This window comes from Coturnix japonica, chromosome 3, assembly GCF_001577835.2.
Source record: "Coturnix japonica isolate 7356 chromosome 3, Coturnix japonica 2.1, whole genome shotgun sequence".
Classification (NCBI taxonomy): domain Eukaryota; kingdom Metazoa; phylum Chordata; class Aves; order Galliformes; family Phasianidae; genus Coturnix; species Coturnix japonica.
The window spans coordinates 48,918,973-49,495,688 of NC_029518.1; the positions used below are offsets into that span (position 1 = coordinate 48,918,973).

The 576,716-nt window shown below is 41.6% G+C and overlaps 10 protein-coding genes across 41 annotated transcripts; 5 read left to right on the forward strand and 5 right to left on the reverse strand.

The window, feature by feature from the left end:
• Positions 1-1,067: 1,067 nt before the first annotated feature.
• Positions 1,068-3,786, reverse strand: ABRACL (ABRA C-terminal like). Of its 4 annotated transcripts, none has more exons than XM_015858424.2 (3): positions 3,657-3,786; positions 2,511-2,577; positions 1,068-1,606 (listed from the first exon to the last, which is right to left on the reverse strand). In XM_015858424.2, the coding sequence occupies exons 2-3, from the start codon at positions 2,569-2,571 to the stop codon at positions 1,422-1,424; spliced, it is 246 nt and encodes an 81-aa protein (XP_015713910.1). In that variant the 5' UTR covers positions 2,572-2,577; positions 3,657-3,786; the 3' UTR covers positions 1,068-1,421. The 4 variants fall into 4 exon arrangements, with proteins under 4 accessions (XP_015713910.1, XP_015713912.1, XP_015713911.1 ...); XM_015858426.1 differs by having other exon boundaries at positions 3,626-3,748; XM_015858425.1 differs by having other exon boundaries at positions 3,568-3,671.
• Positions 3,787-19,598: 15,812 nt separating this feature from the next.
• On the forward strand, positions 19,599-80,139 carry REPS1 (RALBP1 associated Eps domain containing 1). Of its 8 annotated transcripts, none has more exons than XR_001554185.1 (20): positions 19,599-19,835; positions 39,202-39,325; positions 42,756-42,952; positions 51,666-51,819; positions 57,028-57,155; positions 57,615-57,777; positions 58,081-58,144; positions 58,643-58,797; positions 61,597-61,718; positions 65,838-65,918; positions 68,855-68,942; positions 69,770-69,871; positions 71,505-71,577; positions 73,671-73,789; positions 74,230-74,294; positions 75,440-75,625; positions 76,346-76,441; positions 77,004-77,109; positions 77,652-77,757; positions 78,449-78,473. XR_001554185.1 is itself a non-coding variant. In XM_015858396.2 (20 exons), the coding sequence occupies exons 1-20, from the start codon at positions 19,683-19,685 to the stop codon at positions 78,515-78,517; spliced, it is 2,394 nt and encodes a 797-aa protein (XP_015713882.1). In that variant the 5' UTR covers positions 19,600-19,682; the 3' UTR covers positions 78,518-80,139. The 8 variants fall into 8 exon arrangements, 7 of the variants coding, with proteins under 7 accessions (XP_015713882.1, XP_015713884.1, XP_015713883.1 ...); XM_015858396.2 differs by having other exon boundaries at positions 19,600-19,835; positions 77,004-77,152; positions 78,449-80,139; XM_015858398.2 differs by having other exon boundaries at positions 19,600-19,835; positions 71,508-71,577; positions 77,004-77,152; positions 78,449-80,139.
• Positions 80,140-86,527: 6,388 nt separating this feature from the next.
• Positions 86,528-90,787, reverse strand: CCDC28A (coiled-coil domain containing 28A). The gene is given in 6 exon segments (XM_015858403.2): positions 86,528-87,274; positions 87,662-87,684; positions 89,124-89,167; positions 89,170-89,277; positions 89,671-89,834; positions 90,266-90,787. Coding segments are annotated over 6 exon segments (552 nt in total). The 5' UTR covers positions 90,424-90,787; the 3' UTR covers positions 86,528-87,219.
• Positions 90,788-104,242: 13,455 nt separating this feature from the next.
• On the forward strand, positions 104,243-256,435 carry NHSL1 (NHS like 1). Of its 13 annotated transcripts, XM_032443273.1 has the most exons (10): positions 104,243-106,064; positions 213,945-214,097; positions 226,591-226,718; positions 228,966-229,037; positions 232,972-233,164; positions 238,089-238,220; positions 246,628-250,056; positions 250,496-250,625; positions 251,022-251,073; positions 254,144-254,571. In XM_032443273.1, the coding sequence occupies exons 1-10, from the start codon at positions 105,713-105,715 to the stop codon at positions 254,168-254,170; spliced, it is 4,668 nt and encodes a 1,555-aa protein (XP_032299164.1). In that variant the 5' UTR covers positions 104,243-105,712; the 3' UTR covers positions 254,171-254,571. The 13 variants fall into 13 exon arrangements, with proteins under 13 accessions (XP_032299164.1, XP_032299158.1, XP_032299156.1 ...); XM_032443267.1 differs by lacking the exon at positions 251,022-251,073 and having other exon boundaries at positions 104,245-106,064; positions 246,628-250,053; positions 254,144-256,435; XM_032443265.1 differs by lacking the exon at positions 251,022-251,073 and having other exon boundaries at positions 104,246-106,064; positions 254,144-256,435.
• Positions 256,436-262,244: 5,809 nt separating this feature from the next.
• SMIM28 (small integral membrane protein 28) lies at positions 262,245-270,930 on the reverse strand. The gene is made up of 2 exons (XM_032443274.1): positions 270,271-270,930; positions 262,245-265,996 (listed from the first exon to the last, which is right to left on the reverse strand). Exons 1-2 carry the CDS (start codon positions 270,379-270,381, stop codon positions 265,598-265,600), a joined length of 510 nt encoding a protein of 169 aa, XP_032299165.1. The 5' UTR covers positions 270,382-270,930; the 3' UTR covers positions 262,245-265,597.
• A 5,628-nt stretch (positions 270,931-276,558) lies between these two features.
• ARFGEF3 (ARFGEF family member 3) lies at positions 276,559-353,249 on the reverse strand. Of its 6 annotated transcripts, XM_015858404.2 has the most exons (37): positions 352,933-353,249; positions 351,815-351,866; positions 337,528-337,609; positions 335,845-335,976; positions 324,626-324,694; positions 322,733-322,864; positions 320,023-320,145; positions 318,503-318,545; positions 317,433-317,511; positions 314,557-314,661; positions 312,210-312,534; positions 310,790-310,902; positions 309,137-310,047; positions 305,750-305,833; positions 304,288-304,454; positions 303,219-303,384; positions 301,608-301,715; positions 301,137-301,352; positions 300,772-300,882; positions 299,640-299,790; positions 298,880-299,194; positions 297,705-297,838; positions 296,529-296,674; positions 295,837-296,016; positions 295,040-295,184; positions 294,033-294,155; positions 293,030-293,133; positions 292,500-292,644; positions 291,850-291,978; positions 291,139-291,315; positions 290,453-290,567; positions 289,733-289,835; positions 289,014-289,145; positions 287,546-287,676; positions 286,355-286,363; positions 283,272-284,496; positions 276,559-282,532 (listed from the first exon to the last, which is right to left on the reverse strand). In XM_015858404.2, exons 1-37 carry the CDS (start codon positions 353,015-353,017, stop codon positions 282,341-282,343), a joined length of 6,759 nt encoding a protein of 2,252 aa, XP_015713890.1. In that variant the 5' UTR covers positions 353,018-353,249; the 3' UTR covers positions 276,559-282,340. The 6 variants fall into 6 exon arrangements, with proteins under 6 accessions (XP_015713890.1, XP_015713894.1, XP_015713893.1 ...); XM_015858408.2 differs by lacking the exon at positions 322,733-322,864; XM_015858407.2 differs by lacking the exon at positions 320,023-320,145.
• A 21,069-nt stretch (positions 353,250-374,318) lies between these two features.
• PERP (p53 apoptosis effector related to PMP22) lies at positions 374,319-384,523 on the forward strand. Its single transcript, XM_015858420.2, has 3 exons — positions 374,319-374,660; positions 381,419-381,562; positions 382,159-384,523. Exons 1-3 carry the CDS (start codon positions 374,450-374,452, stop codon positions 382,392-382,394), a joined length of 591 nt encoding a protein of 196 aa, XP_015713906.1. The 5' UTR covers positions 374,319-374,449; the 3' UTR covers positions 382,395-384,523.
• Positions 384,524-390,780: 6,257 nt separating this feature from the next.
• Positions 390,781-406,908, forward strand: LOC107311682 (p53 apoptosis effector related to PMP-22-like). The gene is made up of 3 exons (XM_015858428.2): positions 390,781-391,240; positions 404,639-404,782; positions 405,034-406,908. Exons 1-3 carry the CDS (start codon positions 391,030-391,032, stop codon positions 405,246-405,248), a joined length of 570 nt encoding a protein of 189 aa, XP_015713914.1. The 5' UTR covers positions 390,781-391,029; the 3' UTR covers positions 405,249-406,908.
• Positions 406,909-431,717: 24,809 nt separating this feature from the next.
• TNFAIP3 (TNF alpha induced protein 3) lies at positions 431,718-458,692 on the reverse strand. Of its 5 annotated transcripts, XR_001554187.2 has the most exons (12): positions 458,318-458,689; positions 455,769-456,082; positions 451,217-451,407; positions 450,845-450,992; positions 450,485-450,655; positions 449,599-449,779; positions 447,206-448,119; positions 445,643-445,875; positions 444,677-444,896; positions 436,805-436,861; positions 435,730-435,938; positions 431,725-434,829 (listed from the first exon to the last, which is right to left on the reverse strand). XR_001554187.2 is itself a non-coding variant. In XM_015858416.2 (11 exons), exons 2-11 carry the CDS (start codon positions 456,064-456,066, stop codon positions 435,922-435,924), a joined length of 2,430 nt encoding a protein of 809 aa, XP_015713902.1. In that variant the 5' UTR covers positions 456,067-456,082; positions 458,318-458,689; the 3' UTR covers positions 431,718-435,921. The 5 variants fall into 5 exon arrangements, 4 of the variants coding, with proteins under 4 accessions (XP_015713902.1, XP_015713904.1, XP_015713901.1 ...); XM_015858416.2 differs by having other exon boundaries at positions 431,718-435,938; XM_015858418.2 differs by lacking the exon at positions 436,805-436,861 and having other exon boundaries at positions 431,719-435,938; positions 458,318-458,688.
• Positions 458,693-556,391: 97,699 nt separating this feature from the next.
• On the forward strand, positions 556,392-557,650 carry OLIG3 (oligodendrocyte transcription factor 3). Its single transcript, XM_032443875.1, has one exon. The coding sequence runs from the start codon at positions 556,646-556,648 to the stop codon at positions 557,462-557,464; it is 819 nt and encodes a 272-aa protein (XP_032299766.1). The 5' UTR covers positions 556,392-556,645; the 3' UTR covers positions 557,465-557,650.
• The last annotated feature ends 19,066 nt before the right edge of the window (positions 557,651-576,716 follow it).

A 576,716-nucleotide genomic window follows, 5' to 3' on the forward strand; every position in this document is an offset into this window, starting at 1 on the left:
TGTACATATAAAAAGCAACTAAAGAAATTCACACATCCTTCAGCAAAGGATGGGTAGCATAGAGCAGCATGCTGCTAGCTTGGCCCATGCAACAACTCCTTCTCTATAGTTGAAGGAGTATTTTTGAGTGCTAGTAAGAACTTGAAGCAAGCTAGAAAACAGTCCAAATGGCTTTCTTCCCCACTCTCATGGACTGATTTAGATAACTAAAGATTTCTGAGAACGAAATAATCACAGCCTAGAGCCTCTGTGCTACTCCTGGCTAACACCACATGAAAGAATTTAAGGTACTCCTCACCTACCTCCTTCACAAGTCTGGAATACACAGAAAAAAAACTGTATTGCACTGCCCGAGATGAATAAGGTACACTATCACACACAGGTTTCTGTGCACAATTCGATCACTGAACAAGCTCTGACAAGTGAGCAAGCGAAAACTTTGTCTCTTACAACTCCATGAAATAAAGATGGTTACAAAAGCTATAATTAAAAAGCTATGAGTTTAGAAGCTCTAGCTGGAGAACTAGATCATGCTTAGTATGTGTTTATTTACTCTTTCCCTCATCAAGCAGAAGCAGCTCTACAGCTGCCTTAAAACTGCATTATTCACTATAGCTGCTCTGATGAAGCTAAAAGTAACAAGGAATTGCTGCAGCACTGAATTTTCAGCCACTCTGCCTTGCACCGAGAGGAGAAGCATCACAGGGACAGGAAGGGTAGGTGGTAACAGTAAGCTGCTGAGGAGATCTAACAGCGCGGTAAGTAAAACTGTGATCTCCACACAGAAACAAATTACTATTGGTTTTCTCTTTGTTCTGAGAATGGCGCTTGATTTATTCTTACAAAGCTGCTCTGAAGCAACCTGCTTACACATCCAGCTCTTAGAATGCTTTCATTGCTGTTCCCCACTGCAAAGAATGGGCATTCATTGACTGCATCATGCAGTAAAATCATTTCTATCTATCTCACTGCCACGCTTTCTGTCACATAACCATGCTGCTTATAGAAATTGTTTGCTTTCATTTCCGCTTGCAAATAAGAAGAGAGAGAAACAACTACAATAAGAATTATATAAAATGAAGCGCGTTCCTGTTCCTTTATTTTTCACTTGCATGGCACATTTTGATTTGTAAACATTAAAGTACCAGTTCCATTCTTCATATGTTGAAAATAACCACCATTTAAGAGTATTACCTGAGACTTAAATAAAAAGAACTGGCATCTTTTACCTTGATCATGTACAGTACTGTTTTAGGAAGAAATAGAAAAGGGAATGTTTTTCCAAAATAGGAAAATTTCCTTTCAATTATAAAGATATAGAAAATGCATCAAAACACATAAGAATGATCAGTCTGATTCTGAGGATGTTGGAAGTCACAGTCTCCAACAGTGTAATCAGCACCGCTGAAATGCACGTTGCATCAGTCTTGCAGTAGCACGATATCAACATTGTCATGAACACCTTGTAAAAGCAGCTCTCCTTGATAAGTGACAATCTTTCGTCGTTTTGCAGCCTTAAGAGTTCCCACCAGGGCTTCAAAGAGGTTGGCACACTTTTCATCAGCGAAGAGCACACCAAATTTCACACTCACTTGTCCATCGGCATCTAAATCAAAGACAAAACATGAAAGCATTTGCAGACATTCCTTCAGTTCGGAGATTCCCGAGGACACAGAAGTTATAGGCACAGTATTGAAGGTAATTCCCATGGTGTTTCCCAGCTGCCAGCAACCTGGTGCCTGATTTCACTTCCACAAGATTTGACTTTATAAAGGGAACCACACTATGAAAGCCAGTGATAAAATAGTAGACAAAGGTTCTGCTTGCTAAGACTTCTTTTTTTCTTAGGCTCACATCAGTGACCACATATCTGCCACGTTTCTTTTTTACTGACACCTTTCTGAAACCTGCAGCTAATGCAGGTTATTTTACTTCCTCAAAGAATAAAGAATAAAACTGTTTTAATGAACAAAAACATTTTAGAATGTTTAAAACATTAAAAATGTTCTCATTTAAACAAGCATATTCGTAAAGAAAGAGAAGTTTTAACAGTGAAGAGCCATCTTAAAAGAGAAATCTGCATTCTAAGCAAAGCCAAGCAAAGGCTGGGACTATACCTCCTGATTAGAGTTTTAGGCACAGGGATGAACTCCTTCCAACAGTGATGAACTGAAGAATATGACCCGTGGAATTCAGAAGTTACCATGGAAGGATATGAAATGGTGCTGTTTATTTGACAGTTGCAGCGAGTATCTTGGGACTTAAAAGGTAATTTGGCTGTTGATCTTAGTGGGGGCAGGACTTCAGGCCTGCTTCCTCTCCGCTGCAAATACACGCTTAACTTTACGAAAGGATCACTTTAAAGGATGGGTGAGAGGGAATAGCATGCAATCCCATATTAAACATACATGTGATACAGTATCTGAGCCCTTTAGTTAAGTTTGCCAGGTTCATAGGGTGGTGGAACAGCATGACTATATCTACATGATCAGAGACATTACAGTGCTTACTTTTGGTCCCCAGCCGCCGAATCTCCTCAACTAAGAGGCTTATTTCATGTTCCACGTTCATTGTGGTCTAGAACACAAAACACATTTTTTAAGAGTTATTACAAGATCCATTCACCCTTTGCACATATTCATCCCAGAGCATTTTCAATTCACCAGGAACATCACAACATTTTGTAAAACCCAGCAGCCTGAAGGCATATCATTAGAGGATAATCTGAGATATTGGCCATGAAAAGATATAGGGCCTCTACACCCCCAACAACTGTGGGGGAAACAAAAGATGCTAACACCTCAGTGCCTCTCAACACAACATACTACTTGCATACAGAACATCCCAGGCTAACGGCACTTAGACAGCACCCAGGGACCAACGCTATACAAAGCACCAACACGACAGCGTACAACTCTCCCAGCAAACGCAGGCATCAAAGCAAGGACACAGAGAAAGCAAAGCACCAAATGCAGCTTCCACTTGAGTAAGGGCTGCAGAGACAGCAGCTGGAGCCGAGTGGGGTCTAAAAAGGTCTTAGACAATCCATAACCCTTGTCAGACAGCAGCTGGGCACGGGGACCGGCTCTATTGTTCCAGGAAACAGCGCTGCTGTGCGGATCTGGTGAGTACACGGAGTTACAGATCCGGACGCATCACAAACTCTTCCTCATATAAGAGCTACTTTTTCACCGCCTTAAAGCAGGCAGGAGGTGAATCCCACAGACAAACCAAAGCACTAAAGATGCTGCCGTTAAGTCACCAGGGAAAACAAGGCCCACATACCAAAACGCTGACGTGCCCATTAATAATCACTGCCAATTTTACCATCTAGCGCTGTGACGGCACTGCCGGCTTTGTAACAATGCACTTTCACCTTTTTTTTTTTTTTTTTTTTTTTGCCCTGTAACTTTTAGCTCTCCGAATTCACATCAGCTTCTAATTCTCTTGCCCGGTACCGCCTATACGCTGTCAATTTAGGTACCAAGGTTTAAAGAAGATGGCGACCCGGCGGCCGATCCCGCCCGCTGCCCGCACAGCCCAGCTTCACCGCAGCGCTCCACGTGCCGACCTCCCGGCGACAGAGCACCCAGGAACCAGCACGGGGTGTCGATGCGACACCCATCCCGCTACCGCCACCAGGCTCCGCCACTCACCCGCTCCCACCGCTGCTCTCTGCTGTTGGAAGACACAGGCGCAAGTCCCGCCCGACACCGACGGCGGGGCGAAGGAGGTGGTTACGCGGGCGAGCCCCGCCCGGTCGGCAGCGGGGAAGAGGAGGAGCAGTGGGAGGCAGGGCCGGCCATCCCCTCTCCTCCCCCCCAGCTCCCAGCCCGCACTCTGTGGCCCTGTGTTGAGAAGGGGGTCGTTAAGGCTGCTTGCCTCCGTGCTTCGTTGGTTACAGCCGGACGTGAATCACCTTCAAATCACAGAATGATAGAATACCCCGAGATGGGCCCACAAAGATCGTAGAATAGAATTGCTTGAGTTGGAAGGGACCTTTAAAGGCCATCTAGTCCAATCCCCATACAATGCACAGGGACACCTACAGCTCGATTAGGATGCTGAGTCCCATCCAGACTGACCTTGAGTATCTCCACGGACAGGGCATCCACCACAACACTAGGCAGCCTGTTTCAGTGCTTCATCACCCTCACTGTAAAAAACTAATTTATATCCAATCTAAATCTGCTCTGCTTTAGTTTGAAACCATTTCCCTTGTCCTGTCACAATGGATCCTGCTGAAGTCTGTCCCCTTTCTTATAGACCCTTATTAGATATGGAAAAGCCAACTCTTTGTGCTGCTTAGAGGCTTCTGTCCTCCAGGCTGAACAGCCCTAGCTCCCTCAGCCTGTCTTCACAAGTGAGGTGTTCCATCCCTTGGATCATGTATGTGGCTCTTCTCTGGACGTGCTCCAACAGGGCCAGGTCTCTCCTGTACTGAGGACTCCACATCTGGATGCAATACTTCAGGTGAGGCCTCCCCAGTGCAGAGTAGAGGGGCAGGATCACCTCCCTTGCCCTGCTGGCCGTGCTTCTTTTGATGCAACCCAGGATATGGTTGGCTTTCTTGGCTGCAAGGACACATTGCTGGCTCATTTCCAGCTTCATTTCCATCTTCCCATCCACCAGTACCCCCAAGTCCTTTTCAGAAAGGCTGTGCTCTGTCCTTTTGTCCCCCAAGCTGTATTGATAGAAAGGTGTTGCCAAACTCTTCTAACACAGGAAAACAGTTCTCTTTCCAGAGAAAACTAATGAGCTAGGATAACATCATTCAGCTGTGATAAAGTCATGCTGTGTTCTGATCGTTCATTCAGTACCACATCCTTACACTCCACCTTGTAGAGAAAATGCAGTTTGATTTTTTCTGTCTTGTATCTTTGTATTTGCTACAGCTTTTTCCAGTTTCTTAGCTCCTAGAAATAGCTGTGTCTTCTCCCAAGTACACAGACATTAAAACTGGAAACAACATGAGCTCCTCTACAGCAGTGAGACCACCATCATCCTACTAACCAGAGGCCAGGTTCACACTAAATTTCTTCAGAAAACTCTCATTTACTTAAGGCACAGCCATCCCAGCTGCTTCTCCTACCTCTTCATCAAGCACAGCTGTCCCAGAGCGGAGTAGATGTCAGAGACTGCCTCCCATTCCTACAATTCACATTTCATGCATCAGCCTATAAAGAGGAGATCGAGATACTCAGGCTGTGCGCTATGCCAGCTAGCTCTGATCCTTTGCTATGCTGTCTCATCCCTGGTGCAAAGATAAATTGCTGAAGGCATTTTAAACTGCTATGGCAAGATCAGTTAGGGTTCATTTGGCAGAAACTGCAGCAAGATAAATTGATTTGCACAGTGGAAGTGATGCCAAGCAGATCCATTTTTATCACTCCAGGGATGCAGAGCTGGAGGCCACACCCCTTCCTTTTCCAAGAGATATTTTGCAGTGTTGATATTTTTATTAAAATATTTTCATTAGAAAAATCACAATTCACGTGTAACAGAATTGTTTCTTATTAAAATAGATGATGCCTTCTGCACAATAATCTATATATTCAGCAAGTGGGAGCTGCTGAAGATGCGATCACAAGCAGATGGGCTGTATTTAGCATCAGCAAAGGTGCTCTTTAAAGAAAAAGCAACAACTGATAATTGAGCAGGAAACATGAAAATGGTGGAGATGGAGATTTTCTGTTGCTCTGTTCTTACAGAATTATATTTAAAAACAAACAGGCAAACAAACAACATCAAAAGTGGTGTGAAATAGTCCTTTGCGAGCACACAGCTCATGTACATTTCATATCACTGGCTTAAATCGTCACTGGATTGATGATTCAGATTCCCCTTTCTGTGTTTCTAGGAGTGGTCCTCAAATGTCATGAGATTCTGCTTTACAACAGACTATTCTAATTTGATCTTCATTGGAATCTCACTGTAGTTTCTGTTTTCACAGACTCATAATTTTACGTCAAGGCAGCCAGAACAAGGAAATACACAACACAAGATTTAAAGCATAGCTTAAGGACACCAAAGCAGATGTGTTGGATCTGATCAAGCAATCAGTTTAATCCAGTATTTTGCCTAGAGAAGTGACCAAGTGCAGAAGTTTGGCAAAAGAGCACAATAAATATCATTTGATCCTCTGGTTTCTCTCCTGGCTCCTGGCACTTACTGGATTAGGTTAAGGATTTTCTGAGGTGAATGTTACGTCCTAATAATCACATTTCAGAGTCAAAAATGGACATTTGTCCGTTGATTTGACTAATTTCTTAAACTCAAGCTTTTGATTTCATGTTATTCTCTGGCAATTGTTGCTTAATAAATTTATGGAGTGATGTGGAAAAATAGTTAATTTTGCTGATCTTTGCATTTCTTACTGAGAACTCATGAAATGCTTCCAATTTCCTATACCATGATCAGGAAACTATTCTGTCTTCACATCTCTCCATCGTATTCATGACTTAAGCTCTCCCACCGTTCATTTTATTTTCCAGTTTTAGTTAATAAGTTTTAGTTAGTAAGATGAATGCCTTCCCAAGTGCTGATCCTTGTTGTTCAGTATAATTTTTATACATCGTTCCTTGTTCTTTTTTGAGATTGAATTACTGGAATTGCTAGCATTATTCAGTGGGTGGGTAAAGTATATACAAGGGCATAACGATGTTTTCTGTTTTGTTCTCAGTCCTAATAATTTCTTGCATCTCATTTGCCTTTTTGAAAACTGCTGAGTACCATCCAGTGATTTCAAAAGCTATTTCCAAAGTGGTAGTGATTAATTGTTCTGTTACAGATCATTAGGATTATTCCACCTCCACTGTTATTAGTTTGCCATGTTCAGTACTGTCAGCTGTTCTACTGTGCAGTTTGAAATAGGATCATACACAAAACTTTGTCACTTCTTTTCCTCTGTCATTAATGACAGCAGTGAACAACACAGATCAGAGATCCTTCTAAGTGCTAAGCAACACCCCTTCTTCGTGAACACTGGCCACCAACTCTGTTTATCCCCTCTTACCTTTGAAGTATTTAATGATTGTGAATGGAGTCTGTCTTCCTACCCTGTGACAAATTAGTTTTGCAAAAATCTTTAGTGCTTGCAGAAAACTTGCTGCTAACATGTTGTTTGACAGGTTTCTCCAGAGAGAAGCAGCACAGTCTGAGCCTGAAAAAGGCATGCAGAATAGAGTGACAAGGTTGTTTGCTAACTAATGGTCATTTTGTCCATACATTAACTAAATATTCTTGTTTTACTGGTACTATCTTTGTAGTAGGTAGCCTACACAGTTCTTGTTTTGTACAGTATTGTTCTCCTGAATTTTTATTACATTATACAACATACTTTTGAATAGGCCAACACATGTACCACATGCACATGCAGAAGTCTATTGAGATTGCCACTAGCTAGAAAACACTAGAACTGACACTGTGATTTGCAGATTTTACTGCTGAAAGTGATCATCTATCTGCATTCTCAAGTGACCTAGGTCTCATTTTGTTCATTCAACAGATTTTTGTTTGACTTGTTGATTCAGTAGTAATAAAGTTCCTGCTGGATGCACCTGCCACCCATTTTTCTCCTACCATACCAGCAACTCACACCTGTGCAAGGTGCCACAAATTCTCCCTAGTGCTTCCAAATCCAGACAAATCTATAGTGTTGTGATTCAACCAGGGGCATGTATACATGCCTTGTCGTAGCCCAGTCCCATCACATATCTATGCAGTTGGCCAGCCGTGAGTCACTTCTCTACATGGGTGTGCCATGCGTTGCAACCCACTGTAGGGTTATGACTCAGCTACTTAAGCCCTGGCTGCTAAAGCAGATCTTTAAAAATGTGTTTTCGCATGATTTAAAGATAGCAAGTAGCAGAGGACTGACTACATTTCTCATTCACATGGACTTCGAAACACGACAGAAAAAATATGATATGTTTTCTTTGAACATGATAGAGTCACTGACTGCACTGAGAAAGATACGATCACAGCAACTCAATGCTGGCACAGAAATCTGAGGGGAGTAAACAATAGAAAGTGTGGTCAGAAGAACAACTATATTGTCAAGCCAGTCAACCAGGAAAATAGTACTGTGTTCTCTTACTGAGAAGCGACTCCATCATTCTTGGTCCAATCATTACTTTTATTTGGCTTTTCTCTCTGTTTAAATGTATCGGTTGTTTGAAGGGAGAAAATTATTTTTCCTAAACAAAAAGCATAGTGATTCTCCTTAAAACCTTCTAAGAATTCTACTGTAAAGTCCAATTTGAAAAGATTAATCACATGGGCTCTTGCCTTTGCTTCTCCTATAAGGAAAACAACAACAACATGGAAGCTACAGATACGAAGAGAAGAATAACCCTATTTGATAGAACAAATTCTAAGCTACAAAAAACTATTTTTCAGTTTAGATATCACCATTAGCCGTGCATTTTTGCCTGCAATAAACCAGAGCCTGCATGCCATGTTTGTAAAAATTTGGACCAGCAGAGGTGACCCAGTGTTTCACAGCTGCTATGATGGTGTAATTGCTAGGAAAACATTGCCCACAGTCATCAGCCTAGATGGAAGTCAGAAGGCACCAAATCCAGACTCTGTGGTGGGTGTAGTAGGCCAGTCCAGCTAAAGTTGTCAATATGCTCCATTGACTTCAAACTGGTATGGAGCCTGGCATTATCATGTTGCAAGAGAAAGGTTGTTTTCTCTGGCCTGACTCTGAAAGCTTGAGCCTTCATCCACTTAGATAGTGTTGTGATGAAGTGGTTAGTTGACGATTTGTCTGGTCCTGTGTGAGCACTTGTAGGACACACTTTGTGCAAACTTTGTGATGTTCAGTGTTGCCACCATTGTTTCCAACGCATTGAAGCTGATGTTCAGCTCCATATACAGTTCCCTGGTCATAATCTGCTAATTCACATGGATGAGCTGATCAAGACACTCTTCATTTTGTGGTGTGACAGCTGTGCATGGCTGTCCAGAACATGGCTTGTCTTTTACATCACTGTTGCTGAAACACACCACCCACCACTTCACTGTGCTCACAACCACTCTTTGGTCTCCACAAACATTCAGCAAGTATTGATGAATGTCAACAGGGGCCATTTTTTCTGCAGGGAGGAATTCAGGGGCACACATTTGCTTCATACATACTTCTATCTCAGATGCCATTTTGTCAGACTGCCACTCTGCTGCCATCTATCACACAGCACCAAAATGTAATGGGATATCGGTGGGAAGGTTCAACCTTTACTTCCAGATTACCAACATCTGCCACTGATGTCATGGGTCAACATAATAAAATAGGAGGCATTACTTTCAGAGCAGCCCTCACTTGCTGAGGGTGGAGAGTATCAAAAAGTGTTTGGAGGCAGTCTACAAGAAGAAAAAGTTTGTAAATAACCAAGGATGTTTTGTGTGTTATACAGTATTCTTTGCTGTAACAAATGAATATTTGAGAGAGAGCAACATGAAGGCTAATTACTCTCTCAGATTCCATTTGTCCAAATAGCTCTTGTAGCAAGGAAACAGCAGGACATCTCCTGATGTCCACATAGCATGGTAACAGCTGAATCATTCCGTTGTTTGTCCTCCTGTTTAGTATGCATCATGGAAAAAACTCACCTCCCCTGCCCTCTACAGAAATACACACACTACTGACATTCTGTGGGCTTTTGCAGAAAACCAACAAAACTGGCTTTGCATCAGGTTGTCAACTGACAGTAGCAGGGATGTCAGTTACGTTAATATACAATTACTATTCACAACCACTTCAAATACAGCTCTAGGTGGATTATCTTTATTTATTAGTTTCATACAAATTTCCTTCCTAAAGCTGAAAGATTTCTAGTGACTCATGACAGAAGGACATCAAATCATTTCCTGAAGGAAATCTTACTGAAATAGGACTGTGGATTGACATTTGTCAAGTTACATTTATTTAAAACATGGAAAACTTATCATGGCAGAATTTGTTATGTTAATTTAATGAAATGACAAGACCTCCTACTGGCCAATGTAGTATAGTTTGTAGAAGTTCATAGCTGCTCCCCGCTCACCCCCCTCCCCCCCCAAAAAAGCCCCGCATCCAACCATCCAAAAACCAACTTCTTTCTCCACTGCACTACTAATGATAATTAATAATCATTTAACATAATAACCCTATTTGTAAGCATTATTTTTATGAATAAAATCTGTAATTTTGGTGGTTCAAGGTTCTCAGCTCAAAAACTGTGCTTACTGTACAAGAGGCAAGATTACTGGACTTCAATAATCTCATCAGTTTCACTGTATTTATCCTATACTTTGAAGACAACTATAGGACTTCATTGGTTTCTGCTTATGGATAAGTCAAGTTGATATACAAACTACATTTTAGCAATTATTTTTTGGTTTCAAGATGCAAAACCTGCTATGAAATCCAACTCAGATTCAAGTTATCAACTGTTCAAGCTTCATTGATTTCACTGTCATTGCAGCTGCAAGTCGTTTGGTCCAAAATCATCTGATGTTGTTTGAAACCACAACATAGAACTGTGATCAAACTCAGCTCCAAATGCATCTTCTCACAGAGCACTGCTAATGGTCTCATCTCTGGACCTAATATCCTGGGAAGAATTTCTGTCAGACTGTGTGTTGGTTTCAAATGGTAGACAAATATCTATCACTGAAGTACTATGAGATCATGACATTTACACTGTTGAACATAACATATGGGTTGCTTACTAATGATGTGCCAGCTTTTTCCTTCATTTAACATCTAAGTTTTATGATCTTGCATGAATTTTTCATCTGCAAAAGCAATTGTAATTGGGAAGCCAAACCTTAGAATCGTAGAATCATAGAATCGTAGAATGGCCTGGGTTGAAAAGGACCACAGTGATCATGCAGTTTCAACCCCCCTGCTATGTGCAGGGTTGCCAACCACCAGACCAGACTGCCCAGAGCCACATCCAGCCTGGCCTTGAATGCCTCCAGGGATGGGGCATCCACAGCCTCCTTGGGCAACCTGTTCCAGTGCGTCACCACCCTCTGAGTGAAAAACTTCCTCCTGAAAAACCTCCTCCTAATATCTAACCTTAACTTGTGGGATAAATCTTACCCTTCTTTTTTTTACCTCAAGGGATTTTTTTGTTTTTGTTTTTGTTTTTGGGTTTTGTTTGTTTGTTTGTTTGTTTTTGTTTTCCCCAAGCATCTCTAATGCACTAGAGGAGATTAAAATTAAAAACATAGTTAAGAAAATGAAGTGTAACTACTTTCTTCTTTGGTTCATGGACACCTTACATAATTCTGTTACATGTGCATAAGTAATATATGCATCTCAAAGTGCTGTAATGTAACATGTTGAAGCAAATGTTATTTGTTCCATGTCAGATCTATGTCTGTGCATAGAGAGGACAGTGCATACAACTAATGTCCTTCCTGAAAAGTCAAGTTTTTTTTTTTCAGGAAACCTTGTTTAAACCTTGGCTAAGGTGCAGTGTTTAAGATTTTAGGTAGAAATTGAAAGATCCCTATTTTTCAGTCAGGCTTTTAAATTGTATTTCCTGTGCACAAACCTACACTGATGCCTGTCTCACCAGACTAGCTGCCTGAAAGTAAGGTGTCTGTTTTAATTTAGATACTTGACTCTCTTGATATATTTAGTTGTGTTACTATGGCAAAGAAGAAAGATAAGGACCTCACCTTCTGTAGAGCACCACTATGCAGAGAATTTTGGTAAATAGCTTAGAGCTATTTCCTAACATTCAGTTAGCTAAAGAGACATGGAACAAATAAAGGCTCTTTGGTCATAGTTGTTGGTTAAGTAACACATAACTCAGTGTGTGATAACTGAAGTACCGTATTGTTGATCCCCTTCTATTGATTACCAAAGATTCCTCAAGAAAATACACAGATGATCCTCAGTGGGAGCAGCTTCTCCCAATAGCAAATTGTCCTCAATAAAGACTGTTAATTAGTTGCTGTAGCTCAGAGTGTTTCCATCACAGAGGAATGCAAACAAAATGTGGTAAATCTAGTACCTCACTAGAGAAGAAGTGTAGATGTTTTTTTTCATTCACTTTGTAAGGAATATAGCTCTTTTATTTCATTACTGGGAAATGCAGTTTGGATGTGTTCCCAAGCTAAAAACTGACCACAAATGCTATTTTTCTCACAGGTCAGATGTGAGGAAACAGAGTCATTTCACTTCCTTCAACATCCCTATATAAAGAGAAGAGGAAAGTGGGACCAGACCTATTGTTCTTACAGTTTCCTGTCTCCTTTTTCACCATGCCTCATTTGAAAAAGCAGGGCTCAGACACTTAGAGTGCATCATCTCCATTTAGAGTATCTGGATATTCAATAATAAATAAACAGCTCTCATACTACATAGACTACATCAGAAGAACTGCCATTTGGTATAAAGGCTGTAAGACAAAAGTGCTGCTTGTGTTTTGCTTTCATATTAAATATTGCAGCTCTTCCTTCAAAACATGTTCTAGCTCTTCCAAGACAGAAGGATGAAGATGCACAAATATATATCCTGTCCTCCAACACCTCTACTTTTTTGTTTCCTTTCTTCTCAGTATTTTTTCTGAATCTTCAGTCATTTGAAGTATATTTGGAGTATGATGATCAAGTACAAACAAGAGAAAGTTCTGAGCGATGAAGTAGACTTGGCCCACTGTTGGCTACCCTCATCCTGGGCTGCTGGCCAAGGGCACAACAATTCTCATTGGAATGAGCTGGGAAACGGTTCAAGAGATTTCTGCTCTCTCCCAGCTAGAAGCTGTAACTGAAGACCTGTGAAAGCACACATGATCTCACAGCATGCTCCCCAAGGGCCCTGCTTGCTGCCCAGTTCTAGTTTCGCCTATACAAGATCCCCCACAAAATAATTGCAGTGATCATACCCTTGGCTTTTCCTCTCTCAATCTCTCAGCCATTTGTAAAAGACATCTAAAAAGATGCAGTACCCAGACCTTTTTCAGAGCTGGCCTGAGGAGCTTGTACACCACCCTTCGTGTTGGAAGGTGCCACTTCGTAGCCACTTCTCTGAAAGATAACCTGCTCAGAGTCACCACATCAGCCAGACAGCTCTTGCACTTGGATTCCTGCAAAGCAGCAGCCTCACCTTTAGCACAGTAGCTGTCCAGTCTGCTGAGGAGCACAGAAGAGATACCAATTTGGGATACAGCCTTTCAGCCAGAGAGCTGATAACACATTCTAGTCCCTTCCAAATGAAAGCATTTTCTCTGTAAGAGAGCCAAATTGACTTTAGTCTGAATGAAAAGGCACCCGGGAAGTGGAATGGTGCAAGTAGCTGCTTCTTTGCCTTTTTTTTCACCCTGCAGAATAGAGAGATGTGTTTCATGTGCTCAGGGTTGTTTCCTCTTCTGTCACAGAAACAGACTTGTTAGGACTTCTTAGTCCTCTCAAAGGACTATGCAGGGAAGCATGCACACGGACACACACAAATTAACAATTAAATGAAAAAAATATATGGATAGCTAAAGATGCAACTGTTTCTCTGCATTTATACGTGTACATCCACTCCACCCAGACAGTTCCTAATGTACTCATTCTATGATTAATTGGAAGAACTGTGAGATCTGAACCTTTTTCTAGAAGGCACAGGAAGAAATGAATTACTTGGCAATAATTCCTCTTCAATTCAGAGCCTTAGCACAATGTAGATTTAACACCCATTCTACCAAATAGAGTCCTTCAAAAATAACTGGAACAGAACACGGTGTTTCAAAAATAAAGTAATTCCTTTAAAATATTCAGATGTGTGATAATTAGGAGTATTTCCATTTGACCAAATAATAGGATCAGTTCAAAAAACATATTGATTTCACACTACAGTATACTCATTAGCATTTGCTAACTGAGTCATGTTTAGCAGGAAGGTATGATGGTAAGAGCTTTGTGTTAGGAATTATTTATAAAGGAAAACTGCATCTTCCTTCTCTGTCTCTGTCATCTTGAGTCACTCAATGCAAAGAAGTTTCAGTCTGTGTATGTTCTATACACCTTGCTTTGTGAAGAAGTTAGGCTATAAAATATATTAAAGCAAAGCCAGAGAGGGAGGGTGACCTTTAGTTATTAGTCTCCTTCCTGCAGTCACCACAGATGGAGCACACAGCATTCTTAATATTCCTCCTATACTTGACAAAAAGATCAGAGAAAAGTCATTATAACTGAGTTGTTACCAAGTGAAGCAGATTTAAAAGAAGTTTGGGGCCTTTTAGATCTAGAGGACTTTAAGAAACAGAAACAGACTGGATCATTGATATCTTAAACAAATAAAAGACTTAGTGGGAGTTTTGGTTTGTATTTATCTTAACATATCTAGAACAACTGAAATCACCATTAGAGAAAAAGGAAGGGATTAAAATCCTTGGGAAACTGATCTTAATGGAAAACAGCTTAAAGAACAGGCTGAGTGAAGTCCTGACCAAGATGCAGAAAGAATCCCACTGTAAAATAACAAGCTGGTGAACCCAGAAGACAATAAGTACAGAGGCACAAGAAAAAAAAAAAAAAGAGTTGTGTACAAATGACAAGACTATCCAGTGGAAGAAAGAAAGGAGAAAAGGGGAAACTAAAATGCTTGATTAAGCAATTTTAGCTAAAAAAAATGGTTAAGGAAGAAAAACAGTAAGATGGAAACTAAAATGTTTGATGGGAGAGGAACGTTTCATTTATAAATGCAGCAAAAAGCAGAGGAAGGGGAGTATGTGTGTAACATGGGCAACCAGTACAGAGCTTTCAGCTCCTGTTTCCACCTTGTAAGCAATATCTGAGAAATTCAGCAATGTGCCAGAAGTTTCCTGAAGTAGTAATCAACAATTCTCCTCAATGGTGGTCATTATTTAAGGTAGGGAGGGATAACATCCTCTTCCATCAGCAAGTAGGAGTGCACTTCCACATTCAGAGAGAAAGAGGAAAGAGGAAAAAGTATGAGAACAATGGGAACTGCCTAAGAATACAAAGAAATGAGAGCCAAGTAAATTATATAGGTAGCAAAGGAGGTAGAAGAATGTGTTCAGAGAAGCTGTGGCTTTAGAAATGTGAATTACTGGGGTTTCACTAAAAAGAAAGAATACAGAGGGACTACAAAAGAGTCTCAAATGTAGTGAAGAAAAATACATTTGAATTTAACCTGTCAAACTTAAAGGTAGATATTATCAATGCATAAAGGGATCTATAATTAAATCAATTAGATAATACCATGAAGTATAAAGAAAATTTAAAGTAACTTACCCTCCTGATGCTACTAAAATATGAACAGAGGCTGTATTTTAAAGGAGAATGTGGATACTGGTATGAACAATCTGTAAAAATATTCCTTCATTTATGAATGTTAACACTGTGAAAATATTTTTCTGCTTGTGGATAAAATATGCCCCCTCCAAAGGTTTCGCCCTTTTAAAAAGAGCAAGTAATAGCAAGACAGAAAACAAAAAACAAAACAAACAAAAAAAACAAACCCAAAAAACAAAAGCATCTCTGAAGTCAGAGGTAGCAGGTTTTTCAAACACCTCCCATTCATTTCCATCCTTAATGTACTTGTCTTTCCACTGAAGGATCAGGATGGAACAAGTTCGTGTAGCTCCTTATGAGCTGTAAGTAGAGAAGCTTATTGACAGAGACTGTAAAACCTGCTGCACAGCATTGTGCTCGTGAAAGGACTTAGAAATGCAATGACAAATAACCTCAGGGACATTTTTACTAACTTGGGGAACAAGATGTGAGATGGAAAGTGGACCTGAGTACATGTTTTAAAAGGTTGGAAGCTCTTTAAAGATATTTGAATAACGATAATAAAAACCACACATAATATCTAAGCACATAGTAGACCTCACTGCAAATAAGGGTAGTAGTGCATTAGATCCACTGTTATAAGAGCTCAGATTCAGAGGCCCATCAAAACCAAGCAGATCCTAGACATTGCATTCCCACTGTAACTCATGAGGACTAGTCTTTGCATCTGCCTATGCCTGAGTTGTGTTCATATTGAGAAACAAGTCTCAGCATGTGATTCTAGAAACCAGTATTCATTTCACAGCTGATAAAATATACTGAAACCTGAGCAGTGTTTTAACTGGCACTTCCCTTAAGTGAATAAAATGCTACTTTCACTTTTTTTCTTTAGTGCTGTTGGAAATACATCTTTCCCTAAAAAAAACTAATGTTTTATTGATGTATAATTTGGCTCTAAAAGTTGTTATGGTCAGCAAAATAGCCTTTCCCTTTCTTCCATCTGGGTCATTAGACTTGACCTTCCTATGATGATGATGATGATTTTCTCTGACTTTGATCTTTTAAAAGGATGATTGCTTCGATACTAATAAGTCATCTAATAGTAGCTTCACAGAAAACAAAATACAGTAAAATTAGGGACCAGGTGGAGAATAGCTGAACTCATAGTTCATCACAGCTCTGAATTTTAAGAAGTATTAAAAAGAGAGTATAAAAAGTACAATATTTTAAAAGCCATGAGAGTTCCACCCCTTGCTATCTTTAAACTGCAATTTAAGGCAGTTAATCAAGTTTTTCATGTTCCACAAACATGATCTACTACATGAAGAACGAAAGTATTTCTGATTATATATTTTGATGGATATTATTCCATAAACCTCTTTGCATATCTAGCATGAAGTGGTGTGCTGGGAAGTGCTGTGATACGGATCTTTGCAAACCAAATGAACTAATAATAGAAATGTGGTTTCATGCTGCACTTAGAAGTGCAGATATGGAGAAATTAATGTAACTCAGAAACATGCAGTATCTTCCTCAGCTCATCTTGTAGCATATTCTCCAGCAAAACAAAACAGGGCAGAAACTCTCATTGATAGTTCACTGAAATTATATATATGTATTTTCTCATACATGATGACTCTGCCCTGATGGGAGCAGGCAATGTTCTGAAGAGCAGAACTCTCTTCAGCCTGAAGATCTGTGAGCTTTGGTGGGGAAGAAGATCCTCTAGCAAAGACAAAACACTGTACTGGGACTTGGAGGCAAAGATGCTTCCTTGGGAATTAGAAATTAAAGTGCTACATGGCATTTTGTTCTTATTCTTTCTGCTAAGTCATTGGACGAGCATGAAAGAAGAAGGTAAGAAAACTGAAAATGAGACCCATCGATCTGTTCCAAAATTGCTACCTGAATGCCTTCAGTGGGGTGCTATACACGGTGAAAAGCTCAGTATAACCTCCCCTACACTTTGATCAGCAAATCATGGTTTTAGTGAGATACGTGTTTATTAAACATCAGCATTGTTTGGCATCGAGACAGGAGCAATAGTCCATTCTAGGGAACCTCCTCCCTGCATTCTTTGAGTCTTACACACATTGCAGCCAAGTAATTAATGTGAAAAGACTACTCAAAAAGCAAATAATGAAATAGCAGCTTAATTAAATTAATAAGTTGTACAGACTACTTTTAGACATAAAACAATGCAAAATTATTTTGACAAATACAACAATTTCAGTGTCCTTATTCTAGCTTGTGAAGGACCTTATGGCTATAGATGCATATATTAATCTTTAATTGCCAGGGTCTACACTAGAATACAGTCACTGAACTTGCAAGAAGCAAAGGCACTTGGAACTCAGTCACCTCCTAATAAGTACTTGAACAATCTCTTCTACAAGCAGCTCTGTGTAACTAATAGAATTGCAGCATGCAATTTAGCAGTGGGGGTAAGGTTACATTCATTATACTTACAGAGATTCTGATGTGAAAATAGCTCAAATTAAGTGACCTACGATGCTAAGTTGGCCTTATCTCAGACTGTAAAATCATAATAACTAGGTATAATATCAAAAAGTTAATTATGTCTTCAGCATAGCAGCATAGCCTATATTGAAGAATTTTAACTAACTGGGAAATGAGGTTTCAACATTAATATCACAAAAGCTGGACAATTATTCATTTTTGGAAGATCCTTTTGTTTATTATTTTAACTATGAACTAATTCATCACAAAATTTAGTTAAAATTAAAAGAGGACTGTGCACTTCAAACAGCAGGGAAGATGAATCCCTGGTTTAAGTCCAGAACCTAACCATCTTCAGCAGATAGGCAGAAAGGATGAGGTGCTTAAGAGCAGTGGATCAGTCAGCAGTGGCAATCTGGAAGAAGGAATGGGTGAGCTGTGGAGGAAAGTGAACTGGAAAAGTGGAAGAAGGATGAATCAAAGTACTGGATTTAAATTAGATCAAGCCATAGGAAGGGCCCACCAGAGGACCATGGCATATAATTTCTAGATGTAGATGTCCCTGTTCATTGCAGAGGAGTTGTACCAGATGACCTTTAAAGGTCCCCTCCAACTAAATGATTCTATAATGATTCCATGATGATGATGAATGTGTCGAGGATGCTGGGCTCCTTTCAGAAGGCAAGCAAGCTGGAACGACTTTGCAGCAAGACCATGCTGACCTAGTGAACACCTGGCATCATGGAAAAGCATAAATGAAAGACTGGCAGAACAGGAGATCTGGGTGAAGGGGTGAGCAAACTCATCCAACTGTGGTTCTTCGCCAGAGGGCAGTGAGCTGGAACAGGCTCCCCATATTGTAGATATCTAAATAATTTATCAGGACAGTATCTGTTATAAAGCAGATTTTATTCATTATCGCAATGGTGAGCATCCTGCAAGCAGGAGCATGAGCAGAAAACAGCATTACAGCTTTTATGTCATTACTTATCTTTTTCTCCCCTGGTTCCTCTTTGGCTGAGTATTTCAGGTTCACAATCGTCCCAGGTTTATATCCAGTACATACAGGTACTGGATAAAATTAAATTTCACAGAATCACAGAATGACCCGGGTTTGAAGGGACCTCAAGGATCATGTAGTTCCAACCCCCCTGCCTGGCAGGGCCACCAAACATACACATTTACTAGATCAGGTTGCCCAGGGCCCCGTCCAACCTGGTCTTGAACACCTCCAGGAGGGGAATCCACAACCTCCTGGGCAGCCATGTTCCAGGGCCTAACCACTTCTCCTAGTGAAGAACTTCCCCCTAACATCCAACCTAAATCTTCCCTCTTCAACTTAAAACATTTCCCCGTGGTCCTGCTATTGTCAGCCCTTTCAAAGAGTTTTACTTCCTTCCTGGGAGTAAGTTCCCTTCAGGTACTGAAAAGGCTGCAATGAGGTCACCCTGCAACACTTCTCTTCTCTAGGCTGAACATAACCCAACTCCCTCAGCACCGTCCTCATAGGGGAGGTGCTCCAGCCCCCCTGATCATCCTTTGGTGGCCCTCCTCTGGACCTGAAATTTTCTGGTAGCCCAAGCATATCACAGAATCACAGAATCACAGAATTGTAGGGGTTGAAGGACCTCTAGAGATCATGCGAGTCGCAACCCCCGCCAAAAGCGAGCTCCTACACCACATCACACAGGTAGGCGTCCAGGCAGGTCTTGGAATAATCTCCAGAGAAGGAGGCAAACCCACCACCATCCCTGGGCAGCCTGTTCCAGCGAATATATTGCTTATTGGTTAACTTCTCACATTTGCTCACTCAACACTCAGTCATTATTTCTGGAGCTCCACCTCCAGACGGAAGGTGGCGCTACCGGCGGCCCCCACATCCGGGCCTCGTGCCGCCCCCTCCCGCTCCGGGGCCGTCGCTTCCGCCGCCGCCGCTGGATGCGGGACGGCGGCAGCGCCGCGCGGAACCGGGGCGTAAGATGGAGGGCCTGACGCTGAGCGAGGCGGAGCAGCGCTACTACTGCGACCTCTTCTCCTACTGCGACACCGAGAGCACCAAGAAGGTGGCGTCCAACGGGCGCGTCTTGGAGCTCTTCCGCGCCGCGCAGCTGCCCAACGACGTGGTGATGCAGGTATAGCCGTGCCGGACCCCAGCCCGGGCACCGCCCCGCGCCTCATACCCGCGGTGGGGAGACGGCCTCGCTCCGCGCTGCCGCTCCTCCCCGCCGCCGCCTCGCCCGGCCCGGCCGCAGCCCACGCGGGGAGCGGAGCTTTTGTCCGGGCCGGCGGCGACCACCTGAGCCCGGGGAGGTGGAACGGAGAGGCTGTGGCGTGTGCCCTCGCGTAGGGCACCGCTGTTGGGTGCGTGGGGCCTGTGGGGCGGGATGGGGCTGCTGGTAACCTCCGGTACAGCGACTAGTGGGGTGTTGCTGTGTTTGAGGCCGTCCAGAGAACCCTGGAGTGCTTTGCTGTGTGGGAAGGGGCCGTCCTGCAGCGTGTGGATGGAGGGAGTATGGGTTTCTGCCGTTGGGTGTTAGTGAATCTAGTCTTGTTTCATCCCAAATCACACGGTTTTATGAGGGCTCGTGGCAGATACTGACTGTAGTTAACAAAATATTTCTAACGCTGGAAAATGCAGTGTTAAGAACGATGTAGCTCCATACTCACAATGTATATAAGATTTTTCACACTGCTTCCATGAGCAGATAACATCTAAAAGCTGGTAGTAGTAGGACGGAGCTACTGCTGTAGCAGAATCAGCTCCGATGTGCCTCTTGCGATCGCTTGAGGAAAGTATTCCCAGTGAATCATTCTCACCAACACCTGTTTGTAGCAGTTTCCTGCTTTTGGAGTTCCCAGTTCCATACTTATGTAGCTTTTTGAGCTACCTGGAAAGAACGCTTTTGGTAGAACTGTTTGGTAAAAGCCGTTCGTATCTTCTCTGCACTTACATCCTCTTCTTGGCTAGATGAGAGGCCCCTTCTAACAAAGCAACAGTTACTGTAGCCAGAAATATAGTACACAAATGTCAGCGTTCAGCACTTTATTACCAGATTCCAGGAGAATACTTATGCTTAACGAGGATTACTGATTTGTTCTGGGCTGGTAAGTGCAAGTGGGTTAGTTAAAAGGACTTCAGATGCCTTGAATCATGTGCTCCAGCTCAGTGGGAAAGGTGATTGTGTGCAGTGGTTGTTTTTAAATAGAAATAAAGGAGGAGAGGGCTGAATAAGGAAAACTTCTTACTGGTAAAACTAGTAATCTTTTATTTGATGACTTGTCAGACAGGACTGAATGGTTAGAGTCTGTGTGCTTGGTGTTTTGTGAATGAGCTTTCTCAAGGCCACCCACTGCTGCTTTTTGCATGTGGCCAGCACGTTTCAGAAGAATCATCCCGGGAAAGTGAGTGTTTACAAGTTTGTTCCATTTAAAAATCTCTTTTTCCATAAAACTTGCCTGTTTTATCTACACAGGGATCCGGACTAGTACTAGAGTTTGCTTTGTGTGAGCACTGGGTACAAGAACTTGGAGAGACTTGGAATTTTGAATGCAAGTGGCCACAGATTATGTCCTTATCTGTTGCAGAGTAGGTGAAGTATTTTCTGGCAAAGTAGAGCACAACTGAAGGAACAATAAACTACTCATTCATCATTCCATGGTTTCTAAATAAGCAAACTTAAGGAGCAGACCAAGCTTATCTCGGTGGAGATCGCAAGAAAAACCTTGCAGTTCAAATGGCAAAGGAGATGTTAGATTGCATGAGGTATGAAACTGTAAATAATACAAAGAAAGTCAAGATGCCCTTAGCAGTGTGACTCACTTCGGATGGCTTGTGCAATCGCTGTGGGTCACCTGTGAAGTACCTTGTATTTAAGGACAGACTCTAGTTGCGTAGCTCTTGGTCTCAGCAAAATATGCCTCTGCTTGATACCTGCACCGAAACATTGTATTTCCAAAGGAAATTGTATTTGCTGCTTAGAAGCTAAGAATGTAAAACTAAAACCTCCAAATGATAGAGCTCATGAAATAATGAGACAGTGTGATTGGATGTGGGATTTTCCTTTAACCATACAGTACTGTGCCCTTACCTGTTCATTTGAAGCACCTGATGTCTGTGACGGAAAGGAACTCAATTCAGTTTCTCAAACCTTATATAATCCTGGAATGCAGTTGTGGTAGTAGTCGTGTGAAATGCAAAACAGTGCAAAATTGCTGCTCTTCAAATTCACAGGCACCAGGTTGTCCTGAGGAGCTACCTGAGGTTTCGCTCTTCAGTCCTGTGGGTCTGTAAATAACCTCGGGATTGACTCTGTTGAAAATGAACATGTGTGACTTAATTGCATTTCTGGGCCCGTAACTTGTTTTGTTTCCAAGTCTGTTCTTTGGGGGTGAATGTACAAGCAATTTTTCCTGCAAAGGGTTATGTTTATTTTATATGTCTTACAGCATGAAAAGTTAGTAACTGCTCTTAATCAATTTCCTTGCCGGCTGTAAGGGTTCCCTCAGCTGCCTGGTAAAGGAGAAGGAATGAAGGCACAGAAGACTGAAACAGTTGCAGTTAATGTATATAAATCATACTCTCACAAGGCAACAAAAACTCTGAATGAAAAGCTGCACATGATACATAGTATATACCTAAAAAGGGGCAGCCTTAGCACTGCCACAGTGAGAATAGCACTACTTCACAGCAGTTAGTATTTGAATACTAACAGTATGTGAGTACTTAAATTGCTCTCAGGGTGTGGTGTCATACTGCAGTTAAACTGATCTAACTATGAGAAGGCACTGATGGAGGTGGCTCAGACCCCCCACAGCTATGTGCTCCTACTTGCAGTTTCTTCCCCTTGTCTGATGCTTTTGTGCTGTACTGGTTCCGTGGGCTTCGCAAGTAGAAAATTCCAATTTTTGGTTGATTTTTATCTCTGTATCAGCTAACAATGAGACTGAATGAATGTTAATTCTGGCATAAGGAAAGAGGCATGAGAACCATTTGCTGGAAGAAATGGCAGATAGGAGAGCCTTCCCCTTTTAGGGTGACCAGATATTTCACTTGTCATCAAGCATAGATTTAATGGTTGTTTCAACCCAATTTCAGTTACCTGTGCATTGGTGTTTCTATTAGCAAGTAATACAGGAGGAATTACCTGTATTACTAGGAGGTGATCCTCCCCCTCTACTCTGCCCTGGTGAGGCCTCATCTGGAATATCGTGTCCAGTACTGGGGAGCCCAGAACAAAAAAGACAGGGATCTCTTGGAAACAGTCCAGCGGAGGGCCACAAAGATGGTGAAGGGCCTGGAGCATCTCCACTATGAGGAGAGAGTAAGTGAACTGGGCCTGTTTAGCCTTGAGAAAAGAAGGCTGAGAAGGGACTTGATCCAGGTTTATAAATACCTGAAGTGTGGGAGCCACAGTGGTGAGTCTGGTCTCTTTTCAGTAGTGCGTGGGGACAGGACTAGGGGTAATGGGATGAAAGTACAGCATAGGAAGTTCCGCACAAATGTGCGGAAGAACTTCTTTACAGTGAGGGTGACGGAGCACTGGAACAGGCTGCCCAGGGAGGTGGTGGAGTCTCCTTCTCTGGAGATATTTAAGACCCGTCTGGACGCCTACATGTGTGACGTGGTGTAGGGAGCCTGCTTTGGCAGGGGGGTTGGACTCAATGATCTCTAGAGGTCCCTTCCAACCCCTGTGATTCTGTGATTCTGTAATGTAACACAGCACAAGTAATACTGAAGACCTGATGTTGACACTGTATATGTGCTTCACAGCTTCTGCTTTGACCAAGTTCTGGCATGATCTTGTAGACTGTGATCCTAGAGTGCGTCTTCTAGGTCAGCTTCATAGAAAAAGAAGTAGTAGCCTGTTGTGAGGTGCTTCCATAGTGTGACCTGGAGCAGTGGGATGCACAGAAGGTTTGCTTCAAATGCACTTACTACATCTGACCTAAAATGCTAATGTAGATGTGCTGTTTAAGTCAGTTCTTTGGTCCCTCTGTGCTGCTGGTGAAGTTGCTTGTCGAAGCTATTGTCAGATGGAACAACAAAAGTTCATCACCTATGCATGAAATTAGTATTCCTGTTGTTGTCCTGTTTGTTCAATCTGTGCAATTCTTATTTATCTGGCTGAATCACCAAATTTTATGAACTATCATTCTTTGAGTATCAATTCCAGAAGCTTTACAAGACAAGAATAAATTCAGCCATGCGTATGATACCCATCTGAAATTAAGGAGTCGAAGCATCTTGCTTTAAAAGCACAGTAATACTACTGAACAACCAATGCTCGATTATTTGCATGCACTTTCTCTAACAGTAGTGAATTATCATCTTAAGTGCTGACAGTGTGCACCTTACTTAACTTGACTTGTGATTTTTTGCTAAAATTCTTTGGAACAACAGATGACTTGTACAGTTACCCTTGTTTTGTTTTAATTACAGATATGCCTGTATTAGTCCATTTAAAACCTAATGTAATAGGGGAAGTGGTTTTAAGTTGAAAGAGGGAATATTTAGGTTGGATGTTATGGGGAAGTTCTTCACTAGGAGAGTGGTTAGGCCCTGGAACAGGCTGCCCAGGGAGGTTGTGGATGCCCCGTCCTTGGAGGTGTTCAAGACCAGGTTGGACGGGGCCCTGGGCAACCTGATCTAGTAAATGTGTATGTTTAGTGGCCCTGCCAGGCAGGGGGGGTTGGAACTACATGATCCTTGAGGTCCCTTCCAACCCGGTTCATTCTGTGATTCTGTGTAAAGCCTATTTTTGGTCTTTCTCTCGTCATCCACTTTGAAATCTATTTCATATCTAAGGAGTCTGTAGGAACAAATGAATTTTGATCATTCTTGTCACTGATGTAGAAATGATTGTCACTGCTTGTTTTCTGCCTTCACATCAGGATTGTAAGAGCTCATACCTGTGATGCGGCTTCTTCACTGGGAGGTCCAGACTCCGAGCACAGAGCCCTGTTCATCAGCTACACTTTCTGGGCAGTGCAGGAAGTCAACCAAGGTGCAGACATATCTGGTCTTCTGTTGTCCTTGTGGTGCCAGTGGAAGCTGAGCCAGGCCATGCTTAGATTACCATGTGTGGTAGAGACATACAGATTAGATCTAACTATGATGTACTAATCTTTGTACTTGGCATTGGTGAGGCCTCACCTCAAGTACTGTGTTCAGTTTTGGGCAACTCAGCACAGGAAAGACATGGAGTTACTGGAGCAGGTCCAGAGAAGGGCAACAAGGCTTGTGAAGGGCTAGGAAAATCAGCCCTACAAGGAGAGGCTGAGGAAGTTGGGGCTGTTTAGTCTGGGAAAAAGGAGGCTGAAGAGAGACCTTATCGCCCTCTTCCAGTATCTGAAAGGTTCTTACAGTGAGAGTGGGGCAGGTCTCTTCTCACTAGTGACAAGTGACAGGATGAGGGGAAATGGCCTCAAGTTGCGCCAGGGCCAGTTTAGGTTGAATATTAGGAAGAACTTCTTTACGGAAAGGGTAGTTAGGTACTGGAATACGCTCCCCAGGGAGGTGGTTGAATCACCATCCCTGGATGTGTTTAAGAGCCGTTTGGATGTGGTGCTCAGGGGTATGATTTAGTGTAGGGTTTTTAGAGTTAGGGTACTGGTTAGGCTGTGGTTGGACTTGATGATCTTCAAGGTCTTCTCCAACCTGGGTAATTCTATGATTAATTTGTTGAATTCATCATCTTTTCCAAGCTGGTGGGCTAAGAAGTTAGAATGCCTTATGCATGCAGATCCCATATTTTCCACTGTTTGCATTTGGAGTGTATTTAAAAATTCATAGCACTTCTAGATCTCAAAAAATATGTGCTGTGTCAAAAACAAACAACAACAAAAAAACCAACCCCACAACTTTCTTGTAATTATAACTTCTGCATAAACAGCAAACAGGCCCAATTTTGAAATAGCTCATTAATTATATCCAGCATATATATTTGGTTTGTTTGTTTTACTCTAAAAGCTGTGAGCTTTTTTACATTTGAAAATAAAATGAATTTGTAGCAGCTGATTATGAAGGGATTCTAGTGCAGAAATGTGTGATTATATTTAGTATTTTTCTTATTCATACTGTTTTATTAGCTTTAGCGCCGTAAAGCTGATGAGCAAGTAGCTCTTTATAATTATAATCATATGTAATCTATACACATAATCCGTATAACATGGGTGTTTGTCTGTACTTCAAGCTGTATTCCATTTCTCACTTAGTAAATGAGCTTTTAGGAATCTGATGTAAACACAAATGATCTCTAGGTCTAAAGCTGAGAATTTTCAGTGAATTGCCCACTCTTTCCTAAAATGCAAGTGTAGAGCATTTTTCTTTCACGTCAGCTGAGCAGGGAGTTAAACTTGTTTCATGTCAGGATGAGATATTTAAGCAGCCTGCTCTCTGTTAGCATCAGAAATTGTGCTTAGTCTTTGTATCCTGCAAACTGTGCTTTGCTTTTTGTACGGAATTGTGGTACAAAAGTTTTGCACTAATGTTGTTACTTTCACAGTGGCTGCTGGGCTGCGAATTGTTTTCTCTTCACAGTTGATTAGTTTGAGCAGTCTCGTATCTCAGCAGCATTTACTCAGAGAATAATCATTGTTTTTTAACCAGAAGCAGGAAGCTGATGGCAAAACTTTAGTGCTGTAGATAAGCTCTATTAGACTTATATTTATTTTCGGCTGGTTTCTCATTGTAATTGTTTTTCAGCCTTTGAAATTGACCGGAATTCATAATTCATGGTACATAATCCCTTCTTAATTGCATATGCCAGCAGAGCTTTCAGAAGATTTCAAGTATCACAGCTCAGCTTTGTTTGAAAACAGTTGTGTTTCTTTTCATGTGCCATCAGAGGACAGTAGGGGATGAGTGATACCCATTCTGACATGGCAAAATCTGTTCAGAAAGATTGGGAACTTTTGTGAGAAATGCCAGCTGTCTTCGAATCAAGTTACAAACTTGTGCTGTAAACCTGGTATAATTCTTCTGTGTTAAACTGGTGAGCGCTTCCTCCACCCCTTGACTGTGCCCCAGTGGCGCACTGGTAAGAATGCCACTTTGCAAACACCAGGGCCCGGGTTCGAATCCCCCTGTGGCGCAAGTGGTAGAAGTGCCGCTCTGCTACACAGAGGCTCCAATCCCGGGGGTTGAACTCGATGATCTCTAAGGTCCCTTCCAACCCGCACAAGACTATTATCTATTATTATCTATTAAAAGCCACAGACATGCTTTCATCTTAGTCTAATCTTTGTTAAATATTACTTTGGATACTAGGGGGCTTGGAAATAGATGATCTTAAAGGTCCTTTCCAAACCCAAACTGTTCTATGGTACTGTGAAAATTGTAGGACTTCACTGTCGGTCTCCATGACTTTTCAATTCTATTTGCTAGTTTTTAAAACTCTTACAGACAAGTTTTGAGTGTATTGGGTTGTCATGGTTTTATACTTATGGGTCATAAGTATTTGCCATTTAAATTAGACCTCCTTAACAGAATTCAACTCTTTGCCTAAACAAGTTCAAGGGATATAAGCAATAGATTGACCGTCAGACTTTTTTACTTGAGTTTGTTAGTGATGATTGTAGGAAGATCCATTTCTCACTTGCCCTTTTTCTTTCACTGTTTTTCTAGATGGAGTATTAAGCCAGCAGTGCTTAGTCAAGCACTAATTTACAAAATCAGCACTCAGTGTTTGTGACGTGTGTGTTTTTCTGAGGTTGTTGTCTAAATAGACCATCCCCTGCACTTGCTATGGAAAAAGTACATTTAAACTGTGTATAAAACAGTGCTGTGATAGATTAAAGGGCTTGGGAAAGATGACAGCTTGACCTGAATTTTTAGAATGATTAACTTTTGAGCTCTAACATGCCCCCAAAGTATATTAACAGAGCAATTAGCAGACTCAACTTTAAACAAGTCTCTTTTTCTCCACTAATTCTGGGAGAGGTTGACCAGCACTGGGCTGTACAAAGATTTAGCATTACTTCTGCTTCATAAATGTTGTAGAAAAGTCTCTTGTTGTGGCAGCAACGTGTACAACTTGTTTTTGCTGACTGAAAATGTCTGAATTCATCTAAGAACCTAGTGCAAGTAACTCTTAAGTCTCAAATATCAATCTCAAATATCTTATAGATATCTCAAATATCTATAAGTGCACATTTTTTTAGAGTTTTGACTAGATTTTGTATCAGCGTTGAAAGACTTGACGGCTTGTAGACCTTACTGGGAGGAGGAAAGCATTGCAAAGTAACTGATGAGGGCTTTCTAGTCAGCTTAACTTTGAGAAGAGACGTAGATGGGAGAGCAGTATAAAATACCAAGTACAGGAGCTTCTTGTGAACTTGTATGGAAGTGTTGAGGAATAACAAAGCAGATCTGACCAGTCCTTTTTGGCCATGTCATGGTGTGACGACTAATTCTGGGATCAGGGAATGCCTTAACTTTCATTGTACATAGCAAACTGCCAGTAGCTTGTGTTCATTCTTTGTAGCTTTTCTGTCTTACGTTTGTTCTATTGTGGAGATGAAAGTTGACTTTTGATGAAAATACTGAAATCCAAAAAGTAAGGAAATAAATCAGCAAGGAATATCAATCAATGGTATGTATGGCTACTCTGGCTATTGCCATTTGTTCTGGAAATCACTTGAGTACAATGGAATCATCTTGGGAGACCGAAATTGTCACAGGCTGATTCAGTCATTGAGAGTTGGTGCTGAAGTGTTTTCTCCTCCTATTGCTTGAATTCTTCAGGGACCATCATAGAAAGGAAATATGCTTTGTTCTGAGTGGAAATCTTATTGGCCTAATATATTCACCTATCTTTCTGATCTACAGAGGATTAATTTGGACAGATGTACTTTGTGAATCTGCAACTACTCTTATGTGACATTCGGTTCAGTTGCCTCATTTCTAGCTTTTCTGCACCTCTAAAATGCAAAGCATTACAACTTTCTCGAGGCTGCAGCCTTGCAGGTTTGCAGGCACATGAACAAATCATTGCCACCAACCATGTGCTTCCTTGTTGTTGACATGTTTGTCGGCTGAACAGTAGAAGGATTCAGATTAAAGAAACAACAGGTAACAGAGTCACTTTTTGCTGGCTTACTGAGTGCAGTAATCATACTGTGTGATCAGATACATGAGAACCAGCTAATGCTCAGGAGCGGAGAATTGTGCAACTGGGTGCTGAAGAAGGAGGAATAACAAAACAATAGTGTGACTGAGCAAAGAACTATTTAGGTTAAGCAGCAATGTAAAATTGCATAGGAAGAGGAGACAGGTATGTGGTATATCCCCTTTTAAAAGAACCTCTCTTTCTGCATCTCTAGGTCTGTATGCCTTATGCCTCTGTGTGTGTATGGATGATGGTTAGCAGCTTTTACAATGAATAATCAAAGCAATAAGGGAACTTTGGAGGCTTGTATGAGAGACTAATAGTGAGGAGATTCATGTGTATGCCTGCTGCAGCTTTTACAGGAGCTGTTAGCAGGACCAAAAGCCTTGACAGGAAATGGAAAAATTGGAACTACTGTGTTAGGAAGTGTCATCCATGAATGAGTCTTTAATGCACCATTGACTGTGTGCTGTCAGGAACAACAGGAGGTGTTGCAGACCTCTTCTGGAATGGGTTGAAGTCAGGAATGTCTCCTGAATATATTTTTTGTTTGGGAGAGCTGCTCTGTGCTGCTTTCTTTCTGAACCTGGAGGTCAGATGTGTCAGGCCACAATGGTTTGGGTGTGTAGGTTCACCTTGTGAGTTCAATTTGCAGGATGTACTCCCTGCAGATTTGCAAAGTTCTCCTGCTGCCTTGCTGATATGATGTCTCAAACAAAGAGCTTCCCAATTGAGAGGCCCTTTTATCTAACTGTGTGGACTACTCCTTACAATGAACTTTAATCTGTTTTGGGTGTTTTTTGAGTTGAGCTGTGAGTAGTACTGGTTGTGCCTCAGAGAGCACAGATTTAATGAAGGGGGAAACCTGCTGGGCAGCAGCAGCTGGGAGAGGAGTGAGAAAATGTGAGAAAGCGGTCCTGCAGTCCCCAAGGTCAGTACAGGAGGGCAGGAAGTGCTCGAGGCATGGAGCAGAAGTTCCCTACAGTCCAGGAGAGGCCCATGGAGGAGAAGGTTGACCCTGTGCAGCCCACAGGCACTGTGCAGAGCAGATCTCCATGTGCAGCCATGGAGGAGCCTGAGGTGGAGCAGGAAGTCTAGGGGAGCTTCTGTCCATGAGGGACACTCCTGAGGGATGGGTCCTGTGGTATGGAGCTGTGTTGGAGCAGTGCTTGAATCACAGAATTATCAAGGTTGGAAAAGACCTAGAAGATCATCTAGACCAACCATTCCCAATACTTCCCGGCTAAATCATATTCCTCAACACAACATCCAGACATTTCTTGAACACTCCCATAGTCGGTGACTCCACCACCTCCCTGGGCAGTGCATTCCAATGCCTGACTGCCCTTTCTGAAAAGTAATACTTCCTAATGCCCAGCCTGAATCTCCCCTGGCGCAGCTTAAAACCATTCCCTCTACTTCTATCATTGATTATATGAGAGAAGAGTCCAACCTCCAGCTCACTACAACCTCCCTTCAGGAAGTTATAGAGAGCAATAAGGTCTCCCCTGAGCCTCCTCTTCTCCAGAGTGAACAATCCCAGCTCCCTCAGCCGTTCCTCTTAAGGCCTGTGCTCCAGACCCCTCACCAGCTTTGTAGCCCTCCTCTGAATGCGTTCCAGGGCCTCAATGTCTTTCTTGCAGTGAGGGGCCCAAAACTGAACACAGTAAAAGAGTTGAAGCAGTTTGAAGAGCTGCAGCCTGTGGGAAACTTGCCTTGGGATGTCATCCCATGGGAGGGACCATGAAAAAGAAATGAAGCATTGTGGACTGACTGCAGTCCCTGTTCCCTTTTCCCTTCCACTGTTTGGGATGAGGAGGTGTAGGAGGGTGTGTGGGGAGTAAGGTGTTAAGTTTTAGTTCTCACTGTCCTTGTCTGTTATCAACAATGTTAGGTTAATCTTCCTTACCCTGAGCCTGTTTGTACCCCTGATGGTAACTGGTGAGTGATCTTCCTGTCCTTGTCTCAACTGGTGAGCTTTTTTTTCCATCTTATTTTTTCTGTCCTGTTGTTCTTGGAGAGAGAGTGTGAGAAATGTTGTGATACTGAGCTATCACACAGTGATAGTGTATTATATATTTATGAAAATTAGATTTTGTATATAATATCTGTGGGAAAAGAATACTCCTTTTGAAGTGAAAGCTCTAAAGTACAACTGGCTCAAAAAGTAGGTGGAAATATTGTGAATTCATTTTTTTTAATTGTAGTATTCAGTGCATTCAGCCATTAAAAGAAGCATTTATCTTGTGCATGTGTGATAGCAGCATTTTGCATGTTTTTGCTACTTTTCTATTAACAATGAAAGCTTTACTCTAAATCTGCCAACCCTTTCTGAGGGCTGGCTGAGGGAATGGACACCCCTGTAAAACAAGTTCCAAAATACCAGGGCAGAAGCACTTCTCTGAGAGTTAAAAATAGTGGGTCATTTTTTGAAGGACTAATTAACTTATTTGTTTCTGAGGTGATTAATTCTGAAATGCCTGATTTGTGTGCATGTTTGAACCTGAAATGACCTGTGCAATAGGGAAGCTTAACTCTTGAGTATGTGTAGAGAATTGTTATACTTGGAGCTATCAATTAGGTTTTTTTCCTGGTGATATTTTAGCAGTGGATATATGCAGTGTGTGAAAACCAAGGGTAGGTAAGTATATGATCTGTATATACAGGCAGTGGGAGACGCTTAATAGTTCTTTGACGGAGTATTTGTCCTCTTTTAAGTACTTAAGTGCTACTGCTTTTATTTCTTTAAAGGCTTGTGTTCTGTAGCCAGATTTGTAGCTTTGACTGAAATCAGTCTTTCTGGAATAGTCAGTAAGACATAAAAAAAAATAAGCACATCAGTGTCCCAGATATATATCTTGTGTTTGCAAATTCTTAGTAGTAAATACATTCGACTAGTTGGTACTATATATCTAAAGTACCTAGTAAGGTAACTACGTATCAAATCTGGGTAATATTAGGCTTGCTGTTCAGCATATGAAAGTTTTCTACTTCGCATTTAGCTGGATTAAATATAGCTGCTGTTTATCCTTCATAAATGCATTTTGCAAATAAACTTGGGGTAGGTTTAAGACTGTTAAAATACTTGTCGGATATTGCCAGTAGTGGTGAAACATAGAATCCTGAGCAATGGGCCGTTTCTTTTAGCAGCAGTTTGTTTGTCCTGTCTCCATTTTATTTTATTTTTTTCTTCCCGAGTGCCCCCACGTGCCAAGGTCTGTGGAGCCCTGCAGGGAACTGGGTCAGAGACTTGTCTTGGTTAAAAATAACCCATCAAAAGAAGGATCTTTGTCAGTTCTGTCTTGTTGCTACTCTACAGGGCCATAAACAACTGTTGCATCTCAGAAGTTACCTGTCGAGTGAGATTTTTCTGCAGAAAGCTGCAAAATTCTCGATTAATAACTGATCGGTATTTCTAGCCAGTGGTAGGTGGGAGAGTAGTTACAAAACTGTCAGCCTGGAGGACAGCGGTCTGCAGTTAGTGAAACAGATCCACTTCAGTGGAGTGACAGGAATTGATCTACTAACAGATGGCTGCTGAACAATGAGTTTGAAGGTAATTAATTGTGAGGAAATATATATTCAATTTAGGAAAAAAAAGAAAAGGACAGAAGTTTTCATGGTTTTTCCCTATATAGTGATGGTGATCTTTTTCCTGAGAAATATTTTTCCAAACGCCTTTATACCAAATTACATTACCCTGTAAAGTTATGGTTAATTTTTATTATAGCTGAGTTGAGTGGATTACGTGACTTCAGAAGAGCACCTCTGTGTGACAGCGCATTTTAGTACCCATTGTGAATCTGTTGTGCATTAAACTTAATTTAGATACCATATGGCATTTTCTGCTTAACATTTATCTGCAGAGCTTTTGGATTCTTATTAATGAATGGGATGCAGCATACAGAAGTAATGTTATTGTCATAATGTTTTTCGTCTTAAACTGTGAATGAAAATTAATTGTAGTTACATTTCATTAAACTACCTGAATCACAGAATAATAGGGGTTGGAAGGGACCTCTAGAGATCATCGAGTCCAACCCCCTTGCCAAAGCAGGTTCCCTACACCATGTCACACAGGTAGGCGTCCAGGCGGGTCTTGATTATCTCCAGAGAAGGAGATTCCACAACCCCCCTGGGCAGCCTGTTCCAGTGCTCCGTCACCCTCACCATAAAGAAGCTCTTGTGCACATTCATGCGGAACTTCCTATGCTCCAGTTTGTGGCTGTTTCCCCTTGTCCTGTCTCCACACACTGCTGAAAAGGGTCAGTACTTTGCCCCCCACACCTCAGCTATTTATAGACTTGGATCAGGTCCCCTCTCAGTCTTCTTTTCTCAAGGCTAAACAGACCCAGTTCACTCAGCCTTTCTTCATAGGGGAGATGCTCCAGGCCCTTCACCATCTTTGTGGCCCCTGTTGATCTCTTTCCAAGAGATCCCTGTCTTTTTTGTACTGGGGAGCCCAGAACTGGACACAGTATTCCAGATGAGGCCTTACCAGGGCAAAGTAGAGGGGGAGGATCACCTCCCTCGACCTGCTGGTGACATTTTCTTTAATGCACCCCAGAATGCAAATGGCCTTTTTGGCCACAAGGGTACACTGCTGGCTCATGGTCAATCTGTCGTCCACCAGGACGCCTAGATCCCTCTCTGTACAGCTCCTCTCCAGCAGGTCTTCCCCCAACCTCTACTGGTGCATGCAGTAATTCCAGAATATAGGTTATTCTTTCTACTTTTCCTGAGCTTTTTAATCTGAAATAGACCCTTAGTTCATTTTTCAGTGTATTGTTTGTTCTTTATTACATCATTATGGTCAGTATGCACAGGAGAATTGTAGAACTGTGTACAAAGTATGGAAGCAGAAGTGTATTCATACGGTCTGCTTTAACTTCAATTTTCAGGCTTATGTGAAAACTTGTTTTGCAACCCTGGTGCATGGCTCATACGATATAATCCCTGATCCTTGGTTTATTTAAATATAGGAGAAAACTTTCTTACTGCAAGGGTGGTTGAACAAGGGAAGAGGTGGACTCTGTAGAGTCACACTATATGTCCTTGAAAGTACTCAAGACCCAGCTGTACATGTTCCTAAGCAAAACGCTGTAGCTTTGAGTCAGGGTGGTTGGTCTGGGTGATCTCCAGATGCTCTCTCCAAGCTCAGCTATTCTGTGGTTCTAGGCAGGGCTTCTTTGTGTTTATGATTTTTTATTTTTTTTAAAAAAAGCTTTATACTGATGATTTGGCTACTAGAATACCTCAAATTAAGAAACTGCATATGAAATTGAGTTCAAAATGTGTATTCGGGATCCCAGTTCTGCTTCTTTCTTAATATCGGTATGTAATTTATGTATATAAATACAAAGTTATTATTTATGTATGTGCATATTTTAGTGGATAGTAAACTTGAGTTATCACCCTAGTTTAGTTGATGTGATACAGAAGGCCTGGCAATGAGCTTGTTCACTCCCTCTCCATCCACTGTTCGTGTTGTCACTGCCAATCTTGAAAAGTTGCCTCAGACTTGCTCCTTATAACTTTCTTTTATGGAATGGTTAGTACTTGAGTAACTCTGTCCAAGCACTTGAAAGATGGTTTTTAAATCTTTACTACGTAGGTGGCATGTATCTTACTTCCTTACTTCTCTTATTCCTTACCATTGAAGAAGTTATAAATGGTTGTGCTTTTATATAAATAAAGTTTGCAGATTGTGGGCTTGATTTGCCTTGCAAAACAGCCTCGGGGCAAGGGACTGTGATAATCTTGAGGACTTTTCCAGAAAGCATGTCTGAGTTGTGAAAAGTACATTTTAACACATTTGATAGAGATGTGATTTGTTCCACTTCACTTGGAATTTTAAAAGGTTCTTAGTCTTTTAGGGTTTTTTTTCCTGTTAACAAACATCTCCACATCTAAGGACCTCTTACTTTATATCTGTAAAAATTCTAGAAGATTAGCTTGGAAAGGGGTTTCTTGTCAACATACCATTTCCTATGTATGTCTGATCTGTCCCAGCTCCTAATGCTACTGATGTAGGTGTTATTTCTTTGCAGGATGCAAAAGGACTGTGTGTGCAATTTCATAATTATAAAAAACAACCCTGTTTTTGTGTCAACAGTTTCAAGTAGTTCCAGAGCTTCAATAAGTTGTTGCTACTCATTTGCTTAATTGCAACAGTGCCATGTCAGGATCTTCTTACAATGAGATGAAAACAATAATAGAGCATTTTGTCTTGAAGATGACTCTGCATTTCTTGGAGTGTTTTAGGAAAATCCTTATCCTTTATAGTTTTTAGAAGATGAAATTCCTAAAAATAAAACAAATCTCAGAAGCAATTCCTTGATATATATATTTTTTTTTATTCCTGTCAAGTATAGCTTACTGCCTGGTGAGTATTTAAATCCTCCTTTGAGGAGATTATAGGTAGACTGTTCTGGGTTTGTTCAAGCGTGTAGTCAGTGAGCTCATGGGTCTTCGGTAGATATTTGCATTTAATGATTTTACTCGACCATGGGTCACGTATCTGATTGGGTTGCAGTCTTTTTTAAAGGGAGATCTCCTTTGGCTTTTTTGAGAGGATTTGATAGCTCCTTATTCAGCAGCATGAGGGCATTCTGTTTTTCTGTATCTTGAGCGTTTTTCAGTTGTCATGATAGTTAAATTTATTCTCCTGCCCTTCTCTCCTTTGAATCCATGCTTGTCTTTCTTCTCTAATACTTACTGCCATTGTAGCTTAATTATTAATCCAGTCTTCAGCTGAAGAGTTTTTCTTCAACCTGGCAATGCTGACCAGCTCCAAAAACAACTATTTCTAGTCCAGCCACTGACTTTGAACTGCCAAAATCCAATACTACCCAGTGACTGCATAGGCTCCAAATACCTGTGTCACTGCTTCCTTTCATAAAAGGCTTTTCCAGATTCTCTTCAGTTATTCGTCTGCTAATACTAGATCACTGGATCAGCGAGCTTTTTTATGCTATAGTTAAGTACACAGGTAATCATCAGTCTTCCAAAATATACTTAAAAAAACCCAAGCAATAATTTATTATTGTACTGGTTTTGTTTGTGCTATCTCTTAATGAGTCTATGCTGATTTAATTCAGCCATTTATTTAAACATAGTGCTTTTTCAGCCTTTGGCAAGTATGGGCAATTTCCGTTGTTCGTGCCTTAAAGTTTTTATTCTTTGGGCTTTCACTTGCCAGTTTACTGTCATTTGTTCCCATATGGATCTTCTGATATTCTAATGTATTGACACTAATATACTGTATTGAAGTACGAACTATTCTATTTTAATTAATGAGCCGTAAAAAAAAAATTGTTGACTTGTGTCCAGACATCACACTTCATGAATGCTATATTGGGAAAACACAAATAACACAGGTGCTATAGGACAATGTGTGAAGCAGACATATCCAAGTTAACTAATGCTGCTAGCTTCAGTTCAGAAGGATTTATAAGCTCTGTGCACAGCAATAGACCTCCTGATCCTCCAGGAACTGCTTTGGGACTGAGTCTTTGTCGTCAGCTTTCCAATCCTTTCTGTGACAGCTTTCACAACAACTTATTTTCATGAGGTCCTAGAATCCTGGTGCGTGGTAAGGAAATACCCGAGAAACCTTTTGTTGGGCCTTTTGCAACTTCTTTAGTTAATAAACCTGTGCTTGATTGCGCAATGATTGAAGTCTTTCCTGTTTCAGCAGTGGTGCAGCAGCATACAGTCTTAACTCCTCACGGAACTCATGGTTCATTTTCTGCTATGTGAAAATGTTAACTGTTTGTCAGTTACAGTTTGCCAATAAAAAGTAACAGTGAGCTCATCTGTCCTTCAGAACCATTTCTCATGAGAGCAAGTTCTTTCTGGAGAACTTTTTTTAAGCCTAGTAAATGTTCATTACAGTAGTTAGGAAACTGAGAAGATATATCAAGAGACTAGATTTGCTAAACTGGAGACATGACTGTGCTGAGATGTGAAGGGTGAGGGGGGAATTAGTGCCACTTGGTGTAAATGATGCTGAGATTCTCAGTGCCTTCTCCGTATTACCATCACAGTCAACTTCTTGCAGACCTTTGAGCCTGGGAATGGTTTCAAAAGAAGAAACTTGTAGTAGTGTAAGAAGATGGATGTCTCAAAAAATACCACAGTATCATAGGGGTTGGAAAGGACCTTTGGAGATCATCTAGTCCAACCCTTCTGCTAAAACAGGTTCCCTAGAGTAGCTTGGTTACGTATCAAGTTGGTAGGACTGGGTGCTTCCAAAGATACTGTGAGAGTAAGTCAGTGTCATTGCACACCTGCTTTCTTATCTTTGAACTGTTGTAAAGATTAGAGGGACTTGGAGACTGGAAAAAGATGTGTTGCAGCCATCTTCAGAAGGAACAAGGGGTCAGGGAGCTTCATTCTGATCAGCTACACTTTGGTCCCTGGGAAAATTATGGAACAAGTCCACTTGGAAGCCATTTCTTGGCACAGGAAGCGAAAGTTATGACTGGGATTGGCAAGTGTGGATTCACGAATGATACTTGTCAAACAGATGGCTGCTGTGATGGAAAGGCAGTAGGACTGGGTAAAGGGTGAAGAGCAATAATGTCATTTATCTTGACTTCAGCAAGGCTTTCATGATGGTGTCCTACAGGATTGTTGTATCTCATCCGAATCATTACAGTCTAGATGAGACTGCTCTATATTTGTTGAACTTAATCTGATTTGGGATTTTTAACATCTTGCTAGTGGCCTTCCGAAGCAGGAATGCACCTGTATCAAATTTGCAGGCCCCTGAGGTTGGGGGAGTGGGGTCAGCATGCTTGAAATCATGGCTGCCTTTGGGAGGGACCAATATTTGTATAATTTCACAACAAAAGATATAGGATCACCTTTGTATTACATAGCACACAGGGAAGAAAGAGGAATAGGATAACATCACTTTTGTGCTGTATTTCTTAAATGAGATATGACACTATATGCACTTATTTGAAGAACCTCAGGTTCTGCATTCTCTGCCTGTCCTGGTGTGTGTCTGTGTACATGTGAATCATAGAATCATTTGAGTTGGAAGGGACCTTTAAAGGCCAGTAAGACCAACACTCCTGCAATATCTCCAGCTAGATGAGGCTGTTCAGAGACATGTCCAGCCTGACTCTGTGTATCACCAAGGGCATCAGGTCTCCTTAGAGCGTTCTCCAGGCTGAACAGCTCCAGCTCTTAGCCTGTCCTTGTAGAGATGTTCCGTCCCTTAGATCATTTTTATGACCCTCCCTTGGATGCACTCCAACAGGTCTGTGTCTTTCCTGTACTGAGAACTCTGCATCTGGATGCAGTATCTCTGCTGAGGTCTCTCCAGCACAGAGTAGAGGGGCAGAATTACCTTCTGTGACCTGCTGGCCATGCTTCTTTTGTTGCAGCACAGGATATGATTGGATTTCTGGACTGCGAGGGCACATTGCTGGCTCATACCCAACCTGCCATCCACCAGTACCTCTTAGTCATTTTCAGCAGGGCTGTCATTTGTCTACAAGCTTACTAGGATAGTGGGGGATGTTGTGACCCAGTTGCAAAACCTTGCCCTTGTTTTTTGTGAATCTCATGAGGTTCTTCTGGACCCACAGCTGGAGCCTGTCTAGGTCTCTCTGAATGGCAAATACCGTGAATGGTGGTAAATACTTCATTGTGTTCTGAATGAGTGTTTTATAGGTTAATTTTGCCAGTCAGCAGTTGAGCTATTTCAGATGTATCAGACTGGTCTAGAAGATAGCATTTGAAATAATCTAGAATGTTCACTTTTTATAAATTCTAACATATTCATGGAAATTTTCAGACAGAAATGAGGGACAGTACCATTTCTCTAATATGATCAGTGATGTGCTATTCAATTTCTTATGGTGATTACTTGAAAATCCTCATTGAGTTTCTGAATTACATCTGGCAATCATCACTATTCTAAAAATGTTAAAACACTTTTAAAAGCAGATTTCCTTTTTCTGTAGCAGTTACTTAAGAAACAAAGACGGTATAGCTGCTAATGTAATAGCTAGTAGCGGAATAGGATTCTTATGGGCTTTCTGGTTGTGTGGTTTTTGGAGTTTCCTTTTTTTGAAGACCCTCAGCAGCTAGTGTGTTCTGTTCTTTCTTATCTAATATGTAGAACCTCTAAAAAGAGGTGAAAGAAACAAAAAATGAAAATTGAAGGAAACTTCAGTTTTAGACTTGGAACCTTTGCTGGCTGTGGAGAATATTATATGCTTTTAAGTCTTGTCATCTAGCATACAGGGATTCCATATGAAGTTGTTATGATCATTTAATGCAAGACATGTTGCTTTTGATTGTATGATATTGCCTCTGTAGAGCAATTTGTGTTTTTAAGTTTCCTTATAGAAGTAACTGTGTTTCTTTGCAGATTATGGAGCTCTGTGGTGCAACAAGACTTGGCTATTTTGGAAGAAGTCAATTTTATATTGCTTTGAAACTCGTTGCTGTGGCCCAGTCAGGTCTCCCTCTAAGAGTGGAAAGCTTAAATACAGGTAAAGCAAAGGAGGGAGAGTGGGTGGGTTTTGATTTGTACTTCACTTACAGATTCTGGGAGAGTAATCTTGTAAATTAATGTGGTTTTGTCTTTCTGTACATGTTGATAATCTAAAAATACCAGTTGTGGAGAGACTAAGGCAGTCTATTCTTAAGCAGTAACTGTAAGATGAGGTACCTCACCTCCTTTTCATTGAGGTAAGTCCTGTTATCATGGGCCAAGTGGACAAATACTACTGACTGTTGGGTTAAGTACAAGTTAATTCTATGGACTATTATTTTATAACTTGTGCACTGTACACTCTGAATCAAGTATTCATTGGAGCAATGAGAATTTGAAGGAGAAGAGGAATGTAACATTTGCGTGCTTTTGTACATGCTGAGATTTTGGAACCTTGATAGTAACAAATGCAAACTTTTCCAAAGATGCATTCCTTTCCACTTGCTCTGAGTTTTTTCCCTTCTGTAGCCCAAATATCAAGATTAATGGTTTAAGATCTTTTTAATTAAAAAGCTTCATGTGTAAAAAGTTCCTTTATCAAACAGAACAGCTGTTGTTTCTGAGGGGTCAGGTGTGATGTGGATAATAGGAATAGGAGAGACTCACTTGAGGATGAATGTTCAGAACAGCACAAAGTGCTTTGAGGCTCTGCTGTAGCTTTCAGAGTGATGTAAGCAGATCTTTGTCCATGTTGCTCCGTGAGATGGCAAAAGATTTAGGAAGATGATGGTTTATAAGCCACAGCAGCCTTTTGCAGCAATTACATGACCCAGCTTTTGGTTTCTGAATGCAGCTTTGAATTTGGTTGAATACTGTAGTAGATCTTACTCCAGAATTCATGTTGTAGTAGAATTTGTCTACTGATATTATTAAAAGCTCCTAGGCTTTATTTTATTCTGAAGAATACAGATTAAGCCAAGTAAGGAGAATACAGTAAAAATTATCTAATAGCTTTGTCAAATACTTCAGTCTTATAAAGGAGTAAAGAATTGTCACGTGCTTTACAGTTACATTTGTTATAGGCTTCTACAAACAGTTTATACTACTTTCATGTTTTCTTTTTTTTTCTAACTTTTTGGAAATGTGCATGATTTTATTCAACACTTCGCTAGCATTGAAGTTCCTTTCTGCTCATAAACCACCACGTTTATAAATTGTTTCACTAGTTCTGGAGCTGAATGTTCCAAAGATCAAAGGCTTTGGCAAACTGTAGCAGAATGCCCTAGAATCAGTGAGTTGGAAAAGAAAGGGACGTTCAATTCTTAATATCTGATAAAACTGAGACTTGATAAGCAATGGTGGGATTTCTCATAAAATGGCCATGAAAGAAGGCAAATACTTTAATCTCTGTATTTAACTTTTTTCAGTGCTTTCAGTGCTTGGTTTATTTTTATGTAAGGTACCTTAACTGAATTTTTTATACAAAAAAAAAAAAACAAACCCAAAACAAAACAAAACTTGGATTATATCAGAAGAAATTTGAAGGAAAGAATCAAAAGGAAAGTACACAATTAATTCTCAAATATGAAAATTGAAATCTGTGTGATGGAATATGTTTCCTTGATTTATTGCAGAGCTAGAAATACTTGTAATAGTTTCTAGACTTCTAGAAGAAATTTCTGTCACTTGTTCCAAACCTACTAAATACGACAAGTATAATCGACAGAACATTTATTTTTACCATAGCTGTTTTTAGCTTTGGTTGTCTGTTGCCTTGGTTGCAGTGGTTCTAGTCATCTCTGTGATGTCCTTGCTCGTAGAGTAGTTCAAGAGACCTTGCTGCAGCTACTAAATAGCTAAAATACAGCAGGCTGAAAGACTCATAATGATTCTGAGCATGGGTTATCTTCCTTTGATAATGGTTCAGCAATCTGGTCAGCAGGGTTCCATCCACAGTCCTTCTGCAGGAAGGCTTGAAGAGGAATTGTTAGATCTGTCCTTTATGCTCTTTTTCTCTTCAAAGTGAAATAAAGGTTTTACTTCAAGACGTCTACATTTATCTCTGTATACTCTGCATATTTTTTATTCAGTGATTGTCTTAAATAGTTTTCACTATTCTAAGTTTTTTCTCCCCTTCTCTTTCCTTTTGCTCTTTGGTTCTCTGTGTTTTTCTTTAGCAGGCAGGATGCTGGTTTTATGTGGATTGCTGAGTGCAGACTAGAGTCAAATTTGGGGTTCAAAGTCCATTCAACATAATTATTATCCAGTTGATTTTCAATTAACCAAGTGCTTTTATGATTACACAGCCGTAGTTTACTAAAAATACTGGCTTTAATTTTTATACTACAAGCTTCTAAGTCTGGCTGCTTGGTGTGTTCTTTTCTTGCTATCCCAGCAAATTTTCCTTCCAGTAAGCTAAAAATTGAGACGTTAATGAGCAGTATCTGGTCAGAAGTAATATTTGTTTTCTAAGTATAGAATCCTGGTTTTGGTGGAAGAAAATATTTAAAAGACGTGGTCTTGAGAAATACAGTGAACTTTTATAAAGTTTTCTAATTTAAGGTCATATTTCCATTAATAACTACTGTATCATTTATAATTCATGGATTTCTGAATTATAACTAATGTTAAAATGTGATTTTCTGCTGTTATGGGGAAAAGTCAGAAAAGAAGTGAAAAATGGCATTTTTTTCACTTGCCATTTAGAAGTTTAGTAGTACAGTAAGAACAAATCTGTATTATCTAGTCTTGTTTTTAAAGATGATGATGATGTATTTTCTGTTCCTGTTGAGCTTTGGATGATGTTTTGTGAGATAGTACTAAATACCTCATGCCAAAGCCTCATGTTGGAGCAACCAGTAGACTGAAAATAGAATTCCCTTGTATCAGAAGTTCTAGTCTTCTATGTAGTCTACATACAGCAATCCATGGGAGGAATTGAATTTGACCCATACTGTAAATTGCTTTTCCAACGCAGCAAAGATGAGTCATCTGTGTGGCAAATTCAGTTTATTTTGATTCACAATGGATTAGTGAGAAATCTGATTGGGGTTCAGAAAAATGGTACAAGTGGGAAAGCAGTGGGAAACAGAACATCTATATAGATGTAAACCATAAAGCTAAGGACCTTCTGGTTGTTGGGTCTGTTTGTTTTTGGTAGAAAGTTTCTGTAGAAGATTAGGTGTTCATTAAAAAAATAAAATAGTAGAATATTCCCAGTTGTATCCCATTAAAACAACATACAGTACAACATTAGTAGTTTAGCTTCTTATAGGAAGGTGTACACAAACATGATTCCTGCAGAATTGTGATGCAGAAAAGGCATTTGCTGTTTTCTGACTAGAAGAGGTTGGTGATAACAGCTGTCTTGGTATCAAAGTAATTGAGGCACATATGAAATTTCAGCTACAAAATAAAGTGCATATTTTAGTTTTAAAGCTCACAGTTCTATATAGTAAATGGCTGTCTCTTTTCTTTTTTTAAAACAGTGAAGGACCTCCCTCTTCCCAGATTTGTTGTGTCAAAGAATGAACAAGAATCAAGACACGCGGCCTTGTATTCTTCAGATGCTGATAACCCAGCTTCTTATTCAGGTGTGATTCCTCCTCCACCTGGCAGGATACAAGTCAAAAAAGGCTCTGTGAGCCATGATGCAGTTCAGCAACGTACATCAACTGATCAACAGGTAAATTAACTTAAAAGATTAAATGGGACTCTTAACCACTAATTTGCTTCATAGGCATCAGTCTGATAGTGTTTCTGAGCTCTGTTACTTTCAATGTAGTTTCTTTAAAAATAAAAATATATACATGCACATTGTATGCTTTTTATGTATATAAATACTACATACACTTTTATAATATTTCTGTGTAGGAAGTATTTTTTTAATGCGTTCTTATATGTTTGAAATATTGGTGATAATTGAGACAGGAAAAAAAGAAGAGATGTGTAGGGTATGATAACTATCAATTTGTAATCATTATTATACTGTTGCCTAGTTTATCAGAGTTCACATCAGCTTCCTGGTCTTCACAGCAGTGTTACTGAATGCCATGGAAGACTGGATGTTTAGTCTAGGCTGTCATACCTTTAAACCTGAAATACTTTATTTAGAAAAATCTCATAATGACTTCTTTCTGCCTTACATGCTGTTATTCAGGATTTTTATTGTTAAGTAGATAAGGTGAGAGCCAGAAATAACAGATGCACAAAAGTTTTTGTGTAGTGTTTCACTGTATTATAATGATGAGAAAACCGATTTCCTTTTGCTCACTGATTCTCTCACCTTCAGGTTATCTGAATATAAGAAAACTGTACAGGCTTATGGCTTTGTGCCTTCTCACAATTCTTTCTTTATTTACTCTTTATGTTCTCCTTCCTTGGGGAAATCTTTTTGTGACAGTCCTTTTTACCAAAGTAAGGATGCTACATTTGAATACTGTGTTTTGCTGGGTGTTTTTTTTATCTGTGCACAGCTGTTGAATGCCCTGATATATGTGTGTGTATGTGTGTATATATATATATATACTCATATATACTCATATATATATATATGAGTAAAAGAATTCACTTATAAACATTTATTAATCACTCTAGAATAGTCCAGGCTTCCCCAGTTAAAAACCAAAACATAAATTGGCAGCGAACATCCATAGTCAGTGGTTATCGCTAACTTCCAAACTGGAAATTGAGACAGTAATGATATGAGCTCTTCCAGTAGATCTGAAGATAGCTTGTTTATGTTTGGCTTTGGGGATGTGTGTTTGAAATACAGTTCCAGAGAAGTCCACAATACATTTATCTGATGATGGGATTTTAGGTTGATTGTATTAATACCTGTATGCTTCTATCCATTTTTGAGTTTTAGCAAGTGACTGAAATTTAATGCAGAAATCTGTCCTGGTGTAACTTCAAAGCAACATAATGTAGTGTTTGAGATTTCCAACCTCTGACAAAAGAGGCCACGTATTTACAAAGCTGTATAAGGATCCAAATTTCAGTTTGCTATTTTGACTTGTGTAAGCAGCCTGGTATCTCTGTGCAAGGTATTGTCAAAGTAAAGAAACCCTGTGTAAAGTGCTTTGAGAGATCTATCCCAGAAAAGTCTCTTGAAGTAAATGTAGCTAAAAATAGAGTTGTTTTAGAGCAGTTTTAAGTATTCATGGTTCAGAACATCAGGGAAGTACTGTCTGATTTTTGTACCCTATTATAAAACTGCATCTTCTGTTGGTTCTTACATTTCTGACTGTATAACAAATCTGTTCAAGATGCCTAATCTTGGTCTAATGTTTATTTTGTACGTTATAGGGGTACAGAGGATTTGAATCCCCTTTGACTGAGAATGGGACTGGTACCCCTCTCCCCCCCCCCAGGTTTCTCATAACCATATAAATACTAGTTGTTTGAGTGTTGTTTTCTGTTTGTTTTTTGCTTTTTACCCCCAGAAGATTAACAAATGACTAGAGGGCTTTTTTCTAGAAAGTGCTGATTGAGTTGTATTTGCCTGGAGATAATGCTTAGATTTGAAATATGTAGAAGGAGGTCCAGCCAATGTTACGCGCCATCTTTTTCAAGATAGAAGTTGCTGAAGTTTGAGAAGTAAATTATAGCAAGTCATTTTTCTAGAGGCCACTTTTCTTTTTGGGGGAATTTAAGTGTCTTGAGATGATATACTTCACTTATAGAGCTTGTCACTTAGCTGTTAGATACTCTAGTATTGACTCTGAAATCTAATTTCATTTTTTTTTCTTAAGCTGTATATTGGCTTTAGCAATATATGTGCTGCTTCAAAGTGCTTTGATTTCTGACCAAAATATTTATGTGAAATCGTGTGCTGACTTGGCTCTGATCTTTGAAAGATGGTTACATTCATGCTCCATTTCCTATATTGTGAAATGTCACACAGATTAATGTTTCCTAATTGCAAGTAGCCTATGTAAAAGAATTTCACCTAGGGTTTTGTGAGCTAAAAGTCATAGAATACTATCTCTCTATTGATGCATTATTTTGGCAGTGTTATTATCAGTGCATTATTCGGAGCTTCATTCAGATACAGCAAAGTTGTTTCCAGACAGGAACTACAAATGAGGTTTCTTTTACAAGCACAGGGCAAATGCAGGAACGTTGTTTTTTCTGTTGCGATTTCTGCGGTGAGTTTTTTTTGTTTATAATGGTGTTATGTAAAGGGAGCATTAGCCAGAAGTTTGTATCTTCTCTAATATTGCTGGCATGAATAGTAGATGACCGAAGTCACACTCAGCTGTCATGAAAGCTACTGAACTGATTCTAAGAGTAAAGACAACTAATGGAAGAAACCTGTACTAACTAGAGGGTGTGTTGATTATACACCTTACTGGATGTAAAACACTGGGAGGAAATAGGTTTTTCTACTGGTGTAATTTCTTGTTGCCAAATAGACAGCAAGCAGATCAAAACTTCTGCTGTCACTGTCACATCTGTATGAGCGGTTTTGTTCACATGGTTATGTTAGTCATGGACTGTATACATATTTTTCTGTGTGGGTAATGGCAGCCATACTACTAAGCTTTTAAATTAGGCCAACCTTGTGAAACTGGATTCTGACGAGTTCTTGTGCATTTTTGTTTTTTTAAAGCCTAGAAAGTTTAGGACCTGTTGATGCTTCTTGCACGTTTTTTAAAGGAGTAATAAATGTTCTGAAAGCCATCTCATAGGAAATAATACTCCCTAATCAAAACAATTCTGCTGCTTCCTTCTTCTGAAACTAGTTTACCTATGACTAAATGCTCTCAGTATCAGTCTGTTAGATGCTACCTTTGCATGCTTTGCATTTTGTTGTTAAAATCAACAAGCTTGTAATTATATGGTGACTTTAAATGTGATCCAGATACTGAGTCAGGTACCACTTTAGGATACTCTTGCTTAGTTTACAGCCTTTTTTCAGGAAGGGCAGGAACTAGATTGAATTGGTAGTGGCTCTTGCAGCTAAAAACTGTATGTAGCAAATGCTATAAGGTAAGACATTGCTGTGTCCAGATGAAAATAAAAAGCTGAAGGTACACATCTTCCTTATATGTGCATTAAGCATACCACTTAAAAAGCCAGATTGTGCTGAGCTATTGCTGCATCAGTGCAGCTCAAAATACTGGATGACTTCAACATTTGTAACTACGTGGGAAGTTGTGTGATATTTTTCTAAGTTTTGCCAATAGAGCATTTCTCTTAAATTTTGTTTAGTAGATTAAACGGGTAATTCCAGATAAGAATATGTGGTATTAAATAAATTGCTTAGGAACATAAAGCTGGAAAAAAAAACTTTTTTGTCACTGAGTTGTTATTTTGCAACTTAGATTTATGTATTAGTATCCCAGTTGTTGGAATTCTCTCTTGTGGCACCACGCTGAAATATACTGAAGGTCAGGTTAAATGTTGTGTGATTCCTTGTCTAGAAAATCACTGTTCCTCTGTTGTTGTGTGCAATTCTAATAGATAATTACTTTTTAAAAAACAGTCGGGATTCTCCTGTAAAACAGACATTTCATCTGCACTGGCATTGTTGGGGAAAACTGTTCCTACATCTTAATGGCAATATGGTGGAATGTTAGTGGGAGTTCAGAATTCCCACTTAACTCTCCTCAGGTCAGTTATTACTTGCTATTTTAACAACTTTGATTTTAGTGTTTCCTGCAGAACATCACCAGGATTTATTAGAAAACCATTGTATTCCCCTCTAGATTCATTTTGCTTGACAAAATCTGAGATCTGTTTTGTTTAACATAGTAGTTCACAGTAATCCTTGTAATCCTTCTTTTCCATTAATTCAGTTTGAATTTATTCTCACTGAAATTGCCTGACCAGACTTACAGTTCTAGTTTCAAATGAGATCTCACCAATATTAAGTATTATTTCATAAATTACTTCCTACATCTGATGAGTTTCTCACCTCATACATCTTTGCAGCTGTAGAAAAAGCAGATCTGTCATATTTGACATAATAGTGGTCTGACAGTTGAGCTATGCATCCAGTCTTCTACTTTCAATTGATTGCTTCTCATTATTCACTGACTATTAATTTCTACTCTTTAAGAAACTGTTTTGTACTTGAAATTTTGAGAGCTTAGTTACCTCTGTCCTCAAAATAGTCTATTCTTATAATGCCTCCTTCACATTTCCTGTCAAAATACATTAGTATATTACTTAGTGTGTATAAGCATTTACCTGTGTTATCAAGTTAGGTCACTCCCCAGTACAGTCTTTCAGCAGCCCTATTAGAAAATTCACTTCAGTCATATGGTTCTCGTGCTAATGTGGTTCATTCTGTAGCTATTTCTTTTGCAACTTAGATTCTTGTATTAAACACCAGATTGTTAGAATTATCTTGTATGGCACCATAACGAAGTATACCGGTGTCCAGGTTAAATTCAGCACAATTCTTAGTCTCAAAAATTTTGAAAAAACTTGAGCAAAATTTCTGGTGCTGTGATTTATCTCCTCTCCATTTATCTCTGGGTTTTTAGTTGCCCTCTTCAAAACTAAAACTTTTCAGACTTTTGAGGTCCAACAAGTTTCCAGTTGGCTGAACCACACATTCCAATCTAAAAAATGTATAGCACTTCACGTAGAGAAGCTCACATTGAATCTTGAACTACTTTATTCTTCCATATAAATACTAGCTGATTACAAAATCATGGGCTCTGCAATGCGATTACCATCTCTAGCATTATCTTTCTTCATAATGGATCTGTTCCCTGACTCTTATGCAGGCTGTGTGGTGTCAGGACCTGGACCACAGCACCCTTAGAGCTACCCTTCGGATACCATGTCTGGCTTCATTGTCTCTGGAATTCTCCTTAGGAGGCTTTCTTCTGGCCTGAGGTGTGAGATCCAGGAAAAGGTTTATAATCCCTTTTGACTCGTGTATGCTTGCAATTTCCTTTTGAGGTTGAGATCACTCCAGTGTTGGTTTAATACAGTATTGTGTTGCCTTACACCAGTTTGACTTACATTCACCACAGTTCTTCTTTTGGAACCATATATTATAACACCTTTTTTTGATTAGCACCTTGTTTTTAGTTACTGCTCATCATTCCAAAAAGGTCCAAGTTAAAGTCTTTCATAGTTTTTAGTAATTCAAGTTTAACAAAAATCATGTTTTTTTTAACAACTTGGGTTAAATTTGTTATTTTAACGTAATTTTTATTTTTTTTTAAGATTAATTACTTGATTTTTGCTTGTTAACTGTAACCTTATTTTTTAGTAATATATTAAGAATGTTTTTATTGTTTTGATTTAATGTTAAGATGTTGGTTAACTATTTATATCAACTTGCTTTTATTTGCATCTCTTATCTCTTTCCTGAAATAATGTAGCAATGAATAAAATAGTAGGAAGCAGAAAGTTATAATTACTATTGATTTTATTGAGTTTTGTTTGGATAGAAATTAAATGTTGTTTTAAATGTTTTAATGGAATTGCTATGAAAGTGTTAGAACAGTTTATCAAAATAGGATTTTAATATTGGCTTATTTAACAAATGATACATTGACTATAGTATGCAGATGGGTAAAATTGCTGAAGTTACCGAAGAGATTAGGTGGGTAACTTCTGTTAAGCATGATGAAATTGAGCCACTGAGTTATCAGTGTCCTGAGTTACACATCTGTTGCAATTGTTACATACTAGGATTTGGAAGAGTGCTCCAGGTAGGTACTGTAACATAATGGTCTTGAGAAAATTTAGTCAGGGGTATTTCAGGCTTTTAAGATTAGTTTTCCTTTACTAATAGATTGGATGGATGAGAATGAGTGTACCATCTTCTCAACAGCAGCATGTGCTCTCATAAACTGCATGTTTCGAGAGTTTGACTTTGTACTACATTTGAGGAACAGAGGTTGTTATGATGAAGCCTGTTTACTAAAGCTGGAAGTCTGGTGCAGTATCAAAGCAGAAGTTTTGTACAACGAACTGCATTTTCTTAGGCACAAGTGTATTAAAGTGCTAATTTTTATCAACTACAAAGGCATGTATGTGCCTGGTAGTACACACACATTTTAAAAAAAAAAAAAAAAAAGTGTGAATTAACCTGTATGTAGTTTGTTTCAGTGCATTTTTTCCATGACTACCATTGCATCTGAGTTGATGTTCTTATGGTTCTACTTTCTTGGTCTTTCCTGGCCTGCATCTTCCTTCTTCACTCTTGCATCAAACCATCAGTATTTTGGCTAAGTCATTTATATATATATATATATTATATACAGAATAGATATTTTAATGGTGTTCAGATGCCTTAGGCTTTTATTAAGCTAGCTCAATGATTGCGAGGAGTGGTGTGTGGAAGGGGCTGTGATTGCACAGGGGTAAGATGATGCCATAGTAATCACAGAATCATAGGGGTTGGAAGGGACCTTCAGAGATCATTGAGTCCGACCCAAAGCAGGTTCCCTACGCCAGGTCACACAGGTAGTCGTCCAGGTGGGTCTTGAATTTCTCCAGAGAAGGAGACACCACAACCCCCCTGGGCAGCCTGTTCCAGTGCTCCATCACCCTCACTGTAAAGAAGATCTTGCACACATTTGTGCAGAACTTTCTATGCTCTAGATGTAACATGTTAAATGGGTTGAACATGTTTTGGAAATGTCTCATAATGAAGCTGAAGATATGGCAAGTCCTTGCAGAAGCTTTTTGACATCAGATTTATTTGTGTATTTTCTTCTGTTTAATAGTTTTGAAGTCCATGAGCTGAAGCTCCAGATTAATTGTGGAAAATATGTAGATGTTTATAATTCTGATGTAATGTTGATGGGAACATTGAGAACAAGGTTAACCATTATGCTTCTCTTGCTCCTTGTGATCTGTTTACCTTCATTACCTACTCTATAGAATTGCATGGAAAACAAATGTTTAGAAGAATAAGTTGAAGATCATATTTATGATAGCTTAAGCATTGTGGCTCAATAGTGACAGCTGTCATGTTGCTTAGGGCAAGGCCGCTTCACGAGGGTGGTATGTCCGAAGTAGATGTTCACATCCAGTTAGTAGAAGTAATGAGTGAGTTTCCTTTATGTAGGTTATTATGCGTTTGTCTGCTTTGGTGTTTCTTCTGTGTCTTTTTGGACTGTCTCACTTTCTGGAATAAAATGTGTGTAGTTTTAGTATGTACCTTGCTTGGAGAAAAGCTAGTTTTATGGCACATTGACTTTTAGACGTTTATAGATGGAATGTTGTTATAAGACAAAATGGCCTTTGAATATTTGGCAAAGTAAATGAGGTTTGGGGAATCGTGTGGAAACCTACAGTCAATCTCTCTGTAGTACTTGATAGCGTATTAGCAGCTTTTAGGAAGCCATTTCCTGGTTATATTCATGTGGCTTTCAGTTTGTTTGGATAGCTGTCTTTGAAACTAATACCAGTTATGTTATCGAATGTATTCACATGTGTTAGTATATCATTGAAAATATTTACGATGTGTACCTTGTGGGTGAACTGGAAAGGTAAATAAAGGTTATGTCAGGCAAAAGAGTTCCAAACGCATGTTTTTGTCTACCGCTGTAACAGATCTCGAGATTTTTAGCTTTCTTTCTACTTCCCAGGAAATTCTGAGCTGAATCTTGCCTTCTTGCTGTACTTGTTTTCACCTACCAGATTAACTTGAGAAGTATAGAAAGTAATTTTTAATTAGTTTGCTATGATATAAGTACTTCACTTCGTTAAATTTACTTCTTTCATGATTTCCTTCCATTTGGAATTATCTGGTAATCTGAATGACTAATGAGAACTGATATATATGTGATTCTATTTTCCTGTGTGTTCAGGGGGGAGATAGAACAATACAGTATTAAAGAAAATCTTAATCCCTAAAATTAGGACAGAACTACCTTCTAACTTGTATAACAAAGAAATATATCACAAATGGCATAATTATTTGGGAAAAAATACGTTTTTGCACATTTAAAAATAATGTCTGCTATATTTCTCAGTGATTAATTCTGATTTCTTTTTTAAAAGAAGATAATTTGGATTATGAATCACTTGATGTCAGTTAGGTATGATCATTGCTTGTACAGTAAATAACTTTCTTTTTGAGATCTGGGTTCAAATGTAACTTCTATCACAAGTGAAAATGAGTCTTTTGAATAAGTTTCCTTTGAAACTATGTCAGTTAACTTGGCATTGCTGTTATCCTGAGAATGCCTGCTTAAGGATGTGGTAGATTCAGTTGTGTGGTGTTTTTTTTTAATGAATGTGTCTGGTGCTACTCATGCCGTACCTGACATCTGTTCCCTCATAAGTGCTAAGGTTTTTCCTTATCCAAGTATATTTTAACTATAATGATTATTGTTTCTAGAAATTATGGCTATAAATAGGTTTTTATATATTTAGTTAAACCGTACAAAACTTTAAAAGTTCCTTTGTTTTATTAGGAGTCCACATCTCCAGTTGTTTCACCACAGCAATCCCCACCAACCTCTCCACACACATGGAGGAAGCACAACCGCCATCCCAGCGGAGGGAATAATGAACGACCTCTTGCTGGACCTGGGCCTTTTTGGGCTCCATTTAGTGAAGCACAACCAGGTATAAATGTCTTCTGTCATGCTTTGACCATAACCCAAAGTTGTGGAAATTTAGAAAATATTTAATGAATTTAAGATGGTGTATTTCTGTTTTCCAATCCTGGAAACTCAGTTGTAGATTCAGATCTTCATGCTGATGTCAGCGTTGTGGAGTCTGTGGCCTTATGTATGTTATCTATGGCAGATCTGGTTTTCAGCGTGGTATGGGAAATGCTTAGGTTGGAGGGAGGGAAGAGTATTGAAGTGTTGTAATATGAAGCTGATGTCCTATTGACAGTAACTGCCAGCACACCCAGAGATACAGGGAGCACAAAGGAAGGAGGCAGATAATGTGTTATTTAAATTATGTTTCTGATGGATCAGATGACTTGTTGGAATAACTAATTCTCTTAACTTTTTCTTTTTTCTTTAAAGTTTATATAAACATAGCTGAAGCTACTGTAATGATTTGTTTTCTCTGTAGGTTAATCTTTTTTGTTCTGTTCATTTAACGTGAAGACTTTCACTACTGTGTCACTGTTTTGTGGCAAAGTTTTCTCCCTTAGAATCTTAAATATGAAGATTTCTATTTCTTTTTCTGTTATCTGCTCAATTTAATACACTTGGGAATAGTGGAGTAATAGTAACTAATGTGACATATTTATGAGTATCAAAAATGAAACATTTTATAAAATTTCAGATTGAGGTGTGGCTTGTTGCTTTCAGCTTCAGGATTTCCAAGATGGTCATTCAGTATATCCGACTTTTATGGTTATAAGCATTCAGAGATGACCAGGTATTCTGTTGTAATTGGTTGAATAAAGAAATGAAATGTATCTTCACTGACACTTAGAAATTAAATAGGTTTTATGCATGGGTTGGTGTCACTGTTTTGAATATTATTTTCAAGTATATGCTAGTCAATTTAGAATCAAAAATAAATATTATTAGTTTGCTCATTGCACATGCACTAAGGCTTTAGTCCAACTGTTCAAATGTGCTGTTAGTGATTTTTCAGCATTCAGTTTCTTGGTTTGCTTTTCATTTATTTCCTTTGCAAAGTTTAGTTGATCTGGTTTCATTGCAAAATGAAATAGAAGTTTCTCTGGTAGCCTTTTTCTCATATGCACCATCAAGAACTACTAAAAGGCATGGAAACTAATCCTACCATTGAAGTGTTCAGTATTGCCCTTCAAAAGTAAAGTTGTAATACCATGTTAATATTTCATTTCGACTGTGCTTTCTTTGTGATGTCTGTTTGATAATATTTTCAGAAGTCTAAAAATATCATGCTGATTTAGCTCAAATACTTGAGTCTTATATTCCATAGTTAAACATATCTGTTTAAAGTAATATGGAGATACTGGAAAAGAATGATTGTTTGTTCTGCCAATGCTAAAAGTGGACTAGATTTACATATTTAATAAAAAATTGGCATCCTTGTTCAATGGATGATTCATTGCACTGTATTTTGTTGAATTTCAGCTGTTGTAGGCAGTACTTCATTCTTTTTCCGCCTTTTCTTCAGCCTACATTTTAAAGAGATATTTTTGTAGAAAAAACAGCTCTTCTGACTTTAAGGTGCAGAACGAGATAGATTGTTGGTTACCTACCTTAAAATCACTTCTGCAAACTCATTTTTATTTTGAAACAAGATTCTTTTGAGTAATCAGATAATTTGCAGGTAATGTTACTTTATGCCACTAGGACTTAAGGCAGGACTATCTCATTTCACTTGTGATCCAAGAAACATAAGAACCCAGGTCTCTCTGCTTCTATTTCATAGTTTGTGAAACACTGAGAATAATGGTAGATTACAGAGGTCCTCTCTCAAAGCATGGGGCTCTCAAGTGTGAGCATGATTTGGTTCGATCTAATTAATACATAGCATGAAATGAACTTCGTGGTTAGGTATCATCTTTGAACATCAGTCAATTCTATTTAAACCCAAATCTCTCATTCTTCCAATTGTTTAATTTGCATTTAAGGTAAAGCTGTTAATAATCACGTTATATCTTGTTTCTAACCTGCCTCTGATCTGTCTGGTTCTTCTCCTAGATTAGTTTTTGTGGAGTAATAAAGTGGATAACTGAACCCCTCATAAGGTGTTGTGGGTTAAGCTTGGTAGATGGCTAAGCACCGTACACCTTCATACATTCACTCAGGGGGTGAGGAAGAGGGAAGGAAGAGTAACACCCCCACACACACACACAAAAAAAAAAAAAAAAAAAGAAAAGAAAAAAAACAAACAAACACCAAAACAACCTTATGGTTCAAGGGGAAAAAAAACTTTAATAAGTTAAAGAAGTGGAAGAGAAATTATTCAAAGACAGTCACCAGCCAGGCCAATTCCCAAGCAAAAGATGACTGATCCTAAACTCCCAATCCTTTTTAATGTTTTATTGCTAAGCATGATGCTACATGGTATAGAATATCTCTGATTAGTCTGAGTCCTCTGTCTTGTGTCCCCTCCCAGTCTTTGACACACCCCCAGTCTGTTCAATGAGGGGAGCAGTGTAAGAAACAGAAGGCTTGAGGCCATGCAAATACTGTTCACCTGTAGCTAACATAATGGTGTATTGTTGTTGTTCTAGGTGCAAATTTAGAGCACATCACCATATGAGTTGCTATGAAGAAAATGAACTCAATTCCAAGCAGATCCAATTCATAAGGAAACAGAGTTAATGTGAAATTAGAACCTCCTGTTCCTGGCATTACAGAAGAGGAAAAACATTCCAGTTTCAGTATCTAGAAGGGTGCTGACCATGAGAGACTTGGGAGAAAGAATCATTTCTCCTGGCTTAACTTCAAGTGATTGTTGAGTGGCATATCAGAATAGGGGCTTGAAATTGTTCTAAGTTTCATCATTTTGTAGTTTGTTTGGACTGGAAGCAGAGTGGAGCATTTACATTTGTAGCTTGTTACGTTTGTAGTATGATTTTAAACTAGCCAAAAAGACTAGGTCTTCTGTTCAGTCATGGGGCCCCTGCCAGATTTCTGTAGTGTTACCATTAAGTTTTATTTCAATGTCTTGAACGTGTATGAGAATTTGCATCTTCAAGCCATGCTGATTTATTTTCCTTGTTGGGGGAAGTTCTGGTACAACTCATGCAATTAACAGCCTAGAAACTTCATGGACAGAAATGGAGAACATTGCATTAAGAGTTCATTTCTCTCTTTAGAGTCTTAATGATTCTTACACTGCTTGCAAGGCACTGAATGGTATTTAGTCTCCTACTTAATGCTTCAGTAATAACTGATACTTGGCCTTGTTTAAGCCCCTGTTACATAGACATTGTTATTAAGTGAGGGAAGAGCTCTAAGCCATTTTATTATTGTGCTTGCATTGGTTTTATACCATCACAAATTAGTGGTAAGGAGAGCTCTTAGTAGTTCAAATGATTGCTTGAAAAATCAGTTTTTATAAGGTAAACTCATAGTTTATTTAAAAGCACAAGCAGCTTGTTGTTTAGATAGACCATTTATGTTTGCAGTTTAAAGTGGACAGGTAACTTTTATCCCACAGGAAATCAGATAATCTTCCAGAATTTAACATTGTGGTGGTATTCGAGCTACAGGAGAAGAATAAAGAGCAGCCACAGGAATTCAAATTATGTCTTTATAGTAAACATTGTGCATTGGACTTCTTCAGCTGGTCCTAATCTGATATCTGATAATCAGTTTTAGGCATGCTCTCTATTCAGAGTGCTTTTGATGGTGTTCTCTGATAAAAGCACACAGGTTTTAGAAGTGATTGGCTTACAACTCATAAGTGCTGACTGTTCTAAGTCTTTTCTGTGACTATTTTCTTCCACTTTCACCACTACCTCAGTGTTCCCAAACTGGTTTTTCTAGTTTGAGAAGAAACTGGGACATGATTATATCTAATTCAAATATGAAATACATGTAGTTTTGATGATTGAGAATTGAGTTACTGGCTGTTGTTATTTCATAACAGTGTACATCTAGGTGTCCAGAGTTACTAGTAGTCTCTTCTGTGTGTGTGTTCTTCAACCTTCCCATCCTATGTCCTAAAAATCTACATAACAAGAACAGTAAAACAAGTGTCCTTGGGATGACTGAAGAGGGAAGGAGAAAGGAAATAGCTCTTGTAGTTTGTGTGAAGTACTTCTGAGTTATGTCAATACTACTACAGTACTACTGGTATCTGTTGCTATGCTAGTACTACCATGGAGAAAGTACTGTGCAAATGGGGGTACAGACTGAAATGTACTTATAAAGCTGTTTGAATTAATTAAGACAGGAGTAAAAAACAAGAACAACAACAAAAAAACAATTTGGTGGTAATAATGTCAGTGGCTGAGAAGCAAAGCTGTTTTATCACAAGTAAACTTGGAGTGTAGCATTTTCACAGGAGAAATGGGAGACCTGTTTGATTCTCATCTGCTTGCTCTGTGCTTAAAGAGAAGTGGAAAGAAACTCCAAAGCTTTTTTGCATGCGTCTTTGTGAAGTTTTAGTGTTAAACTGGATGCAGAAAAATTCCAAGGCAAAAAGAAATGTCAGTCTTATTACTTCTGTTTTCAGGAGTTTTGGTTGCAAGTCAAGTTTTGTTAGGGAACAAAAGGAGTAGTTAACAGTAGCTTTTTATTCTAGTAAAAGTAATTCTAAGGGGATGAAATTCATGAATAATATAATCTTACAGTTTTGTATAATCAATTTATCACTTCCAAAACCTGTATCTTTCTCCTACTAGAAACCACTTTTATAAGAGTAAAATACACGTCAGGTGTCAGCAGTCTGTTTGGGTGCCTTTTATTATTATTGGACTGTATTTAGGCAACTGAAAAACACACACACACACAAAAAGTTGCATTCTGAAATCTTATGCCACTTTTGAATAACTGTTGGTACAGAAACTTATTTCAATGAGGAGAAAGCACCGAGTATTAATTAAGAGGCATCAAATACATAAAACTTTGTTTAAATTTTACTTATGTGCAAAAAGCTTATTCCTCGCTTCCATCTTTTTAGCACAAATTTAATTTGGCCAAATATAGAAGTCCAAAATAGTGGTCAGGAGGTCAACAGTGTCAGCTTGATGCAATTTGGTTTCAGTTTTCTTCACCTTTTTATAAGTGTGTGTGTCTTCCTGATGGGAACCTGTGTTTCACAGATGGAATCTTTTGGGCTGCTTTCTGTATCTGTAGTTCTTACTCAGTTTTTTAGGTTTTTGTTTTTTGAAAAAAGAAATATTTCTTCTACTTTCAGGCTCATCTACTTCTAGTGATCCTATATGGTCTGGTCATTCACCACCACCTCACCAAGAAAACTGGGTCAGTTTTGCTGATACCCCACCAACCAGTGCTCTTTTAGCCATGCATCCTGCTTCTGTCCAGGTGTGACACTTTATTGGTATTTAATTTGCGTCATTCAGATGGTTGCAATCCTTTTTTTTTTTTTGTATATATATATTTTTCACTGCAGATGTTTACTGTTTAGCTGTGCTTAGTCTGTTCAGTGCTATTTACCCAACAGATACTTCTTATAAGTGATGTAGTTGCAAGTTACTAATTTTTAAAAATGCCGACAATTATGAAATATTTGTGCTTAGCTTCTTTTTGTATGTGCCGTGTTGGTTTTCTTTTGCTTACATAACTGCAGTCATTCCTACCCATTTGTATCCATGTGCAAAAATACCCTGTCGTTGTCCTGTAGATGCACTCTGCTGATATTTTTCTTGTAGTTTTTAAACTACTGTGAAATTTAACTATGCTTTACTTTTTGAAGGCAAGAAGTTGAGAATTCGTGAGAGCACTTTAGGTAGATAATACTGAGGAAAAAATATTTCATTTCAGGACCAGACAACAGTACGAACTGTAGCATCAGCTACAACAACAAATGAAATTCGTAGGCAATCAAGTAGTTATGATGACCCCTGGAAAATAACTGATGAACAAAGGCAGTATTATGTTAATCAGTTTAAAACCATTCAACCTGATCTAAATGGATTTATACCAGGTAAGTTACTCTTTAAAAAAACATATAATTGTGGGTGCAGCAGTTCTGGTACAAAGACTTTGTCGGGTACTTAGGTTTGCATACCATTTCAAAGAAAGTACTACATATTAGTGATAACATTCTGGTAAATTGCACTGTAATTCAAGAAAGGACTTGAAGCTGCTTTTCGCTTCATCTCTAGAAATTAGTGCCATTTTTCACTAAACCTTTGCTAAATAGCTTACATCATTTACCATAAATTTGTAAGTCTTCTGGTTATTTTAATTGGTTCAAGCATTAAAAACTGTTGTTGTAATTTTTCAGGATCTGCAGCTAAAGAATTTTTCACTAAGTCGAAACTACCTATTCTTGAACTTTCCCACATTTGGTAAGTGTGGTCTGTTTTGGGATAGCTGTTTTGAAATATTACAGCTATCTGGTGTTACCTAACCATCTCCTTACTAGAAGGTGTTAAGCAATGTTTCACTATTGTACTGTGTTCCTTTCTATTCACATTTATGCCAATATTTTCATGGTTTTCGATGGGTCTAGGTTGGTGCTTTAAGCGTTTTGAGCTTTATAAAGGGATGTAAACACTTCAGAGTAAGAAATACTTGGTTTGAAATTTTATATTTTTTAAAGATACATTTAAATATAAATTATTAACTCCTTATTCCTATGTTTATTTGAGTCTCAGCAAGGAAGTTTAAATAAAACACACATATGCAAATATTTTGAAATTCACTGAGTAGTACTTCATGGTAATATGGAGTGCTTAGTAGGCAAAAGTGAACTACAGGGTGCATTATTTCTTCTTCCAAGTAGCACAACAGAAACACGTTTGGCAATATACTTGGTTTCATTCATATGAAGTTCTCCTTTTTAGGGAACTTTCAGATTTTGATAAAGATGGTGCACTGACGTTGGATGAGTTCTGTGCTGCATTTCATCTAGTAGTTGCTAGGAAGAATGGATATGATTTGCCAGAAAAGCTACCTGAAAGCTTAATGCCCAAACTGATTGACTTGGAAGACTCAACAGGTAAGATAAGTTTCTTGAAAGTACTTAAAAACGTTCTAAGTCATAATGTCAGAGGTAGGACATGAGCACATGTAAAAGTGCCATTTAAAAGTAGGATGGTTTTGACTATCTTTCATTTTTATCTTCAAACAGATAAAGGAAGCAGAATACCTATAATCTGCTTCATAAATACTATATTTGCAATGAACATTGAATTTTTGTGGAACTTGAAATAAATTAACTTGTACTGAAATTAACTTGAAATACAAATGATTCCTCAAAATTCCATTGTTATCATTCTTGAAGATGTTGAGTCATTCAATTCTTATTAGTTAATAAAACTTGAAGCCTTTTTACTTTACCATCTCTTACCATCATATGTTTAGAGGAAGTGTATTTTTAGGCGCCATTTGTTGTTGATGTATTCTCTATGCTATATTTTTCAAAAAAGCAGAATTTAATGACTAGAAAAAAAAGAACATTAAGCAGTCTTGGCTCTGGAAGGTGCACAAGTGGGTGTACAAGTATTGTGGCTTTCTAGCTCTATCTTCTTACTAAATATTTTAATAGGGAGGAATCCCTTCCTACTGTGTGTGTAGGATGTCAGAGACTTTCACTTGGCTATTATTGAGGAGCTTTTAAACTAGATACTGTAGCATTGCTTTAATAATTAAACCAATGTTTTTTCACTCAGCTCCTCAGCCTTTCAGCAGCAGCCAGCATCAACTGTAGTGTTTTCAGTATGAGTAAGCACATTACTATGGCAAAGACATATTAGAAGTATCCACAGTTATCTAAAAACTAGCCACTCTCTTGTTATGTCAAGGTGATTGTCAAGCAACTTCTTGTCAGGAAATGGAGTAAGAAAACAACTATAGCCATGAAAATGCCTACATCCATACCTGATTTTCTACTGCTTTGATTGGTATAGACAGTGTTGAGGATTTTGTCATATAACTGAAGTTCTTTGAAAGTTTTATAAAGTGGACATTAAGCTAAAAAGCATCATTTTTATTTCACGGGCAGCTGTGATAAAATTTCAGGAAGTACAGAGTAGTCTTTAAGTGTGAAGAAAAACTACTTCTAAAAGTAGTGAATGTTTTTCCCTCTTATCTTAAAGGAATTTTGCTTTGTTCTGATGAAGACTGAAAGATTATTATGCTGTGTATGCTATGCTTAAAAATAAAAGTACAGAAATATAACAGATAATTGATTCTGCTGATGTTTTTAAAGGCATTGGTGAGAAATAACTTGCAAACTTTTTGTGTTTTATGCAATTAATTTATTTCTTTTCTTTATCTGGGCCTCTAGTTTTGGAAACAGCTAATCTTCTTTAGTACCTGACATGGATTTGTCACCAGAACATGTACATTGAATTAAATATATAAAGGGAGGTTACTGGTTTGGCTGTAACTTTGCTTGTAATTACAACAGTCCAAATCCCAATTTTACTATTTTAATGTATATTTATAAGTTGCTAATAGGTCTATGTGCAGGTTATACTGTGTATGTTAGGCTGTCTGCTCAACGGGAGCATCTGCAATGGAGATATGCATTGTGCATATCATACTTTAAGACTGCTTTTAGAATGTCAATTACTTGATTTTTGTTTCCTTTATTTTGATAGAAGTTTAAACTTTTTCAGACCATAAACAATGCTCTTATTTACTTCTGTCCTTTTTTTTTGTTAGAAACTCTTTCATTAATCGCTTCACTTCTGTGCTCACAATGCTGTCTCCTTTCTGTTTTGATTTTGAACCAGTGGCCAAGAGAAAGAGAAGTAACAGTGCTCTGTCTAACACTGTCCTGTTTGGACTGGCACTGAAGACTCTTGCCACATAGTCTGGTAGCCGTTCCTGCTTGTATGAATCTGTGACCAAGTGCAGGTGTCTCAAATCCATTAGTGTGTTGGTCTTGTCTTACATCTGCTTTTCTGACCAGAGATGCATTTCTCTCACGTGACATAGAGCTGTTATGCAATATTACATTTGTCTGCACCCCTACAGAATTTTAAAAGAACAATTTTCCAACGAGGTGGTTATATTTGTGCTGATCTGGGGAAATAAATGAAACATTAGGTTCTTAAAACACTGTAGTAATTCCACAATAGATTTAAATGGGGTTAGTATTTTGAATTTGATCATATTCTTCAAAGAAATCTCTGGATTGTAGCAGCTCCACTTAAGATTTGACATTGTGGTGTGGTATTTCTAAGTAGGTTATGTCTGCTTTTCAGAACAAGTCAAATGTCTGTGTGAAAACAACCTGTAGAAGGAAACTGCACTGAACTAGGATAATGAAGTCAGTTGTACAGATACTTCTTTCCAAGTCCTTAAACATGTATTTTATGTGTTAATAGCACTAGTCTTGATGAAATGTGAGATCTGCAGCTGAAATGAACTCTACTGTGAGTTCTGTTCTGAAGATTAAAGTTAATGATTTTCAGCTAACTCAATTTTATTGCAGTTTATAAAAATTAACAGTCCATTACAAAATTTACAAGTTTTTGCTTTCCTGTAAGGGAAGGCTTTCTGCAAGGAATTCTATTTGCTAAAAGCCCAGGGAGAACTGGAATTAGAATAACAACGTACACTTGCAAGGTAACAGCTGTTAAGCTGGTTCAGTTTGCAAAATGCTGTGAAAGAAAACGCTAAGATTCTCAATATAAGGGTAGCATCTTTAACTCAAATTGGTTTGTTTTGTCTCCTCTTTGAAAAAGTGGAACTGTGTGGTACTTTAGAGTAAGATACTTTATTCTCAAAAGGGCTGTTTGTGAATGCAATTCATGTATTTGACTTATAGTGATTGCTTTCATTTCAGAAGTTGGGGAACAAACCGGTGAGGTTGGTTACTCCAGCTCTCCAGCAGAAGCACCTCCAAGCAAGTCTCCATCAATGCCATCCCTAAACCAGACCTGGCCAGAATTGAATCAGAGCAGTGAGGTTAGCACTTCAATGCAAGTTATTTAATTGCTGCTGTCAATAGCTAAATTGTGTGAAAATATATAATTCACAAGTGGATTGTTAATCACCGATTGTGAATGCATTGACAAAAACTCAAGGAGGACAATGGACACTAAAACACAGGAAGGTTCTATACATTTGAAATTGTAAAAGTGTTACCTTTCCAATTTTTCTGCCTGATTGGTAGGTGAGATAAGTTTTAAAATGTTGTCATTAATAGCAATTAAGCTTCATATTCATCCCTAAATGATCTCCTCTCGTACTTATTGGAGAACTTCAGTTGATTTTTTTTCTTTCTCCGGGTGCTTTCTCTTTTGTAACTCTGAAGGATTGTACAATCAAAAGTTATGCAGAACTTCAGAGTAAGCTTCTGAAATGTAGACAAATCTAAGCAGAACTGATGTTAAACAGAAAAAACTTTTTTTTTCATGATTAAAGTTTAAAAGCTGAGGAAATTTCCTTCATCTCTCAGGAAGAAGAACCTGGTAAGAGTCTATCCTTCCTTTTAAGGACAAGCACAAGCCTTACAGTGGTGCCTTTACCAGATAAAAAAATACAAGGCATAGTGATTCTTAGTTCTGTTTGACAGAATGACTCTTAGTCTGCTAGTAGGAGGTATGTATTTCCAGTCAAGTGAACAGATAGTCAGTTATTGCAGCAAGGACAAAATGTCTGCAAATATATTTAAACTTGTATGATGTATTCCATCATGCTTACAATGAAGATCCCTGATTTGGTAAGCTGCATCATAGTTGAACAGATGCTATATCTGCAGTTTAAACCAGTTGAATAGAAGAAGTGAAGTAGCAGTGCAAAGTTGCTGATCATTGGTTGTCAATCAAAATCTTCTTTACAAAACTGACTTTGTCTGTTCTACTAGATAATGTGATATTTTCTTCTGAAAATCAGTTCAGTTATAAGAGGTTTGGAAAAATTCTCAGGATAAATATACTACCAAACATTAACTATACTAGGAGTTAAATATTAAGAGCTTTTTGTTCCAATTATTCTAATTTCTTAGCTGTATTGCTATGCATGCTTGCTTTGCAACTTTTTCTTTCCAGCAAGAATCAGGTCAAAGTACTCAAGGTTTTATTGCCGTGAAAAAGTTTCTGGTTTTACAGCAGGCAGCAGTCTGTAGCCTCTTTCAGCCTCTTACAACTGTCATCAACAAATGAGTTGCTTGCAAAGCTATGCGGCTTTGGATGAACAACCTCTCCAAGCAATTTGCATCCCAGTTAGTTTTAAAAACATGGGTTACTCTGCTTTTTCTAGCTCACAATTGATTTTTACACTCCAGTTCTCAAGCTCAGGTAGTGTCAGCTCACAAAGTATGGACCAAGGTGTCAGAGCTTCAAAATAAAGAATCTTGTAAAAATCTGTCTGGGTTAGATAGATGCATGCTTAACAGTCCCATCTCTACAATCTACCGATCTCTCGTTTCTCCCTTCAGAAACCTTTTCCTTCCAGTTTCAGTGCCAGTGCTGCACACACTTCTAAGAGTTTAAAAAACTGGAAAGCCTATAAAATTTTCATTGAAAGCAGGTGTCATATTAGCTTTGACACAGATATAGTGTCTTTGGAGTTCACAACTGTTTCAGATATTTAGATGTTCTTTCAGTAATAGTTCAGTTTGTTCTGAGTTCTGCTTTTCAGTAATTAACATTTTTAAGGTATCTTTGAGAGACCTTTGTGAGTCTCAAAGACAGGTATTTTATTTTCAACTAATGGGACATTTATCCTAGCTAATTAGTATTACCGTCATTGCTCTTTGATCTTACCATTTCAGATGCCACTCAGTAGACACTGTAGCTTACAATGCAGCAGGAAGTTAGAAGAAACTAGTTTCTGGTAGTATCTCAGGATGGATGAATGAAACACTAACACCTCATTCCTTGGTTTAGTAGAAGGTGTTGATGTTCATCTGTTGTCTAGCTATAGACCCTAAGGACAAATAATAAATAATAAAATGAGCAACTGTGTAAAAGGAAGGGGAAAGCTTACATTTTTGCTAGAAAAGAGTAGTTTTGTGGAAAAATACCAGCTGAATGACGTCATAGCCTTTGCCTTTGTTAAAAAATAGGACTCCTTCTCTTCAAGGAACAGCACCACACGTGAAGGGTCTTAATACTTTAGTGAGTCTTGTTCTGATTATGTTTAATTAATTTTGGCTGACTGAAAACTATTATTTAGGAATTTCCATGAAGACCTATTTCTCAAGTACTACTTTAGGCTAGTTTCACATGTGGGCCGTTGACAGGATCACAGAATTGTGAGGGTTGGGAGGGACCTTTGGAGGTCATCTAGTCCAACCCCCTGCTAAAGCAGGTTCCCTACAGTTGCTTACACAGGAGAACATCTGGGTGGGTTTTTAATATTTCCAGAGAAGGAGACTTAACAACCCCTTTGGGTAGTCTGTTCCAGTGCTCTGTCACACAGTGAAGATGTTTTTCCTCATGTTGTATGGAACTTCACGTGTTCCAATTTGTGCTTATAGCCATTCTGTCACTGTGTACCACTGAGAAGAGCCTGTCCCCATCCACTTGACTCCTGCCCACTAGATGTTAATTAAACATAAGATCCCCTCTCAGTCTTCTCTTCTCCAGGCAGAACAGTCACAGGTCTCTCAGCCTTTCCTCATACGGGAGGTGCTCCAGTCCCGTAATATTTGTGGCCCTCCACTAGAAGTTCCCATTCATTCTCAAACCGAGGAGCCAAGAGCTGGACACAGCACTTCAGACATATCCTTGCCAGGGCAGAGGAGAGGGGGAGGATCACTTCCCTTGACCTGCAATGTCCTCTTACCTTGCAATGCTCTAACGCACCAGATGCCTCCAAGTAGGTCCCTGAAGAGGTCAAAGCTGGTTCTCCAAAAGCCCAGCCTTGCAATCCTACTTACTGCTTTCTTTCATCCATCTAAGTTCTTGAACTCCACTGTCTCGTGTTTGTTGCATCCAGGGCTGCCCCAGCCTTCACGGTCCCAACCAGTCCTTATTTGTAAGAACAAGGTCTAGCAGCATAGCTTTCCTCATTGACTCCTTCACCTCCTGTCAGAAAGTTACCTTCCAAACACTACAGGAACCGGTGCACCTGAATATGGCTCACACATACACTGAGTATGGTTTCATGTAGGAGAGTGCATGATATTAGATTGACTAACAAAGTATACTGTGCCCTGTATCATCTGAAAACATGCACATTGATTTACGTACGGATGTGGGACAAGAATATTAATTTGTTTTTATGACCTTACTAACATTTTAGTCTCTCTTGAGTGCTACAAATCTTGTTTGAAACTTGGCTAATATTTGTTATTATGCCAGAATACAAGTTTAACGATCCTGTAGTGATTTGTTATCTAGTTTCTGGATCACAGATTACTGTTATGTATTTTGCTACTTCATCAATCCAGCTGTGACAGTAATTTGACTTATTAAGCATGAGGACTCTTGACAACTGTGTATTGATACAGCTCACCTATATCTTGAAAAACTGTACTTAATTTGCTTTTAACAATCAGTGGTATGTTTGAGTTTAATTCTTTCCCATGTCAGTGATTTAGACTTGTAAAAATACTCTTACAGAATAGAATCATTTCTCAGGGGTTGCACTAGCAAGCTGGACTGGTATAATTAGAGCACTTTGCTCAGTGTCAATTTGTCTGAGATTCTGTAAGAAAATCAGTGCCTCCCAAATATATTTGAAACTGGGCAACTACAAAGCTGAGGAATCTCTGTGGATTTTACAGTCACAGATGTGTGGCACAGAATCTCAACAATATTTGATTGGCTTAACGTTTTTTTTAATACTTGTGTAACTTTTACAAGAACTCTGAAAGTATTTGACTTAACTGTACACCTGTCTTCACTATGAAACATGAATGTAAAAGATGAATACTGACAGGTAACAAACTTGGTTGCAGTGCAGTCTCAAACTAAAATAGAAAGATTCAGTATGTGTTAATATAACTTCTAAGTACTGCCTAGTGCAAATACAGTGCTTTCCAGTGCAACCTCCAAACTACTATGCTAAGTCTCCTTGGTGATCTTTTACTCCCATCTTTCTCATCATGCTGATTTCTCTCCTCTGTCTGTTCAGCAGTGGGAGACATTTAGCGAACGCTCTTCAAGCTCACAAACTCTGACCCAATTTGATTCTAACATTGCACCAGCTGATCCTGTAAGTCAATCACTTAGCTTGCTTGTTTGAAATTAATTTTATTAACACTGAATTTCTATTCATTGTATGTAGCTGTTATGCATGATTCCTTGAATTCCTTTTATATTTTTTTTCCTTTCTTGTTTGGGGGGGAATGATAACAAGCTTATTAATTATTTTGCTTATTTTTAGGAATAGAATTTTTCTGGTACTGATCACATTTAATATCTGAGTGCAGCAAATGTTTGTTTTCTTGATTTTAATGCAACACTGTTGTCAAAAGCTGTATTGGAGGAAATATTTAAACATACTGTTTTTTGAATATGTAAGGAAACTGAAGAGCAACACCCAATCATATATTAGTCCCTTTTTCAGAATCTATCTTTAGTATTTTGTCAAGCTGCAAAATACAAAATCATAGGTGCTGGCAACACTCCTACTCAACTGAAAAAGCTGGCAGACTTTCATGGATGTAATGTATGAAACCCCAGTGTTTTCACCAATTTAATTATTATAATTTTTATTTAGTTACTTTTTTTTATCTCATTACATATTAATTATATTTCCAGCTAAATCTATGCTTTTGTAATGATGTACTTAATGAGGAATGCTTTGAATGGTGATGGATCTTATCAAGCTTTGGAGCCAAAGATCTGCTACATTGTTTTGCATGTAACATCAAAATGGTTCTGAAATGCCTTAAATTTACTTCTTTAGCAGTTGCTTTTCCACCCGCTTTTCTTACAGAAATTATTGCTGTTACTACTGTTTTAAACTTATCACATAATAGATGTGCATAATAGACATTTAAATGCTTTTAATCTTTAAGAGGTCCCTTCAGAAATTAACAAATACATAAATAATTAGTAACTGTATGCAAATATATCAGAACTCTACTCTGAGATGTCACTGCTATTAATGTGGAAATAGCTTTCAGCATCTAGAAACACTAGAATTGAGACTGCACTATCTCTAGTGCCCAGAGTACTTTGAACAAAGCAAAAAGTTACTTGCCAGCCTCTTTTCATCTCAAAGATATAGACTTAAACGTACTATATTTTTGAAGTTGTAATAAAGTAAGCATTGTGGAAATCCGTTTACAGCTTTCTTATTGAGTATGATTAGTTAACATTATAGAGCTATCACTGCCTTGTTTCCCCAGTAAGATGATAGTTTATTCTTGCACACAATTATTAAAGGACGCAAATCTGAAGTTCAGAATTTTCACACATGCAGTTAACTTTGAAAGTGGAAATGTAATGTGTAGAAAACTCATATGTAGCTCGTGTTTGTGTGTGTGCGCGTAAATAGAAATTCAAATACATTTATATTGGAGAAGGAGTTCTTTACTTGCGATGCTTGGAGATTATAAGAGTTATGTAGAGAATGGCGAGCATCTTTGATGTTTGGTAACCTTTTCTTTGACTGAAATAAGAGTAACTGAGAGCAAATTTTCTCCAGCAGTATTCAGGCTACTTATTTTAAATCTCAACAGTGATGCATAGGACTAATTGTTTTTTTTTTTGTTTGTCTGTTTTCTTCAAACTACTCTTACTTTCCCAAAGGGGAGAAAGAGCTAATTAGCTTTCTTGAGATTTAATAACAGACTTGAGAATAAATTCATAGACATTAATCTCCTGGCATATGAAGGTGGTTTCTCTAAAAGAAAGTTAGTAACGTGTTAAGTTGTTCTGGATAAAGTTAGATTATTGATCTGTATTAATAATTCTACACACGTTCATTTAATTGTTTGAAACAAATTATTTTTATAGAAGCCACATTTTTTTTTCCCTTTTAGTTTTCAGAGTAAAGAACTGAAATAACTACGGCAAGAATGATTTTTGAATTCTTCTGTTACAGAGGGATAAGGTTTACCCACTTGGGTTAGGGGGTAAAGATTAGCATTTTGAGCTAGCGTTAAGGGTTAAGAGTTATAATTTGGGGTTAGATTTAAAGAGCTTTGAGTTTGAAGAGGCTTAAATTTAGGGTTAGGGTTATGGGTTACCTTTTTGTGTTAGCATTAAGGGTTAAGGATTACCCTTTGGATTTTGGACAGTGTTGCAGTTCTGGGTTAGGGTTAACAGTTTAGGGTTACTCATTTGGAATGAGGCTTAAGAGTTAATGTTTTGGTTTATGTTCAAGGGTTGTGGATTACCCTTTTGGTTTGGGGTTATACCTTACTCTTTTTTGTTAGGGTTAAGGGTTACTGGTTACACATTCGTACTATAGCTAAGGTTACCCATTTGGGTTATGGTTTATGGTTAGTGGTTATCTTATGGGGTTGAGTATAGAGGCCTAAACATTTGGGTTAAGTGTTTGAGCTGCATCTCAAAAGTGGTTTTAAAAGTTTATATTTGCAACAGGTAGTGCAAGTCAATTTAAACAGTTCTGGAATTAATCATGTGAACATAACTGTTCTTGGTGAAATGAAGAAAATGCAGAAGTTGTAAAATCAAGTCTATTGAAAGATCTATTCTATAGAATTGTTCATATTGAAACTTCAAAGATTTTACTATTTTAAAGATTCTTGAAACTATTGGTCTTAATTTACTACGGAGCACCTTACTGCAAATCAGTCATGCTGTAATTTTCTGAGGCATCGTAAATTGATTGAGATTTTGAAAAGAATTTGTGGGTGTAGTTGGAGTAATAGATATCAAACAGTATTTCAAAAATGATGGGAAGTCATCAAAATTCAAGTCCTGTAGTCATAGTTGCATTGAGGAATGTTTAGAATTCCCTCTTTAAGTTGAATGCTAAATTATACTTTATATGTGGTTCAAGGAACTTCAGCTCGTACAGCTTTGATTTCATAGGTATATTTAATACCCTGGAACTGTGTAAAATTAGATTTATGATTTTTTTTCACTTAGAAATGGCATTTCACATGGTGTCAGAAACTCTTAATAGGACGATTTAAAACTACTTTAACGCAATTTAATCCCTCTCTTCCACAGGATACTGCAATTGTGCACCCAGTTCCCATAAGAATGACTCCAAGCAAAATCCACATGCAGGAAATGGAGCTTAAAAGAACTGGAAGTGGTAGGACATTTTCCCTTGTTAATCGAGAAAGTTTCGTGAATTTAACTTGCTTCCTTAAATATCCTGACTTTGTTTTCTTGTAGTTGAAAACATCTGGAATTGCGATCAGTATAACAGTTGATAAGGTTCCTGAATTAGGAAGTAGAATATTGTCCAGATGGATGCAGAGTTTAGATTAGCCAATTGTGAAAGAACTAATGCTTTAAGTAGTTCTGGACCATCACGGTATAGAATTCACTTGGGTTTCTATATTAAATACTGGAGATAGCTATGAAGATGGAGAACACAGGTTTGGCAAATCCTGCATTTAGGAGGGAATAGATCTTTGGAGAAACATCTTATTACCCTGTAGTCAGAAATACTGCTTATTGTTTTGGAGGCTGATGCATTTTAAAGTATTCGTAGGCCTACTTTATACTCTACTCAAGAATAAACTCAGTTGTTCAATAATTTTACTTGAACAGTGGAGTCAACAGTCTCAATTATAGATTTGGCCTAGTATGCCAGTACTTCCTTGTATTTCTGTGTAACTCACGTGTAGCTTTCTGTATGTGAGAATTGAGAAATGATTCACAATACATTTCTTCTAACGTTTCTTTAGCCCTATAAATAGGTGAAGATTCACAACTCTCAAAACTGAAAAATGTGACAGTTACAATGTAAAACTTCAGTTATCCCTTGATGTATGAATTATTTTAAAGTGCAGTGATTTTAGTCTTCGGAATAGCATTTCAGATAAGGACATAAAAGTAATTGCAACATTTTAATATCAGAAGTAAAGGCTAGTTTGATTACACTTGTTTATTTAAACTTATTTTTCTGTTCAGATCATACTAACCCTACTAGCCCACTACTTGTGAAACCACCTGATCTCCCAGAAGAAAACAAAATGAGTTCATCTGTAAAATACACATCTGGAAATACAGTTAGTAAGTATCAAATACCTTCAGATCTCATTTTAATGTTAAGCAAAATGTGGATTTATTCATCAGTGAATGAAAACTTACTAAATGCAGAAGCTCTTAAATGAGATAAACTTATCCTGAGAATAGAAACAGTTCTAATACGAAAAATATAATGTTCTATTGATGTTACTGGAAGTGTTTCTCTATCATCTGTGTTCAGAAATGTTTGTTTTCATCAATTCTTTATTCTTGTTTGCTATTCTATTTTGATCTTAGGATGAGAAATGGAAATGTCTGGAAAGTGGTAGTAGAATTTGATTCTAATTTCCTCAGAATTAGCTAACAACATGTTTGTTTGTTTTTGAAGAGCCTAAGAAGACCACTTAACCACAAAATTTACAAGCAGTTAACTACTTTACCTGCTAACAAACTGGGATGGACTTTCAGATGTTTTTTAGGCACGGCTTTTTTTTTTAGGTGTATATTTGCTTATAATAGTATTTTTGGTTTTCAGTGTCTGCTGTGTCCAAAACATTTTGAATTATTTTGGTTTGATGAATCAGGTTCCAGATTACAGGTAGACTGAACGAGTTTCAGGCTACATGTCTGAGTGTTTTCTGAGATCTTTTTTACTGTAAATCAAAGTTAAAGAGAATGGGAAAGGAAGCAAACTTTAAGGAACTTGTTACTTTGAATCCTTCTCTGTGCCTCAGAAAAGGAAATTGTTGCGTTTGCTGTAGTTACTTGTTCTTGCTCAGCTGTGCCACAATCCATTTGGTAATAAGGTGTCTCAGTCTTCAGTTAAGCAAGTCTTTCTAATTGTTTTATTACTGTTTTGGAATTGTTACTTCATAGTTAGATAATCTTAAGAAATAACAATATTCTATTACTAGGTTCACATGCTTTTTCTTGCATTGCACATAAGAATATTAATTTTTCAGTGATCTATTGATCAAAATTTAAGTGCATGTTAGTTGTTTTACTTCACTTAGTCTGCTGTTCATGGATCAAGACATTAAAATAGTATACAAAATTGAGAATAAATGGAGATTTATGAGCATTAGCTTGGTATTGAGAAATTTGCATTTTGTTTCTATTTTCCATGCATTTTTTCAGGAGTAATTCAGCTTGGAAGTGATGGATTTATAAAGAGCCCCTTATACCTAATCCACAAAGCAGGAGCAAACTTCTGTTGCACATAATGAGAAAAGTTGTGAGATATAAACAATGCATAGTTGTTTTTCTTTGCAAGTTAAGTGATTCAGAACAAAGGAAAGATGATACAGAAGCTTAGTGATAAATGAAGAAGTTAATAATATTTCTGTAGTGAGCACCCACGGTGTTAAAACTGTTGTTTTAAGCCAGTAATTTCATACTGAGCTGACGTAAAACTTCTTGGTCCGGGACTTGTTCTTTTCTCCTTAGAAGAGTGATCGCACTTGTCCCACTAGGTGGCATAACAGCCTGCATGGCTCCATTACTAAAGATGTTTGAGGAGAGGTTATTTCATACACCACATCGCCAACTTCTGCTTTAAGCTTAATTTTTTAAAGTTTCTTACAAAACTTTTCATATTTAGAATACAATATATTATCTGTGTCTTTTAGATTACATTGATGATGCAAAACAAATATTAAACTGTACTTTCTTTTACCAGCAGATGGTTACAGCAGTTCTGACTCCTATACTTCAGATCCAGAGCAAATTGGAAGTGCTGTAACGCGGCAACGGTCAGTAGAGTAACAACTAAAGAAAGTAAATAAACTATGTTTAAAGCAGCCTGTTCTAAGCTTCTGGTTGCTTGACAGCACACTTATAAAATGGTGGCCAGATCTGACTTGAACAATGAGAAATCTAGAGGCAGGCTGTGTTTTCACACATTAGAATGTTTGCTGTTCCTGTTAATGAGTAAAGTGAAACTTAAAAAACAGTGAAGTCTGCAGAGTTGCTTGGGATTTGCCAATGAAATGAAACTCTGTATTCACTCAGAAAAATCAAGAATGACGATCTCCCTAAGAACAAGGGAGGGAAAATAAATGTAGGTGATCATAATATTGCTTGAGACCAATTTTTGGTATTTAAAATATCCATTAAGCAGTAATGGAGAAGGACCTTCCGATTATTTACTGTGTAAAAAAAATAAAAAATCATGACAATAACTCAGTCTCTCTTAATAATGAGCTTCCATGGAATGAAAGACAGCCAGAGGCCCAACATAAATTAAGGGACTGGGTAAAGCTGTACAAATGTATAACGAACAACAGCATCATATGACAAAAGAGAATGTGCTGTACCAGCTGGTGCTAATTGTCCCCATTAAATCTGTGCCTGAATAGGATTAAAAACCAGCTACGCCATTAACCATTTTACAATCAGTTTTGGAGGTAAGTTTCAAAACAGAAATAACTATGATGCTTTCAATAGTGAAGAAAGATTTACAGTTCGCTTTCAGTGCTGCAGCTTAAAAACTTCTTTACCCTATCATTACTTAATGGCAAAACTGATTCTCTGTCCTGCGTCTGTGTACATTTTTTGGCATTATCAACATGATGATTTCTTGGTTGTTTTCCATATTCTCTGATTTTGGGGTGGGTTCTCTTGCTGGCTTGTGTAGACGAGTGAAGCTTTCTGATGAGGTGCTGTTTTCTGGCACAGAGAGTTTCTAGTCAGATCTGCCAAATCTGGCAACGTCTACTCAGGAAAAATTGTTACCTCAGTCACTCTTACTTCCTTCCATTTCCTTCCATTTATAGCTCTTCTACCAATTACAGCTTTGTTTATAATTATAACATTGTCCTTAGTACTACCATAAGTTCAGAGTACATAATATGTTTTCAAAAAGCAATAACTGAAAAGGCTTTGCCAGGAGTGTCTGTAAATCACTTTTTGTTTTTCTGCCTGGACTTAACACATTCAAGAGATTTCAGGTGCTGTATGAAATACAGAGTACCTGTTATCTCTCCTGGCTTTATCTCATTTGTAGAAGAACGTTACAGAAGTCCATTCTGCAGAGTGTTTATCACTTATGTATGAGTTAAGGAAAGTAGTAGCTGTATCAGACCAGCGATCCAGTAAATCTGTCTTGCTCAGAGTGCAGTAGTTGGGAAGCTTCTTCAAACTATTTTTAAATGGAATCTGCACAAAAATTCTGCAAACCCCGCTATCCCACTGAAGTTCCAGTTGAGTAGCACAGTACTTTATCCTTCCAATCTTACTGATTGTTTGATGAACTTGCAACAGATATCCACTAGATGGTGATCCTATCCGAGAATGATTCCTGAAGATGCTACCTAGTAAATAGATTTGGAAAATCTCAAGAGGAAATTTGGGATATTTACCTCATAAGCTGTTATACTGCTTAACTTAGATGTATCTGCAGGCAGATCCAACAGAAACATTATTTTTCAATGATACTGAACTTAAGTGTAAAACTGAATTATGATGTTGACTGTAACTTAACATGCTTTGCAAATCATGACTGCCACCTGGATGAAATTTACCACATCTAAGATTCACTGTTTCTGAGCTGTCATTGTTTGAGGCGTGTATCAGAAACTATTGGTTGCCCAAATATGAATTACTAGCAGTACTACAAGAAACTTTTGGAAAATTGAGATCTAGGTCAATAGAAATGCAAAAACAAATGTGAAATCAAAGGTGACCAGAAGTTTAAAACTGATTTTGCACTCTTAAGAATCAATGGCAACCATCAGGCTCTTTTCTATCTGTCAAGTGTATTTTAATTAAGTACTTAAAAGAAATTTTGAATGTTAGTTCTGTTGTAGCTGCCTAAAATCATTACAGAGCTTTGTATGTTTTGCAGATCACATTCAGGAACATCTCCAGATAACACAGCACCACCACCACCCCCGCCAAGGCCTCACCCTTCTCACTCTCGATCGTCATCTTTAGATATGAACAGATCCTTTTCCGTTCCCCCAGGTAGATATATTGTGTTCCTGGTATACTTCGTTTCTGAAGCAGTTGGTTTTTTTTCCCATCTGAAGAGGGATTAGAATGTGTTTGAGGAAATGATTAAAGATCACTTTTGATAATATTGCTAAATGATTTGTCAGTACTTTTCAGCTCAAGATCATGAAGAGAAAATGTTGACAGTGTGTAATGGGAGTAAAAGAGAAAAACTGAGATCAGGAAAGTATGACAGTGCATACATAGAACAGGAGGACAAGGACAAGACTAATGTTCTGATTTCTTGCTTTATCTATTTGAATATTTGAAAGATTAACTTCCAACAGTGTTCCCAAATGACAGGTTTACATGTTTGCAAAGTCTGAATTTCTGCATACTTGAAAAGTCAAAACATGAGATACTGATGTAATATGAGAAGTAACTACCTTAACTAAATGTGATGCCTCTTGCAGGACAGCAACAGGCTGCAGTTGTTGCCTATCCCCCTGCAGTGCCTCCAAGACCACAGCCTTCACAGGTGATGTTATCCCTTTAGTAAAATTATACTCTAACTCGGTGCATTAGACTGATCCTTTTATCTAACCTCTGTATTTGAACTTCTCAAAAATCCTTAGTTTATTTTTTATTTGTTTGAAATGACAGGAGCTTCATGCAAAACAGTGAATGATTTCAAAGGTCAAGCTGTAGCCAGTTGCTTCTGGTGAAGACATGCTAAGGGGTTAAATTGAATGGCTTTGGAGCTCTAAGTTGTAAGAAAGGGAGGGATGTGACGCTTTTGCATTCATTTACCTATCCTTGTATAACCATAAGACAGAGATCTTTTAAAGTATTCCACAATAAATGCTTGTCTTTAGATCCATGTCTCTGGCACAGGCTATGGTTTTATATAGAACAAAAGCTTTTTTTTCTTTGTCTCAACCAGATTAATCACTTGACTATTTTGCAGTTCTTGCATGGAACAGATAGAATTGCTTTTCAGTTGTTTTTCAGCAGCAGCTACTTGTTAGAATCTGAGTCCCCCAGCAGTTATTTCTGAGTCATATTTAGAACACAAAATCAGAAATAAAGGCTAGTATTTATCCTGGAGTTCTCATTTGCTTGAAACTGGTTATGCAGTGAAAATATTTAAGGGTGCACTCTTGTGTGTTTACTCTGATACGTAATAATGCCTGAGTTTTTGGTGCATTCTCCTCATTCAGATGTTTGTAATGTCCCTTTACTTGGCTTTCTGTTTTCATGAAATGCATTGAAGTCGATCAGCAATGACAGATGTGCTCTGTGGACTATGATCTCACAATCAAATTTCCATGAGGAACTAAATTAAAACATGTATTCGGTCTAGGAGAGCCATGCTGAACTGTGGTACAGCAGAAGCATATGTACTACCCAGTGAGTCTAACTAGTCCTACTCTGCCTGCATCTTTGGTCTCATCCACCAGATGACAGCACATCTGACAGGGCTCCCTTTTGTGTTAACTATTTCACTGTTTTTATAACCACACAGAATGAGCTGTGGGGATGCATTTAGGTTTACTAAGAATCAAGTCTAAGAAAGCAAATAATCTTTAACTGTGTCACAAACTGTTTGTTTAGTGAGAATCTTTGCATCAGATAACTGCTAAGAGCGTTGTTGCTAAATATTCTTTTTTCCCTTCATTGCAGGGTGCAGGTCCTCATGTGCATCGCCCGGTAGATGCTGATGGCCTAATATCTCATACCAGTACCTCACCTCAACAAATACCAGAACAGCCAAATTTTGCAGACTTCAGTCAGTTTGAGGCATTTGCTGCATCAGGTGTAAACAAGGAGGAAGATGATGAAATTGAAACACACTCAGAAGCCTTGCAGGTGAGTGAAAATGATGATGTTGACAACTGTTTAGTACTACTGACAGTTACATGGTTTCATTGAAACCACTTTCTGGCTTTAGAACCAGTGGGGATTTTCTGTTACTCCAATCCCCTGGTAGGAAGCAGTTATAAGATTTTCTGCTTACCAGCATAGATAGAATCAAACAGAATTGTGTTTGCGTGTTTAAGATTAGCACAGAAAAAATTTATATTCTCATAAAAATAGGCTCATTCTTCTCTGCTTCCCAAATGACTTACCAAATGGTAAGTTGTAAAGTAGTCAACCCAGTAAATGAGATGATTGGCGGGTGTTAAAAATATCTGCTAAAACCCCAGTAATTTGGTTTTGTTCAATGCTATCGAACAAATAGTGGTAATGAATAGAGCTTTAACATACTTATAAATTGAGATGTTTCTAGAGCTGCATTTCCTTCCTCATGAAAGAGGACTTCATAAAACTCAACTTTTTACTATTATGTGCCTTTTCTGTAAGCTAATTCCAGGTCAGAATGATGTGATCAAGATGGTTTTGCTCTAAGGCCTGTACTGTTATTGTATTCCACCCCTAAAAAAGACTTGAACTTGATTTTTAAATGTTGACTGTATCTTTATATCAGAAGCACATCACAATTCTGCATTTTGATTTAACTTTTTCCAACTTGCTGAATCAAATATTTGTTAAGCAATTATTTTCTAAGTGTAGTTTCTATCTCTTCAGGTTGAAAAGCCCTCTGATTCTGCAAGTTCTCTTAGAGTTGCCAAAGCAGATGGAAGAGTTGAAGAGAAAGTACCTGCTAATGTCCCCACTAGTGCGGTATGCAATGTACAAAGAGCACAGTTATCTCATGTATATTAAATTGCACGGCTCTTTTAATTTGCCATGCCAACTTCATGCGTCCCCACTTAAACATTGTTTCCTTGGGCTCAATATGTGCTGGAAATAGGCAAACATTTGATAAATTCTTGTGTCATAAGGTTTATGATTAGCATTACTGTAAATACAGATACTAAAATATTTAAGATACTTATAATATCTGAAGTATGAAGGTACTTAAAAGTATTCATGGATGTGTTTGAAACAGAGCTAAACTTTTAGAACATAGTTTTGTGATGGTACCTTTTTTTGTCCTAGACATTTAGTGGAGGGGAGGGGAAGGGTGCGCTTAGAGTTGTGCTTACAGCTGTCAACTTCAGCACTGTTTAAAATCTGTACGGTATGAAGATGCAACCAGATGTTCATGAGAAAATACATCATGGGTTGTAAATTCATTTAGCTAGGTAAATGATTCTAGGAGTATGGAACACAAATAATGACATTATAATCCAAGTAAAAAAAAAGCAGTTTTTGAGAACTAATAGGCTGTTTTCCCCTTTAGGGTAAAGGCACTACCCCACTTGCTCCACCACCAAAGCCTATCCGCAGAAGGTTAAAATCAGAAGATGAGCTGAGACCCGAAGCTGAGGAACATACACAGAAAACAGGTGTCATAGCTGCTGTTCTTGCTTCACAGCCATCTATTCCTAGGTAACCCAAGAAGTGTATAAATGCGTCTGTTATTGGGGAGTTTACATTTAAACAGCAATACACACTTTGTGTTCTAGGAATTAGAAATAACTTCAATGTGTTTGTATTAGAATCAATTAACAAGTTAAAGATTTTTTTGTTTTTAAATGAAACAATCCTGAAACAGCTACTTGTAGACTTTGTAGAGATCTTGAATTTTGGTGTGTGAACTTTTAACTTGAGCAAGTGTCACTTTGAGGTAAATGAATGTTGGACTGTGTGTTGGGACTGCAGAGGATGAGCTCTAAGAATCTGAAATGTGCTTCTCATTGTTTCATTGAAACAAAGTATATGTGTCTTCTGCACAGACAAGCAAGATTAATCAAACCAGGCAAAAGGGAGAAAATTAACAGTTAAAAATTCTAAAAGAGGTTTCTGCTCATTTGAATGAGAGGGACTATAAATGAGATGTTCATTTAAGTAATGAAATGACATTAAAATACTTGTAATATGTTCTCAGATCGATAGGAAAAGACAAGAAGGCAATTCAGGCATCAATCAGACGCAACAAGGAAACCAACACTGTTTTGGCCAGATTGAATAGTGAACTACAGCAGCAACTAAAGGTAACGTAGTGAACTTTGTTTGAAAACATAACAAAACAAACCCTGAGAATAATGGTTGACATTTCTGCAGATCAGTTGATGTATAGAGAGTATATATAGCAGTTACCGGTATAACATATTTAGTTGTTTTCATACGTATTGTGACAGGCTCTGTGAAATTACAGGGGATGCTTGTTTTTTAATGCATTTTTATCCTTTCAGCTACTCTGAAAATAAAAATGCAGAAAACTTCAGTTAGCATTAATTCTGAGTAGCTGTTGTAGAGTTCAGGTACTTTGAAAGCTGTGCTGAGGAGAGCAGCTGAAGTGATTTGCTTCTTCTGAAGAAAAATTCAAACCTTAATGTCTTAAATTGTAAATATTTCTAAACATATATGCATGCATATATGGGTGTAGCTCAGTAAGAATTGTTATAGCCATCTATGTCTTCTGGGTTAGCTATTACCTTGCAGGATATGTAGGTACCATTTTTCTTAACAGCATGTGCCATCTTCTTTACCCTACAATATCTAAAACTAACTAGGTAGTGCTGACAGTTCTGTTCAGATTTCGGGGAAGAGTTCTCCAGATTATACAGAAGACTTAATATTAGTTCTCAAAACTGGAGCTGACATTTACCAGTTTTGATCACGTGAGGGAATTTTTGTTATCAATTCTCTGTGAACAGTCAGTAGAAAATATTTCTTTTGTAGGATGTTCTTGAAGAGAGAATCTCCCTGGAAGTCCAACTGGAACAACTTCGACCTTTCTCTCACCTCTAAGCCTACTGCCGTTAACTGTGAATTTGCTAACTTTGAAAGGGGTATTGGTTTCAAAGCCTATTTAAAGATCCATGCGTCTAGCTCGGTGCACTCTATTCTACATTAAATGTTGTAGTTCTGTTTTGTCAATTTGTCCACTTTTGTATTTAAGTATTTTAATTTCAGTACAGGAGGGGGGAAAAAAAAAAAGAAAAACCTTTTTCCTTGAATGTGACACTGCCTCTTACATCATTTTCTGTGGACATCCGTGACCTCCGTTGGACTCAAGTTTGCAGAGTTTGTCGCCAAAATTTCCAACTGGAACTTCTTAGTGGTTTCTTTTCTTTCTTGTTGAAACGTCTTGCGGAGGAGGATCGCTGATCAGTTGACTTGAAGCACACAAATTCTTCCTTTGCTGTGGCATTTATTTTAGTGTGCCAGATAAGAGAAAAAAAAATAAAATCTGTCATCAGCCAATATTACCTCCCAAACTGCCTTCCACAATTTGAAAGATGTTCGCAATTCTAGAAAGCCTGCCTGTTTGCAATAAGCCAGTTTAAACAGGTTGTCAGAGTTCTTGCAGGCTGTTCTCGGTATCAACTGGATTTGGTTTCCTATTTCTGTTGCAGACATTATAGAGTACGTAACCACAGTTTGCCAGGTGCTCACATTTTATATGTTCATGACCCTGATTCCGCTGCATGCATATGAAGACTTATGGTACAGTTGGTGGTCTCTCAACAAACCTTTCTCAGACCTTTTTGTGAAGGAGGTGGGTGTAAATCCCCAACGTAATAATTCCACGTTTCCTAAGCACCACCTGTAATTGCATGTTTCACACATTACCTTTTAATAACAGATCACATCCACCAGTCTTCACTATAACAAAATGTATTGTCAAGTAATGTGTCAATTCCCAGCAAAAAAAAAAATAACCAAAAAAATATCCTGTTTTGTTTTGTTTTTTAAAAAAAGAACGGTTTGCTTCTTAGGAATTCTGGGACACCGGCCTTATTTCTCTGGCATATAGACAGGCTTCACTATTAACTGAGTTCCCTGAGTGTATCCTGCTATTCAGGTTGATGTACTGTATTAGGATTTGTTGTATATTGTATGATACACACCTTTTGATCTCATATGTAAATTTGCATTAATTGCTGACTAACAGCAGATATTCTATTTAATGGCTTCTTCTGGCTGTGGGATCATAGATGTTTAATTGCATGGATGTATCTCTGCAGAATCAGAACTAGCAATTGTGTGATTTTTACACCAATAAAACAGCACAATATTTTAATTTTGTTGATTCATCTTTATGTGGGAATTGGAACTCATTCAAATGGGGAGGGGCTTTGCAGGGACTTTTTTGTAGCTCTGTGGCATGTACAAGACAGTTGCATAATCCATTGACCATCTCCTTTCCTCGTAAATCTCTAGCTGTTGGTCAGAAACAATCGACTTCTCTTGGTAATCTGTGGCTATATTCCTTTTGTATCCTCCTATAAACTGAATGTAGCTGTAACTTTCAAAAAGTAAATGCTGGTACTGACTTGGGTCAAATAATTGTATACTTCCATAGCCTTCATTTTTCTAGTCTGATTTCCTTGAGAGTACTTTGGAAAATTAAACCTGAATTAATTACACGTTAGCCGTCTTTATCTTCACTGTCTCAATTTTACGCTTAAATGAAATTCTCTTACCGTTTGCTTCTGCTGTGAAAGGACAGCTCAAGTCTGATGTTTTTTTTTTTTGCTGGATATGCTGTTTGTTCCTGTGAAAATGAGCTATTTTCCAGTTTGGTGATCATATGCAGACTGGTTAATTCTTTTATTACTAAAATTGTTTCAGTATTTCAGAGTGTTACAGGTGGCTTATATGTCATCCAATGCAATATTCTCCGGTATGAAAACCAAGAGTGTCATAGTTGCAAGTAAAGAAGATTTTTTCTACTTGTACGTACATAGATTAAGAAATAGGATCTAAATGGATGCAAAGATTACGTTTCAACTCTATCCTGTAAACTAATAGATTAAGTGCTAACCTTTGATCACAAGAAAAAGCAACAAAAAAGAACCCCCAACAAACAGATATAACCGGGGGTATGCAACAGAGGACAAAAGCAAAACAACCAGAACCTTGAAGGTGATGGATTATTCACATCCATTGCATTTTGTCAGGTTGCAAGTCTGCTGTTTGTTTAAAGAATGCCAAGTGGGTCACTTCACTGTAACCAAAATACGTTGATTTTAAGTCAAGTTTAAAGTTAAATGCATTTTGAAAATAGAGCTCTTTTCACATTAGTGTTTAAGTATTAAACCTCTGTTTGTAGCATCAGGACTCATTATTCAAGAGTTTGATGTTTTAAGCTAAAGCGGAAGGAGCCTTTTGTATTCCAACATGGTGCATACAGTCTTCTCATCTGCATCTTTCTAGCAGAGCGCTAAGTTGTGTATTGTCTTAAGTGAAGAGTTTAGGAAAATTGAACATTTTTTGTATCTTGCCAACAAGTTTATTTTAAGAGGTTTTATGGTTTATTTTTAATGCATAGTTTGGTACATTTTTTATTTTAACATTTTTTTTTCTGATCAGAAGAATTTCTGACTGAAAAATAACTTAGGTTTTGTGAACGTCACTGCCAATGGTGCTCAGAAGATACCTCACTAAGTAATGTAATCCAACTTCAGTGATTTATTGATCATCTCCATTTGTTTAATCTTGATCCAACTACTTGATGGCATTATTTATGAATTTAGATTGTAAGCTCTTACAGGGCAAGGAGTTATGTACAGTGCAACGTATGTTCTCTGTACTGCACAAATGAACATAGATTATTAAACAGTCTGTGATAGATAGAAACATGCATTTCTTAAGCACCTGCAGAAGGATTTACTTTGGATTTACATGGTTGGAGGAGTATCTGCTTTCTTTCTTATTTGGTTTGCCTTTTTCTCCTCCTGTTGTGCTTTCATTCCTCCTGCTTTTTTCCAGTTGCTTTTCAATTGCTTTTTCTTTCCATTGTCCATCTTTGAACTTTGATTTTTTCTGAAACTCAAAACAGAAAAGCCACTTCTATTAAGGCAGTATGTTTAGATAAACCAAATTTAAGTCAGGTGTTCTGGGGCTCTTTGTACTTCATTTGCCCCTCACTTTGCTCGCAGTTGTTTACTACATGAGCTAAGGGATCTTTTAATACTAAAAATGTTGTACATGGGATAAAGAAAATAAAGTAGCTTCAGTACTTCATAACACAATTTGCGTGCTGTTGAATATTCAGTTTTACTCTTCAGAACTCTGTTTTTGGAGCCATAAAACTTAATTTCATAAGCAGGATTCCAGCATGTTTAGCAATGCAACTGATAGAATGATCACGGTACAGCTCTCTAGGAAAAAAAAAAAAAAAAAATCACGTGAAATTCTAATACTTGTTTCTCTATTAAAATAATTTAATTGGTGCATTGTGTTCTGTTAATATTTGTTGAAGCGGAAGCTACTCACTGTTATAGCTGTTGTATGGGAACAATGTTAAAAATGATTCTTTGTCAACAGCCAAATGAGACCGTATGGTGTTATCCTCGTCCGTGGTGCCAAAGGAAAGTACAGACCCTTTTTTCCACAGGTTCCTTTGAAATGACTGCTTTTTGAGATTTGATTATTTCAGGAGAGGGTTTAATACTGACTTACAGGGGTTTTTCTCATCTGACTTCAAAGATCTGACTGTTTCTCTTGTAAGGCTGCATTTGAAGTGATAGAAAAGGTTATGGATGATTCACAGGGCAGAATGTGTTCAGTGTATATGTTGCAGTAGGGAAACCACGCTTGGAATCAGGAATTTCTTCTACAAGGAGCCTCTTGCTTCTCGTATCTGTTCAAGACAAATAAGAGGCTACATCTGAAAGAACAGCTGCCTTCAGAGAGAGGAGAGACTGCTGGCATGCAGTTGGAGCTGGGAATGGAATGAGTGCAACGACAGTTGCTGTAAATTGGAACATTTGTGTATACGAACACTTGCTAGGGTTTCCTGAGTGCCCAGCATGCCTGATTGGGAATCATTTGTCATTACTACGGTGTATTCTTACTGAAGGTTTTATGGTTAGCTAATGGGATTAAAAGACTTTACTTCAAGATTGCATACTAAGCTGTTTCAGACTTAGTTGACATGGTAGATTTAGTTGTTTTGGTTTTTTGAATCGAAGAACAGGAGAGGATTGAAAGATTATTTGGTGTTAAAAGTACATGAATCAAACTGATTTACTCATTGAGACACCCAGGCGTTCAGCTTTGGATTTGGCTCACATATTCACAAATAAGAACTTCACAGGCATCTGCTTAGGAAAAAGTAGCAATTACTCCAGAAATGCTCATATGTGCATTTCTGCAGTAATTGCTATTTTCCTAAGCAGGTGCCTACAAAGTTCTTATTCTTTCTACTCCAGAAATGCTCACATGTGCATTTCTGAGTCTGTTTTCCTTCTCGTTTTCATCTGTTACAATTCATGTAAAAATTTGTATTTCAGAAATGCTTTTCAAGATCCAGAGGTGTATTTAGTCAAAAACCAAAGAGTATGGTTGGAATATACCAATCATGGCAGAGCAAACAAATGCCTTTTCAAATATATAACTGTAGTTGTAGTTTTAGAAGGAAAAATCTGCCTTTGTGCTGGAGATTGCAGGAGTGGAAGCTCAGTTTTACTTAAGGTTATAAGGTACAGATCAGTGGAGAGAATCCCTTGATTTCTCCTGTGTTTCACCTTGGCAATACAAAGTGCATTCAGCAGCTGCTCTTCAGGCAACACTGCTAATAAGGGTTCCAGTCAGGGGAGATGAAAAGAGGAAGATGGTGGTATTAGACACAGGAGAATTACCTGACTGAATGCTGCACAAATATTTGCAGCATAGTTAACATGAGAACGTGTTGTAACTTCAGGCTGTTTTTTCCTCCGTGCATTAAGTAATACTGTTTTACTTGTGTCATTTTATCTGAAAAAATTCATTATAACCCATCAGCTGAAGTCTAATCCAACTCTCAGGCGGTGTTTATTTTATTTTAGCTCATGACACCAAAGATGAACTGGCCTGACCCTACAAAATTCTATACGTTGAGCTGCTTTAACTGTTTATGACCAGTAATGGCCTATCTCCGCCCTTCCCTGAGACAGTGCTTGCTAAATCATGTGCAAAAGTTGGGCGTTAATAAGAAGAACCTCCGTTCCATACTCTTCATAAGCATGGGCCACTATTGCCTTTCAAAGTGATGTGGAGAATATTTATGTATGAATCTCCCCCACTGCTGCACTGTGCCGCTATTTGTTAGGCTTCTTTCGCTTGGGAGAGACAACGAAGAGTGAGCAGCATTTTAATTGGCGAGGTTGCAGCCCTGCCAGCCTGATGGTGGTCAGGGTTTGTTGTGTTTTCCAACACGCACTCTGAAAATGATTCTGAAAACCCTACCCAGAGAGTCTTTGCGGGGATGGTTCTCTTACTCAGGATCCAGCTGACCGATAACTGGGCTGAATACAGAAGTAATGGAGTGTTCTGTTGTAAAATGTTCTCTGTTTGCTATTGAAGACCTACAGCAGATCTATGAATGCGCACAGTTCAGCCACTCTGTTTTAACATTATATTTAATAGGTTTAAGAACAGAGAGCCATTTGGTGCTGTTGTCATATGAGAAGCAGGAAGTTTAGAACATGTTTTTCATGTTTGTAAAGCGCAAATGACTCACGGTCACTTTCCCTGTAAGTCCATACTTGGCACACTTTGATCTCTCCCCAGGTTGGGTAAAGCTTACGAATGTGAGTGACAGAGTAACAAATAGTTATCAAACTCTCAGTTACAGAGAAAAGCAGCCTTGCCTTAGAAACCAAGACTGTAGTGAACTTCAGATTTCAGTCATGTTCTGTGGGCAAAACCCTCCTGGTTTCCAATAAAGCACATCAGATTTTACAAGCCATCAACTGCAAGGACTTCTGGCACAGAAAAGGATTACAACTGCCTCAGAAGGCAAAGAGGTGTTAATTCATTAGGATGAAGAAACTGAGATCCTCTGTTGAGGTATTGGTGCACAAAAGCCTGGTCAGGTGAGCGCAGACCACCTTTTTTGATGCTATTGATGTTTTTTTTGATACTAATGTGCAATCAATTCTGTCACCCTTACTGAACATTGTGTTCTGAGAACTGTATTATGTTTAGTGTTGAAATTACCTCCTGTATTTTGAACATCTGATGCATTGTTTTCTGAAGAGACCAATTGGTCTGTCTGCAAGATTAAAGCAGAAGCACCCTTTTATTTCTTCTGCAGTGGTTCTGAAGGGGCATGATTTGGCACGGTGTTTTTTGTTGTTATTCTGCAAGTTGTTAACAATCAATTAGAGGATATGGTATAGCAATATAGAGATAGCATGCAACACGTGTGGTTGTTAGTTTTTAATATATATATATAAAAAATCATAATACTGGCACGTTCTCAAAAGCAGAGAAGCAAACATGCAACCAACCTGTTAGCCGTGATACACAATCTTCCTAGATTGGAAGAATGTACAAAAGAAATCTTGCTGATCTGCAGCTTGTGTGCATTTACTCCAACCACTGATGTAGGGGAACTGTTAGGTCAGGGCTTGAACTGGTGATGAAGAACCTGATGTAGGGGTTGGCTGGCCCAGGGAGCACAGGCAAATTGTTTGCACCTCTGCTCCCCACCTGGCCAGAAGGGGTGGACTCAGGGTTGAGTTGCCCTGGGCTCAATAAAGGCCACCCACTATAGGGAGAGCATCACTTGGACCTGGGCTATTGCCTTTACTTCACACAAGAATTTCCAAACCTAATTTGGCAGGGAGACAATACAGGACATCTTCAACTTGCTGAGGAAAATAAATATCAGTGGTTATTTGCTTAGGTCAGAACTTATTTTTAGTGTCCTGTTTATTTGCTAAAGAGAAGAACTGATTGAAGACTTTGTCCCACTACTTTTGAAGAAAGAGGCAGTTTAATACCACTGACTTGTCTAGGAAAGGGGTATTTGGAGGAGACATCTTTGTTTTAGTCTTTCTTCTTGACTTCTATTTCCCTTTCATTTTTGGCTTGGTTTGTTACCAGGTGAAGACATGCTCAGTCTCCATAGGCTTTGAATTCCTCTCCTGAACCAAAGTGAGCAGCAGGAATGTAATTTTGCTTGTTTAAATGCAGCTCTAATGACTTCTACCATCCCAACTAGCACCAGGCCTTAGCACTTGTTGAGGTATGAAGCTAAAACTAATACTGCAAATTTTGCTTGATGTCCTGAAGTATGCAAACACGAGGTGATAGCACTGACAGTGAAAGGTTCCTAGTTCAAGAGGGGAGAAGACATAACTAGGCCCCATTTTGCATGTTATATTCTAGTTCTGTATTGTTTTTCAGAACATCACAGGTCTGTATCCACTACCACTCTGGGACTTGGAGGCAGTTTAAGCAGCATGAAAAACAGCTAAAGAATCATAAAGAATAAGGTAAGTTGTGAAGAGAACAAGAATATCCTAAAGGAAGAACCTGCTTGGGATCGTACTGGCTCACCATTAAGATTTGCTTGTAAGATGAGGTAGGAAATACAAGTATTTACAGCTGATTTGGAGCTAAAGCCACAGCACACTGGTGTTCAAAAACCTTCCTCTCTTCAGCTTCACAGTGCAGAGCTGGTGCTGTGTGTGGAGCTGCAGCTAATGGAATTTTCACCTCTCTTGCAGCTGAAGTATTTTCTCCAACTTGGTATCTTTTATTCACTGTTGGCTTGCCTACAATGGACAGATGTTTTGCTCTTAAGTAGAAGAGTAACGATTTTTACCTTCATACTGTAAGTATGTACAGTGTAGAATCTCAGTGTATTATTTAAGAATAATGTGAAAAATCTGAAACCAAAGGCATAGTTTGATGAGTGAAGATAGAAATCCTGGACTTAAAGACAGCGTCGTTTTATACTAATACAGCCTTCCCCCCCCCGGCTGTGAATATGATACCAGTTTCTACCAGATTATTTATAACAAAGGAACAACTGCAAAATTCCATATAACAGATTTATTGAGCAGTGATCTTGTTGAATTTCTGAATGTCACAGAACTTAATTCTATGTACTTGTAGCATGCACGCCAGTTCCGTTTAGCGACAGAACTAACAATAATTATTCACAGTAAGGAAAAAAGTAAACCCTGCAAATATTCAGACCATGCAAGAACTCTTTCTTAACACAGCTGAATAGATAACTTCTCTAAATAAAATGTTATATATCTGTTAAAATGTCTTTATTAACAATAAAATCTCAGTGGCAGCACTGGTCAACAAAACACACTAAAGCCAGTGTGCAGATTGTCTACGAACTGATCAGAAAGGCAATGACAGCATTTACCTTCACAGAGTTTGGAGAAATGCTAAGGAACTTAGACATCATTTGCAACGAGATGAACGATGCAGCAGAATAAATTTACTGCCGTGTTTCCCCAGTGTCTTCCTATTAAATAAGGCAATGATATAAAGCGTACCATCACTGCAGCCTGCTTAAATCTCTCAAGACCGAGTCCTGACATAATGCAGCACGCAGAGGAATGTGCAAAAGTAAAAACCTGGATTTGCACCTTTGATTCTTCCTTGTGTAAAATAATAAATAATTAAAAGATGCCGATTCCAGTGGCAAGAAAAACAAACAAACAAACCAAAGAAAAGCTTATATGAGAACCCAAACTGAGAAAGCTGTTTCTTCAGCCCGTGGTGCTATTTGGAATATCTTGAGCATCTGCTAAATGTAGTTTTTGGCTGAAGCACGCCATTAAGGAATAATGTTTTCACATATAGATACAATATAAGATAACAACGTTACTATAAGCTATGCCACACTTAGTCCCATAACAGGCATGCACCAGTACAGACAAATTCAATTCTACCGAGTTCTACGCTAGCTTTCAACCATTAGTTTAATCTTCCTCATTGAGATTTAAGCATCACTTACCTCCAGCTTTAGCCAGCAGATGAAGGGGGGATGGCAGATGAATTGTACAACTCTTGAGTGGTGCTGCATTTCATCTGTAACGTACTTGAGATCTACCCTTGTACAGCTTTTCACAGATACTGCACTCAAGAAATAGACTGTAACTTATAGTTACATAATTATAATGCACAATAAGTATGTAAGGAAAAGGATACATAGATGAATTCAGTTCTTCCAGCTGCAATACAAATGTTAAAATGATCAGAAATGGTGTTTAAGATGCAGTGATGATGCCGATATAATGAAATAAATATATATTAAAGCAATGATGGAAATCACAGAATGACCTGGGTTGGAAGGGACCTCAAGGATCATGTAGTTTCAACCCCCCTGCCTGGCAGGGCCACCAAACATACACCTTTACTAGATCAGGTTGCCCAGGGCCCCGTCCAACCTGGCCTTGAACACCTCCAAGGACGGGGCATCCACAACCTCCCTGGGCAGCCTGAATCATTAATGGTTTGGGCTGGAATCATAGAATTACCTAGGTTAGAAAAGACCTTGAAGATCATCAAGTCCAACCGCACCCTAACCAGTACCCTAACTCTAAAAACCTTACACTAAATCATATCCCTGAGTACCACATCCAACCAGGGATGGCGATTCAACCACCTCCCTGGACATGGATTACTTTCTTGTACAGAACAGACCTACGCTGAATTCTGTAAGAACAGAAGTAAGTACCAAAATGAAATTTAAATTTGTTTGTCTCAAGGAATTTTAACAATTTCAATAATGAAATCATTAAGTTAGTTGTTAATGAGAATTACATCATAGCAATTAAGCACACTATAGAAAGCAGAAACTGAAAGCATGAAATGTATGCAGATCTAAGTTCCTTGTGTGGCTTTCCACAGATGTAGGAGGAAGGGCCACAGGAAAATGATCATGGTTCTCTCATCCATAAGCAGTCCCTAAAGACGCCTGTATCACACAGTGGTACCAGAATGCTCTGCTCTCTAAATCAAGCAGTAGTCTACAAGGAGAAGAACACAACAGCATATTTTCCCCTAATGAAGATATAGCAGGTAAAGCTTATGTCTTGACTTCTTACAAAACTATGTTTTCCTCAACTGTAAATTTCTTAGGCTATAGCCTGCACACAGAATCGCCATCCTTCCAGTATTGTTCTATTCCTGAGCTTAAGTCTAGGGACCTCCCCTACAAAGACAGGCTGAGGGAGCTGGGCTTGTTCAGCCTGGAGAAAAGAAGGCTGTGGGGTGACCTCATTGCAGCCTTTCAGTACCTGAAGGGAACCTATAGTCAGGAGGGGAGTAAACTCTTTGAAAGGGATGATAACAGTAGGACAAGGGGAAATGGCTTTAAGTTGAAAGAGGGAAGATTTAGGTTGGATGTTAGGGGGAAGTTCTTCACTAGGAGAGTGGTTAGGCCCTGGAAACAGGCTGCACAGGCAGAGGTTGTGGAATGCCCCGTCCTTGGAGGTGTTCAAGGCCAGGTTGGACGGGGCCCTGTGGCAACCTGATCTAGTAAAGGTGTATGTTGGTGGCCCTGCCAGGCAGGGGGGTTGGAACTACATGATCCTTCAGTCCCTTCCAACCCGGGTCATTCTGTGGTTCTGTGACAAGTTCCATGTCTCGCTCCTTTCTCTGTACTTACATCTGACAGCAGCCTATCCAGATTGGAGTCACTGGCCAGTTTCTTTTATCTTCAGGGAGTTCTTCCAGCTCCCCATAGAGCTCCAGATTGAGGCGGGCAAGTTTCTCCTGCATGCTCCGCACGTGCTCCATTTGCTCTATGGAACATTCATTTCCTAAGAGGACAAGTGACAGCGTTAGAGAAAGAAACCTGAAAGAACAAATGGAAATGTGAAGGTCAACAGCTTTTTACAGAAGGTAAATCTGGTGTTCAAACTTATAAAGTTTATTTGCTTTCTAGATTATTTCTTCCTTTTTCACCACTGAAGTTTCTGTCATTGTCTGCTGTTATGTTGTCCTGGATTTCTGGTAACCACTGAAAGCACTTAACAGCTTTTTTTAGAGATATTTTTTACTGCTATGAGCTATTGAGTTATATTAGACTTGATTTAATGCAGCAGAGGCTAATATTAAAGTTAAACCAGTAGTTTTTCCACATAGCACATTTATTTGCAAACATTACCATCATATAAAGGCAACCATTATACGCAGGCAGTTCATGCACTTACCGAACGCTTGAAGTTTGCCAGAGTGGAAGTCATTGAGGAGGCTGAGAAGTCCCCTTTCCATTTCCTGGACATCTGACACATCGGTGAGGAATGAATGCTGGATTGGTGCTGCCTGCGCCCCTTTTGCTTCTCCTCCTGGAGGTTTGGCTTTCTCTTTGATTACTCTGAAGAAATGAAAGCGGTTAAACAATACCATTACTTCCTGCTTTCACTTGGCTTATTTTCACCAGCCTGAATCTCATTCCTGTCTCACAGAATAGACCCGGTTGGAAAGGGACCTGAGTTCAAGGATCATGTAGTCAACCCCCTGACGCTGGCAGGGCACCAACATACACGCTTTACTAGATCAGGTTGCCCAGGGCCCCGTCCAACCTGGCCTTGAACACCTCCAAGGTCGGGGCATCCACAACCTCCCTGGGCAGCCTGTTCCAGGGCCTAACCACTCTCCTAGTGAACAACTTCCCCCTAACATCCAACCTAAACCTTCCCTCTTTCAACTTAAAACCATTTCCCCGTGTCCTGCTATTGTCAGCATCCAACCTACAGGCCCTTTAGGCTGCCCTGCACTCGTTCCCATGGAGCCTTCAAGTCTTACCGTTTGAGCTTTGGTTTCTGAACGGGCGGCTGCGGGGCGGGGTTGGAGAAGGCGGTGCTTTTGCTGAGCGGCACGGAGCTCTTCTTGGAGTTGGCCACCTGAGCGGGGTGGGCGGTGGATGACTTGGGGCTTCTCCTCTTGATTTTCCTTTCTTCCATTTCCTCTGCTTTAATGCCCGCAGAGGGAATCTTTATCCTCCGCCAGGAAGGCAAACGAGGCAGGGAACATCACGGCGGGCCTCGACGGGTGTTTTTAGCTCCTTCAGAGCCGAGGGATCCCTGCTGGAGCTCGCTGCGTTGTTAGATGGATCCAGCAGCCGGGAGCTGCCCCGCTACACCTTTGTGATGTTGCAGCTGCTCTTCACAAGGAAAAACACCTCCTCAAAGCCCAGGGCGGGACTCATCTATTCCCAGGCCAGCACCGCGCAACCCGCAGCGTCACTCCGGACTCAGCACAGCCGCCCGAAAGCACACAGCCCCAGCACTACGAGCCATCCCCGCCCACAGCTGGCCCGCCCCCCGCTGCAGCCCCTGAGGGCGGCGCACAGCCCCGGCCCCGCCGGGCCTCACCCCGCCCACACGGAAGCGGCGAGGCATCGTGGGAACCCCGCCTACATTCATGGCGGCGAGGAGGAACTACCGCCTCCAGAATGCTCTGTGCTCAAACGGGAAGCGGAACGAGGCTATCGGGGCGCTTGGGGCTCTGCTCCGTGCTGCCCGTGCTGCGCTCTGGCTGTAGCGGCCGCTGTGCTCAGGGGGGCAGCAGCGTTGCAGCCGTGTCTGCACCTTGAATGCCTGCAGGTATGGGGCATCCACAGCCTCCTTGGGCAACCTGTTCCAGTGCGTCACCACCCTCTGAGTGAAAAACTTCCTCCTAATCTCTAACCTAAACCTCCCCTGTCTCAGTTTAAAACCATTCCCCCTTGTCCTATCACTGTCCACCCTCGTAAACAGGCATTTTCCCTCCTGTTTAAACACTCCCTTCAAGTACTGGAAGACCACAATGAGGTCTCCCTGCAGCCTTCTCTAAGCTAAACAAGCCCATTTCCCTCAACCTTTCCTCATAGAAGCAGTGCTCCAGCCCTCTGATCATCTTAGTGGCCCTCCTCTGGACCCACTCCAAGAGCTCCACATCCTTCTTGTACTGGGGGCTCCAGGCCTGGATGCAGATGGGGCCTCACAGTTGCCAAGTAGAGGGGGACAATCACCTCCCTTTCCCTGCTGGCCACCCCTTTTTTAATGTAGCCCAAAACACAGTTCACCCTTCCAGGCTGCAAGCACACACTGCCGGCTCATATCCAGCTTGTTGTCCACCAGGACCCCCGTGTCCCTCTCAGCAGGGCTGCTCTCAAGGAGATCTTACTCCAGTTTGTATAAACACCTGGGGTTGCCCCAACCCAAGTGCAGCACCCTACATTTGGCTTTTTCAAAGCTCATTAGGTTTACATGGGCCCACTTCTCCAGCCCGTCCAGGTCCCTCTGGATGGCTTTCCTACCTTCCAATGCATTGACGGCACCACTCAGCTTGGTATCATCTGCAAACTTGCTGAGGGTGCACTCAATGCCATTGTCTGTGTCACTGATGAAGATGCTGAAGAGCACCAGTCCCAGGACTGACCCCTGAGGGATGCCACTTGTGACCGGCCTCCACCAAGAATGGACCACAAATTTTAGTATGCAGGTAATGTTCTGCTTCAAGTACCTTTGTTATCATTGCTCAACACATTACGCTAGAATTGTTATTAAAACATCTGTTCTCCACTTCAACATCTGGTTTATTGGAGCCTACAGGGGCACATCACCGGGAAGGCGTCAGACTTTATTCTATGTTCTCATAGTGGAAGCAGTTTTGTAGTGATAATTAATTTCTGATAAAAGATAATAATAAGTTCAGAGCAAAGATTCAAAGGTAGTATTGCCTTGATTTATTACCAAAAACCCAATTGCAGATAACACTGTTACCTGGAATCAAATAAAGATATCACGCATTAACAAGGAGGGGGTGAAAAACATGTTTTGGATTATCTCCATTTAGCTGAGCTTTTGCATAATTTTGTATTGTGGTAATGATTTACAGTTTGGAAAATGCTTTTTTTCCCTCTTCTGTTACAACGTTGGTTTTGTGTTTTTTTCCTTGGCAACACCAGCAAGCACTGCTGTGGTAGCATTTGTGTACGCTTACTGACGTGAAGTGATGCAAGGGGGAATGTTTTAATAGGAACAGTTTTCATGTTAGAGAAGCAAATGTAAAAGTTCACTGAATCTGAATTTATTTACATGTATATCTCCTTGCAAACTGGAGACCTACCTTTGAAGATGCTTTGAAGAAGAACTTCAAAGAATAAATTCTGTGTTTTGTTTTGAGATATGCATGCAAATAAAATCATACTCTCCTTTTTGAAGGCCCTATTCAGTTAACATGAGGTGGTATGTTCTAGAGGCTTCCAAGAAAGTGATGAAAGCATGTTGTTCTTTGGCTTATATAATTCATCTTAGATATATTTCATGGGGTGGTACCTTATATTCTTAGAGGCATGACACTGCTGTAGCATCACCTTCCAAAAACCCCACAAAAACCATAACCATGGGCCATAACCTCTTCATGTGAGAGGAAGCATTTATTTCTTTTCCTTTTTTTTTTTTTTTTTACAGCAAGCAGCATAACAAAGTGTGTTTAAAAACCATTTGGATGTGGTGCTCAAGGACATGATTAGCAGAGGGTTGTTAGAGTTAGGGTAGTATGGTTAGGTTGTGGTTGGACACAATGATCTCTAAGGTCTTTTCCAACCTGAGCAATTCTATGATTCTATTTATCAGCCAACTGTGTGCAGAGAAGGCAGTAAAGTTAAAATGATGTACAAAGAAAACGAATTAACACTGGAAATAGCATGGATGTAGAACTGCGTGGGTTAGGTATGCAGTGCTTTGCAGGATGGCGATATGCACTGTAGAAATGTCACTGAAAAAATGTCAGTGTGTGTTTTGGTATTCTTCCTCTCTTCACACTATGATCTGGCTATTTAAACAAATGGTTACAAGAGCAGATAAATATTTAGACTTCTGTATTATTACTTATCAGTTCCTGCATCTCAAACATGAATAGTCCCTCTGAAGTCAGTACTGTTACATAAGGGAATGAGTAGCGTAACAAATCCACCCCTATTATGTGTGTATCCAATGTTAGCTTACTGCAAGAAAATCAATACTTAGTTACCAAAGCGTCAAATGTGTGACCTGTTTAGAAACAACAAAAGTCTTAATGCCAGAATGTACATGTTGTATAAACAACCTCCTTGGGTCAGCAGCGTAGTGATTCATGTAACTACAGTGGAATAACAAGAGAAGGGAGGCAAAGAGAAGACACTTGCAGAATCGCTCTGAAAGCAGAATCCTTTAGGTTGTGGGTAAGTCTGCCTCTGAGGCTCGGTGCTTTTTTCATTCCAGTTTGCCCAAGTGTCCTAGTGTAAAACAACCTCTTTAGCTCCATGCTGACATTCTCCAAGGACTTCCCTAGGAAGTTTTGTTCCAGCCTTCCCCACTTCTGGAACTATCTGCTTGAGTTGTGCCTCCATCCCTTCTCTTTGTCTAAACATATCCCCCATTCTCTCCATCCCTGCTCTTGCCCCTTCCTCAAAGACTGAAGTGATCTTCCTAGGATCTAGGAACTCCCTGGGAATGAAAGTTGATTCTGCTCGTGCTGGCAGCTTTGATGAATGCCACCAACCATAAAGGCAGCTCTGCTGGTCAGAGCAGAGGTTCATATAGCTGTGTCCTAACTCCAGAGCAGCCACTTGCAGGTACCTGCAAAAAAGCTGGCAAACATAAATGTATTGCCTCTGAATGCTTTTTGGTCTTCAGCAGGTCTGTGGTTGAGGATAGGGCTCTTAGAGGCCTGAATGGCTCCCTGCCCATGGAACCAGAAGCCCCATTTCAGCACAGCCCAGCGCCTTCAATTGTTGTCTGATCTGTGCTGCAAGGGTGCCAGCCTCCAGCAATAGCCCTGCTTGGGAGGGTACCTTGTCTCCAGCTCTGCCTCCTGCTGCTCCTTGCTGGACCTCCTGATTCAGGACTTGCTGCACTTGGGGCTGTTGGTGGGCACTGTTATGGGCACCTGGTGCTGCTCACCATGCTCAGATTCAGTGGGATGGTGCCCCATTGCTGAGGCCCATTGGCCCTTCCAGGGAGCAGGTGGGCCTCAGTCCTCTCACACCAGCCTACATTGCTCTTTTCTGAATTAGCAGATAATATTGCCTTTTCAAATCGCAAACAAATACCAATATTTGATTAGGGAATTCTTGTTATCTTTTTTAGGTATAGGATTGGTCATAAAACTTAATCTTCCTACTCAGCTTTGGATTTATACAGAAAAGCATAGAGGAGATAGTCTTTACTTATCCTAAACTTGATCATTTGGGAGACAGTTCCAGCAGTGGTACGTGGTAACCTCATAGCACTATTCCCAGTTATTTTGGGAGTTTATGTAACCCCTAGATTGTTCGGAAGAAAGGATTCATAATATTTGGTTCCAAGATTGCACACATGGTGGTTTTTGACTAAACACTGTCAGATGTTCACATTCCAGTTCCATTCATCTTGTGCTTTAACCTGTCCACTTCAGAAGACTCCAAAGCTTTCCCAGCTATGGCTCCTGAGGGAATTAAGTCTATCCTTTCAGAACACTGGAAGTTTTCCTATGTTATTTTTACTTGTGGAAACTCCCTCATACTCTGCAGACCTTGTCTCCCAATGTATTCTGGGTCTCAGCATTCTTTTCTAAGGAGTTCTCTGAGCCTCTGGAAAATCTCAGCTTTCTTTCCCAAGACCCCTCTGTTCTTGAATAACTTAAACAGTGGGTCTTCCTTGAGTTTAAAGAGGTTATTTTTTGACTGCAAAAGATAACCAAAAGTGGCCCTAAATATACCAAAAATATGATTGCTAGTGAAATTTTCTATCACAAAGGGAAGCAGCAACAAATAACACTCCATTCTGTTATAAACGGATAAAAAATGAAAGGAGAAGGTGATAAATCTTCTATTTGGTGCTACCGATGTTACTACTGGGATCGTTGGAGCAGGAGTGGGAGAATGAAGAGAAGAAAAAGAGACAGTTAACATTCTTTCCAGGTTGGACTTATTAAAATATCTCAGGAAAAACTAACAAACAAAGAAACAAACCAAAAAAGCCTGGATACTAATGGTGGGCTCCAGAGCCCTGAAATTCACTGCTAACATCTCAGTCCTGTTCAGTGGTTTCCCATTGATGATGCTGGTGTAGATATCAGGCCAGTTTCTTTGTTACCTCAAATGCAAGAACTCTCTGCAGAGGATCTAACAGTCTGATGCTAGCTGATGGTGCAGGTAGGTGGCAATATTGTATATCTTTGAGGAGGAGAAGCTGCTCTTTCCTTCTCTTGTATGCCTGGGAAATTGTGAGGAATAGAAAATGTTATTAATATGTTCCCTGGTTAGCTTGGATTTAATATTCACGGAACTGTGGAAGTAGCTGCTGGGAAGTAACTCTTGAGGTCACAGCATCATAGGAAAGGGAAAGGTTATCAGGAGATCTCCAAGTCAAAGTGGGGGCTTTGAGCTCAAACTGGGTTGCCCCGGGGTTTTATCCAGCCTGTCTTGAAATGCTTCAAAGATTGAAGTTGCACACATGTTCTGTAGCACAGCCCCTGGCTCAGACCAGAGCTACTGATGCATCAAACCTGTTACAATTTTGTCTTGATATCTTCAATGATGGAGATTCCACCACCTCTATGGATAACTTGTTCCAGTACTGCACTATAGCTCTAGTGGAGATGTTTTTCCTTAGCCAACATTGATTTGATCACCTTCAAGATATATATCACTAAATAATTTTTACTTATGTAAAATCATGCTAATTTTATACATCTCCTACTTTGGTTCAATGGATATGAAAGCTATTGTACATGCACATTTGCTTTTCTCTATATATTTAGTTTAAATATTTGTAGTGTGCATTAAGATCCTCTGAGGCAAAAGCAATTTGGGACTGTAAATTAGTTGCTTCAGTATTAATGCTCACTAATACTCCAGCTGGAAAGGAGAATATCTCTCATAGGTTCTAACAGCACAATCAGTACCAGATAAGGCCATGAGGAAAGGAAATATTGTAGATGGAAAGCAGGTGAAGAAAATACTTTTTGCATGAGAAGATTGCTAATCTCCATCTCTTTCCCCGTCCGCCTTGCACAGTGCTTGCTGACTTCTTAAAATACTCGTACTTTACAATTAACTGATTCCATCTACCAAACTGTTTCCACATTTACTAATTCAATCATAAATGGACTTTCACACAGGAATCAAAAGGCTTGTTGATAGACTTGAGAAAAAAGCTTGGAAATGCTTGCGTGTTAATTATTAAATGGGGATGAATTTCATATGTGTTTCTAAAATAAATCACAATAAGCCTTGGGCAAGTCCTTTGTCCTTGGGCAACCTGCTGAATTAGTTTTGCAGTTTCACCACTAATTTTAATTGTAACAGTGTTTACCATCACTCCAAGATCAGCAACATGGAATCTACAGAATCCCAGCAAGCTCAGAAAAAAACTGAATTCTTATAAATCAAATTAGGAAGTAAATTCTGGAAACAGGAACAGATCAGAAAACTTGGAAAGAAGAATTTTCTTGTATACAACTGGAGACTTAGTGCAGGTTGTGCTTTCTGATATATATAATAGAAATGATATGTGATAAGAATTGTTGCATTTTGTTTAACCTTACATTCATAACATCTGCCCTTTGCAGGCACCTGCTCTTGGCCCTTTGTAAATATTGAAATATTGTTTAAATATTGAATGATGTTTATGATTTATTCAGTACAGCAAGATAGAACATGCAGCTCATATCACAAGAACGTGACATCTTTTGTCCTCTGCAGTCTGTTTTTTTGAACTGTTCAGTAATTTATCATGGTGATTATAATGGAGCAAGACATGGAAGAAAAATAAACCAGTCAAGGTAGCAACTGAAAAGAAAATACCTGCCCCATTGTTTTAATAGCTTGGCTGAGTGCCTGCAAAAATGTTTTATTTTCTTTTCCATTGTTTACACTTACTGACAGTAGAATAGACTGTTCACAACCCCTCTATGAGCAGAGCAGTGTTGCCAGTACGGTGTCGTTGCCTGCCTCTGAGTAATACAGCGTAACTCAGGGATGCTGAGGAAGGTCCAGTAAATGAAGTTTAACTTTTCAAAGCAGTTTCAGCCTCAGCTTTAGTGTGCGCAAACAAAGGATTATGGACATGGTCATCTGACCACACTCCTGAATCTTCAGTCATGGCCAATAATCCCAATGGTACCAAACTGTACAATCTCGGGCTGTTCTTAGCACAAAGATCATGAAACAGATGGATACAGGACAAAAGAGAAAAAGGAAAGGGAACAATTAGACAATCTGGATGTGTGTGATCCAACATTCTAAGTTTAAGGACAGCAACAAGCAAATTTTGTTCAGCAGACACTGTGGGCAAGGATGACTTAGTAGGCGAATTGTTGGCAGACTCTTTGGCCTAAACGGATAAATAGGCAAAATTATCATTTTCTTCTGGACTCACACTTTTTTTGTATTTGTAATGGTAAACTCCATGTGCAAATTGATAGACCTGACTTAGAAACTTCGATTCAACTCAAGAAGATCCAGTTTCTAACTGAGAAGATTTTGCCCGCAAAGAACTGTGAAAGCAGAAAGGTAAACTTCTTTTACTGAATGTGCTAAGAGCATGAAATTTCACTTCCAAACTCAGATTATTATCTTAAGATCAAAGCAGGACAATGAGTTGTTCACAGTCTGCAGAATTTCCTGGTCAGATGTTTAGTTGGCCTCAAGTCACTTCTTTGTGTTTCTTGTTAAAATGAGCCCTCTTCCCCCTCTGTAGCATGCTGGCTCAAGATAAATATGACCACCGTGTCTTAAAAGCATTGAATGACTATTTTTTTTCCAGGCTAGAAGACATATTGCTGAGAAGCTCTGCTAACTATGTGAAATCTCCTCCCAGACAGACATTGGAAGTCATGTTTGTAATTTTAGACTGTTTTCTTAGATATACACAAATGCAGAACCAAAAATAAACATCTCATCCTCAAGAGAATACGCACACACAGAAGTATTTGTATAGAAAGCTGTTTCTAAGCAGTGCATACACTACACAACATAGTGTGTATATAGTGTATACTAGAGTTTTCTTTTTAATATGATTTTGCTCCAATGACTGTAGTTAAGAAGGAAGTTAAAGATTTAAAGAACAGTCCTTTGCATTGGAAATACCAAACAAAAATGGCAACAATAGGTCTTGGGTCCAAACAGATCACCTGTGATGTGTGTGCTGTATTACTGTGTCACAAAATGATTGAGAGTGAATGCATGATGGAATACCACAGATGTGAGAGTAGCACCATTCAATTAAAGTATGTAGCCTAATAGTTAATTAGAGTATGGTAAGGGACTTATTAAACTAACGTTTTAAGATCTTCATGAATTTATCTCAGCAGAGTAATAGGTTTAAATGAAAACACCTTATAAAGTGCCTTAAAATTAGCTATATAGAAATGTAGGTTACTTATAAGTTACAGTCTTCAGAGTAAAATAACTCTTTTTTCCCCTCTAAACAAGTGGTTTCTTAGGCTGAACTTCTTTAACACTTTCTTAAGGGTAGTTAAACACTGGAGTAGGCTCCCCAGGGAGGTGGTGGAGTCACTGTCCCTGGATGTGTTCAAGAGCCGTTTGGATGTGGTGCTCAGAGATATGATTTAGCAGAGGGTTGTTAGAGTTAGGGTATTATGGTTAGGCAGCAGTTGGACTTGATGATCTTTAAAGTCTTTTCCAACTGAGTAATTCCCTGATTCTTTCACTCTACTTTTAAGAAAAGCTGAATGGGACTTTACAAGGTATATTTCACTGTATTTAACAGCTGTTTCCCGTATTATTAAGCAAAATGTTTATATGTTGATTTATTTTTTTCTTCAGAGAACTGAAAAATGAATTTGCCAGAAATGCCTGAAAGATGGCATGTTCATAGTCCTCTGAGGAAAGCATATTCTGCCAAGTTTGAAAATGCTTGGAACAGAAAGAAGGTCTCAGTGAATGTTGCAGGCTGTGCCACGTTTTGGTACTGATTTATGAGCAACATGCCAATGCTCAGCTTTACAGTTTGTCTGCTATATGCAATGAAGGAAACACAGCTGCATTTATTACACTGATTGCATAATCACATATTTGATGCCCACAAACTTTTGGGAATATTCAGACAGCATATTCTAAAAATCCCTATTTTCCCTTTCACCATCCTTGGTTCACTTTTAATTTAATATAAACTGTTTGTTGATCCCGTTTGTACAAACGAGAAATTTTAATAATAATTTTAATAATAATGTTTCTGCGGGATCTGTAATTCAGATCCTTTGTACGTGTTATAAAGCAGAGCTACAACAACCACACCAGTGATAAAATATGCAAATGCACCAGCAATGTTATGGAGGTGTGTAGCTCCTCAGCTGAGTCCAGCTGAGGTAGACTTTGCTGATCAATGTAATTCCTGGGTAGCCATAAAATAGTTTTTCCTTTGCTGTCATTCTCCCAAATAATTATTTTGGAATTTTAAAGTATTTCAGTAGGCTTCATTTATTGGCAGCATGCAGTCTCAGAGACTGACTGGGAATATGTGGGTGGTTGGACTGGATGATCTGAGGTCTTTTCCAACCTTGGTGATTCTATAATATAAGCAGAAACACTGAACTTTCATAGAATCATAGAATCACAAGGTTGTAAAGGACAAGATCATCTATTCCAACCATCCTCTCATTACCATTTCTACCACAAGCTACTAAACCATATCTCGTAGCTCCTCATCCAGACGTCTCTTGAACACTGTCAGGGACGGCAACTCCACCACCTCCCTAGGTAGGCCATTCCAGTGCCTGACCACTCTCTGAGAGAAAAAGTTTTTCCTTATGTCTAATCTAAACCTAACTTAATATAAACTTTGTGGCACAACACACTGATCCTCATCCCAGCCAGCCATCAGGTGGGGGAAGTTATGCAGAAGAACACAAACAAGGCATCCAGAGATCATTTCATGATCTGCCACAGTTTCTCCCCAAGTGAATATTCTTAAAAGTCAGTTTAAAGCCAAATGATTTTCTTTTCCAGCATTAAGCAAATAAAAGGTTCTGTAAATATCCAAAACATGGATAATATGCTATATATATTTGTGAAAATATATATGTATTTAATCTGATAGGCTCAAGAGATACACAGAACCATTTAAAATGGAGGGCTGAGTTTAGCAGTGGCCATGTGCTGCAGATTGCTGTACACTGCAGTTTTGCTACTGACTGGTTCATCCGTGGTGCAGATCACTGTGCTCATCTGCAAGGAAGGGAGCTGGAAAATCTGCACTGGCTGATGGACAGTTTAGCACACGCTGCCTTTTTTCAGTCACCAAAACCAGTGTTTTGTTTATGAGGCCGCTGCAGAGCATCAGAAATCATTTGTGGCTCATTGACATACATTGATCTGTGTTCATGGACTGAAACAAAGCAAGGCTGAACATATTTTAATAATAACTATTGCAGACACAGTTAGAACTAGGACAAGAGGAGATGTCCTCATGTTGCTCCAGGGGAGGTTCATGTTGAATACTAGGAATAATTTTGTCTCAGAAAGTGGTGAGGCATTGGAATGGGCTGCCCATGGAGGTGGTGGAATCACTATCCCTGGAGGTGTTCAAGAAGAGGGTAGGTGTGGCACTGAGGGATGTGGTCAGTTGGACTAGACAAACTTAGTGGTCTTTTCCAACTGTAATGATTCTATGGACACAAATACTTTGCTATATATGCAGTGACTGATTGTGGGAAGGTAATACCAAACAAGAAGCCAAGTTCTGCCATAGTGAATAGCAGTTTGCATGTGGGGAAAAAACAGGAGGCTCCATCCATCAGATGTATTGTTTGCTCCCAAGTCTCGAGGCATTCAATTGAGAACATTATCAGCCTTGCTAAAATAGTACATTTCCAAGTCTTATTTGAATGAAACTGTTTTAGGTTTTTCTTTGTTTTGTTCCGATATGTTGTTAATGAATCAAAATGTAAACTGTGCAATTACTTCAAAGGGGAGCACATGTAACACAATTAGAGAAGACATAAATGCGGTCAGTCTATTAGATAAATAAAAATTTCCTATGGAATTTATGAACGCTTTCAACACAAACTGTTCTAATTAAAGCTAGAGACAAGAAAGGACCTTGCTCAGCACTTACAGTATCTCCATATGTTAAGTCTGATTTTCAGCTGATAATTCCTCCATGCTTTGATTTTCCAGATGAAGTTTTTCTCTCACAAATGACACCCATATTCCTGTCCTACAGTCGCTTGCAGCACTGTACCTATGGAACTAACTTGGTAATAATTAGTAATTACACGTGGTATTTGCATAACTGAAGTCCCTGTGAAGCAAAAACCTAAATACTTTATCAATTAAATAAAAAACACCTGCTAAGTTTCCTTATAACAGAAGTTTTTTCTGCCACAGAGGAAGTGGAAGTGAGGAATGCACTTTGTTGAGACAAAGAAATGCCTCAACCAAATGAAGGAAACTGGTGTGGCAACTCTAGGAGCAAGCACTACCAACCCATGGAGATAAACGCTTGGCAACTTGGTTTCTCTTCTTGGTCGGGAGATTTGGCTTGGGGCTGCTTCCATTTTATCACTGTTGTCAGCTGTTTCTGAGCCCCACCCTATCCGGGGGGCTGGCAGTCTCCTGCTTGCACTGCAGTCCTTGGAACAGAGACCAAAATCCTCTGATGATCATCTTGTGCTCTGGAGCAGCTGTAATGCTATACTCATGTTTTCACAGGCTCTGTGATTTCTTCACATTTTTTCTATTCACAGCCTAGCTTTCTCCCCAACACTCTGCTCCCCTGAGAATGATGTTAAGTACTGTTGTGGCTTGAAAAGCAGAAACTGAGAGCAGATTTGCCTGCATCTTCTTCACAGCACCTCATGTCATGCAGCTGTACTGTAATTGGGCTACAGTGAGGTCTTCAGATGCCTGCAGAGTATGCATCTGTGAGCAGGAACAGAAGGAAGGAAGCAGTGGTGGGTGAAAGAGCTCCTCTTGTAGAGGCAGAGCTGCTGCATCTGGTTGGAGCTGTTGATTCCCCTTAGGCCACCACAGCTATGGCTTCCTCCATGGTATCATTCCTACTGCAGCGAGCTCTGATGTTCACAGCACCATGGCTAGCATGGCTTTTATATCCAAATCCAGCTGCATAAAGGCAGGAAAATGAGAAAGGGTTTGAGAGTTTGTGCACTGGCAGCAAACAGTGCTGATTCTTGCACTTGTGAGCTCTTGCACAGAGCTCTGAAGACTGTGAAGAACTCAAGGACCGGCTGGCAGAACAACTCGAAGTCTAAACCACAGGCTTGGAAGAATGTGTCTTAGCTTGATGTATGGGCTGTGAAAAGAGCAGGGCCAGAAAATCCACTGGGACTGGTGCACCAACCTACTGCCCACTTAGCACTCAGTATTAAACTCTTCTGCTAGAAAACTGTGGGTGCGTCTGCGAAATATAGAGAATAACAGCAAAAATACCCATTCCTGACACTTGTAGGCTAAAAGAAAGATGGTGATTGGAAGTCCTGCTGCAACACCTACCAAAGATGATCTTCAGTCTAACACAGCAGCACTGGAATTTAAAGAAACCCAGCAAAACAGCCATCATTTTTCTCTGGTGATCAATTTATTTGTTTGTGTTTCCATATAACACAAAGTACATGCAGTCATGAGAGACAGATCACCAGAAAAATGGTTACAATTCTGAATGGCTCTATTTTAAGCCTTCACCAAAATGCTGTAGTACAACAGCCAAAGTAATTCAAAGGTACAGAAGCTGACTATGTGCTTGTAACATTGAGCTTGCTTTTTAAATTACAAACCAGTACTCATTAGCATTGCTCTGGGAACAACTGAGGAGCACCCCACCTCCTCCCACACTACATCATTGTTTATTTCTTCTTATCGACATGGTCAGGTTTTGCTGGCATCCGCAGGCAGGTAGCTTGAAGCTGTGGGCTGAGTTACAACAAATGAGCCCAGTGACCCCATATGACTGCATCTAAAATACCACGTAGTTACAGTCTCTACAGTTTCAGGAAGGTCTACCTGATGTTTGATGGTTGGCCACATGGCTCTTGCACCACCACTCTGCTTCTGAGAGCCCAAAGGGATTGCAGAAGTGAGCTGAGGGAAGGGCAGTGTTCCACCATCATGGCTGAGTAACTCCCACCAGTCTTGTCTTCCACTTCTCGAAACAGGACATGAACTGTTCTATGTGTTTTCTATGTAAGCTCATGTGGCACTCAATTCCCCTCAATCCTTGGCAGTTTATAAAAAGATATGAGGAGGATGCACACCTCCACCAAACTGCCCACTAAGTGGGCCTTAGTCTTGGGCAACTGATTGCCCCAAAGAACTCAAGGTTAATGGAGACATGATGCCCCAAAATATAACCAGAAGAATTAAATAGGAGAGAATGACTACTTTACATCTTCTGTTCATCACTGTCGACACCTGGGATTCCTTTTGTGTTCAACCCTCATTAGGCCCCATGAGACCTGCTGGCACCACGTTCATCCCACAGGTTTCTGCTCACAGGGCATTCCTGCACTCAGCTGTCCTGTCTGCAGCAGGAATCAATTGTAGCCAAGGTTGTGGTGTCACCCATTGGTAACTCGTTTGGACTGAGGTCTGAAGAAAGGTGCTTTGGTTCTTTAAAATATCAAGTTCAGTTGCTTTTTTGTATACACACACACACACACACACATATCTTTCCTGGAAAACTGGAAGAAGAAAGCCCTTTTTTTGGCTTCCTGGATGAGAAGAATTAGTGACTTGCAATTTTCGCTTGAGAGTCACCACTAAAAGCACTTCCTGCAGCCCTTAGTTCCTGTGTGTGCTGCTCAGTCTTTGCTTTGTGTCCTGCTGCCTGCATGCTCATCCCCAGCTCCTCCAAGCCTCACCAAGGAGCTTCAGAAGAACTATGAGTGGTGTGGTTTCCTTCCGACTTCCCTCCATGCCCAGGCTAAAACCACATACAAGAAATACTGTGATTCAGAATGTTTTGTTCCCTGTCTTGCCGCCCCAAGGTGCTCGCAGAGGGCACAGCAGGTCTCTCCCAGGGCCCCTCCTGTTTCTTTCATCACCTCATGCATCAGCTGTGGAGAGAATGAAGCTGCTGCAGACAAGGCCCCTGCTGCCCCTTTTCCTCAGAGCCCCTTCCATGGGAAGTGTGAGACCCTGCTCCTCTCTTTATGGTGCAGCAGGCGTGGAGCCCCCAGGCCCAGTTAAGTAGTAGCTGTTGGCTGAATACGTAGGCTGAATAGGTTCTCTGGGGGTGTACCCGTCCTGATGAAGATCTGCTTGCATCTTAGGAGGGGATAAGCCCGTTCCACTCACACCGGAGTTACAGCTGAGGCAACGCAGCGGGAGCTCAGCGCCACACTTCAGACTTTACGTTTCCCACCTTGGGGTCAGCCTCATTGCAAGTAACCACCACCCGCAGCCCCGCTTCCCAGCCCATCTCTTCCCCTGACTGCGGCGGGCAGGGAAGCAGAGGGGCGGTAGCTGTTTCCCCGTCCCCCCACTCCGGGCAGGCGGCGGCCGCCCCGGGGAGCCCCTGGATCCGGGGGCAGCGGCGGGGCCTGGCCCGTACCTCGGCCGTGAACCGGCTGGGGAGGGTGAGGCTCTGGAAGAGGCTCCAGTTCGGGGAGTCGCAGGTAGGCGGCGGCCTCTTTTTCTCTTCCCAGGTTCTCGGAGGCTTTCCCCCCTCTCTCCTCCTCTTGCTTTCCGGGTTTGGAGTTCGGTGCGCTCACAAAAGTGCCTGCAGCGGCGCGGGGTTCCCCAGGTGGGGCTGCTCCGGGCTTTTCCCTCCCCTCCCCTCCCCTCCTCCTCTTCCTCTCCTCCCTTTCTCCCTGGCCGCTTTCCCTCCTTTGTGGCCTCATCCAGAGCGCTCAGCCCCCCTCCCACGCTTCCTCCTCTCTACTCCGGGGACAGAAACTCGGGCTCTTTCCTGTCTCCCGGCCGCAGGGCAGAGCAGCGGGGGCTCTCCCCGCTCCGGCGGCTGCTCCGCTCCCTCTGGTTCTCCGTTGCCACTCCCGCACATGGGCGCCGTGCAGGGCCCCCCCTCCGCTCTGCGGGCGGCGGCGGCGACTCCCCGCGAGCCCCAGTCCCGGCCCCGGAGAGCGTAGCGCGGCGCCCGCCCGCTCTGATTCATTTGTTGTTGTTGTGCTCCCTCCCTCCCTCTGTGTCTCCCTCCCTCTCTTTCCTCTTTCTGAACTTTTGTCGCCGCGGCCGCTCGGCGGGCGAAGACTTTCCGCGCCGGGGACGCCCAGCTTCTCCCCTGCAGCCCGCCGCCCCCGGCCGTGATGCCGTTCCCCCTGCGGACCGTGGAGCCTCTGAAGCTATGCAGGTTGGAGGAAGGCGACGGCGCGGAACGGGGCGGCCCGGCGCCGGGGGACCACGCCGGAGCGGCCGAAGGGGGCGGCGGGCGGCGGCGCGGCGCGGTGCCGCAGTTCGGGGCGCTGGAACAGGTCAGCTCGTACGCTCTGGTATCGCTGCTCATGCAGCTCTCCGACCTGTCCCGCTGCGCCGGAGACATCTTCGGCGGGATCCTGAGCGAGGCGGACACGCTGTGCCACCGCAACGCCCGGCTCCAGCGCCGCCTGGCAGCCCTCGAAGCTCTGCTCGCACGACTCGACCACCGCAAAGTGAAGATCCGTGAGTGACTGCGGGGAGCGGGAGGATGCGCGGGGTGCGGGCTCAACCGGGCTCCTGACAGGGCGGCCACTGCTTAACACTGCTGGGTGTGCGCGGGCACGGCTCGGTAAATGGAAACCTGGATGCGGTTTCCAGCTACTTTTGTAGTTCTCCTGAGCTCGTCTCTTGCTGGGCAGGCTCCTCTGTGTGCAGCCACGTCCCAAGTCTGCATCGTGCGGCTTCTTACACAGCACGGGTCCAGGGCTGACTGTGCTCCCTCACAGTGACTGGCTGGGGAGGTGTTTCTTAGATTCCCATATGAACCTGACACCGGCCCTTAGAAGCGATGGGCTGCGTGGCTGCACAGCTATAGAAAAACGGTGTTTTTTTCCAGTTCGGTCTGGTTTTGGGGAAAGGATCATGTGAAAATGGTATCTGTTCCATGTAGTTTCAGTGGTATATGTCCTTGACCCTTCGGAAGTGCAAGGTGGCTTTCAGCATCAGTGTGGCATTCTCAGTGTGTTGGAAGTGGTCATAAATCCTAAGAACTGAGTTCCACCAACTGCAGAAGATGTGCAGGCTGTAAGCCCAGCCTTGGTGAGACTGGTGCTCTGAGAGCACCAATTGACCCCATTGAAATGAGGGTTGGAAGCCTGCTTTGCACATGGCATCCTTGTGAGCAAATTTGGTCACAAACTCCTTTTGCAGATAAGGTTCGAAGAACGTGGACCCCATGTGGGTAACTCACCTGTTGCACTGCAGAGTTATTCTTTCTGCTATTCTTTATGCTTCACTTCAGCTGACTCCCTCCTGCTTCCAGAGGAGGAAGCTCATGTTGCCCTTAACAAAGGGCTATTTCAGTAGTTGGAGATCTTTAAGTGACTGTTCTGTGATAATGTTTGACTTTTTGTTGCATTGTAGCTGCCTGAAAAGCACCTGAAGTTTGTCTTCCTCATTGAGACATTTTCTTCTAGCGGTGCTGATATGTTGGCATGGTATGGTGCATTCAGACATGAAGTGAGGATGTTTCCTACTGGGGATGCCTGCAGCAGGGTGCTGAGTTACATCAGTGCCCTGATAAATACATTCAGCTTTATTTCTGTGCTGTAAACAAGGAGCATATTGCTAAGCACTGTGCAACCCATCTATAGGAAAGGGTGAGGTGAGGCACTGTGCAAACCCTGACATTTTGTATGTGTCAGATGTTTGGTTGTTGTATTCTCTGTTGGTCATCAGTTGGCACAAGCTATTTATTTGCTACTTATATTTTTTATTATAACTCAGTTCTTTGAGCTAAGCCTGTTATTGCTTTTAATTTGATGGTCATTGCACCCAAGCTGGGCGCAGTTCCTGTATTTGGCTTTCCTCATCTGGTTTAAATTCTTCATTAGGGAGTGTCTCTACTGTCCAATTTAATGTTGCTACTTACTAGTTGTGTTGTTGCTAGCATTTACTTTTCAAAGAAATGAATATTTCTCAAAGGCTTTAATAAATGAGCTATTTCTAGCCTTATTAAAGTTGTGTGAAATGCAGGCTTCTCATAAAGGACACATATCTGTCACAAGGAGTTGATCCGTAGGTTAACCATGTTGACATGGAGTTGCACGTAAAGGTGTGTCAGTTCTCTGGTTGCATGCTTATTCATATTGCAGTCTGGCAATATGGATATCAGGGGAAGGTCCTTCTCCAGAGGGCAGTGGGCATGGCACAGGCTGCCCAGGGCAGTGCTCATGGCCCAAAGTGCCATAGTACAAGGGGCATTTGGACAGCGCTCTCAGACATAGGGTTTGGATCTTGGGTAGTGCTGTGTGGAGACAGGGGTTGGGTGTAGTGATCCCTGTGGATCCCTTCCAGCTCAACACATTCAATGATTCTGTGATTCTGGCCATAGAGGGGAGTGGGGTGAATAGTTGTAATGCGAATCATGAACTCCTCTATAATGGAAGCTGTCATGGGTTGTCTGCAAATGTAACCCCGTGTCTGGCTTTGAAGGTAAATATCTCAAAAATGGTGAGAAAAGTTAAGTTGCTGTTTGGAAACAGTGGCAGAGGTTGTTTGGTTTTGTTTGTTGGGTTTTTTTTTAGCACTTACATATCTGAAGACAGAGAAACTTAATGGAGGAAGCTGCTGGAATGGGATTGTAAGAGGACCAAGGGTTGTAAGACGCAATAAACTACACTGACATTTAACAGGCTCTTGCTCATAAATGTTTTCTTGTGCAGACAAAAATATTATCTACTGTGGCATGCAGGCAGGTGAAACATGATGTTGTGTCAGATGATTTAAGTATCCCAGTCTGGCTTTTTACTGAAATGAGGGGATAGGAGATAGTACACCTGCTTTTTAGATCATGGGCAATTTCCACTTGAAAAAATGGTTTGTGTTCTTTTTGTGGGGCCCAGGCAATAATTTCCTCTTAAAGCTGAAGTTCCTGGGGTGGTCCCAGCATGCATTTTTATGGCAAGGACCAGAGGACAAGCAAACTTCACACATGGACCTCAATCATTCCTAAGGAAGTAGCTGTGGGCTGGCAGCTAGTATAAGCTACTCCCTATGTGTTCCTGATGCTTGGGAAATTACATACTTTGACAACATGAGGGGGTTTTTTGTGCGTATTGTCATAATGGTGTTTCAAAATAGAGCTTCTATGCAGTGTCCTGCAGTAGCAGGGGTCTGTGACTGCTCTCCATGGAGCCATGGTATGCGCGTGACGCAGGGGGAGCAGGCACAACAAACCTTTGTCTTCAGTGAGTCACTCTGTACAGTCATGAACGCTACCTGCATGTCTGGCTGCACAGTACATGTGTGTAGGATCCACGTGCTCCTCAACGCTGCTATCAGATGGATGGTACTTGGTATTAAGCTAGTAGTTGTTGACCGTGTCTTGAACCATCTCCTGCTGTTTCTCTTCTGTTTCTTGCTCTCTGGTATACTTTAGTGAAAGCATTTAAGTCTTCACACTGCCATGTGCAGAAGAACTTTATGATTTCACAACAGCGTTGATAAAATCCTCTGTTGCAGTAGGTGCTAAGCATTTGCTGCCCTTGCAAGGTGAAAACTTCCTCTAGAGTAGCTGGGTTCCTGCAGTGCCCATCAACTGGCAGGCTGTTTTCCAAGTGTTCTACACTGCCTGTGTGTGGGTAGCAGTTTCACCTATGTTTTCAGATACCGAAGACAGCTTTCAACTATACATGATGTCAGCGATGATTGCTTTTTCCAGGGTTCAACAGTGGCAGTGGGATTCATCTGAAAGGTCAGTCTCGCTCTGGTTGGGTTTGGTTGCCCTAACCTTTACATTTATGGTGACTGAGAGATCTCTGTGATCCATGACTTAGAGACTAATGCTTGACTCTCTTATTTTGATTTGAGGATATTTTTAAGGCCATTTGGTAAAATGACTTCCTGACACTCATTTGAGCTTTGCATGATGAGCTGGGTGTTGTGCCATCAGAAGGAAAGTCAAAGTATGAGACGCGTCCCTGTGGGGATGATGAGTGGTTTATAACTCAAGGCAGTGGGAGGCACTGAGGACTCAAGGTGGATTATGACATTTCAGTGCTGTGTGCAGCCTGCAGAATTAATTAGATTTGGTAGATTTCTGATGCTCTTTCATCAGGCTTTCATTAAGTTTGTGTACATTTTTGTTGTGCATGGCACTTTGTTACACGTTTCTAGCACGCAACCGCAGCAACGTGGTTTGCACCATAGAGCTTGCCTAGCAGCTTTGCATTTTCTAAGCACTGTGAGTCTCTATCTGTGACCTCGCATTAAGTGATGTTTTCCTTCACTTTCCATTCCTAAATGTCAGGGTGGGTGAGGACAAGTGCCTCTTTGAAGTGATCACAGCTTGTTAAAAGGTATGTGATGGCAGCAGAGAAACCTGGCATGAATTACAAGGTCAGCTCTTGGGAAATGCTGTGAGGCCTTCAACAGTCATTGTTTTCATAATGAACAAAGAAGGACATTTTTTCCATTACTATTTGTCTTCCACCATCGGAAGGTATTTATGCAAAAATTAATATAGCTGCTGTTTTTGGTGGGTCCTAGTGGTTGGGAAGACTGGAAGGCTGTTCTTCTGTCATCTGTGCTACTTATTTTTAGTCTTTCTGAAGAGTTGTTTTGGGAGATATGCTCGGAGGTTAACCTAATGACAGCTTCTGGTTCAGCTCCTCCAGTTAGTAGGGCAGGGTTTGGTCAGTTGTGCCTCCTCTTCTAATAAGAAGAAACTGATCCTGTGGGAGGGAGGAAATGCTCCCTCCTAATTAGCACTGTTGTTTGAAATCTTTCAGTGTTTGGTTTTAAAGGCACAGCTTGCTCATTTGGTGTTCATGCAGAATATGCAGATATCTATGCTTTCTCAAGTTTAACGCATTAATGAAAGAGAGAGGGTAGGTTGGGAAGGATGGCTTTCCATTTGTCTGCATGAAGTAAGGACAATCCAGTGTACGCTTCATCTTCTGCTATTTTGCTTAGTAAGTATTTTCCACTCTTTGTGTGTAAGGCAGTCCTGGAGCACGTTTCCTGCTTTAGCTCAACAGGAAGCTTTATTCAGCTTATTCCTAGGGAAACCCCTCCTCCATCCCTCGCCCTAAAAGTGAGCGCTATTCAGGATGGAACTGGCATCAGGCAGGACATGATCTTGCTGCTGACTTGCTGGGCTTCCCATAGCATTTAGTGTAAGGAGAGTGGGCACGAGACACCCATCATCTTGGGATAGCAAAAAGAGACCTTCTTGAGAAAACACAACCACGCACAAAGAACAAAGAAATAAAGAGGGGAAAGAAAAAAGCAAACCATGGTGTGTGCTGTTGAGGATGCTTTAGCAGAAGAGCCTTCTTTTCAACAAAATTCTGTTCTAACAATATTTGGGAGCTGCTGTTCAGATATTTCAGGTGACCATGCACTGTGGTATTCTGTGTTGCTGCACGATAGGAAGATTCAGCAATGAAGTTCATCCCATGAGGAACAGTGAATTGCTATGTTCTTGAAAGAAAGAAATCTTCTCTTTTACCCCATTGTAATTATTTAGATTGCTGCTCAGAGGCCATATAACTCTCGCTTTATTTAGCTAGTGCAAGACTAATTATCTGTGGAAGCTCAACCTGATCCAAAGGAGATTTCATTTGAAATAAGCAGGAAGAAAGCCTGAGTTAGGAAAAGATTTCCCATGGGGACAGTGGGCCAAGTCGCTGTCCTGCAGAGTGGCAAAGCTCCAGTTGAATTCAGTCGGATGAGGATTTGGCTTGCTGTTTTGAAAACAGTTGACGCTCCTTGGCTGAAATCTAGAGCAGCTTTGTGCATTGCTCAGAACCTATTATACAACACCTATGAATGTTTATTTCCGTAGATCTTATGATCGGCTGGATCATTCAGGAAATCAGTGTTTAGGAGAGGTAGTTAATGAATTAAACATACTTGTATTTAGTTGTTTTTAATTGGGATCTATTTTGAACATTCATACGTATTTTAGGATACAATAAAATGTCCTCAGAAGTTTCTCTTCCTATTAATGTTGGCACAGTCTCTGCTTGGTTCAGGGAGAGCTAGCAATCTTGGTCTTGTGGGCTTTTCTCCTAAGCTGTTAATATGAAGTTCATGCAGAAGAGGCATTTTTTTGGATGAACCTATTAACAAACACGTTGGAAGCCACTGCAATTCCTCAAAACCTCTGCCTTGGAACTCAATCTGACCTCTAACTGGTGGAATTCAAGTGAGGTTTCCAAGGGGGATGGGGAGCAGATGATGCCACATGAAGCATCTTGTGCTGACTACCATCAGCCATGGGGTACTGGACCCGGCATGTCTAAGGCCATGTCCACTGCAGTAACTCTCATCTGTTGCCATAGTTCTGGGTGAAGAAGAGAAAATTTTCCTTTCTTCAGTATCCTTTCATTTTTTTCCTTCCCCACCCCATATGTTCAAGTCGGTGTTACCAGAATAAAGGCCTGTGTTTTGGTTCATGTTGTTTGGAACTCAGTCAGCACTGAAGTACTGGAGTTTTGTGAAGCTTGCCCTGTACCTTGGCAGTGATAAAGGCCAGGTTGGACGGGGCCCTGGGCAGCCTGATCTAGTAAATGTGGAAGTTTGGTGACCCTGCTAGGCAGGGGGGTTGGAACTACATGATCCTTGAGGTCCCTTCCAACCCAGGTCATTCTGTGTGTGTGTGTATGAGAGCAGTTGAAGCATACAGAGGAATGGTCTAGTTGCTGTAATGATCAGCTTGCATTTGCTCCTTTAGAACTCCTTTCTTTCACAACTTTGAAATGAGGTTGCCCTCTGTGATCTGACGGTTGGGTCATCGTATATTTTTGTGACAGACAATGATGATCGTGTGTTACTTGGCTTTTTGAATTCCTGTTTTTCCTATACTGCCTCGACAGCTGCCTCTGAGGAGCTGGTGTTAGCACAGTGCAATTGTGAAGGCAGATTGAGATATAGGAGGAACTGAAAAATGCGCATCGAGGGCTTGGCAATCATGTGAAGTCCCAGTTTCTTCTGTAGTCATAAACTAGTTATCAGAAGAGAACATCAAAGCTGTCTGTCCTAAGAGTTAATGAGATCAATTAAACATGATAATTAAATGTTGTTCTCGGCTTTAGGCTTGATGTGAAACCTGATGATTGGATGGTAGTGCCAGTGAGCCCGGGTGACAAGCCAGTAAAGAGACTAGAAAAAATGCCTGTGTACCTGTTGGTTAAGCATGGATTAATGTGGGAGGACTTGGCAAGTTGTTTGTATTTATATCATGCTGTGTTTTAGTAGGGCAGGGCTTCTTCTAGCTTCGGGCTGTCGTGTTTCTTTGTTTTTTGTTTTTCCTTTGTCATTTTGGAGTTACAGTGTTTTATGTCAGACTTTATTTATTTATTTATTGGTCTCTTGTCCTTTAATCAGTGGGGTATGTGTGAGACTTTGTTGCTCTTTGAGAATTAGGAGTAGTTAGAATATGAGCATTTAAAGTCCTGCTTAATGTGGTTTAGCTTGCGTCACCTCTCCATCTCGAAGGCAGGGTAGTTAGGCCAGCAGAGAGTTGGCATGGAGTAATTACTTTGCCATAGCTCCTCGGGATAATTTCCCTAATAAAACCACTGGTCTACACACTTTTGTTTTAGGTTAAGGCCTGTTGGTTGTTTTTGTTTTTCATTTTCTGTCCTTTTTTTTTCATAGTAGGCCAGGCTTCCCACCCCATGCACACCCTGTGCTGTGCTGCCCCTCCATCTCCAGTGCCTGTCCTGTTTGGTCAGCCTGTGATGACCTCTGCTCATTGCTGCCCACATTGTGACTGATCCCCGACTGCATCTCGCCATCCCGACATACAACATTCTGCATGTGTGATAGCTGGCAGAGTTTGAGAGGAAAGAATTGTGGGACTGGAGATGGTGACAAATGGAGCAATGTTTGGTGGAGCCATTTCATACCCTTCAGCGTCCATTCCAGTGTAAGGCTTTTTGAGCTTAAGTGACATTTTAATGTTACAGTGTGTTTAATTTCCCTAACCTATGTGTGAGCAGCAGGCCTGTTTTAATCCGGAATTTAGCATCTTGACAACCAGTTAAGTTAGTTGATTGGATATTCCTTTTACTGTAATCAGGTTTCAGTCTACCTAAGTAAATTTTGATTAATCTAAGATTGTAATTTCTTAAATTGACTTAGCTCCTACATTTCAGACATCAGGACTATAACAGATGCCTCCTGAATTAAAGTGAAACTATGACTGCTCACTGTAGTTGCAAATTTTGGCCGCTTAATTTTTCCACCAGCAATAAATAATAACATAAGTTATAATGGAAAAAACATAAAGTAGGGATTCCAGGCATATTGAATAACAGTGACAACATGTTTCTTATTTTTTGTTGTTTAAAATTTCTTTCTATTTTTTCTGGATAAATTGCCAAGTTGAAAATGAAAACAAGAGGCTTCTCCAGAGTATTGTACATGGTAATATGTTGTACGTGAATCTTCCTTCTCATTCTTCCCATTTTTTTTTTTTTCCTTTCCATTTCCTAATCAAAATGGTGGCTACAGGAGAGCTCTCATCAACGTCTATGTACTGGGATAAATATTATCATGCACTGGCTTGCTACATATATTATTCTAAGTTTGTTGTCACATTGATAAGCTTTCCCAGCAGTTTTCTTGAGTGAGAAAGCAAGACCAGCCTTTCTCCTGGTGAAAAGACATCTGTCTTTTGTTTTCTGCTTTGGCTTTTGGCAGCAGATGGAGTATGGGATGCTCAGCAGGGACCTCAGAGAAGTGCTTTGTAGGTTATCTCTAGTGGCTGCGTTTGTTAGTGTTGTATAGTAGGGAAGAGCTTCCAAGTGAATAGTGTTAGCTTTTCCTTCCTATTCAATACATAGTTGGAGCTAAGTAACTGGATCTGCTTGAATGACTTGAAAATGGCTTGAAAAACGAAGTGATGTTTGGCTAATGCAGAATCTTTAAATGTTAAATATCAAATCTCAAAATGTTGTCAGCCATGTGCTTTAAAAATGATGGAGAAACAGTCACTGGTACAGATTTTTAAGAGTGTGTCATGCAGGCTCTTGTTCATGGCTGGTAAAAAAACACATGGCTAATGATGTTGAAAAAGAGCACTTTGTAGCTGAGAACTTGCTTTATCAATTAGAGTCACTGTGCTCTTTGTATCTGTTGTAGTTTCCATAGAAACAAATAGGAGGTATTTGTTTCAGAGAGTCCTGCCTATATGTTTATGTACTGTTTGATACTATTTTGCTTGGTACTATTGGAAAGATACTATGTAGCATTCATCTGCTGGGAACTTTGCATTTTAGATATGAAAAAACACTTGCTAAGCTTGCTTGTCCTGGATGTGTGAGGTTTGCCGCTGTGGCCCTACCTCCATGCTCAACAAATACCCCACTGGCACTGTGTAGGGTTTACCTTGTCTCACAGGGAGGCATGCACCAATGTCGTGATTAAGGTAAGTAGATAGGGCTTAGCTCAGCAGGAAGGTCCCACATGAGGAGGAATGGCGCTGTGCTCATCCTGAGGGGTGGTGAAGCCAGAGCTTTGGCCTTCTTATGACAGATTTCCTTAAAACGTTAAAAAAAAGTTCATGTAGTACAACCACAACACAGGTTCAGCTGTGGTCACAATGCTTACTGCCCCAGGAAAGTCTAGTCTTAACGTATACAAAGCAAGCTAGAAGATGGCATTTTAGTTGTGTGGTTTGAAAAAAAATTGTGTTGAAGAAACCAACATTTCATGATAGTTATGGGCCTTCTTGAGGTCTAGAGGAAGGGCAGGTAATTAGAAATCCACCGAGTATCTGCCTGAGGCGAATACCACAAACACACGGAGCTCTTGGTCTTTCTTTAGTTTGTCACTTTACAGAAGCCTCTGTTCTGAATCTGTTACAGAGATGTTGCATTTGCTTGATGGAAACGAAGACCAAAGCTATCTGCAGTACTCGTTATCTTGCTTGCTCCCACTCACTGCTGGGGCTGGCTCCAATTCTGCAGTTTGCAGAGTCCCCTCTGTAGAGCTTGGTGTATGGGATGGGAGTGTGTGCTTTGAGACACGTTGTTCTGGCCCCACTGCTCCAAAAGAGCATGTTCTCCTCTCCCTTCCCTTTTCCCAGCACAGACAATGTGGTACATTTTTCCTTACTGGCCATTTTGTTACTGTTAGTAACCTTGCTGGCAAGCTGTGAAATGATCTGGAAAATAGATACAGCTTTTCAACTGCAGGATAAAGAGTACCTAATTCAGCTTTCTATATAATGTACCACAGATTAATACATCAAATACTTAGGTAATTGAAATACATAATGCAGTACAACTGGTGGAAAAATGAGTTAGATCACAGCGGTAAAAAGCATTTCTTCATTTGAACTTGTCAGTTTGGCATGTTTGTGCTTAATTGGTTTTGTCACCAGTTTTGCCACACTACACGCATAACATAATTCTAATTTAGGTTATTGGATGTGCCTTATAAAAATAAGATGTGAATATTTCCCTAGAAGTGGGACGGCACCTTTGGATATCATCTAGTCTTACCCCCTACTCGCAGAAGGCTCAGAGCTTGATGTTGAGAGCTCTGTCCAGTTGGGTTGTAAGAATCTAAGTGAGGTGAACATAACCAATCTCTGCAGCCTGTGCCAGCATTTGACCACCCTCACAGTTACAGTTCTTTCTTCCGCTTAAGTGGAATGTCTTTATTTCAGTTTGTTCCAATTATCTCTTGTCAAAGCATTATAAGAAGGAGTACTAGTATACCCTTCCTTACTGGGAGGTTGGCCAGTGGGATAACTTAAATGGTCTCAGGAGAGGTGCTTGTTGCTTCTGTTGGAGGACAAGAGAATATACACTTAGTGATATCAGAAAAAAAATGGAAACTACCAACAGTAGATACAGTGGAGGCTGTTTCCAGTGTCTCACCTTACAGATGCTGTTGGCAGTGTCTCTTTCAGAGTGGAAAGCATTGAGAGTTTGCAGGAGGAGTCCTGAACAACGCTTATGCATGCCCAAGAATTTCAGTACCAGCTTCCTTTTTGAAATTCTGACAAAGATTCTTGGCTAGGTTTTTGGAAACTGCCTAGGATCTAGGTTACATTAAAACAATACCTTCTTTTTTTTGCTTGTCACCAGGAGCTTTATTGAGTAGGTTAGAAAGGACACCATATAGTTCTGTTCTTCATCTTGCTGGGGACAAGCAAGAGAACCCCATTGAGAATTACAGGAAACACCTTTTTCATCATCCACAACAGCAGCTGGTTGAATAAAGTAGTCCCTCAGTAGCCTGAGTTGCTGTTAATTGATGCATTTTCCTATCCTTCCCCTAACTAAGCACCCTTTTAGGCTGAGTTAATTGGCAGGATTTTATCCACTTGATGGTACTTTAAATGAAATCTGTGATTTAAGTGCTAAATAAAAGCTGTTGCAGGGGGGAAAAAAAAGCTTTATATATATATTTATATAAATATATGTCAGACTGCAGGATATCTTATATAAAATGTTACTTAAACACATGGATGGTAAGCTATTACTATGCCTTTTTTTTCTCCTCTCAATGAAACTATATGAGCTCTAGTTAAAGTATTCACGTGAAGGAAGCCAAACTGGCATCTGATAAAGCTATATTTAAAAGTCTTGGCAGGACTTCTGCCATATGAAAGATGTTATGTGTAAGTTCTTAGAATAAAGCTTTAAATTGGAGATTCCAATTCAGAAGACTACCAGATCATCCTGAACTTATGGGATTTAAATACTACATCATGGCTTTGCATCAGAGTTCTCTTTTCATACACTCTTTTTCTATTGTACGTTTAACTTGATTTTTGTTACGGGACCTCTGGGAAATATGCATTGGATAAGCTTGTAATTTCAGGTATTTGGCACCTCAGCTGCTTTCTGCTGTAAAGTCTTGCAAAAGTGGGGTTCACTGAGAAGTCTAGCTATAAATATTAGAGCATAAGGAATCTTTTTTTTTTCCTTCCCCTCCCCTTATTTTGTGTCTAAGGAGAATAGTTGTGGCCTGTGGAATACATCCTGTTTTCTCTGCTGCTGTGAAGACCTTGCTTTTATTCATAGTAACTGTTTTTCCTTCTTTACCAAGGCTGCCTGCATCTGACCTAGGATTCCTTAAAGCCAAAGGCTAATTGGGAGGTGCTCCTTTGTTTTTTACCATGGAGGAAAAGATAGCATAGCCAGTATTCCCTGTGGTGTTTTCAATCACACATTGAGACTCTGTGGATAAAGCAAAAGAAAACACAAACAAAATACAATAACAAAACAACTAATTGACTTTAATTGTCTGAACTATAAGGAAGTCAACTATAAATAAAGGCACTGTATCCTGAATTCATACATTCTCGTTTCATTTTTCTGATTTGCATCATTGAATGAAGAACTTAAAATTACCACAGATTATGATATTTCTTGATATACGCTTTTATATAAAGAGATGGCCTAGCAAAAAATCTCATTTTGCATGTTTCTTGTTTGTGTTTAAGGTCAGGAAGACACAGGGGTGGAAGCCTGCTTTGACTTACGATTTACATTTTCCAACATCAGTTTTGGCCTTGCTATGTATTAACTTGGAACGAAGAGCTATATCTAAGTGGCTGATGGATGGGTTGTGACAGTGAAGTTCTCCTCCCCTGTGTTCACATCCTTGGAGCTCTGTTCCTGGTTAGATTGGAGCCCTGTCTTCATATTCAAAATCCTCCTTGCTTCAGGAGGGGTTAAAAATGCCAGGGTTTGCATTTTGCAAGTGTCTGTAATAATGAGGAGGTAAGAGAGATGGCAAAAGAAAAGTGAAGGGAATGTAGGTAACCTTTTTATTTATTTATTTTGTGGAGGGAGGTGATTATTTCCTCCAAAGTTTCTTAATGCAGTAGTTGTTTGGGATTAACGTCTTGTCTATCTGTGGCATGCAAGATGTTTTTATATTCCCTTTATATTGCTTTCACCTTCTCCCTGCAAGCACTTTGTGTGTGGGTTGTGGTACGTTAAAAAAAAACACAAGACAAAACCATACAATAAAAAGATCTTTTTTCACCCTATCTCTTTCCAGTTTTTCCACATTGAATTCAGTAATTCTAGTTATAGCAGGTTCATGTTTCAGCAAAATTGCTCAGATTACCCATCGTTCTTCTTCACTGAAATGTTGTAAAAACAGAAAAGGAGTTAGTTTGGGAGGAGAGGGAATCATCAGCAGTGGAAAAAATAGTGTGGGCTTCTGCCAACAGTCCGGGGTGTCCTGAGCTCTGAAAGTGGGGGGTTGTGGCTGCCCGTGCTGCTGTAATTAGTTGATGTTTCCTTTGCATTTAATTATTATTACTTTTGTGCATGTGTGTAAGTGGATGGAGAAAATAAAGCTATTAGAGCAGAAGGCACAAATTGAAAAGGAAAGACAAAAGATTATCTTGGGAGATGAATATCAGTGATGTTGAATTAATGAGGTTATATCCTCTGCAGCCATCCTGCAGCTAAGTTAGATTAGTGCGTGTGTTGTTTTACTGTTGTCAGTGCAGTTTTCATGTGTATAAACCCAAAGGAATGGATGTGTAAGAATGGACTGATGCACAAAGAACTGGGAAACTTCTGGATGAAAATGCTTCCCTCTCCCAGTCCTTAAATGGAAGAGTGATGGTCCTTACTTTGAGGGCTGATGTCTCAGTGAGCTACAGTGTAGCTGATGGTGTGGCTGTTGCTAGAAGACATTTTTATTCATAAATGTCAAAACAACTTTGTAAAATGGAAGTTCAGTCATTTTCATTTAAGACAATGAGAATTCAGAAAGGCTTCAGTCAGTTTGGCTTTCATGCTCAGCACACCAGTGGCCAAATTTATCCGCTAGATCTGAGGAGGAAGGGTTAGGGATCTCACGATCACAGAGTGGTTGAAGTTGGCAGCCTTGCTCAAACAGCGTATCCAGGTGGCTTCTCCAAGGAGGACACTCCACAGCTGCTCTCTGAATGCCTGGTATTTTGCAGACTTTTTGTGCTGCTTTTGAGGACTAGTACATTATTTTCTGTTTATTTCATACATTTTTAAATACAAGGCATTGTTTTTCATAGAATTTCATCCCAGAGTTATGTGAAATTAATATTCTTATGATCATCATAACATCTCATTTTGGTGCATTGAAGAATTTCACCACATCAGTAACTTCTCAGTTGATTAGTACTGGATTGGTTCAAAGCTGTTGTGAGTTACCTGTTCACCTGCTCGGCTATCCATGTGCCCAAAGACACTCTCTGCAACAGTGTGATTAATGTTTGTTCCTTTAAATCCAGCTTGTGCTGGCTGTCCCCTCCCTAGTCTGTTGATTAATTCCTGTGCTGAAATCTTTCCTTCTGCTTCAACAGTCCTCAAAAGCCTCCCTCAAAAATCCCCACTTTGATTAATTCTAACACCCCTTTGCAAACAAGTTAAAGGATATTTTTACCAGGGGAATTGGTTAAGGATTATAATGTACACATACCTCATGAAGTAGTTTCGGTCTGGGTGTCTGGGAATTTCTTTGCAGAGAGTCAAATGCTTTTTGACTTCAGCTAAGTAAATTTCACAAAAGATGTAGACATGATATCCTGAATGATTAATAGCTCTCAAATACTCTCCCCCCCCCCCCCCCCTTAAGTTATACAGTATGAATCTCTGAAGAATTCCTAGTAAAAAGTTTGTGAGTGGTAGACATTAAATGTCTGCAGTGGCTTTTGAAATTTTATATGGGGAAAGCGCTAATGGGAAAAATATTTTACATAGCTCCTAAGGTAAAGATGGGGTCCAGAATTTTTTGAGGCCTTGAGTTTAACTTCCACTGATATAAAACTCTGAGGTTTTCCTATAAATTGTTCCTCATGCTGCTGGCAGAGTAAAAGTTGAACGTATTCAAGGAAATTAGATTAAGGCTGAGAAGTAAAAAATAACAAATGGAAAGGTGTGTGCCTCATTCTAACTGTTGCATGTGAAAATATGCTATAAAACACATGAGGTTGTATGATAGGGTGCTATTTCTTAGTACCTCAGCATGGGATTCATTATTTTTTACTTTTTAGCAGCAGGATGATTAACGCTTTTTTTCTTGGTTACCCTGGTCCTAAATTTTGCAGTGCTTTCACTTGCTGACCAGAAATTGGAAACGAACAAACACTTAGAGAATAAACATTCAGCATAGAATCACAGAATCACAGGGGTTGGAAGGGACCTCCAGAGATCATTGAGTCCAACCCCCCTGCCAAAGCAGGTTCCCTACACCAGGTTGCACAGGTAGGCGTCCAGGTGGGTCTTGAATATCTCCAGAGAAGGAGACTCCACAAACCCCTGGGCAGCCTGTTCCAGTGCTCCGTCACCCTCACTATAAAGAAGATTTTATTTAGTTTTGACTAAAAATGGAGGTTGCAGCTGTGTAGGCTTCCCTAGATGGCTGCAGGTAAAACAGGTTGCTTCTTGTCCTGGAGCACTGGGGCTGGAGTTGACTCAGGAGACCTTGCGCCGTGTGCCTACTGGGTGCAGGAGATGAGTAAAATCAACAGTTTTGGTGGTTAGGTGGAAAGGAAATAGAGTAAAACATTTGTTGTGGTAAAAGAAAACATACCTGAATGCATGAACAAGTGAGATCTCCAATCCAGATAGGCTTACAGCCTGTTCTTATCTTGCCTGTGTTGTTCATCCTCCTTGCTGCCTCAGAATAGTCTTTGAATTATGAGGCTGCTGGTGTGCTGATATTGCCCCACACTGTGTGTGCTGCCATAGTTGTGTTCTCTTCTGTTGAGCTCTGTTTGTCCATCACGCATTGGTCAACATCTTGACTAGTACCATGCCAGTCATGTTTTTTGCACTGTTTACATGGCATTCATGGCTTTCAGGTTTTGATGGCCTGTGTCCAGTTACAGTTTTGCCTGCCAAAAAGCAATGGGTGGGCCATGGGTGGGATCACTCCTGCTTCAGTTCCAGGCTTCTGTCTTCTCTGATGCTGAGAAGAAGTGAGTGTTGATGTGAATAAAAATAAAATCAGACCTACTGTGACTGAGATGAGCAGTACTGAGCACAGGTGACTCGCTGACAGGGTTTTCTGCCTGGAAGTGCAGTTTGCCCTGCTCCCATAGCAGGAGATTTTGCTGGGGCAGGAATTGTTTCCAGACCTTGAGACACTGGGATGCTGTGGTAATTGAGATTGCATAAATAGAAATGGTGAGAATTTTTGCTAATGTAAGAGTGCAGTGCAGTGTTTTTGTTTTATTTTGGATCTCCATGTCCAGAGACAGTCCGGCAAGGATTCACTGCCCTTTCTGCTGCAGGGAAAGATTGAACTTCTGCAGTGCTTAAGCTGGTGACCAGTAGCTTCTTGCTGTAGTAGTGGCCATTTGGAACTTTAGCCAATTAAGGTGAATTAGAGCAACCCCAGGTTACAGTGGCAATGGAGAGAAAAGCACTGAATGGGAGCCAGCTCTGATACTTTCTCGGCCAGATCTCTGATGCTTTATGACCTTGTGGTATTGGCACTACCTTTCTCCACCTCCTCAAAGCCAGTGGTGACATTCAGAAAAAGTATCTTATTCCAAAATAAATGTGCACATGCAGGATCACTGGGAACTAGCACAAAGTGTGAAATTAAAACAGATTTTCTTATTTTGGTATAAGTTGGTAAGTATCTTATGTAACCACTCCCAAAGTATATAAGAAATACTGTTTAGATGTAAGGCCTTATATTTTCTGTAATAAATGGCTCTGAATTTGTCCTGGCCTATATTGTTAACCCCATAGAGTGGTTAATGGCATGAGTTTATTTTCAGGATTTTTGTTTGGCTTATGGCTTAATGGAACACTGCTGAAAAAGACTCCATTTTTTGAATGATTAAAATAGGTTTTTGGTTGTGTGATTGTTTGTTTGTTTTTTCCCAAATACCACTAGATAACTATTTATTGTCTTAAGCTCAGGTCTATGGTAGTGATGTTTTTAGGGTTTCTTTAAAAAAAAACAACAAACAACTATAACAGTATCGTAGGTATTGGAAGGGACCTCTAGAGGTCATTGAGTCGAACACCCTTGCTAAAGCAGGTTCCCTACAGTAGATTGCATAGGAAAGTGTCCAGGTAGGTTTTGAATATCTCCAGAGAAGGAGGCTCTACAAGCTCTGTGGGCTGCCTGTTCCAGTGCTCCGTTACCTTCACAGTAAAGAAGTTCTGATCTCTGGGTATCGCTGCTAGCTAGCTACAGGTCTCCAGCTAGACCCTGTGACAACCCTCTGAGCTCTGCCAGTCAACAGTCTACCTCACTGTTCATTCGCCTGTCCAACACTTTCTAAACTTCTTTACCAGGGTGTTATAGGAGACAGTGTCTAGAGCCTCGCTGATATCAAGGTACACAACATCCACTTCACTCCCCCTCTTCTACCCAGCCAGTTGTGACATCAAATAAAGCTAATATACTAGTCAAGCATAATTTTACTTTGTTGAATTCAGGTTGACTATTCCTGATAACCTCATTTTCTTCCACTTGCTTGGACATGGCATTCAGAATAAGCTGTTGCATCGCTTCCCCAGGGGTAGAGGTGAGGCTGACTGGCCTATGGTTTTCTGGTTCAGTTTCCTGGTCTCTCAGTCCTTAAAGTACCCTGTGCTCTGTCCTAGCTCCTGCTTCACCCAGTATAAAATGTTTTCAAAGATTATTTTTGGCTCAATGTTAATACAGAAATTATAGGTTGTTTTACTAACCTCCTACCACCCCCCTACTACCTGTCAGTATGTGTGGCCTGATCTCTTGCATGGAGCCATTTACAACGTTACCAGCTGAGATTGGTTCTGGATAATTTAATTCTCCTAAGTAATGCTTTTCTTTCTGTTTTTCGGAACACTGAATGTCATCTCTGCACCTTGTGCTTGTGACAAGAGTGGTGTTTTCAACCATAGCAGTCTTTCTCTAATTTACATGCCTGGAACTCTTTGTAATCTCTTGAGGTGCTTATTGTTGCAGTAATTGAAGTTCAGTTGAATTATTCTGAAGGTTAGCCAAGCTTGTCCTTTATGCATTGTTTGCTTGTTTTTATGGTTGTTACCTTTTTCTTTTAACAACCAAACCCTGAAGTGGAAACCAAGCCCCAGTTGTCATATTACTGAGTTTAGCAACAAAAAGTGTGACAGCTATCAAGCAGTGGGAGCAGCAAGTACAGTGAGCTAGGGTAATTCAAAGCCGTATGTAATGTTCATTCATACGTGGCAGTTCCTCCACATTCAGCATGTAAGGCTGTGCATTCACTTAAGCTGGAGGAAATAAATCTGAAGATCACTGGAGCTTCAGAAGTCATTTACTCACGAGCTGTATTTACAATAGAAAAGCTACAAGTATTTGCAAACTAACCTTAATGAGTTGGGATATGTATCCGAGTGATCAATATCAGCTTTATGAAGTATGGTGAATATTCTTAAGCTTTTAGCAAAGTTAGTAATGTAAGTGGAATTCTCCTTGCAAAACTGGGCAGTGTCCAGCTCCTCTAACAAACTGGGACTGACCGCTGAACTTGCATCTGCTAATTACCCATTCATTGAGGGTTGCGCTGCCATACCATCTGTTAGTCATTATACCTTGTTTAAAAATAAAGCAGTAGGAAAAATATATGAGGGAGAAAAACAGTGAAATATCAGTTTACAGCGCAGAATTGATAACAAATGCTGCGTTTCTGGTTTCTGTGCTGCTGTGGAGGCCTTGTGCCTTCATACAAATAATACAAAGTCCTTTCATCACTTGTTAAATGAAGTGTGCCTGCTGCTTGCAGGTGCTTTGATTGCACTCAGCTTCTGCACGTATCTGTAGGAAGCTTTGAAAATTCTTGGCTTTCTTTCTGTTCGTATTCCCTTAGCTTGTGATGTTGTATTTCTTTTGTTGTTGCTTGTTTGTTTTCCAGATGCGATTCTTAACATGCTTTTCTTTCAGTGGCTTTTATTTTCTAAAGCACAGCGACACAGGGAACACTGAGATTGGAGCTGTGTTGAACCAAGGCAGAGGGAGGTGACACTGACTGCTCCCTCGGACAAGCATGAGAGTTCTCATTGCTGGTGTCAGCAGCTGCCTGCAAGGATCTAACACAATGATGAGCTTGAGTTGAGGTTTTTAGAGCAACAATAAACGTAATCTGTGCTGTCGTAGTGAGAGGGTCTTGTACTTCTGTGCTTTTTGTTTTCACCTGGAGAATTGTTGCTGCTTGTTCCCAAAGAGAATAGTTGTTTCACTGTACTGTATGAACAGGTCTTCTTTGCCTAATCTGATGCAAAAGCAACAGAGTCATGCACCGTGTGTGTGTCTTTCTGTTGGAGTGCTGCTCTGCATGAAACTGCAGTGTGCTTTAATCTATGCTGATTTTTGTTTCAAGCCTCTTCTGTGTCTTTTCAGTAAGTTTCAATCTTTAGAGTGCGTATGTTATAACCTGGCATAACCTGTCTAACCATATGTAATACGCCAGAAGAGCTTGGCGTGGTGTGTGTCAGGGCAGCTCTCTTTCGTGGCTTCTGCCCTCTCTACTCTGTGCCAGCTTAGGGAAGTGAGCCAAGCTGAGATAACTGTGAAAAGAGCCTTGTAGGAGCTCTTCATCTGCCACTGCTTACAACAAAGCCATGCACGCACAGCCGTGTCCTTGGGAGGATGCTAAGGCATGGAGTTTGAACTTGATCTCCAACTTACCTTGCAGGCTAAACCTGAATGCCTGAACTCAGCTTATGCCTTCCTCCTTGATACTTTAATTCTTTAAGAACAACTATCAATACTTTTTATTAAGCGGTCTCTTCAGACTGAAGCCTGTCTGTGTGCATAAGCTTCAGGCATTGGGCTGGTGTGAAACAGCAGCTCTTTCTGTTGCTCCTTTCGAAGCTCAGGTTCTTGGGACCGGAAAATACAAGATCAGGAAAGAAGCCTCCAAGGCATAGTAGCCCTGAGAGATAGGATACGTGGTTGATTTGGATTAATAAGAAACTTAGTCTCCAAGGTTTTTTCTGCTTTTGTCCAGTGTTCCCTCACCCCCATGTCTTTAATAGTAATAATACCAACGATTGCTAATAGAAAGTCCTGTGTTTCCAGTTCTGAGTTCTCAGTTCCATGTAGCGTAGAAGTCTAACTCCTTCACTTAGATAGCCAAGTATTTTTGGCTTGTCAAAGTGGAAAGCTTTACTCCTTGTATTTCTCTAGAGTACACCTCCCCTCCCTTGCCATCTCTTGTCTTTGTCTGTATGGGCTGGAATTTTCTCTCAGCTGAAATTCCTGTTTCTCTCACACATGTTGCGTATTCATTAGTTTCACCTATTGAAATTGATGCCAGACCTGTGCGGCTTGATCTACTGCTGCTATTAAATGCAAATGAAACCAGTTTTGCTCAGTGTTAGTCTGCACTGGAACTCGGTGCTTAAAAATGCCCGATGTCTTGAAAAACTTGAGTCACTGAGCTCCTCAGCCTGTTACAGCAGTCTGTGACAACATTGCAGGGGCAGAAAGCAACTGCTTTGGAGTTGAGAGCACAGTAGCCTCCCAGATACTAAATATGTAGGAGACAGGATGTTACCCCTTCCTGTTTGCAGCTGTTTTCATAGGTATGGGAAAGGGGTTTTTAGACAGTTGTTCATGCATAGTGTACATCATGCAACTAGAAACTAGCGCTCATGTCCAAACAAGCAGGTCCTCACTTGTCTTTTTTGTTGTTGTTCTCTTTCACTTTTTTGGAAACTCAGAGCTTTTAGGATGCCCTGGAATCCTGCTTCCCTGGAGCTGGGGTGGGAGGGCTGCTCCTTCCTGCCCAGCCCTGCTGAGCTCTTCTTGCAGTCATTGGTTTCTTCTCTCCTTTTGCATTAAGATGAAGTTTCCTGTTCTTGCTTGATGTTTTTTCCCCCTTGCACACTGTTGTCCTGTTTTCACTTCTTATATACATTTCCCTTTAGTACTGATGCTTCCTCCTGATGCTCTTCTGTTCTGGAAACGTTCTGTTTGTAACAAGCACACTCCTTAAAATTAGCTCTGTTGCTTTTTTTGGTGCCTGATTTTGAAATTGCCCCAGAGGCGGGAATTTGTTATTGTTCAGCAGGCATTCCCTGTATGGTGCTTGTAAGCACAGCTCCTTACACAACTTAAATCTCAGTGCTGTACAATACGTAATAGATGTGCTTGGTATGAGCAGGCGTATTGTTGTTTATGGTGGGTAGCTATTTAATGCCCAGCAATTATTGCTTAATTACTTCTCATTAGTGGTGGTGATGTTTTGTTTTTTTATCTGTTTCTACCTCTATGGATGTGTTCATTTCACAGGCTAGCCTTAAAAAGTTTAATGAACTTTCCTAAGATTGCCAACCCAGTTGCCAGATAACGTTCCAGTACTCGAGGGTTGGTTAGGCTGTTGATATCCTAGAATCACTAAATGATTTGAAGGGGCTACCTTCACAGTTTACAGTGAACAAGCAGTTCAGGATTCAAGTAGCTCCAATGCCCTGCTATAGGCAAGGACACCTCCCCCTAGATCAGGTTGCTCAAAGCCCTATCCAACCTGGCCTTGAACACTTCCAGGGAGGTAGCATCCACAACTTCACTGTGCAACCTGTTCCAGGGTCTCACCACTTTCACAGTAAAGAATTTCTTCCTAATATCTAGTCTAAATGTACCCTCTTCCAGTTTAAAGACATTTCCCCTTGTCCTGTTGTTACATCCCCTTACAATAGGTCCCTTTCCTGTAGGCCCCCTTTGTGTACTGGAAGGCTGCCGTAAGATCTCAGAGCCTTGACTTTTGTTAAGTATATGGCTGGTTATCCATGGCTCCTTCTATACAATGAAAGGTGTTACAGGTTTTACACTGATAGCAATATTTTTGGCTTTTCTACTTTTATATTAAATGCAAAACCAAAATGCAGAGAGTTTTGGTTTTAGATTTAGATTAGGCTTTTCTGGGTACATCTAAAGTAAAAGTGGGGATATTTTGTAAGTAGGAAAGAAACATGTCAGTCATGTATTTTAAACTTGCATATGCAGACTGTTGTCTAGTAGAATAAGCACTGGAGTAGGCTGACAAGGCTTAGAACTTGAATTCAAGCTCTACCATTAATCACTCACAGAAGCAGGGAAAATACTCCCTGTGTCCCCGTATTCACTAGGAAATCTATTTCAAGTGAGCTAATAGGAAGCATTGAACAATTCAGTGAAGAGCACATTTCTTCAGCCCTTCCTGCTGAAATGAAGGCCTCCCTCCATTTCCTATTTTAGCCTTTGTACCATTAATATTCCTTCCAAAGTCAGTGCTGCAACTCTGAGTTTTCTGATCCAGCTGAAAGCTTTGGCTGCCTGAGAGCACGAGTTAAGTCACAGAGCAGGGCCATGGGGCAAGGTTGAGGCCCACTCTTTTTGTCTGTAATGCTGAATTAAGCTCAATGTGAGGCCTTCAGCTACTTCTCTTACCTCTGTATTCCCCACCGTGCCCCAAATTTGGGGTTTTAAATACGGTACTGCAAAAGCAATAGCAAATAAACCAGAAGCCTGTGTCATGCTTTGATCCTTGCATCCTGAGCTGCTTGTTCACTGTAAACTGTGAAGGCAGAGAGCCCAGGGAGCCATGGGGAGGTATGGGCAAGGGGCTCTATGGAGCTGCAGGTAGCCTGGAGGAAAGGAGAAATCCAGCTGCAAACAGAGATAGCAGTAAATGATACTTGGAGCAGCTGACACTGGGGTGCTAGGGAGTGCTGGAAGGTATCTGCAGTTGAGGGATGAAAGAAAGATCCTAATGAGAGTGTCAAGAGGAAGGGGAAAGCGTTGTTTCGTTTGATTTTAAACAAGCAAGCACAAAAACTGTCAAGAAATGGAATTAGAGAGGCTGACAGAGGCTTAGAGCCTGGTTGAGATGGTGGTGGTGTGGCAGCTATTGTGTTATGCAGGGGAATGAGCGTCCTCAGGACCAAATCTGATACTTGCAGACTATGTCAGAGATTTCTGGTTTGGACTTTGGGTTCTGTGGTATTGGGAAAAAAAAAAAAAAAAAAAGGAAAAGCAAATGTTCTGCTGTGCAGGAGGATGTGTCTTCTGATAGCAGAGGTTTTCTGTGCTGTCCTCTCAGTTCATTGTTGTGCCTGAGGTTGTGTAAGATCTTGCAGCAGAGCTTAAAACTGAAATATAACCCATTCACAATGAAAGCTTTGCTTCCTGATCCTCCTCAAGGACTAACTTCCCAAGACTGAAATACAATTATGATTATTTTTGCATGCCCAACCTTGCTTTTATTGCCCTTTCCCAGTAATTGTTGCTGTATGTTTGAAGAGGAATAACCATTTTTTTTTTCAGACATATTCTTACCATAGTTTGAGTCTTTTCTACAAAATAATAAATCTGATTAAAACCAGAAAAGAAAAGAAAATCCTGCCCTTTGCAGTTGTCAGTGAAAGTCTCATGCAGCTCATCTGTGCTGAAGAGGGTTCTCTTCATTTTCAGTTGCTGTGTGAAATTCACAAACTCCAGAAAATTGCAATGGGCGATCTCAGGGGAGGTCAGGAATAGAAATTATACTTAACTGTTTAACATGAGTCCACTTAAAAGCTAACAGAAATAGAATGCAGCCACAAATAATATAATGATGCAGCAGTAATAGTAGACTATACACTGGTGGGGTTTTTTTTCCTCTTTTCTTTTATGTGCTTCCCTGAGTACAGTTCCTGGTAGTTTGGTTTGGGCCATCAACCTTGTCCAGATTCAGATGGAGAACAGTGGTTTTTACCACAGCAGGGTGTGCTTCAAACACAAGGATTCTTCTTTCAAGTCAGAAGCTCTGGTTGGGCAAAATTGAATTAAGATCAATTATCACCAAGGAAATCTAAAATGATTTGAAGTTTTCTAGAATTCAGGTTCATCATTTACAATCCGTTAAAGATTTTCTGATGGAAAGGAATGTAGTTACTGGGTATTTTTGCAGTGATTGACTAATACCGGATGCATAGGAAAAATAATAGTTTAAATTACCTGCTGTTGTAATTGCTTCAAATATCTCAAGTTTGGGATCATGGGAACCATGTATGTATGTATAGATGGGTATTGTTAAGGGCAAGACATTGCAGTTTAGAGGTCATGGAAAGTGAATGGCTGAGATTAATACAGAAGCCAGTGCCGTGGGTTCTGGTTTTGTGCTCTGTTTTTATGTCTCTTGACTTTCTGCCATGGATATATATGTTTAAGCCAGCAGTTAAATAAATTTACCACTCATTTGCAGAATGGTAGGTGCTTATTTGAAGAGGGAGGAAACTTCTGAAAAATGTAGCGTATCGGATGAAAGAGAAAACGTATCCTGATTTAATCATAATATGTGAACTATTGCTTTTAGCAACCAGATTGTTTCTGTTCTTTTCTAATGAGTATTGTACTTCACTGTGTTTTGAAAATGAGACTTCGAATTCTGTGGTCATGCTTTGTCTTGGTTTCTGTTGCAAGGAGCCGAGCATAGAATCGTAGAATGGCTTGGGTTGGAAGGGACCTCAAGGATCATCAAGATCCAACCCCCTTCCTACCGCAGGCAGGGCTTCCAACCCTCACATTTAATACTAGACCAGGCTGATCAGGGCCTCGTCTATCCCACAGTGTCCAGTTCTTTTGGAAATAGGCTTGAAATGCTTCTTCAGGGCGCTGGGTTCTGTCCTGTGTGGATGGACTCACAAACTGTGAAGATTTACAAGCATGTGTTGAAGAGCTGTGGAACACCTGGTTTCAGAGATTTTCCTCCTATGCTGAAAATAACATTTCTGTGTGGTAACTGTAAGCAAAGAGTGGTGGAGGAGATGTGTTTGTGTCTGCAGCCGAGAGGTGGACTGAAAGCTGAGAAGCTGCCATTTGACAGTAAGGCTTTCCCTGCTTACTGTCAAGTTTCTGCACTTATTTGCTTACCTGTGTTTTGGCTCACAGACCAGCAGTCATGAGTTTTAGTTGTTCACAGTGGCAATTTGGATTGCTCGAGGGACTGAGGTTTGTGCATGATGGGGTTTATGCATGATGCTGAACAAGAGTCTGCAGCTGGTGGATTGTGAGGACTAGGGAGCAGAAAGCAGATAGAAGCAGGGATGGAGAGGCAGGAGTCCAGGAAATGGTGGGTTTGTGCCTGAGTGTAGATGCTGCTTTCTGCTGCGGACTTCTGTATCTGCAGATCTCTTAGGTTCAGCGGCATCAGTGGGGGCAGGTGGTTGAGGCAAAGCCACAAAGCAAGGCGAACCAGCATGCGTTAGGAACACTGAAACTTCTTAAATCCTTGCAAACTGGATAATCACATAGTAATTTTAGCGTTAAAAAGTATTTTGGAGTTGAACTGGTACTTTTTCCAAGCTCGAATGGCCTTTGCTGTTTTAAAACTGTTGCTTAGTATATAAACAGCGGTAAATTTAGAAGAGTGGTGATAAGCAGTATGGGCATGGCATATGGATCACTTGTTTTTGTTTCTTTTTCAAGTTAAATTGAAGTTTTAATTTGGGTGAGAGAGTTTGGTGGGCTTTTTTAAATGCTGACTTTATCAAGTAAGAGCGCTACAAGGCCATCAGATGCATCGTGTGGATTGGAAGACATTAAATAAAGCAGACACTAACTGTTTTTGGAAAAGTGTCTCTAAATTCATCCCCTTGGTGAAATTCTCTCTCTTTCAATTGGCATTTTGGATTTACTGACTGAAAATCTCTGTGACTTGACTGGTTACAAATGTTTTCGTGCAAGCGCATTAGCTTTTAAGTTGGTACATAAGCTGCTTTTTTTAAGAAAGGGAAAGTGAATAAGCTTGTAAAAGAGTGTGTTGGAAACAAAAGAAGTCTTTTCTTCCTATAGACAGATCTGATTCATCAGAAAGCATCAAGATAATTGTCACGATTTTCATTTTAAAAGGAAACCAAGAAATCTTGGCACAAGTGTAAAACTTTCTGTTGCTATACTGGCCTGTTGCCTGGAGCTAAATATTTGCCTCATGAATTTTCCTTTCCCTATCAGGAACAGGAAGCAATGCTACAAATGAAATGTGTTATGGTGTGTAAGTGATGTCTGTAATTCAAGAACGGAAAGATGCTGTATGTGTTACATGACAAAAAATAAACTGCAGTGAGGAATAGGTGTTTCTGATTGAAATTCAAATGGTCAGTTTTTGTCATTTAATTACTTTCTGATGTGGAGGTATGTACCTTCTTGCTGGCAATCTCCTTCATTTGAACAACTGTATATTAGATTCAATGTACTGTATATAATATCTGACAGGTCAGGATATCTAGACACATTTTCCTTTTCTTCTTGGGATGAGGTAGAGGATGAGCAATTGACTCCTGTTCTTCTCTCAGTCATGGGCTAGCAAGCTCCATGGACACAGTTGATAATATGCTGAATGTAAGGTAATATTGCCAACTTTGTCACTCAGGCTGCTGAAATGCTTTTTCTCTCATGATATCATGAAAGATCTCTTCCGTGCGTGGAAAATGTTAGCCATACTTAACAATAGTGAGCCATTCAAGCCACTTCTCTGCCGCATCTCTTGCTCTGTGGCCACAATCTGCTCTGTAAGTAGTTGCCTTGTTTGTAGTAACAGAGGATAAAATATGACAAAATTTAGATGAGTTTGCAGTTTTAATTTTGTGGGGTTTTTTTTTGCTACTCTGTGTCCCTGAAGTTAGCAAAGTTGTTTTCCCGCCTCTTTCTAGGGAACATCATGTTCAATGTTCAGCTGTTTCTCTTCTGTAATATACTTTTAAGTAAGATTTCTGATCTCCAGTCCAGACTTGCTTTTTTTTTTATTATTATCTTTGTAGCTGATTCTCATAAATTTTCTTTCATTTTGCCCATATCATGCAGCTGTGAAAGGACTTCCCTCCTTTGTAAAGGATACATCACATCAGCTGTTCAATGTGTGTATCATTACCACATATTTACGGATCTTGAGTTAAGCTAGTTTGAATGAGAATTGGACACACAACGGAGTTTTTCCATGTCTTCTGGAAAGGCTTTGCTTGGTAACAAGCAATGAAGCACTTTGTTATGAGCCAGTGCAGCCTGCTTTCTCCCAGGCTTTGATGAATGGCTGTGAGGCTCTGTGTTTCCTGTGCATTGTACCTACCTGTGTGTGACCAGGTGCCCTTGTTGGAGTCAGACAAAGTAGTTGTAGAAAACATCTTTTATGAATGTTTTCTTTAGAAAACATCTCTTATGTTTGCATTGTATAATGTGCATAGCTTTCAGAGGATCTTAGGCAGTCATAAAAACTGCAGTCCTACAAGGGACCTCCCATTGGCACTGCAGTCTGTTGGCTTCAAGTGGGGAGTTGGAGGAATGGAAGAAGGGCTGTAGTGCGTTCAGTCAAGAGAAGGAGCATGAAAAAGTAAAACTCACAGGGGAAGGTCAAGAAGGAAGCTTTAGATTCATCCTGGATTAAGCTGGAGGTGTGTGGCTTTGGGACTGTGCCCTGTGGGCCCACTTCAGGGCAGCGAGAGATGGAGGTGCCTCATTTCTAATCCCTCACGCACACAAGGACACTCTGTGTTGCTGTGAAAACTTTCAAGCCCTCGTTGCAAATTCTCTCAAGCTACTGCAAATTATCCCACACAGCAATTTTGCCTGGCTCTTTTAATGTAAATGGACAACATTGATTATTCTGTTGGAGAAAAAGTTATATTGAATAAACCCATCTGCACAGTTTTCTACCTAGTACACATGCTGATAATATCACTGCTTCATTCTGCTAAGCATTCGTTTGATAATAAAGAACTACTTTTTGTGTCCTTTAACAAAATCTGTTGCAGTAATGATTCCTTTGGCTTACTGATAGAAGTAGGATTTAAACTTTGGGGCCTTCAACTCCTGTTTTATGTTTAATAGTGAATCAGTGCAATTTGCTTCAGAGGATATTTTGGACACCAAATGGTGTCATATAAATTGAATTAAAATCTCTGAAAAATATGGAGCAGGTCACCAGTATTATATTTATTGTTTCTGGGTTGCTTTAACTTTCGGTCACTCATTGAGGCGCAAGTAGAATAGCCTATTGTGGTTTGCAGCAGCGTGTGCTGCAGAATGTGCTTTCTAGTGCTTTCCATCCACAATCAGCTTGCTGTTGGCTGCTTGTTTCTGTTTTTAAAACGTATTTTTGTTGTAAACCTGCATCCAAGCGATTTGGTTGGAGCAGCTCATTTGCTGCCACAGCTGGTGCCTGGTGATGGACACACAATATTCTGAGCCTAGTGGTAAATATGAGTCTTCTACTTATGAGACTGCTTTTAGATATATTGATTTTATCTGAAATTAGCACTTGCTTTATGACCGTGATTGAATGTGGAAGAGGTCACAATGCTGTTTGCAGCTCTGAATATCAGCAAAATCCTATGGATGTAAATAGGCTAAACCAATGGAAAAAAACAACTGTTTGTCATTTGCTGTGATAACGAAGGAAGAATTTTGTCTTCTACTGTTTCTGAAATAATAAAAATTAGATAAATATATAGGATTATGACAGTGTTTGGTAGTGGATTGGGGTCTTTTATTAAGTCTGACTTTATTGTCCATTCAAGGCTAGATAGCAAGAATTGAGAAGGAGCTGGAAAAAGGAATTTGGAATGTCACTCTTGGCAAAAAGAAAGCTTGAAACAGTGGGTGTAGGGTGAGTGCAAAGTTTATGGAGAAGATTGAGCAAAAAACCTGGAGGCATAGTTGAAAGAGATACACAGTAACTTGTGCACTGCAATTTGTGTTCTCTGCATTTTTAACTAATTAGAGGAATTTCTGCTTGGTGTCATACCAGATGGTAAACTGAGGATGGATAGAGAAACCTTTCTGATGTGTTTCTATAAATCTTGTTTGTGTATAAGGAATGGATACAGTTCTTAGGGCACCATTCTGCCAATTCTGTATCTTTTCCTGTTTCACCTAAACAGAACTGCTTATGTGGGGCAGTCAAATTTGAGAGCTTTTGGAGGTTATAGTCTTAAATGATCTAAAGATCCTTAAAATATTTTTACTCTTTTAGAAGTTTTTAATATGTATACAGAACTGGTATTTTATCTCAGAATTGTGTGTCAGTATAATTTCTGGAGTGGAAAGCACACACTTGTTCTTTCCTTTCTATTTTTCCCTCTCCTTTGCGCTCCTCTGAGGTGTTTTTCTAACACAATCCAAAAGTTATTCGCTTCTAAAAGTCTTGAGGAGCCCCAGTGAGATCAGACTTTATGAAAAAAAAAAAGCCTTTTTTATTTTGATGTTAAAGAGCTTTTGTTCCTCTTCCTACTGTGCACGTGTTTATGTTTTATATTCTTAAGGAAATTAATTTTGAATGGTTTCTGATTAGTGGTTTGGCCCTGCGTCATTGTCAGGTTGATTTTCGTGGTTCTTTTAGAAATGGAACATCTGAAAGGCAGATATGGCAACAGAGGGAGAAAGAGCAGCCCTGGATGGCCAGTTGAGCTTGGGGACGGCCATACAGCTGGCCATCCACAAGTAGGGATGTGCCTGTTGGCACCCAGGGACAGCAAATAAATCGCACTGACTACTTGATTTGCCTTTGTCGTCTCCCTAATGTTAGTTCTGGCGGAGTGGCTGTGCATTGCCCTTATGTTCTATTTCACAGTCTCCAACTGAATTGGAAACCACCTCCATCATGGTTTTCTTTTCCCAACCTATCCCTCTTTATTCCTAGTCTGAGAGAATATAATTTAAAACACACACCTATCCCCTGGGCAAGAATCAACAAACTGTGACTTGTTCTACTAGATAATCTCTTCGACCAAACTAATGCTTTCAAATTAGAGCTAGGGCTGATATTCACCCTTCCCATATAGAACTTCATATAGTTTCATATCTGTGTTTGTCAGGTATGCCATAGTCTGTCTTGCCATCATTCAGTGAACTCCATATCATTGAAATCAGTGTGAGTTTGGCATAAACCCTGGTAACAAATCTTGATTATAGGTAATGATGAACATAGGAAAATTGTGGTGCTGTTTTGGTAATTCCAATATTTTGGTGTGACATAGCACTTGTGGTAAAAGATCATAATTGAGACCGGCATCATAGAATCACCAAGGTTGGAAAAGACCTAAAAGATCATCCAGTCCAACCGTTCACCTGTTACCAATAGCTCCCACTAAACCATATCCCTCAGCACAACATCCAGTCGTTCCTTGAACACCCCCAGGGTCGGTGACTCCACCACCTCCCTTGGCAGTCTATTCCAGTGCCTGACCACCCTTTCTGAGAAGTAATACTTCCAGCTTGAATCTCCCCTGCTGTAGCTTGAAACCATTTCCTCTGGTCCTAGTGTGCTTGGTAGTTGGTACAAACAGGTTGGCTTCACAATACTTGAAGTTGCTTTGGGGATAACAAAAAATTTGGAAGTTGGTTTTGGCTATAGTCTTACAGCTGACTGTTATGTTTAATTATGTTGCTCACAGTTCTCATCTTTTTTTGAGGTTTCCTTTTGTTCTTTTCTTTTGAGCACATAGGTAACATGGAAGTCAAACATTAATGTTAACACATCACATGATTTGAATGTTACTTGGGCATCAAATAGGTTTACAAAAGCGTTTAAGGTGATTAATGCCAAATAAGAAGGAATTGTAAGTTTTAGCAGATGGAGCAGTGCTGAAAGCAGTGCAAGAGAAAGTTGGTGACAGAATCAGATATCCTTCAGTGTTCTGTGTGATCCCACACAGCTCCATGGTGGGGCTGGTGCAGCTGTTTCCTGGTGCTGGTGGCTGGCTCCTATGATGGGAAAGTTGGAAACAGAGGTTCACGCAGAGGCTACAGTTGACAGGCTCTCCCACTCGCTCACATGCAGGAATCTGCATGGGGCACATCCTAAGGTAAACAGAGTCTGGTTTCTGGGAGGAAAAGTGCATTTCTTCATTGCTGATTCATGTGCAGATTAGCTGCCTTTGCCCTGGGACATGGTGGAGGGTTAGAGATAGGAACAACCTCACTTGTCTGATTTTTACTAACTGCTAAAGAAACCCGGGGTGAGTTTTGGTGCCTCTGAGGATGGAATGACCACAATGCTTAGCAAGTTCTCGCCCCCAGCCCTCTGCTATAGATTAGTGCCCTGGAATCCAGATCTTCCAGAGGTTATCTTTCAAGTGCTTTATCGTTAAACTCCTTTTAACAGTTCATCTCATTCTACTTTGAGGTTTTAAAGGTGTAAATAAGGCAGAATATTTTCATGCTCCCTTATAGATCGTGAAATAGTTCACTTCTCTGCAACCTGTTCCCATTTTTACAAATTCTTCTAAACCACAATTTGTTATAATAAACTGCAAGATAATATTCCAGAGAATATCAGCCTTCCTTAAAAGCATTAGCCAGTCCATATTTATTATTTTGCAATTAATGTGTGCCCAACCTTTTATATCTTTTATCACTTCACTGTATTGTGGAGAACCTTAAGTGAATTACACACTGGGATTCACAGATGAGTGTCCAAGAAGCTTTTGCTAATGTTAGATAGATAAAGGTTTTAAAAAGTGCAAGCTTTTCTTGGGTATGTGATCGATGCCTCATCGCTGAACACAGTCAAGGTCAGGCTGGATTAGGCTCTGAGCAAACCTGATCTAGCTGTAGGAATCCCTGTATCAGCAGAGCAGTTGGACCAGATGGTATTTAAAGATCCTTCCCAACTCAAATGATTCTATGATTTTATGATAACCATATTTCCAGTTCCTTGTGCTCTCTGCTTTTGCTTTATAGAAGTTCCTGCTGTCTGGACCATTGCTGCCCCTGCCTGCCTTCAAAGGTGGCAGCAAGCACACCAGGCTTCCTAAATGTTTGCTCTCAGCCTGTTCTCCAAGGCTTTGCTACTTTTTGAGGCTCAGGCTCCAAATGGTCCATGTTCTTGGTGCTGTACCTTGCTTGCTGGCGAGGTTACTGTGTTATTGTTGCTGCCCTTGCCAATAGTAATGCTGTCATTGTCTGTCTTCCCCTCACTTCCTTGATGTTTTATTTTTCTTTCATTTCATACAGTATGTGTGAGCCTTTGCTGAGTGATACTTGCAGAATTATTCATCATGTAAGCACACAGAGGCTTTAATACATACCTGAGTCTAGTGAGTAAGGAAGCAGTTGTTTAAGCTGCCACACTTTACTTGTATCTGGTAACTCAAAATAAACAGTACAGATCCACAGGCTCTGTTCCAGCTACCTTGCTTGTAATTGCGTTATGGTGCTGCATGTGTTCTTCTCTCTGCTTCTGTTTGTTCTGTCCATCAAGCCCATCATTCTTTGTAGTCTCCATTTGGTTTTTTGGTGTTTTGTTTTGTTTTTTTTTCCTCTTAGGCTGCAAATGTCTGAGGAAAACATTGCTTTTTCTGATGTGTTTGTACAGCTCAGATTGGACTCTCTTACTGTAAGCAAGGGGAGGTTTCCATGGGAGTGGTGCAGGTGGAAGGCACTTTTGGCACTGACATTAAAGAGAAGAGGTGGGGCCAGCTTTAAAATGAGCATAAGCTCCAAATTAGGATCTGGATGCAAAACTCAGGTGGCCTATTTTGCTGTTCTGCTGCAGTCAGCTTCACACCATGCTTTTTATTTTATTCCACGCAGAGTCTCTGGAGGCACTCGGCCAGACCTCTGTCTGCACAGCTCATGCAGCTTCAGCCTGAAATCCCTGCACCAGCCTTGGTGACACCCATCCCTGCCCATCACCTCTCTTAGAAATCCCTTTAATAATTGGAAATTATAAAACCCAACAAATGTTTTGTAGCTTTTGTAGATACACCTTCTCAAAGTATGGCTCAAATACCTCTCCTCTTACCTGATGGCTTGCCCTCTGCAACGTATGTAAGAAGTACAAATTTGAATGACTTTCTGAAGGGAATAAATAACTAGAAAATATTTAAGTAATATTTTTTTCTAGTCTCTGCATTCCTCTGGCATTATTTGTGTAATTCCTTATCTGTGTAAATGTTGTGTCAGGTTTCCCGCCTGTATGCAAGATTTCAAGATAAGACAACAAGAAGCCACAACAGTAAGCAAAAACACAGAGAACTCCAAAACCCAGTTGCTCTTATGCTAAAAATGGTGCCTTTATCTCTGTGTTTGTCAGCTGCGTAACATTTGATTCAACATACAAAGTTTGCACCCTCACAATGGGGAATTTTCTAATGCTAATGCATTTTGCCGGACAGGCAGGATCTACGGTACGTGTGGCACCGCGTCAGTGATAACTTTCTGAGAAGCAGGCAAAAAAACCCTCATTGCTGCATTCCTTTTGTTTTGCAGCCACTGTAAACAGTTTTGTTAGATTTGCATTGAACGCATCTTCATGCAGCAGTGCAGTGGCTGTGCAGAAAACGTGCACTCTGGGAAGTTTTCACAAGCAGCACGAGTTTTCTTGTAGTACCTGCAGAGTATTTATGTGCTGGTGTAATGCCAGAGACTCCCAGCTCCACTCACTGTTATCAGAGCCCAAGGAAATGAGAAGCACATATTCGGTGTGTTTGGGAACTTTCTAGGAAGTGCTTAAATTTAAATGTGAAGAGAATAGAAGTGAAGTGGAGACCAAGTTAGCTGTGAGAGCTGATAAAATGTCTTTTTTGTGAGCGTGACTACTTGCGCCAGCTTTCACCTAATTAAACATGCTTAGGATGTGCTTCCAAACCTTCATGATTTTTTTGGTTGTGTGAGTGGTATATTGCCAGGATCTGGCTTTGGGAGACGCATAATGCGAACAATCAGCTTTCAAGTAAGCTGAAAGCTTCTACATGTTACTGCAAAGTTTGGTTATGTCCCTTTTTGGGGCTGCTGGTGTAGTTCAGCTTTTAGGTGTGCATACATCGGCATGTATCATCTGCTGTACGTACCATGGTTTTCTGAATTACCGATCTATAAAACTATTTGGGATATGGGTTACAAAGATACGTTGATGCATCTGTGAGTCGTACCTGTCATTTCTGTACTAATGAGAGCCTTATGTTAGTTTTCCATGTCTAGAGTAATTGTGTAGTTTGCTGTTGGAGTGGGAAATAAAACCTTCTCTGTTACATATTTCACATTATTCTTTCTGTGCACATGAGACCGGTTACTTTATGTTCCCAAATTTCCCTATGCAAGCATTAATCAAACCCAAGACTCTCGCTAGTTTCCCCCCTGTATTCACTGCACACGTGATGTTTCTTGCACTTGAGGCTGCCTGCACGTTCCACAGAAATCTGCCAATTTTTTTCTTCTGTTTCAAAGCAGGAATTACCATCTGAATGTTTTCTCGCTCTTGTAGCGGAAAGGGTCTGTTTAGAGTTTGCTGTTGTAACTGGAGTCCTAATACCCAGGAGAAAGGAATCAAACACCTGAAAAGATGGGAAGGCTTTTAGGTTTGACCAAAAGTAGTGCGTGTAATTTTTTTGTGTGTGGGTCATGGAACATTGCTTGCCTTCCCTGGGAGAGTTCAATAGTTTCTCATATCCATTCTCATTTAAGCAGTTGTGAAGCTGATCTTGGAAATAATGTGAATGAATGAGAAAGTTCGTCATGTTTTAAGTTAAAGTCAGGGTGATTGGAACTGATAGAGAATAAAGAAATTTAACAGGTGTTTTGCTGCAGTAAGAACCTTGGTTGTAACACTAACAAGTGTTTCAGAAATGGATCGTTCTTCTTTGAAATCAGGGCTCTGTTTGAACACAGATACTGCACTGGCTCTCAACAAACTTCACAATTACTGTAGCTGAGGAAAACAAACTTAAGCCTTCTATTAGCACAGAACTGAAAGGTACAGTTCATAGATGCATCAGTGTTGCATCTGATGTTGCAAGTGCAGCCTAGCTACGTGCGTTTTCCTGCATGCAGATGCTCCCTGAGTGCAGTGACAGGCAGCAGTCACCTCTCCTGGGATGTGCTTTCGCAATTTGTCCTTTTGTGACCTAAAACCTGGCTTTACAGCTGGGGAGTGCCAGCTACAGGCGGTGGCTCCAGCAGGCAGCTCGTGCTGCACGCTCACGCTGTAGGGGACTCTTTGCAGTCTTGTGACAACACACGTGGTCGGTGATTGGGAGTCAGCATCTTTGAAATGTGGTGTTACTCATTCAGCCCTTGAAAATGTGTGTCAGAGACACAGTGTAGTACTGCACGAGATGTAGCTTTGTCTCCAGAAAGGCTTATGTGGCTGGGTTTTAGTTGCTCATTTATAAATTCTTCTAAGCCTAGATAAATCTGTCTCTGGCAGGGAGAACTGGCTTAAACTATGTTTTCACAAGATGAATTCATCTCCCTTGTTCCCACCCTGCGCTTGTATGCACATCCCTCACAGTTGTTCCAGCACAGTGGTGCAGCTCTGCTGTGATCCTGATCAGGGAGCCAATCTCACTTTAAGAAGTAAGGGGAGAGAAAAAAGAAGAAGAAAGAAAAGAGCCCATGCTTTCTGGATTGTTACATTCTGTGAAGCCAGCTCTGACCCTGATCCCCAGTGTGGCTGTGCAAACAGTGGTAGTGGTATCACTGTAGAGCAGGCAGCATCATCCCACCAAACACAGCCATGGGAGTCTCTTGCAGCTGAGGTGCTCAGGCTGCCCTCCTGCTACTGGCATGCTCCTGCTGATTTTTCTTTTTTCCTGCTTCGTTCAGACCTCTTCCCTTTCCTCGAGATACGAAATATCCTTTGAGTCATTTGTAGACTTTGGGAAAATTATGCATTCAAATATGAGTGGGTTTATGCAGGCAGTCTCTCTGTTAATGGTGTTGGCAGTGTCAGTTCCTTTTGAAGCTCTATCTTTGAGACGCTGCTTATTTGTTTTCCTTTTTTCTGCTCAGAAGCATAGCAACTTCTTTATAGCTTCCTTTGCGTGTTCCCTCTTCACATGGGAAGCAGTGGTACAAGTTGAAGAGATTCTCTGACAGCACTGATTAAAATAAGCATTTTTCTACCTCTTTGCAGCTTACCTCTCCAAGTTAGTCTATTAAACCTGCTGTGCAGCAGCTGACCAAAATAATTCAATTTAAATACTTTGGGAGCCTGTATCCTCCCTCTGCTTGGCTTTCACATCCTGTGGGTTGATGGCAGCGTTTTGTTCTTTATCTCACTTAGCTGCTGGGGTAGGTTGCAGATATGTCTCTAATGTGAGAAGGTGGCAGAAGCTAATGCTGTTATTACTGCGTTTTGAATATGCTGCAGTCTGGTGTTTTCCTGTGTCTGGAGCTCTTTGAAGAGCTTGAGAACCAGTCGTGTGTGCTTTTTGAAGTCTTTCCTCTGCAGCGAGGAAGGAACTCAAACTGGTTGTCCCTGCTGATTTACGAACCCAAGAGCTTCTCCTAAGGACTGAATCCTAAAATATGGATGCAGTGATGTAATGGGCACACTGCTTTCATTTTCCTGTTTTCCTTCTGCTCTCCCAGCTCACTGATGAGTAGCAAAGCTGTGCGTGCTTGAAGCCACCCTGGGTACTTGCAGCTGTAGGATTGTCTCGGAAATGAGGTGGCTTAGCCCTAGGAGTTGGGGGTGGTCTGATTCTTCCCGTGCTCAGTTTGAAACAGGTAAATTGTGTGGAGTCATATACAGTAACTTGAATGAGGCAAGATAAAATCAACAGGAAAGGAAACAAGACCCAAGGGCCTTTACCATGTCCTCCTTAAGCCTGCAATCAAAAGACATGTAGAAGTTCTAATTAAAGATCAACCCCAGCCTGCTTTTACACCTCTGATCTGAATATTACAGTTTCAAAGGGGCAGGATTAGTTTGACTTTTTGGTTAATTGAAGAGAGAAAGGGAAGTGAAAAAGGTCTGATTCACCAGCTAGAACATACTCAATATTGTCTGGTCAAGTTGGGCTTCAGTGCCTTTTGGATACACCTGACTTCAGTTTCCCCTTTGCTTACTGTACAGAACAAACTAGGACTGCCGGAAGGGCTTTAAAGGCATCTCAGAAGCCAGCATGTCTTTCTGGTAGATCAAATAGGTGTTGTTTCATTTATTTGAATGTTTCTGACCAGAGAGAATTAAGCTGTAATTAGTTGATGGAGATACATGCTATACTCAGCCCCCTCCTTTCTCCACAGTGAGATTTTTTGGTTATTTTTCAAAAATGCAAATGCTTGACTCCTCCTTGGGCATTTTAAGACTGTTTTAGTGCTGTGATAACTCAAGAACAAAACTGCTGTGGATATGTTCCTTATTTAGGTTATTATTCAACTGTAGCAGCAAATAATAGGTGGTTTGTGATGACTGTAAGGTAAATTATAAATTGCCAGCACCTGGGTGCAGGCACGCTTGACTTCCCTGTGAGCCTCTGCAGCTCCAGACAGCTTGGCTGTGTCTGACAGGCACCAGAGACATTGTTGTAGACTGACCAGGCGCTGAACTCTGCCTGCGTGGCCAAAGTTGTGTTCATCCTGCTTACATCAGCACTCTGCTGGCTGGAGCTGGCCTGCAGCAAAGTGGGGTGCAGCTGGTGTGGCGACACTGACAGAGCTGGGCCTCACCGTTTTGGTGGCCAGGAGCCCTGTAACACCCGTGGGAAACAAAGGATGGAGGGATGGGAATGGTGTGTGAAGTGTGTGTGTGCAGGTTGTATCACAGTTACCAATCCAAATATAAATCCTTAAAATCTTTCATTTGGCATAACTGTGTAGCCAAATCCACATTCAGTCATAAAGTGAACATGACTCCACGTAAATAAACAACACAAAAAGTTATTTAGGAAATAATCCACACTTAGTCAGTTTGGCGCAACTTTCCCATGATCATAGAATCACAGAATATCTCAGTTTGTAATGGGCCTATAAGGATCATGGAGTCCAATCCCTGGCTCCACACAGGACCACCCAAAATTCAAACTGTATGTCTGAGAGTGCTGTCCAAATGCTCCTTGAACTCTGGCAGCCTGCAGCTGTGACCACATCCCTGGGCAGCCTGTTCCATACCCACCGCCCTCTGGTGAAGAACCTTCCCCTAACACGCAACCTGACCTTCCCCTGGCACAGCTCTATGCTAATCCCTCAGGTCCTGTTGCTGTCAGCAGACAGTGGAGCTCAGCACTGCCCCTCTGCTTCCCTCGTGAGGAGCAGAAAGGGCCCACATGAGGCCTCCGTAGTGCTTCACCACCTCCTAGACCCTATACCATTAACAGCATGGCTTTTCAGTCTGCTCTTCAGAGGATGACATTCAGCAGACTCAGCTGATTCCGTAACAGACACAGCTTGCAGCCACTTAGTTGTTTGAGCAAGGTTCTTTGAGCAGATTAGCGGTTGTGGTCAGTGGTGCAGTCAGTGCAGAATGCGTTTTGAGAAGTGGAGCAGAGCAACCTAAACACACACAGCAATCGTGCTTGGAGTGATTCTGTTATCTAGGCTGATATTGCTGGCGTTGACTAGTTGGTGTTTTGAAGCGGAGATATCAGTTGGATGGCTATCTTTTAGGTGTGTGGTAGGATGCCAAGCGGAAACACAGCACTGATTTGCTATTTGGTGTTTGGCACATGGTGAGAAATTGAGCTTGAAAACAGCTGTCAGGTATCTAGTCCTGAGCTGCTCCCCTGGTTAGTTTTCCTTTACTGCCCTCATGCATTTTACCATACCCGTAAAAGTATACATTTCTCCAATCAAATATAGTAACCTATGCATAACTCGTGTCCCTGTGCAATTACCAGTATAATAAAACCAGGAAACTCTCAGAACTGCAAATAATCACCAACATTAAAGATCTCCTGAAGGCAGTAGTTGTCTGTGTGAAGATCTGGTGGTCTTGTGCACATATGTGGGAGCTGTGAAGCTCCCATGTCCTCCTCTTGGATTCAACACCGACTGCCATGGTGGTAAGCAAAATTGCATCACTTCTGCTCGGGTTTCCGTGTGAAAGAGTTTCCTCTATTAACTACCTGAATAGTTTGTTTCCTCTGGAGAACTTCATCAGGAAGCTGCCAAACCTGACTTATGGTAGAGTCTGCCCTGTTCTCTGGCTAGTCCCATTGAAGTTTGTGGGTGTGCTTGTTAGGCTTTAATTAGGCTTTGTTATGAGTAAGCAGCATTGGGCTATAAACATAATATCCTTCTAAGAGGAGTGCTTCTTAAATAATATGTAATGCTCTGGTTTGTCTATCCAGTCCAGTTTAAATCCTGTAAGCTTTCAAAATGAAACACTGTATTGTATGGTTGTAATAATTTCCTTCAAGCAGCAGCTGTTTCACAGCTGCATTTTTACCTGTCTAATACTTGGGAAAAACGCACGTGCATTACCCACTGATATTACCTTTACTTAGTAATACACATTAAAAATATTTTTATTCAAATATCTTTCTTTTGCAAATTAGCTCTTCCTCTTTGCTCCTGGCTCCAATCCTAACTCTCTTTTCACCTGTCACTGTTGTTTCCAAAGCAGCTGTCTCCTACGTGCAATGCTTTGCTTTCCACTGATAGAAATCATTGGGTTGGTTTGACCAACAGGGATCAGAAGGGGAGCTCCTTTTGGGATGAGCTCTTCCCAACTCCAGTCACCTTCATCAGGGATGAAAATAGGAGAGGGTGTGCTTTTTTTGTTTTGTTGTTTTCTTTTGTAGAAGGTGTAAAAGCAACCTCCAACCTCCAAGCCTTTGGTGCTGCACAGATGATTTAGCACGCACCTTAAGCACAAAATTCAGTTGTTTGTAGATCGTTTTCACGGAAGCTGTATTTGTGTCTCTAAAAGTTTCCAGTTGTTTAGATATTTGCTTAAAAAATGCTTGTTTTCTATGAGCTAAACCCAATACCCCAGATTCGATTTCCTAGGAGAAAGCGCTATACCTTCTAGTCCAGAGGACTAATTACTGGGGCTTTCTGTTTTCTCAACAGTTTCATCCCCCTAGAATAAGTACTGTGTTTTCAGAGCACAGTTCTCAGCTTGGAATGTCAGTTGTAGGGATCAGCTTTTGTAGCGCTGTCATCTGCCCGGCGGGGCTGCTCCTGCCTGACTGCATGGTGGAGAAAAGGAAAAAAATCACAGCAGCCTGCAGAGATGCTTTGCCCTAATTATTATTCTTTGTGGAGGAGCAGCAGTTCACCTTTGTGCATGAAAAGCACTCATTTGCAAAGAGTGCATTTCTGGATGTCCAGGTGGAAAAGAGGCCCCTATTCAGGTGCAAGCGTCATTTCTAACACAGCTGCTCTACGTGTAAATGCTATCAATTTGTTTCTGGTTTTACCCTTGCAAATCCTCATGACTTTTGAAGTGGGCAAGTAGTTTGAAGGTTTTTTTTTTTTGTTAGTTTTGGTTTTTTTTTCTAGGCTAAGTAAAAATGGAACATGTACAGTCTGCTTTTGGAGCAGTAGGTATGGCACCCAGTGCATGGCTTTGATAAGGCAGTTAGGGGAACAGAAGCACTTTGTTTTTTATTTTCCACAATTTAAGCACGGTAAAATGCTGTCAAATAAGGTCTATCAGGATTCCTTAATTCTGATGAGGCCCTTTTCTTGCACTTTTCTTTCCTGCTAAGCTGCTTGCTATTCCATCAAACTCCAAACTTCTGCATGCTGTGAAGTAACGAAGCAGAACATTAAATCTTTTAAATCCCAAGAGTGGTGGCAATGTACTGAGCATTGCACAGTGCTGTTGTCAGTGAGGAATGCATGCATATTCCCTACATTGTAATCCCCCGAGTGTGAAATTAGATCTTCTACCAGTTTCTTATTCTTTTTTCCTTTAATTCTTTTATATCAAATATAATATGTAGTTTAATCTCCCTATCTGTTTCTGAGTCTATAAAGCAAGGGATTACCTTTTTGATAAGTAGATTTCTGCCTTCTTTTTTTTTTTTTTTCCAGAGGTACAGCTTAATACTACAATTGAAAAAGAATGAATGGTAGTGTAAAACATTAAAGGCTTTCTTTATCCTTTTAGTTTTCAAGAATGTAAATATTCAAAAGGGGCTTCAGTTGTCAGTCCTTCACGTCCTTTGTATATATCCTTTTTTTCTGTATATGTACATTCTTTATATCCTTCTATATATAGTAGCATGTGTGATGAGAGTAGCTTTAGTGGCATGTATTATGGAAGTTGGTTTTAATGAGTGCTTTCAAAACACTGGCTTACTAAATATCAATAATAATATCGATTCCAAATCTCAGTAGCGCTGTAATATCAGTGTGCCTTGCTGTGGCTTTGTTCACAGTCAACTTATGGTTGAACTGAGTCTTCTTTTGACCTGAGTTTCAATAAGCTAGTGAACTTTTTTTCTAGCTCTATCTTAAGCTGTGAAATGAGACCAATGCTCACCTGGCCCATGGTGGGGCAGCATGAGCCTGGTGTGTGTGCTGAGGCAGCTAAACACCAAGCCTGAGATTTAGGAAGGGGCCTGGAGGAGCAGGGGAGTGTTGGTGAGTGACTGACATTAGGAGCTGGCACCAGTGTCTCCTTATCTGCAAGGAGACACATGGGCTGGAGTGGAAAGACAGGAATGAGATTATTCAAACTAGTCCAAATCAAAGGGATGCAGTGGTGCAGATAGCTTAGATAACAGAAATTGCTTACTCAGTGCTTGCATACTGTGCATCCTTCCTGTGGGGTATGGGAACCCTCTGTGTTATGAAAAACAGAGTAGGTTCAGGTTCCTGTATGGAAAGCTGAGCTTGGAGATATTCCTCAGAGGAAGCTGCAGGTATTGCTTGTGACCATGCTATGAGTTTGTCTGACAGGCTTCCCATTTGTTGGAGCTGAGGAGAACACAGGGAAAAGGTGCTGATTACCTTATGTCTTAGCAGCAGTTTCTGTTTGCAGCCATCTTTGTGAAAGTAGTAATTTTGCAACTGTGTGAGGGTTCACATCTGGAAATAACATGGGCGCACTGCTAGCCTACGCTTATTGCAGGTAGATTTAAATAGGGGATATACTTTTGACTTTTAGCTGACTAAGCAGAAGTTTAGTAGGATTTCAAGCCTACAAAAGAACAAGTTTTCCTTGCTGTACTGAATAATCAAGTTTTTTCATCTGAAAATGAAGTCAGTTAAAACAAAAATTGTCAAAGCATACGTAATACACAGGATCTGTTCAGAGAAACCTGTGTGTTCTTGCCTTCAAACAAATGTGTTTATTCACTGGTTTATCCTCAGTGAAAGTGTAGGATTTAGAATGTGATGAAACTGTTTAAGGGGCTTTGATGTAACAAATCCTGGAAGCACAAGTGAGAATATGAAAACTGAAGCTTCCTTGTACCAGTAGGTTCATAGAAACTGAAAACTAGCAAGAAAATGCACCCAACCAACCAAGCAATCAAGCAAACACCCCCCCAAAAAAAGAACAATGAATGCTCTTCCCTCAGATTTGCAGAAATATATGTTTTATGTTTGTTAATGCTAATAATAATCAAAAGTTGTGTTTGTACTTATCCTCGTCTAAGAGCCGCCTCAGCTTCTGCTATACTTGAAGTCTCCTGTGATCCTCTAATACTAGTTCCATGGCTACCCATAAAGTAGAATGAAGCCCTGTGCTTTGCCTTGCCATGGCCTGGTGTGTTTTTGTTGTGAAAAGTGCAAATATTTGAAATGTTGGAATTTCTGTTAAGAAGCTGCACTCTGGGCTTTCACTTCCATTGTCTTTAATCTGGGTGAATATGTCTAAACAACTACTCTGACATGGCAGTCATCATCCAAATGTTTACATTGTGCTGTGAAGTAAAGGAAAACACATGAAAAAAAAGAAATCAATTATTTGAGATTTATTTGACATACAGGTGTGCATGGTTTTGGGATGCTGCTGCATCCCTTGTTTCCTGAGGAGTCCTCTGTTTTGATATAATAACTGTGGCATTTCTCCCCTGTGTGAATCTTGTTTCTGTTAGCTATGCTTTCTTGGCTCCTGTGATAGATACAGCAAGATCAGAGCGGTGCAGAGCTGCCTGGTTATCACTTTTCTTGCAGAGTGGTGCTATGCTGGCTTCTCTCTTGCTTCCTGCTGTGCCTCACAGTGGTGACTTGCCCTTGCCCTTTCCTTGTGCTCCTGTTTGTTAGTGTAGTTCTTGCTCATGCTTAATAAAGTTAGGGCTTTTGGTACTGTTGGCTGAGCCCTCAGCTGCATTGATTTGGCCACAGCTAAAGTGTGATTAAGTTGTATTCGCTTTCTGCCCCAAAAGGTTTGAAGCTTGGCAAGAAGTGTCCTCACATTAGTCTCATCTTAGTACTCATGTTTTAAAACTGAGCAAGGAAATGTGGTAAATCTCTTTATTCATGACCTTTAGGAATATATTTGTTTCTGTGTGGGATAGTCTCTCTAGAGACAAGTTCACAAGCAGGAAAAGAAGCAGAGGTCAGCCAGGTGCAAGAAACTGTATGCCTGGTATGATTCATAATTTAAACAATTTCATTTTAAGAATGCCATCTAAAAGGCTGTGAAAAGCTTTCCTTCCTCCATTTCGAGGTATTTCATGATTTTTTCCAATGAATACAGCAGTAAACATTGCGATTGGATGAATCTTCCAAATCTCATTAAATTATCATTTTAATTGGAAAATGAATGAAAATCTGACTATTATAACCAGAGGCAAAAACAGATATAAAAGAAAGAGCCCTCGGAGGCTCTGTGGCCCTTTCTGGAGAGGCTTTTAACAACATATTTAAATTATTAATATCAAGTTTTTTAGTATGAATAATATCCATTTGGTGCTTCTTCAGTGATGCGCTTTGGAAAAATCAGTAGCTTTTGAGACCAATTTTTGAATGTTTAAAAACACAAATTGCCCTTAAATGGACAAGGTCTTGTAGCTAATAATATTGAGAAGTGGGGAGTTGCTCCAGTGATCCTACTGCTTCATAAATAGTCAAGTACTGGTTCTGTTAAAATTAATGAGAGTATTGCCACTGGCTTGAATGGATGCAAGCTCTGGCTCTAATTAGTTGAGCTTTGCTTCACTGCAGCTTGGCAGTAATTGCAAACCTGAAGCACAGGCGGAGAGTTGGAAAAACAGACATGAAACTTCAGCCCTGTAGAAATTAATTGACTTGTATTGTGGGTTTCCTCACAGAGTATTTTAATAACCTACTGAGTGAAGATAACTACTGCTCTTTAGTTTTCTGTTTGTAATGCAGAGGAAATGATAGCATAAATCACAAAGTGCTCATGGGGCTTCGTTTATTAATAATCTCTAATGGAGTGTTGGGTTGTTTTGATTGAAGCATGGTGTGGACATGCAGATAGATTATTGAGTCTGTTGTACTCTAATAATAAAATTGTTTCTTCCCTAAATACTAATTCAGTAATGGAAACACAGCAGAAAGAAATCCTCTTTGTTAGGAGAAGATGTATTTAAGCAGATACCAATTAATTCTGCTGAGGTATTTGTGACTGGGTGGTGGTTTCTGGCAATAGTTTCCTCTTTCTTGGTGATCCTTGTGGTGATTTGCTTTGTATTTTCCATGTACTGCAGGAAGTTTAAGAACCATAGTTCCACCTTCATAACATGGATGCACGGCATAGGATGCACTTCTTTTCTCACATTTCGACAGCAACAGGCTTCATTACTCTGATTGTGCTGGGATCTCTTCCAGAGGAAAGGAACACCAGAGGTGCAGCTGACATTGCAGGGGTGTCATGGGAGTTGGGGATTTAGAGATCAGTGCCTACACAGGGAATGGGCCGATCTCAGAGATCAGCTGCTTGGGTTGTTTCTCTGTGGCTTTAGGAAGGCATGCAAGGCAGTGCTGAGGGGAAGCCATGACAGGTTATTCTGTACAGATCTGTGAATTAACATGTGAGTAGAACTGCCAGCAAAATCTTGCATTATGTTGATTGCTTGCTTTGACCATGCTGACAAAGAAAAAAAAAAGACAGAAAGAAAAAAGCTGAAAAATAGCCCATAAATGTTTGGGTAATGGTCCTCGTGCCACTTGGTGGAGGGTGCAGGCAGAGCAGCTGTGAGTGGTGACTGCTGAAGCTGTGCTGCCGCCAGACATCGAGTCATGGCTTGCATATAGCTCACGCTGCTCTAATGCTTAGCGTAATGTATTTTGGCTTCCCTAGAGAAAGTCATTTGTTATGAAAACTTAAATGTAATAACATAGCTTGACTAATTCCTGCCTCATTAACCATGTGATGTGCAATTGGGAACGGGGAGCTGCTTGAGCGGGATGAGCCTATTTTTTCCCAAGGCATGTGGGATCTCAGGAACCTGTCATGCTGGAGGTGCCTCTGCATTTTAGTAGCCTGCATAGAAATGGAAATTCAAGTCGTAAAAAAAAAAAAAGTTCATTTCCAGTAAATTTTAATAGGAATACCTGAATAATTTAAAATGCTTTAAACAGATCTTTATTGTTATATTGTTGCATAAAAGCTTATTGCTGCCATCTGCGTTCTTGGGACACAGTGTAGATACAAGGATTTTCCACAACCATTACAAAATTGGATGTGCTTGGAGTCAATGTCTTTCAGTGTGGTGGTGAATACTGACAGTGCAGAACATCTCATAACATACAAGTAGCTTTAGAAAAGTGTCTCCTATTTTTTTCAAAGCAAATTACCTCATTTTCAGTCATAGATCACTGATGGAATTTTTTAATATGAAAGGAGAGGAGAAATGCATAAACACTGTATAGTTGATCCGGCTCTGAAAAGGTCTGTTACAAGTGCATTTATGTCTTAAACAGTAGCAACTGAGATACTCTCCATTTGCAAATGGATCTGTTGCTATCTGCTAATTTTAACATGGATGAGCCAAATTAGAGGTCAGCAGTAACTGTACTAAGTGGAAAAACTGAACAAAAATGATCCTAATGTTTCCCCTTGTGATTGTGGGAAATACATGATTTTATCTGAGGCAGTGGTTGGCTACCAGTATATCTAGCAGTTACAACTGTTACAAAAGAAATAAAACAGAAACACATTTTTCTGACTGTACGTGAAATTTGCTGGCAATCAGTGACAATTGCAATGAACCTGCATTTTTGAAGGAGACTAGGTAAAAAGATAAAATGTTGCTTGGCAAGCCGACAACTTTACTGGAGTTTCTGCTGACTCCTCTGAGTTTCCACTGTGATGTGTTTCCTTTGAAAACAGGAAAAACGGGTTCAAAATTATCTGTCTGTGCTGTCTAAATGAGCCTCTTTTCACTGTCACAGTAAATGAATTTTGATTAAAGAGATGCTTTGAGCAAAGGTAGTGACAGATTTATGCCCTGTAAAGCCTTACCTGGTGACCTGAGTCTCAAGGCCTAGAATTATTCTATATTTAGAAGGGAGCAATTACATATAGCAGGAGTAACCAAGGATTTTTTTATTACAGTAGTTTAGCATTTGTCATTATGCAGATGAAGGCTGCACTTTAGTTCATGGATGAAAACTAAACACCTTTTTGTGTGCGTAAAAGCCAAGTCAGAGTCCAGGAGAACAGATTCAAACTGAAGTACATGTCCTTTTGATTTCATAACACGTTTTAAATCAAGCATGAACAATAACAGAGAATGCAGCTGAGTAACTTAATGCAAAAAATGGTTGGGAGAATTGCTGTAAGGGAGCGAACAGTAAAACCACGCAGAGGCTCTAACTCCTTGTTTTTTAAACAATGCAAGTGAAGCAGGTCTTCACAGTTCAGATTTACAATACAAATTAGTCGAATTAGTTTCAGTGTTCTCACACTTGGTTGCTCCAGATGGGGGAGATTTATTGATTAGAATCATAGAATCACAAGGTTGGAAAGGGCCTACAAGATCATCTAGTCCAACCGTCCTCCCTTTACCATACCTGATTGAAGTGTATGTTGGGGTGTTTGTAAAAGTAGGATTGGAAGCTTTGTGTGCAGCATCTCCTTTTGGATGACTTCTTGGTTAGCAGCAGGACTTCACATACTGAGTAGATTTTAATAGTGTGCAGTAAATAAAAGGAATGGAAAGTGTGTACGTATAAATAGATATAAGCAGATATCTGATTGAAATAATTCCCTGCAGTGAGAAGGTGCCAACCCAACTGAATACACTCCAGTCTCGCACCTTGATTTTTGTGTGTCTGTCTTACATAGAGCAGTATGAACCTTTAATGAAATGATCTGGCCATTGATTCCCTTTATATTGATTCAAACAATTTTGTAGAGCTTTGTATCAATCGCAAGGATAGCGAGCAGTCGGTTACATTGTCTTAGCAGCAGTTAAAGCATTTCCTTTAATAATAGTAAAAGTGTGCAATTGTACATTTGTTATCTGTTGCTAATAACTCTTCTGCTGTATGTTTTGACTTGGAGTGAACTTGAATTTTTGGGTTCTGATTTTAGAGTCTCAAAATATTTCACCCCACCTCCCTTAATTCTTCCATAAGGAGATTTTCATGTATATGTGACTTTTAGATGGCTTAGATCACTGTATACACAAAGGCTTTATATTAGGAAATTACTAGTTTTTCTTTTTAATTAATTTCTTTACTTCAGAATTAATGCAATACTTGCAGGAGTTCTCATTACTGTGTGTGTTTCGGAGGAGGATGTTATATGGCTGTGTAATTCAGTATATTCATGACCTTGACAGTGCCCATCTCAGACCAGATACTGGTGAGAGGAGGTGGCGGGGATGAAGGGCGAGCACCATGGTTGCTGTGATGCCAACAAGGAAGATGACTTCTTCCCCATGGTGGGAGGGGAGGCTGGGCTAGCCTCTGTGCTGTGAGGCTGGCCTTTGCCAGGAGAGGTTTTTGCTTCCCACCTGTAGGCCATCAGTGGATCCTGTGTTTTTACCACACTGTATCCAAATTTAAACAGCCTGAAGTTCCTTGAGCCCATCATTTGGTAAGAGGACAAACTATTTTTACACGCAGAGTGTAAGGCCAAAACTGCACAATCCAAAAATATTACAAGAAAGTGTTGGTATGTGTAAAAAAAAAAAACATACATACAACCGTGCTAATATTAATGCATTTATGTGGGAAGTTGCTCTTAAGAAAGAGTTCATATTGCACTGAGTTCAGGTTTAAATAATGAACTCCAAGATTCTCCAGTTACTGATGAGTTTCTTATATAGTGCTATTGTGGTTTTTGGAAGGAAAACAGGAGTGACTTCATTTGAATCAAGGGCTATGGCTTTTTTCCACTGTCTCCTGTAACTGTCTGAGAGAAACACATGTACTTGGTATGCCTTCCCAAAACTACTGAGCATCCATGGTTACAAAGTCCTCATTGAAATGTGGCAGTCCTTTACAAGTAACTACAAATGAGAAATGAATCACCAAGCTTAGATAAACTTATGCTCTGCTCGACAACGCTTTCTCTTTAGCATGGCAAATGTAAAAAATAAGAATTCAGCAGCCTGTCTGGTTTACGGTTTCTAGGAGTTTTTTAGGCTTTCGTCACCAGGATTTTGTTCATTTTAGTTACATGAACTTCCCCGAAAGAGAATAAATTGGCAGTGTACTGCTATGTTAGCACAGCCACACTTACCAGCACTTCCGCTGTTTGCAATAGCAATACTTTTCCTTACTTGCCCTGTAGAAAACATGCCAGTAACATAAATGGTTGCCTCCAAGAGGAGCAACAGATGAGGAAGAATGGTGAAGGAAGGACAGAAGAAATGGTGTAGCAGGGATGCTAGTTTGACCACAGAGCAAAAATCCTGGTATTTAGCAAGAAGAGGATGGGAGCCTTGCAGAGATGAATGGGAGGTAAAATGGAGACTTAGCTTGGGGGGTTTTCTGCAAAAAGGCTGGTGCTTTTGGGAGGAGGGTTTTCCATCTGGTACTGCGTTACCATGTTGTCAGCTGCTCTGCGTGTGAAGGAGATGTATGATTTATAAAAGACCCAAAAAATTGCCACTGGATCCTTCATATGCAGATGTAGTCTGCAGTGCCTGTTGGGCCTGGGCAGGTGGCTCTAGGTGGCCCTGCTTGAGGAGGGCTTGGCTTGGTGTCCTTTCCTGTAAATGCCAGGGTTGACAGATCTTCAGGGTGGTGCCACAAGCTCATATGTATTGTATAGGACTTGGTAGGCTGGCTGAAATATTTTGGCAGGAGGTAGGGTTGGTGCTGATGCCGGGCTTGCAGATCTTCCCCTTACTGAAGGCCCATGCTGTTTGGAGAACATGCTGCTGGCTGACCTGGTGGCTGGTGATGTGAGCCAACATGCTTGGCATTGCTGTAAATCCACTTCTGGACAGGGGCTTGCTCACAGCCCCAGTGGGACAATGCAACTGGGCAGCATCTTCCCTAGCCTGTAATGGGTTGCATTTGCACCCAGGAGCACTGTGAGTGGGTTTTCCCTGTAAATTTGCCCCAGATCATGTGCAAGTAGTGTTGGGCTGCTCCATAGAGGCAGAGCTAGAGCTGTTTTGCCGAGAATTTAGAAGGCAGAGTATAATAAAAAACAGGCTGTGAAATGACATCATTCTTTGCTGTTTCATAAGCATGCGCTGCGTGTGTGGACAGTGCACAGATGTTTCGCTTTGATAACTTGCTTTGTATGTTTACGGCCGCAGAACGTCAGTAATTAAAGAGTTTGGCTCTATTTTGAACTTCACGAGATCCTCTGTAAGCAGGTATCGGATGCTGAGTTACATCTCTGAAATTTTTATGGTGTTTTAGTCAGAAAAATTCACTACTTCAACATTGACTATTTTTTTTTTTCCTTTTTAAATTTGAAAATCATTTCCAGATGTTATTTTCACCGTGATGAAGACCTCTGATGTTTTCCTTTTCTTTCTTTTTCTTTTCTTTTTCTTCTAAGCATAATACATGTAGAGGTGTTTTGGTTTTGTCCTCTTGTTAGAAAGTCGGAGCAGTACAATTTGAATGCAAAAAGAAAAAGAAGAAATCTCTGGAGAATTTTCTAATGGTTTGTCTTAGTTTATTCTTGTATTCCAGACTAGAATTCTATTGTGTCTAAGAGCAGAATTGATATACGCTGCATGAATCTGCTGATTACTGGGGAACAGCCTTGCTAAATTAATGTAACACATGCCATAGGTTTCTCCCTTTTATGGTCTCAGTTAGAAATAGTTTCCTAGCTCTAGTATGGTTTAGTGCCTGTATTCTTCTTTTAAGTAGACATTCAACATGTGTGTGTCTGCTTTAACAAAGGGCTAACAAGCCATAGATCAAATAAAAAGATCATTTTTCAGTTTGATCATATAATCCTACTAAACTGAGTTTATTTTTTCTTGTGTGTGTTTTCTCTTATTTCCTAAAGTTCCTGTTCTTTAATACTATCCCCGAGTTTCCTGAGAGCCTCCTGATCAAACGACCAGGACGCTATTTTAGTCTTTTATGTTGATGATACAGAAATGCCATAAATCAAGAAGGACGAATGAAGCAGTAACATAAATACAGGAGATGGTAGCTGTAGCAGGCTGCTTCAGCAGCGGACCAACTGTGATTTAGAGGACAGCAGAGATTTCTTCTTCACAGGAGATTTGTATTTCAGACCAGTGAAAGAGATCAATAAACGTGAAGAATTTGTTTTATATCATGTGAAGAAGGCTGAACAGAGTTATTAAAAAAACCAAACCAGCTGTTAAAGCAAGTCCTCTCGTCCCCCCACCCCATACACAAAGTAAGACAAAAAATGGTGGTCAAATATCTCAAACTATTTGTAAAATCTTGTCCATTCAAAGAAGCTTTAAGACTTATGTGGGTGAGGGAAATACTCGGCCTCTTTCATCCCCAACTTCCTGGTGGATTGTGGTGTCCAGCCTTGGGCAATAGGTCATCTCCATCTTTGTGATGGAAACATCAGCTCTCATTCTGCTGATCATTTTTTCAGATCCCTGGCAGTAAGTTCCTGTGTCATCAAGCACTCTCAACATTCTCTTTTCTGCATGCCAGTACAATGCAGTGTTTGTAATGTTCTCTAAAGTATTCTTTATTTCTAGTTCTAAAATATTAGCAAGTTCCAAAGTACTGTGATAAGTTTTTAGTAACAGACTCTTCTGCATTACACACCATATCTTATATCAGCTGCCTATTTGTTGGATCATAAAAGCAGAAAAAGCAATTTGGGTTGAGCACTTGTGTTTTCAAGGCACGTCTATCACTTGGTGTCTTAGTTTATTAAATTTCAATGAAAACATTTTTTGTATACTTTATCTAATCAGTCATTATTTATGCTGCTTCTTTCTCACCTCTCAATATTGTGGCTTAATTTTCTCTAAGAAAGGATCTTCATGGAAGGAAAAATATGTCAGATGATAACAGAAATAGAACTGAATATTGGTGGCTGAGTATTAGTAGGTGTGCTTATTTATATTTATATCCAAAGTGTTCAATATCTGTTTGGGCCACTCTTGCATTTTTCTGAGAATAAATGCAACTTTTGAGACAGATGTACCAACTCAATAGTGGCCTGAAAGTGGGAAATACAGACAAGAACGTTTCTTGTGGTTTCATATTTCACACCGTGCAGTATAGAAATTAGTTACGAATTCAGTGGTGAACTGGCTTTAGAAGAAGCAGTGATTGAATTTTTGGTCTCATGACTTCGGCCTAAATTCATTACTGATGCATAGAAAAGGAAGCAAGATGGAGGAGGACAGTTGAATTATAAATCTTGTGACAGTAATTGATTGTAAGGTGGAGGTATCCATCCAGAGCTGTGTTCTCACATTTGCACACACCCAGCTTAGTGTGGAGAAACTGTTGCTGCTTCTCTTCTGATGCTTTGGATCTTACAGTATTTTTGTTAATACTCTTGTTCTATCTAGTTTAAAGTGAGCAGTTATTTAGTAAACCTCTTTCTTTAGCAAGGGTGTGTACCCCATTATCCAATAATGAATAGCCTGTGTTTTTCTTGTTTCCACCCTGATGGGGCATCTCCCTGACAGGAGTGACACTGAAATCGCTGTCAGTTGAAATGACTGAATGCAAACACTCAGCACCCTCCCCGGGAAAGCATCCCGTATCTTGGTACAACAGCATTCCTGCAGCCTAACTGCTGCCACTGTGCAACAGCTTGGCTAAGGCCTTCCCACCTGTGGAAGCGTGCTTAACCAAAGCATTTGGGAGCTTACTTTAAAAAGTCACAAGCCATGAAAATAGAAAGGATTTTTTTCTATAAATATATATTTTTAATATATCTCTTGAGGTTTGAACTTCTGTGATGTGTTTAGGTTGTGTGATTTTTCTCTCATCCCTCAAACGAAGCTGAGACTTTTTCTCTGAAGATAAAAGACGAGAATCTTGTCCAGATCTGTAATTCTCAAGGACGGGGCTCTGTGGGAAGAAGCAGCACAAATATGTTTCACCCTGGGTTTTGCAGAACTTGGCAGCTGTATAGAAGGCGGGAGGCAGACGATGAACGTGCAGGGTGTTTTCCCCCCACACGCAGAGCAGCAGCCTGGTTGCTGCGTGGTACTTTACCTGTCTCTGTGCAGTTCCCACTTGCTTATCCCAGGAAGCAGTGTGTGGAGCTGGCACAATTATGTGGAAAATGTTTGATGAGGTTAGAGAGAGTTTCTCATGTGTGAACGTGTGGCTCTGAGTAACAGTGTCCATCACCTGAGAAGAAAGCAGTCATTATGGAGAGGCCGTGGGATGAGAGAAGATAGGAAGGAGGCCTGCCTCCCTGCCAGGAGACTGCTGACCTAGTTTTACAGGCAGAACCTGTAGGGCAGCCACTGAGGAACTTCTGCTGAAGACATGCAAAGGCAGCAGCCCTCTGCAAGCTCAAAGTGAGTTGGTGGTGACTGGAATATGAGCATCTGGGCCTGCCAGTGGACCTGCTGCTAATGGCAAGGAGAGGGTTTCAGAAGGCATCTGAAGCTGTCACAGAAGAGATGTGTGTCTCTGCATGTGTGTGTGTGTGTGCACAAGCAGCAGTGGCTCCTTTCCATCAGGGCTGGAGGATCAAGAGGTCACCTGGATTCAGCTCCACTACTGGCAATCACTCATCCTTTTTTCCTTTTCTCTCCATCACAGAAATGTGTTTTCTCCCTGTTTTTTAGCTGCTTTGTGCAGTAAGCTCTGGAGGTGCAATCCCCAGTCCGAGGCAGGGAAACGATAGTGTTGAAAGCCAAGCAGCAGGCAACAACATTGCCAAGAGAGCCTACAGTTAAATATTTGTAAAGGAAATAAAGTTCCCTGGAATGAGAGTGGAAACACATTTCCTCTTAATTTCAGCAGGTTGCCCTAACGAATTGTAATGTCTGTTTGGCTGGCAATGTAGAAATAACCCATGAACAAAAAGTTTACTTCGGAAGATGGCTCTCTTAAACTATTTGCCTTGGCTTGGTCCTCCCCTGAACTGAGGAGAACATAATGATGTGTTTTCCTCTCTTGGTCCCTCTCTTGGCTAGATGCTGAAATGCCATGTGTGTGTGTGTGTGTGTTAAAAATTGGCTGCACCCAGTAATGAACTTCCTGTGATCTCAGATGCCATATTCCTTTTTGCACTGTGACAGTGTCCTTCAGAGTGTATCAAGTGACTTGAGGTTTTTATAGTGACATCATTCAGATAAACACTCTGAGTGCTCTCTTAATCCTGCTTTTACTCCACTATGAAGCTGTTTTTTATTTGTTCCTTGTTTTTTTTCCTGTCAGACACTACAGGCATCCTTTTCCCACACCCAGTGAAAATAAAGAACCATGTAAGAAGAAAAAAGAGGGAAATAAGATTTCACCTCGCCCCCACAAACACATTTTCCATTGAAGAAGAGTTTCTTTGAAAGCCAATGCTTTTGTTGGAGTTCCAGGAAAAAGCTGCTCCCACCACCTTCTCCTCATCAGTGCCTGGGATTGTCCAGAAGGGAACTTTTATTTTCTTGAGAACAAAAAGAAAAGGCATGGTGTTACAGCCACACCTGGGGGCAGCTCCCACTGAATACCTGAGTGGGGAGGGGGCTGCAAGCAATTTCTGGACTGTTGCTTTTCTAGGGATAACTCACAGTGTATCTAAAAGCAGGTCAGAATGTGGGAGCCTTAAAGGAGCTGCCCAGGCTGTTTGTTTTGTTGTTTCATATATAGCTTTAAAGGGGCTAAAACTGTGTTTTATCTCTTATGGTTACCCATTCAGTGATAAAAGTTTCTGGCAAGTACAATGTACTGTAGCCAAGTTGTGTTTATTTATTTATTTGTTTGCTTGTTTCAGTGAGGTGATCTCTAGAGCATTCAGTCTGTTGCCTTTTCCTGGCCCTAAACTAAACAGAATAGCCCTGGATTGGGTAAACAGCACAGCTCCTAATATATGAAGGTCTTTTGTTAAGCAGAGAAATATTAACTAAGCTGAGAGTTCCTGAAAGTGGGTGGTTTCTCCTACCAAGCTCAGTAATTGTCCTAATGAGAAAACAATACTGTCTGTGAGGAAAGATTGAAAGTGTATTCCAACATCTGTTTGTCTAAGCTTGGGAAAAGGTGCTATTGGATGAGAAGAGCAAATCCTGCTCTGGCCATGCTCATACTTGAAGGAAATTCTGTAAGTGCCAGCAAATGCCAGGATGTCTTTCATGAAGCTAATTTTAATTTATTTTTAGACTAGATTAATAGTTACTGCAATATTTGCCTTGCACATTTTTAATAGAATGCTTTAAAAAATTGTTCAACGTGATCTCTTCAGTGTAATTGTGCTCTCATATGATGTCTTTGGTGAGAATGAAGTAGTACAGTTTTACCCAGAATTGTTTGGAAGACACCAGTGTGAAATGTAGAGATGACTCACAATGCCTTGGAGGAAGGAGAGTTAGCAATTAACCACAGAGCATGCTATTATCTCTGTGCCAAAGCTGGCTGAGAAAGCTGGTGTGTTTTCCACTTTGGAATTTCAGGGGAAAAAAATCTTGTAGAGAAATACTGTCTCTTTAAGCAATCTCGATAATCTTGACAACCTAATGAGTTCAGAACAAGTAGTAGAGGAGGCATGTGAGTCAAAAAAAATGTGGTGGTTCCCATCTAGAAATCACTGTTCTTTTTATTTGATGAATAAATGCATATAAAACATGCTCCTTATTTGCCAGTGTGCTCCTCTGGATGAGTAAAATTGGTTGCATAACAAGAATGTGGTGTGTGTGATAGAGCGTGTGATTAGATAATAAGTATTTCTGCATAAATTTCTTTTGTATGTAATCTCATATGTCTGTTCTCTTATTTCTTTAGGAATATCTGTATGGGCATCTGTTTCTACTACTGGTAGTTTGCCAGATGCCTGTAAATAAGAGATCCTTATTGCAAGTTAAATAATAAGTAACTTCTCATCGTTTGTTTTCTGTTTGAGTTTAGATCAGTGGAGCTTGTGTTGGTGAGTTTGCAGGCAGAACTAGGAGGATGCACAGATTCAATCTTTATTTTATTTCTTTACAGTAAAAAACTATCCTCTCCAAGACCTACATTGAATATGTGATTTTGATGTTTTATTTAAATTAGCTTGATGCTTTTTTCTTTTGCGTCTGATGGCTTTGACTTCTGCCTACATGGAGACACAGAAAGAAAGAAGATAGCTTCCATGTTGGGTCCTCTTCCTCACTTCCTGCAAAGACATGTAAATATATTGCTGCTGTGATATGCTGCTCTGGGACCTGGGATGGTTTCCATGCATGCTCTGGGATATCCTGCTGCACCACTTCTTCCTGTGACAGCATGCAAACTCAGGTAATACACTTGAGCTTCTGTCCTTGTTTCTAAAAGGTGAAAGACCTCACAACATGCTGGATTTGGCACAAGGACTGCAGCTGAGCCTATTGTCTTGCCTCTTTTAGTAAAAAAGAAGCAAAATATATAGGTAGGAATAGTATTTTATCATTGGTTGTAGAAAGCATGCTGAAGGAGGTTAATGATGCGTCAGAATTGATACTTGGCTTCCAAGGCACCTAAAGAGGGAGGTTCTGAAGAACTTGTGCGATGAAGAACCTGAAGTTGCTTTCAGGCCAGTATGGTATTGCAAGCAGATTGCATTGTGGGCAGAAAAAAAAGCCCTAGGAGAACACGAAGCATGTAATTTAATCCACTGGTTAACAGTGAAATGTCAGAGAGGCTTCATTTGAAAATGAGTATCAAAGCATGATACTTTGCCAGGGTGTAACTTCCTGAAGCAGCCAGCAGGGATTGGAAATAGCTTTGAGAAGTCGGTAATTCTTCTTTCCTCCTTGGGAGAAGCTAATTTGGGATGTCAGCATTGTGGCAGACATCTTCTGTGCTCTCAACAGGTTAGAATCTGATGAACAAACATTTTTGTACACCTGTAATTTCAATAATACATTATTTCTCTCTCACTTTGTACCCCTCCCACCCTGCATTTCACTCAGGGCAATGCCAGAAGATGCACTTCCTTCAGATTTGTGAACAAGATGCAAAGTGCAAACCCACAATTTGGATATCCCTGCCCAGAAAGGGGCAACAGTGTAAGAATTGCCACTATTTAACCCCATCTAGACAGCTATTCTGCTGAGGCTTTTTATTTCACACACTAGCAGTCGAGTGGTGTCTTAACGTTACTTCTGCTGCTAGTGTGAATGTCCTGATTTATCTGTGTCCTCTTCTACTGAGGATTACTCAGGGTTTTCATTTTCCCTTCTGTCCTCACCTTCTTTTGTCAGCTGATGAATAGGAGCTCATCCTGTGTATTGGTATGTTTTATATACTGCCCACTTGGGAGTACCCATAGCCCTGCAAGAGTAACTTTACCTACCTGGTTCTTGTTCCACCTGGAAACTACTATGGACATGGGGAAATATTAAAGCGTTTCAGGGTTGCAAAAGAAAAGTTGAGTTGGTTCCAGGTCTGGATGCAGCAGAAGGCAAAATGGCAGGGGGGAATTTTTCTCGTTTGTCACAGTTGGTGCTCGTGCTGAATACATAGATGTGCACATATGGAATGAGCACATACGCAGACACTCCATATAGAGAGAGTGCATGCAGAGGCCATATGCTATTTTAGAAGTTTTTTCGTGCATTTTTATCAAGCTTTTAAACAGGGCTGTTTTAATGGGAATTACATTGAACTATGTGTGTAGGGTAGTAATCGAGACACAAACTTCATGTTTTTCTCCTTGCTGTCTGCATGTCAGCAACATTCCTTGTGCTCATCCCCCGCCTAGAAATGAGTTTCTTTTAACCTAGAGGCTGTTGGGGGAAGAAAAGGGATTGCAGCATTCCTCTGGGCGTGGCGGGGCTGGGTTGCATTTACAAATTCTCTCCAGAGTTGCAACACTTCCTCTGTGCTTACCAGGCTAAGCAGGCGTGCAAATGCACTGAAAGGGCACAACAGCCATCCTGCACCTGGGCATACGGGTGTAAAAGTGAACTGCTTTTTTGGTGTGGAAGACCTCAAGTCTGCCCATGCTTCCCACCCCCTTTTTTTGTAGTTCTGTTATCTATAAAAATTAAAAACAATGGGATTTGTGTGTGTTAATTACTTTATATTAACCAGCAGAGGGCTTTTCTACGTCAAAGCCAATGTACATGTCCTCTCTCCTGTTTCCCTGATGTTCCCTTAATCAAAGAAGTGGGAAATAAAGACCTTGATTTAATTGTCCAGTATACCTTCTTGCTAGCATAATGGCTCTTAATAATATGTTAATAAGTGGGGGGTTTTTATACAGGTTTTTTGTTTCTTTGATTGATTTTTAAGTAGCTCCCAGTTGTTTTTAATTAGGCTGTCAGCATTTCCACATGAAACTTGGATAACCTCTTACAAGTTTCTTGTGCTTCATCAAAACCTCTCTCAGTTTCTCATGTAACTGGAAGCTTCAAGGCTTCATGTGCATATCCAGGTATTAAAGTTGATCTGAGCCCTTTTCTGGTGTGAAAATGGTGTATGCTGAGTAAGGCAGTAGAGGGTAAACGTCTCACAGTTTAGTTTAAAACAGTGCAAGTTGTATTTATAAGTTCAGAAGTGGTTTTAGTGTATGCATTCACAGCAGTGTTTGGGAGAGCTAAGTAAACAGAGGCAGAGAGAAATATAGGTGACACAGGAAGATTTTATACAAGGACACAACTTTCCTGGGGGTCAGGAGCACAAAAAGAAGCTTTAGGGTGATTTGGTTCGGTGCATCCTTCGGGTGAGTGAAGACAGCAGCCTGGGGACTGGCTGCAGGGCTGTGCATGTGACTTTGTGTTGATGAGAACTGTTATTGATCACCTTTTGAGACTCAACGAGCAGCTGAATGGCTGGGAAAAAATGAAATAAAATCTTCAGGCAGAAAACATAATCCCTCCTTAAAAATGCAATACTTAAGATAGTTAATCTTCATGGACTGTCAGCACTTGGGATTTATCGGCTAGCAGTTGTGAGTGAGCTCAGGCAGCCAAGCTGCGACTTGGGAGAGGGAGTGACCCTGTGGTTGGGATTGTTTGATGTTTTGCTTTTGAAAGAGATTTTGTGTTGTGAAACCAGAGCTCGGGGCGGCTCTGAGCTGAAGCGGAGGCAGCGGCCCCAGGCAGAACGAGAGCTTTTGGTTGGGCGATTTTTGTTTAGTGGCTAGCCGTGCCTGAGTCGAAAAGCACTGAAATTGTTAATTGCATTTTAAGCAGAGATAACGCCGGCTTTGTCTAAATAAATTGCTAAAAGCTAGATCACGTTTCCTCACCTTCAACGGTGAAGCAGCGCCTTGCTGCCTGCTGCTGCCACCTGGCGGCTGCCTGCTCCCAGCCCCGGGATGCGGTCCGGGGGAGCTGCTACTTATTTACGGTATAAGTGTATACACACACATATATACACTTTTTAAGAAAATGGCAAAATTGGTAGCAAAAGATAAACTACGTTTTGATTTGTAATTCTGCCCTTCAAAGGCCCCATAGTAGTTATGACAAAGGCGTAGCTCTCAGTGTGAGATGGGGCTGAAGTAGGTCACGAGGCCAATCACCAGGAGACCTACTTTTTTCTCGTAGCTTTGCTACTTATCCTTTCTGCAATCTGGGGCAAGTAATTTGATTTTGTTCTTTTTTCTTTCTGTACTCTTTCCCGCCCTCACCCCTCCCTCTTCTGGCCCATTCTGATTGGAAGGGAGAGTTTCTTGCATTCTGCTTTGTACAGAAAGGGCTAGCATCTTAACCAGATGGTTCAGATCCTGTTGTAATGCTCTGTCTCTGTAGATGTAACTTAGGAATATGGATTACTCTGTGGGTTTGTGCTGTGACCGCATTATAGGGTGTCTACAAGAGCAGGTATGCTCTAGATGAAGGCCTCTGATGTAGGTCAGATTCAGGCTTCCTGTAGCCAAGCTTCTCCAACATCTTGCCTAGAGATGATCAGCAGTGCTGGGGAGAGGTGATCATGCATGGGTGATGTGGTGGCACTGGAGCCTCTTTCAGAGAGGCGGAGTCACCCTACGCCCTGTATCATCCACAGCCAGAGCTGTGTGGTGAGCAGTTGAGTCTACGGGCTTTCAGCAAGATTTTGTCTGTGCTTAGTCTGAGCGGGTTTATGACCGATAATAATGACTGATCATGACAGATAACAATTCGTTGATATCACCTTAAGGAAAACACCCTGGAAGCCTCAGCAGGAGGTGCCCTCTTGGTGACTGGCGCAGTTGCTACTCCAGAAAGCTGCACTGTGAATCACTGCTGTTGCCGTCTGGTTGAGTCATCATAAATGATAGACTAGGAAATGTAAAAATTAAATTAACGCATGAACTGTGCCAAAAACCACAGCCCAGCTGAAAACAGAGCACTTCTGCGGTGTTTGGGTTGGTGGTAGTTGGTTGTGGGGTGGTTTTTTTTCTGTACTGAAGGAATTTTACACCAAACCAAAACCTTTTCCTTGCTTTTCCGTGTGACTTTTACTTCTTTTTTTGGCTGGCCTTAGGGAAGCATGGTGGCTGTGAGCCATTAGATGTGTTTGCTTAACAACTTTTAGAGAATCCTCTGAAGAACAGCTTTGTGATAAATGCTGAAACTCCTGTTAATATACACATACCTGCTTTTGTTTGTCTTTAAAAAAAAAAAAAATTAGGGGGAGGGCTAACTTAGATTTCTAGAATTTTATATTTCTGCTTTGAGCTCTAGTTTTTCTCTTCTGTGTTTGCTTCACAGTCTTTCCTAAGATGGTTTTGTATTAAGTTAGTCAGAAATAATGCCTTCGTCTTTAATTGCATAGCCTGGGAAATATGAAACCTATTTAAAAGTACAACAACTTCGTTAGGGAGAAAATAGTCAAAGTTTATTGGATGTGTATCTTGTATCTCTCAAAGGTCTTTACAAAGGGTATTACAAAATCAAATAGAATCCAAAGCGTGTAAGTTTTTGACTCATAAGACCTTGTGCTTAGCTACTGATTAAAGCATGGATTAACCTGTAATTCCATTTGTGTTAACGACTATATATTGTTTTTCAAACAGTTAATACTGTTCCTCTTGATCTTGGGAAACTTACTTTGATCCAACTTTGTGAGCATGTATGTTGATCCTGAGCTTCTCATCACCTGCAGATAAAAATACATTCTGTGCTAATAACAGTATCCCAGTCTTTTCCTGCAATGAAATGTAATAAGGCCAAACACTGAACAAAGTGTCGCACCAATTTGTATTTACAGTAACAGTAGCATAGTGATGGTCTACCACCTAAAGCAATGTTTTATCCCTCACCTCATTGGAGTTGTGACTCAGCAGCATAATATAAAGCCAGAGCTTCAGACAGGTTAGGAAAATTCTTAAAACCAAATTGCTGCCAAGACTCCAGGCAGATCTGTGGGATTTATTCTGGTATTTTGGGTTAACCTGAATGTTGCTTTGTCTAATCTGCTCCTAAGAGGCACAGTGAAGAGGGGATGGATGTCTGTGATCCTGCATCTCCTGCCAGGTTTTTATATGTCTGGGTTTGTATAATTCAGACAATAATAGCTGTGGTGGTTAGCAGTTCCCTGTCTGTTACACTACAGGCAATTTCAATGATTGCTTTTTCTCAAAAGAAACAGCCAGTAAGTTGACTTAAAACACGTTATTTGATTTTTACATGAAATCCTGCCTGTTTGATCACAGACTGTCTTAAAGTGGATATTCTAGTGGTTGAATGTCTCAAACACATTCTCAAGTTCTCCTGTTAAGCTAAGAGTCTCAAGAGTAACATCAAAAGAATTCCCTCTCCAAAACTCTACCCAACTCTCTTGTCTCATCAAGAAATGTAAATAAATAAACGAACAAACAAACAACAGAAGAGGTGTATTTCTAAGAAGAAAAACGCAGCAATGATGTAGCGAGAAGAGCGGTTGTTAACAAACAGTATGTGTTCCCATTCCCCCACCCGCTCAGTCCCACTACACCATCACTTTGGGGAGTGGTGGAAGACCACTGTACGTACATATGCATTACTTCACCAGACGAGCTCAATTTAAATGCAGCCTATTAAATTATTTACAGAAGACAGTTGGCCAACCCATTGTACTGTGTTGTAGGAGCCAAAGGTCACTTTGGTGTGCCTGGTTGATTCACAGGGTAATCTGATACACTACTTAGCTCTTTGCCTCCCAGTCAGTGGGTTAAACCTTATCCTCTTATTATGAGTCAGAGAACCATAACTTTCAGAAGAAGCCAAAGCCTTTGTTTTTAAATGATTTTTGAAGAGGCCATGCAGCATAATCCAGAGGGCCATGAGAGCATCTACTGGGGGATCAGGGCATGTTGTACAATAGCAAAAACCTGGCATGATAGTTGAAACTGTGCTCTCATTTTCTTAAGCTGACAGTTCTTGAACTAACATCATCAGGATGCTAAGCCATTCATGTTTATTCTTCAGATAGACAGCATTTTTTAGCTTAGTTTAGTTCAGTTTTATGGCTTCCCATCTACCAGCTTCTCCTTGAGATGGTTTTATTGGGTGCTTTGTGCATTCAGGTGTATTCTTTTGTGATGAGACACAGAGTTGAATGATTCTGGTGAAAAATCCCATCGATGGACCTGGTATGGGGGATATCTGGAGGCTGTGTAAAGCAGAGAGTTCCTTTAACATACTGTATTTGACTCCCAGGCTTGGTCCCTCCAGTGGTGTTGGTGTGCAGGGCAAGGACCGGTGTTGCACCAGCTGCTGGTAGGGTCTGATTCTTTAATACCTTTGCAATGTGGAGTGCTTTTTCCAGATGCTGGTTTAAAGGGAAAGTGACAAAATGTGGCACAGCTGGGAAATCTGTCTCTGAGCAGCTGTTGGACCGGTGGGAATCTGATCTCTGCCAGTGCCTCATTGTGGTTTTTATGTTCTATGCACTTGTTTTGTTTTGCTTTTTTCCCTTTAATTTTTAAATGTTACCACTAGGAACATGGGCACAAACGTTTTCAACCCTCTCTATTCAGGATGCTTGTGCAGTTTTACAAGCACCAGGATATTGTTTTCCTTCTCTCCAGATCAGCAGAGGCACACAAGTGCTTTTCTATTTCTACACTCAGAGTTCAGAAGTTTGCGCTGCCACCGAGCAGCCTGAATAAAGGAGGAGTTTTGCTCCCGTGGTTGTGCTTTTAGGAAAGCGAGCTGATCGTATTTCACTCTAATCCTAAGCGATAGCCGCCACGCAGCTTGTTGTGTTGTGAGGAGGGTCTTCCTGGAGCTCTTCCGCCAGGCTTTTCATCTCAAGATTGCGGGGCAGCCAGCATTCGGAGTGGAAGCACGGTGGGTCTGCCAGCCCTGCCTGCTGCCATGGGGTGTTGCTGACGCACCGGGGCAGTGGGTTGGATCATATGCGCTCCTACAGGGCGATGCCAGGGAGCAGAGAGGAGCTGCAGCTTCTGCTGTTGAGTGGAGAATGGAGAAAACACGTGCCTCGGCGCTATATTCTGCTCAGCCGTTACATGCTTGCCTGAGCCGCTGCAAGGTGCCACTTTCTGCTGCTTTCCAACCCCTTTGTTTTCTTTGGCAGCTCCCGAAGCGCTGTATCCAAACAGCTCCGGGGGAGCTGTGCTGGCACGGTGACCTGCCTCCACACTGGTGCTGCTGTAAGCGCAGCGAGGGGAGACCTGGATGGAAGTCACTTTGAAATTGTTTAGCTTTCCACAAAAACCCCTGAGAAAGCAGACGGGAACAGTTTCAGAAAGGTCGTTTTGGAACCAAGGCCGGTAGCTGGCTTAAAGGAAAATGAAAAAGGAGTGTGTTTCGAGATCTTTCAAACTCAAACAAAACACAGGCTCCCTCTCGCGTGCTGTAAGCTGGATAAATTTCTCCTCCTTGTCAAGGCAGACAAAGAGATTGTTTCGCAGCGATGGTGAGCTTTCCTCCATTTGCGTGCAGCAGGTAGACGAGGATGATGAGAACTGGACCTACAGGAGCCCACGCAGAAAAGGTGACTCGCTTTCTCTTTCACCCTCGTAGTCGCTGTTGGTGGTCAGCCACCCAGGTCCTACCCAGAGCCTTGAGCTGCTCACTTGGGAGCTGCAGGTGGGGTGGGAGCAGGAGGAAGAAGGCAGCACAAAAGCTGAGAAGTGGTGCTGCCTTGTCTAGTTCTTTTTCTTTTTTTTTTTTTTTTCCTCAGGTTGAAACTATGGAGGCTTATATTAATCTGGAAATAACTTTAATTTCCTGTGTAGGAAACATAAAGGTTCTGATTGTGTGGTGTGTGGGTTAAGTTTTGTTGATGTTTCCTGTGGCCAGTAGTGGCTAGTGGCAAGTCTTCTCGGCAGGTTCGGCTCTCCTCTCTTTGTGATACCATGAACTGCTTAAGACTCCTCTTGTGACATGTGGGGTGGGTCTTTGAGGATTGTCTTGTGGTCCTGCTGGAAAATTTTAAGTGTATTTTGTTTTATTAGGGTTGATTGAGAGGAGGTCAGACATGCAAAGTAAAGCTGATGTTGCGACAGTAATGGTAATTGCTCTACAGAGAAGAGGAGAAGCATCTAGGATGTGAGCTAGGCATACCTGAAGGAACCCTGGGAGTGCACAGCATGGAGTATATCTTATCAGAAACCTTAAACAACTGTCTTTATGTTTGTTCTGAGTTTTTCTTTGGAATAGGGATCATCAGGTACTTATCCCACCACGCCTCATACTTGCCATAAATCAGAACAAATTCAACTTTACACCTGTGACATGATGATGAATTACTGTTACCTGGGCATTTACTAGCTGGCAAACTGCAGTGTGCATACGTGTGCTTGTGTGTTTTTTAAAATACTCGATAAAATGACTTGATTGTAATTCCTCCAGTGCTGCCAGAGCACTGGCTTGTTAATGGAAAGTGTAAGGCTGACTCAATTCTGCTGTAAGGTCTCTTTTGTAAGAGAAGGCTGGCTCTTCAAGGGCATTTGAACTTCAAAGTGAGTTTTATTTCTTTTTACTTCTGGGAGCAGTTAGTAGCTATTTGACCAGAATTTTAGTTCTGAGTCAGAGTAAATTGTGGCTTTAGAAAATGGTTTGGAAGCAGGAACACTAACACAGGATGTATACACTTGAGCTTGGCTCTTAGTACACTAGGAGACGATTTTAATCTGTGCTTTGAAGGTTGTTTTTTAACTCCTTTCACTGCTGACAAACTTCTACAACAGGAGATTTCTTTTGCAGTTGGTCACTATGTTTTTTAGTTGTCATATTTGTGCTGTGCTCTGCTTTCAAGTGGATCAGTTCTGCTGCCAATTGCTTCCTAACTTCTGTAAAGTTTCTCATGCTGCATTCCTTACCCAGAACTCATGCCACAGTGCAGAGATGGGGAAGGAAGCCTTACTGATGGATTAATGGTGTACTAATTTTTCTTAGACCGTTATTGTATGTGCGATTTACATAGAGAAACCATTGTGCAGGCTGTAGGGGGAGGGCAGAATTCCTTCTGTAATTGGGCAGCAAGATACGAAAGCTTACATGCCTTCTCCTATTGGGATGATAATACATTATTTTTGAAAGGAAGGTGGAGGGAGGTAATGATTATGAGGGGCTCATTTTCTCCATACAGTTAATATGTTACCATGTGACTTTACTTGTAAAATCTGTTCTGTGTGCTGACTGGGACTCTGGATGGAAGAAGCTGGCAAACTGTCTGGGGATGCCAAGGCTGAAGGGAGTTTGGTCTGTATCAGCCATATTCTCACAGCCACAAATGTTTCACCCAGTGCTGCAGGTCAGCCTCATGTGGCGTTGGAGTGGTTCGAGTGTTTGTACCTGTCTGAGTTGTCCTGGCTTTGTGTGTAAGGGCAAAAATGTCTGATAAATGAATACTTAGCTTTGCTCCATTGGACCATTGCATTATAGCTTGCCAGCCTTTGTAAAACTGAGGGCTCCACACAGTATTGTCCTTAGCACTCAAATTAACCTGCATGGTTTGAGGCAAAAGCAGACTAGAAAAAAGTGAAGTGTGTAGGAGCCTGGGAGAGTGAATACTTCTGTATAGGAAATCAGACTGTTTGTTTTAAGACAGCTGAAAATCTATTAAAATTTCATCTGTCAAAATAATTTTGCCTCCAGTGTTTCTTGATAGAGCCTGGCAAATCACCGGTTCTTCTACTTTTTTCCTTGGCTAACTGTACCTATACAGGAAGGAGGGTTAATAGAAAAGCAATTCATTTAATTTAAGTTTCTTTCTGAGCTGTTTCTCTTCCTGTCTTTTTAAACCTCTTATTCTTCTGCCGCTTCATTGCGCTTCCCGTCTCATGTTGCATTCCCGTGAGGCTGCTAGGTGACAAGCACAAGGCAGCATGTGTTGCTTGGTATTTCACCAGCAAAATGGCTAATCTGCATTGGCTGCAGATTGAGACTTGCAAACAGTAGCGAGCAGTGATATTGGCTGGATTTGTCGATTTAAAATGAGCGAGAGAAACAAAAAGTAAATGCTAACTGCAAACATGGGGCACACCCTGACGTCCTGCTCTGCTGAACTCTGTTTGCACGGAAGGCAATTCAAGTCTGATGGTTCGTGCTTCATTGTTAAAAACCCTTAGAATAGCAGAGTGCATTTTGGAACCCATGGCAGCAATTAGTCTTCACATCTGATGAAGCAGTTACTAAATGAGACAATGAAATTCGGTAGCAAAATAAAGGCTGGTTGTTGGATCTCACAGATCCCTCTTCCTCCTCAGCTCTCTAAGCTGAAGGACTTGAAATAAGAGTGAATTGTTACTTCTGTGCTTCTCTTCTTTAATCTGTTTTTTGGTGTGTTTTTGTTTTTCGATATGCAACTCATTAGTTTTGGGATAGCGTAATATTTCTTTATGCTGGCGAGGGTGGCATTTGTGAGGTCAAACGTCATACCTCATGTTAACTCATTTTTCACTGGAGAAACGAACAACCTGGCAGAGCAGAGGTGAGCCTCAACCAGCTCCTTAGGACACAGGTTGAACTGGCAGAATCACATGTGGTTGTACATGTAAAGTGAAGTCTGGAGGTGCCTTCCCATCTTGTAGAAGTCACTGAGATGTAGAATCATAAGATTGGGTTGGAAGGGATTCAAAGAATCATCAAGTTTCAACCCTCCTGCCACAGGCAGGGCCACCAGCCTCCAGATCTGGTGCTAGACTAGGTTGCCCATGGCTCCATCCAACCTGGTCTTGAATACCTCCAGAACAGAGCATCTGCAGCTTCACTGTACAGCCTCTGCCAGCACCTCACCTCTCTCCCTCCCCCTGACATCTAATCTAAACCTTCTGTGAGTCAGTGTGCTTGGTTGTCACTGCCTTCTGTGGCTGGTGCTATTGAGCTGTGTCCTGTGGCTTCGTAAGGCATTTCTGTGAGCAGAGGGTAGCTCACTATGTGAGGGATGCAAGCCTGGTGTCCCTCACAGAAAATACTCTTAAGAAGCAGGTGTAGAAGAATGGAGGCATGCTGCTGCTCCTGTTGCCAGGAATCCTCAAACTGTAGCTCACAGTGGATCTTTCCTTTAAAAAAAATACTGTATTGCAAAGTACTGATGCATTTGTTCTTTGAAACTGGATAGAAGGCATTCGAGTGCCTGAAGAATTATTTCTGGCATAAGGAAGTATATAAAAGTAATTCATGTGAACATTTTTACCCCCCAGACCTGTACTGTTACTGCGAGCATGACATAGCAAATTAACTTCAGAGATAACACGCGAGTCACGCTGTGGCAAAAATCTCACTGTGTTTACCTTGACTTGGCAGAAAGTAAGACAGGTCACATTACAGCTCCAGAACACCTCACCAAGTCTGACTCTGGTTGTCCTTCATTGTTCCTTTCAACACAGGGATGGCCCATGGGGCTGTGTGGAAGGCAGGACTTTCCTCTGGAGTCCTGCATTCACTTGACTATGTTTATTGTGTGATTTCCTTTGCATTGTGACCCCTGTGAGGTCTGTCCACAGGTGGCAATGGGTGGAAAGGAGATTTTTACATACACACACACGCTTTCTCCTCTCCTCCCAGCTCCTGTCTCTCCTTACTTCTCTGTACTTTTTACCCACTGCCACCGTTTCACTTGGTCGCTTTCCAGCCCTTCAGCACCACACAAAAGTCAAAAGACTTGGCTGCTTTTAACTCAGGCAGCTCTACCTGAAAAACTTCTTTGGACTCATTAGTCAAAGAAATTTCTTTTCTCCTGTAACTGTGGTCTTTTAAAGGCTAATTCAAACAGAGTTCAAAAGGTGGCAGCCACTAAAATTTGGCTGTCTGTTGGCCAAGTCTTAATATTAAAGTGTTTGGCATAGCTTTTTACTTATTTATTTATTTGATTTTTGCCTCCTTCCAAAACCGGTATAAACTTCAAACTTGCTTTTAATGCTGGAATTTCTTTCAGTTCATGGGTAGCTCCTTGTGGGTTCAGCCCTTGGTGCCACTGTAGTGTGTCTGATGGAGGGAATTCTGTTATCCTGATGACAGCTCTGACCTTAGAAATATACAAACTGTAAATGAGCTTCCTAACCATCCACCGTATAGTATTGCCTGGGAATGTCACTGTCACCAGGAAACTGAATTTCTGTAAACATAAGGATTAATTTCTTCTATCACAACAGCAATATTGGTCCAGGCCCTTCACCATCTTTGTGGCCCTCCGCTGGACTCTTTCCAAGAGATCCCTGTCTTTTTTGTACTGGGGAGCCCAGAACTGGACTAACCTAAACCTCCCCTGACTCAGTTTAAGACCATTCCCTCTTGTCCTATCTATGCCATCTGTAGTTGGTTTCAGTGTTTGTCAGTAATAAACAAGTTTGGTAATATCATATGATAAGTTTTCCTCAGTGTTCCGAGGGCAGGACTGTAGGCCATGAATTTTTGTAATGCTGGGCAGTTTGTGTTTTCAGTGCTTCTTGGAGAAGCAGTTTTGGAATTTATAGCTCTGTCTTCATGTAACATCATAGTAGAGCTTGATTCTCAAAGCATAGGGATAGTCTTTTTGTAAAGTCCAAATGAACTTGAAAATTTTGTTTTTAAGTCATGAACACAGTTCCGAAGTATTCCAGTTCAACTGAGGTGATTTTGCAGAAGAGCTGTAATCATGCTTTCCTTGTTAAGGGGATGTAGAAGTAACAACAATGGTAAATTTCTTTAAGCAAGATCACTTAATCCATGCTATTCTAATGTAAAATTATTTAGTGGTCATTCTTTCTGCATACTTTTTGCAGGTGCACAAGTGGAAGAAAATATATCAGCTAATACAAAGATAAAGGCCTATAGACCTGAGGGAACTGGTGGTGTTTTTAGAGGCTAGAAGATGTAGTGGATTTAGCAGTGGGGTGTGTGTGTGTCTGTGAAAATGGTTCTTCAAACTTCAGGAAACTTCATAAATAAGCATTTATGGAAACCTCAAAAAGCATTTGTGTAAAAGACTGGAATAACTCCAAAACAAATACTGCATGGTTTATATTCTTTTTGTGGACCTTTTTTTTTTTTTTTTTTTTCTTCTTCTTTTGGAAAAAGAAATGAATGTTTTATAGATGCAATTTTATATATGAGTAAGCATATAAAAATCTAAACGTTTAAGTGGAAAAAGTGAGAGATTTGGCATGAACCTCGGTTATTCATTTTGTAATAGATTTTTCTTCTACATGTAAGTTCTATATGCAAAGATAAAACTGGAGATTTTCATATGTATTTGAAGCATTTGTAGCAATTAACCTGTATGGCCATGTATGTGTCTTAGTATCTAATGCTGATGGTTCTGTAGCTGTAACCATTGGACATTATGCATTTGTGGAAGCACTTCTCAGCTGGGAGCAGAGATACTACTTAAATTACCTAGGCATAAACTATTTGTCTTCGTGTGTTTGTGTGGTTGCACAGCAGAGGGTTGTTTAAAACTTTAATGATGTACAGTGGCAATCAAAACTCTTCCTGCTGATAAAACTGCTGGAGCTATTTGAAAGCCTGATATTTAACTACAGCTTGAAGTAGCAACTTTTGTATGGTTGTATATAATAGCAAATTTAATCAAAATGTTTCCTTCATTCCCGTGTCTTCTGGCAAACATTGCTGTACATGGGATCTGAAAGAAGGTTTGTGAACAAAAATTTGCAAGCAACAGTAGCAGATTAAATTCAAGTAAGAAATGTTGATAGGTGTCACAGAATCATTTAATTAAGGGCACATCTCTACTTTTGTTTTATCAAAAACCACGGATCCAGCCATTGTTGCTCTTTGTTTTAATCCCTTGCTATTTCTACAGTATAAATAATTCTTATCCCCCAAAATGAGCTGGTGGCTGCAGCTCCCGGGGAAGATGCCAATTCCTCTTAACAGCTTTGTGCTGCTGCTGTTGTTCCTTTAGGTGTTCATTTACAGCACCTGCTATTACGGAATTGTGTCTTCACCTCTGAAGTGACACCACTTTTATCTTCCGTGGCTCCCTTTGAATCTCACTTGCAGTGTAGTTCCAGTAGGAGATTCTTAGTTTCTATAGCAGAGCACAATCTTGGGGAAATGCAAATCAAACAAATAGAGCAGCACCTGTGCTAGGTGTGCATTTCCAGAGCGAGAAGGATATCCCAATCCAGCTCAACTTGCAGTTTAGCTTAACTTGATGTTTGAATTAGCACAGTCACCAGAGTAGAGCTCTTCATAGAAGAGCATTTGCTTGCTTCTTTGAGCAATGGAGAAATGAAGGGGGTGCTGTGATTTCCTCCTGAGGGTGTGATTTTGAGTTTTATGAATGTTTTCAAGTTGTATTTCATGATTCATACACAGCTTTCTTTTCTTGTTCCCGGGCTACCTCCCTCCTAAATTCAGTGAATCCTTAGGCTAAAAGACTTGGATAACTCCCTATCGACACAGAGGTAAAACTGTTGTCTCCTGACTTTCATATTTTCCTCTCAGCTCTCTGTATTTTATAAAACAGAATGTTTTCCTGCAAGACGTTGTATGCAGCATTTGAGAGGAAACAATGCACTGTATGTGCTTTCCTACTCCCCCCTCCTAATAAAACGCTAGCATATATGAAGTTGTCTGTTTCTATGCAGTTGAATAACAACTGCACGTGAACTGTCCTCTAAAACTGAGGGAGCCTTTGTCTTCAGACTGGTCATAGTTCACCACTCTGGCAGGACATTGCAAATATTATAGCTCTTTGTTTTTCTTTTCTGATCTCTATTACATATGGAAAAAAAAAAAAAAAGAAGAAGAAAAGATAAAGTGAATTTGAAAGTTAAGAGTGTGGTTAAATGACTGAAGCTAATGAATTTTGCAAGAGCGTATTTAGTTTCTATTGCAGTGTTTGGAACTAGTAAAAAAGGGGATTTGACAGCTTGTAATTTAAACTGTGAAATATGTTTTCTTCTTGTCTTTTATCCCCAGAATCTCAAACAAAATAAAGCTAATTAAGCTGTAGATTTCCCAGCCATTTATCCATCCACCTGCTTTTCTGCTGACATTTATCTGTTCATTTATCTACCAGCCTTCTTTCCCTCTCATAGCTAGAAGGCTCGTGTTGTCTGTTTCTGGTGAATTGAAAGGAAAACTCAACTATAACCTTATGTGCTGCTTGCTGCTCCGAAGTTAAAACTGAAGTGATCTGTTAAAATGTAAGGCTTAGGTGCTTGTGATAACTGTGCAAAGTGTATTATCAGCATGAGGATGTATGTTGGACAACTGGGAGTATGGCACATTTTCCATCTCAGAGAAAGGTAATTAATATGTATACCCTCTGCTCCTTCTGGAGCTTCCCTTACATATGGTGCAGCAACTCCTACTTGGCACCGTGTCTTCTCAAGGCAGATGGTTTCCCTGGACATTGAGCTTTGCGGTGCACCGAAGGGAGCTACGAGCTGTGAATTAAATGCATTGCAATTGGTGTACAGTGTGCGGATGAATCGCTTAAAACAAAAAGATGTGAGAACTGCTTGGAAGGCTTTTGGCAAAGTTACTCAGAAGTTGTCAAACCAAACACTGAAGCAGACTGGATCACAGGGTCCTGTGCAAACCATGGTCTATGTCCATTAGCCACACACGCAGTCCTGACATGATACTGATGGCTGCAGCTCCTCGGTGACTGTACTAATGAAAGAGGGGCCTGTAGAAAAAGCATACTTGTAACTTCAGTCAGCCATGCCTGATTTCAGTGCTTGAAACAGGTGCAGAGGCCAATGGAGTAGAGGCTGTACTTGCTTCTAACTTCCATTGATTCTTTTAAATCCATTTCTCCATAGTTATTAGCAGATGAGTTAGGGTGGTTATAGCATGGTGTACACTTAAACGGAAACTTTCTTCCAGGGGTTGTTAACTCCATTTTATTAACCTTGAGTAATGCATGCAGTGCTGTATGTGATAAATACAACATTTTCATCTCAGAATAAAAAAGAGGTCATTGTGACATGCAATGGCAGAAGCAGGTATGACATTATACATTTGACTTGTAGCCAGCTTCATCCATGTTTGTGAAGGGAGAGTGGTGAATGGCACAGCTGGGGGCACGGTGAGCTGAGCCTGACACTGAGGAAACTGCAGCTCCTCTGTCATCTCTGGCAGGCCATGATTCACCTGGGATGAGAGGAAAGCAGCAAACCCATTTAATTAATCAGGTCAAACCAGAAGTAGCTCATTTAGTTCTCCCTGCTCTGTGCTTCACACACACACATGCAATCAACTCCGTGAAGAGGCAGAGCACATCTGTTCCAGAAGGAGTCACAGCACACACTTTGGTGGCTGGTTCAGTTTTGTAGCTTGGGAGGAGCTGGGACAGGTAGGGGTCCAGTAGTGTTTCTTGTTGTGGTGCTGTAGTAACCCACACACCACTGTGTCCCTCTGCATGCAGCTCCCGGTGAAGGCACTGCCTCAGTTTGCAGCTCAAGGACAGCGACTGACAAAGTACAAATACTTTTATGTTCATATTTGGGTGTCCCTAAAGAGAACTGCTTAAAGTAGTACAGGTTTTATCAAGCATCATATTTCAGTGAGCTATTTGTGGTTTGTTAGATGAACGTTTCTGGCTGTGTGAATGAGAACTGCTCCCAGCCTCTGCTGATGGTTTGCCTGCACACAGTTGAGCTCCTTAGAAAGGAGTAGAAACTGATTTTTCTGAATGTTTATTTGTGTTTGTCTTATGTTTGATGGCCTCGAGGAGCTTGTAGAGAAAGGATGGTTGCTGTATATTAGGTTAAGCTGTGTTATAATTGTATCTATGTAGGGAGACAGCCTGTTCTGTTCTCCTTGTAGGACAACACGTGAGGGTTTGGTTGTCTTTGTCACTCTTGATCTGTTAAGGTGTGATTTGCCTTCTAGCCTAAAAAAAGGGCAGTAGTTCAGGTTATTCCAGGTGTCCTTTCTGCCACCTTTCATTTTCATGTTCCCCAGTACCTTGAAGCATTCTTCAGTAACCCTGGTGGAAAGACCATGCCAGTCTGAAGGGCCAACCAATGGGAAACCCATGTGGTATCCCTGTGGTGACCAGTTGAAGCTGTGTGTGAATGACTGAGCAAATGAAGGTGCTTATGGGTTTTTCTTTGTTCTGTCTTATCTTGTTTTATTTCAGTAGTAAACATTACTGATGAAGCTCTGCTGCATCGATTAATCAAAGATAATTTGACACACAACCCTGGCAAAAGGATGATATTTTTTTTATCTGAATGAATTAGGAGTTGGTTGCAGATTCCTGCCCTGAAGAGTTGCAGCAACTCTTAAAAAGATTTTGCCCTTTCTGTGCCCTTGCTCTGAAGAGTAAAGCAAACAAAAGATAAGGCAAACTGATTCATGGCTTCATTTTATTTGTTTTCTTCCTCACTTAAGGCAGAAGATAGCCTATTCTGAAAGTCATTCATTCCACTGTTTTTAATGCCAAATACTTTTCACCTTCAGGGACTGCTGGGTTTATTACAGATGAACTTTTTGTTTGTAGTAGTCTGAAGCCATAATCCCACATATGTCTGTAATGTCTACTTGTAAACTCTACCAATTATAGCTATAGATATTGTAGGAACAGAAATAAAGGTGTCTTTTGAAAATCTGTTTTTTATATATATATGTATGTAAGATTTAAATTTGGCTCCTGGATTTACATACAGCTGAAGTGGAACTAGGTGCTTCCTTCAAATAAAATGCCAGTGTTTAAGGTCTAAAGAAAGAAAACAGTGTGAAGTTGTTTCAGAAGTTTTGGCGGAGATGGATGGTTTTAATGATGGGCAGCTCTTTCAGATATTTATATGGTTTAGTTCCTCCATGTTGCTCGTAAGTGGTCAAGATTCAATTGTCTTCTTCCTTTGAATACTTAGAAAATTCAGTTTCTCGTGCCATTCTTGATAGGGATGGTGAACCCCTGTTTCTGCAAGTTCAGGAGTGTATGAGTAGCTCTGTGCTATAGCTGGAGCACTGATCGTTTGAGAAGGTCCCTTCACTGCAAGTTACTCCTTCAGGTTACTTTCTGCAGGACAGGACACAGCCTTGTTGCCTCCTGCTGTCTTGCAAGGCCTGATGTGACCTTCTCCAAATACATTTCTTCTTCTACAGTGATTTTTAAAATACTTCTTTCCTTCTTCACTGTGAGAGGAAACTCCACCCTGATCAGTGAAAAATCCCTCAAGTGGAACTGGTAAGGTAATAATATCAAATGTGAAAGAGAGAAGCAAATATTTTCTCTTGTGTTGCAGTTAGGAGAATACTCAGTGTTACTTATCAGAATATAAACCAATGTCCTGTCAGCTGGTGCTCAGTTCTGTGGCTGAGACCATCCCTTTCAGCCCATCCTGGGGCTGACCTCCTCCATCTCTCCTCTCTTACCATCCTGTGGCCACCACTTGTCCTGGCAGACTCTGACACTGACTTTTCACTGGCTGCAGACAAGCAGTGTTGTTGGGCTGTGAAAGCCTTCATTCAGGTCCAAGACGGTATTTTGACTCCAGCTGTTTTCTTTGGATGGTTCTTCAGAGTTTTTTTGTTATTGTTGTTTGTTTGTTTTGTGTGTGTGTTTTACGCACAGTGTGAAAGGGAAATGTGTCAGAATGATTCAGGCTTTAGAAAATCTCCTTCAAAAGCTGGCTGGCATTCATCCACGGTATCAGAAATGTGCATCTCTATGGACTTTGGTTTGAAAGGAAAAAGTGTTTAATTAGATGTCCCATGAGATAAGGCTTCCCAGGGCCCCATCCAGCCTGACCTTGAACACCTTCAGGGATGGGGCACCCACAGCTCCCTCACTCTCTGAGTAACGATTTTCCCCCTAACATCTAACCTTGATTTCCCTTTGTAATGTTTAAAGCCATTCCCTCTTGTCCTATCACTATCTGCCCCCATAAAAAGTCATTCTTCCTCCTGTTTGTAAGCTCCCTTCAAGAACTGGAGGCCCACAGTGAGGTTTCCCTGGAGCCTTCTGCCTTCCCTTCAAGCCCAGCTCCCTCAGCCTTTCCTCATATGCTCCACCTCTCTGATCATCTTTGTGGCCCTCCTCTTGACTTGCTCCAACAGCTCCGTGTCTTTCTTGTGCTGGAAAGACAAGGATTGATATGTCAGAACTCCTGACTTCATGTTATTGGAACTTTTCCCTTTAGATGACCATGACCACTTGTATAGATACACAGGGAATGCACAATGCTCTGTGTCAGCCATGGTCTCCTCTATGAAGCCAATGGACATAGCATCCAGCTAGTTGATCAGAATGGCCCTGGCAGCCATTCTGTTACATCAGTTTTCCTTTCCCTCTTTCCTGCAGACATCAGGATCCCAGACAAGGGGATCCCATGCAAGCTTCTCTGTTACTGATGAGGGCAAAGAGATAGTAAATAGAACAGAGTACTGAAGAGTGGCCGTTTGCTGAATATACATTTTCCCCTACTGTTTATGCTGCTTGATTGCTGGTTTTGCCTCTTTTTAGTGCATTTTTGCTCATATCTGTGATCCCCATAGGATTTCTTGATCCCCACCAGAGTGCTGCAGCTGCTCCCAGTCCCCTGTGAGTAGCACTGATGCACTGCTTGCTTCCTCTTCCAGGTAATTAATGAGTAGATTTAACAAGATTGAACCTTTAAATCCCTCTGGTATCCAAGTAACCTTCCTTCAGCTACAGTATGGTTCTGTTTGTTTTGCCTATATAGAGTGTTTGTTTCTGGCTCCCTCTGAAGAGTTATGATAGGAAACTGCACGTGTATGCCTAGAACACCACAAAACAGAATTAAGAGAAAAATGCCTTTTGTTTCTTTGAGCATAGGGAATTTTTGAAATTAGTCTGTAGCCTTTCTATCAGAATTCGGAAAAGAACAGGTAGACTAAGCTGTATTAGTTTGGGTTTGGGGCTGCTCTGTTGCAGTGTCCCCACATTTTGGATGCAGCATCCTGCTCTAAAACGAAGCCATTTTTCTTGCACGTTGACAGATCACTGAAATGTGATACTTTCAGACCTAAGCATGCCTAATAGTACTCAGCATCTCACGAACTCTGCCTCAGCTTCTGTACTCTAAACTCTTGTTCTTAAGGTGTCTGCACCAGGGTTTTTCTCTGGAGCCCTTCCCAAAGACAGCGTATTTGCTTACGTCCTTTATCACAGTGTGGCTTTACTGAGGAATTTTAGGACAAGTAATGCTTTTGGAGAGAGCTGTAGTTCTCACTTAGCTAGGGAGTCACCCTGACCCTTACCTTGCGTTGTTCCCACATTACTTTGCTGTTTAGGGTCAGGCCCTATAAAAACCAACACCACACAGGGCAGCACTTTGTGTCCCGTATAAAAACAAAGCTCAAGGTTGAGCTCTTGTCTTCCTATAGGTCGCTTGTGCAGAAAAGGGGATTCTGCAAGAAATTCTTTGAGCTGCATCCCCTGTGATTTTTAGAGTCGCATCACAGTGTATTGGGAGTTGGAAGAGATCCACAAACATGACTCCCATGCTGGTGAAAGGTCTGGAGCACAGGTCTTAAGAGGAGCAGCTGAGGGAACTCCCATTGTTCAGTCTGGAGGAGGCTCAGGGGAGACCTTGTCTCTCTCAACAACCTGAATGGAGGCTCAGGTGAGGTGGGGGTCGGCCTCTGTGTAATGAGTGACAGTACTAGAGGGAATGGCTTCAAGTTGTGCCAGGGGAGGTTCAGGTTGGATGTTAGGAGACATTTCTTCTCCAAAAGAGTGGTCAGGTGCTGAAATGGGCTGCCCATGGAGGTGGCTAAGGCGCTCTTCCTGAAGGCGTTTAAGGAGCATTTAGATGTTGTACTGAGGGACACGGTTTAATGATAAATATTGGTAGTAGGTGGACGGTTGGACCGGATGAACTTGGAGGTCTTTTCCAGCCTTGGTGATGTGATTCAATGCCTGCCCGTTAATTGGCACATGCAGAGAGCAGCTGGGATGGACGGAAGCTGACCGCGGCTCTTTCATCTCCCCCTTTCCCGAGCCGCCTTGCATCTGCCGGCCGGGGCCGGGCGGGGCCGGGTGGCGGCTGCGGGATCTCAGCTCGGCTCGGCTCGGCTCGAAGCGGTGCGGGATGTTCTGCCTGAAGGGTGAGCGGGGCCGAGCCCCGCGCTCGTTTCCGGCTGGGGTTGTGTGGGATGGAGGAGGGGCTGCGGTGCTGAGATGTTTATCCTTTGAGTGGGGGGCGGGGGGGGGGAGACAAGAAAAAAAAGAAGAAAAAGCAAAAAGTTGATTCGTTTATTCAACGCTCTACCGAGAAAAGCGGGGATGTATTGCGCCTTTTGTGAGCAGGGAGCGGGACCGGCAGCCCGCGGGGATGCTGCAGTGCCGGCAGACAAAAGGACGGGCGTGTGCCGGGCTCGGCTCCTGCCCCTGGGGCGGTGGGCTGCGGCTCCCGGGGGTCTTAGGGCCCAGGAGGAGCAGGGGATGGGGCTGCTAGGGAGCCTCGGGGAAGGGTGGGTGGGGACCTCGAAGGTTTTAATTGGAATTCCTGAGAACGTTCTACTAATGTTTTTATTCAAAATCGGTGTTGTTGAGGCTTTTTGTTCCCGAGGTGCAATAGTTGAAAGCTAACAGCGCGGAGCTGTTGTAAGGAGGAGTTTAGGAGCTGTAAAACACACCCTTTCCCAGTGAAAGAATAGCCGGTCGGGTTCAATGCTTGGCTGCTTGTCAGCCCGTGCTCTAAGTATTTCACTCCTCTCTCGGGGTTGTTCAAAACGCCCATTACTTTCGCTCTCCCAATGATTTCTATTTGCGCTAAGGGTCTCGGTCCGCTCGCCAACCGTTAATGAAAAAGCCGGAACGAAGTTTCTTTCCTGCCGATTTTGGAGTAGTGAACGCATGTTTCTAGACTAGACCTTATTTAATGTAATGGCACGATTTTGCTGTGTGTCGGTTTATCTTAAATGGAATTGCTGCTGTGTACCAAGCACAAACCAACCAACCAAAACAAAACAGCTCTATTTAAACTGCAGAGCAAGGGGTTTTCAGTCCATGACATAATTCAGTGGATCACTGGAGTTTAGAAACAGTGACAGTGGAAACCTTTTAAAGCATTAACTTAGAGATACAGACCAGAAGTTGTTTAAATAAAGAGCATAGCAGATAAACCATTTTGGGTAACAAGGCAGCTGGTAGGACTTGCTCTTCTGTATTTTTGAGCACCTGGTCGAAAATGAACCCAGGAGCAAGGTTTTCAGAGAAGCTTTTTGTCCAGCAATAATTCTATATGGTGAAATTCATAATAAAGCAAAAGTATCCATGCTTTTCAATGCATCACCAGTTGAATGTGTGCAAACTGCTCTCAAATTGTTCAGGTTGTGTTTGTAAGGCAAGTTAGTTGTGAGGCACAAAGCCTGCCTCAGTGCCGTGCTTCAAGCCAGCCAAGGCACTGGGGAGCTGTGTTGAACAGCCACATATTTGGAGTGTTATTCCTCTTTGTGTGCCCTTACATACTGTTTTCTCTAAGCCACTATTTTATTAGATTGCAGTAGGCTTCTCTCCTTACCTTGAAGAGCACTGGTTACCGTGCAGTATGTTATTAACTTGTGTTTGAAATTGAGGATCCCGAAATAATCATCTGGGGCATTACTATTGATTTCTTTCTGTTAACCTCAGCACGTGGTGGAGAGAATTGCTTGGGAACTCATCGAGGGGGAGGATTTGTTTGTCTTTGAAGCTGCACAGCAGGTCTGTCTCTCAGATACTGTTTTTGTTTAGGCTCTGAAGGGAGGGGTGGTGAAGTTTTGTTTACATGCTGCCCTGGCTCCTACCTTGTTGGTTTTTTTTTTCAGTCTTGTGATGAGCAGCCTTGATATGATGAGTTGTGGGTGCTGAGTTTGTGGAGTGACAAAGTTGGTGTGCTTGGTGGGTGTGTTCTATGTGTAGGATCAGTTGATGAAATCCCTTCTCTAACATCACATCTCCATGTATCTTCAGGGACCTGGGCATGGAGCTGCCTCTTATTTTTCTTTTCCCCCTTGTAGCTTTTTCTACTCTCTTTGCACAGTCCCTAGTAGTGGCACAGAGCCTCTCCTTGCAGCACCCTTCTCCATTATCCATGAGATTCTTGGGAGAGAATGAGATGGGTGGTGCATACCTCTGCCTCACCACCAAGGTGGCAGTGTGCTTCTTGTTTCTGTGGCACAGCTGCTGAGCTCACCCTGGTACACACAACAGGAGCTGCATCAGTGCTTGGTCAGAGCACTGTACATTACAATACAGTGCACTGTAATCCAGTTGTTACCAGTATTTGGAATTAGAAAGAGATAAATGGAAGATTGAAACCTCTTCCAAAAGGCTTGATTCCTAGAAGGTTCACGAGCTGCAGTTTGTTGGCATGTGCTAAAAATGAGGTCACGTTCCTGTTATACTTGCCTGGAGTTTCTCCTTGATTTATAGTTTTGGTTGAAGGAAAGTAGTGCCAAGAAACACTGTGAAGCAGACATTTGTGCTTTCTGCTGGCCTGTGCATGGGAATTATTTTCCATCATTGCTTGCCTTACAGCTGTGGATTTGAGAGGGAAGTCTTTTATACTAATAATAGCAAGAAGTTATGATAGAAGTTATCCATGAAAAATCCCAGGCATGTGCTGCTTGCTCCCTAGAGAAAGGGCTTCATGGTAGAAATGGAGATTTTGTTTTATTATTTATTTGTTTAAAGGATCACAGGCCTGCTCACCAGTTGTCTCATGTGTTCTGTGCATGTAAAGGCATTCCTAAGATTCTTTTCTTGGCAACGTTCTCATAAAATATCCAATGTTTGAAATAAGAAACAGATTTTCTCCTTTAAACAAATTCGTTTTCCAAGTTGAACTGGGCAAGCAAAAGTTTGTAAAACTTGCTTACTTCTTTCTGTCTTTAAATTAACATGCAGCAATCGCAAGTGAGGGAAGGGACTTGCAGTCTTCTAAATGGAAGAATCTGTCTGAGTGAAGGTCCTTTGCAGAATTTAGGCTTTAGTTTGAATCTAAGAAAAGAACTGATTGATTGTGTGATATTTGTTCCCTTGACTTCATTTCAGTTTTTTAATCCTGTTTCAAACTATGTGTAATCACAGTTGGGCTTGTGAGTCAGATCAGTTTTGTTTTTTTTTTGTAGTTATTTCTTTGTCATGTGCATGATTTCAATAGGGAAAACAACTTTGGGGTTGCTTCTTATCAGCAAATCTTCAAAGTATAAAAGCAATTTGAAATTACGTGGAATTAGTACAAGCAAATCAGAGTTACATTTCAGATATGTGATTGTTTAAGTTGGTGAGCCCATGGCTATACGAAGCTCTCTGTTCTTCATTTCTCCACTACTCCATTGCATTACTCTTTCTGCTGTGCTGTTTCCAGGCTGTTCTCTGTGCCACTTCTTTTCCTGTTCCCATCCTTGCTATTGCTGCCTGGTTCACCTGTGAGGCGGCTGTTAGCTGCCGCTGAGGGAAGTCTTTGCATAACTTGGTCTTAACAGCTACATCTGCCAGAATTCTTTGCGTGGCAGGACAGTAATGGAGAGATCTGTCAGATACGGTATGTTCATGTGCTGCGAGACAAATCAATTTTTACATCAATACAGAAGGGATTTTAGAGTTTAAGATTGCTTGACGTTTGATTCTTTTTGTTGATTAAACAACTCTTTTATCCTGTGCTGAGGGAAGGAGCAAGGGTGAAGAGATCCATACGTGGCTATGTATGTTCATATCACCCAATGCAGGTCTGTCCTCTGTATCAGAGAGCAGTGAACAGATTGCTTTGAACTGTGTCTGAAACTACAGAATAAAATAAAGCATAATGAAAGGAAGATGGCAGGTTTGAATAGGAAAATTCTCCCTGAAGTTAGTCGGGCCCTAGGGAGCACTGAAGATTCTTATGTAGTTCTATTTTGTCTCTTAAGTAGCTAATTAAATTGGAAAGGAGTGCATGTGAAGGAGGGCAGCATGTGTAGAAGTGAGTTTTCAAGGCAGCTGGGCACTGAGGCAGTGCCCCTCAGCTCCACCTGTTCCCTGGGTCTGCATGCAGCTGGAGTGGCAAATGGAAGTCCAGAGACACTTCTGCAGTGAGGGCTGGGTAGAGGAGAGCTGCTCCCCAGCTCTTGGCCCCATCATGGGGAGGTGGCCCCTAATGATGTTTGTTTATCTTGTTGGTCAATTGCATTATGCTCCTTGGGGCTGCTTCGTTTGACTGCCCTGATAGGCCACCAAATGCTCAGAACCTACCAAATGAATGCCTTTTGTTTGGTGTGTTTGCATTTTTCTTATTTTGGTAACAGAACAGGGTGTGGGCTTGTGTTTTTTCCTTTAAGATTTTAAGGAGGCCAATGGCAGAGGGTGAAGTTGGGCAGAATGTAATCAGGTGTTAGATCAACATCACCTCCTGTAGGCATGCCAGCCCTTCCCAGAGCACAGGGGTATTTTTCTATGCTACCCTAAATTGACATGGAAAGGAAGCAGGCTGCATGAGTTTAGCTGTGAAAGCAGTACAGAACCTCACCTTCAGCAGATCTTCAGCAGATAATCAGAAATGAGGAGATCAGGAGAGCTTTCAGTATTTGAATGTACCTTGTGCTTTTTAAACACAGCCGCAGGTGAGCACACAAACAGAAACACTTGATGCTCGTGGTCTAGTCAGGTGTAGTCTCAAAGAGTTTATGGAAATTGAATTGTCTGCTGTCACAACCATATAATTAACATGCGTCTTTGCCTCTAATTTTACTTTCACGTGGGCATTTAATGCATTCCCTCCCTTTCTGCTCCTTGTCTGCTTCATTGCAGGCTGCAGTAGGACTCCTTTGCACAATTCATACAGTGCTGTAATCTTGAGGAGGGACTAATGGCAAATGAATCATTGGTGGAACGATCATCTGCTGTTTTCCTTGACCTGCTGATGTTTGATTTTTAAACAATACCAACCCAATATCACCTGGAGGCTCGTGACCACAGTACATGCAGATGGTGATTGCTGTTCATCACAGTAGGAGAGGGCAGTGAGTTTCTACCAAAGCGCAGCAAGAAGCCACTGCTGTTAATTTTAAACAGTAAGACCGTGGAGATTAAAGAATATGAAAACATAAGAAGAAAGTAGCGTGCACAGCTGATGGGATGCATAAGTATTGAAAGAATTTCACATTGAAGTAGTCTTTGAAACAGTGTGCACATACTTGAAGCCTATAAATATCTTCACTCATTTTCCAGCCGTTTAAGCTTAGTATTGGTTTTGCATTGCTTAAGTATAGCGTTACTAGATTTACCAGATTTGTGCTGTCTATGCTTGTCACTTGTCTACAGTAGCTTTTTTTCTCTTTCCCAGCAGCATTTGTGTACAAGACCGATGTGCTTCTGGGGAAATGCCATAAACTTTGGTCAAATAGGAGATCTGCTTCCTGTGAAAGCACATTGCCTGGCATTAAGAGATGGAAATTTTATTACTTCTTTTATTCAGAGTCCTGTCACAGCTGCAGTTCTGCCTGTGGTTAATGTCTGGTGAAACAGCCTATAATTACCCCAGGCATCTTATTTTAATGCTGTCCTAGTGCTGTCTGACCCCCAGTCCTCTGGAGCATCCCACTCTTTTCTATCTGTATTTTAAAAAAATTCAGAAAATGTTCCTGGCGTTTTAGAGCTCTTTTGTAACTTATTTGGAACTTGAGACTTGAAAATAGTATAAGCTTAATTGCCGATCTTATGCAGAGTGGTGACAAAAGCGTAGCTTATTTAGTCTAGCTGGTAGCTTGGGATGTAAATATCACAATGAGAGAGGAAACTTGTTGAAGTTCAAGTACAGTATTGGCCTAAGATGAATGGTTTTGAGCAAGCTGTGAATTAATTGAAGTCTGACATTAAAAGATCCCGAACCATCTGAGGAGGGAAGTTGTGGAACAGGCTTCCAAACAGGATAATGTGGACAAAGAAGTGTTTTTAAGATGGTTCTTGATAAGTTTTGATAGTTTTGGTCACAATTTCTGTAGTTAGTAAGTAAGGTTTGTAGCAGTGGTCTTTTGAGCTAACTGGAGGTCTGGGTGCTGGTCTGCATTTGTACTGTATGAAGCAGGCATCACACGTTTAAGTGCTTCTGGTGGTCTGTCTGTGAGGACCAGGAAAAATTATCCCTTTACGTACTTATTTGCACCGTCTGATATTTGTCTGTTTCATTCTGCTGCAGGGAAAGACAGTGAGGAACAGGTGCCCTGCAGGTCCTCCTGGCACCACACAGCTTGCAAGTGTGCCCTGCTCTCTATCCTTCCTTTTAAACTGAGCAGCAGACACTGCTGACACACAAATCTTGCAGGCTTGGGCTGGTTGGGACTCCTGGGCTTTTCCTGTCCCCTTCTAGCATTGGGTGTGCTCCACTTGTAAGTTTCGTTTCATAAATTTCCTGCTCTCACAGGAACCTCAGACCTTGCTGACATCCTTCTGTGCTCTCTTGCTCTTTTTCCTGTGCTACCCTGTTGTTACATGTGGCAAGATATGGGAAGATACAGCGATATCTTTCTATAGGCTGCTTGAGAGCTTTCTTGACCTGGAAATCCTCCTAATCGAGAAATCTGTTGGGAATCTCTTCCCAGCTTGGCATCCTGGTTCCTTTCCTTTTCTAAGTTTTAATCCATGCTTACTCTAAACTCATCAGTAACTGCTAAAATAAAAAGATACAATGGCACACCTGAGAGTGAAGGCAGGGACTAATGCTTGTGATGCTGAAGCTTCAGCACATCCAGGAGCCCACTCTCCAGGAGGGGCACATGCTGTCTGCACCTCAGTTACAGAGGATTGGATTATTTAGTGCATTTTTTTAGTCTTAGGAGAATTGCTGCCTCTTTAGCACGCTTATGTGAGATAAAGAAGCATGAAGCCTAAGTAATGAGGAAAGCCCAGATTTTTCCTGCCTTCGTTATTGAGGTCAACCAGCTGGACACTCTTGCCTGAAGGATTAATTTGCAAAGGGGTTATATATCTTTTTTTTTTTTCAGTAAGTTGGGTAAAAACTTCCTGCTGTCCTGCTGGAAAACAGATCATGGCAACACCAATGTCTTCCTGAGGAAGAAGAGTACAAGATGGTTTTAAACTTCTGTCCTGGTGGGAAGTATTCTAGGAGGGGGTTTGAGGTGGGAACTGGGAAGATGTGTGAAGTGATGAGGGCTGTGGAAGTAGTAGTAGTACTACGTGCTTAGGACCTTAATTGGAATTTAGAAATGAAATATTTCCTTCTCTCTTTTTTTTTTTTTTTTTCTTTATTTTGGAAAGGGAAATTTGAAAGGGTGAATTGAAGTTGTCGTATTGGTTTCTTCATTGCTTTTTGAAGGCTTCAAAACATCACTTTTCTGTGCCGTGGAGTTTCACCCCTGAAACACCTTGTTTTTCCTGCGTGAACAGATTTAGATTTCTTCTCAAAGCCTTATCTTTCCTCAGCCCTTGGCATGTCCACTGGTACCATTGTGACTCTGGGCATGCTCTGCAGCAGCATGACTCCAAAGACAGTGCCACCGCCTCATGGCTGACATGGAATTGTTGCCATGAGGTGTACTCGACCCCATTGGGTTGAACAGCTTGGATCTGAGCTGGAGATCTAAGATATTCTTGTGTTGTTCTCCTGATCAGAGGTTGCTCTCATTTTCATATCATATATACGTACAAGCTCATGTGGATATGTGCGTAAATCATTTCATGCATGGAAAGGCCATGTGCTTTGGGAAATTTACAAATAGAAATTGAAGTATGAAAGCGTGCCATAGTTTCATTGTTTTGGAGTCTAGTCTTGAATTACCATCCTCATTTGTGTAAACTTACTGTCATTTATACATTCTGGACATGGTTTAGTGGGAGATATTAGTAATAGGTGAACGGTTGGACTGGATGATCTTTTAGGTCTTTTCCAACCTTGGTGATTCTATGATTCTATTTTTTTCCTTTCAAAAGAAATCTAAGGGGACAGATAAAATATGTGTAAAGTCTGAGTGACTTCAGAGTACAAAAAAAATCTATATTGATCTGTTCGGCCTCAAATTTAACACAATCTGTAGTCCCAAGAAGTTATATTCTGTCAAAATATGTAATTTCAAGATATGTAATTCTGAAATTACTGGAAGTATAGACTTGGAAAGTTACGTAGATTTTTCCATGTATTTATTTGTGTTTTTTATATGGCCTGTGATTAATTTTGCGTTGCTCTGTCAGAGCTGTCTAAGGGAAAATCTTTCCTTGGCACAAGCATGTCAGTATGGGAAGAGTAATCTAGAGGGGGATTTATTTTTGACAGCATTGCTTGAAATTGCAGATATTTGTTTTTCCATTTTATGTTCTTCTAGTGAACAGACTGATATTGAAACCTGTTGACAATGGGATATATTAATTGGTGTGTTTCCTTGTGGCAGGTGTTCAAATTGCTGCTCTAGCCAAGTGGCATTGTGAATCTCATCCATTCGATTTACTTTTTGGTAGTGTTTTTTTCTCAGCTGTAATTCCAGTTGCCAAGAAGGAAAAGTTACTGGTAGACTGGAACACTTCTACCACATGTGTTCAAATCATTTTGTAGCAAAATCCAATGCTGTAATTGTAAGAACAGTTCACTTCAACCATTAATTTGGTATTCTGCCTAAAGCAGCAAACCAGAAAGGTTTGTGTTAAAGATAGGAAAAGAAGAAATCAATGTTTTTTGTAAAAATTAAGGCTTATGTAATGGATACTAAAAGTTACACAGCATATGGATATATTATTGATCCCTGGAGTCACAAACGTTCTTAGAGTGTGATTTTTTGTCCTGGATTGCAATACTACAACTTTGTACTGCTCCTCGTTAGACTAATCTTTCCATGGTAGTGGCCACATATTTTTGTCATTACTCTTTCTACTGGAATTTGATGGCATATCTACAAATCCCAGAATTCACTTACTTTTTTTTTTTAAGGAAAGAAATATGTTTTGTGATCTGTTATAAATTATGCAGGATGTATCTAGCCATAACTCTTAAGAAATGGATTCTAAGCTGGCTTACCTTGCATAAATATGATTTTCATCAAACTGTGACACTTTAGGTTGAAAAGTTAGTATATTTGATATAAAATATTGTTTTACTTCTTTCAGTATACCTTGCTGAGAGATAAGCTTTCCTCAGTCTGCTGGCAGAAGTGTGTGACACACAGCAGTGATAAGGAAAATCTACATTAGTGAGTACTAGGGGAAATGGACTCATAGCTGGGAGTGGTGACTGTGAGGTCCCAGTGCCTGTGGCGTTGCCCAGAGATATAGGACAGGGAGGTGGCACAGAAGGGGAAGGGGGGGTGGGTGCAAGGGGGGGCTGAGCTGATGTTTGACCAAAACCTGTGTGTCAGCTTGGCAATAGCAGGCTGTGCAGTGAAAAACGTGATGATTGAATTGTTTGGGTTTTTTATACATTAGGTTCAGCATCCTCGCTCCTTCACCAGCATGTTAGTATTATTGCTTTCTTTTTTTTATGTAAAGATTAAGGGCAGTATTTTATGTAAACATAAGGAGACATTCTGAGGTACAAAATTGAAGCACTTCTAGAAATACATGGCAAAAAATGACCTCACTTGATATGAATTGGAATCCGTTAAGTCTTTTCCATTGTTTTACTCTTGAGGGCCCCCTTGATTCTCTGTGGTGTCAGTTCCAGTAGAGAAGCTGGGCAGAACTTCCTGCACAGAAGGACATGGGCTTGGGGTGGCAGCCTCTGGGTGGATGTTTTTGATAGCAGCATAGAGTAGAGTAGCACAAGTTGCTCTGTTTTTATATTGAAGCCCTCCCATGCATTGTGTCTCATGGTAAGCTTCTTGGGTTGAAGGGAGGTTGCTGCTGCTTGGAGTCAGAAGGATGCTTTCCTCTTCAGGCATCCAATGGGAGAAAGGAGGTGACTTCTTTCTTTTCTTGTTGCCATGGTAATGAGTTTAATAAGCAGACCCATCAACTTTCTATCATCATTTAATACGAGTTGTGAAATAAGCTGTTAGAGGTGTGACTCCTTCATTTTTGTGTTGTGTGTTTGTGCTCTAATAGCCTGCTTGGCTATCCATTGTGGCTATGGATGGGCAGCTGCCCTCTCACCCTGCTTCTGGTGAATCATCTTTTGCTTTGCATTTTCATAATCACAGAATATCCTGAGTTGGAAGGGACCCACAAGGATCATCAAGTCCACATCATGACTCCATGCAGGACCACCCATATTCAAGCCCTATGTGTGAAAGAGGTGTCCTGGGTAGCCAGTTCCATGCCTGCTGCCCTCTGGTGAGGAACAGAGTTCCTCAATCAAGGCTGCAAGGGTGGCTGCTGTGATACTGCCGCTAGTAACAGATTCTCCTCAGAAGTGCCTCTCTGTGTCCCTCAGAAGTGTCATATCTCTTGATTATTCTGTCATCTCTCCCAAATACGCATCACCCCCTTCACAAAGGCAGTCTGATTCGTAAAAAGCACCAACCAAACTCTTCATCTTAACAAGTCTTATTTCTGATCTATCTGCTGCTTATAATGCTGGCTTTACTTTGTCATTTGAATACTCCAAAGCAACAATCAAGATTTGATATTGAGCTTCTGGCACTGTTTGTTGCTCCTAAGAAGATCCTCAAATTGAAAGTAAAGATTAATAATAGCAACACACAAGTGTATTTTTAATTTCCTGGGGACAGTTAATAATGTAATGCCAAGTGAGTCCAGTATCTTACTTACACGGTGTCTCTCAAAACACTTATAATTACAGAAGGCTATTACATAACAGCAAAGGAAAAAAATGAAATTAAGATATGGAAGAAAAAGTAATGGGTTTTCTTAGAGTCGATGAGGCGGGGAGATATGGGAGGATAGTTCCAGATCATAATGCAAGAGATATGTGTCTGAAGAGGCAGAAGAAAGCAGTTGGTGGAAGCAAAGATTTGGAGCAATCTCTGCATGGGTTTATTGGGAAGAGTGTTTGTACTGAGCTCACAGTAAATATGAGACTGGAGAAGATGTTTTGTAAATAGGGACAGAGTTGATGGAAAATGCAGAAAGGAAGAAACTTAGGAAAGTTTGCAAAGGTGTTTTAGCTTTCCAGTGAGATGTTGATTATTCATTATGTATATCCTACAGGCTTTTAAAACTCTTGGTTTATTTTCTCTTCTTTTTTTTCTATCTATCTGTTGTGTCCAGGTGATATGTGTGCCTGCTGTGTTGGCAGGTCTGCAGGTTCCATGTGGTGTAGGGTTGCCCAGGAGCAGCAGCCCTTGCTCCAGGAGCCACAGTGGCAAAACACCATTACCTTCAGGGTGTTGCATCTAGCTTCTTACGCACACAGTTGCCGGTAATGCTTGCTGTAGCTTTTTCACAGTGTATTATGTTGATTTTAGTTACTTAAGTCCTTGAAAAAGAAAAAAGGGGAAAAAAAAAAAAAGAAAGGAAGATAGAAGCTAGATACATGTTGTATGGTCACAAGCAGCCAATGAAAACAATTGCATGAGAGTTCTTAGGGGTAACAGCATGGAGCTCCAAGTGCACCCGGCTGTGGGGCAGCCACCCTGCCTCAGCCCTTTCATCACCGGTGCTCATTGATGTCTCTCGGTATTGTAAGAGCTCTTCCAATGTTTGATTTGCTTCAGAAACGGCAAAGCTGGTACATCCTGCTCCCTTCCTGTTTGAGTTACTGATTAGCAGTTAAAAAAGGAATTACAATACCTCGAGGTTGTTGGTTTTTTTCTCTTGCTTTTTGAAATTCCTTTGTTTGCTGCTTGTATGTTTGATGAACGTAGGCAGGACTTGAGATGCACCAAATGTTTAATGCACAAAAAAGAGGAAGAAGTTGGGAGAACAGCATGTCCCAGCTCCCCCCAGGAGCTGGCAACAGCCAGAATGGAGACGCTGGGGCACTGCAGTCAGGCACAGCTGTGGTCCTGCTGTGTTACCTGTTGTCCTTCTGCAGTCTGGGGATCGTTGCCCTCTGGGAGAATTGTTTTGAGGTTTACTATGTGTTAGGTGGCTCCAGTGAAATACATTGGAACTAGATAATCTTAAAGGTCCCTTTCCAACCCAAACCATTCTGTGATAATACGTTTAAGGTATAAATCATATATTTTTTACTTGTTTGTTTTACATAGAACTGTAATTATTTGTAATAACCTACAATTTGAACCTTCAGCTGATCAGCCAAAAAGCCCAGGGCACATCAGCCCTTTACTGCTAAAAATAGAATCACCGTCTAATGAGGGCAAAGTTTATCCCTGTGGATTTCTACCAGCTCCCTTTAATTTCTAATGTGACTCTTGGGCTCGCATTGGAAATTACTTCATTTCATGTTTTTGTTATGCATTGTTGTGTATGTTTTTGTGGCATTATTTTATTACATTGTATATGTTACCTTTTATTTCTAGGCAGAAGATCTACAAATTGTGCATAAAGATGCGTGATAGAATTTCTTATGTGTATTTTTGAAGCTTATGTTGATAACAGAGTAGGACAGACACACCCATACTTTGTGATTCCTAATCCCCTGTTTCCATTATGTATATCCTACAGGCTTTTAAAACTCCTACATGTAGTAAGTTATCAGTACCACTGCTGTTTTTTGAGGTCAGGAGCACGTAGGCATGTCTGATAAAAGTACTGATGTTTTCCTTGGCTGTATTTTTATTTTGTTTCTTGTAATCATGGAGTTAGTCACAATTGGAGGCATCCATCAAACTCTTAACAACATTCTTTCTTTAGACCAAGTGTTGTTTCCAGTATAATGTAATCATTTTCTTCCCCAATTATTCAAGCTCTCCCTAATAAGCCTGTAAAGAGATGGCTTAGCAAAAATGAAATACGCTGATAAAAGGATAAATATGCATGTCTAACAAGCTGCTCAGAGCATTCAGACTTGGATTACTAATAGTTCAATTTTTAAATGGTGTGAAAAAGGGTAATAAAGGAAATGCTATTTAGGAAAGTCTCTTCATTAACAATAGCTCAAGGCTGGGAAAAAATGAACAGCTTCACTTCTGTCTGTTTAAAAAGATAAAACAGCACTTTAGCTGAAGTAGAATTGTGTAGTCTATTCAGTAGTGTTATGGTAAGATTTCAGGTGAAAATTGCAATCAGATTATTGTTCCATATATGCATAGCATAAAGTAATTGTTTATATAGCATTTTTGGAGGAGAGGGCAAAGGGTAAAGTTGGTAAGATAGACAGTGTCTTTCTCACATGTCCAACAGGGAATCCTCTTCCCAACTATTTATGATTTTCTATTCTATTTTCTAATAGCTGAGATAACCGTCATCGGGTCATGTATCATATGTGTTACCTATTGTACGTGTTGCCAAGGTCTTCCTGCTGTCAGAGGACAGATTTATTCTTTAAGTGAAAAATTTGTGTGGACATTAGTGCCTGCCGTATGGTAAATATACTTGTTAAACTGGATTTCAGCCCTGATCCCATTATCGTACATCAGCCTTACTACGTGAGCACGCATTGAGAACGTGGTTAATGGGGTTTATCTGTAGTCTAGAGAAGTGCATGTTAAATGTTATTGGGTCTTCAGGCCAATATGTTATCCTGTGTCATCTTGTTAAGTGCTTGGGAACATCTCAGTCTGCTGAACACTGAGTTCTGCCTTTTTCCTCTATCTTATTGCATCCTTGTTTTCGCTGCATGCTCCATAATAACACCGATTTCAGAAATATTGTTCATTTCTAATAGCCAGACTCTTCCTTGGACCCTCCTAGTATCGGTTGAAGAGGTGAGGCAGTAAGCACTGTGCCAGCTCAGTGGTTTACAGAGATATTACTCCATTCAGGAGCTTTTGTGTATGTGAGCTGGGTTGCTAGCAGCACCTGTGGAGATTTGCCCCCTTAGGAAGGCTGTCTAGACACCCATTTATTCCAGTGGACGTAAGGATATGTGTGGTTTATGAGAGCGCTGAACTCAGACAGTATTCATCACCATTTCTTTCTCATAGTCTGATGAGTAAATTTACTTGGCTTTGTGTATTTGTCTTTGCCTCAGTGCCCCATGACCAGCATTTAGCTGGTGCCCCTGGGTTCCCTTTGTGCATGTGGAAGAGCCACTGTGCTGGCAGTTCTTGCCTGTCCTGTTGGTCCGTTCTCTCCTGTCCACCCCTATTGGTGCCAACACTTGAAATGCCTGCCAAAAAGTATTAGGTTGTAGACAAGGCTTGTTTCATCCCTATTCATTAAAGTTTTCTGGCACTTTTCTTTCAAAGACCCGTCTTCACTTTGCAAGTTTGCCGAGATTCAACCACATAAGGTATCTGTAAACCATTATACATAGACAGTTTCTTCTTCAGATCATTCTGCAAAGTAGCAGAACATTAAAAAAAATAAAAAACAACAACAAAAAAGCAACAAACAGTTACCAAACAAGGCGGCTTCTTACTCACTTCTCCATTGCCAGCACTGCTGGCTCAGTTCTGCAGACGCCTTCTGCTGGGTGGTGCATTTTGTATGGTGCTGTGCCGCAGGCAACCCATGAGCACACAGTGTTCCCAGGCTGGGCCAGAGCTGCAGGCGGCAGCAGGCGACGTGCGAGGTGTCAGGGAGGCACGGGAGCTGTGTCTCACCTGACATGCTGTTGCTTTTTCCTTAAGCAGTGATATTTCTGCCCTAGCTATCAGCTAGAAAGCAAAAAAAAAAAATCTTTTAAAAAGGATGTAACTAATTTTCTTGACATTTCATTGTGCCTCTTTGCAGAGCCGTGGCCTCTCACAAATGGTATAGGTTGTGACTATAGCGTTTGTGAAGGGTTAAGGAGGCAGACCCAGAACTGGGCTCAGCTGTACTTTATGTAGACTTCTAGTGTTGTCCTCTTTATAAAACACATATCCTCTCGTGTTGCCTCACAAACAATCAGACTTTAAAACCAAACTATGGAAAGCTGCTGAGGACAAAAGGTTCTATGGGGCTTGTGTGAGTCCTTCTGTGTTGTTTTTCTTGCAGTCCCGATCCAAGAGTGCTGTGGGCTGACTGCAAAGCCCAGGAAAGGCATGCTTCCTGAGCCCTGAAGGAAGATAGTATGTAGGATGCGAGATTAGGGTTGGTGTGGAAACCAGCTTGGAAACTTCCTTAGCAGTGCAGACTCTGGGTGAGGCCCCGGAGCCTGTTGGCTTGTGGATGAGGGAACCGAGGGGACCTCAATTGTAATCCTGGCTTTTCCTCTCTGTAGGCAGGTTCCTAAATCCCACTGAGGCTGTCTTTGTCTTTAAATAGGAATAATGCCTCTCCTCTAGAGATGTTGTGGGATTTATTTATTTAGGTAGTACTAACTGAGTACAAAGTGAGAACTGCTTGTATTTTGTGCTTGCTACTGTGGCCTACCATGAAAAATAGCTGCTGCTCAATGATTACAAGGACTCTGACTCTGAAAAGGAGTGTTCTTCCTAAAATCCAAGTACAGAAATTGCAGTACTTCGTTTATTCTATCTGACATGTCTTTTCTGCTCTCACATCCAAGACAAATGCAAACACTCCTGCTCTTGGCAGATCCCTGCCCCAGTAGTGGTGGTTCTCTGGCTGTCAGTGTCCTAGCGATTACAGCCCGTTAGCTTTAAATAAGCTTCTTGGTTGTGGCCATCTGTGTATGGCCCCAGTACCTGCTGGTCAGAGGGCGGTGAATAATCGGGGATAAGGCTTAAGAGGAGCAGCAGGCTCGGGTGGGAGCAGGAAGGGAGAAACCTGGAGAGACAACTCAGTGTCACAGCTCTGTGCAGCTGATAATTTCCGGCTCTGTGCTGTGAGACAGGGGCAGCAGCTGGGAACCCAGCAACCAGAGCAAGCTGTTCATTAGACGATTGATTTTTATTGTTTTTTCTTTTTCTTTCTTTCTTTTTTTTTAACGGATAGCCAAACCTTGCTCAAAACGGTTTGGATGCAACCGAATAGTCTATCTTCTCTTAAGCAGAGGAGGAGAAAAATCTCCTTCATAATGCTTTGAATGTGTCTGCTCACGGGTTCTGAGCTGGCCACTCCCTGTTGCACTGAACTAGCCACTGGGGACAGCAGGGCCATCCTCGAGAGCAGCACAGCACAATGATCGCCTATGTGCGCTGCCTGCCTGCAGAGCCCATGGTTGGGTGCCTCAGCAGCGGCAAGTGGCAGCTGGGCTGCAAGGATGAGGATGAGGAGGAACTCATCCCACTGCATGCTGGAAAGATGGGCAATGCGTACCCCAAGTTGCCTGGGCGCCTCAAGAGGAAACTGCTGAGAAAGGAGGATGACAGCTTCTGGCCGAGTAAGGAAGTTTGCGTGCTTTTTGTTGGGTGTTGTGGTTACTATTAAAGGACTAAATAGGTAAAGTGTATTTGTAAGTGGAGAAGACATCCATGTTTTTCTTACTCTATTAGAGAATGAGGAAATTGGGAAGAATCTTGTTCTGAAGAGAACATATTTTGACTTCAGAAAATGTGTGTAAATACACAGGTGTGCCAGCAAAGCTAGATCTGCATGGCACTGCCCTCATGCGTGTGTTCTGCTTGTGCCTGAGAGGTGTTGAACACTTGCTTTCAGCTCAGTAGTGCTCCCCCTTAGCAAAATTACTGGTTTAGTTGAGTGGAGCTGTTGATGTGGTGCTCTAATTGAAAGCTGTAGAAATAATCAGTGGATGAAAGGTCCAGGAGAAATAAGAAAAAGGTCTGAAATTCAAAGATCTTTTAACATAGTCGATGAGTAAAGAAACCTACTTTTGAATAACCTTGGGTCTTAAAGGTTATTTTCCCCCTGAATGTGAGAAGAAAGAATTTCTGAATTGTGATGATTCACTCTTTTTCAAATCTCTATAGTTTCATGTTTCATTAGCAAATACAGATGGGGAAAAGGAGAGCGAGCTGAGGATAGACAATGGTAATGCTCAGCTGTTTCACTTTTAGCCTTATTGCTTGCCTTCATTTTTTTTCTGGCCATCTAAGCAAAGGCACCCAGCTGTTCATGGAATGGTTGCTCTAAAAAGTGTGTTTTATCATGATGGGGCAAAATTTCACAAGACAAAGGAACTTTCTACTGCAAAAACAACCCAGCTGGTTGGCTTTCTCACACTAGGCCTCTTTTTTTTCTTTCCTATTTTTAATATGTTCACAACTGTGTTGATTTTTCTTTTCCTCATTAGTGTTGCGCTGGTCATCTGACAACATCTAATTACTACCAGATCGATAGATGTAGCCACACATGTCTGCATTCTGTTATGCTGCACATACCATTCCATGGCCTCTGTATTCTAGGGGAGCTATCAGAAAGGCACCCACACAGAGGTGTTGGGAAGCCAACCCAGTGATGCTGCAGAGCAGGACTGAAGAAGTTTGGGGACTGAAATAATTGGTTTTGCATGTAAACAGTTGAGTCTCTTCAAGGCACCTTTCAGCTTCTTGGGTGAGAACTTGATGGCCTCAGAGTTGAAATAATACAAATAACTGTGTGAAGTGCCCAAGAAATTTTCTTGCGTCTAAATAGTGGGATTGAGATCCCAGGTATGCGGTGGGAGTGTCTGCTCTCCCTGTCCAGGTGTATTCATTCTGTTGTTATTTCTAAAGTGTTTTCCTAGCAAAGAGAGAATTCCTTTATGTTCTATTGACTATTTTAAAAACTATGCACACTTGTGTAGTGTAGATGGTTTGTAATATAGCACATATATAGGCAGTTCTGTGGTTTAGTGTTGACTTACCAAAGCTTTTAAAAGTAATTTCTATGCCCCAGCGATAAACTCTTACGTATGTAAAAGTTTATAGTTAGTTTCCATGGGCTGATTTTCACCAGTGTCTGGTACAATCCTGGGCAGCCTGATCTAATGACTGACAACCCTTCCCACAGTGTGGGAGTTGGAGATCAATGATCTTTGGAGGTCCCTTCCAACTTAAACCATTCTTATGATTCTGCTGGCATTATGAACCATTGAAGCTTCTGTATGCAATGCTGAATCCTTTAAACTGTGCACTGAAAGATCAGCTGAGTGCTTCCTGCCTTGGCCATGCCAGTACCAGTGCTCACACTTATGCAGGGGTGCCAGCCCTGCCCTCTGGCTGCCTTCCTTTGTGTTCCTCCTCAGCCCTCAGAGGCAAAAGAATGAAAATGCAGTTAAGCCATCAGTTAAGTGTTATTGGCTGGACAGGTCCTATTTCTCTTTGAGATAGGGAGACCGGTGCTGCTTTTAACCTCCGTTAATGTTTATTTTAAGGAACAAAAGTGTTTCAGAGTGGAAGTGCTTTCTGGGAATGGGTCAAGCGATAGCTGCTGAGCACAGCAGGTGCTCATTGGCCAGCATTATCTCTGGTGATAACGACCTCCATGGGAACCCCATCGTAGAGGTTTCACAGGCAGAAAATGCCCTGGGCAGCATTGGGGTCGTTTGCAAACACAAAGGCAGCCCAAGTATTGAGCTCTGTGCCTGGGGGCAGTTTCCTCATCAAGGAGCATTTAGCCTCCAGTGCTCCTTCTCACCACAGTGCTGCTGTTGGACAGTGTTCACATGTGTGTTCTGGTTGGGGTGCTGCAGCCACAACCACCACAGGACCAGGTTAGGGTTTGGTGGCTTCGTTCACCTGTTAGCAGTTGGTCCACTGAAAACATCAAATAAGGGAGGCATGAAGTGGAGACTGAGCATTAGCAACTCAGTGTTGTTTTGATTGAAACAAGCCAGATTTTAGGAATACAGCTTCTCAGAGCCTTCCTGCAGAGAGGAAGAACAGCATTACAGTAGTGGAGGGACTGTCAGCATCTCATGCATATCCATGACTGTGGAACTACTTCAGCACTGTTGTGTGGCTATGGCTGGTTTTCCTGCAGCAAAGCAAAGCTGAAGCTTTGGGCTGACCAGGCCTGGCAGAGCTGTTTGCAGTGTGAGCTGGACTGGTGAGAGCCTGCTGGCAGTGCCTGCTGCCTCCAAATGCTGCCACCTCCTGCTCAGAGCATTGCCTGCCTCTTGTGCTCAGCATCTCTGCTCTGTGTTTTATCCAGCTTCCTATGTTTAAAGGCATTTTAATGCTAACATAGCTAAATTGTTGCATCAGTCTGGTTTTCTTTGTTTTTTAATGATGTTTTGGTAAGAGTTGTGGAGGTTTTTTTTCTTCTTCCGCAAACGTGAGAGGGAGCAACTGCAGTGTTGGATTACTTTTAATGTTTGTTGAACAGTAGCTTCAGTTACTGGAAGTTTTTCTTCATGTTTTGTTGCCCAGTAGCTCATGAAAGAATGCTCTATTCTTCTTCATTCATTACCCTTTTGAGGGACAACAGCTCTGTCTTAGCTGCGAATCCGAGACCTTTCTACATGTTGTGTATTGTGTGGAAAAGCAGGCAGAATTTGAAAGGATAATGACTGAATCTATTTATAAATTAATAGGGTGTTCTGAACCAAAGCAGGTATTTTATTTTTCACTATTTGTTATGTTTTGGTTTTTTTCCCCCCCCCAGGTTTTTTTTCCCACAGCCATGAGATTTAAATTTTCCAATTAAATGATGTTATATTAATGAAAATGCCAAAATCCTTGTGGCTTGGGAGGCTTCATTCTTTGCCCTCTCATTTAGTGCTGTGAAACAAAGACCACATCGCTCTGCGTCTCTCCCAAGCCTGGCCTTGTGGAGCACTGAGCACGTCTTTGTGGCCTCCCATGTTGTAAGTAACAGCGGGGCTCAGTCTCTGCTAGTGGTGAGCTGCTCACAAAACACGATGCAAGTGACTGGCCAGCCCAGCACCCAGCTTCAGCTGGTGCTCCAGGCCTGTGCCCTGCAGCTGGCACACACAGCACACACAAGGATGGTTTGTTTCTAAGAGAAGGAGGAACTTGAATATAATCCTTATTGCTTGTCTTAAAGAAGGGTTGTCCCCAACTTTTCTCTTGGTGTTCTTTGGGTTTTCTTGGAAATTTTGTTCATTTGGCTAGAAAAAGCCACCAGTACCTTGCAAAGCAAAGGAACCTGTTAATTTCTAGAAAGTTATTTCTGAACTTGGTTAAATAACAGCCTTTCTGCTGGGTGACACAGGGTCCCATGTGAAGCTGGTGTGTCTTGAAGATTGTGGCTGAGGATGGTAGCTAATGTGGACTCAAACGGCTCCATAGTGCTTCATTTTATTTAAATCATAGAATGGCTTGGGTCAAAGATCATGTAGTTTCAACCCGCTTGCCACAGGCAGGGTTGCCAACCACTTGATCAGGCTGCCTAGAGCCACATCCAACCTGGCCTTGAATGCCTCCAGGGACAGGGGCATCCTCAACCTCTTTGGAACGGGCAAAACCTGTTCCAGTGCATCACCACGCTCTGAGTGAGAACCTTTTGGGAGTAGTGTGTTTGTAGATCTCACTGGGAGTTGCTTGTTGTGGTGTGCACTGTAGGCTCAGATCTCTGCAGGTCACTTACTTCCCCTGCTCCTCATTCCAGAGCAGCTGTGTGCCTGCACTGTGCTGGTCAGGGCTCCTGCACTTCCAGGCTCATCTGTAGTGCTCCTGCAGCAGAAATCTTCTTTGCTGCTCCCTTATTTCTCCATGCCATCCCCTCTTTGTAGAGTGTCCCTTCCCTTGTCGTCATTGTCCCACGCTATTGGGAAGCCAAAAGCTTCAATAACAACCCTTTGGAGTAGTACCATGGTGTGCTGCCTCTCCCTTATTCTCTGGAAGAGCCCCATTCTGCCCTTAACCCTTGAGTTGCTTGTGCAAACATTTTGGAGGTGAAGCAGACTTGCACTTGACTGTCCCCTACAGCTGGCAGCTTATAAATCTGCCTCTGTGATAAATTTTAGTGTTAATAAAACAAGATGTGTTTAAAATAATCCCAAATGCCAATAGGCTTAGTGACATTTAAGCGTGAGTGATGCTGCAGACAAAAGCGGTACATCTTAATTTGTCTAATTATGTCGTAACATGCAGAGCAGCTGCTTCTGTGAACAAAAGCAGTTGATCGCACCATTTTATTAATTGCATATTAATTGCTGCATTCATGTAACCATATGGGAAACAGCAGAAAGGAGGGAAGGCTACTTAGTCGTGGAAAGGAGAAAAGGAACTAGCGGAGGAGTGTCATCAGGAGGTGAATCTCAGAGTGGTTGGATCTGTTTGCAACTGGGATCTGATTTATAGAATAAACTTGTGGGATTTTTAGTTATGTTTAAAAGAGGTTTGAGTAGTAAGGATTGTACCTGGAATGGCAGCTGTGTACTCACAGAAGCTCTCTGCTGGTTGGATTTGGATTCATGGGGTACTCTGCGGCCATCTGTGTCTGTCCCAGTGGGGATACCCACTCTGTTGAGGACAGTCTGCCACATGAGCAGAGCTGAAATAGTTAAACAAGGCACAGAAACTTGTACTTCTTGTGATTTTATTGTGAACCCATAGTCTTTTTGTCTAGCAGTGCTAAGCTTCAAGCTGAGCTGGGCTTCCTAGAGCAATGTTTTCCATCTTGATAAGATGGAGTAAAAGATAAAAACCTTGAAGCTGTGGGGTTTGTTGTGCACAGTGCCTACAGCAGTGCGCTGGCTACTGCTGGTATCTGACTTTGCCTTGTCTTGCATGGTGTTGAATGATGTAGTTCCTGAAAGTGAGACTTCAGAAGCTGCTCTATGCTTTCTTGCAGTGCTGGGAGGCTCCAGGATGTGTGGTGGTTCTGCCAGGCAGAAAATTTAGGTTATGAGTGCCCAAGTGGTGACTCCTCTCCTCTTCCACCCCCAGACTGTATTAGCATGGTCTGGTGGGTCCTGGTGTGCTGAGAGAGCAGGGTCAGTGCTACAGATGGCAGCCTCTGTGTGCACTGGTGGGCTGCTTTCTTCTCCCTTGCACCACGGCAACTATCTTTACTTCTTAGGGAGCTTAAACGGTGCGCTGCAGGAAAGAACCAATATACAGCTCTTGTTATTTGAGTATTAGCTCGTTTTAGACTGACATCTAAGCAGTGTATAGTGAGAAATGGAAAACGGTCAACTTCACCTGTTGTAGAAGATACTTTTCTATTTTATTTATTTATTTATTTATTTTCACTAACACTACAGATCTCCTTTGCAGGTTACATGCATTTTGTGTTCTGTGATGCGCTGATTTAGGGACTCAGGATCACTTGTTGCTTAAATGAATCTGCTTGAGTAATGTAAATCGAGTATTTCTACAGGAAGGGCTTAGTCTCACCTCTTTGCCAACAGATGGCATTTTCCTTGTGTTCCTAAGTCTCTCTGAAAAGTTACAATGGGGAGAGATTGATTATTTAAGAAGAAAATGGAGGAGGGGGACAATTTGTTGCTTTAATTTACGTCTTGTTCCAAAAAATACAGTATTCAAATTCTACTGGAAAGGCACAAAGGTTGCACATCTAGGAAATTAATGACAAGCAATTGATAAGTAGTCTGGATCCAATGTATTGTAAGAATATGTGGTGCTAAACAATAAAAACCATATTCTTATGCCTACCTTGAAATTGGGACACAGAGGACATGTTTTTCATCAGAAGAAAATGCTTTACGTGGCTCATCGCAGTTACATCTCAATTGATGCTGTAATACTCTGCAATGAGATCTGGATTGTGGGGATGATGCATGATTGGAAAGACACAGCTTGAATTTTGGATTGCCCGCAGTGCTTGCAGCTACAGCAGTTAGAAACACAGCATCTCACTTGTCGACTGACCTGGAGTCATTGGGAGAGAATAAATCTGAAACCCCATGATGCCGCTTCTGAAGCTGAACTGTACTTAATCAGCCTCCCCACATCTTCTGAGCGCATGCGGACATGCAGGGGGCTGAGTATCAGTAATTTAAAGGCAGAATTCCCCAGAGTATTGCTTGGAGCTGTTGGTTGGCAGGTCCTCTCCTCTGTTTGGAAACCTTTCTTGAAGATGCTGGTAGCCACCTCAGCTTGTAGCTATGTCTTGCCCTCGCTAGGGGAATGTCAACAGGCATTGCTGGCAACAGAACTTTGGGAGAAGGCAGAAAAATGTGTACGTACTGCAGTGGTCACTTACTGCTCATCCTGGGCATCTCAGCCCCCTCTTCTTTTGGTTTCTGATCTGAGCCAGTAATACTGTCTGCTCATACTCTGCTGTAGTGCTCTGGCTGGCCAGCTGTCTTTCAGGCATTTCAATAAGAAGTTTAGGAACAGGGAGGTTTGACACAAAAGGCTGCGGAGGCCTTCTGCTGCTTTTGAATGGGAAAGCATCACACTTCTCCCTGAGCATGTTTGTCACTGCCAGAATGTGTGAACAGTTACATAAATGTCTTTCTACACCTTTACGACCTGTCTGATTAACCTTGCAATTGAGCAGCATCTCCAAAGGAAGGTTGCCACTTCTGCCAGCTGAATGACCCCTCGTGGCTTTTCCAGCACCTGCCTTCAGTGGGCTGCTGTACTTTTGTTTGCGTCGCATGGTGGTGCGGTCATAGCAAGGGACAATGTGAGCAAGTCCCCAGGCAGATGGTGGGTGCCATCTTTAAGGTAAATAATTGATAACATCAGAGAAAAAGACACTGTTTTATGTCCAGTAGCTGAAGGTGAGTGCAAGTGTTTTCCCTTGTGTGATACTTCCTTTTATTGTCTGGGCTTAAGTAATCAGAAGAGGAGCAAGATGCTAATTGCCCTGACAGAAAAAGAACAACTTCTGGGGCTAATGTGAATACAGTGCTTTAATGTCTTCATTTTGAACCAGAGTTTGCTTACTGCTCTATTGCGGTGTCGATAAAAGATGTGAAAGGTTAGACCTACTTTTATCCATAAAGACAGAAGTAAGGAAGAGGGCCTTTATACATAATATGATTAGCAGAATATTTTAAAGATAGCTTTAGTATTATTGATTTGTTTTCCTGAGGTGTAAACTTTATTCACATCGACTGTTATTGAGCCTCACTTTCTCCTTTACATTCAAATCATCTCCCCTCCAGGGTGGGACCTGCTTTCCCTTTCTAGAAGGAAACGGAGGCAGAGATGGCCTAATTCGGGAGTAGGGAGAATTTCTGTTGTTGTTTGTTGGCTTTTTGTATATTATCTTTTGATGAAGTAGATGGTGAGGTCTCTGTTTGAATAATGCCTCCACATATTTATTTATTGTGATAGCTGGTGTTCCTGAAGGTGTTTGGTGTGGAGGCATTATTTTAGTTTTTTTTCATGTACACATTGTAAACTTCTTAAGAAGCTGAAGGACTTGCCAGCCTAATTTTATAAGTGTCTCAGAGCTTAAAAATACATGCATGTATATATATCTGCTATTTCCTTGTGTGAGGATAATCCATGCATAACTGCATGTGTCCCAAAGTGCAATGTTGGGAGGGGAGATTGAGGTATGCTGCAAGGATTCCTTCAGTGACTTTAAATAAGTGAAATGAGTGGGGAGTGTGTCCCATTTGGGACGCTCCTGAAGAGAATGCAGACTGAGATTAATTTAAGAAATCAGTTGGATATTAGCGTGGGTCCACAAGTGTGCAGCTGCTGAAGATGGAATTACAGACCCAACTGGGAGACAGCGCAGGGCAGAAGTTTGTGTGTTGGTTTTGTTTGTTTCATGTGGTTATAATGTTCTTTCCATCACTTACTCAGAGAATTATCTTTACTTATGGTGCATTTGTAGAGCAAATAAAAGTCGAGGTTTTGTAAAGAAGACCTTATTTGCTGCAGTCGCTTTTGCTCCGTTCTTAAGGTGGGTTTGGAATTTAAAGTCAGAATGTTTTTCGGTGGAATTAGAAGGGAGCGTTCCCATGGAGAGAGCAAAGTACTCCTCTGGGAGCTGATGTTGTCTTAGTTCAGGAATGGCCAAAGGAAAGAGGATTGTGCCCTGCAATACAAAACAAAGACGTTCAACAAAATCGCACATTCACTACTGTTATCTGTCCTCCTGTCTGCAGATACAGTGTCGGGAGATGCTCTAACCAAAAGAGGTTTCTCTTTTGTCTGTATGCAGCTCTGCCAGAATTCTCCCTTTTCACTCCGGTGATGTGTTTGCATGACAGAGGGTCTGTGGCAAGATGTTTTGAATTGTAAAAGGAATGAATTAGCTTTATTGTGCTGTGACCTAAATAGGATCATCAGATCAATCAGTCTGCTGCTTTTCTGTCCTCTCCGGCTTAGGCTATGCCGCTTTTCTGTCTCGCCGTCCCCGGGCAGCCCCCGTTGGATGAACAAATGGGGGGCTCTCTTCGGTGCAATACCTTCCTCGTTGTTGCCTTCATGGAGACACTCGTCGCTTCCCTGCGACTTCGATGGCTGCACCGGATGATCGTAGTGGTCTTTTCCGTCTTTAACGATTCTGTTATTCACTGGGCCACGAGTCCCTCTCGTCCTTTGAGGTTGCTTTGGGGTGAAATAATCCTCCTCCTTTATTCCCTGTCGCCTTGCATTCTCGTCCCCCTCTTCCTCCCGATGAGTAGCTGAATGGCGATTTCTTGCTGGCTGGGGAAGTATCATGCTTCACGAGGCCGAGGATGCCTTCAAAGAGGCCATTGTGAGTTGGGGAGAGGGGGGCGGCTGATGCCCCTGCCCGGGGTGGGATGGATGGCCTCTGGGGGAGAACACTATTGTTCTCCTGAAAAGTACAGGGAGATGGCCAGACATGATTGGTTCTGAAGGGAGGGGGAAAAGCCCTTATAATCATAAATTATTGATTCCTGTGGTCTGAAGGGGACTTTAAGCAGTAGCAAATGCTTGACAGCATGAGTGAAGGTGGCCAGAGCAGGAGTAAAGTTTGGGCAAAGCTACATTCAGCATTTCTTATCACAGGTGCTTCATGCTTCTTACTTCTGAGCACAGCGCTCTTAAGTAGAAGTCAAGGCACGGTTTTTAGGGTGACATGGTGTTGATCTGGAACCAGACAGAGCCTTGCAACCTGCAGGAAGTGCTTAATCTTGGCTCAGGCTCGCCCAGCGGGTGCATCCGCAGCCGGGGGGGCTGTTAAGGGCTGGCTCAGTCTGGCAGCCTCTTACCCTGCCACCTGTAGCTGTGTGGAGGGACAGGCAGGGTGTGATAGGGAACAATCCCGAGTGTCTGGGCCAGTCCTGCAGGAGCACAGTGACAATGCCAGCAGTCTTCTTCATTCACTGCCAGAGCAATATGATGGGAATGATGTGTTGGTCTCATCTCTTTAAAAATCGGTGGTATTTCTCAGCTTCCTCAGCACATCAGGTGCAGCTGTGCAAGGTGCAGAGTATTGAGTTACAAATGGGGAAGGGGCAGAGGTCCTCCCTCCCAGGCCCTGGTGGGTGGTGTGAAATATATTTCTGTGGAAGCTGCATATTGATAGACTGTTACTTGGTTGCTAATGTTTTGTGCTGCTGGGAACATCAAGGGATGGCAATCCCAGATGGCTGTCACAGAACAGGTCAGCTGGAAACCTCCATCCAAAGAGGGGAGAGGGGCAAAGGGCTGGGGGCTGTGATGTTTCAGGCAGTCCCTGCAGACGAAGACTCTCATGTGATTCATATGATGCAGACTGTTCTCGTATGTCTATCAAGGACATTGTTGGTCTTTACTTAAACTAAGGCTTAAAAGCAAAATCAAGAAAAATAATTTTGGTAGCAGAAAAAGAAGCACAGTTAAGCCAATCAGGGGTTAAAAGCTATTATATGTGAACCAAGAACAGTTTTGCCAATGACAGCCTGCTCATGATTTAAGGTGGCTCCTTTTTGCCTTTCCTTTTGCCTTGATCTCTGACTTGTAAGTTAGGATGGAGCTTCTTCTAGGACAAACTTCTAAATTAAATGATCCCTCCAGAATTGGCGTTTGCTTGAATCTTGCAGCATTTTTCTGTGTTGCTTGTGCTGTTATCCACACGAGATGGCAAATGATCGTCACCATTTTTCTAAGGAAGTGGGAAGGGAGGGGTGGTAAGTTAATATTAACTAGCCCAAGGTGAGCTAGCAGGTGTGCCAGCAGCCCTTGAGTCACTGCTTGTAAAGAACTGGTACTGAGCATGTGCACTCCTGCTGCTGGGACTGGCTTTGTCCCACCAGAATGAACTGCAACAGTCTTTCTGCCAAGGTGGTTTAATTGTTTTGCTTGTGTGTATCTGATTTCTACTGTTGGGTTGGCAATATACATTTTCTTGAACAGTCCCATAAGGAAGCCCACTTAGCGGGCTTTCTGCTCTAAGAGAACTACTGTCAGAGTGAACTGTCATGCCATGGGAAGTTACTTGAAAGGGTTTCACTGAGACAACGTGCTGAATTTCATGGAAGCCACTGGATTTGCCTCTGATGGAGAACAGTTTTTGATGGTTATTGACCCAGGGCAGGCTGAAAGATGTGTGTGCCAACACCGAGTGGCATTGCTCTTGAGGTATCAACTCCTGGTACTGATTTTTGATGGTTAGCCACCTGATCAGCATTGACCACAGGGAAGAAAGATGGAAGGAAGACAGAAGGCAGACATCATCTTATGGATTGTTTCTTACTGGTTTTGAATAACTTAATCTGGAGATCAGGGCTTAGTGACCACCATTAAGTGCTTATTTTCTGAGTGCTTCTGGCTAGGGGATGATCCACAGCAACCCTCAACTTGGACAAGTTGCAACCCATGGTGAAAAGGGAAAGTTTCCAGAACTGTCCAAAATAGCCTAGAACATGTTAGTACACAGGGACCTGAGCCTGAAATGGGGATGAAGCCCATCCATGGGACTTGGAAATGTTTGAGAAATGCATAAAGGCCTCAGGGACAACCTGTGTCACTTCCAGAAGCACAATCTCCAGCACTTGCCAGCTTGAATGTGGTTGCCTTTTCCAGTGCAAATGAGATGCAAATGGAGGCATTCTGGACTCACCTGCATGATGTGTCCAGTGAGAGTGCATCTCAGATGGGTTTAATGATGAATGGGTAATGGAAAAATGCTAAGGGGAATAGTATTGTGTAATGTTAGAGAAGAAAACAACTAATTGCTTTGCTAGGTGTAAACTGTTTAAACGTCACGAAAGTCCTTCAAACAAGTGGCTCCCCAGCTTACCAAGGACTTGGGTAATCCAGTTTATAGCATGTAAAAAAGATGGTTTAAGTTCAACCCAAATGATTCTATGATTCCGTGGAAAGTATCCTTAAAGGTCACTTAGTCCAACCCCTCTTCAGTGAACAGGGACATCTACAAGAGTTTGTGTTCATGGAATCATAGAATCACTCAGGTTGGAAAGATCATGTCCAACCACAACCTAACCATATTACTCTAGCTCTAACAACCCTCCACTAAATCATGTCTCTAAGCACCACATCCAAATGGATTTTGAACGCATCCAGGGATGGTGACTCAACCACCTCCCAAAGGAGCTTATTCCAGTGTACTATCTTAGCGTGAGAGGCAGCACCTGCTTTGTTTAGGATGAAGTCTGCAAATGAGGGGAAGATTTACAGAGCATTTGTGCAGGGGGAGGTGACTGTTTCAAGTCTTTGACGTGTGAAACAAAGTAATAAATGAATGAATAGCCATCTTGTTATCTGGGTTTTGATGACGGGGCAGTTTTAGTGTAAGGTGTGTGATGGAAATCGAGCAAAGCAAAAGCACCATGGCACAGGTGAGCCAATCTATGGGAGCAGCTGGAAGGTCCTAGTGCTCATAGCAGTTCAGGTGTCAAACCCATGTTGTGAGTGCATGTTCTATGGAACTGGGGAAATGCTGCTTACACCAGTAGTGGTGTGTTCAGACGCCGATGGAGGCACTTTGTGTTTTTTGCTGCGTGGTACTGAATCTCGAGTTCTTGCAGAGCATCTGCTTTTCACGCTGCAGAGGCTGTGTGTCCTGCTGTGGCTTTGGGGTCAGCCCCAGACCCCCGCTGCCGGCTGTTTTCTTCTCCCCGAGGAAAAAATCCTTCCCATTGTTAACGCAAGGCAGCTTACATTGTGATGGAGGGCTCGCTCCTTGAGCCTTAACATTGTGCGAAGGGCACGCCCTGCTGAGCACATTGATTCGCCGCACAGCTTTGCTTTTTTTCCCTCCATCTCCTGCAAAGATCGCGGCTCGTTCATTCCTAGGAAGGAGGGGGCTGCGTTTTTGAGGGATGTGCCCATCTGTAAAGTTGCACAAGTTCCATTAGATGCGAAAAATAAAAGCCTTGGGCCGGGGGTGGCGGGGAGGGGCCGGGCGGAGCGGCCGCTCCGCCCGGCCCCTCCCCGCCGCCCCCGGCCCCACTCCCTTCCCTGGGCACACCGGGCACGGCTGCCGCAGCTATGGGTAGCAGAGGGATCGCTTCCCAAACTCTTCTTTTCTGCAGCCACTCAACTTGGAGAGGATGAGGAGCGCACAGTGAGCCCCAAAGCCGATTTGCTGTTGTTGTTGTGAATAATAATTAACTTTTTTTCTTTTCCCCCCTGTTTTGCATATGGGAAGTGGCTGTCGCCAGCCCACTGGATTGCACTTGAGGAGGAGGCTTTGGGGCTGAAGGACTGGATATGATTCCGTGCCTTTAGATCCAGGCATATCCAAAGTTGGGATTTAGAGGGGAAAAAAGGGAGGAGAAGGAACTCTGAAGAGGAGAAATTGGGACGGTTTCAGCAGGGTCGGTCCGGAAACCTGTCACCTTTCTGCAGCTCCGGCTTCTTATGGGATTTGAGCTCTGAGATCGCAGCGTAACACCTTGAAAATGGTGGTTTTCATCAACACAAAGCTTAAATCTTTCATGAAACTTTTCAAGAGAAAGAGTAAGTAGCTGTGCGTACTGGCGGTCTTTGTGGGGAGCAGCGGAGCCTCGCAGGAGAGCGCGGCTCTGGCTTCTGTGCTGTGTTGTTGTGATTTATGCCACTTTGTTGAATACTTGGTTATGTGTAGAGGCAGCCTTATGGGATGTCTGCTTAGGGTTGCTGGGTCGGCTCCCGTGAGGCTCTTTGTGTGGTGGGGGCAGCAGCCGGACTCGCAGGGATGCAGCTGGTGCCTGTAGGTGCAAGGTGTAAGGAACAAGGTTTGGGGCAGCCTCCCACCTGCCCCGCACTGCTCTGCTGCTTCTGCTGGGGGCATCTTCAACACCTGGCAACAAGGTGGATTTCAGGTGAATTGCAGTTTTTTATTTAATTTTATTTGTGAATGGCATGAGGGAGTAGTTTGGGAACATGTTCTGGGAACATGCTCAGATTTTCTGTGCATTGGGTTTGTTGGGTGAGCAGGAGCTGTGAGTTTTGGTGTGGCAGGCCTGGCTGTCTCCCTTCCTCCTCCCACAGCCTGGAATGGGGTACGTCACTCTGTGGTTGGACTGTGTGATCTTGAAGGCCTTTCTCAACCACTATCAGTCCATGATTTTATGGCAGGACGCTGAATAAACCTGCTGCCTGCTCTAGGGCTGGGCTGGGTGCTGCTGTAACCAGAGAGGTGGTGTCTGGGTGGGTGGTGATAGATGTGCCCTCTGGTTACAAGTACATCTGCACCCAATGCTAAGGGATGGGTGGGGTGTGGGATCAGGCCATATAGATGAGATATATAGTCACTATAGACTGAGTGACCAGGAGCCATTCTTAAGAAACTTTTGTGAGCTCTGATGATAATCTTAAAAATAAAATAAAAAGTGTGGAAATTCATTTAAGGACTTTCCTGTTCACTGGATCCTTTTAGGACAAACCAGCATTGTGTTATAGATAGGTTTTGAAGTTTAAGACATAGCTTATGTTCTCTAATGAGCCCAGGTTATTTCCATCTGAGCTCATCCCGGCGGATGCATTGCAGAGATGGAGGCAGAGCCATTTCTCAGACACCAGTAGACTGTGGCTCCTTTTGCTTCCCAGCACATCACAAGAAAATCACATTGGCGGGTGCTGCAGGCAGCCAGCAGAGCGAGGGAGGGTGTGGGGCTGCTAGCAAGGCCAGTGCCATAGGGCTGAGCCAGCAGAGCAGGTGCTCTGAAGGAGACGCAGCTGTAGTGGTTTGATTTTTTTCCTGCTTCAGAGAGCTAAAAGCAAGGATATGCAGCATGCTGGCTGAAGGCCAAACGGTGCCTGGGGGATCGTAAAATATGACCCCCAACTGCCCTTTTCCTTTTATTACTGGGCGGAGGGGTAAGACCATTCAACTGTAAAAAGTTTTTATTGATGATAAACTTTATAAACAAAAGGTAATGGCTCTTTCACGGGAAACATAAATGATAAACAAATCTTAGACTTATGTGCTTTGGCCGATTTGCTACCATCAGTCTGCAGGGAACTTTGAACCCAAGCAGCGTCACTGTGGTGTTGTGTATGTGTTGAATGGGAAGAGATGATCGGTGCCATCCCTGCTGGTTGGCTGCTGTGCTCTGAGCAGTATTTGCCTGTTGAGTTGCTTGTTTTTCGCTCATGGAAATGTAAAGAAGCTGGTTCGTTGACTTCCGTCGAATTTGAGTTCCTGGTTTGTGTGAGTGTGAGGTCAGAGAAGGTTATTTCACTACACAAATGAACCTGTCCAAATCTCTCATGGAGACTGTCACATTTTCAGGGTCACCCTTGAGCTGGAGGAGGCTTCTGGCAGGATCAGGGGCAGGAAAATTGATTGCTTGCAGTGACTGGGAGCTTGTGGGCAGAAAACAGACTCGTAGGTCCACAGTAAATGCATTAGCAAGTGAAAACACAGAAGGAGGGAAGGATGTTTCCTACAACCCCTCAAGAGAATACATTTATCTCTCCTATGAAAGGTTGATGGACTGGGACTTGTTTAGCTTGGGGAAGAGAAGGCTCTGGGGACACCTCGTTGCAGCCTTCGAGTATTTGAAATGAGCTGATAAGAAGGAAGGGACTGACTTTCTGCTTGTTCTAGGATGAGGAGGAATGTCTTTAAACTGAAAAAAGAGAGATTTGTTAGGTGTTAGGAAGATATTCTTTACTCATAGGGTGATGAGGCAGCAGAACACTTTGCCCAGAGGAATTGAGGCTGCCCCATTCATAGTGGTATTTAATTCCAGGTTGGATGGGGCACTGAACAGCCTGAGCTGGTGGGTGGAAAGGGGATTGGAACTGGATGGGCTTTAAGGTCCCGTCCAACCTAGGCTGTTTATAATTTCCAAAGTGGGAGAGGAGGTCTTTTGGCTGTTAAGGAATTAAAGGTCTAAAGAGTGTTTTGATAGGACCATGGTGACAAATAGTCTTCTCAATTTCAAGATGATGCATGACAAAAGGTGTATGGGGTTACATGATAGACCTGTCTGCAGTAGCACTTACTTCTTTTTCTCTCTGTCTGCAGCTGTTTCCAACTTAGACGAAGAGAGCAGATGGACCGTCCATTACACTGCTCCGTGGCACCAGCAGGAAAATGTGTTCCTGCCTTCCTCAAGACCACCTTGTGTGGAGGACTTGCACCGACAAGCAAAGCTGAACCTCAAGTCAGTACTGAGAGGTGAGATGCTGCTGATAATAATGTATTTTAATAATATGGTAGTTTTTACCGCAGTCTTTGCAAACTTACCCAAGTTGTAGACTTCTGTTGCCATATAGTGCCATTTTTTGGCTGTTTGTGAGAAGTTGGAAAAGGAGTTGAGAGCACAGAAGAGAAACAGGGAGTAGGGCACTTGCAAGGAATCACTGAGTAGTGTATCTTATTCCTTGCAGAAGGGTGCAGTGTTTTTCTGAGGACCAGTTTCTCCCCTTAGTACCTTTGTTGGGAGGTGTATCTGCACTCTGTGGTACAGGAGGCACGGTGATATGTTCGTGCAGCCTTGTGGACATGGGCAGGCTGGGAGAGTGCATGGAGAGGGCTGTAAGAACAGCTGTCTCTGGACCAAAAGGGAAGTTGGAAAGCAGAGCTTAACATCCATGTTCGGGAAATTGTTAACACGAGAGTTTTCTTTACATTGGTTATTTGACAAAGAGGATTTCCCTGCTAAAAGCCAGCTCATAGTGAGTCCCTTTTCATTTCAGCTGGAACCACAGGTATTTGATAGCTTGCAGAGTTAACTTGATTTAAAGGAACAGTCTGATTTTGTTTGCTTAACACTACATTTCTGCTTTTTAAACGTGGAGAAAACTTCATTCTTTATGTGTGGATGGGGAAGTGTTTGTCTGCTGTGTTTTATTTCCCTTTCTGTTTCTCCAGTTAATTAATTTTTTACCATCTCTTACTAGGCGCCTTTTGTTATCATTTAATAGGGCACTCTTGACGGCTGGAGTTACTAGCTCACGCATGGCTCAGCAGATAGCCTGTGTGTCCTCTGTACTTACTATTGGATTAATGCGTTTGTGCAGTGCTTTAGCCTTGAAACATTTACTGTTCCCCTACAGATGCATAAGTTCTGTCTGATGGGGTTTTTCTCTAGAGCTGCTTCCCTTTATAAAAACAAAAGCTATACAAGGCTACTAGAACTTACCAATTAGACACTTGTGGTAAATAAAACTTCCATGTGCCCATGGTGTAAGACTCCATTGTATTGAACTGAATTTCAGTTTCTTGCTTTCAGGGTGGTAGTTGAGAGACAGGGATGAAACCATGATGCCTTCAGCAGACCCCAAGCTCCTGACATAGTCAACAGTTCTTTGCTGTGGCCTTTAGCTGCTTTCATTAGCTGCAGTGTGAATTTAGTACCATCATCAGTAATTCCATTAATGTCTGTATGGGCTCTGATTAATAAGTTGCCTGAAACTTTATCAGTTTTACTCTTCTGTGCACTGTAAAATCAGGAGGGCGTTGATGGTACTGAGCACTTTTGATTGATCAGGTCAAAAGTTCTGCACCCAGAGTTGAGTTTCATTCAGCATATAAGTGTTATAGAAATTCTAATACAGTTTTGACTGCTGTGGAACTCTTTTCTCCACCTCCTTTTTCAGAAAAGACACGTTTTCCAAGGTTTCTTAATGGGTAGGAAATAAGTTGCCTAGAGCGGTGTGATTGTAGTGTGGAAGACTGTAAGGAAAAGTAATGGTCCGTAGCAACTTGATTGCAGGCTATTACTTTGTTATTGCACTTGTCGCTGCCCCAGTGAGTTAGAAAAGTAAGTATAAAGCGTGGATTACTGATAGTAATTCACTTGTAGAGCATGACATTGTTTAAACCACCTGGAGAGATACTGAATGTATAAAATCATTCAAAATAATTCAGTAGAGGTATCCTTTCTATCATGATGTTCTTACCCATCTAGATTCACCTCTAATACTAACCAGATAAAATCCCAAGTAGCTTTTAAAATAATGGAAGGTCAAACGAATTTACTCTGATACAGTTTTAAGAGCTCAGCAGATTTTTTTTTTGATAGCATGAGTGTAGCAAAAAAGACGTACTGAAGCTGTCTGTCGTGTAGAAGAAATTTATGAGCACTGCTTAAGGGGCAAAAAGCCATTACCACTGCTTATTCTTAAGCTGGCTTAAAATTACAATGTTAAGGATAGAGATATTACAAAACAGCTAAGAGCAGTCAAGTTCTCTGCTTGGTGATCTCTGTGAACTCTTTGTACCTTTAGCAAAACCAGTGCTGTGTTTGGAAGAGGAGGAAGTAGATTTTTTGTTAAATGAGGTGACTCATTACTTGGTTTAGTTTATTATATATTGAAATATTATTTGCTCGTTGTGCTATGAAATCACATGCAGCATATGATAGTAAATGTTTCACGGTGGGATTTTCTTTCTTTTCAAATTGTTGACTTATGAGCTAGGCTTCTACTGTGTTTTTCCTTTACAAAACTACTTTCGAGTATAAACGGTGAGATCTTATGTTCAGATTTCTTCCTAAATGAGCAAGGTAGAACTTTATTCTTATTTAATTGTGCAGGTGTGTCACCTGCAGCTTAAAGAAAAAAGACAATGTTTTCCAGTAACCTGAATTAGAAAATGAAGCACCAGGAACTCGGAAAGTTGATAATGCATAGTACTTATATCTGTTCCCAACAACTGAAATGTCTTTATTGGGCTTTTATTAAAATCTAAAGTTGCAGTGACTTGAAAAATGTTAAATCCAGACTTCATTATTTGCATTTATTTTAAAATGAAAGTCTTTAATGTCTCTGTAGTGTCTTCAAGAGACTTAGTGTGGTAGCTAGAGCAGAATAACAAATTCAGCTACAAATCGTCATCAAAGTACCATTGCTAAATGTTTTTAAATGTGGTTGACGAAATGATCCAGTTTTTTTTAGCTTGTGATGGTAAATCCCATTATTTTAAATACCGTGTTTCCACTCAATAAAAGAAACTCTCCCTTTCTCAGGAGAAGCAGACAGGGCCTTGAAGTACCCAGTAGAGCAGATGGGGTGACATGTTCAGTATCAAATGCATTCTGCCCATGGCACATGTTTCCCTGCCTCTGGTGCTCCAATTAGCCTGTTCTAAAAGCCTGTCTGAGGTGGGCTCTTGCTTACATTTCCTTGGTCCACTTTCCAGGCCAAGAGGCCAAGTGGGTATTTTTTACTGGAGTCAAAGGGGTAGCACCGTAAAATAGCCTGTATCTCTGTCACTGGGCACCAGCAGATCTGGCTTGTTCTACAGTGCAGTAGTGCCTAAAGGACTGCTGTCTGGGGAAGTGTCTCAAGTATAGTGGTCTTTAGCCAGGAGCGCGGATACATCAGTACTTAGCAACAATGCAAATATTTGGATAAGAGTAAATGGAGAGAAATTCTTATTTTTCTGTGTTATAGTCTAAAAATGTCATCTAAAGATGCAGAGGAGGTCCAGCACGGTTGTGGTGTGTCTTTGTTTCATTACAAGAAGTGGGCCATATGCACGTCTACATTCCAGACAGGTTTGCAGTGTGTTCACCAGGATTTTCCTAGTGTCCTAGAAGGAAAATCTAATCCAGAGTGCACTTGTCTCTGATAGTTTTGCAAACTGTGATGAAGTGAACCTGTGGATTAAGGTGGCAAATCTGTACTGAGAAATGTAAGCCTGTAAATAGTGTGCGCAGTTGGATATTCTAACTTTCATACTGGCTTTCAGGCTACAGCTGCAGAGGTTTTCTGTACAAGTGACTTTGCTTTGTGTCTTTTTTTCCAGTGTAATTGTGTTGACTTGGACTTTGTATGTAGTACAGTGCTCCTTGTTCCAGTGTTTGTGATGATTCATTTATTATCTCATCTTCAGAAGAGCTGGATTTGGCTGAGTGTAGCTTCTGTTTAGCTTTGTTGGCCAAATTCAAGGAATGTATTTAAGCAGCAGTGATTGAAACACTTGATTTGTTTTCCAGAAGACATCTGGTTAGCATTGTCAAATAAAACCGGATTTAAGTAGTTACTCATAAAGCCTCTATTGTGTCTTGCTGCAAGACCCTCCAGACAGGTATGTGTTTACCCTTTGTTTTCTCAGGGCATCTGCCAGATCACTGTTCAGATGAGCAATATTAGGGTCAGCCTTACTAGTCGATAATCCTGCTGAGAAGATTATGGACTTAAAATAATCTTACATTTCATTAAAGAGCTGCAAAGTAGTGGGGAACCACTTCATAATAACAATAGGCCTAGCTCAGGTTCAGAAAGATGCCAATATGTGAGCTCCCTACCAAATGGAAACCTTAATGAGGTAAAAGACTATTAAAGGCTAGGGATAGACCATATGTTCCGGAAAGGCCTTGGAGCTGTAAAATAAAATTAAAAGAAATAAAAATTAATCATCTTATTTCTAATCATTTTTTGTTTCAGTAGTTAAATTTGTGCCAGTGGTTCTGCTCACATATCCTGGTCTTTTTACTGTTTCTGAATTAATTCACAGTACATCTGCTGATTAAAAGATTAAAAAAAAGAAAAGAAAAAAAAAAGGTTATTCAAATTAAATTAAGCAGAATTTGATCATAAGTCTACACTTTGGTTTTGAATGCTGCTCTTATGCTGAAAAAATGAGTTACTTGTATTTAGACTGCCTATTTTTAGTTTCAGTTGTATAGCACTATGCTGAGTGTGAAGACAGACTGGTAGGTCATATCGATTGGTTTCCTATATGCATTATAAAGTGATAGCTTTTCTAGAGAAAGTCTTAAGAAGTCTTAACGTTTGTTTCAATATACTAATGATAATGTATTCTCTTAAACCAGATTAATGTGTTTTCTCAGTATTTTCTAAGGTAAGTCAGTCAGTAAAAAGATACAGGAGAAAGATTATTGAACTTAATCCCATTTCAAAATAGCGTCTTCAGAGGAGAGAAGAAATTTGATCTATTTCTGCCATAGTTTCAGTGCTAGGTAAGCAACTTCCATCACAAGGAATATCAGACTTTTAGTTGCTTTCCTGTTTGTTTTCTTCCCTCCTTCCTCTCTTAGATTGAAGTTCTAACATGTATAGAAGAAGCATGTATAGATGAAGCATTTAAATAGCTTTAGAAGTTGAACATTGAGTGTTGTAGGAGAAAGACCAATAGAAATCTTGTCTATTTTTATATCAACCGTATTCAGTAGTCAAAGAAACAGCAAATATTCATAACAAGAGAAAAAGATATATATATATTTAATGCCAGCATCAAATGTGCAAAAGGAAGCAAAGAAGAACTGTTAAACTTTAGACATCTTGTCACCAGTAAATGTAATGGTATAACACTTGCAGAAATTAAGAGAAACAGTGATTTTGAGCGCTCTCCAGTGACAGTCTGTTAACAAATATCATCTGTAATGTAGCATTTTGGTGCCATTAGAATTTTTTTCTTTATGGCTAAATCATACAGACCACCTGGGAAGCTGGGAGTGGGACTGCATTAATTTGTTTTTGAAAAGCTTAAGGGAAAAAAGGAATGGTCAAAGTGTTTGCATTTTTTAAGGCTGTAAAAGGTATTTTCACATTTCAGAGTTCCTGTTACTTTGAATCCTTTCTAAAGGCTTGCACCTGGTCTGGACTCTTGAAAAATAAATCTAACTGCCTGCTTGCTGTACTTTAATGGTGCACTTTATGCCCCATAAACATTTGCTCAGCTGAGCCCTGAAGTAGCCTGGGGAAGCTACTTGAGGTCTAGAGGGGTGACCTGTTGTGTCAGGACACTCTTCCCAGTGAAGAGCCCAGCTCTTTTCAGAGGTGCCCAGTGGCGTGGTCACAAGCTGAAGTGCAGGATGTTCCCTCTATACGGCACTTCTGTACTGTTCAGGTGATGTATCACTGGCACAGTTTGTCCAGAGAGGCTGTAGGTCTTCTCTTCAGAGATGTTTGAAAACTGCCTGGACATGTTACTGAGCACCCTGCTCTGAGTCTCCTTGCTTGACTAGGGTTTGGAGCAGAAGGTCCTAGAGGTTCCTTCTGACCTCTGCCATGCTGTGATTCTGTAAAAATGCAGATGAAGAAATAGCAATATAAAAAACTGCATTTTGGGGAGGGAGATGTGATAACAGGGCAGGTGGCTGGGTTGGCATAGAATTAGAATCATAGAAAATAACCAAGGTTGGAAAAGACCTTGAAGATCATCAAGTCCAACTGCAGGCATAGGCTGGTATTAGCCAAAGCATCTAGATAGAGCTGTTGAATTTATTTTCAACTGGGTTGGCATGGTAGTACATCTGTTGAAATTCTGGATTGAAATGGGAGTCTGAACAGAATAGCACACCAAATATATCACAGCTGAAGTTCATGAACTTGCTTTGCAGTTAGAATTGGTCACAGTTCAGTTGCTACACAAGTGCATCGTTGCTGTGGCTTTACAACATATTTTAAAGCTTTGATATAGAGCACTCCCTGTGATAATCAAGTTCTGTGGATGATATGGGGATTTGTACGTTTAAGAGAAATGGGATTTGATCCAAGCTGAGTGAATTTTTGGGAGGAATGAATATAAAGTGATACAGGCAAGCTGTCTGCCTCATTTAGATCCAGTGACAAAAATAGATGCTGCATTGGAATTAAATTGAGCTGTTTTGTTGGGTTTTTTTGGTTTTTTTTTCCAGTCATATTTAGCATGAGATCTTTGTTGAACACCAGATTGCCTTTGTACAGCCCTGCCACATATACAACCTGTTTCATCCATACAAGGAAAGCTGTGCATTCTTATCTGCAGATTGCAGATGACAGACTCATAAGGAGGCCCAAAGTGAAAGCTGGTTACTTCAGCTGGCTTTACCAACTTAAAGAGACCTTTGAACTAGTGTATCTGTTTTAATTATGGTTCCAGGCTTTATTATTCTTAGCAAGTTCCTTATCTTGGAAAGTTAACTCCCATTAACTGTGCTTCTGCATCACATCTAGAGTCCAGAGTCACCCTGTCCTTATCTTTGTCACACTGCAATGCAGAAAGCAGACCAGGAAGTAGCCTCTGAGGAAGGCCCAGTTTGATAGATGTGCTCTGAGTGCATCCCAGTGTAACACCAGTGTGCCACACAATATGGAGAGGTGGCAGTTATGTTTAAGGTGGCAGCTCTTTTGCCTCATGGTTAGAGCATACAGTTAGAAAGCTGCAAGTTTGACTGATGCCAAAAACCTCATAAAAAGCACACAATCTTTTGAAGTAGAGATGCTGAATTCCTTTAAATTATTCTGCTCCTTAGAGAAGGTTGTCCACAGTGCTGGACCTGGCATTGGTTTCTGCTTATATGATGGAGAGGACAAGAGCAAAGGCAGCTTCAGCCTTTTAGCTGCCTTTACCTCAAAGTGTATTCCCATGCCCACATGCTGCAGGCAAAGCATAGGCAACTTTTAAAAGTTTACTTTCACAATATGTTTTTCATTCTGTTGGGGAAGTTTAATGGGACAAATATATGTTGTACTGTGGTCTGTCAGTGCTCGTAAGATAGAGTTTGTGGTTCTGACTTACCAAGGAAGGAGTCTTGTTTATATTTACAGATAAGAAGGGGTTAGCTACAATGTTTAAAGCTAAAAAGAAGAAGAATCTGACCTGAGGGAATAAAGCAGTTTTCCAGTGACATGCTCAGTGAGTGGGTAAACGTGTTTTAATATGCTAGTCAGCAGATTTATTTCTCTAGTTGACAGTTTAGCTGGCTCCTGCAGTTAATAGCCTCTCTCTAGTACTAAAAAAGAAAAAAAAGGAAAATCCCCACACCACAAAACACAAGTTATTACATGAAAGGCTCTGCCAAGAAGTCACCCTGAGTGGAGCTGAGATAATTTCTTTAGCATGGCTGCAGCTGTCAGCTTGTCCCTTCTTGCTCCCAGGGCAGTAGAGAGTGAGGTGCACTGAGAGCCTGCTGTTCACTGCATCTGCACCACAGCCCTTCTGTTTCTGCAGCTTGGGGTGTCTGCATGGTTCATCATTTTCCCTGTGCAATTGCCCCTGACTTGGTAGATGTTTTCTTTCTGAGTTTTAGCAACTGGTCCCAAGGTGTAGGCTCTGTTCTTTGTTGCAAGGCAAGCTTGAGTGTTTCTGGGACATTTTGACCCTGCTTGGGTCAAAATCCAGTGATTGCCTACATGGTTTTTCACTTCAAGCAAGACAGGGCTGTTTGGGTGTCTGAATAACTTAGATGCCATATCTCTTGACTGTCCATATCATGTTAGTTCAAAATTCAAGACAACAGCGGCTGCTAATGAACACTTAGAAATGCAGACGGATGGATTATTTGTACTGAGCTCTTAGATGCTCTCTCAAGCGTGCATTTGAGTGTATGTGTGTGGACAACAACACTACAGAGCTTAAGGCCTGATTCTGCAACAGTCACGTGAGCCATGTTTACTTACATGTGTAATCTCATTAGGACTAATTTAGTAAGTAGCAGCTGCTCATTGAGGCCTGAGGCAGTGGGGCCTGGTGCTGGCTGTGGTGGCTGTGCAGTGGCCTGGCTGCTTCTCAGAGAGAGAGGACACTATAGGGTTTAAGGCCTGAATTCAATGAAATAGGAAGCATTACTTATGGAGCTGTACTTCTCTGTCTCTGAGCACTGTGTTGCTGGCAGGGCAGAGTATTTTGCTTCATGTAAATTTCCCAGGCTCCACAATTAGTTTCAGTGGAAAATTTATGCATAGATAAAATGTTACCAAAGGAGAGAGAAAGAAAATCCTAGAAAACCAAGCACTTCTTGTGCCATGGAGCAGTATGATGTGGATGTCAGACTAAGCAGACAAGTTACATATTAATCCCGGTTTTCCACATTAATACCATGTCAATTGAATTAATGAGGTATCAGTACTGTGCCTTCTGTTCGCCTAGGTGATTTGTGACTCAGATTCTCATGTAACAATATGGTTTCAGATTGTTTGTAAAGCTATAAATCGCTTGGATACACAAGACTTGCTACTGTGTGTTAGCAGCTCAGGGTCAGATGGAATTAAATGCGAGTTCCTAGTGTAAAATGAAGAGGTATGTCAGATTGAGTGGCCTTGGTGATATTTTGTACCCATGGCCTCACTGCATGCCACAGGGGCCAGTAAGGTTTTATATGGAGAGGTTGAGCTATTAAGCTGGAGCCTGATCTTCAGACCTTACCCTATGGAATTATCACCAAAACACTGTAAAACATAAGAATTACTAAAGCTCGGTAAGCTGTAGAGTAGTGCAGAATTCAGTGTTTGTGGCTCAGAATTTTGATGCGGGATTGCATTCAGTTCCATTGCCTTTTGGAAGTCGGAATTGTGATTAGCTCATGTGTTGCTGGTGAGAAGCAAAGCATCTCTAGCATGCTCTGTCTTACACCAGGATTTAGCAAACTGCAGTAATGACACCCTGAGCAGACATATGAGGGGTTGGTTAAATGGCAGCAATGCAGATAGTATGGTATGGTACTTAGAGCACTAACACATTTTTCTGTCACACATCCCCTGAATTTACCCTAACTCTACTAACTGTGACAGTGGTAGGAAACCTTTAAAAGTCTTTAGACCACATTTCCCTCACACTTTCTTTATGCCTGGCTAAAACCCACCATTTTTGTGTTCTGGATAGCATGGGTCTATCAGCCTTGACATGGGGTTCAAGAGTGTGTGTATCTGTGGCTCAGTTAGCACTCATGTACTGGTGCATTCTTAGAGCTGAAAGTTATTAATAACTGAAACTGCCTGTCTCCCCCCCCCCCTTTTTTTTTAACCTATTCAGACATCTCTGAAATAGCATGAATGTTTATAGGAAGTTTTTCACTAATTCTGTCTAGTGTTCCTCCCTGTTTGGATACTCAGGTTGTGGTGTTGCTCCTCTGGGAGAAAAGATCCATGTTTGGAAGTTTTCATAATGCACTTCTTTCTAATCTATCTATCTATATATACTCATATACATATAAAGCCCTTTTGCTGAAAAATCCAAAGCTAATTGCTTACAGAGGACCACATGGAACTTAGGGAAGCACTCGGATGAGGTGTGTGCTTTCCATTCAGAACACTTTTCAAACAGGAGCTACGAGCTTTGATCTGACAGTGACAATAGCTTCACTTGGGCACAGTGCCTACGTCTTGTTGGGCTGATTACAATGTGAAGTTACAGATACCAGCCTGAAACCTCTGCAGAAGTATGCTGGCCTCAGGTGCTGTCCAGAACTGTGAAACATGCTGTGACAGTAAACGAACAAAAACACTGTTCTTTGGGACTGCTCACCTTTCTCTGGGTGAGTTTTTAGCAATTTGAGCAATTCTCTTGACTTCTGCAGCCACATCAGTGTAATGACTTCTGAAATTACTTGGGTATTCTGTTGTGGACCAGCAGAGATTGTGAGCCACTGTTTTGGAATCATAGAATGGCCTAGATTGAAAAGGACCGTGGTGATCATCAAGTTTCAACCCCCTTGCTATGTGCAGGGTCACCAACCACTAGACCAGGCTGCCCAGAGCCACATCCAGCCTGGCCTTGAATGTCTCCAGGGATAGGGCATACACAACCCCCATGGGCAACCTGTTCCAGTGTGTCACCACCCTCTGAGTGAAAAACTTCCTCCTTATATCTAACCTAAACCTCCCGTCTCAGTTTAAGACTATAAACTTTTTTTTTTCATTGTCAGTTCACTTGCTGTGGACTTGAAACCTTTGGTTCTGTCTTCCTCAAGAATTCTTTTGAGACCTCCTGAAGTGCTCTATCCATCATCTTCACCTCCTTAGTTAGAAGAATAGGTAAAGCTAAGCAGCTGATACCAGAGCATGATAGATGACACTCCATAAAGCCCGTTCATCCAGTGACACCTGGTGTTGGAGAGCCACAGAAGCAGTTGGTTAGGGCTCAAGACCTCATTCCAGGAGCAGAAGGAAAATAACTTCACTCCAGTGTACATCTTGGGTTGCCTTTGTTTTGGTTTGAAGTGATGAGTAATTGATCTGAAGGCAAAACTTGTGGTGCCGAAGTTGATAACTTGGGGCATTAACCCCTGCCGCAGTTTGACACAAGTCTTCATACTGCTCTGTTTTGCCATAGCCTGCTTATTGCTGCTGCTTGTAGCTCACACCAACAAACTGGCCCATCAGGGTGCTTATCTTTGTGAGCTTTGCGCGCTGTGTTTGCCTGGATCCAGTGCCAGATCTGGAGTGGTGGGGGAGGGATTTGTTTTCCTGTGGTTGCTGGCATCCTTTTCTCAGCCCCCTCTGAGGCCCAGCAGCTGTTTGCCAGATGCATGCAGTGCCGGCGCACTCACACGTGTGGGATTGGTAAGTGGGGTTGCTGAGTGAGCTATCAGAATTGATCTGGGTCTCAGAACCCACCATCACCAGCTTTAGGCCTTGAACTAAGAAAGAGTGACAAGTTTGTGCCCTTCTTGACCTCATGCAGAAGCATGCAACAAGCCGGTTCTGGCATCTGGCTTTAATGGAAACAGCTAATTGTCAGTTGCATACTCTTACTGTTGATATGCACATACATACGAAAAGGAGTTCATGTTGATTAAACGATTGCAGAGCTGTGGTTGCTCCAGGTCAGTTAAACTATCCCCGTGGAGTCCTATAGAACCCAGTTTTAAAAACGTCTGATACAACACAGGAAACATGCTGAAGCTGCAAGTTGTAACTCCAGTTAATCCTTTGACAAGCGATAGCCTCTGTAAAAAGTTTCCCTCAGTGTAAACATTGCATATTTTCCATTTTAAGGAGTATTAAAGAGATCAAATTGGGGGACAGATAGTATGGTTGCAGAACATCCTTTCCCCAGCAAGTGATGACAAAAGTACTTTGTGTCACGCCTCTATATTGTGCAGAATTTTTTTGTCCTTGGGTAGAAATCTAACAATTTTCTCTTTTCATTCCTCATCTTTCAGCAGATTCACATATCTGTCTCTGAAAGCGTAAAGCTAACAGTTTGACTGGGCTGATGAATTTGGTTGCCGCATCTTGAACGTTTAATTTTTCCTTATGTTGTGGCGTCTGTTCTTCTTTAGCACAGTCACACTGAATATCAATTAGGAGGCAGGAGGACAGTTACAGAAGACTTGGGCGGGGGGGGATAAGGTGCTGACTGTGATTTTGGCCATTTGAGTGGAGACACGTGTTTGCTCTGAATTCTTTGGTTATAAACTATGTATGCTCTGTGTTGACAAGAGATTTTAAGATCCCTGTACTTCGCATTCCTCTCTACAGAATCACAGTAAATGGTCTATTCTGTAGGCTTGCAGACAAGGTGAGTGGTCAGTGCCAAAGTTACTTAGCAGATGGTGCTTGAGTAGTGAGTAACATCATCATTTCGAGTGCAAGGCGCATAATGGGTGTCTACCGGCCTGGCAAATGAGACCCTGGTGTTACTCGTATGCTACTGTCTCCTATCCTGCAAGATGCTGCCATCTGTCAAGACGCTGAGCCAGAACTCACTTAAAAACCAACAAATAAATCAGTTTCCATCTTCAAATCTTTTGCTATATCTTGAATTAAATGAAAGCCACATGTGTACATGCTATGCGTGGGCATACGTGTATAATGAGAAGGTGGATGAAATATAGATTATAAATATGAGAAATGAAACTTCATGTTTTATTACTTGAGATAGACAGTGCTAATGCACAGTAACAGCTTTCAGTAAAATATGATATATTTTTATGAGTGTAAACAGTAAATACTTCAGTAATAAATTGATTTCTTCTTTCCCCGTCTTTCGGCAGAGTGTGACAAGCTGCGGAGAGATGGCTATCGGAGCTCTCAGTATTACTCTCAGGGCCCCACCTTCTCCTCGTCCTCCAGTGCAATCAGTGGAAGTTACCAGGATGATTATGAAGAAATTGAACAAAAGGTAATGGTGAGAAGTGTTGGTATGATTATATGCCTGCTGCAGTTTAGTTGCCTGCAATATTGCTCCTCTGTCTTCATGTCATGGTTTTGTGGTGTGATGTGGAATATTGACAGCAACACCACAAAACCATGATGCTTCACCTTACTCTGTTATGTCTGTGGGCTGCAAAGACAAGCTGTGGCTAACTTTACTACTTCAGTGCTATGAGCTAAGGTAGTAGTTCTGGGATAGACAGCAAGATGCTGTGGAGCTTGGCTGTCCAAACCTGAAGTGCTGGAGCTCCTGGGACTTTCAAGACAGATATTCTAGAAAACTTTGCCCCAAAATATTGATTATAAAGTGTTACTTGTAAAGTTTGATTTTTTTTGAAGCGTTACTAAATCATAGGCACTTTCGTAGCACAGACCAGGTAGTCCTGTCTATATACAAAGCGTGCAGATCCTGAGAACTCAGTTTAAAAGGTAAAGTGGTTTCAGTGCTGTCTTCTGTGCTTTTAAATCACGTAGTAAAAATTATCATTGAATATGTGCAGTGCCTCATCCAGGATTTGATTGCTTTATATCTGTGTATTGGCAGGGAATGTTGCTGCACCCCGTTGAGTTCTTTGTGATATGTACTGGCAGCAAGCAGCAAATGTAAAACAATGGCAATTTGCAAAACCTTACTAAAATCAGTGGAATAATGATTTGCACTGATGTTGGCAATAACTGTTTGAAAAATTTTAGTGCAGCTAATTTATGCTCCCAGGGAAGTTGTGCTTCAAGGAAAGGACAGCGCTTCAGTTTCAAATCAGAATAGTTTCCCTTAGATATTTTTAGCTGTATGATTCAGAGCTGATGAGAAAGTGGTCAAAATGAATCACAGAAAAAAATGGTACTATAATGTGTTACTGATTTTCTCCAAAGTTTAACCGTAACCCTGATGCTCTTATTTGCAGCTCTGTAATCTGAAGCTGATCCCTTACAAAGTGCAACATACTCCCTTTGTGTTGTGAAACCAGTGCTTTATGATGACCTTTGACCAGCATCATTTTATTTGGTTTTGCGTTATGTAATGACATAACATTTTACTCATATATATGTATGTATATTTTTAAATGAACACTTAACAGGTGTTAAGTGGGAATTATAGTCCCACTGCTAAAATACCGAATGCTTCTGATAACTTATGCCTTGAGACAGTTATTTTCAGATGTCAGGAGAGTTCTTCAGTAACAATGTGAAGCTGAGGTCACCAAATCCCATGATTGAGATGTGAACTCCTTACTGGTAGATGAAAGCTTTGTGGCTTTGTTGTCTATTCAAAGCAAGAAAGCCAGCATTTAAATTCTGTGCATGCAGCACCTTACAAACTGAAATTCAAGAACAACAGAATAAACATAGATGAATGGATAGCTATTTACTGCTTGTAAATTTACTTCTAAGTTGACCTGTTTGCTGTGTTTCATAAAACCTGTGTTTTACTGCATGGTGCTTTCACAAAGGAAGCTGTCTTTCCACACTCTTATTATCTACTTTAACAAAACAAAACAAAAAGCTAAATATTCTACTTGTCTGTCTTCACTGGAGATATAATATGAAACCCTGGCTTAGATCACACAAGACCTAGATCCACAAACATTCTTTTGTGGAGGTGAGTGGCAGTTAGCAGAGGGTGATATTCATACTACAAAACACACAGTTCTTAAAAGATGTTGAAGTGTTATTGTTTCAAAGCAAAGCCCATAGGGTAAAACAAGCTGGTTAGCCCAGCCCCAAAAGCAAGCAGAGAGGGAGAAAACATGGAAACTTGAAATGCCTTGAATGTTGGCTTATATAAAGCAACTACCTTTTTACTCTTAGGTTGATTCATCTAAGTTGCACTAATAGAGCACAGTCCAATCGCCACTTCAGTGTATTTCTGCTGATCCTAATTGAGTTTGTTGGGGATTAAATTGGTTTACCTGGATTTTACATCTCAGTACTGTAACCAGTGTCCTCCTTTGTCACCATATACATACCACCATTGGTGACGCTACTTGAAAAGCTTCCTGTCCTTCAGCACTGGTCTGTTTTCCTAGTGTCAGGGATATACTTAGATGTCGCTTTCAAACTCTGGTTTCTTTATGTTCTGAAATATATACATTGTGTATTTTAAGTGTATTTGTCTTTTGTGCGTGTGTGTGTGTGTTTTTTTTTCCCCCCTCATTCTTCCTTCCTTGCCTTTTTATCACTCATTTTCTTTCTTTCTTTTTGTCTCACTCAACAGTCTAGTCTGTTAGACTGCATCTCTCAGTCTTGCATTAGCGCCTGCTGTAACTTGGTTCCACGGAGCAACAAGGTACTTTGCCCACAAATGGGACCATCCAGCTGTCTTATTTGCAGCTTGATGTAACCTGTAGCATTTAGCACATAAGCAATCTCTTCATTCTGCCCTTAGCCTTCAGTTGTTACCTGCTTCTGTTTTCTGTTAAAAAAAGAAATTAAAAATAGAAAAGTCAACTGCTCAACAGCAAAATGCCATGCCAGGTTTGTTTCCTGTATTTTTCCTCATTATTCCTTTTCATTTTTTGTCTGCAGTCCAATATCTTTTAGTTGCTTTTAATTACGTTCAGTCTATTAACATTTGCCTCCTTTGAAACTCCTTCCCTGGTAATCGCTGTGTTTTATTTATTTGGCTGTGTGGCTGCTTTTTTAATTAGCCAAGGAAAAAGTTTCCTAATTGAAGTAACATAACTTCTAAATGATGAATGTGAGCTAAAGAGGGTACTTGGCTCACAGGCATGTGCTGTATCATGTCTTTATTCCGTCTATGAAAAATCTCATGGTATTTTTGCCTAGATCCTGTTATTTGAGTTATGAACTTTGTCTTGGTAGTCTTTGAATTCTGGTTAACAGAACAGCTGCTTTGCTTATTTGTGGGGCAAAAAAGTCTACTTTTGACACCGTATTCAGCCACACCAAGTTGTTTCTTTGATATCTGCAAGAAACTGTTTAGAATGTAAAATGAAAACAAATGCATTAACAGTATTGGCTTGATGGACTTGAAGAGGTCTGATGTAAAATTTGACTTAGTGTTGAGAGGGGCTGTAGAAGTGGGGTGCTTCAGGTTGGAGGTGTGAATGTCTGGGAGCCTTGCTGCTGCTGACACACCTGGAGATGTCTCCAGACTGTGATTCTCCCACCCCTTGGCTGCGATTGTGTATGAGTACACTTGTAATCAGCACATGTATTTTATACTGTTTTGTTTGTTTGGTAATGCTGATCGATTTGCTGGGTTGAGACAGCAGTTCAAAGAAGGGAATGTATTAGTGAAAAGAGGCTCTCAAAGCCATCAAAGCTAATAAAAGGCTGGAGAAGAAATAGGATGTTGAGATACAAATAGATGGCTCAGTTGGTATGGCTCTCATCAACAACAGTATGGATTTTTTTTTCTCAACTTTATTTTTCAGAAACTTTCTGATTTTGTGAATGGCTGTGATGGACAGTGAGATAAATGACGTGCCCACAAGTTTTAAGGTCCTTTGCTTAAAAGAGATTTGTATGGATTGGTTTTTCTTCTGGAGGTCCTGTCTTTTCAAACAGTGTGGTACAAACCATTGCAATATATAGAGACTAAGAATAAACAGGGACCTGGGGCAGGACGTGCAGTGTGGTATCACTTGTCAGCTGGGACCTCTCAAGCAGTATTAGTGTGCCAAGGCCGTGAAGCTGTTATGTGTCTCATTGCCTGAGTGGACAGGGGACAAGAAGTCAGCAAGACAGTGTAGGGGCTCTAGCCTTGTGAGTCATGTAGCTCCCTTGAGACTGTGGTGTATTCATGAGCCATTCTCCTCCACATTCTCCTTTCAGTTTCCCCTTTGAAAGTTCAGGCTTTTTCCCTTCTAATACATGTTTATGGAAAGACAGCAAGGTCCAGTGTTGTCATTTTCACTTAGCACCTTCCCTTCATCCCTGATCCATTAGAGGACAAATCCAATGGACTTTCTAGAGGAGGTGGGTGTAGCATCCTATTTGGAAACTGCATAGAAATGTGATCATGTGATCATGTAAATCAAAGCATAAAATAGTTTTGAGTCAGAGATGCTTTAAAAATGAGAGGGGTGCAAACTGTTCTGTTATAAGCAGTGTTTGTACTGAGATTTGCTGAGCAGATAGTGTAATCTCAAAGCAGTGTCCAGTGCTATTTCTCATCTAGCAGACTTCACTTCAAAGACGTTCCTGTCTGCACAGCAGCAATCTGTTGAATCTTGCCACAAAGTTCTGTATGGTATGGAATTTTTACACCAAAAAGCAAGTAAATATACCACTGTCACTGTAGAGATAGTTGTGCTTATCCAGAAGCCACAGGAAGTGTACCTGCAGATGAAACACTGACACTCCTTCCTACACTTAAAACCAGCAGTTCTCATTATGTACTCACTGTACTGATCAGTTTCTATCTTCTTGCCTCTGCCCTTCCTCAGTTTTCTGGCCTCTCTAGTTAGTCCTTTGGGTGCTTACATGCACGCCTCCAATACTAGCGATGCCCCATATGGGCCAGCACACAGATGTGGGTTGTAGTGCCTTTTCTGCTCTGAGCTGTTGTGGAACAAACTGGAGGTGGCACAGCCTGGAGGCAGCTTTCCCATCTGCAGTGGTGTTTCTCTCCCACGTTGCTCAAGCTTGTGGAGCTTTTTATAAATGTGAGTGATTTGAAAAGGGAAAGCACTTCCATTTGTGTGTAAGTACTGTAGGTGTGCCTGCCCTGTGTACTTCTATAAACAATGTATGTACACAGACACACATAAAAGAATAACATTCACATTATATTTGTGCATTATTATTATTACCTGAAGGGATTCCACTTTTTGATTTTTTTTCCTTAATATACTTTTTGCCTGGAATCTGCTTTGATTTATTGATTGGTAATGAAATGTTGGGCCCTGCCTGAATGAATTGACAGAGTGCAGTGATATAAGTAAATGGTTATTTGTTTATAAACAGTGGGAACTTCTCATGCTAACAAGGAGAAAATTAAAATCAGAAATGATAAACAGTGGTTGCAGCATGGTGTTTGGACATGCCTTTGTGTGCTACTCAGCTTTGAGAGAGAACAAATCACTTAGATTTAATAGTGACAGAAAATGTCCATCTGTTACAAACAACAGTTACACCTCTCTCAAGCAGCCATGGAATAACTCCAGGGAGAGTGGCAAACCAGTGCCAGCAGCCCCATTTTGGATGGTATTCTGCAGACAGGGGGAAGAGAGAACAAAGAGAAAGGTGGTGGTGAGGAGCTAGTTCCAGGGCAGAGAACAGAGTCCACCTTGCAGAGCAGCCAAGGCAACCAGCTCTGAAATGGATGGGCATGATTAACGGCTTCAGAGGTCTCTGCTGTCCCTGCAGCCTCTACGCAGACTCTTAGAAGTGTTTGTCTTCTTCCTTGTTGCATCTGGAGGCAGGAGGAAGAGGAGCTGCTTTTTCCTCCAAGTCTTTCTTCCTCTCCTGCTCTTGGGATTCCCTGGGGTCTCTTGCAGTGAAAACAGATTTGCTCCCTTAAAACAAATGTCTTTTTTGGCATTACAGATTTGGCTGGTGGAATGATTTGTTCAAGCTGTTGTAACCTCTTTATCTGATGCAGAAAGGTTTTATTCATTTATTTGAAGTAAAATGCCCATCATGGATATGGTATCTAACACTTTTGATAAGGAATGACTTTAAAAATGACCACTGTATGTATACTGTGTATGTATCATAGAATCATAGATGTCTTCATGAATAGATAGATCATAGATGTCTTCTGTAATAGAATCATAGATGTCTTCCTTACCCACCTCATAGCTTAGCACAGCTAGATCAAAGCAGGTCTCAACCTCATCTTCCCAGTGGGACACTGCGGAGAAGAAGGGGAGAGTGTTAAATCTCCATCCATTATTTCTAAAAGTGAGAGGGGTTGGTTGCTGAAGGAACAGTGTAAATGCGTAAGATAATTATTTACTGTGCTTTGCTTCTCTTTCATTTATATGTTCTAAACCCGATCAGCTGTCATGGCTAAATCCAACCTAGAGTTGTTTTTCCTTTGTTCTGTTTTGTTTTTATTTTTTGGTTGCTGTTGGATTTTTTGGTGGTTGTTAGTTTTTCATTTGTTTTAAAAAGTCACTCGTAAATCAGTGTGTGCTATTTGTGAGGGTGTATCCCCAGGCCATCATGCTGACTGCAGCAGCAGTACCTTAGTGCTTAATCTGTTTATTCTAGTAGAGAACTAACACTGTTGCATGTATTTCTATTTGCAGTGTTCTGTCTCTTCCCCAGAAGAAGAAAAGCTTATCACCATCAAAAGGCCTAGAACCCCAGTTTCAAATGAGTTATCAGACATCAACACACAAACCAACTGGACTAAGTCTCTCCCACTGCCAACACCAGAAGAGAAGATGCGACAGCAAGCACAGGCAGTCCAAACAGATGTAGTTCCTATTAATGTGACTGGTACGCTTTTAATTTCAGAAACTCTATCACACTCTGGTTAGGGAGGGGAGGGATTATAGAAGACCCATTAGGGTATTTTAACACTCAAATATATATATATATTTGTTGCATGATTTTGATGTTATTTCTTGCACCTTTCTGTGAAAACAGTATTTTGCATTTAACAATCTTTGTCTGCACTTAATGAGAAAAATTCAGATTTCCTTAAAATGAACATTAATGAGGGTAGTCTACACAGTGTGGGCTTGAAACAAAATTAGGTATTTAAATACAAGATGAGTGACAAATCACTGTTACTGTAGGCTTCATTAAAGATAAAAAATGGAAAATTATGTTTTGTAAAATATTAAGTGATATTCAGGATTTTCTTCTAGGATCTTTACCTAAGGAAGATTATCAGAGACTTCTGTATTTTGAAGACTAAATGTTATAAATTTTGAGAAAAGAATTCTTGAATCTTATTTTCATCAGCAGTGTGAGGTTTAGATGTCAAGGAGAGTAGGGAAAGAACAGAAGGTTAATGAGGCTGTCCTCTACTGAGACACTTGGTGTGATAGTCAACGACAGTAGCCCACATTTTCTGCATGCAAGCTGTATATTGATTCTCCATTTTCAAAATGCACTTTGGTTTCACTGATGTAGAATTCCTACTCAGTGAAACTTAAGTTACAATGAAGTCTAACATTGCATGGATATTTTGATGTGTGTAAATAGAGTTTGTATGAAAGATTGAATAATCAGTTTGATTTAATAATCCCTCTTTCTCTGTACAGTATCAAGATTGTTTATTATTAGCTAATTCAAATCACTGACCATTTGCCTGCCAAAACTGGGATGATATTCAATATCCAATTTAATTCAAATGCCATATGGCGTTCTCTGGCTCCATGCTCACTCTAACAATAAGTAGCTTGCAGTGTTCAGTTTTGTTTTGAAAGTAAGTTAGGAATCCTCTTTTTCTATGTGATTATCATTCTTTTTTTCACAAGTATTTTTATAAATTATTGTTTTGTAAGCAGTGAAGCACTACTTATCGTACTGAAGATGTCTGATTTAGGTTTTAAGTTGTGGTTTAAGGCCAGTGATAAACATCAGAGAGCTCTGATAATAAGAAATATTTTCTTAAATAGCAGGAAATATTTGAGAGCAGCAGAAGATTATGAACACTCCACCTCTGGAAAATGAATAGAAGGAAAACATGCAGTGCTGAAATGTAACTAGAGTAGTTGGTGTTATCTAGGAAATGTAGGATACGGGTGTAGAAGGCAGAGCTGTGGGAACAGTGGATTATCTGACATAATCAGTAAGCCAGAGCATGGTTTTGATATTGCAGCAGTAGGAAGATGGTTTACTTAGAGAATGGGTTATTTGCCATTTGGTTTAATGACCCCGTGTACTGAAAATATATGAGAGAAGTAAATAGATGGAAAGAAAAATGGGGTAGAAGAGATCAAATAGCTGTCCTGGATTTAATTCAGCATCACAGGAAACACTAATGCATTTGTATAAATTACACTTATAATTTCAACCAGATTAAATCAAATGTTGTGACAAACCTTTTGCCACTTGTATAAGTTGGCTCGCCCCCAGGGACTGTAGCAGTTCTTAACTGTTCTGGTGAAAATAGTGCGCGTTTATTACTCTTCAGCTTCCTGGAATGTGTTGTGTAGCATTCATTCCTTAAAATCAAGATAGTAAGAAGGCATACAAAGCAAGGATGGGGAAGGAAGACTATTCTTATAGTATGTGAGCTGGTCTCTGGAAACCAGTTTCCTTTTGCCTTGAAATAGCTGTATTGCTGCTTTGCATCAAGACAAGCGAGAAAAACAGACTGAGCCCCACACACATACAGAAAAAGCTGCTGTCCTTGTTCCCCTTTAAAAAGTCACAATCTGCTCCCCTCCTCTGCCCTCCCACACTGTGAGTAGTTCTATTTTGTGAAGTTCCGTATGTTACTATGTGAGGCAGGAAAAAAAAAAAAGACCAAAAATTCCGTGCCATTTGTTAAATGTGCTGAGGAACAAACCATAGCTGGCTTTTGTTTTGATTCGGCTTTTTCCTTTGCTTGCTCTTTTTCTCACTCTCCCAGAAGAGAGGTAAAACATTTCCATTTATTACTCCTGGCATTAAATAAAACGTTAACCTCGGAAGAAGAGGTGACAGCATTTTCAGCAGTGCATTAGTAATGATCCTGTTACAATGGTCTCTCACGTGGCTGTGCAACAAATTCTGCTACTTCAGCTTTTGGGGCTCCTTGGTAAGCAGATTGCAGCTAATACAGGGTTAGTAAAAATCTGTTGGACAGCCTGAAGATGCAGGGGCATTGCATTAGGCTGACAAGCTGCTGACGAGACATTCAATTTGTAGGATGTTTCAGTCTTTGTGGGTGGCTGGGCTGAGCTTATTCTGACCTGGAAGGAATTGGGCTGAATTTTCAGTGGTGGCCAGTCTTTGCTTTTACATATCCTTTGGGTTCAAAGATGTGTAATGGTGTCTCCTATACTGGGTTTTCTGGAACTAACTGTCTTTCCAGATAGAGGAGTCTGGTGGTGGTGGAGCTGATAGGCAGCAGGGTGGATCCTGGAAACGATTTAAGCGTTTGCTTAAGTCCTGCTTGACTGACTATAGGGAGATTAAAACACATACTTAAGTATTCCCAGTGAATCCAAGAAAACTGACTAAATGTGAGGGAGAACTGAGTAAATTAGATGAGGAACGTTTAGACTATTTGTTACAAACCCAATGGAGGAATAGTATCTTTAAATAATACATCAACATAATTATTTTCTAAAAACAAGAAAACAGTGAAGAGTGGAAAAAAGACATTTTTATTTTGATTGTTGACATAGAGTTTATTGAAGCAGCTACTTTGAAATTCTATAAATTTGCACAGTGTCTTTCATCAACAAGTTATTTTGAAACCATCTGAAGAAGGGTTGGTTGAGTTAGCTCTTCATTAGCACAGGGCAAGAAGTTAGCGTAGTTCAGCTGACACAATAATTTTTTCCATGGTCATCCTGTTGGTGCACCTCAAACTGTGCATAAAAGACATTCTTCTTGTTTGCACCCCTTCTCCTTAGCATTTGCATAGTATTTTAGTCAAGGGTATTGAAAGCCAAATTTTGGTTTTCTCACTATCTCAGTCATAATCGCTGGCTTTGAATGGATCAGGATATGTTTAGAGATGCCAAACATTGTCTTGTGAATTCTTTAAATTCATTATAGTGCAGCCAGTTATTATTCTATATAGAGGGATTATCTAATAGTCCCAACTCAGACTCCATATGGGTGATAACATCATAATAGCAGTAATGCCTGAAACAGTGGATATTTTGTCTCAGCATTTTAGGGCTTCTATGAAGCCCATGGGATTCATAGCTCCATATCTCACAGATCCCATGAGATTCCTCCTCCCTTAATCTGCCCTCACTTCAGTCAGTGAGAAATTCAGATGAAAGTGATACTTCATAGATTCGAGGATTCTGCCCAGCATTAGTGCACTTCATTGGGGAACAAGACCCACTAAAATAAGAGTCAGTCTTTATATTTATGATACAGCAATTGAAACTGTTTTATATTTTCCTTGTATTTTCATTATTCCATATGCTGTGCTTTACGTTATGACTGTGTCTTTAACTGTTCTAGTGGTGTTCTACACTATCTGCACGACACGCATCATACCGATGTGGGGTCTACCAGGGATAATATTTTTGACATATTAGTTACTGTGCGTTAATCACTTTTAAGAGGTAAATAATTTGGTCATGAATTTTCAAGAAAGCATAAAAGGCAAAAATATATATATGTATGTCAAACCTTTTCTGCATTTAAAATTTAAATAGGTCATCTAAAGGAAACTTCAGATGTTTTGTTACTGCTTTAAAATGTTTAACTTCTAGTAGGGAAACTTACATGGGAGATTGGGGGTGGGTATGTTTTTGGGAATGTGGAGAATTGTTTGAACTCAGTCTAGAGAGCAAATTTTATCTTGCTACTTGTAAAATGGCCAAACTATAAACCTCTCAACAAAAGTGAATTCCTAAGGAAAAGCTGCTCAGCCTTAATGGTAGTGGTGCTTTTGGGTCCCATTATGATACAGCCCGTGGTCATCATAAGGTTTTATCTGGCAACATGCATTTACACATTTTTTTCATCTCTTACCATTGCATATATATATATATATATATGTCATTTATAAAATTTCACTTTCAAGCAGATTCCACTGCTTAATATTCGTGAGCTCCTAAAACCAGTTTGATCTCTGCATGCTCCATAGAACTTATTTGTATTTGTGTTAAAAGATCGCCATCAGAAATATGGTACACTTGACAGGTTCAGAGCAACTTGGAATGAAAAGGAAGTGTCTTGTGTGATTTAATGATGGAGATCTGCAAGGAAATTGTAATATCTGTTGCCAATAGCAATGCCTGTTCCTGTATAAACCATTACAGTCTTTCATTTTCATGAGCAGATTTGCTGATTTGCTTTTACTACAGCTCAATATTTAAAAACAAGCAAAAAAAAAAACACCAAAAAAACCTCCATCTCCTGCAACCACAAACAAAAAACAACAACAAAAGCAGCCAGCAAACCCACAAATCCCACAAATCAGAGGGTCAAATTAAAGCAAGGATTCTGCTCGCCCTATGGAATTACAGCTTCTTTCACCAGATGTGAATTGGACTCAGGGCATGTCAAATTTGTTTTGAAACCCGCAGTACTGAGCAACATGTATGCATGTCTAAAACCTTACCGTGACAATGTGCTGTATCTTTTCCTACAGTGTAAACCTTCACTGTAGGATCAAGCTAACATCATTTATTAATGCCTTTTTTTCATTTCTACAACAAAGCTAGTGGAAGAAAGTGCATGATGTCAGTGTGCTTGGAAGTAATGTTGCTTTGCTTATTTTACCATGTATTAGGGGAGAATTTCGACCGCCAAGCCAGCATTCGGCGGTCTCTAATTTACACAGACACGGTGGTAAGACGGCCGAAGAAAGTCAAAAGGAGAAAGACTATAACAGGAATCCCTGACAACATACAAAAGGAGCTAGGTATGGCTCATCAGAACTGTATTCCATCCACTGTTCATTGTCACTGCTTATCATTACTCAACTAATAACATTACCAGTGCTCATGAAACCAATACAGTCTGATAGCCAATTACAGTTCTAAATAAGCAGGTGCCTCCTTGCTACCAGGAATTAAGGGCCTTTTATCTGTGGTCTTCCTTCTGCTGAAGGGAATGCAGTATTGGAAAATGATTTACTGGTACAATGGAAATCTACAGGGATGTAAGTTTTGTGGTCTTTAATACCTTTCTGTAGGCTTGGTCCACTCCCCTAAGATGTTCATTGAAGCAAAATTGAAGTGGGCAGGTGTTTCAGCTTGCAGAGTTATCCAGCGGGGTAAACGAATTCACTGATGCCTTCCTGGATCTGCTGAGAGTTGCATCAACAGTGAAAAATCTGTAAAATCTTCCAGTTTAGTTTAGATCCAATTGGCAACCAATTAATTGTCAACATTATTTGATTTCAAATAATATACGCGTTACCATTATCTATTTCATATGTATCAAAGGAAAAATTCTGAATCGGTCATATTTCACTACTTAAGCAATAGTAAGCAAATACATGAAGAGCAGTTTGTGTCTGGAACTGTGCTCCATCTGCATCTGTAATAGAACAGTGTCCTGCCACAAGTATCTTCTGTCTCTACAGAGAAAATTCACTTAACTCTGCATTAAGTCTTTAAGTGGCAGCTTTAAATGTTACGTTGGATCTCATGTAATGATTTTGTATCTAACTGCTGCTCTGAGACTTGTCCAAAGCAATGAGGTATCTTTATCCATATCTTCTTGTGGGATGGATACTGTTTGGGACCTGTCATTGGGAACTTTTCCTGGAAATGTGGAAGTTCCTCATCCTGTCCAGAGTGGACCTTGCCCCATGGCAGCTCCCAGTTGATCTTACCATCTGGCAGGAGACACTTTCCAGGCCTAAAATCCTCCTTGAAGTTGAAATTTGAGTTTCTTCCCTGAGAGAATAGCATTTTATCAGCCTTGCAGTCAGCTATAAGCAATCTCAAGAGCTTAAGTAGACTTGTTTTAAGCAAACAAAGCTACATGAAACGTAGCATTAAATCTTAATGAAAGATTACTTTTTCCTCTTTCAGGTTTTCTGATGATGTAGCTTCTCAGATAGCATTCAGCTGAGCTCTTTACAGCTAGCTAAGGAGTAGCAGAGGCAGTCCTGATCTTCCCTTGTCTGTTCAGGATGGATACGTTTTATATTCCATTTTCCCATTTTAAACTCTATTTCTTTGCTCTTTATGTAGGGCTGAGATGAAATGACTTTTCTTCTTGTGTTCCTTAAAAACCTTTGTGCCACTTACATGTCCAATTGATACAGGGCATAGCTTGAAATATAGATTTTCAGGATTGTTGTGGTCTTACTGAAGCTGGCATGGTATTCTGAAAGTGGCATACATACCAAGGTCATAGTTTTCACTTTTCAGTAGAGATTATCCATGACATACGCAGGACCTACCTTGAGGGCAGAAAGCAGAGTTCTTTGTTCCAAACTACCCTTTGTCACTTGTAGAGGTTCCTGATGCTCTTTCAGGCATATGGACTTTGAAATGACCAACAGCTATACTTCTGTGGATGTGAGGAGAATGCTATGTGCTGACAGCATTTCTAAAGCTTGGAAGTTATGTTTATGACCACTTCAGAGTGACAGGGCTTAAAAAATAAATAAATAAAAATCATCTGGTGGAATGAACTGAGAATGCAGTTGGCTTCCATGTTAAAAAGGAATCTTCAGTGAATATCTTAAGAATTTCTGACTTTTGCCAGTCTGTTTGCAAAGGGAGACAGGTTCTGTGGTCTTGATTTTGTTCTTTCATCTCCTACCGAGCACATTTCATGTAGCGCCGTTTGAAGGTTTTCCTTGGCTCCTATTTGAGGTTGCGGAAATAGGAAGGCTGACAACATCTCACTGTAGGAGCTCTATCTGTCGTGTTCACTGGCCCGCAGCCGGCAGGCACACAGTGCTTTAGCCATCTGCCCTACTGTGGAAGTTGGCCTGAAGTAGTTTCATGTTGCTTCTGTGGTGGCTGTGTAGTGTCCAGACAGCAAAATACAAAATATATACCAGGAAATCTCTCTGATGGTAGTTTGCATCCTGTTAGCATATTGATTTATATCACTACAAACAAAGTGTATTTGGAAAGAGAACAGTTACCAGTGTCCTTATGGGGGAACCAGGAGTGCTGCAGCGAAGGGTCTTTGCTGGAGTCATCTACCAGGCAACTGGCAAGTCTGGGAATAAATTATCTCTCTCTAATCCTTGTTCAGTACTCTTTTTGCCTTTCCTCCACTGTCACTCCCCAAATATTTCTGTAGCTGTCCATTCCTTATTTCTCTTACGCTGTCCCAAAACAAACATCAAATTGTTTTAAAACATTCCACAGTTCATTTGATCGGAACAAGGATCCGGACTAAACTCCAAATCAAGCAATTGCATTGTGCCTATTGACATTCTCCCTGTGGTTTCAGCTGAATAAATCTCGATGTTTCTCCTGTAAAGCATCACTGTGAAGGGCTATAATATTTACACAAAGGTTAAAATCCCTGGGTACATCAGAGTTGCTGTGCACAGGCTGAATAACCAACACGTAGAGCAGATTCTTGTTACCTCTTGTTTATTCTTCAGAAGGAAGCAGAAACTTGAGAGAACCTCAAAGCTTCAGCCAAGCCTGAATTATTTTTCTTTCTTGCTAGAGAGCCTAGAGGAGCTTCTGCTGGGCCAAGCTGCTGGGGTTCTCCCCTGGCTGCTTTGGAACAGGAAGACCAAACAGAAGAGAAATCATGTGCTGATTGCTAGCACGAGCTCAGAGGCCATGGTACCTTCACAGAATTTAGCCAAACATACCAAAAGGAAACCAAAAGTATAATTTAGGGCCATTATTTACTCCATCTTACTCCCCCCCCCCCTTTTTTTTTTCCCTCCTTATGCATAAGGATTCAGAGGGTCAGAATGGTCTTGTATTGCCTATTTCCTGCCAGCTTATTTCCCCATTTCCCATTTTCAGTAGATCACAAGAGATTGCCACCTGTGAGGCCTCCTGTCAGCCATTGGGGGAAGCATGACTAACAGCTGAATGAACTCTTCACTTGCTTTCAGGTGGTTCAGCTCAGAACCCCTGTTGTTACCAGCCAGTGTCCCTTGGGACCATCCTAAAAAAACATGAACATCTATATCTGTTTGATCTTTGAGTACTTAGTTCTTCTCTTGGAGACTCAACTGATAGTCTTTTCTAATGAGTCCCTTAGGTACTAGCAATCATTTAAGATACAGGTTTCACAGGTAGAATTCACAGAAAGTAGTGGTCCTACAGGAATACCATGCAGGGATGCAGCTGTTGCAGCCAAGTAATTCTGCATTCTGGTTCAAATTACAACTTTGAACATTCTCTGGAATGAAGCTTCCCATTATTTTGCCTATTAACTAATACCAGTTTTGAAGCCGTAGTTTCTCAACCTTGCTCATCTTTAACACAGTTCAAGTGGAGTATTGCAGAGTAAGCAAATATCATATGCTTTTGAATAACAGGGAACGAAAGACAGTAGTGACAGGGGTTTATTTTTTTACCAGAGGCTGTATATTCAGTTGGTGAAATGAACAGAACCAATAGAACTTCAAGTTCTCTGTATTTTCATCTGAATTCTCCCTTGCAGGAGGATATGCAAGATGATCACAAGATAGTTTTTTAGCAACAGGTTGGAAAAGTATTGCAGGATTCTCTGCAACATTTTTTCCTCCCCTCTGAGAGATTACAGATGCATGGAGCACAGTTAAAATTCCTAAAACTACTACAAACATGAGGTATTTGTCTGTTTCTTTGTGAACATCTGTTAAAAATCTTTGGTATGAAAACACTAGGGTGAAACAGTTTGGGGATTTTTTTTTTTTTTGGTAACATTGTTGAAGTAGTGGTGCCTGAATAGTAACTTGGCTAGGACTCCAGGTTTGGAAGATTGCTAGAAGGGGTGTGAGAAGAAGAGATGAACAAATCTAGGAATGTGCTTGTAGCACAAGAGACAAATGCACATAGAAGTGATTAGTCAGAAGTAGTCTGGGAAGAGGAATTGCTTCAGTATGCTAGTTGAAACAAGTGATACAAACTGTGATACCAGCATGCACTTTATCCTCTCAAATCCTCAGTTTTCTGTCCTCCTTTCAGTGCACAGAACCTTTCTGCTGCAGCAAGCTGCTAGTACCAGCAGGTCTGTCAGTGTCACAGGAAGCCTTCCATAGCTGTACCCAGCCCTAGGAATTACATGCAGACCTGTTCTTTTTCTTCCCCATCACGTTTGCACAGTCAGTCTCAGTCCCTGTTATATCCAGTTACCACCAGAGCCAGGCACATGTAGGTTGCACCAGCGTTCCCTATCTTGATTCAAGTGCTTGGAGCTGTGGCACGCATTGAAACCTCTTCTCTGTGTTTTTATGCCAGAGACATTAAGTGTATTGCATACTTTGCTTGTTCCAGATGCTGGGTGCCCCTTGTTTGCTGCCAGGCTCTGTATTGAACACAGGGAAGAGCATTTACACTTGAGAAATCACTTCGGCATTTTCAGTATAGCAAGAAGTGACACAATGAAGAAGAAAGGAATCTAGATTCAGGTCTCCTGTGGTGGACATAGTGCTGACTGCAGCACTAATGGACACAAGATAAAATGCAGACAAGTATATTAGCAATTTTCAGCCACATTTATCATATCACCTATAAAGGCAGCAGGACCAGGTCTCAACAGGTATACAGTTGGAATAATACAAGTATAGTTATGTATAGTTGGAAATAGATAGCCAGAGGGTATCTAAGGAAAAGACTCACCAACTCTGAGGCCTTCAGTCAAGATGGGTGCTCACCAATGTCAAGGCTCACCACAAGAACTCCACACAAGAGCAATCTCCAGAAAGAGATGCTACCTTAGTGGTGGTCGGCCCTTAAATGAGATCTAGGAGAGATGGAGCCAAACTCCACCCCTGCCGGGAGCACAGCTGAATTACCTTCACCTGTGCTCCTGCAGCTGACTCATCACTTGCCTCAGATTGTTAATTCAAGGTTTAGGCAGTGATCAACAGTTTCCCTTACAGCGGTTCTCAAATACGTGCAGTGAGAGATGTTACAAAATAAATAAATACAGATGCTCACCTGTATCTGAAAATTGATGCTCACAGGAAGACTCCACAAAGGAGGGATCTCCAGCAAGAGATCCTTCCTTATTGGCAGCCCATCCTTAAATAAGATCTAAAAGGGATGAAGCCAAGCTTCGCTCTCTTTGGTTGCATAGGTGAATTGCCTTTACCTGTGCTTTCAAGGTTGACCAGGTCTTTTCTCCAGGTGCTCAATCAGTGGTTCAGGCCATGACTCAGCAGTTCCCATACACCACTAGTTGCAGCTGGTTCTGACTTTGTCACATTCAGCATCTGCATCCTGATGTCTGTTTCTGTGGGGTTTTGTTTGGTTGGTTGTTTTTTTTTCTTGTGTCTTTTCCAACTAGATGGGTTCGTGGATAATATTTTTCTAAAAGCTCCGAGTGAATTCCAGCACTTTGGTGTTAAGGAAATCTGATAACTTCTGGCTGTTACTTAATTGGAGATTTTCTAATAAAGGTAGCAATTTTGATGTGAAATTGAGTTAAGAGATTGAACTGCTTCATAGAATTGGTGTGTCCATCTTCTAACTGCAGTACCACTAAAGGCAGTTTAATCCCAAGAATTTTTTGAAAACAAACTAATGAAAACAACTTACTTTCTTACTTCTTACTACTACTTACTATAGTAAAGTAAAATAGTGCCAACCATGAAAAGCCCAAATAATGACAGGATCTAGACTGTAGTTTATACCTCTAGGACTGAGCTCTTTTGCCTTCTCTTGGCAACCAGGGTTGTCAAGTTTTTGTGCTGTTGAGGCAATTTATGTTTCCATGATTGCATTAGACTGGACCCAGGCTACATCTATGCCAGTAATAAGCACAGGGCAAGGACTGGTGCTCAGCAGCGTCCTGCACTTGTTCATATTGCTTTCTCATTAGCAAGTTGCTCAGGCACAGCGAGAGTGTGGGTACAGTCATCAGTATGGGAACAGAGCTTGGCTTGGATTGGCATGAGGAGTCCTTGGCTTCTTATTTAGTAGCACAGGGGGTTTAGATATAACATTGTTGTTTAATTTTGTATTTCACACATTTTAAAGTAGCATTCATATTTGCAGTCAGCCGTATATACCAACAGTGCATTCTAAAACTATTGGATTTGGAAGAAAAAAGGAAAAGTTTTGCAAGTTCAGTGTTGTCCTACTTTCCCAGTTGCTTTCCATAGCAGTAACTTTTTAAACAAGCATAACGAATCCATGTATGTTAAGCTGCTTGTGAAGTGGACTGCTTTTAGCTTCCCTTGTGAATACAAATAGATGATGTGCTGAAATGAGGTTCTCTCGGCCTCAGGTCAGCATTTATTAGATAAATAGTGCTTACAGCTTCATTCTGCACAAGCCTTCTCATTCCCTCCTGTATGTGCCTGTGTGTATTTCAGAGTGGTAGGAGAAGTACCCCACCTTTGTGGTTATTTATGTAACTTAGTACACAATTGTTTATCACCAGATGATACTCATTGGCTAACAGTTTCATTGGGGATGTCACAGCTCCTATGTATGCATGTCAAAGTAAGACATGCGTAATGTCTGCTTTGATGGTTTCTTCTCTCTTAACCCAAGGGAGACACTGATACTTAAAAAAAAGATAGAAAGCAAAAATAAATGATTTTTCTTACTGTACAGTTCTTAATGACTGTACAGAATATGCAAATATCTATTTTGTTTGGCTGCAGTAGTCCATCTGTTCTGACAGTATCTCATATTAGATTATCCAAGATGTTTGCCAGCATCTGAGTATCTATCTTCGCTCTAAATCTCTACAAGAAGCAGAAAGAGGCTACATTTTCATGAGAGCAAGAGAAATCTACACAAAGCAAACTAAATAGGCTTCAAGCTGCTAAAAGACTTCTTATGTGCCTAGGGAAAAGAAGTAAACAGTCTTTTTGTGTGCTTCTTTCACTGCAGTCGTTTCAGAGCCCTTTTTTCCTTATCCTAAATGCCTCTTGTGCCTGCCTAGAATAAGGATAATTAAATGTTTTTTAAGTGATGTTTAAAGCTGCATGATAAGAATACCCATCCTCCGGATCCATTTCTGTGTAGTAAATACGAAAGGAGTGCAGTCCTGTTGAGTATGCTACTACATTGCTCCTGAGAGTAGCATTAGGGCGGAGATTCGAAATAACCAGTTTTCCCTGCAGTGGCATATGCAGTATCCTTACAAGCATCTCCAGCAGCATGGCTGCCTCTTGTGTTTGCCGTTTATAAAGTAGTGCAACTGAACTGAGAAGCAAGAGCTTTATGCAGACTGATTTTAAAGCTGTTCTCTGATTCTTGATTTCAAAAGGTAGCTAGCTATCAACACAAATGTAAATTTAAAAGAACCTTAGGATTCTTTCAGCTGACCCAGGGATAACTGTATCTGTAACTTGAATTAAAGCTTTTGTTGTTGTTTTTCTTTTTTTCCCTTCTCTCCCCCTGCCTCTGCCGCCCCCCCCCCCATCATCTTCAGGTTATTTATGTCAATATGTGATTATTACATCATTAAATAAAGCACAGTTATTTTTGGTTTTGTGATGGTGCCGGGGTTGGGACACTCATTAGTACTGGAGATTTTTCGTTATGGTAGATAGAAAGCAGTTGTGTGGAGAAATGTTATTTAATGGCAGTGTTTTTTAATCAGTGTTGCTAGAGCAGGCACGTTATTTGTGGTAAAACAATGCATGTTTCAGTGTGTTAGCCTCTTTCACAGAATCACAGAATCTCTTTGTAGAAGAGTAAGACTTGGATAGCTCGCCCTGTCTGCTGAATGGTTTTTCTGAAGCATAATGCTTTCTAAAAGGCAGATTTGATTATTCACATTAGTCTTCAGATTTCCTTCCCCTTTTCTTTATTGCATGAGGCATTAGCATGGAAGCACACTTCACGTTTCTCGGGCTTTTGTCTGCTCCTGCTGGTTTGCCTCCTGGAAGTCAAACAGTGCTACTTGGTTTCTGACACAACTGATTACTATGGAAATTATTACTATGTCGTAAAGAGAGGATTTCATGTGTCGAATGTGCTGTGTGAACACAGGCAGTTCTGTAAGCAGAAGGTTCCTAGCAATAAAGAAAAAGGGAAGAGAAATGCAGAAAATAGCTGTGCAAAATCCATTGTTACAGATTCTTCTTCAGAAAGCACAGACTTCAAGAGATTGGGGAGGAAGCAGATTGCTGTTTTTTTTTCTTTCTTTCTGTTTTTAATCACTAAGAAGATAAATGTGAATTTGTGCTTCAAGGAATAATTATTTTATTTTGACTCCAGCAGTTGGCACTGGCCAAAGTGATTTCCGAGGGCACTCGATGTATGTCCCAGATCACAGTTCCACGCTAGGTCGACTAGACAGCTATCGCTCTGCTATGCAGCGGTCTGAAACCAAGGACACCAGCTGCCAGACTGAAGAGGTTAAAGTTGTGCCTCCTTCAATGAGAAGAATACGAGCACAGAAAGGACAAGGCATTGCAGCTCAGATGTCTCAGTTCTCCAGCTCATCTGGAAACATGTCCGTGATGAGTGATTCTGCTGCAGTTATATTTGCTTCTCGCCAGAATAGTGACATAGGTTTTCACAGCTTGCCTCGGGCTGGTGCAAGAGTGTCTCTGCAGTCCTTAGAACAGACCCAGAGCATCTCCAGACAGACAGAAGACTTTGCTGGCACTTTGCCCCACCAGATAAGTAAACTGCAAGTGGATGATGATGTTGTGCATCTGAGAAATAATGCCATAACAGGAACTCTTTCGAGGCCAAAGTCTCAAGAGGTAAGAAGTTATGACAGTGAAAAGTCCACTAGCCCAGCATGTGTAGTCTCTCCTCATGCCACCTACTCAACAAGCGTCATACCCAATGCAACTCTGTCGTCCTCCTCAGAAGTTATTGCTATTCACACTGCCCAGAGTACTGGATCGCTGGATAACAAAATAAGCAGTTCTGCTGTGTACCCAAAGCCTAGAGACAATCCTGTTGCCAACAATGCAATAAGCGGGAAAGAAGATCACCATTCGTCAAGTGGCAACTGGAGTGAGAGTAGCTCCACTCGTCACTCACAGACTTCAGATACCATCCCATCTAATACTGTCATGATGCTTTCTCTTGGTGACTCTGCTGTCTCTCTCAGCACTCCTGGAAATGTAGAGGCTAGCTCTCAGAGTGTGAACTACAGCTGCAGAAGGAATCTTGCTTTACCAAACCAGTCCCAGGACAGTGATGGTAGGAGTGAATCTAGCTACTCAGGGGACCAAACACAAGGTGCAGTGAGCAGCACAGAGCACTGGCTATACAAGTCTGTGGAAAATAGTGAGACTGCATCATGCAAGGTAGCTTGTACCACACCAGGCTGTGCCACTCCTGGCAGCAACCTGAGCAGCAGCAGCCTGGAGAGGACGTCAGCCAAAGAAGATTCCACTTCTCTGTATTCTGTAGACCACGATGGTTATTACAGCTCTATGAGCGTGGACTCCGGACTGAAGTCAGACATGCCATGCTATAGTACAAATGGTTTTGGGAACCCCAGAGACAGCGTGGTTAATGTCTTTGAAGCAAAGGAGAAGAAACATCAAGATGACCAGCCAGGCCAAGGTGAAAAATCCCTTGCAAGAAACATCTCTCTAAAAAAGGCAAAGAAGCCGCCTTTACCACCATCTAGAACAGACTCACTCAGAAGGGTACCCAAGAAAAAAGCTCAGTCCAATGGACAGGTACTTGATGAAACCCTCATTGCTACCCTCCAGCATTCTCTGCAGTTGAATCTCAAGTGCAAAAATGGCAGCTCCCCTTCCCAGAGCCCCTGCAGTGACTATGAGGATCCCTGGGTGTTGCGCTCTCGCAGCCAAAGCTCAGTCAGCGCAAGCAGCAGTATGATGTCCACTGCTGCCCCAAATCTGTACTCCATTTGCACAGTCACCCCCTCTCAGAGTGAAACAAGCAGCATCAAGTCGGAGTATGCTGACCAGTGGGGTTACTACAGTGACTATGCTGCAGTGGCAGATGACCAGATGAAGTCTCCAGTGACCCATTCTGCCAGTACCTCTTCTGCTCTCAGTGATTACAGCATCAGCCACTTCAGTGATGGCTCAAGGGCTTCTGTACCACAGATACCCACTGGACTGGCCAAACCAAAGAGCACTTCTCCAGAGAAGTCCCACCGAGTCACATCGCCATCCAGTGGGTACTCCAGCCAGTCTAATACACCCACTGCACTCACTCCAGTGCCTGTGTTCTTAAAATCTGCATCATCAGGAAATGGGAAATCCAAGCTGAAACCTAAAGTGCCTGAAAGGAAATCTTCTCTTCTGTCTTCAGTCTCCATTTCCTCATCCTCCACTTCTCTTTCTTCAAATACATCTACTGAAGGGAGTGTGAGTGTGAAGAAATTGGACCCCGCCCCAAGCTCTCCTCCAGATTCTGGTGCACCTCCTCCTCCATCTTCTCTTCCAGCACCTCCTCCACATTGCCTTGAGTTCTCTCCTCCTTCTTCCCCTCCTCCTCCTCCAGCAGAAGCCGTGGATCTATCACCATTGCCAGCTTCTCCCACATTCCCTCCTCCTCCACCAGAGGCAGATGTAAATTCCTCCTTTGCTCACAGTGTCCATTGGTTACCACAAGAAGCTTCCACTGGTTCGTACTCTTCCCTTGTTCCTTCTCCTCCTGTTTTCCCTTTAGTTGCCCCACCACCAGCGCCACCTCTTGATCCCAAACTGACAAAAGGTGCAATGATAAGCCCACAGAATTCATTTAAAAAACATGATCAGGAAGATTCTTGCTACAGTGCTGTGAAACAGCCCTTCAGCAAGCAAGATGCATCAAGACCTGTGATGCCCTTGGTAACTACCAAAGCACTGCAAATGGTGCAGCTGAGGTCTGTCAGAAAAGCAACAGAAGGTGACCCGTCACCTGAATCTGCTTCTGAAACCACCTCTCAGGAAAAGGGTATTGTAGGTTCATCATCACAGTCTTCCCTAAGGCCATCTCTCTCACTAAGACTCAGTAACAGCTTAGGTGAAGAGGAGATGAAGATTCATGGCGCTTCATTTAAAAACTCACCTCAAATACTTGCTCAGAGTTCTCCTCTGATGCCCTCTGACAACATACCTGTGCTTGAGAGTGATCAAAAGTCTGCAACTACCGTGGGTCTGAACAAGTCTTTGGAACTGGATTCCCCAGGGTCAGTTCCAGAAGCCACACCCAAGTCCCCAGTGCGGAGCAAAGACTTCCATTCTGGCATGATGCTGCAGGGGTCACCAGCATCTCCAGACAAGACTCAGGTCATTTTGCCAAACAAGAAACCACCTCCCATTTCAAAGAAACCCAAACTGTTCCTTGTTGTACCACCTCCACAGTTAGATCTCACAGCGGAGAAAATAGCTGAAGTGAGTGATACTGTCAGAAGCACATCAAGCCCGACTAAGAGAGACGCTGTGGTTACACACTGCGAGGAGGCGAGAAATTGCCTTACAGATGGACTCAGCTCCAGCGAGATGGACTCTGGCAGCCTGGTTCCTGAGGGAGGAGCTGCCAGAGTCACCTTCTCTGAAGCAGTGGGAGTTGGTGCCTTTGTGGTACAGCCCGCTGCATCACCAGTTCAAGAGGAGACCAGGCAAGAGGAGCAGTCAGTTTTTGATGAAGGAAGCAGCTCAGGCAGCAGCCAAGACAGCAGCAGTAACACTGAAGGACACCTGTCTCAGGAGAACGAAGGTGGTGAGTCTGCTATGTTAAAGAAGGTGGGGAGTGAGGATAGGTGTGGTAGCATTTGGCTAGTCTTCTGTAGAGAAAAGGAGCTCTTGCAATAGAGCTGAAAGCCTAAGGGAAGTTGCAGAATTAATACTTGATGAAATTTGCTCCAATTCCATTCTGACTTCTTGATATTGCAGACAAAGAAATAAAAAGGATGTTTTATTTAACTGTGCTGGCAATAAAACATCCTGTGAAAAAATGGTTAGCTTTCTTAATTTTGATTTTGCATTTTAATGCAAATCATAAAAATATTCTTTCAGTATTGTACTCTGCGTGTAGACGTCTGTACAAGCAAAGGCATTTCGTGCAGTGCGATCTCTGAAGCAAAGAGGGGAGGTTTCAACATTATAAACCTGTTGGTTCTCGTGGCAGACTGACAATATTGTTCATTATTTCTGCATAGCCGAGGTGTTTGAGTCAGAAACAGCAAATAGTTCATTCCTGCCAAGCACTATTTATGGGGAAGAGACGGACGGAGTGGCAACACCAGCGAGACCGAGGACTACTGAGGATCTTTTTGCAGCCATTCACAGGTACTGATTCCCCCTTCCATACTGTCTGGTCCATTATTTCTCTCAAAAATTAACTGACATTGTTTTACTAAAACACCCCATTACAAGTCATTGCTTTAATTGAAAGCACACATTTATCAGCTCTACTAAGACTGTAGATGAAAAATGTCTGGAAAAGAGCTTGTGTTTCATTGCGTTATGAATGTATTTGATCTGTTCTGAGCTAAAAGCTACCTGATTAAATCAATACAGATTGCATAATGAATATCCTGCCCCTTAAATATCAAGTTACATCTGGTATTTATTGTACTGTTCTCAATCTATCATATTAACTCTACTGTTGCTTTTTCTGTGTATCTTTTTGTTTTCATTCTTGTTCTCCATCTCTTTTTACTCTTCGCTGCTTATATGGTGCAGTTTGGGACAGAGGCTCAACGCTAATGCTTCATGGCAAGCGTGGCTGAAACTGGCAAGTAACACAACATGTCAGTCATATGGCAAAACATATGGCAAACGCTGGATTATATTTTGCCATAATCCAGCCTGAAGTCGGGTGTTTTGTGTCAGACTGGTTCATGAATGGAATGTGCAATACTGGCTCTTAATAATGTCATTATTCATTTCCCTTAAAAACAAAATAGGCAACTAGTTTCCTGTGCTGTTCTTGTTAGGTTCACAAGACAAAAAAAAAGCTTCAAAATACAAAATGAAACATGTGCACCATTTAAACAGTACACACAGAAGACCATTACCACACTCTGAACTACTGAGCTCGCATTTAGAGTAGAATCAGTGTAGTGGTAGTGCCATCTTGTGGATCTGTCTTTTACTTCAAAATCTGGAGGGGCCATTCTCCTGGTCACAGAAGCTCTCAGTGGAATCTGTATATGTTTAGCTGTGTGTCAAGGCAGTTTGCACGTATGTGCATGACTTCTGCATCCGTAACACTGAGGGATGGAAAAAGCCTTTTTCTGAGAACACAGCTGGGATTTAGGAGATGTTACCAAAATTACGTATATATAACATTACACGAAGTTACATATGTATAATACTGACCTTTTTATAACTTCCTAGTATCTCTTAGGATTTGGCCTTGTGGAGCTGTTCTAAAAATGGCCTGTTGCAATCATGCTGCATGTTGTTCACTAGGACTGCGACATGTCTGTTTTTAGAATGAAGTGTTCTGGCCAGTGACCTTTTCTGTTACGTATGCAGATAGAGAATGGACCTGTGTGTGTGTGTGCACATACTTGGAATTCATGATTTTATGGGGAAATGGACAATGGAACTGGATGTGGCATAGTTAAAACTGCTTGACACATGTGTTGTAAAGACCTTGCTTTTGTTGGCTTTAGACTTGAACCACTACCCTTCTTAGTTGAAAAATGTTCCCTCTCCGCCTTATTTCTAAAAGGTCTTATTTCTATGATTGGCACTCTTGAATATGTGCTTTGAAGTAGGACAAGAAATTTAGTTGTATGTGCATCAAAGGTAGGAAGAAAAATCTAAGTTTAAGAAATGGTTTTGTTCAAATATGTGTCCTATCTGTCTAAAAAGCCACCAAAACCAAATTTGGTTCTTAATTTTAAATCTGCCATAATTTATACATGCTGAGAAAGATTGCTTATACGTGGACAGCAAACTGACCATTCCACCCTGCATTCACTGTGTTGTTGAGTTACTTCAAGACAGAATAACCAAATCTTTCCCTGCAAATCTTTGAAATTGAGTTTTGTTCTATATTTCTTTGGAATTTAATTTTATTTTTGGCAGCAACATAGCCTCAGTTCTGGAGTGTTTAAAGATACCCATAGGCAGCCAGAATCCTACTGAAGGGAAGACTCCACCATGTAACACAAACATACATTTACATACATCTTTACAGAACATCCAAGCACCAAATCCACCTGCTTCCTGTTCTAGTGACACCCGGTTATATCTGTGCTTAGTGTTTGCCACTACCAATGTAACAATTCTATCCTCATGCTGTCTTCTGTTGCCCATTCAGCCTGAGGATGTCAGTATTACATTCTTCTTTCAGAAAGAAAAGTGGTGGCAGTGGTGGCAGCTGAAAATTGCAGCTGTTATAGTTGACTGTGGGAAATAGCACAAGTGATCTATTTGTGAACTTCATCACTTAGAGACAGAATATTTTCTAACTCTTGGCAGTTCATTGCAGTGACTGTTGCTGCCACCCACTTAGCTGATAGATCCTGTTCCTTTGTTTTGTACTTTTCTCTCAGTAAGCTGCAATGCATAAAGACATTTGAGCTTGCGTTGGCAAAACTTCAAACTCTTTAAGAGAAAGTATGACTAAAGATCACATAGAGTGGAAACCCGTTCACAAAAGGAATGGTCTGCATTGAATGTGCTTGACAAAAATTAACGTGGAATTATAGCATGATAATCTTGTCTTTGTGTCAAGTCTGCTTACTTGCTTTAAACTTTTGGCAAAAAAATACGGGTAAAAATAGCAGTTATTTAACCTTATTTAAATTTATTCTTGTTTAGTCTACAATGGAGATAATAAACATATAAAGATAAGCAGACAAGTAACATTAATATGTATAGGAGGCATTTAATACATTCCTTTCTTTAAGATATTACTTCTAACAATGGGAAAATGGGGCAATAGAACTCCAGTGTCCACTACTTCCCAGTCCTGTGATTGTTTGTTGATTTCATTTTTGTTACTTTTGTTTTCATTAAATTAAAACCACTGGGTCTCTTCATTTGGGAAGATAAAATTCAGTCAGGAAAATCACCTTTTCTTTGTTTAATCAAAAAGTTGCAATGGTAGAGCACCAACAGGACAGTAATTTTTTTCTGTGCATCTTATTTAGAAACTGGAAAGTTCAGTTTTCACTGTTCATGTTTGAGCTGATGGATGGATGGATGGATGGATGGATGGATGGATGGATGGATGGATGGATGGATGGATGGATGGGTAGAATCTGCTTTGTGCATTGCAGTATCCTTTTCAGAAGGCAGGTGCACTGAACTACACTGCCAGTTCTCCAGAGAACATCAAATAAAACAGCAAAACAGACCAACATCAATAAAAAAAAAACAACAACAAAACAAAGCAAAAAAACCCCACAACAAACCACAAAACAAACAAATAAACAAACAAAAACAACACAAAAAAGCCCAAGATATTTGGTAGCGTATTTTTAATCAATAAAACTCTCGCTGAGAATTATATTCATAATTAATTAATCTTAGCAGTTCAGTACTGACTCCAAAAATCCTAATTTGCTAAGCAGATTCAGTGTTTAGGCATGAGACTTCTGTAGTTTCATTATTATAGACTTGCAGAAAAAGAATAATAAATGCAGCTTGTACCTCCAATACTTGCATTAATGCTGATGCAGTTTTGGTGGTGTTCTTCCTCATATTTTAGATTTAGATTACTTCTCCCTTCTCCTTCTCTTGGCTGTAGCTTAATTCATTGTCATCCCTCTAAGCTGAGTTTGATTGGGAGTGGTAAAAAATTTCATGTTTTTGCTTTGTCTTTCTTGTTTGTTTTCCAAACTTAGATCCAAAAGGAAAGTCCTTGGCCGTAAAGATTCTGAGGACGATCGTACCCGCAACCATTCTCCTTCACCCCCCGTAACACCCACTGGTGCTTCCCCAACCTTATCTACCCTCAAACAGGCAGGATCTATTCAGAGAAGCGTTCGCAAGAGCAGCACCAGCAATGACAACTTCAAAGCCCTGCTGCTGAAGAAAGGGAGTCGCTGTGACACCAGTTCTCGCATGTCAGCAGCAGAGATGCTGAAGCACACGGATCCACGGTTCCACCGAGCCAAGGTAGATGCCTCTCCTGACCTTTCTGACAGCCCTGCCAGCTGCTCGCCCAGCAAGAGCAAACGTGCCCAAGAGGAGTGGGCCAAGAGTGAAGGCCTGATGCCGAGGAGCATGTCCCTCTCCAGCACTAGGTACGGCCGATCACGAACACCGCCCTCTGCCGCCAGCAGCAAGTACAATGTTCGCAACCGCATCCAGAGCAGCCCCATGACGGTGATTAGCGAAGGAGATGGGGAAGTGGTGGAGCAGTCAGAGAGCAGGGCCCAGAGGACTTTGGATGAGCAGCAAGAGAGGCAGCTCGATGTATTTAACAGTGATGAAATAGACATGAATGACTTTTCGTATTCTGAGGACCCAGACTGCAAGGAGACCTTGCATCCAGCGCATCTGGACTTAATGACTCAGCCGGGTACTTCAAGGAAGTACCTAAGTCCTTCAGTTGAAGAAAGTTAAGAGGCGGTGACAGGTGGCATTGGATATTAGTCTAGAAAATGACAGAGGACTAGATTCCAGAAGAAAGCCCAGATCAGGACAAGTTTACTTCGCTGAGCATTTTCTCCATGAACTGCATGTGTGTGTTTAAATGCTGAAGCAACGATAGTTCTGCATGGTTGGGGGTGGGGTGGGGAGGACTTGCTTTGAATGAGTGGTCTGTGGCTTAAAGAAATGAACAGCTGAAACTGTTGTGTGAAGCCTTAGAAGTCCTCTTGGGGGCGGGAGTAGGGGAGTTTTCTCAGAGCCTGTAGGGGTGTGAAGTTTTTCTTTTTCTTGAGACTGCAGTTGTACAAGTAAAATTTAAAAAATAAGCCTGCAAAAGAGGAAGAGGAAGGCTTCTGTGGTACAGTCTGGACATTTGCTTCAAAAGCATTGTGTTGGTGCAGCGTAGTGCATTTGTTAAGCAGAGAGGTAGGATGAGGAACCTGTGGAAGGTAGTAGGGTTGGTGCTGGGGCTGCATGGCTTCTTATCCAGGTATGCCCCAGCATTAGGTGAAGTGTGTCCTGCTAATGCCAGTAGGTCACCAAGTTATGAATTGGTCCAGGGTACTTTGTTTTTCCTGAGGGAAAATGAAACACAAGTTGACATAGACAAGGGAGCAGAGTTTTCTAACTCACTACTGACTGCTATGCAGCCACACGCATACACTTGGTGGAACACTCATTTCCAAGTGAACTGCTTCCTTGGCCGGAGTATTCCCTTAGAGAATGGAACAACTGGATACGTGCAGAGGATGTGAGCAGACAAGGGAAGTGGGAGAGGAATTAAGCAGTATACTGCCGGAGTTTAGAACGGTTGAGTTTCTGAATTCTAAAATAGAATTTGAGAACTTGCACTACAGAGCTGTAGGTGAAGCCTATCTTTCAAAACTGAAACTTGGGAGTTACGTTTTGCCAGAAGTCTTTCTTCCATTTGTCAGAATGGAAGAGCTATTACTTTTCATCACTTGAAATACGGATACTTGCTAACTTTTGGTTACCAAAGAATAAGTTACAGCTACTTTCCTTTTCGATTTGCCTGCAGTATTTCTTTTCTTTTTTTAACCTTAATAATTTAGTGAAGTTCATTTTTATTGTATATTATACGGATAATAAAAGCATTTAACGGTTTTCCAATTGTAAAGAAGACCATTAATTGAAACTGAAATATTGGCTGGAGTTTTTGGTTCTTAGTAGGAATTAAGGTTTTAATTTGTAAGAAGAATTTTGCATCATTTGATGGCGTGAGCAGTTTTTGTATTGTTTGTAAATATTGAAAGTTGTTAAAATATCTTTTGATCTCCCTACCGTAGAATTTATACATTTTTAGATTGCTTTTAAAAAGAAAAAGCACTCTTTGTAGATTATTTATTTTAGAGAAATAAGCTTGTAATCTCTTTCTTCATTCTTTTACTTCTTAGTAATGTAAATTTCAGGGGCCTTTGTTTAACTCTTCCCTTCACAAGAGGGGAATAGTGATGAAAATGCTGTGACTTTGCTTCAATAAAGAAGGCGGCTGCCCGTTGCCATATTGTCTTTTGAGTTGATTAAATTCTCCAAAAGATGTGTCCAGAGGTGTATGGCAACACATTGAATGCCACAGACATCCAGCTACTAATCTACACTTGCAAAAGTTAATAATTCCATTTAGAGGCAGAACTAAAGCATACTTATATCCATCCCATTTTGCCATGTCAGTGCTGAGACTAAAAAATCTAAAATAGTAAGTTTTTTCCAGTCTCATTTGTGAGTGTATTTACTACTTCTTACTTGCAACCTGTCGTAGAAAACTAAAATTGTTGGAGAACCAGATTATAAGCCGAGTGAGAGGGAAGTGAAGAGTGAAATCTGGCTGCACAGCAAGGTTGGGACTAACTGGTGCACAGCAAACTTCGTACCATTCATACGTGCTTACGCGTATATGCAGGTAGGTGGGATTAAAGTTAAAGGTAGCATGAGTTGAATTTCTTCTACTGCAGCTTGCCTTGATGCTTATGTAAAGCTCACACTTGGTGTGTGTTTGATGTGAGGATCAGGGTCTGACTAGTGTGCAGAAGGCAGTGTTCATTTAACCCTACTGATGTTGCTACAGGACTACATTTAACACAGTATAAGGTTTAAAATGTGTACAGTGTGCTAAAATATATTCAGTAGTGCTTATAATTATATTCATGTAGGCATCTGATGTAACTTTTATATACAGGTATCACCACATCATCCATCCTCTGCAGCCAGTTCAGAATTGGTAGCTCAGATTTTTTCAGCTATGTTCTCCTCAGCTTCAGTGTTTGCTGCTGAACTCAGCCCCAGAGCACAGCAGCTTTAGGCTGCACTTACAGAACTGGCAGCAACTCTGGCGTGTATGTAATTACGGTAAGGAAAATATATTTTATGTCATACATCCAACTTCAGAGTTAATTTCTTCTGTTATATTCTTCCTGTATAGGAAGAATTTGCAATTGTGGCCATCTTGCTGCCAACAAGTATAGATTAAGTTTGGGAAACCAATACTAAAGAAATCCAGAGTCCTTGGTGGGGAGGAAGAATAAGGAAACTTCTGCCATGCTAAGTCTGCTGTCATCCTGATGAGTAATCATACTATTAAAGGGCTTGTTCATAGTTTACAATTGGTTTACACTTCTCTAAAACAAGAATTGCTGTTGAAGCTTGATCTGAGATTAATGTGTTTTTCCTTTTATTGTGAACATTTCCATCTCCATTTTCCTATGTTCTGCTTCCCTTGACTGTGTTCAGGGTTCATTCTTACTCATGTCAAATGTATGCAGCCCTAACTCCCCTTAGCATTTGAGCTCTTAAATTATTAAAAGGTATTACATCCATAAGGCTGTGTGGTACTTACAAGTTTTCACTGTGTGTATGCAGTGAAGAGAAGGGAATCGATGAATTGAAATGAAGGTGGTTGTGCGAGGAGCACTAGCTTGGTGAGAGGAGGTTTGGAAGGCTACTGGAAACCAGTGAAAAGAATTCAGAAAGAGGTGGATTTGATGAAGTGGTGGTTTTGAAGAACCAGGATGCTGGTTCACACATAAGGCTGTTGGAAAGGAGGCACAGAATAATGACCAAAAAGGTGGATTAGGGAGATTTCTGAGAAGTGCAGTGAATGCGAAGAGTGATGGTGATGTGTTAGGCAGACAGGCTAATGCAGAGATGAAGTTTCAGGTAGTACAGAAGAGAAAAGGGTAAATGAACAGTTGGATAGTTGCATGGAGAGGAAAGAAAACGTGGCCAAAAATCTTTCTTCACAGTGCAAAGGGTGTGTAAGGCAAAGTCAGTCAAACATGGATAAGCATTTCAGAAAAGGAAAAGTTGTATGAGCTTAGAGAAGTAATAGGCTGAAGTGAGGAAACGTCAGACAATACCGGGCAGGCAGCTGTAGGCCTGAGCTCAACAGCTGAGAGGGCTCTTTGTACAAAAGCCATTACCTGACAGGGAGGGAAAGAATATGGGATCAGAAAGGCTAATACTCACATTCATTTCTGCCAACATCCCCATGTCCATGGTTCCCACAGACTGGCTGTGGTTCTCCATAGTCACTGTACTCCAGTACTTGCTAAACATTACCAGTCACTTTCTGGACTGAAGACAGGTCATTTGTGCACAGGAATAAATGCCTTCATAGTATTGCAAACTAATATATCTTGTCAGGTATTCTTCAGATCCCACAGAGTTCTGGAAAAGCCATTTATGGCAGCAGTCATTGCTCCAACCAAATGTTTGCTACAGTGCTTTAAGTGGTTCAAAACGATGTATTTGCCTGCTTCTATATGAGAAGATCAAAAGGATGGACTTCTCCAACAATAAAGTGTTAAAAAAATTGGAGTGGTAACGAGGAATTATTTTTTTTCTGCTTTATTTGAATGAACTTCAGTACTCACAAAGGCATACATTATGTTATCTTTCTAGTTTTTGTGTCTGTTTTGCTATAACCCAGTGTGAGAAGTGTTAGAAACATAGCTAGTTGTGTTTGGAACAAGCAAATTGATTTCTGGGCCTGTTTAAACTTGGCGAAAGAGCCATAAAGCAAAAGGTGCAGTCAGTGTTGGCACGCAACAGCTGAGAAGCTGCCCTACTTTGATAGTACTGTTTTAGTCCATTTACTGATGCAGCTTTGGGTGCAATGTTCAGACAGAAATGAAGACTGTGGGACATGACAAGAAGTTGGTAAGTTATTTTTCTGAGATTAAAAGAACCACCAGCACCACTATGTATCTAGACTGTTCTTTTGGGAAGTCCTGGGCGTCAGATCCACTTTTGAGAATGTAACAGATCAAACATTGAATTCAAGGGATGAATTTCTTGTGTGCCTTCTGCCTTCCTCATCATTTCTACTCTCCTGCTGCCTCCCCTGCTCTCCATGATGTTTCTCAGCTGTGTTATTTCCCACCTAGCAATCATGTTGGCACAGCTACCAGGCACATCCAACAGTCCACATGCACCTGCTCTCTTCTTGCTGCCATACTGCCTCGTGATATCTCCAGCCAGTCCCTCCTTGGGGTACCTGTGGGTCAGAGCTGGCTTCCAGCATGGGCACTCCTAGAGAAAGGTGTAAAATAGAATGTAGGTGCAAGCTCTGGAGGCACCTGATGGCAGCAGGGGAGGAGGGTCAGGAACTGAGCTTAAAACAGGGAGGAAGCATTTGTATCACTGAGGGCATTTGACCAGCTCTTGGTGAACACAAGGTGCTGGTGACTGCTTGATTCTCAGCAGTTGTCTCACTGCTCAAGGACAGAAAGGCTCAGTGCCAGCTCTCACAAACCTGGGATGATCCCAGTGGAGGCTGCACAAGAGGATTAATGTGATTAACTCAGTGGGTGTGTATATTGGGGGAAGGGAGAGGATGAAAATTGCTGCCAGGCCTGTGCTATTATCTTGAGCCCACCTTGGGCCACCTGCTGCCATCACCTTTAGCTGCTATCACCTGAGCCAGGTGCTGTGCCAGCACAGGGGGTGGCCCTGACTCTAAAATCTCTTCAGATTTTGCATTTAAAATCAAGTATAAGTAAACAAGATAAGGAAAAATAAACCAGAAAAGGAGCCTTTTGGCTTCCAGGCTGCCATAAAGTGCAGTAAAAACCAGCAGTGCTTCCACTGTGCTGTAGTTTACACCAGGTCAAGGTTTTAGGAAAAAGAAGAGGTGCTCACTCAAGTCTTGGTTCATAAAGGCCATGACCACCAGTGCATAAATCTAGACATTGTCAGCATGTTAACTTGCTACGTTTCTAATAAAAATGTATTCTGATGGCCTAAGTCTTGATTGTTAGGAAAAAAATAATAATAGAGCACTTATGTTAGAAGTAAGTCTTAAAGAAAACCCCCAGGACTTATTGGAAAGAATTTGCTTTGTTCACAGAATGAGCAAAGAACAATGAGGTGAGTTTCCCTCCCATTCTATGCCTGCAAACAAATGGGCAGTGGTGGGAGTGGCTGGGCAAGTTTGTTAGGTGCTGACGGAAGACCTGCTCCACCTGCTCTTAGAACTGCTTGGGGGGCAGTCTATGAACTCACCTAGTTACCTCTCTTGTTTCACAATGCAGGAGGTGTGGCCAAGGAACCCCCCACCCTCATGTATTTTGGCATGGGGAGGGTGAGGGCTAACCCAGAGTGAGCAGGAGTTTCTATGTTGCTTAGTCTTATCAGAGGTGCCAAGAGGGATAACTGTGAGCTCTTGTCTTGGGCTTTCCTGAGTCTGGAATCTTTATAATCACATGGAGTTTATAAGCAGCAGAGTGACAGCAGGCTTAGGACAGAGCAAGCCTTTGTCTTCCTGTGACCGGATAGCGTTGGAACCTTTGGTCTGAAAGTGAGAGGTACTGTATTCTCTTATATGTTATGCTAACAAGGAATAGAATTTGGAAGACTTAATTTATTCCTAGTTTGGTGGGGTGATGGAGATACTGCAACTCTTGAAATGATGTGCACTAGGTAAACAGTGAGAAATCAATATAATGTAATCTTTTTTCTAGGGGTATCAGTGTTTCTGCAGTTCTCATGTACTGATGTGGTTACCTTGTATGTTTTGTGAACCAGCTTTCGTAGACACCAATTATAGCCGCTTAAAAGATGCGTTCAGACCCCTGCTATCTCTAGTCCACAAGCTGGAAATGACAGATACAGATCAGAGTGTTCAGAAACTTTCTTGTTCTTCTGCAACGTAGTAGAGACTCAACCTTGTTTCATGAGATCTCAAGCTGCTTGTGGGTGGGTAGTGAATGAAATGGTGAGACGTAGCTATCGAAGCAGGGAATCCCAGAACAAACCTTAGAAGTGCTAAAGGGAGAAAAAAACATGATGAAATACGCAGGCAAACTAGCAGCTCTGAAATTCTTCATGAGCATTGGTCTCATATATGAAGAGCAAGAGAAATGATTAATTGTTTACAGAGAACTGATGGAAATTAGGAACAGAAATAAGTGCTCCTTGGAGATATCGAGCCATTTAGTATGGATTTCTCTTTTTTTTCCCCCATTTGTTCATTTATTTTTCCTTTAAAAAGAAAACAGGAGGAGATTGGGAAAGGAAGGATGATTAGACTTCATGTGGAATTAATTCCCAGGCTTAAGGGGAAATCTGGGTTTAAAACCAAAGAATAAAAGCACTATAACAAAAGGAGTTTATACTCACGTTACCAGAAAAATCGCACAGACTTGCTGCCTTGTGGGTGGGTGGGTGTAAGCTGCAGCACCACAGCTGCTAAGGGGGAAAGATGCAGCACAGGGTAATTCTCCACAAGCTGACTTTCACATCTAAATATGCATTCTTTCTGAATGAACTTGAGGCCCCAGTGATTTAGGAGGGTTTTGTCAACTTTATGTTTTCCAAACTGGAAGAAAAAGGCAGAAGATGAATATCGCAGTGCTAAAACACATACTGTATTTTAAGACATCCTTCATAAATGACTTGGCATATTGTTGCCTACACAGGTAGTGAATTATGTTTGTAGAAATATTCTAGAATATTTCTGTTTAGCCTGCAGGGGAAAAACTGTTTTCATGCAACGCACTTCATGATGAGAAACTCAAATTCCAGATTGTGGGTAGAGCACGACGTCTGACATTTAGTTTTGATCTCTGTGGCTTTGGGTCAGCCCATAGCTTAGTTTCCCTTTCTGTGTTGCCTTTTTTTGTATCTGACAGTGAAGTGAAATAAACCAAATGAGAGAGAAGTGAAGAATGGGAACTAAGGGAGAGAGAAGCAAGTTTGCGAGAAGTATATTTCTGAATGGGCATTTTTCTCTATTTTTTCAATGCGAGTTTGTTCTTCTGTATGTTCCTTTGATGGAGCAGGAATAGTATTTCTCCATTTTTTTAACTCTGTGCTTGGAACTCTGTTACAAGAATTCATTTAATTAGCAGTTGACTTAAAAACATGCTTTTGGTTATGAACTACGTTCATAAGTGTTCTTCTCTACTGGGATGTACATAGTTCTTACTAGTGGAGTTGGTACTGGCAAAAGCGTGTCGTTGTGTGCCTGTATTCAGATGTTTTGTGGGTTTAGGGACCCAAGTAAAATCCCTGTCATTGCAGATTAAACCATTTATTTTATTATTGGGGCTACTGTGGTGTTGTTGAACTATTGTAAAGACACACTGACTTGATGTTGTTTATTTCTTTTTCATTTTCTTCTACTTCACTGAAACCAGGGCTGAATTACTAGTCAAAATACTTGTTACAAATGAGCATCTCTCTTCAGGGGTAGGTATACGCTTAAATGCTTCTCCCTGTGCACACCAGTGACAATGATTGTGTTCTAGATAGAGAGTAAAAATAGTTATTTCAGAAGACCAAGCAGTGACTGTGCTGTTTTGAAAACACCTTTCACCACTGGCAAGTACAGATGAGTCATGAGCTAGTTATGGTAGCATAGCAATGAATAGGTGCCAGATGCTCGGTCTGTAGGTAAGCATGAATCAGTTTTATTGAATACTTCATTTTATGAGCATCTACTATGCTTAGGATATTCTATTAATATAAAACCATTACGTTATTGTGGGAGGTGTGGGCTGTATGCTTTCAGTGCATATTTAATAAAACAATTTTGTAAAAAATATTGGTGCTCTTTTCCCCTAATGCATTTTGAGCGCAAGGCTTTCATCCACATGCAGTGTGTGTGCATCTCTGCTCACAAAGCAGTGGGCAGTAAGGGACTCTGACTGCTCTCCCAGAGAGGTCAGGCATAGAGATTGCCCTCTAAGCCTTTGAAAACCTTTTTAGTGAAAGGGTGCCTCTACTACTCCATAGTTTCTTACAACAGCTTGTTGTTTAGATTTAGGATATACGCAATCGCATTGCTGGCTGTTGGCGCTGTCTTAGTAAAACACCAGAGCAGTGTTACCCTGCCTGTCACAGTGAGCCTACAGCTCAGAAGATGGTGTGTGTGTTAGCAGGTTTTGATATTTTAATAAGCTCTAACCTTCATTGGATTTAAACAAAAAAATTATAAGCACCTTGCCATTATATAGTACAGACTTACAGTGATCTATGTATGTATGTGAAAATTCATGGTGTCTGGTTTTCAAAGAGATGTTTATTTTCTTATAAAACTTAGAAACCATGAACAGACTTTATTTTTACACAGCCTTATGATGTAGGAGCAGGGAAAGGCCCAGGGATAACTTCTAAGCATTCCTTGCTCCAACTAGCATCCTTCACTGCTGACAGATGGTTGCTTGATTTCGCATTATGACCAGAGATGTTGCTCCCAGTGCTTTGCTGCTCTTTTAGATTGTAGTTTGTTTTTAGATGTTTTTTCATGCAACTTAAGCTTTCTGGAACCAGTCCAGACTGCTGCAGGCATGAAGTATGAAGGGTTGTTTTCTTCTGTTTGCAGTTACTTTTTCTGTACTTGAAAATTTAATGTTTCAGTCATCTTGTCTAAAGCTGAAATTCCAATGGCTCTTTTTGAGATGGTGTGCTTTAAGCCTTTCTCTTTCAGATTAGTGGAGCTGAGCATGAGTTCCTTTTGGACAGTGAGCTATGTTTGCTGCAGAGGATGTGATCAAACAGTAGCAGTGACAATGACACTATGGTTACTGCTGGGTGTGCCACAGGTTGACATGATCAGTGGTAGCTGCTACACTGTGGAGAGTAATTTATCAGCTGGACCTTTGATTTGAAGTGGAGATTTAAGAATGAGATGCTGGGTAGGTTGAAACCCACTAGGGACAATTACCATGCAAGACCAGATAAAACAATGTTTAAATCATTTATTTAAAACAAGACACTAATTCTAGATGAAATTAAAAGTAGTCTATTAGAAAAAGGAACTGAAGTAATGGGATATATATTGCTGTTAATTTGAATGTGAGCAATTATCTGTTCTTAATTTATCTCTAGTAATGTGAACAAACTGTTTTTCTAATGCAGGCTTTGAGTTACCCGATAAATACTATGTGGGAGATGATTGCTCAGTTTTCTTGGAAGGAATAGCAATTCTTGGCTAGTTCTAGAATTAGCACATCAGTTTTGATCACCGGAAATATCACTCAAGAATTTATTTGACTTGTAATTAAGATAACAGGAGAGTAACTTAGAAAACTGAGTCCAGGGTAGCTTTCAGGCACTAAAATGACAAGGATAAACTGCTGAAGAACAGAGCAACTGATTTCAGAACATATTAGATATTTTAAGGCAAAATATGCCACATTTGAAACAATGGAGGCTGAATTTTATCAGTCAACAAGAGCATCTGTCAGCATGGTGAAAGTGCTGTTCTGAAAGAAGGAATTAGAGACACGTCACTCTCTAAAAGTAAGGATGTGCAAGCCCTCTCAAGAACCCATTTAAATGGTATTTACTTCTCGCTTGTGGCAAAGCGAATGCAATGCTGTTTTGAAACACCAACTGGATTTTTTTCTTTGAGCATTAGATTTATTTCTCCCCCCCGCCCCCCTATTTTCTTTTGCACATGGTACCTAAAAGGTCACAGGATTTATTGTTTTAGATCTGTACATTGGCAAATAAGTCAAGCCAGTAGCCGAGAACTTTGGGATCTGGTAAGCTTTGTCTTGTACCAAGTGCACATGTTTGTGTGTGATGGTGTTGGAATCTTCCTCATCCAGAATGATCTGGTCTTCTCTGGTTGCTCTCACCATTCAGTCGTGGTAGAAGTCAGCTTTCAGGAATGGTGCGTGGTTGTACTTTTGGGGACAGCTGGAAAATTTCCTTAGAGTTTGTTTTCCTGAGTGCTGTGATCGACTGTTCCAGAGCACTGAAGAATGATGCGATGTTAGGACATGCTGACTTAATAAATCAGCTTTTCAGGAACTCAATGAAAAATAAGCACATAAAGTAGAAAAAGCCAAACTGGCACAGATTCGTGCTAAAAGCCCTTTTTGCAACTGTTAAATTTGTAGTATAATTTATCATAGAGTCATCTAGGCTGGAAAAGATCTTCAAGACCATCAAGTCCAGCCATCAATGTTATGTCTCTTTGGGATTGAGCAGGTTCTCATCCATCTGTAAGTCTAATCCTTATACAACATACTCTGTCCTCTCAGATTCCCCCATTACCAGCCTAGAACTGATGAGGTGTTTAGCCTTGCTACAGATTGTCCTTTAATCCTTGTTCCTTCACAGTTCATTTGTTTTACCTCATTTGGATTATTTGTGCTAATTTTAAAGGCCATAGCAGATCCATATTTGTGCCTTGATGGGCAGCATGCTTCAGCTAAAGTACTTCCGTAGGAAGCTTATCTGGTGCTGCTGGATGGCAATGTGCTCTCTTCATAAGGAGGCACTGGGTCTGGAGGGAGCTCAACGTGAGCCTCATCCAAGGCAGTCTTTGTAGTGGCCTCCTCGTAGGATGGAGGCAAGCATAAGGACAGGAATGTGGCATCTGGGAGCAGAGTGGAATAGTGAAAACTCTGCTCGCTGTTCCATGGCAGCACAGAAAGGAAATTGGACACATCATGCTCAGGCAGGGCCTCAGGGAGGTCAATGCTGAAGATCTGCCCTTGTGGGATGGGGCGCTGGCAGCGGCGGTACAGGAAGAGCAGCAGGAATGCCAGGAAGAGCATCATGGTGGCAGGCAAAATGATGCACAGAAATGGTTCTATGTCATCTTTGGTTGAACTTATCTGTTGTCTACTCTGTAACAGAAGCAAACAGGTAGTGTGTTGGATGCATGGAGACCTCTTAATCACAGAGAAGAAAAAAACAGCACGTTCCCCCAACAATGACCAAGCAGTTTCATTCCCAAATTATTTTCTGTCTGCATTAGTGCCACTAATGCAATGCATTTTGCAGGCTGGTAGTTTGCCAAATCCTATTTGCTGGTATATTAAAACAAAATACTTTGACAACAAGAGACAATATAAATGACAAAGTAGCTAAGAGAGCTGGGTTTCTAGGAAAATACTCTTGTGAGTGGGGGAAGAATACCAACAGCCTGGAACTATGTGTATTTTGGTATGTGGTGTTATTACTCTTGGATTAGCTGGGACCTGTTCTCTGTGAGAGAGGCTGGTTAAGCTTTTAAATCTTGAGACAGCACTGAATTGAAGAGGAGAGGGGCTAGTTATCCTCTAGATTGTGCTATTTCTGTTTGGAAATCTCTACTGTTAACTTTAAAGAACAAACATTATAACAGCTGCCCCTTCCACCAGTATTAACCACCAGCAATGCCTGGTCTTTGGCTGTTCCATCCTTACAAGCCAGCCCCAATAGAACTTGGTTTGTTGGGACAGCCAGAACTAGGGCTCTTCCTTGAGGCTGTTCTGCCAGTTATCCCAGGATCATTTATTTTCCCTGTTTGAAAGTCTAGACAAAAGACCTCTGCACCCAGCTTTTGGGTCGTGTTGTAGCATGTCAGAAGTTCTAAGCTATGGGTTGTTGGGTTATTTTTTCCTGTGAAACATGTTTTCTTCTGTTGTATTTGCTTCAATTTTAAAACTGAGTAGATCTTATTTCCAGTCTATGTCTATCCAGCTTTAGCTTCTGTTAACTGGAGCTCATTTGGTCTAGAGTCTATGAAAACTTTCTCTGCTCATCCTTCAAGAACTGTGGTTGTTCTGGTAGCCACATAAATACGCTGTAACATATATGCAACTGATTATCTGCCATGCATTTGTTACCTCTTCATTTCATAGCCATATTATTGAATTATTTGTATGTGGTCATGCTTAGGAAAAAGAACATAAACTGGTTTTTACTTGTAGCAGAAAAACAGAGCAGACTTCTGCCATTTTGTTTTTCCCTCTGAGTTGTTGTGGGTCTGAGGATAAGCCCATTAAAGTCATTTTAAAATGCATCCAAACTATCATGGATTAGCTATCAAGCTTTTTTTCCTCTGCTGCCTTTTAGCTGCAGAAATGCATACTAAAGAATTATCTCATATTTACTGATCGTTTCTTATTAATGAGCTTCTGGCAGTACAAGCTGTTGTCTTACCTCACCATCAAATGAGCTATAAGAAGCTCATTTCATTTTAAAGAAAACATTTTAGCTGTTATTCTAAGGCAGACATTAAGATATTTAGTAAATGTGGGAGATTTTCTTTAAAAAGTTTGCTTCCAGATGTTTTTACTACATGAGGTTCTTAAAACACCACATGTGAGAAGTGAGAAGAAAATGGTTTTAGTTTGTGTACTATGGATATTGAGATTTCCTGAGTCCGTTGTGTTAGCAGTACTTTCTTAATGGATATTTGGAAGAGATGAGCTTTTATGGGATAGCAATTTTCATTATCAGTGAAGAGCACATTTTTCAGGTCTAAATTTGAGGTTTAATTTATAGGAAGCAACCTGTCAATCAGTTTCAAATACTTAATTTAAAATATCTGTGAATTGTGTGCTGTTGTGGTTGGTAGTCTTACCTACTGTCCTAAATAAGTGTTTGATACTTGAGAGTAGTAAAAGGTATACTAAGTATACTGAGTCCTGATTCCAGACATATGTGTCATCTCTATGAATGAGTTTTTTTCCTTTCTCAGGTTGGATATTAGGTAAAAATTCTTCTCAGAAGGAGGAATAATGCAAAGGAACAGGCTGCCCAGGGAGGTGGTGAAGGCACTGTACCTCGGGGCATTTGAGAAATGTGTAGATCTGGCAATAAAGGATGTGGTTAGTGGGCATGGTGGGGATGGGCTAATGGTTGGGCTAAATGGTTGTTGAATTCTTTTCTAACCTTTATGGCTCTGAGAATTGCACTGAAAATAAGTGCGATTTTGAATAAATGACTGTTGTCATTTCGTTCCTGTACTGATAGAAGCACAGCCTGATGTTACAATTGCCTGGTGCTGCCTGGTCTGGGACATGGCTTCACATAGGGACTGAAATGTGGAGAATATATAGCATGGCAAGCAGATGGGAATGGACTGAAGGACTGGAGGTGAATTTATGGATGCTCAGGACCTTAAGCATGAAGCACAGTGAGTTACTGTCCATGGTGATAGTCTCCTGCCAAACATTTTTCAGTCTGGTTTTACACTGAGATGTGGTTCAAGAAACTTTCACTGCAGCTGATAAGTAACTTGTTGTGTTTAGATACATCTACTAAAGAAGTGGGGAAAAAACTGAGCGGTGTAGACCCCAGTACTTCTGTTGCGATTTTGTACCTGTTTCTGAAAAATGTTGCAGAGATCTTGACGTAAAATTTAGGACAATTTTATAGCCGTGATACATATACCAAAAACTATAATGAAACTAGACAGTTTTTTTTTTTTTGTAGTTTTTTTTTTTGTAGGGTTTTTTTTTTTTTGTAGGTTTTTTTTTTTTTCTGAAGTTCTAAAGCTAAAAAATAAACAGTGGGCCAGTATATACGGTGGAAAATAAGGCTGGAACTGGAAAACAGAATGCCTTTGAAATGAAGCTGTGTCTTCAATAACTGAAAATGCTCTGCCTGCGTTACCGTGAGTAGCTACTGTGGATTTTGTAATTGACAACAGTAAGATTTGGACTTCCAGCATGAGTTAAGCTACAAAAAACACAAGGAAAATAGCCCTCATAATGAGAGTAAGGCAGGAAAGTGTGCAACAGTAGAAAGGATTAACTTTCTAAAAAGACCTGGGTGCTTTTTCTAGAACTGATTTTTAGTTGGATGGTCTCGACATTGTGCGTGACTTCCTGCCCTATTAATTCTTTTAATTTACACCTTTGTGAGGAGTGAAGCAAAGGGTCGGTATTCCAAAACACTGAGCACAGCACAGAAATAGTAAAGCCTTTCATTGCTAATCTGCCTGCCTACATTTTTTTTACTGTGCTGAGCATGTACAGTTGCTGGCTTACAGATTATGTGACCCATATGAGTTAAGATGAGCTCTTACTCATGGCCTGTTGGTAAAGGAATGAAATGGAGAGCACAGATGAGTTGTATGGTGTTTCCATAATGAATTGAGTGAGGTTAGACCTGAACATACATTTAGACAAAGGAAACCTGGTACCTGCTTTAGAAGGGAAGGACCTTATAAGGGAAAACATGAGTTTAAAGGAAGTTTTCTTATAAAGATAGAAAAAGGAAGGTGGATTTGACTTATCTAAACTTCCATCGAAGTGGCTGGTGCTAAAATTCATTGCTAATGATTTGCTAGAGTTCTTAAAACATTATTGAAATGATTTTTTTTTTTTTTTAAATAGAGTTTGTGTTCATACTAATGTTTTTGATGAGGCATTTGAAATTGAATCAGGGAAGAGGTAATTCTGAAATTCATACGCAGATAGTCTTACTGATGAGGTAGACTCTTAAAATCATAGAGTTGTTTTAAAGCTGCTTTTCCCCCAGTTTTGATACCCCCTACACGCCTTCTCTTCTCTTTTACAGCAGTACACTTGATAGCTAAGTAGCATGGCCAGTGTACTTACAAGTGCTGCTTGGCATGGTTGTTTACTAGGGGTGCACGTGTACCTGAAATTAGTTTCCCCTTGGAGAAGCCCTACCCAAAAGCACACAGAAACACACGCAGGCAGGCTGTGTTTTCCATTCTGACAGCTACTCCCCCCTCCTCCCACTCGCCTGCCTGTGATCCTCTCTCAGAAGTAATCAGCGCGCAGCTTAGAGAACAAGAGTTCATCGTCGCCTGATACTCACTCTTAACATCTGCAGAAAGGCTTCATGGGGTAAGAGCCAAAGCATAAACATGTATTTAAAAGAAAGGAAATCAAGGAATAGCACAATGCATTCTGCTTTAAAGAAACTTATTTAGCAGCCACTCCAGCAAGATTTCTCTTCTAATGATTTTTCCTTCACCACTGATGCATTTAAAACCACAACAATATATACAAGCGTTTTACTCTATGTAATTGAGCATTACTGCCTTGATATCTCAATACCCCCACACTGACTCTGTGCTATACACTGAGGCACTGTACAAGTGTATACACTCATGTAAAGTCAAAGAGAGGTTCCACAGACACTGGCAGGTACAGACCTGGAGCTCTGTTTCCAGAAGTGGCCCACCTGGTTCAGTGTTCAGCCAGTCGTAGTTTCCCCTGTCAGCATGTCCAAATTTCTTCCAGCTGCTGCCCAGGAGTAACCTCATGCTTTCATCCACCTGCTCCTCTGTCTTCACTCCTCCACCTTGCTTCACTGCTTGTGGCTGTGTCCTCTTCTCTCAGCCTTGACCCTGCTGGGCTGCTCTCCGATAATGATTGTACAGGAATTGTGTCCCTTTCTGAGTCCAGAGCAGAGGGAGAAAACAAATAGAAACCCCTGTGTCAGGAAGCCAAGCAGGCGGATCTCCTCTCTTCACTTCCAAGTCAATCTCCCTGGATTTGCTTCAGTGGCCTACATTACCAGTAAAGCTGGCATCAGGTATCAGGGCGCCAGTGGCTGATAGTGCTCTGATTGGAGGGCTCCCCGCATTAGGATTATTAAAAAGGGAATTTGCATGTGAAGCTGAGACCACATGGTCCTGACTCCATGCAGATAAATAACCGCCTATATAGGGATCTAACGAACGCTTTTCCAACAAAATAATAATAAAAAGCCCCTATACCAAGAGTGAAAGTTCCCTTTCTGTTACAGAGAGCAAAAGCCTCCAAAGATCTAGGCAGGTTTTTGTTCCCTGTGGCTGGTGCCTACAGTAAACTGTGAGAGCATCTGGTGTGTAGAGAGACAAGGACAGAAGGCTAAATGCTATGCTGAATTATTTAGCAGAGTGAGAATGCAAATGTTAATGGTAAATCCAGAGAGAGAAGGCTCCCAGGGCAGCTTCGGTCACTGTGAGCATACAAACGCTTCCAGTAGTGAGTTGTCAGTGTGCTTGACTCAGGGCTCACTTACTGGTTTCTAGGATGTGAGTTATTAAGTGGAGGTTGTTCTGAGTGGGAAGCCTTTGCTGTGTTCTTCAAGCAAATAAAATGTCAGGGATGTATATTAACCTCTAATAGGAGCGATATTTAATCTGAGTTGGCTCAGGGTTTAACTCTTACTGAGAAAGAAGTTCATAGAATCATAAAATTAAATTGGAAGAGACCTTTAAAGTTCACCTGGTCCAAAGCCTTTGCAATGAACAGGGGTGCCTACAGCTGGATCAGGATGCTAAGAACGCCTTCAGCCTGACCTTGAATGTCTCTGGGGATAGGGCATCCACCACCTCTCTGGGCAACTTGTTCCAAAGCTTCATTACTCATATTGTCTTTTCCTTTTTTCCTCTGAGCAGAGGGAGGCTGTGGATAATACCCATTACAACTGCAGTGTGTCTTGTATGGTGTCTCAAGGTCAGTCTGTTAAAGCAAAATTTCTGTTCAGGTTTGATAATACAAAATCAGGGGGTCAAGATTCTTAAATTGTATTTCCTGTTTGGACTTTTCTTCCCCTGTTCTTTTGAGGTCACTGGTCCCAGAAAACTGTAGACCTTGTTCATAGCAGTCGGGGCAGCCCAGGTGTGAACTGCTATCTCTTCTGAGCAGTTGGGTCCTGACTCAACAGGTCACACTGAGACATAAAAATTCCCTTGCTTGGTGTCCCAGGACTCTGTGTGGAAGCAACAATGACAACTATCCCTCCCAAATTGCAGTGTTAAAATAAATTCCTTCAGGAGACTTGTGATTTAAATCTGTCACCTGACGTGCAAGCATGAGATGTTCATATACCATCTTAATTAGGGTCTTAATACAACCCCTAAGATAAAGAAAGCTATTTTTAAAACCTTACTGTAAATTTGCTTTGGGACTGCCGTGAATAATGAGGAGAGGAGAAAGATGATGTCTGCTTTACAGTATCATTGCCCTGTTTGAAGAATTTTAGCCAAAATAAGGTGTGCACCTCAAGGACTAGCTGACCTTACTTACCCAGTGCTGTGAATTCTTTGCCTTTGGAACATCTTCAAGAGTGATTTAACTGTAGAGCTGAGGCCAAGTGGAAATTTGGGGAAACATGGTGACCTTTGTCATGCAGGTAATTTAAATATAGAATGATGGTTGTCTCTTTGGCTTTACAATCAATGGACCTGATAGGAAGGTTACAGAGAGTGCTAGAGCCAAAGTCTTTCAGCTGCAAGGGGTCTGCAGGTTGTGTAATACACAGCATCTGTATAGATCTGCTTGTGCAAAAGTGAAGCGCTGCCACTCCATGTTGAAGCCGCAGTAACACATCAAGCAGGATTCTAGCAACTCTGTGGATCACTTAAGACCTATTTCTCACAGAGTTCATAGATGTCTCCATAGCTTGGGCATGCTTTCCTGTGGAGAATGAGGGGAGGAGCATCCTTTAGTCCAGGCCTCTCAACCAGGTGCCAGGCTTGATGCTTTGATGCATGTGAGAGGCAGAACTTGGGAGCTCTTCAGAATTCAGCGTGCACCAAACAGTCTTTGTTTGTTTGTATTTCCCTCCTGCCTTTGTTCTTTGAAATAATTCCTTGACTCATTTTGACTGATCCTGTCAACCTGGAGAAAATAGTTGGGGTGGAATGGTACCACCTGAGTGATTAAAGCTTTGTAAAGATTTATCAAAGGGTGTTGATAATTATCAGTTAGTGTTGCTAATGCTACTTCTAATGTTCAAGCAGGGAGAGACTTTCTCAGGAAGCTGGTGCAGAAAATGGGCACCTTCCCAGCTCTCAGAGTGAAGATCTGGTCATAAATAATTCATTTTTCCAATGTGCTGAGACATAGGGTGTAACTCTATGCTGTATTGCCTCTGATATTAGTAGGGAGCAGAATGTCCATTTTGCCCTAAATCACAGAATGGCTTGGGTTGGAGAGGACATTAAAGCCCACTCAGCCACAACCACTTGCTGTGGGCAAGGCTGCCAGCCATGGAATCAGGCTTCCCAGGGCCCTTATCCAACCTGGCCTTGAGAGACTCCAGGGCTGGGATAGGATCATAGAATCACTGTGCTTCATCATCCTCTGAACAAAGAATTTCTTCCAAACATCTACCCTAGATCTCTTCTTTTAGTTTAAACCCATACCCCTTGTCTTGTCACAATTGAATTCTGTAAAATACTGATCTCCCTCCTCCTTCTAAGCTCCATTCAGGTACTGGGAGGTCACAATGAAGTCTGCTAGGAGTCTTCCCCATGTTGAATGAGCCCAACTCCTTCAACCTGTCTTCATAGGAGAGGTGCTCCAGCTTTCTGAACATCTTTGTGGCCCTCTTCTGCACCTGCTCCAACAGCTCTGCATCCTTTCTATAGTAGGGGGCTCCAGGCATGGACGCAGTACTCCAGATGGGGCTTCTGTTGCAGCCCAGGTTACTATTGGCCTTCCAACAAGTACACACTGCTGGCTCATGCCCAATAGTAAGTGGACTTCAGGGTCTGTGAAGGCACTGAAACCTGCTTTTCCTTAACCCCCTTTTATGATTAAATTGCTTTCTTGAGGCTGCAGATTCCCTCTGTGTGGGAGACAAGTGTTTGACCTTGTGCCCTGCTATCAAGGAAAGGCTCTCCTTCAGGGAGAAAATAATTCCAATCCACAGACTTCTGAATCCATGTGAAACTTTCTGAATTGAAGAGTGCATTATTTATCAGAGCATCAGATGAAAGCCTTTTGGCAATTTTGTGCTTTCCATTTAAGTGAACTGGAACGGTGCTTTGCTTGAAATAACATACATTTTGGTTTCAAGTATTGTGCACACTGTGCAATAATACATGTACTGTTTCAATTTGGAGATTGCATCCTGAAACTGAATCTGTTCTGAGCCTGAAGATTCCTGCTTACAGCTTATGGGGAAGGTGCACAGCCCCCTGTAGCCTGTATGATAAAGTTTGCTATAGAACTGAAATATGTGAAGAAAATCATATATAGAAAGGTGACAAATCTAAAGACAAAGCAAAAGTTTTATTTTCTCACTTGCAGTTATTGGTTGGTGATCCTGCACATAGCAGGAGGGGTGAAACAAGGATGATCTTTTGAGCTCCTTTTCAACCCAGGCCATTCTGTGATTCTATGATTTGATTGGAAGTTAGCAAGAAAAAAATGTAGTAGCAAACTAGATTTTAACTTTCATTTCTTTTCTTCTTTCCCCTGCAATTGGCTCTGCAAACTAATAATCTTTAGTCTCCTGGGTTTGGGACTGGTCACAGGAGCCCGCACTGAGATCTTCAATTATTTAGTGTCCTTTTAAAAGGGATTGTGTGAGAGGGAGATGTAAGATCTGCTCTGATGAACACCCCTACAGCTGGAACTTTGAAAGAACATTTTATCAGGGCACACAAACTTCTTCCTTGCTTTTATGCCCAATCATTGCATTTCTACACAGAAACAATTTCCCATGTTTTATCAAGAGAAGATTAATTGCTTTTGCAGGTAAGGGCTCAAATCAACCAAGAGCCTCATCACCCTCCTCTCCTTACACAAGTTACTGCAGTGCATTTACAAAACCATTTTTCACTTTCTCATTATGTTTGACATTCTCATTTTTCCAAGCTTGAAGGTTTGACTGTTTCTGACCTCCTGGGCATTCTTAAAGGGACAGATTTAAATACAGCATCTTATCCAGTTTTGTTTTTGGTCTGTTGGTCTCCTCATAGTCTCTGGCACTAAGGAGATTCTGATTTGAAGTACAAAAAGCCTGAAATGTAATATAACAGTCAGAAGTGAAGTTAAGGAAATGATTGAGAAACATTACCTTGAATAAATATTCTAATCTATTTTTAGTCATTTTATTTGGCTGCGGTGGGAGATGAAGATGTTGAGACACCTCCATAGATACTGATGCTAATCACAACAAAGAGCTTCACCATGTTTTCTTTGGGATGACGATCCATAGGTGTGGTCTCTACTTACCTACCAGTTTCAAAACAACTCCCCTCAACAAAGAAACTCCCCCAAAACATTTCAAGCCAAAACAAAGCAGAACAAAACAAATGGTTTAATTGCCACGATTCTACTTATTTATTTTTAATGAGGAGCCAGAAAATGGTATATGCAGCCTGGCTTTCATCTATTTGGGGTTCTATTGGGTTTTGAAACCTGGATGCTGAGTTCACTGTTCTAGGACACTCTATCAGACGTTTGGACAATGAGTTCAACTTGTGTTTGTTTACAGTGATATTAGATGTTTGAGGTTTATCCTGATGGCTACCTTCTCTGCCAAAAGCTCAGAAATTGGAGATCACCTGTTTCATGTGTTTCAACTGGCAGTACTCAAGCCTGGTTCTATCTCTTATTTCTACCTCCTTCTTGGGCATGTTCAGTGGACCAAAAGAAAGATCAATCTTTGGCACATCTTGTAGTGGCAGAGAAAGGAGAGCTTTACCAAAGCTACTGAGGGAATGCGTGAATCTGTATGGCTTGATGGCAGTTTTTCCTCCTCTGAGTCTTTAGGGTGACTGTCTCTTGCTAGACTGCACGCAGTAGAACAGCAGAAGGTAGTTTCCTGGAATGAAATTAGATCAGACTGTTGGGATTTAACACTCTCGTTTTGCCAGAAATTGCTGTTAGATTATTAAAGCGTCACAGCTTCATTTAGTTGCTTTGTAATCTGCTCTAATACATCTCTTTTAACCTTCCTGCTGATAGGGTTCTTGTGTAACAGACTCTGAAGGCCAGAGCTTGTGTTACTTCAGTGCTTAAGTCACTGCTGGGAGTAATATTATGATGGGGATAGTCAAAGGAAATATCTGTTCTTAAGGACAGAGGTTAGATGTTTGCATGAGCGGAGATGCCCCTTAATGGCTCTAATGTAGTTAGCAGGATGGAGTAACAACAGGAATCTGGCCGTGTAGGATCAAGCTCTGATTCCACAAGGCCATGCCTGGAGATGGCAGTAAGCTTCAGTGAGACAGCTGGCAGAAGAATTTTCACCCTCAAGACCCTATAGAAAGCCCTAGTTGCATAGCAGTGTACCCTAAATGTTACATGGACTTCTGTCTTGTCACCGAAGCACTTCTGCTTTCAGGAAGCACTGTAACCCTTCTCTTTTGAAGTCCTGGTAGATAATTGCTTTTTATGTTTATTTTGTTTGCATTTGAAAGTCTGCGTGGTGGTTGGGCAGGACCTGCTTTCATGTAATGATTCCTTTAAACTAAACAGGAGAAATTACTAATCCAAGTTGGATGAGAATGAGGGATTTGGGTGGCAGAGGGTGCCCTAGCATAGCCCAGACAAGGAGGGAAGCATTCTATCATTCTTGCTGTTGTTTTGCACTTCTAGAGTGGGAACAATTTGAGTGCCATCTATACACTGTGTGAGAGGGAAATATGAGTGGAGAGTGTCTGGCTTGCGAACCCATTGCAGAATAACTACCTTTAGACAAAACAAACACCAGATTATTTTGCATTTGCTTCTTTATTCTACAACACAAGCAACATAAATAGTTTATAATTTTTTTGTTTTGTTTTAAAATATTTCCATTTCAGAATTCAGTCTGAACAAAATATACACAAAATACAATTTGCAAGCCAGCTTACAGTGACTTCCCGACCAATGGACACTGAAGAACCAAACGAAGCAGCACAACAGAACGCAGCAGATATAGGAAGGGGTTTTACTAAAGAATAGGAGAAAGGTAGAGGGAGGAAACATGAATGAAACTGGGGAACTGCAGCTAGGTATGAACTCTGTAGAAGGTAAATCCAGTGTAAGAACTCTAGACGTTTACAGTCTCTCTTAAAAACATTAGTGGCTCCTCCTGAATATACAGCTATAGAGATGAAATCCTGGGAATAATGCTTTGTAGTAAAATGCTTTCTATGGTAGTCATTATCATGGAGATAGAATTTGCTTTTTTATTTTGGAATAGGAATAATCATTTCTTTGGCAAAATGGAGTGTCTACTCCCTTTGGCTTTCTATCAGTTTTCAGCTCTGGTCTGAGGGCCCATGGAAGTTTGGGGTGTCATAAATAATGACAAAAATGGATGTGGGGAAAGGGAAGGTGAGGGGAACTAAAAGACGGTGCTCCCTGCAGTCACTTTGTACTTTCACACCGCTTGCTCCCATCTGCTCCTTGAAATAGTGTGCAGTGCAGGGCTCTGCTAAGACATAGCTTGGCCCTACCTGGCTGCTCTCCCTTTGGTATCAAATCGTGCTTTCTTCCACTGAGCTGGGTGCTTAGGAGCCATGGCCTGACTGGGGAGGTTGTATTTATTTGTCCTTGAAGCTCTCCTGCTTCCCTTTGCTTTCTGGGGAAGCACAGTATTTCCCTGCAGACTATGCTAAGCCAAGGTGTGAAAAGGAAATAAGGCCTTATTGCTCCATGGATGGGAGTACGTAACTACCTTTTGGTAAGTGGGATGTTGAGTTGCAAGAACTGAAATAGATCCTCTTGCCACTTTTTCTTAACAAAAAATGCCTTCCATAGCCCCAGTTCCCTGAACTGATGTGGCAGGGGGAGAGGAAGCAAACCTTTGCTTGTGAATTTGCCAAAACTAAAGAGGATTTGAGGGATCTGGTCCCACAGGCAAGCTCATTATTGTGTTAATCCAGGATCATGCAGTGTAGCTCCACTGATATTCACAGTCAAAATTAGGGCAGTTCTCCTTCCCTCTGCTTTTGGTTCTTAACTTAACTTGGACCTCTCAGCATTAAGTGAAAAGAATTGTGCATACTTACACTAGGTGCTTTGTTATTTTCTTTTTAAATAGCCAGCCTGTCATGCTTGTCCAAAACTGTTTAGTATGAAATGAAACTGTAGTTGGTATCACATATAAAGGGGCAGTAGGGGAAACAACACAAAGAGGAGGTGAGATTTCTTCCATGCAACTTATATTACTTCCTGGAGAACCAGGCATGTCGCTGGTGAGGGCTGCTGATAGACCCTTATGTTGTATCCCTATAGAAGCTCTGCTCAAAATGGGGAGGCTCAGAGAAGAGGGGTCAATAGCTGCCAGATGTTATCTACATTGCATAAAATCCAACACTTGTGCTTCTGTGCTGTGGTAAGTTGGTCCTTTTTTACTGAAGGAGAAGGTACATGTATATTTTTTAAATGGATGGTATTGTATCATTTCTTCAAAGAACTGTGGAATTATCAGAAATTGAGGAAAAAGCAATCGACAATCTCTGTCTAATTTCACGTGCCATGCTTACCACTATGAACAGATCTACTCAGAAGTGATTATAACCAGAGTATTGTTCAAATTGCTTGCTTAGGCATAATCTTATAATACTCCTACAGAAATAAGACACGGGAAAGAAGGAGTTGGTTTTGTTGAATTTGTTGAATTAAAATCAGTTTATCACTGAGTAATAGCATTTCTAGAACTGCTAAAAGCGAAAATACTTAAATGATGCATGCTCAGTTTCCAGCTACAAAGTTGTACACAAGAGCTGGTGGTTAGAAATAAAGGTTTGCTGTGGTTGACTTCTTGCACATTAAAACTGGATCTGTGTGAGAGTGAAGGTTCTAGTTCTAGCCTGGGTGTACTGTGGTGCACTGGAATGTGTGCTGGCTCTTGTGGATTTTTAGGAATGAGGTGTATAAAGGACCACAGCAAAGAAAGCAATAGCAGAAACTATACAGGACTTTCCCCTTCCTGAGAACTTGTTGAATTGTATGCAGGACTTGAAGGATTCAAGAACTGAGTCCAGAGAATCAATATTCCCACTAAGAACTATAGCTTAGGCAGTCTGAGAGGTGGGCCTAAGCAGTAGCAGGAGATAGCAAATGCAGACAGCACGTGCAGCTGGACCGCTCTACTTGTTACTCTGTTTGATGCTCAGGTTTCATACTGGTCCTGCACTGAGATACAACATTCAGAGCAAATTGAGATTATATATGGTAACGTGGGATACCTCGAGGTGGGGAATTACCTCTTGGACAAATGAGGACTCATCAGTGAATTTTACAGTAAAATTAAGCAGAACTTGAAGCTCAAAGGAAAAGTACCTTGCTGGATCAAACCACAGGTGAAAACTGTCTGTCCTCAACAGAAACCGAGCTTTACTCCGGAAGAAGTGTACTGTTTTATCTGTGATGAGACAAAATGTCCTGTATTTGGTGTTTTACAAGAGAAGTTCTGCCCAGGTCTATGTAACTCTTTCCCCGATAATTTTTTCTGGATGTTGAATGAAGTCATTTATTGTCAAGTAAGTGTCTATCCTAGGAGAGAATTAAATCTTAACATCCGGATGAAAGAACATTAACCAGGAGATAAATGTTCTGATTCAACAGTAGTTGGTTCTATGCTGCTGTTACCTTGCACTGTGGGCTACAGGGCTATAAGTAAGAATCTGAATGTGTTATGGGAGAAAGGTGCATGGAGGGCTCCTTTGCGCTGCTGGATGTGTTTGGGGTGGTCAGAGCTAGGGTCTAGTGCCAATACTCTGCCCTGGGACCATTCTGTGCAAGTTCCTTCTCTGGGTAGGAAGCTTGCACTGTGAGGCCTGCAAACCCTGTGCCAGCAGCTTTAGGCCAAGCAGTCCAAAGTATGAATGGGACAGAGCACATGGGCCTATCAAATGGTGTCTTCACACTCAGCGTTTTACTATTTTGGGGCTTGCTAATGTCTATGGCTAAATTAGCAAAAAATAACTTGATGAACCAACTCCATGTCTTGCTCTCAGATTAATAGCTCCTGAAACACCGCTCACCTAAAGCCTACTGCTACTAAGAGTCCTTTGTACTCCTCCCATCCTTTTACATGATATTTCTGGAATGATGCAGTTACTTATGTCCTCATATGGTTTCCTAAGGGAGGGGTATGGACAAGGAGAGGCACTGAGGGTGACAATGGGCACTTAGTGCATAATTTGGAAGGAGAAGTTTAAAATGCATTGCAATATAGCAGTGCTTTGGTTGAGCAGCTAGCTAAGCGGGTAACACTGGGCTGAGCTGTGTTCAGGTGCTTGGCTGGGGGCAGGCATTTTCATCCCTAGAGCTTCTCTTTCTAATTTACTGGTAACATGTAGCCACGGTGTTTCCTAGATAACAGTCCCCCTTTCTGGAATCCTGAGTGGCTCCCATGGTACTGCTATCAGTTTTACTTCTCCAACATAAATCAAGGATTTGCTTCAGTTTTAGGTAAGCACAGTGAAGATCTCAATCCCTGAAATGACTGTATAATGAAAATAGTTTGACTATCCTTGCATACAGGTGTTCACTCTGATTCTGGCTGCTGCCTAATTAATGTCCTGCTTTAAAAGCAGTTCCATATAGATGCCAAACAAAAAGATTAACAAAATATAACCAACCACTTTTTTACCCAACCTAAAGATGTTTAAGAAAGCTATGGCAACAGAAATTGCTAAGAACTTGGTATATAATCTCACCTGCCCACAAGGAAGTACTCCATCTGTTGGGAAAACTGACCATTGATAATATTATCAAGTTACTTTTTTATGAAGTCAGTGCCTGTGGTAAGAACGAGTTGTTTTTATGGAATTTTTGGCGTTCCTGGAATAATTCTGCAAGTGAAGTTCTGACAGTAAGAGAAACAGTGTGACTGACAGTGCAGAATAGTACAGGACAAAGTATTCCCCACACAAAAATCTAGCAGTTGGCAAATGGGGAGTGGATGATGGAGGGCAAAGGCAGGATGACAGTGGCAGACTCTTAGTAAACATAAACATATCAGGTAGGGTGATGGCTATTCAGCACGTCTTTTTTTGACCCTCTATTTTTTTAGGTTCAAGATCTTAAAAACAGTTAGTTGTGCAAAGTCCAGGACTGATATAAAAAGATGACATTTTTTGAAGATGCATGGACCGAAGCTGTATATTTAGTTGGTATGCACATTTTCAAAGTCTTGGGAGAACATCATTAAGGAATCACCCCAGATTAAATTAGTTCTGATGAATTATTTAAACATCAACAAATGATGTAGTATATGAGTACAGGGCCCAGGGGCTGTGACATAATTTGTTAAGCAAAGTAACCCTTCGCTGGGTCCAGTGTGAACATCATTACATATGTATTTGACAATACAGTAGTCAATCCTTCCACTTCTCCCCCTGTTAATAATATTGGCAGATTGTAGTAGTCGTTATATAGAAGTACTGCACAGAGGGAAAATGTATCTGTACAAGGCTCTGTTCCCTCCCTGTTTACTGCAGCAGTTGAGAAAGGGGAAAGAAAAAGAAAAGTCAGTTACGTTCTTTTCAGACTATTTTCCATCTTGATTAATTTCAGTGTAGAGTGATAAGCTAAGTTTAGTGTCCTGGCTACAGTAGTTCTAGTGGATGCTAAAGTCAGCTTAACTGTAGTGTTTGAACTGTAGTTTGAACTAGAGGAACACTTCACTTTGTTGTGAGTGCTGGATACTGGCATGTAGGCTGGCTGTAGCTTTGCTCTGTGGTGTGTTTTCCCCTCTAGCTTCAGAAGAAACAGCAAAACAAACTTCCCTGTAGCCTTTTGGGGAAATAAATTATACATGTGGAAAAATGATCGTCTGTGGTCATAGCTGAAGTAGCAAGGGTGGTGCTGTAGAGAAGGCAGGTTGACAGTGCCTTTTTGTTTTCCCCCCTCCAAGCATTATTCCACAAGGGTAATGAAAAAAGGAACAGCCTGAGCTTGGTTCACCAGATCAAGACCTAGGATACTTCAGTAATCACTCACTAGTTCCCTGAATATGACCAAATTTCAAAGGCTCTTCTCAGAGCAAAATAAATTTCAACTTTCTTTGCTTAGCAAGGCATGTAGGATTGTAGTAATCTTTATTTGGTTATTCCTCTCATGCTAATTTTTGAATGGAAAAAGTTACTCTGAACAAGTGTCACCTTTTTAGTTATTTTTAGGTCTTGCTTGCTTGGCTTGATGGTTCCATTCATAGCAATTTAGAAGTGTGGATGTTCACCTAGAGTTTGATGTGGCTCCCACTGTTGTGAATTTGAATTAAAATGAAGTTTACTGAAATGTATTTTGACTTCAGTTACCAGCCTGATTTACTGGCAGATTCTGGGGTCATTCCAGACCCCCCCGGACACATTCATGCTTCACCTCCTCTGCTAGTATGAGTGAGAAACACACAGTCTCAAGTGGATAGGGGAAATACATCAACAAGCTCATTGTTTCTTAATTTATCACCAACAAATAGGCAGTTAATGAACCCCAAATACCTCTTTGTTATATATCTTGTTTGTCTTTTCCCCTTTGCAACAGAGCACAGCTAGTTTAAATGATGATATCATACACACGGCCCACTCTTCCCAGCCATTCCCGTACTGCCTGACGGACACGGATATCAGTCACATGGCAAGTCAGCTGGCTGATACATGGGAACACTGCTGGCTGGAGGGCTGTGAAAGTTTGGTCTGGCAGGGCCTGAATCTGGTTGAGAACTGTCAGCACCATGTTGGTCCATGCCTACAAACAGAATGGATACAAAAAGAAAAAAGACTCTTTAGAATACCCTTCTATATAGAGAATTCTCTTAGATGAGGCAGAAAAAAAAAGGTATCTTATCACTGCAGCTTCATGAAGAGGGCTCAGTAATACCAGCATATTAATTTAATGTTAACTGTCTGCATAATTCTGTACTGTATATTACTGTTTGACTTTGTAATTTATGTATCATTCTTCATCACCTATTATTTCATCCCAAAGTGAGTAAAGATTTAATTCTTTTACTGATTTGCTTCCTCAGACATGAAATAAGTTCCTATTTAGCAACAGAGCCCAGTATTTCTGCTTTGGAATTAACAAAAAGCTTCTTAAATAAAAAGCATTACAACAAGTACCTCCACATTTTCGAAAGCCCTAAGTAGCCTGAGGTCCATAGCAGTAAGCAAAAGACTTCATTGTTGGTTGTTTTTAGGAAAGTGCAGCTTTGGCCTCAGTCAAAGAAAAACTCTTAGAAGCTGTACTGGTATATGCCTGATAACACCTCCTCATAAGACTGATTTTCTTTTGATGGAACAGAACGAGGTTTTTACCAGTGCCAACAGCTGAAATATTCAGTCCTCATCATGATGATTTCTTTAGGTAAGGACTATAGGATGTCTATCTTATGAAGAGACTATAATTATTGTGATAAAAGCAACAGAAAAATACTATAGGCACGTTTTAAATTATTTCCATTATTAGCATTCTTTAAGTGTCCTACCTGTATCTGGGCTTCTGCATCTCTAACAGATATATTCAAGGAGCTGACTGTGGATCCTGAGCGTGGTCTCTTCTCTTGTCTCAGGATCTCTGGGCCAGCACTGAATGAATGCCTCATTTGACCTTGGTCTATAAGATGTTGTGGCCTCTGGAGTATGGGTGAGTCCTGCCCTCTGGAGCCCAGAAGCTCCCCTTTCTTTTCCACTTTTATCTCTTTGGTGAAGGATGTCACAGACTGCTGCTGCTTTCTTTTTTTGTATTCGGTCATGAATTTAGAGATGGTTTTGTCAGCGGCTATGGTGTAGATCTTATTGCCAGCGCTCTCCCACCATTCTTTTTTCCTGGTTTGTTCTTTTTTCTCTGGTTTAGGACTTGAGAGTGGGGGCAGTAGCAGCATTTCTCCACTTCGTGGTGTTAGGCTGTCTCCCAGTTGGTCCCTTGTTTGACTCCGGTCATCTTCTGATGGAGTGTCCTTCCCAGACTGCCCTCCAGTTGATGGGGTGGAGGTTTCTGAATGAAAGGATGGTAAAATGAAGAATGGGTCTCCTTTGAATGCTGGAGGCTCCTCTATGTTATTCTCCAGGTCTAGGTGCATCTGGATATAGTTATTGCACAGTTCCATGCAGAGCTTATGAAGCCGCTTGATCAGCCATCCCCAGTCTGCATTGCTGACAGGCTGTACACTCAGAGATGGTATTCGAGCCCTCCACTGTCTCTTCTCTTTTCCCCGAGGGGGACTGACCTGGGCAGTTTCTTCAAAAATGTCTTCGTCTTCTGAAGAGCACTGCTGTGATGAGTCAGTGCTTCTCTCATCGTCCTCAAAGAGGATCCTCTTCACTTGCTCTGCAGTGATGTTCTCCTGGTTTGTCAGGATAGCACAAATCAAAGCATGGAAGTAAATATTGAAACTCATTGCTGACTGGCGATACAAGTTGGCAGCTCCACTAATGCCAGACACTTTTTTTAGTAAGCACTTCAACCCAGGCCTGGTGTCAAACTCTCTGGCTGTTCTATAGGAGTCCAGCAGTAAGTCAAAGATGACAGCCAAGTTTTGCATGGAGATGTACCTGAGAAAACCAGCCAACTTGTTTTCTGGTACTTGTATTGTCATTTTCTCCTCTAAGTTAGAAGGGCCTTTGACAAATTCTTCCAGTAAGATGTCATATAAATTCTGGAGCAGTACTTGGTGTGACAGCAAGCTCACCACTATTGTCCTGAAAGGAATACTTGGTAAACCAAGTATAGGAAGGAAAACAAATATATAATTGTATGTTATATTTTTACTAGAAGCATGGGAGCATTTCATACTTTAGAATCTAACATGAAGGATGGTGTAAAAGGCCAAAGTTTTAGAGCCTTGTTACAAAGAACTGAACAAAGGTGAACTTATCTAGAACAGTCTTTCAGCCTTCCTAGAAGATGCTTTCATGAGTTAAATAAAATAACTGACCACAGCAAGAGCATTAATGGAACTTTGTAGAGGCAGTATTAAAAAAAAGCTCTACTATATATATATAAAATAAGTAAAATATATAATATATATTAGGTGAAATATATATTATATATAAATTATATATATATATAATACTATAGCTACAGGTACTCAGTATTTTCAGACTGCTATAATTAAGGAATTTGTTAACATATAAATTATGTAGCACTTTTACCCTTGGACAAGTACATTTTCTATTTTTGCTGTTACTGAACTCAAAGCTAAGAATCATTCTTAAAACTCCTTCACTGGCATTTCAGCAAACTTCAACTTTGCCATGACAAGTTGAGACTTAAGCTGGTTTGCCATTTGCTCTCCATTTCCAATAATGCCAGTGGTATATCTTAAAAATAAAATGCAGAGAGAACCAACCAATAAAAAAAATAATCTTCAAAATCATCAGCAGTGCAATGAAACATGCAAAGAAGCTTAAAGTCCTTATGAATATTTGCTCCTGAGACTTCAACTTGAATACTGAGGTCCTAGCCCTGTTTCTTATATGTAATACTGGGCAAATTCTCTGTTCTAGATCTCACTGATATTTTATTTGCACATTTGAAGTTTTCAGGTAATTCACTAATAAATAATATCGGCAGGCTTACAGGCAGGGAGGTTATGAAGAAAGGGTGGATTATAGTTAAAACAAGACATTGGCATCTTGCAGATTAAAAATTATAAACTGTGAAGCCCATCTTAAGTAAGTTAGTAATTGTAAACAAGTCTGCATCAGATTAAAGCTGTGGTATTTTAAATAGAGTTGATGCGTGATACATACTTGTTTCAATTTAGGGAACTACGAGGGATCACAGTTTAGGAAGCATTATTACAAGCTGAGGAAAAGACTTTTCACTTCGCTTGCAATACTGAAGTTTTAGGTCAACGTTTGAAGTAAACTTTCATGTAACATAATATGCTCAATTTAAGGAAAAAGAATTGTAGAGGTCTTGTGTTAATTGATTTGTAAAGCCAAACAAATGGTCCTTATTTAAAAAGGAAAGAAAAAAACAAAAACTAAAAAAGACAGTTCTGAGACTTTTGAGGGCCTGACATATACAGAAGCTATAGGTGAGAAAGAACAGTGCTTCAACGGTTAGCTTATCTATGTCAGCTCGCTTACTTAATATAGCTGTAGCTGTCAGTGCTGATATGGTGGTTAAAATTAAGTCTTATTATCTGACAGTGTTACAATCTTGATTATTAATACATACATTGGAGCTCCTTGTGGGGAAGTAGCTTTCTGCTGTAAGAATCATTAGAGGTTCTGACTCAGAAAAGCTCTTAAAAGCACATATAATAGAGTTAAAAGTGTACTTGATTTCAAGAGACTAACCCCATTCCAAAAGCAGAAGCAGTATGAACGAGATCTGCTTTCTTTATAGTAGCTATTAAGGCAATTTACAAGGCCAATTTTAAAGTACTACTCAATTTTAAAAAACAACAAAAAACAAAAACAAAAAACCCCCCAAAACTAGAACAGAACTATAGGTGAAAACATGATGCCAAAGATGGCTACGGACACTATTTTCTTATTCTGACTGAAGTTTGGACCTGAAGTGTATCATTACTTTTAGGAAGAAGAAGAGCTCCCTTACCCCAGCTTCCTGTGAAACGGATGCAGCACCAGGGAAACAAATCAAAAGGGAGAAGAGAAAACTCCACTAAGGTTAAAGTAAAACTTCAAAGGCCATAGTTACTAGCATGCAAGACTAGCATATTACTATGCTGCTAGCAAGTAATATGAAAAGCAGTGACATGCTGTCCACTTTTCAGCCCTGATTTGGTGAAAAATGAGTATTGCTGGGGTAATATTTCCCCATCAGGGAATATGCTTTTTGCAGTTGTTAGACAAAGCAGTATGAGATCATTCAGAGTTTGTATTAATTGCAAGCTTTATTTGTTTAAAGACTAACTTCTTGGTTGTGTGGTCTTTCTGCCTGACCATCCCTGGAAGGGCCGTCATATTCTGACTCCTGGTTACATGCAATAGTTTAGTTTTGAATGAGTCATTCAGTTTTGAATGAGAATGCCTGAAGTGTTCCAGGTTTGCTATCTGGTATAAGACTATTTTATGTCATGTACTAAATACCTTGCAATACAAATACAAACCCTGAATGCAGCACTAATTCTTGGCCCTGTGATACTATCACGTTTGTTCAAACAACCAAGTGCAAGCAAAAAGACATTTCCTTTTGCAGGATAAGACTAAAAGTCATGCAGACATGTAGTTTTCTGAGGTGGTAAAATATAAAAGGTTTTCTTTAAAAATAAAAAGTGCCAAGCAAAAACAGAAATTCCCTTGACTCATATGCTGACAGCTTTGCAGATTTTCATGTAGCCTCTTTAAACTGCTCCAGATTACCCATTAGCCTTCTTCAACCTTCTTCATCCAATAATACTGAATTTAAAAGACCAGTAAGTGTAGCAGAAATTATTTCTTTTGCTAGGTATCCCTACAAATATAACAGCACCTTGAAAGCTTTCTTCAAGCTGGTATTTTTACTCCTTTAAAAAAAGAATCTCAATATGACAAAGGTTTTCCTAATATTTATTTCCTATGAGAATTCTTTTCCTAGCTTCATCTACTTACTTTCCTTTCCTTTAAAGATTTGCATGACCTCCTTTAGGTACTTGTAACCTACCAACTCTTACTATCTATTAGAAGTTTTTTAAAGGATACTTGTAGAGAGGCACAGCCTCTGTTCCTATCTCCACCAACCTGACAATAATTTTACCTTACTTTTAATATAATAGTGTTTTCCTGAGAAGATAGATAATTTTTTTACCTTCTCTGGGTATGCCCATTTGGTTTCTTATCTGGTGGCAGGTCAATGACGAGCACACATGACTGGGCATGTTCGAACCCTTCCTTGTTGCTAGGGGTCTTTGGGGAGCACTGAGTCTCCAGCATGAAGACCTAGAAAATGACAAATTACATAAAACAATTAGGTTTGTCATGTGCAGTGGATCCATGGAGGGCCTCACAGCAGAATTTCGTGAATTGTGAAAGATCTATGACAACTTATTTTACAGTGATGATAGGAAGCTACTACCTATAAGTACCATGTATAGCAAAGACCTGCTTACACAGCCCATTCCTCCTAGAAAGGTTTGTTATTGGAAGGATGGTTTTCAGCTGCAAGGAGACAGTGGACCCCTAATTTGTACTTTCTTGGGAGGGGAGTAGGGAAACAACTCTCAGTTGCTGTAGCTTTGTTTCATAGTTTAGTAGATGTGTCAAATCAGGCAAATGCCTCTCAGGGGTGTCTCTTAGAGAGGCCTAACTGCTCAATTTCCTACTTTATGAGCTTTGCCTCCCTAGAGATTTAGTTTTAAAACACTCTTTCTATTCAAAATAAAATCTTTCTCTGCCATGTTGTTTGTGATCACAAATCCTGAACATCTGAGGCATCTCAAATTTTCAAGCTGCATCAGGATATGATTAAGGATATGATTAAGTCAGAAATTGACACCAAACATCTGTCGGCTCTTTTAATCCAGCTGCTTACACCCATGCAGAAACTGCCAAATAATGACTGCAGGTCATTAAGTCCAGTTTGCTGTATATTCAAGGAACTTGTTTCATACAAACACTTTCTCAAAATGAACAACATTCACTGTAGATAGAAAAACCCTGAGAAGGTTTTCTCCCAGACTTCTTTGTCAATTAGGATTTAATGTTGACACTGAACTAATGATTTAAAAATCATCACTATCTTCTAATTCTCAATAACCTTCTCTTCAATCTATACTCATGTGCTCATAAATGCACAAAAAAAGTATAGTCCTCTTCAAGCTCTGATTTGAGGAGTTGAATAAACCCAGTTATTGCAGTGTAATATCACAGTCTCTGTTCTAATTGATTTTTCTTGCTGTTTGAATTTATCGCTCTTTAACAAAATAGTCAGAAATGCACATGATGTTCTAGATGAGTATTCATTCATATTCTATTTCCCTTTCTCTGGCAGAAATGTTTCCACTTATTTATGCTAGAATTGCCTTTTTTAAAGCTATACTACACAACAGGCTTGTAGTCCTGATCAAATGCTAAGCATTTCCCCTAATGCCCACTTACAGGGTAAGTCCTAATGTATTTGTTTCTAGTCTTCATTACTTTTTCTCACTATTACTGTTAGATAAATGATAACCTAGTGATGAGGAAGTCTCATTCGATTTGCTGTGCTAAAAATGTACTGAAAGAAAAGCCCTAAGTTTAAAGCCTTCTCCACCTTTCCCTGAAATATCAGTCTGTACCTGTTGTGCCATTGCTCTGATTCTCCAATATTCAGCCTCAGCACTCGGCGAGAGGGAGGGGGCTGCCACCTTCACTTCACAGGCGTCTCCACTAAAGCTTTCAGAACCACTGTGGAAATAGCCCAATAGGTTCTATAGAGAAACACAACATCAGACTTTCACTGTGTGTTAAATCAGTGGTTGTAGAAATGTTGAACCTGTTCATGTGCAATACAAAATTCATAGAGGGAGGGATCTCTCCCAGTACTTTCAATGAACCACCTGCTATTCAGTACTCAGTGTATTTGATGCAAATGCGGTACAGCAACTTATATACTGGTGAATTAAAGGAAACTTTTTGTCATGTGGTTGTAAGTTGAAAAATAATCTATATGGAGCATGCAGCAGCATGATCAAGTAAGCAGCTTTGTCTTCTGTCTACTTTTAACCAAGTCAGAAGAACTGGAAGAAAAGGTAAGGATCATCTTTCTCACTGGTGAGGCAATTTAAAGTTAGTGACCGCTGTTGTCTGTAAAATACTTAAAAAAAAGATTTCAGGCTCTGATGTTGATCCAATGCCTTTCGTTGTGATTAAATTAATAAACAACAAAAACTACAACAATCTTATTTTCCAGACTCTGTATCCAAAACCGTGTGTGTGTATGTGAGTGTGAGAGAGACAGCTTGTCAAAAGTTAGTGCCTATAATTAGTTTTGACTGTCAGCAAAAAGGCAGTTTACCTTTACTGGCTCCAGAGTGGCAGAGAATGCATCCTGCAAGGCACAACATGCGAGCCTCCACATCTCTTCAGTAAAAACAGGTCCTGCTGTCACTAATACATACCTAAAAGTAGGGACACAGGAAAACGTTACAGTAAGAAATAACTGAACAGTTCTCACCTGTAATGGGAGAAGGTTTAAACTAAAGAAAAGGTCCATTTAGTAACCAGCTAATGATATTTAGAACCCTAAGAATTAATACCTGTTATCCTGACCCTTTTTTTAAAATATATATAACACTGAATTTCTGACTGCATTTTCCTTCGATTTTCCTCCTTAAACAATCACCTCTCCCAAAGAAAAACCATATGATCTATAAGTATATAATGGAGAGTTTATTTTGACCATGACTGCAATAAACTGAAGGCTGTGAAGATATCCACTACGCTCAAATTCTCACAGAAAACCCCTTAATTATCTTTCCTAAGGATTAATAACTGACCAACTGTATATATATATTGTACAAGTATTTTCTACAGGAATGACACACATAGCAGTGTCTAAAACTACAGGTTCTGAAGCAGACAGAAAACAGTTAGAAAAAAGAAAAAGGCTGATAAGCCTACACTAGAGATATATTGCACTTTTCTTCTGAGATGCCAGCCAGCTTAATCTGTCCACAAGTACTTCAAAGACATCTTTTATTTTGAATATGCTAACATAGTAGAAAGAGATTGTTACCTGATACAAGAGCAGCCAACTCTGGAAATAATTTCTGTTGGTTCTGCTACACAGGCGACCAGCAACTTGAAAAGATCTTTTAGCATAGTATTGATCATATTTTCATAACCGATATCTGTGAGGAGAAGACACAGACTGGTTTTTCTTTAGCGTCATTACATTTGCATTGTAGTTAAAGACAGTCTTGCTATGCTTACTGCAATTCAGAGACTTTGCAAAAACGGTTCTTTTTATGCAGGTAGATAGCAGTAGAGTTCAGTTTTATAACATGCATCCCACCCTATTGAAATGAGAACAGTCCTTTTGAGGTTAACAATTTAAAATATCTAGACTTCAGTTGTACTAGAGAAATTCTGTTAGCTTCTGTTTCTGAATGTTATAGTTCCTTAAGATCAAAGTCCCGTTGTCTTCTTTTGGAAAGTGTAATAAACACTGTGATGACTTACTTAATTTGAAGTTAGCCCTTGTCTGAGCAACAGCATGGACTAAATAACCCCCACAAGTCTCTTTCAAGTTGTATTTTTTTCTATTTCTTATTAGGAAAGAAAACAAACAGAAATTCTTAACCCTCCCTGTGTTGTTTTGCACTTGAGCAACCAAAAAGCAAAGAAACCACCTCCCAAGGTAGCTATTCAGTAACATGCCATCAAACAACTGTCAGGAGATTCGATAGTGTTAGGACATACCTGAATGTATGAAGTTTTGAATGTGCTCCACTACAAGTTCACAAGAAAGGCCAATGGCATGCTTGAAATTAGCAGATGCCACGTCCCAATAGGAATGGTCACCATGGCTGCGATGGAGCCAAAGGGACATCGTAGGAAGCAGAAGATGTACAACTGCATAAATGCCAAATCCTGGGCCTTAAAATAAACACAGTGATGGTTGTATATTTTTGCTTACACAGCCTACATTTAAAATGCATTTCTTAATTCATTCCAAGCTTGAGGCCAGGGGGGATTCTAGAGAAGGCAGGTTCTGAAATTCTTTTTTATAGGTTAAGAGAGAGGTGCAGTTGTAGATTTCAGTGTGAGTTTAGTTTTACTTCTGAGTACATGAATGTTTACTATACTGTAAATCTCCTGTGCTGTTCAGGAGGTCTACAGGACTGTATAACTTCATCAGTTCAATCAAATGTTTTCTGTAGCCAGGACACTGCCAGAATACTGCACCTCTTTATTTGTGCATGCAGGACTTCAGCATACTCCTACAACATGCCTTCTGTCACCATAGTACAACAGGCTAACTAACTGGAACCACAAATCCCATTCTGAGAAAACTCCATTATATTTGAACAGCTGTGCAGCTCTAGCATGAAGAGCATTACAGTTTATAGACGTGTGTTAGGATTCTAGGAGGGACAGGCTCCAGTAGCTCACAGTTTATCCTGTAATTACCAGGTGTCTTGGCAACATCCCGCAGCAATTCAAAGAGCAGATCTAGAGTTGGAGGTTGGTGCTGTCGGGGACAGTTGGATATGGCAGTTGTTAATTCTTCCAGCAGAATAATCCAGACATTGATAAGGCCTACAAGTAAGAAAACAAAGTATAAAAAAGCAGTGTGATACTGCACTGACCACAGGTGGAACACGTCCTCAGAAAGCAATGGAAACTAAGAAAGACACAATGAAAATACATTGCACCACCCTAAGGCAAAGTAGGCTAAAATGTTCTGCAAGATCTTGGAACTGACTTTTCATAGAACCACAGAATCACCAAGGTTGGATAACACCTCCAAGACCATCCAAACCAACCATCCACCTACCATCAATATACTTGCCCACCAAACCACGTTCTTTAGTACAGCATCTAAATGTTTCTTAAACACCTCTAGGAATGGTGATTCAACCATCTCTGTGGACAGCTTGTTTCAGTTCCTGACCACTTTTTTGGAGAACTCTAAGCTGTGTGTGTATACAGACAACAGACACAATAAACTCTATGAAGATTTCCCCTCCTTTTTGCTTTTAGTAGCTGGCAAATTTTTACAGTGACATGTAAAAGAAACAGTTGATTAATCTTACATTTCCTGCTTTCAGTGCACTTACCGGTGTCGTCATCAAAGTCAGAAAGGATGCACTCAATCCCATCCTCACTGCTGGCTGACTGCTCCTGCACTCTCCGGGGTATATTAACCAGCCGGCCACTGAGGAAAATAGGTTTCAAGGGCATTTTGTAGATTTTGGCTAACAACTAAAAAATGAATAAATAAATAAATAAAATAAAAGAGAAAAAAATACGTAAGAGAAGTGTTACTACTTTGAGCTCTGTTTTACAGTAACTGTTCAAGTAAGAATATGTCATTCCGGATGTGCTGTTAGGTTTTGAATGTTTTTTCCCCCACATACCATTCAGTTCTGAGTGTGTTACCACCTCAGTTTTCCTGCTGTTAGATGGCTCAGAACATAAGAAGATCCTTCAGCTTGCCAATCTCTATCTGGCAGTGCAGCCTCTTACCAGCAGCCCTGTAGCAAATTCTATTGCATTCATGCACATTACCCAACCAGCGATGCAAAGTCCTGAGGTCAGGACTGTCTCCTAGGCCATGTTAGTACCTGTGCAAGATTGATCACTATACCTGAGAACATCTCCTGAGGTAATCAAGCGCGGGAAGGCACAAGTCTGTAGATGCTGATCCTGATCCTGGCACACAGTCACCCATCTCCTTACAATCTACTTCCCCTAAGGATGGGAAAGGCAGCATTGGGAGGGACAGAAGAGAAACAAACAGGATTAGTTTTTGTTTTTCACGCAGCTGTATTCCAGTGCCTGAACAGAATGCAGAAATCATCCTTTGTCTGATCTTATTAGATGACAACTGAATGATTCCCATATCTCGCTTTTTGATGTGTAACCACAAGCAGGAGAAACTTATCTCACGAAAGTAAGAAACTTAAAGAAATATGACAGCATATCTACAGAAGGGATGCAAGTTCTCCTTGCTTGTACTGGACAAGCAAGTTTGTTCTGCTTTCGTAATAATAATTACAGCTTCAGTCTGTCATTACGAGCTGAATTCTGCCCCCTGTTGATATAAATGTTGAAATAACTTAATAGGAAAGGAATAATTGCAGTTAGGTACTTAAAAACCTTAATACTTCTGTGGATTCTTTGGCCTAAGTTGTACTCGTATAAGTAAAGGAAAAAAAAGAAACTTCACTGCTTACTAGAAATTTTGCAATTCACATGTGGGAAGAATACACCAATTTCACAGTTTGATGAAAAGTGTTAAACTGTAACAATCAAGACAAGCAAAGGAACTTGTGAGTAGAATGACCCAGCAGTGCTCTCCTCTATTCTGAAGTTTGGTGAAACCCAATGATTACACTGTGACTTGACACATCCAGTCTCTGCTGTCCTCAGCAACACAACAGAAAAATTAACACACACGATCTCAATCAAATTTCGGCATGTTTTCAGCATTGCCATGTTTTTTTGTTTCTTAAAAGCATTTTGGACTTAATTCTTGCATCTCTTTTCCCTACTATACTCTGTATTACAAAGCAGGATTCTCATTTTTGGCAGAATCAAGTTTGACATAACATAGGTTAACAAAATACAAGGAAAATGAAAGTATTTACCCAGTCCTTTCACAAACTTCATAAGGCACATAATATAACTGGTGGCGGCATTGGCAAAGACCTGGATGCTGTCTGTGTTTAGAAATGCTTCAAAGACATCAAACACTGGGGCCTGGCGTTTCCCTGTGGAAATAACAAGATGAGGACTTTTCCCCATGCCCCATAAAGATGAATTTCTAACAGTTTCTCAACAATTTAACTGAATTTGTAGGATCAGTTCTGTTCTGGGCAGAGACAGAAATGTTCCAGAAGAAAAAAACCTAACATGCTTTCTCCTCTTTTGCTCCCAAGCCAACTTGTGTATACCTACACTGAAAGTAATACTGACTCCTTTCTTCATAATATCTATTAAAAATACCAGCTTACCAGTGCCCAAATGGTAAGAGCAGGTACATGCACTCAAACTCACTTGAATAAGCACTTTTGTTTAGTGAAGCCTTAGTCCTAACTGTCAAGACAACACATCAGTCAGACTGAAAACTATTCTGACTCTTCTGATACAGTGACAAAAAAGCTTTGTTTTCCCTATGTAGTTAATCAGTCTTCAAAAGCTGTATTCACTTGCATTTTGCCACTGATCATAACAGATCTAAATGACAAAATTCAGGGGGCAAACCATATCCCTCATGAATAACTTGTAAAATTTATTAACCTGTAAACGTGGCAAAAGGACAGATTAAAACTATTTGTCCTTTCTACTCAGCTTCCGTACTAGCAATCATTACAGAGACAGATCAATTGTAAAAATAAACATGATTTGTAACAATAATTGCAATCCCTCTGTTTCAGTGTTTGGACAAGTACCTGCCTGGACTTTCACTCCCAACCTAATAAATCAGATACTTCAGTACAGTCCTAGAGTATTACAGTGCCATTGTGAGTGATACTGTTTCAGAGCATCTATTCAGGTCAGGCATTTAAAATGTCTTGAGTTATTTCTTGGGGCCTCAAGGTATTAGATTGGGAAACAAAAGCACACACAAAACAGTCAGTGCTTAAGACCTTACCCATAGAGTATTCTCCTACAAGGTACTCTTTAACCTCTGACTTATTGCCACTGTGAACTGTTTCCAGGGCACTGAACAGGGGTCTCCATCCTGACTGGATCTGGGTAGAACACATTTCCACCAGCTCTCCTATGGAGGTGACCACCTGCAAACAGTGTAGGAAAGGCTCAAAGAATAAAACCAGAACTGATACAAAGCTGGACCTGCAGAAGGAATGAGGAAGGTTTAAACACATTTCTAGATATACTTTTTTGTCTGGATTTCAAAATCTAGACTTTTTTTTTTTTTTTTTGGTAAGATAATTGAATTAAATTACTTTAATCACTTCTGCTAAAGAACAAGCCTAAGCAATGAACAGGTAAGCGGACAGGGGCAGAGTTCTGAAAACACAGTGCTTCTGCACCATACAAAATTATTCTCTAAAGGTACTGTTGTAATACCTGGTGTAGTAGAATCTTGGGAAATAAAACAATGATTTGGTAGGTTCAAAAATCACATTTGGGTCTGTGTCTGAGGGAAGACCTGACTGAACAACAGGGCCACATACATACCATTTCGTAACTGTTTTACAGTAAGCTAAACTGAACAGCAATGTGTCAAGGTTCTTTTGAAGCACATAAAGATATCATAAAGCTGATTTAGGTAGGCCAGGCCCTCCCGAATTCCTGAAGATAATTGAAGAACACCATTTGAAGGGCGTTTGGGAAATATTCAAGTGGACTAAGTGCACTCTGCTGATCATCTTTCTTATGGGCATGGTAGGTCAGACACACACACCCTAATCAGGGCTGACTTGCCTGGTCTTGCACATCCTCATCACATAGCTCCAGCTGCATGATACGCTCAAAGGGGCGGAAAAGTGACTCATTAAAGTGAAAATGAGAAGGCTCATTCCAGTCCGCCAGCACTTCGGTAAGGATGTCATGGATGAAGGAGACAGCTTTCCGAGATACGTGTCTCTCCTTGTGACAGGCAGCCTGCAGGGAGAGGAAGAATATAAGACTTTGCCCGAACACGAAAGCACTTCATGATGCTGAACCCTAATGAGAGCATCATCATGACTGTAACTGGGAAGCCCATTGCAAAGAAAATGGGAAAGTACTGCTATGGAATTGGGTGACTGAGACGATGAGCTGCTAGGGGTCTCACAGATGCCTAAAGATTTGATGAAAATTGAAGGAGCAGACACTGAACAATAAATTAAACAATAAACCCCATAGAACAGATCTCATGTAAACTACTAGATTTTGTTGCTACCAGGTGACCGTTTTTCCCTTTTAAAAGTTTTTACATATATATGTCATATTTGATAAGAAATGGCATTTGATCACACTTATATTAGGCCATTTATGGAACTTAAAAATGAAGAGAACAGACCAAACAGGACGAATGTTAAGGGCTGTCACACCTTTCAAGACCATTAAGACTTCTTCAGTTGTTTCAGCTTTGCCATCCCATGCACACATTCCCATTTTCTCCCCAATCCTACCTCCACCAGGTGAGGTGCCACCAGGCTCCAGCAGCGCATAAGGTGGAGCAGCGGGCGGGATTTACTCCTCACAATTCTGAGCATGGCATCACCAAGTCGGAACAAGTGAAGCGCACTTCTCCTGTCCTGGGTGGATTTTACTTCTCCTACAAGGGAGTAAAACAAAATAAACAGAAGTGTAAACAAATAACCACTCCTCCATCTCCGGATGTCTAAAGAGAAACATAAATCGGGTTTGAAACTAATAAAATCAGCCAGAAAGAAATCAGTGGAAAAGTTTATACCTGCATAGGTGAAAGAACAGAAGATAGACCCAAGCTTTATGAACAATGCAATAAAAACATTTAATTTTGCTTTGAGTGAAGATTTTTGGGAACATTTTTAAGACATAAGGATTCAGAAAACAAAGCATTATAATTCAGTTATGATATCCAGTATGGATAAGAACAGACAAGTTAAGCAAGGAGGTAAACAATTGATACTGAGAACTAAAATTGCAGTTGTAAAAACCTTTGGTGACATCTACAGGAAAGAATATAGACTGCAGATTATTTCGCTTTGCTTTGTACTTATTACCACACAATTAGTGCAAAGCAGAGGATTTAAGAAAAGGATCACGGGTTTTATAGCCACTAACACTTTTACTTCCTACTGAAAACAACTCAACTTCCTTTCCTCTTACAACATTTGAAAATACACTTCATTGGCTCATTAGAAATATGCTATTTTAAAACACAGGTATGCCACTTTCAATGTAAATATATATATATGCAATTAATTGCCCTATCTTAACGTTAATGTCATTATTAAGGATTAGCACTGTAAGGTATATGCTTCACTTCTCTGGGGAAGAGTAAGCAGACAACACCCACAGCCAATTTTTTCATTTTTCAACTGTGTGCTTCATCTGTTATCATTCATTTTATGAACAGCTCTAAGCAAATGTCCTCTGAAGCGTCTCACAGCAGGGGTAGATGTGGTCCTTGTCTAAAAAAAGTTCTCCGTCTTTTCCAAAGACTTTGTGGTACTATTCTTATTAGAATAAATATTGTTTTCTTTATACCCTGGAAATTTCAAGGGGAAAAAGTTAAACCATAAGGACACAAAGCTAATTTTGTAAGCAGAGCAGTTGTAAGCGAGACAAATAAGTCTGTGTTTTTTTTGTTTTTTTTCTACCTGGCATTGCTAAGGAGTAATCAACTGTATCTGTGACAGAATGGAAAAGTTGAGCCTGAGAAGCCTTCTTGAGCTGGTAAAGGAAGCCTGCCAGTGCCATCAAATTTAACTTATCAGCAGCATCTTCAAAGAGCCTGTGAATAAAATAATAGAAATCAACTGAAAAATTCATGATACGGAGACTTAAACATGTTTGTATGAGGAAAACCTTTACATGTACATAACTGCTGTGTGTTGCCTCTGGCAACACACACACACAGGAAAACTTTGATCCAGAAGTATTATTAATTGGATGGTGGGAAGTAGAACACGGTAGGACCAGACAGAACCCTTCCAAGATACAAATGCAGCACTACAACAAAAAGGCACTTTTTTCAAGAAATTGCTACTGCCCCTTAACTGAATCTTAATTCCATAAACAATAATTACAAAAACCAATATGCTCAGCCCTCCCAACTTACATGATCAGAGTTTCACTGACTATAGCAGTTTGTCCATCTGGAAAGCCCCTTAACATGAGAAAGAAATCAATTTAAGTCTTAGATCTAAAGCTGCTGTATCTGAATTGCTTTGTTGGAATATAAACAAAGCCATTATTTTCAACTGCGATGAGCCCTTAAGATTTAAGAGTTAAACCTGTACCCTTAAAGCAGCAAATTTTTGCACAGGTTAGAGGCAAGTTTCCATAGAACCACAAAGAAATTTCACATGGTACAGTCAGAAGATAACACAGCCGTGATTTCCTGATTCTGCCTTTCATGGAAAACTTTCTGTTGTTCTGATAGTAGCAGCTGCTTTCCAACTGACACTGGTCTTGTGACTCAGTCCCTTCCTGTCAAGACACAACACCTATTTTTTTTATTGTCTGCTTTAATGAGCAAACACAATAGATTAATTTACTTGCAAGCAATAAAACTACCACTTCTAGGATGCATGTGATTCATTGGCAGATTCAGACATACCCAGCCCAGCGCTTCCAAAAAGCAGAGCAAGTGCAGCCATGTTAGAGAAAACCAAGTCTTTTAAGAGCTGCTGGCTGTGACATTTAGCTCCCTTGTGAAACTCAACTGAAGCAAGTGGCTACAACAGATGTAAAGATCAAGGCCCACTGCATCACAGAAAGGTCCATTTTGGTCTTGTTTTAGGAACAGAGAATCTAGTTCTTCTGCTTTTACCTGTCAGCTTGTGTGGAGAGTGTGAGAACAGCCTTGGCAGCACTGGTCCCACACAGCAGGCTGCCTCCACGGAAATCAAAAGCTCTGCCCTTACTGCTCTCCTTGACAAGTTCCTGGATGGATACTGGCTGAATGACAGGATTGCTGCTGAGGGTGGTCTCCTGCTCAGGGGTCTGTTCCTGAGGAGCCTCTCCCAGCTCAGTGTCTGAGTGTGGACCTCCAGGTGCCTGCTGTGACTGGGTGATGGTAAGGCAGGGCTGGGAGGTTCCGTCACTGAAGTGGGTGTGCTCCAGAGTGCTGATGTACTCACACACCCTGAGAACAGAAGGAAAAGATGGATTAATGCCACAGAACAACAGAACTTGCGTCCCTAAATCAGAGGACTCACTGAAGAAATGCTTGAGTCTGAACTCAAGTCAGAAGCATAGTGTAAGTAGAACTCTCAGACACATCACAGACAGGCTGGTGTCTTACGTCCTTTTGGCCTCCCCTACCTGCAGATAGCAAACAGCCTAGCTGAGGAACCTGAACGGCAATTTAGATTTCAGGACACAGTCTTCTGGCAGCACTGAATTTTTTAAGCATTGATTTTATTTCTAAACTGAGGTGGAAAGATGTGATTTTTTCTTTTACAGATATCTACAGTTAATTCACTCTGTTACTGGGTATAGAGAAGACACTCAGAATATATGAAGTCCTTTGTATCAGACTTTGTGGCAAGATGTTGTAAATAGTTTCTTTCGGGAAAGCTGTTAAGTACCTGAACACATGAGGCCAGCAGTCTTGATTGTGGCTTCCCATCTCCAGACCCACATTCAGGACTGCGTCCATACACAAAACATGAGCAGTGTGTAGGCAGACTCCCTGCACTTTCCCCATCTGCTCCAGTTTCTGCTCCACCTTCTGTTTCACTGCAGCACAAAAACCAAAAAGAACATTGCTTTATCCAGCTTTCAAACAAACATTTGCTTCTGCATATGGTGGTGATAAAGGTATCCAGCCTGAAAGCTACAAAAGAAGTTGGAATTCAGGCAAAACTAACCCTAATCTCAACTACAAGCATTTGGATCTTCTCTTTCATGAAAATCTCCCAAAAATTTTTCCTGCTGTATAGGAATTGACACAAATTCTGAAACTTTCCAAACTTCCATAAAACAGGTCTGTTTGCCTCTGGCCACACTGCCTCCTTTTTGCTTTTACGCTGCCTGGCCAACTCAATTCATTTAAATTGAGAGGTCAAAAGATAGCTTGCCTTCAGACCTCAGGCTTGTTTTCTCTATTGAAACACCAAATTCCAGTGCCAAGTAGGATGATCAGTGCAACTGTATATTTTGTTATGGGTTTCTTGTTATTAGAAATCAGATGTTACCTGATCTTCAACCAAACATCAAAGACTTGACTGACTTTCACTGGGTGTGGAGTTTCCACACAGGGGTGCAGAACATCTTATCTGTTATACCATTTTTTTTTTTCTTCAATTACCATTCCATCTTCCTTTAACACGATTCAAGACAAGTCAGGTAGAGGGACGCAAGCTCAGCTTATGTTACCACACGACACAGCTACAAAATACTGTTTTTCTGATGCCCCCTGATTGTATGAGTAACACAAAACTTAGGAAGTACACATTAAAAAAAAAAAAACAAACACACAACAAAAAGCACCTTGTTGTTAAGGTGTCTTCAGTTCCATATAAATTACATTTAACATGGCATATTGTTAAGAACCTATGACAGCAAGACATTTATTAAAGCCTCTAGGCTTATTTCCCCTACGCCTATAAAAAAGTAATGGTGACATCTCCTGTTGCTGTTTTGTGTATAGCAAAGTACCTTCCAGCTACATCTCTGCTGACAATATGAGATAAGGTAAATCATTTAATCACACGATACCTTGAGCTATAGTGTCACTGGGCTCTTGGATTTCTTTTTCCTCTTTCTCTTCTTGGACACAGGAAGCAGCAGCCATTTGGGCAAGAGCAGATGCGCAGTTAGCAGCAACTCCTGTAAAGGAATAGCAGAATGTTTAACTAGATTTTCCTCCCTAACCCCACGCAATCTGAATGACAGGTTGCGTCAAGACGAAATGGATGTATAAGTTTATGTTGTAAGTAAGGTGAGTTCTATGGGAAGTTCTACAGGTTCCTTGATCGTCTCAGACTAGAAAAGAACTCTGCTTTTCTCTTCCAAACTCATTTAGGGAAAGTTATCATCCTATTGATGTGAATGTGCCACGACAACACAAAACACAGCAGTACCTAGGGCACAGCTCAGGCGGGCTGCCCTCCTCAGTCCATCCAGGCTTACACATATGGAGTCCTTCTCCTTTTGGTTCTGCTCTTTGGCTCCTTCTGCTCCCAAGATGAATGCCAGCCCCTTGGAGCTGCCTGCCATGCGACCAGTCAGCGGTGTGGACAAAGTGTCAATCAGGTTCTTCCAACAGCCAATTAAGAGGTATCGGGCAAAAGCAACTCCTGGAGTGAGAAATGCATTACTACTGCTACTGGAAAATGACATAACAGCACTTCTATTATCAATTGTTAAAGAGTGCAAAAAAAGAAGTCATAAATGTACCCTGCAAGCTGGACCATCCAACTGATTCATATGCAGGATACACTGATACACTTCCTTCAAGTCTTAAACTGCTGTTCTTAAACCCAAGTGTGTTTATGCTAAAGAACAATTCACCATTGGTAGATACACTTGTGCTTACAATATATTCTCAGTACCTGCAACAACACAATCATCTGTCTTCTGATTCTGAGAAAGAGGAGATTGAGCTGAAGCAGATGCCATCAGCTGGCCACCAACTGTACTGCTTCCCAAGCCGTCGATGTCTGCCAGAATATTAAAGAAAACAGCAGATTACTTACCACTCAACAGACAGATGGCAAAAAGCAAGCATCTCTTACTGGCTCCTTGCTCAAGCGGGTTTTAGTATTCCTGATTTCTCAGGTATGCACAGTTTCTGCATTTCTGAGTATTTCCTTTCAAATTTTGCTAAATCCTGTAACTGTGTGTTCCCATATGTCACAGTCCCCTAGATACTGGGATCCTATGTTCTAAATGGACTTGTTAGGGGATTAGACCTATGCAGGTTCAACATCAACAAAAGAAACACAACATTATTTCCAACACAAGACTAGTTTGCATCATGGAGTTCAATATTAAGGACACTGGACTGATTTGCTTCCTAGAAGCTCATCTGTCTCTTTTCCACATAGCTATTATTTTTCCAAAATTGTTTATTTCAGCTTCCCAACTGACCATTTATCATACAATATTTAAAGGAAACACTGATCTCAACACAGTCAGCAAAACCCTCTCAGAACATTGTTCTTTGATTACAAGTTAATGGCTCAGCTGAAGCAGTACTCCATACATACATTGTTCTAATTATTTATTTGCAAACGTATAGTATGTGCGTTCAGAAAGACACCGTATTTTATATCACTACATTATCATTGACATCCTGTTGCCTTTCAGCAGATCATATATGATTTTTTTTCCCCTCCTCAAATGAAGCTAAGAATTGTTTTTCAGTGCTTGTTAGAGGTGCTCTGGGTTTTCAGCTTCTCACTGCTGCCATTTGGCATAACTCTAGCATTGCACAAATCTGAACCAGAGGGGGGCCAACCTGTGGACAGCTTCCAAGACCAGACTCCACTATTTATATTTGTACCAAAGGCATACGGAAATGGCTCTGTTACAACATCAAGAAAACAGCAGTCTTACCATTCACCAATAACAGGTACCAAACCTGCTGTCGCTGAAATTGAGAGAATTAAAATATGCTCTGGTTCAGTATACAAATCCTTCCTGTCCCCACCATACTGTCAGGAGTCGAACATTTTTCTGTATTCTTCCAGCCAGAATATGCAAAACTCTCCTTTAAGCATACACTGAAATGTATCCTCAGACTGCTTATCTTAATTAACAAGCATTCTTCTGTTGGCAATAAGAACTTTCTGCTCATCTGGATCCTGATAATAATTGTGACTTTGGGACACTGCCACCACACAGACAATAATAGACACATTGAGCAAACAAGACATCCCAGTCTATTCAGATTTAGGTTATGCTGATCATGGACAATCAAGACTACTAGTAAGTTTCAGGGGATTTCTTTTTTTTAAACCCAGGCTATAAAGTTTCCTGTCTGACCCAGAACAAGCACTTGGGTATCTGCCACCACTGAGTCCTTTAGCTGCACATGAGTGAAACATCACTCATTGACTGATTACACAGTTTGGTATGTAATGGACTGAAGCAGAGTGTTATTGTAGTTTGCTTTAGACATGATCAGAAGCTAGTTCCTGCCATCACAATATTGTACTAACCAGTTAGCATGGTGATAAGTGGAAGGCTGTGTTCTTCAGGGCTTCCCCAGTATCCAGCTTCCCCTAGCATGTTCCTTTCCAGTACCTGGTGGTAAAGTTCTTCAACCCAGGCTTGGGAAAATATCATCAGCACTCCACTGGACTGGACCTGCTTCATGAACTCTTTCTGCAGGCAACCACAAAAGCCAGATGTAAGACAACAGTAAGTTCTACAGCATGAGTTTCTAGCATTAGATCCATTCCTGAGTATAAGGTGATGCAGGAGTAGAAACGAAGTTATATAAAACTAAGAACTAACAGAGAATCACAGCACATCTCTGTGGTTGAAAATGACACGAACATCCTTCTCGTTGGAGAGTGACATGAATTAAGAGCTTTCCCTTCTCTTATTGAGGATCATCCAAGACACAAATAATACTGCCAGTTCTCATACAGTGACAAAGGCACAAGTTGATCTATTACAATTTCTACGAGGTGGGGGTAGGATCTCAACTCCATTAAAAAAAAAATAAATTGTGATGCCTAATGTTGCTTGTCCAGCAGTCAGGCCCTTTAGTGTTTAACAGCTGTCACAGACAAACTGTAGTCCAACTGATCAACATCTGAACTATCTTCAGTAAACTTAGGCATTAAAACCTAATTATCTCTCACTCAAACAACTCATGCCTTCATCTGTATAAATGCAAAGCTGGTACTAAGCAAGACATCTGTTACTATGCTCAAAAGTAGTTGCAAGATGAAGGTACACACCTTTATAGTAGGGACAAACAATACATAATATATCACACAATGGTAGCGAAGCTTTGTTACAATGATGCAGCATCCATCAAAATGACTTCTTTAATGATAATCAGTAAGCAGCATTCATTTTTCCCTGAATTACAGAGAAGCTGTGTAATTCAGATTCATGACATTTATCATGCAAAATTTATAAGTAGCTTGCTTAATTTGCAATTATTATTTCTCTGCTTAGCAAGTATCATGAAGGACACTTACAGGTGCGCTGCTTTATGTGAAAGGAAATGAAACAGCCTCTTTTCAGACATTTTCTCCATATTCACCAACTCACCAGCAACACAGGGGCTTGGGGAGGCTTCTTCCTGTAGTAATCTGAGTTGGCCAATTTTAGGTTTAGCAGCAGAGTATAATGAGAGACCATGTAGAGACTGTCTGCATTCATCAGAGTTTGGAAGCTGAAATTTGGGTTTCCTTCAAATCCTGGTGAGTGCATCATACCTAACAAAAACACCATGTGAGCTCTCACATTTTACACAGATTTTGCCTGGAAAAAAAGATCAGAAACTAACCCTAGCATTCCAGCAGCAACAGATTGCTAGAATAGTTAATGAATCATCAGCAGAAGTTGCTCTATTTATGTACTAGAGTAGGGAGTGGAGAACTAAACAGTCCATCCATAATGCAGTCCTGCAGCACGCTGAACAGTCCAGTCACAGTCCAGCAAAGCAATACACTTAATTGGAAACACATACGGAGCACCAGTATTCATTAGGATGTCTGCCAGGTACAAAGCAAAGGGCAGGATACATCTGCAGTGCTAACCAGAAAGGTGAGATGTGTAGGGGCAGAGGTAAAGCCTTTGTACTTCCAGGAAACTGAGCATACTTGGCACAGATGGTGCTAGTAAGGGACGCAGATCTTTTAAAGTCCCAGTAAACCTACTCCAGCTAAATGAGCTGCTGGATGGGGACTGGAGTGCTCAGCACCTTGCAGGGTCAGGCTGTAATCAAAGAATGGCCTAGGTTGGAAGGGACTTTAAAGCCTATCCAGTTCCAAACCCCCTGCCACGTGCAGTGTTGCCACTGCAACATCAGTGTTGTCAAGGCATTGTTCTTTTCATGACCTATAGGTTTACAAATATTTGGAGTCAAGCTGGCTGGGAAACTGTTACAACTCCAAGCCCCATTTAGGTCATAACAACACCTGCTTTTTAGACAGTTGAGCACTTGTCAGTCCCACAAGCCATCATCTGTAAGCACTCAGTACTCTTGAAAACACTATCTGTATGAAGCTGTACCACTGGGCATGACTGTACGGTGTAATCTCTTCCTAGGTAGGATGGCCATACATACATTTTCCTCCAAGCTAGCTGTCCTAATAAACTAAGTATGAGCAAAGCTTCACCAAATTCCTTTGAGCTATTGTCTGAGCCATGAAAAATCCAGACATGTTTAACTCCCTCCCACCATGAACCACAATATTTCATGGTTTTCACATCAAATGTGAAATCCATTCGTATAATGTCGGTTAGGGGAAATTAAGGAGTAAATTTTCTCCTAGATGAATATTTGTAATGAAACAAAAGAGAGACCTTCCAAGGTTTGTTACATGAAGAAGCACAGCTGCGTTGCTTAGTTAACTGCTGAAGGGGGCTGACTGTGAACATATTCCTCCCACCACAAATCTCATGCCTTTTCTTAGACAAAATACAACAAATCATCAACATTAAAAAATTAAAAAAAAAAATAATAATAAAAATCCACACACAGAAAAGAAGCAAATGTTTTTCTTGCCTCGTGAGGGTTTGAAAGTTCTGTGCTGCTGCCTTCTCGGACTTTCCACTGACGTCACTTTGGGGGCGTGGATAAGGTGAATAACTGTTTGAGGGTGGATTTAGAGAGAGAGTAACTGTTCCAGGGTGGGTCTAAAAAATGAACAACTCTTTCAAGGGAGCAACCTTTGTGGAAGAGGGGTGATAGGGCTGGCCACACATTATGTCAACACGGATTTCCACGTGTTTGTGGTAGATTTCTGATGGTGAATGTTAACAAAGATTCTTTAGCTAGTACCAAAATCATAACCCTGTGCTTAACAGTAGGCCTATAAGTAGCTCCAGTGACTCCATCGCTAGTTAAAGATGGATCTTCACACTTGGCTGAGTGCTGGATCATGATCTTGATATAGCTAGTTCATACTAATTTGATGCGTGGTATCTGAAATAAGATACTTCTGGACCTAGAATTAGCTAGAGTAATATCAACTCAATGTAGAGCGTTACATAAATGAAAATGTGGGTAAACTGCTTATAAAAGCACGCTTGTGTACAGATGCAGATAAAAGAGGCTGGTACAAATTGTGTGTTGGGAAAAAATCTGACCCCTAACTTCCACTAAAATATCAGAAAACAACTAACTACATTTGACAGAAGCTCACCCTCTCAAAAGGAGAGGATGATCTGATGGTTAAGCAACTCCCACTCATGCTTAACAAAACAAAAACCTCGCCACTGAATGCTGTGCAATCAAAATCTGGTGCTAAAATGCTTGCTATGATTATTAACACAATGGCACACAACTATTAGAATTATTTCCTTGAAACAGTAATTCATGAGAACAGTGATGTCCAAATTAAGAGAATATCGATCATTAATTTTAGTCATAAAAATCTGCCAGCCATAGCAAACAGTGAGGTTAGCACCCTGCCCTAACAGAGACAGTTCATTTAAATTGGCAAGGACAAAGAGAGCCCACGCAAAATGCAAATGATTTGTTCAAGCCAATAGTGATGATTTCTAGATAAATTAGTATTTTTTAGGTGGATGTCACAGTCCATTGTCACTAGGATCTTTTTAGCATTGATTTTATTTAGCAACAAGCAAAAGAGAGTTTTCTGAAGGTACATTATAACCAGCTTTTAACCAACTGACTTTCAAATCTTACTTTCCTTTAAATTCTGACTAGGTTCCATGCTTAAATTCCTGTGCCAGCACCTCAACTTCCTACATCTTTTCATTGTTTTTCAGACCTACAAAAACACAACAATGTTATGATGCTGCTTAAGGATCTAGCTGGTAGGAAAGACTGCTAAACTCTATACTAACTTATCTCACTGCTCCCCAGCATAAGAAAAATTAATGAATGAACCAAAGCACCCAAATAAAGACTTAGAAACAAAAATACTATTTCTGGGAGGTTTGGTCTCAGAACTTCATCTGTCTCTTCTTCNAACTTAAACCTTAACTGTTAAACAAATTTCCAAATGTAGTCCTCAAGAATTATACATGAATAGATGCTATACATCCAAGGAGTCAGGTGGGTTCCTTCAACTTCATCACCTACTTTATGCCTTGAATTTCTGGTGCTAACAAAGGAGTTGTGAAATATTAATTTAATATTTCCTTCAGAGTCAGAATTGGTGTCTCAGAAGCTCTCCAGGAGAGAGTTCCTACCCATGGACATATTTTAAATAGGTCTTCAGACTCATGCCTCTCATCTGTACAAGTCTTCACCTCAGAAATATTGATGGAGTTTTGCTTAAGATCAGAGGTACGCATTGAAAAACTGTTTCAGTTCTACTGAACCCCATTCCAGATGTCCTACTGAAACATGAATAGCACAGACCTTGTGTACAAAAGGAAGGGGAATGCCCTAAGAAAACACTAAGATACATCATGTCACAAGGTTGGCTTTCTTAGAAATGTGAAGGATCTTCTTCAACTCAGCAGTCTGAGTCTAAGACTATCTTTTTAAGAGAAATGTACAAACCAGAAAATATGGACTTAATGCAAAAACGGACTACTATCCTTCTATCTTTTTCACTGTATTAGTCATACTGAATGACAACAAAAGTCATATTTAGCTTTAAAATCTGGAAGTCTGATAGGTATACCTCTTCCAACACTTCAGAACCTTCTACAGAAATCTGATAGACAAAAGGTTAGGAGAAAGATGTTGTATGCTCATCTACATATGAGCTAACAAGGCACACAAGAATTAGAGTTCTAACCCTGGACTTATGCTACAGTTTCATTATTTTATAGGAAAACAAATTCTTTTTGATAGGAAGAATGCTTTAGAGCACCTCGATTCAGAATGAAATCAATTACCTTTTAAAGACAACTCCTTTCTTACGAACACCTTATTACTATCAATCTGAATTAGGCTTATTTGGGCAGCATTTAAATAGAATATCAAGAATATCAGCTTATGTGTGGTGTTTACACATTCACCCAGCTTCATATCAAAATTCTGCTGTATTATAGCGGAGGCATCCCTTCTGACTCTGTATGAATAATGTGTATGAGAGCACAAATGAATGAAGCAATGATTAGGAGAGAAGTGATGGAAAAGGCAATTGTGGTAAATTAAATTTAAGAAACAGAGAAATATATTTTCATGAACATTTCCACCTTTGCCACTGCCAGGAAGAAGAAACCTCTCTAATAATATGTGCATATTTAGTTACACTATCAACAGGACAAACTTGCTTTTGCAAAGTCTTTTTTTTGTTTGATTGACCAAGTCAAAATCCCAAGTCTAACCCTGAGAGAAGAGTAGACATTCTACCTCTTACAAGGTAAGATCTTCTAACTATTTTTCAGTTGCTCTGAACTTGAGCTTTCAATTTCCTGTCATGATAAATTGCAATATGTGGGAAAAAAAAAAGAAAAAAAAAAGGTGTGAGAAAGAGGAGTTGATCCTCTTTTCTTATCTTTCTAGTATCTTACTGTAGTGGGATTTCTATCATTTTCTCTGCAAGGCTCGGCATTACTAATAGTACTGAGGTAACATATTAAGCTACTCAAATGCCTTTCAAAACAGGTAACAGTTCTCCCCACATCCCCAGTTTTTATGCTAATGGGCAGCTTCTCCTTAATGTCAGCACATGCAAATTTTCTCAACAGATCTTCACAAGCCTGTGAAGAAGTATCACACTACAGAAAATATTTTACTATTGATTGAGGACATAATCCAGAGTCTGTTAAGTGTTAGTGAATTAACCTGCAAATTCAATTTGCCCCACTCTAAAAGAAACATGTTATGGCAGAGGAATGCGCTTTGTAGAGCACAAACCTTCTTATTCTGGATATGTTCTCTGAAGATAAGCTCCTACAAGAGAATCTGTGTACAGTGCTCTTAGAACACGCGTGTTGGTTGGACAGTAAATATTTGCTTGCAAACCTGAGCAAAAAGCTGAAGAGAAGTTCTGTAGTGCCGCATCCACCTCCTCTATGCTGGGGAGAGCTATGAGCCGAGGAAGAAGAGCTTCAAGTGACTGGATGAAGAGCTGTGCGCTGTGCTGGTCTGCTTCCTGGTTTTTCAGCAACTTTAGAGAGAGAGCAGCAGTACGTAAGGACCTGCTACCTGGACAGTCCCGTGGTGTCTGCTCCTCATCAGCCAAGGAGCAATTGTCAGAGCCTATGTCTGAAACATCTGACCGGCCAGAGTCCTTCTCTGCTGCCATGGAATACTGGTCACATGAATCAAACTCAGTCCTAGAAAGATCCTGGTCATCTACACTGAAGTTACTTTCACTGTACCTGGATCCATAAGACCGGGTCTTGCAATCAACTGATAAGAAGTTAGTTATGTCTGGATAGACTATGGTGTGGCTTCTCTGAACAACATCTGGCTGGTCAATGGTCTCTGACTCTGGTTCTCTATAATGAATCTCTTTGCTTTCGTGTCCAGCTGGAGATGGCAGTGAGTTTTTTTGACTTTCCAGATTATCCTCTGGAGTTGTCTGCCCCATATCTCCTTCCAAAGTGGTCTGACCAGTGTCTGTTGTAACACTAATGCTAATATCAGGACTTTTCTCATTTCCTGATTCCCAGGCAGGATTTTCTGAGGATAGAATGCGCCTCTGCCACCTGAAGTCAGCATCATTGATCTCCATGGAGTCCCTGCTTGTCTCAGTCCCATCCTTCAATTCTTCCAGGCGCCGGAGGAGCAGATGGACCTGTTCCTCACTAAGACCCCTGCCATGGCTTAGCTCTTCCAGTGCTCCAAGCAGGGCGAATACGCAGGACACTGAAGCAAAACATGCTTCAATACCACCCTTGATGCAAGCTTCTGTCATCCCATCCATGATACTACAATTAAAACAGAGTTTATCTAAGTGATGCAGCATACATAGCGAGCCTGTCATTACCATCCAACACTATCCTTCCAGAACTAGGAAAAACAAACGAAATTATCCTGTAATACTACTTGTGAAAAAAAAAAACAAAAATCAAACAACTAGAATTATAACAAATAATTACTTCTCCCGTGTGGATACAACCAATCTGCAAAGGGAGTGCCAACCAGGGAAATACATACTGTGCATTTTTACTGGCGTGCATAGTCTATTTTCCCATACAGACAAGCACTTACACTGAAAAACAAAACAAACAGTGCTTCCCTCCCCTGTGTGAAGTTAAGTTATGTGTCCTGAAAATAATCAACAAGATATGCTCTTTATGAGAATGAAGAATGCTTTGTGCTCAGTCTGGCAATGTTTCGATTCTGGATTACCTCCTTCGGCTTCATCTTGTAAATATACTTCCAAATAAGCATGATCACTTCACTGCAATTTTAGGAGCCAAACCCAAGAATTTCCAGCCATAAAACAGTTTAAATGGGTATTTTTGTAAACTCCTCAAGGTGGTTGCTTTCACAAACAAGCCCAGATTCACTAAAAATCAGTCAAAGTTTTTACCTATCATACTGTTTCACAGCTTATTTCACTTGGGAGATACCCTGGCTCATACATGGGTATGCTTCTGAAAGTGAAACTGTTTAAGTGCCTTGTGCATGCAGGTTTAAGAGAATAAAGGAAGAAAGAAAGCATACAGCTTGAGAAGATCCAGATGGGACTTCCTTTTAGAAATAGACCTCTTCCTAGATTCTGACTCAGAAGAGCAGGGCCCTGCCAAATCACAAAGCCTCCGAGGACTGCCAAGTATCTGAAAGGAAAGGAAATGTAAGTAATTTAACAGAGGGTAATTTAAGTGTTATTTAAATACAATAAATGAGTCATAGTTTGGTCAAATGCTGGAACGTGAAGCAGCAGTACTGTAGGTTCTTTCAGAAAACTAAAACAGCACACTAAAGCTCTATTTATTAAAGCTATCTTTCCACTTTTTAAAAAGAGAAATGCTTATAGAGAAAAATGGCATATGCAACACACATCACACAGATTCTCCTCTTGTGCCTTACATTACTGACTGAATATGTTTCAACTGAACTGCAATCAAGACAATTTCAAATGCCTAAATAGACAAGTATATTGTATCATACACTGAAGGGGCTTTTGCTATTCAGTCACCCACTTAGAAAAAGGTAGTCATGCAAAAACACAGAAAGCGATTCATTCTGTGAAGTGATTCAGTGAGAAAGTGTATTAATGAGCAGAGATAACATATAGATCCTGAAGGTAAAAATATTGAACTACTATTCTCCTAAAACATCTTGAAAATGAAGTGCAGATTGGCATCTTGTTATTGTTTAAAATTATAGGAAAGTAAGTGCCAGAACGACTGGGCATTCTGACAGCAACCCTGTGGATGGTTGTCTGGTGTTAGGGCTCTTCAAACAGCCTCTCTACACACAAGCTAGAGCAAAATTCTCTAAATAAGCCATTGTTCAAACAAATTATGGAAGCTGCTTTGCAGCCTGCAATATGAGAAGAATGCAGCCGATGTAAACGTGCTGTTCGAAGAAGATTCACAAGCACTGCCACAGGTACAGGGTGACAGGCCATAAAGGATCAGCCTTGACAGCCACTTGTGACACTGGCAGCTTCTGTTTGGCTACTCTAATACAGCTCAAGGAAATCATATTTCAAAAACCTGGTACATAATCAAAGCATACATTCCCCTTAACGTCAGGAACACTGCACTGTGTGGATGAATGTCTTCTAGCAAGAGCAGATAGTGGGGAAAGATGCCAAAGGGGCTGAGAACAGAATCACTACACCGCATCTCATCCAAAAGAGCAGTCATGACTCAGTGACAAGACCCTCTCCAAGCGTGAACATGGAGCTGCCATAGCAGCTGGCATTATGGAGACAAATATAGCTATTACAATTTTGTAAAACTAAAAATATTTGTCAGAGTAGCTTTGATGTAAAAATTGTACTGAGAAAGGGGCAACTACAGCACCACTAGTGTGCTGTATGGAATGGGCAAATATGCACATCTCAGCAATGCTTACTGTTAAATTAACATTTTGCTTTATTTGCATGGATTTGCACCTGGATTTTACAACCTACCTCTTTCATAATTTTGATGGCTTCAACTCGGTGTTGAGGTGGTGGGTAAAGCAATATCCGGTGATAGAGAGACTGCAGCACAGGCTTCATTGATTCCACTGTCCCCACCAGGCGAACCAGTTCTGCAGCAATATAGTATATGGTTCGTGCAACAGGCCCGCTAAGGGCAGGTGCTGTGGATGAACAGCCTGAACCCCGGCCATGATCAGAGACCCCTGAGGAAGGTGAATCAGCTTCTAGACCGACACTGCTGTGTGCAGAGGTGATAGTTTTGTCATGGATTGGATTTCCCAGGATTACTACTAGGGCTGGACACAGTTGCTTCCTGAGAAAAAGAGAAAAAGCAGCAGATGGTAACTAGAAACATCTCACAGGAACAGAATGAAAATAGCCCATAGCACGTACTCCTGTTTATTAATCAGTGAACAGCAGCGGTTAGATTGAATAACAAAACTTCATGAGTCTCTTTTAAACTCCCAGGCATAAGCATGCTAGCACACAGAGAAATACATTTGGGGGCTTTATAAACATGATACTGATTTTGCAAGTTCACCATTGCTGCACCACGCTGTGTCCTCCACAGAATAGCACACCTCCCTCTTTAATTAACTGCAACATACCTCAAGGTAGGAACACCAGGTTTCTGCTGCCAAGTGTTTCTTCTGTTCAGTTCAGGAACTTAAAAAAAAAACCAAACAACTGACTAAATAGAAAACAATCTCCGCTAACCACACAGCTTGATGTTCCATTGCTGCTTTGAACATGCCTGTGCGACACTAAGCTACCCTAGCTATAGGCCACTGTTTTGAGGGCTTTTGTGAATGCAATTAAAGTCCTCTACAGTAACTCCAAGTACGCAGTGTAAATTCTCATACGCCACTAAACACACCATCCTTCCTTAAATTGTCTTTCTGCAGGAATGTTCAAATGATTCCACATCAGACAGACACTTCTCTTCCTCTTTGTCCTCCTCACCCACACGGTAGCAGAGTCAAAACCAATTCTGCCCTCTGCTCATTTAGCTCTTGTGTCAGCCTTGCCTTCAGGCACTTGCCATTTTACTCTAACCTGAAATAACATAACTTAAAAAATTCACATGCTATATGAGAAAGCAATTCCAAACCCAGTTTTCAACCACATGCCTCAGAAAGGGGGAGGGGGGTGCACAGGGATAACCTCATGACAACATCTTATTACCCATGCTTTTCATACTGTCCAGAATTGCCACTGCTTCTCTTAAAAGCATTTGCTAAAACTGTTCAGCTTCCTACAGTCACAGTATGAAAAGCATTTTTAAAAACAGATATCAGACAGTGACGTTGGGTCTGCTTATTCCATTTCCTTAAAGCATAACCAGTTAGGGACAATTCCAAATGTATTAATTCACTGCCTCAGAACAGGCACAAGTACAGGTAGAAACAGCAATATATTCCCCACATTAGTCCCATCAAAGTGCTTCCATATCAAACTATGGAGAATACTCTGACAGATGAACATAGCACTAAATCTTGTTTATCTTCCAAAGAACAAAGGTGATTATCAGTCTGGCTCACAACTTCACTAGACAGTTAATGGATTAGGGAATGCTTACACTGCTAAAAACTGCAGACATCGCCCTTACTATAAACCATTTCATGTCTTCCTTGTGTTAATTTTATTCATCTTAAGCATGTACCTGGAGGATACATACTCCTTGGCAGCAAAGCGGGTTTAAGAAGTCCTGTCCCTTGTGGCTTGCCCTCACAGTACACATGCACAAATACAGATCTCTGCAGATTTGTAAACAGGATCATCAAAATAACATAAACTTAAATAAAACAGGAAGTGTTTTAACTGTGATCGTTTCTGTGAACTTGCTTACAGGATGACCCCCAAAACAGCCACAGAAGTATAAACAAGGGGTTGTTTGAAACACAAGGGAAGAAACTTGCAAAATACCATTAAAGAGAGAATGCTGATATCACACAGGAGCTCCCAGAGGCTTCAGTACAGAGACTGCATGCAATGCTGCCAAGTGTCATCAACCTGGAAGACCTTCCTGACTTGCAGACACTGAGCACCAGGTTATGCAATTTTTTTTCTGGGACAGCAAAGGAAGCTCTGAGTTCTCCTGTACACTGTATCTTTAGAACTGGTCCAGAATCATTACAATTCAACTTTAAAATCACAGGGAAAAAGTTGAGCTTGAGGTCCTGTGAAATCCTGTATGAAGTATAGAACACACTGACAGACAGTTAATAGGAAGTTCTGCTCTTATCTGATGATTTCCTGCAGGTTTGTTTGCACGGGTGGTGGTGGGGAAAGGCCCTGATATAGTTACTTATAAATTAACTATATGTATACTCACCATATTAGATCAGTGAATCCTCTGTGCTGGTGCATGCTTGGAGAGGAGCTGTTTAACATGGAGAGGATGCACTCCAAATAAAGAAGCTGAAGTTGCCGATTGTCACTGGCAAAAAGCAAAGATGCCAATCATGTCACATTGAAACAAAGATTATTTACTTATTTTCAAGTAACTACATTAGTTTGTTTGAAAACCATACCACAATTTACAGCAGTGATTTATTTTGCTACTTCCTATGGATTTACAGTGGTATGATTGCTTTTATCACCCCATTTAATTTGTACAGTTCAGGTGCAGCAATCTACTACTTCTTGTAGGTAACATAAGGAAAACAGATATAATTCGTGAGACTTCACAGTAAGGAATAAGAAATAGATGTGAAAGAAGAAGAAAAATAGCAATAATTTTTCAAATTTAATCTGAAAATTTGAAGTAGAAGAAACTCTTAAAAAGAGACCACCAGAAGATGTTGGAATTATCAACAACTTCTTTGGGCAATCTGAAGGGCATTTAGACTATTTTCTTCTGGCTATTTTTTGTCTTTCCTTAATGAAAACCACAACAGTTGCAAGTTGGTTTCTATGGGCAAAAACTTACATGATCACACAGCTCCCTTTCAGAGCCTTGTCAGTTATACTCCACAAATCAAACACATAGTGAGCTTAAAGAGGGAAAACATGAAAGATCCTGTAGGCACTTGGTATGAGTGTGCTTGTAATATACAAAGTACTTGTACCTATTCTCAGAAGTAGCTGCAGGATTCAGTAGATGAGAGAAGTTGAGGCGTGCCATAAGGAGGTAGCTTCCCACAGCACTCATATTCTAGCTTACATTTTGTAAACTAAATGTTTTGTGCCATGCTTTTTTGGTCCAAAACGAGAGCTGGAGGAATGTACTTCATGACATATATGGGCTGCTTTGAAAGTAATGCCTCCTATTTTATTATGTTGGCCCATGACATCAGAGGCGGATGCTGGTGGTATGGCAGAAGAGGTTTAAACCTCCCACCAATATTCCATTCCTTTTTTTTTTTTTCTTTCTGTGTGACAGATGGCAGCAGAGGGAAAGTGACAAAATGGTGTTGGAAGCAAAGGTCTGTCATTGCATTTCAATGTGTGGCAAAAATGGCACCCACTGATATTCATTAATACTTGCTGAAAGTTTATGGAGAACAGAGGAGGTAGCGGGTGGTGCATTTCAGCAGTGGCAACAGTAAGTTATAAGACAAACCACATTCCAGATGGCCGTGCACTGCTGTCACGCCGTAAAGTGAAAAGCACCTTGATCAGCTCATCCAGATGAACTGGCAGATTATGATCAGGAAGCTATGTGCAGAGTTGAATATCAGCTTCATTATATTGGAAACAATGGTAGAAACGTTGGAATGTCAAAAGATTTTGTCATGGTTTTATGGTCATTGGTATTCCACATCATAACATCATGTAGTAAACTCCATTCCCATGACAACTTTGCATGAAGTGGGTCAGACAGGAATAGAAAGAACACAACATGCGAGGCTGTCAGGACCTACTGAACCAATGTGATACAGAAGGTGAGAGTTTCCTGGATCACATCATTACTGGTGACAACCTGTGATATTACCACTATGAGACAGAGTCGAAAGGGCAGTCCGTGGAGTGGCAATGCAAATTCCCCATTGAAGAGAAAATACAAGAAGCAGCCCTCAGCGGGTAAAGGTGATGTGAACCATCTTTTGGGAAAGCAAAGGGGAGATCCTTCTGTATTTCTAAGAACCTGGACAAACAATCAACTGACCACTACATCATGATGATGTCAAAGCTGATGAAGGCTTGAATTTTCAGAATCAGGCCAGAGAAGAAGACAGCCTTTCTCTTGCAATATGATAATGCCAGGCCCCCTACCAGTTTGAAAACAGTGGAGCGAACTGCCAATCCTGGCTACACTGTCCTACTACACTCACCATATAGTCTGGATTTGGCTCCCTCTGACTTCCATCTGTGCAGGGTGATGAAAGATGGGCTGTGTAGACAAGATTTTTCTAGCAGCAATGCCATCATAGCAGCTGGGAAACAGCATGAGTATTCTTGTCCATCACTGTCAAAAATGCATAGCTAATGGCAGAGATCATGTTGAAAAATAGCTTTCTGTAGCTGAGAATTTTCTCTTCCAAATAGTGTTACTGTGCTCTTTGTGCATGTTGCAGTTTCCATGGAAATGAATAGGAGGCATTACAGTCAGAGCAATCTATGCATGACAGTAGGTAAAGAAATCTGTGAAGAATGTATGTATTTGAAACAAAATTAGATTTTCTGTCACTGTCTGCCTCAATGTGTTTCGTTCACCTAGACAGTACAATTTTTATTATAATTCACCGTGTGTGCTCTAATTGTTCTCTTTACAATGACTGCTTTAATGACACCCAGCAAGCCAAAAAAAAAAACAAGAAAACTTGTTCTTCAGCAAGCTCTTCACTACTATATGGAAGTTACCTACAGATGAGATTTCTTGGAAGCTGTTTAAAGCTAAGCAATGCTAAACAGTGAAATTACATTCTCATCTCAAGTGAGAATTAAATTAATTAATTATCAATAATACTAATTCTTTCAAACAATTTGGTCACAGTTTTGTTCCATAATCATAGAATGGCCAGGGTTGAATGATCATCTAGTTTCAACCCCCCCGCCAAATGCAGAGCTGCCAACCACCAGACCAGGCTGCCCAGAGTCACATCCAGCCTGGTCTTGAATGCCTCCAGGGATGGGGCATCCATGACCTCCCTGGGCAACCTGTTCCAGTGTGCAGTAATGTCAGAACTATGACAATATGATCACATGTATCAGTGAAACTCCCAATCTCAAGGTAACAAGTTCAAATTATAAACTGAAATAACTCACTTTATGACAGACTGGAGCTTCTCACAGAGCACAGTGAGGACAGATACAACATCATCACAAAGAGACTCAGCTGAAGTACCTCCAAAAAGGACAAAGATGAGAGGCATTACAAATTTGCAGTGGGATTACAACCTCAATCACTGCATGGACTTTCAGAGTTGGTCAAAGCTTATAAACAAAAAGCAAGGCAGCCAAAGTTCAGACAGGACACAGAAGAAGAATTCCTAGCCTGGAAACCTGATCTCCATACAATGACAAAGCAGTAGTATTAAATCCAGAGAGAGCATTGATGCTTATGTGCATTTAGAAAAGGTTAGCTGAAATTCAATTCAGGTAATAGAATAAGCAAACAGTAACAATAAAAAAGGAACTAGCTCCTGTATTTCTCTGGGGAGCTAAATATCTCTGCAGCTCTCCATACAGTTTGTCTCTCATCCAGAGATCTTAAAAGGGGATTGTTGTTCACTTTCAATATTTTAGCCATCATCCACACAAGTCTTCCTGCAGAAATCCAGTGAGAAAATTCAAAAGCAGGGAATATTTTGAACAATCAAGAAAGGCAGTGGATGGTAAAACAGAATGAGAGCAGAAAAATTCTCTCTTGTAAGGTTATAATTTGGCAAGCATGAACTTTGCTAGCAATGTGCTTTCAAAAGTTGCCATTATACAAATGCCATCCCTGGCCCAAAATACAGTAAACATGGCCATTTCCAGATTCTACATCCTGCTCTATGAGTCTGCTTCAACCTGGGAATCCACTTACTAATTCATTCTCCAGAGCACTGAAATACCTTAATTACATAAGTTAGCACTGTGAAACAACTATTTATAACTCTGTGGAAAGCTATGCTGTTAACATGGCTCAAATGAAGACGCTACTGTTAATATCAGGAGCTAACAGGCTGTTTCAGTTCTTACCACATGCAACACAGACAGTAACAAGCTATGAAGAAGGTAAGAGATCCTGAAGATGGAACTTCTGTCATTTCAACAGCCATGTGCTGATAAATGGAAAGTGAAGAATTAATAAGCTGGATTGGAAGGAATCACTAAAAAAGTTGTACCGATACCTTGACTCTTGAATTTCTGCAGGACCTCATTATTTTCAATTGTCTGTTGAGGAAAGACAGTTGTGGTATAATCAGTGCATGTAGTAGAAAAGCCACTGTACAAGCAGTGCTTTAGCAGCAGAGCTTTCTTATACAAATCCATGTCCTCTATCTTTATTTCTTTGTTGTTGTTTAATTGAAGCTTTTGCATTAAATTTTCAAAAATACCTCAAGAAATCTTTAAACAATCACTCAAATTTAAGAAATGCAAATCTCATTTAGCTGAACAGGGATTTGTAAATTCTTAGGGGATTTCCTACATCTACAAAAACAAAGTTATAACTAGGCATGTAGGTCTCGGTGCAAATAACTGAGAAAAAAGCACAGATCAGACTTCACAAGATACTTAGAAACCAAAATCCTCTGAGTATTGGAGAGTTTATCACACCATCAGCATTAATATCACAGAGCCAGTACACAAATTAATGACTATCAGGAAGTAGAAATGACCTCTAATATCATTTGGCTCAGCTCTGGTATAGGATTCCTCCTATCAATGCAGTTTTCACATATCTTTACCTACTCTGCATTTAGAGCAGAACTAACACAATTTAGATTTCAAATCCAAATTCAAGTTCTAAAACAACAATTTTCTTCCTTTCTTCCTTTCTTCCTAAGTATTATGGCTAGTAAAATGAACCTAGTTAGCACACAGGGAAGATAACTTCAAGTAAACTTATGAGTTTAGTTCCGCAATTAATTATTAGGATAAAAACAATCTACTCCAGCAATCCCAAACAGAAGTGGTCACATTAACCCAAAACAGATACAGGGAAAATAATCTGCACAAAGAGAGTCCTCAAAGTTTTCTAATTAACAGTTATTGACCTTTACAAATAGTACTTTTTTTTCTTTATGCATGAACAAGCATAAACAAATGTAAGAGGCCAATGACATTTCATTGACACCCAGAACATTTACAGTTTTGCTGACAAAGTGCTGGGATTTCACTCAAGCAGCTCTTGTGGATTTTAATAATGCAACAAACAGAGCTAATATTTTTGCTAACAGCTGAGCAGACAAAAGATTTCATTAGATTACCTTCATTAAAAAAGAGAAGCAATAAAAAACTCAATTACACTTCCAACAGCTAAGAATTTGTCTGGTTGGTGTAAATATCTGTAACGCAGGATATTCTGGTGGAAGGTTTTCCACAAATCTCAGGTAAACAAGCAAACAAAACAAAAAATAGAAAAGGAAAAGGTCAAAGCAGTCTGACGTTAGACCAAAGTCTCTTCTGCTTAACAGAATGAAAACAAATTGCAGCCAAGTAGGGCTGCCAATGTGAGAGTTGCCTTCCTGATAGACTGCTCTGAGGCAGGCACAAAGTCAGAGCCCAAAGTTTCTGAATGGGATTAATTGTGGAAGTCTGTAATCAAATCCATAAGGCACAATAAGCCAGTATGATGCATTGCATTCAGAGAAATGTAATGGTACACAGCTATAGATATGGAATCAGTCATGGATGCCAGAAGGCTCACCATATTTTCTTGCTTTTGTCGTAACTGTAAAGTCAAGTCACTCAACATTTGGCTGAGGGTTGCCCGCACAGCGGTGTTAATGCTCCGCTGGTGACAGCTAGATACATATGTCTCAATGCAAACCTGATGAGGAAACAAGATAGCAATACGTAGATATTAACCGTAACTTACCAGCAACACACTTAAAGAGGATATCAAGATCTCTTGCATGCAGATAGTCAGCCTTCCTTGTTATTCCACATTGCTTTTTTAGCACATGAAAAGCTTTCAGCAATATGGGTAACTGAGTAAACAGCACCAAGAAGTAATATGCAGCTCATTAGTCAATAAGCCTCACAGCTGCAGGAATGGTAAGGCAAAATTGGCAAAAATCTTCCCCTTCTGTCAAGCCCAACTGAGTCTGGCACTTGTCTCACACTTAAAATAACTTTAAATGTTAGTTTGATTGTTCTTTTCTAGAGACTTATTTGTAACTACCACTATACAAGTCTGTATTTTGTATAATGTAAATACACTCCAAACCTTAAAAGTTGTTGGTTTTTCTCATATAAGTATTCACCCCTTTTTTTCCTGTAATTAGCAGAAGGGCAAATAGTGCCTCATGAATCTGGTAGCCTTCTATGACACAGTGATTATATTAGTTTACAAGGGAAGATCAACTGATGTTACCCACCTGGACATCTCTAAGGCCTTTGACACGGTCTCTCACAGTACTCTGGGGAAACTGTCTGCCTATGGCCTGGACAGGTATACCCTTATTTAGGTAAGGAAATGGCTAGAGGGCTGTGCCCAGCAGGCAGTGGTTAATGGAGTTAAGTCCAGCTGGCGACCCATTACAAGTGATGTCCCCCAGGGGTTGGTACTGGGGCCCACCTTGTTTAATATCTTCACTGATGACCTGGATGAGGGGATTGAGTGTACCCTCAGTAAGCTTGCAGATGAAACCAAGTTGGGAGGTGATCTGCCTGAGGGTAGGGAAGCCCTTCAGAGGGATCTGAATAGGCTGGATTGCTGGGCTGAAATGAATGGGATGAGGTTCAACAAGGCCAAGCGCCAGGTCCAGCACTTTCGCCACAATAACCCCATGCAGCACTATAGGCTTGGGGCTGAATGGCTGGATGACTGTGTAGAGGAAAGGGACCTGGGGGTGTTGGTCAGTGCTCGGCTGAACAAGAGCCAACAGTGTGCCTGGGTGGCCAAGAGGACCAACGGCATACTGGCCTTTATAAGAAATAGTGAGGCCAGCAGGAGCAGGGAGGTAATCATCCCCTTGTACTCAGCCCTGGTGAGGCCGCATCTTTAGTATTGTGTTCAGTTTTGGGCTCCTCACTACAAGAAAGACATTGAGGCCCTAGAATGTGTCCAGACAAGGGCAAAGAAACTGGTGATGGGTCTGGAAACCAAGTCTTATGAGGAGCAGCTCAGGAAGCATCTGGGATGGCTTAGCCTGGAGAAGAGGAGGCTCAGGGGAGACCTGATTGCACTCTACGATTTCCCTGAAGGGAGGCTGTGATGAGGAGGGGTTTGGCCTCTTCTCCCAGGCAACAAACAGGACCCGAGGAAATAACCACAAATTGTATCAGATGAGGTTTAGACTGGACATAAGAAGGAACTTTTTCCTCTCAGAGAGTGGTCAGGTGCAGGAATGGCTGCCCAGGGAGGTGGTGGAGTCACCATCACTGGCAGTGTTCAAGAGGCGTCTGGATGGGGAGCTATGAAATATGGGTTAGTGTTTTTCTGTAGCTACTGTAATGGGAGGACAGTTGGACTAGATGATCTTGTAGGTCCCTTCCAACCTTGTCATTCTATGATTCTATGATCTGGAAGTTTCTATATGGTTCTTCTTCCTACAGAAGATACTACTGTGATATATCATAAATTACATAAATGGTTGCCTTTTAAATGCTGGCAATCGGCCTAAAGACTCCTTAGCTGGGAGAACCCCAGTGAGAAGCCTGCAATGAAAGAACATCAGTGCATCACCTAGTTCCCAGATCCATGCTCAGCTGTTGGCAGTTTTTTGACACTGTGTTGTGACCAAGATTCTACTGGATTCTTGCTTCAAGATATTACACAAATAGCTACCAAAGCATAATACAGCTGGGATCCAGGGAATAGGACATTGCAAATTACATTCTCTGTCCTTAATCAGATTTTTCTGGCGGGAGGTTTCCTACTGAACTGTTGTAACCACTGTAATTTCTTAAGCTACAAGATGAGTAACAGCCTTGACACAACACCATATAAGGGACTGAATCAACAGTATGTCTGAATTCTTATTGCTCTTCCTCAAGATTCCAACCCCCTCCCAAAACAAAAGATTTTATTGATCTTGAGAGCAATTTGTGTGTGAAGGTGATTTTGTAATTTAAAAGAAAGGACCAACTATTCCCATCATTCAATTACCACCCAAACTCCAGAGAACAAACAATCATAAAGGCTATTAACCACAGTCAGGGAGGCCAAAACATTCCAAATGCTGTTGAGCTGCTGGACAGGGTGGAACAACTGTTCTCGACCTCTTTTTCTGGAGTTCCTGAATTAATTGATGGAATGCCATTCTCAGAGATAGGCTGACTTTCTGGTAAGAGCATGGTTGATATCATCTTTTTTTTCCCACCTCCCCACGTCTGCTAAGGAGCAGCAGTACTGTCCACTTGAGCTCTGATCTTATGGAAGGCATGCATTCTAAAATGGCCGGGCAAGGTACCTTTTGAAAAGCCACTGATGAAGGAGTGCCAGTAAAAATTCGAGAGCTCAGGGCCCCAAGGAGGTATGCAATGGACATTTTGATCATTTCATGCACTCGGGGACTTCCAGCTCTATAGCATGCAAAACACAACTAAGAGCAAAACACAGAAGGGTTAGCTAATGAAACAACAGAATCAAACAAAACAAACTTTCAAAATGTAGATGGCAGTAACAAACGCACACATGACAACAGTCAGAACACAAACTACATTTTCTTGTAGTGGTCCCGGCAAGCATGAGAAGTTGCACACAGCAAGATTTAATCTGTTTTCATTACTAATAATACTTAAACTTTATAACGTAGTACTCTTCATGTTGGATGTTTCATTAAACTTAGGCTGAAAATATTCAGATTCATGGTGCCATTGATTTGTATACATTAATTGAGAATGACCAGACAGTGCAAAACAACCAAGTGTTAGCCCTGTCTGTCACAGTGAATCCCCAAATAGAGGTCCACCAGTAACACAGGCAGCATCTTTCCAATCCTGCAGTAGCTACTGCTTTGCTACAGAGGGCAGGCTAGGAAAAGTAAGGGACCTGGAAAGAAATGCCATATAGCAGGGACAGTGGAGTGCATAGCTCCTCTCTGCCATCTTTCCATTAGAGCAAGTCTAAGCGAATGCTGAACTCAGAAATCATTACCTGTACTGAGTCCAACTGATAAAGTCTTTGCCTTACCTAAAACCTGGCTGAAAAGAACCTGAGGAAGCATGTGTGCGCTTGAAGGGATTTGCTAATTAGAAAGAGGTAAGCATTCAGTGAAACAATATTTTCTCAAAGATTTCAGGGAAAATACCTGTACCTCCAAACATACCAAATAACATTTGTGTTCTCTACTATGGTTCATTCTAATTCCCTACGGGATGTAAAAGTTCTGTTTGTTTTGATGGCAGATCTTTATGTTACTCATTTCAAAAGAAAAAGGAAAGTGTAATTGTGGTAACCCATATCACTATACTAGCAAGGATTTTTAAGAGCTGGGATGGACTTTTTGGGAGTAAACTGCAAATACCAAAATTAGAAGGGCTCAACTTCAATATATGAAAAAAATATTTTCAGGATGTTTTAAACAAACAGCAGGTCTACTGTTATCCAGACTTACAGAGAGAACAGAAAATATGATTTCTGATACAGTTTATAGCACACAGAGCATTACTGATTGACCATCTTCCTCTGGTCTGTGCTGAAAAAAAGAAGGGCTTTGAGCCATTAAATGCTTTTCCCAGCAAGTATTTTGTCTAAGTCAGAGTTCTTTACTTGCAGCAGAGATGGACTAAGTTGAATCAATCAGAGTATTCCCTGCATGCTGGAAGGTTTGCTGAGAAAAACTGCAGCAAGGAAACAACCTGTTTTCTTCTGTTTGGGATGTTAACTTAGAGAGAGCTTAGTAAAACTTTAAACAGTCTGACTGGCTCTAACTACCAGTTCAGCTCAATTTTGCTGCAACCTTGACAGTTGGGCTTACAAAGACTTCCAAAACCAGACACAACTCATGAAATTGGAAACCTCACATAGCAAAAAGAAACCAAGGGATAAGCTGGGCAAAACATCCACTGAAACAAAATAATTCCCCCCACAAGTGGTAAAAACTGAGAAGGAACTCATCTCTAAGGCTTTGCATACACAAATTTCACTGTGAGTCTACCAAGAATACGTGCCTTCTCATGCAAGCCTACCAGCACTGTACAACAGCTATAATTTTGTACTAGATATAAAGCAGGATGAGTCCTTAAGATGGCAGCTGTGATTTGGACTACTTCAGATTCAGGCAGGATACACACAGAAGACACAGTCTATCTGGAGGGGAAACATTAAATAGCTCCAACAATGGTACAACTAAGGCACTTACCTCAGCAATCTTCAACACTGAGCTCCCATTCAGCTCAAACGTGGAGGTATATGTTATACAGAGCAAGACCTTCAATCAAAAGAGAGGAAAGAAAGAAAGCAAATTTAAATTCCACCTGTTATTGCTTCTCTTCCGCATTCATGCATTTTCAGATACCTCTCTTTCCATTCTTAGAGTAGATGTCAGAAGCTTTGTAGCACCATGCTACTGGAATAAAGGGGTTGGCAATATCAAGGTTCTTAAGCAAGGGGAAGCCTCTGAACAATCCTCAGTACTAAATCTCTGGGAGAGTTTTCCTCTGGGCAATTATTTTGCACCATAGGGGAAAAAATCCATTACTAGGAAACAAGCAATGAATAATTTTAGGATAATCTGAACTCTACATACAAGAGAAACTCTGAGCATTGTCTGTGTACTCTTACATGTAAAGTGACTGCCCATAGATTTGAGCATCATTTTTCAGTAGGACATAAATAACCTTCTTCACATTTTGACAGGCAGTATGAAAAGCTTCTACCCACAGAAATACAATTATACATGCAATTATTTATTTATTTATAATTATTATTCTTTTTCCAGAAGAGGAACTGTACTGCACTACAGGTCATCACACCTTATCCACAACGTATTTGATTGCATTTTTATAATGCAAAGAAAACACCAGTCAGGGGCTTGTTCCTATTAGGAAAGATGATTCTACAGACAGAAGTGTTCCAACCATTATGTAACAGCAGCTTTATATAGTTTGTATATGACAACTAGCCCTGATTCTCACTCAGTTCTTTGTAAGTAGATGCTGACAGATTTGGACAAATGCTAGAGGTAACGAGAAATGAAAAGGACATGCTACTCTTCTGAAGTACAACGTTTGCGTCCTATCATCCCTATCATCTCTTTTACATATTTGGCATTTAGCTTTAGAGATAAACAGTTTCTAAGCCAACCTTCTTTACAGTTTTCAAAATCACAGAAACATACAAAGTTATCTGCCAGACTCTGCATATTCTTGGCTTACTTCACTTGTTACCATATTCCCTTACAAATTGTTTCTAAGATCTGGAAGATGGTCTCTGACCACGCACAAGACTACCCTCAGCTATGATTGCTATCAGTACTGCTGCAGAGCTCATTTACAGTCTTGGCTACATTCCAGGCACTTAACTCATGTTTTCCCATTTCAATGGAACAGGATGACAGCAGTTTTCTGACATTACTGGATGAAAGATGGGATTAAACAAACAAACAACCTTTAATCATTCAAATGCACTACAAACACTGATTGGCCAGACAGTATATCCCTATGGTGGGTTAACCTTGGCTGGCCCCCAGGTGCCCACCATGCTGCTCTCATTCCCCCTCCTCATCATGACAGAGAGAATATGTGATGAAAACCTCATGGCCAGGGTAAAGACAGGGAGATTGCTCACCAATTACTGTCAATTAATTTAAATGATTGCAAATCAGTAACAGAGTAGGATAGTGGGGAAAAAAACAACACAAAATTCAAACTACCTTCCCTCTATTCTCCCCAGACTCAACTCCCCCAAGCAGTGCAGGGGAACAGGGAATGGAGGCTGCAGTCAGTCTGTAATGCTTTATCTCTACAGCTTCTTCATGGTCACTCTTTAGATATATACATAGTATGTATATTGTACATACATATATACATAGTGTCAAGCAGTCTATATTTAAGAAGTTAAGAGACCTTCTTATGCATGGACACTTTGTTTTCACAACCAATTGTAGAAGAAGGGAAAAAAATATTACAAAGCAATTCCTAGCACCACCTTCACTACAAAACAAATAGAGAGCTTCTGCTCTGCATTACTGTGGTGAAGCCTTAATTGGTATGGACTCTAAAACAACCTTTTATTTGTAGAGGAGCTTAGATAACTGTAGAGATAGTTTCAAAATCACACAACCTCTAGGATGTTATAACTAGCTTGTATTATCTTGCAAATGCCTGGATGAGATCAGATTTCCGTAAATGGCCTACCCATAATGAAAACATTAATTTTAATTACTGTTGAAGCTCTGCCTGTCATAGAACAAGAAATACGATTCCCACTCCCTGGAGTCCCAGGATATCAATTATAGTACAAGACTGCACACACAAGCATTTTTCACAGTAGGTAAGAATGAAAAAAAAAGTGCTTCTAATGGTATACTGAAAGTCAGTAGACACAGAATGACTTATAGTATTTAAACGGCGATGGACTTTAGCTTATGTTACCATGTCTGTTTCAGAGAGATCTCTTACAGAGGGAACATATTAGGTTGTGAGCCGCCAGCCAAGTTCCCCAAATGCTTAGTACATATTTGTAGTGAAAGGCAATCATCACACAGAAGAGCCTATCTGAACTCAACAAGGTGTGAAAGCAAGCACTGTCCCCAGGATAACGAAGGAGGGCAAAGGTACAAAGCTTAAAAACAACTGTAATCTACAATGACAAAAGGACGCTTCATCTACTCACTGCATTTAAGTGTGCAGGTCCAATATTGATACACCAGTGACAATTTTATTTTTCCAGCAAAGTCCCATTAGTGAACATCCTTTGCACATCTGTGTCTCTTCTAGCTGGGATGCATGCAGTCACTTTAGATCTGAGAGAGCTAAATTTCGCAGCCATTACTAATCTCTTTATGGGACCCATACAATAAGTCTTTCCTGACTCATTTTACATGTAGTCTAGCAAAACTGTATGCAATGTATGCTTGAATGATTCTCAAAACCTTCTCCCCCAGAAGAGTGAAAACAGACAGAAAGCAAAGCAGAACTACTCATCTTGTTTAATAATTTGACATTTAAAGCAGTCATACAGTATTTCTGCAAAATAGAACAGCAGATGTCTTTGAACTTAGCAGAATAGCTACTAATGTGGCCATATTACATTCTTTGACTCTGATGGAAAACAAGAGCTGAAGAAATGAAGTGCATTAATGAACTTATGCACATGGTGTCATCATGTATCACCATATGAAACACAAGAAGCTTTTAATTATGAAGAGAAAGGAGACAGTGTCTTCCACGAATCAGTAAGCCCATGAAAGGCCTTGCTATCACCAGAATCTGATGCTCAGCACTAGGCATGCACCAGGGTTTCAAACAAAAGGGTTGTATCTGCTATAGAAGAACCTCACAAATTATCAGTGGTGACATGCTGAATGCTCCCAGATGACCATGCTCATTAGTTCGCTAGACTAGAACAGAACTACTGCTGAGCACTATTTATGGTGCTATGAAACCAACTGAAACTTTTGCATACGTAGCATAGCTGTACAAAGAAAAGAAATTATTTAAAGCAACTGCATAACAGATATTTAACTAGCTTAACAGTTCTGACAGTGACTTTGTCTTCAGAATTGTAATACCTAAGAGAAGGTAAGGTTTTTCTTTAAAAATAAAAATGTCTGACTAGACCTGCTAGGATTGCATTTCCCTGCACTTCAGAGGTTACAACATATTTAGGTATACTGCACTACCTCATGAGCTAGAAGACAGTTCAACTGAAGAAACCAAAGTTCTACTGCTCCTTTACTCATGAGGAATGACATTTTAAAGAGAGATTCAAGTAGTTCAGTCTTGAAATAAGTGCTTTTTGGTCTGCTTGCTCATGGTGCTGGGAAACTGCTTTAAAATAGAAGAGGCAGTATTATGTATGAGGCAAAAAATGAAAAAGAGGTAAGGGGAAAGTGTAGAGGGATGAAAAAGACTATCAGTAACAGGGGGAAAAAACAAGGGGGGGTGGTGGAAGCACTATAATCTTCAGTAAACAATAATGGCTGGCTGCAGGGGAAAGATGAAATGGCAATTTATGAAAGTTAAATGGTTTCTGTACTTGGCTTTGTGATCAAACTCTGTGGTTTACTTCCTTAACAGCTAAGTGATCCCCAAGTTTCTTGGTATACATCTAAGACTGAAGCCTGTAGGAATTTGTGTTTCCCCTCTAAGCTGAACAGCTGTTAGTTAAGTCGTGCTTTTTAGATCTAGAGACCTACTACTTTCCATATAGCACAGGGAAATCTGCAGGTACGACTCAGAGCCACGCTGCTTGCATATGTCACCTGGCACAGAACAGCTCAGTGATAAGACTCCAACGTTGCTGAAGTTCCCCCATTTCTTCTTTCTGAGACAGTTTTTCTTAAAAATCAGCACTCATGCAAAAGATGCCAGACACAAGCACTCAAAATAACAAATAAACCTGCACAGACAGCAAAATCTATGCTTTTTATTTATTTATTGCTCTTTGTCTTACCCATTATGAGACTGAAGGAAGAATAACCACAAAAGGCCAAAACCCTGCCCTCTTATCCTTCTACTCTTTTGTAACCATTATGGAGAAAGCTCAGGTATTTAACTCAAGACTACGATGGTCAGACACCTAAAAACTGGGGGAGGAGGGGTTGTGACTTTATAGGAATATCACAATCTTAATTACGAGTACTAGGTATTCACTACAGTCCTAATTAATTCAGGAAAGAATGAGCTTATGTTGAAATACACAAGGTAGACAACCCAGTTCATTGGAATTAACCTGATTACCTAAAGTTAAGAATTAAAAAAAATAGAGAGAGAGAAGTGAACCCAAGAGAGTCTGGATTTGCAGTTGGCCTACATTGCAACAATTAAAATTATGGAAAGGTTGAGCAGGGGAGCCACTAAAAACCCCAGTATAGCAAGATGGGACTGACTGCAGGCAAGAATACTGTGTGCACAACATTATGCAGGTTTTTGCAGACTCCTCACTATATGGATGCAGACTTAGCACATCTCTGAATTATGGACTGGACTAAAAACAGTTATTGCATATTGCTCACATCAGGCACCACTGTTACGAGAAATAATGAACACATTCCAATGAAAATTTCATCTGCAAATTTTCAGCATTTTTTATACTATTTTGTTGTTCTTATTAATACGCATTTTAAGCTAGTCCTGCATTAAAGCATGAAAATAAAGGTGGACATTAAGTTTTTGCTGTATATGAAACAGGTCCTGCCCTGCTCATGAAGAGAGCAGAATGCAATTTGTATTGCAAGTGATGTTGAAAGATGTTCCCAATAATGTGATGCACAAAATGTATCAAGAGAGAAAAAATAGCCTGAAATCACAAAATTATTTACAAAAATGTATTGATTAACAGCAACTATTAGTAATTAGGTAGCTGATTCACATTCACCAGTTGTAATTTTACTGCTGTACCAATGAATGCTCATTTTTAAATGTGCCCTGGAATCTATACGTGCCATGTCAAGAAGAGGCAGTATAGAGAACTTAGTCTACATACACATTCTTAAATCCAGGTTGTTTCAGTCCAGCTATCCTGTCCATCTGACTGCACAAGTCAAGAAAAAATAACACAGGTGCAAATTATAGTCTACCAAGCAAAAAAATCAAGGTATATGTGGAGAGATATATTTCATAAATATTAAGCTTAAAACACTGGGAAGATATCCACATTTGTGAGAGCTTACTATGTCAATCAGCTCACTTGCCAGCATCCAACGTAATTATAACCATCCAGAGAGACCAAGATTTTAGACTTATGCTCAGTCAACATTTCAGATCAAATACTTTAGATCTACATTTAAAATGCATAGTAAATTTTTCCCTATCGCAAATGGCCAAAGAAAAAAAAACGAACAACTCCTCTTCCCTTCTCCCCTCCTGTCTTGGAATAAGATAATTACAAACATTTAATCTAAAACCAGCATTTCAGAGGCAGAGCCATTTGATCCATTCCACCTGCCCTTACAGAAGCTAATTTTCATCAGAGAACTCTAATCCAGATTTCATTTCTGACTGTAGCCAAAACCAAGAACTGAAGTCCCAAAAAGAGCTATCTAGTATTGTTGCTGGAGAGCTCCCAAATGCTGTATTAATGCATCAGTGAAGAGGTACAGAGAAAAGATTGCTGTAACACAGCATATTTAGCAAGGGTTCATTAAATCTCATTCAAAGCTTAGAAGGAGTTTTGGCTGAGTGTTCACTGAAAGCCGACAGAATAAAAACAGAAGAATTATGCTCATCAGCAAATAGTACACCTAAGCCACACAAATGCAAGTAAGAGTCACTGGGAATAAACTAACATTTCCTAAATGAAATTGCTGTTCACTGTGGGTAATAAATAAACACAGGGATTAGAACAGTCTTCCCTCAAGCAAAACTGGAAGAACAGATTCTGGTTCCAGGAAATCCACAAGTCTATTTCAAAAAACACCACGAGTACAGCAGCAGAAATACCATATAATTAAACTTCCCAGAAATTTTCAAAGCTGAACTATGCCTTTCTTGTTTTCTGCCAATGCAGAGCTTGTGGTGAGCTTATTTCTGAGCGAGGACTCATCCACACTCCCATTATCTTGCAATTGCCCATTGAGCTCCTTTATTTTTTAGTATTTTCTTGTTATTTTAGAAAAATGCTATCACAGACATAAACAGACAGAAAGAAGCACTGCATTGTTAAGGTAGCTGTCAAAGTCTAAATGGAAGTTACCATAACTTCAGTGTAAAGAAGGAAAAAAAATAAAAAAATCAATGGCTTTGGATTCTTTCTACCCTAGCCTCTTCCATCATGCTATGTTTCCCCAGCTTTGGCACCAGAGTTGTGTTCAAAGCTAAATTCTAGCTCCTCTAGCTGAAGAAATACCAAACATCAAACAGGGAAAAGAAAATTGCTCGGATATCCATTAGTTCCATTTTCCTCTGCTGATCTGGCCATACCCAGTAGTGCTTTTGTCAATATTGCATGTGCTCCGGCAAACAAAGGACTAATTAAACAAAGCAGAAGTACTTCAGCCATTTTGAAGCACCTGAAGCCACAATTTAAAAGCAGCTAACAAAAAAAGAAACCAAGATCCTCCATACCCCACAGTTATACCAAACCCAGAAAGTCTTTCTGCTGCAGATTACTTGCTTGCTCATCTAGTGCTAAGGCCATCAAAACATCCCTACTCCTCAACACTAGACACAGCCTTGTGTTTCATTCAGTTATAATGCAGCCCTATATCATACAGCCAAATTATTCCTACATCTGAGCCATATCATTGGTCTAATGTGAAGGGTGAGTTACTCCCCCTTCTCTCCCACCTCCAAGTTTTGCCTATAAATCTGCAAATATATCAATAGATCACTGAGTCACTTCTGTGCATCACTGATAAAACTGATAACATTTGATTAGTGGTCAACATAGCTCTTCCTTCCTAGCTTACACAAATACTATAATGTAAATATGCAAGTAAAAAACACACATATTATTCCATTTTTATCTGCAATCAACTTACTGATGGATTACAGGAAGATCAACAAGGTACTGTACAACCGTGTGATTTTCCATTCTCTTGACATAGCCAGCTGAGCATAGAGAAAGCAAAACAGGTTCAGCATATATGAGGTTTTTCAGTGTGATAATGAAGTATCATGGCAACAGCAAGGTAAATGCTAAGGTGGCCTTGCATCAGGTCCATTGTTTTGCTATCACACTTTCCAGATTACTTGCTTTCCTTGCATCTTTTAACATGATTTAAAACACATAAACAAACTCAATTTAGTTTTCAGCGTGAAAATACTGACCTCTGTCAAAACGTATTAGAAGTACAGAGAACACGTAGACAGCATAGCCATTGAGATACTCTAAAGACATGTGATGCTTGGCACTTAAACAGCATGCAAGTCTCATATACCACTGACACCTTCAATTAGTATATGGGAAATCCAGGGCAGCCAGTATGCCTTTGTTTGTTACTAACACAAAAACATGCCAGAAAGTTTTAGCCTTTTCCCCTTCCTCACAGAGAAGATCAGCAACTACTTTTGGGCACACTACTACTGTTCATATAGGAACTGCTCAGTATTTACTGATACTAACAGTGTTCTGCAAAAAGATAAGCAAGAACTTTAGAGTAACTACTCTGGAACCCTCTCCCACAGAATTGCTCTGAATGAAACACCTAAGAGAGAGATGCAATCTGTGGTTGATATCCAGAAGAACTAATGATATTGCCAGCAATCTCTAACCTGCAGCTTAATTTAGTATTTGCTTATTACACAAAATAAGATTCCACTTCCAAACAGTTCATTGAAAGGACAAAATCAGTTCCACCTATCACAGAGGATATATTGTGTGAGATGAATCATAAGATGATATATCATCATGGGTTGGAAGGGACCTTTAAGATCATGTAGTTTCAACACCCTGCTATAGGCAGGGACACTTCCCTCTAAACCAGGTTGCTCAAAGACCCATCCAGACTGGCCTTGAATGCTTTCAGGGAGGGGGCATTCATAATCTCTTTAGGCAATCTGTTACAGTGTCTTAGAAGGCTTTGAGCATTACTTGATAGCTGCATTTAGGCAGTATTAATCTTCTCTGTCTGCCCAAGATGTAATTCAGTTGGTCTCCAAGCCTTGCCCTCAGCACTGCCTCTATGCCATTCCTCCAGTCCTCCAATACAGGAATCTGTGGAGCATGTCATGACACTCACTCTTAAAAATAAGGAGGATCTGGTACCTAGCCATAAACTTCTGAGTGCTGTTCCATTTCTACGGCAGGGGCCTGAACTGTTCAGTTTCCTCAGTGCAGGAAAACATCCAGACAGTATTCCTTTTCATTCATTTACAGCAATCACTACAGTTCTCCTATTCCACTTATGCCCAATGCTGCCCCTTTTAAATAATACTTGAATACTTATTATTATGTATTGTCTTTACATAATATTTGAGTAATAATAATAATTAGTAGCTCCCAAAAGCATATCAAAGCAACTACCTGCACTTGGGCCTCTAACCAGTGTTCCTTCTTTTACTACCAATCCCTATTTGCAGACAACTGAATGTAGAAACTTTGCACTGTTTGCCAAGGTCACAAATCCCCTCACACTCATTTACAAAACAGATGAATGACAAAGAGCCATATAGATAAATATTCAAAGCATTTGCTTTGATAATTAAGGAAGTGTGAATTCCTGGTGGATGCTTGCTGGGAACAACAGAAGATATTCTGGATATGATTTCTCAAATAAGCTTTGAAGTGATTCAGGAGCTTGGATGCCAGCAAATTACAGCGAGATTTACACTCCTGTACTTCAATTGTAGAATTTGCTTTACATAACTAAAAGCTTTTGGTTGCATCGTCAGTACCTGTGAGACTACTGCAACTGTGCAGCAAGCCACAAAGAACCAGGCCGGAATCACTGCTGACCCAGTTTCATACAGACCTCACATTCAGGAGCGTCTAATATCTGCAATGCATAAAAACATATTTGAGCTCCTCTGGATGGAATAACCCTGTTCAATGAGTACTTGCAAGTTGCCTTTACAACACTATTTAGCAGATCTAGGGATAAAAATAAACATTTTTGAGACAAGCTGCTTGAAATCCTGAGGACTTCACCAGAATCCCAAACCTCCACTCCCAACAGATGCAGTTGCAACTGCGTCTGCAACCTCCAGGTCATAACCTAAAAGCATCTATTGCTTGAATTGGCCTTTAGGTAAGTCTCAGATATAAAGTCTCCTGAGCATTAAACATCCTGTTTAAATGTTTTGGCCCTCCAGTCTTTTTCAAATAATAAAAATAAAAGTTTTGCATTGTTCTTGGGCTGTAAAGACAAAATCTGATTTTTAACCATATATCCACTTATAACTTTCATCTATCCAGATCTTTAGGAAAGGATTTATACATTAAAATTTCATTGACTTCTCTCTTTTACACAAAATCGGAGGCGAGCATTGCTTTTGGTGGTGGTAGTTGTTTGTTTTAAAAACAGTATGCAAATATTTATTTTGCTTATTGCATCATTGCTTCAAAGAAACAATGTACATCAAGATCCTGAATCTGTACCACTCAGGAAGAAAACAAACAAACAAGGTAGAAGGTGCCAGTTCAGAAGTATTGCCAGGTAAACCTTCACCTTCCTCACCACAGGCAGGAAAGAAGCATGCTGGGTTAGAGCTGCAGATCTGAATGCCTCAAGTTAAGCCTGTTTATAGGCAAAATCCTGCTTACATAAAATGTAGTGACACACTGGAACAGGTTGCCCAAGGAGGCTGTGGATGCCCCATCCCTGGAGGCATTCAAGGCCAGGCTGGATATGGCTCTGGGCAGCCTGGTCTGGTGGTTAGTGACTCCGCACATAGCAAGGGGGTTGAAACTAGATGATCACTGTGGTCCTTTTCAACCCATTCTATTCTATGATTCTATAATCCTCCTTCTCTCTTTCTAGGCTCAACCTTATGCATGTTCTGGCACAGAGTGCATGCTGCAGGCAAGCAACCAGCCTCACTGGCAGAGTACAGCTAGTACAAAGAAGTTTCAGAACAAGCAATATATATTCTTTAGTACAAGGATGTCACACACACACAAAAAATAAAGACACTTAGACTTGAAAGTAAAGGACAGTCAAATAAGCACATTCAAACACTTAAATTAGTACTAGGTATGGAGAAGATGCAAGGAGACCACCGGAAGAGTATTTTCTCTACAAAACAACAGCAATTGCACATCAAACCTCAAAGTACAAACTTCATATCCAAACACAAGTGGAACCGGCTGCCACCATACTGCAATGCAATGTGAGCAGTGCAGGTATTGGAAGTCACTAATTTCATGGCAGTACTAGCAAGTTATAATATACCAACTCCAACAACCGGGCAAGGAAAATTCACAGTACCTCCCCTTCCAAAATCATACCTCCTGGGCTTCCTAACACACAAGGAGGAGAATGCTGAAGCATTTCTAGAGTAGAAAATGTTCCCTGAGTATACAGAACATAACCTCTCTGATGAATTAGTCCAGGACCATTTTGGTGCTTACACACATCACACTCCATCATTAGCATTTCACAAAGGGAACACAAACTAGTAAGTACCTATCCACACACTTCAAAATTACAAAACTCCACAGTCCAACTCATGAGCACCAGTACCAAATACAGACTTCCAAATCTGCAACTCATTTACATGTGAATTACCATGGAGTGAATTGTTGGTCCTGTTTCAGATTGTGTGAACAGTAATGGCCACAGTTCTTTCAAACTATCTCTCGTTTACCCAGGAGAAACCAAGCAGAAATGAAAACAACTGATGTCTGCCAACAGGAAGGAAGGAATCAAATACTGTTCCTATGGTGAAGATTTCCAAGACAACATCTAACTTGTTTGCTAATCCCAGCAGTTATACCAGTCCCTGCTGCAAGAACTGACATGTGGGAAACACTAACCTTCATCACTTCAACCTGCAGATCTTCATTGAGCGAAGGAGTCACTTTGACGGCATTCAGCATCTGATTAAGCAACTGTTTCTCATCAGAGTCTGTTTCCACGGATACAAACCTCTCATCAGACAGCAGCTTCTGCAGAGAGAAAATGGCAACGCACAGATTGAACACAAAACTGCCTCTGACTAATGCTGCTGTTAACTACTACACAAAGCCTACTAATGTTGATACTACAGCCACTATGTTCTATATACAAAATTAAAAGTGATCCAGTAATATAAGCAAGTACAGCAAAAACTAGGAAATTCAAGCCACAATGAAGGAAAAGTTAGTATCTTTTGAACCAGCTACTATTCTAGCAGTGTCTTTCCCACCCTGCCTCTGGAGTGGCCAGAAGAAAGCAGTTATCAGCAATCAGTGTGAGATCACAAATCACTCCAAGTAATGCCTCCCATCCCTCCAAAACAAAGTGGAAAAAAATATAATGAAATCCCCAAATAGGATAGTGCCCAGACCTCAGGCCAGTGCTAGCAGGTACCCTGCTTGGTTGGAGACAAAAGATACAACTGTCTACTAATTCTGAAAGACATAGAACACAAGCGCAGTGGACATAGCACTTCTGACCACTGACAAGACACATTTAGTGTCATTCTAAAGCTGACTTATCACGAATGCTATCAAATCCTCAGAAGGAGAGTACTGCTAGCAAATGAGTGATGTAGGTAGGATTGAGTACCAAATACGGTACTCAAGAATGGGTTCGATATAGACTGATTGACCTTCAGGCTAAATGGTTCAGATTAATTAGACTTTCTTTGTCTTGACAAAGCCAGTATCAGAGCCAGCATCTTCCAGCAACTAGAGATGTGTGAGACTGAGGGAATCAACATGAAAAGTATTAGTGGAACATGAGAGACTATCATTAGGTTTTTGTGAGAGTCTATTTTCATGCTTGAAAGTAGGGCTGACAGGCAGCAACACTTAACTGAGCTCTTCATGTTATGTTCTCACTTCCCTGAGCTAACCATGCCCCATTTCAAGAAAATTTCTGTTATTTTCACACTTCTCCCATAAGAATCAACAAGTTTCTAAAAATAATTTCCTCTAACATTCTGTCCTTGATTTATTCGCAACCAGTTCATACTTGTATGTTCTTTGTCTACCTGAATAAAACACTATTTACTCTTGCTGTTACTACAGTGCCTTTTTGTTTTTCATGCTATACTGCTGTTTTCTTCTGCAATTTCAAAAACATTCAAATCCAGTGATATTGAAAACGATGTGGAAAAAAGCCCCGTAAGTAGACAATACAGCTTCTGGATCTTTTATCAACTTCTTCATCACTTCACTCTAGCTTCTAAGAAAATAAGCAGCTGTAAGGTATGGCTTTCGGAGGACCACACAGAGGGCACAGGGCCATATGAGGAAGACTACATCTCCATTTCATGTTGAAAGTCAGGAACTCACACCTATGTGCAGAACATCTCAAGCTTCTACAGAATCAACAGCCTTCATTTCACCCTAAATTCTGAACACTGTTACAGAAAAATGAACATCATTGTTACATCCACCAGAAGACAAACACATCTTCTGTAGCATTTTTCAAAAGATTTTCAAAAGAAAGGCCCAGATTTCCTTGACACCCACTACCCACCAACATAAACACACCCCTCTCTTAAGCCATACCTGCATCCCCGCAAGAGCCTGCTGGGCCAACTTCATGCTCTTCGATTCCAGAGCCAGTTGGAGAGGAAGGAGACACTTCTCCCTGAAGTAAAAATACATAAGCAAATAAATGCGAATGGGAACAATGGAATTAAAAATAGTATTGAAAAGAACAATATTCCAGAAGCTCTGTATCATTGTCAATAAGATAGTAGTTGTGTACAGTAAACACGGACAGCTTCACAACAACTCTACGAGGCACTTTTCCCCTCTAAAGAAAGCTGGCATATGTCCTCGTGTACTTTTAAGAATGACTTTTAAGCTGAAATCTCACAAAATACTTCTCAATTGTTAACCTTCTGTGTGCATAAATGAATGTGCAAAGCACAAAAAGGAGGTGCACAGACCACTACTGATTCTTCATCTCAACATTATAAGTGTAAGTACTTCAGTCACTTGACTTCTATTTAATATTCAGGTTGCCAGAAAAGTAGCTCTAGATCCCACTTCTTATTGGTGAAGTTTTGGTCTATGGCCTCTTTCACAGTTCAGTGTGTCCTATCATGTTAGAGGCCCACATCCAAAACTAGTGTAGACACAAGCATGTGGAGAAAAAAAAAAAGGGGGGGGGGAAATTTTTCCTTTTCCATGTGCAGCTGGTTCTCTGAGGAAAGCCACTGGGAGTTGGTGCAAAGGAGGATTAAAAAAGGGGGGGGGGGGAAGGATTCCGGTGGGACATTAAGAAATACTACTTCTCTGAGACAGTGGTCAGTCACTAGAACAGGCTGCAAGGAAGGTGGTGGTGTCACCATACTTGGAGGTGTTCAAGAAACATTCAGATGTTGTACTGAGGGACGCAGTTTAGTGGGAAATATTGGTGATGGGTGGATGGTTGGACTGGGTGATCTTAGAGGTCTTTTCCAACATTGGTGATTCTATGAAATGTGTACACAAATGCTTATGTGTGAAATAGCATGTGCGAGAACTATGATTAAACTGTACTTCAATTACAGAACAACACAAACTTTTGCATATTAAAATATACCACCGACCCAGGTTAGTAGTTTTGATGCTTTTCACTAATTGCTCAGACAATTAGTGAGAAGAAAAGAAAAATGGATTTTTCTTGTTTGGAGACCAAACCAATATTGCCTGGAGCTGTGACTTCACTCTTTATTCCTTGTTCTACATCAGAGAGGTTTTGCAGCATCTGGAGAACACTTAGCAACCATAAACCCTTTTAAGCTAATCTTGCTCACTGGCAGGAAACACATTCCCAATCAGAGATACTTAGCCCATGTCTGACTGCAGTCTCCCTGAAGATCTGCAACACTTCATTAGGTCATATATCATAACGACACTTATCTGTACCCACAGAGTCTAGTTTTGCACTTGTATAACAAGGTTTGCATATAGCAAACAATCCTGTGCCAGCCCTTGAGAGTCTTAGCTCTCCAAATGTCAGTATCATACCCCAGAGAGCCCCTTTGGAATCACCTGCATGAATTTTCCACTCTTAGAGGCAATTGTATGGAGGGCAAGAAGGAAAAAAAAAATATCCCGTTATTTTCTTGCCTAAATGCAAACTAAATGGTCCTGACCATCTGGAACATGCCTGGTATTCTCAAAGCTGAGTCAGAATGTTTGATCTCTAAGAATACCAAAATGAAGTGTTTTCCCTCTTTAACTCTTCTTTCCTGTGAGCTGCCTTTGACCTGAATTCACTTAGTTTCAGTTGACCAAACATTGAGTTATCTGTCAAGAAGTATATAAAAATAAAATTGATCAACTCTCTTAGAATTTTTAAGGAACAAATTCTAATAGATTAAAACACACTATGCCATGGTGTACAATCTGCTTCTTTTGCAAGTTCTCCCTTCATAACTAAGAAGTCGTAGCTTAGAGAAGTAATTGCTGCAGTTTCAGACAATTGCCAAAGCTACCTAGAAATCATGCCTTGCCACAGTCTGCCCATAACCTACTAATCTCCCTCCAAAATGGAGGGTCTCTAACCTGAACTTGCCTTTTTGTTTTTGACTAAATAAGGATTGGGTTACCAAACACTGGCTACTTCAGCTTTGGGGAACTCAGCTTGAAACTCCTTCAGTAGATCCTGTTTAAAGCAGGGACTGAATGTCCACTCCAAAAATCAACTTCATACTGGGTGGGTCCAGTTGGTATTCCAACTCTTTCTTTTTACCATTCCTTTTTTTCCCCTCCAGCTTGCTCAAAAAGGGGCACAGATAATTAATCTACCCTTGAGAAGCATGGAACTGCTGTGCACTCCTTGAAGTGCAGCCCCCTCCTCTTTAAAAATAAATACTAGAGTCACAGACATGGCTCAGTTAAGCAATCTAGTAAGCTTCTGTACTTGGCAAAGATTTCTTGAGACAAATCTGCAGTCTTTCTGTGTTTGCAAGTTCTTCCCAGTTATGGGAACCTGTAAAAGACCATCTGGCATAACACCAAAAGCAGCCTTTAAAATAACCCTGAATGGCACAGATTTCTAAAGAACTCCTGAGTAGACTCCAAGTGCATCTCAAAAGAGGTTTATAACAAAAAGGTAGTCAATTTGCTGCACTCAGAATGCTCTGAGAGATAGGCAGGCACAAAGCCCAATTTTCTCACAAGATTCTTTCTTGGATCCTTCTGGAATCACTTTAGCTAGATTTTTTATTTTTTTAATTTTTTTTTTAAGCATTAAAATCCCCATAGGTTTCACATCTAAAACAGCTAAAACTATGGAGCATCTGGGAAACATTTCCTCAAGAGCTTAGTCACTGGGATATACAGGAACTGTCAGAACATCTGGTCCAGGGTTCAGACAGCGATCCTTCAGCCAAGTATAGAACTGAGTATCAATTATGAATCTAATATCTGCTTTGCCCAGACTTGGGAACACACGTAGCACATACGTAAATTGTGAGCACTGCTGTGGCATGTCTCTAAACCAGAAAGTCATCTCCAACACAAAGCACATTCAAGTCTTCTTTAAAAGTCATCAATATTACCCTCTGGGCAAACTCACGTTTGAAATTAGTAGATTGACAGGTGCCAAAACATTAAATGCATTAAATGGTACTCAAAGAGCCAGAGACACACAAAAAGAAATCTCAGTAGTGTATAGTAGCAACTGCAGGAATGCTAAAAATTAATGGTTATTTAGACCTGTACATCTTCAGGACAGAATATCACATTTCTTTTAGACTTTCTACAGCTCACTGCAATAGTATATAAATATTAGGGGGCATTACTTATGCACAGCAATCTTCTGGTATTAAAGTGAACAAGACTGGTAGTAGAGGAGAAAGTCAATGCAGTCCTAAGTCACTGGACTGGATCCAGTTAAGTTTCATTATAATGAAGACAGGTGGGAGTTCCTATGGCTTACGTGTAGCTACTCTGCACATCAGCATGTTGCCTGCCATCTGTCACCACATACTGTAATCAGCAGAGAACAACAAGAACTGTTTCCTGAGATATTTCCGAAACTGAAGAGCAAAACATGACAAAAAGGGGGGATGGAAATTAGAACAGATTCAATTAGCAGAACTTCTCATCCTTGCTAAAAATGTTTAATTGCAAAAATCTAATTAAGGTAGCTGCAGCCTCTGTTCCCATTGTATTCTTCAAGAAAACAAACTGCACTGTGTCATTTCCTGTTCTTGTTATACACTCTGTCTGTAAAACCTTCAGCATTTCCATGCTATAGCTACAAAAAGCCTGCAGAGATACCTCATAGTGTTTGATTAGCTTGACTATCTCCCACACTTCAGTTTGATCTGCTCTTCAAATGCATTACCTGCTAGTATGAGAACACAGAAGGACGAGGAAAACAATCCTCAAAATAGGAGATGACGTAAATGAACACAGTTGCTCCTCGTTAATGTGTACCCTTTCAGAACTAGTTTCAATAAGGCTGTGCAAGGGATAACGTAAACCATAATTTGAAATGCAATTAAGAAAGCGATTGAGGCTTCCCCTTACACCTTGTAACTGTTTTATAATTGCAGCCTGTTTTGAGTGATCCCATGGTGCCCTGCCATGGGATCACACTGCTTACTCCACTGTCTGCAATACTGCATCAAGATGACAATACATTCAGCTAGCATAATGCTACACACGTAAGACACTTTATTTATGTTAAGTTCTCAGAATAAACTAGTGCACACTGATGGATTTTAAACTTTAGAAGGTATAAAAGGTATAGATATTTTCTGATTATGTTACCACAGAGAAATCAGTTTCACACTGGAACACCCAAATTTTCTTACTGATACACACAAGTGTGCACATACATATAGGTGCTTGTCCCATCTTAAATCTGAATGAGATGGGTCAGGTACAACACAGAGGGGGATATGAACACAAAGGGGCACATTTTTTCATTCTTTACCTCTTAGGTTGTACATGTAAAAGATGTGGCAAGATTTACTCCAGAAGAAGGGCTTGGAATAATGATTTTTCAAGACAAAGCAGTTGCAGAGAAACAAAGCAGGTTTCCTAACCCCAATGTTCCCATTAAAATCTGGTATAGCACATAAGCATTGAACAAAAGAGTATAGCATGAAGGTAGCCTCCTCTTTTGAAAACAGAGTGCCACTCACTCTTCCCCTGACTCTGAAGCCCAATAAATAAATAAGGGCTTTGAACAATATTTGCGCTAACAGGCATTCCTTTATCAGAGACAGTAGCAATTTTAAGTGTGTACCTTGTAACACGTAGAACAGAATAAACAGAGAGATCCAAGGATGAACATTCAGACCTGATCCTACATAGGCCATCTGGAGTCTTACCACTAGACCTCCACAGCAAGGGAATGAATCACAAGAGGCCTGCCCATGGTCAATCAGGAAGACCATGACAAGAACAGGTGAGTAATACACAACCAGTATCTGGAGAAGTACAGGTAGGTCCTGCCTGAGCTACTCCACTCCACCACTATCAGCTTCACAAACTGCAGAATGAGTCATGAGAACACAAACAGCCATCACATTCAGCACGCTGGGTTAAAACAACCTTTCTAACCATCTGAGTTTGCCATCACTCATCAACCCACCTCTTTCCCTGCAGGTCTGTCACAAGTGATGATACAACAGGCCAGTCAAAGCAGACTGCCAAAAAGGTCAGAACAAAACAGATGACTGTTTTAAATAAGAGATCATAAGAAAAAAATCTTTCTATTCTCATTGTATTGGAAAAAGCCTTCAGTAAGAAGAGAATAATGGCTCATTAATTCAATCTCATGATGAAAATTGGAATGAAAATAGGAAAAGGCACTCTTAACTCTTTCTTGCGAGGGCCTGAATTAGTCTCAGGGCTCACCTAACCTTCACTGTATTGACTGAGGGGCACGGGCACTACAAATAAAGTACCTGTTACCACCATAGAAGTTATTTCCCGTCATTCAAATGGTGTAATCATATTAGCTTTTGGAAAAAGGATTAAAAGGAGATTAAAAATAAAACATCACTCTGTATTATCTCCACCCTGAAAATTACATAGGAGAAGAAAAATTCAGAACCTCAGGGCTGATAACCTTAGTTATCAGCGTGCAATTTGCATTCCATAGAATAATTCACAAGCCCGTCAAAGAACAGATAATGACTTGATTCACTGTTGTTGCCGTTTTCTGATAAGCTGTTTGCTAAGCAGCAGAACAGCCATAGCCAGAGTCTGACATTTTTTAGTCAGAGTAACACTGACAGTTAAGAAGAGCTTCTTAGTCCTGACTGCTTAAAATGAAAAATCACAGCACGCAACACCATTAACCTCACTTATCAAGCAGAAAATCTGGCCTACCATGAGAAAAATAAATGGTAAAGGTAAATTCTCAAAATTCTGGATATACTCCCAGCTGTTATCATTATTTAATTTATTTACTGTATTTACAGTAAAGAGAAACAAATATTATCCCCATAGAAAAGCTGTGATTTAATTTGTATAAAGCTCGAGCAGTGTCAATATGAACAGATGTGCATATCGAAGCAGAAACATCTGTAACACTTCTCTTCCTGTGATTGCTTGAAGAACCTTGACAAAAGACCAAGAACAACTTCATTGTTCATAACAGAAGTACTAAAAACCTGGAGGAGGAATGGAAAATTAACATGTTTTTTTCAAACAGTAATTGTTAGTGAAGAAAACTGATTCTAAATCCTTGCTTGTACTCAAGTTATGTATTTTTTCCTACTGAAGAAATATGGATATCCCATTCACAAAGAGAATAATAGCCAAGCTTAGACAGAGGTTTGGAGCTTGCAGCATACAAGTGCAGGGGTTCACATCCACAGATGCAGATCAAATGACTGCAACAGACTCTTCCACTCAAATACAAGATTTCCAATAGCATTTGTAGAAATCTTAGAGCAATAGGATAAAAGACAAAAGATGAAGCCTTCTGATGAGAACTCTCCTTTTGCCTTACAAACCAAGACAATGTGTAATCACCCTGCAACCAACTGAACACGTCTCTGGAGTAAAGCAAGAATTGCATACTAAAGGAAACTATGATGGAGTTAAAAAGAAAAAAGGGACAATGTCTAAACTTGACTTCACATAGTTCATTAGCTAGAACTTCAACAATTATTCAATCTGAAATGTTACATGAGATTATAAGTGAAGATACTTTGATATTTAAAAGGTTGAGTTTTATTATCTGCATATTTTCCAATGAATTTGCCCAAATGGCAGAAGTAAAGGTCTACTCGTGGAAATGGCAAACATAAACAATTAAATCTCCTGCCCAGGTGAGACAACAGAACTCATACCAGCTATAGTAATTAAATAGCTGAAAACTTACTCAGCTAGACAGTGCTTTTAAGGTCATTCACTTCTTTGCTTATACTTGCTAATAACATTTTGATTTCAACACAATGTTCTCAGATAGTACCTTGATACCATTCTCAATAGGAAAAGAAAAAAAGAGAAACAACCAACAAATATAAGCACACTGTGTACCTTTCATGAAAGAAGAGAGACAACAACACTGAACACAATATTGGAGTGGACAAGGCTGAAATAATAATCAGGGTGCTTCCAGTCTCCTAAGATACATGATACAGCATCACTCTCCCCCCAAAAAAAAAGATTATTGCCCTTTGTGTACGAGGTTTGGGAGACACTTAATTCTGTTCTTATATTTGATGACATGATTTCATTATAAAATAAACTGTATCCTTTAGTGGATCTTATTTATTAGCATTCAAACAAGCACAAGGATGAGGTGAGGGTCAGAGAACCTCTTCTTAGAGAATACCTAAGGGCAGAGCACTCACTGAACTACCTGAGCCTGCAATTCTGAAAGCTTATCAAGGAAAACAGTGCACTCAGTTTCAGTGCCACAACTTTTCTTCCACACCCCCAGCCGTGTTTCATTATCTAGGGCAATAACCAACAGACTCCTGATTTTCTCACTTTCTTCTCCTTTGCAAGTACTCAGAATGATCAGATGTTTAACACACACATGCTGCTATCCCATTATCATCCTGAGGGCAATGTTTCAGTTGTTACAAATTGGACAAATGCTCAAAACTATGACAGCTCTAATCTTTTATTAGTACTATTTCTATACTGAATAGATTACATAAATCCCACAGTAACTGCAGGCTTTGGCCAGAAATCCAGAACAGACGTTCAAGAAAATCCATAAAAAGAACAAAGAGCCAAAGCAGTGATGAATATAAAGTCTCACTGCTACAAAGAATGTCAGGAAGGGCAAAAAGCTGGTTCATGAAACAGTATAAGCTTTTAAACAGCATGTATCTTTAAAAACAAAACAAACATACCGATATCACAGCACACAAAGAAAAGCTGTGGATGTCCCTGTTCACTGCAGGGGAGTTGGACTAGATGACCTTGTAAGGCCCCTTCATCTCAAACTACTGTGTGATTTCTAAGAGTTAACAGAAATAATCTTTCAAAACTTCCTCCCACATCAGCAACTTTCTTACCTTTAAGAGCCATAACCCTGGCTGACAGGTGTTTAGTGACTACTAGATCAAGGGGCCTTACAGCATTCCTGGAATCATGTTTTAACAAGAATTCAGACATGCCCAATGGAAATGGACCCTATACACTCCTTCCCTTCCCAGTGGTATTATGTCACTTTTGCGATCCCAGAACAGATGCAAAGCTCTGTCGAGAGAGAAATATATGCTCATCAGACAAGAGGTAAGGCAAGTCACAGATCTCCTAACAAACATAGAGATTTACCAAAACCTTGTATCAGACAGCACTGCACTGCCTTTCTCAACACCTGGTCACACACGCATTAGGACAAGGAGTGCAACTTCTTAATCGAGATTAGCGTATACATCATTTATATACGCAACCTGGGCTACACAAATGCCCCCAAATTCTGGATCCAGCATGTAAGCTGACAGTACAGGAGATGCAGCTCAGCAATCCACACTGCCAGTAGAATTTCTTGTCCAGAGGCAACTCATCACGCACTTGCTGAATTCCAGGAAGCAACTCTGTAGTGGCTGAGCAGCATGAGTCATGTACTCAGCAGTCACTTTCAAGAGGAAAACCTAGGAACAGTTAATGCCAGGTTGTTGTGGCAGTAAGAAGAGGAAGCAGTGTTTAAATAAAGAATAAGACAGATATATGCTCAAAACAACCCTTTCCCCCCCACCCTCCCAAAACAACGAAAACCAACCTCAGCGACAGTCATTACTCCCTCCCCGGATTGCAACTATGTTTATGTACAAATATAATTCAGATAATCTGCTTTGTAACTCACAAAATCATTATAAAAAATGTCAACTTATCAGACGGGACAGCACATAACAGGTAACAGAACAATCAGCAGACTATCACACTTCTCTACCAGCCATAAGAGATGACTGATGAAATACTTCTCAAGTAAGAAGTGACGTCTGCTTGTATTCCTGATAGATCCTCCCCTCTGTTTATATATCCCCATAATAAGCACGTGTAAATCTTTACATTTTAGCAGCACTGTTCTTATAAGTACACAAGCAGTAGTAACTTTGTTCACTATTCATCATCCATTTTAGGTTTGCTTAAAAACTTGGAAGTTAAGAATTTTCAACAACACACAGATAAGTTAAAAGTCTCCTTGTAATTACAACAAAGAAAATTAGGGATGCTGGATGGAAAGAAGACCCTCTGTAGTGTATTTTAAAAAATAATAATCTTGTTTTTAGATCAAACTTAGAAAATAACCGTAACAACTAATCAGCTTCCCTATCCATCCTCATCCAGAAGAATCTAAGAAACAACGTACAAGATAAAGCAGGTAAGAGAAAAATATAATGATGAAATTACAAATATTTCTTCACAAAGGCCCTTAAAAACTACCACCAAGATGAGTGCTTGGACACAAACAGGAGAGACAGAACTGGACATAAGCTAGTTATTACAGGAGAACTTATTAATCACCAGCCCTTCACCTCTCCAGCTCTAATCCACAGAAATACTGGCTAACAAGAGGTTGATGTGAAATACCAGAGGGATGCAAGCACCTACAGTAATAAATGTAGAAACTGCTTCTGTCAGAAACACTCAGCACCTGTGAAAGCCACAGTCTATATCTCCCTGATTAGGCACACAAAATAGGCACCTTGAAGGCCCGAGCCTGTGCCTTCATTCGATTTAATTACTTCCTGCAATCAATACGTTGAAGGGAAAAGTAAGCATCTGGAAGGCTTTTCTGCATCTACTTTGAAGAAGAAACGCAAGCTGCATTACTTACATTGCCAAAATGCTTCACTCATCAACATGTCTCACAACCATTACTTAAACATCCACAGGGGAAAGTCTGAGCTGGCACAGACTGCTCCAATACTATTTACTAATACTACAGACAAACCAATACTATCAAGAGCCCTGCCTATGCATTTCTGCACTCAATCACACTCCTCCATGATCAAACTCAGGTTTGTGGCGATGCTTCTACTACAACCAGCTAAAAGGCAGACTATGTATTTGGTCATTATTTTGGTCAGAAGAAAAGTATATACATCCCAATTTCATGAATATTAATCTGCCTTCATCAGTTCTTCTTAAATGCTCATTTCCTTGTGTCTGTTGAGTTACCTTTCACCAAATATATTTAAGCCTCTAAAACTGCAATGGAGAACCTTGCCAGGAATTAGCCAAGAAGAGGCTAGCTCAGAGTAGGTGCTTGGTCTTAGGACGGAACTTATCAGTTGAAAAACAGTGAAACAAACGTGGTCCAACTCAATAGCAAAAAACTGTTGGTTGGCAGACAGCATTAAGCTAACTTTCACATGATCAGTTCCTTTTATCTAATTCATTGCTTATAAGTCATTCATCCAGTCTCCTCAAGCACTTAGTACATATTTAATTTTCACAACACCTGTTCATCAGAGACATAAACATCACCATCTTCCCAAGGACGCTGTGGATGCCCCAGCCCTGGAGGCATTCAAAATGAGGCTGGATGTGGCTCTGGGCAGCCTGGTCTGGTGGCTGGCAACCCCGCACATAGCAGGGGGTTAATACTAGATGATCATTTGTGGTCCTTTTCAACCCAGGCCATTCTATGATACCCATTCTATTCTGTGATTCTGTTCAGGCCCAGGTGGAGTTACACGACTCTCCCTTCTCAAAAATTCAGTATAAGCATCAATGGCAAAGCCTTGAGCTGACAAGCTCATTTTCATCCCACTTTTCTCTCTAATCTTTAACATTTTGTTCAACACTGATCACAAGTTGAAGTGCTGAAAAACACATGCATATCTCTACCTCAAGGCAAAGCTGGCAGGACTCAGTAGGGAAGACTATATTTGTTGGAGATTTGAATCTCTTTAGGAAATGAATCACTTATATCATGCCCCTCATAGAATTAATATTCAAGGTCATCAACTGAGTTCATAAGTCCAATTAACACCAAAGGAAGCTGAACAGCAAAACAGTCTCATTTAGCCGTCTGAAAATATGCCCAATAGATCTCTATTAAACTAATTAAAGAATGACATTCCAGACTGAATGTCCAATCATTGCACTTCCTTGGGGAAAAAAAGTAACCCATGTGCTCCCAAACACTGCAGGTTATGTGCTGTTTAAATCGTTGGTGCTGGAAACAAATCTGATACAAATGTTACAGCTGAGCCAGCTACCTACCTACACTTCAGGAAACAGTATTGCCCACCCTGCCCTATGGCTCAGTAACGGGCTGAGCACTAAAGCAGAATCTGCGGACAAGTCACAAGCAAACCAGGACAAAGAAAAAGCCAGCCCTTGTCCACACATCATGGTGTGGACAAGTACATAGCTGGTTTAACACATACAAAACATCTGAACTCATCTTCCCCTTTCTCACATTAGGACCACTGTCTCAAAAGATAAGTTTGAAGAATCCCTACTTATTCAGAGCTGTGGTTTCAAAAGCAGCCAATGGCCTTTTATATCTTAAGGGGAAAAAAGGGGGGGGGGAAGGAGGAGGGGCAGAGGTACAGAAAGAGTAACAATTTATACTGTCTCCTCCTCATGAGCAGAAATCACTGCTCAATTTCAACAGAAAAACAAGGGTTTAAGTAACAGTGCAGCCTCTCCAATTAAAAGCACTAACACCAAATACTGTGCTGTGAAGAAGGAGAAACAACACTGTCTGGGGCATTTACTAGATTTGCTATGTCTGGAACTAAGCCAGTATCTACCTCAAATGGGCATGAATCTCTCTTCCACATTTTCATGCAGTATAGATATGCTACAACTTGTGAACTTACCAAAATACAACACAGGGAAGTACTGATGTATTTTTCTTGTATTCAGTATATTCTAGTGACTCAAATATCTCCTGCTAAAGAAGCTTAAACATTCCCTATGCACAAAGAGTACTCCAAACACTCATTTATCTTCTGCTCTTGGAATAGGACTAATATATATTATATATAATATATATCATATATAAATATTATATATATATACACACACACACATAAAACATACATATATATATATATATAATTTATTTATTTTTCTCCTGAACTATTTTCCAATCTACCCTTAGCACTGCCAGTATGTTGTACCTAAGGATTTCAGATCCAGATTATGGACTAGGTCACTTAAAGATGCGTGCTGTTTTTCCACCAACCCTATCACAGAATATTCCAGACTACATTCCAGTCTCTTCACTGCTACATCCAGAAGTGTTATAGTAGAAAGGGTGAATGGAAGATTCAAAGTGGACAAGCAGCCAAAGGCTGGTATGTGTTAAAGCAGATGATGCAATCCACTGCTGTTCAAGATGAAAAAAAAAGTTAAGGAGCATGGTCAGGATCTCTCCATAACACATCAGTCTTAGTTGTATTTCTGGTCTATGCCTCATTTTCAAGCCTATCTTTTTATGGCATTAGGAATCAAGCTGTCACGGTGCTGTTCTTTAACAAATAACTAGCAAAAATGAGCTTTTATCATCATTTCACTGGTACATCACAAAGGCAAACTCCAGCCCAAGATGAGTCCATCTGGAGTCTAACAGGAACTTGAAGATTAAGTTCAGAGTACTGGGACTGTCACGTGTTGTGCAGCAGTGCCATATTGAAGATCCCACTACCAAAGCTGCTATTCCAATTCTCTAATGTACTTTTCAATTTTTAAGCAATGAAAAACAGCAACAAAAATCCCACTCACTGCCTTCACATTGACACTTGTCAAGATTTTAGCTTTATTTTAAAAAGAAAAAAAAAGAAAAAAGGTTTTACATTAAAACTAAACAAATACAACAATAAAAACGTTGAAAGAAGAAGAAAACAGGCGTATCTGTAAAGAAGCATTAGGCAAGTGAAAAATGAGCTAACAGCCAGCTAATTCATATGGAACGAAAACAGTACTTATAATAAAGAGACATGTCTTGTATAAAAGACAAAGGCTGGCAAATTGGAGGGTAAAAAGCTAAATTTTCTCTAACCACACTGCACAGTAAACAATCTAATGGATCTCCTGGGAATTACTCATCTAACTGCGTTGTCAGTATATGCATCTGGAATTGGTTGTGTCAGATCTGTGCTACATCCATTCCTTATTGACAGGAGGCCACTTATGGACCACAGCTGATAGGCATCCAAGTCAGCCAGCGTACCGCTCTTATTCCTTCCCTGTTTGGTGACTGCTCTAGAAAAAATGAGCTCACCAATTCCATAATTTTCCTTGTGCAAAGCCATACCAAGATCAGTGGAGAGAAACTGGGCAATAAAAATACTCCCAGGAGGGTATTATTAATGTGGTTAAAAAAAAAAAGGTCATCTTTGTCTGCAGTTATTAGTTGTTGCTGTCCAGAAAGATATCCAGGACAGGATAACTTCATAGCAACACTACTATGTGCTCTCTTATAAGCTCAATTATGTATTGCCAAATACTTCTGAATAAGAAAGGGTACTTTGGAATATCAAAGATTTCAATTGACTTCTTCCATGGATCTGTTGAGAGGTTTTTTGAACTAACACAAGCTTTTTTAGCATTCATAACATTTTCCAACAAGGAAGCGTTTCATATCTTAATTATAAGCTACGTGAAGCAGTATATACCCTACTTTTTTCGACACTGAACTTGCTATTCTTATCTGATGTTTCTTAGTGGTTCTATTGGAAGGGACAGCTATGGTGTTCAGGGCCAGGCGGGATGGGGCCCTGAGCAGCCTCATTTAGTGGATGGTAACCTTGCCTATGACCAGCTGGTTGAAACTGGATGATCTTTAAGGTCCCTTCCAATCCAATTTATTCTATAGTAGCAAATAATTTTGCCTGTGTACTTTCTTCACAGCATCAATTTCTAAAAGGAGATCTTAAATAGCACTTTCACTTTATAGGTGGCCAAACAAGGATGAGAAAAAAGGATGAGGCATACTCAAGATAATTCAGCAGGCTAGAGGGAGCATTCACAGGAACTGTATTATTTGAGTTCCTAGACAGCATCCCATCTATACAATTATGTTTCTAGAATATTTATTTTCAATAAACAGGAACTGATCTAGATTTAAAGGAAAACACAGACACAGAGAGAACTGAGAAGCATCACCATACTGAAAGCAGAATGTATCAGACCATAAAACAGCCCTATTTTCTAAGTGAAAAGACAAAGCTACACATAATTAACCCCATCATTACAATTTTTCTTACATTTTATTCATGTATGGAAGCCAAGATAATATACACAAATTATTCATTAGGGTTAACTTAAAGACGTGTGTATATATGAACTAATGAAAGCACAGATTCAGTCTCTTCCTACCCACCTCACTTTTTTTGTTGTTGAATTTTTACATTAATTTACCAAATACTCACATTCTATCAGTCTCAACACTGTATAGTCTTACCTTAGCTGATATGGAGGTATCTTGATAGCAGCATCAGGAGAATCCAAGGTTTCTGTATAACAAAAGGAAACAGACTTAAAAAACTCCATGTTCCACACTAGTAATAGAATCTCTAAACCAATGATCCTAAAGCTTGCACCTACTGACATAATAACTGCCACAAGTGCTCCAGTTCTCCAAAGATCTACCAGGACATTGGGTATCAATGAGAAGGCACCAACAATTCTGTGATTCTCTGATTCTATGAAATAATAGCTTTTCCTCAGTAAATTCCCTTTCATATACAAGCATTTCAGCAGCACAAAACTGGAACAGTACAGAGGATACCAGCATGGCTGCTGTGCAAGCACATCAAATCATGGAGCAAAATACAGAACACCAAACTGAAAGGCCAGTAATGAGACAGCAACAGGTATGGACTACCACAGACTCTGCTGTAACAGTATACCAATAAAAACAAATCTCTCCATCTCATCTGCCATCTCAATACCTAAAGCAATGTAAGGTGCACAGTAATCTTGATATATGTTTCAGTCACACTGACCAGAGCTCTAAGCAGTTATTGCCAAAAGAACCTCAAATCACAGCCAAACAACTCTGAAATTTACCTAACCATTCACATCGCATTCACTCAAAGGAACACATTTTAGCAACTATTCCATTATACATCAAGGATCACAGAGCTCACGGAATCCAGAAAAATACATATAAAGTAACAGTAATCCAGCTTCAGAAATAGAAACCCGAACGTAAGTTAAGGGCGTTCGTTTACCGTGATTTATGAAATGGAGAGGAGGGAAGGGGATGAGACAACACAACCCCCACACAGAAGGGATCCGGTTGCCACTGACACCGTTATCTGCCTCGGAAGACCCACGAAGCCAACGCCGAGAGCGGGGCGGAGGGGCACACGACCGTCTCTCGGACCGCTGAACGCGTATCACAGCACCGAGCCGCCCGGACCCTCGAGCCGCTGGAGGCGCTCCGGTCCTACCGGCGGCAGAACAAGTTTTTGCCGAGGTCTCGCTGCCGTCGGCGGTACGGAGCCTGCCCCGCACTGCCCCGCTCCTCCGCTGCGCCCACCCGAGCCCCCAGCAGCCCACGCCCCCCGCCCTTACCGATGGCCCATGTGCAGCTCTCCTTGATGGCCCTGTGCTTGCTCCCCGACGCCTCCTTCTGCAGCTTCCGTAGGATTTCTTCCATCTTGCCTTCCCGTCGCGTCGCCGCGGGGGCACAGGTGCGGGCAGAGATGGAGGAGATGGAAGAGCAGCGCGATGCGGCGCTGGAGCTGTCCCCGCCGCGGCCGTGCCTATGCGGGGACGGTGCGCGGCACCCCGCAGCCTGCCTGTCGCCGCTGATGAATCACGCCGAGCTCCATGGCGGGGACACGTCAGTTGTTGCCGCGGTTGAGTCCCTCCTCCTCATCCTCCTCCCACCCCGGGCAGGCTCCTGTGGCGCAGCCGGGCTGGGGCCGCGCCTGGCCCCGCCCGCCGCAAGCAGAGCCCGGCGGCTGCGGCCTCGCTGCTCGCGGTGCCGTGGGGTCTTACTCCGACACCGGGGGGAGAAGCGGCAGCAGCTGCCCACGGCCGGGAGGTGTATCGGGGTCGGGGAGGATGCGGCTCGGCCGGTCGCCATGACGACCGGCGACCCCATCCCGCAGGACGCAGGTGTGCCCTGCGGCTCCGCCTCGGCTTTGCAGAGCTGAAACACGGGTCTCGCCGTCGGCCAAGCCCCGGGAGGCAGCCGAGGGCGCAGAGCCACGGAGCGAGACAGCCAGGCCTGCCTAGCGGCGTGTGTTCAGGGCTTATCGACCTCTGAAATGAAATAAATGGCCGCGTGCCCAGTAGGATCCAGGATCTGCACTGATTTTCCCAGCTGGAGGATGCTGAGGGGCAGCCAGTTTGCTTTCACCTGTGCCCACAGCGTGCGCTTCCCCGTCCCCAGCCAGCCAGCCAATCAACCCTTGCACTGCTAGCTCAGATCTGCCTCCTTGTGCCCCTGAACGCTTTCTGCCCAGCAAAACTCATCTTCAACATCTTGTTCCCTGCCTTACCTCTAGGAAACGCAGCTTGCCCTTTCTCTGACTGCCTTACGTTAATTGACTGTGTTATTGCCACTGCCTTGCTGGAGAATAAACTCTCCCAAAAGGTGCAAGAGGACAAACAAGATAAGAAAAGAAAAAGACAGCAAATCAGAGAGGCAGCCTGTGCAGCAGCTGGCTGTATTTGTGGTTGTCTCCTACCTCTAATTGGAAGAGTAGCAATTGTGAATCACCAGACAGAATACTGGCACGTGGTGAATCAGCCATAGCGTTTCCCATAGGGGACTGAGCTTTCAAAGTCTGTCCATTATCCAAATTCTTACAAGGGCTGATCCTGCTTGTGTCAGGAAGTATAATGAATGCATAATCCATAGGTGCATTTTAAAGCCAGGGTGTAAAACTTATGTCTGAAGAAAAGGATTAATAATGATGCCAGCAAGGTCTGTAGATGGACAGGGAATGTCTAGAATTACAGCACTTAAGGATTAGAAAAACATGCTGTGGCAGAAAAACAATTACATTTCAGATTCCAGGGTGCAAACCAGCCTCTGAACAACTGGAAGTAGTTTTCCAGAGTTTCTTTATCTCTAGCTGTACTCTACCACCTTTCTTAGAATGAGCAACCTGCAATAGCTGCCAGCAATGGCTAGTAACCAGGGCTGTCCATGTACTGTGGTGCTCTAAGTCAAGGATCTGGCTGAAGTGGAGATTAATTATTCCCTGCTTACGTGTCTGTCTTCTTTATTCTGTGATGTGTGTAGTGGGATAAGCATGGGAGTCAATTTCTATCTTTTTAGATCTTTCATAATTTTTTTTTCTAGGGGGCAAAAACCAAATCAAAACAAACAAACACATAAACCCCCCAAAATAAAATGAAATATGACTGTGGTAGTGTTTGAGATATTTTTTAATGCAGACAAATATGCCACAGATCATTGGGACCCATAGAACACTAATAAATATGTGTGTGTCTATCCATTGTGAATAACCAATTGGTTATTTTCAGGAAACAGTTGATTAAGTTAATTTTGAATTCTAGATTATTTTCTAGATACATGCAACACAAAATCACTAGTTAATTTTACTGAGGTCTCTACAGGAAACCTTCTGCAGCTCAAATCCACATGAGAAGATGCTGATGTCGCTGAATCAAGACTTGCACTTAGAATCATAGAATCCTTAGAGTTGGAAGGGACATTTAAAGGTCATCTAGTGCAGCTCCCCTGCAGCGAACAGGGATGCGCACAGCTAAATTAGGTTGCCCAGGCTTGATCCAGCCTCACCTTGAAAGTGTCCAGGGACTGAGCCACATCTTTGGGCAATCTGTTCCAGTGCCTCACTGTAAAAGTCTTCTTCCTTACATATAACCTAAATCTACCCTCTTTAAGCTTGAAGCTTTTTTCCCTTATTCTACCCATGCTGCTTCTAAACATTTTTCTTTACAGTTGTCAAAAGAGTGAAAGGACTGCAGGTGCTCTCTAGAGCATCTTAAGATATGTCTATAAGATTAGGCAGATGGAAAAAACAAGTAATTCACAATGAATCTTCTCAAGAAAACTCATTTCAGAATACCATGAGTCTGTTTGCTGACACTATTCATATGTGGTTTGCCATCTCCTTGAACAACAGTTCATCAGTCCTTGTCTCTTATCTACAGTAAATGCATAAATACTCAGTAACCATATCCTGTTAAAACTCTTGTTTTAAATGCATTTTGTGCAGACAGGGTGTCACATTTATTTACGTGCTTTGGGCTCCTTTCCAAGGAAGGTGGTATGGAATGTCACAAGATCTGTAAGTCCAGCTACAGAGTAGGGAGAACGGTCACTCTTATAGCTCTAAGTCCTCCTTTGCCATGGCCTGGCTCTCAAAAGCCAGCAACCTTCTGCAGTGGTAGAAGGTACAGAACTGTCTTTGACTCCTTGCACAGCTCCAGCTTTGTCCAGTTGGAAGTCAGAAGAATCTATGCAGATCTTGTAACTGCGGGATGTTGTAGTTATATATTACTAACACAGACAGATATGCAGGACATTTCTGAGACTCATTTGGTGATGCTGTTGATCTTTTGCAATGTGTGAATGCAGGTTATATCCCAGGATAGATCCATGACTGAACACAGCTTAGAAGTGTGTGAACAAAACCAACATACTCAACATATTTGAAGCAGTAGGATCATATTAGTACAGCTCCATTGGGCTTGTAAGCAGAATTATGAAACAGCATATGCTTGCCTTGATACTACTACAGCCAAGTAAGGATATGTAAAAAAAAAAAAAAGGATATGTGGTGCTGGTTTGCTTTTGCTGCATATTGCTCAAAAATAATCAGTAAAATGAGCGTAGCTGCAACATGAGTTAGCTAGCATCAACTAGGTACCAGACAGCTGACACCAAATGAAGTTCCTTCCTTACTTCTGAAAGGCACCTTCTGAAATGAAGACCCTTCCTTACTTCTGAAAGGCAGCAAGACTTGGCAAACAATACCTTTGCTGGGTTTTGTTTCTAGTTTTGCTTGTAGAGATTGTAACTATGTCACTGATGACAGGATGGCATCTGTCATTTTTTGCTTGATTACACAGAGTTACTAGAGGCTGGCTGAATACTCAATCATGTTGTTCCTGAGCAGGTGCTGCTTCCTGCACCCTCCACAGCATGACCTTGCAGAGCAAAGGTACTGTGAAGTGCAGTGACAAAGGGTGCTGCTGAGAGCAGGGATTGGGAGCTGTGAACAAAGCTAGCGTATATTCAGCAATGTCTTTTCAATATAACCATACAGAGTTTATTCTGTAAAGAACAAGTGAAGCAAAAGTGAAGTCATGAGACCCATACCAGGACAGAAATGAGACTCTGGCCTTGTTGATGTGCTTTCTGCAAAGACAAATAAAAAGCAAAAAATCCCCCTAACTGCCTTCAATCTACCATAATCTTCTCATCTCCCCACAGAATTGCAGAGGCAGTCAACAAGGGTAACAGAAATGTAAAACAGCCATTCTGGGTCAAATCAATGTCCTTACTATCCACAGACTTATTTGTGACAGATTTGTTCTGTATTCTTGGAGAGAATGGAAAGGCTGCCCCCTCCTCAGGTAAACTCCCACAGTTTCTGTTCATTTGCAGACTAAGCAGTTTCTGAGATGGGGTTTTATCTGTATGTATTCAGCAGTACCTGGCAGATTTTTCTTTGTGAATGTATTGAATCCTTTTGAACCTTTTGACTTTCACAGCCATTTTTTGGCAGCAAGTTCTGTAGATAAGTGGCACACAAACAAAAGAAACATTTTTGTAACATTTTAGCTTTTTTCTTTTTTTCTGCTAGTGCTGCCAAACATTCATACTATGAGAAATGCTGCATAAGTATTCCCTATCACTTTCTCCATGCCATTTATTATTCCTTACACATTGATCATGTGCTCTCTCAGCTGCTTTCTTTCCATTCTGCAGGAAAGAATTGTTAATTTTTTCATATATCAGCTTTGGTCATGCTAATTGCCCTTCTCTGTACCAATTCCAGTTCTGTTCTACCTTGAAATTAAAGAGCTTAGAGAAAATAGTAAATACATGGGAAAAGGGTAGCATGGAGATATGAACTAAAGCTCCTTCTTTGGTCAGTGTACAGTGACAATGATACAAAGATAGTACAAGAGAAGTGGTGACAAGTATCCAAAAGATTATTCAAAGGAAAGACTCACCCAATAGAGGCCTTCAGTCTGCTGGAAAACACTGAAGCAGACCCCACCAAAGAGCAGTCTCAAAGAGATGCTGCTTCAGTGGTGGTCAGCCCTTAAATGAGGTCTAGAGGAGGTGGAGTCAGGCTCCACCCCTTCCAGGAGCACAGCTGAATTACCCTCACCTGAGCTCCCACAGCTGATCTGAAACTTGCCTCAGTTGATTAATCAGAGGTTCAGGCTGTGATTACCAATCTTCCATACAGTCAGACTCTACTAAAAAGGGGGAAGGAAACTAAAAGGCTTTAAGAGGAAAGGAAATTAGGAGCATCTATAGAGTTAAACTTAATATCACAAAAGTTCCTAGAAAAGTTGCCTGGAATATAAATTTCAGACTTGCTGTATCTCACTATTCTTGCTTTAATCCAGAGGGTTCTCATAGTCTTAATCTATGGAAAGAGAAATGAAAATGGGAGTCAATGACCGCTATAGGTCCCTTCCAACTTGGGATATTCTATGGTTCTATTCTAAATGGTAACAAGAATACATTATTTGGTTGAATGTAAAAGCAAGGATTGTACCATCTGGCCATCATATATTTAGTATATTCAAATGTTCAATAAAAACTGTCAGAAGCTGTATCTAGAAAGACACTGAATTGATAATTTGTCATGATGCTGTTTGAAATGTAGGTTGTTCAAAATTCCAAACTTATTTGGGTTTGCATACAGTTGAGGCCTTTGATTGAGAAAGATCTTTCTCACTCCAAGGGAACAAGGACTTCATATCATCTACATCTGCCAGATGCTTGTGAAGCACAGCTGAGAAAGGTCAGAGAGACCTAAATATATCCCTCTACCAGGGCAGAAATGGGTTGTGATCTACATACTCTGCTCGGTGTTAAACATGTAAATAAATGTGTTGAAGTACTAGAAATAGTTCTAGAAAAACTCAGTTTGTGTTAGGATTCTATCTAATGTGATTTTAAAAAATGGATAAGTAGATTTTCATGTCACTATTTTTAATCTTAATATATGCCTCCTCTGAAACAGATCCCCATGTTTGTTAAGTATAGAGACAAGTAAATGGAAGTACAAAGAGAGAAATTAAGTAGAAATTTATTTGATGGTGTTGATTTACTGATTCTGTTCTGCCACAGGCAGATCAGTTCAAAACGAATCACCTGGTTTCAGTGGGAAGTTGCCCATTTTACAGTGCAGCAGTGACAAAATTCATATCAGTCTTCTTTTTATGCATTCATATATTATTCACATGTAAAGCTTAAACACAATAATTTTGTTCATTATTTCTCTTTGCTAGCCCCAGAAGGCTCAGAGATGTGGTTTGACTCTGTTATTTAACAGTGCTTATTTGCCCAAAGTGTTCTGATTTAAGAGAGAAGATTAGCTCCAGAACATACTTTAGTTCCTAGTTAGTATACTTTTCTTCTTCACAGAAATTTATTTCAAGGAAGGTAAACCTTGGGCTCCAACATCTCTTCCAAAAGAACTGTTAAGCCCAGATGCTTTCATCCTCACAGACATTACTTCTTGTTATCTCAAAGTAAAGCATGTTCTATACTTCCAACATGCATCAGAAGACTTGTTTATACATCTGTCTCTGCCATGTGTCAGGACTGAATTCTTGAATTTGGCATTTAAATCTGCATATTTGCAGAAAGGTTGATCTTTAAGTGGATGTGTAGCATAGTGACTGGCTTGGATGATCTTCATAGGACACTAAGGACAGCAGGCTGCCGTAAACTGCCCCATTATATTGCTCACTGAGTGATGCCCTTTTATATTTCACTACTTCTATTAACCAATATGAAGTCAATGCTCAGATTACTATTGGCATATCCTTTCTGGAATTGTAATTGAGGCAATACAGCATTCAGCTTCCAGTTTCCTTGGAACAGACAGTAATTGCTTTGAAGTCATGATCTGAAAATCCAATGTTAAGTGGCTATTGACAAAATCTCTTATTACAACAACAGGCACATAAGCACACAGCCTTTTAGGGTTGAGGGAGGCTACTGATATCCAAATGTGAATTTCTACAAGCTTTTGAAAATTGGTCTCAATTTAAATGGGAAACATAGCAGAAAGACAGAGCTTACTAACATGTAGTTTGAAAGGGGATTTCAAAGGATGTCATTGCAGACTTCCGTGCTGTGATTTCTGTAGCTTCCAGATCAGCTACACTGAAGATATAAATGAAAAATCTTGAGGAAATAGGGATCTAATGAACAAGGCTACAGATTCTTCCAGTATATAGAAGTCAAATTGGATTCTTTCATATCTGTTGTGTACTTGAGGGTAACCAGACATAAAAACAGATGACTTGGATATTATTAGAATGATGGCCCCTTAAAGAACAATGACTATACTGTCAGAATTTATTTAATTGGCTTGATCTTAAACATAGTTGTACACAGCAGAAGCCTGGCTTCATTACTATTGGAAGTCTCACTGATTGCAGTGGTACATGATTGTACATATGGAACTCTTTCACCTCGTGTTACTGCCACAATTGCAGCCAGCAGAACTCTCTGATTTAAAGTCTTACTGATATGAAAAAACAGGACCTTTTCTGACTTGGCCCTTTACTTTTGTAATATACTATCTGTCATTTGATCTGTAAGTGCTTACATTGCTGCACAGTAGCCACACTGATTTGCCCTTTTTGTCTCCTGGACACCTGGGAATAGGGAGATAGGAAAGACAAAGAAGTCAGACATCAGACTGAGGAGAACTGCTCTTTTAATTGAGGATAATTTTTGCCTTTTCAGTGTTTAATTCCTCAGAATAATTTTGTGTATATTGGCGTATTTTAAGAGAAGACATTAGACTGTAACATGGAAATTCTCCTGTCTAAAATTCAAAAAACAATGAATGTACAGTTATGTACCATAATATTTGAGTTCTAGTTTGAGTTCATAATGTTCTTAATTAATAACACTATGATTTCCTGACAGCTAGTTAAACAAAAGGTAATGATGAATCTGCCCTCTTTTCTTTTTCATCTCTTAGCAATTCTGTCCACCTTCATGCTCTACTGTTAGTATTTAGTTAGAATATAGATCCAAAATACAATTATTGAAAGAACACTGAGGTACAGCCTGTGCATCATGATGAAGTCTAGTTACTCATCCAGTTTCATGCCTCCACACAGTTCTAGCCTCTTTGTTCTTTTCTCACTTTTTCCATGGCTTCTTCATCACAGCTCCTCTCTGTGCACAGACACTTTCAGCTATCCTCATTGCCTTCCTGTCCCATGTTTCTCTCCACAACAGATAAAGTTCGCCCTGTATAAATGCTACTCTGCCTTGCCCCTTGCCAATGACTAATCTCAGACAGTCCTTCTGTCTTTTTTCAGAGGAAGAACAATTCTATACCTTCATAGATACTTAAAGTTAGATGACATACTCCAGTAACTGGGACAGTTCTACTCTGAATTAGGTTAGATTAACCTGGGCAGAATTGCATGCTTCTTCAGTAATCTCCTTTTAGGACAATTTATGTCTAGTTTGGGTCTTGACCTGGACACCATTAGAGTACAAGAGAAGCAAATCTTCATCACATACTCATGACAGCCCACAGGTGTGCAGGCTTACAAATACAAGGAAATTTGTATTTAGTCCCTCACAATATATTTAAGCATAAAAAGACTCTCCAGAATTTCAGCTGATAAAAACCTGTGTAGACAGATACTACGAAATTTGGCAAGATTTGGACAAGTTTTCAAACATGCATCAAGAATCATAACTCGAATTCACAATCCTCATGTAGATTTTACTTTAATTCTTCATGCCAACTAACAGTGGTAGCACATCTTCTCATAGAAAGATTATCACATCGTGTTGACACTGGCAAAACATCTTCTTTCTTTTGTCTAGTGAAACTAATCTGAGCAGTCACCCCCACTCCTAACCAGATGGAAGATTTCAGCCCTGGTTAGTGTTTGGCAAAGCTAATGAAAATGAGATCATACTGTGGCAGCTTCCGGGTAAACTTCAAACTGTCCCACCTGAACACCAGCCAACTGAAGACATGCTTATGTTTTACAAACACAATCTTTGTTTCATATAGCCACAACAATATCATTCATTTCATTTACTGGTGCATTTCTGACCCGTTTGGAGAATGATAACAAATACCAAGTGCCTAACTTTAATTATTTCTTCATTCAAGAACAAATTAGTCCAGTGGTTGCCCACATCAAGGGAAAGCTGGTCTTTATAGTTCAGAAGAGCAGAACATTGCTGTCTCATTACAAACAGCAATGCAGATATCATAATAAAAGAATTTAGTCATGTTGCTTACAGATACACAAATGCAGCACATATGAAATATAAATAATTATTTCTCATTTAATTAAGCTCCATTTCATAGAACCACAGAATCATAGAAGCGTTACCATTGGAAAAGACCTCTAAGATCACCTAGTTCAACTGTCCCCACCATGCCCACTAAACACGTCCCTCAGTGCCACATCTACGTGTTTCTCAAACACCTCCAGGGACAGTAACTCCATCACCTTCCTTGGCAGCCTGTTTCAATGCATTGCCACTCTTTCTGAGATGAATTTTTTCCTAATATTCAATCTGAACTTGTTTTGATTCAGCCTTGTGCAAAATGTTGTAAATTGATTTGCAATTGTTGACCAATGAATCAAGACAAAGGCCAACCACCATTAAAGGATTTCTCTTCAGCATGCAGCCTTCCCCAGCAACATGTGTTAACATACTTCACATATTTTGTGCAGCTGCTGGATGCTTCAGTGCATGTACTCTCTTGGGAGGGCAAAAGTAATTTCTGTCCTCTCTGCCTCCATTCCCAAAGACTGCAGCTTTACACAGGATAGCTGGTGTCTGTATTTGCAAGTCTCTATGTATTCTGTATGTGTCTCATAATTGATCGAAATGCACTTCTGAGAAGGAAATTCAATGCGCATCCCTGAAATGTACTATAAGGAATCAGTTTCTCAGATGCTGTCGTCTGACACAGGGTATTTAAAGTCACAGAATATAATCCAGTAGAGTTACACCAACAGAAGAACTAGGTCTATCCTGCTTTACACTGCAGCATATATATGCCACAATTTAAAGTCTGTAGTCTCATAACCTAAAGAGAAAATAAAACACCTTGGTGTTAATTATATTTTATTAACTTAATTAAATTGAAGAGAAATACAAGGAATAGACATACTGCTTGTTAATCTTTTCATTAATGATCTTTGCCCATTAAGTTAGCAATGAAACCAATTCTACAGTAATTTGCATTCCACACACGAATGCAAGACATTAGATTACAATCATATTTAGTGAGAGAAAGCCCTTATATAGGCATGATAGTGACTCAGGTTATGTTGCATGGAGGGTTCGTGTCCTTTTTCTTTATGTTCAAAAAGAAGCAAAAATGCCATGTAACAAAGCTGCATGTCTAGATGAGATTTGTCTCAAATTGCAAGATGTATGCTTCCTATGGATGGTGCATCTTTACTGACACCTACATGTGTCTCATCAGTTATATATACACACACACACATATATATATACACTTCTGATTACTTTCCCCTTTAATCTATTCACCTCAGCAATCACTGCTTTCTGATGACAATTCTCTAGAAAAGGAGCTGCAAAGGTTTCTCAAATCCTTACAAGACCAGAAACCCACATTTATATTTGTTTAACTTTCTCCTCGTTGAACATGGCACTGGGACGCATTTTCAGTGAATGCCTTCTGTGCTCCTCAGATATCTCACAGCCTTGCTGTGGTACTCAGTTACATATGAAAAACATTTATCGCTTTATGCTTTCCTCTACCATGGGCATTATCCCTTAAATAATTCACACTCCATTGTGCCTTACTGCCCGAGCTGCAAACAGCATAAAATATATTTAAGGGCAGCCTTTACATAAAACTCACATAATTTCATATATGTACAGTTGAACAGCCTTGTGGAGGTTTGCTTCGAGAAATCTCCAGCTCCGAAGGAAATTTACTGTGTTACATGTGAACTGTTTTTCTCCTGATTTGTTTCTCAGTCATGAGAATAACCATCTTCAGTGCAAGCTGCATTGTCAGGGGAGCACGTACAAGCAGATAAATCACTTTTATTTCCTGGCTACACTTGTGATTTGGTTTGGGGTTGTTTTTTTTGTTTTGTTGGGTTTTTTTACATTTACAATTGGTGACAGAGCAGATGTCAGGGGCTCAGCTTGGTGGAACATGTCCATAAAATAAGCTGTCAGTGAGCTTTCCCTCTGTCTGAAGTTCATTTCACTTCCAGGAGGCTTTTTCTTTAGCTGGAATGAACCTCAAGGAATTGTGACTGTAGGGAGAAAGGAGCAGCCGAATATAACACTTCTGTAGTTGTCTTTCAGTTCTCTGTAGATCTTCTCCCTTAGGAAAGTGATACTTTGGGATCTCTCCTCCACCAGGCAATGCATTCTGAGAACAATTGTAGGAGTTCCTCAATTCTGCTGCTTTTGCTCTTCTATCATTAAAAATGTGTTTGAGAAGTGTGGAGTGGCAGGAAGCTTTCATGCAGACATCAGCACTGTGTGTGTTTGGGACTTGACAGAGCCAATGACATGAGTGCTGCCTCATTTAGTTCTTCTTATCAAGTTTCAAAAAACTCCCAGACCTTCAAAGAGCACATGCACACACATAAACCCACAAACAAAACCCCTTCGATTTCTATTCCCTTGGGATCTGAGGTAATTCCTAAATGTCTTATAAAAATACAACTAAGGCCTAGGGATGACAGAGACTTGTTATTTCTGCTGCCAGAAGTGCCCAGTGCACCAACATACACAGTCCTTTATACACAGACTGTAAACAGCTTTGCCCCAAATATTATTCAAAGAGAGAACACAGGTTAAACAGAGTTCAGTTTTCTTATTTCTTCTCTAAAGAAATTAAGGCATAGATTGCTAAAATTACTTGCCTAAAGCCACACACAGCTTAAGGAAGTGCTGTGTCTGAAGCAAAGCTGTGGGCAGAGAACTCCTGAGCCACAGCCATCCTAGCTTTTCAGAGTACTAACACGTAATAACATATTATTCAAAGCTGCTGATGAATCAGAATGGCTCTTTTCCTTATAAATGAAGGAGTAGCAAAAGGTAATAACAGCACTGGGTAGAAAACATTATAACTGTCTGTACTGTGCACTGCATTACTGAATTCTCCTTTAGAGAAACATATACAAGAATACAAAGGAAGCTGAAATCTGACGCATCTATAATTTATAATACTTACTATGTTTTGGAGATAGCCATCTATTTGTGAAGGTAAGTTCTTTTATTTACAGGTGGAGGCTGCTCATGATTTGCATGCTAATGTATTCACAGCTGCACAGCCTATAAATTAGCCTCAGGTTCAATATGGCAGTGCCATTGTCCTACTTGCTAGTATGTAATCTGATCCCAAATGTTCCTAATGTCCGCAGAATAAACCAGCCTAAGGGCAAACCTTCACTCCTGTATTGTTAGTGTACACACACAAATCTTTTCCACTTAAAAAGAAAGGGGGGGGAGGCAAAACCAAAAACAAACATGAAGTGACTGGGGGAGAAGAACCGACTAAGTGTTTCAAAAAGATGAGCACAAAAGCCTAATGCTCAAGGAATGCTGTTGCTACGTTCTGAGGTGCTAATACATCAGTTCAGCCGAAGGGATGAATTTATGGCAGCTTTTTAATGGGCTCCTGATAAAAATATCTTCATAAAGGATTAAGTCACTTGGTTGTCAAGCTGTCTGCATCCTAATGTGTCATCCCCAAACATTCATGTAGTGATTAGTGTGCCTAGTTATCTGAAGCAGACACTGAGGACCTTTCCCTGTGAGCCTCATAAAGGCAGTTCCTGCATTCATGTAGTAAGGAATTTAGAATCATGTCAAGATTTTGCTCCATCATTAAACTGCCCAAAAGACAAGACAATATGCAGCACAGACAAAGTGGGCACCCATGCATGACTCACAGCTGCAGGATGCTCCCTGTATTAATTCTCTCTGCCCAAGTTACCCAGATGCTATTGGACTACTTGGTCCACTACCAAGAGTTCAGCTTCTGACAGCTCTGCAGAGTCAACTTTGCTACTGCGATAAGTTGAAGAGCAGTCTCACCTCACCTGAATACACTTCCACCCACTCTCGTACTTTCCATTTGGTTACTTTTAACTGTGCTGAGAGGCAGATGTGCTATCCTTCAAATGGAGTAAAGTGAAACCCTTACAAACCCCAAACCATACCTTTATCATAGGAAAGATCTTAATCAGCGTGCAGTGATAGTGTTACTGTTGGTAAGCTTTCACCCACTGCTCAGACTTGTCTATGCATTACCCTACTGCTTGCATCATCTGGTCTTTTCATCTCTTCTCAGCTCCCCACCTACTCTTCCCCAGAAGCCTCCCTTCCTTGCTCTCTAGAGGCAGATGACTGTAAATGAGAGGATCTGAAAAAGATGAACTCTTTCTAGGTCTTCAGAGCAGGAGGGGGACAAGGCTCCTGGTCAGTGCACAGGTGTGGTGTTGGATTCAGGATCCAGGTGTATCTGGCACACAACAGATGTACTACTATCTTGAATTTCTTTATTATATTCTGGTTGATGACAAGAGCTGGCTATTTACTTATTTACCTGCAGATCTCTTGTTTGTCAGAGCAGGTTGAACAGGAGTGGAAAAGCAGGGCTCTGCATGAGTCATAACCCAGAAAAAGTTGCTGCCAGGAATACAGATTACAGTGCTTTGCAGCAGTGCCCAGGTGATAAGCAAAATCATGCTGTTGTTGTCTTCATGTTGTCAGCCTCATACCGCCAGGAATGACAAGATTCACTGAGATTTATTCAAATGAGGCTGTAAGGAGGGATATCTCCATTTTATTTTCTTATTTTCATCTTTTCCACAGTGACAGAAGAAAGCAGAAATAAAGCATGAAGAGAAACAGGTAAAACAGACATAGTAATATGGAAAAGATGTTATTATTGTTAAATTTAGGATCTTCACCTCACTACTGTTCAGTTCTACTTTTGATGTTGCAAAGAACTGCACAAGGTGAAATCCAACTCTGAGGCCCAGAGAACATTCATCCATCTGTGCTGCTGAGCCTGTTACATGGGTGGGAGGTGCTCCACCACCCTCTGCAGTCCCTGCAGCTGGTGGATAACTCACAGTCTAACATGTAGGGCAGTCCCGCTGAGCTCAGCGGGGCCTGGCTGGCTAACAGCTTGTCTCAAAGTGTGAGAGGAGTGCCTGGTGTTATTGAAATCAGACTCTGGGTAGCTGAAAGAGTTGCCAGTATTTGAGAAGTTCATCAGTGTTTCCCATGATTATTGTTTCTTCTTCTTTTTCCATCCATATGAATGATGGAATTCGCTGGACATGATTATATGGGTGCAACTGAAAATTATAGCACCAGAGCCCAAAACAGAGCTGATTCCCCTCCAGTTTCTGATTGCATTCACTTTCTGTATGTGGCACCACTCTCTTTATGGCAGCATGTGTAGAGAAAAAAAGATCTTGGTAGCATTTTTATTCAGATCAGCAGTGATAAAGTCTCTTTCCTCTGCCTGTTTTGCTTTCCTTTAAGCTTTTGATTAACCTACACCATCATACTTTGTACTGCAAAGATCCAAGGAACTGTTTCTTCAAAAATGGTGGCAAGGAAAAGAATGCAAAAGCTAGAAACAATCATTCTGCAATGATGCTTCGAAAGCATACATTTTCCTCTGTGTGTATTTAACACTTTACATCTTGGCCATATGTTCCTCTTCTCATCAATTTGCCTTTTAGATTGTTTTTTAACACTTGCCTATTTTCTTGCTTCTGTAACAGAAGGGAAGTTGATCTTTCATTTGTTCCGCAAATATCCCTTATTGTCCCAGGTTTTATTACTCCATCTGTTATTGTGTGATCACTTGAAATCTCTCGTGGTCTCACTTTTCCAACTGATCAAACTGCACTGCAGGTTCTATTTCAATTTAATTGCTAACTACCATATGATGTATAAACCAGAAAGAGAGGAACAGAAAGATGAGAGTATTTTTCCCCTGTCTGCCGTTCCCCTCTTCCTCTATAAGCATACATCATCAATGCTTTCTTATTATTGGTGACAGCATTTAAACTAAATCCCTCATCTACATTCTTTTCTACTCAAATCTGTAGCTTCCAGCTCAGTGTTTACTACTTCAAAGAGCAAAAGTGTTTACAGAATATGCTCACCAACACCTGAGAGTAACGTGCAGTGTCCCACTCCATGATCTAATGAAATGCACCAAGACAGAAACCTTTACCCTGAGCATAGTGTTTTCTCCCTTTTCTCCTTGTTTCCCATCTCCCAGCCTTCTCCTACTGAGAACTGTTACTATTGATTGTATGTGGTTGTTTTAACTGCATGTATGTGTAATTTAAAATCTATTTTTCATCTAAATTTTTGGTAATTTACAGATACTGTCTTCTGCAAAATCCCTTTTTGTCCACCTGCATCCAGCTGCTTCTGATTCTATCACAGCAAGATGCTCAAGAAAGATACTTTTAAAATCAGAGGCACAGCACTGTTTCTGCGAAGGAAAAATGATCCTCGAAGTGTGGCCAAGCTGAATTGAGGAAGATTTGGCAGTGGAACAAATAGAGATTTCTCTGTCTGTCCAGTGCTGTGGGAGAGAAAACAGCATTATTTATAACCACTGTTTTGCATAATAGAACAGCAAAATGGGTCAGTGCCAGAGAGGAACACAGAAGCAGCTCCTGCTGTAACAAGGCTTGGGAGAATATGCATTAGAGACAGCCCCCCTGACATACTCCTTAAATAATGACTCAGTATCCTGATGTTCATGCACGCTGAGTGAATTCAGTGCCACGTCCACATGCACTATTAATTTGGTTTTGTGATCGCTCATTTGAGCATGTACTTAAAGACCAGATTGTCACTTGGAAATCAGGCTTCAGTGGACTCAGCTATTGCATGAGTCATTTATAAAAGCTAATCAGGGTCTTTAATGTAGAGCCGTGCAACAAAACGCACCCTGTCTGGTTCTGCATATGCACGTGGAGATTAAATATATCCCAAAAGCTCCTCCCTGGTGCCTCTGCTGGGAAACAAGATATCATTTTAAAAGAGCTAAAAAGAGCAAAAAACTGACAATCTTCCGCAATCCTGTGTGAGCAGATTTGAGATGTGGGTGGCTTTACACAGAGGAGAGTGGAACCGAGACGGGAAATACAGATTGAAGCAAGGAAATGCAAATGTAGTGTAAAAGCAAGCTTCTGTAAATGTCCCCAGTTTCCGAGGTGTTTCCTGCCCCCTACTGGTAGAGCCGTCCCCGGGACGCTGCTCCATGGGGTGAAAGTCGACTGGAGCCTGAAGAAGGAACGATGGCTCCTCCAGGTTTGGAGCAACGCAGCCATCAGTGGGTGTGTGTGCATCACCTCTTCTGTTAGAGTGCTGGAACGGCAGCAGGAGCCTCAGGTCTTGCTTAAACACATCTGAGGAGAGTTCTCAGAATGACACAAGAAGTGGACAGTATCTCCATAGATCGTGCCAAGCTACACAGTATTTCCACTTCTAGGTTTTCTAAACTACAGATTCTCTCAACTTATCTGAAGTGAACACATAATTTAGAACAAATATGATCATGCTGCTCTCCAAGAATTAGTAACCCTTCCCTGGACCTCTGTGAATAACTAGAAAATGGAAAAATAAGCAAACAAACACACAAAGCACAATCCATGAAAACCTACAAACTCTCATGCATAAGAATACACCTTACCTTGAGTTTTCTTGGGGATGGGGGTGGATAAAAAAGAACTATTCTCAGTTTGAGAATATAAGACTCACGTGTCGTACCCAGCTCCCATCTCTGAAGCAGTGGTTTCAGGGTCAGATGGGCAACACTGAGGACTCTGTTATGACTGTTTAGCATCATGCATGAAGATGGTCATACAATGGATATGGCACAACCATGATCTAAGTGATTTTGATGCCTCTATAGAGCTCTAGGTTAAAATCTCTTCCACGGGGGATCCTGTCATTTCCTTCATTAGAGGCAGAATTTCATACAGTGCACTTCCAAGATGGAACAGAGATCTCTGCACAACTCAAATGCAGAAAACTTCAGTAGCTGAGTCAGTGCCCTCACATGCACCTCTCTTCATGACCACCACCAGGTACAATGCGTGCAGTAGAGGGAGGGCTCTTTACCCTCTTTGTATTTATACAAGCATGTGCTAGAATGAGAAAGAATTAGTCAGCCTCTGTAGGCCGTGCTGATGCTCTTGTGTTGCTCATAAAACCTGACATGTCTGCATGGCACTTGAAGCAGTCTCAGCAGCACATCAATTGCAAAGAGCACATCCAGGGCTGGATCAGTTTCTAACATAAGCTGAAATCAACCAAGAGCTTCCGACAAAAGCAAGTCAGGAAAAAAATAGATTGCTTTTAAATTCAAATAATGGCAAAGTCTTAGCACAGATAAGGAAGCAGTAATTTGATTTGGAAACTGCTGGAGTGTTCAATGGGGGTTGCGCTACCTCCAATCCCTATTCTGTTTTATGGCTTGAGTGACTACCTTGTTTTGGTTATGCTCATTAGTGTCTAAATAGAGGTCTTACTACCGTGATGCCTGAAGAAAGATTATGCAGAATTAGGGCACTTGAACATTGCGGAAAGTGAGCATAAGACGCTGCAAAAGGACAACACCCATGAATTAAAAAATAATTGGATTTACAACAGGTGTTCAGTCTGTGAACATTACTTTTTTCCTAAAGGCTTTAAACAAGATGTAAACAGGACAGAAAAAAATGTCTTCAGGTAAAATAGGAAAAAGAGGAGAGTTCCAGCCCCAGGGAGACCCCAAGGAGACCCCTGCCCTGCCCCAGGACTGCCAATGTGGGGGCTGAGCTACGATCTTGGCTCTCTGTTGCTCACCATGTCCCCCAAACACACACCCTTGGGAATCAGCCTGCAGGTTCCCACCCGTACCCTCTGCAAAGCTGTACCTATGAGAATCCTGCTGTGCCCGTCTGGGCTGGGGCTGATGGCTGACCTTCACTCAGCACTGCCTTGCTCTCTCTGATATCTCAGTGAATAATTGCTGGCAGTGGTAAATGATTTACTATACGCGCAGCAGTCTGCACGAGAAGCACATCCCTTGTTTCACCAAAGAGAAAAATACAGCTATGGAGCCTCAGAGATTATTAAATGATCTAATTATTGGCATAATAAATAACTAGAAGTAAGAGGTATACAATTCCTTTTTTTTTTTTCTTTTTTTTTTTTTTTTTTTTTTTTTTTTTTTTCCCATGGTAAAAGAATTTGAAGCAGAGGTTTAGATTTTCATAAGAACCACAGTAACTATGTTCATATCCAAAATACCCAAATAGAATCAGGCATCTTCAGTCATGTAGTAAAGCAAACCTTCAGTTGGGTTTTCCAATTGGCTGTTCATGTAATTAAATACTGGGCATCTTCTCCTCATGATCATAGCGCTACGTGCTTTTCATGCACATATTTTTGCAGCCCCCAGACTACTACCATCTGGTCCCTGTGTTTGTGCTGGCTACACAAGCTGGAGGTGACAGAAACTACATATGCTGCTGGAACTGCCTATTTTGCTAGCAGGAGGCACTGGTTTATTGGTTTTCTAGCTTTTCTCATTATTAAATTAACACTGGAACTGAATGCAGATGACTTCTCTGTGCTTTAGGTCCTTGGTCACATGAAAGGAAGTCTTTGGTGTCTTATCTCTTTACTTCAGATGGATTTTTCCAGTTGTTTTTTCCTGCATGTCATATATATAGCATGTTGGTATATATCCTCCTCATAGGGACCGACATTTCCATCAATAGTACCCAGAAATGCAAGGAACTGTAGGGGAATTTTCACCTTAAGCTACTGCTGCTCTGTAAATGTAATGCTGTGCTCAACTGCAGGAACCGCTGGCCTACAAAGGGTAGTGCCACTAGAAGGCAAGACATGAAGCACAGGGAAGTGGGTATGAAGACAATCTTGGATCTCCATTGAAAAAGCCCCACGCTCACTACTAAGAAGGAACTCATGTCCCACCTCATGCAGTCACCAGAAAGTGGTGGGCAGGCCATGAGGACTGCTGATGCCGAAGGAAGACTTTGTTGGGCTCAGTATGGTGTGACACTGTGCGGTCATACTGCCCCAGCATCCCAGTGGGCTACTTGCCTCTCTGGATACCACTGCAGGGCATGCCCTGTTTTAGGAAACCTATTAATTCAATTATTAAACACAGCAACCAGCTGTATGTGCCTTTCTGAGCAGGGGAAATTCTCTAAAGCCTGACCTTCTAACAAAGTGAGCAATTTTCTGAGCAGCGTGTCATTGCTTATTTCTCACAAAATCGATGAAATTCAACCTCCCTTCTCTTCCAGCAATAGACAACAGCTCCTATGTTTTCTGCTAAAGCAATCAGCTTCTGTACCTATTTCTGAGGTGACTTCAGTGCTGGCAATGAGCTGCTGGTAAAATGTCTCTCAGCACTGAGCACACAAAATCCTCTCTAGAGCTAAAAACCTAATTCTTCCCTCTCCTCTATGCAAAAAATTATGTGTTGACATGTCAAGCTTGCAAGCGAGTAGTTCAAGCAAAAATTATCAGTTTGGAATGAAATCTGAACAGTGGGCATGGAATTAACTAGTCTCTCCACACTATTCAGAAATGGATAATCTTAAAGTCATCAACTTAAAAATGCCTTTCTGCAGTTTCCACTAGCCATTACGGATCTGTCCATAGCTACAGCTTTTCATTTGCACTCTTCAGAAAGCCACACACTATATAAAAAATAAGCAAATAAACTTGAAAAGCTACTTTTAATACAAATAATGTACCTCAAATGTCACTGACAGAACGAAAAGTTCACACTATCCCATTTTTTCTCACAAAGAATCATGTAAAAATACGTTATTTCCAGACACACATACCTTCTTCATAGATTTTTCTGGTGGGGACTTTGAGGAGAATGCTGAGAGGCCTGGTAAAATTTCACCTGGTTTGAGGTAACTTGTCTGAGATTTTTTTAACTTCTTCATTGTGATACCATCTTGTAGTTGTGTTTTTATTATCACAACACTCAAATGAATTTCACTGTACCCCCTCACTAGAACGGCATGGAGCTGCATCAGGAGAGGGTCAGGTTGGGTGTTAGGAAAAGGTTCTTTACCAGAGGGCAGTGGGCATGGAACAAGCTGCCCAGGGCAGTGGGCACAGGCCCAATCTGTAGGAGTTCGAGGGGCATTTGGACAGCACTCTCAGACATAGGGTTTGATCGTTGGGTGGTCCTGTATGGAGCCAGAGGTTGGACTCAGTAATCCTTATGAGTCCCTTCCAACTCAGGATATTCTGCGATTCTATGACATCAGTCAGCCTGAACACATTCCACATGGCTGTGACAAAATCCCATTTGCTGCAGTCCACATCCTCCTAGAATTCCATGTAATTCACCATACCCGATAATTTCTTTCAGCCCTTCAGACCTCAAACATTTGCTGTCCTACTAACCTCTATGTTGAAATCTTGAAGGTGCTCTTAAGATGTGACCAACTGTAAGCCTAAAATGCATGAATTCCATGTGATCAGCACATCTGTCCATATGAACAGAGTTTCCATTGGTGCTAGATAATGGGATAACACAGGGTTAACACAATGGGATATGTGTCCATCTTACTGCGGAGAAGTCTTTCTCCCATGAGTGCAATATTGGGTGAGCATCTGTGCCATATAATGGGGAAACCTTCATTTTTTCTCATCTTTGGGGTGCAATTCCAGACATGGAATGGGGAAATACATGGGCATAGGGGTCCTGAGTACCACTCTTGTATTGTGTCTGGCACAGCCTGGTTGAACGTCAGAGCACAATAGCCATCAAGCATTTCAAAATCACACATTCATTTAATGCTAACCTTACTGCCATGATGCACAGTTTCCTTGTGAATAATGTCATATTCTCATTCTCAAATAACACGTTTCTTTCTTCTTCTCGTTTGCATTAAGACTGTCCAAAAACTGAGCAAGGAATTGACTATTTCCATAATGAAATAAGGTATACCATAAGTGTTTAGTACCTAAAGTGGCTGCCATAATTAGTGTTATTGAGTTTAGGTAATGATGATCTTTCTTTGTCTGATGAACAGAGGGGAGAAAGATGAGCCAAATACCATGCAAAAAGACAGGACTTGTGAAACACAGCGAGAACCAGAAATTTTTGCTGTTGTTTGCTACAGTTGCTGACAGAACATCTGCAAAGGGGAGGAGGCAGTCAGATAGACTTGAGAGCATCTGTAGGATATAATGTAGGGGTACCATGCAGAGGTCATGTAACAAATGAAGGTTAAAAGAATGCTCATGTGTACTGAAGACCTGACAGGAAGAATCTGATTGTGAGAATGCCCCTAACCAACATACAGCACTATGTATTTTAGGACAGTGACATTTGGATAAGGCATGGTGATACACCCTGGTGTTAGAGGTGTCCATCCAGGAGGCTTGGGGGTCTCATGGCGGTTGTGGCTTTTTCCTTGTGACTGGGCTTTCACAAGCAAGGACACAGGGCTACACCATAACCGTGATCAAGAAGTGGAGTTGGACATGGGAGGATAGCAGCTAATAAGGAGTTAAGTGTGGGACAGGAACGTAACTGGACATTCACTTGGCATAGAGGGAGCAGGGTCATAGCGAGGAGCAGAACCCAGTCCTGTGCTCTCCTCTCCATTCCACCAGCCCCACAGGTTGCCGCCGCCACGCTCACTCCCAGGAATGTGGGTGGGACTCCCTCCTCCCAGCGTGCTTTAAAACTCAGATCCGACAGCCAGACAGCCAGACTCTGCTTGGAGGAGCGTCCTTGCGGCACCCACCCTTCCCTTCCCGAGCAGCTCGGGCTCACAGGTGCCCCAACAGCCCGGCGGGATGGTGGCGTGCAGCCTCGCTTGCTGGCGGTGCCGCTGGCTCTTGCCCCTGCTTCTGGGCCTGGCCATCATCATGGGTATCATCGCACTGGCAGGCCGGGGCTGGCTGGAGTCTGAGTCGGAGCCCTATGTGCACCAAGCCTCGCTGTGGGAGAGCTGCACGCGGGGCGAGCAGGACCTCAACTGGAACTGTGAATCTCTCATGGACTATGGTAAGCGGGGAGCCCAACTGTCCCTGCCCCTCCGGGACCCTGTGCTCTGGCAGCTGCACCTCAGGGGAGATAAGGCTGGCTGTCAGCCCTTCTGTGGTAGTGTAGCTGCTGGCTGTGATGGGGTTTTCCAAGACAGAACCAGTGCTGGGCAAAGAAACAGGACCTCGGAGTGCTTTAGGCATCTTTCCTATCAGGAGTAAGGAACAAGGCTTGCTTTTTATTTTCTTTTATAACTGAAGAGAGCCAACTGGCCATAAGTCTGCTTTCAGCGGCTCTATGTGCGCTGCAGTGCCAGCAGCCTCACCCTGCAGCACGCAGCTCCCTCACTGACCCATTGCAGGAGAGTTTGCACTGTGTTTCCCTGAACCTGGGCAACAGCAAAGCTGCCTCCTTGCTAGGGGAGAGGGGGGCCTTAACCCTGCCTGGCTAGGGAATGCCTCCCGACCTGCAGCTTGAGTTTGGAGATGGGAAACATATAGCTTCCTGTATATACCTCTCTACTGCACAAAGTCATAAATCAGGGAGTGACTGTGCCTTGGCTTTCTTACTCAACTTCTTTATATCTGGCGTTGCCAGTGTAATATTCTTACTACACAGTCCCAGTCTGTCTTTCTCAGGGACTTTCTGTTTTTATCATTTTTTTTTTTCTAGCTGTGGTCTGTTTTGCATCTCATTTTTCTCACAGACAGAATGTTTTGGGACAAACAAACAGACCCGCCCTATCGTCCTGGATGAGGGTACTTTGGGGACTGCATCTGGAAGCTGGAAGGGAGGGTTGCAGCCTGCACAAGGGAGGCAGGGAGGCTTCCTCCTGGAACCATACTTGCCATTGCGACTCAGTAAAATTCGTAACATTTTGCAAAAGCATTGCTACCATTTACCAGCATGGTGACTGCTGTGGGCTTTACTGTAGGTGGCAGAAATCTGGTTGTCCCACTACCCAGAGCCAAAAACCTAATGCAGGAGAGTGGCTGAAATCTGCGTTGCATAAAGAAGCACCTGTGCAGTAGAGCTGCTGAGGTCTGCGTTCTCCTGTAGTGTCCCTGCCTCTCGTCTATGAGTGATGATGGGTGTGTGCCTTGTTTCGGCCTTGTGTCTTCTGGGGCAAGAGTGACTTTATGAAGTTTTCAACTGTTCTGTCAAAGGAGAATGCTATCCCTGACTTTGCTTATTTAACCTTAAACCAAGGCTCATGTAAATCTTTGACTTAGTTGGACTAATTTGGCTTTACCTCTTGTCTGCTTAATGACTATTTGCATCTAGAGACAGGATGTTAAATATGAGTTTGGGTTTGATTTGTTTCCTTTTTTTCTATGCTAATGCAGTCAGGCTCCAAGTAGGTGAGGGCATTTGCAAAGGAAGAAATGCCTAGCAGGTCTTCACAGCACTGCCGCAGGGGAGTAAATTAATTGAGATGCACAAGTTGTGTTTTGCATATGCTAACTACTTCAGACTAACCATCTTGCTCCTCCTGATGAAAACAAAATTTCAGAGTGGTCCCCATTAGTAGAAAGCCGCATTAGACATTCTCTTAATTGAGCTGAGGCATGTATGCTGAGAGGGAGAGAAAAAGCAGTTTGGTCACTTATTTTAAATGGGAAAGGGACAGGAACAGACGAACAAAGTTTTGCAAATAAGAATGTCTCCTACACTGAACTGCTTCTTAGTGAACATTTTACAGTCCACATAAGATAGAAGAAATAAAAAGGGAAAAATAAAAGTAGAATATCCTTCAGTAGGGAGGTGGGGAATGGATTTTTATTAGATATCTCTACTGGTTTGCATCTGGCAAGTATCTGCCTGGCAGCAACTGCGTATTTATTAACACATTGCAACACAGAGCTGCCATACTACATAATGTATGACTCAAGATGACTTTGTTTGGCCCAGTGCTGGTGACCGTGTTTGAAACATATCAGTAAGCCATCAGATATGAGGAAGATTGTTTGCTGTGTGGTTTCCTGGAGAGGGCGGTTACTTTTGTCTTTACAGTGATGATCCTATATGTTTAGGGACAGTGTTTGTGGGCGACAGCGTCATCCAAGACCTCAGCGCCTGGTCTCGGTGACTTTGGTTTGAGTTGTCACAGTGAGGGATGGGTGTGTACTTGTGCAGTAAAAGTGGTTAACTCCTTCTTGCGTTCCTAACAGCTGGTTGGTATTCATTAAGTACACAATAGCTGACTTAGAAAAATGGAAGCATTCATCTGGATCTTCAGTAAGAGCCGAAAGGAAGAAAAAAAAATAAAGAAAAAGAGGTGGGACTTAGGAATAGGAGCCAGCCTCTGTGAATCATGTTTCCCTGCTGCTGTGCTACTGTACCCATGCCTCAAACAACTGGACTTTGATACCACAGGTCATTAGTGGAATTGCGTGCATGTGCCGCCTTCACCAAGGGGCCAGGTAAATAAAGGAGGAACATTACAGGTACATTCACCATGCCCTCGCCTCTGTTCAAGCATAGTTTAGTCTGATTTATACTGGCAGGATGTGTCCTAGCAAATAAATGTGCAAGGTGAAGGCACTCCAAAGATGCTAACAGAGAGAAGCAGCAGTCGGCATGCCCGGCTACACCCAGCAGACATGTCTTGAAACTCCCCAGCACAAGAGCCCAACCAGCAGGATGGGCTTGACTCCTGCCAGCAAGCAGGCACACCTTTACTGCAAGCAGCACGGAAGCAATAAAAACTGGAAACCAACAGGATTTTGCCTCTCCTGACTTGCAGTCAAAAGGCTGCAACCAGATTTTCATATAGCATTTTGGTAGTATAGCGATTGGAATTTCCACACTGCTAAAACCAAGGGAGAGCTGGGATGTCTAGTGTTAATTCCTAGCAGGCTCTTCAGGCAGACCCTCAGTTCTGGGCTGCCCTGGGCTCGTGATGGGTGTGCACATACTTTTCCTTCACTGCTTATGTCGTCATGGAAATCTGTGCGTTATGAGAGCAAGAAAATATTTCTGGCAGTGCTCTCTTGCTGGCAGTCCGCTACTCCTTTGTTTTGTCAACAAAGGCATATTTTCTGGACTTTCCATGCTGTGAGCTCTCAACACCAAAGAAAAGTTGCCACTGTCATTCATATACAGAAAACTATTACAACTACAGAGTAAAAGTCTGTCTCAACTAAGCATGTCATAGTAAAAACTTCTACCCGAAGATTCCAGTTATCCACAAGCTGATAAACAAGCTTCCAATTCGGTAAATAAGTGAACCAAGATGAGAAGGGTTTGTTACTTCAGATCCTATAGTGCTTTATCTTCCTGCTAGTCTATTTTCTCAGTCCTTTTATTAATTTCTGCAGGGAAATCTCAATGTAAATGTCCTGTAGAGCTCCCATCTCTGCCCAACTGAGGCTGAGCCAAATAAAATCAGGAAGTACAGCTAAAACTGAGACTTCTGTGTTTGTATGTCATTGTTTGTGTTTTCTTTTTAATTTCATCCTATTAATGATGCTCACCATTAACTTCAAGTAATCCTGAGCTCTCTTAGTTATTTGCAGGCTAACATTTGCAGCTTTGTTCTTTTGCATAGTCATTCTTAATTAAGCTGTATAATAAAACTCTTAATCCTTTCCATCAATTATAGCTCTCATATAGGCTTTTTTTTCTTACCTTTTCAATTTGCCCCCCTTCCACCCTCCTCAAAATGTTCTTTAAATGCTTCACTGCTGCTTGGATGCAAAGAACTCAAGTCTTCATTGAGTAAAGATGACCTGGGTTACAGAAATACCTCAAACTGTTTGGCTCTGCTGTTCTCTCATTCTTCTGACTTTCTATATATACAGACCCAAATTACTTTGGAATCGTTGGTTGATTTCATAGACAGATGTCATATTTATACCTGTTTTTGAGTTAGAAATTGTATTAAATAAAGGGACCAGAGATTCTTTCATTTCTATGGTATATATAAATCCTGGCTAACTCTACAAGGTTCTCTGAGCACAAGCCATCCAAAGGTTGGGGCTGATCTGTCCTTCTCAGGCTGTGAGCAGATCTCTCCCACAATTAAGGCAGAGTCACAGTGCCTACCTCTGCACCTGGCAGACGGCAGCCACAGGTGAGAGGCAGGTGCCTGCAAAGGCACAGCAGCTCTTTGGAGAACACAGATCCAGAAAGCCTATCTTAATAGGCTCGGGGATGATGCGGTTAAGTTTTTTGAGATTTCCCTTCCATTGTATATAGCCACACATTCCTGTTTTTCCTGGAATTCCCTTTAGTGCTAATGTGGTGGGCTGGCTGTTCTGCAGCTGTTATCTTTCAGTGTCCTGAGCAGATCCATCCATCACAGGGGCCAGCGCCAACGGCTCATCTTATCAGGCCTTATCAGTATTATGTGCTGATAAGTGCTGCTGGAGCAGATAACCCAGTGGGAGGAGGAGAGGTATGTGCTCACCAGCACTGAATTTTGTAGTGTGTGAGCACAAAACCCACTGTAAATGTCACAGTGATGGTGCCTGCTGCTGCCCTGTTCCTGAAGATCTGAAAGAAGATGGGTTTGATGATAATGTTCCTGATCAGATACCTCTTGTAGCTATGTGGGCTATCACTTTCATACTGCCAGATACAAAAAAATAAGCCACTGTGAGTGGGACCAGGGCTGATGTGTATCCCAAAGCTTGTTATACGTGTAAACTAAGCACACAGAGCCTGGAAAGAGCAGAGATAGCACAGGAGGCTTTGCAGCCTGTATCTCTTGCAGTCCTGTTTGTGCTGTAGCAAACTTCAAGGCATCCAGCTTGCTGGCAGTTTTGGATTTGCAATTGAATCTGCATGAGACAAATGCCAGGCCTGGCTCTCTGCATTGTGCCAGTGTACATAATGCATCGGTAGGGGAAAGCACTTTGATAACTAAGAGTTCCTGGTTGCCCTTGTTATTGTTTTTCTCCTAATAGAGGGGATACCAGTGAATAGCATTCCTAGTTGGTTTAGTCCAAATTGCCTTTCCCAGGCTGGCTGTGTGTAGTGGCTATATATCCCTTTACATTCCATATCCCTAAATAAATCCTTCTGCAGAGATGATGCCCAGAACCTGCATTAGGCATGTCAGATAATATTTTGAAGGAAAAGCTGTTATGGGACTACTGACACCACTGTAATCTCCAAAGGCCAGTGGGGTGTCTTCCCTCCCTCCTCCCCCTGCAGCACTCTCCTTGGGAAGGGAGACAAAACACGCAGGACTGGCTGCAGGAGGCTGACAAGAACTGGTTTGAAAAGATTTTACTGTCTTAAGTAGCTCCAAGAAAAGTCTTTTGTTTACCCTTTCCATTCCAGCTTGACTTCATTCAGGAGGAGGTGGCATCTGAGGGCTCGGGGCTGAAAACTCTCTGGCAGGGAGCTGCAGTGTTTCACTTCTGATTTTTGAGTGGGAGCGAGAGAAACAAGATCAGAGTGGTCTAGTGAAAACAGCCATAAAATACTGCTTTGCTTTCAAACAGTAAATTGGTGTATGGAGTGGAGGTATCTGAGATAGCTTTACTGTATTCTCTGCCTCAAATTAATACTTTTCCTTTTTATGTAACAGCAGAACACATGGGAAAATTGGGCTAAGGTGAAAGACTATAGATTTTTAGGAAAAGTTCTCTCATACTATTTATTTTTAAGCTTTTACAGGGGAATGACTTAACATAGAGGTTATGCAAAAAAACAGTGTTTCTTAAGAACCATTTCAGTCACACTGGAACAGACTACTTCTGATGAAGGAGATTTGGAAAATGCTCTGGCCTAGATCTCATTGCTCCCTTTATTTCTGTGTTAAATGGATCTCGGGATCTGGCCCCTACCTATTGCAGAATGTGTGAAAGTCAGAACCTGTGTTATGTAGACTTGGAAAGGGAGCTGTGATGACAGCTCACTGGAACCCGAGGACCAATGTGGATATGGTTACCCCTGTGGGTAGGTGTCCTGCCTCAAGGGCAGGAAACACCTGTAAGTGGTGGCATTCACACTCAAACTCCTGGCTCATTTTTAAAGGGAATGAGGTCTGCCACAGTGGGAACCTTTCACAAGCCCACAATACCATGAAATTTGAATTTCTGGCTGTTTCCCAAGGACTCTGTGCAGTGCTCAGCCCCACCAAATCCCAAAATAATGATTCAGAGGACTCTTCCACTTTACCTCTGACTCCACTACTTCTCCACCCATGATATTTTACCTATTACTAAGTCGTTTTGGCTGTGAATAGATATTTATCTTCAAGAGCATTCTCTTTGTCATAGTGTCTCAGCTCGACTACTCCGTGCCTGTTTTTGGTCATGCTAATGTTAATTCACTTACAAAGTTCTCATCATAAGCAAGCAGAAAGGAAGCTGTATGGTGACAACATCATTATTTCCCATCAGTTTTCTCTATAGTTATACTCTCTTGTCTGCTCCCATACTTTCCAGTGCAAGAAAAAGATTTCATAAATTTGCATATCAAAATGGAGTGATAATGATAAAGTGCATTCTGAGGGGTTGTGTGCACTGTCTGCTCAGAGTTCAGTGGGTCTCCCATGCATACTGAGTTTGGAGGTGTTATTACCATCCTATGCTATGTCTCTCTTTTCAGGAGGACAGATTAGCAGGCAGAGTTCGGTGCTGCTTCTTTGATGATCATGTTTCTCTGCAGCTCACTTTGGAGACATTCAGTGTTGCTTTGACATAGAGCCTGCTTTTTACAGCAAAGCATTTCAACAAAGAATGACTAAATGAAACAGAAGACCAGCAGTGACCTACGGCTCAGTGCACTGCTGCCCATGACACCTTTCCTCTTTTCTTTTCAAGGATGGGGGAGAGCAGCAGCTGCCACATACCTCGTTGGCTTTGTGATCCTGGTCATCTGCTTCGCCCTTGCAGTCATTGCATTCTCAATTGAAATACTTCGCTTCAACTTTGTGCGAGGAATTGGAGGCTTGCTTTTTGTTGTTGGTAAGGCTGGGTGCAAAGATAAGGTTGTATTAGATGTAAAACAGGCATGAGCAGAAAAACATGCTAGATGGAGCCTCCCTTGTGAAATAATATGTCTTTGGTTTATGAGTCATTTTCATGGAAAACAAGAAATTTGACTTATGCTCTGAGAGGATGATTGTTAGGGAAGCTCCAGCAACTTTCATTGAGTTCCCAAAAATATTGCATGTGGGCAAACAACTTTGACCCTGCAAGTCACATACTAAGGCTTTGAAGCTGGGAGCCCCAAGTCTCCCACTTTCCCAAGGGAGGGAGGAGCTGTGGGTATGGTAGAAGCAGGAGGTGACTGCCCCACCAGGACAGACACCTGGCTGTGGTATAGGGCTGTTCTGGGCACAGATGAGTTCCTCAGCAAGGCAGCAATGCCAGCTGTAGCTGCCACTAGGCAGCTGGGGACCTGCCCAGACCAGGAATCACACACTGCTGCAAGAATGGGACTGGAGCTAATCCTTACGTACGTGAGGGGGCAATACAGTTATCTCAAGATGCCTTCTTTTCAGTGGGGAACATAACAACATTCACTGTCATTTACTCTTGGCTTTCTTTGTTTTCTTTAGCTGCATTCCAAATCATAGGGTTGGTCATCTATCCAGTGAAATTCACAGAAGAAATTCCACTGATGGGAGCTAATATGTTCAGCTGGGCCTATGGTTTCGGTTGGGCCAGCACTGTCGTTGTGATAGGTTGTGCTTTCTTCTTCTGCTGCCTGCCCAATTGGGAAGATGAAGTCCTGGGAAACATCAAGCCGACCTATTACTACTCCTCCCCAGATAGAGCACCATACTTAAATTGAAAGGTTAAATCCAACTGCAAGCAACTGTCAAAGCAATAGAAGAGCACCTTTGCTGCAAATGTGGGTGCGATTATAAGAGACTGAAAAAAGAAAACCAACTACCTTATTTCTGCAGTATATTTCTTACAAGCACTGGTTAAAAAAATAATAAATTAAAAAACATTGGCACCTGTAAGCAAATAACTTTAACCTAAAGTATTATTTACATATTCTCATGTCAGTTCTGTTTTGGTGGTTTACTTAATCCTTTCCCTCCCAACTAAGTCATCCTTCTTTTATTCAGACATATCCTCACAAATAAAGGCACAGCTTTTCAAGCTGGAAAGGAGGAGAGATTTTAAACAACCCACCAGGGGGACCTGCATGTTTTTTATTTTTTCACCTGTGACAAAATGGCTTTACATAGAATTAGGAAAAAATAAAACCCTTCCAAAGAAAGCTTTTTCTTTTGCCAAAAATCAGCCCCAAGGAAGGAACTTCGCTGAGTCTTTTACATTCATATGCTGCCTAAGAATCACTACTTGTTCCTGTTACTGGACCATTGTTGACTATCAAGTTTATGAACTAAGGGAAAAATAAAGTCTATTTTTTCCACCATCTGTTGCAGTTAAATGGAGCCAATGTGTATAATAGTGACTAGCGGAACACTTATTGGAGTTTTTGTGACCACCGCAGGATGTGCTACAAAGACATACATAATTAAATATACCTTGTCATAGAGAGAACAAATTAATCTTCAGATGTTGAACTGCACGCATTATTATATGGTATTTGGGAGATGCTTGTTTAAAAAATACTTTCCAGTAGATACATACACTGCTCTTTACATCTGCCCTTTTAAAACTGCGCAGTTTTAATTATCAGACATGGCTTGGAAGGAAATCTTAACGCGTGCTGTTGAAAACCTCCAGAAGTTTCTATAATTGACAGCGTGGCCTGGCAGACTAGTAAACCTGGGAATGCTTTGCAAGTCACTAGAGATAACTGATATAAATAGAAAAGCAGCCTGCGAGCAATATCTGTATGCAAACCCCATACAGACACATCTTGGGGAATAACCTGCTGAGCTCCCAGCTTGTCTTTTTGAAGCCAATGGCTCCAAGTAAATTTTCCAGTGAGACAGAGCCACATCTGCATCTGCTATGGACTGGCAGCAGCTTATGGATATTTATTTGAGATCTGTCATCTCTGTCAGGGCTTTCCTAGGCTGGGGAAGAAGGCAGCTCCTCTGCCAGGTGTGGGGGCAGAGACAGGTTTCTAAGAGGGCTGCAGGTGCGGTAAAAGGTAAACAGTGTTCCAGGGCTGCTTTCCCCTTATTGTCACCCCAGTACTTTGGAGAGAATGCACAGGCCCATTCATAAACACATACAAAATAGGAAGTGCTAATCAGCATCCTGTAAAACTAAGGCATTTAGAACTAAGCTTTTTTTAATGCTCTGTATGTCTTGGTATTGTGCTTTGTTTAACATTCTACTTCGTAACACTTCTCTAATTTCATAACTCTGCATTTTGTATGTGTGTATGTATTAAGGTCCCTTGCAGGCCTGTATTTTATAATTTTGCAGAACATAAATATCTCCAGGCTCCAGAAATATGTTAAATGCTCAGTCACACATGGCACATGGAATCAACTGTGTTAGCAACTCCTGCTGAACAAGACAACCTGTAAGAAATGTGTCTTTTTGTTCTCCCCCTCCTGCCTCTGTCTGCTGTTTCTGTAAATACAGGAAGGGGTATTACTGGATAGATGTTTGTGTTACAAATACTGATAGCACCTTTCCAGTGAATCACTGGAGAGAATCTCAGGTCTGGAAAGTCCTTGCACAGCTGAAGCTGAGAAGGCGAAAAGACATAAGGAAATGGACACCTTAACAAGGATGACAATGATACAGAAATTGGACTCAGCATAACTTCAGTCTTTGATATGTTTTTCTAAAGAAGCACTGATATGTCTCAAAAAAATTAAAAATAAAATAAGAAGAAGCACAAATGTAGAATAAATTTGGTACTGAATATAATAGGTGGAAGCATAAGCAGCATGTTATGCAGTTAAGATGTATCTAAAGCAATACTAATGTATGTGTCATTCCTTTCAACAGTGGTGGCTTAATTAAAACTGTTTTAATCAATAGGTGTAAAAACTCTGTGTTGTTTCTGTTTCATGGATTCATTTCATGAACTCCAGAAAACAGCCATTCTTCTCTTAACATGAACTCCAAAAACCAATGAACTGTTGGCTTCAAAAGGCTGTATCTATCCAGGATGCAACAACAGCATTTTCCAGTCAAATAAGCTTGAGTATGCTCTACAAAACACATCTGTGTGCTTTCATCAGACACACCTGGCACAGAAAACTCATTGCTAAGCCAAAAGCTCCTAAAAGCTTCAGGAGGAACCCCAAACACTTTAAGCATGTTATGGTGCAAAAGGGGAAAAAAAAAAACCAAAACAACAAGCCCCAGAAAAACCCACATGTGGTCAGTTTGTCCTTTGTAACTAAAGCTGACAAGTCACTTTCATACACTGATCAAGCGCTGTCAGTAGGATGACAAAGTTGAAGTACCCACTGAGCATTTTTAGTGGAAAGCTGCACTTCTCTCGTGATTAGAAACCTTCCCATTTCTAACCTCACATTTTGCACAGCACATAAATAGCCCTGTATGGAAAGTACTGGTCACAAAGAACTCTCCCTCTGCCTTTATACAGATCACAAACCCAGTGTTGGCCACTGCTACAGCAAACCAACCTGAGGCTTCTCATCTCTGGAAAGACAGGTTCATCACCCTCATAATATTTTAGCTGCCTTTTTCCTTAAATACCTTAATTTTAAAACACATCTACCCACTCTGGATCCTACAAACTTCCCTTCCCATCCCCCCTCTATTATCTTAGTTTTACAGACCCAGATCAGGAAAATACTTGCTTTCCTACTTCAGATTTTCCCAAATACCCTAAAAATAATTAGTTCATACAATATCCACTTTTTAACACAAAAACACTTTTACCCCTGCTTACCCAGTAGTCTGTAGTCTACAAAAGTGGGGGGAAAAAACACACCCAAACACTAACTCCCAAGCTGCAGTCTACCCTTTCAGCCCAACACTCAACTCTCTCAGAGGAGTGAAGAACACTCAACAAGTAGCATGACTGGCTGCAAAAGAAGATCAGCTCACCTGAGTGGGGTGAGGGGAATGATTAAATCTCACGGACATGGGAAACACCTGCCACACCTCACTGTGATTTTGTATTTTCATTGACGTAACAGGTGAGTTACCATGTAGGCAATTGCTTTATGAGATAGAATTCTCAAGAAATACTCACCTGGCATTTACTTCTTGCCAAAAAAGAAAAGGGGCGGAGGGGGGAAAGGAAAAAGAAAAGAATTAAAAAGAGTTGCTGAGATCATTGTGCATTTATAAATTAATGATGAACCAAGCACAGATGTGCATCAGTGGAAACCATCATGCATAAGAATGTTTGTGTCAGGCAAAAGAGCTGAGTATTGGTGCCACAACACAGAGCAGTAGAGATTGCTGGCAATAAGGAATAGTAATCTGAAAACATGGGATTTTCAGTGCTGGGGGGTGAGTCGGCCTAGATTTTGAAATGAAATTGTAAGCTGATACTCACAACCAGAATGAAGCATAATGAAATGTTTCCCAAAGGTAGGAATTTCTGGCCGAGTTTCCTGCAACAAGTATGTGTGCAGATGTAATGAAATCTGGGTTCAGTGTGCCTGGGATGCGCCAGCATCACAGCACAAGTGCAGCAGTCATTTGTGTAGGTTTGATGGACCAAGGATACACTAACTTTGTTTTGCATGTGAAGCAATACATCCCCTGTGTAGATCTGCAGCAGTGCAGTAAGCATCATTTGTATGCAATTTGCTGGTATCCAAAGCTGTGGGCCTTGCTGTTTCTGGCTATGGAGCTCAACATCCAAAGATTTCTATTTTTTATTGTATACAATTTTATTTAGATGTCTTAGGAATTGTCGAAATTTTATGAGACTGAATTTGTAATAAACATTGTAGTGGAAAAAATGCAGGAGTGTCTAGGGCTCTATAACATAAATAATATAAATGCAAATAATATAAATAAATTATAAAGTGTGATAAGAAATATGCATTATCTGACATAAATAATAAATGTTAACCTCTCCATGAACAATATTTCTCATGGATTTTGGATAATATTTACCAGAAGGATTGGTATGACTCTTGCCTTTTATTTATTTATGGCAATGAGGCCAATGCATACTATTTTCCATAACGCTCTTTGTGAATATGGAAATGCAAGTACTGAAAATTGCAGAGCATTGGGTGTGTACATTGGAAATCAGAGTTCCCTGAGACACAGACAGCTGAGAGAGCTCAGACAGGTTCAAGATGAGATCTCACGTGGGAAATGGTGAGTCCAAGAGCTTGAGCCTGTTCATGCCTGGAGTGGTTGACATGCAGATCAAGACAACTATAACAGGAATTTTGTGTGAAGACAGCAGGCAAATATGAAAATGCTGGTAGCAGACGAGCTTTTTCAGCCTGCTTCTCAAGGACATTCCATATCGAGTACTTGAAAATGAAATGGTCATTTCTATGTAAATTTTTAGTTTCAGTAAAACCCTACTTTTGACTAAACAGTTCAACGTGAAAGCTCACAGCTGAAACTCTTCAAAGTATGTTTGGTATGCATTCCTTATCTATCTGTGAGGCTCAGAGTACTTACAGAAATGTAAGGCGCTGTTCCTCACTGACCCATAAAGCACAGTAAATGAAGCCATTTCTTTGTCAGAGAAATGTAAGTAGTAAGGGAGTGGCACCTGGGAATTACCTGTATGACGCTGGTTTTACTTCTGTCCTAAGGCAGCTGACCTGTATGATCTGCAAGGAGTTACAGTTATCATCTACTAAGTTGGAACAGCTATTTAGTTTGTCTTGGTCTGCCACAGGGAAGCTGTTGTCCCCAAAGCAATCACTTAATTTATTAATGTAAAAGAGCTGACTCCTGACAGCCGCACTAAGAATCTGCCGATCCCCCACAAGGTTATAAATCCCTAGGACCTGGCTGTAGTTGTGTGGTTGTTCTACATGACACCATTGATTGTAACAGCTGGTGCTGGAGGAAATCTTTACTCATCCAACCTCTGTAGAGCATTGGTAGGAAGTAACTGTGGATGAAGACTCAGAATCATAGAATATCCCAAGTCCCAAGGGACCTTTAAGGATCACCTTGTCCAACCTGTGGCTACATGCAGCACCACCCAAAATTTAGGTGGCCAAGAATGTTGAGAACAGAACCCATGTCTATTGCCTTGGTGTAGAGAAGATGCAAAAAGAGGACCACAAGGGATGCTTTAGCCTAACCATTATTTTGCCAAGTTACATCACTCTATGAGTTGATATTATATAGATAATTGTGCTTGCAAGGCAAGATGTGCTTGTCTCTGAAGGGTAACAGCAGATTGGCATTATCAGAAAAGAAGGACCCAAGGTTGTGAATCGATCAATAACAATACAAACAATTGCCATATGATTTGTAAGAGTTCATGCAGAAAATGTTTTTCAGTTGCTCAGGGTAACTTGTCAGATATAAGACAGCTCATGAGGGAATGCATCATAAGATAATTTCATCAAGCTTTTGAAAGAAACAGGTTCTGGAGAGTTGTTCATAGGAAGTGTGAATACCACAGAATTAAAATACTCTTGCTGTAGAAGTCATGAACATGTCCCATGGCTCGTGAGTCCATGTCAATCCACAATCATAGATATAGATGACTTTATATGAAACACAAATGGAAATGTTCTCTCAGACATTTTGCTTCTCCTTCAACTGAGAAAATCATCTGTGTCACAGCTGAAAGGGACATTAAATTTTTTGTATTACCAATATCTTACTGCTTACTTGATTACTTCAATAGTAGTGAGAATTCGTTAAGAATATTTTGAGGTGCAGATAGTGTCCTATACTCTAACACCTTTATCACTGCTAGTATGTCTTAATTTTCAGTAGATGATGCTGGTGTTTTCTCTGAGGGACTACCTACAGGCAATCGAAAAGCAGAAGAACCATGTGGTTGCACACAGCTCATACAATGCAAAATACAAAGCCTGTTATGGGCAAGTCATCACTTCAAATCATAGACTATGCAACAGAAGTTTTCAGTCATTTTTCCCTGTTTGCCACAGGAGTATCAGAATTACATGATACGTCATTTTGCCAGCTTTGAATACATCTTAATCTCTTTTGTCCCAGATGTCACAAATTACTCTTGTACTGAACGTGAGCATTGCTCGTCACTTTAAGATACTTAAGGATGACAAAGGTGGGCAGGGCATGGGAACACCCTCTGTGACTGAACACTACTCATCTTTCTTTCAGTGTGATAATTGCGTTCTGCAGTATCATCCTGCAGATGTTAACTTTTTGGACAATATGCCTTCAAACAAAGGTATGTTGTGACAAAAAGTAATGACAAATCCTTCAGTCATGAATGGCTAAATAGAAGATGGCTGAGCACTCAATAAATAAGGGAAAATCATTTTATTCTGCAATGTTGCTTTCTCTGAGAAAAAAAAAAAAAAAGGCCAAGTTTATAGAAAACTAACACTACTCTTGAAAGATTGAGACTTGACAAGAGACCAGACATAGACAACTGAGCATACTATTGCCACATGCATGAGTGCTTTTGAAATCATCATTTGGAAACCACCTACCATCCAAATCCAAACCTCTGTTGTCTCTTTTGTAGATTTTGTGACCATCTTTACCTCAGCTGTGGCAACAGAAGGAATGTACAGACAGATGTGGACAGGCTGCAGGCACCAGAATGTTGCACTATGGCAGAGCTACAAATAGTAGCTGTTTTAATGTAAATATAAAATTACTGTGCACAAAAACAGATGCACTGCAGCATGTAAGAACTGATAATCAACCTTTTAAGCATTAAAGATAACTGAATCTGTGGCTTGTAAAAACACAGAGCACAAGGGCTCCCTAAAGCGTCCTTTATAAAAAAAGTCTCATTTCTCTTGAGATTGTCCTTTCTTTCTTTCCCAAAACACCAGCTGAGATATCATAATAGTTGGCTTTCGCTTTAAGTGCCACTCCAATTCAAATGTCAAGTCTGTAAAGACATCTCCTTTCTAACAGAGACCTGTCAAACCCCCTTTATGGACTCTTCACAACCTCAAGAACATGGTCAATGACTGTACTGCAGGGAACCACTGCCATAAGGCCTCAGCTAGCCAGATCTGCACCAGCTGGATGAGCAAAGTAGCCACACCACTGCTGAACTACCACTAGGCTAATCAGCTATCTCCACTTGTAGATAAGACATGATGTCACACTGACATTCAAATTGCTTTCACAGTGGAGCTAATGTTTCTTTACTGAGCTGCAGCTCACTGGTGTGGATGCTGCAATTTGTGTCTATGCAAGCTCAAGACCTTTTGTGCACACTCCTGTACAGCATATTAATTCAGTGTAAGTTATGAATTTACTTCATATTAGTTCATTACTAATTTATTAATATTAATTCAGAAAAATGATGTGGAATTTGTGATTTAGTATAAATGTCACATTGCACCAAGAAAGCTGCAGTGTAATTACAGATCTCCATGAGTACATCAGGTCTGGGCTTGGATGCAGACCTGGCAGACAAAATCCACAAGAAGACCAAAGGACACTTTTTATCCTCATTGCTTTACCATATTTCACAGAAAACAGCTTCAGTCTGCAAGTGGTGTGGCTGCTTTCAGATTCACAGGCAACCAAAATACTTGGCTGAGGCACATATTAGTTCAAAGGGAGAACTTTGTGGGCTGTGTTGCTTGTGAACTGCCTTACAGTTGAACCTGTAGGGAGGCCGTGGTTCATCTCTGTGTTGCACTTCCAGCACATCACAGGCAGGCTGAGGCAGGCCCTGAGCAGCGTGTATATGGATGGATCCACGTGCAGACTTCCCAAGGGACAGTCAAACCAAAGCCTCGTATTCATTCTCCCACAATACCTTTACCATGCTGTATTTTTAATGATTAACTCTCATGATGTTTTCTCCCCTGCAGCTATGTCCACAAATGATAGAGAAGGCACTTACAAGCTCTTTCTTGTTTCTGTTTAATAGAAGCTAGGGGATTTCTTTTTTTAATTGATTGTCAAAGATTGTCATTCATTTTTAAGCAGAGTCCAAGAAAGGCAGCTTTCCACCTGCAAATGGCAAGTTTCAGAAGAAGCCACTGCCCTCCAATGCAAACAGTTGCCCGGGTTCCTTCATTCAGGGGTGAAGCTCTGACACGCTCCTTCTGCTGGGGAGAGGCAGGAAGGAAAGTGTTAAGTGCCAAGGGTGAGCAGCATTTGCTTTGTTACCTAGTCAGCAGAGCAGAGCGGATCCCACAGACAAACCCAGCCTTGCAGCCTTCCCCGGCCCAACTGGTTATTGCTCAGCGGTGGCTCTTACTCATTTGAATTTAGGTGGAGCTGACTCCTTCCCTCCCTCTCGTGTCTGTCCTGATTAAAAAGCTTTTTTCAGACAGCTGCACGCTGGCTGGCAAGGTGCTCCTACTCAAGGCATTTTGTAGAAGCACCCTTTACTTGGTGCTTTGGCAGTAACACTCTGCTCTTCCTGCTCCGCCAGCAAGATGGTGAAGTACGGCCTTGACTACACTCGCTGCAGATGGATCCTACCCCTGCTCCTGGGCATTGGCGTTATCTTTGGCATCATTGCACTGGCGGGCAGGGGCTGGCTGGAGTCACAGACCTTGCCCTATGTGCACCAAGCGTCGCTATGGGAGAGCTGCACAAGGCCTTCGCAGGGTGGGGAATGGAACTGCGAGTCTCTCATGGGTTATGGTAAGCATTGGCAAGGGTGGCGGGGAGGTCTCTGAAGCAGTGGGTCACCTTTCTGAGCACATCTCCTCTAAGCTCTCAAACATTTCTCTTAATATCTGACCTTGTTTAAGAAGCTGTGGGAAATGGGAACCAGCGCTGAAATACATCAACGCTTTTAAGAAACAGAACAAAGACAACACGTGTCCTCACCTCTGTGCAGAAGGAAGCCGGGTTGCTTTAGACCGTGGTTTGCGTAGTACAAAAAACACACATTGTAGTGGTGTATGAGTGCAGGAACTGTTAGAGCATTTAAGACTTTCTTCCTCTTTTAGAAGAAGACAATAACCTTTCCTCACTATTCGCAACTTTCCAGAACTTAACTACCGCTGAACAAATGTCCAAGCAGCAGGCTGTGGGGTAAGGCAATCTTGAGTGTCAGGAAGAAGTTGGGAAGTAAAAATGTAAGATGATACAAAGATATCCCCAGGGAGTGTCAGCCTGTAGAATGCTGCTCCAGTAGGTGGGTCGTGTGAATGAACCTTTTCGTGATTATGAAAGAAAGCTCTGAGAAAAGAAATGCTTGCATTGAATTTAGGCTGTGTGCTATGAAACAAGTTGAGACAACTTGAAAAGCTTTAAACCACTGTGTCTGGGAGACTAAGCCAAGAGAAAAATCATTCTAATTGTGCACTGTTTCTTAGTTGTTTTCTGTATTATCTGGTATGTGTTATAAGTTATTGGCTGTTAGCCTGAGCTAGGAGAAACATTCGAGCTTATGATTTATGCTGATACTAATTCAAATGCTCAGGGACATGATTTAGCAGAGAGTTGTTAGTTTGGATAGTATGGTTGTACTCAATGATCTTAAGGTCTTTTCCAACCTGAGTGATTCTATGAAATTTTGAGGAAGAACATTTTCTCTAAAGCTCAGAATCTCAGCTGCTTTGGCTGAAAATTAGTGTAAAACCACTTGCAGAAGCAGTCTCAGAGGCTATTTATTACGGCTTTTAAAAATTGTTCTAAAACTTTATTGTCTTTGTTCAAACTTTACCTCCCGTGCCCAAAATTGAACTGTAAAGAGTTAACAGTAGCAGGCTTGTGTGCATATAGGGCTCCAGGATAAAAATGGCTTCATCAAGCATCTTGCCCAGTCCTGTTCTCGGAGCTCCTATGTCAACTGTTTGGCTGGGCATAGATTAAGGCAGCTTGCTGTTTGGAGAGCAGGAAATGCTGATGCCCAGCTCCAAATATGTGCTCAGACTGTGAATTACAGGGGGGGAAAGAGGGAGAAAGGCCTGACATTTCTTGGTTAGTATCACCAAAAGGTGAGTCCTCGTCCTGATGACCAGTTGGCACTGTCTATGTCATGAATGGCAGTTTTACCTAGGCAGAAATTTTTCAGAAGTTTCACTATGCTTCTCTTGATAATACAGATGTTTCCAGGTCCTACATGGTTGTTTGGCATTTCACTTCCTTTTTTATTCTGCCTAGATGCTGCTTAGATTCTGCAGCTGTATGCACAGTTTCCCACTGGGAAGCATCTATATAAAGCCAAGTAGGTCATCCTTTTCAGTTTGGACTATCCTACCACTTACGGAGTTACCACAAATTACAACTTCAATAAGTCCTATTTTTCTAACATGCTGGACTTTAAGACGTACATTTCTCCAGAATATGCTCCAGCACATGCTCTGAGGAGTCAGCTGACACTTTTAAAACAGTTAGAAGTGCTGGTTGTGTGCTACATGACTGCAGCACACTCTCAATGGGAATGCATCTGCCACTTCACCTCATCAAGGTTACTAAAGACCCAGAAAACCCAGGCAGATTCTCAAAATCTCCCTGAAACAAAAATCCCAGGTGGAAAAGGGTAATATGGCTGAGATGGTTATTTAGCCAATGGGACAGTGGGTAAGGCTTGATGTAAAAAACTAAAATGTATGTAGACCAAGTGACAGTGAATTTCCCTTTTCAAGATGATGACCTTCCAAAGTAAATCTAGGCTGTTGCAGGCGTGGTTACTCTGGAGTGGTAAGAAGACTGTAAACCTGCCTGCCATGGTGCAAAGTCACTGTCCTGGTCCTTTCCAGCCCTGCAGATGCAGGTCCCTACTTTCCCCTAATCTAAGCATTGTGCCTGCGGCACTATACTGCAGAGCTGTTGTCCTTCTTGTGTCTTGTTCTTCTGGCTATGTGATTTTCCTACCCACTGTCTGGGGACCAGCACCTAATACAAGAAGATCTGTACTGAGCCCTCAGGCTGGAGTGGACCCATGTCTTTCCCTTCTCATGTGGGTGTGCTATCAGTGCAGGTGATACCTGGAGGTAGCATATGGAAACACCATTTTCTGTGCTACTTCAGGATGCTTTGATGAAACACAGAAGAGTAAGGAAGGACTGCAGTTTCTTTTTCTTTTAATTGAAAAGCAAATGTAGCCAGTTGCATGTCTCTGAGAACTGGTCTCAGCTCTGGGCTCTGAGCAGATGGAGGTGCTTTCTAGGCAGATTTCCTTCAGGCAGCTCATCTCCAGAGGTAGGGAGTGTTCAGATACACTTCTGCCCTCTGTATTTCTATCCTTGCTCAGTACATGTGGGGTTAGATTATCTCCTCTGGGAGCCCTGTCATTGCTCACACAGCATACAAGTGCCTGGTGCTCATCTTGGATTCTACTCAAAAGGCCAGGCTGTGTGACAACATCTTGCTTGGAAGCATACACCTTGTAAGCATATATCTCACTTGTTTTGCATTAAGACTGCTTTTATATGCCTTGCTGCTGAAACATAGGTTTCTAATAATTCTGGAGTTCCATTTATCCACAAGGTCACAGAAAACAAGCATTCAGTGTCATGTTCTGTGGATATTTATCTTTCTCTTGTGCCAAGCTAAATACCATGCTTGATAAACAAAGTGTAATTACACGCCTTCCCGAGCACAGAGACAAAAGACATGATGTAAATGGCAAGGACAGGAGTGTTTTACATTTTCTAGTGATTAATACTTTCATCCCCCCTCTATCCCACAGTTCCTGTTTGCTTTCCTCTGGGCTTTATTCACAGCTTCCGAGGCTGGGTACATTCTGAAATTCAGTCTTGCTGTGCATGTCTACAACAGTGACTGTCAGTGAATATGCCCAACATGGCTCAGACAGTAAGATATCTTAATCCACAACAAACATCTTCATTCCATTATAAGTAGATATAATTATCAAGGACTTGTAAGTTGTTCGATATAGCACACAAATTCACATCACATTTTCCACCTACAATGTCTGTAATTCCCCTGTGTCTCTGCTGTTTGGCTTAGACCAAAAAAAAAATCGAACATCCTTGAGGTTGGTCGTGTTTGAAGGGAAGGAAGCTGAAAGTTTCATTGTCATTTCAGTGGCACCATTAGGAGCATTTGGAATCTCCTGAATTGTTGTTTAAGCTGACAGAATTCAGGACGTCACAGGGAAGACAAGAGGCTTACACAATGGTGCTTTTTTGGAAAGCCAGAGTAACCGCTTCACTGGTGCATTACGCTTCTGTGCATTAGACCATTACAAAGACAAAGACTTTATGGATTGGAAACAGGCACAATATGGAATGTAAGCATTTGGGACATGACTGAGCTTGCAAAGAAAATGCAGAAGTTAAGTCCCTTATGGAAGCTGCCATGGCACTCCTTTGTTTTTCTTGATTTTTTGACTACAGGACCTCTCTTGTACAAGGCGTGTCTCAGACATGAGACCATTTTTCAGTGTACTATTCCACTGCAGGCTCTAAAGATGTTTAAACTTGTGTGTTATTGGTTGGGAGGAATAACTGATTTTATTAGTCTCAGTATGATGCACAATAAGATGAAAAACTTAGGGGTACTTGTCCCATCTTATGTTTTACCTGGCTCTGCAGCCCTTCTGTGTGCAGATGCTGCCCTCAGAATAACTGTGAGCTCAGGCCTCTGAAGTGGTTGATTCATTTGGATGGTGCAAATAGAAGTCTTGGAAAAACATTAGGAAAAGGCATTTTTGCATGATGACAAATGAAATCCAGATCATCAATCACTTTCACATTATCGTATCCAACCTTTTCCTACAATGTTTGGAGTCTATTGATTGTGGAGAGTAGGAGAAGGTTGAATGACTTTTCCATCTGGAGAGGACGCTTTTCTCTGTCTTGTCTTCCTAGAGAGTGAGTAACAAAGTATTATTTTGGGCTATGAATGTTAGTGCAATATTCCAAGATAGGGTAGCTAATATAGTATAATAGTAGAAAAACATAAGTTCTAATATGGCAGCAGATGATTGTGTTTACAGCATAAGTGAAGAAAGGAATGCTGCAAAAGGCATTCACTCAAAGAAATAAATATTCTACTGCAGTCTCACAAGAACCATACTGGTAAGTAGATTTTCTTCTCTGTTTTGCCTGTATGGAGCTCTTGGGTCCAGAGAAACATTTGTCGCACTGAAGCCCCATTTAGTATTCCAGAGGCAGTATGCATGAGTGGAAATTACTTGCCACCTTCCCCCAGCTAATGATACAGCGGTGAGGTACATGGCCTGGCCCCACATCTCCTTCTGGGAAATTACCTTCTCCAGCCAGTGACTCATCACACCGAGGGCACAGGACAGACCAGACAGAAGTTTCCCCATTGCCATGCTGCCTACATAAAATTGTTTTGCTTTCTTCCACGTGCCTATCAGGGCTGACAGCCAGGCACAGGGAAGCCTTTGCTTGGTTCAGGCTCAAGCAGGCACCCTGAGGAGAATGGTACAGGGACATTTCCAGAGGGCTGGACTGAGACACAGCCCACCCCAGCAGGATCTGAGAGGAGAAGCTGCCTGGCCCAGTTGTTGCTTGGGTGTGTGCATGTAGGAAGAGGAGTGAAGCAAGAATATATTTGTGCTTTGAAGCAGGGCCTGTCTCAAGTCAGAGCGCCATTGTCGCAGACTCCCTGAAGCCAAAGTTCTGCACTTAAACTCTTCTAGATGATAGTTATAGTCAGGTAGATTTGTCAACATACCCTTAAATATGGGAAACAAAGGGGAGGTTTCTGATCGGTGCAAAGAAGGCCATGAGAGAGCTGGAGCCAGCTATATTCTCTGTGTGTCATCTGATTTACTGGGTAAAGTCTTCACTGGTCTGGTACAGGGGGAAATGAAAACAAAATGTTTTTGCTCTTCCTACTTCACATGAGTGTGAAACAGTTACATTTGTATCCATTGATTGTGAGTATTTTGCTGACAGTGTGAAGGGCAGCACACCACTTCATAAGTCACCAGTCTCCTACCAATTACTTTGGACTAGCCAGTGACAAAGATGATGACAAGATTAGTTACTTATTAACTTATAATATTCAATAGTTATTCAAAACTTAGAATGCTAGAGAATACAGCCTTAACTGAATGTAAACATAAACAGCAGTATTTAAGGAACTCTGATGGAAGAACAAAAGAACAAGTTTCATTTTTTCCTCGGTTTGTTGAGAGACTCCATTGTTACTATAGAGGTGTAAAGAAGGGAATCAACCCTAGAGCATTTAATTAGCATGATTATTTTCATTTCTCATGAATGAAATTCTGCAATTGTCAACATGCTTTCCCTTGTAATTTTAGGGTTTGTACTTTTATATATTTAGCTGCAAATTGATTTAATCAGACTCTTTTTAAGTAGTAGTTATATTCTTCAGCAATTAACTCTACAGAAAGCAATTGCAGATGGCACCCCACTGTTTATCATCCAGCCTGCACTTTAACAATTACAGTTAAATTGGGAGGGAAAATATCAGTTGTGTGTAGGGTTCTTATCTCCCCGTGAGAAGTTGAACTGCTGGTGTTGAGGGCTTTGCAAAAATCTTCAGTGTTTTGAGTAGTCAGGAGCTGAAGTCATGGAGTGCATATCATTCACTCACACACACAGAAGGCATCTCTGCTGAAAATCGTGGCTATATTCTTGTTTCTCCTCAGCATGTCCTTTAGTTTATTGAGGTAATCTGATGTAACAAGGCTAAAGTACTCTCTTGGTAGTCTGAATCGTGTTAAGAGCTGTAAGGCTGAATATGAATTCTACCATAGGATAAAAGAGCCAGATTACTTAAGCAGGAAAGCAATTACTCAGGAAAAGAAACAAACCTCTCTAAATGCTGTTATTTTTACATTTTGATTTCTCACTGACAACTTGTATTGTTCTGAGTGACTTTGAACATGTTCAGTCAGTGAATGTTTTAATGCCACATTTCTTCTTTCTTAAGCGCTAACACAAGATCTCTCTCACCAGTCAAATATTCCCAGAATTCAAATTGGTTTGTGGAGTGAGGATGTCTGTGTCTTTGTCAGATGTCTCTGACCATGTCCAGTGAAAAATGGGGGTCAAGAGTAAGGAGAACAATACTTGGTGCATACAGAAATGAGATATAAATTCAATGTTCTTCAGTCTCAAATGACCCTGGGAAAATTCAAACTTAAAAGGAGCTTTTTGGAAAGGTTCCACCCTCCTGTTTCAATTCCAAGTTCTAGTTTATAGCATATGTTGTCACAGAAGTTTATTCCGTTTAACTCACATTATATGTTTTAACCCATATTATAGCTCAAGAGCAGTTAGGAAACAGATTTATCTTACTACTATGCATATGTACTGTATTTGCCTGTATTGTTTATTGGACCTTGCCCACCCCCATATACGCATCCAAGTTTAAGTCATCCTGGCTTAGTTTAAAATAAGTAGGAAAAATAAGAGGAAACCTATTGTAGTATTAAACTGAATAAAATTTAACAGAGCTCCCTAGGTATTTGCAGTGTATGCAACTGCTTCTGAAGATAATGTGAGCTAGGGGTATTCCCTGTCTCTCCCCTGGTCAAACCTTTAATTTTGAGGTACAGTGTGCATATTAATTTAATAGCTAACTTACTCACTCGGTGATCCCTTTGATGACAGCACTTCTGCCTCTTCTGCCTCCCTAGCTCAAAGTAAGCACTGAGCTGAAGCCCTCATTAATATAGGATTTGCAGAAGCCAGCATTGAAGTCAAGCTTGTACATGTCTGGGCTTATGATGAGATTAATTTGAGCCACTCCCTCAAGTCTAACTACTCCTCGCCTCAAAATCCAATTCAGGATAGCTCCTAAACTGGATTGCTTTCCTCAGTAAGAGAAGAGGTTTCCAGAAGTACCTAAAGCATTGAACACAGGTGTTGGCTGTGTATGTTTATTATTAAAGTCAGTGGTTGGAAGTTAATAGTTATTTGCTTTAAATGAGTTAAAGTCCACCAAGCTGAACTGAAATGTTATTTTAGCTGTAAGCTATGGTTAATATTCTGCTTTCTGCTAATATACATTGTGTTTTACTGGTAGTTGATCTGCGCATGAAGGTTATTTACCTTACTGTTTTCATTTAAAGATGTTATTTTATGGCAGTTGGAAGCCCTAATTCTTTCCTGTTTATATGATGGACTTGCTGCTAACCATTGACAAACTTTAGCAATGGAATTACATAGTGTGAATCTAAGTAGGTCATTCTCTGCCACAGTGGTTGACTCTTAGGTAGTGGCAAGCTAAAGGTTTATTTGATTCCTGCTCACATAAAAACAGCTTGCATATCATAAGATAATACTCTGTTATTACATGAGAAACTCTTATTGACTGCCAATAAATTCTGAAGTAATGCTGAGGGAAAGAGCAGAGTCACTAAAAAGGATATCAAAAAGAAGAACCTAAACTGCATATTTTGTATTCCACTTCAAACTTAACAAACACACAAAAGAACAAAGAAAAACAATCAGTACTGACCTGCCAAGGGAAAGATACTCAAAAATCAGTTGTTTTAAGAACAATTCAGAACTAATGAAGAGCACCAGAAGATAGAAGCTCAGAGAATAATACACATCCCATCGTGCCTTTGAATTTTTTCCCCATTTTATTGTGTTTGTAAATTATCTGTATATACTGTTTATTCATAAGAAGCTACTTTTCATAGTTTCTGATTCAGTTTTAGCTGTGCACACAAACACACACAGTCTAGTATTTCAAAATTAGCTCGTGATCAGCAAATGCTTGCAGAACATTTTCAAAGAGAGCATCAAATTTTCTCATAGTTTGCTTATTACGGGTTACCTGATTACAATTGTCAGAAGACAAGATTTTGTGACATGCAGTTTTAAAAGAGAATTCTGACCACGCCACTTAACTTGGAGTCCTGTATGGCAGTGGCTTATATATACAACAACAGTTCTCAACCCTTCAGCTGATAAACTCAGTTTAGGATTAATGACTTTGATGGGTCAGTTTAAGATGGAAGTTGAGGAGATGTAAAGTAGGAAAACACAGTTTAATTTATCCTTTCAATGGAAGCAAATCAAGGAGTCCAGAGTTTGCCACACCCTGATGAAAAACATTGGGTTGAGAAATCCGAGTGAGTTCAGCTTTGTTTTCAAAATAATGCTCTTTCCCTTTAATCAGACAGTCATAAAACAGGTTGAGCTCTACAAACTCAGCCTAGAAACATTCTCATTACGTACAACACAGAGATGAATCACCGACATAGCAGATTTTACTTCTTGTGAGAATTGCTATGTAAGACTGGAGCTAGAACAGCTGGATTTGTGTTTCCCTCCCCTGATGCTGTGAGGGATAACAAAGTAAATGTTGTTTTCAAGGCAATCTTGCTTTTTTTCCTCTCCTTTGTATTGAAACTCTCATCCCTCAACTTGCTGCACAGATCATTGCAGAGGCTGATGTGATAACATGATCAGCTGGCAAGAATGTGTCAATAATTTGTTGATTTCTGCATGCTGACAACAAACTGTTTTTCTTTCTAATGCTATTTAGATTCAAGCTAGGAGGAAAATTTGAATACACATATCCTTACTGGTTTGACTAGAAGTACTCCTGAAGTTTCCAGGGTTCCTTTCAGAAAATATGACTCAAACAGAGACGTTCAGTAGTTTGTGTCACTTGGGGATACCATATTGAGAAAGACATGAGAACAACACTGTAAACGTTTTCTCACATTCTTGAAACATATATGGTGAAATCAGAGGGTTTTGTTGTTATCGTGAGTGAAGTAGGCTTCACATGTTATTTTCAAGGCACTGCTGGGAGCACAAAACACATGGCAAGCTAAGAACAGCAGTTAGTGGTCCTAAGTATTGACTCAGCTTACTGCTGAGCAAGGAAGTTTGCTTCCTTATGTGTGAACCGTGAGCAGTGTTTGCACTTTGAGAAAATGCACAAAGATGTGAAATCAGGGAGATGGGGAATTGGAAACACTCTTAGTCTTGGATTTCTTATAGTCAGTCAACTTCCATATGGCTGCAGTCAACAAGAGGATATTTAGAATATGTTTAGATGAAAGAATACAAGAGGAAGTCGTGCTACTCCTGAACTAACCTAGCTTTAATAGCACTGTAATAAAGCTGTGTTATTATTAAACAGTCTCAACTAATTGTCTTGCTCATAAGCTAAAGCAGGCTCTGCTTGGGCATTGGTGGACTCTTTCTGTTCTCTAAATTAGCTGGGGTTCTCCTCACACAGCAAGATGCAGGGCACTTATTTTCATTTCCCAGTAGTCACATATGGCTGCATTCGTGGTGGGTTGTTTGGACTCTCAGGAGTCATTACTGACTCATGCACAAGACACTGTACACAGAAGCACTTTTTCCTCTGCTTGAGATGGGCATGAAAATGGGTGGTTGTTTCACCTACGTTGGATTGCAAGGTCTTGTAAGGCCTTTCCTGTGAGACAAAATTGCCCAGAAAATTGCCAGCTAAAAGAGAGCATTGAGAGGATGGCATGTCACCTACAGACTCTCTCACAGTGTTCATTTGCATTTTTTCAGCTGACAGAGGAGGCCATAAGGGCAAAGTAGGATGAACATGCAAGTGTTGCAGTATCCTGCAGGTTTTCCAGGACACTTACATGAATACACATTTCTTTTCTAACTAACTAGCACATTTTAACTATTAAACTGCCAGACCATCACTTCCAGGTGGAGAACATAAGAACAGTTCCCACAAGTCCCTGAATATTTTCACTGATTAAGCTTGATGTCATTTAAGCTTCTGTTTCTTCTGTCTCTATTTCTGATTTTATGACAGGGGGACTTTCAGCTTTCAACTGTTCTCCCTCTAGAGTCAAATGTTCGTTGAGTTGGCATAGCATCCATGATAATTCTGTGATCTGGATTTCTCATTTTTATGAGAAAAGATTTGAGGTTATTAATAAAATATATTCATGCTTTAACTTTTGCATTATGTTAAAGAAAAATAAGACAATATTTGGGAACAGTTTAGCTGCTTGGTTGCAATTAAATCATTTCCTAAGATCATTCAAAAGTGATTCCTAATAAAAACACCTATTCTGAAATGTACTTTCAACAAAGTATTTTTCAGCCTTGGAAAAAACCCTTGAGAAGGGTGTTTACTAAGCCTTTGAGACTACTTTGGAGATGCAGAAGACATTTTTGTGGTTGTAATGGCTGGAATTGCACATTCTCCATTTGTACTATTGTTTTCTGATGAATGAAATTCTTCTAATTCTGGCATTTTTGAGGAATTGTAATTACTATTTATATTGGTAAAGACACTAAGGTACTCTAGTTCTGTCTGGCACAAGGAAAAATAAATACCTCAGAAACAAAAACAGTTGCAGTTGTACCCACATAAAGTTTTGCTACCTTTTACCTCAGGAAGTTAAGGTGTTTGTACACCGTGGTCTCAGACTACTAAAAACTGCTGCTTAAAAAGACAGATGAAGTTGGGTTCCTCAAAAAAAATACCAACAACAGCCTATAACAGTGGCTCTCCTGTGGAAGCCTATTGCCTTACAGGAGCTGTATATTGGTTTTCTTCCAACTCTGAGCTACATTTTTTTCTTTTTCTTTTTAAAAGTACCATGAAATTGGCTGTTACACGATTAAGCAATGAGTCGTATGAAGGCATCCTGTAGCAAACAAGTCTCTTCTTGCAATATATCCAGTGCCCTGCAGGCTGGGCATGCACCCAATCTGCTTTCATACAGTCACAGCACTTGTAATACTACTTCACGAAAAACACCTGGGCAAGGCTAAAGGAGGAGTGAGATGACAGCATGGGCATGGTACCACCACACTTTGATGCGGCCATCAGGTCCTTTCTGAGTCCTTAGCCTGGTGAATGCTGCCAGCTGCTGGATGCTGACTGTCATCAGCTACTCATGGGAAGCAAGGCTTCAGTAGGTCAGCTGAGGTGCTCCTCTTCCAAGCTAGACCCTGCCTTTCCATCCTGTGTGCTATACCTCTGTGCATTCTCTAAAATCCCCAAAGAGTTAGAGCTAAAACACCAAACTAGGTACTAAGATACAGGCACACCTTTGCTGCCTCCATTTTTTCTCAGGCAGCTGCCTGTGTACAAGAAGAATAATACTGTTGAAAGGTCATCTAGAGCAGATAGAAACTCTTTGGCAAGAGGAAGAAACGGCATATAACATAAGACAGAAAATGTAGTGCAATTGCTAGAATGGAGCAAAAGTCATAGAGCAGAGAAGAATTTTGAAAAGTAAACAGAAAGATAAATTGGTTTTGATGGGTCAATGGAAACAAAAGTAAAGATGGAAAATCTCTAGCCAAAAAGGCCAACTGTACCCAGGGGTGGCATCAGTACTGCCAGCCATGTGAGGTAAGTGGTTGTCCCATTCAACATTACGCTGTCTGACCTCACCTCCAGGACTGGATGCAGGTTTTGGTGCCACAATACATGAAAGACATAAAAATATTAGAGAGCAACCAAAGATGGGCTACAGAAAAGCTGAAGGGTTTGGAGAATATGACAAGAAGAGCACCTGAGGTGCCTTGTCTTGTTGGAGCTGTGTCAAGGGAGGGCCAAGTTGGGTGTTAGGAAAAGGTTCTTCACCAGAGAGAGGTGGGCATGGCACAGGCTGCCCAGGGCAGAGCTCATGGCCCCAAGCTGCCAGAGTTCAAGAAGCATTTGAGCAGTGCTCTCAGACATAGGGTTTGGATTTTGGGTGGTCCTGTGTGGAGACAGGGGTTGGACATGGTGATCTCTGTGGGTCCCTTTCAACTCCCAATAAACCTATACTCTATGACTGTGTGACCTCCTTAGGCCTACCTAAGGAAAAATCTTGATACAAGACTATAAGGGAAGCTCCATTGGACCTGGAGACAATCTTCTGTGTGGGAGAAGTTGCATCACGATCATTTACCACTTTATGACCAATGCAGTTGCTATTACCAAGGATAATACGCTGTAAAGTATTGGCTTCTGTTTGAGTCCCGAGTCATCAGTGCCATTTCCTTTGCTCGCTATGTAGTACAAGTTGGATTACAAGCAAAGGGAAGGCTGTTCATTATGAAATTAGCAAATGATTTAACCTGAAATGTTACCGATTTGGTAAGAGCTTCTACTGCAGCAGAAACAAGCAGCCACATTTCACAGAAAACACACAAATCTTTCTGTTCCCATCTCTTCAACAGTTTTTGTTTTTAAAGCTGTTAGTTTTAAAGCTTTTCCAAGCTCCCCTGGACCAAAGATCAGACTGAATGGCCAGCAGCTACACTAACTGCAAATCTTTCAGCCATCCATCAGACAAAGAGAAAGGATAAATACACATGCTCAAAACAAGTTTCTTCATTCCAGTTCAGCAAGTTAGTGTTAACTTGGACTTTTGTCTACTCCAACCTGATTATTATTGAAATCTTTTGATAGCAGAAATTCAGGGTAGCTCTTTCTTCCACAGTCCCAAGACTAGGTATGCTAGGGAATGAAGACCCTGAATTCCCATGCAAAAGATAAATTAGGTATTATCTTTTTCAATAAATGCCAAGTGATTATGGGTTGGACCCAATGATCCTTTTGGGTCCCTTCCAACATGGTATATTCTGTGGTTCAGAGAAGATAGTTGCACTAGAAAGTGAATAAATCAGATCTATTATTTTGTTGTCAGCCTAATGGTGCCTGTCCAGCTGCTGGTCAGTACTTCTAATGTCGGAAGCATGAACAGCACTGATGGAGCACGTACTGAAAATGTGGCCTGGCAGTGTTTGGCACATTCAGTATTGTCTTATGATTGAAGCAGACAGGTTAGTAGATTTTTGAATACTAGAAATCTCAAGTAGCTTGATTCCACAACTGATCATAGTGAACATTTGAGTTATAACCATCACCGGGCTTGTTTGTGCTGTGGTAATATTACAGCATTAATGTTGTATGCATTTGATTGTAAGCCAATACCTTACAAACACACAGTGTAGGCGAGGGAGTGAGGTCTGTAAATGCCCAGCAGAAATTAACTGCTTTTTCTATTTACAAACACAATTTTAAAAGAGGAAAGAAAGTTACCATGCTTTTCTTCATGTTCTTCTTTTTGTGTTTGTTTGAAATTAGCCTTTCATTATATGCCTGAGAAAAACACATCTTTTTTTTATTTCTAATATGCTTTCCCTCTGATTTCAGCTTGGGGAAGAGCTGCAGCTGCCACATACCTTGTTGGCTTCATTCTCCTTGTCATCTGTTTTGCTCTGGCCATCATAGCGTTTGCCATTGATACACTTCGGTTCAACTTCATAAGAGGGATTGGAGGATTGCTTTTTGTTGCAGGTAAGACAATATGTGAAGCAAAGTTTAGCTCATGCAGATATACTAGAACTGGTATTTTCCTTATCTGCTTCTATGCTCAGTTCTCCATCAGTATGCATTGGAACTCAGTGTAAAATAACATAAAATCTGTCATGGCAGTGGATCAATTTCCAAATCCTCCAAAACATGAGTGGATTTAGCTGCAACTATTATGGAGGTGAGCAGTGTGATGGGTGAAAGCTTAATCCACTTTTCCCCTCCTGTTTCTTCAGCTGTGTTCTCCGTCATGGGCCTGGTCATTTATCCAGTGAAGTTCTCCAGTGAAATTGAAATGACAGGAATCAATATGTTCAGCTGGGCCTACGGCTTTGGCTGGACCACTGCCATTATGGAAATATGCTTGGGATTCTTCTTCTGCTGCCTTCCTAACTATGAAGATCAAATCTTGGGTAATGTGAAGCCCACATATTTTTACTCTTCCCCGTAAACACCAGGAAAAATATATTTGTATTCAAGAGATATCTGACAGACCATCTACATTTTCCAGAATAGTATCATCAGAATCTAGTAGAAAAAGTTGGACACTTTTAAAATATATACGGAAAAACAGCATTGGCATTTTACAATAAAGTTATTTACTATTTTCTGAACCTTCATATCTGATGTGGATTGCTTAGAAGACTGATATTAAAAATTACAAAATCCTTGTGTTTCCTCATTCATTCCCATGAATGTGGGTGCATATGGATTGCAGTAAATATTATATGCTTTTACATTTCCAATTAAATTCAGAAAAAAACCTATCAGTAAGCAAAACAACACCTATCATCTTTCTGAAGAAAATCAGCCCACAGAAATCCCATTCCGTATGTTTCAGTTTTCTCTAACCTGAAGACTTTGTGCATTTTTCAAGAAACAAAATGCCTTAATCTACCGACTGTCGGAGCAGCAAATTAGTCAAACAGCACTTCATGATTTTACTTCCAATTTTGCCTTAAGCTGTAGGGCTACAGTAAGGACAGGGCAAGGGAGACACTCACTACCCAAGCTAGCATCCTGACTTTAACCCATCCATTTGGAATGTAAGTATTCCTGGATGTCAGCATCGGTAAGATAAGACCATCAGTAATCCAAGCACCCTTAAGAATTCTGGCATTCTGTTGTTGGTGCCAGCACAGAGGAGGCAAAGGTGGAGGGGATTTCCAGACATTTCTACAACCTACAGATCTGGTTTGAAGAGGCTCCTGGTTCAACTTTTTTTCGTGGGCCTCCGCCCCTTTGATCAGCTGTATCCAAACCTATGGCTTTAGGAAGCTCTGTTTTACTGTTCCAGCTGTTTTATCCAGGATAAAAGAGTCAGGAAAGAGTTATGCAGAGGTATAAACCCCTCAGCAGTTTGGGCACACATCAGGTGTGGGCCTGGAGCAATGTGATTCTAGGTACCAAATTTCTGCCAAAAGGCCCTTTTTCATTAATTTGATGTTTATAAGTATTCTAAAAGTAGAAACTGTATGCTGTAAAGTGTGTAAATACCAATTAATACTAAGAATCTCACATAAAATACCCTTCAGTATCTTATATTCCACAGTGCTGCAAGCCTGGTTATATTGAAAGCAATGAGGTGTACTCAATAAACTTCTAGCTTTGGCATTAAGAACCCTAGCTTTATAGTACTCAGTGTCTTCCCTTCTGTAAAGAAAACTCCTACAGAAATCTTTAACTAGATAGAATTATTACCTTGTGATACATGTGCAATTTTGTAACTTTATGGAATTTATGGAAAGTGTCCTGCCAAATGTTCTTTACTGCAAAGCATGAGAGACTGATATTTTTTTTTAGTAAAGCCTCTAAGTTGCTAAAATTAACAAATACACAGGCCTTCATCTTCTTTTCTCTTATGAGAGATGTATCAGGCATGGAGTGCCTATGTGACAGGAACAAGCTAGAAAAAAGCTTGTAAATACATAACAAAGATATTTCCTAGCTGTAAGAAAATGAAAATAAACACAGTTGGCAAAACAGTTTGTATAAAATGGCTTTCAATTCTTGATGTAATGTTACCTGTCCAGGAAAAGAAAATCATAACTCCTTCCATTATGCTTATTATACCTAATAATAAATGATGGTATCTATGTATTGTTTCAAAACTGAGTCTTAGATTTTGTTCTCTACCAAGAAGAAGAAAGCATGGAGTCCCCCAGAGTATTATCTTCTAAGGCACCATATTGGAGCATCTGTGTGTGCTGGCTGGATTTGAGAGGGGAGAGTAATTTACAAATCTAACATTAAGATATCTTGTTCTGCTCTTCAGTTGACTGTATCCTGGGGCCTCATTCATATTCATATGAGAATAGTGATTTTGCTCTGTTGAGCTTATGGCCTACATGGAGTCAAGTAACTATATGCATGGTTCTGTATTACAGTGTGTTACAGCTTGTTTTAGTGTGGGAGACAGTGTTCTCATGTTCAGCAAATAGGAAGGCACTGTGATCCTGCTCAGTGCTTTTGGATGTGTCAGTCCCTTGAGGAAGCAAAGGTGAACTTGAGCAATCGCTGATTGTATTTATAGTTTCTTTCCCATTAGCTGAATGCTGACCCAATATCTGGAGGTGGAGAAAGATGCACAAAACAAGGTTTAGGAGTATGACTCCAGCCTTACTGCAAGAGCAGAGCATAATTAAAAGGCAAAGAAAATCTTAGTGACAGATCACGTCCCCTCCTCCCTTCTCTCTCCTTTGCTGCTCTCAGCAGCTTCACCGTCTCCTCCTCCCCCTCCTCCTCCATAAAGGCAGCAAAGCAGCCCCAGGGATGATGATGATGGCTCTGTGGGATGCAGCCCCAGCATCCATTCTCCACTGCCACTTTCAGTAGGGCTGAAGTGGCATTGCCAACCCCAGCACAGACAGAGGGAGCCCAGCCCAGCTCCCTCTACAGAACACAATGTCCAGACAGAAAAAGACTTTCTCCAAGACAAAGGAGTGGGGCAGGTGGGTATCCAACATGCAGAAGCCGCACAGGTGCAAGAGCTCAAGTGTCTATATTTAAGCCAGTTTGTGACTGAATAGAATCATAGAACAGTCTGGGTTGAAAAGGACCTTGGAAGTCCAGTCTTTCAACGGGAAAAGGGAACGTAGATTACATAGTAACCTGTCCAGAATGCCCCTGCCACAACAGTGAAGCCAGATACTTGAGAGATTGTGGTGCAAGCAGAATGCAAAATGCAATCCATTTTAACAGAAAAAGGTGCTGAATCCAGAAGCCAAGAAGGTGGCTAAACTAAAACTAGATTATCAACTAACTGTCAACTGGATAAGTGATCATCTAGCTAAATTATCCACTAAATTGTTAAATTAACCTTCAGCCAGGTCAACTAAATTATTAACTAAGTGAAGTGGTGAATGATTTTGAACAAAGTCAACATATGATTCTGGATTTTGAAACCAAGGAGAAATAAGAGAATGAGAAGGCATCCCTGATGTTCTGATTCTGTTTGTTAGAGTTCTTAATTAATGTCTCACCTGTAAGAAAGAAAGGGTGCATACCCACTAAAATAGGCAAAATGAAAGACTTAGAGTTTCTTTGTGCCCAATCACAGTGCTAAAGAGATACCAATTAAGAACAGATTACTGCAAGATTTGTCTTTTGAGATCATGAGCTCTGCTACAGCAACAGAAGTAAAGACATGACTGTCTCACTGCTCTTCCTGTCAAATTAACTACTGGGGAAGCAACCTCCAACAAACACATTTCATTTAATTCAACTGTATTACTAAAGGAAAGGAAAAATGGTGTTGAAAACAAGTGGATTGTCAAGCAGCTTCCCAGGTACAAACTGAAGCAGAAGGACAAATGAAATCTTTCTAAGGGTAAGTTAGTATATTCCATTTAATTTATGATGTTTCTTCCGGAGCATGTGTGGCATGTTGGTGTCTTGGTCTTTGTGAGTTCTTTTGCAAATATTTCCATCTTTCACTATGCACATTTCAGGCACTTGCCATTTGGTCTTAAAATGTAGTCTGCCTAATCAATAATTAAAATGTAATCTAGTTTGTAACTGTATTAAAGTTGTGCATATTTTGTTGTATGAACTAGTGCTGTGAGTGATATTTTGACCCTGTTGACATCACTTGCAAATCCATTATTGATTTTCTTGAGGCTGACATTTCATTCTTGAAGAGCAAACACTTTTTCCTACATGTGCACAGAATAAATGAACATCCCCATGGGCTGCTCCATTGATTTCAGCAGCTGTGTTCACTTCTGGGGTGCAATACCAGTCTGTACAAGGTAAGTTACTGGAGTTACAGATAGCAGGATGGTTCCTAGGAAAAAGGGCAATTCAGCATGTGCAAATCTTGCAAAAGCTGGATCATAATTGAATAACCTTTTTTAGATACACATGTTAACAGTACAAAGAAGAATCTTCCTTATTGGCAGATCTTAGCTCTGCAACAATTACTACTTCTTACAATTTAATTTCTTGGAATACTTCCTTGCATGTTTTAACAGTCAGTGAACTTCTCTGTGCTCTGAAGATGGGTAGATTTAATAGAATCATAGAATCATAAAATTACCTAGGTTGGAAAAGACCTTGAAGATCATCAAGTCCAACTGCAGCCTAACCATAGTACCCTAACTCTAACAACCCTCTGCTAAATCATATCCCTGAGCACCACCATAAAAGAATGAAAGAATAGAGCTTGTGGTAAGAGGTGAATTGACCCATTTGTACACTGTGACAGGAAGCAGTAATCAAACTATCTCGCTAGAGAGACACTGAACAGAACTACCACAGTTTCTTCTGAGTTGTATTGGAAGGTGAAATAAAACAAATGAATCAAAAGACTGCCACATAAGGGAGTAAAAGGGAGGAAGTCACATGGATTTTCCCTTACTATCTTCCCTGCTGTTAAATTACTGCTATTGTTAGAAATTTTGGTTTTGAGGAAAAGTTGCTACTCAGGTGCAGCTGTGTTATAACAACTAAGCCTAAATTTTGCCTCTGGAGTTCTTCAGTGCCCAAACCTAGGAAAATGAATGGACAACCTTAGGGCTGCAGATGTTTCTGCTGGGCTTAGCAGAGCTGCTTACATGATGGTTCCTTAAATGACTTAAAGATTAAGGCCCGTGTGCTTGTCTATACACATTGATTAACTCCACGATGTGTTGTAGTAACACTTTTCAATTTTCTTTTGTAGATAATCAGAATGAAAATGTGGATGGATCACAGAATTCTGTGTGTAACTTCTGGGTGTGGGGAGAACTTACAGGAACAACTTTCAAAACAGCTTTACTATTTAAGATAAGAGATTGGATCAAAATGTCCTCTCCTGAACAGCTTTATGACACATCCTTTTACTTGTGCTGCTGTTTGCCTAAGCCATCTGTTTTTCTGTAATTACAATTTTACAAAAGGTTACACTAATGAGCCTCTCATACAGAACTTGCATTAGATATCCATGGAGAGCCCATCATAAATCACTCTAAATTGCCCTTGACTGTTCAGATGCAGTTCAAGCAGAGAGAGTGGCATGTTGCTTGAGGAATTTTTCCAGAGAATAGTGCAAAACCAATGGAAGAAAATTCACTCAATTATCAGTTCTTGACTTGGACTCAATTCCCAACACCCAATTTCTTATGAAGGAACTAGCTAAGAAGAATTATTACCTGAAGTTTTACAAATATACACGTACTTTTTATCACCAGCTTTTCTAAAGTTGATCTCATTGTGAGGTATGTAAAACACACTCGGACTTTCACTGATATTTCCAGTTTTTCATTCTTTTTTTTTTTCCTCCTACACAGAAATATTCTCACCTCACTTCTTTAAAACTTTCCTACTCCTTGGTAAGCTGTCTTTTTTTTCACCACACCCAGTCCTGGCAAGCACACCTATGCTTGCCATGCTCATATCTGAAGCCTATATGAAGTATTAATGCAACCAGGTTTTATTCCCTTAACCCTTCTCCTTTCTGCTTAAAAAAATAAGGGTTTGAAGTAATAAAATCTTGCTGACATTAGGCAAATTAGAATAAAGGAATATTTTCCCAGACATTTTAGACCGAACTCTTAAAATAGCAAGGACCAAGATTCAAGAGGAAAACCCACTCCAGTGTGAAAATGGTATCCTCAAGTGTACTTGCAGTTCTGACTGTAAGTAGTTTGGAGTGATAAGCAGCCAAATTACCCTTGCAGCCTACACTTTCACATCAGTGTGTAGTCTCAGCTGAGAGGGTTGTGTGGTTGGGAGATAGAGATTGGAGACTTGATGACTCAAAGACAGAAAATATTTTTATAAAATCAGAAAATCCTGTCATAACTTCTGCTTCTCTTGTCATGAGTACCACTCTGGATAACTGTTGTAATTTAGAGAATTCCCCTGGGCAGTCCTCGGGTTCCTTCTTTCCTTTGCCCAGTCTAGAGCACAAGTTTTGAGAAGTGGCCATGCAGCAGCTTGTTAAGGAGCAGCCCTCACCACTGAGCAGGCTGGAGGGGAGTTTTGTTCATCTCTGACAGCGCATAGTTAAATAGCATCTGTGTTAGCATGTGGGAGCTTTGCAGAAAGAAAATGTAAAGAATGAGGTGAAAACAAACTGCTTTAGGTCTCCATCTATGCAGTTAAGACAAATAAGGTCAGATGAACTGCTTGCCAGAACACTTTTTGCAGTGGTGGACTTGAAATGACATGCTCTGCTTTCACCTCCCAAATCCCTGAGGCACAGGGAAACAGTGGTGCTTGCAGGAATGAGCCCTCCAGAGGTTCAAAGAAAGAAGGAGGGTTTCTCCACACACATTTCCACCTCATCCTGGCAGCAGTACAACTGAAAGACTGCAATGGAAGTATAAATAACACAAAGCAATCAAACCAAAACCTCTCCAAAAGGTAAAGATTGCTTCAGGTGGCGTAGTGAGCTGTCCCCTCCTGGCTAAGTTATTTTGCATAGAATATTACAGATCACATACAGATCAAATACAGTGCCTGTTTTAGGAAAGGTTACTTTGTTCTGAAGCATTGAGAATGCTCCAGATGAGGTAGTGGTGTGGATTTGAAATCTGTGATTTATTTTGTTTAATTTGTCATAGAATCACCAAAGTTGGAAAAGACCTCCAAGCTTATCCAGTCCAACTGCCCACCTATCACCAATATTCCCCACTAAACCACATTTACAAAAAAAAAGGAGTTTTGTATTAAGTTAACCTAAATTATTGCTTCTTTGTTTTTTTTATTTATTATTTTTTTTCCTTTTTTCTTGACTACTTTTGTGAGTTCAGCCCAAAACAAAACTTATTTGTTAGTTTCCTTTTGTCTGCACACTGTTTTCAGAGTTCAGTATAATAAAATTGTGAAACAAAATATTTTATCTTCATTTCAAAAGTATGCAGGTACAACATGTCAACTGTTTCATTTCTGTCTACGGTAGATGAATATATTCACAAGCAACAAAACTGAGAGTTTACAGTCAAACAGAAGACTGACGTGTTTTCAGTGAACAACCTTTTTGCCCCCAACCACCCTGGTTCTGCTGTTGTAAATATAGGAGCTGTTTTGCTACTAGAAACAGTAGTCCGACTAATGCAGTCTGGGGAGACTCTTGCTTTCAGCCAGTACCGATAACTGAGAGAAACGTGTGGAAAGGCAGGGCTTTGAAGGTTATCTGATGAGTGATCACAGAAGACTGAGCAAAGTTACATATGACTGGGCTTGCACACAGCTCCTCCTCACTCACTTGCCTGGTTTTGAGAGTCAGTGCCAACCCAAACACAAACACTAAGACTTGTTGACAGCCTGTGAAAAGAGTTTTGAAGGCAGGGAGGCACTGCAGGTAAATGCCAAATAATTATAGTGCTGCCACTGTACACTTTTGCCACTGAAAGCTTAATTTAAGCCTCACTGTACCACTGCAGGTATTTACACCTATAAATATAATAATTATCAAGCCTTACTTAATCTGTGTTAATAAAATGAAGCACACAGAGTAATTGATAAAAATTGTAGGTTAATGAAAAAAACTAATGTGCAAGAACTATCCTAAAAGGAAGTGCTTGCATCCTTCTTACAGAACTTCATCATTGTGTTTCCTCCTCACTTCACTGCTACTATAGGCAGTGCTATAATCCAGCTCTTGAAAAAAAAATAAATATAAATTGATACCCTTCATATACCAGTTCCTATCTGCCTTTGGGACAGCCAAAGTAACATGCAAGTACGAATACTAGGTATTTATAATATCTACTAATTCAAAAGTTAAGCTTAGCATGAAACAGTTAATCTAGGTAACAAAAGAAAACCTCTGTTTCAGGTATGGGGCAGCCAGTTTATGTATCCTGTCGCAACAGATTAAGAAATACACAGCACAGCTCTGTAAAGCTGATTCGGCAGAAAACACTGGGCCGAGATGCTGGCAATGAGACATCCAGTATCAGTTCTTGGGCAGAAAATGCACCTCAGGCTAGGGCTGGGCCACGCCAAGCCTCCTTGGTGAGGCTTCATGAGACACAGGCTGTGCAGCCATCTTCCACTCATATGGGAGCAACTCCTCTGTGATTGCTTGAGGGCAATGAGACAGCTGGCAGGGTACCATCGCAGCACTGAAATTAAAGTTACAAGCTGCTTTCCCATGGCAGTCCTGGGACATTGTGTGGTGCTTTGTAATTATGTTTTAGGAGCCTCCACCCTCCTGCTCTAATTTCCAATTAACAGTTGTGCCCTTCCAAACAAACGGTGATTGCAAACATCCTGCAGGTAGGGTAAGGAAGCCAGGAAGGACCATTACACATAGGTCAGTAGCAGGCTACAATCTGGAAAAATGACTTTATGTCAGCACCAGTCACAGTTCCTCAGCTGTGTGTCTTAATTCATTGTCTCTTGTAGTCACACTGATGGTATGGTTAGAGCCACGGGGGAAGAATGGTTAATGTGGTGGGAATGGAAGAAGCAGGGAAACACATGGCAACAGTATGGTAGTGGAACACAAATAATTCAGAACTACTTGTGTGTGTTTATTTGCATATATTATCAGTATAATAATAGTTTATATACCATTTCAAATTAAAAATGTGAAATTCTGATTTTGATTTTTTGGTCATTTTCAACTCTGAAAGTCTGCCAAGAGATATTTTCTTACAGCTTTAAATGATCAGCTCACCTGCTCTGAATACCAAGCAGCAGGAATGAAACCATGACATTGGTTTTGTGATGGAGGCCGATGCCACCCACTTTAATGAGAAGAAAGGTATAGGTAACTACCAGAAGTGCTCATAAGAAATCTGAATGGGTAGGTTTTCCTTGCTGGGTCGTGTTATTTGGTCAGTCTGTTGCAGCTGTGAAGGAAGTTCCACTTGTCCATCAAGAGATGCCTCCTCTGAAGCTCTCTGCTGCTCATTTGTTTGTGGAAAGAGAAGGGTTTCATAACAAAAGGTCCTTAATCTGTAAAGGTCCACTCTTTTCATGTGGGCATAAAATAAGGAAAGATCATAACCTCATGGAGTTAATTCAAAGCAACAACTTTACCCATCTTCATAACAAGAATTAAAACACATGCAAATATGATGTTAAAAGGATGTTTCTCCCTTCATCTGCGTAATAGTTTCCTTTTAACTTTAATAGTCCTTGTTCTAGTACTTGTCACCAGTAAAATGTATTACTAACAACAAATATAATTCATATAATTAGAGATTTATGGGCTTACACTGAAGCATTTACCTGCCTGTTTTTGTTTCTATATTGAGCAGTTCCCTCATTTGTTTTTGCAACTGGATTCACCACTGAAATAAAAATTGTGAAAAAATTTCATTAGGAAAGGAAACAAACATTTAGTAAAAAACAAGTAAAATTATAGTCAAAATTATAGTCAATTATATTTAACAAAGCCTTTCAACCAAAACTGGGGCTACAACATATTTGGATAGATTAGAACCTGCCATAGTGTGAAGCCACACTCAAATTGACACTGTAGTTGTGCTTCTACTCTGCTGTGTGCTGTGTGACCTCACCTCCAGCACCAGGTGTGGTTTGGGTACCACAATGTAAGAAGGATGTAAAAATATTAGAGAACATCCAAAGGAGAGCTACAAGAATGATCAAGGGTCTGGTGGCCATGTGAAGAGCAGCTGAGGTTCTTTGGTTTGTTCAACCCAGAGGAGAGGATCTGAGTGGAGGCCTCATGGTGGCTGTAGCTCCACACAGGGAGATGAGGGAGAGCGATGAGCTCTGCTCTCTATGACAGCAACAGGGCCCAAGGGAACAGCATGGAGCTGTGTCAGGGGAGGGGCAGGTTGGGTGTTAGGAAAAGGTTCTTCACCAGAGAGAAGTGGGCATGGCACAGGATGCCCAGGGCAGAGCTCATGGCCCCAAGCTGCCAGAGTTCAAGAAGCATTTGAGCAGTGCTCTCAGACATAGGGTTTGGATTTTGGGTGGTCCTGTGTGGAGACAGGGTTGGACATGGTGATCTCTGTGAGTCTCTTTCAACTCCCAACAAACCTATACTCTATGATTGTGTGACCTCCTTAGGCCTACCTGGGGAAAAATCTTGATATAAGACTTCAAGGGAAGCTCCATTGGACCTGGAGACAATCTTCTGTGTGGGAGAAGTTGTATCACGATCATTTACCACTTTATGACCAATGCAGTTGCTATTACCAAGGATAATACGCTGTAAAGTATTGGCTTCTGCTTGAGTCCCGAGTGTCATCAATGCCATTTCCTTTGCTTGCTGTGTAGTACAAGTTGGATTACAAGCAAAGGGAAGGCTATTCATTATGAAATTAGCAAATGATTTAACCTGAAATGTTACCGATTTGGTAAGAGCTTCTACTGCAGCAGAAACAAGAAGCCACATTTCACAGAAAAGACACAAATCTTTCTGTTCCCATCTCTTCAACAGTTTTTGCTTTTAAAGCTGTTGGCTTTACAGCTTTTCCAGGCTCTCCTGGACCAAAGATCAGACCGAATGGCCAGCAGCTACACTAACTGCAAATCTTTCAGCCATCCATCAGACAAAGAGAAGGCAGGGGAAAAGGACAAATGCACATGCTCAAAACATGAATTGAAAGCAGAAATTCAGGGTAGCTCATTCTTCCACAGTCCCAAGACTAGGTATGCTAGGGAATGAAGACCCTGAATTCCCGTGCAAAAGATAAAACAAATTAGGTTTTATCTTTTTCAATAAATGCTGACTGATTGTGAATGCCCTGGTCAGTAACTGAGTTATGGAAGTAGTGAATGTTGAGAAGAAGGATGCTATAGTGGGAGTATTTGTAAAGGATGAAGTGAAAAAAAGGAAGCTGCTTAAGGATGCTGGAAATGACTGCTAGTCCTTATGTGAAATGCCAGTAAGTTCTGCAATGGATTGCTGTCATTTTTTAGTTACATCTTGTTACTGCTGCAGTTTGCCATGCATTTGAGAATACTGCAGGGCAAGAATTTAGTGACCTGTATGTATAAAAATATACTTCAGTGTTACAATTTGCTTCAGGAAAGTCTCCACCTTTTAATAGTTTGTTGTGCATGAAGGGTTAGGAGGAAAAGGAACCTACATGGGGTTGAGCTTAACTTGATTTTTGTGAGTGGAAACCTTAATTTTGCCTATAGGCATGGCCAGAAATCCAGAGATTACTGGTACAGAGCACTGTAATCCTCCAGAGCCGCTCACCTCCTCAGTGCTTCTGTTTCCATGTAAAATAAAGTTTGTAGAGCTGTTGGGATGGTGAATATTTGAAAGGTTTGTTGAGTCTGCAGATGTTTTTGCATTTAGTTATAATTGGTTGCTAAAACTGGTAAATAATCTGAGCCTGTTGTTCTTCAGGATGCCAATGCAGCCACTCCTCAAAGGCAACACCCAGTGCAATACCACCACCCTGATCTGGAAAGAAATGAAGAAGCTGTTTTCCTTCCTCTTACTCCTGAGTGTCCCCAAACGCCAGTTTGCTCACGTCAGACGCCACTGTGATTGAAGTAGGTGAAGCAATACTGTTCTTTGTGTACTTTCCCATGCCCTAGAGAAAGAGCAGTTGTGACAGTACAACGCAACTTCAGTAGATGCACATTCAAGATACTCAGAATATTTTCAGTGACTTTGATGATTCAGAAAAGCCTGCACACTATTAGGGAGTCGTATGTGTCCTAACAGAAAACAACATCACTATTTCTTTCTTGCTGTTTTAACAGGCCTACTCGAAAATTTAGGTTTGTTCATTAGAGGCTACAAAGTCTACCACCCTGTCACCTGCAGTGATGGCACTTCCCCTCCATTCATTGCCATCATGGGGGTTACTACACTGTGCCAAGGGCACAGGGATAACTGTGATAATCGTGTTAGCAGCGCTGGCGTTGTGATTTTTCTCCCAGTTTATGGTGTGGCAGCAATTGACTCAGATGCCCTGGTGCTGTTTCTGCAGATGTCAGTTTGTTCTGGTAGATGAACAACACGTTACTTTTGCACGGAGGGGATGATGAATCATGAGGGTGTTGGTTCAGGCTCGGCATGCCTCAGCTCAGAGAAAGTCTTCAACAAAGAAATCTAACAAGGCCAATACAGAGCAAGGAAAACTGTGGTCACTCAGGGACTGAAATGTGTAACAGATTGTAGGATGCACAGGAATAAACCCTGCCTTCACTGTCAGAAGTGCCAGGTAGTTGAGCGATCTTGAGATCCTCGAGACCATAAAACAAATTATATTTACTCTGATTTTTTTTCCTCCCAAAGATTACTCTGTCTTGTACTATATGAAAGCAAGGCCTTAATGCTTGTATGAGCGTGTATACAGAAATAAATAGCATTAAGATAGAGGCTTAGTAGCAACAATGGATTTTAGTTCTTATGGCAGAACCAGCAGCTTTGAGATTCAAAAATAGAAGCAGACTTAAGGAATAGACTTGCCCAATAAAGTTTTCTTTTAACTTTGAATGGGAGTTTTATGTCCCATGGCTAGCATTTTCTGCTAGTAAAACAGGTAATAATGAATGACTAGGCCGTATCAACTATGCTGTTTGCTAAGGTTGGTAAATAAACAAGCAAAGCAAACCATGAAACACAGTTCTTGTGTGAGTAGGTGTGTAAAGCTACAGTTTTACTAACCAGAGGCTATGCAAACAGCAATATATTTCCTGTAGGTTTAGGTGACTTGGAAGGCAAACCTCAGTACCAGGGAGCATCCAGGTGGGAATATTGAAGTAACAGACTGAAAGTTTGTACCTTTCCCCAAGGCTGTATCTTGAACAGAGAGTTCCTTCTGTTTCTTTTCAGACATAGGTTAAATTTGACTGAGCTTCAGCCTAAACTACTCCAGTAGCAGGCAAGTTTATCTCCCAGGTGGAAAAGTGTTAGGACCTGCAAGGTCTCTCTGAAATATATCACACAAGAATCTCAAAGATTTTAGCCATTTCAAACTGCTCTAGAAAAGGCATTCTGCTTAGTCAGATTGAATAAGACCCTCAGGATAGCAGCTTCTAAAGTAAACCTTGAGTTGCTGATATTCTGCCTTGGGCATTTCATTTGTTTTCTTTATGTCTCCACTTGCTTATTGAAAAAAGAGAGCAATGCAAATATTTGTCTGTGGCTAGAAGGAAGGTATCCACACTTCCAAAAGCACTTTGCAAGTAAGATGTCATTTACTACGTAGGACAAATAATAATTTGTCACCTAAGTCCATAATTACTTTCAAAATTGATCAGTCAGTGTACAAAACCATGTTACTGTCCACAACTTAGCTTTTGATTTGTTGGCTGGTTAATTTTTTGCAGTTATACTTATTCTCAGGTGTTTGATCAAGGAAGCAACCTTAGCTTTCTGCATTATTAGAAGCTAGATCAACTTCTACTTATTTCATTTCTAGATATTTAATTTTTAAAAATAATCAGCTTTTTGTAGCAAGGAGGTTTTAATCTCTGATATGGATTATCTCGTAAATAATAAACATGTGCCCTTAGTTGGCTTCCTCAGTGAGCAGAGCTGACTGAACATCATGGCTAAGAAGGTATTAGAAGGAGCAGCTGTCAGTGACAGTATGGGTGGTGTGAAGGTCTCAGGAGTTTCATTTGTTTCCCATGGATATATGCCCAAAATAGGTTCTAGATCCTTTCTAGGAAGCTGTGGTATGATGACTTTGAACTTAAGGAGCAAGACTAGTAAATAGTTGAGATTTCATAGGTGTATAAGGTAGGTTTGATTCTTTGTGTGTAAAAAAATTCACTTCTTACCCTCTATAGGAAGAGATGGAGAGTATGTTATGGCAATATTATCAGCTTCTCTGCCTCCTGTGGCAGCTCCCAGCTGCAGGTTCCACATCCTCAGTGTTTTTAAGTGTGTACATGGTAAGCAAGAAGGGTGATAGTTCCCAGAGAGCTAAAAACTGCAAATAGAGATATTGTGAGTAATACATCTCTACAAAGTCTCATGCTGTCAACATTCAAGCCCACGGCAAAAGCTCAGCTGATTCATCCAGAAGCAAGTCACAGATACAGAGCTGACCTTTCAGACAGCGAAATGTATAGAAATGTTCTCTGTTCATCTCTACTCAGATTGAAACCAGAGCTCAATTTCTCAGTTCTGGTTTCAAGTTTTTAAAAGGGGAAACATTTAATGGACTGTCCAACTCCTGTCTGCCATCAGTTACTACTTGGTGGCTATGTGTCCACTAATCTTACAAGATCTTAAGAACTTCTTTACAGTGAGGGTGACGGAGCACTGGAACAGGCTGCCCAGGGAGGTGGTGGAGTCTCCTTCTCTGGAGATATTCAAGACCCGACTGGACGCCTTCCTGTGTGACGTGGTGTAGGGAGCCTGCTTTGGCAGGGGGGTTGGACTCGATGACATCTGGAGGTCCCTTACAACCCCTACAATTCTGTGATTCTGTGATCTGCATGTGTGTGTAACATGTATCATCACCATCTCCCTCTTTGGTATCACACTGCAGTGATACTGCTGCTTGTTTGGAGCTGTTAAAATCTTGAGGAGGAAAACTACAGAACCTCTCAGCAACCTGCTTTTATTTAGCAGACAAGAGAAAAGAATGTTCCATTCTCCAAACATGCAGTGATGTGGCTGGATTGGTGCTGCTAATGAACAGGATCCATTAGGTGCTGGTTGGATGGCATGCTCAAGAGGGGCAACTTAAACACACTAATTGCTAGAGGAAGATAAGTGGCTGATATAATTCAGTGTCACTAAAGCAAAATAATGGAAATGAAAAATTAGGATTAGTTGAAAAGGAAGCCCGTCCAAAAACACTAACCAGGTAACTAGGTGAAGGCTGACAAAGTGCTGGCAGAGTGGTTTTTCATCACTTCCAGTATGCGCTGATGCACTTCTGCCCCCAGCACAGTTGAGGTATTCCCTATGCCCCCTACTCAGTACCTACTGCACCCTGACTGCAGCACTTCACCATCATAAACCCTCAGCAACACACTGAGCAAGAAGTCTCATGCCCTGAAGTTGATATTATTCTGTCTGAGAAAGCAATGAGAAGAGAGGTACAGTCAGCCAAGTAGCCTAGGCTTCTGAGGACCTAAAGAAAGGTCACTGTTCTGACTGCCTTTCACTTTGGGAAATTTGGGAAAGTGCTTTGAGTAGATCTGTAAAGGGCAGCTATACTTTTAAGGATAGAAGGTATGAAGTTGTTGTAGTGTTAGATATTCTTTGGGGCTGAGAAATGCATTTTTCTCCACAAGGGACCACTATGTTAGCATCTCCATTAACACAGACACGAGGAGCTTCCCAGTGGTGGTTGTTCTGACACTTAGGAAGCTGGTAACTCCCTTGCATTTATTATTTCAACAAGGAGAGCTGATGGCTCCCAAGGTGGGAAGCCATCTGCAATCAGCCCTGCTGCCTGGAGAGCTCAAACCCTGGAGCCTCCACTGCTCTCTCTGCCTGCTGGCACTTGTTTGCTCCCTTACAATGTATGAGACTACAAAGGAAAAGATAAGTAAAAGAACAAAGCAAGAGACCAAAGGGATCATTGCCATGAGCTCAGAGCCTAGCACACATTACCTGAGGTGAGTTATGAGATTTTGCCTTTTCCTAAAGTACTAGATACACTGCTAAGAACTATGATATAAACACAGGCAGGTGTTCATGGCAATGAATAGAGGAGGCTGTAGCCTAGTTCCCCATGTCTTCTCCTATTTCTATCACAAAAAACATGCTACCTCCACAGCCCAGTAAGAAGCAAAACCGTAAGACTCTATCTGAGGGAAGAGGAGGAGCTATAGCCATGTTTTTATGGGATGCATCTGAACCCATAGCTTGCTGATATTTGTCAAAGTTCAAGGCAGCTGTGGCACCTAGAAATTTTCAGGAGTAGCCAGTAGTTGATCAGGAGCTTGTTCTGAACCTGTGTGCTTCATTTTGACGGTGCACCATTTTATTCCCTGTGTTTTTTCAAGATCTTTATCTGAAAGCCCAATATTGAAGCAAGGATGAGAATATTTATGGGGAAACTGCAAGCATAAATATACGGAAACATTAAGACATTATAGTTATTAGAATAATTGGGAATAATACTTAACAGGTCATTCCTCCAAGTTAGGATGAAGTAGTCACCTATGTGATTTCTTTCCAACCAGTGCAAGACCAACATTTAATCATATACAATCAAATACTTTCAGCATGTACAGATACATTCTGTCTCCCATCCAGCTACTGAATTACAACTGCATTTTTATTATCTGTTGCTGAGGCCTGCTGAAGACACAAAGGAAATAGGGATTGTCATCTGTACATTGACAGACAATACTTTTTTTTCTATAATGCCCTTTAAGGTCCACCATAGGAGTTTCCATCACACTCAGATGCTCTCTTTGAGTGCTCCCTCTCTCTTGCAGCAGATATTTGCACCAGCTGCTGCTCCTGTCCTAAGCAGCGTTGTGCTGCTTCTGCTGGTGGGACAGCCCAGGGGTAAGGAGATGGTCCCACTTTTGCCTGTCAAGTCCACAACAAAACCTATGGATCTGGGAAAAGGAGTTGCTGCTTGCACACTTGCAGGAGGAGCAGTAAACTGCTGAAGATTCATGATAACAGCTGAGTAACAAATAGTTTGGTGTGCAGGAAGACATTAAGGAGTTAATCAGCAGCGAGGCAGAGATTAATCCCTAATTGAAGCAACTCCAGGCAGTTTAATTTTCTTCCCCTGGCCTGGTGACAGAGTGAAACTGTCAGTTGGAGCTGCATGAAGCCTGCTCCACCCAAACTGGGTGGTTTCAGCCAGACAGCGCCTGCCAATCTGCCCTTCCTGCATCCCAGCATGCATAGAAAATCATAAATCATGCAAAACCCTCCAACTGCTAAGCTGTTTTGCACTGAGGGAATTACCCATGATGAGGTACTTGATGGAAGCTGCTGTCTCCTCAAATCAGTTAGGCACGTTTGTGCATGGAGGGCAAGATAAAGTGGCTGAGCAATTTGAGATTAGTTTCTGCCTTCTTTTGTTGAAGCTGCATTCGTAGCGCGTGGCCTCAGCCTACACAGGGGAAGGAAAGCAAGATCAAAGGGATTATTACAGAATGTTGCAATTCTGCCCTGAAATAGTGTTTGGTTACCCCTCTTTTCTGAAAGACACACTCTGCTGCAGACTCTGGAGTTATACCACAACTCCATAACAGGGTTACTTTGTACCAACACCTCTCTTTGGAAGGGACTTAAAGAAAGGTGCCATCTCCCTGGTTCCTAAAAAAAAAGGAGCTGATTCCCATCACACTCAGCTGTGCTTAGCTGCTTGGAAAGCACTTGTTTGTTGCATTAGCAGCAGCTTGATCCTGCAAGGTAACTTCTTGTTAGATGTCAAAGTGGAATTTGGCAAAAAGAAAAACCCAACCAAACTAGATTAGTTCTTTCACCATAATAAATATGTCAGAAATCACAAGGGCTTACACTACATGAAAAATCATGATCTTGGCTAAACCCATAGTGCTCCAGCCAATTCCCTAATAGGTTAAAATCGGTCATTCCTCAAAGCCAGCTGAATTACTTTATTCCACACAAGGCCTCACCTTCTTTAGGAGAGTTTCTCAGCCACCCTTATTTCTGATGATCATGTTTACTGGAGAGGTAATGCCTTGGATCTCCCAGGTTGGAGGGCATACAGGCAGCCAACCTGGCGCACAGAGGCACTGAGATGGTGAACTCAGCCTTGGGTGCCCCAGGCTGGAATTAAGTGCTAAGTTCAGCCTTTGTTGAGGCAGTTCCTAAGCTGTAGGGTACACCAGGCCATCCCACACCCGCTCCCTGGTGGCAGCCAGAGGTGTGCGGGCTGTGCCAGTCAGGGATGTGCCAGCATTGCCTGCCTGGCAATGGAGGTAGGTGCTGGGTGAGCATTGCTATGTTGCTGTGTGCCTCTCAGCTTCCAGCCATTGGGAGTCTGAGGAATTCTCCCATGCTGGACAGTTCATTATCTGAGAAGCGCTAACCTGCAGATATGTGAATCAGTTAAAATAAAACCTTAAATATGTGTGTTCTGCATTTTTGTTTAAACTTGAATCAGCTTTTCTCTGACCCAGAAAGCTAAAAATAGCTTTTATAGAAAATAAGAAGAAAAACCTTATTCAAGAAATATGCCCTTGCGTAAATAGATTTCTGAAGAAAAAGATGCCAAAAATACACCAGGAGGTTGTTTGGGTATGGAATTTCTGTAGGCACTTAAGCACATGAACACTGGATTAATATGAGCAGCAATGTAACTGCTGCCAGGAATTAGGTTTCTGGTGTTGGTGGAAGTTCAGCATCCATGCCTCACTATTCTTGCTCTTTAGATGCCCACAGCTGAAAGTTGAGATGGCTTAGTGACCTCTTCATGTCAGGCATAAGACTAATGGTTATGCATTGGACAAGGAGGAAGGGAATTTTCTTGCTTGTGCATCCTCTTTCTCTCTTTCACTCATTAACAGTAAAGGAACAGTGCTGTACTTTTCCAAAAATTTTAAGTAAGAAACAGGAAGGAACCACTAGATGGCTGTATTTAGTAACAAAAGGCCACTCATGCACTCCTACGCTGCTATCACGCATAAAAATACATTGTTATTTTTACATGATCTATCACTTGTGTCATGAAGAAATTCATCTGGACAGGTTAATAAGTCAGGAAAGCCAATAATGACAGGATTATTGGCTATATCAGCAATCTTGATTATTCTGTGTATTAGTTGTTGGGGTACCACAGATGACGAGGGCTGTGGAGTGCAGCACAGAGCAGTTCTGTGCAACTGCTTTTCACAAAACCATCTTGAGCAGGATGGCTGAGTCAGCACTGAGCCTGAGCTAGTAAATCTTCATCTGACCTCTGGTACCAGAACCTTACTAATTGCAATGAAGGCCAAGACACTCAACGAGGCATTCCCTGACTTGACTACAGTGAGGCATTCTTGGCTTATCTGAGGTGATGCTGTGATTCCCAGTGGCAGCATATTGGTCAGCTTGTGGCTGTGCCCAAACATGCTGTTTGGCTTGAAGCAAAAGTAGTGTCTCCCTACCCCTTCCACCAAAAGAGAAGTCTATGGATACTAAAAGAGAACAGCCCTGAGTTAACTTTGGCTAACTGCTAAACGTCCTCTCAGAGACACATTCACCTCCTCCTCCTTCCTCTTCCCTACCTTCTCATTTCCTTGAGAGGACAGATGAACATAATAGGATAAGAAAGCTTGTGGGCCAGTGTAGATCTGATACACTGACGAGCATCTTCTCCTCCTTTCTCTGACCTTGGTATTCCCTCTGACACTTCCCATTCTTTTCTCTCTCTTCCTCAACTGGTATAAATCACAGAAATGAAATATTTACGCTGTCTACCTAACTTGGACTTTTCTTTCAATGAACATTTGGAAAGGGCCTGTTCTTGGCTGTGCTGGGAAAGGGCACACGAGTGTTCTGTCAGTCCCTAGAGTTTCTGCTGCCCTGAGAGCATCCTGGACACTTTTGACCTCTCTTCAGCATCTCTGAAAGAATACGTGGAAGCAGTAGACTGGAAGACCTAGGTTTGTGTGAAACCTGGCAAGGCCTTGGTACACAGATCAGGAGCTCCAAGCATCATGCCAGCAAGAACTAGCTGTGGAACTCCTCATGGCCTACAGTCTGGCCATTGGGGTGGTTTGCCACAACTGCTGTCTGACCATACATACTGAGGGGAGTCCTGAGCTGATGAGGAGTTCATCCAGTATGTCCAACAGGGCAAGGGAGCTGCTGGATATCTCTTAGTGCAGCCCTACTGTACAATCAATCACTATGAAGCACCTCTTTTTTGTCTTCCATGGGATTCCCTCTGTGTTCATGCTTTAGCAAATAGTGACCAAGGACAATTTTTCATGGCTTAACAATGCAAAAAGCAGGCTTGTGTACTGAAAGGTAGGTCAAAGAAGGCTGGTTGTCTGTATACGTGTTTGTTGTACTTTTGTGGACACAAGCAAACAAAAGATTATTTTATTTCACTTAGTAATCCCATGTTGATCTTTGTTAGCCACATTTCAAGGTATGTTTGACTTACATTTCTTACTGTATCCAGCTGTGGATTTACAGTCCAAGTGATAAAATGGCAGGGTTGCGTCTCTGTTTTCTAGTAGGTATTTCTATCTCTACAGCAAGGTCTCCATGGTGGTCTGTTTCTTTGCTCCGTGTTCCTTGGTTTTACACATCACCACAACAGAAAAGGTAGCAGATGGGCTTTGTGAGACACTGTGTCTCTGATTATGTGGTTAGTGGTTATACTGTGTGGTTAGTGTGGTAGAATGGTCTTTTCAAAGGTAACAAAAGGGAATTTGGGAATGGGATAACATTTCACTTTGCCATGTTAGTGTTGCAGTATCCTGAAACTCATATTTCACAAGCCTGGTTGTGGCCTTGCTCACCTCTAAATCAAGGTAAAGATAGCTTTGTGGTGCTTCTGCATGTTACAGTGTGGTAATATCTCTTCTTCTGTACAGAAAATCCAGTGACTCATGCCTAGAAAATCACAGCAAACTCTTGTTCTCAGATAAAAGGAGAAATATTTTCTGCCAACAGAAGAGATAACAGTGTGGTCAGCTGAGAGTACAGTGAAAGTCAGAAACAGAATATCTCTGGTCACTACAACCTAGAAAGTCCAACTTCAGTTCATTTACATTGTCTGTACTTAGCAAGCCTCTGAAACACTTTTGTATGTTACTTATCCTGCTAGGCCCTCAGTTCTAGGTACTTTCTGAACTAGGACCTTTGTAAACCTAAAACATGAAACATCTGCAATGAAGCTTGAAATGATGCGTGAATTCAGTGATATGTGCAAATAGGAAGTAAAAAAAATAAAAACAACAAACAAAACAAAACAAAACAAAAAACCTACACTTGCCTACAACACGGGCAAGTTACTTACAGGTGAGTTACTTAAATGGCTTCCCATGACTTGGCAATGTGTCCACACCACTTTGACTGAATGAAAACCACAGTGTGAAGCACAGCATCCCAATAAATAGGTGTTACTTTTGGAGTGACCTTCGTATAATATTCGTGTACATTGTATAGTACATATTGTTTTGTAGCTTTTGCCACTTAGAAATCAAAACATTTTTAGAAAAAAACTTCAAGAAAGGAGACTGAAAGGGGCTAAGAACTACTTTCATTCAGGATATTGAAGTTGTTTGAAACCGGAATGTTTGAATTGTCACCAAAGAACACTGGGCAAACAACAGGAATTTGGCAAAAGAAATCAGACCTGCAATTGGCCTAACTTGGACTTGCACGACTATTTCACTTTAACAAGAATCTGCAATTTTAGTGTGGGCCTTGTTTTTTTCTTTTTTGCCTTCTAATGAGAAATTTCAACAGTTCACCTGATAGTGTCAGGAATTTCTCTTCTCCTTTTTATTTAAAATAGTATTTTGGCAAAATTGATGTGATATTGTGAAATACTGCTATGAATGGAAACTTGCCTCTAGAATCCTAGAATCCTATTATCACCAAGGTTGGAAAAGACCTAAAAGATCATCCAGTCCAACCATTCACCTATTACCATTAGCTCCCACTAAACCATGTCCCTCAACACAACATCCAGTCGTTCCTTGAACACCCCAGGGTCGGGGGTTGGGCTTCTGATTACTTGTAGAAAATCTGTTATGATGTGCTGCCATGGATTAAGAAAAAAGCAGCAACGGGGAGTGGCAACCAAGCTGCACACTAGCTACCAAAGTAACTGGCCCTGAGTGAGATAATTGGTGCACCTTGATGACCATGACAGCTGTCTTCAAAATCTTGTAGCAAATTCCCACTCAGTGTCTTGCTATTTTTCTACAGCTTTTCTCTATTCCAGCAGTGGGATTTTAATGTTGATTATTGTATATTGTATGTTGTATAATACATTCAAAACGAAACTACTGGAGTCAGCCGAGGGGACCTGAGATGGGATTTAGCTGAGGCTGAAGTGATTTAGTCAAATTTATACCTTCATCTTAGTCTTCCAGAAAATGTACGGCTGTTCACAGAATCACAGAATGACCCGGGTTGGAAGGGACCTCAAGGATCATGGAGCTCCAACCCCCCTGCCTAGCAGGTCCACCAAACATACACCTTTACTAGATCAGGTTGCCCAGAGCCCCATCCAACCTGGCCTTGAACACCTACAGGGATGGGGCATCCACAACCTCCCTGGGCAGCCTGTTCCAGGACCTCATCACTCTCCTAGTAAAGAACTTCCCCCTGACATCCAACCTAAATCTTCCCTCTTTCAACTTAAAACCATTTCCCCTTGTCCTGCTATTATCGGCCCTTTCAAAATGTTTACTTCCAGGATAACTCACGTGAAACTGGTGACTGCACATTTGTTTGTCAGACTTCATAAATACATGTGCAAAACTCTTCTCATTGTTCAGCCTAATGTCATAGTGATAGAAATCAGTATAAAGTTCACATGATAGAAAGAGTCACACAAGTGTACTCTAGAGACCTTTTTTTATGCTGAACAGTGATTTATTTACTAGCTTTTTGAGCACTCGCATCGATTGCCAGTAAGTCTCAATTCTGTGTGTATTTTCTAATAACATGATCGGGACTTATACAAATTCGGAGAAAACACGTGATCGCAGCTTTCTCAGATAGGGAAATGAGGGATTTCTTAAGAGTCCATCAAGGTAATATTGCATCCCTGTTTAGTCAGTACTTGATGAAACTGCCTGTTTTGATGACAAATAGAAAGAGAGCTGTGATTACGAACCTCTCTTTAGAGCTTGCTGATCACCACACTAGCTCTGACCATTCTTTTCTCTTACAGAAACAACTTCCTTTCAAAGGATAAGGGTGTCTTTCGTTCATCACACCAGTGCTAGGAGACATCATTAGATATGTGTGCTTTTATGTGACGTCTCAGACACCTGGTCTAGTATATGAAGGTTTTATACAGAGCAGTGTCATTATGAACACTATTTGAAAAGAAAAGAAAGTAAAAATAAACAAACAAGCACCCCCCCCGACAAACTGAGGCATTGATAGGTCAGATGTTTTGTCTAAGATACGTGGAAAATTTGTGGGAGGCTCAAGAACAGAATTAATCTGTCTGGAATCCCCACATAATCCACAAAATTCTCTTATTCAGAGACAAGGCTCTAGAAAAGATTCATAGGCAATCTGAATATGTGGAGCTGCTGGGGCAGTTCTAGAGGATGGCCACAAAGATGATCAGGGGGCTGGAGCACCCCTCCTATAATGAAAGGTTGAGGGAGTTGGGACTGTTCACCTTGGAGAAGAGGAGGCTCCAGGGAAACTTCATTGCAATATTCCAGTACTTGAAAAGAACTTACAAGCAGGAAAGGCTCTGACTTTTTACACAGATGGATAGTGGTAGGACCGGGGGGAGCAGATTTAATTTGAAAGAGGGAGGTTTAGGTTAGACATTAGGAAGAAATTCATCACAGCCAGAGAGGCTGTGGATACCTCATCCCTGGTGGCATTCAAGGCTAGGCTGGATGGGTTCCTTGGCAGTCCGATCTAGTTGTTGGCAACTCTGCCCCTAACAGGGGGGTTGGAACTAGACAATCCTTGAAGTCCCTTCCAACTCTAGCCATTCTGTGATTCTATGATTCTATGAATAGTAAATTGTTGTACTTGAACTCCAGTGCCCTTGAGCTCTCTCTTCACATAGTGAATAGTTTGTTCACCTCCTTCCTGTTTACGTGGCTGTAAGTAGTACACATTCAATGTGCTACACAAAATGTACTTTGCTGCTCATGGATGCAGACTGTTGTGTAGTACCTTTAGCAACTGGCACAAATTCCCATAGGCAAATTCTTGCATTAAATTATTTATCTTTTTTTTTTTTTTTTTTTTTTTTTTTTAAAGACATGGCACATAACGTCATTGATTAAGACATTTAAAAAAAACATCTGTCAGACATTGATTCAACAGGCTCAGGACTGCTCATCTGGAACCCAGGGCACAAGGTCAAATACTTCCCCTTATTCAACCGCACACAATACCCATGATTACACTCTATTTTTAGCTTCAAGAGTTTTCTATCTTTGGTATTGGTTTGCATGCTGTTTTCTTTTTCACCAGCAATCCCAGCATCAGTAAAGTTTTGAAGTGAAGAGCTGCCAGAAAGCTTTGTTGGAAGGCTTGTGGTGTTGACCCAGATGCTGACATACCTCCCACACTCAGATCTGCAGGGGTGGTAGCAAGAGATTTCAAGCTGCTGGCACAGGGCATCCCTGTGCTTCTCTAGGAGACATGCAAAGCCATGTAAATCTATACAGTGTTCTACAAGTAGGTAGAGGTGACACCTCCCTCAGGGAAGTGGCAGAAATACAGCAGATAGCAGTGGAATTTTCTGGGGCCTCCTTTTAAGGAAGAACTGCAGGATATTGATGAGCAGCATCCTGCCTGACTCGTGATACAACCAAGAGTAGTAAGAATTTTAATGGCTGCTCAGGTCAGTTTCAGTCACAACACTGTAATTTGCATGAAGTTTGAGAAGGAGTTCTTCTCTGATCTTCTCATTTTTCATTTTTAATCAAGTCATGAGTACGCTTAGGCAGACAGACGCTTCCCTGCTGCACTAGTAGCTCAGCCTTTACAGCAATGGGTTTAGAGCTGTGCACTGGCATGGGGTGCTGCTCACTGAGAAAACTGTCACTGACTGTCTCCAGTGCTCAGGAAAGTATGAGTTGTTTACCTGGTTCATACTAATTACATTCTCTGTTTTCCACTTGTAGAAAGAAATACAGATCAAATCTCTCCCAAAGGTCCAAACAGTACTCTATGCTTTGGTCCTTCTTGGGGTATTTGTATAATGCAGAATCACCTACTGAAGCTTGTGCCTTTTCTCCACCTTCAACAGACACTAGATTCACCTGGATCTCCTTTTATAAAACAGAGAAAATTGCTGAAGAGGGAGGCAATGTATACGCATGGTACCTATATGACACCTCAAGCCAAAAACAAAAACAGCATAGTGTAATGGCAGGAAGTGGTTCTTGAGGGAACAGTTTTCCCAGGCTCTTGTGCCATTTTAAACCTTGCTCACCTAAGCAAAACACTGCAAGTCGTGATGAACCCTTGCGGGCTGACAACTCTGTGGGACAGTATAGAGGCACACTGCCATCTGTCCAAGGTAGGAGGGGAGAAAGGGTACATGAATGCCTCTGTGGAGGTACCTCATCAGCAAGGACAGGTATCAAAGAAGTCTGCAGAGGGCTACAGGTGACTGGGTGATTTCTCTGGTAAACCTAAGGATTTGGCCATTTGGTAGCATTCTTTAATTAGTTATAAATGAAACTTACCCTTCTGCCAGGGTGGCAGAAGGGCTGGTTGTTCTGACTGGCAGGAGATAAGATAAGGCTGTACACCCACATCACATCCTCCAAAATGTACACAGCTCATATGCCAGACCTGCCTTACCCAGCTGCAGGTCTGACTGTGTGAGGCAGGGAATGGGTGCAGCTCATGAAGATCAGCTGTTTCTGGGGCCTCCCTTGGCTCTTCCCAGGGGACAAGCAGGTCTTCAGCACTTTCAATTGAAAACAGATGCAGCAAAATGTGAAAATAGCTCAGCACAAATCCCAGTGCCTGAGTGTGCTCCCAAGCACAAAGTGGATTAAAGCTACTTGCAGTTGTGTAGGTTGCTAATCTCTTGTTGGAAACATTTCTTAATTCTGCAACAGGTGGCCCTAAATAACCTCCTAGAAAAAAAATCAAGCATGTCTTTCCTCTTGATGTCACTCTTTCTTAAAGAGACAGAGAAGCATGCAAGAAAATACAGGCTGAACATGAGCCAACAGTGTGCCCAGGTGGCCAAGAGGGCCAATGGCATCCTGGCCTGCATTAGAAATAGTGTGGCCAGCAGGAGCAGAGAGGTAATCGTCCCCCTGTACTCAGCACTGGTGAGGCTGCACCTCGAGTATTGTGTTCAGTTTTGGGCCCCTCACTGCAAGAAAGACATTGAGGCACTGGAATGTGTCCAGAGAAGGGCAATGAAACTGGTGTGGGGTCTGGAGCACAAGTCTTATGAGGAGTGGCTGAGGGAATGGGGATTGTTTAGTTTGGAGAAGAGGAGGCTCAGGGGAGACCTCATTGCACTCTATAACTTCCTGAAGGGAGGTTTTGATGAGGAGGGGCTTGGCCTCTTCTCCCAGGCAACAAACAGAACCCAAGGAAATGGTCGTGAGTTCTATCAGATGAGGTTTAGGTTAGACATAAGGAAAAACTTTTTCTCTCAGAGAGTGGTCAGGCACTGGAATGGCTGCCCAGGGAGGTGGTGGAGTTGCCATCCCTGGCAGTGTTCAAGAGGCGTCTGGATGAGAAGGTACAACAGATGGTTTGGTGGCTTGTGGTAGCAATGGTAATGGAGGACAGTTGGACTAGATGATCTCGTAGGTCCTTTCCAACCTTGTGATTCTATGATTCTATGAAATTACTCACTAAAATTAAACAAACAAGCAAACAGACTTGGGAGAAAAAAAAATCTCTGCTAGCTATTTTCACGCATTTTATGTCATTCCTTGGGAGCTGTGAAGTTCTGCAAGTCTCACAAATCAACTGTGGTGCTTGTTTGCACCAGAGATGACAGCAGGCAACAGGCTGCTGGTGGCTGTGGTGAGAGAGGAGGAGGCAAAAAGTGGCTAAAAGAGGAAATGGGAAGGGGAATCTGCCCACAGGGAAACTTCTCACAGCTGGCAGTGTCACAGCACTCTCACTGTGTGACGGCTGCTGTGCAACCACAAACTAATGACTTGAGGTCCTCAGCAGTCATAACACTTTCCCAGCATAGACAGGAAGAAATGGGCCTCTGACACTGGAAAGCACAGAGGTGAAGATATCGGGACTCCAAAACAGATGGGAGACCATGCACACAGGAAAGCTGTGGAGATCTGCCACTTCCTGGAAGATGGTAGAGTGGTGGGAACAGAAGGTAACCTTGGGGATATCAGATGGATGTGCACAGTGTGCTGGCTCCAGCCACAGGCTCGCTTCCCATCTGATGTATTATTTGTTTAAGAAATGGATGGAAGTACCCTGGAAAAATATGACAATAATTTCACATTTCTTGGAGAGGTGTGGTTGGAAAAGTGCGATTCATCTGAGTTAACTCAAGCTGAACTGGAATAAAGAACAGTTGAGATTTATGTACAAACATTTGATCCTTGCATATATGGATGTGTGAGAGACTCCTAGATAAAGTGTCTGAGGAGCAAGAACTGCTTTCACGTGGGAAAGGAAGAGGTTGCATGAATCACACTGTGCTTCCAACTTAGATTTTACAGTAGAGATGGTTTAGAGAAGGGAGATACCATCTAGAAGTTGGTAGAATTTATTCTTGAAACACGTCTGTAGGACCAAAAAAAGAAAAAAGAAAAATACAAAAAAAAAGAAAGTTTTCAAAGTCTGAATAAACCACTTTCTTTAGCAAGACATCTGCATGATCTGCTTAACTCGGTCTTGTAATGATAAGCCACATTAAATCTGTGCAGATAAGTCAGCATGAGAGGCTTGTTTCACTTGTGTCTCACTGGTAAGGGGTGGTGAGGAGGAGTCTGTGTATTTATGAGGCGGAGGACAACTAGAAGACAACTGTCAAAATCATCCCTGATTTCTTACTAGTGGGTTTTGATCAGATGACATCAGATCTGTTTTTGTGGTGATGTTCCTCTGGATAGCAGAGTACAGCTATGGTCCAAGCAGAAGAAGTGGAGGAGCTTCCAGGTCACCTAGTGGTACACCACAGCATCCCTGGGGAGTGAAGGAAGAGAGACAGAGGGAGAGCCCCTGTACTGCTGGTTGGCACAGAGACCAGCCTGGGTGAGTGTTTAAAAGTAGATTATTTATGAAGATCTTTTATTGAGATGTGTGCTTTTTGATCAAACTAGAAGTGGGAGGACAAAAATAACCATCTACCGGTTGGAAAAAATCACCTGTCACTGGTTGAGAAAAGTCAGGTTACTCAGTGACAATGCAATCATGGTTTCTGGGTGTGGTATGACTTTTCCTGTTTCTCACCGTTTTCAGTGAGATGAGATGATGCCTTTTAGTTGCAGTGATTAACTTGATAAACTTAATTCTGGTGACAAAATAAATATAGCTGCAAGCAAGATTTCGTTTTCCCCTCACTACTTGCTTTGGTTAAGTAGCATGTCATTTATAGAGGAAAGCAAGGTACAATGTAAATATGTGCTGTCTGTTGCAGATGAGAGGGACAGAGAAATCAGATAAATAGACACTGCTCTTGAAATAAGGCTTCCCTTGGGTTGTTTCCAATCACAGCTCTGACACAAGCCCGCCACTGAGCAGGACCAGCTCCTATAGAGAAAAATATCCACTACACTAGAAGTTAATAGAGTGAATGTGTGTAAATCCATAACACATTGTTTCATCTTATTTAATACAGGAAAAGAATAAAATATAAATTGTTTTTAATTGTGTTTGTAGTTTGTTTAGCCTTGAGTGGAAGTACAAATAAAAGCCATCACATTTTCCAGGCTGAGAGAAAAGGATCCTTTCCTCTGCTGCATAAGAACAAGTCAGCAGCAGGAATACGGCAGTGGAGCTGGATGAATTGCGCAGACATGTAGGAGGAGAGAACTTTCTGCATTACCGCATACTGCCAAGACCTGAAGGTTGACCTCTAAGCCAGTACTTACTATGTGTCACCCATTAGTTCATTTGACATCTGAGTTGGTTTTTACAGCGTAACCACTTCTCACCCACATACAGGGATTAAAACTCTGCGAAGCCTAGCGCAGGATGGCAGAAGATATGCTAGTTTGCATGTCTGGGACAGAGGGTAGGTAAAAAAATTCCCTGGTATGAAACTTTTCCAAGGGCTTTACTTTGTTTATGTTTCATGGTGTTTGGATGGGTATACTGGGACTAATAAAGGTTAATGTTACTGGAGAATTTCTATACCATGTGCCACCATTACAGGTCAGTTTTGGATTGTGTAACATTATTAGATCTTTCCAGTATCGTTCCTTTTTACAAAAAAATGCACTAACATTTGTAGGAGGAACTTAGGAACATTTTGGACTTCTTCACTTGTTCAACTTGCAGTCACACTGAGGGAAAATCAAAGGTTAGCAAAACTAAAGGCAATAAAGATTTTATCACCAGATTCAACTCAGAACTAGTAAGTATCTCCTCAGAGATAAACAATTCTAAATACAGAGGTGAAAATTGTTCTGTAAACTTCCTGGTTTGTTTTTGTTGTTGTTATTTTGATTTTAATTTTGTCTTACCTATAAATGTAATGGAAAGTGCTGTTCTTACACGATATAAGTAACTACCATCACTTCTTTCTGAGTCCAACTTACACCCACAAATCCTGAAAAAGTCACTTAAATACAAAGGAAAATTACTCATGTGATTCCATGTTAATTAATAAAACCCATGCTTTTCCAACATCAGTTACTAGTATGATCTGTAGAAGGAATGGTGTAGACTTCTGTGAGGTATCTGTTTCAATATCATACAATGTTGTGTCAGAAAAATATTGAAACTCTCGCTGCCAAAATCAGTGTGCACTTTGAACTGGAAAAGTAGATTGGCAGTAAGTATCCTTCAGCAAATGGCTTCTCTACTTATCTTCTGCAGAGATTCATGCCAGATTTAATCAAATTCAACCTTTTCTTCTGTGGGCCTGGAAAAAAATAATGTTACAGATTAACCAAAACAAGCGAAAGAGTAATAGAATGGTAAAAATTAAGGAGACAAAAGAGTCTGTAAAACAGGGTAAAATAGATGGATTAGCGATCCAGACCCACTGAAACAAACGCATTTTAATACAGGAGAATTATAAGCTGAAAACAACAAAGAGAGTAGGAGGGCACAATGGGTGAATATCTTAACATAAGTTCATTTGTTGCAGAGATAAAAAGGAATTATGTAGTTTGTGGATGTATAAACAAGTTAGGAGAAGTGGTTTTTCCCCTGTATTTCCATTGCTGAGATATTTTTTTTCCATGGTAATATTTCTAAGCTTTTACTGGTACTTCCCAATTCTCACTGAGATCACAACTTTATTTTATTAGGAACATTTTTCCACTGCAAGGAGGGTGTTTCTTCCTTGATTATGGCAATAAATCATCACAGTAATAGGTAACAGCCAACTAGAGGAGATGAACTTCTCACTTAGCTTCCTTGTTCACGCCACAATGGTTTATTTTCGTCTCCCCTGATAATTTTGAAAACCTCAGAGTAAATAAATGGTCAGTTATATCCCCCCATTCGTAACACTTCTCATTGTGTAAGCTGGATACAAATCCTTGCATACATCTCTATGATTCAATGAAGCTAAATGTGATGATCAGTAGCCAACTAGAAGTAGTGTGCAGAACTGTGACACTATCTTGTTGTTTGACAACATTTTGCTCTGTTAGAAAGAGAACTGATGCAGTTCCATCTACTGCAAAGGAAAAGCCTGTTTCTTTGAATGCATTATTAATGCAAGTGGAGCAGACATTGTCCTTGGTAACAGTGCCAAGTGTTTTGCAGTTAACACTTGGTCCAAACAACCCTGCCTTCATATTACTGCACTTACACTGTTTTTCTACACTGGAAACATACAGGAGCTGAGCAGGGAATTATTTGGGAGTTCAAATACATTTCTTGAACACTTGAAATAACTGTGGAAATGGTAACATAGCGAGATTGTTATTTAGGTAACTGTTTAATGCAGGGACGTGTATCTTGTTCCACATGCTCCCTCTGGGCAGGTTTCATCTCGGTTCTTCTATGTCCAAGGAGTACCTGAAAGAAAACACAACTTCAGAAAAATGAAAGGTTGTCTAAAGTTTAGCCTCAATATGTCCCAAAACTGCATTGTTGGTGGGGAACAAGTACATCATCAATACAGACTGAAACATCAAGTATAATTATTTGTGTCAGACCTTTTACTTCAGGATGTCAGTGAGTATTGTCATAATTAATTATTTAAATTTCACAGCTATTGAGGGGAGTTATGTGAGTGTTACTTCTCTAATTTCTCGCAAGACAAATATATATTCATGGATGGTTAACTGCCCCAGAGATGCAAAGCATTTAACTGCCTACCACCCATTGATTTCGGGAGGCATTAGTTGCCATAAGTTGTAAGTATTTTCATGGCTTGCCCAGCATCAAAATCTGATTAGTTAGTGAGTTACAAAGCAAAAGACAATCTGCATATTGCCCTGATTTTATAGCTTTCTTCAAGAGGAAACATCACCTCAGAAATGGCGCGTGGGATGCATCTACTCCAGAATGTCACCTTTGTAAACCAGTGTAAACATCTACATCTGAGCTAGTCATCTGGGTGCCCCTTGTAGTCAGGGGAGGGAGAGACAGCTGAGATTAATTCCACTCTGGGTGTCTGCACCGCAAAAGCGGAATACCAAAGTGCAGCCTACACCAGCTGTGGTCATTCTCTTACCCTTGCCTTTCATATTTGCTATCCTGAGATTCACCGGAAAAAATTACAAAGTGTATCCAGGGGATTTCCATGCAGTCCTTGATGCTATCTTTAGAGTGCTCAAATGGAGCTGCAGAATAAAGAACTTGTTTGTACTTTTTCTTGTGTCTACTTGTCTCTGCTTCACTCAGCTGAAAACAAGAAAGTTTGTAGATTAAACACTTACTGGTTCCACGTGGCTGTGAAGTTACCATCTCCTGTTTTTGCTGTCCTCTCTGATGTCCTGCAATTATTTTCTATTTATTACAGGCTCTGCTGGATTCATTCTATACATTCACATTTCCCTTATTGCAGTATTAAAACTGATTTGTTCAAGTTTTACAAATTAGCATGTACTTTCAAGTATCTTGTTCCTTTTTAGCCAAGCAAAAATAGGTCATGACCAATACGGTTTAGATACACTTTCTCTAGCAGTGATAATATTTAGTTATACCCTGAAACATAACAAAACAAACAAAAAAAGCATGCTAATACTAAGAGGTGAAGAACGAACACTGTTTTGGCAGCTGTACTATAGATGTTATTAGTACAAGCTGAAACTTCATTGTGGGGAATCAAAATAAAAGAGATAAAACCTATCTCTATTTGCAGCTGAATTTGATGAGTTTAGTTCAAAGTTGTTCCCAAATAGGAAGCATTGTCAGCTCAAAGAGGTAAAAACTGAAATACGGAAGGTCAACCCTTCGCAGAGCTCAGCCAAACTTCTGCATTTTTACAGGAGAAGCCACCTACAAGATGAAGTAGGCAGCCCAAGGAGGAGTGTTAGGGGCTGGGTGTTTCCAGCAAGCTGCACTTCACACTCTCACCTTCTCCAAAGTGACAAAGCAGAGGATAGTATCCTCCCCAGAAACTGACTCAGGAGCACCCTGACTGGTGTGAGGGTGGGTGACAACAAGACAAAAGTCACCAGGAGACAGAGGGAGACCACCACAGGCACTCTGAGGAGCTGAAGCTGGAAACCTACAGCATGTGTAGGCGCCTCTGGAAGTGCATGTGTAGCCATGTGGCGGAAAGTATCAGGAAGCTCTGTACAACACAGATCAGCTTGTTCTTGGTCACAGCTGCTGGTGGGTTGCTATTCTGGTAGAGGAAAGCCAGTCTGGATCGAAGCACACGTGACAGTGAGGTAATTTAACATTGTAGTGACCTTATAATGTGAGGACACGTGGAAAAACAAAGCCCCAGGGAAGACTGAATGCACTGTATAGCCCAGAGTGGAGGTCTGACTTAGGCCCCAGTGCAGGAGAGAAAAGCAAAGCTCAAATGCCTGAAGTAACAACAAAGCAAACTGTAAGTCAGTGAATTATATAATGAAATCCCAACAATATGAAGTTCTGCCTTAATAAGTCTTCCCTGCTGGATGCCCAAAAGAAAAACAGAGAAAGAACATTCTGGTGATGAATATGTTTAATTTGACATTCACGTAGCCTCGGGTTTGGCAGAGCCCAAGCTACATGCCTGCTCTGAGTAATGCGTTGTGAACTTCCGTGGTGCACATGGCTGATATGACTCAGATGCACAGGAGCGCTGGCAAACACTGGAGGCTCCAAGCACCTGCCCCAGCACCAGCTTTCAAAGAGACCTGCTCTGCTGAGGGTCAGCATTCATGGCTCTATTACCACCCCCAAAACTTCCTTTTTTTTTTTTTTAAAGAAAAAAAAGAAAAAAAAGTCTCTGGAAACGATGACTTTTTCTTCTTTTCTTTTAGGCAGTAGATATAGGCTGGTCTAGACATGCACGTGATTGTGAAACAGTGTGCAACATCATCTATTTTGCTGGCTGTGTATGAATAATACGTAATTGAAAAATGATGTTGATCTGTACCCTCAAGTAAAAATCAGTTTGATCTTCATTGCAGGCTATAAGTTAGAAGGCAAGTAAGCTATAACTTATCCTGTTGGAATGTCAGTCAGGCTATTTTTCTTGCTTTTTAAGTGATTGTGCACTAAGGACCACAGAACAGGCTGAGATGCCTAATTACCATTACACGGTAACCAGCAGCCAGTGCAAGGTGTGCCATTATGTACAAGAGGACATAACAGCGAGGTCTGCTTGCTTAGAGATGTCTTTGCGGCATGTGGGTTGCAACAGCAGCAACTGAATGCCTCTTTTTTTACTCCAGAACACAAAAAAGGAAGTAAGACACTGTTTGTATAAGATACCTGGCCAAATTCCCATCCTCATTATCTTACAGAAAATCTAGAGTAAAGTTGCTGAAGTCCATCAAATTATTAAGGATTGACATCAGTATAAACGTTATCAGATCTTGCAGCAAAATGTTTACCAGGTGTCACTTCAGTGCACGCTCTTCTATCATGGATGTCAGACAAGAGGAAATGAAATGATTGCTTCAGTCATTAATAAAGTGAGAATTCTGGCAGTGTGTTCTCAGGCTGCACAGCACTTAATGCCATGACCAGGCTATGTCCCACAGTTATCTGAGAGCAGCCAGTTGGAGAGGTGCTTGTTTCAAAGTGAGGAACATTGCACATGAGCTTGGAGCAGAGCCCCAGCTCACCAGCTGGGCTTTACATTGTAAATGAGAAGGGAATTTTGTCCCTTTCTTGTGTCATGCCACTGAGCCTTTGAAAAAAAGTATGGGGTTGGGAACTGGATGAACTCACCATACGCAATTGTATTAGATCATATGAATCCCTTGAAACGAAGCCATAAGCAGAGAATAAAACCTAAGTTTCCCCCATGGTAATTCACCAGGGGAAATCTTACTTCCTGCCCAACATCATGTATTTGTACCAGGCCCTTAGCAAAAAAAAGTGTGTGTAGGGGGGGTGGGGGGGTGGAGAGGGGTAAAACACGAATCAATAACAAAAAGAATCATTGCTGTCAGAGATCAAGGGTAGTGGGAGGGGGAGAGATTACGTACACAGTGTTCAGTTTAGCGAGGCCGGAGGAGGGGGCAGTCTGCGTTGCACGCCGTAGGCTGTCTTTCAGTATTAGACACAGGGAGTTTTTTGAGAATTAGCATTAGTACAAAAAGATGTCATCATAAAACTCCCAAGCAAAATTACCTGCTCTTATTTCAGGTTTCTGTTTGACCAACATTAAAGACGTTCTAATATGTACACATAAAGGCTTTTTTTTGTTGTTGTTGTTGAATGAATGAATGCCTTGGTAACTCGAGATGCTGCTGCATTGTGCTCACCAAGTTGCCTATAGCTCACTCAGCTCACTGGCAGAAGGTGGAGGGCAGTGGCAGAGGGCACAGGGGACTGCAGGGGACTGATTGACTCAGCTCCACTTCTCCTTGGGAAGACTATGGCAGGCTTCTCCAAAGCAACCACAGCTGGCCAAGGCAAGGGGAATTAATAAATTGGCAGCTCAGTTAAGCCACTTCTGAGCATGCCCAGGGAGGTTGTGGATGCCCCGTCCTTGGAGGTGTTCAAGACCAGGTTGGACGGGGCCCTGGGCAACGTGATCTAGTAAATGTGTATGTTTGGTGGCCCTGCCAGGCAGGGGGTTGGAACTACATGATCCTTGAGGTCCTTTCCAACCCGGGTCATTCTGTGATTCTGTGATTCCTGTGCTGCTAGGCTGACCCTTCTGAACAAGGCAAGCATTGGTAGTACCAGCATGTTATCGCCAGTACGGGAGACAGCAGCAGCACAGAGATTACTGACCAAGCTCATGTGTGCACACTGAATCTGCTCCCACCAGGAACGAGTTTGCTGCGCTGCTCATTAAATTCAGGCAAGTGAAAAGTGTAACTTCTTATTTTACATTTAATATAAAGTGAAACTGTAACTGCTCAGCACTGTGGTTTTCTCTTTTTGTGTTTTGCATATCACACCATTGTATCCTACTCAAGTATGCTGGATAAAATTACATAATTGCTATTCTCCCTATGCAAAACTCCCATCATATCACCATGCTAAACCACTTATTTTATAAGGATTGAACATGCGAGCATTTTTACTTCTTTCAGTAAAGCAGAACTCCTTCAAACAACCACTTTAAAGTCCCTGTTGTACATGTTCAGAAGAGGAGCTTAGAGCTTTCCCCCTCAATCCTGGATGAGAAATACTCCTGGGTGTACCCAGAAAGCTTGAGTCTCACACTGGGATTTAAATCGCTGAACTGCCTTTTCTCCTACTCCTACCATTGTCAGTGTATGGGGCCATAGCTCCCAGGTATGGATAACTGATTTTTGGTGCAAACAAACTACAGCTCCAGATAAAGTCAGCGCTGAAGAGCTGTGTAGCTGCATTTGCAACACTGAGCAATGTGAGAGCCAAAGAAATTGTTACAAATACTTTCTTTTTAGGCACTAAAAATGTACCAGTGACATGGTGATCCGTAATCCAAAAACCTTGGAAATTACTACTGTAGGAAAAAAGAGATGGATATCAATTCTGTTGAGCACTGTCTGTTTCTTGTTGCCAGAAAAAAATGTCAGCAATTCCCAATAATTTGCTTTAAGCAAAGCATTTCTAATTTACAACCAAACCATTTGAGCAAAAATATATCTTAGGGATGCAGGCCCAAGCTATGGATGCCGAGTCCTAAGACCACTTCTACTCACTGGTCTATGTCCTTGTGAACTAGGCTGGTGCCCAGCCCAGGGACATTCCCCATGGGAAGTTTGGGTATGCCACCACTTAGCACAGTGGAACATTTTAATGCAGATCTGTGGCCAGAATAAGGCCTCAGCTGGCCTGTCACTCTTCAGATCATGGGCTGCTGGCTGTCACTGGTGTACTGCTCCTGCTCCAAAGGCCCACATTTTGCTTAACAGATAACATTTAGATCATATATCTTCTCAGTCAGAAAGAATTACTGAGGCTATCTACAAGTATCCCTAAATAAAATGAATATGTAAGCACAGCCTGCAAAACGATCAGTTTCTGCACCATGTTACAAGGAATTTCTACTCAGAAAAGAATCTTGCATCTCAGCAAAGAGGCTACTTTCTGTAAGCTGTCTCAGAAAGGGAGAATCCAGATGAAAGTTCTCTCTTACAGACCAGGAAGGAAAAAGAATTACTTGAACTTGAGGAGCTGGGCAGACAAAATAAAACATCAGAGGGTCAAAATCCCCTCAGGGTATTAGGGAAATACCAAAATATTATAAAAAATAAAAAGACACAAATATCTTTAAAGTTCCCACACGAGTCGGTCACAAGAGACAGGCTGAGCATTCATTTACATATGAGCTTCAGAATGAGATGAACCACATGTGACTTCGAAGATATGAGTAACAGGCCCGGAAAGTAGCAAAGAAAATCAAGGGGATTCAGGCATTTCAGCTAAAACCCTTCTTCTGTGCAGAGGCTGCAGTCAGTGGCAACCAGAGCTAACCAACCTTCCCCCTCCCAGCTCTCCTGTCAGAAGCTGAAGAATAGGAATACACAGGATGGGGTTGGTAGGCGTGAGAGGCTCTGCCCTGATGGAGCAGACAGGTTTCAGGCTGTCTGCTTTGAAAGGATGCGGCACACAGGTCCAAAGGGATGTGGGCTAAACTCTGTATGAGGAAAGTTGGCATGAACTTGGGAATGTGAGGAAGCTGTGAGAATTACAAACATTAGCTGAGCTATCTTAAAAGTACTTCAGAATACAGCATTTATGTGGTTTCAACTGGGAAGGTACCTGAAGCATGTGCTAAAGCAAGCTCCTGAATGAAAAATGAAAGGGTTAACTAGGGAAGAGAGCAGCTGACCAGGAGACAGGGTAGGCAGGATCACCTCTTAGGAGAGGGCCCACAGTCCCTTTACACAAGGAGGCTTGCAGCCCCTTCTGCTTTTCCTTTCAGACTGTGGGCAGCACCTAGAATTCAGGGTGGCATGCAGTACTGCCTGAGGCCTGAAATACTGGAGCACCAGTGCAGGCATCTTCACGCCATGCTGAGGGAGCGTTACAGTCAGAAAGCCCCTGGGAGGATGGCTAGGTGTGGATGAACTTGAGATGAAAAGAAAACATCCCTTTCAGGTATCATCCAGCTGAGCAATTAGCAACTTGCTTTTCAGGAGCTACCAAGCAAGTCAGATGCCAAAACCAAAAAGGCAAAGGCCATCCCTGCTACTCATGGTGAGGTGGTGGGGCCACCCTGGGCCTTTGCTTCTACACACGTGGAGAGCTCTCATGACCATCACTGCCTCCCAAAGTGGCACTTGAACCAGCTGGGAATCCTTGGGGTAACTGGTGGACAGATGGATGAAGACAGCAAAATCAAGTCTGCCTGGCTTAGCTTCCCTTGCAGCCTGGTCCAGCCCCATCCTTACTTGGCCACATTCAGCTCTGGGAATGGAAGACTGAGTACACACAGGAGCTAAGTCTTGATGTACACTGACTGCATGGCATCCCACAAGGTACCAAAAGGACACTGAGGTACTGAGAGACTACACAGAGATGCACAAGAAGCTACTGCCTTCTGAAAATGCTTGGCTACACAACCTGAAACAAGGGACATCAGTGCTGTGCTCAGTGGTCATCCAGGACAGAAATCCTTTTGCAGTGGGTGCCACGTGCTCAACTGTGCTCCCTCTCATCAATATAAAATACCAAATTCAATCCTTCAATAATTTATTTCTTTATATCCGAGAATGTTTTTCAATCATACATTTAAGTTGGCAAATTTCAACACAAGAGTAAATATACGTAAAAAAAAATAATAATCCTAGATGTGCAAATTTCAAGTTGCATTGTTTGAAATAATATAAATATTTTAATAAACCATATATTCACATTAACATTAAAAATATATAAAATTTAACAGAAATAAGTTGAATTATTTTAATTTTTTGTTTCTTTTTTTTTTTTTTTTTCATATATAGAAAAAAGATTCTAAGCTTGACAAGGAAATTAGAAAAGGTATCACCTCCAAAACAGCAGCAGCAAAACAGATACTGAAAATAAGGAGTATGAAAGGGGAAAAGAGTCCATCGGGCACAACAGTAAAGGTGAATTTGCTGAAGTACTGCAGATTCAGAAGTAAATGTATGAACTCCAGGAGTAAAGTCTTGATTCTAAGGCACCCCACTGCCAAGCTCCAAGCTGTTAGCACAATGTCAGAATCACATTAAGGGTAACAGAAAAAAAGTGAGAGAGAAAAAGGGAGCTGGGGTGTGAACAGCAGCATGTGTATTTCTGGCAGTTACAATGGAAGAGAAGAAAGTTGCTTTGGCTTCAAAACTGGAGCCTAAGACGAAAGGCTTTTGTGACTGTTTTTTCTTTGGTTGGAGATAATTCCTTCCATATGTGAGGGGAACTGCAGGATTCACATTTTCCATCACACATATGTAAAAGTTGCTTTGGTAATCACATTATCTTTCCAGCTATCTTTGATTTTGGGAAGGGATCTAAATGCTGACCACTGCTTGTTTTAAGATTGCAGTTTGCCAAGGGCTCTTGAAACCCAGAACCACTCACTGATACCACCCTAAACGCCTGCACAAGCTCCAGCCTTGCTGAGCTCCACAAGAACAGAAGCAAGAAACTGAGCAAACCAAAGCAAGTTTCTTCACGCAACCTCACTCTGTTTCAACTGCAAGGTTATATCAGCCTGTCCTGGAGGATCTCTCTCAGCAAAGACATGCCTCTGACCAACATACATCAATGCAGATTTCCCATGCTGACAAAAGTAGATGTGAGTCCTCCTTCTGCATGCGTTGGGGAGGTACTGAGAAAGAGGCAGAACCAGGAAGCTCAGCTCTTCGGAATGAAATGCTTCAAACTTCCAACTGGAAAGTCCAAGAATTAAATAGAGCATGACAGGAGCTTATTCATGAAAGACAGCTCTGTGCAGAAAGCAACCGGCCCTCCATAGCAGTTCTTGTATGCAGTGTTTAGAGGAAGTACATACTTATTCCCATTCTTGGGAATAAACAGGAACAAGGGCAGACAGCTTATATTTCCCCCCTAGTCCCTGCTCCCAGGACTGATAAGTGTTTTGGACATAGCACCATTTCAGTTAAGGAAGAAGCTGGTATCGCTTTCTTTTTCTTTACCAACTCTTCCTCTCCGCTAGCCGTAGATCTGTTTGAACTGGTAGCATTCATTGCAATAACCATTGCACTTGTTATTACCATAGTGATCACAAGCAGGGGCTCGACAGCGTTGCTTTGGGGGCTCGTCTGCAGCTGGCTCCCTGGGAACCCCCAGCTGTGCAAGCTGACCAAGGCGCTGGCACTGCTGGCACAGCTCACTGCTTCTGCAGGCCAGGTTGTTCTGACATGAAGCCACGGCACATTGTCTCTTCTGGCTAGTCGGTGCTGCTCGCTGTAGATCTCTGCGTTGTCCTGTTCTCTTGAAACGCATTAAAAACACTGTCAGTTGTCATGCTGGTTGCACAAGTAGCATTTCATTCACTTTCCCCTGCGCTAACATATTGTATATGGGACCACTGGGGGGTTGGTAGTGACCACAGACAACAAACACTGCCGCAAAAATCGCAAGAGCTTTAAGAGACTGCTTTGCAAAGTAGAAAATTCACACTAGAGCTAGTGGGCTTTCCAGATCCTAATACAACACATACTGCTTCTGAGGAGTATGATACCAAGAGGCGACTTTACCAAAGAATAGCTTAAATTCTGTCATCTCCTAGAAAAATAGGTTTTGTATCTTTGGTAATTCTCAATTCTAAAACCAAAACAGACCAAGTGAAATAGCCTGGAACAGAAAATCTGTGATGTGCTCAACGAAAAAAGCAAGACAAAGCAGAGTAAATCTCTTGATGAAGTTACATAGCTCTAAAGGGATGAATGAAAACCCCTGTACAGCCAGCAAACAAAGTCAGCCATGGGTTCACTGAAACTGCAGGGCAAATTCTAGGTAGGTAAAATAGAACCAACAGCCACGAAAATACTAAATTGAGGATGTGCATTAGAAGTACTGCTCAGTTGTAGCAAGTGGAAATCATGAGATACCTTACACTAGTCTTCCCATGACACTTAGAAATTCTCATGTTGCTGCATCCTATTACACTCTCTGAGTCACTCTCACAAGGGAAAAACATGCTAAACAAGAGGAAGGTTTTCAGAGTTCATACTTACTTCAGGCTGTCTCACTAGCTGTTCTTCAGTCCTCCTGGCTTCCTGAAATCGCTGGCTCTGGGCTTTAATGAAACAGTTCTGGCAGTAGCCTTCCAGCATGGTACTACCCAGGGTGCCACAGTTCTGCTGCTGGCAAGACATGGTATTGTGGAATGCAGCAGCTGAGCTCCCCTGTTGACCAGCTGCTGAGGAATTCCTCTGAGATCTCCTCTGGTGGCGTAGTGAAGCACTGTCTGTAATGCAAAGAAAGGATGAGGAAATGTGTGAATGAGCCCAAAAGATGTTATGGCCCAAAGTGATTACAAAAGTTCCTCAATTGGCAAAGAAAAAAAAAAAACCAAAAATCTGCTAGTCTCAAACACTGCATTTTGACAACTCCGATACCACTCAGTCAGAGCACATTCCTTCAGCTTACATAAACAAAGGGCTAATAGAGACTAAGCTTTACATCAAACAGCTGATTCGAGAAGAACCTGCTCACAGCATGGAAACTGGATCTCAATAAAGACGAGGAAAATCACCATCGGTTTTAGAATGGCACCTGCAATACATCCCAACTCTTCCCTTCTGTCCTCCTTCATTTCAATCACATGGGGTAGTGGAAATATAGTAGTACAGAGCTTAATAGGTTAATGCACCCTAAACCTCTTAATTTAATGAGGCAATCATATATTCCACAATCATAACAGTTTTCTATGTGAACAACACTCAAAAATAAGCTTTTGTAAGCTAGCATAATAGGCCCTTGATGTAAAAGTACATGGAAAATGTAGCACTGATCTGCTTGTCAGCAACGGAACTGTCTTGAGATAAGTATTATTTTCCTCTCACATGTGCATCCCACCCTCTGTATCCAAAGGCAGTTGCCTGTGAAACAGCAGCAGCATGGAAGCTGATGATTTCCCAACATGATTAATTTACAGACTATTTTAGGACTTAATTTTAAGCTTATGCATAGAGTATCAAGAAACATTTCAAGGTACATTATAACCATATATTCCTATGTTACTATCAAATACTTATTTTGTATTGTCTACACATTATATTTGCATATTAACCACAGACAAATTCTCCTTGCTCTGTTTATTGAGATTTCAGTCATTACTCCAGTGTTATATCTGTTAAACCCAGAACGGATACAGATCTTCAAATTCATGCCAAGTTTTTAGAAAGCCTTCCAAACACAACTGGTTTTCACTAACATCAATACAACATCACTTCCCTCACCAGTTCCTAGAACTGGTCTAGCTATGATGAAGTTTAACCTGAGAAGATTTATACCAAAACATTACTACAGTGTAGGGTTGGAAGGCATCAAAAATGATGCTTGATTGAAGTTTTTCTTTCATGGAAGGCAATGGGAAGTTTTACAAGATTTCATATATCCCACACTGTTATTGCATGCCTCTCATTTGGGATAGCAACAGCCAATAAAGCACATTTTCCTCATACTGCTGCTTCTGCTACACAGTGTTTGTCACCTCTTGATCTTTCAGAGCACAGCACACGCAAAACTTCAGTTTCACCATCTGCACATCTAACAAAGCTCACATCTTCACTTACCGTGGTTTTCCCTGTATTCAAAGAAGCACAGCGTGCAAAAGCCCTCATTCTGTGCTGTTCCAAAAAACTTGCAGCCAGGTTTCCTGCAGAGCTTACTTCCCTTCTCCTCCAAAGCACGTGGGGCATGAGGCAGCGCGGCCAAGAGTGGCTCGTTGCAGTTGCTGTTGGGAGTTTGCTGGCAGGAATGCTGAAGGAGGCTCTGTGGGATCTGGGATGGGTCAGATGTAGATCTCTGATGGCACGCGGGTACAAAACCAGGGCTGCCATTTGAAGAGCGCTCTGTAGTCCTTTTGAAACAAGTGCTGCATATGCCATTAAATGTCCTGTTGGCCTTCTGGTGGCACACCTTACACGTGGCATAGTCCAAACGCCTCTGGTTGTCCAAATTGTTACTAGCAGCAAGCTGTCTGGCATTGTAGCAGCGTTCACAAAGTCCGTTGTGTTGCACATTTAAGGTGAAGGGGCAGTCTGGAGTCCGGCATTTCATGGCAGTGGTTTCACTATAGAGGAAAAGGCTGGGAGCAGTTGGGGGTGCAGAGTGAGGCCCTGTTACAGCCTCCTCAGACATCCATCCCCCAGGTTCACAAGCTTTACCACTGGACCCAGCTGCCTTCAGTTTCTCAGGTGCTGCTTCGGAGACCTGCTTTCTTCCTTTGATTCCCTGCGACCTCCGCTCAAAGCACTCATGGCAGTAGGGCTGGGTGTTCACAGACATATAGAAAGGGCAGTTTGGAGTTTCACATTTCACCTGTAAGAGGGAGAGCTGGGAAAAAGACAGTTCCTGTCTGTTCCTGGAGCAGGCCTCTTTTCTGGCAGGTTCAGCGTGCTCCTGCCATTTCTTGTACTCGTGCTGCACCAGTTGAAAGTAATCTTCCACAAGATTTATTTCTTTGGGCAGATTGCCTTCATCCAACCTAACAGACATTAAAAAAATAATATACATGTATATATAATATATATAATATATAATAATAATATATATATACATACACACACACATATATACACACACATATATACATACATACACACACACAATATATATATATGGTTGAAAAGGGCAGATGGAAGGGGAGGAGGCAAATATAAGCCACATGGGGAGGAAATGTACATTTAATACACATCCATATTACTCAGCTAGAAGATCTAGGATGTTAAACTGTTGCTGTAAATGGAAATAATTTTAGAAGCAGGTGTTCAGTGATGTCAAATAGAGACTTTCACATCTAAAGAAATGGACTCGCACGGTACTAAACGGAAGTATTCTTGAAAGGATTTTCAAGGTGAGGTTTTTCTGTCTCTGAAAGCTGTTTGCGGGAGGAATAATCGGATAACCTTTCAGAAATAAAAAGAAAATCCCCTAAATTCTAAATTTGTCTGAAGACCTGTGCTCAGTAGTTGAAACTAGAGTGTCAGATCTCCTTCTTCACCAGCCCATGCTAAAAACAAACCTTTCATACTCTAGACACAGTACTTCGTGATAAACTTCATTACAAAATCTGCTCCTGTTTTTGCACTCTGGGGTCTGTAGCTACTAGTTAAATTCTTCAGACAAACAAAGTGGCTTCAGTTCAGTACGTGCAGTACTAATACTTCTAGCAGAATCCCTACCCGGACCCTGAAGGCAGGGAAAATCCCACATTGTATCTTTACCATGCAATGCTTTGGAGGATGAGGAGCCAGAATTGCTTGTATTACTCAAGAATCTATTGGGGCAGCAGGAGAAGCTCAATTACTACTGCATTTATCCTTTGGGTAGAAGGCCACCAAAGCAGAACAACTCAACACTACAGAGACATCACTACAGGCTGCAGTGGGAGTAGCAACAGTCATAAAGGGGCAGGCAGACACCACTGCCAGTGATCCCCACATACAAGAAGCTGGTGACTGCAGCTGCTCCATGTGTTACTGACTGCCAGGGGCACGAGGGCAGATGCCAACTCCTTCACTGGCCACAGCTTCCTGCCTGCTGCACCACTGCAGGAACACAGCCTTTCAAAAGGCTGCTTTGAAAAGATTGCCAAATATTTTCCTTTGCACAGGCAGAATTACACCACAAGCACTTAAGGCAATTTACCCTTGCATAAAGCACAGGGGTTCTCTGTAACCAGTTCCTGGTTTTAACTGCTTTTCAGCCACTTCCTGAGCAATCTAAAAGGCAATAAAAGTAAGAAAGTAATCCATTGGTTTTACTTTCCTCAAGCTGCTAAGTCTGAAGACATTTTTGCATTTGAATGTGGTTAGAACCCATCAACAGAAATGCCAGTATTTTTTATTGCAGAGGGTGAAGTATACTGCCATAGAAGGGAAAGACAAAAAGCACGCACACAAGGCTGTCTGGATCCTACCACTACCTTAAACAACTTAACTGAGGAAACAGGAATGACACTCACTTTGCAGCATTAATTAAATGAGTTGTGCCATGATCCCAGCCTTGCACTGGAATTTCTATGACTACCAAGTAGTCTTTCAGCAGCTGCTCTTTCTCCCTCTCCTCTGCATCTGTCAGAAAGTGCACGCTCAAATCCTCGAATCTGCCTCGTTCACTGGTGACCAGAGGGACAGCTCGGATTTCTGTGTGGAAACACAAAGATTTAGCATAGATATTTTATCAGACAAGACTATGAGATACAACACTGCTACTGAACTTTGGGAAGACAAGAGAACGGCTAGCAAGACCAATTGGTTTCTAAAGAGCACAACTATGAGAGGAGGCAGACATGGCCCTGCTACAGATCAAACTCCATCCCACTGCAATTTTAATGTCCCCAATGCATAATTGTCTTCTCACTGTTGGAAGTACCATAGATCTTACCTCATTATACATTTTCATGGGATGATGCCCTAACATGAACTTAGAGAACTGGTACCCATTCAGAAGAAATGTATACTCTGCCATCTTTCAAGTATCTCATCACACCTGCTAGGCAGCAACACACAGCTCTGAGACTATGTCCTTCAAAGCTTTCCATGGAGGAGCATGGAAAGGAGGCCAGAGCACTGCAAAGCAGAGGCCACCTTTTGACTTGTCCCAGCCCTGATGCAGGTGAGCTGCGCTCCCTTTTCAGCTGGTATTTTGAAGACAGTCTGTAGTTTCTATTCAGATTTACAGACACAGCTGATTCTGTTTAAGTTTTAACAACATATTCCAAAGGAATCTTCTACATCAATTTTAACTTTCAAAAGGGAAATATAAACCAGGTTGTATTTTAAATGCTTTAGCAGTGTAACAAAATTGAAGAGGCTATGCAAATACTAGACAAGGTACTTGAAAAATACCTGGCCCACTGTCCTTCAGGGTCACAAGTGGTGTAAAATGCATATTGTCGTAGCCGAGCACAACTGGATATCTGTAGCATTCTTCAGCTGGCCAAAGCAATGGCAGGTAAATACCACCAACATTCAGAGGAGCAAAACTGGAGCCTGATTCTAAACTTCTCACAACTTTATCTACGTAAGGAAGAAAAAGAAAATCTGTTAAGTTGATGCATCTGCCAAATAAAAACATTCTGGGTGCATCCCAAATACTCCCAGTTCCAGAAGATGCCTACCTGAAAACAGCAATTAGCAAGATCAGATTACTAATAAAGCACAGACTAATGCAGTCCTTAATGAGAGATGACATGCTGAACAACTCACCTGCAAGGACAATGATTGGTCTTCTGAGGATGTTAGCAAGAACGAAGATGTGGATTTCTTCCAGTGCATTATAAGGAAGTCTGTTTCGAGCCCCAGATGTTTCTGGGGAGGTCATTTCAATGAGGTATTCCCACTCTTCCTCCCAGTTCTGAAAAAAGAAACATCCATCAGTTCAAAACCGGCCCAAAGACACAGGGTCAGGAACCAATTGCAGTGCTCAAAATATTTACATTTTCCCATTTCCTCCAAAGGAACAACATTTCTTCTCTCCACCAACAGTGGAAATACGTGAAGCCAAAAAAATGAAAGAAAATCAGCAAGGCAATACTGACAAGCATTGAGGAAACAGCACGATCCCTTAGGCCTCCTTACCCGGGTGTCAAAGTGGAGTCCCGTTTGCACGAACTCCTGGGATTTAATCGCCTCCCGCTGCCAGCGCAGCTTGAAGTTCCGTGTGTCAATCTCCTTTAGCGCACTAAACAATGTCTTCCTTAAGACAAGGTCAACATCTTCAATACCCCACATGTACTGTGATGCAGCGTGCATGAGGCAATTCCCATCGCCTGTATAAAAAAACAACAACACCATTTTTAAATGGCCACTTAAATACAACTTCACCAACATGTGAGATGTGGGAATACACAGAACATATACATATTCCATGTGCACTTCTCCCTAAGTGTCTGCCAGAAGGCTTTTCACAAGCAGATCACAGCTAAGAATGCTCTGCTCAGGAGAATAAAGCAAGTTGTTTCCTCTCCCTCTGGTTGTCCCTTCACTTGACAGTGAGCTGTCACTCAGCAGTGGTAGGAAACTTGCTCTTTATTTAACTCGGACAGATACCAAAAGCTAAATTTTGGGTTGATTGCAAATGTCAAGCGCATTTGAAATAGCTTTTAACACAACTGAGTCACATTAAAAGTATAACAGAATGTGTAAATGCCCTTCATCAATGCTTACGCTAATGTATACACCTGATGGCACAGGGTTGAGAAAATGGAAAACACTGAGAATATCCTATAGTAACAGCAAGCCTCGCTTCCTCTGACAAGGGCTGCAGTGATGGGCTTTGCTCAGTGGAGGAATTACAAAGATTGAGAGACAGTGAGAGATTTATGTAAAGCAACTGTAGGAACACCTCTTGCCTTCCTCTCAGTACTGACAGCTGAATGCTGCACTGCTGAACGTTTAAAGGTTTGCCTTCCTAAAACACAAACTTAAGATTTCCTAAATGAAAAACAGTGATTTGTTTTCCATTCAGACAATCCCTTCCGTTGAAAGAGCCCTTCCTACATGCAGGAAGGAAAGCAAGGATCTGCAGTTTCAGGGGGGAGGAACTGAGAATCAGAGTGGTTAATTAACTTAATTGAAAGGTGGAACGAAGTATGCCTATGGCTGGGGTTCAAATTCTGCTTCTACCCATCCTCTTCAATAGCTTTTCGAAAGGGAAATATCAATAATTATTACTGTTATAGAATATCATAGAATAGCCTGGGCTGATAAGGACAATGATCATCTAGTTTCAACCCCCCTGCTATGTGCAGGGTCACTGACCACTAGACCAGATGTGGCTGCCCAGAGCCACATCCAGCCACGTCATGTCATGGCCCCAGATGCACAATTAGGCCTGGTGTTTAATACAGGGAGAAGCAGTTTTATCAAAAGTTTAAAAAGCGCAGTAATTTCCTTGGAACAGAGGACACAAACTATGATAGAACTGCAAGATTCTTCTCATGTAGGTGAGTTAAAAAAAAGGACCACCACTATACACACACCTGAAACCATGCATTATGCATCACTGTGGTGCTCAGGGATATGATTTAGCAGAGGGTTGTTAGAGTTAGGGTACTATAGTTAGGCTGCAGTTGGACTTCAAGGTCTTTTTCAACATGGGTAATTCTATGATTCTATGAGCTCAAGTAAGTCACTGCATGAACACTTCTACTTTTTCTGATGCATCAGAGAAAAATCTACAACAAACTCCATAGCTATTGCTTGAGAGGTACTTCAAACTTTATAAACTATTATGGACTCTTTGCACACCAGGTTCCTTACACCGCCTTCTGGTTTCTGAATGCCATCTTGCACAGCTCACCTAAAGACTGTAGCCTGCTTGTATGAGCTAAAAAAATAAATAAATCAGGGAGCAACGTATAATATAGAAAAACTGTCTGGGTTTCCTTCTGAACAAGCCAGATGAGATATTAATCCCAGTAAAATTTTCCCTTCACAAAATCTAGAGCAAAGATAAGATTTGTCTTTTTTTTCTTTTTCAGAGCCGACTTTCAGTTCTTTATTGAGAAGCACCGCACCAAATTCCTTACACAGCACTTGGAATTCCCCAGCACTATTTGACTACCAGTTGAGCAACAGTCGTACTTTTTGTTCTGCTGCCCGCACAGCTGAACGGCGAAGCCTCCCTCGGACTTTCCCGGGGGTGTGGCTGGGTGAACTGGAATGAATGCCTATTCATTATACAAGTGAAATCGCTGCAGCCAATAGATGATGGAATTTTTTGGTGCGTGTTGTTTTTAAAAGAGCAGTTTCCATTTTGGTACCACCTACCGCCTTTCCTCCTATTCTCCCTGCACATGTCCGCAAATAAACGTGAAGCGATTCTAAAGCTGGGGTTTTTCTTATGCTGTGAGCTCATGTAAGTATTAGGTAAAAATATATGTTAAAAGATCCAATGGGAGAATCTCTTTCTTTGTTTTGAACTAAGAAAGATCACACATATCATAGAATCATAGAATTACCCAGGTTGGAAAAGACCTTGAAGATCATCAAGTCCAACCGCAGCCTAACCAGAACCCTAACTCTAAAAACCCTACACTAAATCATATCCCTGAGCACCACATCCAAACGGCTCTTGAACACAACCAGGGATGGCGATTCAACCACCTCCCTGGGGAGCCTATTCCAGTACCTAACTACCCTTTCTGTAAAATATCTCTTAGAAAAACCCATCAGCGACTGAAGGAACTAATGTATTCCTCCCACACCTCGAGTTATGCAGTTGAATGCTTTTAAAATACTCTTCACACCACGTGGAGGAAAAAAAAAAGCCCACGTTTATATTCCCACTCACTTGAATAACATTATTTCTAGGCTAGCACATTGCTCCTCCAGGCTTCCATCCCGTTTTTCAGGGATCACTCCTTCAGCCCAGTTTACCTTCCCCCTCCTGCTAAGCTGCAACTACTCTGCATAAACCACATGCTCATAGAGCCACTCCTCCCTCCTTTCCATGCCCTCAGCAACCTTATAGCACAGAAGCCACACCACGTGCTTTGTACTGGCTGTGTGAGGTGTAGGGGAGAGCACAAATCAACCTGACTTGCCATTCTAAGCCAGCCCCAGTATTTTAGCATCCTATATACCAGAACACCTACTCACAGATGGAATCTCAGCCCACAAATTCATAATACTGGTGTACATTCCCGACACAAAGACCTGACACAACAGACCCCATTCATGGAATATCCCATAAGCAGAAGAATTTGCCTGCCTAATCAGTACTGAGCCCTGTAGAATTCCTACTACTATCAGATGTGGGGTTCCAAAACCTACACACTTTGCTGCAGACAAAACCTATTTACATTGACCATTTTCACACAAGATCTGTTACAGCATATGTCTCAGAGCAAAGCTTTGAATGCTCCACATACGGAGCAATGCCACCCCCCTGGGACTTGCCAAGCACTGGATGCTGTAGCTGAAATCTCAGTCCTGGAAGTTCAAGATTACGCAGCCTATGAGGGCACTCAACTGCAGCCAAATGCAGATGCAGCCCACAGAGCTCACCAAAATTTCAGTGTTTCTATTACAGTGACAGTGATGCACATATGGATTGGACTCTTCAAGGTCAGAGCAGTTGCATCTACATGGTGATTCTGTTTTTATGGCTTTTGTAAAGCACGGTTGTGTATAATCAGACATGGAAGAAAAGACTGTGGTCTAGAAAGACAAGGACTGTGTGTATATAAACAGATCTGAAAATAAACACCCAATGAGCATGATGCTGGGACTTGGCTGAAGGTCCCACATCCACTGTTTCTACAACCAGCGTCACCCGCTCCTTGAACAAAAAAATATCTATTTCCCATGTTCTTGGAGTCATTGCTCTCCCTGTCTACATTCCCAGTTTGGGGCTTTCTATACAGCAGAGAATCCTGAGTCTGAGTTTACAGCTGCACGACTGTAACTCATAATTGTTACCAAATTTCTCCTGTACTGAATATGAAATCCCAGCAGTTCTCACAGTCATGTGCTAAATTTGCCTGCTTGATGATATGGTTTCTTGTATCCCACAGAGAAATGTTTGTACCACCTCTATTTCATTTATAGCACCTGACACAATAAGCATAAAGTAACCCTAAAGTGAAGCCCTATAACCAGCACCAACCCTCAAGAGAAAGGGCCACCAGTATTTGGTGCCCGAGGCACGTGGAGGAATGGCTGTCAGGCCCTAAGGAAAGGCAGAACCTCACAGACCCTGTTAGGTAGCAGAGCACCAGGGAGCTGGCTGTGTGCAGAACTGAGCCTGCTGCAAGCAAGGTCAGCTTGGTGAAACTCCACAAGGGTGCTACCATCTGGCCCGGTTATACAAGGGAATAAATCCCTGCTGCTCAAAGCATCCCAAGCCTCCACCTGCCTAGAGTTAAGGGCTGACCACTGCTTCTAATAGGAGAACTGACACATGGAAAGTCAGGCCTGTGGAACAGCAATGGACAGACAGAAGTTACTGATGTTATGAAAATACCCAGGAAGTTTTCAGGCCACTCATCATGCCATCGGATGGGGATTGCTACAGACTCCAGACAGCATGCTACGCGGAGAGAATTTTAGCTTACGCAACTAAGATAAAAGGGCAGATCTGTATTACCCACTTTAAAATGAGTTCAAAGACCTGCTCACAACTTACCATTAGTTTTCAAAGGCACGAGTCTCCTGACCTCCATACACCAGTTCAGTTTCCTGTGGCGCTCCAGTGAAGTCTGGGTGGCTTGGTCAGTCAGGGCTTTCTGAAGCGTTTCCCGGAATTGAGGGCAAAACTGGCACATTCTGAACATTTCTATAGTGTATCTGTGCATAGTCCTGAAGTGGTGAATTATTCCACTGGGGGGTTTGACCAGATCTTCAGGTGTCCTCTCTCTAATCTTCACAGCTTTCAGCATATTGCTCTGATACAAAGCCTGAGGAAGGATGTGCTGGCCAGCCATGTTCCTAGACAAAAATCTGAAATGAAAAAGAAAAGTGTTCTCTTACTGACTTGTTAATTGCCCTTGCTCTGCAAGGTTTGCACAGACTGAGAATACACTTCCATGTGTGGAATTCTAGTTGCTGTTTTGCCTGTTAGTACACAGAGCGAATGACATCCACTGAGACTTATACCAGTTCTTATTGTTAACATTTACCTCTGTCAGCCTCTCTGCATTACACAGAGATAACTACTGAAGAGCTTATTCCACCCATTTATTGTGATCATTCATTGAACTCCTGAAGAGAGTTCATTCTTCACTAAGACGATTACATCATTGTACAAAAAAAAGGCACTTAAATGAAAGCAAGGAAAGAAAAAGGCAAGATCAAGGGAAGGGAAAACTATCTTGGAAACTTGACTAATTGATAATTGCACACTGTAACCACCATATGAACCTGCTGAACTTTCAGCACATTCCAAACTCTTGTTTTGATGACATGCCAAAAAAACAGATAATGTCCATTTCAGATTTCCACAGCTCATGCATTCTGATAAGTGATGCTGGTATGATATAAAAAGAGCCTGGATATCACACAGTGTGCTAGATTCTGTCCCATACTTACATTGGCTGGAGATGGTAAAAGAGGTATTAGTGGCAGATCAAGCACTCAGGGCCAGACCTGTGCTACTCTTCTTGCGGCTCCTTCTGTTTTGTGAGCAGAATAGCACTGCAGAGGTGCTCGTGCAATGTGTGGGGGAACAAGCTGCGGTGCCACTATTACTCAGCGGTAAGTCAACATCGCTGAAAAAGCATTTCCACTTGGCTCAAAAGCCCCAATATTTTTCCATAGTGGGACAAGCAGCATTTACTGCCCTGCATCCCTTTCTTCCATACCTCTGGCCTGATGGGCTACAGCAGGAAGAACAACAACAAAAAGCCAACCAACCCCATAACCTCGAAGTATCTGTAGTCTGAAATACTCATTCTGAGCACACTAACTCTGTGTCTCGCTGCAGCCAGATGCAGGGACCACATTCACACATCCCTCCTGTGCACTGCAGTAACACCATGAGCTATTATTTTTAGATGGAGAGACTACGTGCTGTCCATGTAGACTGCTGCTCTGCTCACACAACCAGATTTCTATCAAGCGAAATGAAGGTCTGCATACCTAACATTTAGAATCCAGTTGGTCACAGCAGGAGTGAGGATTACAAATTTAGGGACAAATACTAAGTCATACGTATAAATCAAGACCTTGATACATGCCATGCCAAGTATAGGGCGACCAGAAACAAGAGAAAGCTTCCTAACAGCTGCTTCTCATCTATCCCTAACCAATATACTTTCACACACGCCACTCACATAAACCATCCATATATTTAAATATGGGATTGAGGAATGACATATAAACATATTAACCTCTTTAATAACCACGTCTCTGCTTTGCTCGGAGACGGCCAGAGTACTGAATTCCTAAGTTACGTAAGTAGAGTCATTGAGTCAATGAGGTTTTTTTACCCAAATAAAGGCTTATCAGATGATTAATCACTACTGGCACGGACCCTTGAAGTGGTTATTTCCAGCTTTAGGTAACAAAAAGTACTGAGTCTACAGAAGCATTCACTGGAACCGTAAATTCAATGTTCTGTTCTATTCTACGGGCACATTTTCCCCTCCAAAAGTGGAAACTACTGTCTGTGGCAGTTACCTCAAACATCAATCAAGGCAACATCAGAGCAACCCTGACTATGAGAAACAAAGCAATGAAGCAGCTCAGCAGCCACAGAAGCTGACAACTCAAAGCACATTAAGGCTGTACTTGCTAACACCACACTGTGCTTCATTGCATGGCCACCCTACATGGCCTTTAAACATGTAATTACTGAGCTCCCAGGAAAAGAAAAAAGTTGCAAACAGTGCAGCACATAGTTCCCCAGCACATAATATGGAAGATGCTGGTCTTGGGGAACCCTGTGTTCCGTTCTCCAGCTCTGTCCCCTAACCGAAGAAGCCAATGGTAAACCCCTGCCGGCCGAGCACTGCAACGAGCCTAAAAGCCTCCTGCAGCCTCCAGCCTCCGTCCCTCGGAGGTGCGGGTGGCAGCAGCCCCAGCCAGGCCTCGCAGCCGGCCGCCCCCCGCTCTACCTGCAACCCCGGCCCACCGCCAGTCAACAGAGGGCACAATTCCACCGCTCGCCGCGGGACTGCTAACAAAACCTCCACAATACAGTCGGGCAGCCTCTCTCCCAGCCCGAGCATTGCTCACCTCTCGCCCGGCGGGCTCCTCCAGGCGCGGGCTCGATCCGCCGCTAAATGCCGCTCAGCAGCTGGGCCGCGGCGGGGGCACACAGTCAGGCTCGACCGCCATCAACACCCAGCCGGCAGCAGGCCCGGGTTGACCTGGCCGCTCTCGCGTCCGCCGCCCCCTCCCCTCTCCGGAGCTGCTGCCGCCGCTGCCTGCGCTGCGGAATGAAGGGCTGAGCTCAGCCTCTTGTTTTCTTTCCCCTTTCTGTTTCAGCGCATGGACAGGAAAAAAAAAAAAAAAAAAAAAAGACAACAACAAAAAAAAACCCCAGCGGGGATTTCCACCGTCAGCGCTTGGGACTTTCCGACATGTGACAACAGCAGCGCAGGCATCGCTGGCTCCACGTAGGGCCGGCAGGGGGCACCGAAGCGCTCCCTCCGCTTACAACCTCCCTGGGCAGCCTGTTCCAGGGCCTAACCACTCTCCTAGTAAAGAACTTCCCCCTAACATCCAACCTAAATCTTCCCTCTTTTAACTTAAAACCATTTCCCTGTGTCTGCTACTGTCAGCCCTTTCAAAGAGTTTACTCCCCTCCTGGGAGTAAGTTCCCTTCAGGTATTGAAAGGCTGCAATGAGGTCACCCCACAACCTTCTCTTCTCCAGGCTAAACAAACCCTCAGCCTGTAACAGGTAACAGGTAACCTGTAACAGGTTCTCATCCAGCCCTGCTCAAGGCAGGCAAGGGGCAGAACAGGCTGAGGCTATGGAGGACTTCATCCTGGAGCCACTGGCCAGTTGTGGCATCTCATACCTTTAATGGCTGCGGGCATGTAATTCGCACCTTTAAATAGCACCCTAAAGCCTGTGCAATGGAAAAAGTCTGAATAAAGCACTTAGGGCCTCTTAATAAAGCATACAGATGTGATCTCAATTGCAAATGGGCAGCTCCTTGCCTGCAAGACTTGTAACCTGAAGGCAGGCAGAAATATAATACAAAAAAGTCTTTTTTCAGTCCTAAGAGGCTTTCTCCAGATGCTGAACGCCTGCCAATTCCAGAGCACCCACAGGTCCCACTGGTTGGATGAGAAGCTGGAGTTGCCCCACACCTTAAAATCAGGCCTGTCACAGAACAGGCGGACCTGGAAAGAGCTCATACCTGAGCTTCCTTGCCTCCATTAGCATCAGCTGGCTCAGCTCGTGCCCTCATGGCATCTGTGCAACTCTGTGATGGCATGCTCCTTCTCACTGCTTAAAGCCCTGTGTTTGGCTCTGTGTGGTCCGCTGCCCTTCTATCTCTGCCTAGGAATACATAGGAAGGCTCTGCGCTTACGGATAGTCTGAGGGCTGACTGATATCCAAGGAGGCTGCGTGCCGGAGGAACTGGGTCTGAGTGATTACTTACATAACTGGGGCTGCACCCGGGGTGTGGTTTACCCAGTGGATATTGTCTGCAACAGAGAAGTCCGTTTAAAAAAGAACCTGCTATTCCCTGTTCCTGGTTGTTTTTCTTTGTAACCCTGATGTGTGCTGAGGTACTGGGATACTGAAGTGATCTGATTAGAAGCCAGCTATATATATGTATTTATGTATGTATGCATACGCACGCACATGTATATATAACTTAACCAAGCCATTTTCCCCCAGTGATTCGATGAGAGGTCACTCATTCAGTTTTACAGAGAGCATTTAAAGTGATGGTCAGTTTCACCATGGAGTGGGAATAAGCAGTTAGGGTAAGAAATGTAAAACGAGCTGATTTATATGTTACTTCGTGTGTAAAACTGCAGCAAATAGATTAATAAGTGGTTCTAGACCCTTCTGTGGTTTGCTTGTTTTTTGGTTTTGTTTGTTTTTGAGAGGTGTTGTTGTTATAACAACAAGCATAATAAAAGGAAAATAAGTGTGAGTAAAACGTTCTGCAGGCAATAGCTGTGAGCCTATGAGGGAAATACCTATGAGCCTATGAGGAAAAACTGAAAGGACAACAGATTTTTTGTTATTCTAAGCTCTGAACATATTCAATTACTGTCTACACCTTGATAAACTAGATGCTGATTGCACGTAGCTAAGACTGATGTTTATCATGCAGGTCTGAGCAGGATAGTAGGAATTCATTTGATGAGTTAGCACAGCACAAAATGAAGCTCAGTCCTATCAACCAGATCTCCCAGGTTATATAGCAATACACATAACAACATCAGCTTCATCAATGGTTATTGGATAATGCATGAATATACATTCCTCTTTTCAGATTTACTCCTGTGAGCTGTAATTATAATCCATAGTTCATCCCACCATTTCACTAAATATAAGCATTATATCAAGATATAAGCATATATATATACGTGAGAAGGCCATTTTCCTTCTTTGAAGTGTGTCCATGTACACACATACGTGTATTAATACATATTTTTATGCATCTATATACGTAGATATATCTATCATAGGGAATGGGGAACTTCTTGCCATCAAAGACAGGTGAGAAACATCTTAAGTTGCAGCTACCTATATTCTGGTAAAGTATAAGGGGGTTAAAAAAAGCTTATATGTGGCAAAATTAGTATAACTCCAGAGCAGGCTATCCAGAGAAGCTGCAGAATATCCATCATAGGAGAATATTCAAGTAATTCCTTTGCACATCAGTCAACTACTAGTATTTTGCCTGGAAAGAGGAATTAATCTCTTGAGAAGCCTCGTTCAGCTCTGTTTCTTTATAGTATTTTATTATTTTACTTTTTATTGTTCAAGAGGGAGGAACTCACACTTACTAAATTATACCAAGACTTCAGTGTGTTCAGAACGCCACCAGCAAATGTTTTAGAAGCTGCATTAGAAAAGGCTGTCATAACAGTAATTCTATAATATTCTATCACAGGATGATGACTATGATAATATTTATGTATAGTGTCATCCAGGCTTTAATAGTTCGATCACCAGCCAGGTCTTTTACTATCAGATAATTCTGTATGACGTGTGATTCATTCTGAAGGGAGGAAAAGGATCATAAAAGGGAAATCCCTACTATTGCTATAGCAGTGCTTGAGGTCATGCTGGAGTTAACTCTTCTGTCTTTGAGGAGTCCTTTCATTACTTTTTTTCCTGGTGGAGGAGTGATGAGAAGGTCTTGCCAGTATAGAGGAGAAGCAGAGGGGAAAATTCCTTAAACCTGCAGCAGGCAAAAAACTAGCGCTAACTACTGAATTAAGTAGTGATGGTTAAAGAGAAAATAATAATAATTACTCAAACTCATCTCTGCCACTTAGAAAGAGCTGAACTGGTTTTATGAATTTTCCATTACACTCATCTAAAAACAGTTATAAAAACTCCAGATTCCCGGGGAGACTTCTAGTATGTTTTGTGGCAAGGGACAGCACTGAAAGTGCTGTCTTACTTATGGCACTGGACCAAGCTTTCCTTTGCTTTTCTTCTGATTTGTGTGTGTGTTCTTGTTAATTTCCAAGCTAAAAATGTCAGAAATAGAAGTGCTGGTATTGCAGTGGTGTAATGGATTCCAAAGAAGTTGAATGTTCAAACCTTGCATTATTGACTTCTGTTGAGTTGTAGGTTAAAGACCAAGAATAATATTGTGCCATTAAGACTGGTGACACATTCCAATATATTACCTGTGGAGGCAAACATTTCACATTATATTAGCTTGAAGTATCTGCCTTGTGGCATGAAGGTAGTGGGCAAAGTGGAAGTGTTTAACCAGCAGTGTTATGTGACATTCTGTGATAAGTGTGAAGAGTTTGCAGTGGTGATAGTAATATCCTTTTTTGCTATCATTCATTCCTCTGATATCTATCTGCGTATCTACTGGATCAAGACTCGGGGCCTGTGAAAACTGCAGAAACAATAAACTGTGTACATATATGTTTGAGACAGCAGCAAAACTTAGTGTGACTGATCCTCTGCAGTGTATAATACAGAGAATTCTATTAAGTCCCCAACAAGAAATAAACAGCAACCAAAAATATTTTTGCCTAGGAGAGCAAAGCGCTTTCAGTGGATATTGAAACAGGCTGAGACAGGGTTTGTGGCCAAATTGAAGAAAATTAGAACAGCTGTAGTAGACCAAATCAAAGACCCATCTAGCTCAGTGTGTTGTTTCTCATCGTGGTTAAGAAGATGCCTAGGAAAGAGTGAAGAAATGGCGTGGGTTGTTCCTAACAATTTTCCAACCTGCACTTTGCCACAGTTTTTCTCTGGGATTTTGGTCTGTCACTGTTTATTCTAGTCCCTCATTTTCTTGTTTGTACAGTAAGTTTAAGAATGTTTGTTTTTATTTCTCAGCCTTTATGTATATTATTGTTTTGGCTACAAACTCTTCAGGGGAGTCTTCTGTTGTTTGGGTCTGTCATGTCTTAACACTGAGACACACTAAGTGTGAAGTAAGAGTTTAACAGAGCTACGTCCTCTGGGACTGAATGAGAAGGGCTGGGGGAATTAAGCTAACTAATACCTGCTCACCAATTTAAAGCCCTGACTCCTCCATTCTATGATCCCTGAGCAGTTTCAACACGTAGTTGCAGTCAGTCATAAGTCAGCCTGCAGTTCAGCAGACTTGTCCATATTACAGGTTCTTAAAATGCCACTCTATCTTAGCTCCTTTTCCCAGTGAAATCTAGTCACAAGAGGAGTTTTTGTTTTCTCCCAGAAAGTCAGTGCAACGTTTTCTCATTTTTCTAGATATTTCCAGTAATGTATTTTCTTACGTATGTTTGCACTTATTAAGCCACCCTTACATTCTTTAAAATCAGTAAAGCCCTTTTAAGCTGTGGTTAACTTCAGTGTGCTTGGTGAATATGTGAGTGAATGATTTGTTTCACTCCTTACTAAAATGGGAGAACTGTAGGCACTGTTTTCTGTAACTCAACAGCTCTCAGCAGTGGAATCAAGTGGGGACTGCTAAGTGAATAAAAAGTGATTGTGTGAAGGTAGTCTTTGGTCATGAATCACAGAGCATGAAATTTCTTAGTCATTTCTCTGTGTATTTTTTTTTTTATTTACCCCATTCATCAGAACATGAAGAAACGTACAAGGAGTATCAATTTCTACAGCACACTGTGATTGTTTCTGATGGGCATCTCTTGTTCAAAATCCTCTAGTCTGACCTCCTCAATAACAGAGACATCGAACTTTGTCTATTTTTTTCTGTATCAGATTTGTAATTTCTTCTGGAAGTATAGCATCTCTTTCAGGAAGACTTTTATTTTCATCAGAGAGACAAGAATTGTACAAGGGATCTTGTAAATCTTACTGTAAATCTTGTTTTAGAATAATTAGTATAGGTGCCAAATTCAATCTCTTCTGTAACAACACCAGTAAAATAGTTTCAGTGGGGTTTTATGTCCAAACTATTAAGCACTGAATAGGTTTTGCTATTTTGTATTTTAAGAGGTTAACAATTTTGAATACATTTAAAGCTTGCAGCTGTTTTCAGTGACGTTGAGGAAGTGAATTAATTCCTGGACTTCAGAAAGCAGAGGAAAGGCATTTCCTTTGTGCAGTGCAAATTCAGTGCATGGGGGCTAACGTAAGAGCTTTATATATATATGAGTGGCCAGAAATTCAAAGGAGCTTTCCGTGGGGAAAAAATAAATAAATCAGTTTGTCCCGTACTAGAATTTCCCCAAGACAATCTCTTCCAAAGAAGGGTGTTTGGTTATGCATGAGATTTTACTGGCATTTACTAAGTTAAATAGGCAATAGATCATTAGATTTTAGGAAGCAATTGGCTCCCAGCAGGAAAATGGTAATTTACTCTGTTAACATGGATATTAGGCCATATCTGTGAAGTGACTCTGGCCACGAGTTTTAGTTCAATCGTGTTTTCCATGGAATTTCTTCTGACTCATAATGATTTCACAGAGAAGGGACTCCCCATTTTTGCAATGACAGCACTTATTGGTAACACTAATGTAATCATCTATTCCTATTTTCATAGGGAGGGAGAGAGCTTTGTAAGATTTCCAGCATGTGCATCAGGGAATATGTTTTCATGTCACGTGCTCCCACTTCTGTAATTTTTGTAGCTGCAGAAAACAGTCCCCGAACTACTTACCATAAATTACTGTTGACTACTGATTGAAGCAGAGAGGTACCCTGTCGAAAAGGACTTGGGGGTACTGGTGGATCGCAAGCTGGACATGAGCCAGTAATGTGCCCTTGCAGCCCAGAAAGCCAACTGTATCCTGGGATGCATCAAAGGAAGTGTGGCCAACAGGTCAAGGGAGGTGATCCTGCCCCTCTTCTCTGTGCTGGTGAGGCTTCACCTGGAGTACTGCATCCAGAGGTAGAGTCCTGATCCACAGAATGGAACACCTCTCCTATGAGGACGGGCTGAAAGAGCTGGGGATGTTCAGCCTGGAGAAGAGAAGGCTGTACAGTGACCTGATAGCGGCCTTTCAGTATCTAAAGGGGAGCTACAGGAAAGAAGGGGTACAGACTTTTTAGCAGGGTCTGTGGTGACAGGACAAGGGGAAATAATTTAAAACTGAAAGATGGTAGATTTAGGTTGGATGTAAGGAAATAATCTTTCACAGTGAGGGTGGTGAGGTACTGGAACAGGTTGCCTAGAGATGTGGTGGATGCTTCTTCCCTGGGGTCATTCAAGGCCAGGCTGGACTAGTCTCTGAGCAGTCTGATCTAGCTGTGTTCTCCCTGTTCATTGCAAGGGAGTTGGGCTAGGTGACCAGAAATGAAAAAAAAAGAAAGGTCAGCCTGCAGTTTCCTCCATACAGCGACTCTGACTGAAACACTATCAAAACAGAGTGCAGAACTAGATTTCCCTGCCTTTGAATAGTAGTTATCCTATACTGAAAGTAATATGTGTGTACAGATGTGCGCAGATGATAGAGAAGTGGAACACAGAAGGTGAAATCTTAAGATGACAGATGCAGAAGAATGCAAATAGTGGGTTTAAAAACTCTGGAGTGAAATCTGCACAGTGTGGAGTGGGTGGTTTTCACAGATTACCTTGAAATTAACTCTCGTTGACACTTTCAGCAATAGCTTTTCAGCTCTTATCACTGAGTCCTCTGAATCTACATGCATTTCTGTTCTTATGCAGGGATGCATAAGAAAGTGTGGAAGTGTCTGAACATCTGCTTACTGATGGAAAGCAGTGAATTCCTTGTTTTGCCTTGCCTGTGCACACAGCTCTTGCCTTACCTAGTCAACTGTCTCTATCTCAGCCCACGATATCTCACACTTTTACCTTTCTGATTCTGTCCCCCATCCCACCAGGGGTGAGCAAATGTCTGCCTGGTGCTGATATGCTGCTAGGTTAACGCACCTCACATCCATTGGCTGTGAGCATGAGCAGGGTATACTGGATTTACCCAGTCCTCCTCTAACTATACAGGAAAGCATCTCTTCTAGCTTATCAGACAGATCTAGCAACACAGAGTTCAGCTTACAACTGTGATTCAGAATCCACATCCTGAGAGGGGAGCAATCTTTTTCACTCTATTGTGATAGAAGTGAAATGGAGCTATAAGCCTTAGTCTGTTCTTGTAATGCTTTGAGATAATCACTTCTAGGGATAATATCTTAGAGTCTGTGTCACTGTCTCAGTACACTGTGGTGTGGTCACAGCATCTGGTCTGTGTGAGCCAGAGTACACTGAACAGTTCTGTGTTGTAAATTCCTCCATCTGGAAGAGCAGTCATGAGTAATGCCTACCCATAGAGCAGGGCTGGGCTCCTAGAATGATGTTTGCTTAGAGTCCCTGTAATCCTGTGACTGTTTACTGGCTGTAGGCACATGACCTACTATAGGAGCAGTACCTATCTGGTCTCTCTCTTTTCTCTCTCTAAATTGAATCCCTAGGGATGCAGGGAGGAAGTAATCTCTACATTCTCTGATTTTGTGTCAGATTCTTGTAGAGGCTGTAGAAGGAAGATCTGTTCTCCTTCATTGGTTGCTTGACATGTATATCATAACTGGGGATTAGTGACGCTCGGATTAACAGCAATACTGTAACTTCAAAGTTCAAAATGGGAGTTTGCACTTTCTGGAAATAATTCCTGGGATGGAAGCAATCTCAGGCAGAGAAGGTGACTCCTTCTGATGAAGTCCTGCATGATTCTAACAAATCATATATATACTAATAACTAACATGCAGCAGGTTACCTAGTTCCACTGAAATGTGCATTAAAAAACCCACACAACCATTGTAGTCCATAGCTAATTTAACGTGTGAATTGCTCATCAAAGGTAAATCCCCTAATTGAACACTCAGCATTTCATGAGCCTTTTTGCAGATTAGAAACATCTATGCACATTTACCCTTTCCTTCCCTTACTTCTGTACTTAGCATATCTTCTTGAGGCTAAGCCATTATAATAATTAATTAAAGAAAACCGATGCAGCATCTATCTAGTGAAATAGAAGCATGTGTTTCGGTAAGATCAGGCAAAAATAGATTACCGAAATTCTTAATATCATTGGTTTTAAAACTCATTTTCCTGTTTTTTCCATGTTTGTTAAAACACTTTTTTTTTTTTTTCCTTTTCTTTCCTTCTTCCTTTCTTTCTTGCTTTCTTTCTTTTTTACATGAAGTGTCTGATTTGGTCTCTGCACTGAAGTTGAGAAGGGGCTGAGAAAGAGGGAAAGCCTCAAAAGTAGTTCATTCTTTTGTAGGACAAGGGGAAAATGTCATTTTACTTGTTTGAAAAGAAAATCCAGCAGCTTTTTCCTTAAATTGCTCTGATGACTCATTCTTTGGAGCAGAAACACACAGCAGTAGAAAGATGGAGGCTCAGGAGAGACCTCATAGCTCTCTAAAACTACCTGAAAGGAGGTTGTGGCAAGGTGGGTGTTGGCCTCTTCTCTCACATAACTAGTGATAGGACTAGAGGGAATGGCTTCAAGTTGTTCCAGAGGAGGTTCAGGTTGGGTACTGGGATAATTTTATTCTCCAAAAGAGTGGTCAGGCACTGGAATGGGCTGCCCACAGGGAATTGGTTGTGTCACTATCCCTGGAGGTGTTCAAGAGCATTTAGATGTTGCACTAAAGGACATGGCTTATGGGGAAATATTGGTGGTAGCTGGACAGTTGGGCTGGATGAACGTGGAGGTCTTTTACAACCTCAGTGATTATATGATTCCATAGAGATTTATGTGTCAGGGATATGCTATTTGCACTTCGAGGTAGTGTCCATCTGAACCTACTGCTAGACAACTACAATTTGTACTTGTCATAAAGACATTTTAAGATCAAGCTTCAGGTGGTTCTGTAATGAAGGATCGCATATAAATTCCCCTTAGTTTCTCATGGTGGCTCCTGTGACACAAGTTGCCTTTCCCTTATCTGCCTTCTGGTTGGAGTCCTCTATGGACAACATGCTGTAGAGCTCACCGCATGTTTTGACTTGTCCGTGTTGCTTTCTGGGAACAGCATGCTTGCCTGCTATCCAAGAAACGTTGTCTAGTTGAAATGAAACCATCAGAAGTCAAATCAAATACTTGTACCTGAAAAATCTTTCAGGGTGAATTCCCCAGGATGACATGACGTGTGTAGAATGTGCTTGGCAATCTGCCATAGAAAGCTAGATGACGGCACAGGCAAACCTGTATCAGGTTTTCATGTAAATGTGAATGTTCAGGTTAGTAAAAGAAACAGAAATATCCATATTTTCTTCTGGATCAAAACACTTTTCATTTTTGTTTTTATTTTTTTTTCCATTGATGTTCCACCAAACCAGCTTTAACTGCTACTTGAGCAAGTTGCCATCCTTCAACGGTGTGCTCCCCACAGTGTGACAGTAGGCCGGACCTACTGTGATGAGTGCTGCCACTAGTCCACATTAAGTTAGGACAAAATGTATGTGAGACAAGGGAGCTCTCTTGTGCTTTTAGTGGCTTTCATCTTGCTAGCCAGCCTGCAAGAAGAGGGGAATACCTGTCTGTGATTTGGGATGAGACTGGTATTATTGGAGCATTAGCTGAGACTTGGTGGTGATTGAAAGTATCCAAAGTTAAAGACTGAATTTCAGAGTTAGGGAAAAGTGACCTGGGACCCTGAATGGTTTCTGTGGCAGATGGGGGGTATCTGGAGCTGAGAAGCTGCATGAGGGAAGAGATGCAGTCAACCAACTCACTAATCAGTGATGCTAGAACAAAAATGAGTTCTGGGAAATCAGTGATGGAAAAAGAATAAACTCTTCCTAGGAGCTCAAATATGGGATAAGTTCCCAAAGTGATTGAATTAAAAAAAGATCAAGTAAAGCAAGGAACTGAGTGGGGAAGTGTTTGGAGGAGCCCAGGGAAGAAACTAAGATGAGGAGTCAGAAAATAGAACAGAGAAGGTGGAGGCTTTGGCAAAATGACAGATACTATGCATAAATGAAAAGTAAGCCAGGAAGGCTAGAAAAAAAGCCGGAATCTGATCAAGCAGGGCAATCAGAACTCAGTTCAGAAGTCTGAGGAATAGAGACTTTCAAGAGAAAGCCATTAGAGGGGAAAAAGAAAGAAACAGAGGGAAGAATGAGGAATAAAAAGGAGAAAAGAGGTGGGGGGGAGTTGGAAGAAAAATGTGCTCCTCTGTGCAGTGGTTGAACCTGGTCTGGTGTTCAAGCTCCGTGAGCTCTGCCATTCCTACAACAGAGATCATCCATGAGGCCAGCTGGGTAATGACAGGATGACATGTCCAGTGAAGGGACATAGATCTGTGCAGTGGGCTGATGGCTGCAGTTGTACAAATGAGCTGTCTAGAGCAGAGGGAGAAACTGATATAAACTGAATGATGGAATTCTTTTTCTTCTCTATGTCCCACACTTTCCAGTGCTCACGGAGAGGTAAAGGTTGAAGAAACTAAAGTCACAAAGTGTAATCCATGAGAGTGCTTGTCCCATTCACTGTGCTTAAAACATCTGTCTTAGGGAATTCAGGGTTGTGAGGCAGAGTGAACAGGTCATCATCCCCTGTGTGCTCAGGACCTCTCTCTTGCTTGCTGCATCATCTAAGGGGCAGGGAAGTCACCCACAGCCGTATGGTGAAGGTGGCTGTATACTGCCCTGGGAAATGGTACTTTTCTTTATTGCTGCAAAATTTCTGTGTGGTACTGGGCAAATATATGAAACCTGCCTTGTTAGGGGTGGTGACTGACTGGGCGTTCCTTGTCTTACACGTGTGGGTGGAGATTTCAGGTCTGACATGAAGCAGTGTGGAGTTCTCACAGCTGTAGCTGAGGTAACATATACTGTGCTTTTAAGGCAGAAAGTATAGCACCGAGTAAACTGAGAATTCAGGTCCCAGGGAATACACAGAAGTAATGGAAACTTCTGACCTTAATCACTTTATGCTTCAGTTCCCTATGTGTAAAATGTTGATTGCCCCACCCCCTCACTTTTCAGGACTTACAAAGATTAGCTAATATGCAGAAACACTCGGATGCTTTAGTAATGAGGCCAGACCAAGAGACTCCAAGTAATTTTATTTTCAAAGTCAATTTTGAATAGTAGGTAGAGCGTGAGGCTCGGTGAAAGACCAAATAGAAGCTCATCAAATGACTGGCTGCAACCTCTGCAGCAGAGATGACACATGGTGGAAAAAGTTATTATGAAATTGTAAAACAATGTTGCTCTAAGGCACAGGGCCACTAAAACTGACCTGCAAAGGTGACGGATTCTGGGATTTCCTACCTTGAGTGTAAGGTCTGTAAATGTCAGCTGAACATTTTTGTGTGCAACATAAACTTGTGTTAGCAAGCTCTGGTGAGGTGGATGTTTCTCTCTGACTATAATACAAGATGAGTGAGGCTTGCTTCATAATATGGTATAGTATGTTAGTGAATAATTATGCTGTTACTTCAGTAATTTTATTTAATATCTTGGCTTTAATAAGCTGTTTTACAGCAGGATTTGGGACAAGCGGCACGTATCAAGCATTTTACAGAACTACCAAGATTTGAAGTAAGCACTGAAGAATTGAGATACACCAGAGATCCCTGCATATTGCTCTTTCCCTTAAAGATCAAACCAGATATGCATTTGGTTCCAGTCACACTGGATTAGGAACACTGCATAAATAAACACAAGTCTTCAGTTTACACTGAAAGCCGATCATTGTCGTGCTATTTGACATGATTAGGGAATGGTCTGTGATGAATAGCTAGCTGCTTGTGAACACTGAGCATGTTAGATGAGAAATCCAGGCCTGATGCTGAAGGAAATCTTAATGATTTTTTTCAGAAACCAGTGGAGTTTGCATGGGTCTGGTCTGATGTAATCGAAAGAATGTATGGTGTCAATACAGCAGCTTCAAGTCTGAGACAAGGATTGGGGGTCTGGCTTTGGAATGAAAGAAAATTTCCTAGAGCTGACATTTACTTGTGCCTTACAGCAAGGGGGTACTCCTTTCCATTGCTCTGAGAATATGTGGAATCCCCTCTAATAACTGATAATGAAACCATAACTGATACTTCTAAAATCACACATCTGGTGGTTTGTTTTTAAAAAATTTCTGTGAGTCACAGGAATCTGTGAGGCCAGTTGGCGGCAGGGGGAGTAAATGAAACCCTGTGTGAATGTGGGTCGCTCATTAGCAAAAAGTCAATGGAGAAAAAATAAAAGCCCCAAACCAAGTATAGGTCTGTAATCCAGTCACTCTTTTAGGTACAGAAATGTGTAGTTTCTGACTGAAGAAGCTCCCACAACTTTGAATGAATTGTGTTTCCTTCTCTGGCATGAAAATAAGATTGGAGTAAAACTTGTTCCAAATGTTATCGGTCTATAGATTGAGAGTAATGAATTTGACGTCACGTGGAATATTCATCAGTACCATTTCAAACACAGTATACATTATTGCCTCACAGCTCTGTTTAGTGGGGCCTCAGACTTGAGCTTCTCTTGCCTTCTCTTTTGATGCAGCTCCAACAACAGCTAAAACTATGGGGCTGAGATCAACTATTTGAAAATGCTTCGTATCAGCTGCGAGCAGAAAATGCTGTGGGCTTTGGCATGTGATTTTTTTCACCACAAACATGTGAGTCTCATTTGGATGACTGATTCTCTCCTGTGTTTGCTGTGGTGGTGCATTAGGATTTGCTTTCAACAAGCTCTGCTCATCAGGACAGAGTCCTGTGGTATGGAGGAGGCGATGAGTGTGAGCAGCTCCTGAGCTAGGCAAGAAAGTGGGGAGCCTTTGTATGTTCAGTTCTTGGAGAGAACATAGAAACGGCAATACAGTTCAAGAAGATCTGTTACCAAAACACTGTTTATGTATAAATACATACAAAATATATTTTTAATACCAGTGCAACTTGCTTACATTCAATAGCTGATAATTAATTAAAAGTATTTACCATAACTACCAAAACTCTCAGCAGCACAACTGTGTTGTCAGAAAATCACCTTTCATAAGCATGTTTGTGCAGATAGAAAACAAAATGAAAATGGAGGATTTCAGTATTGATTTTAAAAATGTGATGTAAGCTTTAAGATCATACTGGTGTTTCTAAACAGTTCCCTCTTCGTATATACGTAGTAGTAGAGCTAATGGCAGGGAGTCATCTATTTCCACAGCAGACAAATCGACAAAGGGTTGAAGGTGCTGTGTGCTTCTGTAGCACAGGAAAGGATAAAAAATCCATTGAGAGAATGGAGAGAAGCTAGATTTTTCATGACAAGCTGTATCTGAAGCAAGAATTGTTCTAGTTCAGGCAATAAATAAATAAATAAATAATCACGCCCCTCATTTATACAGCCAAATATATATATATGGCCAAAAATCTGTGGCTGTGTGGTGATCAATGTGACACTTTTCACCTTTGTTTACTTTTTTTAAGCTGGGACTGACTCCAGTCAGGTGGAGTCAGTTGGAATATGGCAATTTCAAATGCATCCTGACATCTGGTAAACCGTGATAGACAAGACCTGAGTGAGTATATACTGGATGTAAAGTTTCTTTACTGACATATGCAGTTTCTTAAACATCTGTAGAGCAAAGCAGCATGTTGTTAACACACTCCAAGGAGAAGGGGGTAAAGCTCTTCCCTGTAGGGCCTGTATCTACAGTTGTGGATCATAAGAAAGTTGCATACACTTTCAGTAACACTCAAAATGATCTATGTTTTAACTGAATTTTGCATGTACAAAAATAGCAACGTTAGGGAGGTATATAGAAGCATTCTTTTTTAATATAGTGTAACTAGTAATTATTTTTAAAAAGCTGCCTTTGCCACTGAGACCTTCAGAGATTCCTGGTTATTTTGGGATGGCTTATTTTATGTGTACCGTACATTAGCCACCCAAAAGAAACTGAAGGATGAGGCTTCAAAAGAAACTCAAGCGGGACCACGGAAGAATCTGTTCTGTGTAAGTATACCTCTCAAATGCACACTGCCAAATGAAAGCAAGTGAACTGAGCAGTCCTCTTGGATGTTTTGCCCCTTGAAGACAAGAGTATGCCATGGCAAGCATTACTTCTGAGTTTCTGAGGCACTTGAGCTCCATGGTCGATAAACACAAGTTTAGTCTAATGCTACTACCTTTGGCATTTGGCTGCCTAGCAGTCAAGACAGAGTAATTTCACCAAACTCTGTCCCATAGTACAAGGCCGTGTTGGAGGAAGAATATATATGTTTATCCTGCTGTTATTTCCTTAGTTGTTGCATGCTGCTGAAGTATCTGAAGGTGAACAGTAGCTCAAGTCGGTGATGCTGCATCACAATGACATGGACTTGGCTGCAAAGCTACTTACTATGTGGCTTCAAGAAACAGCGCTCTTCTGGCAGGTGTGCTCTTACAGGATTAAAATAGTTAAGTAAGAGATGCTGATCTAAGAAAGAAGGTCAAACCACTTTCATCCTTTCCTGTTGTCTCCCTTTGTTTCCACAGCACACTGGCATGATAAAACACTGGTGACTGACTTTCTCCACAAAAAACAATTCTGCAGCTGCAGATGTTACTTCTCTCAGACTCTTCTTTCCATACCTGTTAGTTGCTACAACAGACCAGTTGTTGCTTAGGAGCAGCTGTTGATATCCAACCTATTATCTTCACCCTAGTTACATGATCAGTATCACCTCAAAAGAGACATATTTGGTTCACTTGCTGGTGTAGCCATTTGAAGATTGAAGTCACTGGTATGCTATGCTTCTTGTGTTCTGCTAGGCATTCAAGGGAAAAGCCCATTCTTACTGGGCTGCTCTGGAGTAAAACTGTGCTAAAGAAAGATGTGGGTTGGAATGAAAAGCCCCTGCGAGTATAAAAGACGCTATATTCTTAGAAATGGCATCTGGAAATGGTATTAGTGGTCAGTCATCTCAGCCCACTTCTTATACCACCAGACGTGGGTGGAATGATGCGCCCACGCTGGGTAACTGCTGCATAGGTATAGGATAATTTAACATTACTTGAGTGCTTTCTTTTAAGCACTGTCTTCTTTTTTTTTTCTTTCTTTCTCTCTCTCTTTTTTTTTTAAAGGGGAATGCCAGACTTGACTAACAAAGACAAGAGCAGACTAAATGTTTCCTTAACAGGAAGCCACTAGCTCTCTACTTAGCAAGTGGGGAGGGAAAGCCTTTAAAACACTTCAAACTTTCTTATGCAAATTTCAGTGAGGCACAAGTAAAATTTTTGGGAGAATATCCCTGGGAAAACCTGTTCAATTGGAAATAGAGCCTCTCAGTTACTTCCAAAAAATGGTTGTGGTCTCTCAGTAATTATAAATGCATATTAGAGAAAACTGTGCAGAGCCCCACAAGAATCAAAAAGGAGGAGGAAGGTGTTCCAGTCTCCCAAGAATTCAAGGTGTTGTTCCACCTTTTCTGTCTGGTCTGATTTCAGCTGAGGATAACATCTTTCTGAGAAACGCGTTGGAAGATCTTTGAAGCAAAGACAGACCGCTGAAAGGCAAAGTAATGCAGATCCATTGCAGGAATGTGATGGTTTCTCAGATTAAGGCATTTATTACAGTTGTAGGCAGAAAATTAATATTTGATTGACTTCTTGAAACATCTGCATATATAAATATAATTGTTAGAAAATTTCCTAGAATCCTGTATCAAGGATGCTTTCTAACTGCGTGCTCTTCTCATGTACATTAGGAAGACCTGTTCTGTCTTCAGACTTTTCTGTCTTGGACGTGGGATCCCCATGTCTACTTTCTTCATGCTTTTAGTTGTGTTAATCACATCATGTAAATCTAAGCACATATGAATTGGTCTAGACTTTAATCAGAAAGAGGGTAAAGCAAGAAGAGTGATAAGTGAGGGGTGGGCCACTGTTTACAGTTCTCTAGCCCTCCTGATAAAATGGACTCTTAACAGATGTGAAGCAGTTCAACTGAATCATGAGACTCTACAACTACTGTAATGGCTTCCCTAGAAAAAAAAAAAAAGTGTGTTTATACCGAACTGTCTTGCCTAAACCACTGCCTCTCTCTCAATAGGAGGTACAGAAAATGGTTGTGATGGATTCCATTGGACTTTGTGGGACAGTTTGCAGAGGGACAAGTGTCTGTGTGTGTGTTTGCAAGGTTGTCTTTTACCATCCAATCTGAATGTTGTCTGTGCCTGGCCTAGTGTCTATACGCGGCCACCCTTGGCTGTGCTTTTATACAGGACAACATCTAGTGGTCTTAAGGAGGGTGTACCACAGCTGGAGATTAGTTAGCAGAGAGCTGCTCGGGAATGTGCCCTCCTTCCACATCCTACCCTCCTACTACCAGGAAAGCAGGCAGCAGATTATTCTGCCAGAAGATGCCTTTTGCATTTGAGTGAGCTACCAGGGGCTGAGGATATCTGCCTGCCCAGAGAAGGCACAGAACCCCAGGAGGTTGTTGCTGCTGCAACAAGGGTAGTTTATCTCTCAAGCTCTAGGCCACATTTCCTCAGCTCAACCCCTTCACCAAAGTGGGACAGTTATATCACACTGATGTGGCAATATATCTTCATGAGAACTCGGCCTGCTAGCCAGCTCTTGGTGCTCAAGACCTGTGCTGTACTCTTGGATCTGCTTTAGCATCTCTCTGACTCAGTTTCTTCATCTGTTGAATGAAAATACTGATGCTGCTCTCCTTATCAAGAGTTCTGAGCAATGAGAATGACAGCAGTACACAAAGAAGAGGAACTGGTAGGCAGTTTGAGAACAAAATACTAGCATGCCATGATGCTGCATTAGTATGACATGTACTGTAGTGTTGTGTTGTGTTACTATGCACCAGGGGTGGGATCAGCAACATGCACGTAGGGACAGTTGTAATTCTTCTTAGATAAGGAGGGGAATAATCTGAGTTACCTTAGCAACCTTTGCTTTTCTTGCCTTCTTGAGGAAACCACAGCTTTTATCCATGTGGTTGATGTTGAGAGAAGTGACCAGTGCCTAGGGAAGTGAAAATGCTTCTTGCCATGCCAGAGAATTGTATTCCCTTGCAATTAAACACAGTACTTGTAACTGAGGAATTACCCCTACCAAATCTACTGTCTCTTGCTGTCAACAGCCTTAGGTCATCATGCTACTGCACAGCAGCAGGACTTGAGGGGTGGGAGATGGAGAAAGTAATGTCAGGGTGCTGCAGGTGGCAACGCGGCAGCAGTGGAAGCAATGATTCAGGAAGCAGCGTTATTTTATCTGAGTCACTGTCCATCCTTTACCTCTGCCTGATGTTAGAGAAACTGTGTCGCTGCATAATTACCATCTTTCATGTGACATTTAAAACAGAGGTTTTGACACTTTTTATCATCAGTGGAGGCTGCAGTGCACTCTGCAGTAGCAGGTTACCAGGAGTTTTTATTGAGTCATAAGAAACAAGGTAAGAAGCCCAACGCTCAGAGATGGCCCTGCTAGGCAGGGGGATTGGAACTACATGATCCTTGAGGTCCCTTCCAACCCGGGTCATTCTGTGATTCTATGATTCTATGATCTGTCTGGCCCCAGAGGCAGGATGCATGACACTTCTCACTCTCTCTTACTTATCCGTTCCAGTGTCTCCTTAGTTATGTTTACCTGCAGCTTCAACATGTGTGCTATGCAGTTGGAGCCAAGTAGTATCAGCATCACTTTGTACTTCTACTTTTTAGGAAGAAAGTGAAGAATTCTCTTTCCAATGAAAGAAATGTGGGGAAATCAGGTATTTGTTGCTCAGATACCTAGTTTCAGACTTTGTTTTCTGTCTTTATAGTGAAAAGCCAAACTAGAAAAGCCACCAGTGCAGGCAGGATGTCACAAGTGTCCCTGTGCACCTGCTCTGCACTTAGGACCAGTAGCAGCACCAAGCCATACACTCTCTGCACTGATTCCCTCTGCCACTGCTGCTGGCCCAAGTTATGGCAGTCAGCAGAGCTACAAGCCCAGGCACACCTCATTGTTGTGGTTCATAGGCCTGCAGGGAAGGAAGCTTGAGGCCATTGTGATGGGCACAGTTTAGGATGTACGTGGATGGCTGAGTCAGTGTGAGGGTGGTGGCAGGGCAGCAGTCCCATTTGGTGACCTTGTCCTCATCTGCCCATCCCTGAACACTCCTGCTGTCATGCTCTGGGTGACAAGAACTGTACAAGTCTAGCATATTCCTTAATTGAACTGTGTGCCAAACTGCTGAAAGTAATTCGTACTGGGTGCCAGTTGGTTTCAGTCCAGTTGCTTGGTGATGTCCAAGCATGCCTCATAGCATGTAGGCTCCATGGTCATGACATCAGGCAGATTTGGGGCACAGCCAAGGAAGGCAGGACAGGAAGGCTGGGAGTGTTGTGAAGGAAGTCACATTCCTGCCATAGTGATGTCAGCAAAATGTGTTAGAACTTAGTTTGCTACAAAAACAAGCACAAGTGAGGCTAGTGTTTCTTTTGAAAGCCTTCAGTGAACTCTAGATCTAGTTCCATATACCTTCTTGTCCCATAGATGTATATTTTATTTCATATATCAGCCACATATTTAAGCAAAGAATCTGATCCTCGATAAATCTGAACAGCTCAAGTGAATAGCACAGCTATGTTATGTTATTACCAGTATATAGGTTCTGTACCCATCTGGAAAATGAATTTATTACCTGCCTGGTTATAAAAATTCATGATGCAGGTTCTCACTTTCTCACCCTGTCCTGTCCTGATAAAGATTCCAGTAGACTGGTTTGTTTTGACAGTGTGGATATGCCAGTGCCTTTTACTGCTGTGGCTGGTGTTCTGCAGCCACTGCCCACACTGCTACTCCTCTATTTTCTCTTTCCAAAGTGGCATCCTTACTTTCTCCTTGCCCCGCAACATGTTGTCCTCAAGTGCCAACTTTGAGTAGATATGCATGTGTTGTATATCCACTTGCATATTTATTCATTCCTGTATCTCTCTGTAAGCTATCGAGAATTTTGCAATGGTGAACATCTTGTTTTGAAATTTCATAATGGGGGGTGGGAAAGAACAAAACCACTTTAATTGTCCATATTACGTTTCTACCAATACCCCACAGTACATCTAGCTCTCGTCTATCGAGAATGTGGCAATTTCACAAGAATCAACTGACACTTTACTGAAAGTGATTTTCAGTTGTATGACCAGGGAAAGCCACTGCCGCTTTTCATTTCCCAACAACAAGGAGATCAAAAGTGTGATTTTGTAATATCTGAAATGAAGATATTTTCTACCAGAGAATCCTGGTGACTTTACCATAAGACCAGAAACACCGGGCAGATCAAAAGTGGGTCATTTCCACTAAAAAAGTCATCGGCATTATTGCAAAACTGGCTACTGATTGCAATTGATGGCAACTGATTGGACAAATAGTGGCTAATTTTAATGAATTGCTGTTGGCTTGCTTATTTCTACTTCACACTGATTTTCTGTCTTTTCTATGGTTTTGACAAATGTTCCACAATTGCTGAACTGCAGGAATTTTCTGTATAGCTCGGCTGTTAGCGGTATCATAAAATTGTGTCATTTAAGGAAACGTACTTCTACCGAAATAGATGTCAGCTCTAATCAGGAAAGAGATTTTTCTCTCTCTCTTTTTATTATTATCACACTTTAAACTGACAAACGTATGTGTGATTTAAGTGATTGCATGCCACACCAGGAGGTTCATTTCATTTGCTGCAGCTGATGCCAAGGGCTGATCTCATTTACATTGTTTTTACAGCAGTTCAACTCTACTGACGTTGTTTGGCTTCCTGTTCGGTGAGGCTGCACACAGAATCTTCTGTTCTAGAAGTAATCAGCAACTTGTCTGTCTCCCAACCCCTGGTTTTCTTCCCCCCCCAGTCCTGTGTGCATGTGCGTATGGTTTGGTCACCATCACGCTATGAAGCGTCTGTGGGAAGGGAATGTCCCCCTGCAGCCACTTTGGTCACAGGAGAGTGGGTGAAGTCAGTGTGTGCAGGAGGAGAGGGAGTCAATTTCAGGTACAGTTTGCTACTGTGAAATACTTCAGTGGGTGTTGTTTCCACCCACATATTCACCATAAAACTGTTAGGTTTCAAGTGGGTTGAATCCTGTCAGGTCCCCAGCACATTATAAAAATAAACACAGACTTCTGAGGTGGATAGGTTATCAGTGAGGGGGACAGCAGCAGCATGGCTAAATCAGATCATCCCTCTTTCTGGTAAATACAGAGAATGTAATCAACTGTTCCTATGTCCAGGCTGAAAAGGTTAGAACACTTTACGGTGTTGTTGGAGCTGGTGCTATACTGCATGTGTTGGATGGCCACACCAAGTTAAGGTCATGCCCACATGTGCTGTCTTCCCTTGCAAGACAAGAATAATAACAAAGGGCTAGCAGGGAACCTGTCTGAGAATGGCTGAGAGCAGAAACAAGGGGCTTACCTATCCACATTTTTATTTTGGAGATATTACTTAGGGAGGTGGTTTCAGTGTTGTACAGGGGAAACCAAGGCAGACAATGCTTCTCCCTGTATTCCATGTCTGTCCTACTCTACCCCATGCTTTAGTGATAAACTCGTGTAGAATTCCCCAAAACAGATAAATCACAGTATTCTCAGGTAAGCTGAGGACTGCACTGCTTGCAAAATTATAGACATTGCTGCCTATAATTAAGAAATGGTGCTGTGTTTTGTCACTGGAAGCAAGAGAAAGAAGTATATAGAATTATAGAATGGCCTAGATTGGAGGAGGCATTAAAGATCATCCAGTTTCGGCCCTCTTCCATGGGCAGGGTTGCCATTCACTGGGTCAGGCTGCCCAGAGCCTCATTCAGCCTGGCTTTGAATGCCTCCAGGAATGGGGCATACATTTTATTTTTCAGTAAAAACGTATTTGAAAAGTCTTGCAAGTGGGTAACAAGTTAAAAAATATCCATCTTTCCACCCCTGACTGACTGATTTAACTCCAGTCCAACACCAGTGTTATTCCTCTGATTTCTCTTCTTGTGGTCATGCAGTGGGCTTGCATAAGCATTGACTTGGCACTTAGTATCTTAAGCTGTCTCCTTTTTACTTGAGAATCCTTTTTATGACAATGGGGGGATGACACCGGCTGTGAATCTTGTATTTTATGTGCTGTGTTTGGTCTGTTAAGAAACATCTTCATACTACTGGTTAGTTTGGCTGGATCCTTTCTGGGCAGAGATGCAAACCAATGGGGAGTGACTGTGATGACTGCAAGTTTATGAGTGATAAATATACATTTGGAAGACCTGGGAGAAATAGGAGGTTGGAGTTTTTTTACATATATGAAGAAGGATACCTGTGTGTAGTACTGGTGGGCCGGGAGACCATGGCCATGTAGAAGAAGGAACTGAAGGCAGAAAAGGCGCTGTAAAACACCTTAAGGCAAAAATGATCATCCACAAGGCACCAGATGGAGGGAAGGAGCACCAGGCAAAGAATATCATAGAATCATTTGAGTTGGAAGGAACCCTAGAAGGTCATCTGGTCCAACTCCCCTTCAGTGAACAGGGACACCTACAGCAAGATCAGGTTGCTCACAGCCCTGTCCTGCCTGATCTTGAATGTATTCGAGGACAGAGAATCCACCAACTCCCTGGGCGACCTGTTCCTGTATCTCACCATCCTTAAGGTAAAAAACTTCTTTCTATGCAATCTAAATCTCTCTTCTTTTTGTTTGAAACCATTTCCCTTTGTCCTATCACAACACACCCTGCTAAAGAGTCTGTCTCCTTCTTTCAGATTCCCTTCCCCTTGAGACACTGAAAGGCCACTGTCAGGATTGCCTGAAACCTTCTCTTCTCCAGGCTCAACAGCCCCAGCCCTTTCAGCCTGTCCTCATAGGAGAGGTGTTCCATTCTGTGGATCATTTTTGTGGACGCTGCAGCTCCTTTCTGAAGAGCTGCTGCTGTTAAATGGAATCAGGAGTCAACAAAGCAGGAGTGCCTGATCAAGGCAGGTGCAGCAAGAGGAACAGGAGCCCAGTTGTGCCAAGTGAGACATGTCCAGTGGGATACCCTTGGTAAGTGCGCTTCTGAAATATGTAGAGACAAAGCAAAAAGTAGGGCTGGCCAGAATTTGCATCCTCCAAATATCAAGTGAGTATTATACCACAGCGTTAAAATAATTGCTGTTACTTGTGGTATTTCAGTTTCCAGCCTGAGATCATTTGTGTGCAAATTATTATAATTTTAGCTCAAGGAACAGAGCGCTCATGTTGTCTATGGGGCAGCTGCTGTGCTGAATGGTGCAGTTGCATCACGCTTCTTCCTTGCAACTCAGAAGCTCTTGGCTGCCCTGCCCCCTCCCTGCAGATCCCAGTGCCACTAGGAGCCAATAGATGTCACCGTACTGGTTTTGTTTGTTTGTTTGTTTCCTCTTCGTTTTTAAGAATGTAAGAATTACCACAAGTGCGTGAATAACTCATTCATGAAAACGATGAATTAAAAAGAAAAGTGTTTCTCTGTTTTTCTTGGAAATGATTAAGTCAGTCAGTTTCTGTTTGGGTGGTTTTTAGTGGTGGTGGGGGGGAAGGGGTGTAGTTGTCTTTTTCCTATGCTGTGGCAGGGCTGGCCATGCTTGTCACTATGTTTGTCCTCAGTGAAAGTTTGCATCTCGGGGGAGGAAAGGTGCACAGCTTCTCAGGATGAACCCAGACTCGCTGCCAGCCAAGGCTTTGGTGGGCGTTCTCAGAAAGTCCTGCCCAGCCTCCCGGCCTGACTCAGTGTCAGCTGACGGAGTAGGAGCCCGACAGCCCCAGCAAAACTGGAAAGTACAGAGTGAATTGAGTGTGCGCCGGAAAAAGAAGATGACATGCAGTGACGTGGCAGTCTGTCTGTCACAAGGCTAGAAAAACCAGTGACTGAATTCCTTGTGGGATTCGGAGGTACTTGGTGATGGGAAGCCACCTTTATTCTTGCATGAGAGCATCGTGGCAGAAGACAAGAGCTACCGGGGTCTTTCTGAAGGCTTGAACTCTGTAAGACAAATGTGCCATTAAATCCTTTTTATGTACACATTGTACTTTGAGGATCTCTAAGTACTAGAGTATCAAATCCACTCTGTTCCCAGCTCCTCTTTCCAGCAGACAAGAGTTGGAGACCCAAAGGGATAATGCAATGATTATAAAGGGGTATGAGTGTAAATGCAGGCCTTCAAGTCTCTTCTTCACTGAGGACTCAAAAGGGCAAGCTGGGCTGCTAAGGTAGCCAGTTCTGTGCATTAGCACTGCAGCTTGATGCCTCCTTCTGTACATAAGCTCTGTCCTGAATTCATCCTGTGACTGGCTTGTTTTTAAGGTGCCTGTTGTCCACAAATGCAGAGGTGTTTGAGGAGCCCCATCATCCTGAAACAGCTTCCCTCTGCCTCTTGGATCACCCTAACTAACTGCCTTTTCTCACAAATTGCTCAGAATTAATTTTCTTCACAAGCTATATCTAACCATGATCCCACTCACCAGGCCTAGTGAACACACACAGGCCAAATTTCCATCTCTAGGAAGATGGTGTGTGCCTGGGGCTGCCCTGGTGCCCCTGGGCACCCTGCTTCTGTCTGGGGTGGGAAGAGCTCTGACTGATGGCCTGCCATACCCAATTTGGGGAGCACCCCACGCAGTTCCCAGCCCTGTAGCAGCCTGGACAGTTCTTTGCTGGTCCCGGGAGGCCCATCGTCTGGAAACAACGTGTCTTGGGATGCTAGAGGCAGAAGATGCCCATTAGTCAGGAATGAAGGATCTCTGGTCTGCTGGAGGCTGAAGGGATGCAGCTTGTCTCTAGCTACAGGTGGGCTGTGGTCTGCCAAAGAGAACAAACCCACAGCCCCAGATCTTGATGATGAAGAGATTATTTATCGGAGGCAGGAAAAAGCATTCCAGGTTTCAAACTTTGAGGGAAACTCTGAGGCACATCTTGGCTTCAGCATGGTATAATATAAGCCAAACAGTGATTCAGTTTTGATCCAAAGCCCCTGAAAAGGACATGGGCAGATTGCTTTATCTCTCTTTTCCTTGAAGGGAAGTCCATTGAAAAGCCCAGCAAACCCACCTCACCTTTCTCCCACAGAAAGGCACTATTCAGCTGGCATAACTCTGCTTGGATTACATGGAAATGATGCCGGTTACTCCATGGAAGCCAGGGTCCTTCCATTTCCCACAGTGGGACCCTGAACAGGAAGCACAATGGAGGCCCACAGATGTTCCTACTCTGCTCCACTGACATATCTACCAGGGCAAGTTTGCATCATGACAGTTCAGGTGGGATGGCTTAAATCATCACTTGAGTGGTTGTCCTAATATGGACAGGACATAAAACTCTGGAGTTTACAGAGGGAACTGACACTGGCGTTTAGGGATGAAAATAATTGAGTGTTCCTTTTTTGCAGTGATAGTGACTGATCTGTGAATATGAAGAGGGAGATTTTTCAGAATTTAAGCATATACTTTCTGTGGTTTACATCACATGATGATCATTTAAGCTATAGAAACTATCAAGCAAGACTTTTTGTTTTTGGTGAAGAGTGCAAGAGAAAAATATAGAAACAACTCTCTAAATACAACTGACCTCTACAGACACCCAGCATTTCATCACATCAAGAGATAGTAGCATAGGTGTGTGAGTGAGGCAGCTTGCAGCAGGCACTGTGCAAGCCTCCTTATGCTGAGCAATTGAACTGGTCCTGTGCTTAGCTTCTGTTTTTTGGCCAGTGCAGGCAAAGGAGAGAGAAGAAAGGAGGTGGCTGTGTGGGAAAGCAGGGACAAGATGGTTTGGATTTACCAGGACTAACTGGAATTTCTATTTGTGTCTGGGTATGTGTTTGTATCTTTGTTTGTTTTCCAGTTTCTCTTTTCAGACACAAAGGCACAACACTGAAGAATTTATAGCCTAACCCAAAAGTGCAGGGACTTGACAACAGATGGGTCTATGACTGCAGTGAGCGACATTCAGGAAGACAGTAGCACTAGATATGAGTTCTAAGGAAACACAGGGCCTGACCCTACCAGAGCTGTTGGTATGAGCCCTTTAGGGCACATTGCCAGTACAGCAATGTGCAAAGCTGCTGTGCTGTCATAGTTAGCTATGTACCTGTGCATTACATAGCACCATCATCACTGCTATGTCATGATGCAGCTCCAGGGAAGCTCTGGATCGCACTGTGAGTCTGGTTCTGTGCCAGAGACAATAAGCTCTACAAACTGACCCGGAGGGTGGGTTTGGGAATAGCCCTTCCATGTGCATTGACTCTGCTGTACTGGTAAACCCAGAGCAAGGCTGCTGAGTGTCCAGCCTGCAGTGACAGCAGTGCCCTGCAATTGCCATATCATCCTGGGTGATGGGTGAAGTCAGCTTGCAGTTTGCTGTGCTAAGCATCAAAACACTGAAAAGCTTCATCTACAGGACTCAGTGCTCACCCTACTACTTCTTCTTGTCCCAGCAGATGTTCTGAATGCTGGGCTGCAAATCAGGATTTATGCTGGAAAGGAGTTGTATCATCCTCTATTTAGTATGTCAGAAGTTTTGGGGAGAAGATCACAAAAAGCAGTTTCCATTTCTCATATATGTCTACTTCTGTGAAAGAATGAATGAAAATAATATAAATGCATGAAGAGTAACGAAGAAAAGAGGTGATATTTCACTGTAATTCAAAAAGACAGGAAGAAACTTCAATACTGGCTTATATTAGTCAAGCTACTAAATAGGTAAGATGGAGTAAAAAGACAAAACAAACAAACAAAAAGACCCATTCAAACTTCTCCTTAATACATATGCAGATGATTAAAGAGAAACAGTTTAAACACTTATGATACAGGATGTGAACTGGAGTTCCTTATTTTCATTGAGTCCTATGGATTGCAAAGGCATGATGGTCTATTAATCAAAAGCAAAACACTAAGCAGTGACTGAAGAGAAGCCAAAGGAAGAAACAAAGGAAACTCCCTCATGCTGATTCCACAGTTCCTCTTCAAGTGGTGCTTAAATCGTCTGCTGTATTGCTGTGCTTCTGTCAGGGGCTCCATTGCCTCCTGTGGCAGTTATCCTGTGAAGTAAGTGTGAACCACTGGCTTAAAATATTCCTCTTGCTCTGTTAGATAGACCATCATCAATTCCACCTTCTTGTAAGGAAATGTATGGTGACAGCAAATAAGCTACTGTGGCCCACACGTGTACTGCTAGCAGATAAGCTACTGTGACCCAAATATAGTTTCTTCTTAAGGAGAAAGAAGATAAGAAAAATATTGTGGGCACATTAACTGTGAAGAAGGCTTAGAAGGTCAGTATTTTGCTAAAGCACAGACATTCTGCTTGTAGATAATGCAACCAAGGTTTGTGAAAGACCCAAACAAACATAAAGGTGCATACTGTGATGGAATGTTCTCCTGCCCGGTTGTGAGTGTGCCTTAGTGCTAGAGACTGTGTTGATCTAATGAGGTTCAACAAAGCCACGTGCAGGGTATTGCACCTGGTTCGGGCCAATCTTAGATATGTGTACAGACTGGAAGAGGAAGTCCTTGAGAGCAGCCCTGCCAAGAAAACCTCAGGGGTCCTGGCAGTTGAAAAACTTGACGTAAGCCAGCAGTCTGAATCTGTAGCCTGGAAGGCCAATGGTATCCTGGGCTGCATCAAAAGAAGCCAACAGGATAAGGAAGGAGATTGTCACTCCCTGCTCTGCCCTCATGAGGGTCTCATCTGCAGTACTACGTTCAGACCTGGGGCTTCCAGCACAGGAAAGATATGAAGCTTCTGTAGTGGGTCCAGAGTAGGCCGTGAAGATGATCAGAGAACTAAAGAAACAGGCTGATGGATTTGGGCATGTTCAGCTTGGAGAAGAGAAGGTTCTGGAGTGACTTTATTTCAACCTTCCAGTATTTAAAGGGAGCTTATGAACAGGAGGTAAATCAGCTTTTTACATGGGTAGATAGTGATAGGATAGGGGGAAATGGCTTTAAGAGAGGAGAAATTTAGATAAATGTTAGGAGGAAATTTTTTTCATTAAGAAAGTGGTGAGGTGTTAGAACAGGCTGCTCAGAGAAGCCTCATCCCTGGAGGTATTCAAGGCCAGGCTGAGTGGAGCCCTGAGCAACTTGATTTAGTGCCTGATTTAGTGGTTGATAACCCTGCCCATGGTAGGGGGATTGGAATTGGATGATCTGTGAGGTCCCTTCAAACACAAGTCATTCTATGAGTCTACCATTTATCCTCCTAATTTATTTCTGTTATTTTTTAGAGAGTTGTATCACAAAAGGTACTGCTTTGGAACTGTTAGTCTTGTTCAAAAAGCATTTCAAGCAAAGATAGAAATCACCATATGCCAAGGACAATATATATATATATATATATATATAAGGAAACAATCTTGATTAGTTCTGTTTGCAGATTTGACTTTCTGTGTCCAATTTACCCACTATTAAGAATGGAAGTAAATGATACTCACATGCAAAACTCCTGGAAAAAAACAACTACATCTTTGATGTTTTGATCACTGTAATTGCTGTTAGCAGTGTCTGGGCTTAATTTGACATGAAATGGGTTTGCAAGTCAAACTGATGCAAGCCACATTTAACCTAGTAAGAAGAGAATGAGAAAGAAATTTTAGTTTAAATAAGGTGAAGTCTCTGAGAACTGAGTCTTGATGACATTCATTATAACAATTTAAGATGCTGGCACTCTCTGCACTGCTTCTCAAGCAGACCTTTCTCCCACTCCACAGAGACAGCAGATCTGCATCCTGCTTGTGTTTCAGGCATCCTAAGTCATTGCTTGATGTTCCAGGATACCTAGAGAATCACCATTTTTCATACCAATGTACTCAAGGGGAAGAGAACCATAGCTTTGTGCTCAGATTTTGGCACTGTTGTCTTCTGCCCACTCCCTTTTGGGAATAGAGGAACTTCTGACTTTGGTCCTTGGTGAAGCAGAAGGGTCGGTAACATCTTAATCTGCCCTGGCTGGATTTTTCCAGAGCTTACCAAGCTTTAAAATAATTTTAAAATAGACTTTAGCTAAAGCAGAACAATTTCCCTGTATAGATGTGGCCAGAGTTTCTTACAGTACTGACCTAAAAAGGATTCAGGAGCAAGGTCTAGAATTTCCACCAGTTCCCACAAAGTCCTGTAATCTGTGCTCTTTTTTTTTTTTCCTGAAGAGCTGGAAAATGTCTCCCATTTCTTCTAAAAAGGAACACACTTTATGTGGAATTGAAACTAGGTTTTCCCATCTTTGAGTTCATACTGTCAAACTTCCTGAGAGTCCAATCCCTTCTTTTGCAAAGTAGAAAAGAGGGTTGAAAAATCCACATGTTTTTTTCTGGTAGGGAATGTGGTCTGTACTTAATTTTGCAAGGCAGTGCCAAGATGCCAGAAGTCCCATGGCTCAAGCACTGAAGAGGCAACTACTCCAAGCAATTGACAGCAGAACTCTACTTCCAATTTCTGGCATGCTGACCACTATTACTGTGCTTGTCCAGCCCAGTTCCAAGAGTGGAAGAGGTGATTTGGGCAGACAGTCATCAGCCCTTATGATGGGTAACCAGGTGAGGGGTAAGGGAGGACAGGGCACGCATGATGAACTGAGCAGCAATGTGTAGTCAGGGCTTAGAAATGGAAGTAAAAATGCTCATGTTCTAGATCAGTGTAGTTTGTGCTTGTAAGGAAAAATAAACTGCAACAGTTGTCCAAGCACACCTTTTCATGGGCAAAATGGATATTATATTTTCTGTTTATTTATAGTTTTTTTTTGACACTTCATAGGAAGTGGGAATGGTTCCATACTGGCATAAGAAATGCTCAGTCTTTGAAATACTTGAGTATCTGAATGAAGATTACACTGAGGTTTGTATTAAAATGTAGTTGTTAGGTAGCATGAAATTCTCAGTTGACTAAAATGTCAGAGCCAGGGCTGGTAGAAAACATTTTCAATGGAGAAAACTGCCTCATTGTGAAGAGCAGCAAATACATTTCCATCCTCTGTAACCTTGACGTTTCTTAGCAGATTGTCACAGCAAAAGCAATTTTTGTTTTGAGTCTTTTGTCTTTCCTGTAACTCCTTCCACTTTCTGTTTCCTTGGCCTTCACTTCCCTGTCCTTTGCAGGAAATTTTGGGTGACTGATTGATAATGTTACTTTTCTTTGGAAGGGGACCTACTTCTCTGTGTCATGAATTGGGTACCATTAAAGGTGAAGTCCCATTTTTGAGTAAGGAACTATTCTTCCTAAGCTCTAGTGACTATAAACAGTCTAACTGAAAGAAAATCTCAGAATAGAAAACAGAAAGAACTGGGAAATGGAAATAATTATCTGTAGCTTTTTTTAATCTTTGACCTTCTAGGAAAAACCAGCCCCGTGGGATCAGTGAGATTTAGAATTTCCCATCCCTTTCATTCTCCTGGAGCAGCTGAGCCTGGAGTCACTACCTGATGTGCTGCTGTCAGACCAGCCTTCGTACTGTCCATGTGTCCAACTCCACGATCTACCTATGACTGTCTGGAACTGCCAGGCTTGCAAAATGGTATTGGAAACGTAGGTAGGAGAAGTTAGTTGCCTAACATGCTGTGTCACAAGGCAGGAATGCCAGTGTTTTCAGCACCTGGTTACTCTACTCCCTGGTGAGGATGTTTGTTTAACATTTCACATTTTCAGACAGAAGCCGTGCCTGCTGTGGTGTCACTTATGCTAGAGCAGCCTCATGGATCCGTCTTCCCCTTTGATGACTCCAACTCACTCATCAGATGGATGAGGGGCACTGCCCACTGCCTGGGAAGGCTGTCACTGCTGAGGTTGGCATCCCTTGAGCTGCACAGGTAACCCATCACATTTATACTGTTTACTTTAAATTGGAAGAATTTGCTTTAAATTGGAGGCTTAAGCATGATCCTCTTTGCTTCCACTTCACCAATTCCAGTCAGGAGTGCATGGTTAGCTCCTTGTCAGATACGTTTTCCTACCATACTTTTTATGATGTCCCTGAAAGTTGCTCAATGAGAGCAGGGCACACCAGGGACAGAAGGATGCTTGCTACCACACAGAAATAGAGATCAGAAAAAAAGCACCTTCAAATGCTATGTTGGTTCAGCCTGACACCCAAGAGCAAGAAATATGTTTTCCCTTAGTCAGAGATGGGGGCAGAGATGTTTTTCTCTGGTTATGAAACAGGGAGCATTGCAGTCACCACCCTTATTTCCTGATAACAGCAATTCTGGGTTGTGTTGGGAAAATGAGGTTATGGCCACATCTGTCCTGCTGCCCCAGAGAAGCAATGGGAGCAGGGAACCCCTTTCGTGCTTTTTCCCTGCCAAGGGATCTCTGGATCCCAACCCAGACCAGCAGCAAGCAGCTGGGCTTCCACCACCAAAAACCCTCCTTTCCTCCACCACGCATGATCATGCCATCTGCAGGATCATCAAGCATCTTATCTTGCCTAGGCACAGCTGCTCCGGATCTGATGCTATGCCTAAGTGGAAAGAATTAAGTGGTGGCTGTGGAGCAGCTGCTGTAAAGGAATGCGTTTTTCAGGTTTCCTTCAGTTTCTGTCACATAGTTGTTTATTAACAAAAGATACAGGTACTCATACAGACTTTCTCCCCAGGCTCCCAGAAGACTCTCCTCTAACTTAGGAGAGTATGCTGTAGTTTCATAGAAAGGAAATCCACATCTTCTTACCAGATATAATGCATTATACACAATTATCAGGGCTGTTGTTTAGTTTCATAGTTAAAATATTTTGATCAGATTTTTTAATTATTATCCATAGCATTTATTTTTCCACACCTTCTGAGCTCTGTGATGCCCTTTAGTTGTCCTGCATTTCACTGTGCTCAGAGGTTCTGCACCTCCCTATGCACACACAAGTACAGCGGGGATAAGAGCATTAGAGCCTTCATCTGTAGAAAAAGTCCTATAAAAGTAGTGGCTCAGGATTCCCGCAGTGGTGAACAGCTGCTGTCTTCCAGCTTGTCCTCTGGGTGTATCTCAGCCAGGATCAACCGATGCTTCAACGCAAGGTGAAGGCTTTCAACGCAAGTTGGGCCAGCTGTGCTGCAGCACAGACAGCTCCAGAGCCCCTAGGTGAGCTATGAGCAGATGGCTGTAACACACCATTCCCACCTTCCTCAACCACAAGGTCTTGCTGCACAGCGCCAGCCAACCATTTTAAGGAAGCTTCCCTAGTCATTAAGAGGATATGAAGAAAGTGATGGATACAGCAGTAAGCAAAGAGACCAGGAGGATACAGATAACTGGCATATATTATCCTCATTTTCTTTCTCTTATCTTTCTTTTTTTACTTTTCAATGCTTTTTTACATATCACTTGTGTACACAAGTACGTCTAGTTGCTCATGAAGCAGTTCTGCACACACAGAGAGGCATTATGTGCTGCACTCTAAAATAAGCACCATTAAATGTTGTTTGCAGGGCAGAGTGTCTTCTTAAAAAGAAAATGTACAAAGCCTTATTTTCATTGCCAGCTCTGCCCTTTTCCATGTGTAAACACTGAAGAAAGTGAAGGTATGCCCCCTGACAACATTCCTTGGTGTAAGTGATGATTTACCTTCCAAACAGTCATCTTGAAAGAGAAAGTTCTCTCTGTTAATGAAGATAGTACTGCAGTAAATTAATTATGGCAAGCAAATGGTTGTGAAAGCAAACAAAGCAAAAATTACCCTTCATCAGCAGCTAAGTTTTGCCAATAACTGCAGATTAATGTTCCTACAGGCTGTAAACTTGGAACCAGCAATTACATTTGGAAGGCAGCAGCATTGCACCTGATGATGTCATGAAATATTGGCAACTCTTGCCCTGTCTCCTAAAGGGAAGAGAAGGAACAAGAGGGCCGCATTGCAGCTGAGAGCAGTCACTTGATAGGATGAAGGTGAGGATATCCTAGGCTGCTACACACCAAGCCGTGTGGCTGAGACCATGCAGAAACTGGTGCCTGAGGGTGCCTATGTGGGACAGTGCCAGAGGACGGAGTGAGCTGAAAGAAGCCAGTCCTGGAGCAGATTGCCCATACCACCTCATCAGACTGTTCAGGATGAGCCATTCTCTCCACTGCACCTGGGACTATGTCAGAGGAAACCAGCTGTACCACACCCAGAGGAAAAGAAAATGAACTGGTGCTTCTCTGGGGTGAATGTACAGTGGCTGGGAGTCATAGACGTAGCTGAACTAGCTCACAGGCTAGATGAGGGGCTGACAGCACAGCTAGAACATGATCCGATGATCCGATCTCACTGATTTTGTCATATGTGTCAGTGATCTTATCTCACTATCAAAGGCCAAGATCAAGAAAGCTTCCTGGAAATAGCACTGTGACCCTAATTCTCACTGACTTAGGGATGTGAAAGAAGCCTGAATTTGGTTGAGCCCCAGAGGAGTTGTACACTACTCTGAGTGCAGCGTGGGACACTGCTGGAAGTGTCCCACATGGGACACTGCTGGAAGGAGAGGTCTTACTCCTCCCCATCCCAGCTGATCTGCTGCACTCCTGGCATCCCATAGCTACATGAACACAGCCAGATCCATCTGCCCAAAAGAGACTCCAACAATGAAACACTGCCAGGCTGGCAAGTGCCAAGCTACCCCATTTCAGAGCAACCCCCAGACCTCACTCACAGGAGGAAATGAGCCAGCAGGGTTGTCCTGGGACCCAGCTGCATGCCCCATCCTGCTCCATCCCACATTACTCCTGGAATTTCCCCTCCTCTCAGCTCACTGCAGTGTGGTATGTGGTAGGTGTCTCATAGCTGTTGGGCATTGGGGAGCATCGGGATGCAGCAGGAGGGACTGGGGGGATTGGACACCCCAAGGACAAGTGGGAGCACTTGGGTGACTCAGCTACAACTGCAATCTCTGTCCTCAGAAATGAAAGTGACTCGGCTGCACCCCACCCCTTTTAGAAGGCACCAAGCATGTTTTTACTTGCAGAAATGGAGATTTACCACTCTTCTTAACTACCCTGGGTCAGGCTAACTAGCTACAGAAACCTTTAGTAATTTCCTCATGGAAGGCAAGAAGCCTGGTTGGTGTTGTGCAAATGAGGGCAAGAGGCACCTCATCTGAGTGCACAGCAGCCTCCAGCTTACCAGGGTATGCATTGAGCTGAGAGGGGAATAGTCACTGTGTGCCTTTTGACAAAGAAACCTGAACAAATGGGGACTACTAAGTTCAAGTGAAAAGGCAGTGAATGGCAGTCGTCTGCCTGCACAGACACTTCCAGATGCAAATAAATAGATACTCACAAACAATCTTATGTCTGAGAAATGCAGCTTAAGGGTCACAGCCTCAGTAGGAATGGACAGATAGATTTCAGTTTTGTTCTTCCTAGTAAATCAGGAATAGTATGTCCATGGGGATTCACCATGTAATAAGCTTGCTAGTAAGAACAATGTCCTGCCTGGACTGGAATGTGAAAAAAAGGCAAAATAAAAGTAGTATAGAAACACAGATTTTAGGCATGGGCCAGAGACCTTCAGCCATGAACCAACATCTTTAGCTCCAGCTATGCCTGTGTGCCAACCACTGTTCCTCTCTAGGGCTAAAGGAAGCAAAGCTTATCTAAATTGGACCCACTGCCCCATAAACTGGGGGAAAACATACTTAAACAAGTATTTGTACTTTGTGCATACTTTTGCATTTTCTTTCTGTTGGAAAAATGATACCTTTCTGCCAGCTGATGGAAAGCACCCCAGGAAAACACCAAGTGCTGCTTCCCCTTTGGCTGTCAGGCACAGCAGCACAGAGACCTCAGAATGATGCCTGTACAGACAGTTGTCCAGCCACGATCTTGCCATCCACTTTTTACACAGCGTTGACTGTTCTGGTCACAGTTATCCCAACCAAGATACTTTACTGTCCTCTTTAATCCCTCTTTATGTCTTGCTAACACTTGGAAAACTCTGTTGCTGCTCAGCTTCCCAAGAAGGCAGGAAAAGATGAGTTCACTGCCTAAACTTCCTCTCTCTGCCTCAACTAGGAAGTGTCCTCAGTCTTCTCAGTCTGCAGAAGGAAAGAGTTAAGGGAATCTAGCTACAGGGCAACACAGGTCACAGGTGTTGAGGTTAAGGACATGAGCCAACAGCAGTAGAGCGCTGAGATGTAGTGCAAGGGATTGAGGGAACACAAATTATAAGTGAGGATGGAAATAGGTGTGGAGAAATGGGCCTCCACCCATCATTGCAAAAACCTGACATGAACCGAAGTAGCAACCTCTGAAGGCTGTAATGAAGAGGAGGGCAAAAATGCTGTGATGAAACAAACACAAAAGGCTTATGGAGACACCAAATGTCTTTCAAGCACTATGAGGCCGTCCCTAAAGCTAATGTAAGCAAGGAGGGAGCCATTTGCAATGCAATCCTGTCTGATTTCTTTTTAAATGTATGGGCTTTTCTCCTTAATTTCTTGCAAAATGTCTCATCCATTGTGATAAGCTCTATGGGAGCCATCCCTGTAAGCTGTTGTGTATCAGCAGTCTCCAGAGCCACAGGCAGTACTTCCTCCTGTAAGTCTTCATGAACTCCAAGAGTGATGCAAGGGTAGTTGAAATTAATGCTGTATCTCCTTGATACAACAGTTACCAAAATCAAGGTTCAAAGAAAAGGGGAAATGTATCCTTGCAGCCTCCTGTCTCCACAGAAACCTCAATGTACTTCTCATTGAGAGAAAAGAACTCATGCTTTCTGAGTCAGTACACTTCGATTCTTTGTCCTAACTGCAGGAAAATGAGCATCTCTCAAGATGTAAAATCTGTGCATTTGGGGATATATATAATAGAATCATAGAATCACAGAATGGCCTGGGTTGGAAAGGACCACAGCGATCATCTGGTTTCAACTCTGCTGCTATGTACAGGGTTGCCAACCACCAGACCGGGCTGCTCAGAGCCACATCCAGCCTGGCCTTGAATGTTTCTAGCCATGGGGCATCCACAACCTCCTTGGGCAACCTGTTCCAGTGTGTCACCACCCTCTGGGTGAAAAACTTCCTCCTAATCTATAACCTAAACCTCCCCTGTCTCAGTTTAAAATCATTCTCCCTTGTCCTATCACTATCCATCCTCACAAACAGCTGTTTCCCCTCCTGTTTATATGCTCCCTTCAAGTACTGGAAGGCTACAATGAGATCTCCCTGGAGCCTTCTCTTCTCCACACTAAACGAGCCCAGTTCCCTCAACCTTTCTTCATAGGAGAGGTGCTCCAGCCCTCTGATCATCTCAGTAACATCTCAGGTACTAATGAACCAAACAAAATATCCCATCTCAAAAAAAACAAAAATCAACAACAACAAAAAAAAACAACCACAAAACAAAAACTAAAAAACCCAAAAGAATACCCAGAGAGGGAATACAGTTTGTTTGTTTTCTTTTTCCATTTGTACTTAAAACAAGAAGAATCAAAATGTAGGACCCAGAACTGGCTGTGACAGTTCCCCTTAGGTGAACAGCTCTATAATTAGATTTAGTTCTTCATGCTGAAGCTCAGCAGGCAGGGTGTCCAGCCCTGCCTGCTGTATCTCTGCCAGGACTTCAACCATGCCTCAGATGGCCCCAGTGCCCAGCACTCTGCAATAACAAGAAAGGTTGGGTTTCGTCTGAGGTTCAGCCCAGCCATGAGAAATTACTGCTGGCCTTTAAGAAGTACATATAGCTGTCATCTCTCACCTTTTTACATGGAAGTGAATCTCTGCTGCTTCCCACGCCTCTAGTGAGCCTTTTCCTGAGAGGTGCTGTGTCAACCTTCAGCCATTACTGCTATTCTGAGCTCACTAGTGTTTTTCACCTGCTGTGGAAGGATAGTGCAGATGATCTAAAATAGATGTGCGAATTCTTCTGATCCAAGCAGGATCCACAGTGATGACACATTTTTAATAAAACTGTGGTGCAAAATAATTTAAGTATTCATCTATTTTGATACACTGCAATCCATATTTGGCTTTGATGGGGAAACATGGGGACAGTATTGTAATGGTGATGTCCTTTACATCACATGCCTGAATGTCACCCATAGTGTCTGAGATTGTGAGAGGAGAGAAGACAAACACTGGCAAAGGTTGGAGGAAAGGGCTATATTCTGGTTGCATGCAGACAGGTGGGCAGGTAAGGTACCTGTGAAAGAATATTTGGCTGTGAGGTTTAGCTACAATGGAAGCAGTCAGAAACCATCACGGTTTGGAGACTCCTAACTGTACCAAACATAAATCCGTTTGCCTTGAAAGGGCAAGAAAGCTGGAGCTGTTAACTGAAAAAGCGAAATAAATTATGGCTATTGTTCTATGAGGGGGAGGCACACTCATAATGTGAAGGAAAGAGCAGAGAAAAGTGAGCTACAGTGGATGGATTAAGCCAGTCTTATAGCTTGTGGCTACTGAAAGAGGAAGGTCCCACTTCTCCACCCACTCTCTCCCTTCCTTCTTAGCCAGATGCCGCCCCTTCCCCCATTCCTCTGGTTTTCAATTCACTATTGTAAATTCAACCTAATAAAACCCCACAGGAAGTAGACAAGCTAAAATCTTAGAGTCATAGAATCATTTGAGTTGGAAGGAAAGTTTAAGTGTCACCTAGACTGAGTCCCCCACAACAAATAGGGATATCTACAGCTAGATCACACTGTTCAGAGCCCTCTGTCCAGCCTCACCTTGAGTGTCTCCAGGATTGGGGCATTCATCACCTCTTTGAGCAACCTGTTCCAGTGCCTCACCACCCTTATCATTAAGAATTTTTTTTCTTACACCTAGACTAAATCTCCCCTCTTTTAGTTTGAAACCATCTCCCCTTGTCCTATTAAAACACACCCTGCTAAAGAGCCTGTCCTCTTTCTTGTCTTATTCCCCTTAGATTTTGGAAGATCTAATGTCTGCCTGAAACCTTCTGTTCTCCAGGCTGAACAGTCCCAGCTCTCTCTGCCTGTTCTCACAGGGAAAGTGTTCCATCCCTTGCAAAAAGCTTTGAGATATCTTCTGTAAAATTAGTAAGTTGAATTGGTCAACAGAAAAATCCAGAGAGATATCAACTCCTGACACTCAACAAGGGAGAAGCACTTGCTGGAGAGGACAAGGTGAGATGAGACTCCCCCTGCCCACAGCCCTGAGGGGTTAGGTTGTCTCCAATGCCTCAAGTAACAGCCTGAGAAGCTGCAAAGTAATGATGACATGTTTATAGTGGGGAGACAGAGAGGCAGGCTTGGATCACTGGTAATAAGGGAAAAAAGGCAGCTGAAAACTGCCACCCATCTCCCTGCCTACTTCAGAGGTTGATCTACCTGCATTCAGAGATGTCTTCTCTTTACTGCCCAGGCCTTGCAAAAGGAGCCAACGACCTTGGGGATGTGGGCACCCCTTCTCTCGGGTTAAATTTGGTGCTAGTCTGCATTGGCCTTAAGTCCTGGTGCTGAGCATGCTCAGTATAGGCAGTCCCTGGGGAACTGAGATGTGATAATTGTGTGAATTTCTTCCTGAAAACATGTGATCTAAAATTTCTCCAAAGGCTTCTGTAACTTGACCAAATTTGGGCAGATTGCTCCAAAAACAGCAAAACTCCCTTCTCTGACTGAAAACCATCTCCCTGGTAGATGTGAAGCCCTGCTGCAGCATGCTGGGGCACTGCAGCTTTTCCAAAATCAGATGTCTGCCAAAATTCCAGGCTAAACAGTGTTCATTCCTCAAACTCACTCTTGGAAATGGTTTCAGCTACAGCTTCCTCCTTGCTCCTAACTCATCTCAAAGCTATCACTTACGCATAAAAAGATCAGACCTGGAAGCTGGAAGTTTTGTGCCAAGTAGCACTGGTCTTCTGTGGATGTCTTCCCATACCACTTTATAGCTGCACTATGCTTCGGCCTGCCAGAAGTCTCTCCTTCCCATCAGAGCTCTCTCCCACTGCATCTCTTCCTTTGCAGACCTGCACCCCAGAGTGCAAACAGTTGTTGGGTTTCTACAGGAGGGCACATGGAAAGGGCATAGGCCTTGATGGCTTCACAACAGTGGGAGCACTGACAGATGTTTGTGAGCCTCCTGCTGAGCACACATGAGGTCCATACATATTCCTGATGTAAAATGTCCTGGGTGACCCGCTGCACCAGTGATGATCTTCATTTCTGTCTCTCATCCTATACTCACACCCACACAGCATGTGGGAACCACTCATTCCAGGCTGTAAGGTCAAGGGGAAGGCTGCTGGACATTATGTGTGTGCCATTAACAGGGTATCAGCAGATAATGCCAGGAGACCCTTATGAGTTGTGCTGGAAAGCTGAAGAAAGAGAGAAGTTCTTTCCTCCCCTTCTTCATTAATGGGGAATGCCACATGCAGCCACTCTGGAGGAATGTGGAGCAGGAACTGCTGTTTGTGTTACCCACTAAGAAATCACATAGTGGTGGTGACAGCCTGGTCTAGGGGACCAGGAGCCTGCTCAGACAGGGAGAAAATGGGACCTCAGGCTCAACATCACCTCTCCCCCAATAGCAAAGAGCATAGAGGCTCCCACATTTGGGGTGGTGCATCATCCAGGTGCCTGAAAGAAGATGCTATCAGTAACCTTCCATCTTGTCTGCTGCAGGGGTGGGAGCATGGTAGCTGAGCAGGGTGTGTGTGGTTGAGGATGAAATAAACATAAAATAAACAGCTTTATTTACATGCTGAGGATGCCAAGGTGCCTGAGGCTTGGGGAATTGGCATTGCTTGGGTGAGGAATGAGAGCCCAGTCCTGGTTCCATTAGAAGGCAGCTCAGCTGCTGGCCTCTCACTTCACAGAGTGCATGCCTTTCTCTTCATCTCCTGTCCCTGTATGTGTCTGCTCTGGCCACAGAGTGGTGAGGGAAGAGCCCCAAGGCCTGGCCTCCTCGCATGGCCTGGTGTCCATGAGCAGGTCTGGGGGCAATGGGAAGGGGCTTTAGGGCAGAAAAGCCCCAAAGCTTGAGCCATTTGTACCCCTTCTTATATCTTCATTTTGCTCTGACATGTTCTGAGAAGCACCTCAGTTTAGCACCAATCTGTGCAGAACCCAGCTAAGGGGTTTGCAGCTGGCACTATAGCAAGAGTGTGAAAACATGGCTTTTTTCCCCTACAAAAGAGCTGCTGGGGATGCTTGTATATGAAGGGAATGATTATATATCCCTCCCTGGGCTGCCCAGGCCTCCAGAGACCCAGTGTGGCAGTGCAGAGCATCGCAGGTTGTGGCTTGATTTATTCTACAATTCAGAGCCCAGAACAAAAAACTGCTGCCCTGGAAGCATATGTGTATTCACCTGGCAGCCCAGACAGCTCAACTGAACATGGGCTGATGTTCCTGTTACCTCCAGTTCTGGTCATCTGACTGCACAGCAATAGTCACGGTCTCTTTGCACATGGAAAGAAATTAAATTAGCAGAAAGCAGGAGGATGAGGGATGCATGAAATCCTAAACATTTGTTCATCAAGGCCTCCTATCTCCTTGTATAGACTAGAGGTGCAGAGGCTATTTAATGCTGTTCCCCAGCAGAGTAACAACCAAAGCACAGCCTTACTCATCTTCACCGTTAACTTTCTGCGTGGTTTTTCTCTGCCATCTGAAGGAGATGAGAAAGAGAGATGGAGGGGAAGGAGGGTTGGAAAGCAGTTGTGAGGAAAAGAGAAGCTCCCAAGAGCCCGTGAAGGAGCACCTGGGAAGTGGGTTGTGGGTAAGAGGGAAGGAGTACTATGTCCTCCCCCGTGTGGACAATGGAAGAAGTGCCACCACAGTCTTGTCCCAGGACCCTGAAAGGCAGAACTGTCTGTTTCACTGAGGCCATGCCGTTTTATTACCGAGACAGCTTTCCTTCGTGCAAGGCACTTGGTGATGCAGCGGCCATCAAGCCCTGATGGCTCCTACTGCAGGCACCTCTGTCTGGGAAATCTCTCAGCCACGCAGACTGGGAGGGAAAATTGAGTTCCCAGTTGCTGGGTTAGCTCGGAAACACCACAGGATTTTGATCTGGGACACAGCAAAGGCTAAATTCACCCGGCTTTGCCATCCCAAGCAGATGATCTGTCAGAATGAACTGGAAAGCCCATGTGCATGGTTCTTCCCTTTGGCCTGCCGACACGGGCCTGCTGCCGTGTGAAGCAGGATAGGGGGAGGTGGAAACGCAGTGGTGATTTCCCCTGGTTCTGTTTGTGATTCCAGCTGTGCTTACTTCCCTTTCTGACGGTCGGAGGGAACTGTGACTTATTTGTTCTGTGAAGAACACGTTGTTCCTCTTCCTACTTCACCTGTCATTGGATTGCTATGGTGTAGTGCTTTAAACACTGGTGGAACAAAGGGGACACCTTAGTTTAAGCGTAAAAGAATGCTTTCTTTCTACCTAACAAGTGATAGCTAGCTAGTAGAATGATTTCTTTGCACCTCCCAGCTGTGTGAATCATAATTATTCATCTGAGAAGGAGACTTTGATCTCTCTGCATGTACTTACCAGTTATTTAACTGATATGCTCCTACACGGACATGCGCTGATATGACTTAACTTCCTTCAACTCCTGCAATCATGATTCCAAATTCCTAAAACTATTGCTCTCCTGCTGGCAAGAAACTTTTGCTTTGGTTTGCCTTTTCTCTGGAGAGGGAAACATGTTCTGTAGCACAGACAGAGTTTTGCTCAGGGACAGACTGATCCCGGCTGTAACAGGATATATGGGATCTGGTAGTGAAATACCATTGATAGGTATCAGAGGACCATCGTGCTCAGCTGCTCAGCATGTACTTAAGGACAGCAAGGATGAGGACTTTTTATTATTATTAAATATTAAAAATATAGCAGCACTGTCAGTGAAGATCCTCCTGCACTTCTCCATCACCAGGTAGGAGCTGCACCTTTGGCACAGGAGGGAATATACCCAGCTCAGGGGCAGACACCCAGGCCTGGCAAACTCACTGCAACCTCTTTGTGATTTCTCTGTGCTATAGGGTCCCCACTGCTGCCAAAAGTGGGGGCTCAGCCACCACCCTGCTGTCCCAAACACCTCCCACAAGGGACAAGAAGTGTTCCTAGTGGCATCACAGCAGGACTTGAGTCATCCTTACAGATAAGGGGCCATGCTTGGCCAACGGGCTGCAAGATGTGGGATGTGGCTCTGAAGGGCTGCCAGCTGGGAGGGACTGGAGAAAGGAGAAGTCAGAGCAGGACGGAGAGGCTAAAGGAAGAAGCAGCCAGGAGGCCCACAGGAAATGCTCGGAGAGGGAATGAAAACGAAAAAAAGGAAGAGATGAACAGCACAGAAATCATTTAAAGACACAGAGGCTCGGCATGTTTCACAACAAAGAAAGACATTCAAAGAATTTCCTGAGGAAAAAGTCAGCACCAGCCTTTCAGCCATTTCAGCACCTGCCTCTTTCAGGCAGCATTTCAATTGCCTTTGCAGGAGGAGCAGGAGTGAAGCTGGCAGGGACTCCTACCCATCACAGCTGCTCTGTCACTCATCACATGCCTCTGTCACACCCAGCAGTCAGCAGTGCCAATGTAAGCACATTCATGGCCACATTGGCTGATAAGGATCACAGTGCTGTCCCTGCTCTATGGGCCCAGCCTACTGGCCTCAGTTTTTCCTCTGGAGAAACTGAAGCATGAGTGTTGAAATGTTTTTCTCGAGGTCAGCCAGGAAGGCAGAGACAGAACTGAGAGCAGAGCCCTAGTGCTGAGTCCCCTCTCTGTGTAAAAGGTAACAACAGAGCCAAAGCTCTGCATGTGACAGCATTAATCTCTAGTGTTCATACTCATGTAGCTGGAGGTGCTCACTACCTGCAGTGCCAGGGCCTTCATTTAAAACATCTGCTTCACGTCATCACTCCAAGCCAAAGGAAACATTCCCGCGTTTCATCACTGCATCATAGCCCAGATCTCTATGTTACTGATACTCTACAAATCCCAATCTAGGCTGACCTGTTTTCAGTTACATTCTCTACTGAGAGCTATTGTTTTTCCCAAGCTAGCATTCCCCTGTACCCCGCCAAACAAATAAAAGAAAAAACAATACAATAACAAAAGCACCAAAACACAAAAAAGCACCGTAATCATCATCATCATTATTATTTAGTGTGAATATATCATGAGGACTTCCCCTTCAGCTACCCCAAGGAGTCTGCTGGCACCTGGTTGGGGATCTGAAGATTATTTGCATTCCAGAGGAATCTGCTGGGAAAGTCCAGGACTCTTGGTGCTTTGAACATCGCACATCTGAAGGGAGGCCGTGATTGCTGTAACCCGAGATGGCTCTTTCTGCAGGGTCTGAAGCCCTTGTCCAGTTGCAGATCAGCTCCCTGCAAGTTTGTCTAACTCAGGTACATCATAACAACAACAAAGCAAGAATGCAGGTGCTGGCCGGGCATGCTTGGCTGAGCTTGTGGGGCTGCATCGCCTGTAGCCAGAATCCTTTGGTCTGCTAGCTGTGTGCCACATACTCAACATTGCTATTATTATTGTACTGCCTTGTAGCTGAGATGCTCCGCAGTCATAATATCAAAGGGAAAGATGTTTTATGGTTCTTCCCCACAGTCCTGTTAACAGGACTTGTTAACAAAGTGAAGCTGTTTCCTTACAGGTACGGCCCCTGCAGGGAAGCAGGACACACCCCAAGGCAAGCACCTGTGGCCACAAGTCCCCATGGAATGCAGGGGATGCTTCATGAATGCTCTCAGCATTCTACACCAGCACTTAGCTGACCTTTCATTGGGTCTGACCTTGGTTCCCTCAGCTCTGTAGGGGTGATGTTGCTGCAGCCAGAGCCATTGCCATGTCCAGTAGCAACCTGCACAGCCCGGGAGAGCCTTGAGAGCCTCTTTCTATGCGCAAATCAACACTTGTCTGGGTGCCAGCAGACCCAGGAACTGCACTTTTCCTGTTTTATTTCTGGCTGAGTAACACAAAGAAGGAAGCAGAAATACGGAAAATGCCCAGTTAGCAAACATGAACCTCCACACACAGTTCAATACAAGTGTCTAAGCAACAGCCCATACAGCACCAAAATACACATGCATGTAGGAGAAGCTGCGTTTGTGGAAAGAAAGAAAAATTAGAAAGACTCTTTACTTTTTAGCTTCCTTCGGTTTGCCTCTCACCTCAATGTAATACAGCTGCTGTGCGGAAGCCTGCAATTAACCCCTCCCAGAGCTGCTGCAGGAGTTAACCACACCAGCTCTCCCTTATCTCTCCACACAGAGCCAGCCAGCCTGCCTCCCAGCATTCTGGGGCTTCACCACTGTCAGCTGCTTTTTCCTAGAAAGCCCAGAACTAAATGTAATGAGCGCAGTATAATATGCAGAGAAATAGTGGGACCAAATGCAAGAGAACAGAGAGGGGCTAAGTGCAGTTCCTGGGCTGGCGTGGGGTGATTGGTGTTAGCTGAGCTGTGCTCAAGAGTGCTTGCTGTGGCTGTGGCTGTGGCTGTGGCATTTGCCAGCTTCTGAAGAAACCACGGCCACTCTGCCATGGAATCACAAAACACCCTGAGCTGGAAGAGACCTACTAGTGCAAAAGGCACAAATAGTTCATTATGGTGACCCCTTTGGTGTGCCAAAGGAAACGGGACAAAGCAGACACAAAAGTGTTCAGTTATTGGATACTAAAGCACAAGCTCTTGCACCAGCTATCACTGGATTTTTTGGAGAAGAGTTCACTTCCTCTCCTTGAAGGTCCAGGAGAAGACTGATGCCCTCATGTGACTGCTTTCTACCAGCCAGTAAGACATCATGAACCAGCCATGGACCAGAACAGCAGGGAGTGAGTGCACACTGACCCTGTGTGCTGGCAAGGACTGGTTCTTGGGCACTTTCTTGCCAGGGTCCATAGGACTTTATAAGGCTGCACTTTGGCTATCTGGCTTGATCCTGCTCCTCCTGAAGGTATAATAATCCCTTTCTTCCTTTTAAGGGACTGGTTGCAGCCTTAGGAGTGGCTCTTATCTTTCATTGCCACAGTGGTTGCCCTATGGTCACAGATATCCTCAGCTTATGGCATACCTGGAGACCTGTGCCACCCTGCTGCAGCCACAGGAAGTGCTGTGGCAGACATCAGCCAGCCCAGACATAGCCACACACATGCTGGAAGGGGTGGGAAGGTGGCTATCCCAGCACTGCAGGGCACCATTAAAATCCACACCAGCTCGTTGTTTTGTTCTAGGAAGAGAAGTGCTTTCATCCTCAGGCAAATCTGTAGCTGTCTTGGAGAGCCATTTGTTTGTTTGGGCTATGAAGTGATGACTTTGAAGGAGAAAATAAAGCATCTTGGACTTCCCCTTTAATATTTCTATTTGGTTTGCCAATAAGTAGTGGAAGTTTGATACTTCCTTTTATGTCAACAATAGAGCACAAAAGTACAGGGTAAACTCTCGGTTGCACTGCAAACAATTAACACCAGCATAGTGGCACACATTTGAGGGGGATTTCTCCTGGAGGCCCTCCAGGACAATCCCAGCAATCTGCACTGCTCTTCCTCCCATGGGGCTGGCAGTAAACCATCAGGGACATTCTGTGCTGTGTCTGTCATGAAAAGGATCTGGGGACAAAATGACTTTGGCCAAACCAGCAGGGGCCTTCTGCTGTAATGCACGGACTTCCAAACAGCCCCAAACCAAGATGCGTCTGCACCATGCACTGAATATTTTCACTTCTCTCCAGAAAAGAACGTTTTAAACAAACATGGAAGAGAGAATGTCCTTTCCAACTTCACTCTGTAACCTCTCTCAAAAATGAAGAGAGAAGTGTGGTCCTGTATCTGTGGGTCACTGCAGCATGAGCTGCAGATCCATGGTATTATCTAAATATGGAGCACTTGCAGCTAGCTTTTCAAGCAGGTGGAAACATAACCTCAGTTTCAGCATTTCCTTTAGAGACCAACAGTTGTTTTTTTTCTCACATCACTGAAATTTTGTAATGTCTCTGCTTAAAGGGGAAAAGGCAATTGCTTGTCTCAAGAATTCCCCCCTTAACATCATCAGAGCAATGATGAGCAGATAGTTTCAAGGAGCTGTTGGGAACCACTATTCCTTCCTTTGTAAAGATTATTTTATAGACATGTTCTGGCTGTAAATCCATCATGATAGTCTGAATACCAATATGATTTGACAGCATTAAAAGATTATACCATCACATGAGTCTAAAACTCTCATTAGACTCTGACTTGCAGAAAAAGTACCTTAAAGAAGAAATGTGTGTGTGACTGAGATTCACATGGAAAAACATGAAAAATCACTTTTAAGTCACAGCTGTTTCATACTCCAGCCACATACATGAACAACACTGCATTAAATAAGCCATTAACTGATTTTCCTACCCAAACCCAACTGCCATGTGTGATGCCACCAGAACTCTGGCACTTTTCAAGAAGGAGATGATCCTAAGAATTTCCCCAGGAATGCTCAGAGGAAACCAAAGACATTATAATGGTAGTCAGCAGATTTCTGACCTTGTCCTTGCACAGTTCTGAGTTATGATTTACTTTCTGGCTTCATTGCTTGCCATAAGAGAAGAATAAGCTTCCTGTGTTAATGATTAACAAAAGAAAACATACATTTGAGTCATTTTATTTTTGGATAAGAATGATGCTTATTCACTCATTCACTCAGTTCTCAGTTTTCAGCCTTGTGCTTTCCATAAAAGCAGACCTGTATGTTTTCCCAGAAGAAGCCAAGACATCAGTACAATGTGTCTCAGGAGCACTGGAATTACCTGACATTCCCGATAGCCACACAACATCGCTGAGTGACTCCAGGGGATTTCAAGTGTGAGCAACTGGGACAACACTAGCAAATGGCACACCTCAAAAAAACAGCGTTCACCCTTTGGAGACCAACAGGGATGATATACATTCTCTTCTTTCTTGTTAATGGTTCTACTTGTTTTTATGCCTTAAATAATCATACTAACAACGAATGGCAATGCTACTGTCAAGTACTTTCTGTTTTGACCTTCTCTGTGTACCCATGGACAGTGTGTGCAGTGGCAGCAGAGATTTGCAGGGAACAGGGTTAGAGAACAGTTGTAGGGCCCCACTTTTGGCTTTCCCATGCAGATCTGTAAGTCTGCAGGCAGCAGTACGGCAGGTGAGATGCAAACACTGGGTTTGAGATCACTTGATCTGGAGAAGAGGAGGTTTGGGGGAGACCTTACCACTCTTTACAACAGCCTGAAAAGAGGTTGTGACGAGGTGAGGGTCAACCTCTTCTCCCAGGTAACAGTGATAGAATGAGAAGGAATGGCCTCCAGTTGTACCAGGGAATGTTTGGGTTGGATATTAGGAAAAATGTATTCTCAGAGTGATGGCCACTGGCACAGGCTGCCCAGAGAGGTGGGAGGAGTCATCATTCCTGGAAATGCTCAAGAAATGGGTTGATGTGGCACTGAGGAACATGAAACAGTGGGCATGGTGGGGATGGGCTGGCGGTTGGACTAGGTGACCTTAGTGGTCTTTTCCAACCTTAATGATTCTATCATTCCCATCCTTTCAGTCACCTCCAGCAGGTCAGACGCGGATCAAGGGAAAGCCTTGCTCTCAGCCTTGCTGTGGCTCCCATGGCAGAGAGGATAAGGCATCACTACACTGTCAGGAACTGGGATCGTTTTCCATTGGTGCCTGGAGGGATGCACATCATTTTAGAAAATGCACAGGATCCGGTGCCTCAGCTGACCTGATTTTGATTTGTGAATTGGGACTTCTTTTTTTCTTGGCAAAACTCTACAGGGAGCTACAGTGCCCAAATTAGGATAAGCAGGCAAAAGGGATGGTGTGTTCCAGTGCTCTTGTAGTTCTCTTTTCAGTTAACAATTAATAGAACTGGAAAATGGAACTAAATGAAAACGAGAGATTTTCTTTTGAATGGAATGCCCAATTCATTCAAAAAATATGAATATTCCTTCAGGAAAATGAGAAGCTTTGATGGAATTTTTTTTCATTGCCTTTCATGTCTTTCTTAGAAAAAAAAAATAATAAAAATCTTCATTTTGAACAGTTATAAAATTCAATCTTTTTTTTTTCTTTTTCTCTCCCCCCCCCCCCCCCTTTTTTTTTTTTCTTTTTTGAGCAGAAACATTCCCATTTATACCTCTAATCTCTGTCCTGAAGCAGGAAAAGATGAGATTTCTTGACAGTATTAATGAGATGGGAAAGAAATACCCTGCTCCCATAAACACCTGCGCAAACCCCACACGCAGCACCACCTCAGAGCGCTGCGGCGGCAGTTCACAGTACCTGCCTCATTTCTTATTTGTTCTCAAGCTCAGCTCCCCACGATCTCAAAGGACAGGAATCCACAAGCCAAGTTTGACCTTGCTTTAATTCTGAATTATGTCATTCTGCCGTGGCTGAATTTGGTCCATTATGATTAGAAAGTGTGCTTAGCTGGCAAGGAAATTAGCTGAGCGTATGTGCTTAATTTTAAGCATGCTTTTAATGCTATCCCTTTTCAACAAACCACTTAGACACATGCTTAACAGCCCGTGTGCTTGAAGTTAATTAAGTGCCTAATTGCTTTTCAGAATGTGGGCCTGAATAGGGATGGACTAGAAGCGCAGTACTTCAGTTCTCAGTTAAATTGCATCCTAAAAAACAACCGTTTTTCTAACCCTTCACCTCCCCTTCATCCTTGCTCAATTTATTTCATTCCTGTGCCAGCCAAATCATCCCTGTGTTTTCAGAACAAAAATCCTAGCAAAACAAGATCTGGCCTCCTCAGACTAGCCCTAAATATACTTCTAAATAGCTGTAATTAAATCCAGAAATCTAGTAATGTGGCATTAATTAGCCTAACGGAGAACTGAAAGAGAAATGTGGTTTCTGAGGCAGTAAAATGTCCTGCTCTGGAACACGAGGCGCACTGATGAAAACCTGGCTCCAGAGGGATCTAGGAAATGCTAAGGCTCGTCAGCGCTGTGGGGCTTTTCTTGGTGGAAAAATATTGGCAGCAAATTCAGGTTCACGAGAGGTTTCCCAGAAATGCCAGTAGCTGCTTTGCTTCATATTTCTTCACTATGAGAGTGGTGAGGTGCCAGAACAGGCTGCCCATAGAGGCTATGGATGCCCCGTCTCTGGAGGTGTTCAAGGCCAGGTTGGATGGGGCCCTGGGCAGCCTGGTCTGGTATTAAATGGGGAGGTTGGTGGCCCCGTCTGTGGTGGGGGGTTGGAGATTCATGATTTTTAAGGTCTCTTCCAACCTTGGCCATTGTGTGATTCTGTGATAGCTGGTGAGACCGCTGCTATGTGAGCCTGTGCTCTGGGCACTAGCCCCTCAGCTGAGAGCACGCATCACCCTTTCTTCACCCTGAACTTTGTTCTTATTTAAGCATGTCTCATACCAAGTCATTTATCCCTTCTCCTTGAGATTTTAGGAGCAGCCTGCAGGGTTGCCCAGCAGCCCTCTGAGCTCTCTTGGGAACACATCAGTTTTTATAGATATGAACAACTCCCAGAGGGCATCAGTTCTGACATAGCCAGCCTGGGTCTGCGTTCACTGCTGACAACTGTTCTCAGGAGCAATTGCACTGAGTGATATGAGCAGGTTGTGCTAGATTTGCCTGCTTGGTGGGAAAAACAACAGGATCCCCAGTCAAGTGGTGGAGTCATCATCCTCAGAGCAATAGCGCTGAGAAAAATGATTCAGAGGACATGGTGGGGATGGGTTATGGCTGGTCTAGATGATCTTAGAGGTCTTTTCCAACCTTAAAAATTCTATGTTTCTATGATTCACAACACATAACCGTGTAAAGTTTACATAGTGCTCAATGAAACTGCATAAGCCTTCATACAATGTCTGTTCCTGTTTGAGCTCATGCTGTACACAGCAAAATTGTTCTCTTACATCCCGCGACCAACCAAGAAATCGTGTTTGCACTATAACATACTGAACGAGGTAGAAACATTGGCAGAAGGAAGTGTGAACTGTCACATTACTGCACTGCAAACAGCTCAGTGCCCCCAGTTTATTTATCTTTGGAGGAACTGGCGAAGCCCTGTATGATTCATAGACATCAGTTTATACAAGGAAAAAGCATGAAGAAGCTGCCAGAAGCTGGAAGGCTGGAAAATTGTGTCTTTTGTATTTGTAACATTTATCACTGTGTAATATCCTGCAGTGTGACTCGAGCCACAAAACTGCAACTGGAGCAAAGAGCAATGAATAAGCTGTATCGCCAGAGAAATGAATAAGCTGTATCACCAGAGAAGCTTTTGTGATGACGCTTGCATGAAATTTCCCTATACCTGCCCACCTGCTTGCAGCACTGGTCTGAACCTGAGTCCTCTCAGGATCGTGAACTCTCCAGTTGTGGAAAATTCCCGGCTGGTTTCCTGGCCTGTGTTTCCTACTGACTGTAGCAACCTTGCTACGATTGCCAGAGAAACCCACAGAATACCAAGAAGACTTGCATCAGAAGGGGTTGCATTGTGCCTAGATGCACATATCGATAGAAGTGCAGCATGCATCTTGTGAGATCTGGGCCTACCTGCAGCGAGCAGGGCTTTCAGACAACTTTATGTCAGTTCCTTGCACCGCGGGCCTCTGTTCTTCATCTCCATAAACAGCCCATAGGCAGCTGAGCTTTGTCTTGGCAGACAGTTGGCTCCTGTTGGTTCCTGGCCCTGTTCAGGATTTAATTTTCCTGGGGTCTTGGAGAACAGTGAAGAGCTCAGATGGCCTGGGATTGTCTGTCCTATGCGCAGGTTAGTAAGGGATCTGCTCGGTAGTTCATCCAGTGGAGGGCCAGAAAAGCGATCCACTGGGCTCTGTAACCTCAGCCACACAGCAGCACTCCGAGGCAGTGTTACTGCACTTACATGCACTCCATCTGGGAGAAGCAGTGAGGCTGGTTCAGCTGCAGGCATTGCTTGCAATTAGGAAAGAGTTCTCTGGGGAGCCAAATGGGTGTGTGGTTTAAAAAAGCTGAAGGTTCTCCCTGGAGTTGGAAGGGTTTTTATTTGTTTTCGTTCTTCACTTCTTTTAATAAAGACAGAGGCAGCTGGGGGCATTTCCTTGAAGTCAGCCCTTGGTTTACCTTCCTTTGCAAGGCTGTGTCTGCAGAGGAGCGGACATGGTTTTCCCCCGCAGGGGGCGCTGCGGGAGCGGCACTGAGTGCTCCCCTCACCCCCGGCCCGGATGCTCAGCGACGCCAGGGGTTTAGGTTTGAGGCAATGGAGGGTTTGGGGAGGTAGCAGCACTTGCACGGGGTGTGCTGCGGTTGGCTCTGGATGGCGGTAGCAGCACGGTACTGCTGTATCTCTTCAGAGAGCAGCATCTGACATCCAGACCCTCAGGGCCGATCCTTTTTGCGGTGTGCCTGCGATCACCGGGGGTTTGTGGTTATCTATCACTGGAGAGAATGGAACTTAATAATAGGGAACTTAATAAATGCAAGGGAACCTGAATCACCCTGAGCACTGCTTTTACTTCATTTCTGAATGGGTTTGTTACAGTCTCATACACTTCAGGAAGAAGCTGTGACAGATCAGGTTAGGAGATGGATTAGCAGGAGACCGGGGTGTGTGGGTGGGTCCCACAAGCAGTGGGATGTGAGGGTATGTGGTGTGTGGAAAGGACTGGGGATGAAATTCTGGGAAAAGGGTGCAGTAGGAAGGGGAGATGTGGGAATGTTGGGTTGTAGCTGAGTGTGGGAACTGTGGTAGATGAGGGTAGATGCTGTAGAAAGGGAGTGGAATGTCACCAGTCACTCCTAGTGCTCATGTCAAAGGAAATGAATTAGTAAGTAATCTAAACTGCTCTCTCCATCGTACTGCAGAAGAAGACAGGACGGCTGGGGATATCTGCAGCTATTCAGAGCAGAGGTGAGACACGGAGAAAGACACATCTTGATGAAGTACAGACCCAGATGAGAGAACTGATAGTTGACCATCCTTTACCATAGCAAAGTCCACAGGTAGGGGGATAACTGAGAAAGCCAACTTGTCATTTATTCCTTCTGGAAGGAAACTTGTACCTGGCTCCCTTTCCCCTCTGTAGAGTGCTTAGCTGTCCCAGAGTGCTCCTCCATACAGCTGCACAGCTGCTGGCACCCCTCAGAAGCTTTGCACCCAGAACATGCCTGTCAGAGATGTGTGTGATTAATGAGAAATGAGCAGAGCACCAAGATGATGGTCCTACATCCCAGACATCTGCGTGGGCCAGTGTTTGATGTTGCACTGGTCCAGTAATAGCTATTCTCTGAACCAGTATGGCTTATCTGTTCAGTAATGCTGCAGTGCGTATGTTGCAGGACCGCATGCTCAACGTAGGAAAACATTTCCTTCTTTCCAGGGGCAGGAGAATCTCTCACGTATGCTTAACATCAGGACTAGAGACTCATAGGACTCTGCCCCTTCTTCAGAAGCCAAATCAGACATACTCATAATATGAATGTATTTTATTGCCATTAGCACAGGTGCACTGTTGCATCCCAGCTAGGCAGAGAGGCTATTTCCAGACTGTTGATGCAGAACAAGCTGAAACAACAGCATCCATCAGACTACCAAATTGTCATTCACAAGAAGTATGGAGGCAATTTTTGTTTAGATAAAATTTGCTGGTAAGACAGCAATGAACACGAGATATTCAACGTTCTAATAAAATAGTAATGCTGCAAGCTCAGCGGCTCATAAAACATTTACAATCTGCAGCTAGTAAAGTGCAAACAAGAGATTTAAACACTGCTGTTGCTAGATGGATGGAAACCAGTTAGAAGATTAGCTGGAAGATTATTCCACACAGGTTAGGATGAGGTTCATTAAATGCCTATCAGTTTTCTCATTTGCTGTAGCAGACAGAGAGAACTGTAGGATTACACCTGTTGAAGTAATGCTTATCTGTGGCTCCAACGTTAAGCCAAACTAGCTCTTCTCCCAAGCTTCTTGTTGTGGTTGCTCAGGGCCCCACGTGTGTTGAAGGGCATTGCTGGTTTTAAGCACCCAGCACCTCTTCTTTTTCTTCTCTCATCTCCCTACATCTGGAGTTTTTAGGGGCAGTATTAGCAGTGGTCTTGTATGTTCCCATTCATTACATGTGATCATAATTATGCCCCAAGCTTGGGTTCTGAGGGGTGGGATGAAGAAGGAGGCATGGTTGGGAGCCCCAGAGAAGCTCAAGGTAAGTGATATTATAAAGGATAAATTAAGTCAACTTTACTCACTTCTGACCCAAGTAAAGTTTACTCAGTAGGCAGATAATTTTATCTTTCATTTGTTTGATTTTTAACCTTTGTTCTGATCCCATTCCATCGTTGGCTATGGTAAATGGCTATGATTACTGTCATACCAAAGTGCCTCTGTGCAACTGCTTTGCAAATTAGAAGTTAAATGCAAAGCATTGGATAAGACAGGGAAAAGCCCAGATGCTTTCCTTTGCACAAGTCATTCTAATTCTTTTCTAAACAGTTTTTGTGTGTGTGTGTGAAACAAGCAGTTTTTGCCTTTTGGTCTTAGCTCTTAGCCTGTACAGTGGGGATCATTCACCAGGCTTTTCTGCTTCTATTAACTCTGACCCATGATCATCCAATCTGCATTTTAGGATGAAACCACGGAGTTTTCTGGCCCTCTGTGAGAAGCTGGTCTGCAAAAACAAACAAACAGTCAAAACAAATAAACAGACGATAACAACCAAACAAAAGTGAGAGAGAGAGAGGAGAGGTAGTGGTGGTGAAGCAGTAGATCTGCTGAGGAAAGTGTCCACAAGCAACGTAGCCCTGAGAAATGGCTGCACCTTTTAAATGCTCAAGTAATACAGGAAACAGCAATCTTGGGCTTGGGATTCTTTGGTGAAACCCTGATGATGCTGATGTTAATGATTGCTGTTAGTGCTTGTTACAGGCTGCATTTATTATGGACTGTAAAATTTCACCTTATATACATGATATTCTCACAATATTTATGATATTCTCACATAGGTTTTGACTGGCAAGATAAGACTTGTTCACACTGTGAGTGGCAAAGGATCACAGAAGTACTGAATTTGATTGCTGTATTTGAGAGAGACTTTCAATTCAGAAATAAATAGTAAAGTCAGTGAATCCTCAAATGGGAACCAGTGAGCACGCTCCTGAGAGCAATAGTTGTAGAGCAAGGTCCATGGTTTTGAGGCAGTGAAAGGGAAAGATTGGTGACTTAGCAAAGAAGGAAGAAGCCCTCTTTTTGAAAACAAGCATAGAGCCTACTTAAGCTTAAAGACTGTGAGTGTTTAAATGGATGAAATCATTCATGAGATTTCTCCAAGCTGCTGCACTGCATAAGAGTTGAGGTTACTAAATCTTAGGGATAGACGTTTCTGGAGTATTTCAGGTGACAGTAGAAAGACTGGTAAGAATTGTATCTGTACTTGCGAGGAAGCAAACTGGCAGAGGTAAAGCAAGCAGATGTACCAAAGCTGAAATTATAATGAACTAAGAGAAATAATTGTAATGACTATGATGATAGTAAAGTTCAGGCTTTGAGAGTTCTGAAGTTATTACTGGCTTAATTCCTTTTAGGACTTAGAACTGTGTGTGTGTGTGTGTGTGTAGGGGGGGGGGGGGGGGGGGGGGGGGGTGTGATGGTGGTGGTGGTTATGAAATAATTTGTTGGCTTTATATAATCTTGTTTTCTAAATAATCTTGTTTTCTATGGGAAGTGGAAGGCTTATAATACAGGTAGTCAATAAACTTTAAACAAAATTAATAAATAGCTTCTTAGACTGAAGATTCTGAAAGTAACATAGCTGAAGTTCTCACTGTAGCATCTCAGAAATATCTGTCTGGGGGAAGAAGAAAAGCTTGGAAAAATCCAAATGCACATATTAGTAAGAAGTTCAATTACTTCTCATGGTCAGTACAGACCTTACAATTTTCCTGTCATGCAGCTGGTCATTTTCCAATAAGAAGTGTTTTTGAAAACAAGTAAATTAAGCAGCAGTCTTTTTCAAATGGACTTTTGGCCTAATCCAGTTAAGGCCAGAGCAGCAGAATGGTGAATTCATTTGTCACAGCTACACATTCTTTAACTCTGTGTCAAAATTACAGTGACCTGTCACCAAAGCCCAGTATGACTTCTGCTCTCAGGATTCAGGCTAGGCCTCCATAGTTACACAGCGTTCTGTAAATCTATCAGGATGTTGAGCTCCAGCTCATAGCTGCCTGCACAAAGCATTTGTACCAACAACTTTATTCTACAGAACTCAGCAAATCACTTTTGAGTCTTGGATTGATTAATCAAAAATCCCCAAATTAAGCAAAGTGAGGTGCTTGTTTGAATGATGATTCATCCCACTGGGGGTTCTCTTTTGCTAGAGCAGGTGTGAAAAGTTCCAGTGTTTGATTTCAGAGAAATCACTGCACCCCCTCCATCCCCTGCCACAAGCAGTGCTGGTTTTTAGTGATTTCAGTTCTTCAGTTGTGGAAGAGCAATGAAGAGTTTCTAAAAAATCAGTGTTTCAAACACTGCGAAACTGCCCCAGAATTTAGAGGCCATAGTGCCTGGCTGTGCAGCTTAAGCAAGGGCAGGGGGAATAACCTTGTGAGAGACTACTGTAGCATTGTACCAGTTCTTTACAGAGATTATCAATGAAAAGCCTGTGTATGCGCTCTAAACGCTTTACATATCTCTAGGCTCACTGACCTCCGATTGCCAAACCATGAAGCTGTATTCTGTGCTCTTAGCTATTATTATTGCTGGTACTGATACTGTTGATATTAATCACAGGAGAAACTTCTGGTATAGGATGTGACAGAGTAACTCTGATTTCATCCTAGAACAGCTTTACACAGCTTCCTTTTGAATGAGCAATAATTTGTTCATTGACTCAAGTGAGCACGCATAAAGGCTCTCTTTATAAGCAGAATGTTGCTAGCCCATAGTGGTGAGAGTTTGCCTGCTCTGGTTAGGGAAAGCAAGCTACCTGTGTAATTATATCCTTAGTGAGGCTGCATAAAACTTCTATTGCATTTAATTCAACACAAAACAATTTCTATATTTCATGTCACGGGTAGGAATGAAAATGGAGATAGTTCATCAATGCTGATATGTGATATAAAAAGATCTGAGGAGCCAAGGGTATGAGAGTGCATAAAAATGTTTTGTGTCCTGACCAGTACATTGCTTTAAAAAAATTTTACAATCAGCCCCAATTGTTCATTCTTCCCATGCAGAAGATACTCACATATTCATTTTTAAAAGGGCAAATCAACCATAATTCAGTTTATAAACTGTGAAGCTGGTTGTGAATGTCTGGATGAATATTCATTAGAATCTCTTAATCTGCCATCGACTGTGATTCATTAGGCATATGTAAATATCACTCACTTTAATTGCCCCTAAACTGACTTAACATAATATTGTCATTAGCAAATTATTAGTTATTTGTGTAACTAATGGTACATTATGGTGTACACATTAAATCACTAAATATATGATTACAATTATGATGATGGTTTATGCTGGGTGCTTTGTAAACTATTTGATGAAATATAATGGAGCCAAATCAAATCCAGTATGTTAATAGGACAGTTGCAGAACTTTATTATTGTATTTTTACACCTTGGTGACTGCTATAATGTGAGCCTTCACCCCACCCAGTGCTCGGATGGATTATGGATCACTTTTACTTTCCAAATCAGAGGCTACAATGATATTCACATGCCTGTTCACCTCTTGTTTTACCTAATGAACTCAGTTCCAGTTAATTATCAGTGGAAGTACCCTAGGTTGCTGTGGTAAGGCCTTTTAACTGAGCGGGTGGAGGATGGAGTGGAGAAACTGGGTGGTGAGCGTGGGGTGGCAATAGGCCTCTTGGTCAGGAAAGCTGGCACTTGGTGGCAGAACGGGGCAGGCCTGCTTCCAGTGCCCCTAAACTTCTTAACAATCTATCCTCTATTAATTTGTTTTCTGCATCTTCCCTACCTCCTAGCTCACTGCCTTTTACTTGGGTTTGAGATGAGAACTCCTGCCATGGTTGTTTGACCAACTTATCCTCCAGCATTTCCATTAGCTACGCATTGAGCAAGTAGCTTTAAAGGCATTAAAGATATGATGGCAAAGACTTTAATGTTCTTAAGATGTTATTAATTGCTAGATTAGCTAGGCCAGTATTAGGAAGTGTGTGTGAAAGGAATAAAGGGTATTTGCAAAGGCTTACAATAGATCTAGCTCCTAAATATCATACTTTTCATGGGACTGTTAATGATTATAGACCCAGAAAGCAAAGGTCCAATGGAAATGTGAAGGAGGACTCTGCACTGCTGTCTGGTTCCCAGTTCTCCCTTTGGCTCTTTTGCTGTGCCTGAGATCTGCAGGCCTGGCCTCACCTGCGGGCAGCAATTGCTGGTGGCCATTTGTACCCGCTCCTGGCCTTAAGTGAAATGCATACAACGAGCTCACGTCTGTGGGAGTAATTTGTACATTTTACAGGACTGCTGCTTCTCAATTTGGTATTTACTCTTCGATTAGTCTTGCAGTAAAGTCCACTGGGACAGGTGTTCATCCTGGGCCTCTTCCAAAAACCTCATGAATGTTGAGGGACCTTTTCTATTGAGGTCAAAAGACTTTGGGAACCATCACAAAGCATCACATTAAAACAAGTACTGGACAAAAAGCCTGGGAAGCAGGTACTGGTGACTTGACTGTCAAGTCAAAAAACTAAATCAGAGAGCTTTATTTATGTGCAAAGCTGAAGGAACTTAAGTACATCTGTGGCCTTACTCTGATTTAGTTAAACAGTGCAAAAAGCACATGGAAATTATCCTGATGTAAACCTAAATTGTTTAGGTTTGTACCGATTTTATGTAATTCAGTTAGAAATATGTTTATTCTGAGCTACAGAGAGTAAAATCAAGGACCTCTCATGGGACTGCATACTAATTTAGTGGAAATAGCCCATCTTCATATATAGACGTTCCCTAAAATTTGCGCTTAGCTGTCGTCACATGGGATCCCACTCCCAGCATGCAACAGACGTTTGTAACCAATTGAGAGTTCAGATACTGCTCAGTTTATATTTGCAAGAAATTCATGGCAAATTAATTGCAGAATAATGCACATAAATTATTGTTTGGGTAATTTTGAATAATGAATCAAGACACAGAAAATGACGCATTATTACATAGTTTGTTCAGTCCTAATAGAAACATTAATAATGCTCAATAAGGGTAAAATAAATTGCAGTTATAGATTGCTTAGCCCTATCTCAAACCTCCCTGAAGGCAGCGGGAAGACTCCTCTGTGTCTGACACAGGCAGAACACAAAGGAAACAGAGGAGGGGAGGATAGACTGGAAGATGGGTTGTGGTAACAAATGTATTTCCAAAGCAGACATAAATGTCAGTGGGCAGACAGCTCTTCAGGGAGGGCAGCTGGCAAAATGACCTGCAGTTCTGTCCCTTGAAGAGCCCAAGCCAGAGCCTACTGAGCTCTGTGCTTAGGACTTGGTCAGCCTGCTTCCAGGGGCCAAAGGTTTCACCATGACAGTGGAGGAGGAAGAAAGGAAATGGCCTTCAGAGTCATGCATGGTGCCGCTGCACAGGACCCTAGTCCCATTTCTAGCTCTGCCTCTGCAGTACTGGAAAACCTTGAATAAATCAGACTGCAACTCCATCTTCTGAGATTCCCGGTGACAGCTGTGACTTGCACATCTGAAATAACCTGAATTAACTCCTCCCTGGCCAGTTTTTTAAAGAGTTTTCTCCCTGTGGGGGATCAATTTGCAGCCCTACAGCTAGTTGCATGGATTCCGCAGAGGGAGAGGGTTTCATCAGCACAAGGACAGGGGCTGAAATCTCTTCCAGGGTAGATACGTGGGGCTACTTCGTAGGAGGCCTTCTTAATCAAGAGCGCAGATAAAAGTGAATTGACTGTAGCTGAGTTCACACGTAGGACAAGAAGTTTGCATTGATGTTGGTTGTTAATTAGAAAGAAAAACAAAGATAGGATGTTTTTATTATGTTAGAGCATTTGGGTTTCTTGTTAGAATTCTTTCTGGTTAATAAACCACCTGCCAGATTAAAATGTGATAATAATAAAACCACCGTAGTGTGATGATTAAATACGATGTAAGGTTGATTTTAAGTATGAGTGCTTACAGCACCAGTAAGAAGTATGTGCCTGCAAAATGTACTAATCAGTAGGGAGAGAAATGTCTAGAAAACAAATATGTAAGACAATGTAAGACATAAATGACTTGATGAGATTGGAGCTAAAGAAGAAATTCTCCTGAGGTGATGCAGTATTCTACCGGGCTCCTTGGGTCCCTGGACTGGGTTAATGAAATAAATTAGATACCTTGAAGGCAAATATCACTTTGATTCCAGTAAGAGCAGTGTGTTAGCTCTGTTTCTTGCTTCCTGCTATGGAAGGCATGTGAGTTTCTGCAATATTTTCAGGTTATATGGCACACCCTTATTCATCTGCTTTCTCCTGGAGGAATAATATTTGTAATCTATCTTGTCTGGATGGCAGGGCTAGCTGCATTCCATGAGGAAGACTCAAAAGGCTGATACGGCTTAAGCAGAGATTAACATTTACCTCTTGCATATGGAGAGGAGCTGAAGTCATTGGCCACCTCCTCCTACCTACCTGTCTCTGGGGTGAGGAAACTTCACTGCAAAGCTCATTTGGGAAAAGTGACCAAATGTGAAGTCTTTGAAGGCACTAGTAAGCCTTTAAGATTGTGTTTAGGTGTGTGCAGGAATATGTTCGCTGAAGAGTCCAAGTGTCATTGACTCTCCAGTGTTAAAAGCAACCGTGCTAACACCATCATGGTACTTCTTGAAGGAAGCATTTTTGTGCTGTACAGGCAATGGAGCAGTGGCACAGGTTGCCCAGAGAGGCTGTGGAGTCTCCTCCTTGAGGATCTTCAGAAGCCACCATGATGCTGGGCACCCTGCTCTGGGTGCCCCTGCTTGAGCAAGAGTTGAGCCAGATTGCTTCCATTCTCAAGCATCCCGTAAGTCTATGCAATTTTCAGTCACTACAGAAGGCAAGTGTGGCAGTCCCATAGAAGATGATGTATATCTCCCTTAATTACATCCACAGGCACATTCATAGGCTGAATTTGAGCACATTTATAGGATGAGCAAATATCAGAGGTTTCCAGAAGCAGGTATGTTTGTATCCCATATAGAGCTATGGATGACCAGGGAGTGAGGTGAGAGCGGGGGTAGGAGAAGAGATTGGGTCATTAAAGGAGGATATGTCCTGTGAGCAGTTCTTGGCAGGTATTGTGCTTGCAGCTGAGGTCTCACAAGCCTGTTTCTCAGTGAGTAAAATCAGGATGGTATTTTCTTGCTTTTGTCAGGCACACCTCTCAGATCAGGGTTAAAAGTACAATACTTCTGCTTGTTATTATCACGATCCTTTTTCTTAGTACATATGGAAAAACATGTATCTTCAGGTTGCTTTTAATGGTGATGCAGGCCAAATTCATCCCCAGCGTGGGAGCTCAGTGCATTAGGACTTTGAATGATGATGCAAAACAATCTTCACAGGGAATAACAGTAGATAAATCTGTGCTTCCTGGTATTTTTTGGCAAACGACCCTATTTCTGAGCCAGTTAGCTATGGGTGAAGGGACAACTAATGAACCTGTTTGGCTTTTAATATAGATGTTATTTACTGTAATGATAGCATAGGAATAAAGATGCTTAAAAAGAATAGGGGCCTCTGATAACAAGAAAATACAGATTAATTAAATCCTTTTGGTCTTAGCTCTTAGCCTGTACAGTGGGGATCATTCACCAGGCTTCTCTGCTTCTATTAACTCTGACCCATGATCATTCAGTCTGCATTTTAGGATGAAACCACGGAGTTTTCTGGTCCGGTGAATGTGTGAGAAGCTGGTCTGCAAAAACAAACAAACAAAAAACAGACAAAACCAAACAAAACTGAGAGAGAAAGGAGAACTGGTGGTGGTGAAGCAGTAAGTTTGCTGAGGAAAGTGTCCACAAGCATCATAGCCCTGAGAAATAGCTGCACCTTTTAAATGCTCCAGTAATACAGGAAACATCAGTCTTAGGCTTGGGATTCATTGGTGAATGATGATGCTGATGTTAATAATTGCTGTTAGCAGTTGTTGCAAGCTGTATCTATTATGGTCTGTAAAATTTCACCTTATATACATGATATTCTCACAATATTTATGATATTCTCACATAGGTTTTGACTGGCCAGATAAGACTTGTTCACACTGTGAATGATAAAGAAAGGATCACAGAAGCATTGAATTTGATTGTTGTATTTGAGAGAGACTTTCAGTTCAGAATACATAGTAAAGTCAATGAATCCTCAAATGGGAACCAGTGAGCACACTCCTGAGCGCAATAGTTGTAGAGCAAGGTCCATGGTTTTGAGGCAGTGAAAGGGAAAGATTGGTGACTTAGTAAAGAAGGAAGAAGCCCTTTCTTTCAAAACAAGCATAGAGCCTACTTAAGTTTAAAGACTGTCAGTGTTTCAATGGACGAAATCATTCATGAGATTTCTCCAAGCTGCTGCACTGCATAAGAGTTGAGGTTACTAAATCTTAGGGATAGACGTTTTACATATGGAAAAACATGTATCTTCAGGTTGCTTTTAATGGTGAACTCTAAAAGTGGCAATGCTATGGCTCCCATAGTTTCCTCAGAGTTTGCCATTAATCTAAGAAATGAAGAGCTCACCATAAATGCATGCCAACACCCATCAAGGAAAACTTGCACTGGAGCTCACTGGCATTGTGGCTTATGATAAAATATTTTGGGAGACAGTTTGCAGGCCATACAGAAACAGAGACCGTGCTACCAAAACCGCATTGCTTACCCAGTCTGATCAAGAAGTCCGTGAGCCCAGGGAGTTTGAATTGCACAGAATAAAAATCCATTAAGTTGCAATATATTTAAACCCGTAATTACTGCAGATTAGAATTCAGCGGAGAACTTTGCATAATGCCAAGGGCTGACCTTTTTCTGAGGTGCTCTGGCCTGATTGTTAGGACCTTGTAACAAATGCCTAGTGCCATTTAACGAAGGAATGACATATCTCTGATATGCAAATTTTTACAGCACAGCAATTAAGCGGTTTAGAATTTTACGACAGTGTTTGGGCTTTATACAACAAAAAAAGGGCCAATAAAGGCCCGTGATGGATGGGCTAATCCCCACTGGAAATATACCATGTAATCTTGTAGAGACAATGCATTATGGATAGCATTGTGATTATTGGTCGCTAATATCTTCCCCCCTCCTCCTCCCGCTCCCGGCCACGAGGAAGCTGCATGGCTGCCACATTGTCGGGGGCACAGGACTGGGATACAGATGGGGAAGTTGGGCCATTGCAATCTGCTGCACGCAAGGAAGACAGAGAAAAGGGGGCTTGCAGCGAGGCAGCTTGTCAGCAGGGGATGAGGCTGGGGGCCATATGCCTCTCTTCTTCTCCCTTCTGTCACCGAGCCTGCTGCCACATCCTGCTGTCGGGGGACACTTTAATGATGAACACACTTTAAACAGTTTTGTTTACCTAGCCACAGCTTTTCCATGAGGGAGTCTTAATTAGATGCCTTGGATTTCTGTGCTTCCATCCATTCGTCTGTCTGTCTGCACGGCGGTGGGCGCTGCTGGTGGTGCAGCCGTGGTCAGCAGCGCTCAACCTCACTATTCCCCCCTCCCCACCAGCCACAATGGGCAGATCACTTTTACTTCATGTGCTGCTGCTTATCAGTACCACGTGAAGCCTGCTGCAGCACTGGCAGAGGTGCTTTTTACTGTGTCTGCATCTCACAGGCAGAATTTGCTCACTGTGAAGTGCAGCATAGGAGCTATGAGAAATTTTGTCTGCAGTAAGAGGGGATGTGTCTCAGCTATGTAACAGCAAGGCAAACACTGAGAGCTTCAAATACAATTTCAAAAGCATCTTCTAAACTTAAAAGAAAAAACAACCAAAAAACATCTCCAGTTGCTATTTAAGTACCAGAATAATTTAACACTTGGGCTCATTCTCTTGCTATTTGGTCACTTAGAATACAAAATAAAGCTTGGGTTTTTTTCCTAATTTTTCCCCTTCATCTTTTATACCCTTTGTTAGACCTGCTGCTACAGTACTTTCTGCTTTAGAGAAGGGAGTAGAGGATGTCAAGAATGGACTCTGTTTGACTGATGTTTTCTACAGGTGATGATGAATTCCATCAATATATCCAAAGTTAATCAACTAGGAAAAAAACGAGTCTGTCTTGTCTGCCTGTTCTGGAAAACCCCTTGGCAGGGGGGTTCTGGGAAGAAAGAAGAGCATGGGGATTCCCTAGCAGGGACACTTGACCTGGGAACCCTCAAGGCAAGAAGGGGAGGGGAAGTTGATTTGCTGGGGGCTGTAGTCTTCCTCCCACCAAGTGTGACTGGCCCCTTGGAGCTGCAGAAAGCAGAACAATTTCTGTGGAATAAACTGTTTCTGTGCTAGATCCCATTTCACCACCTCTCTACTTCAGGTCCTTTCCCCAAGAGCCACCCAGTTCTCACACGGAGGAGGAAACTCCATTCACACCCAACATCACAGCAGTGTGGCCTTCTTTGGGATCTTAGGGATTTGCCTTAACACTTGGTTGCTAAGCTTTCTCACGGTGTCCTCTGACCTCTGCTTGGCTGTTTTGGTGAATAAGATATTGAGGACAACAACCGAAATACAGAGTTGGATAGGCAGATGTATAGCTACTTGGGTAGATACAGGTAGACAGACAGATATGAACTATGTCTAGACATCCTTTGCTTGACTGGGAACAGTCAACAAGAGCCACCTTGCTTCAAATCCTAGACCCCTTCAAATCTCCAGTGCCTTGAAACCAGGATACTACTTCTGAACATAGAATGGAGGGTTAATTCCAGTCTTGAGAAAGAAAACATAGCACTATGTAGACAGTTAATTACAGGATGTGCCAAAATAAAAATCCCACATAGTTGGTGGTTTGAGAATAATGGCTTCACAGTTATAAATTGAAAAAGCTGAAACTTTGGCATTTTTTGAATTCTAAAATTGTCTTTTTCCCTAAGGTGATGTACATTGCCCAAGAGAGTCCATTTCTCTCTACAGCACTGTGGAGCTGATCAAAAGAAAGCAAGCACTTCCCAGCAGTGAGTGTGTCTGGCTTTGAAGAAGTGACATAAAAGAAAGGAGAAAACTCTTATAATCTTCACATTTTAAAATATGGCAGGACATGCAGAAATGCTGCCTCTCATAGGACAAGTGAGAAGCAGTGCTAGGAGAAGGGCGAGTGAAGCACCTGAGCAGTTCTTTCCTATTCATTCCTTTGAGGAAGAGTCTACTGTGATGGGATAAAAAGATCACAGGCTGTTCAGCCACATTGTTGTTGGGAGATCTTGGCCATTTTGCCTCCTTCAGACTCCCTGTACAACTCTGTACATCAAAAATGCCTAAACTCCAGTGGATCACTCCTCATGAGTGCAGTGGCAAGGGGCACCTTACTATGGTCAACTGATCATGCAGCATGGGTTATTTTTTACCAGTTACACGGGTTAATTACCAGTTACAGCTCAACATTCCTACAGTGGCTAGCCTAAAATAGTGAAGCCTGGGAACAATTACTCATATCTGATTTCTGATCCTGAATTGAAATGGAAGAATGTGGTGACATTCAGTGTTTAGTACAAGTACTTAGTGGCAACCCAAGCCATGCCATTGATGGGAAGCTTTCCCCCTATTTCTGTCCAAGACTTGGTACATGAAATGCTTGTGTTAGCACCATGTTACAGCTACATCAGTCCTAGCGGTAAGGAATCAGAGGGAACGGTGGATACTCAGTTACATAAATGGCAGTATAAGAGAATTGTGGATAATAATGTTGTAAATTCCTTTTGTTGTCGTCTTAAAGATGTCTTCTCATGGATAGACGTTGAAGCCCATAAGAAGACAAGAATGGTGCCCGACTTCTGAGCACCCTGAGCTGCTTTACAACTTCTATATTAGTACAGAAAAGAATGTTCTGTTGGTTTTGTTGGAAGGAGCCTTCAAAGATCATCTAGTACAACTGCCTGCACACTTCAGTGCTAACCAAAAGTTAAAGCATATTAGTGAGAACATTGTCCAAAGATAATCTTTTTCCTGAATCTAGATGAAAATAGACTGTGGAGTGATTAAACTTCTGGATCATCTGGGGACAGACAGATATGTTCAGGAATTCAGTTAAAAATTTTTCACTAAGTGTCAAGAGTACTGAAAAAAATGGACTGAAAAAAAATGACACTTAAAAAAAGAAACACCCAAAAATCCAACCCAGGCCCACAGAGGATCAGGTTTCCCAAAGGTCTATTTAAGGTTGAAAGGTCTCAAAGTGACTTGTGAACATTTGTTTTCAAATACACAGTGATTCAGGCAAGGAAACTTTCTGTTGCTGTCACATGAGATTACTTCTTTGCTTTAAACTACCTAAAAAGACAAATAGAAATTAATAATAATAATAACAACAACAACAACAACAATAATAATAATAAAGAGAGAGAGATTTCCAAAGAACTGCCACTGTTACGTCATAGTTAACAAGGTGATGTATAGCTTTATTAAAAGGGGAGATGATTGTTTATTTTGATAATTTTCATCTAATAAACCTGAATATACATACAAACCTGATTTCTACAAAGAAACCATACAGAAGATTGCATTTTCAGTTAGTATTGCTTTGCGTCTATGATTCCTGCATTTGAACAACTTCATAGCATCACAGTTTTCTTCATTTTCTTAAGTGTGCATGAACTTATTGCTTCTATGGCCTTAAAGGACAGAAATGTATATGGGTTAGAGAAATCAGACCTGAGACAATCTCAGTGCCTCAGGCCAAGGGAAGTACTTCCTATTTGAATCAGGAACAATATAATTTTAAGCATTATCACAAAACAATGTCAGTTCTGGCTATAAACACCATCTGTCATTTCAGTATCTGAACTACTGGTACATGGTCATACCAAAACTGCTCATACTTGGCATAGTGATTTCATCCTTCACCATTCACACAGCTGAAGAAAGCAACAGTCATCATCATTACTCTTTTCTACTTCTTCACATTTGATGTTAACCATCATGGTACCTCAGTAGATTCACAAGACAATTTTTCCTCTCTGTGATGCCCAGCTTAGACCATTTTTTCTTTGCAAGGGCTTCACCAGGTAGGTACTGAATGCTGTTACCTCTTTCAGGGAAGAAGACATTCTTTGGCCTCCATACTCCTTGGGGGTTAGGAGCAGGGAATTAAATACACCATATGAGCAAAGAGAATGCTTCTCTAAGGAGTTAAGCAAAACTCCAGAAAGGAAGGTAGCTATTTCAAAATGAGATTGAGGATAAATGAGTGTGATTTCTCAGGCAAATTAACTTTTATTAAGGGTTATTAATGTGCATTAGTAAGTGTTAGGCCACTACCCACCCTGCCATCTTTAGAACAAGAAACGTCTAAAAGAAAATCTAGGGAAAACAGACAAAAAGGCTTTCCAGATTCCTGAGAATATTTTGTTTTGAGGATAAGTAAATATCAGATAAGAGGAACACTGTAAAGAGATTAAATGGGTAGTGCTTCTTTCTGTATTGGAAAGAAGGATGGCAAACCTAGCACCAACCTAAGTTAGGTTCTCTTAGAATGACATGGGAGACAGAGGACTTCATGTGGACTTCATTATTTAGGGAGATTTTCTGAGAACCTGCAAAATAATGACACAGCTAAGAACAGCATCTAAGTTTACAGAAACAAGAATTGAAACAAGCAGCATTTTCTAATCCAGGACATAAACTAACCACTAAATCACCGCAACTGCAAAATATCTGTTTATTGAGTAAACTCCAGACTTTTTCTTCAGACATTTTTGTACAAACATCCATGGATTTTAGCTTCCATTACCACTGTGTAGAGTGCCACAGACAGTTCTTATGCTTGTAAATCTTCCTGCACCTCACTTTACCTACATCCACCTTTGCTAATGTTTGCCTGGCCATATTGGCCAGGCCAAAGCTATCATTTTAATGGATGCATTTCCTAAGCCTCACTTCTCTCATCAGAAGTACATACAGAAGTACAATTTCTGAACAAAATCTAGGTAAACTCATTCAGAAAAAAAAGAAGCCTGGTTTATTGATAAAACTATCTTCAGATAGACTTCAAAGTATATGAAAGCAGGGGCCTGCTTTCAGTCTGTATGTATTCAATTGTAGAAGCTATAAAATGGCAAAAATATCAACAAATCGCCCATGCCAGAAACTAAATACTAATACTATATACTAAAAAGACTAACTTCTAAATACATCCAGCTACTACTAACATTACTGCAGCAGGACCCAGAAGACCTCAGCATAAATGGCCTTCAGTTTGTTTGGTGCTGTATGAACACAAAGAAAAAAGGGTTTCCTGCTCCATGTGAATGCAAGTAAACATCAGGGCTGGGAGGTGGGCCTAAATTTGCTTGGATTAGTGAGGAATAGACAGAGGAGCCTGGAACCTTCTGAGCAGGATAAGGGGATATTCTGCACCTGACAGGAACAGAATACCTTGTGTTGGACCTTAAAAAAGCTCCCACCTGAGTTAGGCAATGAGCAACAGATAGGGTGAAGTGTAGGACTTTAGTCAGACGTAATGCAAGGATGATGTCAGCTGACTGAGTTCTCCAGCAGCTCTTACAACAGGGAAGTTGGATCCAAAGCAACTGCATAACAGTTGCTGCACATTTGACATGCCTCCCTTCCTGACACTGTGTATTGCTGTTTATTGAATTGCCAGCATACACAACAGTACGAAATGCTGACTGAACTTGTTCATGCATTCCAGGTAGTTTGCTTAAACTTAGTAGGCAGAGCTTTATGAGAACTTCATGAGTGCATGAATTTTCAGACTGATTTCAGATGACATATGATTCCTAATAGTCACATAATGCTTCCAGGAGATGGCATAAATAGAGTTGAGAAAAAAAACAAACCTACCCAGGGAGGTGGAAGAGCTGAGGAATTCAGCTCAGGTCATGGGAGTTTGCACGGAATTCTTCAGGTACAGAGGAGATAATCCAACTACCACAGGTATCTGAAGGAATAATGAAACATTTCAGTGGAAACTAAGCTAAATTAGAGTGTATTACATATATTTTAGATTTCCACAATCTGCTGGATCTTTAACTTAAAAGTTTACACCTTTTAGTGGAAAAATTAATTTCTCTTTCACAAGTTCCACTTAGATTTTGTTGCTAATAAACCCAAGGATGTAAATACTATTAAGTACAAAACAGCCTGCTGCATAATTGTTTCTAAGCAATTACAGATTATATCGAGCCATTCATTGAGCAGAAACAGTTTTTTCCAAGACACCAGCTCCCCGTACCTTGAAATTTTATTAGTCTAAGAATTTCATGCACCATATGTTGTAATAGGAGACTAACTGCAATTGAACAAACAACTTTCTGATATATAAGTGAATGATAACCTGATTTTAAATGTGTTTATCTAATGAGATAGTAACTGTAATTTACAGCACATATAAAAACTCCCACTGTTACTCCTGGTGCACCTTTTGGCTAAAAAGGGTGATGCGCTGAGATATGCTAATGAACATCGTCTTGGTTTTTACCAAGTCAGTAATAAAATTTGCATTCGATATTGTGCACAGTAAACTGGGTTATTAGCCTTGAAAATGAGTCTCATAAAATTTAAATATAGGCTTAAATCATATTAACTGTCCTGTAGGTTTTCTGAGAGGCTTTAAAGCATTGTGCTCTCGTTCTATAGCGCTGAGAATGCAGATGTCATTTTGCCTTCAGGGGTGCCCAAAATGCGAGTACATCAGAGCCTGTGGGATGAGCACAGATCAGCCCCTTGTTTCCCAGCACCTGGGGAATGAGAGGTTTGGGGAAACTGCAGTGCTGAGAGAAAGGAAAAGGGGAGAAGGAGATGATCTGGGCACAGAGCCCCTGTTCAGCGACAGAGAGGAGTCTGCTTCTGCCTTTCACTAAGTGTTCCTGCACACATCGAGGTTAGGGCTTAAGTGCTTTAAAACACAGTGCAAAGCTCCATCTGTTTTGAGAGTGTGGTGGTAAAATTATTAATCATTAGGATTTGAGAGGCCAGGCAGAGAGATTTATCTTGATTGAAGAACTGTTCTCCGCCAAATGATTGCAGAAATCCAACCTTTATCCAGGTGCAGGAACAAAAAAGCAAAATTACATGATGCCATGAAATGCTGTATATCCTTTGGGGGAAATGGCAACTCCCATACTGAACACAATCAACAGGTATACTGTGGACAGAAGAAATAAATAATACTCTTTGCTTGTCTGTGCAAGGTCTTCTCTTACGACACAAGTGCAATAGTGATAAAATTACAGCCTAGTGAAATACTCCTGTGAAATCCCAGCTCTTCTTAGTGATCAAAGGTAGAGTGTCTGGGCATGAGGCAAAGCACAGTACAAACTGCTCTAAAGCACAGTATCTGGACCAGATACAAAGCTGTAGCATGGAAGTCTATGAACTTATCCAGAAATGAATACAAATAGCTGACATTACACTTTAGTAAGGTGTAATATAATATTTGTACACAATATTGTTTTTGACCACTGCAAAGTGAATGTGGACAGCAAACAACAGCAGCTTTGTGTCAGAGTACAGTGACCACCTGCTCAAATAGACACAAAGTCTATCTCATCTCCCCTCTATCCTACAGTGGTGACAGGTCCTGGCCATGTTGGAACAGTGATGGGCAGAGGCAAGGGGCAGAGACTGTGCTGCCTTCAGGGTCAGTCTCACCCCAACACTGGGAAATAAGAGGTTGACTTAAGGTCTGGAGAATGAGAGTTAATATGCCAACCACTCTGCCCTTGACATTGATTATTAATAGTTCTGGATATGTTTTATAGCCTTACTATTGCCAACCCTTTTTAATTTTAATGCAGACAATGTCACACTTCTAAACAGCAGCACACTTCTCTCCTCCTGCTCCGCACTGAGCAAACTCCGTATGGTAACATCAAGACCCTGTGACACGTCACTGCGCTAGGCTGGCTGCCAAGAGCCCAAGGGCATGAAAAGTGAAAGAAAAAAAGAGCCAAAACAGAACAGACGAGTGAAACATTCTCCCGACCGTGGAGAAGGGAGGGTTCCCTGGCAGGGTGGGAAAGTTTCTCCTGTAGGTGCTGCACCTTGGTGCAGCTCACATAGCACTTCCCACAGCCCTCTGTCTCTGTCTGTTCCAGCACGTTACGATTTGGCAGGCACCCGAGCTGCATTATGTGCTGTTAAAAGAGGTTGACACATCCTTTGGCTGAGACATCTCTCCCGACTGAGTCTTCCCTGCTCAGCCTAAAGAAGAGGAAGCACCAGGCTGTTCCCCCATGTCTCGCTGCTAATAGCACAGCTCCACAGACCACCTAGCAGGTCCTTCCTCATGCCGCGGGCCAGCTGTGAGATATTCGCCTCAGTATTCCACTTATCTAAAGCAACCAGAGCATTTCCAGATAGACAGTCCCCTGGAGAAAAATAAATGACCCCAGCTGTAATCACAGCTTTGCCTATGGTTTTACCTACTTCTGGCTGAGTGCACTGACTTATCGCAGAGCAGTGAAGCAGAGCCGAGATGTAGGAGTCACCTCGCAGATTTCCTCTTGTCCTGCAGGCTATCCTCATGATATCCCCTCAGCATCTGGAGGGTCCCGTGCATTTCAGCCCTCAGAACTGGAATGCTGTTGTCTGTACCAGCATATTCCATCCCCATTGTCTCCATGTAGTGTAATAACACCAGTGCTGACAATGGTTTATTAGGTGATTTATAGGGGTAAATCAGGGGTAAATTGAGACCTCCTTTAGAAAGCCTCCAGTTCACAATGCCAAGATATGCTGAACACAAAAACTCATGTGGGGGAAGAGAAAGGATCAGAACAATACTGACACTGTGTGGAGCAAGGTTATATATGCAATCACGCAATCTCAGGAGGTCTGTGCAGAAAGCACAGCATGCAGCGTGGTGAAGCGGGAAGAAGCTCTATCAGCTGTTATGTTGGCTCAGAAACATGTAAATACTTCTGGGGAGAAAACAAAACCAAAAGTAAAGTGTTATTCTTTGTTGGGAAGAGAGAGGTGGAATTCTGCTAGGCCCAAACTCAGTCTTCTAGTTTTGGCTTTACTCTCAAGAAAGAAATCAGAGGAGATAGTTGAAAGACAGAAAAAAACCATGTGTTGGTTTTGCTCGGACTGCTATCGTTTAAAAAATGACTCTTTGACCATCTCTAGAAATCCTCTTTGTTTTCAATATTAACAAATGCACAGTGTTTTTATTAACTGTTCATAACACACATATTAATATATTTATATACATACGTGCATGTGTGTGTGCAATATAAAGCTATTCATTATCTACGTGTAAAACTAGAAAGAGCCAGAATTTACCCTGGAAGGCTTTTGGTTAAGAAGGCAGAAGAGTGGGACACCAAATGCCACAGTCTGCTCAACGTGCCCTCACTTTGTGCTATTAAGAGCCACAAGTGTTAAAGTGAAGTGTCAAGCTGCCAGTTGTACAGAAAGGCTGGGCTAGTTTGTACCCTTTAATTTCAAGTTTCATGAGGATTTCCATGTCTAAGACTGTACTATGCTGGAAAACATATCCTCAGAAAATTTCAGCTAGCTAGAGGTAATGGAAAAACAGTCATATTCATGTGAAGAGATTCTTCCATCTCCCTGCCTGGAAGCTGTGATAACCTATGCTATGTGCAGGTCACAGAGTAGAGAAGGTCTGAGGCTTAGGAGATGCTGGAAATTCCTGTGGGTCTCTTGCCAAGAGCCTTCTTCCCTTGGTAACTGGAGCATGCATCTGTTCTTCACCTTAATTTGTAGCTGGAAGATGGGAGATGCATGTGCCTGGATCCAGGACTCGAGAAATACTCTTTGTCCCACATAGACTGTGCTGCCTTTCTGCAACTAATTTTATGCCCTTCGCATGGGGAAAAGAATAACAGCCACATGGGGAGAAGTTAGCAGACTTGGAGATAAATTCCTCAGGCCCACTCAGGAGGTGGATGTCTGCTCTGCTGGAGCAGGGGAAGGGGTGGGTCATCGCCCCGGCAGCACGACTTCAAGCAGCCGCGTGTGCAACAAAGCGAGTGGAGCGGCCACACATCACTCACAATGGCAGTCTGTGCAGCCCTGGCAGGATCATTTTTATACAATAAAATGCTTGCTTCAGCCAAATGCAAACGAGCAGTTTGTACACATTCTGAAGAGGAAGCCTTTGTCTCAGAGATGAACAGGTTATAAAGCTCTAGAATTTGTAAATGTTTGCTTGATGCTTTAGTGCAGCCAATCTGCATTAAAAACAAACAAACAAACAAACAAAATCACCTCAACACTAAAATACTTTACAGTTCTCTACAAAACTAGCCATAGTGGGGATGGGACAGGTCAAGCTGAAAGGGTTCTTAGATGGGACATGTCAAGCTGAAAGGCTCTTTGGATTGCCACCGGATGCACTCTCTCTCAAACCAGCATGCACACCTACTCTCAAGGCACACAGGACCATTTAGCCAAAGAAATATTTGCAGGTATCCCAACAGCCTCATCTGTAGAGAGGCTCAATGCAGAAACAGGAAAACCTGCAGCTGTGTAGGATGAAACCGGGTTGCTCTCAGTCAGGTGAGGAGCTGGGGACAGGTGCTGCTTACCTCAGCCCTGCCCAGTGCTGTTATGCACCTCGGCACCTGACACTAGCTCAGCAGCAGGCGTTCTGGCCCATTCCTCCCTGTGTAACAGACACAGATGTCTCTGTTCCTGACCCTGACATACGCACAGCATTTGCTGCGTCACTGGCTGTATTACACCACGAGGCACTACTTTGCAGCTGGAGCATTTTCTTTTTCTCACAGGCTTGCAGACAGAGGGTGCAAAGGAGCAGCAGATCACGCACAGCAGGTTTCTCAGCCCACAGGACATTCCTTTGAAAGCCAATAGCTGTACACGGTATTTCTAGTTTCAGCTGCAGTGATTTAAAAGGCATGAAGATTGGTCTCCCCAAAAGTTGTTGGGATGCCAGGTTTCACCTCGTGGGGCATGCTTTTGGTGTAAACTCTGCCAGGGTTTATAAGGGATCTTTACAGAGCAGAGGAAAACATGCTGGAGCCATGGGTTCTGACTGACAGCAGGATTGGTACTTCAGAGTGAATCCCTCCACTCACATAATCTTCTGCATGAAGTGAGGGAGAAAGAAGGAAGAAGGAAGGGAAGCTTCTCACTGTTTTAGCAGAATAATTTCCCATATGTGCAAATAAAATATTAATTAATTATAGCTTTTCTGGCATTGGTTCTGCCTCCAAGAGAGAACACGTTTCTCAAAGTGTCTCCATGACCTGCTGCAGCCCGGTGCTGCTGTGGCTCTGCGCTGGGTGCCGCAGCTCTAGCGGTGTTTGTAGGCGAGGGATGCAGTTGCTGCATAGGCACATTTGGCCTGGGCTGCCGGAGAGGCTGCGTGTGCTGCTGCAGAGGAGCACACTGCCTGCCACTGTTGGGCTATTAGTATGGAAATGAGGCATGTGTGTGACAGGTGGCCTTACAACCAACACAATTAACTTTCTCCATTAGCTGACGCACTGACAAAACAGATGCAGCATCAATAAGCACCAAAAAACCCACAAACACTGAATAGGAATGACACGTTGCACACCCCTATTATTTATAAGGAGGAACAGCATAATTTCTTCGGGACACGGCGGTAAGTAGAAGGCAGTCAGGTTATTTCCTTCCCTGATTATGATGTTTGCTCTCTAATAACCATGATTTCAGACTTTCACTTTATTGGAATATTGCTGCAGAGCTGTCACAGCTCTGGGTGATACCCAGCAGCCCCGAGCTTCATCCCAGATGTGAGAGGGGAGCGCCCAGCCCCTCTCCGTTATTCCAGTTGCTTGAGTCAGCTGAGGAGAGGTGGATCCCAGGCCCGTGAGGGACTGAGCTGCTTCTTGGCCCCACAGCTGGGTACGGACTGAGGATCAGCAGCTGGGGCAGCTGCTCTAAACTTCAGTGTGAGTTAAGAGGGCTTGGCCAAAAACATGGGGCTGGAGAAGAGCACTTAGCACCTTAGAATCATGGACTTGCTCAGGTTGAAAAAGACCTTGAAGATCACTGAGTCCAACCACAACCATACTACCCTAACAACCCTCCTCTAAATCATGTCCCTGAGCACTACATTCAAACCTTCATCAGGGGAGCAAGGCACAATGGCTCTAAAGAAAATTGGCAGTTTAAATATTGGTTGTTCATAAGGAAGAAATGGAGAAGGGGTTTAGGAGGTTTGGGTTTTTGGTTCCTGTGTTGTTTTTTTCTGCCAGCCAGTTACCCCTGACAATGCATACAAATCATGATGGGGATTTGAATAGGAGCAACAACTTGACCTGTCTGAAATGCTGAACTGTAATGTTGTAACAAAAAATGTGTATAACAGCCTCCTTGCATCAGCTGGAGCCTGGTGAGATATTTAGAGATTCACTGAGTAACATCCTTGACGCGCGTGATCTCCCATCACTCCCTGGCTTTGATGCTCTAGACCGGTGTTTTCCCAGGTTAAAGCTGTTAAAGATCCCATCTCATGTTACCCCAGTAGAAAACTGTCCTGGAACAGAGCATTTGCCACTCTGGCAGCCTGCTGATGCATGGCACATAGCTTCAGTTGGGGCAGTGCATGAAGAGATGGGGCCTGCACCAAGCTTACGGCAGAAAGCATAAAATTTTACTTAGGAAGAAGTAACTGTCTTTCCATAATAATTACATGAGCTGTTAATTTTATTGTATTGTGTGGTACCCTGGGATGTGTGCCATGAAAGACCCCGCTATTAAAGCATAGCTTAATTGACTGAATTATGGGACAGTCCAAGGCACACAAACCTACTAATCAAATTAGATGCCCTTAGTTACACATCTCCTTCTCCCTTCAATGCAAAGTCCATTTCCAGCTGTGGTGTGCAGGTGTCTGGACTGTTTAGCTCTGTTGTAATGACTCTGATGTCAATGAATGCTGCCTGGTCCTTCTGTTATCACACACAGCCTACCCACATGACCCACTAATATATCTCAACATAAGTGATAAGGAGGTGGCCTAAATGGAGATACCAATGCAACATGGTGCATTGTTCTTAACGAGAAATTCCCCCTTTACCACCTCTGTGATGAAGGAATTTTCTTAGCAAAAAAGAGAACTGATCAGACCAGAATTAAAAAGCTATTCAGCACTACTTTGATATAAATAATTGTTCTCATATGTTCCCATATCTGGAATCATAGCATTTTTCTAATAAGCTTTGTTCATTTGCTTGCCTTTCTTCATTCCAGCAGTACTCTGTGGGCTGATGTAGTTAAAAATGAGCAGTATTCACTGGACAGTTATAATGCCAAGTCAGCAGAAAACTGGGGACATGAGTGGGTTTGTGCATGTATATATTGATCTTCCTTTGTACATATTCATATAACTGGCATTTTCCCATTTAAAGTATATGTATATATATATACATATATTTATATATTGCTTCAAAACCAGAAAGCATTGAACTGCCCTGTCTGTTTACTTGGTTACATAATGAATGACAAGTTCTTGGCATGAACTTAGTCACTATTATTAAAGCAGTCTATTTCTGAAGAGGGAATCAGGTGGTTATCCAAATGAAGAATGTTTTCTACAGGTAGTTGCTGGAAATTGATTCTAAGTAGAGAGTTATTGGAAGGCAGATGGCAGATTTCTTCTGGTTCCATTCTTCTCCTCCCTTGGCACTTGCTTAGTTTTGTGTGTGTTTGTTTTCCACCTATCCATCAGTAAGAGAAAGAGGATCTTTAAATACCAGATCTTAGTTACTCTTGGAGGTGTTTATTGATGTAGATAGATTCTGCTTCTTGCTCTGGATGCTCATAATTATGTTTTTGATTTGTCTTTTACAATGCTTGGATCTTAACTCCGTGAACTCTGTGTCTGCACAGAGTTTGAGGTTTGCATCCAATTCAGGATACCTTTGAGGAAAGAAGAGAATGGAGTCTGTGATTCACTTATGTGAGTCCATAACCCTTATGTCTCTCAAACAGCTCATCTGTTATAGACTGAGTGATGAATGGAGATGTTATTAAAGTTCCATTTCTTTAAGTCTAAGGTTTCTTTGAATTACAACATAAATTACTTGTAACTATAGAATCAGAAAGTTTTTGGATGATGCGATCATTTAACTTCAGTTACGGTGTCTTCTTTGGAAATAACTCTTTCATTTTAAGATTGTGCAGTCTTTTATTCTTATGTATACACATGTCTAGATATGCCTATTTTATATATATATATATATTATGTTTGCATATGGTTGTAGGTTATATATATATTTGATTATATATACATATAAATTACATCTGAAGATTACAAAATCAAAAGATTTAAAGATTAGAAATGGACTCTACTGAGGTCCTTTTAGGTACTGCTTGGACAGGAAGGGCTAGAAAAGACTCATGTAATGGTAGAAAGGGGTGGTATTGGCTGTGCTGCTTTCTTTATAGATAATTTGTATGAATGTGCAATAGCTGAAAAAACTGGTAAGTCTGAACTGCCAATCGAGCACTGATGCAAAGCCTACTGAAGTCATCTGAGATTTGACTTAGCCCAGTTGTGTGAGGAGCACTTGCTGGTTTGGGACAAAGACAGTTCAAAGCCTTTTTCTAGCATGAACATGAAGGAAGGCTTTTGTTCCATTTCCAGCCTCCACTTCCTCTTCTCTCAGTATTTATGTCCTCCCTGAGACTATGGGACAGTATCTTAGATTTACAGTACCTACGATCGAGCTATAAAACACAAATGTCTGTGCATGTCGAGTAGCTGAGGCTTTCTTTTCCGTCAGGCAAAATAAAAGCTTGCTTAAATTCGGAAAGCGAGGGGAAGTAAATGGAACTAATGGGAAAGGTGCATCACTGTGACCTAACTCCATTGGTTTAACAAGGCTAAAAATGCATGACTCAATTACACAAGAGTTAGCTAATGAGGAATGGGGAATATGTTACAGTTTAAAACAAATGGCTACTAAATGAATTGGGTGCTGCTTTTCAAATCCATGCCATTCAACAAAAACCTGGCAAGACATTTTCTTCACAGGATATGAATCATCCGAAATAAAAAAAGCAAGACTAGGGCCACCTACATTCAGAGTTTGTACAGTATGACCTTAAGGCCCAACATCTACCAGAAGTTGAGTAGCAAAAGGCCAAGCTCCAAAGAATAAAAGGGCTTACATCAGTATTAAATAATTCTCTCTTAGAGATGCAAATTTCTAATTAGTTACTGTGGTAACTGTAGAGGCCTGGAAGTAAGCCCTGCACAATGAGAATGAGAGTTTACTTTTTTGATTTACTGCAGGGCTGCAGTAGTTGAGGGAGGGCTGAGAGGGGGAAATAAATTCATTGCTTTTAACATGACAACAGAATAAAGTGCATCAGAAGAAGTGACTTTGTTTTGTGTGCTGCTGCGGCTGCTGCTGCTGTGGCAGATCCCAGAGGAGCTTTATGTGACACAGTCTCACTTAAAATGTTTCACAAGGAAGTGTAAAATGCTTTGTTTATAAACAAGTGACTTTCTCAATGTCCTCACTTGTTGCATCCCTACGCAGCTCTGGAGGGGGCTTCTCAGGGCTGGCAGGAGCAGAGGTGCCATCTGTTTGTTAGGTGGCCGAACAGAGGTATCCCAGCTTCAACATATAACATTTCTGAGAATCAAGGTGTCCTTACCCAACTTATGCTGAGTACCAGAACTGTCTTGTTGAAACACTCAGGACTTTATAAACACAGAATAGAAATCATTTGTTAAATAGCTCTTTAATTTGTTTTCTTTCTTTTTTTTTTTTTTCCTTTACATTTAATTATTAATTTACATCTGTAGCATGATTTCACATATATGGCCATGTTGTAATGTGCAGCCTCATCTTGCATCACCTGCAATTAAGAGGGAGCCAGTGACCTACTCCCCCCCACCCCTCTCCCATTATTGTATAGCTGTCAGAACTGGAGATGGTCTACTCCTCTCAAACTGAGGCAGCACACACATTCAGTCCAAGGTAGTACCTATTACTATGGAGCAGCAGCAAATCCAAAAAGACAATTAGCAGACTTCTTTATGCATTGATGGCAGTACTTGTTACATCAACAGGAACCAACTAAAACTGTGTGAAATGGTTTAGATATGCTCTTTATTTGCAATAAGGAACCTTGATCTGTGTTTAGTGGTTCAGATCAGGGCTAGCTTGAACAGGGAACTGAGAATACAGTTAAATAAATCTAATATAGGAAATGCAAGCAAAAATGTTTGTGTTGTAATTCGTATATAATACAATTTATTCCCTTCATGGCCTGCTCTCTTTCTGATTCTGATTTATAAGAACTCATGTTTGCTCGCCTGCAGAACTTGGGCTGGATATGGATACAGAGCATCGCTGAAGTGCTGGTCCAGCTCCTCACACTCCTGCTCATTGTCTGCAACATCCTGGGAATTCAGAGCAGTGGCTGCACTCATCTCAGACTCTTACAGACCAGCACTGAAATGTCAACATTGCTAACAATTTTGTTTGTAGGAGAAAAGAGAGGGAGGAGCACAAACTGACATGACTTGCCTCTTGTTTTGCTTGCAGTTGTAAAAGGACGCACCATTTGTTTTCAGCTCTGGCCAAGGAAATCCACCTGTCTTAGCTAGCCACCAGTGCTGGGTACTTTGCCATCTGAGCAAGGAGACATCAGGAGGAAAGAGACTGAAAGCACTGGTCTGTTTGGTAGATGGACAGCAGCCAGAACAAATAATTGGTGCATTGCTGCTCTGTAGTAGCTGCGGAAGGCTGGTTTGGTGTGATTCATCATAGACACAAGTATTGGCTCAGGCAGCATGGGGAAAGCATTCTTCCTCCTTGCAGGTCACATGCTAATGGCTCTAAATTAATTGCGTTTTGACTGTGCTCTTGTGTTGGCTCTACTTTCATCATGATAATGTCCCAGAAGTTTCTAAAGCAAGATGCTGAAATAAGAGGAAGCTGCCATTGTAGTTCTAAATATTTTTTCTGAAAATAAAAGCACGGAGAAAGGAAAACAGAAAACTGATAGTAACTCTGATTTTACCATGGAAAAACAAGAAAAGCAAGAAGTACTTTAAACTGATTGATAGTATTTCTATAAGCATGATTTAAGATCAGCTTCAGTGCAGAATTTCAGGATAAACAGCTTGAAGTATGGCTGCTAAGCACTGTTGTTATGAAGCCTATCTCAGAGGCCAGAGTTTATTATGCTCAGTGCATAATAGTGCACCTCAATGCAGGTGGCACACAAATTGCCCCCAAGTGAGAAGTTTTAGTATTCTTTTTATGTTTGATAGAAATAAGAATAGATGCACAAAAAATACACTTGCATTCCAAATGCCAAAGAAATTATTAAACTCTCTGCATAAACTCTGTCTTATAAAGTATTAGTCAAGAATCAGTTCTAAATTCTCCAGCAAAGGACTTTATTTTTTTAATCCTATTCTGCTGATTTAGCTTCATTGACATCTTTCCAGAGTTTATTCAGAGTTCAACATTCAAATTCAGAACATTTCTGATGGTATGAAAGAAAATCTCTGACTAGTAGATCTGCTCCTTCAAAAGCTGGAGCTCCCAAAGCACTCAGATCCTCACCAGCTCATTTAGATGACTGGCTGAGTGCCAGAAAGCCTTGCTATCTTTAGCTTTCATCTTATTCTAGTTTCTTCCACAGTCCAGAATTTCAGGATTCATGGTACCATCCTTCAGATGGATTACCTATGAGCCGGGATTTAATTCCCTTTTGTTTTCTATTGGAACAAAACCTAGATATGAAACTCCCCATGAAATGAAGTTACTTTTCTTTAACAGGTTCTGCTCCAAAAAACCTGACAATATGATTTTCCAAGGCATATATGAACTTTGGGAAATATATCTTTGAATTCTTCCTAGACTGATGTGAGAAATAGCTTATTGAATCATTTCTACTGAGAAATTAAAGGGAAATAGAAGGAAGAGAGAAGGAAGGAATATAACTAAAACTCCAGGGTCATGACCTGACAAGTTAAAATTAAGTCTGCTTTCTAAAAATGATTTGAGGAGGTTTTATTTGAAAAACAGCCTTAAAGAGTTGCAACCCTGCAGGCTTGCAGAGGTGGAGGTGGTGTGGATGCAAGAAGAGAGGATCATTCCTCTCGCAGTGCTAATGGTTTACTACACCTGTAGAGAGTGATTAAGAATAAAACAACATTTCAGTCCGTTTTCCTAAGGAGCCTTTGCTTAACGAACAGAAAATAAATAAATAAATAAACCAAGACAGTAAAACTCTGAGGAAACAAAGAAGGGGAACTGCCAGCTTGTGAAGTCCTAATGCTCATTATATCTGGTGCATGTTTAGCTTGTAAGAAGGGCTTGGGGAGGAAAGTAATTTAAGCAAACCAACCTGGGCTGTCTTTTCATTCTTTGTCATGCACTGCTGTTGTTACCTTTAGAAATCCAGCAGCGGGGCTGGTTGTGTCCTGTTTTAGTGCCCTTCGTAAAGCATTCCCTTTTCACCAGCTCCTATGGCCCTATTGGAGTGGCCATGACAATGGATGTTCATTTTACCGCTATAAAAGGGTTTAATGATTAAAAGGCCGCACCATTGCACTCAGCCACAAAACTCATTCTTCCACTTCTGTGGAGCCCTTTGATTCAAAATGTTCTTTTGACAGGATCAAGAGTGGTTTTCATTCTGTCGGGCAGCAGAAACATCTGCATTTTTATTCTCTGCCTCCTCCTCAGTGCACATAGTTAATGTGTAATTAATGAAACATCCCTTCTCGGAGTGGCACACAATCAGTGTAGGTCTCCCACCAACCTCGCTCCAGCTCCAGTAAAGCAGGTTTGCTTTTATATCCTTGTACTCTCATTCAGAAGTAGTAATAAACCCAGTTCCAGGCTTATCTAGCCAGCTTACATCTTAATCTTTCCTTTTTTTCCCCCCTCTCTCTCTGTCTCCTCAGGGAAAAAGGGATGAAAAAAAGAACGACTTCTCTTTCTTTTGGGTTATCCGAGCACATTGGGAGGGGGGAACCAAACACACGGCAACATTCAAAGCAAAACAGAAAGAACAAGCGGTCCAGGGAAAAAAGTCCCCTCCTCCCTCCTTTCCCTGGAAGAAAAAAATAAAGACCTTCATGAGTAGTCAAGCAAGCTGAAAAGACAGTTGCACAAGAAGGATTTCTAAGCCCTATAGGGTAGAGTTCTCCTTAGCTCAACACTCATGAAATCCAGCCCGTAGGATGTCAGTAAAATACCGTGTCCTCCCATCCCACACAGGAGTAGCATCTTCACATATCCCTCCATTTACAGTTTGGGAGGCCAGGACTGCTTGAGAGCTCTGGCACTAGTGTCGTAACAATTGTCAGGACTAAGGCTGCATATTTCATAATGACTGTTAAATGTTTCACCATTTTATTTACTTACATAAGCTTTACTAAGTGTACAATATGTACAGAAAGATGCAAGATGCCTGACATCAATATTTTCCTTGGCATGCTCAAAGCTGACAGAGCCATGGCCTCATCCACTCTCTTTATTAAGCTTTGTTTTCAGAGTAACTATGCAGAATAGTGGAGGAATGGACTTCTGAATTTGCTCAGTTCTAATGATCTGTCAGTCAAAATAGATTCAGATGGATCACAGTCTACAAGCAGCTCTCAGGTCAGTCCTCAGAGCCACACTTATGCAGCAGCTCTAGGAAGTAGTACACTGTGAGTGGACAGCCATCAAGGGTTTCCTATGCAGAAAAACAAGACAATGCTAATGTAAGTAGCAGATGAAAATGAGAAATGTTTGGCTCCATTTGGCCACATTATCCACCTGCAATGATGGAACCTGGAATCTCTGTGAAGTCCAGGATTTGTAAGCCACACGGGAGGCTTTTAAGTTATTCTGAGTGTGAAGTTGTGACAACTGTGATGTCCTTCAGCATCACATGGCTGTAACTGAGGAAGAGGAGAACATTCTGCTCTCAAGAATTTCATTTCAGGCCAGTGGTACAGCTGCAGCTATAGCATGGAGAAAGTAGTATCAAAGAAGGTTATCCACTGCCTAGGAAAATCATCCGTGAGTAAGTCTGGTTTGTCCCAAACTACTTAAAAATTCAGGTCAAATTTGGGAAGTAGATGTGTCTGGAAAAAAGTTTAGAGGTTAAGTCACGACACGCCCTTTTCCCTCTGTCCTCCAGCGGGAGATATCCTCCTCTCTAAGGATCTTGCCTACTCAGAGGTGGTGGAAGCTACAGGTTTAAGTCCTTCTTTCTTTTGAGACGTATCATTCCACTGCTTCCCAGTTTTTAGGACCATGCCCTAGTCATCCAGCTCTGCTCTCTCTATAAGAAATTTACTTTCCATCTGTGAGCATCAAAAAACCCTAAATGAACAACATTTGTAGCTAAAACCTGTACACACTAAAGGGGTTCAGGTTCCTTTTGGAATTAGCCCTGTTGGAAGTTTACCTCTTCAAGCAAGTGAGAAAGAAAGGACATTTCTTCCCAGATGCCCTCCTGTGAGCCTTTTTACTTTCATACTTTCAAAGAGTTCAAAATGATTGCACAAAGCATCACCTGATTTCCTACAGTAACATTCCAACAAAGGATGCAGTTGTAAAGATTTAATGCTGCAAATATTTCTTCTCTTCTGTAGAATCACAGCTAGAGGGAAGACCCGCCTATGAAAAACCGATAAAAAGGAGCTGGTATTAAAATGCCCATTCAGCATGATATCCAACAGACCCAGTGCAGTTTTCACTTGAGCCAGTCCAGCCAAGGAGATCGGCAGAATTATTCCATATTTCCATCCACGTGTACATTTGCAGTAAAAATCTGTTTCAAGGCAGGTATTTTAACAAGCCTTTATTTCAGTCAGCTGTTTTTTGTCTACAAATAGCAAGAATCAACCTTTGGAGCAGGGCGAAAGGAAAGAACATCTTGCACCGTGATTCTTTTGGTCAAATGCGATGTGTACAGCTCCCTCTGAGACCAAAATACAGGCAACATTCGTTTCCAGACAACAAAGGGTGTGTCTGCTGTTACCGAAACAGAAAAAGGTATGAGCTTTTGAGAATTATTCAACTGCTCAGGCTTGCCAGCTCAACTTGTTTCTGGAGGTGAGAAATGATTCCATTAAATCATTTATTTTCTATTTCCAAAATTGTGTATGTTGCAACCTGAGGCACTGGAGATAGTGGACTTATGAAAATAGGTACATTCACTTGAGTTAACTTTGCTGAGGAACATTGTCTGCAACTGTGTTTAAACTGTCAGCTTCATACGCACTGTAAAAGAAGCATGTTCTTCTGATCCCATGCCATGGGAAGGCTGGTGAGTCAGGCATGCCTCAGACAGCCACTGCGCTCACAGAGCTGCACTGAGATATATTTGAGTTCTGGCCGAGGTCTGAGAAGTCCAGATTGCTCAGAGAAAAGGGGCTTCAAAAAGAACTTTTTACTCTTCATTCCAAAGTAAGAGTACAGAAAGAGTACAATGTTTGCTGTTGGGATTAGTCTCCTGCTGTGTCAGTCACATATGAACACACTGAAAATTGGCAGCATGCAAGGGGAAACCCCTCAGCTTGCTGCACCAGAACTAAACCCAGGGTAGATTTCCAAGCACCAGAGCAGAAGGTATGTGAACCATATTATTGTCTTCTAGCCCAGAAAGGAAACAAAGCGAAATCACGTTGAAAGGAATAGAAACCAAAGATCATGTAGAATGGAAAATATTCCCCATTTCAAATGACAGAAGAAAATCTCTAATACTATTGAGAGACTGCTTAAAGAAATTTATTGCACAACTATGTATGCAATGAGTTAGAATTTGTGCTATAAGGAAAAAAGATTATTCAGATTGAAATGATTGTAGAGACATTTTCAGTTCTATCAGGTTAAAGATTCCTATCAATTAGACATCGACTCTCTCCTCAGCTTAGGAAGGACTAGAGACATGCAGTGTCAGTCTTTGCTTACACACACTATTAGACCATAACACAAAACTGAAGAGTTGCTCTGCCTAGTATAATCCAGTGTAAGGTATTACCTTGATATCTACCTTCCCTCTTATGTCCTTTCCATGACTAAGGAGCTTCTCCAGGAACCTGTTGTGTTTCCAGTTCTAAGAGCCAATTTTGACTTCTCAGGGTATCTGCTAAAGAGAAAGCTATATCAACACAAGGAATGAGATGCTCACCTTTGACCCTGCTACACTGTAGGCTTGGTGACTTTTGCCACCATGTTATTCACAGCTGCAAGTGAAGGGTCTAATTTCTTCAGGGCAGGCCTGGGGGCAAGTTGTTGCACCACAGAAAAGAAGGAATAAAAGTGAGCTTGCTAAAAAGAAGTGTGCCTTTGGTAGCTCATGGCAATGATGAGAAGATAGATAGGCTGAACTAGGCAACTTGTACCCTCCTCCATAGAGGTGACTGCAGGGCTATCTAGTTTGGGTGTCAACAGTTTTCCACATGGACCCATGAAACAGAAGCAGTTTGCTGAGGAAATGAGGATGGCCAAGAGAAACATGACCAGACACATTAGCAGAAATGGCAGGGAGCTGAGTGCTGGGCAGCAAATGGGAGCAGCAGCAAATAGAGAGAAGTGCAAGAGCTCGCCTGTTCCCTATGCCAGCATTGGCAGCAAAAGAATACAATGCAGCACATTCAGACAGGAGCCCATAAACCAGCTGTGAGAGCTGCAGTTTCACTGAGGACTAATTTAAACCCATGTAGAACATGCAGAGAGTCAGGCAAACTTTAGTGACCTGGGTTACAGTTTTTATCCTGAGCTCTTGATTGAAATGAATGTCAACCTCCCAACAAAACTTTGCCACAAGGGTAGAATCTGCTGTTCCATGTCAGTTAACTGCAAATGAAATCATCTTAATATTACATGGAGATTATTCGAGAAACATTTAGATGTGGTTTTAAGGGACGTGGTTTAGTGGGGTGGTAGGTGGACAGTTGGACTGGATGATTTGGAGGTCTTTTCCAACCTTCGTGATTCTGTGATTCTATGATCATCATGCCATCTATGAGTTTCTGCAATAGCATTTTCTCAGTAGTGTTTAAATATGGATCTAATTTGAGCTTAGTCTGCAAACAAAGTAGCAGATGGACCCCCAGATCTCATGCTGGGGGCCCATAGTGATGCCAGTTTGGAGGAAAACAGAGGTTCGAAATTTCATTCATATATTGAAAGTTTCCAGATGCAACATTTTTGGAGTAGGGAAGTCATGACTGTGAGTCACTAAACTGACTCTATGATACAAATTGTGGCAGTGGTTTTTAAACCATCCTCTCTTCAAATTTTATCTACACCTCAGCTTCTACTTCCTATGTCAACACAGTGATTTGTGTGACACTGCAGTAAATGAGAAGGATAGCTAACCTGGCTGAAAAATAATCCAGAGATACTTCAAAGGAAAATATGAAACAATGTATGTGTTTACAATTCTTAAACAAAAAATAGCTGTGTTACTCAGCACTTCTGCAGACTTCACTGTATGGAGCTCTCAGAGGCTCAGAGCAAAGCTGGTGTACCAGGGCCTGTATCTGGTGCATCTCACAGTATTGGTCTCAGTCCAGGACTGCAAGCTCTAAAGCAACCACAGCTTGCTATCAGATTATCCCTTTTATTTATTTATTTATTTATTTATTTATTTTCATTTTAATGCAACATAGTTTGATTAATACAAGGCAGGTTAAATGTTTTACTTAATCCAGCGTGGTTGTTTGCTATATGCAGCCAAACTACTACACTGCCATGAACTTCCACTGCTTACGCTACGCAATGCAGGTACAGGAATCTGGTTGTCTGTGTTTTTGTTGTTGTTTCTCTTTTTTCTCTTTTTTTCTTCAGATCTTACAGACCCAGTAAGAGCAACTGTTGTGCAAGAACTCAGTGTGCAGCTACAAGTCCAAGGTTACCATCAGTTTTAAAAGAGAAGCTTGGGAAAGCAGAACGTTAGTAGCAATTAAGTTCAGATTTTAAAGTCCTACAAAAAAAAAACAATGGCTACATACATGTTTTCCTGGCAGAAAATAACTTGCTGTAAACACCATGCTTTGCTGGTTGCTCTATCCCACTTGAAATGGATGTAGTTGTAAGTTTTATTTTGGTGCTGTGTGTTCTTAGGCCTGATTTAATCATTCCTCTTTTTGAATATCTAGCTGCTTGCCTGCTCATTTAAAATGTTGATTGCCTTTCCTTGACGTTTTGGCTTCAGAAACATGCTGTGGAATTTAAATTCATCCCCCTCCCATGCTAATGTTGACATTATTTGTGTGTAAACACATTACATAGGATAGCAGAAATGTAAATGAGATTTCAGTGTTGAACTGATTTATAAACAGACAGTCTCTTAATTTATTGAAGTCTGCTCTGTGTGGTTTGGACACGATTAGAAGCGTATTCTATACATAGGGTACCCTTCCGTAACATGTTCAGAAAGAAGAAATGCAAAATGTATAGCGTTACAGCACCAAATGAAGATCTTATTGAGCTTCAAGATGCTTTGAAACATGTAATTGCTAACTTAACTCTGCCTGTGAACTTGTCCTCATTAACTCCATAATTAGCAAGATCTTGTTTGATCTTGGAGTTCATTAGACATTGCAGCTGGAAGATTGTTTCAGCTTTAGCACATCAGAATAGACAATTAAAGTGATAATAGAGAATCAATATCCTTTCCCTGTTTCTTAGATTTTTCCAAGGTTGCCATGTGCCTAATTAAACCAGGTTTGAAACAGTGAGAAATTAAAAAGTAATGTTGTTGCATTTACTTTGGTTTAACAGGCTATTTGAAAGACTATTTGAAATATGCCCTGGGACACACTTTCTACCTGCACAATGAGTAAATGGATGGGCTGATTTCAGATTCAGATGCAGACTTAACTGGAGATTTTTTATAGGTTATACTCATGTCTCCCATACAGACTAAACCATATGCAAATTCCCTTCCCACCTTTTATCCTGTGCCCTGAACCAACCTAAAAGTTCACATTAGCTTCTGCTCCAGTATCAAGAGAAAAATGTGCTTAGTTCAGGTTATTTACATGGCTCTGCCTTTTCCACAAGACAGCCCAAACTGATGCACATTCATCCTCCAGAGTGGCGGTCTGATTCTCCAGTGCATCTCCATGCAAGTACAAGACAACTTGTACTTGGACAACTTGAAAACTTGTCCACAAGACAACAGTAAAACTGGCATAGTGCTGAGGCTGCCTGCAGCATATGCAATCATGGATTCACGCCATTATGGGGCTAATTCCTTCTCTGCTTTCCCTGTAGGAGATAGGCTGGGATTCTCTCAAATATGTGGTTTCCTAGTAGTTATCACAGCTTAGAAAGTAGTGCAAAATACAGTAAATAGTGGTCTCAGAAACCCCATATTCAGATGAACCTGATTCTGCCTTTTGCTTATCTTCCAGCTGGCAAGAAACCTCAGTGAGATCTCCTGTATAATGGAATGCAATAATATTCTACACTAGATTAACAGGATTTAACACCCTCCTTCTACAAAGGTAATCTTGCCTCTATCCTTCATCATTTTCATTAAGCAAACACAGCAAACTGAAAATACAAATCATATCACTGAGAGACAAATGGATAATGAAGGGCCACTGAAGCACTAATTCAACTAATCTTACCTTTGGCTTCTTGAATTTGTGTATATTCCAATGGCACAAAACAGTTCCAAATTCACCCAAATGATTTCAGTGGTTCTCCTTTAGCCTACAGGGTGCCACAACTTTTCATTGCATTTACAACCATCTGAATCTAAATCTTGAAAAGATATTAATTCTTCACTGATTTAAAGTGAAACAGACTCTAACTGTTGCCATCTGAGACAGACTGTAAAAACTGGGGCAGATCCCTAGCTGGTGGGAATCCATCAAAGACAACAAAATGGCAATGAGGTTCCTAGCTTATGAAGCCTGGATATAACACCCTTGATTTATGAGAGCACTAGGAACAAAGATTGAACACTGATGTGCCCAGGTAATGACTGTTTGCAGAGACAGCAACATCTTGATGTCCTTCATCATGATGTACTTCAGCTCACATTCTACAGATCTGGTTGCAAATGGGGACTTCTCTAATGGTAGCAACCTACTCTGTTGCACAGACAAGGGGCAGGCTGCATCATCCTACTCTTCAGGACACTGCCAGGCAGGAGGACTCTTTGACAGCTGGCATATGCCCTTCTAGAAACATTTTTAATTCTTGTCCCAACTTTGAGCTAGCTGTGCCCCATGTCCTGCATACCCACCACCCAATACAACACAGATTTGCCTTTGCTCAGTGTAAAAATCCACATAGGTAATTATCTTACTTGTACCACTACTAGCTATCATAATGAATGGGTTGGAGCCATATTGTTTCTTAATATCTTGTCTTAGCTGTTATGTCAAAGTGACTAAACAAACACTTAACTCTTTGCCTTCAGGGACTTCACTGAGTACCCATGCACCAAAACTGTGTTTTGCCTGTTGCTGCCTCCTCACTTCTAACCCAGGCAAAGAGCATGGTGGCCAGGGCCCCTAATTGAGGGCAGCAGGGAGGAGGAGCCCCACTTGAGCCCAACACCCCACCAAATGCTCAAGCCCCTCAGCCACTCTTCTGTCTGGGATGAGAGTCATGGACCAAAGGGATTGGGGACTGAGGGCCTGGAGCCACACTGAGGGGCAAAGTGTAGGGTGAAGATTTAAAGATCTTCTCTGTCATGCTCCAGCACTGCTGTCAGATTGCAGCACAGGAGCTTCCTGAGCCAGAAGTGGGTGCACCCACTCTCCTCATGGCACCATCCGCAAGGATCCATCCTTCTGGGAATTTTTCTGATCCCTATTTGCATCCAGTGGGAATGAGTTTCAGAGGTTATATAAAAAAAAGAAACTAACTGCCTTACAGGCAAGTCCCTTCTCTTCTCCAGCTGGGAGGAAGTATGATGCAAATCTAAAGTAAGTGAAGAGTATATCACCATACCCTGAGGTTTTTCTTTGTTCAGAAGGGCTGGGTCCTGTGAAGCCTCCTCCTGTGGCAGCCCATAGGACAGAACTCGTGCAGAGACAGTGTAGGGCAACAGCTGCAGGCAGGGCAGCATAGCTGAATTGGATGAGATCGTGCGTGAAATGTCAGAGGTGTCCCTTCAGTTCCAAGGCTAATAACATTTCTTCACATGAGCTGCATTTCTGTACCAAGTAGTAAAGTCCACCTAGCTCCACCACTGCTGAGTTAACTAGCATTTTATCACACATAACAATACTATTCCCTGAATTGTTTGCTTTTAATGAAGTGATTTTAGACATCGGGAGGGTTGGCTTAGCAGCTTTCCAAGAAAGCATCTTACTGCTTTATCTGTGCAACATTAAGGATCTGTCCTTCTGTTGTATGGCATTCAGGAGGTCCACATGCTGCAGAAATAGACTGATTTTGGGATGCTCCATACTATGTCTAAACAGCAGGTTAATTTCAGCTGACACTTATTTATGAAAGCACAAAGTCTGCTGAGATAATAAAAAAGTCAACTCCTAGGGAATATATAACCTTAGATTTTCTTACCTAAATGGTTTTATCTAGAGATTTATTGAGCAAAATAAAGATTTGCCTGGCAAATAATGTTATCAATTGCTCCATATTTTAAGATATTTTGAAAGCACATACAAAAAAACAGATTAATTTCCTTTTGCAGTATCTACTGCAGAGTATAAACACACTTTATTCAGTGATCAGCCAAGGCAATGTAAATTAGGCCTCTGATATTTGGGAAATTCACAAGGCTGAATTATGTATTTGAATTATACATTTGGAAAACCCATTGGGTTTGTTGGCATCCAGGTGAATGTTAATTTTAACTAGCAGGCTGGTCGAACTCTGAGCTGTTGATGCTTAGTAGTGACCACATTTTCCTTGTAAAAGATAGAGAAATTTCTCATTTCTGCCCTATTACCTATGTATGGTTAGAGGCTTTGAAGCCTGAAATCAATTTTCAGAGAGGCTGAATAAGTAATAGAACTGGTAAGTTGTAAGCTGACTTCTTCTCTGTTGCCTTGTAAAGGTTTTGCAAAGACATCTGCTTACACGGCCTGATTCTCACTTCTGTGTGGAGTAAAAAGGTCCCCCATGACACCAAGAGCTGTGCCTTTGACTGGGGCTGCGATCGCAGCTCCCCTCATATCTTTGTGTCCGGGAAAGGACGGAGCCGTAGCCCACCATTCCCTAAACAAATCTGCCATTCAGAGCGGCGAGGTGGGGAAATAATGAAGTCAGCACATTAGTGCCTAGCCTGCTGAGCTCACACTGCTGAAAGCTGCCAGTGGGTGAATTTCCCAGCATTTGGAAACTTTGTCTCAGTTCTGTGGGTTTGCTCAAGTGTGCGAAGGCTGTTTGCAAGGGAGCTTTCCCGCTGGGTGGGTTTGCTTTCCTCCTGGCAGCTCAGAAAAGGTGAGAGATCTCCTTCATATCTTCCCTGCCCCCACTCCCGCCCCTCGCTCACCCCACAAACACAATGCTTTTCCAGCAGGTCCCCTCTGCTAGGGAGCTTTTCCCTCTCCCAACTCCCACACTGGGACATTTTTCCACATTTCCAGGATTACGGCCACTTTCACTTAGATCTATGTGTGTTGCCTCCACATACAAAGAAGCACTTGGGGACGGGATTAGTAGGATTAGAAGAGATTCACATATGTCCAGTTCAAGCAATTGGTATTCAAAGCTTTACACTTTCAAATGCCACCAAGAGAGAGAAAAGGAGCTGAGAGCTTGCTTTGCATTTCAGCACCTTCCTGAGGGGGACAGTGCTTTTTATGCGGGTTTAGCGCCCTGCTTTGGGGGATAAACACATTCTGCCCCTTATTAATCCCGCATGGTGCAGTGCCAGCACCCAGAGCCACAAACGCTTTTGCTTTGCTAACGCTGGTGGGTCTCTGGTTAGCCTGGAAAAGAAGACAGCGGTATCGTAACTTTCTCGTTCCTCTTTTCAGAGCAGCCATTCGACGAAATCCTGGTGAAATCTCTGTGGGTTTGTTATACAAATAAAGGTTCTCTCCTCTGCAGCTTTTTATGACTATTTCTCGTCTGTTGTTTGAAGACAATAAACTATCACCAGCCGGGGAATATAAAGGCACAATCTTGTGGAATTCTTTAAAGTGTGCCTCTGCTCGTGTAAGTTGTACTTCTCCTGTGTACGTGAACTATTCATATAGGCAACACAAGGCTTAAAGACTGAGAATGTGTATTAGGTATTTCAGGCAAAGCATTAGAAAAAGAACTACTTTTTTTCCTTTCCTTTTCTGATAGACCAGCTTCCTCATTGCCTCTAGGGCAACATCACTGGTGAATTCCTAATATAAGACGCACTCATAAAGGCACTGTCTACGTTACATAGTCTCCTTTCTGGCAATCTAAATATAAACAAATTACATTGTTCAAAATGAAAGGGAAGATTTTAATATTAGTCAATGTAGTAAACTACAGCATAGTGAGAGATTTTTGGAGCAGAGCAGGTGGAGTCTTTTTTTTTACCCCCCTTAATACATTCATCCATTAATTAATTCAGTCATTCTTTTGTTCAGTCTTGCTGCTCACTTTCTGCTCACTAGGATAAAAGCTCTTGCGGGATACCATGTTGTTCACTATGACTTATAAGGGACAGGAGTACATATGCAGCCAGATTTCAAAAAGCAAAAGAACATGGACTTCTCATACCGTGTAGGTTATCTTGTTGGTGATTTTGTTGTTGCTGTTGGTTGTTTGTTTCACTAAGCATGCATGTGCTTTACAATTTTCAGCCCAGGAAATATAGTTCAGAGTATATGAAATAGGCTGGAAGAAATTGAAGCTTCAATAAAATATCAGTTTTGCTTTCTGAATTATTTCAATTTAATTTTATTTTTAAAGGCATGAAGTTCCCAGAGAGTATCAGCTGAAGTCAATGTATTTGATGTGAATTATATTATATTAATTATATTATATTAATGATAATACTAGAGAAAGTCAGCATGAAGCCCAGAACATCTTTGTTCTTGTGAATATGATGGGCCAAGTTTGAGCAAATATTTTGTTAATTTGACATTTTTTCATCTCCAAGAATTGTCTGAGCCTTATTTTCATAAAATAAAAACAACTCAGATGGGTGTCATAAGTGTCCTGGTTAAAGGATTTAGATGTAATGAATTCTGGTGATTTTGAGAAGCCACAAAATTTAGCAGTGCACAAGTGAAAGTCTAGAATTTCAGGTAGGTGGAAATCTTTGAAACAATGAAAGATGAGGAGGATATCAGGTCTGTACAGGCTCCACAGATTTCCAGAGAGCTCTGAATAGTTCACAGACACTGATGATGCAATGCTGGGCTCCTTCCTGCAGTTTAGCAAAACGGTGGCAATATCTGCAGAATCCCAAACTGTTACACGTTAATTAGCCATGTCAGGTGCCTACAAGCTGCAGAGAAGAGGCTCACCTAGTAATGAAGACAATATGAAGAAGAGAAGACAATTCAAAATGTGTGCACTTGTAAATTTAATTTTAAATAAAATTTCATTTTCAGAAGTGCCAAACACAATTGCTTCTGACTTCAACTGTGAGCAGCAGTCATGCAGAGCTCTAAAATTAAAAATGCATATAATTGTTTGCATCTTCACCTTATCGTTATTATTATTATTATTATTATTATTATTATTATTATTATTATTATTATTATTATTGCTGTTGCCTTGTCTTTTCCATCTATTTTACTTACTTACAGATTACTCCCCTCAGTGAAGATTTTGCACATCTCAGCAATGTCTTTACCTCTTTTGGGTTTTCTGGTTTCACTGAACTATAAATGATGATGGTTACTGAGAGTTACAGATCGCTGTTTACTTCCACAAGGACACTGTGCTGTCAATGAGTGGATGAGATAAAAAGTGTATCAATCTTTGAGCCAAATGGTGTTCTGGTAATTAAGAGGCAAAGCATTCTCCTTGTCTTGTTTGTATTTCATCCCACTCTAAAGCGATATTTGCATTTGGAGGAGCCTTACTGCACACAGCTCACCTGGGTGTGCAAAATAAGTGAAAGAAAAGGGAGGGGGTAGTATAGGAACCATGCAGACTGCATGTTTTGGAGTCCCATCCCATGCTCCCAGCTAGCATTTCCCACTGATAGGCAGAGAGTTCAAAGGTGCTAACTTCCACCAAGGAATTATTCATTTCCTGTGTATTATTTTCTCAGAAATTTGCTGGCAGTATCTCAAGCCACTGAATTCCATACCAGGGCAGAGGTCCATGAGGGTCCCAGCTAAGCACCCCTGTGATAAAGTGTCAAAGTGATCAACTTCAGGACATCTCTGGGTACATGAAACTGCTGCTACTGGACTCTCACCTTTGGTTTGGTTGCCAGTGACTGATAGATGAGATGGCTTCAGGAAGGAAAGAAGGGAAGATGGCCTGCTTTTCACTCTTCCCCTCTCTGAAAATGGTTTTGCTAAGTTTCAGTGTCTGAAAAGAAACTGAATGCCCTCATCTGAGTTTTGTGTTTGTGGCTGTGTGAACTCTCTCACTAGCCTATAATTAACATATCACTAATAAATTTCCTTCACAGGAAACAAATATGAGAGGGCTTGCCCCCAATTAAAACATTTTTGCTTAAAAACAGAATTATCTCACTGGAGTAATTAAACCCTTCCTTACAGTACTCACTGATTCCTCATTGCAAAGGACTGTTCTGGTGACTTGGGTTTTAGGGGCCTGACCTCTGGGTCTACTGAAACTGAGGGACATCAGTCAGCTTCAGAAAGGTTGATTCTGGCCCTGACAGACCTCATAATCAGTGAACAAACACTCCAGTTCATCAGTGTTTCAATAGTTAATAGTTAACCTTTGATGATTAAATTAAAAAAAGAAAAAGAAAAAGAAAAAGAAGAAAAGAAAAAAAAAAAAAAAAGATGGTGTCAGTCTGCTCTCCTCTCCCTTCCTCTGTCTTTTAAGAGATGGGAATGGGACTTTTACGGTCCTTGTTGCTATTGTGTCTGGGCCCTTCAGAGCCTGCTGCAGCTCCCAGGAGCTACGGATTGCAGTGCTGTATCTGCAGGTCTGGGGCTTTTCCAGCCCAGTGACCTATTCTGACCGTGCAAACAGACTGCAAGGCTTCAGGATCTGGGAAGAGAACGACAGCCCGTGTAAACCGTGAGCATCCAGCAGCACAGCACTACATGCATGGCTCACACACACCAAGCACAGTCCCTCTGCAGTTACATTGGTCCTCAGGGACTTCTCTGAAGTGCTGCCCCCGTTGTGTGAGAAACAAACCTTTCAGAAGGTGGGTTGATTTTTGTGCAGGTGTGGTGAGCAATGACTGCTGGGCCACGCAATGCCAGCACTGTCCTTGTGTGCCTCGTTCTGCCTGTCATCATTCTTCTGTATTATACTTGTCCTTGATGTTATTTTCCTCCAGTGTATTTCATTTTTCTGTTTGTGGAAGTGCAGTTGCATCAACATGGCAATTGCCATGAAAAACAGACCGCCTCATCTCAGCTCCAACTTCCAGCAAGGTGAGAATGGACTCACTTTTTTAGGGAAGGGAAATGTGACTTAAAACAAACCCCACAAGAAAACAGTAACAGCAACAACAACAAAATCCCTTTTTTATATATAGCAAAACCTCCCTGAATATTTGAAGTTTCAACAGCTTGACTAAAAGCAGAACAGAGAGAGACTCAGAATGATTTATAATACCAGCCCTATGCCTTGGCCGGGCCAGATTTTACCGTGGTTTCTGGTGTTCATTAGCATCTCATTGCACATGTTGTCCCATTGATCCCAGTGGAACAAGCCCACACAATAGAGTTCTATTCAGGAGTGGTGAAGGCAGCCCCTACGCCCATCCCCAAACACTGAGATGTGGCAAAGGTTTGTGAATAGGCTGCAGATAATTTTTGTTGTGTCTTCTAGAATTTGTACTTGCCTATTAACTACCCATAAATATTCGCCCGAGACACTCATTGTTTAAAATTGAGTTACAAAATGAGACAAGGATTTTTTTTTTTTCTTTCTCTTTAATGAGTCATCCTTGCTTCCTAGTGTCTATTGGGAGAGATTTTCAATAATTTCTATGGCTTTATTTATTTTCAGTATAGATGTTAAAAATGAATCTTCCTACACTTGTTTCCAAGAAAGCAAAACATTTCAATCTTTAGTCTTTATGAAGGTTTCCACTCGGGCCTAAGAGAACTTTCAATCAGCTAAGAAGCTTTTACCAAACAGCGTCGCATCCGGGGTGTGTGATGGGGAGCAGAGAGGTGGAGGGAACCTCTCACACATTCTCTGTCTTCTGCTTTGCTTATATCTGATATTTAAATGGCCTGCGTGGCTACGAGGTGAACTCAGTAACCAGCATCCACCTGCAAAAGCATGAGGGAAAGGGGTCTTAAAAGCCAACGGGTGAGTTTCTGTAACAAGTGTGAGCGGATGGACGGAGTTTGTAGTGATGTGAGTGCAAAATACTGTAAGAGATGCGGGAGGCAGGCAAGAAAGACAAAGAAACTTGTCTATTGGCAACGCTAGTATTTTAAATGTGAACACGGGCAGAAGAGAAAATAAATACAGGTTGCTGAGCAGCGTTATTATCGTGCGGTGCTGTAACAACCCGGCCTTGGTTCCAAAGTTTGTTTATCCAGAACCCCACACTGAGCCCATTCTGCACATGTGAAGCGTGCAGCTCTGCGTATATGAAATATGCATTGCAGCATTTGCTCTGCGACTGAATTCAGTATCATGAAGGCAGTGCCAGTATTACCAGACACTGGAAACAAACTGGTCGATGGCGACTCAATCATCTTTTCTTTTTTTCTTCTTAAATTCTGAGGACAGCAAACTGTATCACAGTTGGCTGAACTACGGCTGAGAGCTTTAGAAACGTTCACTTGACTTTCTATAAGCCCTTCTCCAAATAAAATAGATGTTTCAAGTGTATTTGTTACAGGGGAAAATAAGAAAAGAACAAATAAAGAACAAATAATAAAGAAAAAAAAAATAAAGCTGTCGATTAAATGCCTTTTATTGTTTACAGAAGCTGATTTCAGGCTTTTGTCGTATATCAGAACATTAGCAATTATCACGTCCCTCAATAATCAGTGTCCGACGTTTCCAATTTTATTGCTAAGTTAGAACAGCGTATTTTTTTCAAGAAGTTTTGCAAATCAACACTGAAATACAGAAAGTAAAACGTCGTCCTTAATGGGCGGCAGTGCGGTGCCCCTCGGCTGTGCCCAGCGGGGCTGTGCGCCCTCAGCAGCAGCACCGGCACGGCCCCATCCCGCAGGCGGCTGTGGGACACTTCGAGCTGAGCGCGATTTCCTTTTAAATACTTAACAACGTTCTGCTGTGACTCCGCGTTGCCAACGAGATTGAAAATAGGTGAACGGAGTAGAGAACACCCCGCGTTCTGCCGGCGTAGCGTCCAGTCTGGGTTTATCTGGCTGCAGAATTTGAGCGCCGTATCAAATTCTAGGGCAACTTTCGATCCCACCCTTGTAAAACCCTGCTTATGCAAAGCAAATACGCCGTCAACACGGTAAATAAAAACTCGTCACTTCGTTGAAGGCAGTCAGGTGACGAGAGAGCATCAGTCGGATTTACACCGTCAATCGAAATGTGGTCCGGTAATCACAGAATCAGAATCACAGAATTGTAGGGGTTGGAAGGGACTTCCAGAGATCATCGAGTCCAACCCACCTGCCAAAGCAGGTTCCCTACACCATAATAATAAACCGTAAGCGCAGCCGGCGGGCGGTTCGGGAGCCTGGGCCGCCCTGCCTTAAAGGAGACGGGTGCCGTCTGCCAGCCCGACCCGATGGATGTGGCGGTACCAGCGCGGTGCTGAGCTCACCCGGAGACGCCGGCGGAGAGCGCCGGCTGAAGTAGAGAGCTGCCCCGCTCTCGTGCATACATACCGTCAGCATTAGCCCTCGTTACAGCGCTAACGGGCGTAACAGTTTAACGCTAAAAGCACGGTTGTCCAAACGTTCAAATTAAAGTAAAGGTAAACAGAGAGGGAGAAAGTCCTAAAACCTCCTAACAAAACAGCAAGAAACATTTAGGCACTCGACAAATTACGAAACGGATTCCAAGCCGCCGGTCGGCAAAGGTCAGTGGAGTTACGGGAAGCGAGATGTAATATTCCGTCAGAGAGATGCTCTGTATGAGAAAAAAAGTTCGCCCGATGCCCCGAAACTCTGACAATTCTAAACCGGGCTCTGCCTCAAGGTGCGCCCGGCACCCGCCGCCCGGCAGAGAACACTGAAGGACACGCAGCCCCGCACGGCGGTACCTCTCAGCCCCGTCCCGCGTACCGCACGCTCGGGCCCCGCTGCAGCCGCGGCTCCGGGGTCTCTTCCGAGCCCGGCACCGGAGCCGGGAGCGCTGCCAATGCCCCGCGCTCTCCGAAGTCGTTCGCCAAATCTCCCTGTCTTTATGAAAACGGAAATTAAAAGGAGGAGGGATGAAATTTACTTCGGTTTAGTCGCCGTCCAGCCGCCGTTTTCGCCTTTCTCTCAGCCCCGCTGCCGGCAGTACTGGATTTCCGACTCCCGGTGTTAGTTCCGTCGCGGAAAGTTTTGACGCGGATTGACCCGGCAGAGCGGCCCCCAGCGACCCACCTCCCGCTTTCACCCCGGCTCCGGGCGGATCCGGGCCCCGCTCCGAGCCCCGGCCCGCTGCGGGACGGCCCCGACGAGCCGGGCTGTTCCTGTTTCTTCCCCGACGGCGTCTCTCCCCCATCGCTCTGATCCGTCCTCGGCGGCGGACCTCCGTTTTCCTTCCGACGCCGCGCGGCTGCCGGTGCCGCCGTGCGCCGAGCTCCTCTCTCTCGGCCCGACCCGCCGGGAGGGGCGGTGGAAGGAGAAACGGGACCGACGGAGAAGCTCCGCGGGAGCGGACGATGGGACGGCGGCGGCCGGGTCCGGCGGGTGCCGTCCCCAAGAGCGCGGAGTGCTGCTCGGGCTGTTGCGGAGAAAGTGAGATGAGACGACGTCCCGTTCAGTTATTGCTGATACATCCTCCTAAGCACGGGGCGATTTACCTCATCTCTTTTTCCTTTTTCTTTTTCTTACTCTTTTTCTTTCTCTTTTCCTTTTTCCCTCTCCCCTTTCTTCTTTTCTCTTCCCTTCCCCTGTGGGATTCTCTGTCAGTATCGATAATCAGAAGGTTTTAATTTCCCTCAGCAGACGAGGCACGATCCGACTCGGCAGATGACAGTTTCCCACTCCCCCTTCTCTCATCTCCCCACACCCCTTTACCGTACCGCTGTCCCGCCGGGAACTCTTTCCCATGCCCACGCTCGCGGGTGGAAGCGACCCGACGGCTCCCAGCGAGTCGTGTCGACCCCGCGCTCTCGGCTCGTCGGGGCGGGGAGCAGCGGGTCGGAAACACCGCGGTCGCTTCTCCGGACGGACACTGTAGCCAGTGCCGCACGACCGACGCTGAACGGGGGGCCGAGCCGGGAGGGGAGGGCCGGGCGGCCCCGACGAGCGGGCAGTCCCCGCGGCCCCGGCTCCTCGCAGAGAATGGGGTGCCTTGTTATATTGGAAATGAGGGGCAGGGGGAGGAGGTGGCGAGCACGCGGAGCGCCGGGTGCGCGGTGTCAATCAGAGAGGTTTTGTGCCTCCTCGGCTCCTGACGGTCCGTGGCTGAGGTGTCCCGGGTGGCACCGCCATGAATATGAATAGGGATCCTCGCTAAATGGGACAGTCAAAGCGCACCGCCCTGAATAACGGCACGTCATCCCAACTACACCACTATACATAGGAGGGCTCCTTTTGTCTCCGCTCTCCGCCGCAGCCCTATAAAAGCCCCTCGTAGGCAGGCGGAGGTCAGTCCCGGCACACACCCACCGCCGTCCCTGCGAGCGGGGCGCCGGGCAGCGCTGCCGCGGGGCCGAGGGCTCTTTCCCCCGCTGCCGGCCCGAGCTGCCGCCCGCCCGGCGCCGTCCGACCCCGTCCGACCCGTCCATCCCTCGGTGTCTCCCGGAGGAGCCGCCCCGTTCCGCCGCCTCCCGATCAGGGCAAGGTGTCTCGCTCCGGCGCTCGAGTACAATGAATTCTGACTCCAGCTCCGTCTCCAGCAGAGCCTCCTCGCCGGACATGGACGAGATGTACCTGCGGGAGCACCGCCACCACCACCACCACCACCCGGAGAGCCGCCTCAACCCCGTCTCTTCCACGCAGGGCGACCTGGTGCAGAAGATGGCCGGGGAGGGCCTGGCCCGGGGCGGCACCAAGGCCCAGGGGGAGGGCGGCAAGTACAAGATCAAGAAGCAGCTCTCGGAGCAGGACCTGCAGCAGCTGCGTCTCAAGATCAACGGGCGAGAGCGCAAGCGGATGCACGACCTCAACATCGCCATGGACGGGCTGCGGGAGGTGATGCCCTACGCGCACGGCCCCTCGGTGCGGAAACTCTCCAAAATCGCCACCCTGCTGCTGGCCAGAAACTACATCCTGATGCTCACCAGCTCCCTGGAGGAGATGAAGCGCCTGGTCGGGGAGATCTACGGCGGCCATCACTCGGCCTTCCACTGCGGCACCGTGGGCCACTCCGCCGCCGCGCACCCGCCCCACGCCGCCGGCGCCGTGCACCAGGTGCACCCCATCCTCGGCGGGGCCCTCTCCTCCGCCAACGCGTCTCCGTCTCTGCCGGCCTCGCTGCCGGCCCTGGGCACCATCCGGCCGCCCCACTCCCTGCTGAAGACCCCCTCCACTCCCCCCGCGCTGCAGCTCGGCGGCGGCTTCCAGCACTGGGCCGGCTTGCCGTGCCCCTGCACCATCTGCCAGGTGCCCCCCCCGCCGCACCTCTCTGCCCTCTCCGCCTCCGGCATGGGCCGGCTCTCGGCGGACACCAAGGACCTGCTAAAGTGAGCAGCCCCGGCCCTGCCCCCCACCCCCGGGACAGCGGGGCCGGGGGGGAAAGGACCCGGCCGAGGGGACGCTGCCGCCCGCTCTGAGCCTGGAGAGTAGCGATCCCCGCGGTAAAAAGAGTAATAATAGCGGTGGGGAGAAAATGTAAATAATTCCTTCAACTGAATGCAAAAAAAAAAAAAAAAAAAAAAATTAAAGGGGAAAAAAAAAAAGACATGGTTGTCAGTGCAGTGCTCGCAGCTGCTCACAGACGATGGGATCGGCTCCGGGCGCAGCTCCGCGGGCGCTGCGCTTATCTCCTCGCACGGGACCGCCGCGGGCACTGCGAGAGAGTTCCTTTCGGCGTTGGTCTCGGCGCGGTTCTGTTCGTGGTTCCTCTCTTCCTCCCTCCGCGTCCTCTTAAAAACCAACAACAAACCAACAAAATAAGGAGGGGAACGGTGCCAAGCACAGCGCGGCCCCTCCGGGCCCGTTTTGCCAACCCCTCGCCCCCCACCTCCTGAAGCCCTTCGGCGCCCGGTTCTCCTCTCGGAGAACAGTTCCGTTTCGTTTTGCGGTTGTTTCGTTCGTTCCTCTCCGTTCTGGTTTGCATGCGGGGCCGGCGCGGCCGGGCCGCTCCCCCTGACAGTGGCTCGGCGCAGCCGGTGCTGTCCGTCCCCCACCCGGCGCCTTTCCCCTCGCGTTTGCTTGAATTGCTATTATCATTAATTCTGTTCGTTCGTTCGTTTGGTTTTGGTTAGGGCCTCAAAGACAACCCCGTGTCTTTATTTTTTATATATTCTTGATAACTATCGATATATTTATTATTGACCAGTGTTTCTGGATGAGATTTCCAAATAAAGTTAAAAATGAAACATCGCCGCTTGGTCCTTCTCTGTCTGGGGCCTGGCCGCCTTCTCCCGTGGCTTTCCCGGGTCCCCACCCACCCTCCGAGATGCCCCGCGTCGCTCCGACCCCGCATCCCCGCCTCGTCCCCCATGCAGCAGCTGGGGCGGGAGGCTCAGCTCCGAAGCCCGAAGCCCCGCAGGTTTCGGTGTTTCGAAATGCGGGCGAGGAAAGATCAGAAGGAACACGGAGGAGAACTGCCGGCGGGAGGGGGAAACGGGACGTTTAAACGGGGATGGAGGCTACTGTCAGCAAGGAACCGTGAGGAGATCCTATCGTGAGTGGGCTCTGAGGAATGGTAACAACCAAATCGTTGTTCAGACATCAGAACAAATACATGGAAAACTGAATGATCAAAAGGAGAATGAATATTTGCACCTCAAACACAATAAATTACCAGATTGTGTTGTAATAAAAGCCAGTCCCTGCTGATGTAAGTTCATCTACATCAACAAGATGCTGAAGAGATGCTGAAGGAAGAGATCCTTCCTTCCTTCCTTCCTTCCTTCCTTCCTTCCTTCCTTCCTTCCTTCCTTCCTTCCTTCCTTCCTTCCTTCCCTTCTCTTCTTCCGTTGTCCTTTCCTTCCTTCCATTCCTCCTTCACTTCTCATTCCTCCCGTTTCCTATCCTTCCCTCTCCTCCTTCCTTCCTTCCGTTCCTTCCTTCGTTCTTCCTTCCTTATTCCTTCGCCCCTCCTCCCTCCTTCCCTCCTCCCTCTTCCTCCTTCCCTCCTTCCGCTCCCTTCCTCCTCCGTGTTCGCCTCTCATTCCTCCTTCCCTCCTTCCTCCTTCCCTCCTTCCCTCCTTCCCTCCTCTGCAAAGCTATAGGACTGCATGAGACAGAGCTGGCTTCCCGTGTCCCCACGGAGGGCTATAAATGGTCCAGCAGGCCCTGGACAAGCCAGTTACCCACATGTAAGGGACAGTGGCATCGCATGTGACCTGTAATGCTCACTGCCATCAAAATTACAGCCCTTGGAGAGGAGGGGCGCAGAGGAGGTGAAAGAGGGTAGTGACAGAGATCGCAACTCTGCTGATCTGAAGGAAACAGGAAAATTCTGAGCGATTTGCTTGAAGATGTGGTGCTGTGGGTTTGGTGAGGGTAGGGGGACTGTCTCCTTGTCTGCTCCCTGCTGGTCAGAAATCTTCAGTCTTTTCAGCAGAAACAAAATATTCTGTGCCCCATGCTAAGCCTCCTGCTCCCATCCAGACCCCAACAAGAGCACCAATGCAGCAGGAAACCTTCCCTTACCCTTCCCTTCCCTTCCCTTCCTTCCTTCCCTTCTCCCTTCCATTCCCTTACTTCCTCTTCCTTCCTTACCTTCCTTCCCTTCCTTCCTTCCTTCCCTTCCCTTCCCTATCCTTCCCTTTCCTAATTCCCTTCCCTTCCCTTCCCTTCCTTCCTTCCCTGTAGCCCCTTCCCTTCCCTTCCCTTCCCTTCCCTTCCCTTCCCTTCCCTTCCCTTCCCTTAGTGCATTGCTCTCTGTGGGGGCTTACACAGCTTCCCAGGGCCCCACTCTCCTGCCAGCCTTCCTTTCTGTCTTTTTCAATACTGAAAAAGAAAAAGAAAGAAGAAAAAAAGAACTTTGGGTGAAGATGTCTATGGAAGGAAAAGTGGAAGCCATGGGGCTTTCATTGGGTGAATTTACTCCACACACATATGCACACATTTAGCAAGTAAAAGAAATTTGGGAGAATGAAAAGGAGCCAGAACTAAGAACGGGGAAGTGCTGAGGACACAGCTGTGTCCTCCCTGCTGGTCCTACCCAGGGCTCATGGCACACATGACACCGGTCCCCCCCGGGTACCTCATTCAGCCCCCTCTGTTGTTGGCTTTCTTTTTCTCCTCTCTCTCACTCCCCACTGGTTCCTATATCTGACAAATCCCATCCACACTGTCCCCCTAAGGAATGCCTTTCCCCTGTAGAACAGGCTCTGGGAGGAGGCAGAGTAGGCTCATTTTGATTAATATGGAAATAAAACGCAGAAATAGTGGCAGTACTTAGCTTCATTGCTTCAGTTTAGAGATTTATTGGCCGGGAGATAAAACCAGTCTGGGGGCGAGCTCGGTAATTCACGTCCCCATTGGTGATTACTAAATGAGCAAATCGTTTTTCTTTGAAGTGGAGGAGGGACAAAAATAATAAAAACAAAACCTAAAAAAAGGTAAAAAACAAAGAAAGAAATCTTTGCGAAGGTCGCTGTTCTCCCCAGTGGGTCTGGCCCCAGAGCAGCTGCACTGCCCCATTGGGGCCCAACTCATGCACCAAAATGAGTATGGGGCTATCATGGAACCTTGTTTTCAACCACACACACTCTGCTCCAAGTCCCCTCTGACTGCCTCATGCATCTCCTTGGAAAAACTTGCTCTTTTCTTCTCTCTGCTCATGCTTTCCTCAGAAGAGAGATGCTTCAGGCTCCTCATCATCTTTGTGGCCCTTTGCTTGACCTTCTCTAGATGATCCCTGCCTTTTTTTTTTAACTGAATTGCCCAGAACTGGATACAGTATGAGAATAACTTGGAGCAGACTGTGTCCCTACCGTTGTAGTTTACAGGAAAGGAAACATTAATGTAATCTCTACATAAGGAACTGAGAGAGGCTGTCAAGATCCTGTCTTTTGCAGATCACCATTTCCAATGGGACATGGGGCTGGGCACTCTGCTAGGGCAGGGGGACCAGAAAGAGCTGGATACCCTGGTCAACCTCAAGCATCCCGGGAACTGAGCCTACCTTTCCCAGCCAGCTTCCTGAGCAGCAGCAGTGCAAACATCACTTGGCTTCTGCATAGAGAAGTAGCCAACCAGCTGCCCCTTCCTTAGTCTTCAGCTCCAGGTGCACCTCTTCAAGCTGATGAGTTAGCTAAAGCAAGACTGACTTTTTATTTCAAAAAACAGTGATTCTTTACACTAAATAGTCAGTGGTTGTTGGTGTAACTGTAGGTAATGTCATACTCTCCTCCATTTCATCAGCCTTCTCTTATGTCTGTTGGATAGTGCATCATTTTCCTTTTGTCAGGGTGCTCTAAGGTGTTCAAGATAGGATAAGTGTTCCTAGGTAGGACAGGGGACTTTATCTCTACCAATTAATTCAACAGTGTCACATAATGTTCTTAGACAATGCAACTCAATTATTTATAGAGTCTAACTGCTACAATGGCTCCTGGCATGGTTTGGCTCCAACAACTAGCTCTCTTCTGAACACAATCCAGGCAAGGTTTGGGGACATCATAGGCCAAAGACCAACACCAGCAGGCAATCTTTTCAAAGCCACATTGTCTGGAAAGCAAAAATTTAATAATGTGGATACAAGCCACTTTGTGCCAGCTGGCTATAGAGCTAGAGAGAGGTCACAGGCATGTTCCGTATAGATGGAGTCTCGAAGTTTCTCTTACATCAAATTTCATGCTTTTTATCTTGCTGTCATCTTTCCATATCTTTTATTCTCCATATTACCAAGAGGATACCTCTCCTTTGTCAAGTGAGTAGGTTATCAGCATTATTAACTTATCAGACTCTCCCACTAGCTGGCTTGTTTCCATTACTCTTTGGCCTTGTCTGCTCAGCTTTGCCCAGTTATTCAAGATTACTCTGTCAAAGCATTGCTATGAAATTGTCAAGAACAGCTATTTCTGGTTTTGTGCCATTTGTTAGAAATCCTACTTCCATCAGCCTTAAGTTTTATAGCGCAAATGACATCCAAGGCAGTGAGATCCCACGTTCCACAGGAACCTTTCAGTTTTCAGGCAATGTAGTTCTCCGTATCAAAATTCATCAGATGTCCAGAGGCAGGACTTTCTCACTAATCATCACATCTCTACCAAGAAAAACAAACCTATGATACTGCTGCCTTGCTTTTCCCACTCCCAAATTTAAAAGGACTCAGGGCAAACACGGGGGTTGCCCTCTGCTTTGTAAGGATCCCATAGCTTATGGAAGAAGCAGTCCCATCTTTGTTTCAGCATATGTCAACATATCAACACCTTGTGGTCCAAAGACAAAACTTTTCCTTTCTGAGTTTTCCCCAGAAATTTGTAGTGGTTTCTGTTTGTTTGTTTGTTTGTTTGTATTCTTCACTGATGTGTATTACGGATTTGACAGTACTCTGTAATTTTGAACCGCAGCAATTCTTTGCAGCATCACTGTGCCCAAGATTCCTGCCCCAGATTCTGCCTACTGGTAAAGCCAGCATTAACTAAACACCTCTAGTAAGATTAGCACTGATTTCTCTGACTACCACCCATGTGGATTGTACCTGAGATTTCTGATATTAACCCTGTGTAGTGGAAATGCTTAAGTCAGGGCTTGAAACAGTGATTGAGCATCTGGTGGGAAGGCAGGGCCAACCCAAGGGAGCTCCAAGTTTCACTCCTTCCCAGACCTCATTTAAAGGTTGGCAGTAGAGGTAAAGGCATTTCCCTGGAGATCCCTGCATACCTGAGGTCTTCTGAATGTAAGCAGCATTTTTTCCTGTGTTCTCTGCTGTTGTGTTTGAGATGCAACTCACTTGCTGCAGCCTGGTATCTTGCTGTTCTGCTGTCTTGTTTTGCTTTCATTGTATTATATCCCGTTTTATTCATTTTAAGAAGTAGAGCATAAGGACAGTCTTCCAGTACATCCAACAGCAACGCTTCAACTCCTTCTCTCTTGTTCATATTGTTGAGGGAACTTGACTTCTTTACAGGCCCCAGTATTTTGTCTGATCCCATCAACATTCCAGCACATCTCACATATTCCATGCTCTGCTGTCTTTGAGTTCATCAGATTCAGTTGCTTAACCAACTCCTGCTCATCCCCTCACCACTCACTGGCTCCATCTATCTCTCTCCATGCACAGCCCTTTTCCTCCAGCTGCAGCATCCTCTATTCCAGCCTTCACTGCTGTGGTTGCCTCACCTTGCCATTGCATCTGCCTGACCATCTGTTGAATCATCTGCAATATAAATAACAGCTAGTGACAAATAATAGCTAAGGACTCCCTCCTGTAATAATATGGTGGACTTATTGGGTGTCTGCCACTTTATACCATTTTCTTATTTTACTTTGCAGGTTACAAACGTATTATAATATAGAAGAGCTTTAATATATATGTGGCTTAAAGACCTTGGGCTACTTTCTGTATGACCTTCATATTTCTACTCAAAGAATTTATTATTCAGTACCCCCTTTTCCCTGCTTCTTACAAGGATTGCATTCCGGATCCTTCGAAGCTTCATTGCCCTTCTCTGAACGTACTCCAGTGCCTCAATATCTTCCCTGTAGTGAGGGGCCCAAAACTGAACACAGTGCTTGAGATGCAGCATCACCAGAGCTGAGTACAGAAGGACAGTCACCTCCCAGCTCCTGCTGGCAGCACTATTTCTGATACAAGCCAGGATGCCACTGGCCTTCTTGGCCACCTGGGCACACTGCTGGCTCATGTTCAGCTGGCTTTTGACCAGGACACCCAAATCTTTTTTCACAGTGAGAAGTGAGAACAGTAGATTTCTCTACACATCTTTCAACTCGGTGAAAAATATTTTGGCCTTTTCAGCACAGAAAAATGAATGATTTTTAATCTAGCTTACAAAGATGAGAACCTGCCTTAATGTATTTGGACAATAACAGGTCATTGTCTTCAACGAGACCTTTAACCTGCCCTTAGACGTGGGCTCAGTTGCCAGAATGCATGCATCGTTTTGTAGTGAGCCAGTATTTCAGTAAAGTCACTGAGAGCTCTGCTTAGAGGCAAAAAGTGGAGCTGAAGACTTGAGATAACAACTTGTCCTCTACCTCGTATCTTTCTGGCCACATCAGAATGCTGAAAACAAATAGCTCTAAATATAGCTCTGGAGCTTATTGATGGCACATTGGAATGCCAAAGTAGTTTCTAAACTGTTGTAATGATCCTAATGGCAAGCATAGCTGAGCAGTATTAGATAAGCTTTGTTTTACACTTTCATTCCTGACTTGCTTCATGGATGTTCACAAAACCACTACATTTAACAAAGTGCTTCTTTTCTTTTCCAGCTGCCTTGAACTAAGAAGCTGATGACAGATTTTCAGTACAGATGGGATTGTTTGGGGAAAATGTGCCTAGTAAGCAGGCTCAATTTTCAAGCGAAGTCATTTCACTCTACCATGTTCAGCTTTCAAGGCATATAAGCTTCTCCAGCAAGGGGAGCTGCTGGGCTCAGTTCTGGGGATGAAAGCAAATGTTGGAGCCTTGCTGCTTTCTGAGGGAAACTTCCAGCTTTTTTCTTTTTTTTTTTCCCACTATTGAAGTTGGCCTCACACTCACTGACTGAAGATGCTCATTTCTGAAGATCAGCTGAAACTCAGAAAGGGACAGAAATTGTTGGTGTGGACAAAAATTCCAGTGTAAGCAACTCAACAAACAGGTGGCATTGAAGGGAAAAACAACCTTAATGATGCTCATCCTGCTGTCCTCCCACCTTCCCCTCTGCGCATGCAGAGAATTTTCAGTAAGCTGTCCTTCCCCCCCTTCCCTAAGGGGGAAGGACTCCTTTCAGTCTGGTTCCATGCAATTCAGTATGAGTGTGGACAACACTTGCCTGTTTTTGACAGGGAAAAAAAATAACAGTAGGTTGGATTAAAGCTGGTTAAATCCCGCTGGACCTCAGTGGTGTTTTAAAACATATGTGAAGGGGAGGGACTATTTTTCACACGTCCTAAAGAATATAGCTGGCATATGGACCATTCAAAGGAAATTTTGTTCAGGCCATTGGCCACGCATGAATGGCCTGGTTTATACAGTGGGGATCCAAACTACGATGGGGATCTTCTCCCAGGAAATGGCTTCTCTGGATAGTGAGCCCTGCCACTTGTCCCTGCTGCGGTGCAGACCCTGAGCATGGAGCAGCCTGAAGTGGAGCCAAGACACAGGGTGGGCTAGTGGGATGTGGACCATGGCACTGTTCCACTGCTCTCCTCTGGGAGCATCCTCCTGGCTGTGTTCGCTGCCTGAGTAGCAAACCTGTTCGCCTGGCTGTGTAGCTGGGTGCCTGCTCAGCACCGCAGGTAGGTTCAGCTTCTCAATCATCATTCCCATAAATACTACCAAGACCCCAGAGAAACACTTCATAAATCTTTTTGCTCCCCTGAAAAACAAAACAAAACCAACAACAAACCACAAGGAAGTTCAGGGAACTAAAACACTAAATCTAATTTCTTGCTTTAAAAGTGCTTTACATATATCACCACCAACCAGCATGTAAATTTTAGTCAGCTCCTGGACTAGTCTTTTAAAGAAGTTGAGAAATGGCCCTGTGTCCTCAAAGGACACACCTGTTATCTGAAACAGTTTTTAACCAGCTTGTTAAGCAGCTTTGACAGATCAAAGACCCCAGACAATGGGCACAAACTTTAACAATAGTTTAGCCTTGAGCAAAAGCTTCTGTCAAAGCAAGGCTTGTGCCAGTAGTATTATGGCCTGCAATTGAAAATAAATTTTACTTGAATAAGTACCTCAGTCCGATCAGAGGCACTGCCGCCAGGGAGACAAAAGCAGTTGGGGATAAGTTATTGACTCCACTGACAGCATGAATGAAGTTCATTATGCCAGCCCACTCTTGGTAAATGTGTCAGGTTTTAAACTGAATTAGGTGGCAGGTGCATGGACTGTTTTCCTGCCCCCCTTGAGACAGTAGAGGGCCAGCCATCACCTGATTCTACAGACAAATGTTTAGATTTGGTTTTCATATCGCACAGGCACAGGCGACAGTGTGCTTAAATCACGGGGCTTCCTGCAATCCCTCTCCTGCCCTCCTCATTCTGTTCCCCTGCGCTGGTTCACCCAGGACTGGGGCCTGCACAGGCAGCTTCCAGGAGCAGGAATGCTGATCCCCTCCTGCCTTTCCAAGGGATGCTCCTGTGGACTGGTCCTCTCTGCAACATCACCTGAGGGTGAAGGATGCAGGATCTGCACTAAGCCCTCCTGAGGCTGATGCCATACAGAATTCAGGCATCCAGCTCTAGCCTCCGGTAAGGTTTTCTGCTGGAAAACAGCATTGAATGTCTGTAACCCTCTGATGGCAAATATCAATGCACATAAAAAAATGCACAAAAAATTAATATATTTACTAATGAGTAAAAACACAACTAGAATTCAAAGAAATTAGGTGATAATTTGCTATGACAAAAACAACTCCTCTCCTTTAATACTGAGTGACAAGTTTAAGATGTATATTTTATTTGTTTTTGGTTTTTTTTTTCTGCATATTTTGTTCCAAAATATTTTGTTTTATTGTCTTTCAGGGCCTGCAAGGATAGTGCAAGATCAGCTGAACTTGAGATACTTTGGATGCCAGCTCTCATTACTTAATCATGAGACACAGGACTATTAAGACTCTTAAAATGAAAGCCTTGTTCTCTGACCAGGGAGGGAAGAGCTGGCATATGCCTTTGGCTGCATGCCTTATTTACGTTAATGAGCAAGTACAATTCCTTCTCCCTGTAAGGGAGCTGAGCATCCCTTATCCTGAAACTTCTGGGATCTGCTGCTGCCTCTGTTGATTAACAGTGCTTTTAGACAGCTTTTTGGACTCAATTAAGTGCTTTTTCTTCTTAAGAACACTTCTGTAAGCCTTAAAATGTTTCTTTTTGGGTTTTTTTGCGTTTTTTTTCTATATATATATGTACGTATATATATAACATACTGAAAGTAAAGTCTTCATTGTTGCCTGTTTAGTGGCATGCAGCCACTGTGCAACCCAACTAAAAATATGTATTCCCTTTCTCCAAGGATTTAAAAGAGCTGAACAAACAATAACGAGTCCTTGCAACGTTCTCCTGGAGAAAAGCATTATTATTGTTCCTCAGAACCCAGAACCGCTCAATCCAGGAGCAATGAGGCTTGCCCAGTGTTGTAAGTTAGGGGCTGATTTACATCTCCCCAGTGGGTGCTCTAACCATCAGATACTGTTTCACCCCACAACAGGACATTGCTAGAGGCACATTTGGCTCAGCTTGCACTTGTACTTAGTACACCTGTTAATATTAATGTATCAAATTCTTTGTTTTTCTGGTTCGGATACAAATAGACTCAGGAAGTCTCACCCATGGACCCACATCAAGAGGAAATGATTCTTTCCTCCTTACAAAAATCTGGAAAAACAAAGTAGGCTTATTCTTCGGGGCTATCTAAAGACCGCTGTGTGTCAACACACAAAATCATTTCTCACAGTGGTATCACTTGCTGGATATGTTCCTTCCCTCCAACTACAGCAGATGGTGTTTCATAGTTGGTCACAAATGGCTGTCAGCGAGTGTTTGTCTGCCTGCCAGTAACCTGTAGTTTGGGGACTCCCTCGGAGAGTGTACCAGCACTGACTCTGCTGATAGCAGCATCTGAGAAAATGATCCGTCCTTTCTTGTCAGGCACAAAATTAGCCATCGTGCTTTCAAACCACTGACAAGGGGGTTATGAAGGCAGTAAGGGCTGCGCCAGCCCAGATGATGTTTCTTCAACTCCGGTTTAAGGCAGCTAGCTCTGACTGCAGAGAAGCTGCTTCCACTGCAGCCATACCGACCTCTGATGAAAGACAGAGACACGAGTGCAGATTGCCGTCTGTGTCAGCATTTTGCCTGACATTTCTACTACCAACATTCCCAAGTGCAGTTTGCTTCACTTTGGCCAGCATCAGCTGCTAGAGGAGGTGACCTTTGGTGGTACTGTTCTGTGGCTGGAAAACTCCTTCTACAGGCTGAAGGTCCCAGTGCAGCAGTCAGGTTTGCTTGGTCTCATGTGTAGGGCAGGAGGCAGCCAGCCTGGTGCATGCCAGGTCTGCTGCTTGCACCAGAAGCAGGGAATGGGAGGAGTGGGTCCAACAGGAGATGACAGTAATGGAGACCAAGTACTTCTGTCCTGGAGACAGAAAGCCCTGTGGGAGCAGCTCACAACAGAAGCCATTGCTTTGCTGGTGCATTCCTTCATTTCAGGCACTCACAGATACAATCCTAATGATTTATTTCAATAAAAAGCTTAAGAACAAATCCATGCATCAAAGCCAAAGCTCACCCCAGCAGCCATCTCAGGCTCTCCTGCTTGTAGAGTAATTTCTACATAAAGCCCCTAGTATAACCTGAGCTGGTGCCCCAGCTGGCCTCCTTTTACATCTGGATTGGCTGGGATACGTTTACCTCCTGCTGTGTTACTTCCCTGGCAGAACAGATGTGGCCAAGGCTTTTCTCTGGGACCAGTCAGCTGCACATTACTCAGGACTAGGGAAAACTAGATGGTATTGATGGCAGTTAGTATAGATAATAATTTTGCATTGGTTCAGTATCTTATCTCATGAACATTTCAGATGCGGCTTACAGATTGTGAGATCCTAGTGCAGAAGGCATATCCCTCTGGATTTTAAGATAGATAGACAGCTTCTAGTCTATTGGCAGCTGTTAAAGTCAGGTAACAAAGACTTTAAAGGTTTTTTCAAGAAAAACAAACAGGCTGAGATGAGGTAAGGCTATCTGCCTGAGAATGAAATGAGATTTTAAGTCAGGTGCACTGCAAGAATTGTATAAATACCTGCCTCACTTCTGGACAGACTAAGTACAAAAGGAGAATAATGATTAGGCTAAGCCTGATCCTCAGGAGGTGCCTTGTGCCCTGGATTGCATCCAGCAGTGCATTCAAGCATGCAGTCTGTGTAGGACAACACAAACGTCTAAAGTTAAGCACATGTATAAATATTCTCACCACATTTTCTCTGGGAAGCTTTCCAGAATCTGTCTAGGAATGGTGGAATGCTTTCTTCCATGGGTACACCTAAACCAAGCACAGCTTCTTCGGCTACTGTCCTTCACTAGGTCGTTCAGACCTTTATTTGGTTTGCACAAGCACATTATTATGCATGTGTTTGTGCTGCTCATACAAATGTGATGTTCATATCATTGATCATTTAGACATAGACTATCTGTAACTTAATGATGGATACATCAAATACCTACAGTTTCATATTTTAAAACCAACATAGAAGGCATTACACAACATGTAGAGCAGACATTTCTCAGACAGCCCTTCTTCAGGCAAAAATAAAGGCTGTGTAATTTCTCCGGAGCTCAGCATCTTCATAGCAGAGGCATCCCCCCTTGGGAAAGTCCATGTCATCAGGACTTGCTCTGTGCATATTCACGAATGTTTCCTGTTTTCTAGTAGTACAGCAAGGGAGGACAAATGAAACTCTGAATCAGAATCATCATCCTCGTGTTACCTTGCTGGCTTGGTTGAAACAACTGTTGTCCAGAGAGATAACACAGCTCTTGTACACCTCAGTGGCCAGACTGTGATCTGCCAACAAGCATTCCTAAATCAACTCTTACTTAGTCAGAAAAAAAAAATCAAATACTGAACCACTTTAGGCAGAGTGGTACATTGTGTGGCCCATTTTTCGGGACATCTACCGTAACATCTGCCTTGGCCACGAGGGTTGGTTTCTCTAGTTGAATGGAAGGTGTACCCAGAGATTTGGATGTCACTGTTGTGATCAAGCAAACTGCTTTGCACCAGGAAGATGACATGACTGCTGAGGCAGTCTGTAATATTCCTATGCAGTATGGGGAACTTTGCTGCCACACACAGCGAATCATGCACTAGTCCAGGACTCCGAAGGCAGGGATGGATCTGTGGGCTTACACGCATCAGGAAGTCCAGTAGCACCGCATCTGAGCATCTGGCTCATATTGGGCACCTGAGCATTTGAGCATCTGCCTCAAATTGGCAGGGGAGGATGTACAGGCTGAGCAAAAGTGAAGCTCTCATGAATGCGGTCAGGGCAAGCAGATGAGGAAGATGCTGAAGTTACTTGGAGAATGCTGTAGTGCATTTCTTTCTTTCTCTTTCTCTCTTTCTCTTTCTCTCTCTTTCTTTCTCACTTCCTTTTTCTTCCTTTCTTCCTGTTTTATTTTTCCTTTTTTTTTTTTTTTTTAATAGGAATTTCATTAGCTTTTTGATAAAGTTGTCAAGGAAAAATACTGGTACTCTGCCATATGGGAGCATTTATTCACTACCAAGTATGTAAATTAGATTACATCCTCAATGGCAGCTGTGTTAATTAGCATATCTTGGTCTCCTGCTTGCTAGAATTGTACCCAAATTTTGTCTGTTGCTTTTTGTCTTCCCCAAGCTACTATCAGGGCCTTAACAAAACCATTTAATTCGACTAGATGTGCCTCAGATCCCTGCAAGAGTCCCTCTGAGGACTAGAAATTCCTCACAGCGCTTGCCCTCTGCCAGGGTTTCTTTGGCTAAAGAACGCAGTGGGGCCAAGGAGATTAGCAGGAACCCCTTTGGGGATGGGGGAGATCTGTTTCACGACATGGTTTTAAATGTTGGCTGGACTCGCTCTGAGGCTTAGAAACTCTGCAAGAGTCCTCAGGCTAATTAGGTGAAGTTGCCAAGGCCTGTCAGACTCTTGGTGATTGGCGTTGGATCCTTCAGACTTTTGGCAAAGTGTCGGAGACAGCGACATGCCACTGTAAGGCTCTGGCTGTGCTAAGTAACAATGAGCACATGCCCCTAGAGTTACCACCATTTCTTGGAACTAGCAAAAACAACAGAGGCATTTGTGAGCTCACAGTAAATTAAGTCTGATTTTTCTGACCTTCTCTGACACACATGTGCACAATAAATAACTCAAAAACTGGTCAAAACACCCAGTTTTTTTCCAACTTAGTTGTCTCAGATTTTTGTTTCAGGTTATCTGTGTTGGTTAAAGCAGCAGTCTCTTGTGCTCTAACCTGACACATTTGGAAAGCTTTAGAAAGCAATTATGATATGTCAAATATCCTGAAAATCCTTGAAGTTTGAGACTTTCCAGCATAAAAGTGATCGTTTACCCCTTGACCATTAGTCAACATAATGTATTGTTGACTGTATACCAATCAAAGCCTACAGACATTTCTGAGATAGCAGTTTTCCCACGGCATCATATTTTCATTAAAAAAGAGAAAGAAGAAAAGGAAGATACTATTAACAACAAGGCAAAATAAAATTAGAAGAGCCTGAAGGATGTGGTAGATAGCAACATCAGTTCTTCTAAAGAATGACACTTTGCAGAGGAGACACGAAACAAATGCCAACTGTTCATCATCTTTAATCATAACACTATTTTTTAAAAACAGCAGATGCTGATGTTGTTATTGGAGCTAAATTTTAACCAGATCTCACACACTCAGTCATGTTTGGCCTTGTATACAGCAAGAAAACCCTGACAATTTGTTTATAGCATTAGGTCTAAGGAATGTATTCCGTTATGCACAGACAAATTACCTACCACTTTTGTAGGATGCTAGTCCATGATGCTCAGAGACTTGAATTTGAGGCCTCTTCCTTTACTGCAATATGATGCATATGTCCAGTCCTGTGATGTTACTGAACAAATATTATCTGCTCCACAGCCTTATTGCACCTTGCCTTTATTGCACTTGTCCCATCAAGAGCAGCAACAGAGGACAAACTTAAATGAAGTTTAGGAGAACATTTATGTGGTAAAGCCTCTGGTAGATAAACCACACTCAACAAACACATTGCCCAGAACAGAGTTAAAGGACAACAAGAAGGAAAAGCGATCCTTTCCTTTGCAGTCTCCACCCTAACAGTACAACTTGCATTTGGATGTCAGCAATGTGCTATCCAGAGTTTGTGTTTTATGGTCATTTTCTGAATATACACACTATTATTATCCAACTATCTGATTGTCATAAAATACTAGTGCTTTCAAATAATTTTAAAATGTGTTTCAGGGGTTGTTTGGCATGTTTTCTATTCTCATAGGAAAATTTTGCTTCATGTCCCAAATTAAAGTGATTATTCTGAAGTCCTTGGGTGGAGGAGGGAGGATTGCACATTCCTAAGTAAATATCTGTGGAAGTGAAACTTCCTTTGTTACATGCCTCAGTACAACACTCTCAGTAATTTTCTTATTTGATAATAATGTTAATATTAAGACAATTCAGGGCTTTTAGTGTTATTCAGCTTCAGACTGCTATGTGCGTGATTGCTCCTTAACTGACTACGCCATTGATGCCTACATGTTTTAGCTCAGGATGATCTTGATTCATTTACTAAAACAACCAACAAGTATTTTAGTCAGATACTTAAGCACAAAGCTGAAAACAAAACTATACTAAAACCAGGTAACAATACTCAGCTTCAGTAGTCCAAAGTGTCATTTGTTGTAATGATGGGTTGGGAGGCTGTAAGACATGCTCCCTTTGCTACAGGGATCCATCCGTGGGCATTCATTTGTATGGCACTGACACCAGAGGTTGTGACCCACAAATCCTTGGTGTAACTCTAAAATTACTACTATTGTGAATAGATGACGGCAAAGGTAATTCTTGTGCTAGTGTTAATTATTTAGTAAAATGAAAATCTTTAACAAGGAATATGCACAGAAATGGTCATAGTTAAGGGAATGAAACACCCATTTTCTTAACTTAAAACTTCTTACTTTTCAAACTTATTTGCCAAGCAACGTAGGAACATGTATTCTTTTTCCCTCTGTAAGTATACTTTTGCTTTCTTCTTGATGCCTGGATTCCTAGAGAACCCTTGCCCAGCTACTCTTCTCTAATCAGTTATAATTTTTTAGCTGACTGGTAGAACTGAGAGTGAAAATGCACTTTCTCATACTCACTATCACTTCTAGTTAATGCTCTGTCTATACAGAATGACTCATTAGATTGGTATTAAAATTATGCAAATACCAGTGTGACTAAGTCTTGATACTTAATGGCATGTTAATGAAATATTAATTAAAAGGTTAACTACGGCTCCTTCACCACATCGTTTCTTCACTTTCTGCCTAGGGTACATTTATATGCTTAGCTAAGTACTTGCTTAATATCATTGCAGTTCAGGCCAGCACTTACATTGGCACTTCAAGTGTGTACTGAAGTACTCTTCAAAATACAGATACTTTCTCAAATTGGGTATATAATTTATATTTCATGCAATTTTTTTCCTTCAGTTATTGCTCAAAGAAATATTTCATTTCTCTAAAGATAAACAGAAATGGTAATATTAAAAAGAAAGAAAGAAAAAAGATTATTGTGAGCCATTTTCTTTTCCAAATAGCAACCAAAAAAGTCTCATTTTATTAACACCAAAAGCCAGATGTTCTTTGCTTGTTTTAAGTACCCTGAGTTGTATCTGTTCTCTGAAGTTTAACGCTGAGAAGAGCAATCCAGTAATTCACAAGGTTTGATCTTGGTGTTAATTTTTTGCATTAACCATAAAACAGTTTGTTCTCTTGGAAATAACAGTTTGTGTGACGATTGGAATCAATAAAACAAAAGACACTTTGCAAAACAATTAGAAGAGATTTTCACCCATAAACCACTCTCACAGAGGCAGCTGGGGATTCCTAAAATAAACTTGTTTGAATTATACTACTAAATGAAATTCAATTAAATATAGTGGTGCATTGATTTTCCAATCTACGCTGTTTTACAATTTTTGTATTGCTATCTTTTTTCTTCAAAATATCAGTGCTAGTAAATTGAGCCTTGGGTGTTCTGGGCAATGTAATAACAGCACTGTTTGCCTACCTGCAATTTATCTAACAGGGTTCGCATCACAAGAACAGCCAGATCAGAGGTTGCAAAAGCCTTTTGCACATTACAGTGAGAAAACCAGATGAAGTTTCACTGAGTGTTGAGTCAATCATCTAACTTCCTTGCTTTTGCTGTGTATGCAATATCAGTGAAACAGGAAAATGTATCCAGAAGCAGCAGAATTACTGAAATATGCTCAAGATGCATCCTATGTTTCCTGTAAAATAGGGATATAGAACACTGCAATTCTGCTGAAGAGGATTAAAAGTCAAACTCTTCCACAGTAAAACACCCAAGAACTTTCTGGTGGGTGCAGCAGGGTTTGTATGCTGATTAGGTGAAAAAGTTTTTTGTGATTTGCCTGAGCCAAAAAGGATTTCAGGTAGAAGTTGTCACAGCAAAATTGAGGAAGTGTTATTTTCTCAGTAGTAACTTAACAAAAGCTTCAGACAATTATTATTTTTATTATTATCTTCCGGAGATGTTTTCTTATAACATTCACACTATTACACAAGTCTTTAGATCTGTGTAGTCATGCATGTGCATCAAATTTTGTGGTGAAATAGCTCACCCATTGAAGACAAGGTAACACTTCTTCATTCCTAGCCATGGGCTAGTCCCCACCCAGCGCTATCACTTCTCACCAGGGATGTGCCAGCAGTGACTCTAGCAAAACCACAGAAGGGACTTCGAGACTGATCTTCGTAGTTGATGTCTTTCTGAATGAAGCTTCCAGCCTTTTGAGATGGGTTGTGTTCTCTGAAGGGACCAGGTCTTCTTGGACTTCACAGTCTCTGGCTAAAGCTCCTTCCCCACAGTTACAAGCCCTCTTCCGCATCAATGTGTGTTTTCATAGAATCATAGAATCACAAGGTTGGAAGGGACCTATAAGATCATCTAGTTCAACCATCCTCCGTTTACCATGCCTACAGAAAACCCCTAAACCATATCTCCTAGCTCCCTATCTGGACTCTTCTTGAACACTGCCAGGGGTGGCAACTCAGATACTTGTGCTTCCCCCTTCTAAAAGAAGAGTCACATGGCAGGCTGTTGTGCACAGCAGCATGCCAGTGCAGGACACGTCACATCTTGCTGAAAATGACAGGCTGCAGCTTCTTAGATAAAAAGAAACCACAAAAAACTGAGATCTTGCAAGGGTGCCCAGGAGGAACAGCCAGAAAGAACAGCCTCCTGATTTCCCTTCACTGCACCAATCCTCTGCTCAAGGGAGGCAGCGTGGCTTTTGTTGGCCATGAAGAAGCATCTCCCCCAGCAAAGATTTTGGTGAGCAGCCCGTCTGTGGGCAGAGCGTGCCATGGGAGATTGCGGCGGGCTGATATGAGAGATGATATCACAGATTAGTTAACCGTATGGGCTGAGTCCCGGGGGAGGTGTGTGAAATGAATCAGATTAAACAAAATTGATAATGTGAATACTTAATCAAACAGACAAAGGTAGTCTGCACAGCTAATTAGGGGCAAATAGAGCGTCCCTCTTGTACCTCATTTAACTGACAAATTGTGCAGACAGTTTTAATGGGAGTCTGTTTAGCAAAGAGAAGGCTGTACAGTTGACAGCTTGGCAAAATGTGGTTTCTGTAACACCACATGATGCTTATGGAAATTAGCCTGGTGCAGCTGAGCTCTGAGTAGGTGAGAGCTGCCCAAACTCTAGTGAAATGGTAAAATGGACCTTTCACAGGCCTCTGCCCCTGGCTTCTTAAAGGGACCAAAACATTTTTCTGGTGGTTGAAAAGGAGCACTTTTGAACAAATATAAAGGATTGCTATGATAACAGAAAGGATCACTCTTGTAGCTAAAAGCCACATAAAAGAAAATCAGACTCATCACACAAGCTTATTAGTTTTCTGCATGCATTCTTTTTAAAAAAATTAACACTTTCACAGCTTTCTGGGAAGTAGATAAATATGAGTTACTGACAGTGTCATACAAAGTAATCTACCAGGAGCCAGATGCAGGGCCAAGCTGAGGATGAAAGATTGGGCCCAACCTCAGCCCATCTTCTAATCCAGGAGGGTCTCTGCTGCTTGTCGGAGAGGCGCTTTAAGTACAGTAGGTCTCCAGTTTCGTAAGCCCCAAATGGCAAAGCTGTCAAGCTTCTCTACTTTCTGGAAGACTCTGCCTCCTGTCCTTCTCTAAAATGACCAAATTCCTTCATCCCCTCACCTCATGTGTCCCAAGGGACCAAATGGCAGACTCTATAAACACAAATTGGAGACTGGATCCTTCAGAGAGTGAGAGAAGTGGCCAATGTGACAGTCACTCAGTGTTCATTAGAAATTGCTGTTTCACTGTTACAGGAAAACAAAGTTCCAGCAAGACAAGGGCCTTGCCAGTAAGAGGAGCATTGCTAACGTATCTTCACTGTATGAGAATGTATTTAGGCTTCTTCTCTGGTTTTGAATCTGCATCTGCTTCTGTTCTGCATCTGCAGATCTGCATTTGAATATACATCTATTCATAAGTTGTCATTTCTAGCTTAGAAAATGAGAGAGACTTTCAAGAGGTTTAATAAGAAAATTCCTTTGTATTGCTTCAGCCCTAGTACTGCTCTACTTTGCTGTGAATATGTCATCAGGAGCAGTAGAAGGAGACCTGGTATCTGTCAGACCAACTGAGGACAGCCCAGGTATTACAGGAAGTCATTGTCAGGGACATAGCATCCTCTATCAGAAGCCAGCGAGGTCTGTTATAGGCAAAATTGTATTTAATGATATGAAATGTTCTCATAGAAAGCCACCACACTGGGCAGCATTGATGCGATATTTTAAAACTCCAAAAGTAATGACATG

Excerpts from the sequence above, each read along its gene's own strand:
- ABRACL (XM_015858424.2), bottom strand. The coding sequence starts at position 2,571 with ATGAACGTGGAACATGAAATAAGCCTCTTAGTTGAGGAGATTCGGCGG. Across the intron at positions 1,607-2,510 it reads TCGGCGGCTGGGGACCAAAA|ATGCCGATGGACAAGTGAGT; the intron begins GTAAGCACTGTA and ends TCTTTGATTTAG.
- REPS1 (XM_015858396.2), top strand. The coding sequence starts at position 19,683 with ATGGAGGGCCTGACGCTGAGCGAGGCGGAGCAGCGCTACTACTGCGAC. Across the intron at positions 58,145-58,642 it reads CTTGAACTTTCCCACATTTG|GGAACTTTCAGATTTTGATA; the intron begins GTAAGTGTGGTC and ends TCTCCTTTTTAG. Across the intron at positions 65,919-68,854 it reads ACATTGCACCAGCTGATCCT|GATACTGCAATTGTGCACCC; the intron begins GTAAGTCAATCA and ends TCTCTTCCACAG.
- NHSL1 (XM_032443265.1), top strand. The coding sequence starts at position 105,713 with ATGCCGTTCCCCCTGCGGACCGTGGAGCCTCTGAAGCTATGCAGGTTG. Across the intron at positions 226,719-228,965 it reads ATGAAGAAATTGAACAAAAG|TCTAGTCTGTTAGACTGCAT; the intron begins GTAATGGTGAGA and ends CTCACTCAACAG. Across the intron at positions 250,057-250,495 it reads GTCTCAGGAGAACGAAGGTG|CCGAGGTGTTTGAGTCAGAA; the intron begins GTGAGTCTGCTA and ends ATTTCTGCATAG.
- SMIM28 (XM_032443274.1), bottom strand. The coding sequence starts at position 270,381 with ATGAGGTTACTCCTGGGCAGCAGCTGGAAGAAATTTGGACATGCTGAC. Across the intron at positions 265,997-270,270 it reads TTCTGGAAACAGAGCTCCAG|AGTAGACAACAGATAAGTTC; the intron begins GTCTGTACCTGC and ends CTTCTGTTACAG.
- ARFGEF3 (XM_015858404.2), bottom strand. The coding sequence starts at position 353,017 with ATGGAAGAAATCCTACGGAAGCTGCAGAAGGAGGCGTCGGGGAGCAAG. Across the intron at positions 299,195-299,639 it reads TGCTGGCCTCATGTGTTCAG|GGTGTGTGAGTACATCAGCA; the intron begins GTACTTAACAGC and ends TTCTGTTCTCAG. Across the intron at positions 296,675-297,704 it reads TTACTCCTTAGCAATGCCAG|GAGAAGTAAAATCCACCCAG; the intron begins GTAGAAAAAAAA and ends ACTCCCTTGTAG.
- PERP (XM_015858420.2), top strand. The coding sequence starts at position 374,450 with ATGGTGGCGTGCAGCCTCGCTTGCTGGCGGTGCCGCTGGCTCTTGCCC. Across the intron at positions 374,661-381,418 it reads TGAATCTCTCATGGACTATG|GATGGGGGAGAGCAGCAGCT; the intron begins GTAAGCGGGGAG and ends TTTCTTTTCAAG. Across the intron at positions 381,563-382,158 it reads AGGCTTGCTTTTTGTTGTTG|CTGCATTCCAAATCATAGGG; the intron begins GTAAGGCTGGGT and ends TGTTTTCTTTAG.
- LOC107311682 (XM_015858428.2), top strand. The coding sequence starts at position 391,030 with ATGGTGAAGTACGGCCTTGACTACACTCGCTGCAGATGGATCCTACCC. Across the intron at positions 391,241-404,638 it reads CGAGTCTCTCATGGGTTATG|CTTGGGGAAGAGCTGCAGCT; the intron begins GTAAGCATTGGC and ends CTCTGATTTCAG. Across the intron at positions 404,783-405,033 it reads AGGATTGCTTTTTGTTGCAG|CTGTGTTCTCCGTCATGGGC; the intron begins GTAAGACAATAT and ends CTGTTTCTTCAG.
- TNFAIP3 (XM_015858415.2), bottom strand. The coding sequence starts at position 456,066 with ATGGCTGGCCAGCACATCCTTCCTCAGGCTTTGTATCAGAGCAATATG. Across the intron at positions 450,993-451,216 it reads GACTCCACTTTGACACCCGG|AACTGGGAGGAAGAGTGGGA; the intron begins GTAAGGAGGCCT and ends TTCTTTTTTCAG. Across the intron at positions 450,656-450,844 it reads ACCAATCATTGTCCTTGCAG|ATAAAGTTGTGAGAAGTTTA; the intron begins GTGAGTTGTTCA and ends TTCCTTACGTAG.
- OLIG3 (XM_032443875.1), top strand. The coding sequence starts at position 556,646 with ATGAATTCTGACTCCAGCTCCGTCTCCAGCAGAGCCTCCTCGCCGGAC.